Genomic DNA, 576,716 nt, shown 5'->3' with positions numbered 1-576,716 from the left:
CATTTTGCAAACACGTGCAATAATGTGCAGTAATACTGGTTAAACAAAATTTAAATATGGATTCTTTTATAATAGTGTAATAAAACGCCCTGGAATAGTCTTTTGTTGCTCACATTAAATTTGATTGTATAATTTCATTATTGTCAGCTCACCGTCATAATAGCCTGTCAAGAACAATTTGATTTAATGGAAGCTTATTTTTTAAATCACAAAGATTTGAATTTAGCTCTGCGGTAGTATGGAGAGATATCGGCACCAACAAGTACCAACTCAATTTTTTTTGAAAAGTATGGTTGATAATTTGAAAGATACTGGTAATGATAAAAGACACCCTTAGCGTCGTCGGCAGGAATATTCCGATTTTGATGTACGTATTTTAACATACTTCAAAGCTTATCCAAGGCTTCAAGCAGAGAAGCTGCCGAAGAAAAACTTACAGCAGAATCGCCACTGCCTGTGTTACTTATCATTTCAATACCTGGATTAGTACAAATGGCACGGTCAGATGGCCTGCGCGAGCACCAGATGTCATCTCTTTGGAATTTTTATGGGGATAAGTAAAAAATTAAATTTACCAAAATTCCTATGTATATATATATATATCACAACTCGATATTAAAAGTTACTGGGAATGAATTCCCTAACAGAATAAATTTCTGAATCCAACAAAATCGAGCTCATTTTGAGCAACTAATTAGTTAATTAGTTAGTTTACCCCTTTTTTTTCGTTTAATTAAAAAAAGTTTAGATTTCATGGTTTTCCTTGTGTTTAATTTACTACGTTTGTTAGAGGTGATCCTTATGATCGACCCTATCGATCGATGCTGAAAAAGTACAAGGCGTGATTTTTTCGGATTTTACGCCTTTTGAAAATCTGTGAATGCAGTTCTGTTTCTTTTTAAAAATAAAGGAATGTTTCCTTTGACAAAAATTGTCTATCTCTATGTATAGTACTTTCCCTCCAGGTGGCATGAAAAATTCCACTCTGTATATATATATATATATATACATAATACTATTTTGAAGAACCTGTAAAGTTTAATTTTTATAAAATCAAATATATGTGAAACCTTTTCCTGACTAAAATATCGGTGTGCCGATATGAAGAGCGCTATTATTAATTAAGTAATAGAAACATTGAGCTCGTTATTTCAAAGTCTGTATAACTTATTAATAGAGATCCTTGAAGTCTAAAAAAACAAAAGCCTTGTTACTTTACACTCAACACTAATTTTTTTATTTATTTGTGTGGGGTAAAAAGGAGCAGTATAAAAAGTCTTATGCAGTTGCGACGGCTGTCCTCGGAATTTTTATTCGAGTTTAATTACTCATCGAAAATAATTATGATCTCTTAAAAGATACTTTTTAAGGGTAAATTTTTTTTTGACATTATGAGACGTATTGTTAAACCAATATGTGTGTCTTCTTCTATGTATTTGTGTGCATATACCCATTTAAAACTTTGTCACTTACTCTCGCATGGGCATCGTGTTCTGTTTGCGAAAAATTTCCATGCATACAAAACAATTTAAATTTTGGTTTACCATCCGAGTTACCATTTAAAAATCTTAAATTTAAAATATACATGGATTTTAATACTATAGAACCTAAACGTTTACCTTCTTAATTAAGTAATGCAAATAAATTGGAAAAAGTAGAACAGAGATCTGATAGTTTTAATAAATAGCAAACAGAAAAAAAATGATTAAACCTTTCAATGTACAGAAAACATTTTCGTCTTAAAAAAATATCAAGCGAGATAAGTTCTGGAAATGTCTATTTTTAATCGTAATTCTTAATATCCTAATATTAAAAACGACTGAACTTAACTTTAAAGCACAAAAATGAACGTTATGTAAATCTAAACATGTCCAATAGCAGAACACAAGTCGGGTAACAATAACATTCCTCATTAATGTCACTCCTATTCTCGGCTGTGTCCACTATTTCGAGTAAAGAGGCTGAGATACTTTGTAACACTAACGAGCTGCTTCTATTTTAAATACTTTTTGCTGTTGTAATATACATTATTATCACTACGCTTCGGGGCTCATTAAATAAATACGTACAATGTTTTCGATACACGTTTCAAAAGAATTTAATCTTTAACGTTCTAAATATAAGGGATATAATTAGTTACACATTTGAACAGACTTTCAGTTAATATTATGTTTTATAACAGTACGTAACAGTCTATTTTTATAGTTCTATGTAGACGTCTGTGGGCCAACATCATTTGTCTATAGTCTAGCTGTGGTGTAATTAGTCTATTATCATTTTGCTTTTCTTTAAAATGTAATCTTAAAGCCAATACAATATGAAATAGTAAGAGCTTAACTTTTGAGCTTTAGATAAGATATCATAAATCATTTTGATGTTGGCTTAGAATCTTGTCTTTTGTGTTGCAAACTTTGGTCGCTATGAAATATTGCCAAAAGTTACACAAACATCGCTTAAAATGTGCCATTGAAAATATAGAACACGCCGGTACTCGGACAACGCTTTCAAAGACTGCGCCGTAACTTGAAGGCTTAGCAGGCAATTTAAAAATAAATAAAGCTCACATAAATGTTACTTTACAAAAGAGAAATCTAAAATATTTACAAACATATCTGTACGTACACGTTGCTTTATACTATATCTTACTATCCTTTTGTAATGACCTTCAAAGATTTGATTTTACCATCCAAATATATTAAACATCATCATCACAGCCGTATGACGCACACTGCAGGACTTATATCCCTTCTTTTCTCACTGATTTCTGATGATAAGAAATTGCCCGCATGCAACGTTTTCAGATAATTATCAAAGTCATCTGTTCGCCTTGTGATGGATGTACTACGCTGAGCTTGCCAATTGTTACTCTCTTTTCCAAACTAAGAAAGGGACTAATATATAAGTAGCTATTACTTCCGCTATGCAGCGGTAGTCGTGCAATGAAGTGCACCGCCAGCCAGCCCGCTGATAAATGCACGTGCGGCAAACAATGTGAAACACAACTACCACCGTTAATTTACTCTACACGTGTTTTACCCCTCCACGGGGCATCTTCAGGAGATGTTACACCGACCAGTGCCAAACGCCGAGCCATACACTCTTCTCCAAAACGTTAAAGTTCCAGTGGCAATCTGTTTTGCGCGCTCTGTGGTCTGCCCGCTGCCACCAAATCTAGTGAATTCGCAGAGCTTTGTCGATTAGTTTTGTTTGTCTATGGATGGTATTGCCCTCTAGATGGCTCGCTATACGACTGTTAACTTGCTAATAAGATCCGAAGTACTAGTAAAACACATTGATCGGCACGGAAGGATAAAATATATTTACATTATCTGTTGATTATTAATATTTATTACCTCACTAACTATAATCGTGCCATATTATGCAAACTGATGCAGATTACTTATATTCCTACATTGCCCTTATTGAAAGCCGTCGAAGACTATGTCTGTGAAGTAAAGAAGAACTTTCTTTGTTAGTAAACATTATAATTTTACGAGCTCTGAAGTCTATATTCACGTAAATAAATTTGTAAGATATGTATATTGACACAAAAAAACTGTTATAAGGCATGTTTTAGTTGCATTTGAGAGAGATTTTTACTTTCATACGCATACACTCATGCTTATTTATTATTTTTTAACTCCTAGTCAATTTATCCGTATAAAAACATCGACATGGTTAGTTATTCTAAGCAATGCAGCTGGCAACAATGAACCCTATCTATGTTCATGTAACAAATAGTGATAAATAAAAACGATCAAATCAAAATCCGAATTATACGTACACTTGAAAAGAAACGATTATTCTTTACAATCCTGTCAAGCTTGGTACTAACAATATTTAGATCACCACATATTATATACTGCATATATAATATTATCTTCCCATTTTAAAGACACCAACTAATAAAATTTTCACTGGTCTAAAAAATAGTGTCTCTGCGTCTTACGATGACTGCCTTAAGAGTTTCGTGAAAAAAACATTATGACGGTACAAAGTCGATATACGACAATCTAGTCTATGTGAATAAGAAAATTAATAATGATTAAAATAAAACCGATATACATAAATTATATGTCGAATTTTATATTATCTACTTATGTTATTATGTATACTTTAATTGTAAATGAATAATTAACGAATTTATAGCAAAATTTAAGTCAATAGTATATTTTGACTTGATTCTATTGAACACGGTAAAATTCAACAACTTTTAAAATATATATATATATTAATGTAAGATACGATACTTGCCGAAAGTGCTATGGATCACTATTTGTCAAAATGGTAGTTGAAATTGACAAAATAAAAACAGTAAGATGAATGTAGATAAAAACAATACCCGATAGCTTTCAGCGCGACCAAATGGAGACTCTTAGATTGACAATAGTGAATAGAAGTGCAAAAATATTTTAGAAGTAGAACGTTTCCTTTGAAATAATATCCAATTTCACCAGAACAATCAACAAGAAAACAATAGGTTGCTAGTTATCGAAATAAATAAGTTTCTTATAACTTTCTGCGAAATATCTCTTTTACAGATTAAAGTTTACAAGCTCCCTAAAAAAAATGTATTATCGAATAATGAACACAAAAATCGAGGATGGCCTGTTGAATTAGACTTATTTTTATTCACATTTACGTTTATGCACCAGAAAAGTTGTCATGGAGAGAAAAAAAGTGAAATTGTGAGATAAACAGTTAACACTTTTATTCACATATAAGACCGCATAGTTAATTAGCACAGTTTTCCCAAGCTGTCAAACATTTGATTCAAACAAAATAAAAATATGCAAAATGGAGCATAAAATATCATATATATCGCACGCAGTTATTTATGACACACGTGAATTATTGAAGAGAATAAATGTTGCGTTACAATTAAAATATTCTCATTGATTAGTGTTCCAGTATACGAAATAACAAACTTATTTTTGCAAGTGATCGTTGTTTATCATTAATTTCTGATATACGTTATATGACATTGACTCTGAATGAAGTTTTATTTATTTACTTTTTCTATTACTAGACTGCGACTGGCCAAAAAGTTTTAACAGTACAAAGTTCGTTAAGGCACCTAGTCTTTAATAGAGCTTAGATGCTGCAAACAGGCGTGCTGTTATTTTAATTTTAGCCAATGAAACAACAGTAAGCATACCTTGTGGGGGAAAGCCAATGGATTTATTTGTTAATTTCTTGTTTTTCAAATTATTAAATTCATGCAGCATTAACTAATTAGAACCTGTAATAGGATAATCTTTACGTCTTCATTATCATAATCATCGTTTCAGCCGTAGAACGTTCACTCCTTAGCATTAGCCTCTCCCATAGATTATCAGCAGGACCGATTTGGAGCAGCCTATATTCAGCAACTTCCGAGAACTTTAACACGGTCGTCTGTCCACCTTGTAGATAAATGTTCGTTTCTCTTCGCTTCTCCGTTCGTGGTCTCCACTCCAAAATCTTAAGGCCCCAGAGACTATCTATTCTGCGGACCACGTGGCCTGCCCACAGCCTTTACTATTTAATAGGTTTATTAGCTCCTTAGGTAGCTTTAAGTCAAGTGTAATACATATTTTCAGTGTAAGATCTCTAATCTATAACTGTAAAGTTATAATACTTTAGTACTAAAATAGTATATAAATATAAAAAAAACTTTAGATCTCCGCTCGAAAACAAAATGTTTTTGCTATTACAATTTTAATTTTTACTTCACGGAATTTTAAAATTCCTTGAAGAGAATTTAAATTCGGAGCTAAAATTTTTATTCCCGGAAGAAGAAATATATTCTATTCAAGTCTATCCACGTTTATGTTAAGATTTATGGAAATAGGTAACAGCAAACCAACTAGATATGAACGGTAATGAAACTATGGCGTTCACAGTAATGATAACACCAGAGGTCACTGTAAGTGATCATTTGTGTAAAATAATATAAATAAATTAATAATGCTGACCGTATATCCGTAACACCGGAGAACGCAGATATTTGTATATTAAATACTCTAATACATCAGTGTGAACGCGTTAAATTGCACTGTAATGTAAACGCCTTGCTTCTCTTATTTAAAACCATTACATATTTTTTATCGAATATCATAAAATCGGCACATGTTCTTTAAAATAAATGCATATTCTGACTTCCTTTTTTCGTCATTAGACAATAACATTTCAGCTTTAGTTTTGTTACAATTAGTCCGTCATGTCTTTTAAATTCACATTATATAACAAAACAAACATTTTCGCATTCTAATACATAGACAAAAGTTTACATTTTGGTAAAATATGTAGATAATAATTCATAACTATTAACAGTAATTTTTAGAAATATAAATCTCGTTGTTATTAATACTAAATTTAAACTAGACTTTGAACAATTTTATCATACAAATCCAATACATAAAATACCAGTATTCACATTTATTAATAATAAAACACAAAATGTTATCATTCATCAACTCATATAGAGAGTTCCTGTCGCTATTTGGTGATTTGCAATCGCTCGTAAGTTGTAAAATCCAATACAAAGAGAACATAAATAAAAATGTCAACGTATTTCAAACGGGAATACAGCGTTGACAGTAAAACCATTCATCCCAAAATGTCGATTTTAATACAAATGTTTGTCAGATATGAAACTCGTGAATAATAGTAGTCACTACATCGATGCACTAAAAAGAAATTTACAAATGCAGATACTCTTTGAAAACGAATAGACAGACGGGTAACGAAGACTTTTAGTAAATTTGACAATTCGTTCAAACTCGATCATGGGGCTTACTAAAGTTTTTTTTTTTTAATCTTATTAAAACGAATTCAACAGAGGAAGAACCATATAATTTACGACTTACGTCCGATTTGTTATTGTACTTAAGAACAAAACATAAATACATTTTCAGTCGAAATGATACGTTTATAAAACCAGATTTAAAAAAAGGAATATTATACTTTTACTCATATATTTTTTACAGATTTTAATTTATTACGTTATTTTAAACAGGATATTAAGCATCGATATTTTATCTGTACTAATCTTGATATTGTCTTTCGCAATTTCTCTATTTTGAATTGTTTCAATATGCCAAATAAAACGTCTTTTTATTTTGACGACTATTACTCTATAAAAATGTAATCGAAAAATTAAAAATTGTTTAATCAATATGAAAGATTCTTTAATGCACTCATGTTTTTGGAATTGTATAAATTTAAGTGACGAGTGTCCGTTTTGGTCTGACAATCATTATACATCAACATTTTACAAGTTTCTTTTTGCAGTATACTTCACAGCCTTCTTATTGCTTATTACAAATATTATGTTCTACTGGGACGTGGATTTGTTACTAAATCAAACGGATGCATGTTTTAAAATTATCAAGAGTAAATTGAAATCAGTGCAGATGGATCATAAAAAGTTAGCAAATATTAAACAGAGCACCGAACAGCAAACAAAGAACAGCCAGAAGTGTGAACATATAATTACGATACTTCGTAAAACCAACATAAGGGATATTGCAAAGATAACAGAACTCAACAACGACAACGTAAACCATCGCGGAACTTTGATGCCGAACTTGGGATTGCCATCGCAAAGACGAAAAATATTCCAAACAATCGGAGAATTCTAGTTAAAAGAAAACTCTGCAGGGTTTCACACAGGACAAGACACTATTTTCAGTTGACTTATTTCACTAAGAAGCTTTGCACTTTTAAGTGGGCATAATATAATTATATTCATGCTTGATCAAGCGCGAATAACTTCGTGAAACATTTACAGCGCCTTCAATAATTTCAATAGTATTCATAGCCGTGCCCATTGTCCCGAATAATGCCTAAGATGTGATCCGATCCTTAATTGAACGAATGGCACAATACAATAGCTTTTCGATTTACATTGATAGACACTGAAATCAAAAAGTAAGTAAGTGTAAAATTTCTCTCGTATTTAGCAATAAAAGATTATATTTAGGGAAATAAAAATTTATACATATTAAAAACCCATTTAAGTGGAAATTATTTAACCAAACTCATGACTCTCTTTTACCACTACGGCAATTCTATTATTTTACATGTCAGACCTTGAACTGTGCCATTATTCCATGTTCTCTTCTTCCCTGATCTACTTCTATCCGTTCAGGATAGCTGAGCCATTAGAATCTCCTTGCTTTAAATTGTCTTATTGTAGAAAGCGACCCACTTTCTAATTTTACATGGTCACATCAATACTATGTCTTAGATAAAACCTATTTATAACAGTGCTATTTTAATTTAACGTCTGAATTTATAAACTAGAACACGATGCTTGAAGACTAACCTACAAACGTTGGAAATAGTAACGATGACCTCTTCCAAGATCGCCAGTTGGATTTTTTAAACAAACTGTACCAACTGTACGGCCTGTAAAATCGCTGTGCACGTAGAATATTTACTATCTTTATAACATATTTGTATTCCTTTAACAGGTATCTCCAAAATCTGTCTTTTTCGAAGATTTTATTGCATCATGATCATAAATTAGTGACAAAGTAAATCGCACTACTGTAATTATTGTTGAAAATTAATCAAACAGAAAAAATAAATTTTGGAACGTTTTTTATGACAACTTAATAACAACGACATCTTTTGGAAAAAGATATACATTTTCGTACAACTTAATTAATTTTTTCTTCGTTCCAATAAAGAATATAGATGTCAATAGTTATTCTTGAAAATAACTTTAATACTGAGAGTTGCAGGGGTTTCTAGTATCATTACTTTCCTCTAACAAAATCTTTATATTTTTTGTAAGATCAATATTCATGTATAATAAAGTTTCTCGCATCAACAATGTTTTTTTATTTATTACAGTTTACTGTAAATACTTCGGTAGAAGGCCACACACAGTGCTATACGTATGGCCGGTAGGGCCTTAAGGTTTTAGAGTGTAGACCACAGACCGGCTGCATATGACCGCCGCCCACAAGGTGGACAGAAGACTTTATTAAGATCGTTAGAAGACGCTATATGCAGGCAGCTTTCTACTGTTAGTATTGGATATACGTGGAATATATTGAGTAGTTGACATCTTATGACTGAAATGATTATGATGAGATATTTACTACTTCAACTAATGAGAAAGTTATACAAAATGATATTAAAATTTAACTGAAAAAAATATTTTTTTTCTCTTTTCTTTATTAACAAAATAAAATACAGTTCACTTCCGAAGTGGTCTTTTGAGGCCTTTCACATTTAAATTTGTTTAGTACTAATATTTGCAAAAGCGTGTTCCCGTGAGATTGTGTAATGCTTAACCAGTCGGGATTAGTCGAATAATCAAGGCAATAAGTAAATGTATGATTTACGCAATGATGTTTCGTATGCATATGACCATTGGCTATAGACTAAAGTACTAAGTTTTATGTTCATTTTTTTATCCCGAGTTTTTTTTATTGTATTACAGTAAAACTCATGTTATGTGCCTTATCATCTTCCTCTAATTTCCTCCAAACTCTTATCATAATACCAGAATGAAGTATCATCCATCACTCCTGAGTGATTAAGATAGTTATCGACACCAAAGTAAAATAATTAAAGAGCCGATATAAAGTTCCAGAGTATATTCGACGCTTACTTTTCTCCGAATGAAGTATGTCTAAAGTTAAACGAATTCCGCGACATGGGAGGAGGCATTAGTTAAAGTTAAGCAATTAAGAAGAGCGTAAGCGGAGAGATTGGATGCAGGGAAGTTCTTGTTTTCCGTTCCTAAAACTATCTTCATTACACTATCTCCGCATCCGGGCGGGCCCGGCTGCTGCAATGTTTCGTAACCGCGCGTATGAACACACAGTAGCAGTATTTTCCCAGAGGATAGCGGCGCGGTTGGACAGCCTCCAACCGTTTCCGGCCAGATTAACTTTTTATTCAATCCAAACCGCATTAAAGCTCCCACGACCGGCAAAATGTTGATTAAATTCAAACAGCGAAATGAGGTTTTTATGAGCTTTATTTTACACATGTATTTCCTTTATATTCAAATAAGCATGTTTGTCTGTTTAATTTCACTGAAATAGAAATGACAAATACTTAGAAAAGCTTTTAATGTCTCATCATAAATGTTTCTTCGTAGAATATCCCTCCGGACTACATTGTCAGATGCAGCGACCGAAACATACATTTCAACATAAGCTGAGATTTGTTATAAAACTTAAATATTCAACTCTCTTGGACTGTAGCAATTTTTTACTGTTTATGTTATTTTTAAAGACAAATTGTTGAGTAGAATTCCAATTGTTAATCGTAATTCTAAGAGTTTTATTCATATATCTGGAACTTGTTGACCATCGATGTGATTTTAAAAATAAAACAATAAAATATTTTTTATCACCTTTATTTCACACAATCGCACACATTATTCTCTCTTACATCCCTATTAAAAACTTATTTGTCAATTTTATACAAAGCTTTTGTTTTAACTTAATGCAAATATAACTTAATTATTACTACAATTAAACAATATGCGATTTGCGGTCACTGTATTGCTGATTACTTTTGTTTTATTATGTGGCCTTAATGTCGGCAGAACAATTAACGAGATTAACAGTTAAAACCGAAACTTAACATAAAACTAACAAACACAGCCATATTCAAATTTAACATAAACAATAAATGAAGTAAAAAGTTCTGAATGTTTTTTTTCACATTATTCATCGCTGAAATTAATTATTTTAAATTTCGAATTGACATTAAATATACAATGATTTGTTCCAAATGGTTGTCTGATTGATAATCTTCAGTTTTTTTTTTAATGGATTAAATGCTCGCTTGAGAAGTCGACACGGAATTTTGAAAGTATCATTAATATTTTATAACCATTTTCGAAGCCCACGTTATCAAAAATGAAAATGTTTAATTTACGGTTAACTATTGCATTTCAAACTGATTTAATTTGAAAAAAAAAAACATTGGATCACTTCAAACCTCTAAATAGAATTATAAGAGGTATCGTATCAATAGTGAGACAAGATTTATTATATTATTTAAGTCCAAGCTAAACAAAATACGTTCTCAACTTTTTACTTCACCCGTATCTATCACCTTGAAACTTAACACTAAATCAACACTTATAACTATTCAACTTTAACAAATAAATTAAAAACAACAACTAATAAATAAACAACAAAAAACAAAAAAAGGTCGCAAGTATTTTATCCCCTTGGTTAATTTCTTTGTACGATGAAATCTCAGTTGTACACACAATGAATTGTTATAAATCAAATATATAAATAATGTAATATCACATAATAATACTTTAAATAATATATACAAATAGAAAAACTTATTTCTTTGTCTGTTGGTTTGTTACAGCCTGATATACAAGGACAATATATATGAAGCTAATTTAATAAGCGGAGGAAAAAATAATTACGACAGTATATAACATCTTATGTTACATCGTGTTTAACTTACATGTGTATGAATTTAAAATATAATAAAATGAAAGTGGTTGTAAAATTTATAATTAATTGATAATATATTATTATAATATTTTGCAAATGGAATAGATGTCATGAAAACAAAAGCTTTTTAAAATTGATGGATTGAAAGTTAAAAACTTGAATAGTTTGACAGTTAAAGGATGCAAAGTATAAGTATTCACACGATGTTCATAATAAAAAGCATCCTTTTAAGATTCTACTCAGAACCTTAAAAGAAGGCAAAACAAACAAGACCATACAAGAAACAATTCAGGCACTTCGTGAGATTAAGGCACGATGTGATTGGTACGAAATGTCGGCGAATGTTTATGGAGTAGTTTAGAACTTTCGTATTTGTATCGTAGTGAGAGGAGTCTACTAATTGTACCGGAGTGCTTATTTAAGTTATCAGAAACAATCTCAGAGTTGATAACGAAATAAAAACTTAACTTGGAGCCAATTAACTGAACATTAACAAAGGCCGGTCAACAACTAATTCGTGATTCGTTAGTAACAAAACAAAAATTCAACTTTTTAACGTTAACAACGATTTCGGTCCTTTGATTGAATAAACCGCTTATTTGTGAAGAACTATAAACAAAACTTAAATTCAACTAGACGGAGTAAGAACTTGAACTTAACGTTATAAACATTAATTCTGTGAATTTAGTGTTTACAAACATTTAAACAAAAATTCAACGAATTCCAACAAAAAATTTAAAAAAATAAATTAACATAACAATAATTTGTTTGAACTTCGTGCGTGAGAAATGATAAAAAAACTTAAAAATTATTCAAATATGATTTAACATTTTATGACAACAACTTTTTGTAACGGTAACGTGTTAAACAAAACGAGACCAACCCGTAACTACTCGTAATAAAAGATAAACATTGAACATAATCACTAAGTGATATCATGTAATTTTTCTTTCCGGTTTAAATGAACATCAACTTGTTTAAACAAAAAAAATAACAATTTTTGGAGAACAATGAGTAGCAAAATTTTTTTTCGTGTTGATATAATTTTTTGTTTTAACAATCAAATTAATGAAAAAAAAATTATTTAACGAAAACAACGAAACGTAATGATGGGCCATGAAATAAACAGTTGCTTATGTTTATACTCAAACTTAACGTATGCGGCCGATTCGAGAAACATTAATAATTAACAAATTTAGGAAAACCCTTCGACAACGGATGGCTTAGAAAAGTTTTAATATAAATGAATTAACAGAAAAAAGAATTGGATGCAAGTAACTATAACAAAATTACATCCAACTCCGAACAAGCGTAACAGGGTAAAACGAGAACGTGAAAGGTAACTCAAGAACTTTTAACAAACAACGCCGTACATTAAGGCACTCATGATCAAAAACTAAACTATTTTGAGTCAAGTAAGATTTGAACGTACAGTTCCTATTGTCCTTATTTCCTCTAAAGTACTAAAACACTACTTGAAGATGTTACATTGTTTGAACACACATGTGATCACTAAAATGTCTCCTTATTCCTACAAGATAAAATACAAACACACAAACTCTTAAATAACCTAATCTAACGTATCTACACTTAATCTTTGGGATTCTATAAGGAATCATGTATTATATACCTGTTGTGTTTGTTTCTTTGAGGATGTAGATTTATTATTTACAACATTCCACAAATGTTAGTGATCGAGTCCATATGATTGATTTATATGAAACTCCAAACAGCCATTTTTAATTTCATTACTGGCAATACTGAAAAAGAATAAACATCGTTAGTAAAATAAATGAACAAATAAGAAAGTCCGCGGAGAGTGGAACAAAAGTTAGTATACACAACACTAGTAAAATTTAACTTACCCGTAAACATTCGCAAGAGGTCCTGGCATTCGGGAAATAGTGTCTTTTGAAAACGTTTTTCACAGTCCCGCTTTTCAGTTACTTAAACATTAATTAACTTCACTTCAGGCTCGAACTTTTAATTGACAACTATCAACGAGTACTGTTAAGTTTGTACGTGAGTTGCAATTTAAGTTTCACAAAGCTCAACGGGGGACCCGGGTAGGTCCCCCGGTGATGTTCACTGAGCTAGTGTTGATTCGAAAGTGATGTGTTCGAAGACGATGCACCCTTATATACGGGTCCCGAATTCCCTCCAAGTCGACCGTGGGAGCGCGGGCGCACGTGTGGACTACACGTCGTTGCGTAAAGCGCTTACAATTGTTCCCTTTTCTTTGTGTACGCGACCCCTTGAGCGTCTTGCCTTCTATCTGTATTTACCTGTACTGGCACTAGGGGAGAAATCTCACCCGGTGGGAACATGCGCAATCGTAACTGAAATTTAATTGTAATGCATGATTATCGCTTGATATTGTAAAGAGGGTCGTTCTCGAATCTACTTTCTCACGATGAAGAAATGATTTGTAACCAGTAATCCGAAATTACTATTTTTAATGTAATAAAAAATCATTACTTTAAACTCACTCAAAATAAAATAAGGAAAGTTTTTATATAATTATATGTTAAAGTTTGTTATTTATGGCATCTGCAGTACATTTATATAAAACGTAATAACTGCTTACATGTAATAACGGCACCATACACAGCCACATTTTAACAATACTTGATATTATCAATGTAAAAATGCCCTTGTAATGCCCAATGAAATGTAATGCCCTTAACTGTAATGTAAAAATAAATAAATAGATAATCTGTTTCTATGTGCACACGACATGTAAATAACCGATAACGAAACATTTTAGTGTATGTAAGGCAGAATCAATAATCAGTAATACATTGCAATAGTTGCTGGCTTATGTTAATGTTCTAATACGTTATCTATAATACCTAAAAGGATAATATGGAATTGAAAACGCGTACAAAATCTAACACGGTTACGAAAACATAACGTAATTTAAACTGGTTAAAACAATAGAAATCCGAATGTAATAACGTAGGATCTAGAATACGCAATGCGTGCGGAAACGGAACGGGCTTGTAACATAAAACTATACGTGCCGTGCTCGGAACTCATTAATTTGCGAACGTTCAAAGGCTAGTGTGGCCGACTCGCCGATTGACTTGCCCCAAGTGTTTTCCATATTAACAAAAGATCCTTTCAGCGATACCCCAGAACGTGCTCCGCTTAAAATAATGAGGTCTTTAATTTATTAAGGTAAAAAGGAAATACGCGCCTTATAGTGACCCCTTCCGCACACTTATGTGCAAGTACGTACGAATGAATGCGGTCCTACTCACCGGGAGAGCTCGCTAGAATTTCTGATATGTACTTGACATTTTTATAGCACGTGGGCTTTTAGCGCGACACATTACTATCGCTTTCAGAAAGAAATAATCAAATGAATTTCTGCTTCGCAAAATAATCTTAGTTTACATTCAACTCTCATATATGTGTTTTATTAGACAATACACGCATGTACACTTTAATAATTTTATTTAAGATAAGATTTATATACATTTTACAAAATTGTATTTATTACGTAATTAAGTGATTTTTATTAGTGTTCATAGCAATTTTTTTAATTAATTCACATATTACGTACGAAACACTAACATGGTATTGAATTATAATATTTTACAAGCGTGAGAAATGATAACAAAGCTATGGAATATTATAACGTTCTGTAAAACATAAAAACTGAGTTTAAGTCGCTCTGATAAATGAAGGTGTAACAGAAGAAATAACGAAGAAAACTGAAAAAGAGATGGATTGACAACGAACTTTCAAATGATAACTTTTTTACTAATGGGGAACTTATAAAAAAAAATATGGGAGATGCGAAGACAGTTACGACTAATTAACCCGCCATCATGATTAAAACGAAACTAAAAGCGTTATCAGTTTTCATAGTACGTAAAAGGTAAGAAGACATCGCCTTGTGGTTGAGGATTACAAAGATAGAGCTCGTGGGTAGAAACCGCGAGAGGCGGCAAATTTTAAGAACTATATGATATTAGTAATGCTTAAACAGTGAACAAAAATATCGTTAGGAAATCAATACATAATAAATATTATGAGAAATATTTATCATTCTCTTGAACCGTTTGGTTGGTTCTTTTCTCGTAAAAGTGTCCCAACAATTTTTTACATTTTGAGTCATTGCTTAGGCCTGTTTATAAACGTAACATAGAATAAAATCTTAACATTGAGTTCAACACCGTGTCAGAGACAATGAGCGTTGTTAAGAATATACCCTAATACGACCAATACGAAATCGTATATGTTGGTTAGTATAATGTAGCTAAGAGCTTAGCAAAACAGCTCGCTTCACCTGCCAATAACGTGAACGGATCCATTCCAGCTATTTATTAAAATATAGGCAAATCGATATTCCAGCGGAGAGGCGAAAGCGTCGTACACTGCGATAGATAGAAGTTTCTTACGCTTGTACAAACACGAATATCTCAACGGTAAAGCGTCTGCACTCTTTCTGCCATAACATTTATATAAATAAACTCTCACGTCTTTTCCCGTACTGTTAAAAAGAAATATCGGGTATTATTTACGTATACTCACCTTTTCTAAACACCAATTAAACGCAAAGAAACTTGAACTGAGTATTGTTTTATAAATTAGTATTTCTTTTAAGGATAAAAAATTAATACATCACTAATCACTTACCAAATCAAAATAATCATCATCATTTTAGCCGAAAGACGTCCACCGCTGGACACAAGCCTCCCCATAAATTAAAAATCGTATTTATTAAATTAGAAGAACAATATTACATTTTTTATTCTATAAGTATTATTTGGTAAATATCGAAAAAGATATCGAACAAAAGTCCACTACTGACAATTACATAAAACTCGGTTCTTTATATTATTAATTTAATAAATTTTATTTTTCAATCTTATATTTTAGTAAAATGAAATATCCATTTCGTAAATCACGTCACGGATTTTTACTTTTAAAGCTGCAATCAATACGATTGACTGGGTATACAGGGACAATCGAATCGATTGCATCGAGTTACGTCTATAGCTTTATATTTTACACAGTTCCAAAAAAAAAATCCCATGATGTTAAACTCGATTGCCGCGGCCAATTAACAACTGAATTTCGTCAAATTACAAAATCGGGAAATTGGGTTGAAATAAATTCATTGTTTTCTTTCTATTAAAACTACAAATCACTGACAAAAAACTGAATGAATTATCATATATTGGATAACAAAGTTCTTTCATAACAAAGTTTGGAATTCCATACAATTAAAAATGATTTATTAACCTTATGAAATCATTCTGTGTAAATTTGTTTCCTCTGATGATTCATCCGAAATATGTACCGGTGATTGTTTATAGGTGCAAAAGCTTTACAGAGGTGAATGTATTTACATTTGCTGTCAGTTAATGCATGGTACATTCTATTTAAAAATCAATGGTTTCAGAAATAATAAAATTATAAGATTAATTTAACAAGAGATAGCTTTTTCAAAACTGGAATTAGTGATCAATTATTAATTTTAAAATATATATTATGTGTCTGCAGACTTTATACTGCTAGAAATTTTAATTTGTCGCATTCTAATAAAAAAAAAAATTAATGGAACGTATTTCAGAGTATTAGACAGTAATCACTTCACTTAACTACAGAAGGATTGGAAACATGTATAAAAAATTTAAAGCTTGTTGCTGACAAATGAGCTAATGTACCACAGCTAATAATCTATGTAAAAGTGCGGTAGACATACTCCTTCACATACAATGATACAAAACGATGAATTATAAATATAAATCAATGTTGCAATCATCTTCAAAATTTGAAAGCTCGCACCCTGTAGAACACCGAGGCAGTCTCTTCGCGCAAAATCACTAAGAAATCATTAGTTTGCTGCGTTAGTGACAAATAATAGACATTGCGCTATTATAACTTTCCTCGTTAAAAATAATTGTAAGTTAACTTTAATAAAGTTGGGCATTTACGAAAAATTTATTCTGCCTTCAATATAGTTTGCCGCGGAGAAACAAATTAATTCACTTGTAGATTATATAAGGCAGATGCGAGAGAAACGAGCAATGCTACAACTATTCGCTTATTGTCGTAGAAGTATTTAGGCCCGCGTAAACATTGCACAGCTGTTGTCGTTACACAGTAATAATCGTAATGTTCTAACTTCTTGCAACAATATGGCGCCTAAGAACAAGATCTCACTGGCTGTATTTCACAAAGCCTTTGTGGACGAGCTCGGGATTTCAATATTTTGTATCACTTATACGACTATTCTAACAGAATTTGTTATTATTGAACATCGATTTCACTTTGATTTATATAATAAATTATTAAGAACTCAAATAATAACTTTTTGATGATAAAATAATACAATTTGTTAGAAACAGATTTTTTTTGTTTTGATATTTTTTTATTTACAAGTAGTGTAAATATGCATAAAGCGACGCACAAACCACGAGAAAGTAACAAAGGAAATTTTGTCACGACGTTTGAGGAAAAATAAAATTAAACTTTATACATAAAAGTTTCCTCCAATTCCATTCTTTTATCTGCGGAACTTTCAAACGTTAGCAAAATTTCAATCCGCTACGGTTAACGCCATTAAAGTGAAAATACTTTTAAAATGTTGAAATGTTTTTAAACTCTCTTAATATTAGCATTTTAAAGGCACAATAGTACAATAAAATAATTGCATAATTAAATGCTTAGCTACAGAACCGGCTTAATAATATTAATGCAAACGCAAGCCTGCATTTTGTTACAGTTGAGCGCCGCCATACCATTTATTTTCATTTCAGATTATTCCGGTTCAAATGGGTATGAGAACTGTATCAAAGCGCCATTAGCATTACGTCGCTATTTATTTACTTTTAACAGACTAAAGGCATATAAGTCACGCTATTTAAGTATAAAGAAGTACGCACAACACTAAAATTTATAAAATATTATATGTCACATAAAAAGATATATAAAATAAAAATGTCTAGAGAACCTTTCTATGATCATTTATCATTTTTAATCTCAAAAATTATCAAACATTCAATATTAAAGGTGTACACCTCACAATCGATCATCTATCTAATGTAACGGTTATGCTAGAGATTTCCTACGAAATCTAAAAGGCATTAAGGAGATCCATAAACGAGGACAGCGAATTTGAATCCGAGTTGAAGTCACTTTAGGCAGGTCACTCGACCGTTGGCTTCTGTAGGAAAAAAAAAAGTAGGAATCGCTGATGCAAAGTACGTCCAAGCTGTCTTAATAAAAATTTATAAGGGATCCTATGACCAGCGGTCTATTTTTTACAGCTTAAACGATAATGATAGTGACATGAAGTTTTTATAAGTTAATAAAACTAGATTAACTTAAAAATTGTAACACTTAAAGATTAAGACGACGGTGATTGAAAATTATGAAAGTAGCAACAAAAAATATAATGTAATAAAATAAACAAAACGACAGTGAAAGCCAATAACAAAATTGATTAAAATACACATTCTCATTTAATTTAACGTCAACTCTGTTCAAATATTGCCGTTGTCTTTCCATTTACATTTCTTTTATACGACAATCGCTGATTTTTTATTAGCAAACATTTCCTATTACATTATTTCCGAGTCCACACGAAAGACTGGTAATCAATGTTTATTCCTTAGCCAGTTACGCCAGTTATCCCAGACTCCGCCAAAGCAATCGTGGCGGCCATCCCGCGCACAGCGGCGTATTTGCCTCGCTTCCATTGGGAATTATTCCCGGCCGTTTCGTTCCACGCTATCCCATCCGGAGCGGGGATTGCAATTGTCTTGCTTTTCGTATAATTTTATCTTGATAAGATTGTTAGCACTATCGTTAATTCCCCTTTGACTGCTCTCTGCTTTGTTTTGTCGGTATTAGCGCAAAGTAAATGGTTTTCGAATGATTGTGCTGCTTTGTATGCCTATTTATGTTTTATTTATTCTTCTTTGTCTGTGATATCCTTTTTACTTTTAAAGTATTTTCGCGTTAGATCGATTGGTACTGACATATTAACCCACTGCAGTAGTATGTATGTTAGGTTAAGTTTCTTTAGTTTGTTCTTGAATAATGTATTTAATTTAGAAAGTGTTTTTTGATTATAAATAAAGTATTTTATGATTTGTCACAAATATTTTGAGTGTAGATTGGCGGCACTTAAAAACCAGTCGATGAAATATTATAGTATTATTCTTTTATTTCATGCTATAAAATGTGATTTCCGTAAACCTTTCATCGTCAATAACTGTACACAGTGCTGGTATGATTTTATTCAGACTTTTATAACAAATAACCCTTTGTAACATCGCTTGTGTTAATTTCGTTTGTTTTCGGAAATAATAATCGACATATAATTATTTCGATAATTTAACACACACACTTCTGTTTAGTTTCAAATATATCTACCACAGTTAAATAGTAGTATAGACTTTTAGAGAAAAATAACACATTTTTAAATAAACCTTAAAGTAAAATTATAATCATCAATTTTTTTTTTGTTTAAATCAAATTTATTATGGAAGAACTGCTACGTTTTATATTTGTAGATAAGATCTAATTTATATTTAATTTATTTTACCTAACAAAATAAAAGTTTATTTCATTTCAAGTTTTGTAATACTAAACGTCGTAAAAATGAAAAACTGTATTTGCTGAGTAAATCACACCGCCTTAAGGGCACAAAGGCATAATGAAATTGCGTATGTATGAGTTAGTCTTTGACCCGAAATAAAAAATACGCAAACGCGTTCTAAGGTTCGAAGAGAAAAATTCCGCAGCAAATTTCATTCAGAGCAAACGCGGCGAATAGGAAATTCTGTGTATTTTTAATGAATAAAATTTTATAAATATAGAGGATTCTCTAAAAGTCATACGTTATGAACGACGACGCGTCATACATTGTATTTGTTGAAAACACAATAAACTGAACCTTTAAAATGATTTTACAAATATTGCAAATGAACGATAAATAAATAGTTCAAAGAATACCAAAAAATTATAAAAATAATAGAGTAATCGAAAAGGTTCAAGTATTTTACAAATATAATATTAAAAAATATTCAAAACGCAAAACTGAATACTTTCAAAAAAAGTATCACCGATTTAAGGAACCAATTCTTTTTTACTAATACCACAAAATACACTTTCTCGCACCTATCTTTATTTTTTTCTGACGTGATAGACAAACATTACTTATTTTGAATTTCATAGCATTCAATTTGTTTAACTGTAAAGATGACTGGGCCGTGAAATTATAAGTTGTTCGTGATCATTCATTGTACTCTATTGATTGAAACGACGATGATTTTTATATAGCACGGTGCAGCTCAGCATGAATATTAGTAATATCTGGCTATCATATCAGATTATCAGGCATTTACCCTAAACTTCTCCAGGCACGGTTACTTGTTAGCGGTATTGTCCGTCCATCCTCACGGTGTAACCGAAATAAATAAGACTAGATTTTATTATACCGTATAACGTTACATAAAAATCCTTGATGCAAGAAAGCGTTGGCTATTGAAACTTGCTGCAATCGAAACTTTAATTATATTCAGTATCATATCTATAATCTAATTTAAAAAACACAATAAAACCAAATCAATTCAGTGGAAGCGTAGAGAACATAACGTTTCGCCCAACGCAGATACAATATTTCTGCTTACGCTGTAGTCATGACATAGGGAGTAATTTATGTATGACCTGAATTTACTGGGAGACGGAACCGTTATAAATAAAGACGCCATTAAAGCGAAATTCCACGGATCCTGATAACTGCAACAAGATATATAAATTACAAATATGTTTTCCTACCCACACGTTAGTACAACCGATATATACCATTTTATAAAAAATAATCATGCATGTATAAAAAGACACTTGGATTAGATTTGGCTTATTTATTTAGAAATTCACTGAAGCTGATGCGTTAAAACAATACTTAATGTTGTAAAAAAAAATTGAGTATTTAGTAGTAAATTGAATGTTCACGTTTTCAAAATAATTCGGTGTTAATAAAACAAGTCACCTAAATTCGGTTAGTAGAAGTAGTATTAAAATTAATAATATCGAGTATATTTAAACGACAATTTTTTATGACTGACATTTTATATTGCAATTCACGTTCGCGTGACAAATAGCGTTTTAAATTTCTTTGTAGGAAAATCTCTGTGTCTGCATTAGCAACCCTTTATAGAAAAAAGTACACGCAAACTCCACATTGTACGCTACTACAAATACAAATAGAACAGAAGCCAAGTGTCTCGCAGACACAGACATATGCCTCATATCGACGTACGTATTCGTTTTCGAAGGTATCTAGGTTTATTGCGGCGAATGCGGAGCTCTTGATCTTCGGAAGATGTATGTTTGTATTACATACACACAGAATTACCCGACTACATGACTAGTTTCGTAGCTGGTAAGTCTTGGCCTGTTCGGATTCCACACCCGGGGGAAATATTCGTATGCTTCGTGGAGTACAATGGGCAACACATATCACAATTTCCACACTACATGCACAACGCTTTTGTGCCTAAAGTCAGTTTCACACTTACGTATCTGACTAAATTACATGAAGCTAGATTAGTTATTTTTGTAAAACATATAATCATAAAAATATTTACGTCACTTATGCATGTGAATACTGCTAATATGAACGTGTAAATTTAGCGTACTATAAGAACAAAAACATTTTAATAATTCTTATAAAATTTTCAAGTTCTGTAATTATTGTATATAAAATAATATCCAGGTTGTTGATATATTCACATATTACAGCTACGTTTTCTTTTAAAGATTACATTGGTCTTTTAATATGTAGATATAATATCTCAGAATTTATAAATAGTGACAAACAAAAACCTTTCAAAAAGACTAAACCACCCAACTGCCGACATCCCCTTTGCCTTTACTAAGCAATCATACTAGGGAGTTGGTTTGTCCTACTTTCTTAACAATCTGTGCTTTGTTTTCTCCCCCAAAAAATCTTTTATGAGCAGTAGATAGTACTACACACATCTACAAAACATCTCAAACATGTGGTAAAAGTAACTCGACTTTTTATTACGTTGTCAAAATTCGTTCATTTTGTATTTCTTAACCGTGAGTTAAAAAAACAAGAAATGAGAAAATTGAACCGATTCAAAAAATTTTAACTAACAACCAGAAATGTAGTAAGCGTATTTTTTAATTAAATTTACATAGAGCCCTCCTAATTGGTTATGAAGATAATATTTTATTTCGCATAAAACGCTAATTTTAAACGTAGAAATTAAAAAATCTTGCCAATACCAACGAGCTTAAAGCTCACTAATTGCTGAACTAAGTAATATGCAAGCCGACATGGCCGATCGATTAGGTTTCCCGACCGGCCTTTACTCCTAATTTCAGTCAGATTTAAATTATTAGAAGCGACTGCTAGTACGGGCATCGAAGCCAATTATACCGTTGATCTAGAGGCCCGGTATGGCAATTTGGATTGACGTATATATGTACATTTATCTACCATACCCGGCGATGTATTTATAAATTAAAGCGAGCTTCTGTATGCTATCGTCTGTTTCGAAATATCTATTCTACAGCAATTATATACAATAAGTGGTACGAGATTGTGAGAGAGAATCTTAGTTCAGTAAAATATTTTTATTGCAAACTTAGTAATTTTAAGAAAATAGCTAACGTACGAAATTTTAAGTGTTTAGTTTGTAACCATAAACTCTTATTAATTTTGTTTATGTCCTTACGTAGTATACTCCAAACTTTTATTTTCACAAATCTAATATAAATTTCACTTTTTTAATAGTACAATAATCTTTAATAAGTATCATAAAATGAAAGAATAAATATTAATATTTTAATACATATATAAATTTGAATTAATATAAAAATAATTAAAACTAAAAGATTTTTCCGTCGACCAAAGAATAATACATATAAGTCTTGTTTGCTCTATTATTAACAGGTTAGTTACAGTAAATATTAAACATAGATATATCAAAGACGCCATATTTTCATGCAGAGAAAAGCATCGCATGTCGTCTGTAGGAAGCTTATCGTCTCGCCCATTGTTTGGCGACATACTTTGTCGTCTCCTAATCTCGAAATGTAAATTTTGTAATAAAGTTAAATTATGCCGTTGTATACAAAAACATATCATAACACTAAAGGTACAACTTTTATACATTAAAATATGTTTTTAATAAACAACCTTTGTTTCCTGCGTGCACAATAAATCTACGGCACAAAAGGAATGATAAGAATATGCAACATTTAAATACGTATCCCAAACGCTTTAATAAATCATTTCGTATAAAGCAGGTAAGTTGAATTTATTTAAACGTACAATACTTTAGAAATTAAACGTCGTATATTTTGAATAGATAACTAGAATTTTATGTTTTATATTGTGATACATAATTCCTGCCGCAGGATGTCTACTTCTAGACACAAGATTCCTTCCTAGATTTCCAATGCGACTGATAATAAGTAGTCTGCATCCAGTGTCTGCCGATAACCTTAATAAGATCGTCTGCCCAACTTTTGAGTGGTCGTCCAACGCTGCATTGGCTGGTCCGTGGGTCCCACTTCAAACTTTAGGCCCCAGTGGCCATCTGTTTTGTTTGTTATGGACCCTGCACACTGCTACTTCAACTTGCCAATCCTTTGAGATATGTTAGCTATTTTCGTTCGTCTACTGATCTCCTCAATTCTAAACTGAGAAATCCATAGGATCGCCCACTTTATGGCTTATTAATTTTTATTTAACGTCGTTAAAGTCTTCGTGCTATTCATATACCATCTGTAAACTACTGTTCGCAGAAAAAAAATGACTTTTAGGTCCCGACTTAAATAAATTATAATGCTTAAATTTATGTGACGCGGAAACATTCTGTCACCTGTCAAAGCGCGGCTTTTTATCGAATTGGTGAAATTTCCTTTTAACTGTGTATTTTAATTAAATTATTGACAGTCAAAATGAACATCCAAAATCACAAAAGGCAAATCACAAAATATTTTAAAAGAAAGATATTCCGTTTTCTCTTTCGTGCGTTTTTTTAGTGTTCTTTATTTAAATAATGTCGATTTCAATCAAATGTCAGTTAATTAAAACATATCAATATTCAATTTATACAATTTATTCTCTGAATTTATTAAATAACACAGTAATACAACAAAAACCACTTCCGCGTAAGAATACAATATTAATTCCCCTTTATCATTAATTCAGATCCTAATGGATCTCGCAGATATAAGACGTTCGTTAATATACGATCGTTTATGACGGATATATTTATTGTCGTCTATCGAATTAGTCCTTTAACGGTCTAATAACGTTATAGTATTATAATACAAATGAATTGCCCAAACAATATTACTAACTCAAATAGCAATTGACACGCAATATAATATGCAAGTTCAATACACGATCTCGATATATAAGCAACAGTAATATTTGATTGACAAGACCAATTCAATGTACGATTACCTGGGGATATTGTCTGGATACAATTTAGAGAGGATTATTGTTATATGCTATGTAAGCTCACTAATAATAAATCATGGAATATGCGGCAAGTCTTCGCAACCAGCTAATTACAAAAAATAAAAATATCGAAATTATTTTGTCTTATTGTGGAAGGTATTTTTGGCTATAAATATATCTACCATCAAACAGTAGTAACAAATACAGATTAATTTTACAATGACTTGCAGTACCCGATGATAAATATTGCACATAGACCTTTGGAAAGAGACAATCGGCTAATTTCGGCTTCGTAGAGCTCTGTCGCACGAAAACCGAAATTAGGCGATAGTCTTTTTCTAAAGGTCGATGTGCAATATTTATTCCCGGGCACAGTATAGACCTTTAACACACATAAAACTATGGGATGGAAAATGTATGCTAATTTTTCTTATTATAATATTCTGCCCACCATCTCCATAATTTTATAATACGTTATATGGCGGGCAGCAATTGGATCCATATTGCCAAAAACAGAGTAAAGTAAAGAAAGTGTAGACCAAACTATGTTTATTGTCCATGAAACCTAAAAAAGGGGAATAAGAAGTTTAAAAAATTATAGCCTAGTTTAATACAAGGCAAAACAACAAAGAGTGGTTTGGTTGCCTTCCTCCACAATCTTTTTTAAGTCGTCGCGTATAATAACTACCCGTTTCAGCTCAAAAACCTTTTACCAATTTTTTTCTTTTCTTTCTCGTCTTCCTAGACAGAAACAAACCATCGCTTTTCTGATCGTCGTTATATTGCGTTCACATGGATAATATTTCTGTAACTCCCAAGTCATATTTTGTTTTTACATGACCTATCTAGTAGCGGTGACTTATCTAAAGATATTCGCAGGCCTGTGTATTCAGTTCACGGTTTATTTTAATAATAATACTTTTTTAACATTTAATAAGATAAAAAGATTTTTAATTAGAAAAGAAGAAAGTTTAAGAAGATAAAAATAAATCGAGTTTTTTGAGCTCACCATTGCTAATCAAAATTAAATTAAAACATGACTGTTAAAAAAAAAATTCTGTTTCTATTTGTAAATGAAATAATAATATGTAAAAATTCTTCATTCTAGTTGAAAAATAAAATTATAATTGGCTAATAAATTGATAAAACAGATATAATAAAACATTTGTTCGGCTTCAAACTAAGACATAAATGATAAACTAGGCACGATGAAATGAGGCGGCGTATTGAAATTAAAAAGTGAATTATTTATCATTGCGGCTGCTCCATCGTTTGACATTTTCATAACAAGGGCACATTGGGCTAAATTAAAAAGTTCTCTTCATTCGAAACGAACCAAACTAAAAATTAATTTCACCTGTTGAACAATTTACCTTATTGGAACTTTGAAGATACCCGATTTTCTTAAATAATGAAAAATTCTTTTGACAGTACTTCAAACTCAATAACTTGATCTTTATGTGCCATTAAAATATGTCTTCGAAAGACTAAACAGCCATCCAAACTTTTTATAAAATGTGCAAAGAGCTACGTGAATTGAAACAAAAGCAAATCAGGACAGTGCTGTTACTGATTGTAACGCCTGTTTTTATTTGACGACGAAAAGAAAGTATAATCATTTACATAAAAATATAATACTAAAAATATTATTACATAAAATAATTGAAATTACGTATTATACATAAAAGTATATCAGCTTACTTCTTTTATATATCTCGTGAATAACATTTAGTATTTAGATTGGATACTCGGAAGTACTCTAATAGTTACTGTGCCAAAAGTTTTTTTTGTCAATACTTGTGCATTAGATTTCTGTTTTAAAACTGGCACAAACTGATTCACATGTTTCTTGCAATAAATAAAAGTAAAGAATAAAAAATGTTAAACAAAAAATATAAAATGAATAAAATAAAAATATGGTTATATAAATATTAAGGCTAAATTCGAATTAATGTCTAAGTCGTCAGTTCACCTTGTCGGTGATCATCCTACACTACACTTGCCGATTTTTGGTCTTCACTCAAGAATCTTAAAGCCTTAGTGATCATCAATGTACACATATGCATATGCACGAATAAATAACCAGAAAAGGTACTCAGACGGCCTAATAAAAATTTCAAAGATTTGTTCCGTCGATGTCAAATTATTTAATTAGAAATGTATACATTGGTCATTACGACTAAGTTAACAAATGGAACTATTCTACATTTCTTGCTTAAGTAAATAAATCTTAAATGAGTAAGAATATAACTTAACAATATGCATGTAACTACGAAACCTCCTTTCTCCTTCGTAATTAATGAGCTCAATATAACATAGCGCTGTTCAAACCGACTGTTGGTACAGTCGGCGAGGACATACTATAGCATTACAGAGTGAACTAAATTTAAGTAATTTTAATTGGGTACTCAACATATGACTGTTTTAACAACCACGCAGCTATTCATAAACTATTTAATCATTCAAATTTGCTGAGAATAACTAGAGTAAGATATTTTTATTGTGAAAATTGCATGAATTAGGGACATGTGATAAGACTTCAATAATTTCCTACCATTGATCATCATCATTTCAACCATAGGATGTCCACAACTGAACACAAGCCTCTCTTTCAGATTTCCAATATAGTTGGAAGCGGCTTAGAACCAGCGATATTAACAAGGTCGTCGGGTCACCTTGTGGACGGATGGTGCTTGCCAATCAGTAGTTTCGACTCCAGAACCTTAAGGCTCTAGCGTCCGCCTGTTCTGCGCATTATGTGACCTGCTTGCTGCCACTTCAACTTAGCAATCTACCGAACTATATCGGGAACTTTCGTTCGTTTACGAATGCTCATGTATTATCCAACTTGTAGAAGGATCCCGAGCATAGCCCTCTCGGCCATCTACTCATATCTAAATAAAACTAAAATAGAAGTGCTTCTACGAAACAAATAATTTTTGGTAACGGCTGTACATAGCACGTGCGCGACTTGGCTCACCGGTGAGTTTTGTTAAGACTTCACGAAGCGAGCCGGGAGCGCCGCTCTTCAATTATTCACACACACACTCGCTTTCTGGCCCCCCGTTCTTTTCATTCAGGACAAAAGGGGATTCAGGTCGCGGGAACAACGGAAAGATTGCAAAGGACGTAATAGCGTGTAGGTAAAGATGTGAGGTGAGCTTTTAATATTAAGCGCTCAAAACGGGGCCGAGCTAACTTTATTACGCGGTACCCACACATACAAACCTTACCAATGTTCTTAAACACACGATGGTACACGTCGTATTACGTACAATAATGTGGTACATTTTTTCTTCCTTATACCTTAAAGCGCATACCACGGTTATAAAAACACAATACGAATTGTTTATTGCCTCACAAATTTCTTGTTTAAGCTCACACGGCACGCGCCGGTACTTTCTAAAAATTAAATAACGCCTTGAGCTTACAAATGCCTTTAGGAACTTTTGAAATTTTCCCTTAAATTAATCACGAATGAGGTTGAAATAAGTAGTTGCATATGTATTACTTATATATATGTAAGACAGTTTTTACTTTTAAATATTTATATAACCTACTTCTGCAATCAAATTCAACTCAATAACAGTTTGTGTATCCAGCTAATTTTCTTGACTGCCCACATTAGAGGAAATCACCCTGCAATAGGCTTAGCCTGTCTTGTATGGTAAATTGCCGTAAAAACATTTTGCACTAGTATGCAGTGTTAGACAACTCTAATGAAGACTACATAAAAATCTGAGTACAACATTTGAACTTAATTTAGGCCAGAAAAAGATATTTTCCATCTATTATGGTATTAAAGCGACTTGATGCTTTTTGACAAATATATTGGTTATATCTGTGATGTTTTTTTTATGTTACTCTTCGTCATATAAAATACTCGAAATTTTAATTACCAGTGTGATAATCGAAAGCCTACCTCCATATTTATAACCCGCTGAGATCGTTTAGTGAAACAACCGCGAGCTTACACCTGTCCATAAAATAGTATTTTCAATGTCAACATTGTCGAAATATTGTTAATGACTTTAAACAACATATCTTTATATAGAGAAACCATATTAATTTATTACAAGATTTAGGATTTTAAACTTTTATTATTAATCTCTACCGCACTATCTTCTAATTCATTTGTAACAAATGTTACAAATTATTTACATCCCATAGACGGTTATATTATAATATGTTACTAACTACGTAAGTTTTATTAATAACACATTACTAATAAAACTTACGCTCTTTACTCGGGATTAAATTAAATATATTGTTATTGTATTAAACAGAATGATTATAGGTGGAAAAGTAAAGTAATTTTATAACTTGCGGACCCCGGTTTCGCAAGTTCACATCCAATGAAGCTATAAGAGTTTATAAGCCCACAGCACTATATAGAAGATTGGAAATATATGTAAAAAATTTCGTTTTTTCTAAGAAATGAGCAAATACTACTTTAACGCTTGAACACCAAACGTCCTATAATTTACTTAAGCGAAAACAGAAGGTAATATATAGCAAAGAATATTTATCTGTAAAAATTAATAATAACAAAATTAATGTTATTTTTTCTGCTCAACCGTCAAACGGGTTAGTATTCAATATATTAATTTTTATCCTAAAATAAATTTAAAATATATAATACGTAAGTATAAAATAGTTTAAATGTAAAAACTTTAAGGTTATGAAGCAAAAAAACGTCGGGTAGTTTAATTTAAAACAAGATCTGCAGTCGCCGTAAGACCCGACACGAAAGTTAAACAAAAACGAGCCAGATCCGTCATAAAGTGGCCCGTTTTACCCGGGAGGGTTTCCGTGCGAAACTGTTTATGTAAATCAGGATGAAAATCTTGTCGGCTCCTCCATCTGTTATAGACACTGCTGTGCGGAATAACGCAAGGGTCCTTTTCAAACACACCCTTCTACGACGACGCGATTGAACGTAGGTTTTTTATAGCGCAGATACAGTAATCTAGTTCAGGTGTGCCCGCGAGAAATCCTTTCGTATCTAACCTCGAATACAATCCACGATTTTATTGCATATTGAGACGTACTAGGTTTGATATATTACGCAAACTCTGATATCATACCGAACTCACAGCCCTTTAACTGTTTGAAAAACAATTTCGTATCAAGTCGTCGATTTTTTTACGATTTCGCTGCCATGAGCATACTGAGTGCCGCATATCAAATATTGAAGTTCGCAAGAAATTCGTGTATAGATCAAACGAATTTAATAAAATATAGTGCCACACTTCGTGAATCGAGATAGCCTTTAATAAATTCGTTCTTTCTTTGCGTACCTACAAGTTTTTTATACGGACGGAAATGATAGTAATATCGTGAATTTCGTAATACGATTAGTCTCACTTTAGCTGACAATCTGCATAAATCTTGAATACTGTGAGAGGCAGGCTAAATCTCAAGCGCTTTGGGATGCAACTTTAATTTTTGTTAATATTTTATTTTCTTTTTTATAGAAGTAATGTGTTTTGTGAACAATTAATATATTAATTTACGTATATAATAATGCATCATAATTACGTTATTTATTAATTTTGAAACAATCAATTTTTAGATGGGGTGTAATAGTCATAGACAGCATATTACCTAAACATTCATCTCTTTAAAGTTTTTGTACCTGTACCCATTATCCTATATAAGTTATGTAGACTAGATTTAAATCCTGGGAGGCCATGCGCTTTGCTATCTTAAAAAAGACCTAGACTAGGCTCCTTCTGTGCCTTGCAACCTCAAACCCGCGGAATCTGCAAATACCATTCGGGCAACAATAAGAGTCCGTTTCAAAAAACACATTGCATTTTCTGACTGTAAAAAAACGTTATTTCAATTATATATTCTCCATAAACATAATGACATAATAGATTTTTCAATCATAAGCATTCTTCAACAATCAGCCCAATTTATATCTAAGTTTGAATTAAACGGGATATTACTTTAAATCCAGATGAGAACAAGTTTCATTAAAACAAAAACAGCAGCAATTCCCTGAGAGAAACCCTACCACGGCTGCTCTAATTCATATCTCTTTACCGCGGAACGCAATTAAACGCTGTTCGAAATACAACTGTACATTTTCATAAAATCCACTTTTTATTATGATTCTAGAAGTTTCCAGTGACCGCGTCGCCGGATACCGTCGCAGATACCGTGGGAAAGACGTAAGGTGTGAGTTGAGCTTGCAATTTGCTTTTATTCACCATCTGCCGGCGGACGAGAGAATAGGACGATTTCGGTGCGGCAATTCAACCAAGCAAAAAGAGTAGTGGCGGTACTGTTACACTACGGTTACAATGCGGGCACAAGATTGAATCGCACCATTGCGAATAGATTGCCGGTTTCAATAGAGTATTATTTTGTTTCACTTTATCAGAAGTATTAATGGAATATGTTAATAAAAGATTAAGATACGTCATATAAACAGATATTCCAGGTATATTTAACTTTAACTTTATTCGCGGATTTAAAGAATATTTTAATGTAATCTATAATCTATGGGCGAGAACGTGTAATTAGTGTATATTTCTTTATTTTTTCTTTTAGAATTATTTTTATCGCTATATATCTTTAAAAAAAAGAAATAAAATATCAGTTATTCGTTTTGTCAATTAAATATAATTAATAATTTTGAGCATCAATAAGATAGATGGAGAGCATATAAATATTATAAATCATTCATCGATTATTGTTAATCAATGCTTACGTATTAAAATTGTTCTAATTACACATATTTTGGGTTGAGCTTATTAAATTTTGTTAACTCTTTATTAATCATAATATACAAAATGAAATAGTAATATTTCAAATAATACCATATTTTATTCTAATAAGTTTTATCATTGGAGGAATATATTTTTAATATAAATTTAGCAAAAACAGCGAAGCATTTGTAACAAATCATGTATGCGCATATTTTACGTAACCTTTTTAAAGTAAATCCTTACGTCGATATAACCCTATTGACTGCGGAAGGTCATATAACGATACTCAATCATCTTTTTAATAAATTGCATAAAGTATTAAGTTCACAAATACATCTAGTAGAGAATTTCACTCATTTATTTCAAAAGTTTTTCGCTAACACAAAAAAATATTGCAGAGGGAGGATTTAAAATCTAGAAGCATTTTGTACCCGTCAACCGCGAGTGTGACTTTCGTATGTTATTATAAAGTATTAAAAATGACGATTAAAAAAAAAAAAAAACATTTCCTTAAAATCTTTCGGAATGTCAAAAATTTTCAGTCCGCTGCATTCTTATCAAAACAAATAATGAAATATGACATATTACAGGGGTATAATTGATCGCTCTTTAATTATTATCATCATTTTTTTTGCTTAACATCCGCTGCTAGTTATGGGCCCCCGCTATAGATTTCCAATATATACTAAAGGTAAACATGGTGAACAGATTACTTGAATTCGGTTGTCTGTACCTTGTGAGTACCACATCACGATTTATCGGTATTAAATAAATAATAAACATCGTTCAGTAAAAAAAAGTTTTCTATATTGCACATTATAAAACTTCAGAAATAATGTAATTCAAAATCTCGCAATTTTTCCATGCTTTCTCTTTATTAGAATCTTTATCGTGCCTTAATAAATAAAAATTAATCAGAATTGTTCGAGTCTCGAATTTTTTCGAATTTTAAGCTTAGTTGAGTTACCTTTTTATTAATAAGATTAGTTACATACATACGATTTATGATGTAAAATATATTATTTCTTTAAATATTTTTTCATATTTTTGACGTGTCTTTCTACGTTAAAAGTGAGAAATATTTTTAAAAGTTTATATATCGTTAGGGAAGAAATGAATTTAAATTTGAAATACATTTTAATACCGCTTTTCTACTACCCCGTTCTTCACTCGAGCGTAAGTGATGTCATCTATCCATCTGTGTAATTAGTAACGAAGTATCGTTCCCGAGATATGCGACGTAACAACACTTCAATATTTTCATTACAAAAAATGTATGTATTTTTCGCACGCTCGAGGTAAAACAGGACAAAATTTTAAATGATTGAAAATATAAAACTCAAAATAATTAGGAATGTCAGCACATAAAATTGTTGAAAATAAATCTTAAAATATTTTTACAGAACTATTAAACCGTGTTCCTTCAGCACTACATGGATGTTAAAACTAAAACATTTTCCGTAGCGCCTTTGTCCTCGATATTAAAGATAAAGAACGTCTATTTTTTCCTTTTCGAAATTGGAATTTCTTCGGCGACATTCTTTGTCACCAGTTATGCCGTGCAAGGGATAAATTCTTACCAATATTCAATTCAACATTTAAAGATAGACGGTTATCAGAGATTATTTTGAGAACCTACTTGCAATTAAAAATTCTTATAAAGTATCTCAAAATAAAGAAAATAGATTATTTTTAAATAACCGATTCTTTAAAAATATTTTCTTACATTCTATATCCTATTTTCTTTTATTCTATGACATGTTTAAAAATGAGTTTATTGTTTTTTTTTTGTTTTGGGTCATTCTCTTCTGAGAGCAAGAAATATCAAGCTACCTGTAATGTAAATAACTATACGTTAGCATGTCAGCCGATAAATGCCAACAGCATGACAAAGACCCTAGTGATTACCAAAATAACCGTTCTTAATCCAGCGCTCAGCTTACTCAAGCGCTTTAAAATTATTATTTTTTTAATGCTTTCACTATGACGTACACATTATTCTAGTTCACGCTCCGTGAAGTTAGTACCGACGAAGCTTTAAAAGCCTTAGGGCTGTAAGCATTAACATCTTCAGAAACAATACAATACAATACGTATACATTATAAAAAAAATAACGTAACACAATAAAAAAAAATAGGAATGTATAACAATATTACACGAGAATAGATAACGAGCAGTGATATGGGAATGAATACATTTAAGCTCCTTCGAATCGATTGCATCTAAAATTTATACGTAAATTTCAAATTCTAATATTCAGAATTTCTAAAGACAATATTTCCATAATAAATGCGTGTATTATAAGAAGATGTGCCGTATTGAAATCGAATTCGTCGTCATCTTGAGATCGTTATTGTAAAGGCATTATCCGGGATCCGGTCTCCGAGGACAGAATATAAATGTCGGGAAGCGGTGAGCGCTTACACCAATATGTCAGGCGGCACCAGTTGTTTCCATACAGCCACATAGCGCCGTGCCTCACGCCCCACGAATTCTATATCGATCTACTTAGCGCCTTATTAATTTTATGCAGCACATTTTTATAACACGCGCAATTCTCTTTTTCAATTTCGTTTTGAGTTTAACTCCAATTTATGTTATCGAATCCCGCTCACATTTAATTTTATTCATATTGAATTTTCATGTAGGAGAGCAGCTCGATGCTAATAGAAATAAATTTTTATTTTTAGTTTCATTGTTTTTAACAAGATTGAAATCTGTATATTATTCTCTGTTTGATTTGCACGTTTCCAATGTTGCTTCCTGTAATTCTGTATAAAAGGCTACTTTTTTACTTGTTTATTTAGCTCACATTTATTAATTAGTTCAGTGTAAAGATATTTTTATTAAAAATCCTGAGATGTATAGGTAAGTAAAGTGAACAGAGAAAGTCAATAAATATTTCGAAGAGCAGACGAGACGAATGGCAGGTTTAGCAATGCCAGGTGACACATGACATTGAGGAAAAAAAGGTAAAACAAACACCGAAATAAATTGAGGCATCGTTACTTCTCGTCATGAATAATGTTAAATTTATTACATAGTATATAATAATAGTGTTAGCTCCCTGTCGCTGAGTACTATTTAAGTAAATTCATGTCCATACTCTTTTACTAAATAGTGATAGATATAAAGTCTAATATTATTAATTAGCGTTCTAATGTTTTAGAATAGAGATTATGAACTGGCAAGCGGCTTAAGACGTTCGTTTACAAAGTGGACAGACGACTTTATTAAGATCGACAAAAAACATTAGATGCAGGTTGGGTGCCTACCGGTTTGATTTCAAATCTATGAGAATGGCTTGTCATTACTGTAATTTCTGCCGTACGACGTCTACTACTAGAAGTCCGACGGCTGAAAAGATGATGGTGACGGATGGTGAACTACAGCATACATGAATAAGTATTTCCCGGGTGACACGATACACTGTCTTCTTATGACAAGTGCAAAAAAATTACCCTTTTAGATTTTGTATTTCAAAAGTTCGGACAGTCCTGCTTTACCTTGATTTTTTTTATTAATTTTCCTAATAACTAGTGTTAAAAATATTGAAAAAGAACTGTGTCTACTTCTGGGCAGTGAGATCAATTATGTTATTACGCAAAACGTAGCAACAAAAATACTTTGTATAAGAATAAGTTACAATAGACATCAAATGATTAATAAAAATAAAACCCGAACCTTTTCATATTTCAACATTTGGATAGCGTTGATTTATTTATTTCATAAATAACAGAGACTTGGAATATGATTTATGATGGGGTTTTCAAATATAAATAGAACGCTAGTACCCGGCTATCATTACTAATACATAGTATTCGATAAGAACTCGACACTCACGATGCGGCAATCAGGTACGTTTCCCTCGACGTCACAAGTATCTAGTCCGTGATCACAATAATTCATTTATACGAACCGCAAGATAAGAGTATAACGCTACCTATAAGTGTATTATTTATTACCTTTTATATTTTATTTTTCCTTGTGTAATAATTTGTACTCGGAACTTTATTAATAATATAAATATAATATTGCTACTTTGAGGATTAAATATTTTCTTACTGCTATGCTAGTTGCTATATAAGTTATTGGACAGTTGCAAATCCAAAAAAAATAAATAAAGCTTATTTTAGTAGCCACTTAATTTGTTATTGTCTTTAATAATAATAAACAAGGATTATTTACAAAAGTATTTTTTGCTATTTCATACACCGAAGGACTTAAGTAATAATATGATTATAGTTTATTGTTATGCAATAAAACACGACACTTTTATTTAATTGGCAATTCCATATTATTAATGTACAAAGTGTGAATTATATAAGATTATATCCCGGGAATCGAACTCGTGGCTGACGATCGCAGGTCTTCGTTTTCTACCGGAAAAGAAAAACGTTTTATTTTTAGTTATTTTAATAACTAAGTAAAAGTAAAAATAAAACGTAATATTAATTATGTTAAGTTTTGACTTAACATGATTAATATTACGTATAAAAATAGCGGAATTGATCGAGTCACACTCGGTATATTTAATAAAAAAAATTATGTAGTTTGATAATGCTTTATTTATTTATTGATGATTTAAAATTATAATACTTTTAATTCTAATTCATCCTTCTTCTTAAATAGTGAAATATTCTTCATAAATAAAATTAAACTCAAATAAATAATTGTGTTATATTCACAAATAATATTCATTTATACGCTAACGTTAGGTTAATTAAAGATTGTGAGTGACTAATAATATAATTGTTGTAAATGCTATATTTTAAAAACAAAATAAATAAAGCAAGAGGGTTTCTCCTGTGCGGAATATAAGTTTGTGCATTCGCAAAGCCGGTCGCGTGTCGCCCGCATACCCGCAGTGTAAGTAACATTTTCACACGGATATTTGTCACGCTATCTTTATTGATTTTAAAACGGAGTCAACTTGTTTAGCGCATAAAACAAACGTAGAAATCACTTAAGAGTTTAATATTAAGAACTAAACATTTTGAACAAAATTTTATTTGCTTGGTTTATAAATAGTAAAAACGATGTATAAATATTGTTTGATGATTTTATAGTTTTATTTTCTATTTAATTGATGAATACATATAAATGTCCGATTCAATACACAGATCAATTCTCTAACAAATATAGTTATCAAATACAATGGTAGTAATGTTGGATGATAAACGAAAACATCGCGTAGAAATTGTATAAATTTGTTATTTCTAAGGCGCGACATGAAGCCCGGTAGCGGCCATATTTCAACTCTATATGTGAACAAATGTAGCCGACGATTTGTTTAGATTGTTTCCACTTTTTTATTTCTATGAACTGTTTCAAAAAACTTTTGCTCTATTAAATATTAACCGTCTTATTGTAATTATTAATTATAACAAAACCAGTATATTTTTTAAAAATTTGTAGCTTAAAGAAAATAAAAGGAATAACTTTTAACGTTTTTTATTGATGGTAATTGACATGCTTAACAAACCGGAGTTACGCAGAACTTTGAACATAATAACTAAAATTTATTATATTTTAAAACACAAGAAGATATATCTGATTAACCAGGCAATTTCTTTATCTACACTACACTTTAAACCTGGAAAGAGTCATATCTATACTTTCCTGCTATACATAAACACTGGCATCGCAGTGGTACAAAGTAACACGAGCTACGATCTGTAAAGTCTCACTTTTATTGTTCGTAAACACAGTCGTCATACAACTTGCGGGAAATCCCCACGGCTCTACAACTAATAAAATTTATCGGTTGATGTAAAGGAAACGTTTTCGAGAACTCAGGTTAAGAGGTTTATTAGACTTAAACTGATCCACACTATCAAATAATGAACACGGTTATCGCAATGAATACAATCAGTAGATTGAAATGTACCTTAAAAGAAAATAATATAATTTTTTTTTTTGGCATACGCTATTACAATAGAACTCACAGCTTAACAAGACTCTACTACTACTAGAATTAATTTAAGAGTGAGAGTTTAGAGGTAGACAGTATTGAACATTTAGGAAAAGCTGTTCATAAAATTTTCAGTTCCTAAATAGAATCAATGTAACAAATAAACTGTTTCTATCCCACTTTAAACAATAATGGAATGATAATTAGTGATTCTAAATCTACAAGATTTTCTAAACCAAACATTGACCACGTCCTCCGGGGTTACGTTCATTTCGTAACCGAGGCTGCGTAAAGGCAACGTTTTAACAAGTATCAATCAACGCTTCGAGTTCAATTTACGCGAATGTACGTCTAGCGAGCGCTCTGTCGGGGCGGACACGTGACACGAGCATGCGGGTGTCGCGTGCCTACCGCTGAACCACTCCTGTTAATGGCCCACGACGCTTAATGACTCCCCTATCACTTTATCATCGTGAACACTTAGGGTTGGTGTCAAATCAAAATAATTTATAATTATTTATAACTTTCATATTTAAAAACAAAACTAACAATTTAATATTAATATCATCATCATCATCCTCATCACGTCAGCCAATAGACGCCCACTACAAGGTGTGGGCTTCTCCTAAAGATATCCAAAGTGACCGTTCTTGCATTCCCCGTGTCCATCGACTTCCCGCGACCTTGACTATGTCCATTTTACGTATTTATCACCGCTACGTAATAAATAATAATAAGATTATATTAACTAGTAAAACACGAGTCTTATATATTATGAATTTCCTTTAATACGAAACTTTCAAATATTTCTAATGAATCCGACGTCAGGATACATAAATTATGTTAATACATTCATTTTGAAACACACGTAATTAAACTCAATGAAATGGTAAGGACAGACACACATAAAAACAGCATTTCTGGCTTTAAATATTTAACCAAAAACTTTTAAATAATTTATATTGAAATCTCTGATGCTATGCTTGGCAGGCAAACCCTAAGCCACGTTTTTTTAATACACGTTACTGATCTACAGACGACATTTTCTATTGTATTGGCAACAATAAGAATCAAAATACATTTTTTTTCTTGCTATTAAGGCTTATTGCTCCTTACAACAAACGCAGCAAAGAACGTCGACTCATAATGTATAACGACAACCTTATAAAGGTCGGCAGAAGCCACTGGATGCAAGCTGATGCTAGCCAGTTCAATGTAAAATGTCCGAGGGAGGCCAACCATATTATTTCTGTATGCTTTATACATTCTGTATTTATCATAGATATTTTTAATACATAGTAATTTTTGTTTTTTAAATATGCATAACTAAATATTTTTGTATAGAATATAAAATTTTATATCGCTGAAATTCCAATTACGCTTAACTTGTACAACGTTTTAAAAAACAGTAATTTATGTTTATCATTTGCTGCAGGAGTCACAGAATGATACGTAACAAAAAAAATTAGACGTGGGCAATCTATAAGAATAGTAAATACCACAATTATCGTCGTGGGTCATTGTAACACACCCGGTTTGATGTTTTATAAAAGCATCACATACATTTTTCTCAAAACACTTTCTTATAAAATCATATTTTTTGGGTCTTACTGAAGTTAAAAAATAATATTATTTAAATTTAATTAGAAATTTATCCGTCCTTTAAGCAATAACATAACGGGTTAAATAAACAATATGTCCCGAGTATCAAGGATGTTCGTAATAGATCAAGATGTATTCTGGACATTAGTTGCCTGGTACTATAACGTAAAGCAGATTTGTGTGGTTTATGTTGGGACAAACGGCAATAGTTCAATAGATTACATCGGTACATCTCGTTGGTCAATGTAAGTAGCTCCTAAGTATAACAATAAACGTAACATTTCTTGTCGTACATCAAGGATTCTGTCCTTATACTGAAGGACAGTTGATTGACAGAAAATAATTTAATAGTAATTAAATTTATATAAGTAAATTTAATTTTATTTACTACAACTTTAGGTAAATTTCGTAATCGAAGTAACTTTTTTTTTCATTTTATGAATAAATATCCAATTTATACAACAATGAAGCAATTTATTTATTATTAAGATAAATAAATAAAAATATGTTAATCTTAGTTAAAAATATTAATCGCCGTAAAATTTACTACCGCATATCTTTTTATAGGCTTTGGTATGGCTAAAATAAGACTTTTATAATCATTCTTTAAAACAAGTGTTAGAGATATGTAAAGTCTAAATATTTCTGTAATATTTTCGGAGAAGATATGGTTCTACAAAACATGTATAAAACCACGATTGCGCTCGACATTAAATGAAAGGATGTAACAAGGATAAGGAAATGACAGAGGATATTTCATCACAATAGCTCGGTAATAACACTAGCTACAATTTAGCAATGATAATAAATAAGGCAGTATTAACATAGACGTCTCCTCATACTGACACACATAAAATCAATTACCACTGGTTTCCACTGGTGGGCTTAGGCCTCTTTCCCAGATTTCTTACAAGACCAGTTGGGAGCATTTTTCATCCAGTTTTATTAAGAAGTGAATTATTGCAAAGCAAATTGTAATTAACGACGGCAGATGCAGGCCGCTCCCAACCGGATCATTTGAAATCTATGGGGTAGGCATAACCCATCCCGCAGCAGTAATTCTACCACTGAAATAATAATGATGAATTATGAATAAAATACTATTGTGTGAAACCTAAAATTGAAGTATTCGAAAACTAATATAATCTGTTTGGTCAGAAAAATCTTTTTTAATGATAGACTTTTTTACCAAATGTAATTTTTTGATGAGTATTGTTATTGTTAGGAAAATCTCAAAAATGAAATGTACCATGTGATTCCGTCTAAGCTCGATGAAATGTGTAATTATTTTATAAAGACAACAGCACAAACATGTAAGCCTTACAAGTTTTTGACATCCCTGCGGATATTGTCTCGAACAGGAGCGACATGAAAACATCGGTGAACCACAACACACGTTACCGAGACAACTGTGATTAAGGCTGGTAAGATCAAAAACAAGGGCGTGTTAAACTTTACACGCGCCTTGTTTTCTCGCTACTTGTATTGTTGATTAATACCTATTAATTCGAAAGACGAAAGGCGGAGATTAATTTCGCAAAACACGCCATATTTCAACATCCAAACTAATTAAAGAGAATAAAAGATCTTCCATGAAAAATCTTTCATCACTTAGAACAATGTAACCTCAACTAAATAAGATATATTTAGAAATAGACCAAGGTAACGAAACTAAATTAGAAACAGATTACGGATATATATTAAATTAAAATGTTAACTAAGAAATCCCGAATCAAAAACCGCCTACCACTAATCCGGTATTTCATTTAAAATTTTATTAGACATGTAAAAGCCGAATGATTTTTTTTATTTTAATTCACATTTATGATCAAAAATAAGGTAAATGGACGGATATAAAGCCTCGAGAATTTTACTGTCTGTCATCTTGTGATATAAGTAATGCTTATAGCATGTATATGTAACAAAAAGCTAAAAATAATGCTTCGTGGCTTATACGGTCTACTTTTTTATTTTTAAAAAGTTAAGAATCTTTTTTGCAACTACAACGTGTACCTTTATTTTTGCTTTAACTCAAAAAAAACGAAAGCGAATACTGTAATTGCATCATTTAATTGGTTAATAAAAAATATTCAACTAACTGAACGTTAAATAATCATTAAGTTCAGCTAGTCCATTGAAATAAACCCCAATAAATATGCGTTAGCCCGAGAGCTGACAGTGAAAAAGGCAATAAAATATTCGCTGAAAAGAATCGGCACTAAACACACAGGAACCTTGCCTTGACCATTCAAATATTTATCAAGTCATACCGTTACAAGAATTATTACGAGGGACGTCAAAAAAGTACACTCATTTATTACGACCCCAGCTCAATATTTATCGTCCGTTATAGCGAAACTTTTATATCTCGATATCTTCAACGTCTTCCTCGAGATTGAAGCCGTTAAATAAATCCGACTAATCGTCTCGCCACCGGGAGCTCGCATTGTCCAGACATTCAATGCCTTCATTGTCTACAAAAGGTACTGAGTTTTTGACAAGCCAAAAGTTGTAAGCGCCTTAAGCTTTTTTAACATTTTTGACTCAATTTCTTAAGCTTTACGGGTGATGTTCGAAGATCGGTCGAAACTGATAAGATTGCACAAAATTGTCAGAGGTAGACAAGATTGATGTAACGGTCGCAAGTTCTCGCACGTGCTGAGGCCGGCTGCGCGGCTTGCGCTGTCTCGGGACCATATAAAAAACCGTACAAGACATACAATTCCCGGTTGCACGATTTTAAAGTCCGTAACTAGCACCTTAGTTGGAAAAAAATTCGACGCTAAAAGATAATGGCTTGTGACCGGTGCTCCGCCGGTGGGAAGCGGAGGTAATTTTAACGCTTGACCAATCTCACTGCCGTTACGGTTAACTTGGGATTAAGTTTGGCTTGTTTTATCGGAGTTCAGTTCGCAAACTTATAAAAACATTGTACTGCTTTTGCTAATTTCGTTGTTTGGGCTACATTTGTGTACTCTTTTTTTGCGTGACCGTGTTAAAGCGGAATTTTACTGAAAGGGGGAAATGTGTCTTATTGAATGCGATTGTTATTCGTAATCCACATATTAATAGCAACTTATTTTTAAAAGAAATAAATTATAAAAGATAGTAAGAAATGGGTAGGAACCTAAAGATCTAAGATGTGGTCGTTTAGGATTAGCCTTATAAGGAGGCTCAAGGTTACTTTGAGAGCAATGGAGAGGATTTTGCTCCAAGCTTCGCTGCGAGATCGAATCAGAAATGAGGAGATCTGCCGAAGAACCACCGACATCGAAGAATTGCTCGTCTGAAGTGGCAGTGGGCGGATCATATCCTTCGTGCAACCGACGGCCATTACGACCAAGAGGTTTTCGAGTGGGTTTTCGAGAGCAGCGTAGGTAGGTTACAACTCTAGATGAACCGACGACATACTCAAGTGGCTGTGGTAGCGGGCAGTGCAAGACCAGTCATAGTAGCGATAATGATATTATTTTTTCTAGCGTAAATTTCCTTACCAATGAAATATTTCCAAAAACTAATTTTCTGTCTATCAGTAAAAGCTTGTTAAAATCGGATCGTTAGTTAAAACAACATGTAGCCGGACAAAATAGGAAAGTCTTTCAACTCCCGCTAAAATTGTTTCAAAATGAAACAAAACAACAATTTCGCTGAGGTAACGCGCCGTTGGCCGCTCATGGCCATTCTGTTTTCAATTTGCGTAGCAATTGGCCGCATGCCACTTTTTGGATTTCAATCGAAACAATTACACCATTTTATTTTAATATAACGAATGATGACGTACAAATATTTTTGCACAAATTAAAACTAACCCAATATTACGATGACGTTAGTAAATACTAAACGTAGGGTTATCACTTTTAAACATAGTTGTCGGTTTTTTATTCCATTGTAACAGGGCGCGCTAGGAATCCTCGAAGATGTAAATTAAAAAATGCCTTATATGGCAACCATATTTCGATAATAATATGACTAAATGAATTTATATGAATTAAAATAAAGTGGAAATTTTGTTACAGGATCAAAATTATCCAATTCGAAGTTATTTTATATAAGGTTCTAGCACACGGTTGCCAATAGTTTGATTAACGGTAACAAACTGTACAATCTTGTGGCCATAATTAAATTGAATTCAAATTGTTTCCGCATCTCATTACGTGAGGTTGCACACGAAGCGCGATTGTTCACCAGCTGCACACAAAATCGATTTATAGTCGCTTAATGAAATATAATAGGTACGTAGGCTGTGTTCGCATGTGTAATTTTGTTGGATTATGCAACAATTACTATTCATATAATATTATTTGCCTTTCTTACTAAAACTGCATAAAAGTCAGCTATTTGATAAATACTAAGAAAGAAAGAGTAGAGCCTATAAAATCGAAGCATGTACCCTAGTTCTGTCTTATTACTGCTTATAGACTATTTAGGTATGTTGCTGTTGATTGACGTTAAATTATGAGCATATCGTGTAATTTAGAATGCGATGAACTACGTGTTCATCAATAAACTTTATCTCAATAAATTCTCATCATCATCACCGAGGCAAACCTTCCCCAAAGAGTACTAAGATCTGTCTGGCGCTGACTGCATCTGGAGACTTTCCGACCTTACCTCTGCTGCGTCTCTCGGCTCGCGGTCACCAATCAAGATCCTTTGGCCTCAACAGCAATCGGTGCACAAGCGATATGTTCCGCCCTCTGCTATTTCAGACTAATTAAATTTATTCACACAAATCCTCTATTAGTATTTACCCTTAAATGTTTACCCAAAAATAAATTGCAACTGATAAGCTTTATTGCAAAAGACTATCTAAGCAGGCGTTCATTGCCGCAAAATAGTTGCATTTTATTATTGCTATATTTAATATACAGGCGACTCAAAATTTAATATAATTCCTTAATAACCAACTTTGTAACCAACTGCAATAGGGTCTTACTAGCATATAACTGCAAATTGTAGTAGCTAGATGACACAGTTTTATCTATTTGGCGAAAAAAAATGCAAAAGGAGAAGAAAAAAATAGAAACTTTAAAGTGAAGAAGAACTTCACTTTATTGCTTGTAATCAAATATTTTGTTACGAATACAAGAATCTTCTTATTTTGGAGAATGATAATTATATTGATATATTATACTACTTTTCTATTATCAAGACAGATATTTACGATAAGGATGTTTAAGAATAAGAAAGACATACTAATACTTAACAGATGAGACTATAAAATTAATAGACTAATAGACAGGTCGTAAAACTTTGTAATGCTAAATTTATAGTTTTATTATCGTGATCATGTACCAAACAATTATATTATTGTTATATAGAAGTACTAATTAGAATCAATCGCGATTCAATTAATTTTTAATCAACTACGGCTATTCCCTGTTTAGTTAATAAAGCGGTTTGTTTGATTAATTACTATTTCATCGCGGACATATTGTTTACATAACAAGTACGTTGTTATGCGGTGACAGTTTTGAAACTTATCACACGATATGTTTAGAAACTTTTAAAGCGATTTGTGTATCTAATATTGACAAAAGTCCAACTATGACAGAATCAAAGTTACGTCATAGCGAGTGAATACGTAACTTTTGCCTTGGGTCTATCCATATTAAAATTATTATTTAAAAAAAACTATTATTCTTTGTAACTTCGTTATATTTATGATCCTTTCGTTATTTAAATAAGTATCATATATGTATTTAACGACCGTACATTGATATTAATCTTCAAATTTCTTATTATCATATATCAAATAGGATTTACCTTTTTAATAGCAACTCTTTTATCATTTATTTTAAAGTTTTATACAAATATGTCTTTTAATAAATAAAATTAACTCGCCTAATGTTTTGGTTCGTGTAAGGCTGGAGCAAGTCTGTGATTTAGAAATTTTGATTAAGACGCGAGGAAGGTTCTTGGGGCTGTACCAGCGTAAATAAAACAATAAATAAAGTGATGACTCTGAATAATGTTTTAAACATTTTTTCCACTGCTACAGAACAATAACTTTGGACTGTACGATGTCCAGCCAAAAAGCTATTTTATTATTAAACAGTCATATGAAAATCATATTAAATTAGAAATTAAAAAAATGTAAACAATAATAATATTAATAATATTGCTAATTAATATTATGTTTTTTGTAGTTTCATTAGAGTTAGTGTCTGTTTTAAATACATACTGTATAACATGTTAATATGAAATCGCGAATCCGGTACCGGACCATCGCACTCCATTAAAATGTTGTAAATCCTTGCATATAATTAGAAAATAATTAAAAATATATCTATTGTTTCCCAATAAGGATCTATGGTAGAATATACAAACTTCTTCCTACCGTTCAAGCTACTGATAACAATAACGACAATAACAATACATTGCGAACGAATAAACAGTATCTTAATGCGGAAAAATACAAGCCAGCTACACAGTCATTAAACGCTATTCAAATTGTATCCCCATTTCATTACGTTCAGCTTACGCTCCATCAATGCGCTGCATATGAAATCGATTGCTACACTGTTTCATGAAAAATCATATTATTCAAATTCGGCTTCATTTATCATATAGGTATGTGACAACCATGCTTTCTTTATTATGATAATCCCTTTTCTTTTTTAAGGAAATCTTACATGTGACATCCTTTCCGACAAAGTGCAATGAAAAGGACATGCTAGATTCCTATTGGTTAAAATCTCGCGTCTTTTTTTGGGTATTGTTGTTAGAACTGCGAGAATGCTTCACAGAATAACACACTTTCTTGGTCGCTAGTCCTGTATTCAGACGACTGAAGCAATGCACACACGTTGCCATAAATATTAGTGTAGAATTAAATTATCCGTCATCGCTGGGCCTAAATGCGTCCAAATAACCAAGAATACACCACCATGGTCGTGTTTAGAGGTTTTGAATGAAACCATCGCTAAACCTCCAACGTTCAAGTTTTCGGGATGATCCATGTGACCCAAGCATTTTATGCATTTTGTTCAGCTCTCTAAACACCTTTTTACAATAAGCTATTGCTAGAGATGGCCTATACCTAAAGGCCTTAATCTTCTAAAATGGAGACTGCAAACAATCAAATGTAACCTAAGACTTTGAAATACAAAGTGGACAGACAAAAACTTTTTAATTTTATCAAAGTATACTGTATACAGGGTATTTACAACTAATCCAATCGGTAATCAAAGAGGATACTTATGTCTTGGAGTGGACGTCGATAATTACTACAAAAACTATACTCTCGCTAACCGTAGTGATGATAATAGATCAACAATGTAAATGTAGTAAAGGAAATGTAATTGTAATATTTTGTCGTTATATCCAATATACCATACACTATTCTCTTATATATCTAAATGATTTTATATCTTATCTAAATGCCACATTTACATCAATGTAATACGAAACTACAACAATATGGAAAAAGAAATAATGATCTTTTAACGATCGGAAGAAAACAAAATATGACATCAATTTCCGAAAAAACACAATGTTTTAGATGAGCATTTTATTGTTGTTTTTTGTTTCGCTGTCGAATTGTCCAGTGTTTTGATCATTGGACTTATTCGAATTTTTCTTATTACGTAATGTCATGTTTTATGGTATTATTCTGTAAAAGCTTGGTCTTCCGTGTAATATATCTATTAATAACACGTAAATTAAGATGTAATGAAACTTGAATACGACGTGATTTAAGATCTAGTCATTCTTTTCAACAAGCTGTCATACTGCCGATAATGTGGTTTTCATTATTTGCCTCTTTGTTATTTTGAACACCAATTTTTACCATACAAAATTATTTTCATAGACTCATTTTTACCTATAGCGTTATTCATTTGATTAACAAAATTTGTTATCTGACTTTTCTATAACACTGTCTTTAATAGAAAATCTTCATTAACTTTTTTGATCAACGGATTATCGTTCCGAATTTTAAAAAGAGAAATATCACAGAATTCCAACACCTAAGCATTATTACCGATGCCTCCAGTCCGAACACTATTCGCTGGACGCTTCAGCATCTGTATAAAAGACAAGAGAAGTATCAGGCCATTATACTACAAATGTAGTAAAATTCAAAAAATTTACAAAGCTATTTTGTAAAGCTAAAAATTCCACCACAAAAGAACTGAAAAACTTACTCACAGAAAATTATGAATAGCATTTGTTACTATAATAATGAAGTCGTTTAATTTTCTTTCATTAATCTCTGAGGCGGCACGCCAGTCCAATATGTTATCTCAACATAATTCTAAAACAATACAAGTAATTGTCAACGAGACTGCCTGTGGCTAGTGTTTTGTTAAGCAATGAGTTTTAAAGTGGTTCTAATTTTATGGAAAAGTAATTATTATTAATATATTTAGTATGGTAATAAAAAATCAGAATGTCAAACCAACGGGTCACGGAAATCTATGAAGGGAGACACAAGTCCAGCCGCCGAGGTCTTACGGCTGGAATGATGATGATGAGAAATGTCATAAATAAATCGTTCTATGCGGTACACGCAAATAATTTATTGTAAATTGATCTGTATACAGACATTTTCACTTTACCTTTTACATAGGTTGAATGTTTAACAATTGAGTGTTTGACAATACTGTTGAGATGACGTATTTAATCCATACATCCGTAACAATACACCTCGTTTAAATTCCGCGTACGCATTTTGGAATTAAATCGTTAAATTACTTTTGCGGTTCGAACGTTACATTTACCACGCAACTGTGATACCGTCACAAAACATGTTATTATGTGAAAATGTTATTTCAATCCTTTTGTCAAATTGATTAATTTTAAGCGGACGGTTCTTGCGGCTTGTACTGTGTTTTTTGGTATATACAATACATTCAATCACTTTTGGCCTAATCTTAGGGCTTCGTACATTTCTGAGATAGACTGACACGTAAAAATACGGGACGTAATTAAAAATTTACTTTGAACATAACATCCACAAGTTTTGTAAAATTTAAAAAGTTATACTGTGACTACATACATATACTTGTATATAGATTACTTCTCGTAACATCATCATTATCTTTATCGTCATTTGAGACATAGGACGTTCACCGCTGGTCATAGGCCTGTGCGTCTTCCAATGACTTAACAAGACAATATATGTGTCTCGTGCAAAACAGCACTCGTTAGGTTAATGGCGATATTAAGATTAACGAATTTATCTTTTATTAAATAGTCATATTATTAAAACTACACAAGAGACCTCCATCACTGTATGATCACAGATTTAAAGAGAAAAAACACACGTAGTATTTTTTCTTTATTGACATATAAAGTTTTAGGTTACCAAAGCAATGAAACAAAATTTTAAAATATCATCTTAATTTAATGTTAAACTAATCGTAGCTTATCAGGAACTTATTTTTTTTAAATATATAATACTTAAGTCTATATTTACAATTAATTTTATATTCGACAATACTTGGAGATTTCTTAACCATTATATTTACATTGCTTTAACGCTTTGAGCGATACTACAGCTTGCGTCCGCGTTCGTTTCCTCGTTGATGGGAGTTACTATCACCTGAAAGAACAGAAAAACAATATTTTGATAACTGAAGTAATGATAGAAGTTTTTTGATGAAAGTAATTCCTTCTTTAAATATGTCTTTCAATGCATTAGATCCATAACTTAAGCGTTATACATTTAAATTACCCGAAATACTACAACTATAAGTATCCCGCATCCTTAGTCGCAAAACAGTTCAAACTCATTTATATATAGAAAACTTGTTTTACTAAACTAATTTATTTTATACGTAATAATTTTCCACGTCAGTAAAAAGCTGCAAAAAATAGATCAACTTTTCTAAATATTTCAAATTGATAAATCTAAATCCTCGCTAGGATTCTAATTCCAATCATCTAGTTTTTACATCGGAATATTTAATTAATAATTTAAATTTATTGCTTTTCATGTATATTAAAAGTATGATATTTTTAAATACGGATAGTATAGTTCGTACAATTACTTTAAAATTTTATCCTGATTAAATTATAGCGTGGTTTTAATTTCGATATTCAAATAGGCAATGACAGCGCTGATAAATCAATTAACAAAAGCTATTGATTAATTAATTACGTTTTATTATAATTTATAATAGACATAAATATTTTTAAATTAATGTCAATTAATCTCGTTCTAAATGTTAATTAAGACGTTATTTGTGAATAGTTCGGTAATAGGTCACCCTAAACAGAAAACATCCGTAATACAATTACTATCATTGATGCCATGAATGGACTTAGAACTCCCCACATATTTTCTATAGAACCGATCGGTAGCGGAATTCTACTTTCATGGTCCTTACAAATATCATCTGTCCTCCTTATGGTTGGACATCTTATTCTGCTCTTGCCAGTCCGTGATCCATACTACATAATCTTAAGACCCTAGCGGCCACCTGTTCTGCACGATTCGTGCCACTTCAACTTGCCAACCTGCTGGACTATATCGATTATTTTTGTTAATCGAACCTCCTTCCTCCTAATTAGATCTCATAAAATCTTATTAGCTCGTTGTAAGACTGAAGTGCTGTAAGTTTGCCAATGAATTATATTTTGTGAAACAAGAAGATGTTTCGTAGTTTATATTACAAAAACTCATTTTTTATATAAATCATATGGTTGTATAATGTATGGTGGTTTAAAATAAACGTGTTATATTCTACGAGAAATCCAACGAGGTATAGTTGACATAATTTCTTAAGCAGGCGCCCCCACTCGGAATATTTTACTGTCGCTCCGTGAACACGGTACAAATTTAAAAAGTTTAACCTTTACATTAAAAGTTTCAAGTATTCCCTACCTCTAGTTTAATATTCGAAAGTTGCATCCTTCCATCTAGCTCCGCAAGCACTCTATCCAAGGTGTCGACGAGTCTGTCGGCGTCTTGTGTAGAAAATACCATAGGCGGTTTGAATTTCAATACATTGCTGTCTGGTCCGTCGCGACTGATGAGAATCTTTTCTTCTCGCATTCTGCTCGAAATTTAAAATAAATTGGATGATGGCGACAATCTTTTTCCAAAACCAAATAACATTTATTAAAAAACTACACTGCTTATAACCGTTTAAATAATGAGATGTAAGTTATTACGTTTAAACATTTATTCATTTTTTATTTGATATTGCTCGTGATTGAATAAGACTTGTTACATAACGGTAGATTTGGTTATTTTTTTATTAATTAAATGACTTTTATTTAAGATAAAATTAAGTTTGTATTCGGTATAAAATACATATTGAAAATCTACTGTAAAGCCAATCTTCAGCAGTGAGTGTTTTACAAATGAAATGATTGTCAAACCACTTCTTTAATCCCAAAACAGCCCAAGAGCTATTATATACATAGCATATATCATACTTATCAAAAGCAAAAGGAAATCATTAACATTACCTGTTTACAATATGTTTGGCTTCAGCTGTTGCCGGGGTCCTGGTCTCTCTGTCCGTCACTAGTTCGACACCAACAAATAATCCTCTCCCTCTGACGTCACCAATCAGTCTATGTGTATTTTTTAATTTCTCGCAACGCATTAGCAAATGGTTGCCAACACGCTCAGCGCGCTCTAAGAGACGCTCTTCTTCTATAACGTCAAGAACAGCATTCGCAATAGCGCAGGAAACTGGATTGCCCCCGTACTGTATAAGAAAAAATGGTCTAATTTAATTAAAAATTACATCAAACTTACATTACATAAATCGTAAACATTGTTCAGTTGAGAATATAAAAAACGTATAGTTTCTAGAAACTATTAATGAGGTAATATGAAAAACCTAGTTGGCAATTTGTCGACAGAAAATATCTTATTAAAAACAAGTGTACTTTGACTTGCAGAATTATTAAGTTCACAAGTTATTCAAGTGCAATTAAAAACTTATCATAGTTTCAACAAAATATTCTACTGAACTATAAATAGAACGGGCAGAGTTCAAGAATAAGATTTTTCTTCTTACTAAAAAGTATAATGAGATAAAATTATTCCTGTTACTTATTTCGTGTCCAATGCTAACAACATATTGTTAACTTCTGAGAAAATTACATAAATTTATCGGTAATATAAAAAATATAAACTTTACTATTTTATAATAATGAGGAAAAGAAGTGATTAAACTTATAAATATGAATCAATTTTAGAAAATACTGATGCAAAACAAAGATAATATAATATATAAAAACCATAACTCATCTTTGTTTTTTCACGCATATTTATTTAAGTTAAAGGTAATAAATCGTAAAATTCCCTGTTTGGGTTTTATGTAGAACAAACTTTACGGTTCGTGACTCACTGACATAAAGTCGCTGGTAAATGGACCGGCAAACTAAAATTTGGTGTTGCATTTCAGCAAATTTTTCTCGAGTGAATCTGTACGAGCAAACTTCACCGTTGAACTTGTGTAACATATTAAAAAAGTTTCATACAATTGATTCAATATAGTATCTGGCAGGATTTGAAGTCGAAAATTGTCGAAGATGTGCTTCAACTTCTTTGTTATTTTTGGTCTTGAATATACTTTTCACGATAATATTTATGGATGCGATAAATAGTTAAGTTGTTAGCGACTACACCTTTTAGGAAGTATGGCATTGCGAGTGGCGGGACTAGTAAGTTGATTAGTTTCATCATCGTAAACATTTGTAATCTTCGAGCATAGAACAACTTAGGAAAACATTTAATATAACTACGCTTCCATTGCGCTGACGTTAACTTCGGAACTTCTTCAAAGAACAAGTTAACTGGTGGCCGGCGGAAAATATGTTTTCTTTAATAGAAAACTACATCGAAACTTTAACATTTTTCCTTCTTTTGACTAAATGATGAAAGTTTCAAAGTGGCTCATTACGGATGCTACTTTTTACTTATACTTTGTTTTGAATTCTTGTGAACGACTGAGAGAAAGTTTGACTTCAAAGTTGAAAAAATATCGATCTTTCAATATTTCTATCTATTTTAAGGTACAGATTGTGTAAAGACATTGTATATCAAATGGCTGTTATTGTTAATTGAATGACTGTATCTTTAAGTAAAACAAAAAAAAAAAACAATTTGAAGTTACCGTATTAAAATATTCCACACCAGTGTCAGCAAAGCTCTTGGCTATTTCGGGAGTGGTGATTACAGCGGCCACTGGGTGTCCATTACCCATTGGTTTACCCATTGTAACGATGTCCGGCACTACATCTTGAGTTTCAAACGCCCACATGTGAGTTCCTACGCGGCCAAAGCCAACTTGAACCTCATCAGCAATACACACGCCATCGGCTTCCCGTACGTATCTGTGTAAAAAGCATCATATTATTACAAACTCACAACTATATCTTCTCGAAAGGCAAGACTTGAAAGTATGAAGGCAGTCATGGTACATTAAAAAATTACATTTTTATAAACACGATTAAGAATCATTTTTACCAAAATTCTCTCCTAGAAAATGTAGAAAAATCTAAAAGTGATATAGGTAATATTTAAAAACGTTATCAAATACGAAGTAAAGAGATCATAAAACGCATAGTTATTTTATTGCAATATGGAAAAAACTATTTAAGACGAAATTTTCATATTTTAGTGACTTTATACACTTTTAATCGATGCCCTTTAAAAATATTGAACTATATTTATCGCTTTCTTATGACGATATTTATAATCATCAACAAGATTAGTTATTTGTCGAGGCTCCGAGGCTCCGGTGTTATTTAAACAAGTAATTTAATTATTACATTTATGACACAAATAGCACTTGTTATCTATGTTTGACATCACATGTGTACGTGTTTCGTATTAACTGTTTATTGGAAGCTAATACTTTAAACAAACTTTAAAAAAGAATTTTCCATTAATATTTGTGGCAAGTACTTCATAGTTGATAAATTGTAAGTTAATAAGATGATAAATAGGTCAGGTGCGTCTTGCACCTGAACTATTTATCATCTTATTGAATATAGTGTTTAGAATTGTTATAAGACAACTATATTATATGTCCACAATCTTTAAGAATAAAATAAATAATTTATTACAACAAACTGTTTTTTTTTTAAATAAATGAATGTAAATTAAATTTTTTTTGAGAAGCATATAATAATACATAATATTCTTAATAAACTTTTCTAAACTAATATCTTCAAGTTGTTTGTAAAACCTTACAAGCCTTTTTGCATTACCTTTATTTGAAAAAAAAAACAAAGAATTTCATTCTAATTATAGCCATTTTTTTCCATTAAAATATTTCCTGCCAATTGCTTGTTAAGCCAATATGGTATACCGGCAATTAATTACCGTATAAAAAATTAATAGAAATATTTTTCTAAAACAAATTAGTTCCTCTATGTTACTACAATATTATGTTCTATTATAAACAAACAACGAATCATTAATAACAGCAAGTAGGTCGTGTTTATCACGTTATTGTATATTTAATAGCGTTTGAAGTTAAAACGCATTGTTAGTGCTATTTTGAGAAACACATGTAATGCATTTAAATTATGTTAAAATGTATTGAGCTTATTAATAAGTAGTAATATTGTATCTAATCACAAAACAGTTTAGAACAGAATATAATCATCTTCACTACAAATCTAGAAAAGAGAATTGAAAAATCCACAGTGACTTTTTTAAAATTTAACATTATTTCCCACGCTGCGTTTACCGTTCGGTTTCCACATCAAAACCTTAAGGACGTAGCGGTCATGTGCTCTGCGCGATAATTGCCTTATTGCTATTACTTCTACTTGCCAAACTGTTTGGCTATATCGGGCTCTATGGATCTCCTCATTCCAGATTCAATCTCGAAAATTAATCCCAAGCACAACCCTTTCCATAGCGCGGTGTGCAACTATGAGCTTGTTAATGGGGCCCGAAGTAGGAGACCACGTTTCACTTCCGTAAGTCATCATAAACTAAATAACTAGTTTTTTCCGCCGTATTTGCTGACTAATACCAGGAATTATTTTAAGTTAACGTAAACATACGAAAAAAAAGAAAACGACATTTTTTAACGTTTTAAGTAATCTAGTTTCGATCTCATCATGTAATCTCTTGGGTATATTTGAGTGTATTATAAATGTTTACTACATTAGGGCGGTAGTAAAAGATAACGAAATGCCCTTGACAATTGTGAATAGCTACGTAATTACGATTGTAATGTTACTACAGCCTACTCCCTTAAATGCTTAAGATTGGGACAAGGATATTTAGGAAATCCCTGCGGGGAACCTTTTGCTTCTTTTATATTTTACGAGAAATATCAACGGTTGTATACATATGAAGTACTAGTGAATTATATCGAAAGATAAAGTTATCCGCTTACTGATGAAATAATAATTTACGTAAATACATATTATTGTGTTCAATCTACATTACTTAAGATATCAGAAAGGTTATGATAAATATATATTTTTTACGTAATAATATAAATATGTTACCATTATCTATGAATTGGGTTCGGAATCTAAGACGAATTTCTTGTACTATTTGTCGTTTACCCAACATAACATAATATTTTTCTACGAGATCTAATAAGGAATTAGAAGTTCCGTAAACGAGCGAAAGCAACCGACACAGCCGAACGAATTCACAAGTGAAGACAGGCCTATAACATGTTATGGACCCTTAATGTTCTGGAGAGAAAACGACGAATCGGCAAGCGCAGCGTGGACTGGTCCTGTTGGAGATTAATGGGAGACGCCTTTGTTCAGCTGTGGACGTCTAGATGAATAATATAATAATACTACGGCCAAACTTAGAACCTGTCATATTATAAGATGGTATGACTTGGACATACTGTGTTACCTATATAAGGAAGCAAACGTTATCACGTATTATGGATATATAGCGAAATTTAAATGATTAGTTACTTTAACACGCAAATGTTTACACATTATGTAATGACAAGCATGAAGTATCACGCGATACCTCACGATGCTCGTGTCGGTTGTTCGTGAATAAATCATAATAAATACATACATTCCGAACACATGCAGCAATAATGTATTTTAACTACCTGATTGCTAACATAAGAAAAATGGTTCACGATTATCTTACATATCCCATAATTGTTTTTAATTTCTAACAATATTTGCGTAAATACTTAACTTTTTATTTCTTACAATGAATTGTACATAACAACACGAAAGTGTAGTTTAAATCAAGCGTAGGCTCTATGGGTGGTTCAGAATGTCCACCGGTCCCATTGGAAATCTACAGGGGAGATCAATGCCTTGCAGCGGACGTCTTACAGCTGGAATGATGAAAATGATGATGGTACAGATGTGGGCGCGTGAAAATTGAATTTATACAACTACACGTTTTACACAAATCTGTTTTACGAAATTGGTAGCTTTGAGCGTAAAGGCTCGTCATAAAATGATTCAAAGACGAAAAATCCGATAAATAAAAATTATTAGAATAAATATCCATAAATATGGGAATCAATTCCAACCGACAAGGTTCGCATCTACATTTTTGTTGCGAGTCATACTAATGATAGCTTATCAGCGCATAGAAGATAATGTGCTAATTTTAAAAATTATTAAGTAATTAGTATTTCTTACGAAACTCATAGTAACTGTCAAGAAGAGTCACAGTTTTACGAAAGTAAAAGATACATATTTTTATAAAATTTAGTTTACATTCAAGTTTTTATTTTAAATTAATTTATTTATTTTAAATTAATGATACTGAACGTCACTGATTTTTCTAATAGATACTATTAAAGAATACAGCGGCGTTCTAAGTTTAGTAATAGATTCTGGGAAGAGCGACGTAAAATGAGTGTACTTACTCAAAAACACGTTTCAGGTATCCATCAGGCGGGATGATCTGGCCCCCGCAGCTCTGCAAACTTTCCGCTATAAAAGCACAGACGCCGCCGTTTTTGTCCGAGATCTCCTTACAGATCTTCCCAACTTCATCAGCGTACATTTCGCCTAGTACTTTTTCTGATTGCGAATCTTTTGGATACGTGTACCGTCCTCGATATACGTCGGGAACCGGGGCCTGTTGTTTTAGAAGTTATTTAATTATGACATCAATAGAAAACCAAATACGAACAATGAATTAAATATTAAAGAGAAATTCGAGTTGTTTTTTCACTGCTTGTACAGCCTTTAAATAACTAAATTCTTTAATATACTACTAGTGTATTGTTAATATAGAACTAAGGGTTACTGTGAGAATTAAAATAAATAACAAATAACGAACGAGAATATTGAACATTTACAATTATATGAGTGTAGTTTTACTCAAAGGGAATGTACAAATTATTATTACCATTATTGTAATTTAATATTAGTAAAATTTTTTATTCGGGCACATCTTCGGCCTCAAGGGTTTTATCTCATTTAACAAGGTCACATTCCACGTATATTTATAGGGGACAACGTCTCAATTATTTGTTCTCTAAGTGGATTATTTTAATTGAAGTCAAAATCACGTATAAGGATATTAGATGTGCAAAATGTACAAGAATTAATGTTTAATTTATAATTGAATTAGGTATACTGGAAAATGAAAAAATTGGCGGGAGTTAGGTGCATGGCCAACTCACCACGTGAACCCACTCTGGCTTCTCTGGCCCGCCTGGTAGGTTCAGTTTGTAGGGAGAGACATCAATCATAGACGTAAGGTGCCCATGATAAGCGCTGCAACAAACAGGCGCTAGTAGCACCTAAGAAACTTCGAGCGACTCGAAGTAGCAAACACTTCTCATACATTCTCCACAACACACTTTGTTGGCAAAATTGTATTTCTTAAAATAAGATAGCAAATTTACTTTCCCTACCTTTTTAAATAAATTAAAAATATAATGTACTACCTTTAATATTAATAAACACTATTATATAAAAATAATAACGTGTAATGGAAAACAATCTAAACAATGGAATCTTATGACGAAAATAATAATTAATAACAGAGGAATAACAGGGATTAAAAAAAATTAGTGAACGTTACCCAATAAAATATAACTTTCGATTTAACTTTTGTTTCCGCGTTTTATTGCCAACAACCACTCCTGTCCATTCATATTAAATCATCCTCATATCTCTTAACGAATAATATTTTAAAAAACCAAAACTATAAACAATACTTACTGGTCAAGGGTTATAACATCTTTCTTCTTTGTGTGCACCCTAGCTAATCTCAAAGCGAGGTCATTGGCCTCAGATCCGGAATTGACGAAAAAGCAAACGGAAAGAGGCTCCGGCATTGTTTTCACGAGCCTCTTCGCTAATATCACAAGCTCATCATGGAGATATCGGTTGTTGGTTGAAATAAGTGACATTTGATTCCTACCCGCCTCCACAACATGAGGATGACAATGCCCAACTGCAAAACAAATAAACTTTTGTACTTTAATACTATTAATAAACTATTTAATTTATGGACAATTATGACCAAGGTTATGCATACTATAGATGAAAATATTTAATTTTATATTTTGTTAAACGAAACTAATGTAAACTAATTTTATATATTGCGGTTGGCATGCCTATTTGAAATAAATAAGTTATAGTAGTTTATTTTCAGTGTTCTAGTAGTCTTCAATGTTTAAATATTTTGCCTTTATTTAATTGACTAACTGAATTTTGTAATAATGGTTTACATGGAATACAGAAATCAGACGACTAAAGTAAATATGTATAATAAACTAAATATTTAATGAAACATTATGCAAACTATGTAAATTATGTAAATAAACGTTTAAATCTTTTATGGCACTTACCATGTGCAACATTGTTAATGCAATCTAGATATCTTTCGCCCGTCTCGTCATACATGAACTGGGCGATGCCCCGAACAATTTTCAGTGGCGACGAACGGAAAAACAACTGGCAGGCAGCTCTGTGAAACAAATTTACCGTTATCCAACTCCTCCCATTACCCGTTCTGCTATAATGAATGAGGTACCATTATGGCTAACAAATCGACACATACGGGTGCGAGAGCTTGGAACTCTTTTGCGAATTGTTTGACATAACTATTGATGTTTCCTAAAGACTATGTACTATACAATAAAAAATTTAAATTGTTACTCACCCTAAATGTTTTTCACGTATTCTGATGGTTTCAGATTTAGGCATGGATTGTAAGTAAGCCATCTTTGATATTTTGTCTGAAAAGAAATAAATCTTTTTACATTTGCTCTGCCTTTTGGTGTAAGCGAACCCTTGAACAGAATATTTGTCATCGAAGCATTTCATCTAAATTATTTGTAATGGATGTTAATATCATTCCTAAGTGCTTCGATTTATAAAATCCATTTAAATATAATATCAACCTATCATTTTTATATCCACCCATCGTTTTAAAATGGAGCAAATTTCTCAAAAAGAAAAATCGTCGCCGCGAGCGAACAATTTCATTTTGTCATTCTAATTCCATTGTCTGCCTGTGATGTAGGACGATCAATTTTTTAAAAGATAGAATAAATCAAACAGACTACTAAGTAATTCTCTGGCGGTTTCATTTCTCGAACAAAGTCAAAATCGATTTATGCAAATCGTTCAGTTGTCGATCGCAATAAAACGTCGGTAATAAAATTGTGGTTTTTCGTTTTCCTATATTAAGTAGGTTCGAGCATTGGACTTCCGGAATTCAATGTCAAATTGGGTAAAGAAAAGATTTAAATAGAATAGGGCTGTTCATTGTTGTTAACCTGTTATCACGATGATTGTCTAATAAATTCAGTTAAATTTAGATATAAGCAGGTGTTTATTGCAAATTACGCTAATTATAATTGCGATTGCTGATGTAATTATGTGTATATGTTTTGACCTGACTTGAATAGGTTTAAATTTACTTACCGGTGAAATGGGTGTGTTACTCTAAGATTACGGAAGGTTAGTGAGCGTCACGTGCGGCGCCTGAGCAAGTAATGCTGCGGAAGGCCTCGAGATAAACGATTATATAGTCGCGGGCGGGAGCGCACGCCCTCGGCGGGGCCAATCGCGGCGAATTAGCGCACCGCTATCAGTCCACTGATAAGTGCCCATGATGACAAAAGTCGCCGGCCACGCGGATCGAATCATGCCGGCATGGCCCGACCGCATGGCTGTTAAGGCGAAGCCATCGCCATTATTTATATAAAGCTAACATTAACAGCAAACATTTATTGCATGCAACAGTGAGTCGTGATATTCTACGATAACATACGGTTCAAAATAACATAATAAAACGAATCTACGACGAGTTGTACGACATAGGTCGAACGTATTATTATCGGTCATTTCACTTTCTCTCATTGCCCAAGATATTTATAGAAATTATTGTTTATTTTTTCATTTATTATTATGATTATCCACTCATAAAGTAACCGACAATCCAGAAGTTTAACAACTTAAAGTGGCAATGGGCATACCACATAACACGCCGAAGAGATGGCCGCTGAGCCCTTTAAGTTGTGGAATGGAGACCACGTACAGAAAAGTGCAGCGTAGAACGTTCACCAACAAAGTGGACGTCTTTGACGACATTGACGACTTTGTTGTAGTCCTCGGAAGACGTTAGATGTAGATCTCTTCCAACCGATCCTATTGTAAAACTCTGTGCGAAGCCTATGTCCAGCAGGAAACGTCTCATGCTATTATGATGGTGACGATTATCCATATATAATCATTTACAATGACCACCTGAATATGTCATAGGTAAAATGCCAGAAAAGCCCATTTTGGTAGATTAAGAATCAGATTAATCTCCACTATAATGATATCCTTCAATGCATATTTATTACAAGATAATTTAGACACATTTCATGGAAGTATTTTACCGTACACAGATGCCTTTAAAAGTGTAACTAATATTATGACGCACATAGAAAAAAATATAACGAAGATTATTTTTATTTCTATTGCTGTATTATAATGCAAAATAATTCAGCATAGATGTCTTGTCTAAACACATGCAATTTATGTTTACGGAACTTAGATGTGTGTAATTTATAACCGTTGTGTGTGTAAAAATAATAACATATTCCGATATACGATATACCCACCGCAGATATATTAAACTCGTTACAACTTGCACGTGCCTGATGTTTTGTTACTACACATCAATAACTACAGAAGTGAATACTGCTACTATTTTACATTGTTATCTCTTAGTCATATTATTTATTTCTTCTACTGAAATTTTATCTGATTATATGATTTAAAACTACCACATTCATCATCATAATTTCACCCACTGGAAGTCCGCTCCTGGTCAATGGCTTTTCCCAAAGATTTCCAATACGGCATGTTGGAAGCCTATATCCGTACTACGATTTGTAAAATGCAAGTTTCTTATGAAAAACAAAATTCCGTTAAAATGGGAGCATGGGATGTGAGTGAGTGAGTGAGCAGGGGATTGTCTAGATTAATTATGGAAATACATTATGGGACCTTATGGAATTTATTTTTTATGATTTTTCATATATTCTCTGCATTTTCCTATTTGTAAAAATTACGGTGATTTCGTATACGTCAAGATAAAGAATCCAAAGAAGCCAAATTAGATGTAAAATGATATAGGAGCCCATTCTGATACAAGTTTCAATCTAATTGGACTCTTCTGTCACTCGTCTCTTGATGTACACAACAATCACAATGTATCAAATTCAGAACCTCTACAGTGGCGTAAAATAGAAGGCTATCAAGAATACCGGTCTTTGTCTCACGTAAAATCTTTTTACGTTAGAACATCCTTTTTGTTAAACAAACGAAATATTTACAAAACACCATTTTCCAACCGTTACATTAAATACCTAATTGATTATGAAGTGTAAATAATGAACGAAGTCATTGCCCTAATAATTGCCGATACATATGCAGCCTAAATTACTAAAATGTTAAAAATATACTTTCTAAAAGTATGTTTTGTGAACTCAGTGTACATATTATAAAACTGATCCAAAAAAGAGGACTGCTGATTATATTATTTTAAAAGTGCCAATAAGATAATGCTGTTTACGACATATAGGTAAAGAATACGATAATTTTTAAAAAAATATGTGTATCATATTTTACACGCCTGATTGCTTTTAATGATATGGATAACATCATCATCATGTCAAACGATAAATGGCGACTGCAGGGGATAAGCCTGCATCAAAGATCGCAAAACCTAGACTATAGATTAACCTATTCTTGCAACCTAGACTATATCGTCGTTCCACCTAGTGGTGGATCTTACTACTCGCCGCCTACCAGCTCGTGGTCGGCACTCAAAGATCTTTCAGCCCCAACGTTATGAATATAAAAAGTTATAATTTCAGGAGATAAAAAAATAACATTTCTTTGTTATTATTTAATTTCTTGCGACTTTTATTTTTGCTTACATAAATCGTACAAACTCCCAGAGCTTTAATGTGGTTTTAAAATTGGATTTAGCGCGTTAGTAAACGTACTCCCTTATTTTAAACTACTCGTGTCATTGACGTCATTCAACTTATCGTCTTAATTACGAAATAATTATCTTTTAATTATAAAGTGTAATTTGTTTCTACCTATTATTTTAGCAATATACATGATGACCTATATTCATAATTAACAAAATTGATAGTACAATTTAATTTAAAAAAAACTTCTCTAGTGAGTTCATTTTAAACACTATAATAGTGTAGACTAGCGTACAAATTTTAACATAGGTTACAAAAATATTTAAACACTTCAGTTAACTTGTAGCACTCTTTCTTAATATAGCAATGCTTATCTCTTTATTCCGAATGTTTAATTTGTTATTAGCCGTGCAAGGCTGTTACAACTTCGTCGAACCCAGAGCAGCTAACAAGATTTTCCATATTACTACTACTTAAAACTATTTGCGCCTCCTGGCGCGTCGGTGAGCTGTCGGAGAACTCGGTGCGTTGCCGTTGTCCCCGCTGCTGCTCTCCGCTGCTTCTGTCGTCGCTCTTCTTCCTCCTGGTAGCTTCTTTACGGTGGGCTCTCTTGCTTGGGCGTGTCTAGTCACTTTGTGTGTGACTTTTCTGGGGTCCCTCCTTGATTTTTTTCGGGGGCGTCTTTTGATCCCTTTCGGGATCGGTGCGTCTTCGTCCAGTACAGCATGGTGTGGCCTACGCTTTTCTGATGTCGGATTTTGTTTTGGTATGTAGCTGGCCGCTTGGGCCACCAGATGGCTCAGGTAGTGTATGACGTCTTGGAAGTATGTCCTTGACGCCTCTCCGAAATTCTTTTATAGTCGGCACGTTCAAGTCGCTGTGAATGTTGACGTTTCTCTGGTGTTTCTCCGCTCCGGTTGCTTTCTGGGCGAAGCGGTTCTGAACCACTTGCAGGCGATTAAGTTTGCCATTACTGACGTGGGCGAAGGTGACGCTCATCTAAGACATTATTGGTCTTACGCAAGCCTTGTATAGGTGGGTTTTGTGTCTCAGCGCTAATTTGCTGGAGGCACAGGTCAATAGATGTAATCTACCCAAAACGAACGCGGCTTTGTTCCTCACGTTCTTAATGTGTGGGATATGAAATTTAGTTGGGAGTCCAGGGTGACTCCTAGGTATTTGACCGATTTCTTCCATAAGATTGGTCGGTCGAAGCGAGTACCTCGTCGGCTTCTTCGGTACAGCAATGTCGTAGTTTAGTGGTTCCGCTAGATTGAGGAGCACTTTGCCGTTTTTATTCGACCTAGTAGCTTTCCAGGTGGTATGTTTGCTATTTATAACTCCTGCTATTAAGGCTGATGGACCTAGGTTCATAATAGATCCCAGGTCCGATTTCAATAGTGTTGTTTTCCCTGATAAGTACGCGGACGCTATGGCTAGGGGCTGATGACCTGACAATGCCACTTTACAAATAGTGGCTTCGATATTTTCTAGACTAGGTGGTGTAATAGGCACGCAGTGTAGTTTTCGTTTGTAATAGATCAGGGTGCTGCCTTTAGGTCCGGTCAGTATGTCTTGTCTGGCAATGTTGCAGTTTGCGATTTTAGGATCGCGCAATGCTGGCTTCAGGAATGTTTCCTCGATGAACATGATGTCTACATCATTTTCCCTAAGAAACAAGCCGATCTCGTCCTTCTGAGACTTGAGTCCGACCGCATTGAAGTAAGCGACAGTCAAAGATTAGGTTTAATTCTCATTTTTGTTGTACTCTCCTTAGAGGTTAATACTTAAGGTTAGTGCTCTGCTTTGAGTGCACTAATGGTAGCAACGTGTTTGATTGCCACTTCCATCCTTTCCGTCCACCCGATGGCGGCGTCGAAATCCCTAAAGAGCGCTAGTACGCCCTCGATATCAATGCGGTCTAGGAATCCTGTAAGTGAGTCCAGTCCCGCGCCTAAGTCACCTATCTCCCTGATAGGCTTCTTCAATGCTGCAGGTGGTTGCTGCCTTGCGGCAGCTGCAGCTCGGTCTGGGTCCTCGGCAGGGGCCTGGCTCATGCCGAGACTTAGTGCCGGTGCCGGGCGCAACGGCGCTGACGGCGTCTGGGTTGCGTCTCCAGCACCGCGTGTTTTCGGACGGCTATGGTGCTATTTACGCTGACCGCCTCCACAGTGTATGCGCAGGGCTCTAGAGCACCCACGATAGTTCGCGGGGTGCCCTTCGGCCTTGCCCAGACAGCTGCTAGGGGGGTCGACCGTGTTCGCCGGCCTGTCGCACTTTGTTGTGCTATAGTCCCCGATGATTTTGATTACCTTTATAGTTTTACATTTAATAATAAACCTTTATACAAATTAAATTACTACAAGGGTATTTTTTTATCCGTCAAAATTATTTATTGTTGTTGTTTTTATATACATAAATTAGTATTACATTCAATACCCATATACTTATGCGTCAATTCGCAAAAACCTAAGCAAAAGACGCAACCAAGTTATTCCGTGTATTAATCTACAATCGTTGGATAAATCTTTTAGTAAAAAAGTGTTTATAATTAAATAAGCTTTCAATTAACTAATTTTATTTTACTCAGCTATCTACATATTTTAGAATCCATGCCTCTTTTTTTTGTAATCGCTTAAAAATATTTTTACAATCTTCTACTGGTGTTTAATTCTGACAGTTCGAGTTCTGACACACACTGGACCAAAAGTAGCGAATCATGTCATCATGAACAGTAATAGCTACGGAGGAAGCAAAATTTATTTCTTTTCATATAAATCAAATAATCACAATGGTAATAAGCCGTTTTACTCCCTTTCTAAAAATATTTTGCTCTTCAAATATTTATTGTTGTTAAAATTGTAAATCTCTGTTTGGGTGAAAGCATTGAGTCTGTTTCCACTCCACAATCGCAACATCTTTTCGACCGTGACAATAAACTACTTTAACAACGTTTAATAGCAGTGTTTAAAATTTTTTTAATGATAACACAGTTTTAGATCGAATTGCTTCAACTACAGTGTAAAGTAGTTTCACTTTCTAGTAAATGTTAGTAAAGTTTTGATAAAGAAAAGCCGGAGTTTATTGAAGACTCTTCTCAGATTAGTACGGCTTCTGGCTTTATTTGAATTAAAAGGATATCAATATAGAGAAGCTCAATTTGCTTCTAGTTTTTCTCAAGTTGGGCTCTCTTCTCGTCAGAGATATATGATCTCTATAAATAGTCCGAAGTGGATAATGATATTAATAAATTAACAAAGATTTATGCTTCACGATAATTTGCCTCAATAAATGTATTTATACTTTAATTATTGGGATTTTATATTATGAAGAAACTTTAACATATACTTAATAGCAATGTTTAAACACACTATTATCTTTTTAACATTAACCTTGTGTTAATACCTAAAACTTAAGGAAACATTGTTTGAAACTATATAATCCTTAATCATTAAACATGCTTATTAAATGTGCTAAGAAATATAATACAAGGAAGTTCTGTAGGAACGTATTTGTAAATATTATGTGTGGGAACGTGAACCGCAAACCGCAAACGTTCGTCAATTATTCCACTATTGTCTTCAGCTGGTTAAAGCCTTTGTTAAATGCCAAGATGCAGATAGTACTCTAGTTGAGTCAGAGCTTAACTGATCAAATCAACGGATTGGTCAGCTGTCCATTCATGACACAGATGAGACGTATGTCTGTACCAGAACTCCACTTGTTGCAAGTGCTTTAAACACTTTACTAGGCTAAGAATTTATCATATATATATTATATTTTCAAGAAAGATTGTTCTACATATATATATATATATATATAATAGGTTGTCAAATATCTCCCTTCCGCCTTTTTGTCTTTTGAATTTCGCGGCTATGTACAAAGCGCTACAGAGCTCGTATCTGGCAATACTATACATAATTTGAAAGGTCTTGACATAACCTACAAAACTACGCTATGCATGATTAGTTTGGATATTGCGTTCAACAGTTATAGACGTGTAAACATGGAGTTCACTAACGCCGAAATTCACGCTATTTTAAAGTTTTCCTTCGTTAAAGGCAAATCCGCTAGAGAAACGTTCCGTGAGATTAATGGTGTTTTGGGGGATGGTACTCTATCACTTCGAACCGCGGAGGAATGGTTTCGACGATTCAGAGCCGACGAAAACGACACCATGGATAAGCCAGCCGGCGGAAGACCTGTGACGACAAATACCGATCAAATCATGGACTACATCGAGTTAGACCGGCATGTGGCATCTCGTGACATCGCCCAGGAAATAGGAGTTAGTCACCAAACCATTTTAAACCATCTGCAGAAGGCTGGATACAAAAAAAGCTTGATGTTTGGGTGCCGCATGATTTGACGCAAAAAAACCTTCTGGACCGAATCAACGCCTGCGATATGCTGCTGAAACGGAACGAACTCGACCCATTCTTGAAACGGATGGTGACTGGCGACGAAAAATGGATCACATACGACAATATCAAGCGAAAACGGTCGTGGTCGAAGGCCGGTGAATCGTCCCAAACAATGGCCAAGCCGGGATTGACGGCCAGGAAGGTTTTGCTGTGTGTTTGGTGGGATTGAAAGGTAATCATCCACTATGAGCTGCTCCCATATGGCCAGACGCCTAATTCTACCATCTACTGCGAACAACTGGACCGCTTGAAGCAGGCGATCGACCAGAAGCGTCCAGAATTGGCCAACAGGAAGGGTGTAGTGTTCCACCAGGATAACGCCAGACCACACACTTCGTTGATGACTCGTCAGAAGCTACGGGGGCTCGGATGGGAGGTTTTATCACATCCACCATATAGCCCGGACATAGCGCCAAGTGATTACCACCTGTTCCTGTCCATGGCGAACGCCCTTGGTGGTGTAAAGTTGAACTCAAAAGAGGTTTGTGAAAAGTGGCTGTCCGAGTTCTTCGCAAATAAGGAGGGGGGCTTCTACGAGGGAGGTATTATGAAGTTGCCGTCTAGATGGAAACAGATTATCGAACAAAACGGCGCATATTTGAACTAAATCCGATCACTGTAACACTTTTTATAAAGCATTGAATAAAGAGCAAAAAAGCGGAAGGGAGATATTTGACAACCTGTTATATATATATATATATATATATATATATATGTTCCTGTAAGCCCTCACCTAAAAGGCACTAACAATCAATGTCCTTCTTTAGGATTAAAAACAACGACAAATTAATATATTAATATTTTTAAAACAATCTTCTCCTTTGAATTTTATACATTGAAATTATCTAAGTATTTTTGGAAAATCTAATAAATGGGGTTTTTTATTACTCTTTTGTCCATGACATACATTTTGGTAACTAATAATAATTATCTTTAAAATTGATTGACATTAATTCTTCCTTAAAATATTTTCTAAGTTTTATATGTTTTTAAATGTTTATTTGGATTTTTAATCAAACGATGTAACGTCATAGTTTTCACTTCCTAGTTACAGTAGCGCGTGTATTCCACTATTATCATGTTCAGATTAATCTTCTTACGTGCATTTATAACTCCGAAATGTTATGTAATACATCATATCGAAAAATGGATATAAAGAATAACACAAAAGTAAAGTAGTAAGAAGACAATGAAAGACCACGTGGTCAATCACCTACCCGTTGGTCTGATAAATTCAAGTCAATAACTAAATTCACTTTTTTTAGTGCCCTGAGAAAAGAGAGGATAGGATAGTATGGAAACGGATTTATCATTCACAACCATTATCAATTTATAAAATATGTACACAGACGTAATTAGATGGTATTTGAACGAAAATATTATAAAATAATAGTTTGAAAAAAAAACAAAGACTAAAAATAAGGAGTCCCCAATTGTTCCCATCGCTGCTGTAATTGTAGAACATATACCTTAAAGTTCCTCTTTAACCACTGTAGTACCGTAATGGAGAGGCAATAAAACAATTGTACACATCCTAGTCATCTGTTATACGAGGATGTGATTCAAACATTAGTTCTAGAAATAGCCTGATAATCCAAGGAGCTCCCTTCGTCGTATCATGTGACCAAAGTCCGGCATTGTTTATTATATATTAAATACATTCGTTGTCCAGACATTTTTAAACTCAGAGGTATTATGAATTCAATAAATATGAAGACGTGATCTTATGACGAATGAAAAGATCTGTAGACGAAAGCAAATAACCGATATGTCGTCGGTACCGCCGATTAGCAAGGTAAAGTAGCAGCGGGTAACATAGTGCGCAGAATAGATGGCCGCTCCTAGAGGTTCTGGAGTGGAGACCATATCACCGATAAGAGCAGCGCAGAATGTCCACAAGGAACACAGACTACCTTGTTAAGATCGTAAGAAAACACTGGATCCCACTGGGGAAGCCACTTGCAACCGGTTTTATGGGGAATCAATGAGGGATGCCTGTATCCAGTAGTGAAAATAATGACGATGAAATTTAATGATAAGCAAACTTGACAGAAGTGATTGTAATAGAGCGTTACATATTTTTTGTTTTCATTTTGATTGTTTTATGTATTACCGATTTCTTTAATGAAAATGCAGATTAAACATCTCCATTTTCTGATCCATCTGATCTACTGTTATCTATTGTTATAAAAAGATAAGGATAATTTTAATGACGATATATAAACTGTTACCCAAACAGTCTAACGCACTTGATATGATACCGTGCAATTTTTACAAACAAGCAACGCGCAAAACGTATTACTGCCACCATTCATCATTATCATATCTATCTACCTATCACTTTAAGGCATACACCTTCCTAAAAGATCGCCACAATGACCGACCTCGATCTGCCGCATCCAGCGATCTTAACTATATATATCGTCGATCCACCTCGTGAGGCTTCCCACCGTTCAATTTCCTTTAATGAAAAATGTATCTAGCTGCAATATACAAACTATAGTGATACAGTTTGAAAGTCTTTTTCTTCGTTCGTCTTCATTACTAAAGGTCGTGCCCAATCTTGGAAAGCCTTGGACGAGAATTCAAAGAGGTGCTTCCACAAGACTCTTTGACCTTCCTTTTTGAGCGCTTCCGTCACTGTAAGGCCCATTACCAACCGCACGGAGTCCGCACATCGTGTTGGTGTTCGCTCTCTTGGTATTTTTCTCTCTACCTTTCCTACGACAACCAGCTTGTTTAAACTCTCTGGCTGCCATCGAACTAAGTGGCCGAAGTAGTCAAGAATCAGCTCGTATAAGATAGGGGAGAGTCTGGTCTTTATATGGAGTTGATCGAGAAGAGATCTGTTGGTTTTGCTGGATATTCTGGAGATCTGTTGTAAGCGTAGAACTAGTAAAAGTTAAAAAGATAAACTAACGTATCATTTTGTATCAATATGAAAAGCATTAAAGCGTGTGAGATGGCTATTTTATCCGAAAATTCAAAGTAGGGCCACGTATTAATGCGTAAGACATATCACTTACAAAAGGATGTATAGTTTGTACGAAATTTAAATTGAAAATGATGACAAGACACTTGATGTCTTCTGGCATCTACTAACACCTATGTCAAAGCCACATTAGAGTATAAATGTAGCATAGTATAACCTTAGTTTAAAATTACGTATATATACAGTTTACCCTTTAACTGTTTCATATTACACGAACATCAAAATGAATTAAGTAAACGTCAACTAAGAGATCCAAAAACATGATATACATATAAAACATCAGAGTTAAAACTTAGTTAGAATCATATGTCTGGTATATAGTCATAATCAACGGGTAAAATATATTTAAATTCACACAAACTCATATATACGCGATGATTATTAATAATAAAAGTTTTTACACCTATTTCAAATCACACTGTATAAACTGAATACTCTGAAATATAATATGTTAAATTATTTTTTTTTCTATTGACATGTGACAGGGTATGCTAGGAGTTAAGCAGTACAATGTCTACTGGGATAAATAGTAAACAATAATTAATTTTAATATGTAGTAATTCCAATTTTGAAAACGATTTTGCTTACTAGGCTACGAATATGTTATTTATTATTTTAAATAATATTGATTTTTCAGCAAATGAGCATAATTAGTACACTAAAGCTTTTACTCCTACAGCCAATCAGCTTATATATGTATATATACATAAATAAATATTGAATGTCATAAAAGCGATCTATTGTTGAATACGCTAAGAAAATAGATCACCTTGCTTTATTTACTCGCCTACTTCGCTATTTTTGTTTGACAAATTAATTAGCAGAATTTTCCATTTGTTTATAATTATATTGACGAAACGTACCATGATAAAAGATTCCTTTGTTTGTGATGCTAAGTACATTAGAAAACATTATACATTATTATACTAGTTGCGTAATAGTATTAGACAATAAACATATTTCAGTGCTATAACAGTATTTAAGGAGTTTTAACTAACAAATTCGCTTTTAATATTATTTAAAATTAATACAAAAGAATTTACGTTTAATAGTTTATGTGTCCATTAAAATATATAGTGTTTAGAATCAAGTGAAAGTATTAATAATCGTAGACGTACGAAAGTAACCGCCGTAGCCCTACGGATTGGCAAGTTCAACTGGTAGTGGTCAGACTACATAGCGCGCAGAAGAGATGGCCGCTAGAGCCATAAGGTTTTAGCGCGAAAACCACGGCCACAAGGTGATGAAGCAGAATATAGGCCAGTCCCATCAGTCCTTTTAAATATCTATAGGGAAGGCTTAAGTCCAGTTGTGGATGTCCTGAAGCTGAAGTTTTGATTAATAACTTGTGTAAATTATAAACAGTTCAACAGAAACCTGTTATTTTTTTATACTCTACACAGTCTACTGGGTATGTTAATAGATTTGTACATCTATTTCTGCATAAAGCAATACACAGCTGTGTTATTTCCTTTGGGTACTGAGTTATCAATGTTAGTTCTTAAGAACTTCTGCTTTCATTTACTATTCGATTTCCCGATGTTTTTAATTTTGGATAGTATTTTCAAATAGGTAGCGTTCTTTACAATATTTTTACTTTAGAGCGATCCTGAGAGACTGTGTTTCTGATTAAACTTTACATTGTAACAAAGCTAATTGACTTTTCTAAAACGATTTCAATATTATATAAATATACATAATAACTACAGAAGAAAGAAAAAAGAAATTTAATCTATGCGAAGTTGGTACCGCTCAAGCTATTTTATCAAAACCAATATCAGAAGCGGAAAGACTATTTTGAGTCTGGTCGCCGCAGTGGTTGTTAAATAGTTTGAGGATTGTACCATTGTTGTGTTGATTAACAAGGATAAAACACTAAAGTAAAAATAAAGACATGAAAAATGTATGTAATGTTCAAACAGGATATTGCTTCTTACAATTTTCATTAGATTGATGTTGCAAAGTCTATCGGATGCTTTGTTCCGTGCACATTTTACAAAAGGATTGTCGTTCTTTAGATATTAGAAACGACGTCGCTATCAAGATTTGATCGGAAACGACGTTGAACATGACGCGTCCCTGTACATTATGAACCGAACGCGTTTAAAAATTAATTAAACACATTATTTTTAAAATGCGTTCTATTTTCGAACATGTCGATTTCTAAACTAAATTTATTTTTATTTATCAACACAAAATACTTAATTGTACCATATAATTGTATGGCCTAAAGTGAAATGTAAATATTTAAGACTAATTGGGTTACTAATAAGTAAAAATTAAAACTGAAACGACTTTTAATGAGTTCTTAACGATCGGTGATTGTATAAAACACGCGTATATTACTATGATACTAATCAACTAGGTTAATCAACCATAGAAAAATACAGAGTTAAATAAAAATTAATATAACTTTTCTAAAATTACATCTGAAAAAATTTTTATGGAGACACCACTCAATCTGATTATTATACAAAATGAATAAGACCAAAAATACTTTTAAGTAAAACTATTTTTCTTATTTGTCTGAATAAAAGATACAATATTAAACGATAAATTGATAAAAAAATAATTAAAAAAAAATAACCTATGCAGATTATTTACGAAAGTATAACAAGGTACTTAAATAGTAATAATCGGTAAGTAACATCCGTTAAATTGTATCAACTTCTTAAGATTGTTATCTTATATTTCATATATGATAATACACCGATAGCCTACTCAAGTACTTGTCGAATGATCTGCGCTTAAAGTTATAGAAGATTAAAATATACCAGGAACCAACCGTCCAGCTTGGAAGGTCGAACTTCGAGGAAAAGAACACTCGCCGATTCCAACTAGAATGGGTAGCGTTCGGAAAGGTCCCAAACATCATGTATTGTTGTGGCCGGTAGACGCGGCCTTGGATAGCCCCCCCCCCCCCCCTCCTCTCCCACTAACTTGACTGATGACTTAGAGTCGCGGGAAGTCGGCAGCGTAAGACCAGTTATCGTAGAGATCTTTTGAGACCCCTATGCCTAGCAGTAGGCGTCTATCAGCTGAAAAGAAGAATACATCGATATACTCGTATTGATTGCGTACTAAACGAATGTAACTTAAAATTCATGTTAAATGCTGGTAAAATGACAACTACTACACCATTAATCATTAAATTTTTTTTCGCCCCTGCAATTAGTGACCTTTCATTCCACCCCTATTTGTGTGAGAACAGGAATTTTATTTTTCTTTTATAAATTTTTTCACATTTCATTTTTTATTACCTTACTCTTCTTCCATGCATCACATTATCTATCTCTCCGTTCTTTCACTCTACAATTCTATCTATCTTTCTCTTCTGTTCTATCCCATACATCCAGCCTATCACTGGAGTTAGGTCTTTTTTATTACAGTTTGTCACAGATTTTTATTTATTAATTCTTATATATGTATATTTATAACAGTTTAAATACATCACAGTTAATTTAATTACATTTTAATTTATTCCTAATATAATTTTCGTTTCTTTTCATTTCAAGAATCTTAGAAAGGACTATCTTTCTTCTTTTCCAGCCAAAATGGAGACGACAGCGGCCTCCTTTTTTCTCTTTTTCTATCTGGCATTCGGTTTCGAAAATCATTAAATTAGATATAACATAGAAATTTGTTTAATAGATATGCATTGTAATGTTTATACATATGTTTATGTACATAGAACATAAATATGTGCACGTATTTTATTATTGGAATTAATTGACTTACTTAATATTATGTGTAAATATTTATATCTGGTTGAATAAATTCAGCGATATTTTGCTATCTTAGTAAAGATATGAGCCGAGCAAAACATCTTACAAAAAGATTGTATATTGTTACAGTGCTTCATAAATAGCTTGCTCGGAGCAACGATTCAAACGTTAAACTGATATAAAAACAAGAAACATTGTATAATGTTAAACATGATATCATCATTGTTGCAGTTTAAACAAAAACATTTAAAGGTAAAGAACGAGTGAAGATAAAAGTAGGGTCATTACAGTGTACAAAAAACATTGGGATATTGATATTTAACTATTTGTTAAGTTTAAGTTAGTGTTTAAGTCTCAACAAGATTGTGTGAAGTGATCCGTTAACCAACGAAAGTAATCAGCATAGGCTCAGTCGATTGGATAGTTTAAGTGGCAGTAGGCAAGCCATATAGAGAGCAGAGCAGATAGTGTTTGGGGCCTGAAGGTTCTGGAGCGGACCTTACGAGCCGGCAAACGCAGTGCAGAAGGCCACGAGATAATCAAAAGACCTTGTAAGGGTCATCAGAAGATGCTAGATGCAGGCCGTTCCGATCCGGTACTAATGAAAATCTATGTGAGAGGCCTATGATGAGGATGATAACTATAGTCTAAACGGTTTTTTTATACATATTTGCAAGATCCCAGTGATACGAACATAGAACGAAGCAAGAACATAATATCTACTAGAAACCGTTTCAGTTTAGTTTCCCTTATGTACATTAATAAATGCCGTGACCTTTTATAAATATGCTCAAGTTTATCACAGCTTTATTTATAATGCTCTTACATCTATTATGAAAATACATTTACGTACGCATTTCATTGAGCATCAATCTCAATTGCGATAAAATTAATCGATAATCCATCATGCAAAACTTACATCAATAATAGTAATTTTTTTTATCATTCATTGTTAGTTCGTACACTAAGTTATTCAAATATAATAATGACTAAATGTTTTTAATTTATGATCTTAATTAGTTAAAGCATCAAACAATGAATGAAAGAGTGGTTGACAAAGCGTACTTTTTCATGTTTACTGTGACATTGGATGTCATTGATGTTACGTAAAATTCACATAAATTTCGTTAAACAAAGTTACTTCTGCGGTTAATAAATACAGCTATTCTTCTCGAGTCCGGGGTATCGTGTATCCCATCTGTAAGGGCCTTCTTGATAGTATTCTACCGGTCTATTTTGTCTTGTGATTGCGATTTGTGGAGCTTGGTTAGTTATGGTTTCGTGTGTATATTTGATTTCAGTAGTCTGTCAATAGAGGTTCTTAACTTTGACCATAAGTTTCATAATATTATTTAGATTTTTTCGCACCTCACGATAGAATATTCAAACGTCTGCTACATTAATTGTGGACAGTCCAGTTTATAAAATGATATCTTTAGCTAAAAGTCTTCTGAATGCTGACGTGGTGGAGGATCCAAGCCCTTACCAGCCGAAAAAACTTTGTTTTACTAAATTCCTCCGACCAACGATATCATCGTCATCATTTCACCCAGTAGAAGCCATTGCAAGGCATAGGCCTCCCTCAAATATATCCCACCTACTGCCACTTCAGACGAGTAGTAGGGTTCTGTGGTTCTCCCCATTTCTGTTTCAATATCGTTTTCAATTATGTAAACGCCCAGCGTATCCTCGGCAGGAATGAATAGAATTTAAGATATGCTTTTGTTGTATACTAGTTTTACAACAAGATATAATTTTTGCGTGTCGTTATTAATGTGCTAACAATTTAAGATAGTAATGTGATTTAAACTTTGAAGGCAGGCGATGGGCACAGTGTGACACCGATAATGTCGTATGTACACTTGCCTCACGAACATTTAAAACAATACTGTGACTAAAAAAAACGAAGGCAAAGTTTTTCTACTATCAAGAGATGCTAATATTATATATTATCCTAGTGTCTGGTAAGACGTTACTGTCTAAATTTATTTTTTCCACTAATTACTTAGTCCAGTCATCGCACTCATACTATAGTTTTAACCATACTTTGTCCAAACTTTTGAAGATCAACTAATATCTAATTATATTACAGTCATTTCATAGAGAAACATGTAAGTGAAACCGCACATTTACTGACACCACTATTGATATTTCAAATAAAAAATACAGTTGATTAAAGTTTTAGTGATGTATTCTTTTCTAGTCATATGAGACGTTGAACGTCCACAACTTCACATAGCCTCCTCCAATTGGACTAGTAGAAAGCGGCCTACGTTTTACGTTTTTCGATGATGTACTATTATTGTTAATAAATTGGAAAGTAACTATTAATACCACTTTATTACTTGATCGATTTCATTATCAACATCTCCCTCAAACGGCGCCACAATCGAGGCGACCATTAATCACAGGTTTTGTGCAGCCTATATTCAGCGACTACACTCAAATTTGACCACATTGTCAGTCCACCTAGGTCGATCGAATGATAAATAATCTTAATTTTAATTCGATAAGCATATATAAACTTGGAAAGTGTAAACTGGATCTTAGAGAGCGTCGTGTAATCTTATCTATAACAAAGTTTTTAGACACCAAGTGAATTTACAAAGCGGGCCGAACAGCTTTGTGCGATACCCTGCACGCTATCTGCTGTGCCTGGCCGGCACGCGACGTGCACGACCACGCGTTGCGCGCGCCATGAGGCCTACTCAACGGAATTTTATCGACGCTCACAACTGTGATAACTCGATGCAACTAAAGTGTTAAATAAACTCACAGACTTTGTCTTTCGCGTCACAGGTTGTAAATAAGACTCTTTTTACTTCTATATAACTCAAGTAAACAACCTTATGATTTTGAAAAAAAATTTAAATAGCACTCATTGCAAGGATGTGTGATAGCAGAACTAGGTAGAGCAGCAACATAAAATAATTAAAGTCGTAGGAGTTCACTGGACGCTCGCAGCGCTAGACTAATTACTGTCACGAACTTTGAAGGAGGCCTATGCCTTTTTAGTAGTTTATTAGTAGACATCTATTGGCTGATATGATGATGACAATTCATTGCAACGAAGATGTTACAAATTAGGAAATCTGTTTAGATTTTTTCTCTTTTACTCACACTTCCAGATCACGATGTTAACTTGATATTAGATATTATTCAAAAGTAATTATAGGGATCATTTATTTTTAGAAAGAATAATATGTAATTGTCATAACTTATAATCGATCATTGTAGGGTAGACATATAACATGATTGTTAAAAAGTAATTTATCATCATTATCATCATATCAGCTGATAAACGCCTACTGCCAGGTACAGGCTTCTCCGGAAAATCGACACGATGAGTACTCCTGAACTTCCCACATCCAGCGACTCCCGCAACCTTAAAGTAGTAATTGAGGGTAAACGAACAAAAAGACACTTGTATTAACTTTTTTAATGACCGGTGTAAATAATAATGCACAGCTGGTGAAAAATTAGGTGTTAGTTGTGAGTTACTGCTTAAGCAATCTTGGTATTCGAATATCTGAAGACATTGTTACGCTGTCTGTGTGTAACAACTGCTATGACCACATCCACCATACAAGAACACATAACAAAGAAGAATATCTGATACGTAAATATACTTTATATATTTTTATAAGTAAATATACGCAAAGTAACGATACTACATAATATAATCAAAATTAATAAATTATCATGCAGGACAAAAATATTTATCTCAGGAAGTATCGGCTACATATATCCTCTTTAAACATCATTATATTATTATTTTTAATTACTTCGATTAATTAATAACATTGTCTCTAGGTACTTAAAAACAAACATATTTTTTAAATAAAATAACACAATTATATTAATATTAAACAACTATTTTCTTTATAGGAAATTTGTTTACCGGAAGCGTTAGTTCCTTGTGTATAATCAGCTATGATAACGGAAAATGTCGAGAATTGCTACGCGCTATTGTTATCGTTAAATAGTCGTGTTAAATAGCCTACCAATTCCGAAAAACAAGAAACCTGTACGGTTCATTTACTACAAGAAACACTGTAAATGATTCTGGAAGTTAATGTACTGTGCAAAGGATTGGTGATAACATAAAACAAAGCCGACGCGGGCGGCCCACGGACTTCACAATAAAATTTCGCCGCAATGTCCACTTCTTTTTTTGAAAAAAAAATGAGAATGTTTTCCGAAATTTGATTAAAAGACAATAAACCGATATTAAACGTCAATTCATATTTTTATCTTCATATTATAAATTGCTTACACGAAAAGCATTTAATTGAAACCTCACACGTTTCCTTAAGATAAATTAATACTCGTACTTATTTATTTAATGGAATCAGGCGTTACCTCGCGGAAGTCCATCCTAAGTAAGAAAAGGACCAATATTTAGCCACTCAGCCAACAGAGTCACTCTGTGTTTGGCACTAATCGATGTAACATAACTCCTGAAGATGCCCCGTGGAGGGGTGAAACACGTGTTGAGTAATTTGGTGGTGGCGGTTGTGTGATTCGCATTGTTTGCCGCATACGCATTTATCAGCGGGCTGGCGGGCGGTGCATTTCATTGCACGACTACCACTGCATGTGAGGAAGTGGCTAAATATTGGTCCTTTTCTTACATAATACTCGTACGCCTACATAATTTCCTACAAGTCAAGGCTGAAACACCAGTACAACTTCTTACAACCTACTGTTAAAACACCTATACAATTTTTTTGCAGAGTACTACTACCAAGACTACTCAATATTATTATAGGCTACTGGTAAAGCACCTTTATATTTTTACAAGGTACTACAACGATGCCTATACAATTTCTTACAAGGTACTATTAACGCGCTTAAGCAGTTTCTAACTATCTATTGTTAAAGCACCTACGAAATTTCTAACAAGTTTCTGCTAAAGCACCTTTACCATTTCTTACAAAGTATCGATGTGCATATTGCCTTACATACGACCTAGGTTCATCCAAGAAAAAGCACCGCTTCTTCAGTACTCTCTTTTAAACAAGCAATATTTCTTCGTACTGCTGTTCTGCCCGGGTTTGCCTTAACAGGTGATAAAAACCTCCACACTGTTTTTGTCCAACGAGGATACATGAAAGACGGTTAGTCTTTTTTACGAATGTAAATATTGTGTTTAAATTTACATATTATATGACATGTGCTGAAGGCTAAAAACATGAACTATAAATAGACTATAACAAATTATAATTTTGTTGTTACTATAAAGCTTATATGATTAAAGTGTCTGCATATTGATTTTCGTATTCATTGACATAGTACGGCAATGGATTTTGATTCCCAGCGTGTTACGTAAATGAACACTTTTAATAAATTACTAGAAAAACAATCATCAGGAAGCCCTTTCATGCGGTCATATAAATGTTTTATCACTGCTTTAATACTGATATGCTTACAAATACGAGAATTGGAGCGTAGTGTGATACGCCGACGTAATAACTCGATAAGTGTTGCTATACGAAACGCCCTTGTAATCCCGTTTGTGTAACAACACAGCCGTTTTAATCAAAGATACTAAGGTTTTTTATCCATGTTTTTATTATTTCAGTAAAAAAAATGTAGTTATATTACTTAATAGAGATTACTTTTGATTGAACTTATTGCTATGGTATGACATTCTATTTATTGTTTCTCATATTTTCCCCTTAGCATTTATATCCTCAACTTCTAGCTGTCCCTATAGACTATATACTTTTCGGAATTTATTAGGTTGTCGTATTACGATAGAATATCAAAATTAGTGTTAAGTAATTTATGATTACTTTATTTAATAATTAAATTGGAAATAAATATATAAATATTGCGATCGATAAATACGGTCTGTATTGCGTCGATGCGAAAACACGCACGTTTGACAGTTGGCTTTGGGACAAGTTATTAAATTGTTTAAAATTTTTCATGTTTTTGCTCAATTTTCTAATAACAATTTCCCAGAAGAATCATTTTTATTAATTTTTATTCACGTCTTTATACTAATATAAGCAACCAAGAAACACTTAGAAAATCAGATTAAAAAATTAAACTGTTACGTAAGGTGCGTAACCTTTTGAAAAAGTAGCCATCTGTATATGAGTCCCAAATTTCTGGAAATTATTGATGCCCACTACAATTATCTCCCTTTCGCTTGTTTACAAAAGTGCAATTGACTGGGCGCTATATTAACTCTAAATGGCGGATATAGTACATATACTTACGAAGTCTTTAGCACTCGGTGTTTAGCACTAATCGGTGTAACAACTCCTGAAGATGCCCCGTGGAGGGGTGAAACACGTGTTGGGTGAATTCACGGTGGCGGTTGTGTAGTTGGCATTGTCTGTCGCATGCGCATTTACGAGCGGGCTGGCGGGCGGTGCACTTTCATGCACGACAACCACTGCATATGCGGAAGTGGCTAGATATTGGTCCTTTCTAATAATGCTTTTGCACTACAATCTATCAGCAACAGAAACTGCATCGATTAAAAAAATTATAAGAAAAACTAACGCGTAATCAATCTTATGTTAAAAAGAAATTTATGTATAGCCGGGTGCATTTCATTCGTCGCACCGCCTAAAAAAGTAAGACATGCGGCAAAAATCGAGTAGAATCGGTAGAGTGTTCTCTCTATCGCATAGAGCTGCGTCATCTGTATTTAGAGTAGTTAAAACCGATTGTGCTTATAAAATAATAATTTTTCTCGCGAAAGATATTGCAGTCGTATCAAATCAAAAGTCGGATACCATAACAAAACGTTTTACTGGTTGTGTGCCCCTCGTAGTACTTTACTAATGGGACGTCTATGTCTGCTGCCGAGCATAAGTGTATAAACGTTCCAGTTTTACATTGTACCTTGTGATTACAGAGCCATCGAAATGCACAATTTTGTTTCGAAACGACAAGCACGCTTCTAGTTATAGATCGAATATAAAGCTATTTACTAAATCCTTGGAAACTTGGTTAAAATATAATACGAAATCATCATATTTAGTTGACAGTTTAACTAGTTTCGACACTATAGAAAAAACCTTTTATAACAAATTTACGGAAAAATCAGCTAGAAATTATGTTCTAAAAAACACAAATAACACACATATTTTTGGGTTGAACTTTAATAAATTTATCTGAACCTTTTTCACTTTAACCCAAAAGATTTATTAGGAAATCCGGATTATGGCCCCGCAGCCCATAAAATATCCCTAATAATAGTATGGAAATGGAGATTAGTTCAAATCAGACTACTACCTAATTTATCGAAGTTTATCTACTATGAACGTGGCTTTAGTTATGTCCTCATCCTTTATTACATCGAGCCCCATCCTTTAAAGTGACACATTCCGTGCCAATCTATAAATTGGATCTGAAGGAACAGCGCCCACGTAATTATTGGAATGAAGTCGAACTGTAAGTCACAAATAACTACATAAATTTCACGCAACATTTAAAACTTAAATTTGTAAATTTTTCACTATTTACATTTAATTTGAGGAACTCAATTTCCATATTATTTAAGAGTTTTTACAGGGTGATAGATTAAAGGTGTAAAAACTTTAAATGGATGCATTGACTTCTTTGTCAGCGTAGCGGTTTAAGGCTTTTACAGTTGCATAAAGTAAATGAAAGGTAGTGATAATTAATATGTATATGTATGTATGTAATCCGCAATAAGCAATGCTTTATACGCAATATCCTATTTATTATTTCTGGAACCAGTATTTTTTGAAAGAGTGTCCCATACAATAATTGACAGCAAATCTATGTATTGTAATAAACTATTGGTCACTTTTTTAATCAATTCAAACTTTTACATATTACTCAATTACAACGCGCACCTTACAACCAATAACAAAAAAAGTCTCTCCCACATTCATGACCGCTTTTATAAGTGATGTTCCAATTTCCCAAGATTTGTCTTCGTTTTTAACAATCACTTGCAGAAACACAGTCAGCTCTAACACATTAAACTTTTGTTTGACTTACGACGAGAATATCATGGCGCGTAATTTAATGATTGCCAACAATATCAGTTATTTTATAATCAGCACACTGACGCAATCAAACCTTAAAATTATGAGAGAAAAAAACCTGAACACTAACCGGATAAATTCGTTTAAGAGGGATGATATCGGAAAAATACAATCAATTGCTTATACCTTTGTCAGTCGAACCAAAATGACAAATTGTTCGTGGAATCGTACAATATCCTACGTAAGTTAACCTAGCAGCGTTCCGATGCCAAATCAAGCCAAACTATTGAACTAAAGCGAGGGCGGGCGAAGTAATATGGATTGAACTTCGTCCCTTAGCAAATGTCATTTTGTAAGTAGCATTTGATAAATGATCTCAAACCGTCCCACGTCAGCGAACAAAGAGCCACTTAGCCGGAAACATTACGTAGATGACGAGATATTAATGCTTTGAAATAATTCGCAAACTTTACAAAACATTCCACTGTTTTTCCCCGAAGTGTCGAAAAGAATAAGAAATTAATAAGAAAACTGTTGAATTTTAGTACATTTAAATTCTTCATTTTATTAGAGCATGTGAATAAAGTGATATTTTTGAAATTTCCGTAACGAATAATGTAATTTTATTAACGAATACCAAGTGGACTAGGACGACGGCAGACGATTTTATTAAGGCCGTGGAAAGACGTTGCATGCAGGCCACCTCCAAAAAGTTCGAAATCAACAGGGGAGGCTTAAGTCCAGCAGTAAACGTCCTGTGACTAAAATGATAATGAAGAATATCAATATATGATTAACTAAGGTTAATTATTTAGACTTTCGACCGTAGATTCCATGCTCGTTCTTTGAAATAAGCGCTCCGTTTTTATATTATTCAGTACATACTACCTAAAATTAATAATACAAACTGTTAGGATAACTGAAAAACTTCTAGGATCAAAAACGTTACGTAAGTTTTAATAATACCCGTCTGTGATCCACAAACATTCTCTTTATTTAAAAAAAATATATATAATCTGTGTACATATTTTGTAACTGACCATACGAGAAAGGCATATAGGGTTAACCTATAACATTTGACACAAAAAACGTATACACTTAAATATTCAACGCATTCTTCACTACCATATTCACTTTTTAATTGATAACCAGAGATGTATACACAATAAGTGTAGTAATAAATCTCAAAAGCAATTAACTCTTTGTTTACCATTGTACTATTGTTACTATTACGTACGTACTTGATAACTTTAAGCTGTTCTAATAAGTCTTATCATTGATGTATAAACTCGATGCACTTGCAATAAATAGGAAACTACGCTGTATCTAATAAAAGAGGCATTGAACTAAATAGGTTATCAGAAAGTTAATCAAAGCATAAATGCAGCAACATCGATATGTTACCTAATGCATGCTACAAGCAATGCCATGAGTGGAAAACCACCACGAATTGACAAATATATCGATGTTTCAATGTTGCCAAATATCGATTTTTAGTTAATTTAATATTTTTGTACTATGACAATATACGGTCGTATATCAAGCCTGTAAACAGGAATTTATATAGCACTTTTCTAGCATAAAAGCAAATTATGAAAATCAAAATTCGTAATATAAATTTATTTATTAACTAATAATAAAAACCTTTATTATATTTTTAGTTTCGGAGAGAAATTTTACAAATGTTGAAGCGTACCGTGGACGCTTGAACCAATAGATCCATTCTTGATAACTCCTTTTAAAGATCCGGATCTCCAACATATGCTACAAGTTGATTCTGGGCTACTTCGGCCACATAGGACAGAGACACGGAGACAAACAGAGCGTCTGAATATGCTGGTTGTCATAAAAAGTAGCAATCACCAACACGATGAGTGGATTCCGTGCGGTTAGTGTCGCGAAATACACGATTTTCCGACATTTTCCGACGCGTGATTAGTGCAATTAAATATATTAAACCTCTTTTGTCACCTTGGCAATGTGTTGTCGCTATGCTATTTTACTTTTTTATGACAAATTATGTCAAGATGGAAAAAAGGAAGAAGACCGAATTTTTTTTCGGGATTATTTATTCGGGAAGACGGAGCGTGCATTTTTCAGGATAAAGAGAAGATGCGTTGGTGAGGCATGTGCTGGCGCATGGAGTGCGCGCGTGCAAAGGAGAATACGACATGCGAGTGAAACATGGAGTTTCGTTATCATTTATAAAATAGCCATTATTGACATTATATAAGAATAAATATAACGTGCCACGAATTATTATATCTAATGTTTATATACAACCGCGTACTCGATTTGCAATTTATTTTTAAACTACTATTCGGAAAAAAATATTTTTATAATAAATATTTTACAAATTGGCGTGGAGGCATTGACGCCATTATCTTGAAAAGAAATGCCTATTGACCAGAGAAAAGTAACCTTGGCTGCATTTTTAATTGCTTAACATAAACATTAACAAAACAAAACTATTTAGAAATTTAATTTTACATTAAAGTATGTTTAATGTTTGTAATCATGGAATGAAACGATTTTAAATTTTAAATGATAGGTTCCTAGTTACATGAATCTAAATTTTTAATTGAAATTTAAGTATATAAATGCAGGTTTTATGGAAATCCGTAAATCTCATCGATTATTTATCATAGCTCTATAAAAATACCGGTAAAAATAAGTCTTTTCTTTTTAGCAGGATCATCGAAATCTGTAATCATTTATTTTTTATAAATTAACATCAAAAGTACAAAAAACATTTCTGGTTTTTAAAACCAAGGTTGATATTTAAGTCCTTTCTTAATTTTAAAGTTAGTTTTATCATTTAATTACACAAATTTTAAAATGTGTTAATAACAAATAAAATGGATATATAAATAAGTAATAAATAAGGGAAACCAACCCGTCATCATACACACAGACAAAAGATTAAATTCATAAGTTGAAATCCACTGGCATCAAGTGCACTTAGTTGCAGGGTTTGCGCTAAATCAAATAACACGGGCTGTTAGACCGCCAGAATTTAGAGCTTGTTGACCTGGATTTTTTCATATTTTACATACAATTCACAGACTAAAATTATGTCTGTCTGTATAATATACTGCATACTCTACATTTGTAATAGAACGAGATTCCATACACTGAAACTATTGTAATGAAGATCCAACGATAACGAAGAACGTTAAACCAATTGTAACATCCTCGATATACAGGGGTAGAAAATTAAAAACTATGAAGAGGTGATTTTATCGCTCATTTGTCATTAAAAAGCTATAAAACTTTTTTACTAGTTTCCAACGTGGTCACTAAAAATGTTAATTACTTTATTCTTTCTATTGGTATGGGACAGGCCAATTTCAAAACAAAGACTGCAGGTCTGCATGACAGATAGTAAACAATAATTTTAGTACGTAGTAATCTGAATTTTTTTAACGATTTTTAGTTAAGGTGTACAGTACCATAAATTGCAGCAAATGGGTAATACATTCATAATAAATCCTTTCAAAGTTTTAAAATCTATAACTAATCATTGTATGTGATTAAACACGTTTATTTTGCACAAACGCAAAAGTAAACCAATTTCGTAGAAAAAACAGTATTAATATTTACCAAAAAGTGACGACGCAGTAGATTGAGGATTCCAATGCGACGCAGTAACCCGGTCGTCAGTCGTCATGTCATATAATGAAATTGACACAAATATAAAGTGATGTTAAAAGATATACTGTGGATTCTTGCATATATAAAATATATATGATTGTAAAAAATATGTATATCAACCAAGGATGTTTCCTCTAGTACTTTGAGTGGAATCGATAAAGTTTCTTTTCGTTTGGTTCGTTTCATTTGGTATGCAATATAATAAAATATATTATATGAAGAATAATTTTAAAAAGGTATTTTATTATTAAATATTAAGTAATAAGATTTGTACAACAGAATAGTTACAATACGTATGATAAATAAATTAATTAATTATTAGAGTATATGTACATTTAAAAGTTGCTCTAAAAATGCATTAAAAAGGTCTTTATAATATTTTCACCACAAAGATCAGGTAAAGTTTTTGAACAAATATGTTTATGGTCCGAAGGTAGCTAACATTTGCGTCAGTTGGCAAAGTGTAATTGGCTTTAGGCATAAATAAGGATCACCCATGACAGGACAGAAGTCTGGGATTATCCTCAGCAGAATCGATTTGAATGTTACCTGGCTAACGATGTGTCGTTTTGGAACGGAATGGATTTCGGATTTATATAGGATTGTTACATTTATACTGTTCTCCGGCTAATACCTGGTTGATTAAGTTTCACTCGGATCATCGGATCAATGTTGTCTTCATACATCTTCGTAGGCCACTAGCGCTTAATAAAACCATTTAAATACTTACTTAGCCTCTAGTAAATTTAAAATACAAAGGCCGTACTTGTACCAGATAAATAATTAATTATTCACTTTGTTATTATTATTCTTTTAATAACCATATATGAAGAGACTGAAAATCCATATAATACATTACAAGTAATTGTTCAGACAGCATATCATCGACTAATTATTACATAAACAACCCTCGCTTATAAATAATGTTTTACACGCAATGGTTTATACTGGAGCGACCGGAAAGTAAGTTTCGTTTCTCTCGACATATTTTACAGAAAACTCATTGATTTTTACCGCTCCTGCATTGAAAATTTGTATACTAGATGGCAAAAAGTTGTTGATACCTTCGTTATCAACAACCTTTTGCCATCCATATTTGCAACCTTTGCTGTATATTGTTGATTAAAAATAAGTACTTGTTAAAAACGTAGTCGTGTGAATTTAAGTAAACAACACTACTTTCCGGTTCCTGCTATATTATTTGTGTGCAGAAATAAATATTTCGATTATTATAATACATCATAATCGTGTCAGCCGATTGACGCCCGCATTATGCCTTTAGGTCTTCCTCAAAGATCGCCGGTCTTATGCAGCCCGCAGCCAGATTTCTTGCGACCTTGACTATGTTGTTGACCCATCTAGAGGGGACGGTAGGCTAGTCGTGCGATGCCTCTACACACGCCGAGACTACCGACCATAATATAGATAAATTTTAATAATTGAAAAATGACGTAGAAATAAAACACATCTTTCTTAAATATAGAATAAGTATATTGAATAATTAAATAATGTTACTTCAAATATTTTGCCAAAAAAGACTTATAATATGTGTAATCGTAAAAGTAATAATAAAAATTATCTATAGGTCAAAAATTTTCAATTTGAGTGGAAACGTACAGTTCATAAAAGTGGGGAGATATTGTATGAATGATAGCAATATTCTGAATACTGAAACGCACGTTGTGGACACGCAGAATGCAAGCGAACTAAACGAGACGCTCGCCAGCGCAGTACGTTGCATAGAGCGACAACACAGGACCAAGAGTTGGCTTGTCGAAACACAATCGTGCAAAACAGTCTAATTAATTCACTAATAATAAGTTTACGTTTATTACAACCATTTACGACAACGGAGCAAAATGCCTAGTGCAATAAATATTATATATATATATATAAAGGTATGGGCACTTCTGTAGAGACAGAGACAGGATGTAATAAAACATTGAAAACTATACTGATGAAATTTTTTTACTGATTATGTTAGTCTGGAAGATTTTTGTTTCAAAACATCCTGAAGGTTATTTCGTACTTCAAAGACCGTACTTTACTATTCACAATGCTCGAGTCTTCCATCCAGTAACGAACAAATCAGCCAACTATTGAACAGGATAAATGCCATTCTATAACCGAACACAGTAATAAGTAACGCATAGTTTCCGATGAAACAATCTGTTAAAAATTGCGAGCACGGTAGAGATGTGCATTGATAAATCGATTTGGGAAGAAATTTTAATATAGCCTTGTTCACGGTAAAGTGCTTGAAATTATGTAAACAATACGAATGATAAAATAACGTGTATATAAATGTATTACGTACGCTTATAAGTAGCCATTCGACTCTGTTATTGTTACATATAATAGGCGGATATACCACACTTACAAAGTGTATTAATTAAACTACAAATTCAGATGTATAAATTAATTATGCATCGTCGATTTAGAACTAAACAGGCATGCTATACATTACTCCTCCACACTTTCTGCTAGCTGTGATGTGACGTAGTCGAGTGATATACAGCACGAGCATCGCGGATGCACGTGATCTACAACCGGCTATACGAGGTAACTTATGGCGTAACAACGTACCGGGGATGCGTCGTTTCAAACTTTAATTGCGTTCTGCCTCGAACGCACTAATTTTCATTTAAACGTGTAAAACCTTCATGCGAAACACACAAATATAAAAAAAATGGATTACTGATTATGCTCATGACAAAAATTATGTATCTCTGTTGCAACTGTCCCCGTACATTATAAATAAAATAGAATTCAATAATTTCGATACAATAAATGTTCCAACGCCCAAACGCTTCGCAAACCTTGCCTGATAACTGAGCGAGTTAAAACTATTACATGCATTAAACGACTAATTAAAATATGCTCCGTACTAAGTTCTTATATTTATGAAACTAACGATATACTTATATTTTTTTTTATTAAATATGCTTTTAAGTGTAAAAATAGTTCTTTGAGACAAAACGTCGAAGCATTCATTAATGCTTTGAGGAGATAAAACTCTCCAATGAAATAATCAAAACCAAAAATGTTAATAATGCCCAACGAGAATAATATTTAATAAATCATTTAGTAGTCTAGTGTAAATATTTAGATCGGCCTGTAATTTTCTTGTCCACTAATTAGGATTTTATCGCAACTTAAGATATATACGTATAAAAATTTGCAAATAATAATGGACGGCAAAAGACTTTACGAAAAAATTGTTGCAGGAAGTGCTCACATATCGATACAATTTGAGCAGTTAAAATCGCAAACAAATACTCTCTTTACCTAACAACTAACTGTTATAACTAAACACGTCAAACAAAAGCATTATGATAGGACACATCGGCTTCCATTAATAAAATTGTAAAAAAAACTCAAAGTGCATTATTAACGAGTTGGCGAAAGCTGAAACTATTATTCGAGTGTAATTTATAATAACAGGTTTAATGTGGTGGAAACGGTACTATTGAAAATTACTAGGAAATATTTTAAAAATTTAACGAAAAAGGAGAAACATCTCTGTGGATTTCTTAGTCCGATCATTACGAATGTTAATTTATACTAACTAGCATTCTAAAAATTTACTAACTACTGAATGCTAAAGACATCCACAATTCAATGAATGCACATAAACATCTACTTAATAAAGATATTCAACTAAAGCCTACTTGACGCTGAGACCGGCAACAAAATAGTTTTTCCAATGTCAGATTATATCGTCCACACTCGATCTGGCCATCGTTGCTAACATCTTGTTATTTGATTCTCTTCAGAAATATAACTTTAATTCACAGAATTCCTATGTTTTAACAGTTTAGAAAAACCACGGAACTTAGAGTTATTTATTTTGCAGTTTGCATATATTATATTAATTTTGTGTTCCAATAATCGGTAAATTTAAATTAAAAAAAAATATCCAACATTAATTTTGGCCAGGCTTTTTGTCTTAATCTTTACTTAACACGAGCTCAAAGACATACGATAACGAAACTTCGTTGATTGTTTGTGCATAAAGACATTTTGAAGTTTTACGAAGGTCCAAAAAATCTTTTTAGTGTTTAGATATTAGGAATTTCGTTTACTTTAAATTTAATAGAATAGTGTTTTACGTTAAAACTGGTTAACATAAAATAAATAATGAATTCCAACGTATTACGCAAAATCTGGCAGCGGAGCGGAAAATCGATGCTCTCTGTAATTTAAACATAGTAATTGCAATACTTCGTGATCACTTGCAAATTACACGCGTCCCTGAACGCCGGCCGCGCTTCACGTTTAATTACATTGCTATAATAACTATTTGAAATTTTTCAACCTTCACTGCCTCGCCTTTTAAATATGTATACCTTGACCCTAAAGCATAAATAATACTGACTATGAGAGATACACGCGGGACAAAGTCAACATTGCGCTGAGTGAAAGAGACAAATAATATAAGAGGACGTTACCAAATTGTAAAAAATAAGGGTGACTTTACACGCGGCATTTTTTAAAGTTTCATTTTTACAATTTTGCTATTTTTATTTCTTTTCGGTTGATCAAAAATGCAGTCACAACTTCTTTATTTATAGAAAAACCAATTTGTTTCCTATGATCGTAAGAGAACCATGCCAAATCTCAATAATAAATATAAGCACAGGAGAATGCGTCCACAAATAAAAGACAGATTAATGTAAACGCATCATTGCCTTGTTATCATTAACCAATGAAAAAATTGTGCATTTTCTGGTATTAACTCTGCCCAGTGAATATAGTAAGTGGAAATTTAAAAAATCGATTTCAATGATTTTTGTTTAATAGTATATCTGACAAAGGAATCACTAAGCATTTGTTGCCAGCTACCGCCTTATATATTTCTAATTTACTCCTCATTGCTCTCAAGACGCTACTTTGCATTACAATATAATAATATAAACGTGTAAATAAAGTTACTATAGTTAATCAAACGCACGCCTACATTCTCACCGGCGACATCTTATAACGTAAACATTGTGATACTGCAAATTTCGACAAGAGTATATCAAAAATAGTGTATCGACGGTCATCTAAAATCTGTCTAATAAATCTGACTCTCGTGACGCTATTTAGGTCACATAAAACATTTTAAGCCAATGCTCGTCATCTAAGGGACTATAGTTATAATTTTGAATTTTCATCTCTTTAGACCGATAACACCCACTTCATTCCCACCCATAAATATCTCTGCCCTTTTAACAAATATTTCGTAAGGCAAAGTCGTTTGACCATAGATATTCTAGTTTCAATCAAAGGTAACACAAATCAACAAACACTATCATGAAAATCGCCCCTAGAAAAAAAATCACAAGGGAAAGAACACAAAAAAGGACTGCAATGATTCTAAATTCTTACTTAAATACACGACCGAGATCTTTAAAAATAATTCGCTAGTGGACTTTTAAAACATAATGAGTCTGGCCTTATGAACAACCTTCGAAATCGTTGTTCAAAAGGCAATTAAAATTAAACTAAAAAAAAAACATTGTGAAATGCTAACCAATACCAACATTTTAAAAAATTTTGAGCTTTCACAATAGATTTCTTAATACTTAGGACATATCTGTGATGAATGTGCATTTATTAGATACAACAAAAACGTTAGTTTTGATTAACATTTGACGCTTCAAATTTTTAATATCAAAAGCAAAAGAATTATTATCTTTTGCCGCGTGATATTAAACATTCTTACCGTTACAAGAAGAAACAATTATAAGATTTAGAGTACTTCACCACTGGGTCTAAACAGCTCTTGCAAAACGACTGACTAGTTTAACAGCTTATTACACAAAATACTTTTCATTGATAAATATATAATATGCAGGGAACGGAATTTTATTTGTGCAAATTAAAGACCCGAAACTACGTTGAATTAACTTAAAATAAGACCTTAGAAAAAACACAAAATTAAAATGAGTTCATCACTCCTAATTGCAACATTTATAGATAGAAAAATAACTTTAAATAAATACACAAAGTTATTTTTTGTCTATTACATCGTCATTGCAAGTACATTAACATTAGAAATATTAATTTCCGTTTTTGTTATAGATGTTCTTAACAAAGTTTTTAGAACTGAATTAACTAAATACATTGTTTTAAAAATTGAAAATAAATAAAATGTAAATTTACGAGACTTGATCAAATTATACAATACGTAATAATTCTACATAAATTAGGCGATCAAATATTGTAGAAATTGCAAACATTTGTGAGCTGAGGAAAATTGCTAAAAAGGATTTTAAATTATAAACAGACACCAGCTTAAGTTCAGTGTTGATAATGAAATATCGTAAATCTTACATCATTAAAACGAATGAATAGAATAAATTGAAAGAGATTAATTATGAAATTATACCAATTGATTTAAAAATGAATTTAAATCATTTACTAGAAAATTATATATATTTTTATAATCAATATTGCAACTTTTGATTCTCTTCAAAACTCTGTGTCACGTTTACTACTGAGATCGAATACCCTCAATGTGTGTTACTATTACTAAGAGAGGTATTTTTTACCCTCGCAAAACTTGAAAGTGCTATAATAATTTAATGCAATATGTAACAAAGTCTCGTGGTATTTTTTTATCTTGGCTTCACACTAGTGAACTAACATAGGCTCGCAATAATACCTTTATACTGTTGCATGTCGGTTAAACGCAATTTTAAGAACAACATATTAGTGCAATAGTATTAGTTGAATTTAAATTCTGAAAACAATATGTCGTGAGATGACGATTTTCGTCTGTGTAATCCAACATTTATCAACCATATGAAAGCAAGTATTGATAGATAATAATACCATCTCAAAAAGGTTTCCAACGAAACCTTGTAACGAGATTATTATTATTTAATCATTTTTAATTATTTTTATAGCGAAAAAAAAATAAGTTTACTACCTCTATACTGCTTAGATTCTTCTCGATAAAATCAACATTCCGAATCTGGAAGTAGTCTATGTAAATACATAGTTAAATGTATGTTAAATGAATGTTTTTACTTTTTGAAACTGCTTAGCAAAGCCTATTTGAAAGAAAAAATATTATTCCGTTGTTTACATTGATATTAGTAAGATATCGACCGGCCCGTGTCTATAACGTATGAAACGAGACTTAGTTACATAGAGCACAGAGGGGGACGTAGTTAGAGAGTATGTAAGTGATAGAGCAGCCGGTATCGCGGCCATTGCGTGTGTTGTGACAGTTTGCGCGCGGAACACCGCACCATACAAACTATCGGCTGCCGGCGTCATTTGCCGTTTGTCTGTAGCGCTGCGTTCAACTGAGTCCACAGGTCCTTCTTGCATGACTTGGATCTGGAATTTTTACTTATGGTCATAGACGTCATCTTATTATCAATAATCAATAATAGTTATTTATATACCAAAAAATAAAAATTATGTACTAACTTTCTTCAAGTATTCTCTTCTTTTTTTACTAATCACATGCTTATATGAAAGTATCATTGAAATTGCAATTTGTCCTGTATTTATATCATTACTAGCCATTAGCATGTAATTTTGTAAATATTGTTGGCAATCCATTATCAATAAAATTAAAAAAATAAATATCTGACCAAAAATCTTATCTCCTTAAAGTAATTTGAGTAACCAAACCAGAAACACGTTTTTTAAAATAAATCCATAACTTTTCAATAAATTGTATATTGTCATATGAATACTCAAACTCTTAAATCTTGAATGATGGCCATAAAAATATATATTGGACAAGAACCTTTCACAAAAATGAAAATGTGCACTATTTTAAAATTAATTCCTTTTTAAATTTAAAATAGAGACTGAAAAAAGACTAAATCGCGACTGTGCTAGATAGATTCTAATAAGTTTTACATCAATTTTACAAAGAGTTGTTAGTAAGAAAGAATCTTTGGATATAGCACATGACAGAACTTCTGCATCAACTAAGTACATGGAAATATTATGATTAAATGAATCTTTTTAAAGATTAGATAAATGATATATTTTGTACCTCCGTAGTGAAGCAAGCCACTCTTTGAACTGTGTGTTACCCTCTGGGGTCAATTGGAATGCAGTGCGAGCTGACAACACAATACCCACAAAATCCTCATACTCCACGGTCGTCAAGTGATATAGCTTCTGGTGGATGCATTGGATGTACCTGTATGACAAAATAATAGTTTCGGAACATTTGTTGACCCACTTTCAAGAAATTGGTTGTTGACACAGCCAATAAAATCACTATTACATTTTCTAGTATAGAAAGAGTCTTTATTTTTCGAACATATAGTCTTTTAGTTCATACTATACAGTGTGATTGGTTGTAAGTGTAAAAACTTTAAAGGGACGAAAGAAAAATTAGTGTATTTGTTTATGTAATTGTTTCATTAAAAACCATTTACGATTAAAACATTCATGTAACTTATCGTAAGGCAAGTTTTATTATATCCACAATACAATCACAGCCTCACACCACATGTTGTGATTTCCAGTGTTTATTAAATGAAAAATAAAAAGTTTGTTAAACACAAACTTTTGCATTTACTGGCAGGACAGCATCAGCTAGGTTCATCATCATCATTTCCGCCATAGAATGTCCGCAACTGCTCAACAACCCCAATATATTTCAAACAAGATCAGTTGAAATCGTTACTAGATATATAAGTAGGTAGTATAAGACACCAACAATTTTACTACTACTACTATTATGTACTACTTATGCTTTGCTATTGTGTAAATAGATAACAAGTAAAAACTGTGCATGTTGTACTTTGAATCAATGAACTAATACTAGAATTTTTAATGAAGTATAAATTTATATCAAACATTTAACACAATTATAACAAAAGATTTAAACATGAATTCAAATCATCCTCTAGAGCATTAATTACATTTTTACTATAAAAATACTGTAACTTTTGATTCTTTTTTCAAAATTATGCATCATATTTACTGTTGAGATTTATTCAAACTCAACATGTGTCACTAAGAGGTTTTTTCGTAAACTTTTTTGTAATATGTATGGGTATTTTTGTAACATTAATTTTTTATATTATGACATTAATTATTTTTCATGTCCTGACTTACACTGCTGCTCAAGTGGCATTTGCGGATACCGCGAGTTCGAAACAGACGGCACTTAGCTTAAAACTTATGTTACAAAAACTTTACATTTTGAAATAATGTAAATACTTACATTTGCTGACATTTTTGCACAAGCGGCGCAAGGGCCCCGCGTAAGTGTTGCATAACCAGGTGGTGAGGGCCACCTCGTGCCAACCAATGTGCAGACTCCACGCACAACTCGTATAGCACGAAAGGCGACACTACAGAGTTGACTGCGCACAAGCAGAACTGATGCAGATATTGTGCGCCGAGACGCTTCGATATCCTCAGTAGCCACTTAACATGTTCGCCGTAAGGAGGATTCCTTCAAAAGTAAAAGTAATTTGCAATTTTAGTTAAGTCATATATATACAACTTGTTTTGTACATTTATTTTTGCATTTTATAATCATTATTATCATTTCAGTCGCAAAACGTCCATGATGACGAGCTATATGCCACCCTAAGGTGAGCAGAGACAACAAACAGAAAAGCATATAAAACAATTTTATATGTATACACTAGATTTATTCGTTTTGTCCGATCATTATATGATATAAACATTCGTTTAAATTTAAATTTATTATAATAGGATACTATAGCGCAGGGCTGGCCAACCTACGGCTTGCGAACCGCATGTGGCTCTTTCCAAGATTATTAGTAGCTTGCGATAAATGTAGCTGGGTACAATATTCATTTTTATTTAATTATATTTTAATAAATTGTTATTGTTTCGTATGTTAAAAACTTTTAAAAAGTTCTCTAATATTTAATTTCAATGCATATATTTTGTACTTTTGTAAATAAATAAAACATTTTTGAAATTTGAAATATTTGCAACTCACCAAAAATTTCAAATTTAGAATAATGACTCGTATTATCAAGGCCCTTGGCCACCCCTGCTACAGTTTATCATTTACTGAAGTAAAGCAAAGAATTTAAAATAAATCAAAGTTCTTCTAAATATATAATAAAAGCTATATTAAAAAAGACATACCTCCCAAATTTATTCTGTGGTCGGTCATCATGCACTCGTCTCGCTTGCGTTTCCAAAGCTAACATCCCTACTCGGTAGGCTGCCAAGAGACGCCTCAACTGTGCCTGAGATAATGATGGAGGGCCCGGTGTCGGAGGAGGTAGACCGCTAACATTGTTTACACTGCTTATGCTTCCTATGTTTCCCATAGCTCCCATGTTGCTAACGTTTCCCATATTGGCCACGTTACTCACGTTTCCAACGCTTCCCATCGTGCTCACGTTTCCCATGTTGCTCACATTTCCCATGTTAGTCACATTTCCCATATTGCTAACACTTCCCATATTAGTCACGTTTCCCATGTTAGTTACATTTCCCATGTTAGTCACGTTTCCCATGGTACTCACACTTGCCATGTTCGTTACATTTGCCATGTTCGTTACATTTGCCATGTTTGTCAAATTTCCCACACTTCCTATATTGTTCACGTTTCCCATGTTATTCACGTTTCCCATATTATTTGCGTTAGACATATTGCCTACGTTTCCGGCATTATTTACGCTTCCCATGTTGCCAACAGTCCCCATATTACTAACGTTTCCGACTGTCCCAACATTGGCTACGTTTGCTATGTTACTGGCATTTCCCATATTGCTCACGCTGCCGATATTTCCAGCATTACCCATGTTCCCCATGTTTCCCATGTTTACTACATTTGCCATGTTCACTACGTTTCCTATACTGACAACGTTTCCCATATTGCTCACGTTTCCAATTGTTCCAACACCATTCACACCCGCACCAACTGAAGACACAGTGCCCACGGCTGTAACCGTACTGTGTGTGGCCGGCAGTGGGGGTGGAATCGGAGCTGGATGCTGTAAAAAGTATAACAGTTTACAATTAAAGTATCGCAGCAGACTATTCAGAAAACAATTATTTTATTAGAGAAAAATTTCTAAACACTGAATAATTTTTACGACGAAGTTATCCATAAATAAAAATTTGTACGAAATATCTTATAATTTTATATACACTTTTCCAGTCAATAAAAAAACAGTCGTCGCTGAAACTGGCCACCGTGTACAAAGTAAATGAAAGTTAGTAAGTCAACAAATTCAAAGTAATACAGTGACGAAAGCTATTTTGAACCAGTACACCACAAGCATCGTCAGACTAGATGTTTAAATTTCTAGTAATTTAGCAGCTTTCGAGTTATCTTCTACACGAGGGTAATTTTTTTTTTTTCAATTGTGTTTCGAAACACTATTTTTATAGTTCCTCGTAAAGATCTTGCAATTTTTTTATTTTTCACGCAGTCCCTTCATATTTACAGCACCAGTTTTGAGTGTGCTACTTATAAAGCTCTTTTGCGATATTTTTGTGTAATGTTTTATACGGTCCCTATCCAATGAACCATAGTTTTGAGTTAAAGATTATTCGATGCTTACATTAACGGCAATGGATGCTGAAAGCGTGGGGTGAGCTTGATGCGCCGGGAGTGGTGGGAGCGCCGGTAGCGGCGGGTGCGTTGTGAGCGTGGCATGGGTGGCGTGTGTGGGCAGCGACGCATGCGCCACGTGTTGCGGGTGCTGCGGCAACGCGGCGTGGCCCGCATGTGTGGCGTGTGGCTGCGCCACTATACCGCGCACGAAGTACTGCGGCAACGCATAAGGGGGCGCTGGATGTGGTGCTGATGTACCACCATACTGTCGAAAATTTTATATTAAATTAAATTACTTTTCGCTACGAGCATCACATATAGACGACATCCGTTTGACTATTTGTGTGTACAAGTGTCGCCTGTAGATGACGTCAATGACATGACACTTGACCATCATTCACAGATCAGCGATGTCATCGGGAAAGTACACACTGACGCTAAAGGGTATAAACATAAATATTACTACTGAAGTAAAAGAAGTATACGAAGGCATTTGGTTCTCGTGAAATAAATTAAAAGCGATCAAATGGCATTTATAGAAATATAAGATGCTTTCAGACGAAATGCATTAGATAAAATCATTTTTAAGAAACCAAAACTTTTGGGGTAATGGTACAGTGAGGAATGAATTATTGTTAGTCTGACGTTTATAAAACTGATCACTGGAAAAAAACACGTTACTGTTTGTGGTGGGCATTACTATGATCAGGAAGCACATTCGAGATAATTATTTCGGACGGGAACTCAATTTCATATCAGTTTCTAATAAAGTGTGCTCTTCCAACATTCTTCTTATGACAAAAATAGATCATAATAAAAAAAGTATTTGTACCATTCCTTAATATTAATAAAGATGTATTCTAGAATAGTTTAGTTTTAGTTAACCCTTTCACTGCGGAGCGCCTAAAATGAATTACTCTCTCAGTCATTAATCCATGATAGAGGCAAAATTGATGTTTTTGGTTTGTATTTCGTTATGTGACACAATATCCACACAGGAAGCATATGCAGCTGTCGCGTTGATAAACAACAAATTAATGAAAATGATCATGCAATTATTAACACTATAATGTAAAACAAATGCACGCTATTCGCCGAGAGAAAGCGTCTAGAGCGCCAGAAGGCGCTGTTCGCTGGGAAAGTGTCTATAGTCGAGCGCCAAAAGGCGCTGTTCGCAGCGAAAGGGTTAGTAGCGACAATATTGTATTAAGTTTATGGTATATGTAAAGATATTGTATGATTGAAAATAAATATAATATATAAAATAAATGTAAATAAATAGAAATATAAAAAAAGTTAATCACCTGTAGTTGATATATTTGAGGTGGATATGGATGGTAAGTGAAAGGGTATGGAAGGGCGTAGGGCACAGGCAACGCGACGGGAGGCGGGGCACGGTACTGCGGCTCCTCAGCGACCTCTTCCTCGGTCCCTTGCCGCAGGTACAGTTCATGCCAGTAGCGTGCGACCGTGTATAGAACCTCCGGGTACACACCACCACCTGCGAAATTCAAATAACTTTCTTTACTCTTCAACCGTATGATTGGTTATAGGTATAAAAGCTTTCACGGTATGAACGTGTAACACATTTGCTGTCAATTAATGTTTGATACACGATAAACAAAAGTCAATTTCTTCAAAAATAATAAACAATATAACAATTATTAGAAATATAATCGTTATATTGTTTGTGGTTTATTATTATAAGAGATCTGATAATGATGATCTAATCTGAATAATTACTTATCAAAATTATTTTATTAACAAAAACTTATCAAAAATCCAATTACAGTGTGTAACATTTTGTATTTAATAATAAAGCTTGGAAATGACTTGCTCTACTAAGGTGTTAAATTAAGGATTTTGTAAAAGTAACTACATAAAACCCGTTAGTTTGTTGAAGGCTCTTCTCTGATCAGGGCAGGTTAGGGACTGTCACAGCTTTAAGTTGAAGGATGCCCATAATGTAAGGGAGCTCGATCTGATATTCCAGTTTCTATTAAATTGGTCTCTTTTTTACTTTCCAATAATTAAAACTGTAATTTTTTAACTGAAATTTTATAATTTACCTTTGGCTGCGGCCTCGACAGTGAGACATGCGCGTTCCAGCATGGCGTCGCTCTGCTCCTTGCACTGCAGCACTGCGCGCTGTATCTCGTTGTAGTTAAGTGCGTGCGCGTGAGGTAGCACGGACAGCGCCAGCTCGGCCGCCGCTCGTACAATGTGCACATCGCGACCCGATGATGCCTATTAATATTATATTGCTTATTAGTATTATATTATCTATTAGTATTATATTGTTTATAAATATTACACTATCTAATAATATAGTAATGCTTAATAACATAATACTTCTTAAATTCATTCATTACATTTTAGTTTTCGGCCCCAGTGGCAAGCTCAGTCGCTCAACGAGCCACGGAGAGGGCTATGTTCGGGACTTCACTGACGTATCAAATAAGTAATAAATTCTGCAGACGAATGAAAGTAGCCGTCATAGCTCAGCGGATTAACTTATTGAAGTAGCAGTGGACAGGCAACATGAAGTGCTGATGAAGTGAAGATCACGGACTGACGAGTGCAGCATAGGACACACAAGATGAATAGTTCAACTTGTTAAGGTAACCGAAAAACGCCTCTCCGAACGGTCCTATTGGAAATATATGGACAAGGTCTATGTTCAGCAATAGACATCCTGCTGAAATGATATTTATAAAGATAATTCAAACTATATGCTTGGAAAGGTAATTAATATTTAGCAAATAAAATATATAAATGTATACATAAAAGCACAATTTACTAAATTTTTTTTTTTATTTCTTATATCTGACTCTCTCGAACGACAAGTTTGATGACTGTGATACATGAATAAATATTTTTAATTGTGGTTTGTTTTAGTATACCTTATCAGCGATGCCTGCTGCTTCCGGTGGCGTTAAGTGTCCTTCCCATGCATCGATTAAGAACAATATGGCCGGCGCACCGATGTCCATAGCTTGACCTAAACACAAAAGTTTATTAAAGAAATCTCAATATTTACTTCCAAAAAATATGGCAAAAACTGCATACCTGTTATCCAGCTGACATGTGAAGAGTATGTTCGACTCAACCAATTCGCACTGACGCAGTTGTGTAGTCCCAATGCATAGAGGCCCAATTGAAAGGCAGCCATGTGTAAACCTCTGCAAAACAACATTTTATTATACCACAGACAATTAATATATTATGTTTTAGTAAACAATACAGAGTAGTGCATTTACTACTTCTTTTTTCTACAGTCAATAACATTTCCTTTTATATTTTAGAAATGAAATAAATAAAATCAACACACGACAACTAGTGAAGAAGAGGTAGTTTATTAATACACACACAATGTTTTAAAGCTAACAATTTCATATATATTCAATTCTACATTTCCGAAGTTATACTTCTTTAAAAGTAGAATGTACATGTATTCCATGCGCGTGCAAAACACTTGGAAAGCAGCGTAAGCCGTGAAAGAGCTCAAACTACTACAAAAAGTTATGATAAAGAACTATAACTTCGTACCAGAGCCTAAAGTATATTATAAGCAATGCTTCTTTGGATTGTGTTATTCAGTTATTTCATACAAGTTCTCACAATATTTAATTGGTGAGCATATAATTAAGATTATGCCATATTTAAATGAGATAAACAAAACTTTGCCTATTTCTTAAAAAAATAAGCCATACCTCTTACTTCCAACTGATGCCGTTCCGCTATACAAGTATAAAAAAACAATCAACATGGGAGCATATTATTGACCATACTCCAAATATCCTCACATTACCAACGAAAGCGATTGAAAACCTTTACCTATGAGGTCCATGGGGTTCCCTGGCACAAGTTGTCTGAGTAAACAAACTAGTACTTGAAGTTCCGCCGGCTTTGAACAGCACAGACTTAGCGAGCTCGAACATGAAGTGCGCGAAAGCTTCAGAGGGCTGGTTCGGTACAGATGGGTAGACACGTTTTCCTTTATATCTGGAGGAAGTGATTTGATCACTTATATGCATGTAACAGACGAAAAAGAACAATATAGCATCAAGTATACTTGTTAAATCATTATTTATCTATAATGATTTTTGCATGAGTAGTGAAGATTCTTTTTAAGCTTGACTAGATGTCCGCTGCCAGCTTCGCGGGGTGGAAAACATACAATTTGTTTTAATTAACGCACCCTCAACCACCTTGGAGGAGTAATTTCGAAAAATTTATACCAAACTTCTACTTACCGAAATTAATATTACTACAAAATTAATGGAGATATTTTGACAACTTACGTTATGGCATTTACGCATTTTCCATTTTAAAACACGAGTCTTTAATAAGGACATATAATATTGTAAACATTTCTGCCAATAGTCACAAATTATTCTTGTCAAATCAAACAAACGAATATATATTATAACCTAACTTAACCAATGTTTTCAAAATTCCATGTAATATTTTAAACACATAATAAATTTATAATTAAATAAGGAATTGGTAAGAAATAGTTTAGCTTTTAATCTTGAATAATTATATTTAATAAACTATTGTATTTTGAAAAAAGTAAGTCAGTGTGGATACAGAATGTAATATTTCTTTCTAAATTCGTAAAATTCGCATTTATATACATATAAATATTTTATCATCATCATGTCACCCGATAGATGCCCACTAAAAGGCCTACCAACAAAAATAACGACACGTCACAATGCATAGGTATTGTGCCGCCTACAACCAGCGATTTCCCGCGACCTTAACTATGTCGTCGCCCGCCTTGTAGGCCTCTGCCCTGACTGGGTCTACCGGCTCGTGGGTCGCAAATCAGGAACCTTTCGGCCCCTACGCCGTCAGTTGCACGAGCAATATGCACCACTCACTGCCATTCAGACAAGCAAATATTTTAGTGACCCGGTAACTGGATTTTTTCCTATACAAAAATGTGTTTGTACCTGGAATCTTTAGGTCTGGTGAGCGGCGGATGTTGCGTATGCTGGGAATGCTGCGGAATTTGAGTATGCTGAGGATTCTGCGGAATCTGCGTAAGTTGCTGATGTGGAGCAGTCGGTGTATGCTGTGGATGCGGAGGATGTTGCGGATGCTGCGGATGTTGCGGAAGTTGAGGATGTTGCGTAATTTGCGGATGTTGCGTAATTTGCGTATGTTGCGGATGCTGCGGAGGCTGAGGGTGCTGAGGGTGCTGCGGATGTTGTGGATGCTGCGGATGCTGTTGATGCTGCGGATGTTGCACAAGTTGCGGGTGTTGGGAATGTTGTGGTACTGATATCTGCATCGCTGGAGGTGATGGTCCTTCTGTTAATATCATTCGCTCCAAATCCGATACCAACGTACCACCCTGTTATAACAAAAAATAAACATTATTATAATAAAAACATCTAACTAATACAAAAAAATATAAGATAATGTTGACTATAACTTATTCATTGGATAGAATTAATATTGCATTCTTTCCATTGCCCTTTTGTAAGCAAGAAAAAGGAAAAGATATGATTATAAAACGCCAAAAGTTTTTAAAGTAAAATTACGATGGGTTTACATACGGCTTCTTATTAAAATGTGTGCAAATAACAATGTGTAATTTTTTTTCTTTTTAAATCATTGCCTCTCTGTTGTCATAAAATAGCGAGCTAATATAGCTAATACTTCGAAGCTGATAGTTGCTGGTTTTTTTTATAATATACATTCTAATGTTATCAGAGAAACAGATTAAGGGATTAAACAAGAATCAATGCAAGAACATGCCATCACTGATTAAAAAAATCAGTCAAATAATACGCCAAATCATAGAGTAAACAATATGCTTGTAAACGCATCCTTACATCTTCATTGCTGTCAATATAGAAATTTCAGGTAAAAACTTTATTGCAAACACAGTGTAGTACAGTGATAGCGATTCTCTGGAGCTCGTTGTGTAAAAATTATTTTTGTGAAACTATTTTTGAGTCACACATTAAAAATTAGACTTAAAAAAATTATATATTTATAATCAGTGTAAGTTAATTATTTATTAAACAGAATTTAAAATACAATATAGATTATCAATATCAATATATATTAACTAGAAAACAAAAATAATGTATCTGTAATGCAATATTATTGTATTAGTACATAACATCTGGTTTAAGAATTAAATAATTAACTATTATTAAAATTAGTAAATTATTAATAACCAACTCTGACAGTTATGAGAAAAAAATATTTTATTATTAAAACAATTATGAAAATATTATATTTCCAATGTGTGTCACCAAAAATATGATAGAGGCACACAATTAACAGGCGTGTTACATGGGAAATTTTATGAATAACTATGAAAATCATAGCATCAATTATGTTTTTCAAATGGATAATAAATAACACTTTACAAACCGGCGGCAGTTGTGGCATAAACGGCACGATAGCAGTGTGGGTCCCATGATTTCCGTGTGAAATTGTCGCAAGTTGTGGATGCGTCGCATGCGCACCGTGCGTGTTGTGCGTCGGATGTGTAGGGTGCTGGGCATGCGCATGTTGAACGTGTGCATGCTGTGCATGCGCAGCGCGTTGTGCAAGCATCGCTTGATGAGCATGTGCCACGAAGTCTGCATGCGATGCATGTGGAGAATGCGCTAAGCATTCGCCATGAGCAGCATGCTGTTGGAGTGGGACATGCGGCACATGCGCACTGTGCGCTGCGTGTGAGGTGTGTACAGCATGCGTATTGTGACTCGAATTAGCCGCGTGTCCAGTATGAGCTCCATAATGTTGCGCGCTGCCTGAATCCGAGCGGTACGTGCTGAGACGCGGGTTGTTAGTGTAGTACATGCTGACCATTGGACCTTTGGTCAGCTGATGAATGTCACGATCCAGCAACTGAAACAACAAAATGAATATAAGTTCATTTATTGACATTCTTATTATTTTATAGTGATTACTTGAATGAAGAAAAACAATTTAATAGAAGCTAAAATCAAATGATGGATGAAAAAAAAATATTGTTTATCATAAATCTTAACAATAAAAAATGACTGTACGGAAAAGAGAAACTTTTTATATCTTTGTTTACATATAAAATATTAATTCAGTTAGTGGCATGCATCGAACATCTTACAACGATCTTAAAAAGATCATCTGCCACCACGTTCATCTAAGTCTTCGTTGTGCTTGATGGTCTTATTGGTTTAATTGAAAATCTGCTGGAGAAGCCTACATATAGCACATCCTATGGCTGAATTTATTATGACACAAAATGATCATGGAAGTAAGGTTTATTTATTTATTTATTCTGTTCATTTGTTGTCTAACTAACATAAATAAATTAATTAATTTATGGTAATATTTTGCGACTGGCTTATAGCTTTGGACAGTACCTAGTCAGAAGAACTTATAAACGCCCAAAAAATAAAAAATTATTACTGTTCTTATAATGAAGCTCTTACTTTGTTCATTATCCTTGCAAGCTTGACCGGGTCGTCTTTGTAGAAAGCGAGCATTGTAAGAGCCAGCTCGCCTCGTTGCCGTCGCGTACCCTCGCATAGCAAAGGATGTTCAGCTTCCGACACATTTGCCTTCAGACCTAATGCAGCCACTGCGGCTTCGAAGCCCAATGCCTCGTCGCTTGGTAACCTCGCCTAAAAATAAATTAACCACTTTATTTATTATTACAAATTTTTGTCACAACACATTTATTAGTATTCTATAAATGTAATTATTTATTAAGTAATAATTACCTGTTTAAATTTAATAATTTAAAATATTATGCTACACACTGTTGATATAAACTTATATATAGCAGAAATATGCGATTTTGTCATTGTTTAAAGCAGAGGGTGCCTGATTTTTTTTCCGTCATAGCCCACTTTCAAAACTTAGCTAGTTCAAGTGGACACTTAGCTGTTTTCGACACATACTGATTATGGAATATGCAGGTTTTTACAAGTAACAATTTCTGAACTTTTAAAACAAACTGACTGCCTACATAGATAGTTGAGGTGAAGCCAAGATATTAATTCCTCACTATCAAAAGCGTATAAATTTCGTCACCCCAACATAGATCCCCAAAGAACACTGGGATCCGCCTGGATGACTTTTGGAACCACCAGTTTAACCATTTCTTATGTATACACTAAATTAGAGTTTTTTTTTGGAAGAACAAAAAATTATCAAAAATAGTGTCATCGGGGGTACTTGTAGTGCTTTATAATCAACGTTGATATAACTCCCAATTTCTGACGAGGACATTGTCGATTTCTACAATAATTACAAAATTAATCACTTCGTAAGAAATAGTGAAAGTGACTGCATTCTTCATTACAAGTACAAAAAAAGAAGCGCTATTGAGTCTTGTCACACCCTAACAGTTAAAATTGGCTGAGAATTTTTTTTCTTAAATTTCTCATGTAACTTAAACATTTAAAAAGATAATATTGATCATATTTTTGTCGATCATTAGAATAAACTTTACTTCTACTATAGAACTATTATGGAAACATATCTGCTATGTTATAGTCAGTTCATAGTACTCACCGGATGTTTATTTTCCTTGTCAGTGGCAGACAAAACCAAAACTTCGAATAAAAATGTTGCGAGTGCGATTGGCAATAGAGCAGGACCTCGATTTCTGCAATTGAATTATAAAGAAAATTAATTAAAATGTTTTTCGTTAAGAAATTTCTTGTTTTCTTTTATTAAATAATAAAAACTCAGAAAAGTCGTACAAGAAACCTTGGAACCGAAATAATAAATGCAGATATAGAATTTTGCTTTATAGTTTGGTTTAATACTTATCACAAAAATAGTTTTAAAGTTAAAACAATCGGATAAACATTTAATTTGTTGCTTAAGTATATTGTACTAAAAATATAAAATAGAAATACATACCTTAAAGTACCATCACGCAGTTGTTCAGCCTTTTCTCTTGCCAAAGCAAGTTGCTCGGCGCCAGTGGGCAGTTTTTTTAACAACGCTACTAATTCGGTTTCTTGGTTATTCAATTTAACTTCCAACGCCTTCGTGCTAGCGGGTGGTCGCGCCATTTCCAGAGCGTATAGACCGACTCTAAAAGCTAGTTCATGATGCTCACTGAATTCAGCTAAAACCTGTGAATAAAATAAAGGATAAAAATTTATTTACTCAACATAGGAACTTTAAACAGAACTGTTTTATTGATCATCAACTTATTTTTTTTTTTTTTGCTTCCAAAGGTGACATCGTTGTGGAGAAGAAGCAAAAAGAAACTCCACAACAACACATCTTTTATTAAAATTTAACAAAACATATTTATACATATTCACTTCATCAGATATAGCCCAAATGAAATCAGAATAATCAAACAAAATTATTACTAACAATATTTTTCGTACAATTTATCTTTTACTCAGAAACACTAATATAATTAATTATAGATAGGGCACTATTGAACTAACAAATGGTACATTTTCAAAAAATACTTGGTTCTAAACTAAAATACCAAAATACAATCTACTGGAATAAACCACTAAGTAAATGAAAAGCCAAATAGTGAAACATTAGTTCTTCATCTACTCAGTTAATGTAGTTATGGATTTAGTTAAGAGTTTGATGACGTCACTGTGTGCCTATGACTTGTATTATATTCCTTCGGTTTTTAATATCTCTAATTGTTGTTTAAAAATACATGTTTGAATTTGAGAGTTGATTTATATACGACACTATATAAGAGGTGAGACGTGGGGTCTTAGGAAAAGTGGCAATCACATTGAGATACTTCAATGTCAATTATAGATATATTAAAGAAACCCTTGGACATCTGAACATTAAGAATGATGCATCAATTTATTTTAGTTTAGTTATTTCTAAAAATTAAACTTTTAAAATACAAAAATATCTATACTCGGGTAAACATTTACTATCACGTTTGAATCGTCGAATTGTAGTAAGGTACTTTAGATTAGCTTGTGGGACGTCATATTACCAGAGAGAGATCCCAGAAAATTTAAGTGATGTATTTTATGAAAGACCCCTCGTAAGGGAAAAAATATGTAAATACTTAATGTGACAATATTTTCTAGCATAAGAATACATAAAAAATACTGGACATACCGTGCAAAGGAAGGCGCATTTGGCGAGAGTCGCGGAAGCTAGACAGGAGAGGCGGTGGCTCGCTGCGCACAGGCGCGGGGAGGGGGTGTGTCGGCGCCTTGCGCGACGAGCCTCCGCGGCGGCAGCTGCAGCGGCACTGCTGGAGCTCATGCCGTTGCCAAAACCTGCACGACAACAGAATTTTATTAACATTTTAAAGTCGAAATTTAAAAGCAGAACACAAACCAATATAAGGATAAAAAATTTCGATTAATAATAATTTATTTATCTTGACTATTGTAAAACTAAATAAAAAATAAAAACACAATAAGCAAAAAACAATACAGAGGAAAACGCGATTCCTTCCCGACAACCAATGAATGGACTTGGTTCATAAGTAAAAATAGAATAAGTCAACAAGCGATAGAGGATATTGAAAAAGGGTATACATACATTACTAAGGATTACTTATAACACAAAATACTGACTATGCACATAAAAATAAATACATATGTTCAATGATATACTGAAGTATACACCTCTACATATTCCATTTAGGCGTTTGTTGTAATCATTGCAACACAATAACTGCCAAAAAATTATACTCCTTATCAAGGAAAGCGTTAAATAAACATCATCAGCAAAAATCTCACGCTTTTTACTAAAATACAGTAGAAGCGGTAAATAAGCAACGTTTTTACCAATTAACACATTAATAAATAACAATTGTAGGTATAATTTAGTTTAACAGGCGATGATTTCAAGAAACGATTGTACAGTACCTAAGTAAACCTCGCACGTTTCACTGCTTTGTTTGGTTTCACGCTGTGTTTCATAACCAGTCCGACTCGACTCCGCGTACCACAAACATTACCTTATTTTAACTGCCTTACATCACAGCAGAGTTTGTGTTATTTGTAATTCTTGTAAAGATATTGTAAACAAAAGAATCTACCTAAAGCGGGCGGACGGGCAAGCAGCTCGCGAGCCAAGCTGGCCCCTAGAGCACAAGCTTCCCTCGCGTGTCCATGCGCTTGCAGACCCTCTGCACGTGCAAACGACACCTCCCAGCCGCAGACCCATCCTGTATTTACGTTGCTCGATGACTGTAACAATGTAGTGAAACATCAAAAACTCGCAACTAGCATTAAAACACACTGCCTGGCTTGTTAAGAGAATTAATATAATAGCTTTGCTTTGTTAGCAATGGTGATAATATAATACAAAGTTAGTAATGTAAATAATTCCATGATATTATCATTGATTAAGCACTTAAACTCGATGCGAGTTATTCCCTGTCCATCTGTCAGACAATACTCAATTCAACCCCTCCTTCAGTGACTCCTGTATGAGGATCTTACTATTTCTACTTTCATTGTTGATGATCCAATATATACGTTCATTTAAGATTATTAAAGTTAACATAATCGAAATTATCGATATAACAGTTTGAAAGTACACCTTCAAGTGGTCACTGTGAATTTGACTTTGTAATTAAGAATGTCATGGCTAAGCCAGACGATAATTAACTGAATTGTTAACACAAATAAATTGTTGTTTGTAGCCAAGCTAACAGCACATTTATGTCAATTCATTTAATGCCGAAATGAAACTTTAATTAATGAAAACATAATAATAGTTAAATTCTCTCATTATATTGTCACCATCATCATTATGCAGTTTGTACTAACGGCAGTGAGCACAGGGACGCTGGAGCCGGTGCCCTCACTGGCAACGCGCCGTGCTGCTGCAGCATCGTAGTAGTATAGCTGACACTCGTCGTCCGACACCGACTCATCGTTGGAGACCCGTCGTCGTGCATCATCCGAAGACACAGGAGGACTACTCGAAGCGTGCGAGTCCGTCTCACCGCCGCTTTGCTGCATAATTTCCTCTTCATTCTCACAGAACCCTGGCAAAGTAAAAATATGTATATTTATTTTATGCAACTTTTATTGAACTATTCAGAGGGTCATTTGACAGCAAAAAGTTTTATAGCTTCTACACCTACTTTGGATCACCCTGTATAAAATGATCACTCTGAAATCTTTTTTTATTGAAATGCCGTGGGCCAATCACGTCTGGTATTACAAAATCTGTAGGGAAAGTACAATTATAAAGTTTAAAATTTTAAAAATGCTTTCCCAGGTCTAATTATCTGTTTCACTCGCTCATTCGCATTAATACATTTATTCAATATTAAAGTGTTTTTCATAGTATCCAAACTATTTGGGTATCTGATCTCTGTTCAGTATCTCGAAAAAACAATAAATATATATCCTTTCTGTGACGTAATAATGATAATTATTATTATTGCAAACAATATTTAATAAAAATCAACATTTTGTACCTTCAGATGATACACTAGAGTGATTCCCATCACTAGGCCCAGTGTCTCGCGGTGGTTCACCAGAAACTTCTCCTGAACAAGATGGCTGAAACAATTGTGCTTTATAGTTGTATGATTATTTTAAAATATGTATAAGCTTTAAGATTTTCTTAGATGTAATTATAATTATTAAATTATATTATTGCAAAACGTTTTAACTACTTAATTAACCGTAAGTTGAACACCTTAATTTTTATAAAAGTTTTTAAAATTTACAAGCATAGCTATATTATTATGGTGTATAAAGGATTTTAAAGTTTTGAACAAGTATTACAACTTTACAACAGATTGGTCATGTTAAAACTAAATAATTATCATAAAATTATGATGAATTGAGAATTCAAATTTTTTATGTACCTGATTAGAGGGACCCGCGATGGCTAAGTCAACATTAATACGACTTGTCCTGTGCACTAAGGTACGGTGTCCTTGCATCGAAGGGTCTTGATTGGTCAATCGATAACTTAGTGACATTTCATTGTTCAGTACTGCTTTTGAAGAGTTTACCTAAAATAACAGAAGGTGATTTACCAGAATATTGGAGCAAATAAAATACTTATTGAAAATAAACTTGATTCACTTGTCCAATGTAGCCTATGATTTATTTGATACTGGCAAGTATGATTTTGTGAATAATGTTTTGTGATAAAAAAATAATTTTAATATCATTGTCAAACTTAACACAAACTTAACTTTAAAAAATGGACAGGTTAATAAATTATTTCTTCAATAAAACCAGTCGTTGTACTTTGAAGCTACATCTTTGCAACGATTGTAATATTCAAGTGCTCTTTTTTAAGAGCCTGGCAGCCAGTACAAACAGAAAGCCTTCTTTGTGATTATCAGTATAGAATTCATTACTACAATTAGTAACTTTTTATAATTACCTGATGCACACTTTCATTCTGTTTATCATTGTGTCTGAATATAGTAAAGGGGCTGTGATAAAGCGGATTTAGGTCCTTGGTGTATGTTACTCCTGGTATTTGATAGTCATCCCATTCAAGGAAACAGGCTTCCATTGCAGGATGAAATCCAGGGAAAACTTCATTTTCACTTATGCCATTTATATACGGTGAGTGTGTATGTGCTCTTGAATGTCTTGGGTGAGATGATGAACCCATATGGTTGTTACGATTCTTTGCCACCTGCAGATAAAGTAACATAATAATAAAATATCTAAAATACATTTTAATCAACTAGATACTTTTGCACTAGTGATATTATATAGACATATAGTCATGAGTGGACTAGTTGCTCGAGGAAATTAAGTATATAAAATAGTGTTGAAACAGGTAGACTGAAAATAAAAGTTAATTCACAATTTTCTTTTATAATAGATTATGACCTGTATTGTCTCTGACAAAGAGATGTTTCATAAATGTAAACAAAGGCTAATGATGCAAGCTAAATAGTCTTTTTCTTATTTTGATAATTTTAGATCCTAGAATTTGTAAGTACATGACAAAAATAGTTTTTATTACATAAAATATATACAATATGTAACAAGAGCCGGTAGATGTGGCGTAGATAAATGTGGTAGGATAGCTAAGTGAACCTATGACATAGTCAAGTCACCAGGAAGTCATATGAGCAGCACAAGCTCGGTCATCATGGCCATCTTTGAGGGGGGCCAATTTGACACATTTGGCGCCAGTTACCATGGTGATAATGAAGATATAGATAGATAAAAGTCTGTATTCTTACCTTGTCCAAAACTTTCATGTGCCACTGAGCAAACTGTTCGTGCAACATGTCGCGTTCATGTGGGGCCAGTGCTGGATTTAGAGCTGTGAGACGCCACAAAACCACCACCTAACAAACAATTAAAATAATAAATATTAAATTGCAATACTTGGTTAATATAATATTTTGGTCACCAACCCAATTGGATTGGTGGTTTAATCATTAAAAAATACACTTTTTAACACATAAAATCCAATTTTTATATTATTGAAACAATATTTATTTGCCAATCATACTATTTCATATAATTTAAATTTTAACAATAAACTTTCTTATTAACAACGTGTTTAACATTTTAATACAGAAACAATATTTGTTGTTGTCTGATAATTTACAATACACGTAAATGTAAAGTTTCTCAATGTGTTAGTTGACTAATTACGTGTAATTCCTTTATGCTACTGGGCTCGTTCTTGACGGTCGATATCATCTGCTCACAGGGTAAATATAACAGGAGTTCTTGCCCTTTCGAACTGAAGTGCAGGTAACGAACGTCGTTCAACGACATTTTCCTATAGCATAAGAACGAAAAAATTGTGAGCTTATCATATGTTTTACCATTCATACAAATTTTAAATCCATATAAATAATTGTATGTGTAAGGAATATCTATAGTTAAATTTTCTACAAAAATTGCATATATGTATGCTTCAATTTCCAAGTTGATTAACTCCATTTTTTGAATATTATTAAAATTTAATATCAATTCATTTGATTAGCTCCTAACTGTACGTATTCAAAACAAATATTTCCAATAATAAATATTACCGCTTTTAAATGATAAAACCATTTTAGCCATTGAATGATAAATAATTTATGTCAGAAGCCAATCTAATTAATCCCATATTATAATGAATAAAATACAATAAATACATTAAAGACAAATAAACGTAAGCCTGTAAAAAGAAACCACAGTTTCATATGGTTGAAATTGACAATTGTTCAAATGAAACATAACTTTATCTCTATAGGTACTTTAAATTTTTTTATCAATAATAGAAAAGTATCAGTTACAGGAACACCAGTAAATTGATTGAAAATTAGAAACTTCATCTGATACATTAACGAAGATACCGAAATAAGTGCCATAAATATACGAAAAAGTATAGCAGGTAGACCTCTATGCCTAAAAAATGTGATCCAGACTCTATCGCATCCAACAAGTAGACCAGTGAGAAGAGAAAAGAGCAATAATATGATGTACTTGTTTAAATTTATTGCTCCTATTAAACACATCTTAAACTTTAAGGATAAATCGACAGGACGGGAGCACAATACAGCTAACGAAGATGACATTATTTATAATGATAATAACTCAATTTACACAAAGTATAAATTCTCGTAATATTATATAAGAGTAACAGAATGTTATTATTCATTTGTGCTAAAATATTTAATAAGACATATATTTATATATAATGAAAATTTTCCATAATTAAAGAATAATTCAAAGGCATTTAATTTACTTTCACTTGCCAAATCGATTAAGTCCGCTAATCACAAAAAATTTTTAGTAACAATAACAAATATTCCAAGTATATTCCATCGTATACTTTCTATATGTCATCATATAAAAGATGCGTTTGCAATAATACAGTCTACATCGTATTTTTTAATTTGTTATTTGGAAATAATTTTAAAAAGCGACGTATATTTCGTCATTTTTCTCAACATCTTGTTTTATGGAGTTAATCGATTTGTCAAGTGAAGCATTGAAGCAATGAATTTTTTGATTTTCTTATTAATATAAATTTATTTAAAATTAAAATAGACATGCAAATTATAAAAACAACTTTTCAATGATCCTCACTACAGCTATAATCAGTGATTATTATTAGGATACTTATTGCAATATTATAAAATAATAATTGTGTATATTTTTTCTAAAAAAAATATGGAGGCAGCTCCGTAGACTTACAAATACATAAATTAACTAAATAAACTATTTCCGTAGTTCATAACTGGGTACAAGCAAGTATAGTTTGTCGTCCCAATTGCAAAAGGAATAGTTACCCTGCTCATCAGAGAAATTTTTCGATAACCATTTCATCCTTAGCCAAATCTTCATTCTCTTTTCTTAGTTTTTGATGATTGACAAGTCAGTGTTGGTGGAATTTTGGAAACATGTGTGAATAACAGAATTGTGTATTTATAATACTGACTACATAACTTTGTATTGTTTTTTATATATTTGTGAAAACTTTAAATGGCCTTCCTATGCTGTTTTATTATTTAATCTAGCTTTAAGTTTTCTAAAAAAAATTAAATAAGTATAATAAATCTACAAATGTATAAATAGACTTATAAATCAAAATTATTGTTAACACCATTGTACATAAAATATCTCATCCAATTTGATTGCATTATTTGTTAAACTCTTTAATGTCATGCATGATGTAAATCCTAAATAGCACTACATCTATACTATGAAAGCTGCAACATCAACATCTCATTCTAAATCTGTAGATAACAAAACTAAGCACAAAAAGTAATATATTTAACAAGCTTTTTTGTCTCATATTAGTAAAAATAAAACAAAAAGTAATCTAAATGTCAAACATGACTAATGTCATTGTTGTGGTAATTTGAGTCATTACCTCGTCACACAAGGACGAACAGGCGTGTTGCGCTGCGGAGTTGCCGCCTCCACCGCCATGCTTGCCTCCCCCCGTCCCTCCTCCCCAAGCCACCAAGGCCGCCTTTGTGCTGTACCACCATACTATTATCTGTAATTTTTTATCACATAAATAAAACGAAACATGTCTACATACAAGTGATATTTAGTAAATTAACTTATAGGAAACATACATAAAACACTGGAAAAAAATGTCATCCGTAATTAATTGCTGACGAAAGCTACTAGCCTTTTAGCTTATGCAAATTTACCCTACTTAAGTTTTTGTTATTCTAAATACATTCTGCTATAGCACTACTGAAATCGATGTATCGCTCCTTAGGCGCGGCGAGTATATAATGGGCCGCTCCCTTAACCCTTTGCAGTAACAAAAATAGTAGTAATTTCCTATGTGAAAATTTCCCGAGACGCTTTTTAAAATAACATAACGAATCTTCAGATGATCAGAGATTCAGTGGAACTTACAAAACGACCATAATGGATTAGCTGTATTTTTTTATTAATATAGAATAAACATCTTTTGATGACATTGAAAGTATAACCACATTATTATTAGTTGTAATGTATGAAATGTAAAACTGAATCAATTCAACATCGCATTCTCCAAAGCACTATGACATTGATCTGGCCTATACAAATCAAAGTACAACGCTTTTTGACTTTCCACAGAGTAAAGGAAATCATAGATATAACCCTTAAAAGAAAAGTAATATACATATGATCACTCATATATATACACATATTTTTTGTATGTATATATATACAAAAATGTAACATACTTTACAAATTATACGACTGATGCTTTTTATTAGCTCACCCACAGTTGTTTCCATGAGCTCAAATTCGATAAGCCCCACAAAATCAAAATCGACTAGCAACATTACATCAATCACATCAAATGTATGTGCCAATTTTTTTTAATGAAGTTACCATGAACATATTAAACATTTGAATACTAAATTAATTACCTGTTCACAAGCCATGACCTCTTCAGTGATTATTTCTAGCAGAGGTATGGCATTTCTGTCATTTCTTTTTAACATCTCTCTGACAATCGAGAGAAGGTTCCACATTCCCTCTGGCTCTCTACCTCTTAATGGACGAAGGAGTGATGACCATTCTGCTGCGGCAGGAGGTGCACTTGTGCTTAAGTAATTAACATCACTGAAAGAAACGAAACAAAATTTCAAACAACTTAAGATTCAATTCAAATAATAGAAAATAGCATTGTTACTTTATTATAATTAAACTAATTTTCTTTTTATAAATACAATCTTGTATATAATATTAGTCGATTATAAAAAAATCACAAGGTTAACGTCATGTGAAGTACCCCGCATTTGGTTTGACACATTGTACAGACAAGTAAGACTTGATTTGATTTCACAGATATTTATTTCACAGTACTCTCTAAGCTGTGCATGTTTACAGGTAAGTAAAATTCAGGCGAGTTACATATTATACAGACATTTTTGTTGTTACTCTGTAAGGTATTTTGAAATTCTTTTAGGTATGACAAAATTATAGTAATTTTTAAAGATTGTACACTTACCTAAAGACTATTGGTGCTGGTACACAAAACTTTACCAATATCTTATTAATGTTGTTATGCAATGTCTTTTCGTCAAGAAACCATGATGTGTATTCGTACGCCGAAGCACCTGCAGTTGGATCTGGTGCTCCACATGTCGCATTAATTTGGTTAGGTTGAGCCGAAAGTAATTCGTCTAGAATTCGTTGAGCTGTTGGTAGGACTTGTCTTGGAAGTTCTGATATAAGATATTGTGCAAACTTTTGCAGCTGATCTCTTCGCAATCTTTGCAATGATTCTGAGACTGGTGCTCTGAGACATACTTGTGTTGGCTATTGAGAAAACAATTTGATTATTAAATTGTGTATGTATAATTCAAGGAACTTTAAAATGAATTAGTAATAATCTAATAAAGATTTAAGTTTACAATAGAAATTATCACAACACTTAAAAGAAAAAATTCGCAAACTTTTTATGAAAAATAAAATCGAACCTGAAAGATGTTTACACTGTTTTTGCCTTTTTTACAGACACTATGTGTTATTTTTAATCAGCAATTTTACTAAGCAAAGGACTAAAGACTGTTCAATATTAAATCTTCTTAAAACTGAAATCCTTTCATTTTAAATAATGCTCTACAATTGATTTTGCTACTACCCTACATCTGGAAACTTTTTTATGAGCAGTGGCAATTCTGTATCCCGGGAATCGATCCCGTGACCTAGAATCGCAAATATCAGTCATCTACTGCTGGAGTACCACTATAATAGTTGATCTGCTTTTTGTAAAGTAATAACACTAAATAAAAAAATCAGGTATTTCAAGAATTTGTTTAAAAACCAGCAAAAATCACTCTATTATTCAGATAATTTCGCTTAAGCAAAGTTTCAATACATATTTATGTCAATCAACAAGATGGCATTTAAATAATTATCTATGCCCAAAATAATATAAGCATATATGTCATTGTCCTGGAAATTTCACACACTAAAGAAATTTATACACTGCTTGTACCACCTATGTAGTCTCTTCCCTAGAAAACCTAGCTCAATTAAACATCCTTTGTGTTATATATAATATGAGGTAATCAATTATGACAACTCAATAATCTTTTGTCTGAATGTGTTTAAATGTATTAAACAAATATTTCATAGTTCTGTGTCCAAGTTAAGAAATTAAAATAAAAATAAAAGAACTTTATCATAAAAATATCACATTGGTAATATTAATAAATAACCTCATATTAAATAATATTTTTTTTTTTTGATATATGCAAGTCCTTTAACACTGAAACTAAAACAGTTTAGTAGATACCATGTGTTAAGATTTCTTAAACAGTAAGAATGTTATCAAAACCAGTAAAATGTAATAAAGTTAAGCAGTATTTATTATTCTTATTCCATATTAGATTAGTGTTAACCAAGTAGCAGTGTTAGTAGATTATGATATATCAAAAAAATCATGCACAAAGTTTAGACATATGACAAACATTAATGAGTGAATGTCATTAATGAACTAATTTTACTCATTAATTGGAGATTTTTCGGTGGTGTAATTTATTTTTAGTTGTGCGAAAATGCCAAATGTAAGTCAGGTGCGGATTATGGAAAGCATTGCTTTCCCTATTTTATCTAAGAAAATGGCATTATAAACAAGTTAAAAAAGGTTTACCAGTATACTACTCTAAGTAAACAACATATCCTGATTGGTTCTGTCTCTTATCACTTGTTCCGTTCTATGACACTGTCTGGCTGATGAGTAATTCCACTCATATAAAGACATTGAAAAAAAGCTAGAATTATGGACAATCCACAAATAATGAATATTTTATTCTTATAGTATTTAATCTCAGCCAGAAGAATATGAATAAGTTGTAGTTAGAAAGCAATACTTTGAATAATAAGCAACTTGACTGTGCAGATGTGTTCATGTAAACAAAAACCTAGTTACTTACCTGATATAACTTATTATTTTACAATTGTTAAGTGAACAATGAATGAAAGCACATTTTGATTCTAAGTGCATAGGTTAATCACACCTAAATTTATCTAGAACATTACCATGCACACATGTATATTTAAATAAATTTTCATTGTTACTCACATTAAATGTTTAAAAATGGGTCATACAAAACAATTAACTTACCAAATGTATTCTGTAAAGGCACACTGCTACAATGTGGGAACACCAATGAGCTGATGATGAACAGGTGCAGTTACATGATGAGATCCTTTGTCTATCAAAAGTTACTGCCACATTAAATTGTGCACGAGGCATGCTGAGTATAACAGTTGCTGACAAATGAAATCCTAAAAGACAAAAGTTTAATTATTTTGTTATTCAGCCATTTTTTTTACTTTTTACTTTTTAATTAAGACAAAGTTTATGTAGACCAAAAACTGTTAACATTATTTAAAATAAATTTGCTTTTACATGGTAATTTGATCAAGTTAAACAGTGTGTGTAATACTATAGTTAGCAATGTATATTGTCTATCAACACTCTTTTGGTAGAAATTATACACAAATAATTTTACTACTCCTACAATTATAACTAGTATATTTGTAGCATCATATTTTATTAAAATAATAACAATATTCACAAATGACACTTACCAATTTGTAAAACATCTTTAACTGCTCTATCTCTGAATAGATGTTCCCCTCTCTGAAATTCATCTGCAGATCCATTAGCAAGACATGAATAAAGCCGAATGTCATCTTCACTGTCGGGAAAACTCCAGAAAGCAATCTGTAGCTGAAGTTGTTCTGGCACAGGTGGGTACACATGTTCAACTAGCTCAAATGGTATATGGCAGGCCACACATTTTGCTGCCAATTCACTTAATGTTGAAACTGATTTGTCTGTGAAAAAAATTCTTAAAAATATTTGTTGCTTTCAAATTTGTTGCAATATGCTATATCCATAGTTTGTACTTAATTATAAAAATCTAATAAAAAATTGAAAAAACCTCATTTTCATACAAAATATTACAACATACTACCACCTATTACAGTAATTTTAAAAGCTAGGAATAGATAAACATTGAGTAAATAACTATATAAAATTAAAAAAATGTTGATTTATCAATAATGTTATGAGTACATCAACTTACATAAAAGTATAAATTACGAAAGTTACTTTTATTAGTGAAAGTAGTGAAAGTACACTATTTACGTTCAGTAATCTTATGTACAAATAAAAAATAAACAAACGGAACAAAGAAAAATATACGAAATATTAAACAGCAGAGATTTGAAACCAAAGCTGTTATTATTAACTGCTCCGTCCAGTCAAAGGTAAATGACTTCAAAGCACCTGTTCTTTATACCACCGCATATAAAATGCACTCACGTATCTACATGACACCTAAACTTTCAAAGATAAAGACAACAAATTATATAAATATCTTTAAAGCAAAAACATAATAAGGAAACGAAATAAATAGAAGCAATAACATTATTACCAACTTAAATATGCTATTTTCATATTTGTACTACGAAACAAAGGATCAGCTGTATTGGTTACCTTGAACAGTCTTTTTTACGGAACGATTGCCGAATGAGTTTTGTAAAATAGGCCTTTTCCAACCACGCCAGTTGTTACAAAGACTTTCAGGTTCTGAACTCCAACTACAAAGTGAATCTTCCTCGAAACGTTCGGAATCTTCGAAGCTAAAATGATCACCTTCTTCCCAGTCGAGTAAGGGGGACCCCACGTCGACTGGTGCGGGTTGTCGTCCCCCTTTTCCATTATTATTGGATGTCCCCGCCACTTTATCTTAATTTATTAAAAATATTTCGAAACAAAAAATCGCTAGATGTCTGCAGCAAATTGCCACAGGGGGTACCTACAATCACTAAATAAGCATACTCGTCTAAACACTTAAGGTTTTATGTAATTAGACAAACGTTTGCGAAATAAATTTTCATACAGAAGAAATACATTACAAACATAAAACTTAGCAGCACTTTCTATTCACAAATCTAATATCTAAATAATTCCCGATGGGCACAATAACAAATATGGCCGAACAACGTCCCGTGCCGTCCCTTCCCGTCCCGATCACCCCGTTTAGCTCAATAGAGCTCAAATTTGTAAGTTCGTATTTTAGTTTAGTTATTTTTCCATAGATGTCAGTACACCATAATGGTATTAAATAAAAGTTTAAATTTGATAGTAAAAATTTCAGCATTATCAATTGTAGAAGAATTCAAATTCGTTATGCATTTTGGAATACTTCTTGAGGTATTAGATGGATCATTAAAAGAAAGTAAATATATGTTTTGTGGAATTAAGGAAATTATTTTCTATTTTATGTATAAAATTAGCTGGACAATTAAGTCCAGCTTTAAGTTCACGGACCCCTCCGTTCCGTGAACTCACCTCCGATTAAGCTGTAAGAGCCGCAAGGTTAACAGCACCAACATCATACGAGAAAATACGAAATACGAGGTCCTGCTTAGAGATAAAGCAAATATAGACAACAAACCTCGTGTTTGAGAAAAAGCCTTAATTTGCAAATATTAAATGCTCTTCTGGTATATCCAATGTTTTTAACTTTCCTTTTTTATATAAACTAATAAATTATATATTGTAGAGTAAAAGGAATAACAAGCTGTTATGTTTTATTAGTCAAATTTAAAATTGTATTAAGCCCTGAAATGGAAGCAGTAATAATTTTTTAATAAAATTAATATTATTGATTCTTAATTAAATTTACACTTATCATAAAAATTAAAAAATTTCATACCCAAAAAGGGTATGAAATTTTTTGTTTATACCCAAATTCTTTTTATTTGTCTTACTCTACTTACTTTCAAGTTTATTTCTTTACTGGCGAGAATAAATGTAAATGTCTGTCGCCTGCGGTCTGTGTCGAAAAATTAAGATTGTTCTCGATTCCTGATTCTTAACTTTTAGTATATACTGGTCCATAATTTTTTTTTTGGTAAAATGATAGAGAAAAATTGCCGGTAGATATATACGTTTAATATATAAATGGCGTTTTCTTAATTTTTATGTTCTTATGATTTTAAAGTTAAATTTAAATAGGTTACTTTCCAGGTAGTCTAATTTGTATCTATCAATTTCAAACCGTAATACTAATTAATAAAAATGTTTTGTTGGGGTAATGCAACTCATCATGAGTTGTGTGTAAATGGACCAGGTTCATTGGATTTGGTAAGTGTTGAATTGTTAGGACAATTTTATTTCCGATGATAAATAAGTAAAAAATTGGTGTACTTGTTCCAATGCGTAAAAGTGAAATTCATCAAAATCGATAATGACTTGAAGTCATCAAGAATTTTTTGTATAATTTGTTTTTGTATATGCTCTTATTATTGTTTTTATGTTTCATATTTGTAGGTAATAAAACCAACACTGTCAAAATGGAAGGAGAGCAATCATTTACAAATAATAGCTGCTGGTGAATTTCATACACTGTACCTTACTAATCATGGGCATTTATATTCGGTTGGAAGCAATGATGTGGGACAGCTTGGACGTCAAACAGAAAATGTTGATGGAGAAACACCAGGTAGTGGGAGAATTACAAATTGTTCAGTCTGGTTTTAATGTAGATTATGATTTTTTTCTTTTATTTTAACTATCTTGTCCTGTTGATTATTCTAAGTTTGTAGATAAACAACATCATCAAGAAGGTTAAATTACTTGAAGTAATTAAACACAAATTTTACAGTATATGATAACATGTCTGATAAATATATAGTTAATTCTTGTTTTTTCCTTTTTCTTCTTTTGATTTGGTCATTATGTTTAAAGCTTTGAATATCACAATTTTTATTTATTTTTATACAAATATTAAAAATAGTAGAAAAATAAATATTTTTATTAATATATTTAATAATAATGTGCATACTGTTTTAATAACTTTTAGTTAATTAAATATTGTTGTGAAGTTGTGATAATTTAATTTTTTTGCTAATATTCATCATAATTGTTTCTTTTTTTTTGTAGATCTTGTGGAAACATTTAAAGGTTGTGCAATATCAACAATAGCATGTGGTGTTCAGCATTCAATGGCCCTTGATGAATGGGGCCAGCCATTTAGCTGGGGTTCTGACAGTATGGGTCAATTAGGTAGTAATCTTGGGGCCCATGCACAAGATAAACCAAAAATAATTAAATTTTTGGCTGCAAAAAGTGTAATTCAAATTGCATGTGGATCTTACCATTCCATTGCTTTAACAAACAGTAAGTTTATCTAAACTTATTTTTTTAACCTTCAAATATATTTTTAGTTGTATCTTAACATAGAAATATGTATCCTAATTGAAGTAAAAAACTTGTGTAAACAAACCTGAACAGCTGATCCCTACTTGCCAAATAAATGCTATTCCATCATTTGCATAAGGGGCTAGAACACAGGTGGCATTAAGCATACACCTTTTATAAGTAGCCAAGCTTGAGAGCCCCCTCAACATTGGATTTGAATTGCTACATACTACTATATTAAAGGGTGGCTGACAAATTCCTTACTTTGCCAGATGCAACTGGTGAGATGGGATCTTAGCATAGGCTGTGAGCATTCTGTCTTAAGTGCCAAGAAGGCCAAACCTCAACTTTGTTGAATGCTATTGCCTGGCTAACTTTTACAAACATTTAAGAAAGTGTTAACTTACGTTTGAAAAATTTAATGGCTATTTATATAATACACTTACGGAAATAATATCACAAAGCATACCAATGGTCGAGCATGCATATAAATCAAAATGTGGAATATTTCAGTTGTCTTTCTTGAAGGTCGACTAGGGCCATCAAGTTAACAATTGTGCAATATGTAGTTTTTACCATGGCAGCTCACATATTTGTTAAAAATGGCAAAAATGATTCATTTGGTTGTAACTTTTTTTTTATTTAAAAGAAAATAAATTATCCCAACTGGAAAGACAAACCCTGCAATACCTGTTATCTCTCTTATATTTAAATGATAATTTTTTATCTATATCAACTAAATTATTTCTTATTTTTATGACAGATGGTGACTTATTTGCTTGGGGTGCAAATAGTTATGGTCAGTGTGGCTTAGGAAACATGACTAACAAGGAAACCACACCACAACAGATTACATCATTGTCTGGTGTGCCTATTGCATTAGTGGCCTGTGGTAGTTACCACACATTTGTTTTATCTAAGTAAGACACATTTAATTACTAATAAGTACATGCAATGGTGTAATTAAAATAATGTTTATAGCTGTAAAGAATGAATAAATTTTGTATGTTAAAACTTTATTTTATTATTATTACAGATCAGGTGCAGTGTTTGGTTGGGGTAAAAATAACAATGGACAATTAGGCCTACAAGATAGAGAGAACAGATTTTATCCGACTCATTTAAAAACATTAAGAAATGTCAAGGTACAAAATAATAAATGCACAGTGAAAATATCAAACTTAATCTAGTCAATATCTTAATCTAAAATGTTTTGCAACATTGTCTTTTAACATCCACCATGGCATAAGCATATTTTATATTTACTAACAAAGATTTTTTTTGTAAATTATTCCTACTTGTATTGTATTGTAAAGAATAGGAGAGTTATACAAAAACTAAACATTTTTGAATATCATAGAAGCATGTATAAACTATATAAAGCATCAAATATTGGGTCATTTTTATGTGATAGCTATTACACATAAAATATTTTTTGAACTAATTTAAAAAAAAAATTAAAAAAGTTTTGAATTTTTTGTTACTTCTATCTTTTTGTACCCAGTTAATGTTAATGTTAATGTAAATAAAGCAATGTAATGCAAGTTAAATTGAAAATGATTTATAAAAAACCGTTTTTATTGTGCTGTTTTTTATTTTAAAAATATTAATCAAAAATAGTCAACTAAATTTCTGCTATATTTATCTATAATATCTTCGAAACGTAGGTTTTCTTATTGTAATTTGTCACTTCACACATCACTACATTTCTTTTGTAATAAAGGCTAGTTTACAATCACATAGAATTTTGTTAATTATACTATTACATATAATTGCAGGTGTGTCACATATCTTGTGGAGAAGATTTCACTGCTTTCTTGACACTTGATGGTGGTGTCTTTACATGTGGCTCTGGGGAATATGGTCAGACTGGTCATGGAACCACAAGAGATGAATTGGTGCCTAAAAAGGTAAAAGGCCTTTACTAGTTAAAAAGGGTTGACATTTTTAAAATTATATACAGAATAGTGAAACGGGAAACTTTAGATTGATACCAAAAAGATGTTTTAATTCACGTCATGGTTTTTATAAAAAAAAATGACAAAAAAGATAGCTGAATCTGGAGAGTATTGTTCTAACCGACATATTGGCGATTTATTTTCATATTTAATTTTTTTTTTTCAAAAGGGGTTACATTTTATTAAATTTTATATTCTATGATAAGATGTCTCCAGCCCCCTTGCACGTAGAATTCCGTGAAATTCGTTATTAGCTGACCTTTGTCAAGCAAGAGGAATATTTCTATCAAATTTTGAATATCTAAACTTTAAGATTAGGTATGGATTTGAATGTAATCCTCTTTTAACAGGTTATGGAGCTGATGGGTAGCACGGTGACGCAAGTCGCCTGCGGCCGTCGCCACGTACTGTGTCGTGTGGGCGATCGGATACTGGCATGCGGCTACGGGGCTCGTGGACAGTTGGGATGTCCACATATGGCGTTCGCCCTCGTGCCCACGCCCATTCCTTTCACACCTAACGACGATTCGCCGGTTACTTGATACTATATCTCTTTACATATTCTTGTTTTACTCTAACTATACTGATATTAATTTTTAAATCGTTGTGGACTTGTTTGATATAACTTGGAATCTGAAGTAATCACAATTAATTGGCAGGAAAAGTCTTTATAGAATAATTTTTATTTTTTCAATTGCTCTCCTAAAGAAAGAAAAAAGTTTTAACAAATTGGCCATTTGGAGACATGTTGCTCTAAAACAGTTATTTTGATAAATATGTTGTGGATAATTTTTAATTTAGCCAAAATTAAACTTTTCTTATGATCAATGTATTAATAGCATTTTTATGGTCAAGAACTTAAAGAAAAAGTGAATTTACTGTAGTATATGTCAGAATAATATAGCACTCGAAAGCTATTACAACTTTTTGTTTAAATATTTAATGTTATCCACATACAAATATCATTTCTACAGTGTGCTTAACAGTCGATATTTTCCTTCATTTTTTTGTCAATATTGTATTTCGTAAACCTAACAAGTCTAACTTAAATGTTCATAACAACATAATTGATTCAAATAAAAATTAAAATAGGTTGTAGTTGTGTACAACTTTTATTGTTTTAAAAGTATTTTAGGAGATAGAGATTTTTTACTGTCTTGGAACTTAAAAATGCAGTATATTTTTACATTATAAATCTTTATGTTTCTTGTCACACATGTTTGATGAATGCTGGGTGCTAATTACAAGTTAATTTCGTACTATATTGGTATTTGATTACAAAAAAAATCATAAGAAATTTCTAATACTATGAATAAAATAACCTAAATATGTTTATTGTTATATCTATGTACCCAAAATTAAACAAATACCTCAGCTCCAGTCCAAGTGTTCAAAATAGTTGATTTAACTGTTTGAATACTTTTTTATGCAGACTGGTTATATAGGACAAAGTAAGGTGAATAATATTTTTAACGCTTTTGTAGTAAATGCCTAACATTTCCTAATGTACAGTACACGTGTACAATTTTGTCATATTTATATAATATAGGTCGCACAAATGTTATTTGTAGTTAACTGTGCATGAATAATTATGATTTAAAATCAAATGTAGACTTACTGCAATATTAATTTCTCTTTATTTTGCTAATGAAAGGTTTTTAAATTTTTAAGGTAATTTATAAATCGAACACTGACAAAATTATAATTAATGTACATCCTTAGTTCCCAAAGTAGTACAGGTGGAACCCCTGGGGTCCACGGGAGACTTGATGGGTGTCTATGTTGACGTGAAGAAAAAACATCGGGTTCATAATTCGTAAGCAGGGGTTACCAATGTTCAATAGTGAACAACTAAAATGATTAATTGATTCCAGCAGTGCATGTAGGCAGAAATCTAGAAAATTATTAATTTTTATTTAAAATACAGCCGCTTCGTAATTTCCTATAGTTAGATCTAATCTTCACATATTTAACGACTTGAGAATATGGTAGAATGTAGCCGCAGGGGGTCCACCGGAACCAGCTAAATTTTTTAAGAGGTCAAAAAGAAAAAAATTCTGGGAACCTCTGATGTACATATGTACTTTATTACGATTTAGTGATTTTTGTATATGAAAGATCAATAACGGAATGATGTCCTCCTTATAGCCCAAGAAGAAATTCAAGATTGGGAGGGCTAGTACTTCTAACAAAGGCGGAGCGCGGTTCTCTAAACTTGATGTTGAGTTACTTCTATTTTTAATTCATTTTAAAATAACTTAAAATCTTTTAAACTACTGTTTATATAATGGTACTTAGGTATATTTATGGATGTTCTATGTTTTGTGTTAAATGTTTTTTTAGTATCTTGACATGTGGTGATTGGTTTTATGTTTCAAATAATTCTCATATTTAATTTCAATATGAAGTTAAACTAAGGTATTTTTTTAGTACGTCATAGTAAACTTTTGTAGTATACATATGACATGGTTTATGACATATAACCACAGAGTATGTTTATATTAACACAAACAACTTTATAAAAATGCCAAGTCGTGTTACACATAAATGGCCATATGTGAAAGTTACTAAATAAATGTTTTATATCAATACATAAAATTTTACATATCTACAAATCTTGGTTATTATGAATAAAGTTTTCAGTTGTTAAATTTCCTTGTCCGCAGTTTAATCAGGAGATCTTCAATGGTCCTTTAAAAGTGTTTGCGGGCGGCGACCACAGTTTTCTAGTCATTAACAGCGATAAGAACATGTCTGTGGATTTTCGAGTTCCAGATATGAAGAAACAAATATTATCACTTACTTTACCCAGGCTAGCAGCATGTGAAATGTTCAAGGACGACGATGCTGTCAATCAAGTGAGTCAAGTTGTATGTTATTTTTGGTAAAACTTTAATGCACCTGTGGTTATATAAGGCATAAATTGAATGTCATGTCATGAGCTTCTTTACCAAATTGAATTTTCTTTCTGAAGGCAGCACAATTTATAAAATCGCAAATTATATTTGAGTTTTTTCTTCATTAATTCCTAGTTTACTTTTAATACTAGTTTTCCGTCATCCGCTTAGTGAATTCTCAATTTTTATTCCAAGTTTGTTATAATTTGAGCAGAGTTAGATAAAGTATATAGAAAAGAATATATAAAATATTTTTGTAGCATTTTTTATTTGCACCTAGCATTAGTTCAAAATACAAAAAGTATTAACATTGTTACAGGAACAGGGCATTACTTTGGTAAATAAAAAAAACTAAAACAGTGTTTTATGTAAAAATTACAATTTCCGCTTTATATCTGTCAGTGTTTTGTAACAAGATTTTTTATGCAAACATGTTTTTTCTGTTGTGACACTGGACACTGATCAACATATATAATGTAAATTAAAAATCATAAAGTTTAAACTCAATTTGTGTAATGTATGTACAATAATACAAAGTGTTTTTATGGTGGCTTAGGCACTAAAAACAATTTTTTTTTACAATCTTTTAAATATTATGTGATAGTAGTAAATAATCTTAAAATGATTTTGTCAAACACACTATTGGCATTTTTATTAATTAATATGTTTTCCTGTGATGTTTATATTCAAGTTTTCATGTCGTAACACGTATATAATTGTAATAGTACTAAACTATTAATTTAATATAATTTTTAATAAGTTATTCGCGGTAACAATGAATCATGTTTTCAGGATCTGATGGCGTACTTAGAGACAGTGTTCGGGTCACTAGCGTGTATGAATGGTTCATTTCTTTTGGGAGAGAGCGCTCATTTCGGCTGTAATTCTAAGGTGCCAGGTGTCGATTTGAAGAGAGCAGAGGAAGCATTTTCTGTTATCAGCAAATTTGAAAACACGTCTATAAAAGAGCTAGTGAGTACAAGGTTCTTGCAGCAAATGATGTTTCATAAGGAATCATGGATTTAATGATCTTAAAATGTCATTTTGTATCACTATTTACTGGTATTTCCACCTAACACTGATTGACCCATCAAATAAAAGGTCTAAATGACATGTTATAATAAATTTTAACTGTGAAAACATATAAAATAAACATTTTGATGTAAATAATTTTTTTTTAAGAAATGTCGGAATACTTAGTTTTATGTTATATATAGCGTAATTACATTATAGATATATATTTTTGTACTTCTAGAAGTTACTGACCTGTTGATACTTTATACCTATAACTAATCAGCCTGTAAAACATATGTTTTTGCATATGATTGTGTACTCAACTGAGCAAACATGCTTTGGTGATAATTTATGTTATTTATCTAATTGAAACATGTCCCGATTTGTTTTAAATTTTTAGTGTCTTTTAGATTTTCGGTCATCTAACAGAGAACATAATAAAGAAAATGAATCCATCTCCTCCCGATGCCGAAGTGCTTCGAGTATTCCTGACCTTACCATTATACCATGAAATGAGGAATCCACGCCGCCATCCTGAATTGCAGGTATTTTGTTTAATATTTACTATGGCCTCGTATTAAACCCTTAGTAGGAATTTTTTCAAAAAACGAAGGCAAAGAGAACATTGTTAAATAATACTAGGAGGGGGAATTTAATATAGTTATTTACATAAAGTTATATTTTATTAAGAAAATATAGAGGCGACATCAGTAAGCTACTAATAGATAAATAGACAATAGGAATTATTTAAGGAGTCAGTTAAGAAATTATGGAGGCGACATCAGTAAGCTACTAATAGATAAATAGACAATAGGAATTATTTAAGGAGTCAGTTAAGAAATTATGGAGGCGACATCAGTAAGCTACTAATAGATAAATAGACAATAGGAATTATTTAAGGAGTCAGTTAAGAAATTATGGAGGCGACATCAGTAAGCTACTAATAGATAAATAGACAATAGGAATTATTTAAGGAGTCAGTTAAGAAATTATGGAGGCGACATCAGTAAGCTACTAATAGATAAATAGACAATAGGAATTATTTAAGGAGTCAGTTAAGAAATTATGGAGGCGACATCAGTAAGCTACTAATAGATGAATATACAATAGGAATTATTTAAGGAGTCAGTTAAGAAATTATGGAGGCGACATCAGTAAGCTACTAATAGATGAATATACAATAGGAATTATTTAAGGAGTCAGTCAGTGACACAATCAGACAAGCAGGTGTAGTTATCGGTCTCTCTCGTCCATTCGTATCATGGTTTTTTCTACGCAAAAGTGCTTTCCATAATAAGCCAATTATTCAAGTAAATATTCATTTGATATCTAACACATACATATAATATTATCTAAATTTACTATTGTTTTACCGTAGGAGTTCTGACTTTGTATTCAAATTTCATACAAATCTCCGTAGTTTTCCGTAAGATCGTTAATATTTTAAGAAAAACTAAAAATACACTTTATTTTAGCTGTGTTTCCAGAAAATTTGATATATTTTGTATTATGACAGATTGATTCAGACTTACTTAAAAATCAAAATTAGCATATTTGAAAAATCTGTAATCTTTTGCCACAGAAATGTGATCTCTTATTTCAGACCTTATTAGCAAGCTCTCAGTCGCTTAACGAGTCATGGCAAAGGTTATATTCGGTATTTCTTTGCGACTTCGAATCAGGAATAAGCTCAGCAGATTAGCAAAATTAAGTGGAAGTGGTCAGTTTACAAACACGCAGAACATATGACCACTGGAGCATTTAGGTTCTGGAGTGCGTCTGGGTGAAATTGGCTTGTTTCCAGCATTTTCCCACATTTACATAGTCATCTGTCTACCATGTTGGTAGACACAGACCACACTGCGCTTGCCAGTCGGATGTCTCCTCTTCAGAATCTTAAGGTCCCTGCTTCTATCTGTTCTGCGCACGCGTATGTGGGTCTGTCTATTGCCCATGCAGGCGTTTGTTTACAGTTTTCATAAATACATTCACCAACTATTAGGGAATCTATTATGTAAAATAATCTGTTTGACATCATGTTTGTTTTATTACGTCATTAAATTGAAGCATGTATATTCTAGGGTCCTTTTGCAGAGGCGTTCAATAAATTGGCTATTTACCCGCAAAAAATAGTGCAAATGTGGTGGGAGTCACAGCCCACTGAATATTTTGAGATGCTTGTTGACATATTCAAGAGTGTAATTGTTTATGAACTAATGCAACCTGTAGTTCGTGTTAACAAGGTAAGTTTGTACTGCAAAAAGGTTATACGTAACGCTATTAGAAGAAATAAATCCAACTCAGGTAAGAGGTGAATGAGGTGCAAATTGTGTGATCATGGATTATAGAACTAAAGAAAATAAAATGATAATGTAAATAAAAAATGAAATGCAAACATAAAAAAGTATATGTAAGAATAAAACAAAAATAAAAATGTATAAAGTAGTATTCTGGAGGTGAATGCGACGTAAGGAAGGCGATATAAGAAATGGAAGGAAATAAAGTATAGAAAGGAATAAAAAGATGTGTAGAAGATATTGAGGACAAAAGATCAGGATGAAAATAAAATAATAAAGTGAAAAATTTTTAATAAAAATAATGTACCTGGTGTACCCAGACAGGGAATGTACGATAGGCCCCCAATAACGAGGCCATATAAAAAACAAAGTAGATTTCGAATTTGCCGTGGGCGAATAATCACCTAATAATATAATATTCTACCAAATTTCTTACATTCATGAAAAAAAATATTAATGTTGGGCTATATAATGTTCTCTGAATTCAATCAAAATGTTTTCCTCTTTTTTCCTCTAATCTTCAATTTTTTGAAAAAGAAGGTATTTTCTCTTTTTGTCTAACATTATTTATGCCAATTTCGAGAGCCCTAATTAACAAGCAAATCAGTCGCGCGGCGGGCCAATCAACTGTCAACCTAGTATCTGAACTGGCGCAAAATGTTTATTGCATGACATACAATTTTAAAAAGTAGATAATGAATTAATTGCAATTTATAAATGAATACTTAGTTAATTAAACCTTTGGCCTGTAACCATGATTCAGTATCTTGGCTTTTATTTATGGGAAAAATTTTCATCACAAGTCAGATTCGTGGCTTTTGTCTATGCGCAAATTTTTTACCACGATTCAAACTCGTGGTTATAGGCCAAAGGGTTAATAATATGCATTATTGACAAAAATTGTAACATGCAGACAGAATCGTGAAGTGAAATAGTCTTTTTATAAAAAATTAAGCTTTTATAAAAAAATATTAGTTATGGAGTAAAACCTTTTAAAGTGGTGAATGTATAGCTCATTTACTATCAATATAAGGTATTTACTACCTAAGAAACAATGGTTTCAGAAATAATATGCTATAAGAAAAAATGTTTTCAAAATGGGGACAATTACATATCAGAGCTTTTCCTCTCCTCTGTCTATTCCTGGAGACTTGTTTCTGCCAGAAGTTATTGGACTGTTTAATTACGATCGAAAAATTAGATTAACGCTATGTATTTCAGAGTGATCACTTTATACAATGATTAAAAATAGGTGTAAAGACTTCAAAGCTTTTTCCTGACAAATAAGCTGTACAGCTTTAAGATTCTACTTTTTTAACTTATTACTATTTATAATATTAATAATTACAGTAGAATAATTTGACATTCTATGTATCTTCAATTATTTTTAAATTCTTGCTGTATACACAAGTTAGGGTTCTCGCTAGAATATCTTTGAATACATACTTTTTTATTGGTTAATAGGCTATTTGTCTTATTTTTAACTAATATGATTTGTTTAATTATACACAAAATTGTATAAAATAAATATTTCAGAAAATCAATTTTACACATAGCATAATGCAGATATTAAACACGTTAACATTTTTAAATAAAATAAATTTTGTGAATCCTAAAAATCCTAAAATACCTGCTGAATGTTTCTACATAGAGGACCTCTGTAATTATGTGGACATTGCGACCGATTACATACATTGGCTCTCCGATCAAGATGTAAGTACTGTTTTTTTTTTAAATGTATTGTAATTTTGCCATATTATACACATTCCGTTAACCTTCCTCTCGAGGAGTGGTGGAGGGTAGTTAGCTTTGTATGACAAGAGGTACACTGGAACAGGGCACGGGTATCCAAGGAAATATTTTAATATAATAATTTATTTGAAATTACAATAAAAGTAATTTATCAAGAGACTTCGTTTTAACTGCTTCAAATAATTTTGAAAAAGACTCGATTTTACATGACATCGAAGTAAAGATAGAATTAAATAGTTGAAATATTACCTCGGATTCGAGTGACATCGTAACAGTAAGCAAAAACCTATCAATTTGCAGTCGACTCAACCGCACATGTGCAACTATGCCTTTCTATTCGACGTGCAGTGCAAGTCTCTGTTGCTAAAAATAGATCAACAGCTGCAAATGCAGATCGCTATCAGCCGAGCTGCTACACAGATATTCACACGCCTCTTCATGGACCCTACGTACGAATATCAGAGGGACCAGTACCTCAACCTCATAGTCTCCAGGAATCACATTGTGAGAGACACGATGACGCAAATTAGCAACCACGACTCTTCACAGCTTAAAAAGCCGCTCAGAGTATGTATACTATGTTTCTAAGGTTGGTTAGTATATTTCGTTAGGCCAAATTTCGCCAATGACAGACAATAAAAGAAAAATATAAAGTTTAGCTATATACTAATATATATATTACTATTTCATATCAAATAAAATGTCATCATCATATCAGCTGATAGACGCCCACTGCCTGGCGTAGCCCTTTATCAAAAACCGCAACGCTGGCCGTTCAATGAACCAAAATAAAGTTTGAGTAAATTTATCACTTAATAAAGTTTAAAATCGATTATGATTGTGTTTTCTTTAGCATTCAGTTGCGATAGAGAGGCCTATTAGATAGATATAGGGAGAATAATGTCGAGTAGACTTTTAAAAGCTTAAGTAAAACTTGATTCATTACTTTCTATAAATTGCCTTTTACACGCTATTCTTTGCGTAACTCGAAAGATTGTCTGCAAGGCAATAACTAGGCATTATGCTTAAGATTTTGCTTTTAAGTGTAAATTAATTGTAAATAAAATATAGATGCTACGGTTTTGTTCAAAATTATTGGAAATAGATAATAATAGCTTCAAATGGATGATAGTAAGCTTATTAGCAATCAATTAATATACCTTACACTGTATCCAAAAATCGACGATTTTTGAGATATCAAAGATTCCGTCTTTTTTTTAAAATACCTAAAGGTTAGAAGCATTGGCGTTAGTTAATTGTAATAAAGTTTTTTGTAGTATCTGTATTAAAATTGTTGACAAATAATTTCTCTGATTCTAAGTAGTATTTTACCTTTGTCCCTTGCTTTAATTGTCTGGCGTTTCATTTTTTTTAAATGTTATTTGAGGTAGCCGTGCGAAAATAATAAAACAGATCTTAGATAAAATAATTTTTTTGAAACAAATGAGAGTGAATATATCACATCTAAGGCTATCACAGCTATTTCTGATCAATATGTGTGTACTGCGCCAATGCTGGAGAATCTTCACCTTAAGCAATAAATATATTTGTGAATGAAACGTTTATTTAAAAGTGTAAATAATGTTTATTATGTGGGGGAAGAACGTTTGACAATTAAATGATCTTTTCAGGTAGAATTCGTGGGAGAAGAAGCCGAGGACGCGGGTGGTGTTAAAAAGGAATTCTTCATGTTGTTGCTCAAAGAGATATTCGATCCCGTTTACGGCATGTTTAAACAATCCGAGGAGACAAACATGATCTGGTTTTCAAATAATCCCTTTGAAGATGACGTCATGTATTATCTAATCGGTACACAGCATTTTATAATTTGCGTTTATTTATCCACTTCTAAATATTTGTTTGAAATGTAAATAAAAGTAGCGCTCAATATTTTAATTTTACATTATTAAAATCAATAACTTCGTGGCTTCATTAAGAAGCTAACTAACATATGCCTCTGCTTGCAGCCCTCTAGGTTGCTACCTCTAAAATATGTTTATGCTATGTGCTAATTGCGTCCCACCACCCCCAACCTGCGGAAACTGCTCATTTGGGCAGCAGTGTCAGTCCCTCTGAAAATGATACATCTGAGAGAAAGAGAGAGTAAATGTTTACTGTGTCGTTACTTTTCAGTCAAATGATACAATGTATATTTTAATTATCACGGCGTGTACATATACTTAGAGGTTATCATTTAATTTTGTAACAATTTAACCTATTTAATAATGTACTTTCGTTGTGTCTTATGTGTACCTTATTTTTAAATAGACAAACAATTATTAATAGCATTTAAATTTTAAAGTTAATATTTTATTTTTCAGGTGCGATTTACGGTCTAGCCATTTACAACTCAATCATAATATACGTTCCTTTCCCGCTAGTGTTGTATAAGAAATTATTGGGGGAGTCTATAATGTTGGACGATCTTTCGGACTTATACCCCACTCTGGCAAACAGCTTAAAGAGTCTATTGGAGTATCCCGATGACGATGTTGAAGAGGTTTGTGTGCCGTCATTTTGTATACATATTTATTTATACAAGAGCACACCAGTAACACTATTATAAAAATAATAGTTTCTTAATCGTTGTATGTATGTGCTATTGACGACATAATCAAGGTAGCGTCTATCGACTGACATAATGATGGTGATGTACATGTTTATTGTATGTATTTACTCATACGGTTACCTTGGGCCAGAGTTACATTAGATTAGTCCAACTTTGAGAAAGGCTAAACAACGTACGAACGGGAAACTTCAAAACATTTCATCAAATATCCCTCAGCGCCAAATGGTGAAAGTCTATGTCCAATATGTGTTACCAGAGATGTCTTTTGGCACTGTAATATGGTTTGTCACTTCGGTCCTCAATGGCTTGCCTAGTCGCTCACTCATTGTCGACGAACGATTAGATGACAGTTCAGTGGATTGGCAAGTTAAATTAATAATTAGCAGTTGCAGAAGGAATAGCCACTAGGGCCATAAAACACTGGGGAAGTGATGGGTGGACAGACGTCCTTTTTAAGGTCGTTGGAAGACTCCGGATTCAGGCCACTTTTAATCGGTTCTATATGGGAGAGGCCTATGACGAGCAGCAGACGTCTTATAGCTGAAATAATGATGAATTTTGTCATAAGTTAATTTGATTGCGACTAAAATTTATTCATCGTCTTTATGTGAAATACAAATGATTTTATTTCACCAGGTGTTCAGTTTGTGTTTTGCTGTGAACACGATTGTGTTTGACGAGGTCCAAGTCCACACGCTGAAGGAGAATGGCGAGAACATTGCGGTCACGCATGAAAACAAGGACGAATACGTAGAACTATACGTTGACTTTTTGCTCAATAAATCTGTAATGAACCAATTTAAGGCATTTAATCAAGGCTTTCAAAAGGTAAAGTATATATATATATATATTTTTGATGTTATGCTGTTATTTATCTGATAGCATCACTCGGACACGTTCTCCAGCTTAACGTGTTCATACTTTATTTTAAGAACGCCTTTTTGCAGTTACATAAACACTTCACACCCAAAGATTAATTGGTTAGCATTACTGTACTAGTACTAAAACCGCTGCACCACACCTTAGGCACGCGCGCAGTGAGAGGTAAGAAGTATTGGTCGGTCTGTTCCATCTGTAGGCCGTCATCGCTCGCGTTGTCGTTAATGTTCTTTTTCCTCAGGCGCAACAATACCGCGCTTTCTTAATGCCAAATTTCAAGTTAAAACTCTTTCTTGTAACGCAAGGTTTTGTCTTCCAATTTTCCAGTCAATGCTCATCAGACCTTTCGATTTTTTCCTGATTACTTAATAGCATCAAAGTAATGTCTTGTTATAAAGTTCTACACGCTGTAAACTTCGACCGCAGTGATTTTGAGCAATTTAATTCGTGTTCGGAAATTAAAAGAAAAGACTAAAAGTAATCTGTTATATGTATATGCATCTATTTCTTACATCCTCCGTCATTTGTTGACCCCACGCTCTATTTTTCCTTCTTAACTAAATTCATACAATGGTTCATCACCATCACCAGCCACGAAGATCACCACGATGACTGATGTTGCCCTACCCGCATCCAGCGACTTCTCGCGTCTTTAACTTTGACGTCTTTCCATCTAATATGGGTCCTACTTGCTCGTGGCCTCAACAGCCGACGGCTACATGAGGGATTATCTCGTCCATTGCTACCTTAGATAAGAAATTCTTCCAGCAACGACTGTGACCTTGATTCTTCTTCATTTCCTCATTTCTGATTCGATCTTGGAGCGAGTTCGCAAATTATATAAGATCGGAAATAACGGAAGTCTGGTTGAGACCTTTGCCAGAGCTTAAAAAGATTTTTTAGACAAATTGTTAATTGAAACTGAACCCGTTAAAGATAGAAACAAAAGGGAAATATAAAAGGACAATGTGAAACGAGTCTTCATTTCTTTGTTGCTTGTTGTGCCATTCGAGATGTCTTATTAGAGATTTTATTTTTAAAAGTCCTCGTCGAACATTTCGTAATACAGTTTGATACTTCAAGACAACGGTATAGAATTAAGTGTAAGTGTTATTGTAATAAGTTTTGTTAGAAAGCCAATTTACTTTGTTCCTCAGGTTTGCGGTGGTAGAATAATCAAGTTGTTCAGATCCCATGAACTGATGTCTGTGGTTATAGGAAACGAAGAGTATGACTGGGATCTGTTTGAAAATAATTGCGAATATAAAAATGGTTATGCCGTTAATGATCAACAAGTTAGGTATGTTCTCTTCAATTTATTTATGACCTTTTTCGCCCGTTACTGGGGGCGTCTTGTATACCCCTAGATTTTTGTGGGAAAGGGATTTTACATTTTTAATCAATTTTTCATGTGTTTTTTTTCGCTCTCTTCCAGTCTTCACATAATCGTTCATTCACTCTTCCAATATACATCATTTATCTAACAATTTCATTTATTCTAAATTTCCTTCTTTGCGTCGTCTTTCATCCTTTCCTCAATTATCACAGTCTAGGTCTTTCCGTAACAATGTACAACACTATTCATATGTTATTAGAGCTTAAGTTATTTATTTGTATTACAGATGTATATTTATCACAGGTTATAGTTCCTTATGTTTTCTCACTATACCTTCTTGATCATCCTCCTGCAGCAACTGAGGAAGGGTGCTCTGTCTCCTTTGTCTTATAATGGAGACGATGCTATTTATGACCTCTAGAATATAGGTAGAATATTTAACCATTCGTTCATTAAAATTTTATTGTCTTTGGGTTTGTTTATAGTAAGATTTAGATGATTTCCTTATTTGGTCACAGACTTTAATTAATAAAAATTATGTGAATCATTGTAGATGGTTCTGGGAAGTGTTCCATGAGCTGTCAATTGAAGACAAGAAGAAGTTTCTCCTTTTCCTTACCGGCAGTGATCGCGTTCCTATACAGGGTATGAAGGATATTAAAGTAAGTAATTTATTCATTTTGATTATGACCAAATAGATTTTTTTAATATGATGTTAAGAAATTGACATCATAAATGGGGTATTCGAATGTTTATTTAAAAAAAAAATTGGTATTGATTTACACAATTGAATGTAAATTTAGTTATGTTTAGTTGTCGAAAAGTGTGTAGTAGTACGAATTTTTCTTATGGCTATTCGTTATCAATTGAAATTATGTTTTTTTTTTTAAATTATAAAGCAATGTCTGTCAATGTTTTATCTGAATGTGTTATTTTTTCTCTTCAGATTAGAATACAGCCAGTTGCAGACGACAGATATTTTCCCGTGGCCCACACTTGCTTCAATCTTCTGGACTTGCCGCGATACAAGACCAAGGAGCGTCTAAAGTACTACCTCTTGCAAGCCATACAGCAAACTCAAGGCTTCTCACTCGTCTGATTTTATTGATAATTTAATAATCTAATCGATCATATAAGATTCGATAATTCAAAGATGAATTATTTTTTTATGGTATCAAAATATCGTTGGTTGCATCACTAATTTTTATAAACTAACATTAAATGAAACATCTTTTTGGGTTAGTTTTATAGATTGTATTATTTTAAAAATCATTATTATTGTATTTTATTTTTCCATTTTTATATACGAATCAATAATTAATAAATCATCGCAGTGTATAAGGATTAATCGACGCTGAATTAAATAAATTATTTCTAGAATTATATATGATAAACGAAACGTGGTAATTTGTAATGATTCCAGAGTCAAAGGCTCGTTGAGATTTTTTAATTGTTGTTTAAGAAAAACATTTCACACTCTGTTTTATAGATGTTAAACACTGTCGTGCATATAATTCACGAGATAGGCACATTATCCTGTCTAAATTATTAAAACGATGAGGATTGCCCACGTAGATAAAGGTTTATTAGACAATAATAATTCAATGTGGGAGGTCTGAATATATATATTTTGTATTCCGCCCGCTAATATATACAAGTTGGAACAAAAATAAAATTTTGAAATGAAGAATTATTTGTGAATAACATGGCCTATAATATATAATTGACTTTGTAATACTCATTGATAGATCCATGAATGTAACAGGAAATTGTTTATGCATATTAAAATTTAATTTATTCTTTGGTATGCATATGAACGTCGACATCCATAGAAAATTAATTTGTAGCATATATTTTAATAGATTTGAATTTTTAAGTACAGAAATCCAATTCAAAACGTCATTATACATTTTAAATTATTACTAAGAATGCAATAATTTTAAAAACAAATGATATTCACCAGGTCGATTAATAAATATAACGAAATTTAAAATTACAGCGGAGCCTTTCAGAAGTTTCGGCGACTAATTTTACAAAATAACTCTGTTTGGACTATAGTTTCATGCCTCGTTTTATTATCCTATATATCTACTGTGCAAGAAAATTATAATGTTACCTGATTTCGAATCTATATAGTAAAAACGGGAACTCAGCAATAAATTCTGGACTACGCTGAATTGAACATGACACTTACGATCCAGTAAGAAAAAGCAGCAACTATTTAAAATTATTTCATGCCTGTAGTAAATTTATTTTTTTACAAAACCACTATGCTTGTTTTAAAAGACCGGTAAATGTTAATTTTAATTTATTTAAAATATTCCATCCATATGAAAACGTTATCGTTTTTTAAAACAATGTAAGTGCGGTTGTGTTATTTGGTGTCCAATTTTTTTCAGACAAACATATATGAATTTTTTTTCGAATTTTATGTCTATTTAAAAAGTATTAGGTATATAGTGAATGAACCTGTGCTCAACATTTCCTTTTATTATCTTTATAGTAATATGTAACAGCTATGTGGGTGCCTTCCAGAAACAAATATTTCAAATGTTAAATAGCTTAGTTTTATAATCATTATTTTTCACTGTTGTTTGTTAATCATGAAGAACATTTTGAAATCTGTTATATTATTTTTTTAAAATAATGATATGCATTTATTGGTATCTGATTTTGGCTGAAGGAGTTTTCTATTAAATTGAATGTAGGAAGGATTTGTTGCAAATGAGTCTTCTAACAATATGTTTTGCGTTTATATATTTACAGTTGCTGTAGCCATTATAATTTTGTTACATACATGGTTACCTCTGTGATATTATAGTGACCTCCTACTAGGCGGTGATTACAATGCTTTTTTTTATAGACAATATTTCGTTATATTATTGTACATAATGTACATATAACAAGGACTGTACGTAGCATTGCTAGTTAACTATTATCATTGCGAAGCATTTATTAATGCACCCGATTCTAAGTTATGTTCCAGAGTGGTTTTTATGCTGCGTAATTATATTAAAATATTTTTATAATGCATCACATTTCATTTATTTCCTTTTTTAATATAAAATATGATTTCATGTGAAAATTCTTGAAGCAAATAAATCAAGGTCACCGACGTAGTTCGAAGAATTTTTCGTATGAAGTGGTAGTAAGCGCGGCACATCGCTCGTGTAAATGATGGCTGTTGAGGCCGAAAGCTTCTGGAGTGTCGACTACCAGCGGGTAGACCTGGCCCCCTACTAGGTGGACTGGTGACAGTTTAGTTTACAAGTCGTTGGATGCGTCACTTCAGGTCTCAGGATCTTCGGAGGAAGCCCGTGCTTTGTAGAGGTCGTCTATTGGCTAATACGATGATCTTGCTTGCTTGCTTGATGATGCGTTCGCATCAATTACGCGAAATGGTACAGACATTATCAATTCAAAAGGATAGTCGGTAAAACAATTTATAGCATTGACGCTTAATGAATGATAATGAAAGCAAAGTCCTTTTTCAAAGCAAGTATATATTGAAATATTTTTAAAGAGCGGTAGGAGCATGCTTTTTTTAGGTGGGCAGAAGAGAGAATATAAAATAAATACATATTAACGTTTAATGACATACAATTACTTAGACACTATAAAAAATTGCATTAAATGTTGATAATAATGATAAAAAAATTGCAGAATTTTACAATAGGCTTTTGGATTTGCCAATGATCCATAGAGGTATTCATTTTTATTCATTTTAGATTATCCATTCTATTTTCTTAAATTCCTTAATTAAAAATATTCCTCTTGATGTTTGCCTATTCAGTTACAATGTCTTTATATGTTATCTGGTAACGTATGAATGTGACCATCGCTTTTTTAAATTATGTAGTTGAAACTTGTAGGTTAAACTTAGTACTAAAACTTTCATTGAACGGATTTTATTTCCATAATCATTTTTAACTTATATTGATTTAAATCAATGATCGATAAAGATACACGTAAGTAAAGAATGTAAAACTATAGTAACAGATACAGAGCCAAAAATAAAACTAAAAATATTTAATTTTTTTATTTCATTACAATATTAAATACAGAATGAAATATAAAAATCAATCTTTTTATATACAAAATATAGACGATCTCATCATGACTAGGTATATTTAAGCTTAGCCAATAGTATGGTATAATTTAATTTTCAATATTAATTTCTGTTAATAAGTTGATGCCCTTATATAAGCCGTTGAGCATTATTTACATACAGATATCATTAAAAGCATTATGAAGCAGTCGTGTACATTCGTAATTATAACGCATGTTAATAATTTCGTAATATAGTGGCTTTTTTTAAAGGAGAATATCCAACAAAATATAAAGCGTGATTTATATTTTTATGTTTTTTTACATTTATAATACTTACAAACTATATAATGATTATGGCATAAAATAAATTAAACCTAAATTATTGATGATTGCCGCAGTACATGCTTTGAGACTTTATCACCTAAAGTCTACACAAGTACTTTTTCTGTAATACACTACCCTGATTTATGAAGGCGATATGCGGTGTTCAATGATATTATGTTCTATAAATAACATCAGCGCATTTCCCCCGAACTTTGAATCTTATGACACTAGTGCACTGAAGTTATTAATGTAAGTAAGTATACGAAGTAATAAAACTTTGGAATATTGAAATGACCTATTAGTCACAACTATTATTGATTTAAATGTAATGTTGATTTAGTTGAATTTGTGTAGACCAGACAGCATTGTTAGTTGGACAAGATTTAATTTAATAAGAGGATCTTCCAGAATGATCTTCGTAGTGTTGAGTACCAGGAGGAGCGCGATATCCAGGGTAGTTATGGCTGAGTGCGTGTTTCGCGAAGAAGCTGGAGTAATCCTTCTTAACCTGCAATACAAAGCTCACATTAAATTCCTCTTTTTAATTACTATAGCATTTATCTCTTTAGAAATATTAATAAACATTCATGCAGCCTCAGTCGCTACATGGCAAAGCTAGAGAGAAAAAGGTAGACATCATCGAGACGTACACGAATGTAATTTAGTCCATTACGTGATTTTATGATACTAAACAGTGCGAAGCCTGAACTAAACGCATTAGGATTCTACTACGTAATATTACCAGTTATGTTCCGTGGACCTTATATGTGTGGTGCTGAAGTTAGCCATCGATTTGTGCCTAAAATATGTAGTCAAACATATGTTAACGTAAATTTAAAAATTCTATTTTTCGAAAGCATTTATTGGATATTTCACCAAAATTTTTGTGTAAATATTTAATAATGAAATACTTGCTATTAACCTGAGACGTTAGAAAAGGTTTTTACTTAATCTAATAATAATTAAAAAGATATTAAACTGATGAAAATTAATCTTGGCACAGAAGGCTATCTCCATAGATAAAAGGGCGAAATCGGTTAATAGAAGATATTTTACCAAACAATGATGTTACTATAACCGATGCTTCACTTACGAATTCGATTTTAAAGTCCGTTTCGTACAGAACTTATCGAAACGACGGTCTCGGACGCTTACACCTCCTTCATGGCAATTAATTCAGCAAGCGAATATTGCCGCGGCTAAAACAGATAACGGTCGCAGATAGTGGGATATGGTTATTAGGATTTGAGGCAGTCAAATGAGTGTAATGTAATGTGCATATGTTAGCAGTCACGTAATCCAAAAAAATACAACGAAAACCAAGTGGCAACTTTATTAACCCTCCATTAGCGTACTTAAATTTATTTTTAATAAACTTTTGTGTGACCAAATATGTTTATAAACCGAGACAAAATAAAATACATTGTTATATATATAAATGGAATCTTTATTACGAAAAAGAGTAATACTGTCACAAATTTTGTTTTTAATAAAATTTAGGTATCCATTTAAATTTGCATATGCAATAATTATACTGTGACTAAACCAATCACGTACACCAAATGATTGTCGATAGTAAACTACAAATTTATAACAAACCAAGCCAAATTTATTATTCGTTCCTTGAAATTACTAATTAACAGAGAAGGTAGCGATTTTTTTGTTCATCATCTCTGAACCATTCACAAATTAGTACTCGGGTTTATTTCTATACTTGATTTACTACTTGAACTTAAATATTTGAGTATGTAAGGTGACGTTTATTGCGTATATACATGTGAGTTCAAAATACAGATAACATTTAAAATACAAACAGCAAAGAATTAATAGATAATTGATAAGTCATATTTACAGCATGCGAATATTTTGTTATTTAAACTGCACACAATTTATTGCTCGTAGTGTTGCCATTTAGGAACACCCGGCATTACCATTACATTTTATAAGCTTATAGGAAATGTTATGCTTTTGTCCATGATTTTCACAATGATAAATTAATTTTGAGTAACATATTTATTAATGATGAACAGTAAGTTGTACCTTGCGTGGTCTGCAAGCTGGCCCTTTAGCTAGCAACATCCTCGCCTCGTTTTCAGCTGCTACCGCCTCTTTTACCGACTGTGGTGGCCACTTTTGATCGCCACGCATGTTTACGCCTCCTGGGTTAATCATGAAATATTATCTGACATAGCGAACAAATTAAATTATCGTTTTATTAACAATCATTGTCATCGTTTCAGTCATAGGACGTCAACTGCTGGGCATGAATCTCTTCAATAATTTTCAAACAAGACCGGTTCGAAGAGTCTTGCATCCATTGTCTTCAGATGACCTTGTTATTGTTATTGCTTGCCTGCCCGCAAGTAATCGTATTCTAAATATCAGTAAAAAACAACTTATTACTTATTAAATTCTTTCCATGCGTTATAAAATACCTAACGACTTTCAGCAGGTGTGCTATGAAAGCTTTTACGTGTTCAGAGTTACTTTTCTAAAGCGACAGCGCAACGTATAAAAACGCAATCTCTAAAAACAATATACTGGCAGTCTCGTATAGTACAATGTGATGTGCCTTTAAAGAATTTTATGGGATTTAATACAACTCTTGTAAATTGTATACTCCACCTGTTACTTTTTGTTGCATACGAGCGTAGGTTTCGGTTGTGAGGAATTTAAATAAGGCGTAAAAAATGAATCACAACACACGACCATTTAGTAAAGGTCGCGGGAAGTAACTGTATACGGGCAGCGCAAGACAGGTCATCGTTGTAATCTTTGGGGTAGGACCACGCCTTGTGGTTGCGTTACTTTACAGCGGCCGTCTATTGGCTGATATGATGATGATAAATACTAAATCTTACCTTTAAATGAAGCTGCCGCAGGTTGGCTAGGGAAAACCGGGGGCGGTTTCTGGTGGACAGGTTGTTGTTGACGCAGGGTGATGGTCGATGGTGGCGGTTCAAATTGCCTCTGTGGTGGTTGGTACGACGGCTCAGAATATTGCTGGGTCTGGGGCTGGGGCGAGTACTGGGGCTGTGGCGAGTACTGCGGCTGGCGATATTGAAAGTTGTTGTATTTTGGATTTGATAATATGTTTTTTTTATTCTGACATACAATTACTTCGGTATTACGGTTTTCTTGAAAAGCTTTATATTGTAAGCGTAAGCTGTCTGTTTCTGCATGAGTTGCAATAAATAAATACAATATAAATTACAAAATTAAAAATACAGAAGCAAAAGATAAATATATAATTTTAGTTAGTAGTCTGAAAGAAAAACTTTTAACACGGATAACGCCTATGACGTTGTCGGCATATACTTTTTTAAATATTTTTTTAATTTAGTAATATTCGATGCTTTGTTTTATTTTAATATAGTAGTTTGTAAATATTACCCATTGAAACTATGCGGTCAACAGAACCGTCATTTTTATCTGAAGATGATGATTATAAACAGACAATTATAATACTCCTCTAGATTATATCTTTATTTTGTGTACATGATTATTGCTATCGCTGTCAAAAATTTTATTAATTTCATAGTTAACGGTGTCTATGAATCTTAATACAGGCAGGCACGTCTCAAAATAAGGCTCCAGTGGATAGTTTATAAACAAAAATTTTGTAAAAGAATTTTTTTGACAACATTTTTAATTACATGTTGTTAAATTTCTGAATAAACTATATAATAATATTATTTAACACAACCATCAAGTTGACTAATATCTAAAATAATATAAACTTAACAATTATATAGACCATCAGTGTTATTCTTATACAGTGTTAATGGCATTTGAATACTAAAAAAATATAAGGGCCGTAAATCTTGTTAGTGGCAATGACAACCTGTAAAATTGTTATTGGACAGCGAGCTCAAACAGTTGCGTGAGGCAAAGATTGCACAAGAAACAGCGACGGTGATGCATCTCCTTTTGAGCCGGTACCTGCGGCGAAGTGGGAGCTGGCACTGGGGCCCAACAGCTGCTCTGTTGACGATATGGCTGCGGTGACGGCGGGCCCTGACGGTAAGAGGCTACTGGGGAGGCAGTGACACCGGGCCCAACCGGGATCAGCTTACTCAGCCCTGTGGCTTCTTGACGCTTGCCTTCACAAAATGCAGGCTGCGACTGGGGCACTTGGTATTGCGGTTGGTACTGGGATTGGGGCTGGTATTGTGGCTGGGATTGGAGTTGAGGCTGAAGATGATACTGAGGCTGGGGAGATTGATAAGGAGATTGGGGTTGGGCTTGTGATTGTGCCGAGGGCTGGTATTGCGCCTGTTGCGAAGGTGATTGCTGAGCGTTGTTGTAGAATGCGGGACTCTGCTGTGGGTATAATGACGTAACTAACTCGGACTATCCATAATATAAACAGATACGTCTCCATGGAAGGAATTTTTTTTTTTATAAAAAATTAAATAAAAATGGGACAATTAAAACTTCTTAGAATTTTCAAAATATTCTTTTACTTAAATACTCTTTGATTTATAGATAGCCCCGAGATTCATATTTAAAATTATTTAAACATTTATAAAATATTCTTTTATTAACCATCATAATTTTATTGTTTTTAATAAAGGTAAAATAAATGAATAAGTTGCGCTTTAAAAGAAAATAGTTACGCACTAGTATTTTTGTGAATGTTTAAATTAATTCGATTTGTAAATGTAGCAAAACTTTTGTTTTTTATTATTAGAGTTTTCATTTTTTTTATAAGCGATTGACTGTACATAATTAAAATGTTCAATATTTACTGTACTAAAAATATTTCATAAATGTTCTCATAAATACAATATTTTAAAAATATACATTTATTGTATTTTGCATGCGCAATTTATAATTATTAACGTAATATTGTATTACATGCAATTATTGTGCTTCCAATCACCTCTAAGCGTTATGGCTATGTGCAGCTATTCTTTATGTACACATATACATGATAAATAAACAAATCGCTTGTTTTCATTTAGTTTTATGTTTACCTGCTGTGGTTGATGATAGCCGTTTGTTTCAGGTACCGGGGGCCACACCACCTTCTTCTGGCCTAGAACAAAATGAAAGGTTATAATTTTGTAGACTGCGGTGTCTTACATTGCTTGTAATAAAAAGGTCAATGTCGTCTAATGAATTCGCCAACTGGATAATATAATTATAATACATAATTAATATGAATCTAAAAAGGAATAATTTGAAAATGTCTCGATGAAATTTAATTCTAAGTGTTTTTATATGTTTGTTGCAGGTTTATGTGGAGAAATTAAATAGAAAGTTTGCAAGCAAAACACTTAAAAACAATATTCTTTTCCTAACAAAAAAATGAGTGAATTAAAACATTTGTTCTTAACTGTCAAACATTTGACGTTAATAAAGGCGTGTTAGGATCTATACGCGTTAAGCGGGTAATTGTAAATGTGCATGTATATGATTCTCAAGTTAGTTTAAACCCAATGTCGACGGTTGTATTGCTGCCAGCGTTCGATTCGTAAATTTTAACGAGGATTCGAATTCGAACGCGCAAGAATGATTTAACGCGTGGTATTGTGGCCGTAGTGGCCAACAATTTGAAGCGATCTTACGTGAAAACTACAGATCTGAACAAATAAAAATATACCGTGTAACATAAATCATTAAAATGAAACTGTCACTACTGTCTTACAGTGTGCAACTTAGCAAACTTATATCTGGTTATTATTAACATCTTGAACCATATAATATTTATAAATAAAGTGACTGAAACGGGCCAATAATTTTTATACTTTTCACAACTTTTACACACTACTAAGTTGGGCAGATTAGTTTAACGTAAACCACGATGGACAGTCGTATATATAATCTACTTTAAAATGTTTTATGTACTTAAAACCTCCGACGAATTCCATTGCTGACATATTTTTTAATTATGAATTTATTTAATCCAAGTTTGGCATTCGTAGAAGTTTTTCTTCTAACTTTTAGCTCACTGATAAGGAATAAGATACAAGTAAACCTACACCTATATAATTTTAGTTTGAGCTTATAGTAGCTTGCTTATAGCGTTTAAAATAATAATAATAGTATACTCTATAAGAAAATGCCAAACTTTTTTAATGTGAAGCCGTTACATTAAATAAATAATGTTATTAGTTTGAAAACAACGTTTGGTTTTTAATGCTTAGATCGCAATATTAGAATTACATTATTACCTTCGCAACCAATAGTGTTATTTAGTTTCAAAATATGTATAGAGAATAGCTAGTGATTTTGTTAAAATAATCCTTATTTTTCTTAAATTCTGAGAGTAATACTATCGTGATTATAAATTTTCACACAAATATCTCTGCCGAATCCATCAATATTTACAATTGTTACAGCTGGAGATGGTAATCCACAGTCCACGCACTCTCATTCGATACTTCGATATAGTTATTATGACACATTCCACATTAAATTGGCTCGAACAACTCAGCATTGGATAAAAGCCAGAAAATCAAGAAAAAAATAAAATTTTCTAAAACATTAACTGGAATCATCGTGCGTAATGTAATGTATTTTGTTAATCCTAGATTCATTGTACCTAGCGACAAAGCTTGCTGGATTTAGAGCGCAAGTAATTATAATTTAATGTTATTTGTTCAGCAAACTTAAATTCTGGTGCAACTTTCATACACATTTTATCAGTTTGTATAGCTCATTGTAACGTGTATAATTAAAACAAATTTATATATTTCTGTACTTATTTAAATCAACCATTTTAAAGTCCATTGTAACAAAAATAAAAAATTAGTCACAAAATATCACAGAAGCAATAGCTATAGGGATATTATTAGTGGATACAGTTCTACAAATATTTCCTTCGTATAAATTATTATAATTTAAACTACAATAGAAGACTTGTTCTCCCGAAGTAGGCTAGACGAGTTTGAACTCTTGAAACTTGAAGTAGAATATAGTAACTGTAAGAAACTTATAAATGCTTACGGTTACAGTTATAAATAAATACGATTTAGAACTGTAAATGATATTGGACTGTTGTAGCAGAATAAAGGGAAATAACAGTGGCTGCTAAAGCATCACGTTTTAATAATTTAAAGTAAATTTTATAATAATTTTAAAGTGCAACTTTTCCAATATATAATGTGCGATGCTTTGAACGATAATTGATATTAAAAAATAGTATAAGCTTATGAAAACTTAAATTAAATAGACAAGGAAAGTAGAATATTAAATTATGAATGTTAAATGAAGAGACACGTGAATAATTGAGTTAATCAAAAATTAATTTACGAATATAGCGGTTACAAGTTTTAATTTATATTTGGCTGAAGTCCATGCAAGCGGACGGGTATATCATTGACAATAATGATTGAGTGTTTCTCATCTTATAATATCCGTACGAAAATAATATCCTCGCTAACGCTACGTAAATATGTAACTCACGGTCTAGTACGCTGGAGAGCGGACACTCCTATCGGCAGCTCGTCAGGACAATGTGTGAGCAGTTGGCTCATCCGCCAGGTGTGTAGGTGTGTAGGTGAGAAACCAACGCGTAATATATTTTAAGAGCACAATCTTAAGGTTACAACAGTCGACTCTTTCTAGCCTATTCTGTGACTACAGACCATGACTTTTGATGACGTTTTTGGGTTGGAACAGGTGCTCGATTTCGTAGATAAATTTAATACACGAACCTGACAGGCGCCCTCAGCGCAGTTTATAATCTGTTTTTACTGAGCAATACGACTTATAAAGACTCAAATATCTTTATATTTATTACAGTTTGGCTTTGAGAGTATAATTAAAGTTTAATTTATCTATACCAACAATGTACATACCAGCCGTCTCATCAGAAATTGATGTCGTCGGCAATTTATTATAGAAATTTAAACATCTTATAATACAAAATATCTGGACGTAAAAGTTGTTTTTGATTTTTGTTTTTTATAATTGTGTACTGTAATATTTTATAAATTATTTGCATTTTTTTAATTTTAACATGCTCTGTCTCCTTAAGTGTAAGGTTTAGACGTAATATACATATTGTTATAAGTTATATTTTTAATGTTACATGTAATTATTTTTTGGGTGTTTATTTTATGGAGCACTGATAAAATAAAATGAAAATCAAATTAAATGATGTAGTAGTTGTAGTGGATTTTTAATAAAATTAAAAAAAAAACATTAGGAGCTCTCAAGGTTTGTTTAGTGGGGATTGAATGCAATGTTTTTACATTAATTAAATAACATAATGGACCGTTATAAGCTTCTAGTATCGCATGGTCGCAATTGTTCCATTGTCTAAGCTAAACATGCACACAAACTACGCGAGTTTAATTTACCGATTGCGTTAATGTCTGTTTATTAATTACAAATAGTTAATAGGTGTTTCGTGCAAATTAGTGTAATTTATAATCGTGCTATATTTAATAGAGTATGCTGTGAAAATAAATATATATTTATTGTAAGATATTACAAAAGGAATTGTGCTAAAAAGTAGGTAATGTAAGGATTGCTATTACCCACTGCTGAACTTGAACCATCATATTTTTCTACGATTATTTCGATATCTATATTGATCGTAAACATTCTTCATGTGTAATGTTTGAGAATAATACACGTTTAGCAACTGAGATATATCCCGGTCTTCGCACCTTTGAATACATTCGCATACCGCTTGCATCTCCTCAACTCAAATGTAATATTAGCCGTTGATTCATCGATGCTCGCGAAAGTGCCGCGAACCAAAATAGTTTTAATGCGAAAGAAAAAAACTCACATCATTATTTTTACAGCAGATTATCGACTAAAACAAAAATAAACACTTTATTATACGTGTGTTACATCGTAAATATGAGAGTTCATAATTTTTTATTAATATAACATTTATCTTTTCGTGATATTATTGAATTTAAACCTTGTTAAAATTAATATTTTTCCTATTTCACATCTCTGAATTTTATTTTGAAATTGAATTTATCTATTCATATAAGATTTTCTTCTGGGTATATCTAAGTATATTTCACTCCTGAGATCGCGTAAATTGAAACAGAGAAAAAAATCTTGCGTAATTAATAAAAATATTGAACACATTACGTGTAGTCAAGTTTTAATAGCTGATTAATAATATAATTCAATTTTTGTAATAAGATTTATTTAGATTATTAATGCTTTACTAAAAAGTCTAATTTTTATTTTGTTACGCAATCGAATAAACAAAATTATCGGCAAAATGACAACTGGTTAAGCAAGAGATATTTTGATGCTATCGGAATCTATGGGAGAGGGTTATGACCTATGGTGCATAGGGGGACGTCCTATGACTTAAATGATGATGATAATGATGATGATGATGATGATGATCCGTCCACGAGACCGTGGACTTTCTAGTTGACTTGAGAGACGAGTTCGGAGCAATCCATAAGACCATGAATTATTTTTAACCTTCCGTTAAGTGTTCAAAAATTGAGGTTTCAAAATGTAATTAATTCTTGGTTCAGTGTGGAGTTGTTTTGACATAAAAATGCCAAACTAAAACAAATAATACTGGTCTTTTTGCAGACATACTTTGTGTAGTCCTTGTTTAAGTAAGTGTTTGTATCAGCAACAAATAAAAAAGAAATGTATGTGTAAAAAAGACGTTAAAGGTTACTAGAACAAATTAAAAACTGTATAGCATAAAAGTTACAGTAAGTTATTATATTTAAGTAGTATTTTTATGTTGGTATGAAAATAACGGATAGAATCGAAGGTGCATGTATACATTTTTTAAAATTTTTGGGTAAATATTATTTCCTTTATTTTAATAGAGCTGATTATTTTTTAAATTTAATTTTTATTATAATTATCGTCTTAAAATGATATAAATCAATTGTTGCAATAAACCGTTGTGAAATTAAAGAAAGGAGAGAAACGTGAAGAAATTGAATACGAATCTGCATAAATAAAATTCTTAAATGTTTTTAAAATTCTTAGGGAAATGAAAAAGAAATAGTTTTTTTTAAATGTTTTGAATTTTCTATATCATAAAAGAAAAAATACCCGAAGAAAACATTTTAGTTATTTTTACAATATAAATCTTGAACACATTGTTTATGCGTCATGCAATATTATCAAGTTGATACTTGAACAATTTCAGAAACCATGTTTGCCAAATAGTTTTGCTAATGAGCTATCCACATTCATCTGGATCTGTAGACGGTTGTCAAAACAACGACACGCGTCGTGACTGTTTACTTACGATTTCAATCGTTAGTACGCAGAACCATGACAAACACGTACAACTAATGTACATTTTTTAAAAAATAAAGAAAGAAAAATATTGACTTGCTACTCAATACTTGTATAAAAATGTTTTGAATGTCTATAAAAACTACCGATTTCATTTTTGTAGGATACAAAGTGTGATATACGCTATAAAAATATCAGAAGGAAAAATATATTTTATACATCGAAGATTCAATTTCATCATCGTAAGTCGAATTCTAATCTTTAGTATCGTCGCAATTTCTTTATGATCAATGTAAACACTATTACAATAAGATCCCAGTTAATGTTCAAGAAGCTTTTCTACTTTTTGATTTTTAATGTAAATAGCTTGTGTAAACAGCCCATTATTTACACCTTCCCTGATTTTAAAACACAAATTCGTTTACTGCACTACCTTGTACACGGAAGTCTCCTCCTTGTCTTAGTAATTTTAGGTACTACGGCGCTTTTATTTTGTCTTCTAGGTATAAGTTAATCGAAACAAAGGAATGTGTGTAAGTTCAAGTATATGCTATAAGTAAATTGAAAAAGAAATTTACATTTCAGTCGTAAATCGTCGACCGCCGGACCTATGACACTTTCATAAATTTTAGTTATGCTCGGTTGGATATAGCCTAAATCCAGCGTCTTTTCATGACCTGGTCATCTGTAGTCATCTCTCTACCTTGTGCGTGGACGTTTCGAAACACGGTCCCCTTGCCTATTCACTGGTCTGTATTGGTTACTTTTATTCGTCTACTAATCTCGTCAGTTTTTATTCGATCCGGTAGAGAACTCCCGAACATAGCTCTCTACATGGCTCGTTGAGTGGCTGTGTATTTACCAATGTGGCTCGAAGTGAGAGACCACGCTTCATATCCGTATTTTTTTTATAAAGCAATTAAACTACCTTAGTAAGAGTCTGACATTGCCTGGGCCCTCTATTCCCAGGCGTCCTATGTAAGATTTCCCCCCTCTGTCTAGAAATTGTAAAAAGAAATATATAGGCTCTGACTATGTTAAAGTAAATTTTGTAAAACGAATAAAAAAAACTACCTTAATCATTTACAGTGGATATATTTGATGCCAATATTTTGATTTTTTGTAATTTAGGCTTTTCCGAAATACTTTGTTTTTAATTATTCTTATAAGTTAAAATTTACCTTAAATAAAATAATCACCAATCTAAATAATAATCCAAGGAGCACAGATTGTATGGTATGAAACTAATAACGAATGATAATCTACGTCTACTGGTCCACTCAGATACCTTTCGTAGCCTTCAAGAATTCAGAGTGAATATGACCATTTGGATCGATCAGGTTCCAGCTTCGACGAACCGAATCTTGCGTGCTTGGGGGCCAGGAACTGTCAAACCGTTTTCTGGCGAGGACTAGGTTTTCTTTAATCGCCTGTATTTGTGTAGGATCTAGCTCTGACAAAGCAATTGTTATTGTGCCGTTAGTAAGCTTTGAACATGTTAAGCTCTATCCATCAAATTGAAGCTTTGACTAATGTAGAGAAACTTTTATTAATTCACGTAAAATACAATTTACAATGTCTAGTCTAGAGTTATCATTATAGCATTCGCCGGACAAAGGCAATTTAAAAAAGCATTTACAAGCGTTTTAAAAGGTTACATTATCTTTTAAAAAAGTAGGAATGTATTCATTTAAATTTGAACATTTTCGTCGCGGTTGACGAAATATCGATATTTCGACATCGTAGATACACACCAAGTCACAGATTGAAGTTAAATTAGTTAAATAATACATCAGAATCTTAGGATTAGATAGGTAAAGTCAACAGGAAAGCAAACATACTTAGTTTGTTATCACTGACCAATAAATATTTAGCATTTTCTGGTATTAACTCTGTGCGGCGAATATAACAGTTGCTTATCTTTGTTATTAAAGGAAGGTGTAGTAAAAGAAAAATTTATCAAAGGTAACATCTTGTTTATTACTTACTGGGAAGTCCCTTGCGGTTACGCTCTTCCTCTTCAAGCATACGCAGAACTGCTGAGTTGGCTAGGTTAGCTGGCTTGGTAGCGCCCGGGTTGTTGAAGTCAATCCTATAAAAAAATTTAATTTTAGTATTTCCTTTAGCGTTAACATTCGAAACGTTTATTGATTCGTATCCGCGCTTGATTTTTCAGTTATATCATGGACTGTACTTTAAACTTTAATACTTTATTAACAAACATTAATGAATAATTCATTAATAAGAACACTTATGTAACGTAAGTATAGCTTAATTAACCTCTTAAAGCGGGAAATAAAAGTATATATTGTTTGAGAGCAACCTTGCGGTTAATGATTTTAAATTGTTGTTGTTATTTGTCGCGGTGAGTGTCAATTTATAAAAAAACATCTGCTTTTTCACTTTTAGCTGCTCACAAGATTTGGCTGAAAAACATCAATAGTAATAGGAAGATGAATAAAGAAGGAAATAGGGGAAGTTAAAGTAATTGCAAACACATATATAAATATATGTGAAATCCACAAATCCTTCTCATGTGGTTTGAAACCCGTACTACCTTAAACTATGAAAAGCGACTTTGATATTAAAAAATACCTTATTTTAAATTATTTTATTAAATTTGAAGTATTATAACAGCCTTTACACAGAATCTAAATAAAAATGTGTATACTATGTTAGATTTTGTTAGTAATAACTTTCACAAAGGTCATATAAAACATAGTAAAGTGTAAAACGTGATTCTGCAAGCTGAACGCGAAGGGCGAGTTTCGTTTATTTGTTGAGGCACCATCTGTTGCAAACAAAATATTTAGCGATAAATGTGTAACATGCCTGAACATAAATCCTATTTATTTTTCTCATAACGTGTAATAATTCTGGGATAGGATGTCGTAGGATGTCAATCCGCAAGGTGGACAGACGATCTTGCTAAGGTTGGAAGATGTCGCTTATAAGCCGCTTCTAAGCCATCTTATTAGAAATCTTGGAGGGAAAACCAGCCGTAAAGTGTCCAATGTTCATTTTAGCCGAAGCTAAAATGATGACGAAGATATAAACACAAACAAAGTATTTCGTACAATACCACACCGGAGAGAAATGAGTTGTCCAGAGAAGAGTCAGTGGCTTAAGATCTAGGTCGCCAAGCATTTATTCGATGAATGGCGGACGGATCATTTGGATAGTAGAAGGCCTTTTAGCCATTACCCAGAATCTGCACCCGAAATGTTTTGCTGAAATCTTTGGGACGACTTCTATAGGTACGATTATTCTGCCATTATAAAGCAAAAAAATTTTTGAGGTAGAACTAACCGAAGAATATTTGTAAAATTTTTTATACATATTTATTATAATTAATGATTTTAATTGGTTGTTGAGGTAGGTGACACAGGTGCAGTTATTTTAAATGCCAAAATTCTTAAAATGAAAATTGTGAATATAATTAATGGGTACATTATGCTGCGTAATTTCAGTGCTTCATTTAAATGTTATATAATACACGTTTTACCATATGCCTTATAAGTTTTACGTTAACCTCAATAATCCTTCTTTGGAAGTCTATCGTGACTCAATGTTAAACGACAAGTTCTGTATACGAAGGTAAACGAAATAAAAACACGTACAAGTCGTCAATGTATTATAGTTGTAATGGAAACTTTATACATTCTGACATAAGATCGATTTTCACATTTAATGTATAGTCGAAATTTATCGAAGTTAATTATTTATAGACTTAAAACTATAATATCGATAACGTCATTTTCTCGTTGTATTAATAAAAGTACAATATTACATCTTTGTGAGAAAATGATTTGTGTTTTATTAAAATTTACTTTTTACTATCGCTTCATATCCGCGTTATTTTAAAAGTAGTGTAAAAATCCCACTCTTATTCATATCAATCAATTATTTAACTAAGGAAGGCAAAAAATTTAATGATCTTTATATAATATTTAAACTTTATAAGCTTTAACTATGAAAGTACATGTAAATTTCTTTATTCTTAGATATTGGAAGGTCTGTACGAAGATTAAGATATTACATTTCTTATCCTTTAATTAGATTTCTGTTGAAATCGAGAAAGTTATATCACAGCCAAAATTAATCTTACCATTATAAAGGTAAAACAAAACAGCGGTAAAGTAAAACAGGTGAAAATATGTTTAAATTGAAATAATTGCGAGATAGAAACAATACGTCAATGTAGTGTATACAACAATAAACTACATTGTCTACTTAAATTCAAAAGAAAGAAAAAGAAAGAAAGAAACCACACCGTACAAAAGTACGTACGTTTTTGTTTAATATTACATACTTTGTTCATAAGGTGTTCACTGCTGGACGCTGGCCTCCCCCATACATTCCCAATAGGACCGGAACTATCCTAATCCGGTAAAATAGAAGTAAATAATGGCTCGAACCGAGACATCCCTCCTCATCCCGGAGCACTCAAGATTCGCTGCCTTAAAAGATCTTAAGCTAGGCGCCTTCTGCTCCCTGTCATTACAAATCCGCGGAATGCAAATGCCATTTAGGCACAGCCTGTTGCCTCATCCGGTTAAAAAAAAACGGAATCTGGCGTCTTCCGGCGATTTTAACCACGTCAGTCCACTCTATGGAACGTACTACGCTGCGCTAGCCGGTACAGTACAGAACATATGACGTATTTATTGTAGTGCTTAGCTATGTTGTTAGCTACTGCCACTCCAGTTAAGTAGTTTATGCATTTGCGAGTGTACAAACCACGTTCTTGACTACGACGTATTATATATACATACATATATATGTGTGTATATATTTACATACACACACACACATATATATTTATAAATGTGTGTGTATATATATATATATATATATATATATATATATACATATTAGCGAGTATATATTTATATATACTCACTAATATTCGTATTTTGCCTCATTGACTAATCAAGTATAACATTATTTGTAGTCATAAATTACTTTATGACAGTTTAAAATTATAGTGATTAACAAAACATTGATCTTCCGATCCGTTCCGATCGGTTTCAGTCCGTTGGGCTATAATATGTTATTGCCAATAAATAATGACACAATATAGCCCAGTAGCAATGGGCAAGCCACATACGGGAGCGATAGAGCCACGTAAGAGCAGTGTAGGGCATTCACCCTTAAAGTAGACAGACGATCTTGTTAAGGTCGTCGGAAGGTGCAGGATACAGGCGGATTCCTACCTATCTTATTGGAAACCTATAGAGAGGCCTTTATCCAGCAGTAGACGTCATACACTGAATTGATGATGATAATGAATGACCTTTTGATGAATATTTCACAGAATTTAAAAAAAAATTCAATCTCACTCACTTATGTTTATTAAATAATCAAATAAATACGTTTTAACAATTTCTCTTTATTGTTACTTATTACAAACTTACATCGATGATGTCAAAACAAGGTTTACTTTGAATTTAGCTAAAGTGAAGTACATTAATAGCAGTTATAATAGCAAAGAGAATACTTGTGAAAGTTACCTGCGGGAACTTAATTACATCGTTTGTTAGTGCGGGCTATGCGATCAATTACGTACCGGTTTGCCGATAGAATCTACGCGTTATCTTTAAGCTTCAATGATATATCAGACAGAAATATATCCCAAGATATACTGAAACAGCTCGTTACAGTTGTCAACTTGAATTATCGTTGTATTGTATTTGACTTTAGTTTCTTTACCATAAAGTTAGCGTCAAAACTTAACGGCAGACTTCTTGTCTAAGTGACAATACATTTTTCTTTTATAATATTTGTTGTACAATTACTAAAAAATAATTATGGATGTCGTCTTCTTCAGACTTGTTTTTTAATGACGTCGTACCTTTGATTATTTTTTTTACCCTTGTTTCGGGGATTATTTAGAATGCTAAGGAACCACTCGATCTTTATTACGTCATTGGCTTATCTTTGTAAGTGGGTTATTATCTAAGATTATTCATCTTCTCATCATGCGCTTAATTTGCTATGTAATAAATAATAATCTTTAAAGTATTGACAAAAAAATGCATTTCAATTTCCGTATGTATAAGATTACTATATTTATTTATTTAAAATTACAGGATATTTAACTCTAGTGTATCGTTAGAGGCTGTTCTAGTTCTCATGTTTAAATAGCGCAATAAATTAACAAAACATTCAGATATACTACATAAACAACAAGAAATTTAAATTAAAATAAATAATTGTATTACCAAATATGCTACTACATTTATTGATTAATTATTTATTGAGTATTTAAAAAGTTGGACAGAATTTGCTCCGTAATTTTCTCTAAGAGCCAGTTTTGAACCGCTTATACTTATGGCGAGCTAGAAGTTCATACGAAAAACCAAGCACAGATATTTGTCTAAAGCAAAGGATGAAAAATGACTTCATTTAACGAAAGTTTGTGATAGTAAAACGTGTCTGTATAAACCGATATACAATAGTATATACAATAGCATTGTAAAAAGGTAGAAAGCGATAGAAACTTACTCATTGTTTTCAATGACTACCTCCATTTCCGTCGCGCCAACAAAACCACAGTAGTTATTTATTGCACTTAATATTTACGGGTTGACAAATTGTATTATTTTTAAAAATATACGTATGCGCTTTTGGTTCTGTGCCAGAATCTTACTCAATGATCTTTTAACACTTGATTACTAATTAAACACCCATTCCAGATATATAAAGTAAAATGAGATATTTTAAATATAAAGCTTAAGGCGAGTTATATAAAAATATAGCAATCTATGTTATTGATTTGATAATTTTAAAAATGTATGCGTCACGAAATCAACTAAAAGCCAATAAAAACTTCAAAAGATATAAAAGAAAATTTGGAACGCGCTCGCAAATGGTTTTCCAAGAATTACGAGGTTACAATGTGTCGTTTCAACAAATTGATTGCTATTTCGATTTTTTTTTCATAATTGTATAAATTAAAACATGGAACAAGGCTACAATTAAACTTTAACTGTTTTTTTTATTAACTTAAAAAATATATTGACCGCGAAAAAAAGAATCACTTCAAAAGAGAAACACTGCGACCGTAGGAGAAATAATTATGGGATTATATACGGTTTACGATTTTTTTAAATTAAAAGTTCCCGTACGCCGTAAACGCACAGCCAGCGCTCGCGCCGCGGTTCAACTGCGGCTGGCAGTCCTAGTCTCATGGCTTCTCTAGTTACTGTACCAGTTTGTAATTTTTGCACTTATACATAAAAGAAATCTGTGGAATTTCTTTGCTTTTTATACATTTTATTGACAATTTCATTTGCTACAGATATTGCATTGGTTAGTATGTTAATAATGTTAAATAGGTTTCAAAGGTAATTTTTATGAAAGCAGCAAAATATTTGAAATGCGTTTTAAAAATATATTTATTTTTGAAAAATTAATAAAACCTTCTCTTTTTAGAGAAAAGAGTTAAATACGGATACGCAGCTTGTTAAATGTCAAGAAACTTAGCCTATATAACCTATACACGTACACCGGTCCCCGATAAGGAAAGTTGCATGGACTCATACGAGAAAATCGTAATGCTTCGATACTATTACTAGGTCTATAGGGCACGGTATTAAAACTGCAAGCTGTAACTACCGTTGTATTTCATAAGTTATTTGGTTATCAGAATTACTATTTTGAGATAATATTACAGTCGAAATGTCTAGCTGGCCTGTATGGTTATTTGAAGAAATATTGTGGTTATAAGTAGAAACCGAATATGAGTATGTCTTATGACTTCTACTTGTTTTGTGTGTGTCAAAATACATCGATTTGTAAACAAATGTTTGCGTATTTCCTCGACATTAGATTTTAAAACAGCCTACTTATTATAAGCAGTTTTAAAGATTTAAACTAAGAGTTCTTTTCAATATGAAAGCATAAAACCTTTCATGTATTAAATCGCAATCATGTTTTATTTACTTTTAGGAGTAAGTTATTGTTGTATTATTATTATCTATCTATCCTAGAAATAACGTATCCCGTAAACCCTAATACTTTTGTTGTAAATCTAAAAATTTAAATACATTTATGTATTTTTGTTTGAATGTTACTGTCGTCTATATTAGCTTTAATCATCTATGCCTATATCTGTCATCATAATTTTTTCTGCAGCAGAACGACCATTGCTCGACGCGATTTCCCTATTTATTTCCAATAAGATCAGCGGTTTACATTCACGTTTTCTGACGACCTTTACAAGATCATATGCCCACTTTATAGGCAGACGGAAAACTAACGCTGCACTTGTCGGTCTATGATCTCCAGTTCAAAAACGTAAGGCATCAGCGGCATTTGTTCTGCGCGCTGTGTGGTCTGCCTAATGTCACTTTTACTTTCATTCACGTACCGATCATGTCAATCCTAAGACCTTAAACTTTATTGTATCTTCTTTAAGTATTATCTAACATTGTACATAAGTATAAAATGTTATTTCAACGTAATAAACTCTATGAGACAGGCTGTGTTTAGAGCTTCTTGTTAAGCAGTAAGTTTTACTGTGTAATAAATAAAGAGCGAGCAACACAAAAAGTATTTAATATTAAACTATGCTTATGTATGTTCCTAGTATTGATGCGTCTTTGAAATAAATATTTGTTTTAGGGTTTATTTACGATTCTTTTATAATAAAAATAAAATACGCGCTCCGATGCAGCCTTTGTATAGTCTGAATTTAATAAATTAATTAAACGAGTTTAAATATAATCAAAAAAGAATTCAATGCAGTCATTCATTTTAGAAGAGCTTTGATGTCACTGAGGCATGCTCGCAATGCGGGACGGTGCTAAATTTTGTGTATCTAAATGTCAGCGGCCAGTAACATGTCTGCGTGTGATCGTGACGAAAATTGCAAACAAAGTTGAACCATGATACTGGTGACTTTGCAATTAATTTTGCACAGAAGGTCTTTTAAAATATAACGATGAATGACGCACTTATACAAGTAGTGCTAAATACAAGAATGTAATTGTTTCAATTGTACAATTATCCGTTCATTGTTACAAAACAATTTTATTATTAGAATTAAATTATAAGTTATTTTTATATGGCCATTATAAGTATGACATGAGATAGATGAGAGATATACTTGTTTAGCAATTTTAATTATTACAAGATTATTTCTTTTATTAGTTATGGTCTGTGTGTAAAAAAAATATTACAACATTAACGAAAGTCTTTGAAAATGAATTGTAATAATTTATTATGTACATTTTGAACAAGCCAACGTTAACATATTCAACCAGTAAGATATCAGTCGATTTAAAAAGTTTTTTACAATTTTATAGTATGAAAATTAAAAAAAAAAATCCCAATTCAATTAAAAATAAACAAGTTGTATCATTGTTTTCTTTAAATCAATCGAATTTTTGTTTGTGTATGAGTTATTTTCGTTTGGGAAACATAACAAACGAAAAAAGAATAATCCAAACATACATCGGTCAGTGAGAGTTCATAAAAGTTTTTTACTCAGCAGTCTCTTTTTAACAATATCTTTTAGTAACTTTACTTCTTGAAAACTTTCCGTAACCATAAATCAAAAACGAACGAAACGGAAAAATTATGTAGCTAATCGTGAATTTCGACCAGTTTTCTTAAAAAATAACCTTAAAATTTTCTTTTTAGCACAACCTTATTTATTTTACAGATGTTCTGAATGTTAATTTGTATTTCATTGTCGTCATTTTGGCGAATACACTAGCACTGAATATAACTCTTCATGATCTTGTTTGTTCTGCTTTGGTCATTTAATGAGATCACTCTTATTTCGATGACAATTAATCAATCTATTTCAGTCTATAGTTATTTACGTCATCAAAATAAAACAGCGCGACTGTTACTTTTCCTCTTCGTTTCTTTAAATAAGACCTTTAAAATAATTAAATTCGAGAACAATGAGATTAATATTTCTTCCGAGTTATTGCTTGCTTCCGCAAAGTGTTATAAATTACAACTCATGGTAGCACTTTTCATTGGACAAAGATAAATACTAAAAATATGGTAAGCGATTTCTAAGTAAGTAATAAACACATTGAAATGAATGAAATCGTATTCGTCGACAATCTTCGTAAAAGTGAAGGGTTGTTTTTTACTATTCGTTCAAAATACAGGGTGATTGTTTTAGATGTAAAAGGTTAGGTTAGGTGAATGTTTAGATCATTTTCCAGCAAAAAGCTTTAAAGCTTTTGCACCTATTTCTATATATTGTATAAAGTGATCAATGTGAAATATGTTTGAATGATTTATTTTTTCGATAGAAATGCAAAATAATAGTAATTTTAATAAGAAGAACGCTTTTTATTATATTATCATTAAATTATTTATTATTTCTAATCCCATTGAGTTTTTTGATAAGACGTACCATACATCAATTTACAGCAAATGCGGTAAATATTCACCCCAACTTTTAAAGCTCTTACATCTATTACTCTTATCACTCTAAATATGTCAATTATTAACACATCACTATATATATTATTAAATTTAACTGGTACGCATAATATCCAATTACGTTATTCATTGAATTGATATTGTCATTCCAGGTAATATTATTATCGGAATGTATTAACCAATATAACACGTAATAGATCATCTGTTTTGAATTAATTAAATAGTATATAATTCAAACAGTCGTTTAGTTATTATAAAAATTTAATACTTGTGATGTATCTCTCGAAGCACACATATAACAATAAATGTATACAAAATATTTTATAGGTTTTTTTAAGTATCTAAAATATAGTAATTTCTAAAGAAACAACACAGAAAATAAAAATTTAAAATTTAATTGCTGCACTTGAATAAAGTGTTCGTGTTTATTTTAAAATTTAATTTAATTTGCCAACATTCTATTCTAACAGACAGCCGTAAGAAAAAATTAAAAAAATTCCTCTTGATAAATAGCTGGATGTTCCTTGATAACAAAAAATTAGCAACTGTATTTTTTGTTTCAAATTTGGCAATTCATGTTGTGTTTCGTGTTATTAATAATAAAGTAATACCTGACCCGTGTTGCTTTAGTGTATAAAAATGTTGCACGTCTTTTATGTTTATTACTGCTGTATCTCGAATTGATATCACGCCAACATTAATTTTGTTAATAAATATTTTATAATTTTTTTTATTTTAGTTTAATTTATTCACATTTACAATTTTACGCATATAGTTAATTTTTAAAAAGCATATTCTCTTTAGGTATATATTTGCCCACAGCGATATTTCTCTTATTTTAGCAATGAACACACTTTTATTTTAGCAATGAACAAGTGAGCAAGCAATTTATTGAGAGCTTCGGTTTCATATTGCGTATTGTCTACGATAATTATCGCACCCGGTATCCACTTACGTATAATCAATGGTACAAAGAGGTTTAATTACATTTGAAGAAAAGGCAAATGCTATATATGAAACACCTTTTTGTAATTGATTCTCAGGTTTAGTAAGGAAAGCAATATTGTTTCGTTTGATAGTTTTTGTGAGAGTATTCGATTTTTGTGGTTAATAATATTCATAATTTCATGTGTATTAAGCAGTGTAAGTCCGATCATTGTGGCGATTTTGAGGGAGGCCTGTACCTTGGAGTGGATGTCTATTGGCTCATGTGACGATGATGAAGATAAATGCGGAAATGGCGGATTGAATTAAATAACATTGATATAAATAGTAAGAAAGGTTATGTGCAATGATTTTAATATTGTGCAATTATCCAGTTTTAGTATAAGTTTACATATTTCATTTATAATATTATTGTGTGGTATTAATGTATCTGCTTGAGTTAACAAGCATTAACATAACATTTTTATTATGTTGCGTGTGAAGTGATAGGTAAGATGTTGGACCAAAATCAAAAAGAACGGTACACTTATTATTTAATAGAAGATAACTTCAAGATAAATTGATTATATTTAAGTATATAAACTTGAGCTCTTTCTTGTGTTTACTTACATGATTTTTCTAAAAGTTGCAATAGGTAAATAACTATTGATGAATTACATAGTTTGTTCTAAGAGAAATTATGTGTCAAATGTTTGTAAAGAAGCAGCGATGTGGCGAGACAAGTTTGTAATTAATAATTACCTTGTGTTAAATGTGCTACAGGAAGTACAACTACAATGGATAAACAGAATCAGAGATTTCATATAAATAAGAGCTTGGAAATCACTCCGTTAGTAAAAAGATGTTAAGGTATGGATATAAAGACAGATAAATCGATAACAAAGTACGAACCCTACGGAGCCATTGTCGAGGTTCTGCATACGTTTGTTGAGGGTCTCTTGAATGTTCTGCTGTGAGTAGAGTCCAATTGGAGAGTTGAACTGCTTGTGCACTATCTTCGGGCCCGTGGCCATCTTGGAGTCGTTCGTTCAGCGCTGGAACAGAAGGAAACGTGCCGAATAATGATTTTAAGACTGTCCAATATTTATTGTTGACTATGTATTGACATTACAAAATACACGTTTTAGTTAAAAGTTATGAAATAATAAAGTGAAATAATTAGAAATCGTTTTACAGAATACAAAATTATATGAGATTTGTTAATTTAAAAAAAAAATCTGAGTAGAATCCAGTGATTTATTACTACTACCACCAAACATATGCGATGTCGATGCTAGTATTACTGTGTTTCAGTTGAAAACCGCTATAGCTGATAAAAATGTGAGATTTATGTGATGTAATATTCCACATCACAAAATGAATACTGTATGATCGATATTTCAGAATAGGTAACATAGTATTATTATTAATGGATATTATACTCGTATTATAGAAACTTGTTCTGGACCACACTGTTATTCTAGTCACTTGTTAAAAAGAAACGTTTGTTTTTCAAAAAAAATCTTTTATACATTGCGCATTAATGTTTTTAAGATAAATATTTATGACCTTTGCTGCTCAGTGAAATATTAACTTTTATTTTCTACATACATAGCATTTTCTTTACAAATTTAAAATAATTGTTCATGTAAACATGAAGAGGTCAATGTATTAATTAATTGATTTTAAGTTATAAATTTATCTCTAGTAATTTTGTTGTTAAATAAGTATATTTTTTGATTACTTTTATTTTAGCATAAAATTTAACTCTCGAAAATACTTATTTACCTATAATAAAAAGTATATATTCAAAGTTAACAACATATTTTGTTTTTAAATAAAGAGGAGATATTTTATACCTGTCGTGTAGTAATTAATCGCGAAAATATTCAAGTGTGTTTCCCCGACACTCTAAAGATTAGATTGTCAATTTTTATCCTCCTCATGAGGTAAATTTATTACTGTGCCGTAAGATTCGTGCCCCAGGGTTAGAGGAAAGCTCGGCGTCTTATTGCGTTTTTATTAGCTCCGGCACCAACGGCGACGGCTATAATATTTTTCTCGAATAATGTACCAGAGACAGGTAGCTTTGTGCAAATAAGTTTCCAATATAAGCATCCGACGACTCGAAGGGGGAGATGATAAAATTATTGAAATATGTAGATTGTTTTAAATGTCTTTTAGAAAATTTTTAGAATATTCCAGCGATGTTATTTGCATGAGCTTTCCTGTGTTTCAAGAAAAAAATAACAAGATTTTCCCATAAAACTAACAGTCCCGACGGGTTTACCATTTAAACATTTTTGCCTTTCGTTATTTAACAGAAAAAATAATAATTGGGACATAATTCTGAGTGATAATTTATTGAATTTTTTGTCTTAATATATTTCTTGACTTATTTTGTGCACTGTTAGACTTTAGTAATAATGTGATTAAACAAAGATAATACCAGGACGCTGTTTTTGTCGTAGGTATTTTAATTTGTTCTATTATTTTAAGTGATATCGAACAATGTCGTTTTCACTGTATATAAGAAATTTTAATGAGAATACGAAAAAACTATTCAAGCCGTTCTCGATTTGTGCGCCACAAATGATACTGAGTCGTATATAATAAATCTTTCATCCGCTTTCATCTCATTCATCTGTAATTAATGCCGATATTGTAAGATGTGTGCTTTTAATTAATTACAGGTGTAGATACGATTTCATTAAAAGTAAATCGATTTTACTTGAAATATAAGTAGTACTTGAACTGTTTTCACCAAACACGTGTCTAGTGTAATTGAGGATTGATTGAGTAGTCAATGTCGAAGTGTTAGAAGTAGATACAGTTTGTTGTGAGCGAAGAGGAGGCAATTTATCTGGCAGCGTGGAAACTGATACAAAATCTATTTGTGTAAGATTCTGTACTCGTGAAATGTAGGCGGAAGGCGTCTCAGGATCGTCGCCGCTCTAGAATTAGACGCCCGTGTACTGCATTGTGAAAGCATGTCTGTTTATCGTTGCCATTTAATTACGTCTGGAGTTTCAAGGTATCGTGTGAGGAGGGTCTCATTTAAAAAGAAAAACCATTTAATTTACGAAGTCCTTGCAAGATTTAGTATATATGTGCTGCTGTATAATATGGAATTAATAAAAAGGAAAGAACAAGAAAAAGAAAGGAAAGAAAACAAATTTGCAAATTTTTTAAGAACAAATTGAAAATTTAAACAAAGGCTCGTGCCAGACAACGCACGCGCGATTTAGATTCAATGATGTAAGTAATATCGGATAAAATATCAATGGATTAAATGGCTTGTACGGATATACTTGAGAACCGTTTACAAATTGCACAAATAATAATTACTAGAAGAACGTTTTGAATGGGACAAAATCTAACCATGATATTAACAGTTAAGGTTATTCAACAGAAATATGATCATATTTAAAAAAAATTCCTGAAAATCACACGTCTGGCATGCTGGTTCGAAACCCACTATTCGGACAACAGTTATCTATTTTACATGCACTCATTTCTAACGCGTAATGTTTTATAGCAGAAGAGGCGTGGGAGTTTTTAAAAATCGCCAGTGCTTCTGTTCAAAAGATAAGATATTTAAAGAAGGCGATGAGAAATAATCCGGCGGTATAAATATTTCAAGGTCGCATGTCGAGTGTCAAAAATTTTAAATACTTTTAGTTACATTTAATAATATATACAACAATTACTTAAAATATATAATAGAAAAAAGCTAAAAAATTTCTAAAATATAGTCCGTGTTTGATTGTTGGTGTTATTGTCATTAATATTTTATAGTCATTATTATTATAATGAAATAATGTAATGTAATATGGCGCGTTTTAAAAACTGTTTCTTGGTTAGTTCGTGGACGATAAAGATGCTTTTGAAGTAACAAGGTTAACAATATCGTCATCAGGATTGAAAATAAATCTGTCGCCTAAGCGGACGACAAAAATAATTTTCTCTTTTTAAATTTCCCAGTTTCTCATGAAATTTTACAGGTTTATGTTTTTCATGTGCATTGTTTAGTGATGATGAAGTTTTATTTTTGTAATGTGTTATCGATGATGTCATAAAAATGCAACCATCGGGACAGCGCTGACGCGGCACAAATAACGCTGTCCGCGAAAACGCGAAGATCTATTTCGGTAGCGTGAAGTCATGGCGAATTATTTTTGTAACTAAACACTCACAGTTAGTTACGAGGTCGTCAGGTGAGAAGCGAATAAAATGCGTTATACATCCAGAAGCGTTTATTAGTGCTCATGTTACGTGAAGCGGTTTAATGTTTGTTTTGTGATACCTTATGCGGCGGTCAGGTTCGTGCGAACGGCGTGGTGGCCGGTCTATTACTGAAGCGAGGAGGGAAAGCGCGCCGCCAAACACCCACGTGCGGGAAGCTCCAACGCGACTTACCTGTAATGTTTCAACGGTCAGGAAAAATCTTATACATTTCAGTATTATTTTTAATTGACATATTTTTTTCTAAGATTCTAAATTACTTTTAATTACACATCAAGTTAATCAAATAGAATAAAATAGAATAAAAGGTTGTTGGCCTTGAAGTGTATATTTAGATTGTATATTTAAGCACATCTGAAAACGACCACTTACCTGTTGAAAACACTAACAATTCAGCCCTTGAACTTAAACGACCGTGTCCGAAAACTGCGTCTAACAGTGACACAGTCTCTTGCACCTACGGCTCTCAATGTACGAATGAAGCTGCCTCGAACGCGTAGACATGTATTTTATGATATGCCAGCACTATTTTTGAATATTTGGCGCGAAATAGGCGAAAATAAATTATAATCAAGTACATCTCGCATTATCTGTTCTATAGGCACTCATTTTCATTTTGCTAAGGTTGTTGATCTCGGATGTTGGGGCGTTATTTCCGGCAAAGAAATGGAGTACAATTTATCAGATTATGTTTTAGCATTCTACAGTCTTTCCGACCAATTTCCTCAACCTTGATTAAATAAAAGCAAGCGAAGCTGTTTTTTAAACAAAATTTAGATTATATTTTAATTTTTATAAAAAAATTACAAACCATCATTGCAGTGAAGAAGATAATGCTTCCGTAGTACTCTGCTGACTAACTGGAATGCTTCTTTAAAGCTTTTAGCATAAATTCCGGCATTTTGTGGAATATTGCTCAACAGTAAAAAAATTCTCATCTGTAAACAAAAATTTTCTGTAATCTCCATTTTGCGTACTGATTGTAGATTCAGTGTGCTGCTGCTACAGCTTGTACCTCATTTTAAATGTTTATTAATACATCTTATTTCTTAAAGTGGACGGTCATTATAAATTCTTGTTGAAGTAAACTTGTTTTGCAAAAAGTTTTTACCTCGTAAAGTTAGGTAAAAGACGTTTACCTATTAGTAATGTTGGTCCGTTTTCATTTGAATCGTAGGATGTCCACAAACAGTCATTAACCCTCCCATAGAGACTGAGACGATAAGACCGGTAGGAGGTGGTCTGCATTCAACATCTGTATTCGACGATCTAAACAAGGTCATCTGTCTACCTTGTGGATGGACTCTGCGTTTGCCGGTCTATAGTCTTCACTCTAAATCTGTATCCATCTGTAGGTTGCCCACTACCACTGTAATTAGCTAATCCGCTGGGCCATGTTAATTACTTTCATCCGTTTACGAATCTCCTCATCCCTGAATCGTTTTTATAGAAAAATCTCGAGTATAGCCCTTACAATGGCACGCTAAGCCATTTTGAACTTGCAAATGAGCCCCGAAGTGAGAGACCACGTTTTGGTGCAGTTGTAATGTGTAACATTACAATACCAATGTAGGAGTAGAAGTGAAGAATTTTGTTTGTATTAATCACCTCGGGACATTAGTTGCAGTCGCTTTCAAGCAGTATGGGAAATCTATTGAGGAAGTCTATTTTCGGCAGTGGACGTCTTCTGGCTGTAATAATTATATCAAGCCTCTCTTGTCCTAGGACATAAAAATGTTTATTCTATGCTATGAATGTTAGTTTCTTAGTGATCGCTTTATACAGGTTGATTCAGAAGCTTTTTGCTGACTAATGAGATATGCATTCTCCTTTTGAAGCTTATACACCTATTATTATATATATTATATTATCCACCCTGTGGAAGAGCCCATTACGTGAGCTCCACCATAAATTAATTATGAGTTAAAAACGCGAGTGCTTTGAAAACAAAAAATAATTTGCAATAATATAAGGCATCTTGATATTGCATAATTGAATTTCATAATTTAATAATCGTCCTTATCAAAATATATCTTAACATAAAGAAAATTCCATTGTTTATTCATCCTTCGAGTCTGTGTTTAAAAACAAATGAATCGTATTTATTTTGGTCTGCCCCAAGTACAGCCAAACAGGTGCGCAGATACCGATGTTACTATGAACTCGTGTGTGGGAAGCGACCATGGAGATACGAAACGATGACCTCGGTCCTCACGAAAAATACTTTCATGTGTAGTCGCGAGATTTATTATTTCATTTCCGTATTTAAAAACGTATAAAATATTTTTTTTCGGGAAATATTATTTTAATTGATCTTCAGGCTAATATTTTTATTGTAATAAATAACAAAGAAAACATCGACAAGAATAAATTAAGAAACAACCACTATTTCCCGCTCTTTTAATTAACAGAATAACAGCCCTTGAAAAAGCAACCAAAACTTCTTATAATACATAACTGACCGTATTTTTCGTTATGTTAAATTTTCAGTACAAACACTCAGGCAGTATTTAATGCGTTTTTTTGCGTCTTAAATTATCAATGTCTTATCTAATCGTGGAGCATTTTTATGGTATTCCAGTGCTGAACGATTTTAAGGCTTAAAGATTGTATACTGAAAGCAATGCAACTCTCCAATCGGACTTTATTCAAAGCAGATTATTCAAAAGACCCTCAACATATGTAGATCTGTAGAATCCCAACAATGGTTCAATTAGTCTGAATATATGATACACTGCTTCAAATAAGCGCTCATTTTACATAGAAATTACAGAAAATTATTATGCACTGCGTAATGGGGAATTAGAAAATAATTTCAACCTCTATTGTAAATGTAAATTCGTAGCTCCATGTACATGTATGGAACGCAATCACTTTCAGGGCGATGCACACACACGTCAGGGCGTATGAATCACATACAGTGCAGACACTAATCGTTTGACATTGCGTCTATAAAAGAATGAAAAATTATTGTCTCACCGTAATTAGACTTTAGGTATTCTAAACAGGTGCTAATTAGTCATTAAATATTTTCTGTACCGTGCGATAAAACTGTTTTATTTTTGATTGTTACGTGATGGTTATTACGCTCTGCCCATAAGAATGTAATGCATGCATATTAATGACATTGCTGGTATAAATTCTTAAATAATACACATACCAGTTACAGTGATAAATATCGCTATTACATTAAGATAAATTTTCTTTATTGTTAACTGATTTCCGTTGAGAATTTCTTTGCATTTAATCCTTATTCACTTATAACAAAACATGCTTTGATACATATAACGATTATTTAACATGTTGAAGTCTTTATTGGCGTTTAGAACTTTATCAATTGAATACTTATTATAGTTTTAATTTAAATATTTTAATTCAAACTGGTACTATTATCTTACATGTAATTTTAAATACAGTTAAAAGATACACATACAACGATTGTCGACAATGTTCGCATATGTTATAATATAATGCGATGCATAAGTATTTTAATCCACCCTATTAAGCAACTACAAATATCCGAAGCAATGCTTTTCATTAAATATTTTGGCGATGACAATCGCGGTATAAACAAGTGGTTCATTATAAAACGGTACATGAGACGTCTAGAGGCCCGTGTTCATGACATTATGACAAGTACAATATCTTGCAGACGAGCATAATCAGCAGACAACTATGCATTTCATAGCTTCGATTAAATACAAGTGTCTTCTATTCACAAGGGTTGTCAATTTACAAAATCGTTTAATACATTGATGAAATTAATAATTTTTGCCTAATGCATATTTTTATTTGTGTTACATTAAATACAAATTTCACTTTTTAATAATATAAGTTATAATTAATTGATAAATTATTAGAATTTATTATGAAAGTAATTTAAAACTAAAATCAGCGTATTAGTAATGGATGTTATTTTCCTGCTGGTATCTAAAAACAAAAATCTGTGATAAAACTAGTTTCTCTTTTATTATTTTTTTAAATGAATTTAAACGTTTTTAAAGGGTCTCCGTTGCCCACAATGTTGCATTTGAATTTCAAAGCATTATGCATCTTACAAATTTATTTCACATATAATCATGGAATTTATGTTCTATTAATTTTAAATTTTTTTGAGTATTTTCAACTAAGCCTGAAAAGTCAAAACTTTTCGAATTAATTACGCTATTACATCTATATCTTTTGAGATATAAATTATTTTTATTATATTATTATAGACATTATGAGCGGAACAACTACATCGTTTTCATTAACGAACACCTCTGTAAAAATTTAAAGTAATAATTTGGGAAAGCGAAGGAATGAGCAAAACATTCCTACTTGCGGTTTTGTTGGGTTTGTAATTTTCGTACGTAAAGCCTTAAATGATAATGACGAAAAATTCTACTCTACACTATTAAAACAACTACATGATATGGTTTTTTCCTCAATTGATACTAGCCCTAAATCTGTTAACGGTTACCAACCAGGGTTAAAGAAATTAGCTTTAATTTTTTTTTCTGCTTTTTTCATCATAAGGTCCAAAATGATACTTAGTACGACGTTGAATATTTGTATCCCATATATTAAAAAAGTACTACTAAATTAAAATTATTAATTTATAAAGGTAACAAGGGCTTACTTCGATAATAATTTGAATAGATCCAAATCATCCAAGCAGCACAAACAATAGCTAATAATAAACTTCTTCTAATGACTCTCTTTCTGATAATATAATATATAAGGTTTTCCGGAGCATTGATTTTCCAAACAGGCTGTGTACCTTCTTATGAATATTGTTTTAAAACATTTAAATGATTCCGCAGAGCACATCGAAAATACTTTTAAAGGACAGTATACCAGGTCGAACACTTTTTATAGTACATATCATAGCGTCTTACTCAAGTTTTACAAGTTTTGTTCAAGATATCTCTTAAAATACCTAAATCGTTTACGTTGACAAAACTGCGTATTTTTACACGACACTTCGCTGGAAAGTTTATCACTCACCGCATTAGAAGACCTTCAAGTGGTTGTTAAATAGTAAAACACTAACTAACATTAAATTCTACCCAAAACAAATAATATCTCTCTTAATAAATCGTCTTCCTGAGCCGCGCATTATAAAATTCTTTGGCAATAAACTTATAACTTCCGGAGTAGCTTCTGTTAAATCTTCGAAAATCTTTCCTTTAATAAAAGTATTTATACACCTTCTTCCAAAGTCTTTGTACCATAGCTTACTATAACCTTCCGAAAAGGATTTGGTTTTCTTATATTGGTATAAGTAAAACCAAATCCTTCGATCCTTTCGATCGTTTTGTACTGTATGCTAGGTGCAGAGTAAAGTAAGTAAGTAAGACTCTTCTCGTTACTTCTTTTTATTCTTTCTTTTTAAAGAATTTCAGATTCTTTGTATCAAGAAACTGTTCATTCTTAAAACACTTCTAGAATATTTAAGGTTTTTTTAATTCCTGAATTCAAATGGCTTGGGGTAAAATGTAGTTTTGCTATACCAGTGTGTATGAAACTCTAGTTATAAAGTAAATTCGATTAAATTTACAAAATTAGGTACCAAATTTTCGAGAAATTAAAAATACAACCACACAAACATACACATACATGGAGATCATTCCGTTCGGAACAATTAAGAAATGATTTCATGGGTGTGTCTATTTATTATTCGTACAGGTGTATTTCTTTTTTGTTTTTATCTGCTGTTTTTTTAATTTTTACAAGTTTTTGCAATTTTCAATTCAATTCTTTTTGCAATCCATGTATATTATTAATTATTATATATTATTAAGTGTTTCTGTGAGTATGAGTGACATAAAAGCGAGAATTGTTTACATTAGATTTTATCGTTGGTCCCAGGGTATTCCACCAGTCAAAAATGTTAGTTCTTCATAATTCGATCTACGATACAAGCAATGTTGTGTTTTGTTAAATCTTGCTTTGTAGTACTGCTGTTATGGGAATAAAGAAAAATTTAATTATTAATATATTAATTACAAGGTACCGAGAGAAAATTAGCACCGCATATTCTTCTAATTGCTTATTTTTAGCACAAAAGTAGTTATGTATGTAGATGTTATTTTCTTATTAGACTTTTGGTTAAAGAGAGCCATAAACACAATAATAAAATGGCTTTAATAACGAAAACTTTTATCCTAAATTTCAACTTCGTGGGTGTAATTATTGTAAACATTTTTTTTGTTTTCACTTTTCCGAATTATTTTGCGACGCAATTAAACCAGGTCCCGTAGTAACCAACAAAAATTCAGGATTTAAGATATTAATCGTCTAAAATCGTACGTATGTTTACACCATGAATATTTGACGTAATTCACTATTTTAAGAAACTGTTAATATTTTCATTTAGTTGAGTTAAGCTTAGAATTGTGAGAATTCCAATTCCAAAGCACTAGATAATTAAATAAGATTTCAGTTCGGAATTACTAATACCGCAACATAAACTTTATTCATTATTTTCGTGATATACAGATATAAAAATTATAAATAAAAATTATTTCTCTACATTTTACTAAGTGCTATAAATACCTTTTTCGGTATAAATCAACAGATTTCGTAAAAAGTGCAATCAAATATGTTAAAAAGGCTTGTTTAGGTGAGAACGAATGTGCTCATAAATATTTTCAAACTCTTATCTATTGGTCACAGTCATACCCTATAGCCGAATGTTTAAACTTACAGTCACCCTTTTATGTACCGTATTTTCAGCTATTTTTGCATGTATTTAATTTTGGTTTACTAGTAATAAATAATTCCAGCATCAGTGCCTTGGAAATTCGATAAATTCATACATCGATTCATGAAATATTTTTTACAAACGAATTAAAATGAATTTATGTAAGTGACAAGGTATGTAGAAATAAAATTCATGAATTTACGTGTATCTTTATTTATTTCAACTCATCAATAGTACTATGATAACTATACAAATTTAAACATAGATTCACTACTCTTATAATAATAATTTTGTTATATAATAGAATATTATGATAAAATACTGATTGTTAAATGCGTTTGTACGGAAACTGTAAATTGTTGACCAAAAAGCAAATCTTGAGGAAGTATCGATATTATGTTTGGAATCTACAATCTACAATACAAGCATAGTTAAGAGCTTTACATTTTCCCAGCTCATAAAATCTAAAGCTCTTCACTGGTTTAAGTAGAGCTTAAGTATAACATAACTTTTATCCGAACTATTACATAGAACGTAAATAACACAAATGTTACTCGATCAGGAACAGTAATCAAGTATAAAAATAAAATGATATTCGTAGCTTTAGTTAGAACGTCAAAATTATGTCAATGAAATGTTTCACATTATCTGTGAATGATAACTTACTTTCTGTTTATGATCAAATAGATTATATCATTAAACAGAATAACACCTAAAGATTGAAAATTTAATACGTAGCATTTACGTAGCGGATACAAAGTTTTTTTTTTTATTATAACAGGTTGACAATAGCTATTATGGAGCGGAGAGTTGCAGTTTATTAAATCGGTTTCAATCGTTACATTTACTTTTGTTGTCTATCGTCTTCCACGGAGCCGCTGGCTTTAACTTCCTTTGGTAAAGCGGACTGCAAAAAAACATATACTTTGGATTATTAAAAACGATTCAATTATTTTAAAGAATGTAATTAATAACAAAATGCCTAGTAACTTAATAGTTAATAATTATAGCTTATTAGTATTGAATCGTCATCATTATAATTTAAGATGTAGACGTCAACTTTTGGACATAGATTTCTAATGAGACCGGTTGAAAGCGCTATGCATCCAAAGATCGCTTGGCTATCCGTGGTTTCTTTTTCAAAACTTTTAGGTCCCAGGCGGCTATATGTTTTGCGCGCCATGATGTCTGCTCGCTGCCTCTTCAAATTGTCAATGCCCTGGGCTATATTGGTTACTTCTGTAGTTATTGTTTAATAAAATTTAGTAATTTCAAAGTAATTACTCTATATTTTGTTATAGTTTTCTCAACGATTTTTGGTAATTATAAGATGGTAACCATCTTGTATGTACATTGTTCCTTCCTCTGAATGGGTTTAATAGAATCTTCCATCTATATTTTCAGGTAATTCGTTTTAATTCCTATAAATGTATTTATAAAGAAAGATTACTCACATCGAGAGGCATCAAAAACATGTTGTTGTCAGAGCGACGGCCGAATCGAAGACGCATAGAAGGAGCTCGTACGGCGCGATCCTGTTCCTGTAACAATAATTAAAAAATATTAAAATACTCTTCTCCTTAATATTACATTTTTCTTTCAATAATAATGAAATATTACTTCTGTAAAAAATTAAATTATCACAACACAGCTATTATAAAATTCATAGTTTTAATGAACACTCTTAATATTTTATTAAATAAATGTTTAACAAAATTTCTATTAAAAAATGTTATTTAAAAAAACAACCGTTATGTTTCTGGCCGGTCCTTCTTGGCAGATCCGTTTTTCGAGCGGGCAGTAGCTTACTATTTATGATTTTAAATTAATCAAGGATTTAAAGGCATCAATCAATCAAGCATGTAAATGCGTACTTGATTATAGTTTTTTTTTGTGAAGACAACAAAATTCTGGCAGTATATAGTCTATCCTGAACGTCTGGCCCTGAACGTAGCCGGCTTAAGTTTTATGTAATAATTTTAATAACAAATTTGTGATTGAAGATGAAGTTACTTTTAAAACCTTTCATTCACCATTTTTTTGGTATCGTAATGGTTGTATGTTCGTACCCCGCGCTGAGGTCATTCGTCGTAAAACAGGTCGGCTGTCGTAACAAAGAGAATAGTGTCTTGTTAGGGCAAATAACTTCATTTCACGGCTTTACACCACATCAGGAATTTTATTAGCTACGGATCGATGTGAGATGCGTATAGAGATGGCTGTATCATTGTGTGAACAGACGTCCAGTTTATGTCTTCATGAAATACGTACGAGTATTAGAATTTACTAATTATAAACTAATGTAATTTGTTAGTATTTCGTACAAGGAGAAATTTGGTTTGGAAAAATTTGGTAAAATAGATCAGAAGCATTTTTTAAAAGTTTATTAAAAATGATTAGAATCCGTCCCCCATTAGTTTCAGTTTATGAGATATGATTTAAAATACGTGTTGAACACCATTTCTAAAGGACTCGTTGCTAACAGACTATTCTCCAGTTTGCGATAGTTTAACGCCATACAACAATTAGATCTAAAATTGAATATTACTTCTTAAATAATCTAATTAAAGACGAACTTAAATGTCATATAGACATAACTCTAGTGCCATTTCAGAAACTTTTCTTTTTTTACTCATTGTCACAATTTAACTACTTTTTTGGATTATTTAATTTTTTTAATCAATGTGGACTCTAGTTTCTTGGTATCTTCAATGAGAAATTGAAAATGCTTTTTTGTAACGTTGAATAATTTATAGTTTGGATATAAAACTGCACAAGTTTAATTATCGCCAGGTAGGTACGCCCAAAATAGGTAAACATATTTGATTTTGTACTTTGCTTATTAAAACTAATACGTTTTTTACGTATTGTTGTTATCTTGCCTATTCGAAATAAATGAATAAATTATAGAAAATTTAAGGTAGTTTTTTTAACAAGATCATTAATAGATATTTACCTCCTGGGGGAAGATGTGAGGCACGGCGCGTTCGTCGGAGCGGCGACCGAAGCGTAGGCGGACTGGAGTGCGCACTTCCCTCATAACCATCTCTTCCATTTCGTCCAACTGACACAATCGAAATATTAAAATTGAATTTTTTTTATAAAACGTAATGTTAAGTATTTTAACAAACGAACCCAAATGTGCTCTAATTATAGAAGTAAAAAAATATGATTATCTTTGTAAAGCAGACATTTCGGAGCCTCATGCTGTCTGTGTCAGCGACTACTTTAAAATGTATGTTATTATATTAACTCGTTTAACGCTAACGTTTGGCAAAGTCTTCAGTAAATAGATCTTCTGAAGGAAAAAAGGATTTTGTAGACATTTATAAATGGTGATTACGTCCAAAAAAACCTTTTAAACGTTCACACTTATTTTCATTCGTACCGTATAAAGTGATCACTGTGAACTATGTAACGTTATTATTTTTTTTTTCTTTTGGAATGCGACAGACTAGTTACTTCTGGTAGCACAAGGTCTAAAGGGACAAATAGTATCCAATAATTATAATTAATTTGCAGTAATCGGAATTATGGAAAACACTTTCTAAGCATTACATTTTTTATTATTTCTAAAAACATTGATTTTTGGATAGGGTGTGCTATACATTAATTGACAGTTATCGAGTTATGCATGTACATTCACTCTTTTACACCTATTAAAACCTATCTATATATATAAAAGAGGCATTTAGATAGCCACATTTCGATGACTGTAAAGTCAAAATTTATCCGACTTACATAAAAAAAATCTAAGTCATAAACTCAAAAAATTTTTGGGGATAAAATGGTTTTATAAAGTTTGAGGTTCTAAAATGTTCTTAAATTGCTTAGAAAGTTAAAAATTAATTTTAAGGAGGAATAAGGGACGTGGGATTAAATTTGTGAATACCGCTTAAAATGAATCCCGGGCGTTATGTAATGGCGTAATCGTGTTTAAATTCTGGGATTTTGTTTAATAGGATAAACAAAGGTTTCTACTCCGCGATCAGTAAGCATTAGATCAACCTTCTGCACCTGCTTAACTTACTTACTTTTAAAGCGTTTTACCCTTTTGCTGACGGTAAGGAACTTTATGGAAACACTTCAAATTAATTGAATTATTTAAACATGGCAATGTAAACACTATTTTTAACGGTTTAATTGTACAATATACTATTACGTCCTTACTTGGAAAAAAATAGTAATATTGTACAGGAATCGTAATATAAACATAAATCACGCCATAATTTCGCGTGATTTTTTGCTATAGCAACTTAAATTTAATAGACTGAGATGTGACTTGGATAAAATCAAAAATCATTAAAAAAAGATCTAAGAGCGATAGATATGTGATAGTAATAGACTATGCTGGATAGATCTATTAATTTTCGAGGTTCTGAAGTGAAGATCACGTGCAGGCGAGTTCAACATAGGACCCGCTAGGTGTACAGACAACCTTGTTCAAGTTGTTGGAAGTCAGTGGATCCAGGTCGCTTCCAACCGGTTCTATTCGAAATAGAAATCTATCGAAATCTATAGTCAGGTCTTCGTCCAGCAATAATGATGGTACGTTTTTACATGTGTTATGCACACTTAATGTCATCGTATCTTACCGGGGTTTGGGCAGGCATTTCAGGGTCCGAGCGACGGCCAAAGCGAAGGCGGCGCGAAGGAGAACGTACGGATTTGCGAGCTAGAGCGTGTCCGTCTAGAGCATCATGCTGGGCCAGGAGCGCATAGAGTCCACCCAGAGCATCCCAGCCTTGATTATCGCCTCCTGTAAACAATATCATGTATCCATAAACCATACCTAATGGATTTTTAACTGAAATTCACGACTCAAAGACTGAAATTATAATGAGTTCGAATAAATTCAAGAATAAATCAAGATATAATCACAAGCATCTCCAAATGAAGTTTTCTTAATTAACATTTACAGTTATTTTTAAAAAGCCGTAAGATAAAGATGATTCAAGTGAGTATTCATTTTCCTTTAATTATCAATGTTCGCTAAAATATTAAAATACAGTACTTCCTTTAAAATTACGATTTTTGTCATGAGAATTTAAATAAATTTCTAGTTCCTGCTTATGATTTTAATAGAGGTATTGGTTGAAGCAAGAATAATTAAAAAATAATTTGCCTCTTTTTTCCTTGTTCGTTTCTAATCGTGAATTATTAACAGAAATCGTTACTGACGTTTTTAGGTTCTGAAATGGTGACCACGGACTATCAAGTGCTGGGCAGGATGTCAACCCACAATGTGGACAGGCCGCTTACAACTTATCTTATGGAAAATCTACTGGAGGGGCCTATGTCCAGCATTAGATGTTCTATGACTGAATGATAATTACAATGTTACCTTCGGATAAAAAACCTACCTTTTTGTCTATTGTAATACACCCGGCGTTTCATTCCTATCAGAAATAACTAATTAAATATATATAATATAGTTTACAAATATTATAGAACGAAACATATATGCGCAAACTCTACACTCCAGAGAAAACTATCAATACTTTTGTGTTAAAAACATTAATTGGCGTCTGAATTTTCCAAACATTATACATTTTATGTTTGTTAAAATAATTAATTTTAGTGTAGTTCTTTTTTTAATCAAGCAGATAACGTTCGATGCAGAAAGTAATTTTAATATGTTTGCGTAAAGCATGTTCACCACTTTTTAAATACAATCAACTTAGAAAAAAAACTTTCTAAAAAATAAAAATAGATACATTTTTAGATTGGGAATTGCATTAAAGACATTTGCAGAAGTGCTCATAAAAAACTGTTATGAGCATTTTGACTGATGGTTTTGGAAACTTTGTATGCTTATTTTGTTTTTGGCATCCTCCAAGCCCTCACAGGGATGCTCAATTTAGTTCCAGTTTGTGTCAAATTTAGATCTTTTATTGTCAGCAAAGTGTAAACGAATATTATGGAGACAGGAAAGTAATGTTGTTTCTGTGGACATATTTTACAGAAAAACCGTTTGTTTTTTACCACTACGGCATTGAAAATTTGTACACTAGATGGCAAAGGTTGTCGATAACGAAGATGAAAATATTGTTGAATAGAAATAGAAACTTGTTAAAAATGTAGTCGTGTGAATTTAACTTAAGAAAGCAACATTACTTTCCGGTCCCTTTAATAGTAAAGTAATTTTATAATAATTTATTATAAGGTATTACAGAATATATAATTTTCCAGAAACTGATTTTTTTTTACTTTATCTTAACAGACGAACGACATTCTGTCATTGTCAGACACTCGCCCATGTATTTCCGATCAGGCGTAACAAAATTGTTGTCGCAGGAATATTATGAAATATATGTTTTTTTTAAGAGTACTTAAATTCAACAAAGCTTTTCTCAAATAGATACACGTTATTTGCAATAATCTTGTTACGTATTTTGTATTAATATTAAAACATTGTTGTATTATCAGAACAATTAAAACAATATAACTTTGTTGACCACAAGGAACACCGTACAATTAAGTCTAAGGTGAAGTCATAAATCTTAAATGTTGATAAAGTTGCGTATGCGGTTTCGTAGAACTTCACACTTTATAAGTGTTCACCAAGAACAAGTTTCCTATTGATCGAGAAACATATTATTTTCATACGTTACTTTGTTTGTATTTTCATGTTCGTATAAATTATATTAAGAAGCGTGTTTCTCAGATAAAAGTGATGTTTTTACAATTATAAATATTTATATATAACGATTGTAACAGAGCATGACACTTCCTTACAGACTAAACAGTGGTAGCCCGATGGTAGAGGTCTGAGACGAGGGTCGCGGGCTCGATTCTCCAGATACAGTCTTATGTATTTTATTTACACTTAAATATACAGGATTGTCACTGCTCCCTTACATGTGTGCAGAGAACGGACAGCGTCCAGCTCTGCGTACTATAATATCATACTGCAATCGCTAAGCAGGCTACCAATCGTAGCGGGTATGGTATTTCTGTCATAAAAGATATTTTTTGATTTTTGGTAAAGGCCTATGCCTTGCAATGGGTGTCTACGAACTGAAACGACGACGAAATACTAAGACGTCATCTCTGGAATCCTAAGATTTAGATATTTAAAATTTGATCTAAATATTCCTTTCGCTGGTTGGATGCAGGCCACTTCCAACAGGGCCTATTGAAAATCTATAGGAGTGTACTATGTGCAGCAATGGACGTCCTATGGCTGAAACTATTTGTCTTTCGTCAGTAGCTAAGAGTTGATTTTCCGACTTATTCCCGCAAAAGATTTCAGAGGGTGTTTATTAAAAGTGTGAATGTAATTTTTCAAATTATTTCTTTTCATGATAATTATTTAGGGACCTAGATAACAACATTTAATATTAATATTTCATTCTATATTTTAACCCCCAGCCGAAGTGAGGAGAGAGCACCTTTTATTATATATATTTAATTATATACGTATTATATTTACAATGGCATTGTAATGTTATTCAATTATTAGAGGGCGCCTTAAACTGTGTCGATTCTTTGGGGTCATAAGTGGGAGAATCCCTATGACGACAAAAGAGAGGGTCACAAAAGATCTCAGCTGCTGTCGAACAGTCACGTATTTCATTTTCGATATTTAATATTGATAACTTTTTAAACGTAAGTATACAAGAATATCTACATATATAATATCTGATATAAGAATATGATAGAAAAGGATCGTCAAAAAATTTACGTCTAAACATATAGTTTTAATTAAATATATTGGAAAAGAAAATAAATTTTTGATTAAAAATGCCTTACCTTGTCTGTTTATTAAAGTATTGTAAAATGTAAGCTTATTTTATATTTATTTCATAAATTTATAAAACAAAGTATTTTATGGATAAAATTAAAAAATATATACATATTATAAACAAACAAATTTCAAATATAGTAAAATATTAAAGATCGCTTGTTTCAAGTGGCCATCACTTGATTTTTTTTCATTAAACACATTCAATCAGTTATTTGGTAAGTAGTAATTTGATTATATCATTTTATCATTTCGTAATCTAAATCTTTTACGGATTCTGGAGATTACTTTTGATGTATCAAGCTAAATTTTTAAATTTGTTTTCTTTCCATAATCATACATACATATCATATCGTGAAGAAAATGAAAATAAAAATTTAATAATATACCACTACTACGTTACTAATTAATAAATAATGCTTTTCGCTCCCCTTAATGATGGACACAAATATTGACTTTCCTTGCCACAATTCACTGCGGCATTAAGAAAAGTTTTGACGTTAAGTAATAATTTAATGTCAGATACTTTGAAGATAAATTAAACTTAAAATAGAATAAAATAAAATAGAATAATTCAAAGTAATTAACTTTATTTGTACTCTTTAATATTTGGACAGTGGTTGCCAGCGGTTGAGAACTGCGACATGTGATCGTAGGTTGCAGGTTCGATACCGAGGACACAAACCTATATAATTCACACTTTGTGAATTAGTTACAGAGGATTGCCACTGCTCATAAGTAAGATTGATTCCAGAGGATTGGCAGCAGCGTACTCAGGGTACCATTATATCACACTGCGATCGCCAACTCGCCTGTCAAGCGTGGCGATTATGGTTTATCCCCCCATAGATATCTTGGAGTCCTATGCGTTGCAGTAGGCATCTATCGGCTTAAACCAGGATTCTTTCATAATAGTGTGTTTTAAAAACCATATTCATTTAGCCTTAAATGTATTTTCGATACTATTTGTATTATTAGATGATATCGCTATTTCGCGCTGACGATTGTAACAGAGTTTATAATCAGTCCAGTCGCCAAAGATATAAAAGATAAATATAATAATATTGACTATTATTCTTGTCAACATTTTATTTTTAGACTCATGTAATTTACCAGAAAAAAAATGTGTTAGTCATTAAAGTATACCATATCGCAGAGTAAATATAAATTAGAACTCCCCGAAACGAGTAATGAATTTTATGCAGGGGCACACGGCTTCGCTTTGACGCCGGTAATATTTTTTGTACTTGTTACGCAGGTTCTATTGACCTTAGACTTGATTTATTTTTTAATTAACTAAAATAAACTAGATAAAAGTAAGGGTATAGCAAAAATATATGGTACAAAAGACTATTATGATTTCGTGGTACATACGATATGTATATGGTATATACTTTTGTAATACACTTTACCTTCATACTGAGACAGTCCTTGGGCGTTAGAAACCGGCAACATGTAGATTGCAGTCAATGCGAACAACGCTAAGACGATGGTGCAACTCCGAGACATGGCTGCAACAAAAACACAATTGAATTTAATATCAAATAAAACATTTAAAAGATTAAAAGACTTACTTAAAAAAATGTTTTTATTTTAAATTTCTCGTGCAGTAGAAATTATTTTTTGGAGAAACTAACTCATTAACAAAGTCATTTACGCATTGTTAATGAGTTAGTTAAAGCTAAAGTTAGTAATTATTTAGCTGTAGAACGACTTTTATAAGTATTGTTGAATATAAACCTGCTCCATATATTTCCAACAGAACCTTTTTGAAGCAGCCTGCACCCAGTGACCTTAACAAGGTGCACTGTCCATGAGTGAACATCATAGGCTGCTTCAAGTGTTATTAAACATATGTTACAAACGGCATTCATAATTTAACAATATATGAGAGTATCTTTTAAATAAAGCCGATGTAATAATATTGAAAAAATAAAGCGCTTAAAATTGTTATAATAGAAAATCATTTAAAAATGAAAGACTTTCCTGAGGTTTCGTATCATATAATATAAATAGAGTCTATGTTTTACCTTCAAAGGACAGAGATACTTCACACAAAACAATACTTCATAATAAATGAACGTTATTGAATGTTACCTTGTGTGCGGATAACCCTGTTCCTATCTTATCCTGTAACGTCTTCATAATTTTAAATTACAATATACTTCTTTTAAAAAGTATAGTGATTTTATATAAAACCTTTGTATTAACATTTTGAATATAAGAAAGACACAATAAACTTCAAGTAGTTGTAAAGTATAAATGACAAAAGGCATTAGTTTAAATTTCAACGCATCGAATATCCTGAATGTGTTAAAAAAATATATCAATAGCAAGACGGCTCAACAAGTTGGCCTGAACGTTGGGATTAAGATATTTCACGTGAACATGGCAATACTACAACTAGGACATTAATCATGCTTATCGAGTTGGGACGTCACATCAACGCATCACGCACACCCCACGCGCCTGGCCGACGCTTACACGTAAAATATACAAGCGTTTTTATTAAAGCCTTTTCCACATGTGTACCCAACACAATAACTGAGATTTATCACATTACATTCCCTTCTAGACCTCCAATTTAGCTTACGTTACAGAGATAACGAATAGGAGCTTCTTTTTATTATCAAATAACGTAAAACCTGCAAAGCGTAATACGGATGAAATATAAATATGTATTACAATGTCACTTTTGTTATGACGCTAGTAACATATGAAAGAGTGAATAATAAATAAGCATTGTGTACTAAAAGGATAATACAGCTATAAAATTATAGTCAAAAGACGATCTCCGAAAATTATCTTTAAATAGGCTTCATATTTCATATTTATGTATTATGTTTCTTTTATACTATAATATTGTAAATAGAGACGTTGATTTCAGATAATACGCTGTACACTTCAGTGCAAATCAATGGTTTGACGTCAAATCCTGCGAAGCTTTGTAGTTACATAAAACTGTAGTATATTTGATAATGTCAATTTTAATAATTACTGTAGCTTTGTGCACTACTCTAGCAGTATACAGCAGTATATATGTTATAATATAGTGATTTGGTAAAACATTTTCTATTAAGTAAATTAATATTAGTGTAACGTAATATATCTCATTGTTAAAAATCAGTTAATTGAATAAGAAAAATGAAATCATTCATCATTACAGCCGAAGGATGTCCACAGTAGGATATTTACCTCTCCTGTAGATTTTTAAGAGGATACCCAGAGTCTTTTGGTGACTAGAAAAGGTCTTGCTGCACCTTATGCTCTCTTATTGTGATCTGTTAACTGCCACTTCAACTTGACAATCCATATTGGATTCGGCTACTTTTATTCGTTTACGGATTTCCTCTTTCCTCATTCAATGTATATACATATTCCAAAAATTAAATAATTATATACGGCATTGTTAATTGATTCTTAATATTTCTACAATAATTGATAAAAACTTTTTAATCGATATTTTATTACTTTGTATGTGTTTATTTTGCGGAGACGAAATTAAGACACTTCTCTGTTAAGGCAATTTTCACAGGAAAAGATCAGAAAGGGCTGTTATTGGCAAGAGTTTGTTTATAAATAATAATATTTTAACAAACTCTGTTTTGAAAAAAAATCGTATTTAATCTTCCTTGTATTGCTTAAGACTCTTCACATAACAAATTTTAAAAGTTGTTCCAAACTTTAACTAGTAAAAAAACAAACTAAGTACTCTGATCACTACATAAAAGATATTTATGATAGTGATTACAAAATAAGATCTTACTGCGTATGTAATTGGCGTTTGAATTCCTTGTAAATGACGTTATTTTTAGTTAAACCTTTTGTTAGTTTCAATGAAAATAATTTCTACTATTTTTTCAGCACTGTTCTCTTAATGTTTACAAGGCGACTCGTAAATTAATAACATTTACACATTTATTGGCTTATAATTCAAAAATCATAAATTATTATCGTTATCAATAACAAAATGATATTGGTGCATATTTTGTACATGTGAATTGTGTTTTGGGAACAATTTTTAATTTTACTTACTTTACTAAACATTTTATAAAATGAGAACTGTTTATATAATAATAGATTAAACTTTAAAAGTTTAATCACAGGTTGTAAGAACTGTTATAAATAATAAAAACTCTTGACACTTAATCGATGATTTGATAAATGAGTCGTCTGGATACTTGAGACTGTGTTCCCTGCGTGCGATCAATGTAAAATATTTTCTATAAACTACTCATGCAGATGCTAGATTGATATTGCCATTAGTAAGATGATATTGAAATATTTCATTCACTAGCGGTGAAATAACTTAAATAAAAAGATTAAAAATTTTAGTCGTATGTTTGACTCCCTAATCTGCCTATTATAATATTATTAGTTAAATTTGAACAAATAGCATAACTGATTATAGGTATTTTAGCATCAATATAAAATAAAATATTTATTAAAACAAGTGATTAAGATAATCCGAAATCTTTAAACGAAACAGAAATAACTGATTTTCGTCAGAAGAATTTTATTTATATATATGGCTTAAGTGGCAATATCGAAGCGTTACTCCAATATTAATATTAAGCACTTACTCATTCGTGAAAACGATTTTTGATTTAATACAATATTTATTAATAACCTATTTATGAAATTTTTCATCACTTCTTAATTTATAAAATTTACATTAATATAAAAATTATTTTAATTTGTAGTTTATTTTCTTAGATGCTAATAATCTATGCCTAAATTCTAAGAGAACGCTTTTCGTTCTCATGTCATTAAATCTTTGATCTTTGAAGCGTTAAATTAATTCACAGCTAATACCATACGTGTAACCCACAGTTCGTTGCAAGCAAATTTATTACTTTATATTCCGTTGAATGTTTTAATGGAAACAACTCAAAAAACTGTTTCAAAATGTTTTCAAGTTAGCTTTTATTTATATAGGAATATCGGTTATAGGAGTTGGTTAAAATGTATAGCTCAAATCAGCAAAATGTTGTAAAGCTCTTACCTATTTCCAATCACCCTATAGAAATTGATCACTGAAATATGTTACATCAATTTGTTTTTTTCTATTTTAATGCGACGGGCCAATAAATTCTGGTAGTAATGAAGTCTGCAGGGATGTACAGTACACAATAATTATTTTATATATGTAACCATGCGAATTTTGAAAAGGCTCTGTCTTATTATATTGTCATTACGTATTTATTATTTCTGAAATTATTAATTTTTGAATAGCGTGTGCTTTTAAAGTATTTAAATCTATAACCTAACTAGCATAAATACAAGTGACACTGTATACACAAATATTATACGTAAAATATTTTCTCATGTTTCATTAATTTAGTATATAATTTTCGTCTGGAAATCTTTTATTACTTCATAAAAAACTGACAAACCGTTTGTATTATTTATAGTTTAAATGGTTTTACAAATCTGCGACCGTACGTAATTCATTAGGTGTTAAGTATATTCATATTTTGTTTCATGATGTTTTAGGTACACGTTGAAAACTTCTAGTGGAAAAAGTAAACTACTGTAAGCGACAAGAAAAGGCGAGATCAGTGAGGTCAGTAGTTGCATAATTCCTTTACTAATTGCCTCCATCTCTTGATTAAAATTTCCTGCAATATGCAAATATTGTAGTGTCGCTCAACTTTTCATTGTCAAACTGTCTCTTGATTTAGAAATAAGCTGCAAACTTTGTTACAACTTTAATTTGTATAATTACTCAAATTGTACTACAATTTTGTCCGTAATATAATGAGCAAATGCTCAAAATTACATGTGATATCCTTATGCACAACTTTTTATTGTTGAACCATCAAAACTTCTAAATAACTTTATATACATTTTTATTGATGTTCAAAAAGATTTTTTATTAAAATGTGGATAACTATGATGTATTGTGGTTAAAGCAGCTAGACAAAGGGGTCGGCTTCTGTTATCCGTTTTTATAAGAAAAAGTTCGAAAAAATTCGTTAAAGTGGTCACTTATCCAACCTTGCTAAACTGTGAAACGTTTTCTTCTCAAAGTAATTTTATTTAACCCATCAACAGTGACAAAGGCTTTCAATTACGTCGTACCTATAAGATTACTTTCAGACCTTTGCTGAAAAGTAAAGTGTTTAATGTCATAAATTATTAATATTGTTCGAAGAATCACTTTGTTTCAGCGACAACTTAAAATACATGAGCTTCTATATTTTTAAAACCTGATTACGTGGAAAAACAAATTCTTTGTGAGATGTTTTCAAACAGTGCGAAATGTTTCCAATTGCACCAGGCTCAGGTCAATGATTGTTTTGTAAGGTATGGAAATAATTGAACTGCGAGTTTAATGATCTTAATGCAATAAATGGGTCAATGACCCCAGTGGGTTTCGCCATAAAACGGGCGAATTTCTTTCACGGGACGACGAGCTATCAACAGGTGGCAGACATAAAACGATGTAATGCCTGTCGCAGTGTTCGGAGCCAATGAACGGGAGTGATTGATGAGCGCGGGACCGAACGTGTGATGAAGCTAAAAAATATCTCGACGTTCAATATCTAACATCGTTCTTTAGATACTGACAAGCGCTAACTAATGTCTGTGAGATTGCATCAGAATATCGATTCTTATTTGACTAAATAAAATTCATTGCTTTTTTTCACATTTTGCATTTATGTATAAATTTTTCATTTAAAATTTAAACGGTTTATTCGTTAGAATTACACGTCGAATGCAGAAATATTTGACGGGATATTTCTGCATTCGTCTTGTCATCTTAACAAGATGGAAGAGTTGTTCTCAGTATCGATTTACACTTCATAAAATAATTGGTGCGCCGTTTGAGAGATAGCATTCCGACTTTCAGGTAAGTTAAACTAGTCCCCGTCTGCCCAACGAGCACCCTTGTCTCTGAGAATTTGAATCAACACGGATGCTTAAGTTTTCGACAATTGAACCAATTTAAGTTTTAGGTTAATGTTATAATAAAATTACACTCAAGTGAAATAAAATAATCTATCTCCAATATTCTTAAATTACTAATAACATTGAGGAGAGTCAAGAAAAAGTTTTTTTTACCAATAAATTAGTTAAAGCTTTGCAAAATTCTTTTTAATAACAATGAATATAAAAAATATCAGATCAAATATAACAGCTCCGAAAGTATAAGTCCTATAGCACAACGATTTAAACTTATAAATTTGGTTTAAAAAGAGATTGTTTAATGCGAACTTATCTCTGACGGATCGAGTTTTACAATACGGGAAATACTCAATAAAAATAGATCATCTGGGCTTTCGTTTAAAATTGATTTAGCAACCGATTTTATCTTTAAAACTAGATGACGATGACGTGATTTAGTTCAAATGTTCAAATACTTATTTAATAAGTATACCACAAATTAAAAAAATGTTTGAATGAATAATATTTAATGTAAATATGTTTTAAGTTGATATTGCTAAAATGTGGCCAAAATATTTGTTTTTAATCGGCAATTTAATACCAGTGTAAAACGTACAGGTAAAAGTATTCGTTAAATTCTTCGATAAAAGCTTTTAATTTACTAGAATTTGTTTAATTACTAGTCCTCGATTTTCATGTAAGTTATATTATTGCGAATATTTTTAATTAATTAATTTGCTTTAATTACCTGATTGGATTTTACTTAATTGCTTTAATCCATCGCCGTGCAATACTTAAATATATGTTTATCGTATTGAACGAGAAATTATAATTTAGAGCTGCTGTTCTGTATTCGTTAAAATTTCGACAGAAACTTGTAGGTCGCGGGTTTAATTTAGGATAGTTGTTCACAGACTTCACTATACGTGAAAATATAATTTTCATCTAACATTGAGAAGTAATCTAAATAGGTATAAGTTGTTAAGGTTTGTACATGAAGTATAGAGGTTTTAGAATATTTATGAAATATTTTTATATTACATAAATGGACGGCATGAACGATGCGCTTATGAGCTAATTTTTCTAATAAACTAATAATTCTAATTAGATATGAATATGTACTTTTTACTGTAATCTTTAATTATAGTAGACTTACAAGATGGCTTAAATAACTTATCTGCGGGGAACAAAAGTAAATAAGAATAACTCTGTTCTGATTTGCAGGGTACAATAACCAGTGAAATAGCCACGTCCGTGAGTCGTTGCATATTGTCTCCATGTGTCAAGCGCAAAAGCAGCTATGCTGGATTTCATATTTGAAAAGCCAGGGAAGTTGTATATTTTCATGAGTATTTTAATTTACTTATTTAACAATGTAGCATTTTTACAGTTAGCATTGGTATCTACAATTATAAAGTAAAACGGTAAAATAAAACAAAATTTCTTATGTGTTATCTAGTTTAGATCTATATGAACAAAATTTAATTTTTGTAAGAAAAATGTAATCGTAAAAGATAGAATATATTGTAATATGAGTGAGTAAGCACCCTATTATGTGGATCACGATTTAGTCAATATCGCGGAGATTTACTGCCGGCAGAGCAGGACCGATCATTCTGAAGGTATTTGGATGAGTTCTAAGCTTTGCAGTGGGCATCTACCAGCTCGCATGATGGTGGTGATAGCATAACAAATCATTATATAATCATCATCATCATAACAGCATCTTACAGGTTGGTCTTCACACTTTATAATATAAAAACCTACCGAATAGTTAATATCCAAATTTAAAATATTGTTATTCAAGTATGCATTTACAAATATCGTTGATTATTTTAACATTAAAATTAGTAAGCTACGACCGGCTCCGAATGCTGATCTGCTGAGAAGAGCTAGTCAGAAACTAAACAGGTGCGTGCTCTTTTTAATTGTAATTTAGCAATTTTTGATGTACACATCATTATATCAACCATGTAAATTATTCAACGATCAAGGTCCATGTATTTCGTTCAACTGAAAACTCTTGAATACTTTAATAAGATTTATCTATTAATATGTTTTTCATTTTAAATTAAGGAAAGGAAGGTTTCAGACCCGTGAAAGATTTATTTTACATTTATTACAGTGAATAATAACTATATGCATTTTCTTAAACTATCTAAATGGTTCTGTAATATGAAACACTATTAAATTTTATGAACTTGGTTCATAATATTTGTCGTGTTATTATACGTTGGTGCTTATGGAGTACACGTATGGGACGCCGTACCATTGCTTTGATCAGCCGTGTGGTAAATTGCTTGGCGAACAACGCCATAGATTTATACAGTATAGTTAACACTTTGTATGTTGTTATTTAAGAAAATGTTTCTTGAATAATACGAAAATTTAAAAAAAAAACTACTAAAAGTTATTAAAGCTAATAATAAAATAGTAATATTAATCTAGCATAGAGACAGTGTATGATTAACATGTATATATTCTAAGATGTTAATGATGTTAATGTTAATGAAAAATTAATAATGTAATGCAAACGTAAGGGTTTATATATTTTTATTAATTATTGATGAGACAGCGTGTTTTGATATAACAGTGAGTGACTTAAACCAACCTTGACCAATAGCTTAACTTTGAATAATTTATACAGGTAGAAAAGAAATGTTTTTAAAATTCGGATTACTATTAAAGAAAAATGAATTATGTAACATCGTTCAAAATGATCACTTCATTGAAATGATGATTAGAAATATGTGCTAAAGCTTTCAAGTTAGTTACAGATTAATGAGGAATACATCTATCACTTTAAAACCTTTACACCTATTTTAAATCAGCCTGTATTTTACAATTTGTATCACAAATAATCGTTTAGAGATATACTGAACATTCTTGAATGGAAAAAAAATATTAAACATTTTAATACCGTTTACTGAAGCATAAATAAATGTCTATAACTCATTCCGGAAAAAATATTTTCAGCGTAACCTAAGTCATAACATGTCACTTGTCAGTATGACAAAATTGTGGCAATTAGTTTTGTGGTCGTTTTTAAAAGTTTTGCAAATGACGTTTATATAATCTAATTCAAAGCATGCAATAAAATATAAATTATAATAATATAAATATAATAAGTCGCATACGTAGAAGTGTATATATATATATACAGTATTTTTCTTCTCAAGAATTCTATAGGATATTTAATGCAAGTTCATTTGTTTATTATTTTCGAAAAACTTACATCCAGATCGAATGATATTATGAAACAAATATGTAAAGGCCATTCAAATCTCTTCACACACATTTTTACACTGATAACTAAATACTAGTTGTCCCTCACCCCTCAAACACGACCCGACAAGCTCTCTCTGAATATAATTTCATAAAATACGTTCTAAGCTGACCTCTACTTGACCAAAAAAATATGTCTATCAAACTAAATATCTAAGTCTTATGGTTCCTGAGATGTTATAAATCAGTATTTAGCTGGAAAGAAGATTCTCCGTAATATGTTTAATGAATTACATGTAAGGTATGATACTTTTTAAAAAGACTAAGTTACTCATTCCGTCATATATCTAACCCACCTTACTTAATATAACGGTAGAGTTGAAGTGAGAGAGCCTTCTTTCCTAATCACTGCAAAGTTCTAGGCTAAGCACATTTAATACTTTGCTTTGAACCGAGAAAACAGTTGAACAAGACAAGGTAAATATATTGATATTAGTTTAAGATCCAAGACCCAAACTAAAAACGAATGTAATAGTTTTAATATTTGAAAATATCTTTTGTTTTATAGCGGTTTTCTGAAATCGACATTGGGAAAAATTCTTTACAGCTGACAGAATATAATATACTTTACATTTAATTAATTAACATTTCAATGTAAATGTAGTGGTAAGTTGGCAGAAGTTTGCCGCCTTCCAAGAAGTCATGGGCAAGCGCTCATTGTCAACGCTGCTCGAATAGGGGCGGGTGAAGATAAGTTTAATTGGTTCTCAAGGCACAGGCTCTACAAAGTCTCGGTAACCGTCATAAAACGAAACTAATAAAGTTCATTGAAATTTGTGCTCTATTTGTTATGAACATGGGCCAGGAATTTCATATTCGTAAAATAAAATTTCTGACGACTTATTCACTTAGTAAATGCTATTGTAATATTTTAATTATTTCAATATGATTATTTAAAATAAAACAAAAACAATTTAGCCATTTTCCGTGGTAGTAAATTTTTCTCTGTAATTAATGTTTACATTACTTTTATAAAGTTCTTATAAGAAAAAATCTGCTCGAAAATTCCTAAATTTCAATAGAATTTAATGAAGATTTTTTTTAAATTCAACAGTGCGCCATGAACTGCACGGTATCGACAGTTCACTGAACGCTAAACTTCGTGCATTTAACAGCTTTATTGGTCCGTATTAGTCGAAAATATTTTTTTTATTTCATGAGAATTTTCCAGTAGAGATGAACGGAGCGTTAATCTAAAAGTAAATCAATAATTAATGAATAAAGTGATTAACACGGCAGGATTTCTGGTAGTAAAAGGTCTGTTGGGAAAGCCAACATGTCATAAATGTAAAAAAATCATTTGCATATAATGTAAAAAATATCAATATGTAAGCCTATATTTAAAAATAAGCTTGTAGACGTCTTCTTTAAAGTTATCAAAGGTTGAATCTGATTCAATAGGACAAAAACATCAAAGTAGCCCTTTTAGGTAATGCCGGTATGAATAATAATCTTTACATCTTTTCTAAAATATTTTTGTTATAACAAAAAAAAATAAAGATTTGAAATAAATTTCACATTTTTTGACCTGTCTCCTGAGCATGGCTATGAAGTTTTGCCGACTAGTAAATAGTTATTTAAATATAAACATTATATTTAAAGACTATAATTTAAAAACAAAAGTAATTTAAAAAATAAGTCTTAAATTTATTCCCCATCCAAAACAATTGAAGCAGTAGATACGTTATGTATATGTGTATGGAACGTAAGAAAGAAAACACTGTTAGTAAATGAAATTACATTATACTAATGGGTATACCATTACAAAATTAAAATCTCTCTCGAATCTACGTGCGAATTTTTTGCAAATAATGTTATCTTCATTTCTTTTACAGGGTACAGTTATTAATGTTACATCTGTAGGCATATTTTTGAATTTCCAAGAAGTTATAGAATGTGCGAAGTGAATTAATTATTAAAATGTATAATTTTGTTGACCTGTAGATGTAAATCTTCTGTAATTCTGGTTTTATTTCTATTATTCTTTAACAATTTGGTTCAATTACTCGATGATTTTTATTTGATTAAAATGCATTGATCTAATATTGTGATTTTAAATATGTTGCTTTTTTATTTTTGTTTATAAGAATCTTATGTGGAAATTTATTTAAACAAAGTTAGAAATTCACGACAAAGTACCTGTCGAACAGAGTGTGGCGTATACGAATATAAGCTAAATATTCTACTTTGTGCGAATTCCAAAGCTGGCTCTCTCCGTTAAGTTTAATTGCATCCCATTGGACTGATTAGAAAGCTTCTCTCGATACTCGCAGTGAATTCGTTTCGAACTATAACCAATTTCTACTAACTTTAATTCAGTACCATGAAAACTACCTCTGAAATTCTATTTCTTTTTCGGTAAAAGAAACAATATGAAAAAGGTCGTCTTTGTAGTTATGTTTCTTTTTTAGTCTACGTCAATGATGACGAAGCTTTTGACCTTGGTACGATAAAATTCGGAAAAATCGTTACAAAATATTTATACTCGTATGTAATATATAATATACAATATAATATATAGGCAAAAAAGTCATGGTTCCATCCCCTTAGACGCCCACTGCAAAGCATAGGCCTCCTCCAAAGATATTTTTGGGGTGATAGACCATAATCGCCACGCATGGCGCACAGGTGCGATTGCAGTGCGATATTATGGTACACAAAGAATGTTGTTGCCTATTCTCTGGAGTTTGTGAGTCAGTGGCAATCCTATATAATTAATACACATATTGTGAATTATGTAGGGCTCTATCCGGGGAATCGAACCCACAACATATAATCGCAAATTTCAATCCTCTATAGCTGCACTACCACTGCTCATTGCTACTGCTGAAAAAAAATTATTCTTAATTTATTTGAGTAAATTATTTGTTAATTTGCGTTTATTTACAATTTGTAATTTTATCATTTATAATTTTTGAACTAATTATTTACATATTACATTGATATTTGTAATAGAAAATAATACACAGAAAACTAAATCTGTGAAAATATATATAATTTATATGCAATTATTGTGACTTTGGCGCTAAAGTTTGTCCAGTAAATCTTCTATTACGGGCTTATTCTTGTGCCTTTCAAAGTCAAGCCTACGATGTTAACTTCATCTGTTAACCTTTACATCTGTTAACATCTATTTGGCTTGATATTATTTAACGCTGAGAATAATGTCTCTAAATAAAAAAATAGTAAAGTATTAGCTAAAAATCTTTTAACGCGGTAATATTACTATAAATAACCAACTCTAGTTGTTATTAGAGACAAGTGTTTGAATTGTCACAGGTTGGACAGCCATGCTGTTCTACGTCATTCTCAAAAGAACTCATTCAGTCATCAACAGTCAATAAACAAGTTTTTTTTATTTTTCTTTTGTAAAACGAGAAGCAATATCCGAAGCGTAAAATGTGAAGCATGTTCGAAGGGACAGGGAAAGTCAATCAAGTTTGCCGGAAAAAGGGGTGTAACGAAGCTCTTTCATGAAGTGTGAGCAAAGTGATGAAAAAAACTATATGTACGGAATCGTACGTGTCGTTCCGACGAAGCGATCGGTAGCACGAAGTTCTATTCGTTCGTAGAATTGTTAGTCCACGAAATTAAAATACTTTTTTTATACATGTAAATGTTATTTATCTGTGGAACAAACTGGAAGTTTGATGAAAGCGTTAATGAATGAAATAAAACACTTTTCATTTAAATATCATATCAAATATACCGTGTTGCTAAATCTTTGACATTTACTTTAAAGGTGAAATATGTTTGACGTAAAATTTGTGTAAATAATTTTTTATGGAACCCTTTTTTTATTAAAGTAAAAAGAAAAATGTGTAGTGATATGTAAAATATTGTAATATTATTATTTTTTTTGGTAAAATACTAAGTATGGGTCTAAATATTTAGTACATAAAAATAATATGCCAATCAAACAGAATCTATAATAGGACGAAGGGGACCATAATTCTAATGTTTAAATATTAACACTTAGATATTAAAATTTTAAAGTTCTACGTATTTTTGTAGATAATAGATTAATTACTAATACAAGTATGTTTATCATAAAATTGGTGTTTAAAATTCAAAAGACTTTGTGTATCTATCGACTATTGCGAACCTCATAATAATTGTGCCGTAATAAAAACAAAACATTAACATCAGACAATGCTAACGCTTTATGTAATTTGGTTTCATTGTTCGCGATCGACTAATTAAGTTTAATCTACAACATAATGCTAAGTTATTGTTTAGTTGTCAGTGAATTTATTGCTACAGTAAATGGGTGCGAAACAAAGGTGTATAGAAGTTGTGAGGCTTAAAATACAAAATGATGAATGGCGACGTTCAAAATCTCATCGCGGCAGTTCGCCGGGCCACGTCGTATCTTCTCGATACACTTTCTCGGATAATAACGTTACAATATTTATCAATTCATATTATTATCCACACAGAAGCATTTAAAGTGACCACTTGGGTATGTCATCAGAAAAATGCCAGAATAGTCCAATTTCATATAAATTACAATCAGATAGAACTTCCTTATTTATAAGGCATCTTTCAACTTAATGTTATAAGGGTTCCAAACGCACTCTTTTCTAAGAAGCAACAGTTTACAGCAAACTCAGATGGGTTTTTTGTGGTAATTTTTACAACATCCTTTTTAATACTCTATTCGAACAATCGATTCGACTATTATTTAAAATCCTATGATTGAATTTTATATTTTACCGAAATTAGAGAAAGGAAACTTGTTAATTAACCTACTTTAACACATACAAAAAAATATATGTTTTTTTTATTCTTTTGAATTAAAAATAGTGACAAGCATACTACAACTACGTACTATTTGTTTAATAATAGTTGAAGTACTATCGTACTTAAGTATACATTTTCCTTACATACCAAGTCCACCTTAACACAGTGTATAAAAAGAGTAAATAAATAAATAAGTAATCGTATAGTAAAAGTTATAAGCTATATTCAGAGTTTCCTTGCAATATTGAATCAAAAATGAGGAGATCTGCAGAAGGACCACGTAGGTCTAGGCGGAGACCACGTAGACAGTAGGCGGAGGGCAGATCGCTCATGATACCGACTGCCTTAGGGTCCGAAAGGTTCTCGGCGTATCTGTGCCGGTAGACGCGGCGTAGGTAGGCCCTCAACTAAGAGGACCGACAAAGTAGGTAAGGTCGCTAGAAGTCGCTGGATGCAGGTAACGCAACACCCGACACTTCGTGGCGATCTCAGGAGGAGGAAAATGCCATGTAGTGAGTGTCTATAGATTAAAAAGAAGAAGTTAGTAAAGGCGACCATATGAATAAACGGCTTTTGCGGTAAGCGATGACGTCGCCTGCGACATCACTTAGCCCTGAGATCGTAGCATGAAATCATTTAAAAAGGATAGTGAAACTACTAATCATTAAACGGAAAGTAATCGCTCACTCTAAAATCGTCTTACTTGTGAATAATTATTTTATTGTTCATAAAACCAACATATGTAATAAATTGTATACATTGAGCAAGTTAACATCTTACGCAGCAGTTACAGGAACGTGATTTAGGGTAGAGGTACAAATTGTATGGAGGTTTTGCTAATGTAATTTTCAACCTCGTTCCAGGTAAATTTATTTTATGGGTCTGTGTGGGGGCCGTCGTGATGATTTGCGATATTTTAGACATGAAAGTTATCTGTTAAATACACGTTGTAATCTCATCATGTGAATTAATTGTTCATACAAAATATTTCCACTATTATTTTATTTTAAGTTTAATTATAGATGTTAATCCAGACAGAATAAAATTAAACCCAAATGGTTCCTGATGTTACTAACAATTGTATAAAAAAATTGTAGCTCGTCTTTAAAACAAAAAAGTACAAGCTATCGATGTTAAATAAACAGTTATGTCTAATTTGTCTAAAATTTAAATAAATTTTTGATTAACTTAAAAGTAATTTATATTTGTAACTAACTTACAGATTGCGCCGCCTTGATCATTTGTATTACAAATTGGCTTAAAACAAATAAGCTACGAATTTACATTAAATATTAATAAGAAGCGGTCGAAAATTTTGTAATCTTTAAGTAGCTCGGATAATTTATAAATCGAGTTCCTTTTGAATACTTAAATGAAGAGAAAAAATATACAGCAATAATCGTGATTGATTGTCTAATTATTGTATTTTTATTAATAATAAATGACAAATACATACATGTATTTATTTTTGTATACGGTTAAACTTTTCATATCAGTCGTAACGATCTTCATGCAAAATAAACGCATTTGTATAAATATTGTAAAAGTTCAAATTAAAGTAATAGCTAATAAAGTAGCAGTTTTTGAAATAAGTGCGTCTACAATCAATCAAAGAATCGCTATATCCACAGAGCTTAACTGATTATACGTACATGATGACAGAACAATGTCTCGGTCCTCCACTGTTATAATCATACTCGTTACTTGTTGGGATAATATACTATATATCCCGACAAAACAATATTTTTATGAGTAAATATGATATACAAACATATATATACGTATATATATGTATATACATGTATGTTATACGATAAGAGGTTTTTTTTATTAAACATAAAATAAATAGTAATTGTCTTTTAATCTAATTTAATCACGGTACTATGTTCTTAAAAATGTTGAACAACATTAAACACAAACAGGAACTATTAATTTTATAACAGAACACCATTTACAATTCCTGCAAGGTCTTGTGGCTGAAGATAGAAAAGGTATTAAGTCGACATTATTAACAATGCATATACAACTAATTGATATTAAATGTGATTTATAATATATGTTAATAGTGAGATGTACTATGTAAGATGTAGGTAGCAGTCGAGTTATATAAAAAACAATTATTAATTTTTTTATAAATTACTGTAATAAATTTACCTTCTGTAAATAAATTTACGAGCAGGAATTTTGACTCATCTTATTTATTACTATATCTTATTTATAAGGAATATTTGTAATACTTTCGATTTGTATAAATTATACTGATATTAACTACACAATTTAATATATTTAACAGTTAATTATTATAAAACGGATTGGATGTGACAACAATGTTTGTATATTAATGAAATGAAATTTCATATTTAACGAATAATTTACTTACGCCATGATTTGGACAGTCGACAGAATTTCACAATGTAATGATTCCGTGATTTCATATCTTATGAAAAAACAATTAAGTGTCTAAAAACCTTGATTAAGTTCTATTACATCTTTCGAAAATGTATTTTTTTATTCTATTTAAAAAAACATTTTCATATTAATAAAATACTGGTAGCTGTTAACAGCTTAACAAGTCTCTAAATTTACGTCGCGTCCAGTTCTTATTTCAAATTATGTGTAGCTAAAGAAAATGGCTAATAGAAATGTCCAGTCTAGCGTAAGTAGCTTGATCGAGTGGGGAGATTTAGTGACAAAATAGGAACGAACAAAGAATTATTTATTATACGATATAATTAATATATTGATTAAAAAAATCACACTCATTATAGTGTTTTTTAACATTTATTTTATATGAAAATATGATGAATTAACTTTAAGGGATAACACAGATAACCCGAACGAAATTCATATTACATAAAAGACAATTAGTTATTATTTTTTTTAGATATTTTAATTATCGTTAAAAGATGCGTTGATTAAGCGTAAGTTAGAGGTAATAGAAATAAATTAAATCTTATTACAAAAGTTAAATTTATGTTGATACGAGATTTAATTATTTTAATTGTGCGTATTAATATTATAAATTCCAATTAAAAGGGACATTTATGAAACACGAAGCCCTCACTTCTGAAATAATTAACAAAATGGTGAAAATCGACCTTTGGTCGGTAAGTATAAGCACACATTTTATGAAAGGAATACAATGGAGTCCGCGGGTACAATGAAGCGGCAAAGAAGGCTCGAGTATGCTATTAGAATTGTTTAACCAAGGCCCGGGTTCGTAAACACTCGCGTAGAGAGCGGTCGACCTATTCAACGGGTGACATTTTCAGGTACGATCTATAATATTTTTCTTCATTAATATAACTTACCCTATCTTAAATGTACTAATTATAAAATAATAGTTGAAAAAAAATAACATGTGAAACATCGATAGGAACTTTACGTAGTCTTTTTCACAATGAGAGAATATAAATGAAAAAGGTGATAAAATATGAAAGAACAAGTGTTTTGTATGATGTCGTGTGTACCCCGTCGTCGTCAGAGGTCCACTACAGGACATAGGTCTCACTTTAAATTTCCAACTAGACCTGTAGGAAGAGATCTGCTGTCGTTTGCCCACAATATCAACAAGGTCGTCTCTTCACCTTATGGATAAACATCCTACGCTGCGCTCCCTGGTTTCCACTCCTGAACCTTAAGGAACTAGCCATCGTCTGTTCTGCGTGCTATATAACCTGCATAAAGCCTCTCTGATTTGCCTACCTTCAACCTTGGCTATTACGGTTACTTTGGTCCGCCTACGGATATTCTTTTTTCTTATTCGAACTGAATCCTGAATTTAAGCTTTTCAAGAAGTGCTGAGCGACCGTGAGCTTGTCAATGAAGCCCGAATTTGTAATAACAAATATTTATTGGTGTATTTAAGAGAGATTTTTTACGGAACCTTGTAATTTTTATTACATTTTTTTATAAACTCCAAGAAATATTTGCTAAAAAGACCATCGTCCAGATATAAGTACTTTTCACAACACACATGCAAGGAAGAAAGCGAATCCAGATTAAATAAAATTACTCTATTTTGCGACCCCGTGACGTAAATTGATCTAGCCGGTTACTTTATGATCCACTTTCTTGGCTGTTAGAGTCTTTTGTACAGTTCTGAGTACAGCCGAGCGCAGAGGGCGTAATTCTGTATTAAAATATCAACAAGTAATAGTGATTATTAAGTCTTCTATAAAAGTATAGCCAACTCTTTCTCAGATTTTCTTTTCGTTTATTTTTAGGTTACATTTTTATTGCGGATTACGAGTAAAAATAATCTTCAATTCATGTTAATAAGCCTGTAACGGACGCCTGGACGAAGCCTTTCTAAACGCCATCATGGCAGATGACTGAATTATACTGGTAGCTGATTTCGTTCTAGTTGCTACCGGCTTGATCACATGAACTCATCAGAATAGAGAGCGATCCACACCTTCCTAAAAGCGTCTTCCAATTGACTTGCCAATGGCCTATGAGGCGAGTATTTACGTTTACAATTTATTTCTTATAGAAATTTTGAGCAAAGTTCCTTCCATCGTCAAATACTGAAATACTTTCGCGTACATCAAAAATAAATTATTAAATTATTACCCAAAGCGTTACTGATCACTTAGTTGAATGTATTTAATTTTGTATTTATCCCCTAATGTTGTTTATGTATAACCGAGACACGCTTTAAATGCGAAGTCAAATTGTTTGAAACGAGGTTTCAATTGATAACAGATGAATGCTTTGATTATAACGGCATTAATTACAATATACTACGCTCTGTGTTGTAGTTTAATTGTTAAATCAATTACGAGAGACTTCAGTAACCATGTAATAATAACTTTCTTTCTTTAGAACAATGGTAAGTAGTGTAGTGAAGATCGGAAATGATCTTAAGATAAGCGGGTAATAAGGCACACGGAATTAATGCAGCTGCATGAGAATTTTAATTTTACGTCGTAAATTTATTAGCTTATGGTGGTAACAAACTAAAAATATATAATGTTATTATTATTAGTGAAATTCTCTTGTTCTTTAATTTGTTCTCCTCGCTTAGAATGACATTTTTTAAATTTAATTAAATATGCTTTATGTCAAGTTAAATATAATTATTAAATAAAGATTTGCTACAAATATAAACCTGATCTATTGTTCACTACAATAGTAAATCCTTAGAAAAATATTATTGACATTTATCTTAAGATAGAAATTAAGTGGATGTCTCGTAAGGCAATAAATTTTCTTTTACAATGCGATTGTGTAGGCTTCTCCTAATCCACTCGGTTTTCTTGACAAAGCTGGATAAATATTTTAACGACTTCTTCATATTACTCATTATGTTATTATTATTCTAAAACTATGTGAGGAATTATTTTAATATACGAGATGCAAGCCGAATTCTTTTCTCTTTATATTAAAAATCAGATGTACAGCTTCTATAACGTTTTATCATTTCTTTTTAATTTGCGTGTGGTTATCCCAAGTAAGTGATTTTAGGTTTGTACGGAATATTTATGACAGTTAATGAGTGACTTATTTTAACTAATACGAAAAACGTAATTTTAATAACTCTTACTTTGTCCCAGTCTGTTAAACAGTTTTTAATTATATTATAATAAAAATATTTGAAGCTAAAAACGGCTGCGTCTCAAGTTAAACATTTACGAAGTAAAGATTTATTATTTAAAAAAAATATTATTATGATAAAGATTTATTTATTATCTTATATATATTTTGAAGTCAAATCGTAGTCTATATCAATAAAATAATATTCGTTTTTACGAAAAGTAATGTTAGTAGAATTCGTCGAAGAAAGGGTCAAGTAAACCGAATTTTTCGCAGTACTGTTAAATAAAAATCCCGATTGAAGAAATGTATCCTAATAAATTCATGTCAATTTATCACAAGGAAACTTCTGAAGTATTTTACAATTCGAAGAACACTTGAAAATTAAAGCCTTCAATATTTAAACGGAGCAACGAATCTTGAGATATTGAAGTCTTCTGTGGAAAATGAATAATAAAATTATGTAATCAATTAAGGGAAATGTGAATACCGCTCGCTCCCTTCACCTTCCAGTATTTAAGTTATTCCATGTCTAAGATGTTGGAACGCGCTGTAGATGTACCCAGTGAGCAATCAGTGAAAATTAAACAGTCCCTTAATTAATATACGAGAAGATGTTTTAATCCTATTGATGAATGCAAAGCTCTGTCCCGACTTTGAAACTTCCACATACAATGACGTACATACAAATGATGGATGCATACTTCTTACGGCTTCTTTATAGAAGTTATATGGAAATGAGTAAACATCAAAATTCTTCATACTGTCATTATTCAAAGAAAACTTCCTTTAACAAACTCCGAAGAAATCGATATAAGAGCGACTTTGTACCATGAATCGTCAACAGGAATAACTGAAGTGTTAAAAAGAACAGATCTTTTGCGTCGCTGAATACATCTTTAGTTTTTGCCTTTTCTTTATGATTGATCATCTATGTGACATTTTTTCGCGTCAGTTATTTTTACAAAATATTTTGTACAATACAACGCGTGGCCTAATGGAGGAATTATATGAACACACGACTGAATGTCGTTCTTTTTATCACAGTGTTGTTTTTTCTATAACACTGCATCCAAATATTTATTTTATGTCACATAGTACGTCGGTAAGTTTCAGTGAGGATTTTTTTTGTTTTAGCAGAGTAATTAGTGTCAAGATTTTATCAAATGAATTCAAATATATATATATATATTTTTAAATAACAAATAATACTATGGTACCATACACCCACACTACCTACTTATTTAATTCCTACGTTATATATATGGATAAAAAAATATTTGTTTTGTTATACGAAGTTAGATACAAAATAAGATAAGTTAATTTTATACCAGGGACTCATTGAGGTGGTCTGTAGCAGATTTGAACAAGTTGTGACATTTCTTTAGCAACTTCCATAGCTGGAAGAGTGAAATTATATTCGCTGTATTTGTTGCGTATCATTCATTTTGGACAACGCGTTGATATAAATTTTTTAAAGTTGAATAAAAGTGCCAAAAACCTCACAAAATGTTAAAATTAGTAATAATGTGGGGAACATCGAAGACTCTTTACAAGTTATATGAACGATTCGAAAGGGGGAATTAATAGGTTTCGGATACGCAAAGATCAGAGCATCCTTCGACCTCAAAAACCGACATAAACGTGCGAAGAGTAACAAAATGGTTAGATCAAACAGGCTATTGACAATTCGAGAGCTTCCCTAGGAACTTATTATCTTGTATGGATCCGTGCAAATTATTTTGAAATAAGACGAGACTTTGCGAAAATCGTTCCCAGACTTTTGAGTGACGGGCAGAAAGAAAATCGTGAAGTTTCTCTTGATGCAGATACGGACTTAATAGGCAAAATTTTAACTTTAGATAAAACTTAGGTATATAGCTATGATTTTGAAACAAAAATGCAGATTACCGTGTGGAAAAGGAGTGCTTCTCCTCGCCCTAAGAAGGCACATCAGTTACATCTAAACGAGAAGGTCATGTCTCTTTGTTTATTTTGATAGTAAGGGCATAATACAATCAGAGTTCGTTCCAAAGGGATCGAAATTGAATTCCGAATATTACAAGGGCTTATTAGGTTCGCGAGATTATGTATGGAAAAAGAGATTAAAAAGATGGGCCATAACTCCTCCGCCATTACGACATTACATCATGCCACACATCGCTACTGATTCGCTAGTTTGTTTTTACTCCATAGATTTTAGATTTAGCACCATACGATTTCTCTCTGTTCCCAAAAATAAAAACCTGGCTAAAAGGAAACCGTTTTGACACCACTCCCAACGTTGAAAGAGTTACGACAAATCAGCTGAAGGCTTTTACGAAAGAAGCATTTCACTAGTGCTTCTAATCGTCATCGTTGAAATCATCAACGTTGAAATTAATGCATTGCCAGCAAAGTTGAGAACATTGAAGAAGATTAATTTAAATTTGACGTATACTTAATACTTTGTTATCAATGAAATTAGTTACCGTATTTTTTTATGACACCTGGTATATCAAGTTAGATATAGATTAAAGTTACTCGAATATATGTTTGACATTGTTGTTAAGTATTTACAATGTCATGAAACCATGAAAAATAATGTCATGAGGTTCCTTGCCGCGAGTAAAACGCACGACGGAAGGGTCGTTTTAAAAACGACATGTTATCGAAACATAAAATATTACGACAGAAAATTCAAAAGACCGCTTTCATTCAATAGACCGAGTTTATCATAAAGCGCTATACGAAATTTGAACGCATCAAGATTTTAAGGATGTTTAGTGTGTTTAATGCAGTTATTTTACACTAATACTTCATTTTCAGAAATTCTTTATTGCACACATTATCATATCCAGCTATATATCTTATTGACGTCAAGATAAGTCTATTATTACTTGTTTGGATAAGTGCCTCAAGTAGGGGAAGAAGAGGCGAAAGAAACTCAGCGGAGACTATGATTTTTTTTTAATAATATAAAATTAGATATTAAACGAATATTGACATAACTTTGAGACAAACATATCATTCCCATGATAAGCTATCATGAATTCGTTTAAAGCGACGTAATCCTTAGTTCAGAAACTTTCTATAACAATATTTTTATTTAATTTAGCTTTCTCTTTATTATCTAAAATTACTAACACAATGAAGTCAAGTCTTAGGTACATATAATTTTTTTTGTTATGCTAGATAGTTATTATTTTAATTTTTTAATCTCTTATTGCTAGAAAAACAGGCGAATGTTTTCTCGTGTCTCTTACTGAAACAATTTGTTTAAATAATTAAAATTACACATTTAAATAACTTAGAGGGTTCGCCCCTAGTAAATCATTTCTAAAAAATACTTTCTTCTATGAAATCCTAAACAATGTAGTAACCCACACAAACGTTCTTTCACAAATTTTATTGTCTTACAATAAGAGCGTTTTCAATATTATTTTGGATCCTATTGTAAATTAATATACGTGTTTTTTTCTTAATGTAGATTTTTTTACAATACAGTACTTAGAGGTGATAAACGAGTATCAGAAAAAATAAAATATTCGAAGCATCGCGAATAGTTTTCATTAATAGCAAATAAAAATTATTTGCTATTAATGAAAACAGGCAAGAAATACAAACAGGCACAAATTCCCAGAAAAGCAAAAATCCTCTCAGAAGACCATTGATTTTAATTTCGTTGAGAACTAACATTTAAACATAATGAAAGGGTTAAACGAATCAGTAGTTGGAGCACGCGTTTGAAGTGAATTTAGCAAAGTTTCAGCGGTCGCGATGACCGACATAATATTGTCTCCAACTGAATATTCATGTGCGTCTATTAAATAGATTCCGGGTCGCTCGTAAGAGTTGTTTATTACGAACTGTTTATGTGTTATCTTAATTAAGTAATTACTTACATTCGAAACTACTCAAACTTTAAACAATAAATTTGTACCATTGATGGCTTTTCGTGAATAAAGGGGTTAGTTGTAACTATCATTCCTAGTAAAACATTTTTTTTATTTATTTTACTTATTGAATGTAACAATCGAAAAAAGATCAAGTTTTAAATTTTTATCTTTTTAATAATCTTTAAAATTGTAAATGAAACAAATAAGGATTTTGTTTGTGTAGAATACAAATGTATTAAGTTTTTCGTTCTAGAGATCTATAAAAGGTTAATTACTATCACAATGTTTAAATATAGAATGCAACCCTTGTCATTTCAGTAGCAAACTGAATTTTTGAGATTCAAGTCACCTACCTTGCTTTAGCTTTGGGTGCTAAGGCAAGTCAAGCGTATAAAAATATTTACATTAAATTATTCATACAAATCTCCACGTAATTCGATAAGCTAATTTATTATTTCATATTATATAATTAAATTTCTAATCATTGTCAATTCTGTTCGTATTAGTTTGTAAGTCTAGTGAAATTGAGTACTTAATTCTTAAATAAATTAAAATTTACGTTATTATTACTGGCAAGCTCTTTAAGGTAACTAGCTAACTGAAAATCCGAAACACTCAACGCATTTGAAAATCGTTTAATAAAATAACGCGAACTTTATTAGGTTAACGTCGAGAGGTTAATATTAGGTAAAATTAAGTAGGAGAATATTTCACGAACGTAATTTACGATGCGAAAATATTTCCGGCACGTACTTTCGATTAAATTATTTTTAATAATGCTTGTAGAGCTCCTAAGTATATTCTAATTAATACTTTTATTCTCGAAACACTTAACCTGTTTTATAATGCTACAAATAATTATTTTCCTTCTAAAATTCAAAGTTCATCCCATTTTTGTCTAGAAGAAATTGCGATGAAATTGGTTTTTGTACTTTTTGCCTATTATTACGTTTTTTTGTTAGACTATTAGTTACTTTAAGTTAAACTCGCGAGAAATTCCTGGATGAGGGCTAAACGCTGATATGATGAGAGTGTATAATATAAAGTAAATAAATAAACCAATCGATAGAGGTAATTAATCATATAAATGTGACACTCAAAAATTCTAAAAATATATAAGCTAAAACAATCAGAAAATTTTAATTGCATTAATTGATGACCCATAAAAAAAAGGAATCACTTTATATAAGGTCGTAAAAATAAGCTCTAACTTAATTAAAATAAAGTTAGGGCGTTTAGTTAAAGACAACGTGAGAAAACTTTAAATAACAAAAAGTTGTAATTTTTTATCCATGTTAATTGTGAGGAGCGGAGAAAGTTGTCGGTTTGTTAAAAAAATACAGCAGCTCCGTGAAGATTTTTAATGAAGGGAACCTTTTTAATAATTGGAATATACAAATCGAAAGCGTTTGCCAACTGGGAATCGGAAAATGTTTACACGAGCGACCGCGGCGGAGGTAACCTTGTTAATGAAACAAAAAGAATTCTTGTTCCTAAAAAACCATCTTTCGAAGTTTTAACGAAGTCATTTGTAGGCACGATGATGTTAAAGACGTTTTCAAAAGTCGTGTGATGTTTCCGTTCTTTTGTGTAATGGCAGCGTACACGATTATTGAAATTCGCAATAATTAATAAGATTTTCTCTACAGGAATGAGTAGATCCGTAGACGAACGAAACTAGACAAAGTAAAAGCCTATATCTTTTAGCTATGAAATCATTATGATGATGGTTGCCTTTACTATTTATTACCCGCGTGAATCTATGTTTATCCAACACATATTTATTTATTATTTATAAACTAACTTAAATATAATTAAAAACTTGTTTTAAATCGGTTGAATATGTACGATTTTGAAAAGCTTACTGTGCAATATACTTGCAATACTTTTATACCTATATTACAAAATGGAATTCACAAAAATTGTAACTTTCCTACATGGCCCTGAGCTATCTACTGGGAATTTATTTGATTTACTTTCATTGTCACATCAAAAGTCACATGTAGGTTGAAATTGGGGTGGTGTGATAGAAAAATTGAATTACCTTTGCAGCGTGGATTATTCATAAAGCGTAACAAGCGGTCAAACCGGATGCCGCTTGATCACTTCCTTGCGTCAATTTTAACTTAAAAACAAGGATTTGTTCGTAATTTTTTGCATATGAAATATTAACATTAATAAATGTGTAATAATCATTTAGATAACAAGTGACAACCGCTTGTATAAAAGAGTTACAAGATGACAGGGAGTGGTGGAGAGGGCTGTGCTTAGGGCAGAAATAAAGAATGCCACAGAAGATCTAAAACCGTCTATAGCTTGAGGAATTGCTCGTCTCAAGTGGCAGTATGTGTGTTCATCGCTTGTACAACCGACAGCCGTAGAGGCCAAAAGATTCACCAGGAGCGACAAAAAGCCGGCGGACGTGGCCTGTGCAGAACTTTGACTAGGTAGACGAACGACATAGGCAAGATTGTAGAAAGTCGCTGAATGCAGACAGCGCAAAGCCATTCATCGTGGTGATCTTTGAGGGAGACCTGTGGCTTCCAGCGGGCATCTACACATCACATGATGATGATAAAAACGACTAACTTATAGTTAGTACATTTAAAAATCGATTCATGAGAGTAGTTATAAAATCGAAGTTACAGTTGGATGTGTAAAGAGAATTCTCCAGCGATGGTATTTATATTTTAAGTGACGCAGTGGCAAGCGCGGCGCATAGCATTCACAGGGTTGTCAATTATTCAACGTTACTAATGAGTGGGCCCTCCTCGACAGCATCTCTCACTGCACACGCCTTTGCAGATTTTAAATAAAAGCCTCGTATAGCGTTTAATCCAACTAACATTTGGAATGGTACGACAGACAAGTTTTATACTTAGTACACTTATAACATAACATAACACATAACAGTTAATGTTTCAAAATAATCTTGTCATGAAATAATGTTTTCTAATGTTTCTATATCTTATATAAAATGTCTTTTTATGTTGATACAGTATGGTTTCTTTATATTTTTGTACTTATAGTATTTTTATTGCGTAATCTTTATGTATAATTCCATGTTTATATTATGTTCATTCCATATTTACTTTTAGAAGAGCATACATAAAATGGAGATAACATAAAAATATCGCTAACTCATGTATATTTTACTCGTATTTATGCGAAAGACTTAATTTGGTGAAATTACGAATAGATTCCAATAACCTAATAAGTATTATTAAAATATTGCTGGAAATTCGATGGTACTTTTTAACTAAATTTTATATCATATATACATATAGGGTTACCATAGGGATCTGTAAACATTAATTTCGAGTGATTAAGGTACCCGAAATAGGGAAAGGGATGAGTACCCAATAAATTAACCTTAAATGTTATGTATGTTGGTTTTCTGAAAAGTTTCAACAATGTGTTTATAATGATTATTATTAATTATTCTTGAAACTATTGAAGTTTTGTAAGAATACATTGGAATACGTGATTTGAAATAGATAAATAAAAATTTGAATAAAGCTACAAATACATAAATAAATTAACAAGTTCAATGAACTTTTTCTAATAAACATATTTTTAAAATAAGTACATAGTAACAAATGTTTTTGCCGCGTCTTTGATTTATTAAAATTACAACGACCCTTGGAATTTGTGTCGCGTTTATCATTTTATATTAAATATTTCACACCCATAGTATCGCGCTTGTCAAAATTTGATGAGGGCCCATCTGAATTTTCCGCAATGATCTAATTGGCAGCCGTCGTTCATGATTCCGTTTAAGTGTTACACTCGTGGAATGGACATAATTTAAAATCTAAAATTTTAGAATACAAATAGACATCTCATGATTTTGAAATAATTTATGATAAGAAACCGTTTCTTGAGATATGGCTATAAAGACGATTTTAATGACATTCTATTTGTGTGGTTAGGAAATTGCGGGCAAATAAACCAAATAAATAAACGAACCAAACAGAAATTTAAATGACTCTTTCTCTGTTTTGTAAACAAAACAAAACATTTTTTTACGTTTATTAATGTGACTTTTTCATGTTTTTTTAACAAAAAAACAGCTTTCTTGCTTACTAGTTGTTTACACGTGGCATGGAAATTCTATTTGATACCATTAGCCATAATTAGTCAAGAAAAAAGAACCAGGGCTTATAAAAAAACTTAAAATTATCAGAAAGGCACGTCATGGCTTGCAATAAAATGCCATACACTTATCCTAATAAACGATTAATAAACGAATTGTAACTAGGACCCTCATTGGCAAGATTAACACACAATCGCTCTTTTTCTTCTCGAGTGCAGCAATCGACATAGGAAAGCGAGTTGGCTAGTTTTAATAGTAGCGCGCAAAACACTTGAACACTGCAGCCCTAAGGTTCTGGACAGGATATCACGGGCTGACACGCGCAGCGTTGGAAGTTCGCACAAAGTAGACAGTCGAAATTGTTGAGGTCATCGGAAGTCGCTTGATCCTTGCCGCTTCTAACAGGTCTTATCTATTGGTATCTATTGGGTAGATCTACTATAACTGATGAAGAAATATATGTATACACCGTTTTTAATATTATGCTCATTACGTACGTATTTATACTTTTTCAATTTAAATTGGACCTCAACAAGTTTTATATCCGGATATTTAATTATCTACATTATTTATATGATATATAATATTTAGATATTCTTTGGAACATTTTATATTATTTGTAGGTGAAATGACTGGACGGCATATAGTTTTCAAAGCAGAAATTTATCATTTAGAGGCTTTAAAAGTTTATCTGTATATAATAAACATTATGCTCCTTCGCACGACTTTTACGACGTGTATGGAAATAACGACGTCTGTAGCAAATTTTTAACAGAGAGTTTTGGGGCATCATGGAGAATAGATAAACACAGGGTCGGCTTTATAGAGCAACATATCCATACGTAAGCAACAAATAATTTATGTCGGTGTCATAAATACACAGGCATTGAGGAGTTCTAGTTCCAAGTTTACCGTTTTCTTCTTTTTATTCTAAGTTTTCTATTGTCTTATTTAATTTAATTTTTCTCCATTCTAATCAGATCTACACAACGTTTAAACTTTTCGAAAATGTGATTACATTTGCGTATATACCACATTACATCACATATAATGTATATGTGTTTCACTTCCCAAAAATTTTCAAGAACGTGTCATGGAATTAAAAATATTCTTAAAAAAAATTTTAAATTACGAATTATTGTATTGAATGTTTTCCGACGGAGAATTTCGAAAAAATAAAGGACGATTAAAAATAACGTTTACATTAACAAGTTATTTGTTTTACTACGTAAATAATTTGCTATTATGAAAGTTAAAGAAGATATAATTATTTTTGGACCTCCAACAAAAATCACTTAAAAATACGAATCAGTTGTAACTTCAGCAGACAGGTAAGCACAATATGACAAATACAAAACAATGAAAAAAAAAGACGACTGGAAAAAAAATCACATTATTAATTTAAAAATGTATTAGGTAAATACTATTCAACTACCAATCATTTACGATTCAGAGTTCCTGGCTTGTCTCTAACCTAGATTACCTGACCACATTCACCTATTGTATCGACGAAGGGTTGACCGCTAATACAACGCTGCACCGAATTTCAGTACACGTCTCTAATGTCAAAGACTTTGTTGACAAAGCGATTGTTTGTTTTCGGTGAGTAGATAAACCAAACAGACTCTTCTTCACATAAAAAATTCTGCTTTAATAAAATACAAAATTGTTATCAAGAATAACCTTTTAACTTTTTCATATAAAATTCATAATTCTCGGAAATTCATTTGAACTTTTGTATTCAATATAAACATCGAATGTTTACCTGAGTACCGTATTCGCTGTAAGTATGATACTTGGAAATTTCATTTTTTTCTTAGTTTTCTTATTATTTAAAAATCATAAAACAGAAAACAAATTAAAATTTAAAATTGAGATTTTCTTCTTTTAATACATTATAACAGAATAACTGCCTGCAGTAATTCTCACTAAATATAATATATTCAAGCTTATTGCCATATATTGCTTTTCATTTTGAAAACATGATAAAAAAGTGATAGTATAATTTAGACTGTTTTTTTAGCTATATTAATAAAGAATTTATTCTTATTATTATATTTGTATTTCACGGGTCATATAAAATAAGAAAAAGGTATAACAACGTAAATAAACATACTCATTAAAGGCAGCATATACAAGACTTATTTATTTGTTGCTTTGTGCGATCTTTGTTAATCTTTATTAATGAATGTATGCAAATAACGATGCTCAAAAATTTTATTTGTACAGGTAGAAATACAAACTGCGCCATTTAAGGCTATAATTTAATTGTTTTATCATTGTAATTATTTTGTTATGTTATGTTTAATTACATATGATGTTTAATGGTAGAGTTACGTATTCTTTTTGTGTTCAATTTGTATTAAACGCACTTTTCAAGTTAACGAGATTAAGTGTTGAAAGAAGTTATGAAGCAGGGGACAGTAGAAATAAAATTAACCCGAAGACAAATGTGCTTCGCCGTAATTTCGTTTAGGAAGTTTTGAGCAACGTCTCCCCGGTGGGTTCGCTATTGTCTAGAAGAATGTTAAAATCTAAATTAAGCGCTGAATGTTTAAAATCTATAGCTTTTTAACGGATTTTCTTATACAATTAAAATGTGCTCTACATTGAAAACTTTATTTGAAATATATAATTTCAAACCATTTTTTTAACTTGAATGTTATTTACAGGGTGATATATATAAAAGCTTCAAAGGAGTGAATGTATAGCTTATTTCTGTATAAAGTGATCACTCTGGATTATTTATTTCATATAATCTGTATAAAGTGATCACTCTGGATTATTTTTTTGTACTATTTGAGTGGACAGGTAGTAAATAATAATTGATTTTAATACGTCATAGCCCGAATTTTTAAAACGATTTTTCTTACTATATTATCGTTACGTTATTTAATATTTCTAAAATCATTAATTTTTGGATAAAGTATATTAAACAATAATTAACAACAAGTGAACTATATATTAACAGTTTTAAAGCCTTTACTTCTACAACCTGTGAAATATATTAATGACGTGACGAGTTATAACTTTAGTCGATACTATGATTATTGCTTGAAATGTACATTGTATTTTTTTGCAACGATAGAATTCACTCCTTTTTTCTTCTGGTCTTGGTAATAGCTAAAAAAACTGCGATACTTACCTGTCTTAATTTTCTGTTGACTAAGCTAGAAAACAGCCAACGAGGCTTGTGCGTAAAATTTTGCAAACGTTAACGACGACGGTAATACGAATGAACGATCTCAGCTGTTGCTTTATATTTAGTCAGCTCGAAATGTTAACTCTATCAACATTGCCCGAGTGTTCAACTGGCATGAAAACAATCTGTGCTTATGTTACATTTAAAACTTTTCAAAACTCTTTTGAATTTGTTAAAGGTAATTTAGAATCTGTTTTTCATTTTTTTTTGTAATTCTCTTTAAACAATATAGCATACAATACTAAAATTAACGCTTAATATTTTATTTACATAAAACAGTGACGAAAAAAACGAGTCTATGTTCAAATTATGGACGTTGTACGTCTTAGTAATTTTAAAGTCTTAGGTTTCATTTAAATGAGATCCGTTAATCAATCCATCTCACTGGTTGATGAAATTACTTTAAAAAGTACCCTTACTCAAACTCTAACAGGAATGGTAACGCAACATGAAAATGAAACCAAAAAACTTTTGGACGTGGTTAAACACCTAGTATTGTTCACAGCCTTGACGGAATCAGAGACAATTCTTTCCAAGCCTTCTGTATTTTGCTTTCATAAGTGCAATATTAATAGTGACCTATTACCCTTATATAATATATAATAGTGACCTTATTAACTTAACCGTACCAGCTGGTCGGTGATCACCCATTTGGTCCTTTACGGTCTACTTCCTCTATAACCACCAATCACCAGATAGCTTCGTCAAACCAGTTGTTTAACAAAGTTATTTGGTTGTTTGCTGGCAATATGAATGATAATAACAAAATCATTCAAGACTCATTGATACGCACGATATAGTTAAAGATAAAGACAGACAGTAATATTATTGAGCTATATAAATTCATCATAAAGAAACATTTCGATGGAAGCTTTTAAGTGCACGCCAACATGCAGCGGCCCACTGGGCCCGCGTCTGCGCGTCATAGCAACAATAAAACAGCTTTATCGCCGTCCAGTGCGACACGGAAACGAATAATTTCCCCGTAAAACATTTTTATTATCGAAAACAAGACGCATCCTTACAGCTTACTTAATTGCGTGGTTCCTTTAACGTAATTGTTGTCATGAAATATTTCAACCACTTATTTTTTACAACTGATGGTTAGTTCTGCGCTCATGCGCTCAATAAACGAGATTTTAAAATATTAACTCTAATGCAAGTCTGATTAGTCCAGACTTACTAGCGTCGGCTCTTTTTAAATCTGAACACAGTTATACGCACGATTGCTAGAACTAAACTCCACAGTGAAGACAAGTCAAGGCTTCCTATTAACGTGCTATACTGCATATGATATAATTTATTTCATTTCTCAATTCATATTGTTGTTTAGTAGTAATATTCCCAATTTCGTTTTGATAATAAACGATTTTTCATAATATGTAACCTTTAGCAAAAGTTTAACTTTATTATATTACTATTATATTAATTACAAAGTGCTATATCGAAATATATATATATTTCTCTACTAAGTGCATGGAACCGTAGACGAAATGAAGTTACCGACATAACCCAGCGGATTCGCAAGTTGAAATTACAGTAGCAAGCCACATAGCCCGTAGAACTGATGACCACTAGTGACTTTAGGTTCTGGATTAGTCACCACCGATAGACAAACACGTAATATGATATCCACCCTTATGATTTACAGAGACCTTAATAATTTTGTATTGAAAATATATGAGGAAGACCTATCTCCAGCAGTTGACGTCTAATACCTGTAATGATAATGTGCACAAAATTAACTTGAATTGTACATAACAAAATTCATCATTCTAAAATGGTATTGAATGTTAAAAATATTTTAAAAAATCTATAAAACGTTTAGGCGACTATATATGACATAAATCTTGGTTTATCCAGCCGCCTTGACCTTTTAATAGATGAACTAAATAAAGCTTCATTAAAGGTCAAACTGTTAGGCTCGGCTCAAAAAAAAGTTGAAAAAAAAACCATCATCGCTACGAATCTTCTTCGTTCTTCAAATTTACATTTTTTTGGAAAAATAAAGTACCGTCAAAGTTTGCCTGGATACTAACATATTATTTAAGTTAATACTGATAAAAGATTCATAATTACTTTTGTATCGCTCGTAAAGAAAAAAATATTTTCAAAATTGTTAACGATTTTTTTCTCTTTAATACTTTGATTCTGATTGCTTTTCACAATTAACAGCAACAAATTTAAATATTTGAAAGGATGTCATTACGTTATATTTATATAGTCTTTAATTTTCAATCTGAATAAAAAAGAAGAATTATTCTGATCTCTACAATAACGGTAAGTCATTATTATTCTAAATCTTAATAGAACTGCTTTAAATAATATTTGCCTTCATTTACCAAATATTATTTAATATTGAGATTGGCGACCCGTTCGCAAACATTGTGAAATCCGTTTACAGAATATAATAAGGGATAAACGCTTTTACACTACGGCGTAGCACCGTAGTACCGTAGACATCGTAGCAGAATGATTCAAGTCAAGACGACAAAGAATAATAATATCATTATTATTACAGTACATATTTACATTTGGTTTTAAATTAGAAAATTATTTGATTTTAATATTTAGATTAATTTTCATACGTTTCCTTTCTCTTAATACCAGAACACCGTTAATTTGTGTAAATATTGATATTTTATAATGTTATTCGAAACGATTGTATTCATAATCTACTTCATTTCCAATTGAAATAAATACGTGATCTGAATACGGTGCGAATGATGTAAAATCTTCTCGGCTTAAACGCTTATGAATATATTATGTTAAATGTACGAAATAAGTATGCTCTTACTTAATCAAAAACACGACATTTAACGTTGCAAGCGGAGGTAACTATAAGTTTTAATCAATAAGAACTACGTTTTCCATTTTTGTAATTTATCACTTAAAATCTATTTCAAATGAAGCAATCAATGAATTATAAATGCACTTGGGTAATTTTTCATTTTGAAACTACTGTTAAGTAACATTTTACCTTATATAGGAATTTTTTTTCAATTCAATTTTAATAATACATTTTCATCATGAATCTATTACAATTGTTATTTTATATAGTTATTTCCTAATTTAGTGGATAATTTTACGTTATTATTTCATAATATATTGGGCTAGTTTGTAAAATAGGGTTTTGTGTTTGCTGCCGCCTGGTCAACCGCAAACCCCCAGCCTAACTACAATCAGGCTCGCCGCAGCTAAACCAATTCCGATTACTGCGTTAGCCTGTCTATTCCTTTGAAATTGCCTTCAGTTTCAGTTTACAATGAAATTGTAAGGTTTCACATTTAAAGTTAAATTATTTCGTTACCGGAAATGTCAATTAAATAATTTACGATAAAATTAAGAACTTTATTGTACAAAAATCGTTATAATAATTGTATATTTACATAAATTAAAAAAGTTGGTCATACGAGCTTAATGAATAAAAATAATGTATTTGAAGTAAAATTAGTACACTACCGGAGTTAAATTTATCTTGTAACTAAGAAGGCAAGTAGTTGTGAAAATGAACTACTTGGTTGAAACAATGTTTCATTTTAAGCCGAGCACCATCATAGCCGTGCACTTCGAACTAAACATTTTCATAACTCTTATCCGCCGAGCTGTAAAAATCCGATGTTCGAGTTATTCTTGCTTCATTTTTTTATTTATTAATTTATACAAATTATTAGGAGCGTATGTCCATTTAGAATCATATAGTGACCTCTTGTGTACGACATATGTGGGTACATATGTCGTACACAAGAGTGGCTATAAGAGCAAATTTGATTGAAACCAAAATCAGGCTGATCTCCCATGTAATGGAATAAATGAGGCTTCAATTTAAATCTACGTGAATTCCATCCACACCACTTGATCAGTGAATATCAATCAGACCATAACAAATCAAACGGGCTTTACTATTATGGTCACTTAGACAATTTTCTTTATATATTAATAGAGTGCTTCATTTTCAAAAATTATCACAACCAAAAAATCACTTTGATATGATTTTTTTACAAGTTTTTATTTAATAAACATGTTATGTATTACATGATAATTCAGAGACATTACACGGATGCGTATGGTAATATATGTAATGACTGTACACAGTTGCTTACAATATAGTTAGTAATTTTAACAAGCCTAGAGACAGATGTAGAAGTAATAAAGTCATATTAATTTTTATTTATGTATGGGATACATTTTTTAAAAAACAAGGCAGACTAAAAAATACTAGTTTTGATAACTATTTAAAATACTTTTTACTGGCAGAGGCCTGTCTAATATCTCTGGGTAACTTCATTTTAAATATATTTTATTCAATAATAGAGAACGTAACGACATAACGTAATATCTTATTGCAGTGTCACTGACATTTATTGTCAAAGTGAAAGAGAAATGCTGGTGACATCGGTCCGGTTAAGGATAAAGTTACAAGAATTGTTTGATTAAAATAAAATAATACAATAAGAGCAAGTTATGAATAAACTATACTTTTTTCTGAATTCTGGGATATATATAAATAATATATTTTTAAAAATTACTATCTGCAAAATTATTTTTCAATTAAACATTCATTATGAAATTTTAAATAACCGTAAAAGAGGGATGTTTCCCTAAATCTCCTAATCTGATGCCCATAGCAACTTATACATTAACAAGTTTTCAATAGGCCACCCTCATCTTTTGTTCCCGTCTCTGAATCTGTTCTGAGTCCAACTCGAATCCAAACTTGTTTAAGATAATCTTCCGACTTAGTTACAAAGGCAGTTTCATAAAACGACATTTAATCGAATCAAGAGTCCGTTACAAACCCTTTATTTGAAATATTAAATTCATTCGCACGACTCCTGAAATATTTTAAAATTGGAGAGTTTAAGAAATTTTCATTATTGACTATAGTTTCTAGCCGTAATGTATTTTGAAAATTGTCGTAATGAGACACATTTTAGTTCTTGTTTTATAATATACATATATGTTTATGATATTGTGCATGATATACCGTGTCATTTTATTAATAAATGAAAAACATCATTCAGGACAGGCATTTTAAAAATAAGTTCATACTTTTAATTTCCATCTTACACTGGCACGTATGTCATTTATATCTATTGAATGTGCAGTAAGATGAGCAATTCTGCAATACTTTAATTTTACATTATAATTGACTAAAGTTTTTCTCAATCACAAAATGTCTTTTTTGTATTCTGCTACCCGTAAATTTGACATAAACGCTCTTAATTTTTATTCTATCGCGTTTGTTTGCTCTATTAAATTTTATAAAACAACTAAAACTATAATTGTAGTGTAATAAGAAAATGATAAGAAAACATATTAATTTCTTTACGGTATGGGAAAGTGTTTAAATTTTTTGTCGTGGAATATTGTATTATTTATAAATAATATAAATGTCACTATCAGAAAGATTATGTTCGGTCGATTACCGATAATAGATTTATTTGAAAATTTCTTTCATTTCGAAAAAATATTAATAATGCCTAACTAACATTTTAGCTGGACCATCTAAAATCATTTGACAGTGCGTTTTACTATTACCTAGGAACCCGATAAGCAATAAATACAAGATTATCAATACTGTGTTTGTGTAAATCGTACAAAGGAAGGAAACATATTAAATGATGTTTTGTTTTTCAAAAGAGCTACGCTATATTTACATTGAGAATTCAATTCTGTGAAATAATAGTACCAAAAATTTTCAAATAAAGAATCTTTAGACTGTTGAAACAAAGTCGATTCTAAGAAAAACACTTTGGTACCAGCGTGTTTTCTTACAGACTAAATGGTCTTTGCCTTATGTATTTAAAATATATTATAATTGTCATAACTTTCGTCTCGAAAAGTAAAAAACACTTCGAGAGGACAAAAATGAGTATTTTTATGGGTACTAATTTTGTTAGACTCTCTCTGGAATATTAAATTACTTGCCGACAAGACCAAAATGAAAAACATGTTTTATTTGAACGTGACTTAAATTAATATCAACTAATTATGAATTTTCTTGTTGATTCAATAATCATTATCCAAAAATATATATTTTTTAATTTTCTAATATAATCATTTAAAAAAAATGAAAAGTTAATATGTATTTTTTTAATTATAAATATAATAAAAATACTTCCTCGATTTCATGGGTTTTACAAAAATAGAATCATTATTGTGTTTATATTTTTAAAAGAGTTCTAAATACTGACTCTGAGTAACCATTTACTGCAACGTTAAACCATATAAATTTTTCTTAATATTTTTGATGAAAAAATAGAGTAGAAAAAAAATGTGTATTTTAATATGTAGTGTGTTTAGTGCGAGCTGTTGTAACTTTTGCTGCAATGGGGAGAACTTACCTGACGTGCGGATGTTGTATCGTAGCGGAAAACTGTCGGCAATGTGAAAGGCTTGCTGCGTGGTCGTGTTCACGATATGATCGCGCGCATTTAATAACAAAGTTCTGAAGCATGCAAGGCTTATAAAGGTGTGGGCCCCGCCTACTCCCCGCCCCGGGGCGGTCCAGGCGACGCTTAGCCGATGCTTACTTAACTTGACATCACAACAAGTTACTCTTAAACTTTACACAAGTTCTCTTAATAAAATAACATTTTAAATAAAAAAAATTACAGCCTTGGCCAAAGTATTAGGCACCCTCATAAAATACGTGTACACCAAAACTTATTGGAAAAATTACTTAAATGTTTAATAAATAATCTAAATTATTGGCTATTATAATATACTGTCATAAGCAATAGATATGGATTTAAAGTAAATCATAAAACGTATGGCCAGCAGACTTTGATAAATGAAGCTTTTGGAAAATTATTACGATGTTTTATGCCTTGTTTTGTCTCCCGTGGTTATAAAAAGCTGTTGAGTGTTGTTTATTTGTGAATGTATGTTAATGCAATAAGACTTTTATTAAAAGCTCTTATCTTCCTCGTTACTTCGAGCTTCGGTGAATATACAATTTATTAAAAATAAATGTTCAAGGAAATTATTATGGAAAAGTTTTACAATAACACAATTTCTGATGAATATTACTATTTTCAGTTGGAATTTTTTGAACAGTCGAGTTAAATTTCGCTTAAATAAATTGTAACGGTCTACTCGTTGTTCCCGGAAAGTAACACGCGGACGAATTATTAAGTGGAACGAAGCTTATATTTTTACCCGTGATAATAGGACGAAAGCGTGCAAGCTTCGAGAGGTACGAAAAAAACACATCTTTTGAAGCAGTGCATACGATTTTACTCTTAATTTATTAAAAAGCTAAGTCATAGTAGTTAACGATTTATTTTCCAATAACTATCGAGTAAATTTTTCATAACTTTGGAGTCATTTTTGATTAAGGATTTGATTTAAATATTGTTAAACTTAATTAGTTCCTGCGTTAAGACATATTTATGTCATATAAAATATATGTACCTCTTATAATTTTCATACTTAATTTTCTAACAAATATTGACAATATCCTGTAGTTGTATGGTAAGAATGGTGACATACTCACACTCACAGCTGACTAAAGATATAAATAAAACATTTAGGAAATTGATAAAAACACCATAATAAATGGAATGATTGGTTATAGACGTAAAACTTTAATAGGGTTGAATTTATAGCTCATATATCAGCGAGAAATTTTTAAGATTTTAGACTTATTTCCAATCACTTTATAATGCAGTTATTCTAATATATGCTACATTTATTTTCCTTTGTAATGCGATAACCATATAACTTAATTACAAAGTGTGCAGGGGTTGATAGTTAAATATAATTCATTATTATAAATAGTATTGAGAGCTTTGAAAACACCTTTTCTTACTTATTTTGTCATAACGTTATTTATTCATTAACTTTAAGCTTTTAAACCTATCCCCAATCACCCTGTATACGTAATTATTTCTACCGTGTGGTTTTTTTGTAAACATGAGCCTTCATAACTGGCTGCTACAAAGCACATCCTTAAACAAATTGCTTAAATCTACTATGGCAGATTAGATCTTTAAAGTCATCTTTTCTCAACATTAGTTAAATTAAGTTGAAATAGCTCTCATTACATAAAAAACGTATTTTTTCTCCCAACCCATAAGTACGTATTGCCATAAAAAGTTTTATGGAGACCATCTCGCTGACAAAATTAAACTAGCAAAGAAAAGACAGCAATTTCTTCTCTGCAAGTTTAATTAGACATAACTTAGAATTTTTATGCTAGTAATATTATCTTTATGTTGGCAAAAAATTGTCATTTTGATTATTTAAAGTGGTGAAAAATTTGCTAAAACTTTTTAATACATTCTCATTTACATACAAGATATTTCATTACACCAATTAATTAACCTAAAACTATTAACTAACATAAAATCTCAATTTTTATGATGAATACTACAGGACACAAAAATACAAAGGAATAAAGGAATGAAATACTTATGAAAAACTTTAATACAAACTTAATTTTTATTTTTTAATTAATTTGTATTCTTTGAAACGACTGTTCAATATTACCGAACGAATTTTTAATAGATATAGTGTATATTTATAATGAAAAGTGTAATGAGATTCTGAAAATAATTATAAAAAAACCAGGTACATCAATTTCCAAACATATGAAAATGATTTCAAAGAAACGTCCACATTAACAAAGTTTTAAAGATTAAAATGATTGACTATCGCTAACAACCTATAATATATAAACGTGTATACTTAATGTAAATCATTTAATGTGAGCTATGCATAAGTCAGAACCACCTGTAATTCATGGACACAAATTAAGATAATCCTTTTTTAACCTATGATTTATAATCATATATCAATTCAATGCAGAAACTGCGGAGTTGGACATGGAGATTTTGGAGATACATTCATGATATACATACTTGGTATACATACCTTTCAAAAATTATTTACTATTTTTCCTATAATATCATTGTAACGAAAGTACAAAACTTTAGCTGTGATTATTTCAACACTGATTATGTTTTGTTTTATTATTACTTGGAATCTCGAGTCGATTAATACTGTTTTTCTGTTTTGTTAATTTTTCAACCTTTAAATACGCTAACATAATTATGACCCGTACTGTGTACGCCTACATTAGGCAAACATATTTAATTTTATACTATACTAAACTAATGTAAGCTGTGTGTACTCTTTTTAGTTTTCAATATAAAACAAAAGAAATGAATAAATTTTCAACGACGACCGCAACAAAAGTGGCTGTTTTTGTATTTATTTAAAAATGTGTGTTAATAGAAATTTAATTATTTGTTATTTTTTATTTCTGAAACCTTTGATTTCTGAATAGGGTGTACCATATATTAAATCAGCTACATTCACCCTTTTAAAGGTTTTATTTTATAATAAAATTTTATTATAAGTACAAAACCATAAGATTTTTTTGCGTGCGCTATTTCAAAAACGAACAAGTGAAATAGCAAAACAGTAGAAACAGCGGCACAAAGATTTCTTTCCAATAAAAGCATTCATTTCCCAGCGGAGGTGTCGCATTACCTAATCGTAATCGTAATAGATACATTTGGGGGAAGAAAATAAGTTTCTCAAGAAATACTACGAAATTTGTATAACCTAATACGGTGTCTAGTATTGAATTTATATTATCATTTCCAAAAAAATGAGTGTTATAAAAAATCAATATTTTAGTTAAAAAAATATATTTAAAATTATATACCGCTTGGTGTCTATAGACGAAGGTTTACAACCAATATTTGTTACCAGTGATGACTTACGATGCAGGCGTAGTTTTAGGGCCTTGTTGTCAAGATCACATTCGTTCAATGAGCCGTGAAGAAGGCTTGATTTTTATACAAAAGCGAACATAAATGGAGAGATCCATAAACGAATGAAAGTAACTGGCAGCTTGACGGATCTGCAAGTTGAAGTAGCAGTGGGCAAGCTACTTAACGCGTAGAACGAATGGTCGCTAAGGCCTTAAGGTTTTGCAATAGAGACCGGCAAGCGCAGCCTTAACAAGGTCAACAACCTTAATAAGGTCGTCTATCCTGTAGCTGCTAGAAATTTACCAGGGATCTATCGTGCACGCTTAGGATCAGAAGTGGACGTGGGTTACAGAGATTTGAAATAAAAAATCTTCAGATTACCGTATCTATGCTCACCGCCTTAATGTAAAATGGTGCGTTTGATTAACCCAGTTATTAAAATAGGTAAAAAATAAAATGAAACCTTGTACGAAGGTATGTATAATTGCAAATGACATTACTGGTATCACTGAACTATTCAAAACTTACAATAAAATTAATAAATTACAATATTAACTGCTATGATCAAAGACTTTTCAGTATTTATTAGTATTGTAGACACTGAAGTAACTAGATCATTATTGTGTCCACGTGAAAGGCATATAACTGGATATTGTCTTTGAGATAAATATTACTTATGAAGACCCGCACAATAACCTGACTTTATAATTTACAAAACTTAGTTGTACAAAATTAATTAGTTTTATGGACAAACTATGGACATACAGTTAATATAAATAATACTATATTTTCCCTGACTATATTTTCTTTAATAAAATGTACATTACACAGTAGGACACAGTAAAAGCTAAATGAAATAGCTCAGAAGAGAATACATTTTCCAAAACGAAACTATGTTTGTTTTTCATTGAGTGTATTGAATACGAACAATGCTTGCCATAGCACTAAAAATTGTGACATGTTATCGTAAGAAAATGGGCATGTCTTGGGATCAAAAATCTTTAATAATATATGTGACATTACCCAATCCACACTGGGTAGAAACTACTACGGGTAGTAAAATACGCCTTGCCTACTTCCATTTGTCTCGACATTCGAAATATACTTTAAAATAGTTTCATTTATTTCGAAGATTTCATCAAAATTTTGCATACCTAATGTAAGCTTCTAGTTTGAATTTATGTACTGATGACAGATAAACGACGTGAAAAGAAATGAGAATGTAAAAAAAAAATCGGAACTTTGGAAAATGTTAGAGCAATATTATATTATATTGCGAAGAAACCATTTTGAAATATTAAACATTACAGGTCAATTTTATGTTTGTCATCACTTTCTTAATTACATTAATTTGAAGATCGAAACAAATTATCTTATACATATACAGGGTGGTTGTCCATGAAAAACTGTAAAGGCGTGAATATGTAGCTCATTTGCTGTCAATAAATGAATGGTTTTCCCTATCTAAAACTCAAGGAAACTTTAAACTTTGGATTTTTTTTAAATTAATTGCAGTTACTATCTGCCTCCTCTATCTTATACTGTCGGAAGTTTTTAGCTGTTTTTTTTTTTCATTTTTATTTTAATCTTTCTCCATTTTATTTTTCGGACAGGAGTATAAACTTTCCTATTTTCACCCTCTCTCTCTCTCATCCTTCACACCTATCTTTCTTCCTTCTTTCATCCTTCACGTGTTCTAACACCCACATAACATTTATGCATCGCCTCCAATCCCTCGCCACATTTTTGTTACACGGTTTTGTTACGCTTAATTACAAGTTTTTAGCTGTTGCATTCCTATAAAGAAAAGGAAAAAAAATTAGTACATTTCATAGTGATCACTCTATACAGGATGATTGAAAATGCTTGTGCTTTAAGCTCATTTGGCAGTTACACGTTGAACAAACAAGCTATACGTTCATCCCTTTAAAGATTTAATGCCTATAACCAATCAACCTGTACATTGTGTTCATTGTCTGCGAATTATATGACAAAAGTAATATTATAAATTCATTCGACTCATCAATCATTGGACCACTTGATCAGTTGTCCGAATGTTTATAAGCGATAATTAAATTCTCATTTCAATGTGCACTCTACATTCATGTGCGTCGTTCCGGAGGCAAACAAGTGAATAGACTGTACTCATTAATTAAATAGATTGATTGGTATCATTGATTATCATTTACATTTTTTATTATATGTGTGTTGAGAACAGTAATCGCCAAGTAAAAACATACGATCACAGATACACGATGGGCAACAACACGATGAATAACATTGTCACTGTGTGGGAACACAGGAAAATATCACAAGAATTCAAGCATATTCCATCTTCAAAAATCCGGAAATTCTATTACATCTATCAATTCTCATCGGCCCCACATAACAGATTGTTCCCTTTCTCTCTGATGAATAACAGAGAATGTTAAAAGACACATTGTATAAAGGTACACACACAGGCACAGTAATTTATTTAATTTAATACTCTTTACTTTATACAAAACATTAGAAATAAAAACGTTGAATAGCTATTACATAAATACGAATAACTTTTGGTGGTTTTATCACACAAGAGACACTTTTTTACAGACAATAAATAATTATTGTATGGAAATAAAAGGGCAGTAGCGGTTAGTAGATATGTACATTGTACGGGATAATTATAAATGTAGTCAATATGTATATAATTTACTCAAAAAGACATACGTACACAAATTTACTAGTGTTGTATATACATTTTTATGTATAGTAATAATAAATAAAACTTTAAGTAAATAATTAGATGAAGTGAAGAACTATGTTCTCGTTCAGAAATTTTTGACAAAAAATATAAAAACACGGTATACATGTTATATAATATCTAAGAAGAATTAAACAATTCTATAAAGGTTTATGTTTGAAAGGTCAGTTGAATTTAATTTGTTCCCTCTTAGCTTTTCTGTTCATCTGATGGCGTTTAATCTGTTCATAATATTAAGAAGCTACATAGCATTTAATAACTCAAAATCGTACGCAACACCACAATGAATGCGTCTCCATCGATAAATATAGTGATTACATTATATAATTTTGTAAATCTTAAGAATACATATATTTATATAATGCATCCTACTGACTACTGCCACGAACGAACAGCAGTGAATACACAACGAAATAATTAAAAAAAAGTTTATGACGAGTTAACAACAAAAACATATTTAGCTGTCAATAGCAAGAAAGACATAGTTATTGATTATTTTATTATAATAAAAATCGTTATTTATACAAGCATAGCCTTTTGCTGATAATTCATTTAAAATTGTGAAATTAACCTTTAAATTTTCTTAGCAAGTATTACAACATAATGTACTTACTTTCTTACTGTTAACTATTTAGATAAATGAAACTAAGTGGCTCTCAAAAGGAAGAAACGGTTTAACTGGAAAAAAAAACTCTTAATTTTCATGCCTTATTACGAATCGCATATACCTTTAGGGTTTTTTATTAAAATAAATTAATAACATTATTTTAACAAAGGAACAGGGTGATTAAAAATTGCATGAGAATATGAAATATTTAACTGCAGTATATACAGGTCGGTTTGTTATTAGTGTAAAAGCTTTATAGAAGGGAATGCATAATTCATTTGCCAGGAAAAAGTTTTAAAATTTTACGCTTGTTTACAACCATCCTGTTGATCATTCTGTAATATGTTACATTATTTTTTTCTTTTTGAATGTGACAAGCCAATAACTTCTGTCAGTACAAAATGTGCAGGGATACATAATAACCAACAAATGATATTAATATGCAGTGATCCGGAATTTAAAAACGCTTCTTCTTACTATGTTATTATTACGTTATTTACTATTTATAAAAAGCATGAAATTTGGATACGGTATACAAATATACGATTTTTAATCTTTTACACCTATAACTTATTACCTGGTATAATATAGCACAGTATATGTTTTATAATATAATATTATAAAACAAGGACTCTGTTATCACAATTTACGGTGCTCGAAGAATCAATGGGATACTGTGAGAAATTCACATATTCTTCTCGATGACGCGATGCACTCATCTGTTAACTAAGATAACTTCCTGCGTACAAAAGAAAATATGTTTTAAACTTTCTATGTATAAAGCTCAAAACAGTTTCAATGTGTATCGTGCAAAATAATTTATATATATACACATACAGTTGGAAGGCAAATGAACTTTATAAGACGTCCTTCTAAACGAATAAATTTATTAGATCTTGAATATTTAATTAACCATGAAGTTTTAGGATATGGTTTTGTCTAAAGCTAAAATACAGATTATTAATATAAAAGGAAAAAAATCAGTTAAATATTCTGGACAGACAGCACCCATTTGTTCATTTTAGCATAATATTTATCAACTAAATGATACTGGCCTGTACATTAGTAACATTGAACGTTTTTTTTTAAAAAGCTATTTTAAAAACAACGTAAAAATCAAAAAAAATCCGGCTGTATAACTCTCTACTAATCTCTACCAACTTGCTACATTCTTCTGTCGTTTATTTTTACGATTTAGCGGTAACTATAAAAATCCGCTTCTGTGTTAATATGAGTATAACACATGTAAATTTTCATTTTATGATTATATTAAGATTCTCGTCGAGGACTCAGCCAGCAACAAAGTCATCATAGATTCGAGTTAGATTTTATGTGATGAAGTTCCACTTCGTTTTTCTATTTACACCCGGTTGAACGAGATCAAACGTGGCTGTAATAATCGCGTGAGAGATGTACTACTTCTACAGCGGCTAATGAAACTAACATCAACATTGTCTTGAGTGATAGAGTCTAACAAATGAGTTACCTTCCAGAAAATTCGATTTGGCACTAGGCAAATTTAAAATATTTTACACGATCATTAAGGCGTTAGGAACATTATTAGGATATGAACCAAAGCTTAAAACCGCAGTCGGGTTGTTTGGTGACGTGTATTGAAATGGAAATTGATGGTGGTACTTCAAGTACTATATTTCACATTGTCACATGAGATGAATTTTTGACCATTGTTAGGAACGTGTAACCAAGAAATTATCTTCACAGTGAGAGCTTCCCTCAGAAGAATTGCCTACAAAAATTAAAAGCGGAAGAAGTATACATTAAAAGATGATCACCCCATTCTCTCAGGATGCTGAAGAAGCGGTGGTTGCGTCCGAAAACGAGCATACAAAAATTAGAAGATTCCAGGATACAACTGTCAGAGACAATCATTAACTATTTAACACATATTTTAATCATTGACACTGTAAAAAGTTTCTGTACCACTTCTTACGTCATTTTTTATATTATAATAGTACAATGCCTATTTATCAACCAGCTACGAAGCCTGTTTAGTCAGAATCCTTATATTAGCTTAACACTACCTGCATACTGAAATCGGCACATGTACTATTGTTTTTGCAAGGAAGACAAACACCTATTGGTCTAAGCTTAATTGGCGAATAAATGCTATTCTACTGTCGTGTTATGGGAATGGTGTTTCGTCTTCATCTTTAAGGTATTTTTTATGATTGAAGGTTTGCTGTCAATACCAAAAAATCGTCAGTTATATTTCACATGATGACGTTGTATAAAAGACTAAATTTACGAAATTCCTTAAGAGACAAATATTATGTAGAGATACAATTGTGTAAGTAAATAAATATATAATATGTAACCGATTGCAGATAATATTACCTCGTTCTATGTCCGAAATCAAAGTTGAGAGTTCAGATGATGGTTCAAATGCCCAGTACCGGCAGTCAAAGTAATAACTGAGCGACAAACAAGTAATTAGTTTCAAATCGTGGATATCCCTGGGAGACCGTATCCGATGATCCTTCGAAATTATTGATTACATGTTTTGTTGAGAGTAGGATGTATTTGTGTGTGAATTTATGCTCGCAAAAGTATATCATTCATTTTTAGTAAAATGAAAATACAATGGAAAATATGTGATTTTAAAAAATAATAAACATTTCTATGCTCTGTAAACATAAGCTCTTCAAAATTATGTACAGAAGCAAATTGCATTTATTTTTTGATATAATGTGTAGATTTTATTCGAGTTTTGCGGCCTGGGGATTGTTCAATACTTTTTTGCATTGATGAATGAGCTCGGGCATCTAGCACGCTCACTGTCGTTCACATTTTTCCCTAAACATTTTAAACCACTGGTGGACATTGCTTTGATCCAACGCAATCACGTTCTACAATCAACATTCAGCATGGCTAAACACACTAAATCTTGTTTTCCATCTATATCATACAGATTCTTAGATTCATTTTTTTAAATAAGTAAACACAACTTAAGATAAACACCAAAGATGAGTCAATTTTTTGTGTTCGAGCAAAATATGCGAGTCAAAAATTAATTCAAAATGGCCGAAATTGACCAATGGATTGGATACGAGCACCGACATAACTCTAAAAAAATTTAAAATGGAATATTGCGTACAATCCTGCGGAAATTACAAATTTGCATTTAATGGTGTATCACTTTTAGTCTACAATAGTTTGTATATACTTCTGGCCATTTCAAAACAAAACAACGATAAACCAGAAATAGGTTTAATTACACATTTATAGAAAAAGATTATTTAAACAGTCGTAAAGTAACTTCACTGTAAATAGATAAATATTCTTGTGAAAATAAATAATAGTATTAATTTCTGTAACCAATCATATCAAGAACATCGATTTGTTCGTCGTATATCTGCTACCAAAAGCTGCTTTGTTATTCATGAAAGTAGGCTTAGCAATTTAACATCGGTACCGAAGTGGACCGAGCTACTATAATAATTTTGTCATTTAGTCCTAATCATTTAGTAATAACGTTATCTATTTTCGAAATGTGCCGTAGGGTATTGGGTTAAAATATTCACAATCTTGTTTCTCGCAAAATATAAAGTAAACAACTAAAATGTGGCGAAAAATGTTTAGCATTTGTAAAAAGCAAAGTTAGCGGTTGTCTATACATTTATGTTATTCTATTTAACTTTGTAGAACTGTCTAAAGTTCGTATTTCACAGGAAGGTTTTCTTTTATATTCACAAAAAATAATAGTAACGAATCCAGTACTTGGAATAACGGTGGATTAAAACTCAAGACTGTTGTTATCCCGAGCTAAGTGATATCATGAGGTGTATAGCTTACAAACACCTCGTACATAAAACAGTGGCTGTTAATGGACTCTTCTCCGTCATCCATAAAATTATGAGACATTTTCACGACTATAGCGTTTTGTGATTTTAACAACTCCTTTGAAGTGTTTAATGTACATTGCTGCTTAGTAACCCAAGAATTATTTATAAATTCAGAAGAAACATTGACAGGTCATCGTTCTTATTTACGAAATTTCGTAATGAAAATTGGGAAAATTTTAATGTAAAACCATTAGTTATTAATTTCTATTTACGCGTAGTATAATCAATCTGTACTTTAGCTATTAATAAAATAGGAATAAAGATGCTGCAACTATTCACAGAAGTCAAATAGTTATAGGAAACCTTTATTTAATAATCTTAACAAGCAATGTACGTTTCCCATTTGATTATAAGTTGTAGGTTGTGTGAAAAGCTCTCAGCGAATTCCCCTTTCGGCATCAAATCATAACGAATGCGTCATCAATGTCTCGACATGGAATACTAATATCCCAATAATGCTTCAAGTAATAAAATATCTGTTTGTTTTGATGACCTAGTAAATGGCACAAATATTATACCGGTAAATAAATAACTCGTAATACATCAACGATAATTATTGGTTAATGTTTGGTTATACTCGTCGTTGTATATTATTAGTCGGATATTTGTAATTTTTTTGAAATTAGTGATTAATTCATCTTAGATTTTAGAACTATTATATTTTATGTTACGGTCACGTAACTCCGTGTCACGTCCTCCTTCTTAGTGCAATATTACCTTTTCTAGTCCTTAGTGGTTACATATTCATTCGTTTCGTTTTAATCCACAGTTCATTTGTTGGATATAGATATCATTCCCCTAGGAAGGTGAGCACCGCAGCGCTTGTATTTGCCACTAAATATACATATATGTAGCTAATAACATTGTGTCCCGGGGGTATCATTATAATGATCCTGTTGAGGATATATACTGTGATACGGATCGCTGTGTAGCAAAACTTTTTATTTAGCAAACTGCGACACTAAAAATTACATCGACGTCCTACCCGCTTTTTACGCTACTTTCGAATACTTTTGTGGCCACGAGATACATTTTTATTGCCCTTTTCTTAAACGGGAAGTATGCTGTATACACATAATTCGAACGATTTCAGCGATAATATATATTTATGCATATGATTTGTAATATTTACCTATTCATTTATTATTAAAACAGAATTATTTACATTGCCACCTGTGTACGTCACGAGAAGAATACCAAAAGAGACCAACAATAGCATCTAGAATCGGAACTAGCTCCGCTATAATCGAAACATTTATCTCAAAGCTTTATCAAAAGGTTCCAAACGCAGAGGGCTTAAGAAGAGCCCCTTAAAAATTGACGTGGTTACTTTAACAATAAAATTAATACGATAGTAGAGCAATAAGGATACAAACAGCATTGAAAAAAGTACAGTTACTGAATAATAAGTATACACGTCTTTAAAATTGAAATCAGATAGTTTTTCAGATCTTATGCCTAAAAGGTGTTACGTTAACATGCTTGTTTATTTTTTTACAGAAAAGATCTGAAGAGGAAAAAAGTAATATTAAAAATAGACGTAGAGTCAAAAGACGCATTAAACTAACATCAGAATTCGAAATATGTTAGGTACCTGTTTATCAAATTTATTTATTTAAACACTTTCTATTGACGAAGACGAAGACATTCTCTACCAGTTAACCGTAGTTAAAAGTAGTAAGCGTCATAAAACACAAAAAAATGAAATAAAAAAAATAAATCAAGATGTAAAGGAAAATAATCACATAAAAACACTAAATATACAACTGGAAAAAATATATACATAATATTATATAATAGTTATACATAAATACACCATAATAAATAAATATGTAATAAATAATAGGCTCCAACTATCATCATCATGATCATTCCTTCATTCAAGCAATAGCTTTTGAACCTTCACTTTAAATGCGCAACGATTCCTGATCATCCTAATATCGAGTGCGTTCCAGAGAAAAAAAGATTGTATTGCGAAAAAGGAGTGAGTAAAGTTGGTATGAGGCTAACATTTAAGTTGACAATTTTTCAAAGAGTCAAGTGTTTTTTCGTATATATTGGCTACGAACTGGAATTGATATGTTAAGTAGGCAGGTAATTGGGAGAAAGAGAAAAGTTTAATTAGTGCAAGCAAAGAACGGCGCTGTCGAATAGGCTTGCTATCTTAGCTGAGAACGGTAGGATGATATATGGTCGAATTTGTCAAATTCACCACGATGCTTAACTAGAACTCGGCTTGGTAATCAAAATCGAATAATATGTAACAACATTGCCTGTAACCTGACCACGCCGGTGCTGAGTCGATAAAAATACAAACCCTATAGCTATGTATAGGCCGTCTTGCTATTAATAGGATCAGTGCAGTCAAGCATGGGGCACGTCTAGCGGGCTCGCCGCAGGCTCCGGGAACATGCACGAGATTATTTTACGATATAAACGTATTTAAAGAGGCGCTCTGAACTCTCTAGCAACTTGGTTTATACAAACTACAATCTACACGAACGTTAAATGTTCTATTATTATGTATAAAATAAAACCTACACATGTCTCATTCAAGAAGCCTTTTTTATGCACGTATGCATAAATTTTATAAGAAATATCCCTTAAAACTCACTAATGTTATACAGCTAAGCAATCATAAATTTGGTATGAATGATACTTAATTCTTATTAAAATTAAACCGCCATTGTTAAGTCCTTATCAAAAAATTAAAAAAGGTCGCATTCAAACGATTACATTTCACGTAAATGATCGATGAAAAAATACAGTACCCGTTTACGGGTACGTTCTCTCTGTAAGGCATGTTTTTGTCTCTTTGTACTAGATTTATAAAAATAATAAACTTAAAATTTTTTATAAGTATGAATAAAATGTAAAATGGTAAATTTTCATAGATTTTGATAATCGTAAAGTTGAAACTTGTTACAACTTAGCAGTAAGTGCATGTTAACAATGTACTTAAGCAGTGTAACTGATTTTTCATGTTACTAAACAGTGCAGCACGTTTGATGACAGAATTTTTCAAGTATTTCTCTGTCCTTTTTTTATTTCTGTAGATCGTGTCCGCTCCTTCCACACTATCTTATTCTCTACATTCCTCAGGGCAGTGGTAATGAAGAGTCCAGCTAGTGATTCGACTAGATCGGACCAGCGTGGATCGTCTAAGTGATCTTTTACCGTCTGCCTTCTCTACAAATAGTAGATAGTCGAAGTTGCCTGTTTTCTTTTACATTAATGGCCCCCGCTATTGGGGACCTTTCGTGCAACCCCTGCCTTGGGTTCACAGGGACAGTTTTTTTATTAAGTAGTTTATACTCTTTCTTTTCTTATTATTTCGTTGCTCTTCTTTTGTTCGTCTCAATTGTACACTCACTCTCTCGTTCATCATTTCCTTCTTTCTTCGTTTCTTTTTCCTTCATATAATCTTTCATTCCTTTACCTATTTCGCATCACCTATTTTCCTTCACCATTACCTCCCGGACTGCTTTTTAACAACTTTTTATTTTACTATTTTGTTTATTTGTATTTTTAACAAATGTACTTATAGCTTATATCTTTTTTATTCTTTCATTTCTGTATCATATTTTTTTGCCATTTATTTTGTATCACAGCTATTTTCCTTTACCATTCCAAAGATTGCCAAGTTTTGTTATTTTTTATTACTTTACCTATTTACTTTCTGCATTATTCCGGGAAGGTCTGGCGACTTTCCGTTTATTCCGTTAATGACAGAATGTTTCCTTTTGTTTTCTCTCCTGAAACCGAAACTGGCAGTCTATACGCTCCGCACCAAATACGGGACAGCCTGTGTTCAGGCCTGCTCCACTGCATGGTCACAGGTGCATGAGGAACTCTCCTTGAGTTTAAACCTACGGAGATACTCAGCAAATCCCCCGTAGAAGTATTGTGGAGAGACTGATTTTAATTTTAACCTGGGCGAAGATAGATAGATTTATTGCGTCTTGCTGTCTATAGAACGCCTGTCATTTTTTCCCATATACTGAAAGCAATAATAAAAATATGTTTATGACATCGAAATCCAGTGAAATTAATAATGTGACACCTAGCTATAGGTGATAGCCAAGTTACTATTAAAAGTGCAGTCTAAACACCTAAGGCTACTGTATAACCTTAAACTTGTTGAAACTCGAAGACTGGCATAATATATCAGACACCAAAAATACTTTCTGTTGGTAGTATCAAATATCAGTATCCGTAAGTAAAATTTCTTTAGCGGTGCCAGATTGACTGTATGAATGTTGGTTGTTAAAGTGTTTGCACACTACATTGCGGCACCAAAAGCTTTCTGAAGGGATACAAAAACGATCTTCTGTAAAAATATAGGCAGAATAATATATTTACAAAGCTGTATAGTGATATATCAACAGATACGTGGTAAAAAAAACAAGAAGCTTTAATGCTTTTCCCTTATAACAAATAAACTGTATAAACATTTAAAATTATATACATACCTTTAAACACTAAATCTCTTTTTTATATTCCGATATCCAAAATAAAATACACGATAATAACAAAAATAACAGCTTAGGTATTATTAAATATGTACACAAGCAAAACAAACATAAAATCATTCAAAACATTTTACAATGGAAACTTCTGTTTGGGTCACTGTGTAACTTTTTTATAATAAAATTATGCTTTGTTTCCAAGACAGGCACCAGCAGTATATATGTATACTATCTCGTTGAGCTAAGCTTGAAAAGGTCAGCGGTTTCTAATCATGTGCCCGCTTATAACAAAGTACAATTTTTTCAAGAGTTCTGATTAAGATACTCAGTTAAAATATTTTATTTTTATCCGTGTTATATTAATATGATATAATTTTAAGTTAATGTACATTGCTTATCTCGACATAGTGTCATTGATTGGTTACATGATGTCATAAAATATACTGGCTTCGCAGTGGTAATGTCGTAGTAAATAATAGTCCGCACCCTCTCCTCTCGTAGAGTCATAAGAGCCGATAAAGGGAAAATATTCAGGGACGATAGACAGAACTACCTCCCGAATTTATTTATAATAATAACACAAGCACTCTTTATGGTAAACAAAAACACCAGACCTCCAGTCCCGGGTAGCTTCGCTATTCGTTTCATAAGATCAGACAAACGACAGTTTTAAGATCGTTGGTAGACACTGGATGCATGCCGCTTCCAACCATTCGTTTCGAAAATCTATGGGGAAGATGTACGTCCAGCTGTTGACGTTATACGGCTGAAACGATGACGATACTGGTTTTCAACTGGCTTTCAGCAGTCTAGAATAGCAGATTTCACTATTTTGTGTACAAAATAACTAAAATAAACTATTTTGTTTGAGGCCATTGTCCTCCTCTGGGTCGTCAACAACGTCGTCCTAAACAAATTTGTAGTAAATTTTATTCATGTAAATGAAATTCTTTAGAAAATTACACAACAAAGAACTTTTGCAGAAATCCGACGAAGCTGGTTGTATCTACTAGAGTATTAAATTTAAAATCAAGCACAGCAAAATATATTTCGTACTATTTACAAAAATAGTTTTGTTTTTATATACGGTTTCGTAAAACTTTTAAAATGTCTGAATTAGAATTTTACAATGATTACAAGAACTCATAACAAATGCTACATTAATTTTAAGAAATTATACACATAGTTATAGACAAAGTTACTTAAATGAGTGTATTTTTGTAAAAAAAAATCATGTGCATAAATTAAAAAAGAGACAAAGAGGTAAACATTACTTATAAGGCTTTAACACGTTAACATTTCATGCGTTAAAATTTTGTTTATTGATGATTGATGATCGGGTTCGATTTCTGAGATCCAATCTTTATATGTATATTCCTACATCAACATTTTTCGGGAGGACTATATAACGAAAATGAATAAACAGTATTATAATATAAAGATATAGTATAAATACGTATATAGTACAGAATAGTAATATAAGAAAAATACTCACACATTTACACTTTTACGAACATTTTTCTTTCTCGTATAAATTTAATTAAATTACAATGTAATATACAAATATAAAACAGCAGTTGACTAGGTTTATATCCGATGTTAAATGGCCATGCGATTGAAGATAAAGCGTATTAACACAGAAGTTACCTACACGCATTTTTCTGAGTCTCACTGGATCTCTTAAGATAGAGGTCGTAAAGAATTACTACTATGGTGTGTGTTACTAATAAAATTTATAAGGCTTAAAAATAGTTTATTTTAGTAACTTTTAACTATTTAGTGTCAATTAGTGCTGCCCAGGATATTATAATAAAAAAATTTCTGGGTAAAATCACATCTTAGGCAAAAAAGGATTGAGAGAATCAAGAATGAGTAGATTAGTAGACGCACGAAAATAAGCGATGTAGCCCGACGGATTGGCAATTTAGCAGGTTATGTGAAGCAGAGCAGGTGTCTGCTGCGGCCTTAAAATCTGGATAGCAGACCACGGATACCAAGAAATAAAGGAATACTTAGTAACCTTGCAGCCTAGGATACAAATGCACCACATCACTAAATTTAAATTAAGTAAAAATGGCATAATCTGACATTACGTCATATTACTAACATTTCAACTCATTCTGACATAAAAATTTTGTCTCAGAAAAAAATCATTTTGTCTCAGAGAGTCGAGAGTTAAAACCTATATATAATGTCATTTAATTTTATAAAGATTTACTTATTGTTTGATTGTTATTAGTGATCTAAACTTATATCGTTTACCTTAAGAACCTAATATTAATCTAAACAATAATTGAAAATTTTTGAAAAATATGCTTATATTTGACACATTTCTCAAAATTTATAAAACATATACTGTTGAAAATTTAATAACACAAAATTACGAAGCTAACGTAATAAAAATACAGAATGATTTCATGTAGTAATCAGTAGTTATAACGAGTTGTCCAAAATTATTTGTGACTAACAGATTTATTAAATTAGATATTTTCATCCATCTTAATACGAGTATATGAATGTCGTCTCATATTTTTTAAAGATTAGCTCTCGTATCTTCCTTCTTACGACGGATCAACGTAATTAGATTAATTATCTCTATTCATGTTTCATAATGACATTATTATGTTCGCCTTATGAAGCCGAAGGCCAGACACCTGTTATAAATATTAACGACGGATTTAATATACAACTAAGCATGAAATAAAAATTGACTAAATGTATAACAGAGTGAATTCGAAAATGCACTATCGTCTTTAAAAGTATGTTATAACATACGAAATAATTTTAGGTCAATAAAATCATTTATTAAGATAAAAAGAAACGTTTTCATGATTTCAGCCGAAGAACTCTACTGCTGAAACCCAACAAAGATTTTTCGGTTAAGTGTTGATGTTTTTAAATTACATTAACACGGTCATCTGTCTACCTTATGGTTGCACTAAGCTGCACTTGCCTATATTTCTTGCAATATTGTTTCGCGAAAAAAATCTTAAAATGAATCCATAGCACTCTGGCGCTTAAGTGCTTTGTTTCCCAACTATTTTTTCTCTCTAAATGTACTTACATAACTCAAGTTTCCGACAGTAATATACTGAGATTGAACATACTTAGAGAATATACAACAGTATACATGATGATTGGTTATAGGTGTGGAAGGTTTAAAGGAATAATTGTAGGTGTAAGCACATTTTCTGTCGATGAATGTATTGTATATGTTATCTTGTCTTTAAATTAATGGTTTTAAAAATAATAAACTTTTCAAATTCTGATTTCTTTATTTTAAAATTAACTATTGTTTACTGTATCTACTCTTTGTACTGCCATAATTTACTGGCTTGTCCCATTCTGTAAGAAAATAAATTAATGTAATATATTTTAAAATTACCACTTTGTGATAGGAAATAGCAGCAAAAGCTGTCAAACTTTTTGCTGAAAAATGAGCTGTATACGTTCACCTCTTTAAAACTTTAATACATACCCATTGATTCTGTATATTAATCATAAAGAATTTAAAGATGCGTTTTCTGAAGTATAAAAATAATGAGGTTAATTCAAAAAGACTCTTTAATAAAATATTTCAATTGATCATAAGACAAAGGGTATTTCTATTGTTACGATTTAATATAAAAAATATTTGTTATAACGACAATTGTGAGGAGTCTTTGAAGAAGACCCTTATTAATTTCTATTATACACAGCTGCCCCAGTTACCTAGTATCCGATTATAATAGTGAACGTTGTCATAAAAAATTGATTTTCAAGCGAATAAGGATCCATTTATTAGGGTTATGCCCTTTTTGACTTGAATGATCTGATAGTGAAAGGGATTTTTTTCCTAGAAGACCTTTATTCAAGATCTTTACTGATATCTCAAAAATATGTATGAGTAAGGTAAAATTTCAGAAACTTTTTATACTTATAAGTAAAATTATATACATAACCCTTTTAAAGCTCATAGAAGTCCACTGCGAGGCATTGGCCTTCGCCAAAGATAGATATAGGGGGATATATCATATTCGCCACGCTTGAAAGGCGGGTTGGCGATCGCATTATATTATGGTACACAGAGGACGCTGCTACCGAAAACGCTATATCGCGCCTTTGGACAGCGCGGTTAGATAGTAATCGAGAAAATAAAAAAACATGAGCGCCGTTGCGCTACCCACCTCCATCTTGCTGCACGTTGCCCTATGTTTCGGTACAGCGGTTTTGATAGCACTGTTTTACAAATTAAAATGCAGTGATATGGTAAAATTTCTTTTGGTATATTATATTTTGTTATTACATTTTTATAGACCTATAAGACCTTTGTGTCATTTCTTATGTTATTTAATAGGTAAATTATTAAATGAAATATTTAAAAACATATATTATGAAGATTCTTAAGATTATGGATAAAGTTATGCATACAAAATCAAAGTACGGTTTCAAATACAATAGTTGTTTGTACGTTAACTAGAAGAGTTTTGCCGCAATTTCTAATGAGATTATCGGTTCACAGTACTCCTTGTCGTTCTAGTTAACGTTGCACTTTAATGTCGACAGTTTATGCAAATGTAAGTTGGATTTTCTGCGTTAATTGAGGCAATCAACTTTTTGCTAAAGAAATGCAGCGCAATTATTAAGTCTCTTTGGCGGCAGTTAACATATACAAAAAAGGTAAAAAGACTCTTATAGTCCTCGCCAACTGGTTTTAAATATTCTATACTAATAGTAAATATCATAACATCTAAAGACTAAGGTGCTTGCCTAATCAGTGTTGCCAGTGATGATATACGGATCTGGGACGTGGTCGCTTACGACTTTCTCATAATAAGGCTCAAGATTATCCTGCAATGAAGAGGGCTAGGCTTGTAGTTTTGATTCGAGGTCGAATTAGAAATGAGGAGATTCGCAAAAGAACCAAGATCTCCGACGCAGCTTGAAGAATTTGTCGCCTCAGTGGACGGAGCATATGTTTCGTGCAAACAATGGCCGTTGGGGCCGAAAGGTTCTCAAGTGCCGAGCACAAGCTGGTAGACGCGCCGTAAATAGGCCAGGCCACCCACTTCAGAACCGACGATATAGTTATGGTAGCGGAGAATCGCTACATGCGGGCAGCGCCAGACCGGTCATTGTGTCGATCTTTGTTTGACGCCTATGACTTGCAGTGAGTATCTTTCGACTGAAAAGATGAAAAATAGTTATTAATAAAGTGATTTGTATTTGGGAAAACTAATATTTGAATCTTTAATATAAAATTCTTTTTAGTATGAATTTCTGAAATATATTGTATTCGTTTTGACTATATTCAATATTGTTGGTTTGATTTCGATTATTATATATTGAAATAATTATCTCTATAGCTATTACTGGCCATGCAATTTGTCGTATATGTGGGTAGGATCTTGGTGAATATGTTTGTCATCAATAAAACATTAACACCTAAATCGTCGCTGAAACCACTACCTCCATATATATATTAGACACTAGCGTTATTTCTTTTTATGTTATCAAAGGTGCAGGAGGCAAACAGTATAATACACAAAAAATATACGCAAAATTTTGAAACATGAGATGGAAGGATTTTCCAAGATGTAAATAAAGAGTTACAAAATTTCGTCGGCAGAATAGTAGTTTTTTTTTAATCTATTATTATATTGAATGTTGAAGACGAATCACCTATCTTTATTGATATTCAATAGCCTTATTTATTAAACTAAAGATAAGGTAATCCATTCGACCTAAACTTAACATATACTACTGTGTCAAACCTTACTTTTTGACAGTGCAGTCAAAAAGTAAGGTGAAATTATCATTTAGAACTCCCGAGCATTAGGAAGACCAGTAATTTTTTTTTTCTAGATTTGTAGGACGGTTTTTAACATTTGCCAAGCGTCTCTTTGAACTCAAATGTTTGAACATCATTTGGCTCAGACCAAAACAATTTTGAAGCATGTTTTGTGTTTTAAAAGCGTCAAGTCTCAAAAACGCGTCAAAAACATGGCTCATATCGTTCCGCAACCACCGTATTCGCCTGATTTAGCTCCTTGCGTTTTCTGTCTATTCAGCAAACTCAAAAGGCAAATGCGAGGACACCGTTTTCACACAATTGATGAGATAAAAAAAAAAATTGATCGTTCCGACTGTTTCGCGGAGAGGAAAGGACGTTGGCATAAGTGCGTTTTGTCGAGGGTTTTGTTTGTTTTGTGCGTGTACGTTGAGAATTAATTTGAAAGAATAAATAAAGAATTTACATTTTATAAACTAATCCACCTTATTTTTTGATCGCTAAATTATTTACTAACATCAAACTTACTTTTTATCTGAAAATTGAATATCTAGACCTGTTATTTTTCCCGTGAAATATATCAATATCGTTGAAACACTCAATGAAGCATTTGCAGGCTTGTACAGTAAATTTATTTTTGCTATGTTCTTATATAACTTCTAAGACATCTCTTCACCCAGAAATTACCTTTCTACGCCGCATTTCAATATTACTTAACAAAGACGTGACAATTTTATTACCAAAAATTTTATTTTAAAACATCAAGTCTGAAGTCTCGACGTTTTTTTTAATGATTATATGCTATCTAATAAATTTGCGTTAACGAGTGATAGGTACATAAACCACGTTATTCCTAATGTAAAGAAAAACCCTCGAAGGAGTTAAGTAAATCTATAACATTTATAATTGTCTATAATTTGGACATTAACCGAATTCGTACAAGCGTGTTACAATCAAAGCCGGGGTATAAAGAGGTTTTATATTCTAACAATAAAACGGATACTTCGGATGATGGTTTACGTCTGCAGCGTAATTACTACTTTATGGATGTTAAAATTTAGAAGACTCGTTTTACTTAATATTAGCCTTAGAATCGATTCTGTATCCGTCTGAAGGGTATCCTTGGATATGTCAACGCTCAAAGGATTAAAGCAGCGTGATTACTCATAAAGCGGATAAATTGTATGCGCTGAAAAACGACAGCTTATTGTAAAAAGTATGTCTTTAACTAAATTCATTACATTTATACTAATGCTACTGTTATACTTTTTGTTTAATGATCGTAAAAGACTACACCATATAGTCGTTCTGATTTTCATAATTAAAAAAACTGGATCTATTAATTATCTAATTATCTTTTCTGTAAAAACAAGTTTCTATACCATTTATTATTTGAGGAAATAGCATATAAAAAGTACAATATAATATAAATAAGTAGCATATCAAGTATGTCATATCATGGCCATGTGTTTTCAATTAGTATTTAAAACAAAATCATTAATGATTCTTAACTACCCTTTCTCACAGAAAAATAAGCTGTAAGCTGCAATCCACATCACAAGCTGAAAATTGTATCCGAAAAAAAAAATTTAAATTTAAACATCTATCTTAGCCCAATAATTTATTCTTAATGTATGGAACATTGGGACGCAATAATAAATAAGAAAATTCTTATTGGCATTGCTTAAAATTTATACAAAAAATTGACACACTCACTGCAGTACGGCTTAACATTAATAACCCAGATTTGTGGTCAGGGTCCCAGAAATAACACATTCATTTGTTTGTTTTTCTTTATGCTATATCGAGCGTATATATAAATGGAATGTTTGATTTATTAACGCCGATTATGTTTTTTTTTTTAATCATAAATATTTTTATTTGGTAATCATCCTATAGTAATTTAATTATATTTATTTTTTAAATATCTTTTACATGTTTTCTACATTTGTAGAACATACACAAATATAATTTCTTTACCAAGAAGCGTATCATGATCTTATATATGTGCAAAGCCGGATCTGCTAACGTCGATTTCTTTTGTTTTTTCTAAGAGTCTATGTGATCAAATTAATAAATTTGTGCTAAAATCAGAGCTCCTCACTAGACCGTGGGTGGGGGCCCACTTCGCCCACGCACAGCTAGCCCACTGCCTGTAAGTTGAAAGCTAGTATTCATGTAACCTCTTACCACACGATTCTCATTTAAATATTTTGAAAACTCTTCGTATTCCAATAGCCTTTTCCATTACTTTTATGTCTCTAATGTAACGCAGAAGCAATTTAAGCTCTGACATCACGTTCGTTAAGCACTCATAGCGCGTGGGTTGTCGATAACTTTGATGACAAAATAATTTCTGAATTATATTGTGTGTATAGTATGATATCGATGCTTTTATCAGATTAAATGAGTTCATAGTGATACATTATCAAGCATGTAAAATATAACTTATCACAATTTTACACTGTTTTGTTTATATTAGTTTTACATTTTACATTTATCAGCTAAAAGTAGCATACTAAAAAAGACAACAGCTTGAAATATGTTATGTTACTATATTTTTTCTGATTGCAACAGGCGAAAAACTTCTGGCAGTACAGTCTGCAGGGACTGTTAGAAAATAATAATTGATTATAGTATTAAAATTTAATTTTTATAAATGGTGTACCACAATAATTGACAGTAAATAAGTTATGCATTCACTTAAAGCTATTACATCTATAAACAATCCTTCTGTACATAATTTAAAAACGCGTCACTTTTGCCGCTTTGTGGTTTGAGTTAATAGTTTCATCCCATCATTTCATCACTTAATAGGTTTGAATTTATCTGCTCATACTTAAGAGCATCGTACGCTTTGAAAAGCAACAGACTCCCACAAATTCGTCTCATATTCGCTAATGGGACGCACCGACCCCGAGGGGGATCAAGTGTCTCCTCCGAAGTGCAAGGAAGCCACCAACATTAGCCATCACACGGACTATATATATAGGATATGTTATCTGATTAACGTTATGCTGCTTGCTACTTACGGCTTAGACTTTGTACAGCTTCATCGATAATGTGTTCTCGGAAACGAGATCCGCGAGCTAAACAAGAAAGCGGCCTTCAGAAAGAAGAAACCTAAGAAAGATAGGAACTATATCGAAAGCTATACAAGCAGCCAAAACGACGGCAATTGATGAGGTATGAGGACTGCTCCCCCCAACACCACCCAAAGGGAGGAAGAAATAATATACCCAGAATCACAAAGATGTGCCACATAACATCCAAGTGGCGCACGACACACATCTAACGGACAGAACTAGCAGTGGGAGAAATTAAAATTTTTGCTCGCGGGTCTTCAATTAACGAGCTCTGTGACCGACGAAGCTGTAACAGTCTTACGAGGCTAACAGCGCGATATCTAACAGTAACTAGAGAGGGCAGCTAATGAGACCATAAGAACGGGTACTTACAACAGGCCCTTCCTGCCCTTTACGGCGGATATAACCAGCCATAATCCGGTCGTGGGAGATGTAGAAGATTATTGTAAACAAAAAGAATCAGTCTCTTCTTTTATCATTTAATTAAAATATCTAACACCTATAATCTACGACTATTTTAATCACGCTTTAAGTTTCATAATATGCTAGTATTAACATTCATAATTATATGAATGTTAAATGGGCCGCGACATTAGGCAATGATTATATGCTATATTCATCAGTTAACTATTTTTTTTACGTAATACATGTTGTGATTTAAGATGCACATTGTTTTGCACAGTATTTTACTGGTAATGTCGTCGCCTCACATGTTATACCGTATAACAACACTACATTAAGATTATGCCGTCATAAATAGTGTAAACTACAATCTGCTTCGTATATACTTTAAGTACAAATAGAAAATTAATTTGGCGACAAAGGCAAACTACGTTGATATATATCGAGAAATCGAGACCCAACAACTGTAAACATGTGTAACCGAACTCGCACTGACACGCGGACACACCCGGGAGTCACCAAACGTTGCACGGACCCCACAGCCAACTACGCTCCAGCCACTGAAGTCTACCAATTCACATCATTACAGAGTAACACCGATAGCGAAACACCCAGATCCACCCAGGAGTCCCAGAAACCCAGGCACGGCTCCCATGTTAAACATGTAGAACCGACGTCCTAGGCTATTAACAAACAAGGCCGGATCACTGATCCGGTAGGGTCCTCCGTACTCGCCTCTACAGGCCCTCCATGACCACCATCATCTCAACATGTTCTTTAAGTTATCTTTCGATGTATACATCATCATATGATAACAATCAATCTACCAATTGTGCAACTTACCCGAGCCATGGGTAAGTACTAGCCAACCGTCATCGTGCAAAATACTACGTAAGGCCTGTGACTGTCTTACCAATCGGTCACAGCACAACTCTTTCACATGGCTCCACCTTGGCACTTCTCATGCGTGCACTCAGTGCATCAACACATGCCTCCTAAACGCATATCTATCTCCTCCTGAATAATGCTCAGTCGTCATCTTTTTTCCAACCTGACGTAATTTTAATGAAAAAATGACATAGAGACAACACATTGTCAGGGTGACGGAACAGGTCTAATACATTTCATTGCACTAACCGCGCGTCCGAAGATAAAGGTGTGCCTCTAAAGGTACCGAGGAGGTTATAGTAAATAGTAATCCCATATAACCTTGTCTTTCCCCCAAACGGCAGGGAATTCAACGCATCTAGATTTCCTTCCAAAACAAAGGAAAAACCCCGAAAGAGAGATATTGTGTTTGGATTGATTGATTTCCATATAAAGTTGTTGAACGAAAACGCAATACTGCATAGGATTGTTTCATTAATATTGTTCGTATAGCATTTCATTATTAAGGTAAGGCCGACCCGCGGCTTCCGGTAAAAAGCCGTCTTTTCTAAAAACAAGCTTTCTTTTAAAGGACTGTGTTAAGAAATATTAAGAAAAAAATAAAACAACACATAGTTTCTTATACATTTTATAAGTTTAAAACCATAATACACAAAGTCCACAAAAACAACAGTTCGAAATAAAGTAGATCGTGCAATAAGCTAAAGTACAAAGGTCGTTTCACATTAAGTTAACACTGGAACATAAACTGTTTAAAAATAAATCTTATAAAACAAACTAAATTTAATGTCTCATTGTTGTCATTACTAGAGGCATGGAAAAAAGCAATGCAACGCAATTAGACGCTTAACATACGAATAAGCACGTAGTAAGCGTTGCTTATGTAAGGCACTGTTTTATTTAAAACAAAATATATTATGGAACGAAATCAATTCCAAATATGTACTCGAACTATAATTTAAAATCCATATGCTTGTACTCTTAAGTCCCAGATACATAGGCCTAACTAAAAGTTAAAAAATATAAAAATTCTTTTACAATAAACTACATGCAATACACATACTATGAATATGTACTAATCGTAAATATTAATCATACATTACGAAAAAATATAAGAGACAAAAATATATGGAACAATCATATAATTTCCTTTCGAGTATTAAAGATTTGAATAAAATATGTGAACATTACAACGAAACAATGTTTTAAACTTTACAACAGCAACAAACAGGACAACGAAATTATTGAATAATAACGGAAGACTCAACTGTTAGTAAAATCTTACAAAATCTTGTAAAAATTATAAATATGTAAATGCATTTCTGTAGTGATCACAATTGGTAACTTGTTCCACGGTATCCTATGTACCTATCGTTACTAATGTTTACATATTTATATTAAATAATAATATAAAAATACCAAAGTATAAGGAGATTAAGAGGTATAAAAAGGTTTTATTACAAATTGGGAGAATTGTTTTAATTTCGCAAACTCCATTTCAGTTCAGTTCAAGTACGCAGCCAACATCAAGCTTCGAATCACCAATACATTAATTACATATAGCACATTTGTACGTTACAGAGATTAAATAAAAAATATAGCACATTAGAAAGTCCGGAAGGCTGTTAGCTTAGCGGAAGCCTTTTGGGCTCAAGTGGTGCAAATTGCAATAGTATGCGAAGGCGAACAACGCGGTGCGAGTGTCGAATATAAGTAGAAAGAACTCGGCCAGCCACTGTGCAGGCGACATTCTTTCTACGTCCTCATGTCAATGTTGCGCACGCATCAGCCGCTCGCACTGCGTCAGCAGGTACCGCTTCTGTAGCTCGTCGTAGAGGAAGATCACCTTGCCGGACCCGGTGCTCGGGAACATACCGAGCACTTTCTTCTTGGCGGTGGGAATAAAGACTCCTTTGCTGACTGCCGTGGGGATCTCCGGGATCTCGGACCAGAGGTACGTCCACACGATCTGTTGAGAAATTTGATAAGCGGTGTAGTTGAAATGCCAACAAAATATTATCAAGTTTGTAATTATCACTATTAAGACACAGGAGTAAGAGAAAAAGAGAGTGAAAAGAGGAGAAATGGAGATGGAACGAGAAAGGGAGAAAGGGGAAAGAAATTAAGATAAAGAGAAAGCTAAACAGAAAGGGATATAAAAAGGGGTATCCTGAGTAATATAAAAACGGAGAAATTTAAAAAAGTGAAAAGTGGAAATAGAGAGGGAAGAATGTGGACGGTAATCTATCACTGACACCCAATAAAAATGATGCATCACACATATTCTATAAAACACATGAGACTTTTAGCTAGTACATAAAATACGACTAAAGTATGATATAAATTATATGGCATGAAGTACCTTCATTAATTGATATATTAAAAAATGTTACAGATATGGTTATGTAATAAATATACTGGACAAAAAACTGGATGTATAAAACAATTATAAGTCCTAGTGACAATTATTTGAACTAATTTGATCGAATTTGGCTACCAGTGATAATAATGTAAAAATTTTATCATAACCACAAGCTATATTGAAACAGGGAGACTGCACCATGATAATGTTATTTATATATCACTGTTGAATATGAACGATAAAAGTGACGAGTTAAGTACCGGTGGTTAGTTGTAGCAACGAATAGCTCTGTGTTTTGTTAAGTATGTGTGTTTACCTGCCAGCCGCCGAAGACATGGTTACGCTCGAGGTACAGCAACCGCTTGTCTGTGCACATCACCACCTCCTTGCCCGAGATCACCCACACGTGGGCCTCGTATGTGTCCGTGCTCACAAATTTACCCTGTTGCCACAAAAAAATCCACCATATTAAACATTACTTAGTACCATTATGTAACACGCAGCACTTATATTATGTAAAACAATTAATATAGTCCTGGAAAATTAAGGAAAAGGGACGTGAATATTAGTAAGCTGTGATCCAGGTAACTACGTACTTGCACTTTTACCTGAATCTCAAGGTAAAGTCGTAGCTTTAATTTCAGTGATGGCATTATAGGAGGATATTAATTTAATTTTAGTTTCTATCAAATTAAGCTTTTTTAAAATTTTTGTCAAATTCAAAATTAGTCACTGTAAAAGATTCCAAGTGTATAAATTACAAACAAAAATGTTGAAGTTTCATTTGTTGAAATCAAGTTGTATGACGGTTATATCGGTGATTAAAATATGCATTGTGCTCATTTCTTTGAATTAAAGCTTTTACACCGATTTTCAATCACACAGTTTAAAATAAAAAAAAATATATATTTATTTCACTACTAGAATAAGAAAGGCCAATAACTTTTAGCAGTCAGTCTGCAGGTAAAAACAGTAAACACGCTTTTTCTTCATAAATAACGTAAGGATAATTTAGTATTTCTAAAACCATTATTTTTTGTATAAAGTGAACTATACCTTCATTAATAGAAAATAAGATATTCATTCACTCTTTCAAAGCTTTTACACTGATAACCCAACACCCTATATATTATAAGTTATACCTTTTCAAGTTCGGAGAGCATCTTGTAGCCCTCAGCCTGAAGGCGTGAGTAAGGTCGCACGCCCGCGTCGGGTGGTAGGTAGCGAGCCGCGCGTCGCTTCGTTACTTCTTCAGACAGGTCGGCTGCCCTATTGCACACACACATTCAGTTAGTATCAAATCATTTATATCAATATATCATTATCCTCATTTAACTCCCTTTATAAATCTTACAGTGTAATTCTATTAATCCAAATAAAAATTAGTCTCCAAATAAATTGAATTCTAAACTTTACTACCTTTCATCCAATTCAGCTAATATATTTCACAACGTGTGTGTTACGAGACAAAAGTTCTTATTAACTTCTCTTCTATACAAACCTAAGTAAATTAAAACATCTGTATCGAGGTATTAAAGATTTGACGTTGACTATCTTCAGGTCTTACATAATATCATTATGTCACATTAATATTTCTTAAACCATTGAGTTTTCAATTACACCATGTAATAAACATTCGGAATGCAGACATAAATCAACCCTTTTAAGTTTTTGGAACAATAAATTATCAGCCTGTATATATTTAAAATAGGTGCTAATTCAATTTAAGTCAGTGAATGTGGAGATTTTAGTTACAATAAGGTTATAAACAAATCTAATTACTTTATTAAGTTTGAAATCGCAAAACATCATTTCTTAAAACTTTGTTATTTATTAATTAGTTATATTAGTAACATAATAATATAAACACGACATGCAAACATTAGTAAATTATTTACTCACCCATGTAATAAGTTGTCAAAATGCTAAAACTATTACCCAGGAACTACAGTAGATGTCACTACATACATATATGTCATTCAATTACCATCGCTGTTTTTCCATTGTGATTTTTCATATTCGTAACAATTAAACTTATTAATTTATTCATATTTTTTACAAATGACCCTACATTTATGGTGACTACTTGCGTATGCAATGAAAAGTATGCCAGAAAAGTCCAATTAAATAGAAATTAGAATCAGAACGATTTTTTTAACCTAAACAATTACTTTTCAACCACCCAGTGTTATTATGTGTCTACCCTACAGTAATCAGTTAACAAGTATACAATTACTATTTTTTTAAATAGACACTATAGTTATTTCCATACAATACCTAACAGAAGCTATCAGATGCACTCTGATCTTAGCGCCCAAAACAAACTTAAACTACAAACAACCAGACTTTAAAAGAAATGATAAACAAAATACGTTTTTAACTTGCGACCTTTTCACAGAAGTAAGTAGTCCTGATGTAAAGTCAACCACCCCGCTGACCGGCCGCACGACCAGACCGACGGCGCCACGTCCAAGACCCTTCATAAACCCACCAGCGCCGCTCTCATGTGCGCCCTGTATGGGCCTAGTCAAGACTCCTCGAACGCCGTCTACTACGCCCTATGCCAGCGTTACAAATAACATTAACTACTGATTTTATTTCAGTTAACCCCTTAAATTAATTAACCCGAAACCATGTTTACTTTACTTCATAGAAACCTGTTATTAATGTGTGAGTTATTCCTAATTAACAAAGTAGATTTAAAAATATCTATGGTGTACAAAAACGAAATAGACAAGCGTTTCGAGAACTAAATGAACGCCCCCTTTAACCCCGCAAAGCAGCCTGTACGAGAAAGTGCAACATGCAAACAAGCGTTTCTTCCTCAATTCACCTCTTAACAGCGTCAAGAGATCCAGACGCAAAGTCCACAACGCCAGCGGTGGGCCGCGCCACCAACCCCACGGCACCCATTCCCAATCCCTTGAAGAAACCCTCCACGCCTTGGTCACGAGCCCCCTCGAACGGCTTCATGAATACACCAGTTACGCCGTCCACTACGCCCTTGTGTTCAAAACCAATACATGTGTACATTATAATGACAGTATAAGGTGTTTCAATAAAATATTTATATTTACTCATCATTGCTTTGAATTTACGTAAATCATTATTACATTGTAAATATGGAAATGAAAATCCCAAAGCCAGTAATTTGACTTCATAGACCTGATAATGTAGTACTAGTCTAACGAATACCAGTATTTTTTTCAGATGGAATTGATTTTTACGTTGTCAGGTAATAAGCAGGACAGCCACTACTAGAATGTATACAATCTAGAAAACATATATCAATAACTCTTAATTATATAAATATAGAACATTTTACACCTGTATAAAAATTTCTTATACAGAACTTTTCCATCATCTTCATTTAACTGTAGAACATCTACTACTGGACACAGGCCTTCCCGATTTCCAATATGAACGGTTGCAGACATCCAACTGCTTCCGACGACCCTGTAGTCTGTCCATCTTGAGGATGAACGACCTATGCTGCGCTACTCGGTCCTTGAACTTTACTGCAAAGCTTTGAGGCACCAGCCACCATCTTACTCTCCACTTTATACATATAGTACCCAGCTAAAGTTTCAGGAGTCAGAATAATGTTTTTACTGAAGTTTGTAATAAAATAAAATAAAAAATAATAATTTTTTAGGTTTACGCAGAAAGAGTTTTGAGGCGACCTTAATATTTAGCACTATCAAAAGAGAATAATTCGAAAATAGATAAAAAACAAAGCATACCATTACTAAGCCTTTTCCACTTCTTGCTAGACCTTCTTGTAAGTTAGCTGGCGGTTTGTTAATATTGTCCCTTCGACGACGCTGGTAGTCCTGTTAGGATAAATAAATAAGTTTAGTTAAATATCTGTTTCATCTAATATTTAAAAAATATCACCTAATTATATGTGATATAGCTAGACTATAACAACATGACGTTAGTGATGACTTTATAATATGAAATCTAAATAACACATAACATCATATTACACGTGTTCATATTTTTGAGACAGACATGATGCTATTTAAGTAAAACAACTGTACTTGATATGGCTCCCTGAAAGTAGTCATTATCATCATTTCACCTATATGACGTTCGGGGCTGATAAAATTTTAAACAAAAATTAATCTTATTGTCATATAGGCATATGTACTATGAAATTATCTAAATAATTTTAAGTATATTTTTAAAAGGCGCTATACTCTTAGTTCTATTTGGACATGGTTAAATATCCAAAATGAAAAAAGTCTATCAACGTATCTCTTTAATTTGTCTTTATAGTTATTCATTTATTTATTTGAAATAAACAAGCCAACAAAAAAACCTATATTTACATTAGCTTAATTGGACAAAGTATAAAATTGAACGTGTTTGCCTATTGTAAGCATTCGCTATTCGCATAACATAATTATACTAACTGATTTTTAAATCTTAATAACTGAATAAAATAGAGAAAAAATGTAATCGGTTCCACAAAGTAATAGTAAAACAAGACATGAACAATGTATCTATTAGATGTTAAATTAATTATAGGCAAGACTATACTTTCTTTACTGTGATATCACATGGAAAAATTTAAGTAAATGAATTATGAAGTGTTTATGCATTACATCGCAAAAATCACTTCCTAGGACTCCAAAAACGTTAAACTCAGGTATTTCAGAATTATATTGATTGTAATTTTTTTACTAGAAATTAAATTCTATAACCACATTTGTTAGAAATGAACAGGCAAAGAGTGCATCGCAGTGTACCTTATCAAGAGAAAGTGCGGCCAAGCCGTGTCCCATGGCGCCTGTTATACGCGACACTGCACCCGCTGCGCCGCCCACTGTATGCCCCACCAGCGAACGCACGCCCAAAAGCAAACCTTCTGCGAATTCGCCTGGACCTTGGATGGCACCCTGGAAACAGATAAAATTAACCGTGTACATAACACATTCATATTCATGATCAGATAGATGCCCACGACATAGGCCTCGCCAAGAATGGCCACAACTTCCTGTGACCTGAGCTCTATCGTCGCTTCACCTAGAGGGAAGCCCATCTACACCACATTTTTATTACACAATCCATTACTACTGCTGCTTTGCACAATTACATTATTACATTCATTATATAGTAAATTATAAATTAAATAGATACGTTGTACTTATGCATGAACAAGCCTATCGCAAACCTATTAATAGATGATTGCATCGCACAACTCGAAACTTTTATTAATCTGGCAATCTTGATTTGAAACTTTCTCTGTTTATTTAGCATCTCTAGATCACATAATTTTGTATCACATACTGTCTCTACAACAAAAATAAATTACACTCAACAGTTTTTTGTGACCAGCATAGTCAATACAGGACAAACACATATCGTTTAAAAAGACATCGTTTTTTACAATTTGTAATGCTAATAAAACACATAATCGTCTATTAATAAAATGAATGTTCTCATTATCTTTTTACCACACATTAATGATTATTTACAAAAGTTTATTTCAGGAATATTTTATTTTTTCCAATAAAAAAATAGCACTCACTTGGAAAGGTTCGTAGAATAGATCTTCAACACCTTTCTTAAGTCCGATTACCAATCCGTAAGGATTTCCAATAACGTCCAACCCCAGCACCAAAACGTACAATTGTTTCAAAGCTTGTCCCGTGTAGTGGCTCTGTACTTGGCCTATCAATTCTTTCTGGGACAGGAATTCATAGTTCCTCTCGTAGTATGACAACCTATAAAAATATTTAGTATATATACTCGGCAATAGATTTGGCATGTCGGACAAAATACCACCGGTACAAGATTTTGTAGCACGTCTTTATTGCACAGTATACTAGACGAATATCAGTCGGTTACTATATTATCAAAATTAAAATTATGATCTTAAATTATTCTAGTTTTCGGATAGGTTTTAAAAGCAACTATTGTTTTAATATTTTTTTATTGGCAACTGGACTCTGCTGATAGCTATTTTATATTAAAAATAATTATTGTTACTATACTAACTTGAACACGACGTCATTCATGTCTGTCAAAGTTACACCAATGCTCTGCAACACTGTTCCAACGAATGTTGGAAGTTGTGTAGTTCCTCCCAGAGAAAACGATACATGGACCTATATGAATCTGTCGTTAGTTATATGTTCATAAGTAATGAATATAGACTTTAACGTACTAAAAGACTACTGTACCAAAAGTTCCTGTTAACGTTGATTTTAACTGTTGGTAAATGTTTTCACTAGGCATAGGTAGACCTTCCTTTCCTTAGTTATAAATTATTAATTAAAAATATTTTATTAAATAGATCTTATTACAACATTCAAAACTTTAATTTAAAATGTGTGGAACTTGGTTTGTTGGCTCATTTTCAAAGTTGATATCTAAATATACATCAAACATTTATCATTACAATTAAATTATTAAAATAATATTACCAATTTTCATTTTAAAAGAGCATCCACTGAGATTCTAGTCGGCTCTTCTCAGCGGATTGGCATTCCGAACCTGTGGTAGCTTATTACTTATAATGTTAAAATAAATAGTTATTGAAAATTGTGAATAAATATATTTTAAAATTGGACTTGAACATAAACAAAAACTAACACAAACTTCTACGAAGGAATATAAAGTGCTTCATTATACATTAAAAGGACTTAAAAATCACGAATAATAGAAAAAAACATATAAGTGTAAAGGACGGTCTTATAGCAAAATGCGAAATCTTTCAGACAACCGTTGGATAAACTTTCGTTAACAAGGACTTTTTGAGGAACAAAAGACACAAAATTTAAAAGTCATACCTTAAGTGGAGATAAGTGTAGGTTGTCATAGAAATTCTTTTGGTCGGAAGCTGCGCCCAATGCGGCCAGCGCCTCCAACGGCTGACCAGCTTTTTCTATATCCAACTGGAAGGCATCCAGCTACAACAAATAATATGCTTATATTATCTTAACCAACATAAAATCTATATAGTTTAAGTATGTAGGCTAGAGGTATTTTAATTGTTCGGTAGTTTGCAGGCCACATAGCGCACAGAACAGATGGCAGCTAGCGCAGCTTAGGGTGACACAAGGTAGACAACGAGCTTGTTAAGGTCATCGGAAGGCTCTAGGTGCAGACCGCGTCCAGCCAGCCGTATTTCTGGGAGAGGCCTAATTCCAGCAGTCTTATAAACGAACTTTTTTGAAAATTTTATGGTAACGCGCTTTCTTATAATCAAATTGTCTTTGCCCATCAGCTTTTACAAGTTCGCGAGGTGTGAGATGGCAGTTAATGGTGCTTAGCTTCCGCACAGTAACTAAAATCGATGGTTTTCACCTAAAAGCTTTGACTCGGGCCATTACACATATATAAATATTCCATTGGAAGATATCCAGACGGCAGCGTTAGTCTACGCTCCGGGGTTCTTCGATTTGGAATGTCAATCAATGTCTAGACACATAAGGCACATTCCATTTAAGGAGCGAATTCAATGGTGAAGTAGAATTTTTAAAAAAATAATTATAGAATTATATTAAAGTTTTACTTTTATGGATAATACACATGTTACTCACCGCTTCCTGTTCAGTTAGTAGCCGTTGCGGGAACATGCCCATAAGGGCATTGATAAGACCCATGTCAACCTTTACGTGGAATTCTTGGATTAGAACCTTGTAATACTTGTACTGACGAACTTTACTGTGCTCCATTATGCGTTCAACTATCGATACTTCTATGAACGGCTTCATACCTTTAAACAAATTTTAAAATAAGCTAATTGTGTAATTAATATGTATAGTATAATCATTTCTCGATGGATATAGCTTAATTGTGTCTAATACAATACCTAATACCAGTGATAACTTACGACACTGAAAGATGGCCTCTCGTAGTTTTTTTGGCAAGCTTAGTCATGTAGATGGCTATATAAGGCTATGCTGGCTACGTAAAGAACGGATGAGATCTAATGTTCTGAAGCGAAATCTACGGGACGACAAGCGCAGCGTGAGCTGTGGACCCAAGTTACCCTTGTTAAGGTCAATTCCAAATGATTTTCAGTGGACAGCTTTGAGGCGGCCCATGTCCAGTCCAATCCCACGTCTTACGGCTGTATCTATATAATTTGATCTTCCATAATAAAACCAGTACCTGGTGTGTGCATGTATTTACAAATGTCGACACTGTTGTGATCTTATAAAAACTTTTAACATTGTAAGATCAACTGTTTGATAAAAAATGTGTCTCAGAATTTTTTTGATTATTTGACAAAAACTTAATCATTTAATATCTCATTCATTGTCAAAGTAATATTTATTTATTTTGCCAACGATGTACTTTATGGTCACCCTACTAACCAGATAATTATGATTGTACCGTAGATAAGTAATTAGAATACCGTTGGGGTCGTCGTTAGCGACCGACTTGGGCGGTGGTACTGGAGCGAGGATGACAGGGAAGGTGGGCAGCGGCAGCTGCTGGTCGATCTGCAAGCGATGCAGGCGCGCGTGCAGACGCCGCGAGTGGGCCGTCAGCCCACAGCTGGCCCACAGCCCCGGCTCCAGGGTTCGACGCAGCAGGCGCGCGGACGGCTTAAGAATTCGCATCTCCTCTAAGTCCACCTGTTACACACAACTGTTTTAGTGAGGAACGAATCAAACATGCAAGTTTTAGTATTCTAGTGTGCTTTCCACGGGACAACAAAAAAGAGAGATAGACATAATAAGAAATCTGGAGTCATGATTGAAAATCAATGTTTCGCCTATTGAGTGATTTTTGTAACTGAATCACGACCCATTTCACACTAGTGCAACAAACATCAACTGTACCAAATAAAATATTTTTATTAATAATAAATATTTATTTTAGTCATTTTATGTTTTTGGTGTTGGTTTTCTTTAGTTTAATGTTTTAAATTTTTTATGTGTAATGTGTGTGAGAATGATAAGAAATATACTACATATTTCTTATCATTTATGGCGGCCTTTGTCGAAAGACAAGCTGAAAGAATTCAACAACAGTTTGCTTATTTGCGTTAACTGATTAACGTTATAAAATAATTGACAAGTAAGCGTTTTAGGTTACAAAAACAGCAGTATATACTTTTATTTTTTATTTACTTATTTCTATTACTATAACGAAATACTGACTGTATTTCGTTGTTTTATATATTTGTTGACATAAGCCAATATACTAAATTGTTTCTCTTACCAGATGCTAATGCATTAAAATGGTGAATAAAAAGCGCTATAATAATTTAAAATTCTGATGGACCTTTTTATTTAAGATGCGTATAAAATTCACAATATTTATTATGTACAACAGCAAGTTAAAAAGTTGAAGTAAAAACTATCATTTCAACTTGCCTGGCGACTACCAGGCCACATAGCGTTCAGATAGCAGGTGGCCTTAACGTTCTGTAAAGCAATCGTAACGTAGGAGGTCCATCCACAAGGCGGCTGCTTCTAACTGGTCTTTATGAAAATCTACCATAGATCATTATCGTCATTTCAGCCGTAAGACATCAACTGTCGGACATAGGCTTCTCTTTAGTCTATGAACTCTAGTGTTATTATAAATCTCTAGATATTTCCAATAAGACCAGATGGTACGACGTCCGACAACCTTTGCCTTGTTAATAGAAGTCTTACACAGCATTTGTCAGTCCCTGGTGTCTACTCTAGGCTCCAGGCTTTTGAGGCCCCAGCGGAATTCAATACAGTGTAAACCACATCTATATTATGAATTAATTGAACTGTCTGTAAAAAGAAATTACATATCTTCCTCATATCGACCTATAAGTCAAGTCATGCTTTTTATAATGTGACGCTTACCTTCGTTAATATTTTTATTGTGTAGCTAATAAAATCAAAGACTTTAAAGTGTTCAAATTACCGACGCGTATCTGCAAATAACGTCATAAACATATGAAAAAATAGATAAATTATATACCTCCATTTTGTCATCGATCAGGACTCGCGATGAAACTGGCTCATCGCTAATCATCTTTTCAGCCGTATAACGCTGATAGGCTTCCTCTAGTTGAATTAATTTCGGGCCTTCGATCTTTTTATAACGACGTCCGCCTAATTTACATTGTTCCCATATTATTCCAGAGCTAAAACAATATCGAATTAATTTTATTTTCTTACTCATTTAAGAAAATTAGAATGGCCTTAGGAGTGCCTCTTACTTGGATATGCTGACATAGACGATTTCCAAAGCTTCGGGGTCGTTGACTAGTGAAAGTCCTAGACCCTGCATTGCAAGCACGATCTCCGTGTCCAGAAATTCTGCTTCCCCGATAGTGTGTGCCCCGCTAGCCAGTAGCGGGTCCTCCGTGAACAGAATAACGCGTTGCAGACCGTCCAGGAACGACACCCAAGACAAGCTTTGTGTCTCGTTTATCCTTAATGTTACAATGAATTTTCATAATTAAATTACATATAAAATTACCTTAAATAAATTACAAATTGAGATCATATGTATATTTATCTATAATTAGTTCGTCTTAATAATATAGTGAGTCGCAACGCAATTAGACGTTGCGTTGAAAGTGTGTCTTAAAATGGTCACTGTGAACTTGACTTCCTAAATAGGAAGGATTTGAATGATTGCAGAGAATAGCTGGACTGGCTGACAATGGTCTATATAATTATTATTCAGCAAATTATAAAAGCAGCATCAAGTCAGTTAGTGTTGTCCAAATATTAACAAAAGGTCTTAAAGACACAAGTTTACAAATGGGTGTAATTTGAAATCTCACAAATCTCACATTAGAGCTTATTTCAGATTCAGTTTGAGTTAATTTCGATTCAAAAGTGTTTCTTATTATAAGTTAACCTCAGCGTTAGGTACAATGCTATTAAATGTCTTATGACAAATCTTAACTTTGTTGACAACAATATTTTCATACGAATAGAAATATCTTAGCTCCGTTAACACAGATTTAAAGAAATAAAATTATGAGTGTTTTGAGTTTACTTACATGAATTCACCGATACCGTCTTTTCTTAAATCGTTCTCGATTTCTCGCTTCTTGTGGCCTTCAAATATAAGAACCCGAGGACCCGCTGGGTTGTCCCAAGTGAAAAGCATTCGGTTCATAGGCGGTATTTTCCTAAATAAAATTATTCGATGACTTTAATATCACGAAACATAATATACATTAAAAACAACAAATAATTAATTATTGGAAAATAAAAGCAGCACTTCCCAAAGGCGCGATAATTAGAATAGGAAGAGAGGCAATATATGTAAGGATCGTGAAGAATTAAAGGACGAGAGCAAAATAAAATGTGATGAGTGAAAGAGGGTGCAGAAACAGAAATTGTAAAGACTGAGTTAGAAGAATGAAAATAATATAGTTAAAATTAAAAGTTATTACTTAATAAAGTCCCTGTCCCGAATACAATAGATGGAACGAGGGGCCCCCAATAACGGGTGCCGTTAAGAAAAAATATATCTTTAGAATAAAAATTAACTTGCTGTACCCGCTATCAGACTCCATAATATTGTAAACTTTTATTGTAAACTAACAATATAATATTTGAACGTTATTTAACTCTAAACTGCGAAGTAAGTTTGGACAATAAACGCACTGATTCTGAGCTTGTCCATAAGTGATCACTGGCACGCCAGGCAAGCCAAATTAAATGGTACCCCCCGAATGCGACGATGCAAGTTTTATTTGTATGTCAATGGGTTAATTTTATGCTAATTATTATAAATGATTGTAATGATACCATGCAATAAAACTATTTTGACTTTGAAAACAATGCTCATTACAAATAGCGTGAGGAAGACTAACTTGACGTTGACGTTCTCGCGTTCGTAGACGGTGAGCTGGTGCGGGGAGAAGTTGACGAGCAATGCGGGCGCGTGCCCGTCCCTGTACTGACGCACCGTGATGTAAGTACCGCCCTCGCTTAGCTGCACCTCCACGTGCAAACCTCCATACTGCGATAACACAATACCATGTAAAAAACAATAAATTATTTATAACAGTAAAAACTTATTCAAAACTGTTGTACCTCTTTTTTTCATAATGTTTTCACTTCCCATGATGTGACCGTCATGGGCAGTGGTTTACCTCTTAAAACAATCACAAGCTCATCAAAAAATTCAATTAAAACTTTCTGGCTCTTTGTTAGTTTAAATAAAAATAGAAAAAAAAAAAGTTATTTCCCACAGCCATGTATTCAGATGCTTTTATCAAAGTTCTCAAACACATATGAACATAATGGCTCGTCTCTTTTATTTTAGTCCAGTAGTTTTAAACCATTTCATCGAGTCAAACAATTAACAGTTGAATTTATGTGATCAGAAAATGTGGTTTGCAAAATATTTATTGTTTTGTAAGCCGAGTGACATGCGGTATCATGGTCATTTGAACATACATCTGTATACTTCAGATATTACGAGTAGTACAGTCCTCTGTGCAAGACATGTTTAAAAGAGAATGTTGCTGCGCACTACTCCAGTATATGGGGGAAATCTAACAGCAATACCCAAGATTGCCGGCATCGTCACGGGTCTGTTGGAATTTTACTAGAAGTTGGCTTAATTAATGGTAATCTCGACGCAGTGCCGCTTGGTTGCGGAAATCAGTCCGCTGAGACAAGACATGAGGAGACAAGTGGGACATAGCACCGGCTTATTCAAACCACCAGTGATGTCTATATGTGTTGAAAAATAAAGTTCGTGTCCCGTTCCTATCTGTAAATACGCCTTCTGGCAACACTACCTCATTGTTAAGTTTAAGACAGACGGTGTGCTGCTCGGTGTAGAGGAAAGGCGCAGCGTGCTCGACCGAGCCGCCCACGCGCAACAGCAATAGCTTGTCCTCTCGCTCGACCACTGGCCACAGCGCGGAACTCGACTTTTCTTCAACCTGATGACGAAAGTGAAAGTCTTAAAACTGTATATATTAATTCCTTCAATATATAATCAATTAAATTATACTTTAATGTTGCAATGAGCATCGAGGACAAATTTTATCTTGGTGGTAGTAAAAGGAATCAATAATAAATACAGATCGAAAAGCCATTTGATTTATACAGTTCCTAAATAAATTATTGATAATCACTGAAGTCAACTTTAGTTCCGTTAGGAACATTCCTTATAAAGCAGAATGAGCAACAATCGACCCGCTAAACATGTTCATGCGGCCCGCAAAGCATTTCTAATTTGATTCGACTCTCATCAATATTTTATAATAAAACAATTATAATGAAATAGTGGTAAATGTTAAACCGAAATAATTAATTAATTATAACCATGTAATAATATCGCTACATAAAAAGCCGCCATATGTGTTGTCACCACGCTCCACCGTTTGCTCGTCTCGCTCCCTCGTCTCGCTCACTCGCACGGCGCGCACTATACGCGCTCTTGCTTGCGCCTCGGCAAGGAGCCGAGGCGCAGCACGTACGCCCGCCGGCCGTTGGAGTTCTCGAGAGTCGGATTTGAGCCATGGTTCGATGCGGAACCGCGCGTAGGCGAATTATTTATTTTTCCGCGCACAAATTGTTTTAATAATTAAATAAACGTTTTTCAAAATAACAACCACCAATTAAAAGTGAATGATCCACGATTAGGAAAGTGCACACGCATTTTATATACGCCTGTGTCGATAAAACCGTGCATAATTCCTTTTTCTTTTGCATTAAATTTGCTTATTATAATATTTATTACAAATAAAATTTTGTAAATTATTTATACATAACTACATTATGCGCACGGCACGCCAAAAAAATATTAATTGGCCCGTTGATTAAAAATGTTGCACACTCCAGTTATAACTGCAAATATTGTCATTTATATAGCTTTTTATTCACTATTAAATAATATTCCAGTGCGCAACCGTTGGACCCTAAAACACAATAATTCACAGCGACACAAGGATTTCAAGACACGTTTTAACTGTTTACGTCATTAAAGCATAATGAAACGAAAATATAAGTGTTATTAACATTTATCAAAAACAACCATAGTTACCTCACGCCATGGATCACCCGAACGATGCAGTTCTTGATATTGAATAGGAAAAGGTGCTTCATTTATGATTAGGAAGAACGGTGTGAATATCACCATCTTTGTCAAACTGTTGAACGTCAATTGATTGGTGACTGCAACCTGCATTCAGAACATGGTAGATATATCTTTAAAACATGTATATGTAAAAACGTCTGAAAATTTATTATTAAATCGAATATATTTTCGAAATAAAAATCATTCATTCATCATTTCAGCCGCAGGACGCCCACAAGTGGACATTGCGTCCCCCTAGATTTCCAATAGGACTGGTTGGAAGGTGAAAAGGTTGCCTGTCCACCTTATGATTAGACGTTCTACGTTGTGCTATATTCGACAGAACATGAATTAGATATTTTATTTGAAACAATAGGTGCAAAATTTCATCTTATCTCATGTTGCTGGTAACAACACAATCTAAAATAGTTCAATATAAAAATGAGTGCTGTTGGAAATAAAGCTTTACCTGATATGTACGTCCCTCATTCTTGCATATAACAACACCTGAACTGCCGGGCACGTCCAGAGAAAACTTGTCTGACCACTCTCCAAACTCCACTCTGATTGCAGCTTTCTTCTTACCAAAGAAATTCTTAGCACGGAAGGAAAACAGAATAGGCTCCTTGTAGTCCTTCGGGTGGAAGATTACATTACCCGTTTCATCAGCACTCTGAAGTAGCAAAAATATTAATTTTAACAAATTGATAGTTAAGGTGTTGCAAGAAATAAAAATTATAAACTAGAATCCAACTTGTGAGAAACTTTTAACATGTAAAAAAATATAAATAAAAATTTTGATATAAACATGCAATATTTTTAAAAATAGAACACTGCCCCAATGTTATTTTTAGCTTTTTCATGCACCATGCATCATGCTTATAAAAATTTAGATATAAACTTATGTGACTTCACTTTAAATATTTAACGTAATGGAATCGCAAATGAAGTATTGCTCTTCGATAGTAAAATTATACACCAACTACACAAGACGTAAAGTGTTATTATTAACTATATAAAGGTGTCTCAAAAATCAAACTGAAATCAGATGGTAAGAGAGATGTGACTAACTCAGTGCCTAAACCCAGAATGTTTATCAAAAAACAAATTGTCATTTAAAAAAGTTTAATGTATTAATAATTTTGAATATAAGGTTTACCAAAAAGTGATTTTTTTTTTCAAAATTTCATTGCAGTTTAAATTCTCTCATGAGCCTCTTACAGGCGTTAACATGAAAGTAAAGAAATAATTTATTATCATAGTAGCATAAAGGACATTACATGATGCTTAAAACTCTTTCACTTTTTTTTAAGTGTTTTTGTTTAATTTTTTAAAAAATGTAATTCAGATTCACTAAAAATTTTCAAAAATTAACAGCTAACTATCTTACGAGACGTTCTCGGTTTGAAAGTTTTTAAGAAATATAAGGGACAGTCCGTATATCTGGCCCTTTTTACTAAGAAAATAAAACTTGAAATATAATTGATTCTATTTTAAGCATACAATAATGTTTATTTTTATATTAAACCATCAGCCTGTCTTTATAATCAATTACATTTAACCAAGAAATTATTCATTGTATAAATTTTATTTAGCAACAATATTTTTTTGTTAGAAACAATCTAGTTCAGATCTAGTTAATGTATTATGTGTGATATATACTTTAATATAACAATCGAAATACCGTTGACATGATTTACAAAATAGTGCATAATAATTAAAATGGAGCCTGCACTCACCAAGCACGTGTGAAGTCTAATTAATTCACAGCAACGTGAATGAGCAATCTGCCAAAAAACTCAAAGTTATGGCGCCGTATAATGAGTGCACTCACCACATTCTAAACACAATACGATCGTATTACAATCTAATGTTCGAACTAAGTTAAATATTTAAAATGATTTTCTTTAAAAAAACATGCAATATGGACTATTATCTTTGTATGCGCTACAAAGATACTACATCGTTGTATGCGCTATGTCGAGATATTACTTGCTTTAAAATTATCACCAAAAGTTTTATATCAAATTGCAAATGTCCACCAGTGTCAATATAAATTTGATTATTGCAAGCCTCGAGATAGCATAAGTTGTTAATGAAATGCAAAGCCGAAACTACACAAATTATCTGCCTTAATATTTTGTATTATAAAATCTATTTGAAACCAAAAAAACTTAACGAGAATATTTATCAAAATTGTACTATTGTTAATAAGAATTATTTCGAAGCGTAAGAAAATTTAAATAAAATGTTAAATGAGCCGGCAAAAGAAAAATCAAGGAAATACATTTGGAACTTGCTAAAGCATCTCAAAGATACCTTGTTGGGTGAACTGGAGTCTTTTTCTGGTTTCTTTGATTTCTGTAACCACGGAATTTTTTATAGCCAATTGAACAGACAAACTACTAATTATTGTTACAGGTTAAGGATATACTACTGGTTCATCTCTATGAGAACTTGAACAAATGAGTCTGATTAAAGTGGTACATACACAGTTATTCTACAAGAATATTGGAGTCTCTACATTGTTATTTGCATTCTTGACAAATCGGAGAGAATTTTTATGGAGGTACCAATGCACTAATGATCATGAATCATTGAAAATGAGTAGTTTTTCACTTAACACATCCTGTTAAAAGTCCCTTGAAATCACCATTTATAAAAAAAAACATCACAAAATATGATTTATAATATGCAAATTTAATTACTGTTTAAGGAACCAGTTTGAATATATTTAACTAATTTATTGCATTACTTATTACTAATAACTAAAAATAAAATGTACATAAGTGTCAAATTTATCATATGATCTCAATCAAAAATAAAAAAAACAGTAATAATATTGCTAGCACAGTAATTACATTGCATATTACCACTTATAAGTTAATTTTATCACTATTTTTTAGAATACATGTTTCTATACTTTTTTTCATTCATGTATGTATGCTTTCGTCCATTTATTTTACTAACATTATTTTTCTTGTATTGAAGAATTTTATCCATGTTTGTTTCTAACTACTTACCTTTTATAATAAAAACACTTTTTTTATAAAAAAAAAACACCAATCCAGGAATGTCTGTATTGTTAGAGTACTGTGAAACTACCTTAAATAAAAGGAATGTATACATACCCTATAGCAGAGTGTAAAACCAGTTTTGTTTAGCATCCAGAAAGGACAATACAATGAAAGCACTTGTGTTCCTTCCATGTCGATACTGTGCATGCCCAAGTCTAGCGTCATCAAAGCTGGACTGTCGTGGGATTCGAATGACCAGACAGACAACTCAGTTTCCTCGTCGGGTAGGTTTTTAGTGCATACCCAACATTTATCTAAATAGCTTTGAATCTGGAAAATAAATTTATAATTAGTTTGTTAAAATAAAAATAATTATTGAATATATGGCTAAAATTCAAAAATTGACCAATTACTTCAACTATTTTTTTAAATCTTCATTTTCTGTTGTGTTAAGTATCAAAAACCATCACAAATACTGTTTAACTTTTTTTGATTGAGATATGAATTGATATTTATAGCAAAGACGTGTCTGGTAAGTTAGTTTATAATAAAAAAGTTAACATGTTATACTAACCATTATAACAATGGATGCTCTGTTCGGTGCAAGGTGAGACAAATGGAACATTTCACCAGGCTTGAATATCTGTGTCCGTTTAAGCCCCAGCTGTGACACCACTATGTCAATAGGCAAGCAATTTTGCAGCTTAACCGCCGGCTTCAGGACTATGTCGTAGCAAGAGGAAGCAAAGGTGTGACGGTTTGTATGCTCGAAGAACACCTGCTCCATGGATCCCACTGCCTAAATTATATTATACACTATTAAAGCATATATATGATGAAGTTCTACAATATAATAATGAATATAACATTTTTTTAATAATTAAGACTCAAAGGTTATATTTTATATTTAGTTATCAGCATTAAGCTTCTTGGTCTATAAAACATTACCTAAACTATGGGGAAAAAAACTAAATAAAAATAATAATTAAATTCTAGGTTCACATTAAATATCGCTCGGAATATTATAAGTATGAATGATTTAATACAAAAACAAAGTAACATAATAGCATAATATTAATTACTAAAGTACCTTAAGGTAGAATTTCTCGCCACTGGTTTTATCTTTCGAGTCACACTGCAACAACTTTGTTATTCTTACTTCATGTTGCAATTCACGCCAAACAAATGGGGACACTGATACTGTGAAGCCTAAAAGTCATATGAAAATAATGATTATTTCACATTTACCTTGAAAGAAAACTAATTTTAAAATGAACACTTCTAAACACCTCATTAAACTAAATAAAAGCTACGTGCGGTGTTTTATAATTTTTGAAAACCTAAGCTAATTCACTTATTAATAAATTATTTATTACAATAAACATATTTTATTATAAAATATTTAGTCGTTTTATTTAATCATAATTATGTTTATAAAAATTTATACAATACTTTTTTTTTGGTTAGAAAGCAAAGTATTTTTACAAATCTTTTCCTAAGTTATTTTTTAACCCTTTTTTTAAAGTTCCCTTACCTTCAACAGAGAAAAATATCTCGGCAGTAGGTGTATGAACAGCTTGAAGAGGCAGTCTGAGGATTCCACCCGGCTTAACCTCACCCAATAAGCGCACCTCATTACCGCTCAGCGTCATGTAGTATACAAATACGTTTACTGACAGAGTATTTGTTACCTGGTTGAGGAAAATTTAACATTACTTTGATATTACATTGTTTTTTTTTTCATATCTATACATTGAGGTCGTTCTTAAAATATGTACACTTTCGGTGTAAAGGGGGTGGGTAGGTGACAAGGAGTTTGAAACGGTACAATAACGAGTCGATCACCGTAAAGATACTTCAATGCTTCTTATAAGCTTCTCAAAATATTTAATAAATCCTTGGATATTTAAGTAATAAAGTAATTATTTGTTTTTTCACATCAAACTTCGTTTTGCATAACAGTTTTCTGAAAGTGCATTTTTAGATTCCAGATTATCAAATTTTCTCAGTTATTAAGTTAATTTTTTTATATGGCTAAGAAAATGTCTTTTTTATGTTACGTTCTTTTATTGGTGTCTATTATATTTTTACACTCAATATACTATTACGGATAGACACAAATCCAAAAACATAAAAATCATAAAAGTTCATTTACGATTCCGTTATTAATTATAAATTGTATAACATGATTTTTTATATAAATATATATTATACATATATATTTTGTACATTTAAATACTATCCCGTTATTACTACTATACATAACTATTTAAAGAATTGTTCTATTTTGTTAATCATCTTTCACTTTAAGACGGAGAGAGGATTGCCTATTGTGAGAATTGCCCACCTTTTTCAGGTGTTGTACATATTCTATGAACGGCCTGATATAAGTAAATACTAGGTGTTGAGTCCTCCGAGGACTGTTATTATCAGTTACTGACCTGCACGATGCTGCGAAGATATATATGCAGAGCCGCTTCTTGCATCACAACATCGGATATAAGGCCACGTGGTTCCACTGCTGCAGCGTGAGGTACATTTTTCTCAAGGTTTCCACTGGGCTGCCGTCTGCCCAAAGTGAAATATCGTTTGTCGGCGCGCTCCACGGGAATCATTACCTCTTCATCGAGTTCTACAATCTGAAATTGTGTTTCAATAACTATTATTCTTACCTTTTCCTTTGTATAACTACTGTACCCGTATATTATTATAGATTAGCATACTTTAACAGGCTTACTGGGTTTGATATGGGAGCTATTAACTTACTACTTTAATATTTACATAACAATCGACCGGATAGATACCCCCTAGTTTTTACAAGACACAAGGGCTCTCAGGCGGAGACCACGACTTAAACACACGAGACTGGTTTTACGTTTTAACGGTGCCCGAGTATTGTGCTACGACTCTATTAAAAGTTAACGGATTGTTCACATTTATGGATGATAGAGGAATTTTTACAATATTTGGTGTTTATATTATAACATCAACTATAAATGAGTCAATAACAGTAATTTAAAGACATTACCTTGACATTTAACTTGAGAGGAGGCGGAGGTTCGTTCAGTTTCATCAAATTTAGACCACCATGCTTCAGTTGTAACGGAACACAAGCTCCCGGCTCTAAAACAACTTCCCTGTAAAATATGTTGGATTAAATAAGAGTATATGTTAAACTAACAAATATACATACATAATACCACAGTGCGAGCGCTAAATTGCCTGCCAAGCGTGGCGATTATATCTCCCATAGATGTCTTTGAGGGAGGCCTATGCCTTGCAGTGGGTGTCTAAGGGCTGAAAAATTTACTATAGAAAATTGTATTTCAATAATTAAGAAATAACAAAAAACTAATTACCTATAATCACTCGATTTGTATTCTTCAGTAAGAAACACTGAGAAGTCTTTGTTGTTTTGCAGCAACAGCTTTGCCGTCAGACCAATACAGTTGTGTAATACGTATGGTGCTCCTAAATATTCCTTTTTCGTTATCTAAAATACAACATATAATGAAAATAATTAATACCTTAAAGTAATATTGTACGTATAGACAACAAACAATTTAATTTAATAATATATCAATAACTATTATATATACGTACATCTTCGATTCTAGTTTTTGATATGAGGGTAGTGTCTGTTTCAGTAGCAATGGCCTCTGTAAATGAGTTTCCAAGTTGTGTCAGCACCTACAAATATACATAAGAGAATAATTAATAAAAATAATTATTTATATCAGAAAACTTACAAATTTATTAATATGGCGCAGTTAAGAATCACTCGCCGAATCCAACTCGAATGGCTGGTGGTCGAGAAGCTCCGAAACACCTTGACCAAAATACCGCAATGTTTGAGGAAGATGGTCTTTGACCAGTGTGTGCTGCTGGTAATGTGAGACGTGGTCGCTAATAGAAAGAGCTGCTCGGAGTTTCACTGCGATACCGAATCAGAAATAATTATATCTGAAGAAGAACCAAAGTTACCGACGTAGTTCCAAGAGTTGCTTGTTTGAAGTGGCAGTGGGCGTGGCAAATCGCTTGTGCAACCGATTGCCGTTGCGGACGATAAGTTCGCGAGCGGAAACCACGTGCCAATAGATACCGGTAGATGAGTCGTGGGTAGGACCCCACTAGGTGGACCGACGACATAGTTAAGGTTTGAGGAAGAAGCAGCGATTTCTCCGAAACGCACAAACATCTTATTTCCGCAATAACCTAATAATTATAAATATTTTATTCATATCTTAATGTTTAGATATAATCTAGCATAATAATGGCAAAGTCTATGTACGCCTATAACAGGCAAACATTTTATTTTGAACTACTGTAAACTTATATTAAGTTTTTCTAACTGCATGCCTATTTAGAATAAATAAATAAATAATACAAGTAACATTGTTTTCTCTTATTGTGACAATTAATTAAACCTACCTCCATGCCACTTCTTGTAATAGTGATTTCGAGAGGTTCACTGCTAGAAATGGTGATGGTTTTGTTAGCCTGCCTCTGTGCGACGGCTTGCAAATTAACAGCTTCGTCGGTGGTGTCTATTTGCGTGTGACTCTCTTGTGGTTTCATTACAACCTATAAACAATAAAATTATGTTAATTAAATTCATTTTTTTTTACCTTAAATCCACAAAATTGTTATTGTACATGTTTACTAGATTCATCATCCTAAACCCAAGAAAGTAATTTATGTTCAATGAGAGAGTGATGAGAAGAAAATTAATTCTTATGATTCCTGTCATATTATATTATATTACCATATTTACACAGGTTACATCCGAAAGGCTTTGACGAGTTTGAATGAAACATAGCTAGCTGTCACACTCAATGTCATATAGCACCCAAAAATAAATTCTTGAATTAAAAAGAACTTTATAGGGACACGATGAAGAAAGACGCTTTATCCGTTATTAAAAAAATCCAAAAGACTGGACGAAAAATAGCTGAATTGACATTGAATGGTAAACCACAATTTACCTCCATCTTTAGTTCCCATGGCACATGTCTATACTGTGAATCCTTGAGCACCTCTACAGGCTCGATGAGGGGTTCCCACATGGCGCGCCCGATGTTGTAATACGACACCTGCATCGCCCATGTAGACTCCATGTAAAGCTGAAGAATTAATAAAAAATAACAAATTTTTAGGATATATAATTATTTTAAGTGTATACACGACCTCATAGACGCGTCATTGGTAGGTTCCCTTTGTAGGGAAGTCGCTTTATGCGAGCAGCGCAAGACAGTTCATTGTGACGGTTTTTGGATGAGACAGTTGCAGTGGGCGGAATATCTACTTTTACACCTAAGAGTACTGACAATTGCAGAAATTAGGCACTATATGAATTGTATAATCAACCTACTTTACTCAATTCTTTATTAATTTATTATTCACTAAAAATTCATATACAACAACCAAAGTTTACGAACTATTTTCTAAATATATTTTGTATAATTTTTCTTCTAAATACAGGTATAATGTTTAATTGACACTATTCAAAGTAAGACTATGTAACAAGCAGAAAGCGGCTGGGGGTCAAAGGTTCTAAAGTCGAGACATACACTCACGTGGTAAACAGAGAACCTTGTTAAAGTCGTATGAAATCTATAGAGGTGGCCTATTTCTAGCAGTGAACATCCTACAGCTAAAATTATGATTATCTTGATAATGAAATTATTACATAAAATGATACTGAAATAACGATAACAATCTCACAAAATATAGAAAACCTATACGTGTAAATATTGTTAATCAGGTTATTTCATCAAATACCTTTTACTGCTTCGATATTTTTAATTTTGGTAATAAAAAAAAATAAAAAAACTCACATCAGAACTCCAATCTTTAACTTGTGCGGTGAGTGAAGCCTGCATGACAAGTACTGGGATGGTTTCATTACCAATGTCCATTTCCAACGACACGACAATGGATGGACTCGACAGCAGGCATATTTCACCCATAGGCGGCTTCACTAGTTCGTTGCTAGAATCAGACTCGAGGTTGATAGCTTCCTCTGCTTCTTCTGGAAATTAATTTAGACTGATTAATTGCAATAATTGTTTCTTTGAATTAGCTTAATAAACACCAGTTCTTCGTTATGATTAAATGGCCCCTGCTATTGTGGGCCTCTCGCTCTCTTCTATCATTATTTATGAGACAGGGCATCACAATTAAATTTTTGTTTATTCTAGATTTATTTATTTCCCAATAGTGTTTTTTTTTCCTATTCTTTTAATTTCTTTCGCGACCTGTAATATTTTCACCTTTTTTCTAATTACGTCCTCAATTATCGCTCTTATTGCTCTTACTGTTAATTGAACTTTTACATATATTTTCAATAGGATATGTTTGAAGCCGCCTGCATCCAGCGTCTTACTAAAACCTTAACAAGATTGTCTGACTAACTTCTAGGAGGATATACTATGTTAAACAACAGTTAAGAGCGCATGCTTATATTTTCTTATTAAATATCGACGTATAGATCGCTCGCGTTAGGAATGAAGTAACCATTCAAATCGTTCCTAATTATAAATTACGGACTATAAATATTGCAAACATGAATTACCTTAAATTATATTTAAATAACATTAACTTCAGTTTACATAATAATCTCAGTAAAAAACTGTGAAGACATATTATTGTATTACTTAAACTTAAACCGCTGTACTGAACCTTAGGTAACCGTTCTATTAGTCCACCGTCAACGCTCTTGTGCTCTTTTTTCGCAAGTGCCAGTACAGTTGTACCGGCAGCCATTTAATACCGTTTATTCAATTTTATTAATAAAATTAAGAGTAAAATATGAATTGTTAATTTTACTATGAACATACCAGTTTTCAGGAACCAATAGGAGTTAGGCCGGAAAGGTTGTATAGCCCATAAGTTGTCGTATATAATGGCCTTGTCGTCTTCCTCGAAGTTGTCTTCCTCACGACTAGTCATCGTAGCCAGAACTCGGTTTAATAAACCTATGATATCTAGAAACAATAAACAACATTTATTTAATAAATCCACATTTTATAATATTTTTTATTAATAACACTGACGAGAACAAGCAAAATGAACGAACCTTCATCGGTTCATGTTATAATAATCATTTTTGATAAAGTAACTAAACATGCCAAGTGATACTTCTTGTCCATTTAAAAGTAGGTTCATTATCTTGTGTATAATTAAAATCAAAATTCTGCATAGCACCAAATTTTCACTAGACTCTTTAAGACTTTTTTCAATTATTTATAGCCTTTTTGAAAGCTACAATTATGTTCACACACAACACTGTCTGTCAGTGTAAAAGAAGAGCCTTATAAATATGTCCAACCATTGTACTTTATTAGCCGAAAAAAGTTGATAAAACGCTCATTAAACAAACACTTTCAAACAAGTGAAAGAGACATATATGTGAGTGTCAACAAGAATAAATTCAAAAACGCGTTTATATGGGGCTACTTTTCAAAAGGTGTGCAAGTAACAATTTATTTAATCGCCGTCTCAATCTATTTACTGCCTAATTATCCTATGTAATTGTATTTGTTATTTCAAGTAACACAAAAAGCTACAAATGAAACAGGAACCAAGGCAAGATAACACCAAATCACACAAGAGAAAAATATGTAAAAAATCAACTTATATGTTAAAAAGGGAATAATTGACATCCAAGAGAACACGATTGCATCCTACTAGTTATAGGTGCATGTAAACGCATCTTTAGCTCTAGCACTAATCAATGATATAAGTTTGGCAACACCTATGACTAATGTTCTTGAAAATCTTTTGGTATTTGTTACCTTGTCCACCATCATCATAATTTTAGCCGTAAGACACATTTCTAATAAGACAAAACAAGGTCATTTGTCTATCCACAAGGTGAACGCCCTACGCTGCGTAATTTAGTGCGAGGTTTCTACTCCAGAACCTTAAGGCTCCAGCGACCATACGTTCCGCACCCTAAGCGACCTGTCCGCTCTCAACTTGCAAATCCGCTGGGTAACGTCGGTTATTTTCGTTTGTCTACAGATCTCTTCGTCGAATTTTGACCTTCTAGAAAAATCCCGAGTCCTGACAAAGCCTTCGACATGGCTCGTTGAGCGAATGTGAGTATCTATATCCCAAGTCATATTATAATATATCTGTATCCTAAGTCATCATTGGTAACACACATTGTTACCATGTTATTACAACTTATACTACATACCAGGGGAAACAGTGAGCTTGATGTCAGAGACCGCTAAATCGATATGAGGTCCACTTGCAGGCGGTTGCGATAACGCCAAGGATACATGAGCAGGTGCAAGCAATGTTCGTGGTGCACCAGAGCGACCCAGCTGTCGAAGCACCAGCTGCAAACCAGATATGCCACCTTCCGCTACCATGCGCTCCACGGTACGACGAAGTTTGAAACGCGCCTCCATCTAAATGTAATAAACAGCAATGTTAATACATTATCACTAAATTTCCGAAAGATCAATCAATTTTAATTTACGTTCAATCTTTTGTTAGTCAATAACCCCTGAACATATGATCAGTCTTTATTGCAACCTGATTTTATTTGAAGACGAACTTCGATTAACGAACAATCATCCGAAAAAGGGGATACAAACTAGCTAATCGGTGAACTTGATCGACTTATCAATGATTTATAATTTGAATTACAGGTATCTTATATACGGTATATATATACGGTAAAAAATAACAGTGATTTTTTTCTACATACTTCTCCGTAAATAAACGTATTTTTTTACATTTTTGTGAACTTTTTCGTATCATTTGATACAAAATTTGTTGCTTACACTAAACTTTCACCTACGCAAGTTTAATTTTCACCTGGACTTATTCAATTATAAACGACACTATCGTTTTTTTTTATTATCAGTTTTAAAAGACATAGCTATTAAATAAAAAGAGACGAGTAACTTTCGTCGACGCTTAACTTTTGACTATAGATTCAACAGTCCTAAGCCAGAATTTCAAAGAATTTCTTAGAAACATTTAGAAATGTAAAGTAATTTAGGTTAAATTAACAAGAGTGCAACAGGAAATACTTTTTTAATGTATATATATAACATTAAATCGGAGGTTTTTTGCTCTGATTGATCTTTCAGAATGTGGCTGTTTATTTTTCTTTCAGACATTTGACTGTAAAACACGAAAACATATAATCTATAGTTAACAAGTATATATACATTTATATTTTAAGAGATTGACATAATTGTAAACAATCTTACATTCAGCACCAAGGCATCGCATTCTTTTTGCTCGAGAGATTCAACAAGTATAATATCGGGTTGTTCAATTTTAATGTTGACCGTCATCATAGATGGCTTCTGTTGCGGTTCCACTGGAGGCGCACTGGCCACTGATGTCTTCTTTTTCTATAATCAAAAAACTATATTATACTGGGCACATGAAGACAGGCAGCACCGGATATAAAGGCGAACAAGCCGGACAACTATTGGGACGCCATATTTTGAAGTGCGCGAACATAAAAATGAAATATATATATTTTTTACAATATTAATTTTCTCTGCCTAGTTAAAGAAATTGGTTTTAGGATGAACAAATTATTTTCATATATGTAATAACTTGAAACTTATCCGCATTTTAAAACAATATTGTTTAAGAATATTAATAATGTTATAATGTAAAAAAAAATCTTGAATATTAATAAAAAAAAATCTCACAGCGGTCACATCAAAGGCTTTGTCATTGGATGGTCTGACGATTTTGAGGTCACTGTCGGAAGAGTCAGGTGTGTCGTCCGTTAGGCCAGTGGTCATAAATTCAGCTATTTTATTCAGGAAATCCATTGCCAGAATCAGATTGAAACTGAATATTCTCATGTCAACTGAAAAAGTCGTATGATATTGTTATTAATAGGAAATTTATTGCATAAAAATAGTTTACTCACATAATTAATATACTTTATAATTTAATATCGTTAACATTTGATCATACCAGTTTTTCTACACGAACTCTGTTCCTCAATAGAGCTGAAGGCTCATGTTTTGTATGACATTATAAAGATTCATAATTTTTTAACCAAAAATTTATATATTTTTTTAATATCTGCTCCCGAAACCGCTGTACCGTGCTTAACCCTTTCGCTGCGGAGCGCCTAAAAATGAATAACTCTCTCAGCAGCCGGCGCGATAGCAGATTGTCTGTACGAACGACATGTATTTGGTTATCTGACAAAATATTCGCACAGGAATCGTATGCAGCTATCGCGTTGGTAACAAACAAATTAATGATCATAACCATGCATCATCGACACGATCATGTAAAACAAATGTACGGCGCTAGAAGGCGATGACCACTACGAGAAAGCGTCTATAGCCAGCGCCAGAAGGCGCTGATCGCTAAGAGAAAGCGTTTATAGCCGAGCGGCAGAAGGCGCTGTTCGCTGAGAAAGTGTCTATAGTCGAGCGCCAAAAGGCGCTGTTCGCAGCGAAAGGTTTAAAGAGCGCACCGAAGTGGGGCCAAAGAAAAAGAAATGCGTGATCGCCGGAACGGAGCGTCCGATGTCTTCCCCCTCCTCCTTACCGCCCCGACGCACGCATACCTAAAGCGTGGTACAGTGGTTTTCGTAACATCCAAGTCATCCAATATCAAAGTAAATGAATTTCTTTATTGCTTACTAAACGTATCTGAATTCTTCATGGTGTACGTGACGTCAATCATGCTGCGTATCTTATCGTTAGCCTCCATTATAACGTCTGGATCTACCGTCCGCTCTAATACTATTTCTTGGTTATCGCGACGTCGTTCCAAATACCTTAAACAATAAAGTCTTATAGATTTTCGAATGCATAAAGTGGACGAGTTGGCTCTATAACAACGAAAAGGATTATTTCATCTTAAAAATACTGGAATGCAAAAGGCAAAGATACGATTAACTATACCTGCTCGTATGAGTAAAACGACAGCAATTTTAGTAATTTCATCTACTAGTAGCTTATTAAAGCAGTCTCCATATTTTTTTTTTATTAATATTAATCGTAGTAACACAAAATCTCTGCTAATCGAATACATTGCTCGTGCAATACTAATACCAATGGTCGTTAGGACCGAAAGGTTTCCGGGCTGGTGGCAATCTAGTTCACGAGCCCTTCCGCTCCGTGAACTCAGTACCGACGAAGCTGTAAAAGCCCTAGGGAAACAGTACTAACATCATCAAAGAAAAAGCAGGGTTGGTCGCGTGAAATCACTGGATGCGGGCAGCGCAATATCGGTCATTACTACTATTGATCTTAGAGGGAGGTCTGTGCTTCGCAATGGGCATCTTCTATCAGGTGATATAATGATGAGCATGATAATTAGTTATAGACAACATACCGAGTAATTTTGGCGCCTCTGTCAGGTCTAGTATCATCCAAAGTACAGTCGACAAGAAGAACTGACGTGTGGATGGAGCCATCAGAAAACATGCGTCCCTTTACCGACAATAACGCAAGACAAAAACGAGCCAGGTCGACGTCATCTTCGCTCGACGAAAAGTCCATCTAGACATAAAAAATGTCAATGTGGGTTATGCTTTAATTACATATGCATTATGTGATACACTTGTGACGCAATATAGAGATTCTTCTTGAAAATCTATTTATAAAATACTAGGTTAAGACAGATTTAGTTAAATTCATCTTCATCGAAAACTAGGTTAATAGAAAGAAGACTGTGCTTTTTCTTTAAAAATCTATAAATTAATTGAATAATAACTCATTGAGATTACAGGGAAGCGTTTTGTCAAAAGCACACAGTTGCCCAAAATGGAGATATACTTTTTTTAGAAGCTTGAAGAAACTCGTAGTATTTCTAGAGCTAGTCGTTTAGACATCGCCATTTTTCTAATATTTACTACTATTTGTTTGCTCTTATTTGTAACTTTTACTTCATGTAACTTTCATATACACTAAACAATGTAAGCAAAGAAATTACCATTAATAACATCCAAGTATAACCATGTATAACTACATTACGCGTAATTAGAACAAATCGTAAGATATTAAAATTTTGTATATAAATTTATATATACATATACTCACAGAGCCTGTGTTCAACAGATCAATAACAAAACTATCCATGGTGAACGCAAACTTGATGGTAGTCCGTGGTTTCTTGTCCTCGGTGGGCGTGACTGGGGCTGAAGCTGGCTTCACTTGCCCTTTGCTCACTTGACTTCTGACACCCGATCTTGAAGTTGCTCTTTGTAGACTTGGAGCGGGTTTTATTTCTTCCACTCTCGTTTGTCCTTCTTGAAGATTTTGATTCAAAATCTTCATGATACTCTTATAATCGCTGTGGCCAACCGTAATCTAATAAAAAAAAATAACAATTTTTATTTTGTTAAATTTTATCAATTATTTTGCCTCTCATATCTATACTCTCTACGAGATTGAATCAGGAAGGAGAAGATCCGTAGATAACCGAAAGTGGCAGAGGACCGGCCACATAGCGCATAGAATGGTTATGCGCAGCGTACGATTTTCGCTCACAAGGTGTACCAGACGGCTTTGTTAAAGTTCGTTGTAAGAAAGGCTGTAGTAAAGGCTTCGATGGCAATGCATGCAGTTTTCAGGCTGTATTTTACTAATCAGTGTGGGAAAACTTTGTCGAACAGTGAATATCATACGATTTAAATTGTTGGAATAGTGATAAGTGCGTGTAGAGAACATAAAATAATTACGATCATATGAAATGTTAATCAAAATAACTTACAGCAATTGTATTCATCCGTCCTGAGATATCTAAGTCTGGCAATGTCTCGTACCACTGTGAAAGGCTCCTTTTCACAAACAGCTTAAAACTTGTCGGTCGCAAAAGTTTTCTTTCCTGAGCTACATCCTGATAGTTGCTTCTGAGCACAACACAGGAGAGTTTCATATCTTCAAGTTCCAGCATCAGTTCATCAACCGTGACTTTATTGTTGACGTCCTATATAAAATAAAATATAAAAAAATTAATTATATCTTAACTTTATTAAAAATTTTAAAATATTATTTAAAAAAATCAAGTAACTATACATAAAATATATGTAGAAAAAAATCCAAATTTAAAAGTCAAAGATACTTCATGGATGGCGCTTTAAACAATAGTATTCGAAACGACTACAAAATCATTCGTAAAAAAAACACTTCGAAATGCCAAGTTACAATTTATTTAACAATTTTATTAAAACGGAAGTAAAATTAGTTAAAGTTCTATATATAACATATGGATACAAGCCTACTAAAATTAATTCTATTAATAGATCAACACAATTTATTTCGAGATATTTACATATATATCAAAATTTAAATAGGATATCAACAAACAATAGTTTTAAAATTGAATGGTCATATCTTAAAAACTAAAAAGATTGATCGAGAATTTTTTTAATATTATCTTCATTGTGTCAGACGTAAATATTATCTATATTATGGAAACACGATGACGTTGTTTAAAATATACAATACTTACTGCAACTGGTAGGTCAACAAATCTGTTGTTGAGAGTCATACGACCGAGGTCGACCAAAACGGCATTGCGACTGTTAGAATTTTCTGGAACGAGAATGATCGGAGCTGCTAGGCGAACTTTGAGGGACAGCTTCGTTAGATTTTGGTACGCATTCTGTACGTTAGCACGCGCTGCGTCCGCCGCTTGCGACGACGCGTCGATGATCGCTTGCTGTGCTGTTTGGAAGTTGTTCAAGAATTCCTGGAAATTCATATATGCTATAAATTCCTTAAATCGGGATCTATTATCAAACAACAATTACAGCTGATAATTATATGGTTGTATTCGCAGCATAAGGCATCTAAAATGTGGACATATGACGTTAAGTTCATTGTAAGTCGTTAAATACAGACTGCTTCTGGTCTTGTTTGAAATCTACGAGAAACTGTCCAGCAACTGCGGCTGAAATATTGATGATAATTTACTAAAACTACATGGTTCTTGTTATTCTAAGCCTAAATAAATAATAAATACTTGATTCTGTTTCAATGGCATGTAGATCATCACTTAAACTCCCTTTAAGTCCTTGGAGATATAATTTATCGAAAAATCTATATTACGTATTTTTAACTAACTTTATTTTCTGACTATATTTCTACTACAAATCTATACTTCTCTAATTTTTGGATGTTTATATTTATGTTTGACCGTAAGTGTTACTCAAACGATAGATGGAAATCGGTATTGTAATGAACTTATTTTGAAAAAAAAAAATTACACTTTATATCCATCCGTTATTATAATTTCCATATTTTTTCTCTAAATACACGTGACATAAAACGAATGATTAAATTAATTTTATAGGGTTAGCCACAACGCCATCAGCCGATTCAGTTTGATATGATTTATGGGACACTTATATAATTAGTAGTGTATAAAAGTACTTACCAGCATTGAAGTTACGAACCAATTAAGGAAAACTATACGCAGGCAATTAATTTGTGCGTCTATCGACATGTTGACGTCGCTCACATTCGGGTATTGATCCAAATTGTACATCACTATCTGTACATTAATTACATCTCCTCCTAGCACTTTGAGAATCTGTTCAAAAAACATCATTAATAAAAAAATTAATTATGTAAACTATATGGCATGCTTGATTATATACATAAGAACTTTAAAGAGATGATCGTATAGCTCATTTGTAAGCAAAAAATTTAAAACATTTTAATCGCCTTATATAAAGTGATCGCTTTGAAATATGTTACACAAATTTATATTTTCAATTAAAATGCTATGTGCCAATAATTTTGACAGTAAAAAATCTGCAGGGACAGGACAGATAGTAAACAATAATTATTTTTTATATCTAGTAATTACTAGATATAAAAAAACTATGAAAACTTTATTTTAACAAAATATCATTGTGTGATTTATTTTTTCTAAAAACGAAATTTCTATATATTAATTGTCAGCAAATTAGCTATGATTTCACCCCTTCAAAGCTTTTAAATGTGTAAAAATTTTCAGGATATTATAGTTTCTAACCTCCTTATGAACACTTTCAGGGTTCAAATCTTCAACTTTAATTGACGCAATCGCACAGTCGACCTGCGTGTAGGAACTTTTCAGTACAAGACCGGCCCCGGCGCCATGCAGCTTTACAATGGACAACGGCCGTCTGTCCGTTTCAAAACCGATCTCTACTGCTCCTATCTTAACGTTGATTTTCAATTGAATACTCTCAACTTGTTTGCGACGTGTCGGTTTTGTGACGCTAGCTGAAACAACATAAAGCTCGACAATTAGACAGTCACCTATATTATTCTGTAATCACCCGACAACACATTTTATTTCTTAGGTGAGAAACAACTAGCTAAGGATGCGGTTACAAGGTGACAAATTTTAGTGTTCATACGTCAATTGCACGATTTGGAAGCTTTCTGACTTCAATATGCAGACAACAAGAGATAAGGACGTTATTTTTAGTCAATCGGTGAGGCAATTACTAATAAATATATAATTACACATAAAACATATTAAAAAATACTGCTTGTAAACGCATCTTTATTTCATTTCTTTACAAAAATTCGGTTGAAAGAACGAATATAGTACTCCCTATAGTGAATAAAATATAATCTAAAATATATTTCAAATGCTGTTTAATAATTTTATAAACTTACAAAACTCATTAAACCATTGTATTTAGAGAAACCCAAAAATTAAAAAGTGTAATACCTTTAGATTTGGCAACGGAGAACTCTTCATCTTCCATAATTGTTTCCAAAGGTCCAGCATTAGCATACCTGTCCACTTTGCTTTGAATAGCTTGTAATCGCGTCTAAAAGAATAATGACCTTTATCAAATCTTTTATAGATAATATTTGGTATTTATACAATAAATATAAAGTAAAATATGCCGAACACCAAGTAGCGCATTTTTTGTTGAGAACTTTTAAATATATTTTTTGTAAATAATGCTTAGTACTTAATTTGCAGATTGAGTTTCTAGAAAACAAACCGTTGTCTGTGGGAGGGCTGTCAGCGTTAAAAGTTTTATACTCTTTTTTTATTAAATCTTATACGTTTCAATATGTATGTTTTGAACAAAACTGTCACATATCAACACGGTTTTAACTTTTACAAACATACCTCTTGCATAACCATTTTTCCCTGATACTGCATGAAGAAAATACATTATATACATATATTACTTACTTGATACTCATTGATAATGATAAGTATTTCTTGCAACCCCTGTAGGTGCAACAGAAGTCGTAGAGTAGTGAAATCCAGTTCGATTAGCTGTTCTATAGAGCCATAACAACTTCTAAATTCTGGGCACTTCTTATCAACCTTAAATTAAATACAATAAAAATTAGTAATTTTAACTGATTTTTATATCAAATTATAGTTTTAATTTTGATAATATTTCACTTTAAGTACATATTTGTTGATAACTTGTTCAGAAATATGTTTATAAAGTTAATAAGTATTCTTATTTTTATTATTATTAGTATTTATTTATTATTATTTTAGTATTATTACTTAATTTCTATAAAATTACTGTTAAAAATTAATAATAAAAAAGCCGGAAGGAGCTTCGTGTAAGAGATTGATAATTACACTTAATTGTGCATTTAGGACAACTTACAAATGTTTATACGCAAGTAGAGAAAGAGAATACCCAATCTCTACTTGTCACAGATTCAAACTATAAATTCTATTACTATAATAAATTAAATTGATAGGCGTAAAAGTTACAAAGGGGTGAATGTGTGGCTAATTTGCTATCAATTAATATATGTTATACCTTGTCCAAAAATCAATTATTTCAGAAATAATAAATAACGTCATACGAATGTAAAAGATTACTACATTTTTAAATTAATAATTTACTCTCTGTTCTTACAGACTTTATATTACCAGAAGTTATTCATTTAGCCTATCGTAATCCGTAATTAAAAATCGTAGTGATTATTATAGAGTAATTGAAAACAGACGTTCAAAAATTTTGTTGACAAACGACAACACGGCCTTTATTTAAAATATATCCAATGACATACTACCCATTTAAAATTATTTAAATATACAATCACAAAAAAATTTGCCATATCACTTCGGAAAAACTTAAAGACAACAATACATTGTAATAGATCGTCAATTTAAGTTCACGGACCCTTCCGCTCCGTGAACTCAGCTCTGATGAAGCTGTGGGCTTTACCCTCGGGCTAAAGCAACAACGTCAATCAAGAGTAAGTAAGTAATTGGGTCGTCGTATGTCGTTTCTTGCCTTGTCACTATGAGATATATATACATAAAAAAGTATAAAATGCACTTACATTACGATAGGTGACCGCAAATAAATATTGGCTGGTGGTAACCGCGTCAGTGACATCCGAGCTTAAATTCGAGGGTATTTCAGGTGTCTCGATCATATTAATAGTATTGTGACCGATTCTGTGATGCTGCATATTCACACCACCTAGTCGTATCGTTGATTCTAAGGTGAACGTTTTTTGTGTCGCAGTAAGTTCTAGAAGTTTCAGCGAGAACACCAAAAACTTATCGTATTCTTTTGTTTGTGTGGACATCTTGCGATTAACGCTGAGGATTAATTCTAGAAAGATAAAGATTATGAGACAATACACTTAAAGCTTGTTCAATGTTTCCAATAACAAAATTGGTAGCTTTGATCGGCTATTTAGTTTTTAATTATTCATTTTTATCCTTTATTACTAGTAGTTTGATAGCGTTAAGAATCATGATTGTCCGGCAGCCTAGACACGCCCGTAAAACCAATCGTAAACCCATAAATGTCGTTGAACACAACCATAGCCTTTGAATAATTTTAATTGGAAACTTTGACACTTTTGACTTTTTGACAATTTGAGAAAACCTACGTAATATTAACTAAAAATTCTAAAAAATAAACTTCAATAGTCTTTATTTAATTCGTAATAACGAAATTGACAGAAGACGCCGAATGCAGTCTGGTTTCAACCGGTCCTTTTGGAAATCTATTAGAGAAACCTATGTCCCCCAGTGGACGTCTTACGGCTGACATGATAATAATGATGAACAATGAAAATATATAAATTGACTTGTCTCTGTTGCCTCATAATGATGTAAATTTTAAGAATACGGTGTGCATTCCAACAAGCGGGTCTAGTGCGAATGTGAAATATCTTTTGATTTTTGTTCCAAGTATGTGCCTGTTTATATAGGATATATTCTTTTAACATTTATGATGTTATATATAGATATAAGAGAAAAGTGGTATCTTCCATGAATGTAAATCTTTACCTTTCATAATAAAGAATGCCTCAACTTCAGTAAGCTGTACAGTTTGTTCGTCAGTTTTCCTTTGTTTGGAGCGTGCCGTGTCTCTTTTTTGCTTTTCCACTGGATCCAAATACTTAAGCAATGATAAACTTGACGCCTTAGATTCGCTCGCCTTTAACAGAATATAGATATATTAAAAAAAACGTTAACAAAAAAATTATACGATAAATGTTTTTAATAATAATGATTAATGATTATTAAATACATGAACAAAATTTTACTATAATTTAATCACCGCTATTTACATTTCTATGCGTTACATAAAATATTATATTATGTACGTATGTATTACTTAAAATATCTAAACTATATTGGGCGACTTAAATAACCTGTTACTACTATATTTAATATGAATTAGTATAATTAAAGTGTCTACTTGAACATAACGACCAATTAATGGTGACAATCTACCAAGTGATTTAGTCACTGCTAAAAGTTACCGAAATATCTCCCGTATGGATATCCGGAAACAGTTTCAAATCAATCACCTGACCACTCACAGTATATGCAAATTTGTAGCAAAATATCTTGGGATAGAAAATAATAATGTAAACGTAAGTAATAAAGCGTAATTTAAAAAGATGTAAAATATTAAGCAGAGATACAATATTCGAATGTAATTAAAGATAAAAAATGGCAGGATTTTGGAATTGATAATTCAAATAATGTTGTGACTAAAGAATATTTATGTTTAGGTGATAGTATAGCTTGTACATTTGAAACCAAAATTTTTTCATGTGAATTTTAAATATTTGGTTTCAAATGTACAAGTTTTTTTTATTTTTTAAATACTGTCGGGATCGTACGTTACTTCAGAATATAGCGTTTTTTTTTTTTTGTCTTTTCTTTACATATCGACGTACAATTGAGTGACTTAACACATTGTTGACCTGTCACTCGTGTCTTTAAGGCCGAACGTTACTACTCGGCCACGAGTAAACTCGTGAAGGTTTTTTTGCATCATTGTTATTATCTCTTTTAGCGAGTATGCAGTACATTCGTCGGTATAATACATGCTGTTTTTCTCGCTTATAAGAGCCGCCAAATCTTTTGTTGTTAAAAATATGTAATAATTGAAAAAATGATGACGATAAGTAATGAAGAATCTTTCAATGAATTATATGCAGATGGTTTATCTGATTGTCCGAATGATTCTGAATCAAATTGTGAAATTGATACTGTACCTAAAGAGAGCGACTCTGATATTAGACCACCAAAATATCAAAATAGAAATATTATAGCACCAGATATTATCGACGATTTTAAATAAGAGTGGAACGAACATGATATTACACCGAACTTACAGAACTATTAAAATATTCCTGGTGCAACTATTGAACATGGTGACACTCCAACTATCAGTAGGGTAACGGCTTTATTTTTTGATAGTGATGTTTTTGATTTAGTCGTTATGTAGACCAATTTCTACCATTCTCAAATAAATGAGTTACATAAACTTTATGCAAAAACAGTACTCGGCACGAGATACGACACGAAACAAATTTTCAGTAAAATTGCCGGTCACAATGTGTTAAGTTTCGTTAATCATGTTTTGGCATAATTAGCAATCATGAAATAGTTCCTTTCGTTACTCGGAGAAATACAGTCGAGTATTTAACTAATATAATAAAACTTAGGTTTAATAACAATTATTTTTACATTGAATATTAGAATCATTGAATTATAAAGCCGCATTCATAGTTTCTTTCCAAAAATACCTTAAGTTAAACATCCATTCGATTATTCCATCTCTGATAATATGGACTAAATGTAAAATAAATGATTTAATTTACCTTAAGTTGCGTCGTTTCCTCAGATTGCGGTAAAGGCATACTCACTAATATTTCACAAAGTGTAAGCAATCTGAAAATATAAATGAAGAATATGACCATATAGATATTTTCTATATACTTCTATCATTTTGGAAACTAATGGGAGAGGCTAAAGTCCAACTATGGTTGTTCTATGGTTCAAATTATGATTCAGATTTACTATCCATTCAATGTTTTTATTAATGCAATGAGTTAAGATAAATGTCTATATTTTTATTTAATAGTAAACAAATTATGATCTCCTCTTTAAATAAAATGTTGTTTGCTTGTTGGCATTTATAACTTTTTTTTTTTACTAGGTTCTGTTCCACCAGTCTGCCGCTCATGATCTTTACCGCAGCCCCACCTCGCCGCGCTTTCATAAAGCGCTGTACAACAGTTTTGTTGCACTGTACCAATTCGCTAGCTTTTTTTTTTTGGATCATTACTTACCTTCTTGCCATTTTTTTTTTAATTATGCGGGCTAGAAGGGGCAAATGGCGAAAAGTCCTTAACCAAAAAGTCGTTAGCGTAACTTCGAGTTAAGTAAGTTAAGACTTCCACGCGAATACCAGCTCTAGCTGTTACCCGTAAAATGTATGAAATGTTGGAAGACACTCCAGGAATGCTATTATCTAATTCGTCTATTAACATGGCAAACGCCTGGTAGCAGTATCTCAAACATGCAATAAACCGTCTTTGCCGTCGAAGGCTACATGCCGTCGGGCATCGAATCTGTATAGTTAGCGTTCTGAACTATTGGACATAAGTCATTAAGAAATGAATTTACCTGTCCTCGGAAACACTAATAGCAATCTTCTCCAACTCTCCGCGCACTTTTATCTTTGGCATTCGAGGGTCATCTGTGATGAGACACTTATGTATTTGTATCACCAAGTTGGTAGGTTGTAGCAAGTGAAGCGGTGTCCCCACGTCTGATGCTATAGCCGTCTGCCAATCCTCTTTTGGTGCGGCTATTACAATCTAAACAAAACAATTGTGATAAAATTAAGAAAATGTATAGACGAATATTTGAAAACGAATCTATGTTATTTTTTTAAAGAATTACTCTAACAACTGTTTTAAGGATATACGTAAAAGTTATCTTGAATGTATGTCAATTGAATATTAGTGATACAAAGTTGATATTAATATGATTAAATAAATAAATATTTAAATTAAAATAAATACCTGCATCTCAGTGAGATTTAGCGCCATCTTGTCGTAACTGTGTTGAGTTATTTCCTTTAGGATATCTTCGTCTGCAAGTCCCTCTTTGTACAACTTATGAACGTCCAAAGCCTCGGAGCGTGGTTCCGATTTAACACTTATCGCGCCGAGTTTAACAACGACGCATGCTTCATTGCTGATAAAATCAAAATTATATAGTAAAAACTTGTGTAATTATATGCTAAAAAAATATTTAAAGCACTCTTAAAATATTTAAAATAACAAAGATATTCCCGTCAATAGGTAAGAACTAACATAATCTATCAGTGTGGAGAATTAATTACATTTAACAGAGAACATTTATTTGCATAATTTAATTAAATTGTGAACTGATAAATATACAGAAACATACATTTATCATATTCATACTTTCATAAAAAAGTAAAAATGCATTTACACGTTATATCATTGTAAGGTGCACAATTATTTTTTTTAACATAAACCAAAAAATTGTTTTCATCTTATTCACTGTCTGTTTCTCCTATAAAGAAATGAGGTCCAAAAATGAGGACAGGTCGTAGGGTAAACAGGGACAATAAACACTGCGTAACCTCTCTGCAACATGACACCGCTTGACGAACGCTACCACAATGTACCATTCATACAACGCGAGATAGTCATAACTGTTAATATAATTCCCGTGGATGTATAAATAGGATAATAATTTGGTAAATACAAGTATTCTGTATGGAACCCTTCGGTATTGTTTTAAATAGGAGTGAGATAACATCTCTACTTTAGTAGTCTAAACTCTAAAATCTAACTCTGGTTACTGCTTATTATATTAAAATAATCGTCTATTTAATAGCGCATGTAAATGCTTACTTGAAGAAAGATACTTTTAATTTTTTTATCATGCGAATACGCTATAATATCCATAAAAATTTTTTCAATTGTTATCTTATAATGTAAGAATAAACCACACATATTTCATAGAAAAAAAATTTCGTAATAAAAATAATACGCACTCGCGGTACATTCCAGTTTGTGGCACGATAATGTATGAGGCTGCAATGTCTAAGTCCAAATCTATGAAGGTGTGATGCTGAACGGCATACTGCATGCCCAGTGCTGATTTCTCTTTAAGATCGGAAAGTTTGTTGCCCGCTGCAGCTTGTAGGCTAGAATAAAAAAAGTCAGTTATTACTTTTCCAAATTGCATGCCTATAAGCTTTAATACTATACCCTTACTATTGAGGTGAACATAATAAATCGTCGTATTTAATATATAATATAATTGTATCAATAAATGTAATGATTTACTTTACTTAAGAAAAACCGTACTGTTAGAATTCCAGCACTTATTGTCATTTACGTAAGTTGTATGTTAATAACATTACTCATATGGATTATTATATCAACAAACATATCAACAATGAAATTTCAGAAGTTTTTTGTGTCTTGCTAGAAAAATTCTTATTTATTTTAAATATTAATAGGAAGGGCAATTTGATTTAAATATTAATGCTAATTAATGTAATATTACTTACGTCGATAGAGCAGTGGACTCGGAAGGTGGCTTGAAGACATTTACAATTTCGATAACGGTTTGTGCATCATAAACTATCTGCAACGGTCGAGCCAGGACTTTTACTCGCTGGTCACATTTGCCATCTGCAATAATAAACCAATATTATTTTATTTATATTATGCTTACGGGTCTCTAATATTGTGTCGAACAATAGCTTTAAAATACTGGGAACAAAGTATTAAATTAATAAGAATTCTTACCTAAAGGATTTGTTTCAAACATGACATTCAGTAAGTTAGCATCCTTCGTAACTTCCTTCGAAGTTACCATTTGTGGTTCAAAATCTCCTTGTTTTACTCCGGATACTGTAAATGATTGCATTTGGACGTCAACTCTGAAACATTCAATATAGATAGGAACCACAATTATAGTTAAATGCGTTTTTATTTAATATTTTTTCATGATAAATTATGGATGTGTCTTCTATGAATTACTAATAGGAATACCAAATGACAAACAAGTAAAGTTTGTTGTCTTGCTCGTGCAAAGCTAAGTATGCTTAGTTAGCCATCTTACTGGAGCAACTTGAATGCCATGATTTTTTTAATACTAAAGCGACTTCCATAATATTCCAACACCTCAAATTTTACTAAATACACGAATATCCATTTTCAATAATGAAACTGGTACGAAAACACCCATAGTTACAATTTAAACATAACTATTTGCCCACAAAATCTATACAGGTTGTAAATTTATAAAGACACCAATTAATTTAATACAATGAATACAACCTTCTTCATCCATATTATTATTTGAAATAATCTTAGATAATTAAAACATTTAAATTTCACTACAAATATAAAAATTGTTCTTTTACATCACGCTTTAGATGGTTCGCTACAAAAATGTAGTGAATTATGATTTTAGTTTCTTTTTATATCATGTACATGTTTTTCCTATATTATATTTAGAATATATGAATATTTCATACGAGGGTGAATCAAAAAATTCTTGGAATCAATATTAAAAAATGCAAAGATTTAAATAATATTTTATTTTTCTACATAATCTCCCTCCAATGCAATGCATTTAGAATAACGCGTTTCTAACTTCCATATTCCTTGTGAAAAAAAAATTATTTTCTTGACTCTCGAAAAAGTCCTCTACGGCAGCTATAACCGCGTCATTATCGTGAAATTTTGTTCCACGAATTTCCTCTTTTAATTTTGGAAATAAGTGAAAATCACTTAGGGCTAAGTCCGGAGAATATGGTGGGTGGTCAAGGAGATTGAAGCCAGCACAGCGGATTGCGTTGAGCGCATCTTCCGATCGATGAGCAGGAGCGTTATCTTGAAGGAACAACACGCCCAACGACAGTTTTCCACGACGTTTTTCTTTAATCGCTTCACGCACTTTCGGGATTAAATTTGCATAATAGGGTACAGTAATCGTCTGGCCTTTTGGCATGTAATCAATAAAAAGGATTCCTTCACTATCCCAGAACACAGAGGCCATAACTTTGCCAGCGGTAGGAGCAGCTCGAAATTTCTTAATGGATGGAGAGGATGGTCGTTTCCAAGACATGCTTTCTCGTTTCATCCATGGTGACAAGACGACGGCAAAAATTATCCGAATCACGCTCCGAACATTTCGAGATTACGCTTGGAAATTTCCAAACGTCGCTTTTTGTTTTCGTCGGTTAACATTCGTGGCACCCATCTTGCAGACACTTTTTTGAACCCCAGTGAATCAATTAAAATGGATTGAACGCTACCAAAAGATATCTTTAGGATCTCAGCTATATGTTTTATAGTCATTCTTCTGTCTTCCAAAACCAGATTCTTAACCTTTTTGACATTTTCTTCTGTAATGGAGGTTGAAGGCCGCCCAGAACGCGGGTCATCTTTACAGCTTGATCTACCTCTTTTAAATCAGCCACCCAGTACGCAACCGTAGAATAGGGTACAGCATCACCCCCTAATGTCTGCTGAATGTCCAAAAAAATTTCCTTCGTAGACATTTTTTTCAAACTGAGATATTTTATCACCGCACGTAACTCACTTTTATCCATAATTTTGACTTTTTAGCAACTCGTTGCACAAAAAAATTTATTACATGCGAACGAACTAACAAAAACAAGTGACAGTCTGCATAAATATAGTGTGATAGACACTCTTTAATTTAAATATCGAACTTGATCCAAAAAGGTTTCATATATATGCACTTCTAAGAACTTTTTCATTCACCCTCGTAATTTAAATGTCTGTACCTTAAACCTAGAATACTAGTCCAAAAGACAGGGCTTTCGAAATATTATACCTATCTTCATAGAAACTAACATTATTGATATTATTATCTAAAGGTTGAACACAATCATTGGGTCATTCAAAAATATTTCTCCAACTGGTCACTGTAACACTGAACTTTCTAATAAAAAATATTCATTGCATTATTACAGCTAAGTGATTAGACGTAATTGGAATTCCTTTTTGAAGAATTTATTAAAACAATATACTCTTAGAAATAAAAGTAAAAAGAGAAAGAGAAGATCCTAAAGCAGTCGTTTAACGCAAAATATAAAGTTAGTTTTATGACTGGTTAATACATAGTAATGATATAGACATATAGGTTAGTCTATCACCATATCATATCACGGATATATACACCATACAACAGTCATGGACTGACTTACAGTATTGATAGCGGTGCCTGATTAAGAAAGTTAAGAGTAAGCACAAACACTTACTACATAGGGTTATAAATGAACTATCATAATATTATTAAAAGTAATATAATAACAATTAAATAGAATGGCCTCCTTTAATCTCACCTCAAGGCATTAGCACTGGGCCGTTGTTTCATATCGACCTGCACAGTATCTACACAGGCTCTAAGCACCTCGGTGACATCTGTCACAGACACCTGCAGCCGGTCTAAGAGAAAGCAGCTTTCAACAGCTACATACTCCACCGGCAAGTGAAGCGGTGCCGTGTTCTCCTGGTAGTCTATTGCACGGAACAGCTTCTCCTTTTCCTCCGATGTCATAGCTTTTTCGAATTGTTTCACTAAAAAAAAATTGTAGTTTATAAAAAATACTTTGCCAATTAATCCTTCTTATGCTATCCTAGTGTCTCGAAGTAAGTTCAATGCGAATATGATCTAGATTGGAATCCGTCCACCCAATGTATAATCCAAATGATACTCCAGAGACGTAAGTCTGATATAGATTATGCTATGTTTAAACATTTCATTCCTTCCATGTCAAAAAAAATGCTTCTTAAGTACTTATCACGACCCTTTATTGTTATTGTTGATATAAATCCACCAGGTAGCTTATTCAAAACTATAATCTGGACGTTACGAGAGACACTTCAAATCATAATCATCACATTAAATCATCATCATCACTTAGCCATAGGTCGTCCACAACTATACATAGGCTTTGGCCTAATGTATCGGTTAAAAGTTGTTTGCACCCAATGATTTCTGAAGATCTTAACAAATTCATATGACTGTCCACCTAGGGTGGATATCCCATGCTGCCTTTGCCGGACTGTTATCTCCACGACAGAACCTCATGGCCCTTGCGTCCATCAGTTCTGCGTGCTATGTGGCTTGCCCACTATCACTTCAACTTATCAATCTGCTGGGTTCATACCTGATTTTATCTTACAACTGTATGTATTTGTTTAATTATTAATTAAAATAGGAAAAAAAGGTATTTACTTATAGCTGTGCCTTCCGCAAGTTCTTCATCCTTTGAACTACCCCTAGACCACCAACCGCCAAACCAGCCACGGGATTTACGCGCTTCTTCCTCCAGTTTACCCAGTCTTTCAACCTACAATCATAAATTGACATTTATTATTAATAATTATATATTTATATATAGAATTTCTATGCTACTAAAATAATAATTTACGGACAAATTTGGAAAAATTACTTTAAGAAAATAACGTTAATATTTTAAAAATTATTGACATTAAATATAAGGAAAAGATTATTGATATATTTGACAGTTCAACTATCTATATTTTTATAAACCTACCTCCATTTCTATCCTCTGCCTGATGACAACTAAATTGAGCAAATCGAGTGACTTTTCAGCTTGGCATATTATATTTTGTTGATCGCTATTCACCTTTCCCTTATTGCTCAGTTTACACTGGTACGCATTAGCATAGTCTTTGCACAGCTTTCTATGATTCAGCATATGCGTCCAGTCCCAGTTTCTACGGCGTCGTAGTACCTCTTCCTCCAATATGCAATTGTATGCAAAACGCCACCATTCTTTATAATGACCTTTGTATGCCTTTAGATCTGGACGGTATTTCCTACAAAAATTTATGAATAAATAGGTAGCACAGAAATATTACTTTAATAAAATAGGTATTCTAATCATAAAGACAATTACTTCGTTATTCTGTTAAGGTTAGTGTAATAGTACTAAATATGCGAAATTATGTCGGAACAATATTATTCTGGATACCGCCGATAGATGGCGCTAGTATGAGACCAAAATTGATGGCTGGCTCAGTACCTTTTATGAGACTCAACTTTTATAGGTATTTTAAGAAAATGCAAATAAAACAAGAACTGCAACTACATGTGCGCAAAAAACTCCATTACTTTTTATTTCCAACTTATTAAATATTCTTTGTAGCTAGCTCCATATCTTCTTAATTAAAATAACTTTAAGACTAATATATCGGATTAACAGCCAATCTCTAACAACATTCACATTGGACTTTATAAAATCTTTCTATAATAAAACTTGTAGCTAAGTATCAATGAAATCAATTAACGCATGAACATTCAATAGTACATCGGTAATTTATTTTTGATAATTTTGACCAATAAAGTTCTCGATAATATACAAACCTGTAAGGTGCCCCCTTGCTCATTCTGTCCATAGAATCAGCTAACAACATCATGTCCTGATATTGTGCTTTGGTAAGACTAACAGACAACTGTTCCATATGTAAACTCAATATCACTTTAGGTATGCTAAATTTCGGCGTGTCACCCTCTGGCTTAGGGTTGAGTTTCAATTTGGCTGTAGCATTAATTGGACCCAAGGCTGTAACAAAATATTTACTTGTAAAACTTGTACATAAATATCGTCAATTTTTTCATTTTTTAATCTATTTTATTTTTGACTCTACTCTGCTTTTCAAAATGTTATAGTTGTGGAGAAGCAGGAAGAAACAGTGTAGTACAACATTTTTAAACAAGTGAATAATCTCATACTATATATTAACTCTATACACTTGCATATACTCTATAACTCTATTGTTTTCTACGCTTTTTATATGTATAAGTATACAATAAAACATCATAAAGAAAAATATAGAATTATAACAACAGAAATAAATTACAATTGCGGTCTTAAAAGTAGAGTTATATATGTATTGGTTTAAAGAGTTATAGGAGTAAGACTTTTAAAAGTGAATGGATAGCTCATTTGTAAGCAAAAACCGTTATGGCTTTTCCAATATTTGTAATCACCCTAAATAGAGTGATTATTCTGAAATATATTTTCTATTGGAATGCGACAGCCCTATAACGTTTCAGTTCGGTTTTTCTTACTAGATAGTCATTGAAAATATCTCGTACAATGTTTATGTTTATTACCGTACGTATCCCTGTGCTGTCTCCGTACTATGGTCGTGTATACAAATTTGCCTTAAAAGATATGACCGCCTATTATACTTTATTCGCGTTATTGTAGTTCTGTTATTTTATTATTAAATTAACTTTGTATTGAGGAATTTGTAAGTAGTTATTTTTCGTTTTTACATAATAGTGTCAATAAAATGAGTACAATGATCACATTGACAAGCTCTATTCTTTTCCTACAACAATGTAGTGTTACGCACACTTTTGATATATATTCATCATTTTTGATATACAATCGTCAGCCCTGGGACATCCACTGCTGGATATAGACCTTCGCCTCAGAATTCCAGTAGGGCCGAGAGAAAGAGGCCTGCATCCATCTTCTGAAGAACTTAACAAGACTTTGGGGTCACACACATATATACATAGATATATATATATGTATTTGTGTGTGTGTATATATACAAGGACCAAAGACTTCACAGCTTTTATAATGTATCATTAATGCAGTAACAACTTGCTACGGCGGCCTTAACTTGAACATAAAGTTATATTTGCTTCTATTTGTGAATTAAGATAGGGGGTTACTTACCATATTTGTACGATAACGGCTGAGACGATTTCGTAGCGATCTCGTTTTGTAATCTTGTCTTTATATCTTTCGCCTCCGACCTGGAGTACAGCTCTGTAGAAGGGTTCCAGTAGATGGCTAAACCCTCTAAATCTAATATCTGTATAAAATATAACAAAAGAGTATTATTACACCAATTTATATATAAAGTATAAAAAGGTTTATTTAAACATATTTTTTAATTTGGCTCTAGTGAAAATTCAGCAAACAAGTTTTTATTTATGCAACCTGTTTCTTCTTAATGATAGATATAATCAGACAATTGTTGTAGTAATATTCATATGAATTGTAGAAAAACAACTCCATATATATGGGTTAAATAAACCCACAACCGGTCGCTCTTCACGCAGGCTTCTTTAACCCGCCTTGCGGAAGGAGTTGCGTAAAATCATCATGTCAATCATCAATCATCTTCATAACAGCCGAAAGGTGCCCGCTACAAGGCATAATCCTGCCCCAAAGATCACCACGACGCTGACCTCTATTCCGTGGAAAGGATTACCCCACCAGAGATATCGTTTAGAGTCAGTAGGTAGGTGAAAATCGATTCGATCGATTATAAAAGTCGATTATTCAACAAACAACGGGCCTATGTCAGGCCAACTGTGGTACGTCTGCAGACTCATACTAAAAATATGTGGAATGTACTGTGGAAATACAATCATACCATGTGTATACTTTACTTTACTTTTTAATATAATATATAGGTTTTATTACTTTCATTGTTATAATTTTACATTCTCAGTCTAGTGGAGTTATTCAATTCGTATTGTTATTTTTTAATTTTTTTTGACTTGATTTTTTTTTTGCATTGCTGCCCAAGTGATATCTGCAGATACCGCAGGCCGCCCTTTCGATGTACTCATTTTAATTACAATTCAATCTTTTGATGTGTTAAGAATTACCTTTTAAAAGTTTTAATATATTGAATTAGCGAATTTAATGAACGGTTTGTAAAAGTAACTGTTACCTTAAATATCTTCGTTACTGCTTCCTGTATGACAGCCTGCTTCCAATTCTCGTCGGTGGTGTGGACAGACAGATTGTGTAGGGTGATTCCAAACGAGAACGGTGCTTTCGGATTGGTGATGCTGTCTTCATATCTTATATGAATGTCAGTTATTTTCAGCTGTACGTTCTTGATTATCTGCGTCACCAATTTCTCAACGAATGTCTCGTCTAGTTTATTTTGATCTACAAATGTAAAATAATTATCGTGGACTATTTCATTAATAAATAAATACTCAATCCGATCTTTATTGTACAGTGCTTTAACCATCATGTACCTTAATCGATAAACCTTCAATTTTATTTAAATGATTACGCCTTTACCAATTGGCCTTTATTAACCTTATTATGTGTTAAACACTGGAATTGTGTAAACTTGGGTATATAGGATAAAGGACACAGGATGATTTTAATATGTAGTAATTCAAATTTCAAGATTTTCTCACTATATTATCATTACGTTATTTATTATTTCTGAAACCATTGATATTTTGATAGGCTGTGAATACATTAAATGAATTTACAGCTTTTACACCTATAACCAATGACCGTGTATAAAAATTTCTTAGGGAACTTTGAGCGAACACTCTAAACGTTATCTTAATTTGAATTTATTTTAAAAATGCATATTTATTTACAATTAATAAAAACGTTTGGTTTTAGTAACTTGAATTAACAATACTAACAATATTGACAATGGTTAGTAATTTATGTTCACAAAACGCATTATCTGTTTTATGTCAAGTTATCCATCATAATGGTCGGTTTAAAATTGTTATTATATTTCAAATACATTTCTTTATTCGAGATAATAGCAAATAAAACATGTTTTAATATATACTGCATTTATGACCAATTATGGCGCGACTGTGCGTAGGAGGTTCTTTGAACTAAAGCGCCCAACCAAATAAACAAAATATACTACCTGTAGTTATTCGTTAAAGCAAGGTCACGTAAGTTAGACGGTATGAAAGGAATATAAATAATGAAATGGAATGCAAGAAATTGTGAGAAATCAAAGAGAAATGAATGGATGATATTGATATGGAAGGAAGAAGAGAAGGGAAATCAGAAAATTTAGTCAATAATAATAAATCGTTGTGACTGTTTTCCCTGTGCACTCAGGACAGGGGATATTTGGTGCCATAAAAAAAAGTTTAGCGACACACTTATTCTCGGTTGATGTTGTTGCTGTTAGTCTGTGGCCTTTAGAACTTCATCGGAGCTGAGTTCACGGAGCGGAAGGGTCCGTTAACTTAAAAATTAACTAAGCTGGACGAGCGCGTACCCGAAAGCGCTCTACCCAATTATAGCTGTGTGGTGTTGATATTGTGTGTATGCGGCTTGGCACGGCAGTGTGGACCACAGGCGAGCCAAGTAAGGATCCGAATCCAACCTCGATTCGCTCACGCTGTTCGCGGTTAGGGAGCGGGCGGCCGCCCATAGCGGCACGGGTGGAAATACAAAAGAGTGAGTTACAGTCCATAAAAATGCCTTGACCAAATACCTAACATGTAAATTCTATGAATCGGTGTTTTAAAACTTGTGTGTAATCGATAAAGAACTGAAAACGCATGGTTACATTATCAGATTTCCGATACGATAGGTACTGCGAATTGATAACAATGCTTTATAACACGGATGTACATAAATGCTTTACAATAAATAGAGTACTTTAGAACTAACTAAAAAATAACCTGGTTTAGTTTATTGATCATCTCTGGTCCGAGTGCTTTAGGAACTCTCATAACTTTAAGCTGAAAGATGCCATCATAGAGGAGCGCAATCTGATTTTAATTTTAAAAGAATGAGCTCCTTTGCCATTTTTCTCTTGAGTAAACAATTGATCATCATTATGTCAGCTGACAGACAGGTTGTGTCGTCAGTCCACTTAATGGCGAGCCCAGCCCCCCCCCCCCCCCCGTGCAGCGTCTACTGGTTCTTGGTCGCCACTATAAAACCTTTCGACACCAAAGGACGTTAGTCGCACGAGCGACGTACCCCGCCCGCTGCCACTTCAGACAAGCTAAATAAATGTGTAAACAAATCATTGTAGATGACCATAAGTAGATAATTACATGAATAAGTGAATATTGTTGTGAAATGGAAATGGGTAAGATCATTGCTTGCGGCAGCATAGACTACTTTTTGAAGGAAAAGAGTCGCGACAATTTATTGCGGTTTTGTTGGAACATAATAACTGATGTAAATAAGCGTAACAAAACCGTGTATGAGGACACTGTAAAATATTTTTATACGAAATCGTTTAAAATAACACAAAATGGAAAAATCGAGAGAAAGTAAAATGGAAATCGATTGGAAATTTAAATGATTAAAATTTATAGAAATGTAGCGTGCGATGGGACTATAGTAGCACAGCCAAATATCATTGGCAAATATAAAGCTCAACGAATCCGCTGGCTTGGTCACTTGGAGCGAATGGGATCGGATCGGAGCGTGAAGGTAGCGTACCTGGAAAAACCGAGGGGTCGAAGACCAGTGGGTAGACACAGGTATCGCTGGATCGATCGCGTTGAGGCAGACTTGCGCGAATTGAATGTCAGCCAATGGCAGACGATGGCGCAAGATAGAGGAAAGTGGAAGTCTCTCGCTTCGGAGGCCAAGACCCACTTTGGGTCACTGAGCTAGCGGAGTAGTAGTAGTAGTAGCGTGCGATGGGAGGCGATGCGTGAATGTAATGTAAATGAATGTCGTGAGAATGATAGAAAATGTGAAGCATGAGAGAGAAAGGGTGAAAATAGGAAGGTTTATGTCCCTGTCCCAAAATAACATGGATTAACGACAGGCCTCCAATAAAGAGGCCAAATAAAAGATTAAGAGAATAACCTTTTTGCGCTTCTTTTTTCTTAGCTTCTTCGACCCTGGCCAACTCAGCTTGCTTAGCCGCCAGCGCCATTTTCTCTTCCTTCTCCGGGTCATATTTGACTTCAGCCGATGGGTTCACGATCAAGAAGAGCCTTTCGATGGTCGCCTCGACTGAGGCGCCGTATAAGTTCTTCCATGGTATTTTAAGTACTAGTTTTCCTGTTCAATAAAGTATAAAAAAAACACAAATTTTATTGAATGTCTTTTTGAATTATTGCTTATGGTCTATAATAGAATTATATTATAAATTACAAGATAGAGCCGCAACAGTTCCTATTCATATATCTTCTAGAAAAATAACCAAAAGTATAAACTAGAAAACATTCGAAATATGACCTTATAATTGTAGTGTTACCGAAACAGCTGTACCGCCCCTAAGAAAAGCGAGGCGAGATGAAGCTCGAAAAACAAAGAGACGGCGGAGTGACGAAACAGAGCCTCTGTCTAACATTCAACCATCATCCATCCATCCATTCATTTCTTAAACGATCAGGTATCTCGACATTAATACTAATTGAACTTGCTTGGAATTAAGACATGTTGACTTGTTTATTATAAAGATATATAATAAAGTTCCACGAGATTTCATATACTAACCTAAATTTTAACCTAAGTTTTAAAACTAAAATTTAATGTATATTATTCAATAGATCATTTAAAATCGTTAATGATGCGTTGAACTTGGTCAGTTAGCCCATTTGTATAGTAGATATTTTAATGTACACACCAAAAATTGTGAAATTTCATTTGCATCATCAGTTTCTACGGCGGTTCTTCTCGGCAAATCAGCATTCTGAACTAGTAGTTACTCACGGACTGACTACACAGATCTTTTTATAATATTAAAAATTATTGGTGATTTAAAAGTTCGTATAAATGCCTACTTGGATAAAGTAATATTTTACAGTTAATTACCTAATGTCCTATACAGCGTTGGTTCTAGTCGAACTATAACCAAACTTATGAGAAAACTGGTAATTGATCACGCATTACATGATGAAAAGACGATCATTAACAAATGTCTTGTGTATCAAATATTTTTTAAATCTAACAAAATGTTACAAATTAAACAATGACCCATTTACTTTAAAATCGTATTCCATGTTATTAGTATCCTCACATTAGACAAGGCATTATATCTACATATAGTTTTATGTTTTAAAAATCACGCGAACCGGAACCTATAAGTTAAAACGCAAACAAACACGTCTAACGTAAGACGAATATTATTTTGTCATTTCATTTTATATACATATTTAGTTTGTGTTATTCTATTATTGTAACACTGTATTTTAAAAGCTCGGCGGCCTCACAATGTTATAAAAAAAAAAATATTTAGCAGCCCGAGATTCTTAGGTACCCCTTAAGCCTTGCTATCTAAAATAAGATCTAAACTAAGCGCTTTCTATGCTCTGCCTCCTAGATCCCGTATAACTTGTAAAAGCTAGTAAGGCAAAGATAACTTTTGTTAAAAAAATTACACATTTATTTACATAAACACTAAATTATAGAAAACAAAATAAATGCTAAATATTTATTTACTATAAATTTTATCATATCATGGAGGTAAATTTATTTTTTATCTCGCATCGACTACTCGCGAAGACTAGTGTTAAGGATAAACATAAAAATATAGACTTTATTAAAATAACTTTTTTATATGATAGATAAAATGTATATTCATTTTATTAGAAAAAATTTCGGCATGATAATAAACATACATTTACAAAAATTCAGCCAGTTACTTAAACTCGTAGTACCTGCGATTTAATAACAATGGTGTGGGAAATTAGAACTGATTTATTATCACCGCATCATACGAGGTCAAACGGCATACCGACCTTCGTGATATGCCTGTGTGAGTCACTTGCACAACCGACTGTTTTAGGGGCATGATGTCACTGTCTGAACTTTATTAGGTGTACAAGATAGAAACCTCTGGGGTCTGCGTGGAATTTTAATTTCGCAATTCCTTTTATATAATTAGCTGTAATTTCGCACGGAAATGATATTAATTATTATTAAACCATTTCTTATGTACAACAAAAACAAGGTGCTCGTTTTATAAATAAATAGACTTCGCCATAATATACCGATCGATAATTAAATTGGGCTGGACTACGTTTTACATAATAATTCAATAACATTGGATAACACAATTTAACACACAGCCAATTGAGGCTCAGTTCTTTATAGGTTACTTAGTTAAATATAAACAAAATTCAAATGTCAAATTTGATATGCTATCGTAATTTTAGCCTATAGACTCTCACTGCAATGTATAGCACCTCCGAGGAATATACTATAATCGCCATGCTTGGCAGGTGAGTTGGCGATCGCAGTGTGATATATACTCAGAGGACACTGCTATCCATCCTCTGAAACCTTGTTTTGTGGGCAGCGGCGCCTATATTATTAATGCACAAAATATGAATAATATATGGGACAGTATCCCGGGAATCGAACCCGCGACCTACAAACGCAAGTCTCATTACTCTACCACTGAGCTACCACTGTTTTGATATATTATAAACAATCTAAATTGTCAGTTAAAGTGCTACCGAAAGTGTTGCACCGCGCCCTAAGAAAATGCGGCGCGGTAGAGATTGGGCAAAAAGACATCTCATTAATCTCATTAAACATCATAAAAATTCGCAATCATTAAACGAAGCGACCAGTACGCCACCCATCTAACCATGAGCGTATGTAAGACGCGATATAGTGATTTTGGTAGACTATACTACAAACTTTTTAGGAAATAGGGTGAAATGTAATGTGACAGAATTAAATAGCATGATAATTTAGAAGAAAATTGAGATCGGCAACTATTTTAATCTTTGGTCGGCCAACCAGATGCCATGACAGATTATGATTTGTTATGTTATGCATACATTTTTGTTTCCACAAATTTTGGTCAGTTTTATTGCAAGTCCTTTTAAGGTTTTTAATCATTTTTATTTAAATGAGTGATACCTGACTCAAGGTACGAGCCGGGCTAGTTTGTTACTTTCTTTATTACTGAACTTTGAAATGAAATCTACCTCTCAAAATCAATGTAGTCTAATTTGACTACAAAATAAAATGTTTAATTCCCTTAATTTCAAGTTTAATCTTTCAATCTTGTCTACATTTAATTAAGTTCGAAATTCTAGCAAGTATAGTTTTAAATATTATTGGGATTTGGTATCTTTTGTTGTAGCAGAAAGTGGCAATGCCATTATTTGATGGATAGTAACTGTATTAGCAGATACCAACGCAAGGTTCATAGGAATTGAGAATCAAACCACACATCTCATCTGAATCCGCCATTTCAATATAAGCGGGTATGGCATATTCAAGTAGGATTATACAATTAATAACACCCTTTAATATTAAACATAATATTATGGCAATATGCCCTTTTTTTCTGCAGTTATTTGGCAATGGAAATTATCATTTTGATCAAACCTAGAAAAATATGGCCTAAACCTACTGAAAATCTTGATACTATCCTAAAAGGTAGAGAAAAACTAAAGGTAAATGTTAAATAAGTGAAACAATATTTAAAAACATTAAAGAAATACGCTAATACTTAGCCTAACCTATGATTAAGTACGCAAAACATTACATCTTGCAATGTTGCTTGGACATTGTGAGGGAACCTAATGTGTTACTTTAAAATTAGTTAAGTGCATAATAACTATCAGAGTATATTAATGTAAATGTAATACTAAATATGTAAATGTTTCATTACAGAATAATAATAATTTATATAATATTGAAAATAACATAAAAATTGTGTTGTATATATGTACACCAACTTCTGGGACTAAAGCTTTACAGGATATCTAGTATAACTAGAAAAAAGAAAAAAATAAGGAAGAAAGAAAAAAAGGAGAAAGAAGACTACAGTAAATTATGTAATGCATGTTATTCTAAAAATTCTATTCATAAAGTTCTAACCATAGTAAAATCATATTTTAAACAAATTTGTCGATTTTGAAACTCTTCATTATTGGCAAAAGCTGTAATTATTAATTTATCTATCAAATACATTAAACATTAACATTAAATATGAAGGTGTAATTTTAAATAGAGCAAAAAAAGTTTTAATGTTAGAATTTGGAATTGTATATTGAAAACATTATCTTCAGACAAATTTCTTTTAATTCTAATGATGTGATTAAACCTTACTATTTATTTTAATCTATTTGATGAAAGCAAAGTTAACTTGACTATATAAATCTAATAAACTTACAAAGACTTTTTTACTGCTTCATCAATATACAACATAAAAATATCACATTATCAAGCACTTTGTCACTTCCAAAAGATAATTAAAGAAATAAAATTGTATTTAAATAGGAGACCTGGATTTTTTTATTCAGATAAGGACTAGCATTATTAAACTATTAAAGTGGTTTTAATGATTATTTTCTTTTTTCTTTAAACTTACCCAGGTGACCATAAACTGTTTGTACAGGAATATTGAGTTCTTCCAAAGCATTTTGTTTCAATATTAAATTTTCTAGCACAACGTCGCCTGCAAAAACACCGCAGACATAAATAACTGCTATATTCCAGTATGACATCACTTGAATAAAAACTTACCACCCCATATTCCCAACTTTAATTGTGACCTATTTAAATTCTCGACATAGTCTCCTAAAAATCTATTCAAGACATCGACTACTATCGATTCAAATACCATTTTAGTTTAATATTAATATAAAACTAAAGGTTTTAAAATATTACTATTACTTATGTCATGATCGTGAAACTTCATCCACTGTTGTAAACAGATCACATACAGAAGAAACTATTGAAGAATGCAAATATTAAATTTTTAATTAATTAATGTGCCTTTAATTATCATATGTGAGGAGCCGAATTGATTTAAAATTAAATTTCTCCTCTCAACTATGTAGCTAGTACAGCGCAGATTTGTTATTGAACAGAAGTTACTGGGTTGCCCTATATATTTTGTGCAAAATAATATAAAAATATACAGACAATACATTACACGCGAACAACCACATTTCTACAGAAAATAATTACTAAGCAATCCTTAAAAGATGGAGTTGTAATATACATTTTTAAATAAAAACTAAACGTGTTTTAAATATACATTTTTCTCTTTTTTATTAGCTTATTTACTCATGAATAACATCATGGAAAAATCGATTTATAAACTTACAACACTAGCATCAGTGAATATAAATTTCTTGAGTGCGGAGCACGGTTTGTGTACTCAAGTAATTAATTTTAAATGATCAGTTTAAGAGTCAAAAAATTCATAGCAATCTTTGTATATAGAACAAGATGGTACAGTGGGTGTATATTTTTAAAATCTTGGAGGGTTAATAATAATACACAGTAAAACAATTTGTTAAGCAACTTTATTATGATTAGAACAAGTATGTCAATGTAATTTAAATACATTACCGTGATACAACTGGAATGATTTTAATATTTTTTATAAAATATTGTTATTAGATTTTATAAAATAATATTATTAGGAAGAAAGCAAGTTTTGTTTAATTTTTAGGAGTACAGCAAATGGTTGCGCATAAATTTTGTAATGTGTTTTAAAGTTCCGTACTTTTATTCTATTTTAGTTTTAAACATTTACACTTAACAATTAGAAATTAAAAATATTACATTCATAAAATTTTAGAACGGGTATATAAAGAGTTTAAAATTTCTTGTTTATTAGCTCATAGCTTTTTAAAATTAACGCAAAATCTTTTTCGCATAATATAATTATTCTCATGGACATACTTTTTTATATTTTCATAGGTCTAGTTCCAAACTTCTTTCTCTCACAACACACTTCCTCAGATATTCCAAATATTGTAATTGTTCATCTACCAGTTTAACATGTACTCTTTTTCACACGGCTCACTAGGCACACTTTTGTTACAAAAATCTTAAAAATATTTCGCTCGTAATAAAATCAGTTATACATTCGTATTTTTCTTAAAATAAAAAATCGTTATATTGAACGTTAAATTTGTTTCTTTCTTTAACCAGATTTTACGGGAAAATTTACTGTTTTGCTGAAGAATGACACCAATCAATAGCTATTTATTACTTGGTTAAAAAACAATAAATTTTTGTTAATCTATTACCCTAAACTCGATACAAAGCAATTGGCACCTCTGTTACCCTTCTTTTACATTTAATTCTTTGTAATAAATGTTGGAATGCATAATGCTATAGCATTATCTTTAATTTTCAAATCATTTATATAATTATCACCTAAATATAATTAGCTTCGAGTAATAAAATAAAAAAAAATTATTAGCTACTCTGTACTTGTTTCTTTTTAGCTCTCTAAATAGTTTATAAGAGAGGATCAAGATATTAACCTTTTGCACTCAAGGGCTCTGAAGCAGGATAAAGACTTCAAATGTGTGGGCTCCAGTAAGGAGACAAAGAAATTTCAACTTTCAGTTTTTAACATAAACATACAACAATAACTTTTCATTTGAAGTGTATATAGTTATTGGTAATATGAATGAAAAGAACTTCGAATGCAAAAAGTCAATAAGGCCAGGAAATACAATCAAACTACAGTACCATTTGAATACTTTCAAATTACATGAGTTTGCATAGATTTTAGTTGACTTCAATTAAATCAACAATGCTTGGCACTAAATAACCATTATAATGCTATTGTTATATAGGCTAGAATTTGTTTAGAATACGGGTATACATTTAATTATGCCTATACAGCAATACAAACAGCCACAATAAGTTTCAGAACTCTAATAAATTTATTATTATTGACATGGTTGACTTATTGTATAGAATATGTAATCGTAATTCTGATCAGTATCTAATGAGATTTTCTTTTAAGAATATTAGGAAATATATAGGATTTGGTAGTTTGAAAAACGTTTCCTTTAAATAATAATTACAGTACCCGGCATTTGATTTAACAAATCTCTAAAATAATTTTCGACAAAAATTTTCATGTCTTACAGAGACAATTGCATGTAACTAGTCTATATATATAAACATCAAGCTATACATTATACCTTTTATGCCTAATGTTTCAAATAAAACGCCGGGTACAGTACCCGGCAATAAATGTTGCACGTCGACCTTTGGAAAGAGACAATCCTCTAATTTCGGCTTCGTAGAGCGTTCTCTGTCGCACGACATACAATGACCAAAGGTCGATGTGCAAAATTTATCGCCGGGTACTGTATTACACTTTCTTTCTATTCGAACTTTTCAATAAACAGTTATTGAGACTTTTATAAAATTAAAACATTTTATGAGAGCATGTTGTCTTTAAATTTATATAATGTTGCGGGTGAAATTTAAATTTGAATTACCATTTTTTCTTACGCTACTTTTAATAGGTTGATGTTGCTATATCTAAAATAAAGGTGAAAAAAAATGATATGAATCTTAACGAGACTTGAGAAAGTGGGCCAAAGTGTAACTATGGGTTACAAATCTTTACACCACAAACTTTCATGATAATATGGTTATCTATTTTTATTTGTCAGCGCAAGACACAGATAGCTTCTTATAGCTAAAGGGCACTATGCAACTATGTATTTATTGTATTATTAGTTTTTCATCCCATTAACATATTTCCCGTTTTCAATAACAGATTTCTCTTCAATTAAACTAAGGGATGACGCTGAGAGATCTTCCTCATCTAAAACAAAAAAAAATGTTAATTAATGTGATCAAGTCCTGAATACCTGCAATGCAGAGAACATGTTTAAATTTCTATCACCAGATATAAATAATTAGTTAATTCAAATTGAGAATGCTGATTGAATAAACATGTGTGTACTTTTTAAATATTTAGAGGAATATTAAATTATAGAAAAAAATGTTTCGGATAATAAGATATAGATATGGCTAAAAACTTATTTATGAACTATTTCATTTTTGATATTATATTAATTAAGGTGGTAACTGGTATCTTAAAGATAGGGCTAATTTAATATAACAAAAATGGTGTGTTCCATTTAAAGTTTGGAGAATTAATTACATTAATGTTAAAATTCTTAAATGAGCGATGGAAAAGCATGTTCTACCTTATTATCTGATATAGACAAGTGAAACTAACCTACTTATTAATCAATTTCTGAATTCAATGAGTCACTTATAGAGACAATAATAAAAAATACTATTTTCGGGCACACGCAGCGCGACGCAGCACGACGTATCTACGTCATATAACGTATGCCAACCCGATAGATAGATAGATGCGTTGCGGGAGTATCTTCCATCATTTCTCCAAGCGCTAACGCTTTCCGAAATGGCAGTAACGTTAGCCAGGAAATAACAACTGACCAAATCGAAGTTCGGCCCTCTCGGGCACCCTTGGCTCGGATCCTTAACGAATATTACTGACAAAGAACAGCCGAAGTCGAGGTTCCCTCGTGTGAACTCTTGTGTCTACTCTCTCCATGGAGCGTTTGCCGAAACGATCTAAGAACTCCGTAGGGCTCTCCAGGAATCTCAGGAGGTTCGCTACCTTAAAAGAGTTTTTAGGTTAAGTGCTCTCAGCAACCTGCCCCCTCGCACCCGCAGAATCTGCAAATGCCATTTCAGCAACAGTGCAAGTCAGGCCAAAAAATCTTATGCCAAGGATGCATTCGAGGAAATATTAGTTTTCATAAAAGTTTAATGAAAAAATAATCCCATCCCGCGTTGTTATGAATTTTATTACGTCAATTTTCCAAAAATTTCCTACACTACTGTTACCAAAACTTGAGGTTCCAAATAAATACTCATGAGAATATTCGATCTCTGATTATTACAAAATAACACAAATAAATGTAATATTATTTTTTTATTACATATGTGCTTAATTATAATTTTCGTCATACAGTCATTATTATCAATTAATAAGCCGTTTAAATGACTAATAGGACTGTTTTAATTTGGAACGATTGACACTATTACGCAGTATCGTAAGAACCTTTTAAGGTCAAACGAGAGTAATCATTGACACGAAAATATATTAAATTTTATCATGTCAATAATTTTTATGTATGTAATAATAAAGTGCTTTACGATAATGAGGCTAATTCTTATATTAGTAAATTTTAAATATAGTTTAGTTTGCATAAAATAATATTAAGAAAAAATAATCAAAAAGATGTATGAGATATACATGATAAGACGTTTTTGGGTATCATGATATCCAGTAGAGTAAAATGCTCAAAATTAACAGGTCGCTCAGCTTGTCGATGGAGTGATCAAGTGAGGATCACAAAATTGCCTCGAAGGAGAAATGGGGGAAACTACGAAAAGAGCACTGATCAGCTACGGTCAAGAATGCTCTGCCAAAAAAATCGTCTTTTATATAACATATTTATATAATATAAGGCAAATATAAAAATGGAATGTTTCGGATTTCTTGCAGAAGATTGATTTTACTGCTTTGCCTATTTCTGCTGTCAGGCCATAGTTAATATCATTGTTTGGATTGACATTTTTTGTATCTCTTTTAATCCAATTTTAGGGCGTATCTCTGGCCATCAAAGAAAACGAGAGCCAACCTTTGCATTTATCTCTTAAATGCATATTGTTACCAAAAATATGCAGTAGCTTTATTAAAAAAAAACCCCAAGTTACAATTTGTACATAGTAAAAAAAACAAAAAAAAATTTTGGCTGTTTAATATGTAAATCCAAATTTAGGATTAACTCACCAATTATACCTATTGTCTCTGATGTAATTTTTGCTGAGCCCTGGGGGCTTTTACAGCTTCATCAGAAAAGACCACCATAAATGAAATATAAATTATTACTCTAATAATAACATACAGACATTTAGACGTAGGTAATAACTTTAATGAACACGGATAATTAAATTAACAAAAACTTGTACTGACCTGAACTAACATCTGATTGATTTCTTGGACTAAGTCGACAGCCTTTTGTCATATAGGTTTTTAATTTGCCGAGCGAGGCGAGAATTAATCTGTAATAAAAAAATTACAAAAAGTTATGAATAGAATTATAATTGCTTCACGCTTTGACATTTGAGACATTAAATTTTCTATAATTTTTATTAGCATTTCAGTTACATTACTATACTTTCAATATGTCCAAATCGCTACATTACTGAGATGCATATAAATAAAACAATAAAAACTTGTATAAACATTTACAATTATTAATGTTATATGACCATGGTTCAAAATTGAGTAAGTGTTAAAAATTCAATATTTTAGGGTAAACACGTATATTATTAGATGTTTTAAAAAATTAGGTTAGTTATGTAGAAAAGCTGACATCACTCTTAAGAAAACACGGTAGACTATTTCTCCGGCATATGCAAACGTTAGTAATGCATTGAGGATTTATAGCATATAACTTATGTTTCAAATTGTGGGAAGGTACTATAAAATATCGTCCATGATTTGCATATTAAAACAAAATATTTGGTTAATACTCACTACTAGGAAAGAGGTATTTATATTATCAAAAGTTATTATAATTAACTTGAAGATAAATGTAATCATAACATGCTTTTTTTGTTTTAATTAACATCAAATGTTTGCCGACTAGGGACAGGTGTTTTAAGTTTACTCTTTGATTCAAAATGGAAGAAAATAATGTTTGTTTTAACTATTACAACCTTTCTTGTATCTTAACTAGTGGATTTAGTAGAGTTCGGTCTTTCCCGAGTTTTCTCGCTTAAGAATATATTTTAAAATTACCCTAAAAATGGCGGACTTGGTGACAGCGGCCTTGAAAGATATTCCGGATGGAACTGCACAGCTACGTAATAGGGATGACTCTCTACAACAGCAACTTCCATGCGGGTTTTGGTTTCATCCTTGCCGACGAAGCGAAGACCAGCTGCCTCGAGCTGGTCTATGTACTCTGGATTCACTTCGTATCGGTGTCTGTGACGCTCTTCAATTATATCCTTTTTGTATAATTGTGCTGAAAAAATAAATAAAACATTTTCACATTCATTATTCTATATAACATATGATGACATGGACCGCAATATAATTTGTATATTTCGTTTCGTGCGTTCGAAAATATTTTTCAAATTATATTCTTGTAAATTTTTTTCTAAATGACACGTTTTTATACCTACATAGAAGATCAAAATAGGCTTCATTTTTTCCGATTCAAGGGGTATTATCACTTCGGAAAACGTCTGCGGTTATAGAAGTAATGGATGACACTCTAGTAAAGCTACTATGATTAATACGGAAAATATAGGAAATATCTTGTTGGTGAAAATCAAATACAAAATAAAAAAATTACATACATATCAAACTAGGTTCCAAAATAGTCTTGCGTTTCCCCAACCTCATTGTCCCGCCGAGGTTTCCTGGGTGATGTTCAGGCATATCAATCACAAGTTTATCTTCGCATTGAGGGTCAATTTCCGTAGTGTTAGCACCTTTAAGTCCCAATACATTTCTTGCAAACTCTATAACGGCCGCTTGCAAACCTAAACAAATGCCCAACATTGGCTTCTGTGTTTCCCGACACCACTGTGCCGCTTCGATTTTACCCTCCATCCCTCGCTGGCCGAATCCACCGGGAATTATTACGCCACTAAGTAAAGAAAAAACAATCGTATCATATTATTCATAATGTATATATAGAAATTTCCGTTTAATTTCCTTCTACCCGCATTACCCGGGTTCAAAGCGTTCATTAAAAAATACATTTTTTCAATCTATTACTTTAATAGGTATAAAATAAGACCAGAATATTTTTCTCGCCATATTAAAAATTAAAAAGAATATATCATAAGAATATATCTATGAAATTACATCAGCTAAAGACTGGACCAACCACGCGAAGCGGTCGGGGAACAGCTATTATAAAATTGTAACTAATAGGCTTTTACAAGAAAAAAAATTAATACTTATTAAACATTTTGAAGTTTTTTTTTATCAAGTTTATTAATTAATAAAAAAAAACTAAAACGACAGACTATTGAGGAAAAAATTAAAAAATATTGGAAAAATTGATTACAAATAGGTCATATAATGCGAAATTATTCATAATGGAAATAATTTACAACACAATAGCATTTCAAATTTAGTACGGTCAATAGATATAATACGGTGAACATAAGACGTAATAACGTCGCAACAATATTAAAATCTGATTGGAATTTGGTAACATATTTTCCTTAAGTTAAAGCGTTGATTTATTAGAGAAAGCAACATATCGGGACGCCATAGGCAAATGAAACGGAACTATATATGCATATCTAAGTGCCATGATAAACAAAACAAGCTCTAGTTAAATTATTTATTAGCAATACTATTTTGCTAATAAAAAATTTATTACTTACAATATTATAAATTATGACTTTGAAGCTTCCTTGCCAATAAAAAGTCTTAGTTAAAATAACCTTAAAATACATCAAATATGCATCTAAATATTTGACTTCTGTTATCCACTTCGATACGGCGCTTGTCGGCCACAAAACCATACATAGCCGAGCGTCGACTATAATCGACGGCCGTATTATAAACGCGCACGGTCGAGCGTCGACTATAGTCGTCAACCAAGAAATTTTAATCTATCTCTATTGAAGTGGTTAATCGCGGAAAATACTTAACAAAAGGACCTATCTATCAGTAAAATTTTATATTTATTTTCTTGATTAGATACTTCAAATACACCATATATATAAGAGATTTCCGCTGCACTATCTACAGACTCATCATGATACCTCTCTGGAACCATAATGATTAGAGACTTTAAATTCGGTAGGAATATTCCTTTCGCCAAATGGAAGTCAAGTAAGATTTTACAAAATTTCCCTTGCAAGAGCATTTCAAGAGCAGTTTACAACTATTAATATTTACATTAATATTAATAGTTGCTCTTCTGCAAATCTACATAGGTCAAGACCGAAATCCGCTAAGCCGGTTTACAATAGAACTTATTCAATAATCACTTTTTATCATTTAACGGCATTTCTTTGATTTTAATATAATGTTACTGATAACCTTGACTGTGTAAACAAATTATTTCGATACTGATGTAATTCTATGTACTAACAAAGTGTTTTATATGTTACAAGAAATTAAGAAAAATTACGTTAAAAGTTAATATTTTTATGACAACACTTACTCGCACTTACAGAGGTCTTGCCATGCTTTATGATAGCTCACCGGATCGTCTATTTTCATTTGTTTTTCTAAAGAAACTGCTTCAACAAAAGTCACGTTGACTTTATAACCAGCCGCTATGCTAGCGTGCTGCAAAGCTTTATTGACACTCGCATAACTGTCTTCTAACTTTGTGTACTTCCCAACTAAAGTTATGTTTACTTCTTTCCGCAAATTTTCAACTCTCTTTGCAAGGTTCCGCCATTTCTGCATAAATCTGTTAGAAAATTAAATCGAATTAAGATCACAAATAAATTCGACAGTCAACTAAAGTTGTCGACATAACTCTTAATCCGTAAATTTAAGTACCAATAGGCTGGACACACACATACGAATATATATATGCATGTGTACATGTATGTGTGTAAAGTATGTATTTGTATGTATATACACCCTAAACCGCCCTCTCATTCATGTCTCTCATCTTCATCCAAAGGTTGTCTGGTAGAGATCGTCTCCAGCGATAAGACCGTTTCTTGTACCTCTACGTCATTTTTTTTAGATGTTATGGTGTACAAATGTAGTTGCAGTTTAGTTAGTTAAATACTATTATAAGTAGTAAAATGAACATGTAACTCAATAACAAGGTTTATTAGTATGGTTGATCCAGTAAGACTTTGCTTTAAAGTTTTGTGAAAAAAATATTGACCATACATTATCAATACAATAGTGAAGGAAAGGTTCCTTTGCGGTGACGACCTCAGAATAGCGACATTAGTGGATAGATAAGAAAAAAGACCACATAGGTGGAAAAGCATTCGCTAAAGCTTTTGTTCAACATTTGATAAACTTTTGGTGATGATTAAAGTAGAACTATAGATATAAGTTACATTAAGAGATGTGTTTACTTGACACATATATTTTACAACATTATTTATAATTATTTACATGAAGTAAAAAATGTATTAACTATAAATCATACAATTGTGTTGTTTTAAATATTTCCTGATTGCTTATTTGTAATCTAGGAAGTGTTGCTAGCAAGGTCAATCAATTCATAAATATTTATAAAAAATATTTTAGATTTTACGCCTTAATTGTTCACATATACTTGAGTTGTAAGAATAATATATTAAGAAGAGTAGTATAACAAAACTTGGATAACTTACACAACTTACACTGGGTTATTGATAACAAGTGTAGAAGCTTTGAAGGTTTTTGCTGACAAATACGCAATACATTCAACACTCTAAAAGCATTTACACATATAACCAATCAGATATATGTATTCAGTGGTCAGTTTGAAATTCTGTACTCTCACAGGCGTAACTGTGTTTAAAGAGATGATAACAGTTGCCCTTGGGTGTTTGATATAAGAAGTACAAAATAGATTATTAATGTTTTTCGGGCCAGTGCTATAAGAAGTATCGTCCAATTGTAAGCCTTATATCATTGGCAAAAGTACAACACAAAATGGATAGTAAATATATAATTACAAAGAATGTCTTACCTTCCAGGTCGCGGTACTGACATATTTAATTGTAGCCTTTCATTGAGATATTGTACAACACCTTGTGCCTCCATTAGTAGTGGAACATGGTATACTGAAGTCAGATCATGGATGCATATGACCTGTCATACAAGAAAAAATGACAAACCATTAAAATATCTGCACAGGATTTCAATTATAGTTTATTCTAAAGCCGGCTTTCTATAATCATGTTACATTGTTAACTAGTACATTTGTATAATTATTTATAGAAATTATTAAAAAATAATTAAGTATTATTGTAAATATGTTCCGATCTGGAAAACAGATTATATTACTTAAAAAAGTTAATAACATTTGCAAAAAAAAACTATTCTAATAATTTTTATTACAAGTCTGCATGTTTGTTAACATACAGCCCTTTCTATATCAACTACTGTATAAATAAAAGTAGTTTATACAATAAAATTGCAAGCTATATTCATTTTGCGATATTTAAAAAATGTGTCATAGAAATTAAGACTCAAATATTTTTACTTAAAGCAAACAGTCAAAACTGACAAGTGAAAACAAACAAAACTGCCTTTGTTAAAACCATGTTGTTGTAAAGTAAAAGGACACTAAGTTTATGAGTTTCAAACACATAAACTTGATTACAGATTCAAAAATTTTGTCGGAGGCAGAGTTTGAAAATAAATCCTTCTTCCAAAGACTTTGATAACCGAATACAACCTGGATCTGAAAGCTCTATCACATTTATCTAAAACAAAACTAGAAGTGTTCTGACACACTTTTAGCCTATTTAGTAACGTCAACATGCAGTAGTAGCTTTAAACAATATCACAGTGAATTTTTAGGTATTACCTATCGGAATCTCATTGTCTGAAAGATGTTAACAAACATATGATACTCATAATTTAAAAAGAAAGTAAATAGCTGGTAGATGCATCATTGTGCATCATTGTGTTTCAGCCCATAGCTGTCTACTGTAAAGTATAGGTCTCACCCTAAGACGCAGTGTGTTACTATGATGCTCAGAGGACGCTGCTGCCCATCCTCTGGATACTTGTTTGTAAACAATGGCAATCTTATATAATTAATGCACAAAGAGCAAGTTAAATAATTTTATATCGCGGGAATTTGAATCCGCGAGCTATGATCACAAGTCTTAGTCCTCTACAGGTGGGCAACCACTGCTATACTATACTTTTGTCATTGGATAATGCTTTGACCATTTATATCTACAATAGATTTGGGATAACAATGCACAAAAGGCACTTATCCTATAGTCTTTTATAATAACTAAGCTGTCAAGCACCATTTAAGATTATTGGCTCAGGGGTCTTAGAAGTTTCCCTGGATTGGCTGTTAATTTTGGCACTAATTTAATTTTGAGTACTATGACAGAAGTATTATTAGTACATTAAAAATCATGTTGATTAAATACAACAGTTATTTCAAATTACATTGAATAGCTGAAAGCACTTACAGCAAAATCTAAGAAGAAAGCTATCAGACATTTAAAATTTATACATACACGTGATTCTATGTATATCCGGTCAGAGATCTGTTTAAAAAATGGAACAATATGCAATAGAGAACATTTTAAAACATGTTTTAAAACATGTTTGCCCATACATTAACATAAAATCATTTAAATTTTAAAACAAATGTTAATTATACTTTTGAAAACATATAATCTAGTGTGATGTAATGAGGTTAATATATTATTTGATAATTTAAAAACAGTAAGTTTTCCTGACAAAATAAGAAGCTAGTAGAATTAATTCCATTCAAAATAATTTAGGTCATGTTTACCTGTTCTGGTTCAACATGGCAAAAATTAGAAATTTTTTCTTTAACAGTATGATCAATAGGCTTTTCAGAACGACACAAAATCAAGTCTGGTGATAAGCCAAGTCCTCGTAATTCTCTGACAGAAGATTGTGTTGGCTTCGTTTTTGGTTCACCTGTTGATTTGGGCTAAAAAATTAACAATAAGTGAAAAAATTGGACAGGTTAGTTATCAAATACAAATTAATTTTATAAATTTTAGGTAAAACATAATTTTTTTTTATACAGCATTTTTTTTAAATATTTACTCACCATAGGCACTAAAGATACATGTGCGCAGCAAAAATTTTCTCTTTTCACTCTGAATTGGAACTGCCTAAATGCTTCTACAAATGACATTCCTTCAATATCCCCTATTGTTCCTCCTAACTCAACAATGCAAACTTTTGGTGGGGAATTATCAGGTGTTACAGGGATATGGGCAACTTTTTGCACCCATTCTTGAATTGCATCCGTTACATGTGGTATAACTGTTAAATTGTAAATAGAATTATTTGAAACATTTGAGGATAACTGATGGTGACGTGTTTTTATAGACAATCAGATCAGAACGACATTTTCAATTTCAATTTAAAACAATCAGAACAACATTTTATTCACAAAATAAGTATAATATGTAAATGATCAACTTGACAATTCAAAAATTGTATTCAAGTATGCTGATAAAAAAATTAGTTGTCTTTTTTATATACAAAAATAATTGATAATTATTTACCCTGGACAGTCTTGCCAAGGTAGTCTCCTCGTCTCTCTCGCTCAATGACTTGTTGATAAATTTTGCCAGTGGTGATGTTATTATCACGATGTAGTGTAATATCCAAAAATCGCTCGTAGTTCCCAAGATCAAGGTCCACTTCGCCTCCGTCATCAAGTACGTAAACTTCACCTAGAAATAAAAATAGAACAAGCAATGTATTCGCTTCAACAGCCACGCGGCTCAAAAATTAAATTTTACTTTACCAGACTTACCATGTTCATATGGCGAAAAGGTTCCAGCATCTATATTGATATATGGATCAATTTTAATAGAAGTAACATCAATACCGCAACTTTTTAAAATTGTGCCAAAGGAACTTGCGATGACACCTTTTCCTACACCACTAATAACACCGCCCGTAACTAAAATATATTTCATATCCGGCATCTTTATTTAGTTTTTGTTTTTGTCTACTAGCATCGCACTTACAATTATAGCAAAATAATTGATTATTTTTTATAATCGTTAGAGTAAATAACAACTTATTATAATCACACATGTGCCTGCGTCAAAGTCGCACTGCGCGCCAGCCTATGAGTTGCTAGTCGTTAAAAATAATAGAAAGATAAATTATTTGTTAATTTGCAACGGTTTGATTAGTTTTAAATTGTACAGTTTAAATAATGAAAAGGGAAAATAAAAATGTGTAATGATGGAAACCCTAGGAAGCATGATCTTAAAAGAATTAAAATAGACCGCAACTGGAAATCTAAATAAATGGTTAATTCTATTTCTCCAAACAATAAACAAATTATTATATGAATACTGACCATCGTTGTTATTATAGTACAAAGACAAGTGTTGGTGAGCTGCGATTAATGTTTTACAATTAAATCAATTTTTTTTAAAGTTTTTATAAAATCATCGTAATGTGTGGTAGACGAATAATAGTGAGAATACGTAATTATTCATTAAAATTTATCTCATCAGTCATTTTTTAAATTTTCTCTCAAAATTCAAGCGTGGGACGATCACATTGTAATATTTTGGTATATCAAGTGCCTCCATAGTTTTGATACCTTTGCCGAATGCTCATGTTGCGACAAAAAGTATAATCTTGTCAAAGTAAGTAACGTCTGCGTGTGTTATTTTTCATATATTCTATACCAAAAAATTATTAGACTTAATAAAAATGCCGAAATATTATTGTGATTATTGCGATACTTATTTGACACACGATTCGCCAAGTGTCAGAAAAACGCATTGTACTGGAAGAAAACACAAAGATAATGTCAAGTTTTATTATCAAAAATGGATGGAAGAACAAGCACAGCATCTCATTGATGCAACAACGGCCGCATTTAAAGCTGGTAAAATAGCACAAAATCCATTTGGTACCAAAGGAACAACTATTCCTCCCCCTTGGGATCCTTCCGTTATGGCTCCGGGTGGGCCCAGGCCTCCAGTACCGGCTCCTGGTGGTCCGCCAGGGATGTTGCCACCTCCAGGTATGGGTCCAGGTGGACCTATGGCGCCGCCAATGATGATGGGACCTCATGGACCAATGCCACCTATGATGGGAATGCGGCCTCCTATGATGGGGCCCTTGATGGGGCCTATGGGCCCTATGGGACCAATGGGACAAATGCGACCTCCTTTGATGAATGGTCCCCCTATGAATAAATAACATGAAATGAATGATTCTTATGGATCATAAATAAAGACATTTAAAAAGTGTTGTGTGTTTATGATATGTTTTATTAAAATTAGGTTATGTTATCCCAAAAGTGGTTTTCATTTTCCTAAATATTTAAATAAAGAGACAATATTTAAAGTATCATATATTTAAAAGGTGATGTATAAAGTTGATTTTTTTTCAAAATTATGCAGTTGTGAACTATTTTTATCTTCATGTATCTTTTCCAAAGAAAAATTGAATTTTTTGTGTAAAACAAATGTAACTAATGACAGCTTAGTCTATTGTGTATTAGTAAGGCTTATAAGTTAACTTTGAACCTCAGTTTTAGTGATAAAATGATCTAATTTGCAGTAGCTATTATAATGAAATTAGTTTATTTCATATAGTCATTTCAGGTAACATTTTTAAGTATTTGTAAACCTAGCATTGAAAGGCAATGTTTTGTTATGAGAAGAATTCAAAAATTTTTGTTTCTGGTTAAGACAAATGTCATGTTTGCTAACAAATAAACTAATACATTGCATTTAGAATGTTGTTGCATAATATATGCAATATACAAATTAAATTAGTGATAATAGAATTTATATCTATTTTGGATAAAAATATTTAATATTTTATTAAATTGTCTCCTGTCTTAAACACACAACTATTTTATACGAAGTAATAAATTAGGAGAATTTTTAAAAATAAATATATATAAGCCGTTTTGTATTTTTATTTAATTGGGTACAATATATTGTTAATAAAAGACCATAACAAATAACTTCAAATATATGTTAATCTTCAGTTGTAGAAATTTGTGACGGTGGGGATAAAGATCCATCTCGGTTTGATAATGTTGTAATGACCAGATCAGCTAACAATAAGAATATTGAGACCATTGGTAATATAGCATTCAACACAACCGGGCGTTTTGATGGCTTCACAAACTTTAATCCATTGAAAACAACAATAGCTAGAGATATTTGCAAAATACAGCAAGCAAGGAGACCATACATTTGTAGGAAATATGAAATATATTTATCCCGCAATGCTCCAAATACAAAGACACTAAGAAAAATGTATGTGGTAAATATAGTGACGGGAGCAAGTAGAGAGTGAGATATGCCCATTGTTGGTGAAGATAATTCATTAATAAGGATTGCAGTATTCAAAACAATTGTGAAAAACCGTATTTTGATTGAGCAACCGTGAACATTCATTGGTTTTTTATTTATATAAAAATTGCACTTCATTTGAGACACTTTTTTGTAGACACACTGGTCATAATATAATTTTATAGAATTATTATATACACTGTGTTTTAATAAATTTCAGACTTTAATAATAAATTGAAAGACAATAGTCTGTCAAAAATCTGACCATAGAATAAGTAAAGAAGTTTAGTACAGACAAATTATGAAAAGAATACATAACTAGATTAAATTTATGTGGTTATCAATATCACAACTTTCAATTTTACTTGTTAATAGTAAATGACCATGGCATTTTTGACTTCACTCCAGTGCAGACAAACTTAAACACAGGTAACCCATTTATAACAATGTAGTTAGGTTCCCAGAAAATGCTGAATTGTATGAACCTGTGTAGTATGGGACCCAGAGCTAATATGAAATAGTTTTTTAAAGTCGACTTGATTTAATTTTTATTGAAATATAAATGTATGTACAATACAAAGCAAATGAATATATTCGTCTTATAATCAAACGTAAACTAGGTAAAACCATATGAAAAACTGACTGACTCGAGGAAAACACACATGTATGTTAAACCAGAATTATTATAGGCGTTGCTTAATTATTAAGCATCAATTGGGTGTTCCCACCCTGATGGCGTACTTCAGTATCTTACGGGTGGCACAGGTCCCGATAAGAACAACAACTTTTTTCAGGAATTTGGAAGTGACATCGAGCACAAGACTCCCAAAGCCGCGTCGGCCAGTTGATCCGATCGTTAATTAGTCTAAAGGCCAAGACCGCGCGGTAAACTCTTACATAAGTAAACAGTCTCCGTCATCTTAGTGACCATCTCAAGTGCCGGTTCATGCATTGGGATACTTAATACGCATCAGGCCTATGACCTCGTGTGTGCCTATATAAAGTTTTTGCTATGAGTGGTAGTTAATGGTCTACATATTTTTCCGCAACTCGTATATCTTTAGGACAGCAAGCCACGCCGCGGCAGTATAAGTGCTGCACACACTGTTGTATGTACAAAAGATTTGCAGTTTTCTCATTATGTTATAGCGCAACTGTGATATAGGATACCGTCTTGTAAGAAGGTTCCCACAATTTACCCTTTGCTGCGGCTACCTGTGCGTTGCTTTTAAACTTTTTTTCTTTTAATGATGAAAAAATGAATTCACGTCTCACACCCAGCGAGTTAACTACAAATTCAGAAGGTAATTTAAAAACAGTTGTTCAAAGAATTTTTAGGAAAGGTAAATAATAAAGTAAATTGGTATCTTTCAACACATTTATTTAAAATTATTTTCCAAATAACTTAAAAACTTTAAAAATTGAAAACACTACGTTTATAGGCAGTACCTATTGTTTTTAATAAATACTTACATGCTAGTTTGTAACCATTAATATAAACAAATATTGGCCCCATAAGAGCAATTAAATAAAAAAAAGAAATAGATTTTTTGAGCTTGAAACCACTAGCGGTAATTATTAACATTGGTTCGAGTGTATTTAGTGCTCCCAAAAATGACTTTAAGCAAGAAAGACTAGATTAAAGCTTCTATCAATTTCATTGCTATATTTACATATTAGGTGTTTTTTTTTCAAACATGTATAAGCACCCCTTAACGTTTTAAATTCAATTATGTTCATCATAATGCTGTTTCTAACGTCGTCGGTGAAGTTTTACCCTTTTCTGGTGGCGATTCACTTCGGGGAATTCCAGGAGAGACCGGTAATGTTGGGCTTTTAAAAGATGTAAATTTAGGTGGCGATAAATCTGGTGATGTACTAAAGAATTCCGCTCGCTTTGCTTGCATTATTTCTGATCTCGTTAATCCGTGAGTTTTATTTTGATTACTGCTCAGGGGGAACACTCCGTGATCGATCGACCCAGGGAAGTCATTTTCGACTTCTGGAGCGCTCTCTGATATAGGTATTAGACTTCTACGAGCCCCAAAATGTTGATTAGTTACTATAGGAACTGTCTTAGAAGGTAGGCTAACTGGCGAATCCTGTTTTTCTCCTGAACTATTGGAAATTTCATCTTCATTGTTCGCTTCAGGAATCGGCGTTGAAAGAACGTCTGATCTTGGACTAGAGAAACGCCATTGTGATTTAGGTGATAGTAATATTTTCGGAGTATTTTTGTGTTCTTTTATCAAAGCGCCTGTTCTTCCCGGAGATGTGGGTTGGTTATTTGACTTCATTGCTTTTCTGTGATTGTATGTTTTTGGAGATCCGCTAAGATCGAGTATGTTAATTTGTGATCTATTACCCGGTGGCGTCATTGGCGTTTGCGATTTTTCCTTAGATAGTTTTAATTGTTCCACGGCTGATAATTTAGTTGACTTATTTTGCGGATTGAGAGTGTTTAGTTTGACGCTGTGTTGTAATAAAAGCTTTTTGAAATCAAGTCTGGAAGTCTGAGGAATAGGACCAAACCGATCTGCACATGTACTCTCTTGTTTTGTTGCTAAGGTGGTATTAGCTGGAGGCACGAACTGTCTATCAGTTACTGGCCATTTAATTCTCGGATCTACTAAATATCCTGTTTCTGGATAACGTTGTGTGCCTTTGCTGTACAATGATGTCTCCGAAGTTACCGGTGATAAACTTATAGTAGATAGAGCTGGAGATTCGGATCTCTCGTTCGGTTCTTTAATATTAAGTTTCTTTTTACTTTTATGAATAACTGCGTATAATTCTTCATTTGTCATTGTCGATTTAACTGGGGATAATAATTTTGAAGCAATGTGAACATTATTTTCTTTGCTTGTTGGAGTGGAAGATTTAAAAGTTCCTGAATTTCGAGGATCTATCGGCGAGATCTTAATGGATTCGTTGTTATTAATGCTTCGTTGATCTACAAGATGTACATCTGCAGTAGTTGTTCTTGAAGATAAGTTATTAATGGTTGTTTGTTCAGGAAGTCCGGATCTGTGAAAATTTTGATCCAATGACGCTCGTTTGGGCAGTGTCCAGTATTTGGGTTGTCCTCTTTGAAAAGCATTGTCATAATCGACAAAATCATGTCGACCGCGGAGGTAAGCTGTGTGGGGATTAATAGTTTTTAAATCTATTCTTGTACCGTTGTCTTGTACTTTTTGGGTTGTCATTGCAAAGGATTTGTCAGCACTGGAATGTCGATAGTCTGAAAATGTAAAAAATCTATATGAGAACTAGTTTTAAATTAATGTTTTCTAAATTTTGCTATTTACATATTTATCCGTAAGATACAATCAATAAATTTTAATCGCCTTTTGAAAATGCATTATTACGCAGTAGAAACACAGTTTTTATTGTATTTCAATTTTGTATCCAAGTTTTGTTTTTGTGTTTTCTTAAAGATTCTAATTTCTCAATTGTATCTTTTATACTGCCATAGCACTAACATAATATAACTAGCAAATATAACCAAGATACATTAATGATATATAAATATAAATACCACCATTTCCGCAAGCTGCATCCTAATTGTAACAAGTAGAAATTTATTTCTAGGTAAAATCTAATTCAATGAAAAAAAAATGGTAATACTTTATTTTAAATTAACTGATTACATACGCATATTGGCGAAATGTTCGTTTAAATAGTGCATGGTACGATTTTATCGTTCATATAACAATCGAAACTGTTTATGTTAATACGGCGGTTAGTTGTTAGTTATCTAAACAATAAAAAAGGATATTATAATAATTTAATTGAATGAATTTTTCGATTGGTTTACTTATCCACACCAGAAAAAGCTCCTCTTTTTTTATTTCAATGCAATGTTTTTTGGATGTAGAATTAAGGATTGTTTTTTTTTTTAAAAAGGGGTAATATTAAGAGGATATAGTTTCAAGTGTTAATATATTAGTAGAAAATTCCTTCTCTCTTCATGCAATATATGAATGGCATGCCAAAAAAGCAACAAAAACTTTACCTTTGAAGAAGATGGCGTTAACATAGTCGCAACCATTGGAAGCAATCTCGTCCACTGTGCAAAGCGATGTATGATGAGTGTTTTTAACTGAACTTTACCGACAGGGATGTACGTGGCGACAGCATCAATAATCGCATTTTACGATGGTTAACAAAGTTAGCTTAAGAATGTAAAACAAAAATTTAAAGCGATTCATTGTTGCGAGTCTCACAGTAATCATTCGATTTATTTATTTTTGCCAAAATGTTCGATTTACCCAATAAAATTAAATCAAATTTGTTATAAGAAATTAGTCATGTTATAAAGTGCTGAGGTGATTTCATTTTTGGTTGTGTAATTGGTTAATTGTGTAAATGAACTGATTAAATCATTTTATGTACATGTTCTTACAATCATTAATTTGTCCTTGATTTTACCTTTGATTGAGATCTGTTATAAATATTTTATTGGATGTAACAAACGTTGAAGAAGTTAAAATATCAAAATATTTATAACAGAACCGAGCGTTGAAAACCCAGTGCATAGTGAAAATTGAGGTGAGGGTGTGAGATGAAGGAGTGAAACAAATGAAATAAGTGCATTAAATTCACAATATATCTATTATTATATTATTTACAAAACACAAAGACACACACAGTTTATAACTCCATGCACTTACATTCGAAGAATATAACCAGTCTGAAGCTGTGCACACTGCGGTGAGAAAAGCCACCATGCATTACTTAATTTCACAAACATAACATTTAATTCTATAAAAAATGAATTTATTTTATGGCAATAACGGCAAATTAATTATGCGAAATTTATATCGTAAATTTCACTAATCTATAAACACAGAAAAGTAAAGATTATCACAGAGACAAATAATGTTAAAGAGAGAAGGAAGACGCGTATAAAAAGATCATAATCTTATTGGACGGATACTATATTTTTTCATATCTCTAAAACTAAATCCTTAATAAATTACAATTGTAATATATAAAATATTCGATCTAAATATATGACAATTCAATAATTATAATAAGCGTACTTGATTTGCGAAAGGTACAATTTTAAGGTAACAGAAAAAAAAATTAAAAATGCTTAGACATTACAGCTATATATATTTTACCATATTTCAGTACCATAATCTGACTCGGAAATTGATAATATACGAGGTCTGTGCATGGAACCATCTATAGGGACAGTAACTTTACTATTAGGTAAGATAAAGGGTGGCGGAGAGTGTAAAATACATATGTTATCAGGATCTGAATCTAAAATAGCAGTTAGCATATCCATAGCAGTGTCTCTTGCACTTGGCACAAATGCAATAGATTGTCTTTTCGGTAAAGGAGTCGTCAATGGACTCAACGTCAACCGAGATAATTGTGATTCAAAATTATTAACGTCAAAATTGTTATCAACATTTATACATTCACATTTGTCTGTTCGTTCAAAAACATTCTTTTGACTAAGTTTAGGAGATACTGTTGATGGATAGTTAATTTGTTCGCGCAGAAGATCTGCTGCTATTTCAGCTTGGATCATTTCTAACGAGTTCACTTTTTTCGCGCTGTTGCCAAAGCTATCTAATTTAAGTAGCTTTTTTATAGGCATTAAAGGCGAGTTTGCTAGCTTATAGCTATCGCTGCGTTTTACCTTATTTATATGTGATTTGTTTAAATCATCATTAGAGTTTGACGTGTCTCCATTTACTTCACTTGCATTTTTACCTGTAAACATCCTCATAACTTCAGCAACTTTATTGCTGCCTGATTTATTAAAGTCTTGTTGACATTTACTTTTTAATATGCAGGGGGTTTGGAAATTGGGAATAAAAGGAATGATATCTTCATTTGTATTTGAATATGTATTTTCATGTTTAGGTTCCATTGAAGACTTATGATGAGGTTTTGAGCAAATTTGATTCTTACCTGCTATATCATCTTTCGTTGGAGACAAGCTGACACCCTCTGCATCGTGAATATTTACATAAGCCCCTGAGCGGGTTATAGCTTCAACCACTCGTGGTAGGTCTTGATTACTCTTGGTTACTGTAACCGTTTGTGAATCGGTATTATTAGCCGTTTCAGTAACAGGCGTAGCAGTTATGATGGTACTTGGTTTTGGTGCCGGTAACGCTACAAATTCTGTGGTTACGGGGCCGTGACGATCTATAGGGGCTCTGATTATCATTTTTCCTAACTGTGGGGAAGTAGGTTTGCTTGATACTGGAGGAGGTTCATATGGAAAGTCAGTTTCATCAGTTATCTGCACTACGTCAGCGTTTTCCCGTTGTATTGTCAATGTTGTCGGACTAATCTCTTGTACAAAGGGACCTGGTTCAAAAGTTGTATGAGCTCCTTTTCGGCGCCTCAAGGTGTCCGATGAGTAAATAACTTGACCGTGGGAATCAAGCGTTACTTTAGCGCCTTTTTTTTGGATCTCTTCTAAAACTGTAGATGGTTTCTCTTCAAATCCAGGTTCAAATTCTTTACTTTCATTTAAACAGTTTGGAAGTTCGTTCAGAGATACGTATTCGGTTTCTGGGAGTTTTCCTGATAGCACTGTTTGCAAATTTTTTCTGACAATATCATTGTTTCCATAAGTATTGCCATTTATGTTCATTTTTTGATTATTATTTTTTACATCAGCAATAGTAACATAATCTCCAGAATCGTAGAAAGATTCAATTTCTTTAGCAACAGGCGACTTTTTGTTTGATAATTTATGCGGAAGCACTCCTTTCAATTTACACATAAGATTGTTAAATGGTTGCCTTGAAGTCTTCGGTACATTTTGAGGTTTATTATTAGCTTTCATTTGTTCAGAGTTGGTTTTAATTTCTTTCGGTTTTTCTTCTGGAGGCAAATCAAGCTTTGGTCGACTTCCTGATTTGACTATAACTGCAACTGATTTTTCTGGTTCTTGCTTTTTAGTCGATTCTAAATCCTTACTATTTTCGTTTTCATCGTCAGAATTAGTTGGAGTAATTACACACATCGACGGAATTCTGGAACTATTTATGGTGGTTTTATATCTTATTCTTTCTATTCTGTCAGTTCCTTCGAGATCAGAAGATTCTGAATAATCTTGCTCGGATAAACTGTTCTTTCCTTGTGCACTCGAAACAGAATCCTCTATTGGTGAACTAGACGTATTATGGCCAGAGTCCGGCGAACTTGTGCCAGTACTTTTTTTTGCACTTTCAAGATCCGTGTCTGTGTGTATTTCAGCAACGGCAGTTATGTTTCTTTGATTTCCAATGTTTCTGGTAATGGTAATCGTAGAAGATGGAATTTCCCGTATTTCTGGTGAAGAATTATTATTACCTTGTCTCTCTGTACACGGTCTAACGGAATTATATCTTAAACTGCTAAATGGGGATTTTGGAAACGAAGAATTTACGCTTCTGTCCAAAGTAGCATTTGCACTATGAATATTATTACTTCGGCCTCTATTCATTTTCGTTAGCGAACTCTTTCTTTCTGGCACTGTCGGTCCTATTACTAATGATCGGTCACTACCAGCTGCCATTAAAGTCGTGCAAACGGTACCGGCTGAGCTCGTAGTGGTGCTTGTTGAGCCTTTACCAAATAATTCATATTCGTTTTCTGCACTTAAGTTTTGGCTATTTGAAGAACTAGATAGTGCCGTACTTGTGTGTAGAGGTGTACTCGGAGACAGCTCTTCTTCTTTGAGTGTTTTCAAACCCGAATCCATATGAAACGAAGTATAATAACCTTCTGTATCACAAGAAAACTCAGAACTTGTTTCTAAATCTTCATGTAAGTCGTGTATTATATCTGGTGTTAATGTACCTTCACTCGTAACACTTCCAGATCCTGAGTTATTTGGAAATCTTCTTCGACTTATAATAGAACTTGGAGGGCCATGGTGTAAGTTTAAAGAGTTGTTTGAAGTGGCAGCGGATGTAGTACTTTTAGGCGGCACAGTTGTCGTTGTTATTTCTGATCCAATACTTGTACGACCAGATTCGGAACTTGCTGACCAATTACCGCTAGATGAATGTGGTTCATCTTTACTTGTTCCATTTCGCCTTAACTTTCGCTGCGTGGAGGTTCCTCTTAATTTGACTCCGCTATTGACAGTAGCTGTGGTTTGTACGCTAGTAGGTACTCCTATGCTTTTTTCTGACGATGAATATGAAGCACATCTTTGATGAGTTCTTCTATCTTCATCACCGGACCGCTTTTTTCTCATTGTAACTACTTCTTGTGTTTGACTTTCCTCGATCCTTGGTGGAGATTTTGAATCCCTGCTCTTTTCGATCTTTGATGATTCTTTAAAACTATCTCTGCTAGCACTGGGTGATCTGCCGATTAATTTAAGTCTGTTTTTACCCCATTGTTTCAGACTATTAAAGTGACCCTTTTTCGTTATTGGATCTATAGGACTTTTCTTTAGTAGATCGCTAGATCGTGATCTGATGACTTTGTTGTGTTCTTCCGTATCTTCAGAAGCCACAGCATTTGTTGCATCACTATGATAAAACAAACCAAGCAAAGCATTAGTCACACGCTAAGGCAAACTATGGGAAAACACTTTAAGAGAAGCCGCTTGGTCCTGTAACAGCGGAGTCTATTAAAGATCATTAGAAGTAATTAATCATAAAAGCTTATGAACGAATGACACTATTAGTTTACAAGTGCAAAAATGATTGTCTTTGCTGTTTTAAACGTTAATCATGACAAGGACAACCAGTAACAGATATGTATTCACAGAAGCACGATTATATTATTATCAAAATGTTAAATTGTGCTGTAGATTTTAATTGAGCGTTTATAGGCTCCAAACTGTGCTTTATGGGTTACAGTCGTTAATTGAACTAATGAGATTACATTATTTGTATCATATAATCAAAAAATAAAAGGGTGGCAGATGTTCTAACATATAATGTAACCTCTAGTGTACGGTGCAAACTAGAAGCTTACCCAGCAATAGCCTCTCTAAGCTCTTTCTGATCAGTGCCGGATATGGTGTTTCGTCTTTTACCCCGTGGTTTTTTAGTTCGAGTGCGTCGCTTCACAGTATCGGTCTCTCCATTAGCGTTGTCCAAGTGTAGTGATTTACGAGAACTGCACATTCTGTCGAAGAATTTACCCGAAGTGTCTATTGCAACTACTTGCGGAGAAAATCTGAAAAAAAATGAAAATACTTAATAGTAGAAATTTGTCGTCATTCTAAAATATAGATTGTTTTGTTTTCAAACTTATTAGTCATTTAGTAACTAGAACTTTGAAGATTACTTACTTAGAAGCGATCACCCTAAGTTGTTCCTCAGGGCTGGGCAGTCTGTGGTCTATGGGTTCGTCATCGCCGGAACCGCATTCTGATAATTCATCTGGTGTAAGCGTAACACTGCTCGCTATACGCATAGAAGCATCTGGAAGAGCCGTGACATCGCCTACCGCCTCTTTTGACGTCCATTTTCGAAGGTGTTCTACCACCGACGGCTGAAAGTAATATTGTAATTTTAATATATATATTGTATTTTTTTATTATGATATATTAATAAATAAGCAACATTTGTCAAAATACATATAGTGTGAAAAAATAATCATTAGATATTTAATTATTAGATAAATTGACTGATATATTGATGTAGGACGCCCAACCATACTCTATGGGGGAGGCTTTGTCTAGATGTTAATGTCCTATGGCTGAAATGATGAATGGCAATCAATAAATCTACATCGTGTGTATCTCACATAATATGCTCAACGAGGAATAATGTTACATTTTTTAATACAGGGTTTTTTCTTACATCTCATTTGCTTAAATTTGATGTCTCTTCATTCTTAATAAATTGAAAAAGTTCAAAGAAGAGATTTAAAAAAGGAATTTGAAATATTCATTAAAATAATAATACCATATAAGAAAAATTACTTACAATGCGCGTTTCAATATCAACATCAACTTTCTGATAGAGTCGTCTTCGTTTCGAGCTCAAGACAGGCGTACAGAGCAGGTAGGGCGAATACTGTGAGTCTCGCCGCATTTGCTCAAGGATTGAAGCTGATAGACGGTCCGTCGTCGCCTTATCATACAGGTTGCGTAAACTCGTTGGCCTGGAATGAAAGTACTTTGTTTTAGTCGTGAAAAACCTTAGCCAAATTATAACCGTGCCCACAAGGAACAGTAGTTCTGCATTTTTAAGGAGACACCGAAAGCTAGTAATTCGTTATAAGGTTTTCTTTAAAGTATATAAAAATGTTTTAGAGTATATTGTTAATAAAATAATCTACCTACTTCACATTCATCACGATATCTCTGGACGCATGGCGTAGAGATTTCTGTCAAAATTTTTTTTTAGGAAATTCCGCCCGCATGTAGTGTTGAGAAAGCGTTCATTACAAAATTTTCTTATGAAAATATTTCTTATACAGATTTTAAACCTCGCCAGGATATTTTTTAACAAGTTAAAAATTACCAAGAATGAGTTTCTGAAATTACACCCACAAAGGGCAATTTTGGCCAAGCGGGTGAAGTTAAGCTAGGATATAATGAACTCCTTGCCATTAAAGCTACAAAAAAAAAGTTGCCAAGATATATGTTCAATATATAACGTGTTCCCAGCGTCAAGTACTTCGCAGTACTTATTGCCATGCCCACATGTCTGAGTGGCCTTTTATTATGTAATCTAAATAGGCACTAATGTATTTAGCCTTCGTTGGTCCTATTGCGTCGACTAATATTAAGTCAATTTTAAATTAGATTGCACTCAATCTCTCAGTGGGAAAGGCACAGTTCAAGATAGAGTTAGAGCAACTGAAATTCTCATAGGAATTTTTTAACACTATTAAATTTGACGGCAAAAACAATGTCTGTCGTTTTTTTTAAAAAAAATTTCCGGCATAATTTTAGTGAAGCTGTTATCTTAATGTAATATTTTTTTCCATTCCTAAAAATAGTTTACAGATACGGATAACTAGATTTAATTTGTAAATTTACCAGTAGGCAAACGATACTTAATTGAAGAAAAAAATTGTATTTATGATACGTTTTAGTTTTTTCTGTTAGATATATCGTTAGAAAATGTCCAAAATTGTCTTAAAATTATTATTTTGGATATTTTACTTCTCGCGTTATTCGGATAATAATTTTTTACATATATGTATGTCTTTAAATTTTAGTTCTAATTAAATAACATTTTTAAGCGCAAATCTTAACTTTGAGTACATTTTAAATATGTGTAATATATGCTTAGTGTTCTGGCTACAAATTCAAGATTTTATTTTACATTATATCTTCTTACTTCATGAAAATTTTCGCGAAAAAATTGCAAAAGAAAGATAGCAATCTTTCTTTTGCAATTTTTTCGATGATGTCTTCTTCAATCTTTCTTTTGCAATTTTTTCGATGATGTCTTTTAGCAAAAAGACATCAAAGCGAGAGGAGCTCTTAATAATCTAAAAAATCTTAATAAAATGAAAGTATATGTTGCAACAAAATAACTTGTTATTAGAAAACTTATTACATAGATGGTAATACCATCCTAAGTTGGGGTAAGAAATACCAGTTTCGAAGACCGTCCTATTAGCCGATGTTAATTGAAAATACCTTACTTTGTTAATTAAATTAGAGACATTTACCTCGTATCAGGCGTGAATAGACCTTTCTTGAGAGGATTGCAGGCCGTGTAGTGAACTTTGCGTAACGCAAAGTCCGACAGGCTTCCCTCGGCTGGAACAAAACAAAGAAAATTTATATATTAATTTATAACGCTTATGCATGCTATGCACTAGAATATTTGACAGATATTAAACATTAGTATTGCTTAATCAAACGTTTGACATGTAATAAAAATATTTATGAATCTTGCCTAGAACATAAATAGGTTGAAATTCGATATGATATATTCACACAAATTGTAACACTCGACGTTAATATCAGTGACATTTAAAATATTTTGACATTAGGAAGGGGAATAAATAAAAAATACCGTATTTATACGTTATAAATACGAATGTAAATTTGTTTTTCTTTCATTATCATTTTAACCAAAGGACGTCCGTTGCGGCACATAGGCCATCCCTAAATATTCAATTAAAATTTTCAAATTGAAAATAAGAGCGCTGATATAAAGACTTAATTTAATTTTTATTAATTACATTAACCTGTCTCATTTTATTAGAAATTTAAAAAGATTACTTTCACAGTCTCTATAAGCTGCGTTAATATATAGTTACCTTGATTGTAATTTTCTTATTATGTAAAGTATGCAGATAATTGGTTTAGGTTGAGTGTTTACTTGATAGTAAATAATACCATACCATCAATAATATAATTATGGTGGGCATAATTTTTTTAAATAAACAATCGTACGCAGCGTAACGTTGCGTTAGTCAAACTGCCATCGTGGGCGTGCCAACACATGAGTCTGGTCACTCCATGGAGCGTCGGAGCGATCTAAGTTCGGGGTACTTTCAATCTGGTGAAATAGTCGTACATATATTGCGGCCTGAGTCAAGTCTCCCCAAAGGCTAGGGGCCTTCTGCGCTCTGCCGCCTCGAACCTGCCGAACCTACTACTACATGGCTATACATGGCTACACGATCAGCTAAATACAGTCATTATGATTGAAAATGTAACACCTGAAGCCAGATTATAAATAAGTAAAAGAGAAGAGTCAAAATTAAAAGTAAATATGGAGGGAAGTCGGTAATAAGCAGTTTAGACCAGGTCGTATCAGTACCTATCTGCTTAAATAATAAAAATTTAAATCATTCATCAGTTTGTACTTGAAAATAACACCCATAAAAACAAAACAAAAGTGAAAAAGTCATAGAGTAAGGTGAAACGCGAAGCCCAAAACAAATATCTCTATGGTTACTCTATGCCGCCTCGAACCTGCAGAACCTGCAATTCTACTTGGACAACAGTGGAAGTGCGGTCCCGATAGATAAAACCAGTCATAAAATATCAGCTATTTTAGTATCTGTGTTATTTTTTTAACAGTTATCTTCATATAAGGGATTTAATTTTTAACAACCACGTTATTGTTAAAAAATGAAGCTTCTTAAACGTTTTAAGTTTAATTGCGTTTATTTCTGATTTCGCTGATAATTATTATAGTAAATAAACAATAAATACAGTTACCAGTTGGAACAAGGCCAGTGCAATTTGACATCAAAACGTACTGTATCGTAATCACGTTCACGGCAATGAGTTTAACCAATGCAGTTGTCCTAAACCCGTTTTAACTCTGACAATTCCATTTTCGTGCGTCGTGCCGAAAATTTATACGCATGGGTGCAACTGAGTTATAAGTACAGAATTGTTAGAATCAAACGTATTTTATAAATGATACAAATGTATGGTTACAAAAGATGAACGAATAAAACATTTGAGTCTATTAATGCGTGTGCATCCTATCAAAAAAAATCAGTGGTTACAGAAATAATAAATGACGTAATCATTTGACGTTTTCAAAATTCGAATTACTACATAATGAAATCAATTATTGTTTACTATCTCGTTCCTTTACACATCGTACCGCTAAAAGTTACTAGTTTGCTGCAAATCAATAGCAAACAAAACAAATATGATACATTTCAAAGTGATCTTTACATAGAATGATTCGAAATAGGTGTAAAAGCTTTAAAGCTTTTTAAAATAAATCGGGTATCTAACTAGTCATACCGTTTATATATAATCTTTCCGACACACATTATTATAATTCTAAATATTTTAACATAAAAATCACATTCTTTTCGATTATTAACAAATGGAGTATTCATGAAATTATCACAAAGAGTTATGTTCTTTTCATATATCAAAAATAACGAGAATGAAAAAGTAAAGCAAACACCAACATCTTTTGTTGAGTAAAAAAAGAAATGTTAAACAACACACTGACACTGTTTGGAGTTTCCATTATTACGGAACATTTTTTGAACTGAGTACGCTTCGAATGTGATATTAAAATTCTTATTACACAAAGACTATTATATAATGTAGGCGTATATTAAAGAATCAGATGTTTTTAAATAAATGATTAAATTTTTGTTCTTAACAGGAATTTATGAATGAGACTGTGTAAAAAACCTTATTGATATTATGAATAATACTAATTTAACCTGGTATTTAATATTACAATGTTGAAAATGTATTTTATTATTATATAACTATAGCAAAATATCTATAATAAGGGGATCCGTACTATATGAACGAAAGTGACCAACGGCCATATAGCGCACAGAACAAATAGCCGCTGTGGCTTCATGGTTCTGGAGTCTAGGCCACGGATAGGTAAGCGCAGGGTAAGACGTCCACCCACAAGGTTGACAAACGACCTCGTTAAAGTCGTCAGAACAAGCTGGATGCAGGACACATCATCATGGTTTTAAAAAAGGATAGAAGCTGAAACCATTGTCTCGCTGGTAATTCAAGAAGGATGTCACCAGATCTTCCTGGAATATTGCAGGAAGGTCATAGGAGAAGAAATAAATAGGTTGGATAGGTTAAAAAAGAAGGAAATGCTATGACAAAATTATCAAGAACCTGGGATAGTAAAGTGGAAAATATACAAAAGTCAAAGAAATAAAAGAAAATAAATTAAAATTTTTAACCTGTAATATTCTGAAGGATCGAGGAAAATAAGGTATAAAGAAGTATGAAAGAGATTGTGACGGATAACAGAAGAACGAATATAAGACATGGAGAAGGATCAAAGACAAGCAAGAAAATAAAAGATCACCACCACCTGTCTGTACTACAGTCCACAACGGGGCCAAAAGAAAACGGATCCTTTTAGAAATCGACGGAGCAGAATTTTGTCCAGCTGTGGACGCCGTATGTCCTGCATCCTGCGTTTTCCGACGAATTTTACAAGGTTGTCTGTTCAACTTGGGGGAGGGGACGACCTACGCTGCTCTTGCTAGTTACCGTTTCCACTCCAAAACCTTAAGGTTCTAGTGGCCATTGGTTCTGTGAGTTTTGTTCTGTCCACTGCCACTTCATCTCGCAAATGCGCTGGACAGTCTTGTTTACTTTCGTTAATCTTCGTTCCTGATTCGATCTTGTGGTGAAAACCCAAGGATTTAGGATTAAATTAATCACTAAAAATAATGTGGAATCTAAACAACATCGGGCCTTATGTTAATTATTCACTAATAACAAGAATGTTCATTGTGCCAAAAGCCTATTAAACTCGCAAATGTCGGTTAAGTATTGACATAAGTAATTTCAGTGTAATTAATCCACACTTGCACCTCGAGATATTGATTTATAGTGTAATTATCAAGTAATTAGTTCTTTATCGAACAAATAAACATACGAATCAACGACATCGGTTAGCCTTGCTCGATAGTATTCGATTTAATTTTACTGTTACTTATAATTTGTTTTTATTTGCGATCTAATCAGAAGGTATGGAAGTTAAGTAACTATAGGTTAAAATATTTTAAATGTTTTGGAGGTACTTATGCAATATGACTTGTTTGCTTGCTTAATAGTCTAATAAGTCGAAATATAAATAACACTGTAACATGATTCCCGTGTTTAATTAAATAGTTTTTAAAATCTTATGAATTATCGTATAAAAACTAGAAATAATATATGATTTTGTTAAAAATATTTTGTCAATCTAGTCTACTATTAATAATTATTTTTAATGTTTGTAGAAATTAAAAATATTTGTATTTTTTAAAGTATTATTTCATTAATGTTTTTCAAAATAGAAATTAATAAATTTTATGACAATGTCGTTAAAATGATGATTATAACCATAATTAAAGTCAAAATTAAAATATTCTTTATTCGAATAGGCTGTTACAAGTACTTTCGAATCATAAATCAACGTAACATATTGGCATTATTGTCCCTACAGGGAGCTTGGAAGGCATTTCTGCTGAGAACAACCGGCGAGAAACTCAACAGTTGTTCCGTACAAATATAGTTTTATAGAGTGCTTGACAACAATGATTGGATTCCTGTCTGAGCCTCAACAAGTTTTATATCCACGCATTGAGTATTGCTAATTATACATAAGTTATGAATATACATAAATGACCATGTTAAAAAATTAAAATATCAGAAAATATAATAATACTTGTATATTAGATAAAAACATAGACGAGAAACTTAAACTTGGACCCATTTTCAAGCAATACAAATACAGATTTAAAGGTACTTCCGCGGACACAGTGGAATAACATTTACTACGCAATTCGGTTTGCAGGTAAGCGATTAAGATAGCAACTTGATTGCTTAGTGCGCAGTAAAACGAGCCATAAACTTGCGATGTCGGTTGTATTTACATCAATGGACAAAGGGAATGTTTATTATCTCTTATTATTTCATGACGCTCTAACGGAGGAGGACGTGGTGAAGTTCTGTTAGCGAAAAGAGTTCCGTTATTTGACTAACAATAAATAGGATTTAACTTTGCAGAGGTTAAATTTAATTCAACTCTCAACTGAAGACGTGCATAGCGACAATTTTTTTATTTTTCCGACCAGAATGTATTTGGTATATAATATGTATTGAACATTGGTTACAGTGGAATAAAACATAATAAGTCTTATTGCCGAAAGGTTCTTGAAAATGGTCATAAGGTGGACCGACGACATAGTTAACCAGTTATTGAGGCGAACTTTGAGGGAGGCCTATGGCTTGCAGTGGGCGTCGACTGAAAAGAAGAAGATAAAACATAACAGATACACAACAAAATAAGACACCAAATAATTGCATACAAAAAAGAATATAAAATGTTATCATCGTTTTTTCTGTTTTAATAACTTAACCTAGCCAAAGTTTTCAACGAAACTATTACGCAGTCAGTCTTTAAGAAAAAAATTCACGTGTCTGATGCATATTTCTAATTGTTAAATGTGTTCATGAAGTTAATCATTGAATATATGACATCATACTCTAATTTAGAATAATTGAAAAATGTAAAAGTTTACGATGATACAAAACTAAGACAAAATAATAATTACTGTACTTACAGCATTTATCAACGAACCCATGACATAGTGTTTGTGATTATACCAAAATTTTTCAATAAAAATCTTTACACGTAGCAACTTTCAATTATACACCTGTATGTATACAAATAAATACTCGAGTAACTTGAGGTGAAAGGTCTCTGATAGTTTGTTCAATAGAAACATGAACTTTAGCGCGCCATCTGAGAACAACTATAAATTTCGCAAATGTTAAAAGTAATTTATTGCTTCACCACTATTGCATAAATGAATGTACGTACTAATTTGAGCCTTATAGCTAAGAAATGAAATGGTATCGATATAACACTCAGGTGTGTTTTACATTTGCGTTGTTCAGTTACTACTGCTACTAATGGGAGCTGAATTACCTTTTGGAGAATTGATTTAACATTTTGTGTAGATAATGCTATTATAGCAAAATCAATTTTAAATTATTTGGAAACATATATTTTGTGATAGTATGCTAAAAATTCAATAAATATATTATAAGTACATATTTTAACTCAATAGAACGAAATCGTTTGTTTTTCAATACATTTTGGAACAGATGCTATCGGATACCTTAAAGTACTAAACTTCGGTTAAGATTTATCACTATCATAATTGCAGCCCTAAGACGTCCATTGGTGGATGTAGATTTTTTAAAGGGTCCCGATTTTGGAGGTTCCTTCAATCTTATAGCTATGACAGGGATTTCTGAGCATTAACTTTTATATTTGGTATATGGACTAGTTGAAAGCAGCCTAGATCCTAGCGTCTTTCGACAACTTTAACTAGGTCGTTTGTCCACCTTGTGGGAGGACGTCCTTCGCTGCGCTTGCCAATCCGTAGTCTTAATCGAACTCTGCGGCCCCTGCTGCTACCTGTCCTGCGCCAATGTGCCCTGTCTACTGCCCCCTGAATCCTTATTACTGATTCGATTTCGTAGAGAAATCCTGAACATAGGCTTGTCCATGTCTCTTTGAACGATTGCGAGCTTTTCAATGAGATTGTGATTATATGACTAATAAATAAATTAGAATGTTTGTTTACTTCCACTTTTATTTTTGACGTGGTGCATTTTAAATCTCTAAGTGTTTACTCACGAAACATTTTCACTATATTTAAGCCGAAATTAACAGGCGATGCAGGCATAATATTACATAAGCTTTAGGTATATAATGTAATGAAATTCTAAAACTTTTATGAAATAGGGGGACATGTAATCTATTACGGGGTCAGTGTATAAATTTCTTAACGGTCCTGTACCAAACGCATAAATTTCTACGCACGAACGCGGCGAACATACAAGCATTGCTATCTAAATGTCCACTGGATATAAAATCAAACGCAGTTACCGACTATGCACCTAGTTAGAGTATGCTAATTCAACCGCATAATACGGTAAGCGAAGTAAATACTTGACGCAATAAGAACCCTGTGCGAACCCGATTCACATAACATGCGTGCGATGCAATAAAAGTGCTATAGGATATGTTTATAGCGATAATGCACTTTCGACAATACCGACTGAGATTAGGTTACACTTGTGGATGTAGGAAATTTAAACGCATAATCAGATAAAGCACGAATCTAAGTTTTGGGGGTGAAGTCACTACATGGAGCATTGACTGAGAGATTTAAAAGATCGGTGACCTTCTAATAAGTTGTAATAAATAACTTAAAGGTCGTCGCTTAGTTATTTTAAAAAGGTCTAGGTCAAAAGCGCTTAGTGCTTTGACAACTTAGCCCGGTGTTTATGTGAATGTTAATGGAGGAAATAACCGAATTGGAATAATCCAACGAATTGAAGCAAGTTGAAGTAGTAATAGGCAGGCCACATAGCGCATAGAATAGATGACCGCTGAGGCTTCAATGTTGTAGAAGCTACGGACTGACAAGCGCTGCATGATACGACCACCTGCAAGTTAGGTAGACGACCAACTGCAAGGTCGACGGAAGACGTTAAATTTAAGCAGCTTCTGGCCGGTCCTATTGAAAGTTCTCCGGGTGAAGCTTATGACAAGTAGCTGAAATGATGACGATGAATAGAAAAACACCTTATATCCAGACAATATAATACACGGCTTTTATTGAGCTAAATTCCGATTAAATAGCGTGTAAGTTTAAACATCGATCGAATAATATTATATATATGCTCATCAGATATAATTTGCAACTTAGATTTTGGATGGTAGTATTAAAATTGTAATTTATTTCGACGATAACTTTTGTTACGATATAACTTTGATTATTTGAGTTGAGTAAATAAAATATTATCATTGGCAAAAAGTTATTTAATATCAGAGAAATGTTAGTCCTGTGATGTAAGACTGGTTACGTCTTAGATTACCAACAAACATTTACAACATGAATAGAACTAGTGGCCGCTTGAGTGTCCTTTTTTTCTCGTACGAAAATCTTACATGGTGTATGCCAGATTCCTTCCAGCTGAAGCCCCGCGATGAGTTTTTCAGTCATAATAACGGAAACTCTTTATTACGTTATTGTATTTTAAATAACGTCAACTGTTACCTCTACTACTTTTAATAAATAAATGTAAATTAATTTACATTAAAATGGACGTTTGAACACCCCAAGCTATAAAATAATAAATAACACATAGCACCACTCTTTTTGTAAATTTCGTATAAATGCGACTCCTTAATAAAAGTATATTGTTGTTCCTGACTTTATTTACGAGCAAATCAAGCGTAAAGGCGGAAGTCGTGAAATGAACTTTTGGAAATTTCAGACAAGGGGCACGTTACGTTGAACGAACGTCTCATAAGGCAGTGTCTAATGAATAACGTAACATTATAACTTGTTTTGTTTTAGGACCAGGTAACAACCTTTTAGTATAACAATTTCTTCCGTATAAATAAAGGTAAATTTACAATTGTTTAACATATCATTGAATCATATTGTAAAGTTCTACTGATATGACGCAGGTGTGGCCGAGGAAAAAGGAGCATAAGTGTCGCCGTCGAAAACTTTGACAGCAGATTGACAGAATGCAACAGCGGATACGCCCCTCCTCCATCTCGCCGCGAGCTTACTTAAGGAGCGGTAAAGCGGTTTTGGTAACACTATATTGAATGTCAATACAAGTCCTTTCAGTATTAGTATGAATTAGTAATGAGATCAATTGATATGGCAGGCCTCACTAGAGCTTATGCAAGAAATAAATTTTTATTACTGCAGTTACAAATATCAATAGGAATTTCACTTATTTATTTTTAGATTTTACTTACTTATGTAGATTAATATTAATCATTCAATTTAGCTAATGAGTAATTTAAAAATAAAGTTGGTAGTAAAATAAATTATATAGTAAGTAGCTAGATACCTTTTTATTGGATTTTATTGATTATTGTTGTTAAAACGGTAATTATATAAACAATCCAATTATACCCAACTATATGTCCGTACAAAATCGAATTTGGCCGGTGTGGAATTGACAGGCCGTATTATTAATTCTATCATCACAAAAGCGGGATATAATAAAATTGCAAATTAAATCCCGTCGAGGATACAAGGAATGGCGCAGGAAGTTAGTTCCATATAAACAGATAGATTGAATACGAACGAAATAAGGTTGTCCCCATATTGACCCTTGATACAATCTCGTTGCTGTTTAATAGTTTTCTGACAATTTTAAACATATGTCTTTATGTCTGTATATTTTAATATTCATATCGATTATACGATCGCTCTATACAATTGAACAAGATAACTTTTTTTTTTCTTTATAAAAGAAAAAAGTATATACATGAGTTCAGTAAATGTATATTCGTAATTAAGGTGAAAAAACTAAATATTAGAGTAATTACATACATTTTTGAATAAACATCTCGTTTTTACGCGTAATAATTTACTTAATTGTTAAAATTATGTATCTTAAATTGCAAGACAGACGTCTTAAATTAAAACCTAAAATAAAATTCACCATTTATGCAGTATGATCGGTTATAGGTGTAAAAATTTAGAGATGAAAGGGGAAACTTTTTATTGTACATTCAAGTCTTTTTTCCTTTCCGAACACCATGTAACAAAGTGATTACATTTAAAAATGTTACTTTAATTTATTTTTTCTATCGGAATGCGAAAGGCCCATAATCTGTGCAAAACAAAGTGTATACGGACAGATAGTAAACAATTATTATTGAAACTCTTTTTAATACTCTATTATTCTAAATTTATTTATTATTTATAAAGCTTTATACAAATAATAAAGAAATACACAAATTGCTTTTTTAAAACTTGTATATATATAACTAATCATCCTGTTGTATATACAGATGTTATAAGACCAGTGCAAAAAAAGTGTAATTAATGCAGTGAGGTCTATTGTAAGTTCTAAGGCTTCGATGCACTGTCGGGTAGCCTTGTGGTTATGCACACTATGTGAATAAATTTGGATGTAATGAAAATTTACTTCAAAAACTCAAACTCTTTAATTCACATAAATTTTATTTTTTACAGTTAACGACAATTGTTTTATATCATCTTAACTATGTGTGCTTTTGTTACCTTTTTAACTCGCTATTTGTCGAGAAAAGGAATATAATACATTCGATAGTGACGGTCTTTGTTTTTGTCATTCGGGTTGAGGTTAACAAGTTGTTCCGTCACCTTTACCTTAAGGCTTTGCGAGGCTTTTTTGTGAAGGCTAATTAGTAGCGCATTTTAAACAGATTTTTTGTTGCTTTAATTTCCGTTTAATTAAATTTGCTATACCAATGTCTATAATTAAAATCCATTTTGAAAGAAAACAAAATGTAGATATGTTAAAACGAGGTATTTAATACGCTAGACGCTGGTCATTTACCACTGGTCATATAGTCATATTGTAAATCTAAAGCGTAAGACGTCCACAACTGAAAATTAGCCTACCCATTTCCAGCTGTGGACGGACGTCTTACGGCGGAAATGGTAATGATGATGTACTTGTTCTTATTTTTTTTAAATCAATGAGCCTTTGAGAGATTCCGTTGTAAATCTCTATTCACACCAACATACTTCTAAGAACACGGATTAGTACAACTGAAGATTTTTTTTACGTACTCGATAGACGTACTGCAGCGAGACATGGATTTCTTTTTATTTAATTCTGTTTGGTGGGTCTTATAAGAAGACCCAGGGTCACCCAGGGAGCAATGGGAAGAGCTATGCTCAGAGTTTCGCTGAGAGATCGAATTAGGCATGAGATCTGCAGAAGAAATAAGTTCATTGACGTAGGTATATGAATTACTCGTCTGAAATGTCAGGCGGTGTAATTTGTTCGTGCAACCGTTGTTGTTGGATCCAGAAGATTGTTGAGTAGCGACAACGATAAACGCGACGTGGGTAAGCCCCACACTGGGTGGCCCGACGACATAGTTAAGGTTGCGAGAAATCGCTGGATGCAGGCAACGCAAGACCGGTGATCATGGTGATATTTGAAGAACGGCTTTGCTATGCAGTAGGCTCCTATTAGCTGAAAAAGAGAAGAACACGAAGAAGGATTATGTGTTGTCTATTGTCAGTCAAAGCCTTAAGTAGGGGGGATTTTGTTACTAGTATTTATGTTTCGACAGAAGTCTTCTAGGTGGGTTACAATATAATACACTAGCGGTATTGTCTTCGAATTTGATAGTGTCGTTATAAGTGTAATAGTAGGGTTTGTGTGCAAAATATATCGTTAACTGTTGTAAGTAAAAAATAAATATTGTTAGCTACATATTTGATAAATCAAAATTATCACTCACGTATAATGAATAGAGGATTAAATATTAAAAAAATAAGCGATGTATCATTTAGAAAGAGAGAGTGTGCGTAGTAACGCTGGAGGCGAGGAGTATTCAGTGAGGTCACGACTTTGAAGAGGACTTGCAAGGGCGCGACCAGTATCAGTTTAAAGGGCGACCACTAGAGTGAAAGAAATTCCGGGATAATTAAAAACGATATAAAGGAAAGAAATATTACGGCTTACATTGAATAGATTTTAATTTGCTAACTTATTTATAATTTATTCATTAAGAAATATTAACGTGTCACTGGAAAATTTTACCATAAAAGTTTTAATTTTTAATTTAAAATAATATGTACCAAAATTACTTACAATATCGGCGATTACAATTAATAAACAATTTTCATTTTACTTAAGAAAGATAATGCGACGAACGGCGACCAATATGATTGTTAGAAATATAGTGTAATCTTTAAAAAAAGTAGCAGTGGAGACATCGCTTATAAATGCAGGGATTGGTGTTGCAGAGACACCGTTCAACGAGTATCGTGAGTCGCCCAGTGCAATATTGTAATTCTGTTAGAAAGAAAGTGTAAGTTTGATCTCATAACTAAGAGTGTGGTGTCATTAGTTAGTTTCATATATTTAGAGTTAGCGGATTACGAATAACACTTTTATACTAAGCGCGCGTATTCTTCAAGCTCTTTTGTCCCTTGGGCGGATATTCAATGGATGACAAAGCGCAAGAAACCCAAAGAGGAAATCTCAATTTCGGTTGTCAGTCAATACGCCTTACGTCGTTTTGATGGTGCCCGAGAGGATCGTTTTCTTAAACAATGATCGTAAAACTGGTTTGGTTTTATTTTTTTAGATAATATATGTTTCGATTACTGTTCAGAAAGATGCGGTTCTTTGAACATGACCATAAACGCATTAATAAGACCTTTATCAAACTTTACGTGAAACTAATGGATTAGAACGTTGTAATATTTGTCCTGAAGAACCTTGCTATATTTAATTACACCTTTAAGAAAGAGATGCCGCGACGTTCTTTGATAGTTTAAGCAGAGACTCCACGCAGAACCTAGACGCAAAAGCCCCCAGAGTTGCTCCCTACTTAAGCTGCCAGTCGAAACATGTCTAGCATTCTGATGAGCACAAGATGGCCGAAGTATGCCTAATACATTTAACATTAGGCATTTTTATTTTAATAAAACATTTAAATGAAACCAGTAAAATTTACAATTTGCGTCTTCGGTCAATATTTCGCTATAGATACTATTTGCGTTTCTGAAAATACCACGTATGTGGTAACCATACAAGACATGTGTAATGCGCTACGAAGAAAACCTGTTCTCGGAGCTCATGACCTACAGGCGCAGTTGGCTAGATGCCACCCTGGTTTCCAGGATTCAAATATATTTTAAATGTAATGAGATACAAAAGAACAACATTTGTAAATTTATTTAGAGAATACATTCAACAACACGTTTATCAGTGATATCATTTGAATTCCGCAAAAGCTTTCAATACCATTCTAGGTAATTGATAGACGTAATAACGGGGAAATATTTTACAAAAGATAGTTTTTTTTTTTAATTTACGTATCGCATTCCGTAACATTACTGAAAACGGACTGAAGAACTATCTGTAGAGAAATAGTTTAAAATTGAAGAGCGTATATACGATTTTTTCTATTTGTTAGTTATGGACAACTTATGTCATTATAGTTCAAACCTTCAATAGGTTCGAGTAAGTAAAGGCGTTTAGCCTAAAACTCTCTGCATCCATTAAACTCGAGAGTTTCCTCAGGAACTTCGGCTCTAATTGTTACATCGTTAATTAAAATGGACTGAAAGTTAGTAATAAAAAATAAAAGAAAACAATCGTATTTTTTTCCAAACCATGACTACTATTTGTTTTTGAAGAAAAGTCTCTATTGAATTACTGGTATTTACAGATTGCACGGGCATGAGAGTTCAGAGCGCAGAAAGCGCTTCGCCAGGACCTCGTTTTAGGTTCAGATATTTAGGTTCAAGGATCGCAGGCTGTCACGGAAGCCCCGACTCGGTCCGCTAATTATTATTTTCATTAACGGAATAACTAATTTATTAATATAAATTATTATACATAGCAAACAATACGATAAGATACATGCTCCGATAATAACAGTGTCTTACAAAACTTCACACCATCGCGACTGAACTTTAGCAAGAACTAACTCCAAAGAAATCACATAACCCGTTAAGTAGTTTCATTAGCTTCGGAGTATATGAATGTAGAGACTTCCGCGAAACTTACCAACATCTAATCCAAATATAAATGTTTTATAACATTTTTAATCTAATACAAATATAAATGTTTTATAAAAAAAATTACCACAGTTAAGAATATAAGTTAAGACCACTTTTAGGAAGGCTTCTCCTTACGTACATTGCATTTTAAGTTGCAATTTTTTTTCTTCAGGACATCGATCGAAGCCAAGCAAGTTCTTAATTCTCTGAAATGGTATCCCCTTTCGAAGATTAGTGAATTCAAGCGACAAAGCTACTTCAAGTAACTTGACTAAACTTTTCTTATTACTGTCTCTGTTTAACAGTTTTGTACGTTTACCTTTGTGACTTGAATAACTTATAATGATTTTTCTATTTAACATTTTAATGGGAATTTGAATTCGTCGAGTCCTGATTTAGATTTATAGCTAGATTAATTACGGAGTTACGGTATTATCAACCAAGAGCCTATGTGTAATATAAATGAGATAGTATAAATGCACGTATTGTAATAACGTTTGTGTAATTTTAATTTTTAGTGTTATAAACGTTATAATACATGTTATGATGAAATGAAGAAAAAATATTTTTCAGTTAGTCCAAGAATAGTAAAAATAGCAGAAAATTGTTCATAATCTTATATTCATAATTATTATAAGTAGATCGTTAACAGTCGATGTAATAATATAACTATAATATTATTATAGTTATTTGTATAAAACATAATGAATTTGTAACGTCGTACTATAATTCGCTTTTTAGTCTTCTGATGACCGGATATCTCCATCATAATTAATTTATTTAAGGATTTGTACTCGTAATATGTAACAAGGGAACACTTTGAATTTGGAACTTTTTTAATTTGATTTTAATATATATTAATAGTAATAATTATAGTAAAAGTAGTAAAAAAAAAGCGTGGAAAGAAAATTTCATAAAAGAAATTTGTAAATTTATTATTAATGTCCGTTCGGCTATAGTTGTTACATATTTTGAAACAATATAAACGTTATATATATTAAATAACAGCTAAAAATGTACCAGTAGCTAGCAGTAATAAATAGTTTAATATAAGCTGCATATATGTTAGACAGCGATGAGTCATTACAAGTTTCCCGGTGTATTTTAGGAGCGTCTGAGAATCACTGTAAGTGCAGACAGCGCCGAACAGACCCGATCAATTTAACTTGTTACTACGCGGATTAAATGATACAATTTAGTTAAGGTATACTACGTATAAACACGAATTCAATATTTTTGAAAATAAAAACATGATTTCCTGCTTCAATTTTGTATCAATAAATTCTGTTTTGCCATATTGTAAATATATGTTTAAATTAATTTTATCTACGGCACAACTGGCTGTCCGACGCCTGCTTAGGAATGAACGCTCCGTTCAACACACCTTGCGCGTGGAATTTCGTAAAATACGTTCTTAACTGTAACCTGTACTGGGTGAAAAGAATGTTTGTTACAAATTTCAAGTTTCTAATCCCTCTAATTCCAGAGATAATGTGATTAGTCATAGTAGGAAAATCTTATATAGGCTGATTGCTGTAAAAGTACTCTGTTAATTTGCTATTAATTAATAAATCCCTGTAAAAATCAATAGTTTCAGAAATAACAAAATCGGATTGATAAGTAAAATATAGCAAGTAAAAGCGTTTCAAAAATTTGGATCCAATTATAAAAATGATTATTTTTAACTACCTCTCCCAGAACGTCGTACTGTCAAAAGTTTTTAGGCCTGTTCAAAAGGAAAAATAAATTATTCTTTTTTTCAGCCGTAGGACGCCCACTGCTGGTCATAGGCCTCTCCCAAAGTTCGCCTCCATAACCGGTCCAGCGCTGTCCGTATCCATCTTGTCCGGATCCATCTTATGGGGGCCTACCAACGCCGCGTCTACTGGCTCGTGGTCGCCTTACCAGAACCTCTCTGCCCCAATGGTCAATGATCTTGGTTCTTTGCGGATCTCCTCATTTCTGATTCGATTTCGCAAGGAAACTCCGAGTATCGCCCTCTCCATTGCTCTTTGGGTGACCTTCCTTCTAATGAGGACCGTCGTAAGTGACCACGTCTCGGAAAATATATTAATGCAACGTATTTCAGAGCGACCTCTCTTTGTATAGGTTAAATTCAAATAGGTTTAAAAGCGTTAAATATTTTTCCTGACGTATGCAATACGTTAATTTTTTTAAAGATTTTATACTTATAAAAATATGCATGCAACATCGAATTTGTTAGTTACATAAGTACAGAATTGTAATAATTTTAGGAAGTAAATTTATTGTGGATAATTATAGGCTCGAATTACAGAACTCATTAGAATACCTAATGTAATAATGACGTGTAAAACAAAAAAGGAACCTGGTCAAGAACCTGAAATGAGAAGCTTTGTCCTGAACCTCTTTGTACAGACTGAGAATGTATCTTTTTGTGTCAAGTAGCTCTCCCGCTGTTTCCAAGCTATCTTAATTATTTGTTACATTGCACAAAGAACTTTAGAACAAAAAGTTTTTAATCACTGTTCACGACAATTGTTTGCACATTAATCTTATAATAAATATATAATTACGTTTAAAGTAATGATTTTAATGAAACTTAACAATGTATCGTAAAATGTTTATTGAACATATCTTGTCAAAGAGGCTTCAAATGCCATTAATTCGATTTAAAAATGTTAGGCATTACAGTACGTTCACACAGTGGTACATTCTGTGTTAATCATCTTAGCAGATTGTTTAAAAAAACATTGCTATTGTTAATGTACACGTTGAATGTGTATGTGTAAAAAGTCTCCTAGTATATTTATTTCTAACATAGTTGTCTTTATATTTTTTCTTCTCTCTATTAATTGCACTTGTAATTTGGAAATATGAACCCAAATAATTATACAAATGTATATTAATATAGACATGTTTATTTCGTCCGCTGGCTCGCATTTTATGATCAATAAAGTCCAGTCAGCAATAACAAACGATATGATCTTAATAAATAATGTATTCACTTCCTTGAGGATATCGACTATGGAGATTTGGGGTGGAACTCTCTGAATCGCTTATAACGTCTATTTGTGGAAAGCAGCGTATTTTGAATGATATATCAAGCAATGGATATTTTGTAAAAATCAGTAAGTTCGAACTATATTTTTAGTGTATTTAAAAAAGGCTACTGATGTTGAATTCTTTTTTTATACAGTTAAAAGATAATTTAAAATATTTCATTTACCACTTTGAGACAGATATAGTTAAGAATAATTGTCCCCGCATTTTACACCGTTACTTTCATACTTATATAATTATTGTTATTAACGGGTATTTCTATGGTCGCAAAAACAAGGTCTATTTATTTGAAAATGAATATCACGGCACATTGATCACAATATTAATTTATGACCTTTTTAATATTTATATACTAACTGTAGACCTATATACAGAACCGATAATTATGAAGCGAGAGAAAGGGATGGGGTCGCTTAACGACTATCTTGTTTACCGTGGTTCCGGAAGATACGAAAGATGGCGTCTGGTCTCCGCCGGCCCTTATTACACCTCGGCTTTAAACGAACATTATACGTAATTAGCGTGCTCAGTGCCGACACGGTACAGCCGTAAACTCATGATAAATATATCGTATAATTACACCATCGTAAACATTTAATAATTGGCAATGTTTCATATAAAACATTAATCTTAATTTGTTGTAAATAAAAAGATCCCCTCTTGCCGCTTTTATGATATTACTTATGTATAAGTACATTAATGAAAATTTAAAGGAAACTGTGCTGTTACTAAAAAGTAAATAATTTACATAAAATTACCTACGGCTAACCAAACCATTAGTTAAGTTTAGTTTTATTAAAAATAAATACATAAATAATTATGAAATTTTAAATCATTATCATAATTTCAGCCGATGGACGTCAACTGCTGACCATAAGCATTCCCTAAAGATTTCACATAAGTTAAAAGCCTACATCTAGTGTCTCTAGACGACTTTAAAAAAGGCCGACTATCCACCTTATGAGTGAGCGTTCTTTAAGCTCTCAATCCCTTTTTTCTCCTCCCTTGGTAGTTGTAAGAGTCGGCTATGGGAAAAATATTTTCGGAAGTGAGCCGCAACATCTCTCAAACACATTTCACAGCATACAAAGCGTCGCCAGAATTGGGGGTATGTGCCAAATATGAGTCAAGATAAAATATAGTGTTCATAATTATTACTACATTTTAATTTCGTTAAAATTATTTTATTTTTTGACGTGTATACTGAAATATTACCAGCTAACAAAAATGTCTACTTTCGTAAAAAGTAAAGCCCTTATTAATATTATACTCCCATACAATAATAGAAACTTCTTTTGCTGAATTGCTTTAGATCGAGAAATAATATTGCAGATGTTTTATGTTCATATTTCCGAATGACTACCGCATATTGCGAGTTATCGGTATAGGACAATTCGTTATAACATTGCATCAGTTAGATTGATCATAAGAGCGGACGTACATACATACAATTTAAAAGAAAGACGTCATTTTGTTCTACGCGACAGAATTAGTAAAGTATAAAACTGTTATTAGTAAAGTAAAAAAAAAATACAAGATGTATCTTTCACAAGATAGTCGCACTTTTTCTTATTAACTAACAAATTATTGTCAAGTAATAAAAGCGACAGTTTTACTGCCCTGACGATTTAGTTTAGGACACTATCGACACGTTCGAACACATAAAATTGGACCCAACTGTTTCCGGCGTTCGGGAAATTGTCAGTTATTAGCTGAAAGTGCATTAGTACATACATCAATGTACTGGTTATGTACATATCAATGGGCTTGTAACGCAGATGTGTTACACTTTTGTCTCCGTTAAATTAGTAAACAGTATTAGTAAACGCATGTAACTCAGTTGTATTATCAGTTCTATATAAAAGTAACGACATGTAAAAAGATAAATAAAATAAACAGATTAGAGATAAATGTGAAATAAATATTTAAAAGAAAGTTTTATTTCAATAAATATTACAAATATTTTTAGCGAGCTTCGAAAAAATTATTCCCTTTAACACAGTGTTTGTACACGGAACACGTATCACCAGTTATCCTACCCGGAGCATAGTCGAACAGAATATTAGATAGAAAGTTCCTCACGTTTAACGTTATGGGAAAAATTTAAAGTAATCACCACGGTGGTGAAACTCGGTAAGAATCCGAAAGCTCGTTTATACAACAACAAATCTTAACTTATTTTATGTTGGTATAAATCTGATTATTGATATTGGTGAAAGGATTTTTGTTAGATCGTTCGGGATGCCTGATATGATATTCCGCAATATATATGGTGATTGGATATGGGTGTAAAAGCTTTGAAGGGGTAAAAAAAATCTTTAAAGCATTTATATCTATTTGCTACACTCAACCTGTATAAAGTGATCACTCTGAAATATGTTACATTAATTTTTTTTTCCGATTAACATGCGACAGACCAATAAAGTCTGGAAATTAAAAATTTTCAATGAAAAAACCATTGATTTTTGGTAGGAAAAGAATTTTATAATTTTGTATCACTTACTGTATTAGTCAAAATTACTATTCAGGCGTTTTTAAAATGGAGATCGGAACAAACTTATTCCCAAATTTAAAAATATAAATGTTTTTCTTGCGCTGAGAATTTTAGTTCTAAATACCTAAGTTTATTTCCTAATAAATATTAAAGGAGAATCATTATCATCTAATCACTAAAAAGATACTCCTTGGCATAGAATTTAAAAATCGAAATTTGAAATTAGAATGTATCAATTCGCTTGTGATTCTAGGTGCAACTACAGTGTTAAAATGTCGAATATATTATTATCTACGTGACATTGGAACACAGTAATTATATATACTAGTATATATATATACTAGTAATAACTATGTTGTGTTCTGGAGCCTTACATACTTAATTAAGTAATATCGCCTTATATCATAAAGCTAAAATGTGGATTTGTGGGGGTATAATGTTTTAGAGAATTCTACATCATACTGTAATTTGAGCTTCATCTCACATCATCCGAAAAACATTAAGAAATAATACTGTTAAGAAGGATTGCTATTATTAATGTGTACTGTACTTACTGTTATTTTAATTTTCTCTTTGTTTACTTTTACATTATTGAAAATTATTGTGTTCAAAGTTCTTAAGTGCCTTATGCACCTGCCATTAAAGAATAATAAAATCGGAATCAAAATTAAAATGTACATCGTAGCATTCGTTCAGCTTGCAGATGACTAGGTTTGCAGACTGTACAGCTGTAGTAGCAATTTAAGTTGGTACATTTAACCAGTTTAGTTTTTATTTTCTTTTTATTACTTAACTTTTTACTTGAGCTTTGACGCGTGGAGAATTTTTGCTCCAGGACTATTTTCCCTGCGTTCGGTATGTAGTCGACCTATATCCTGTACGGTTAGTTCTCAAAGGATGTATGTAGCCTTAACGAGCGTTATTTGTGTTAAAAGGAATGTCTTTGCGAGATTCTTTTTGCAACCGTTTAACATTTGTTTTGTTTGTCGTTTCTATTTAGAAAACATGTTAAAATTGTTTGAAGCTTGAATATAACTAACGAAGCGGTCACATTATAAAGAAATTTTTACAGATGAGAACTGTGTATGTGTAGCATAAACGGACCGGAGTAACTGGATGCGAATGCGAGTCACCAGTTTTATTAAGTTTCACAGGCTTGTGTATGTATGTGTGATCTTTATTTGGCATAAAATGAATCGCTCATGCAACCAATGGCCGTTGATTTCTAAAAGTTCTTAAATGTGATGACGAGACCGTGAACGTCGTGTAGTTAGAGCCTTCATTAGTCTATGTAGTTGGTCTACCTAATGAAGGGTCTGTAGTATGAAGACTATGTAGTCAAGACCGCGGGATATCGCTGAATGCAGGCTGCGTAAGACCGGTCGTCGTAGAGATCTTTGTAGGCGGCTTATGCCTTGCAGTGAGTATAAATCCACTAAGAGGATGATGAAAATAATACGAACGTAATTGTCATAAATATTTCTATCTACATAAGACCACTGGTTAGTTTACACATAGTAGTATACTTTTTCAATTGATTAAAATGAGAAATGGTCTGGCAGTTATCGAAAACATCGCCTTGTCATTCAATGTAATTCAATATTTCTTCTGAAAAATTTACAATGTTGTTTCTGCTGGCTAATATGTATATCATACAAAACAATCGTTTACGCGAAATGGAGTCGTAAATCACTCCTTAAACGTAGAATCTAATTGGATCGAATACTTAAACAACGACCGTGAAAAATTCGACAAGAAGTTAAAATTATGCAAGGTAAATTGTACGTCGACGCTCGATGCATTCAACACTTCCACGAAATGTTTACGCCGACCGCATTACGGTGGTATAAAGCGATATATTTCGTAAAGGTGGTAGAATTGGTATGCCTTGAGCGAGCCGGCGTTTGTGTTTGATATACATTTACACATAAACGGCCCACTACAATGTATCTGTTAATAATAAAAAATTAAGCGTTGTAATAATATTGCTATATAAAAAAGCCGCCAGATGTGAAAGTTCCCGCGGACGTCGTCACAACGCTCAACCTTTTGTTTGTCTCGCCCACTCGTCTCGCTCACTCGCACGGCGTGCACGATACGCGCTCTTGCTTGCTCTTGGCAGGTAGCCAAGACGCGCAGCACGTGCGCCCGCGGCCGTTGGAGTTCCAGGGAGTCGGATTTGAGCCATGGTTCGATGCGCAACCTCGCGTAGGCGAATTATTCATTTTCCGCGCACAAATTGTTTTAATAATTAAATAAACGTGTTTCCACATCACACTGGCTCCCAACCCGTGGCCTACACGCTAATTATCGACGAAATCGCGTATTCAACCGTTCGCCATCTTAGCGTCGTAGAAGAATCCCATCGAAAATTTAACAATTGTGCGTTATCGGAGTGAATTTCGTCAGTGGTTTGCATCTGTTGTTTGCGATGCCGCGTCGCAAGGCTCCAGGCGTCCGTAACAACCTCGAGGATGAGGACTCGGACAGGTTCATGACCGAGGGGCAGCTATCGTCGTTCATGGCGGCGTTCGCCAAGGCTCAAGCGGAGTCAAACCGCCAGCTAATCGAGAGTCTTTTGCTGCGATCGCCGGCCTTCACCACAGGAGCGCCCACGCCATCACCACCGCCATCGTCGTCTTCGGCTCATCCGTCTCCGTCGGGAAACTTCGCCGGTTGCACGGCTCGTTTCAAATTAACACGAGAAAGTGTACAAAGCGATCAGCGAGCAGGGAGTGCGGGCTCGCGCGCGAGTGCGACGTGCAAGGCACGCGCCGCCGCCGCCGCCGCCGCCGCCGTCGTCGCTGTACCTGCTGTGGTAAGCGCAGCGAATGCGCCGAATCGAGGTAAACGGTTTTGTGTTTATTGCAAGAAGAGTGGACATAATCGCGATGAGTGCTCAAGGCTTCGATCTAAAAGTGATCCGCATACAGTTTCGTGTTACGGTTGTGGTATGAAAGGTGTTATTCGTGCTAATTGTGTTAACTGTAATACAAAAAATACGGACACTAAGGATTCGTTCTTTGCATGCGATTTTATGTCAACAAATAGGCATTTATATTCCAAAACCGAGGCATCGCAATGTCAAGCCCATGTTTCTTTTGATTGTAATACTGTTTTTTTAAATTCTGTTTGTAATGTATATGATGTACCTGATGCGCGGTCAGTGGATAACTCGCGTACCGAGCGCTTTCGTCCGGATGTTTGTACCAAAGGCCGTCCAATTTTGGACATAGAGATTTTTGGCTATCGCGGTACCGGTCTATTAGACACGGCGGCTAAACGTAGCGTTGCCGGATCCACGCTGTACTCCTTGTTGCTTAAGTTAGGGCAGCCGATGCGTAGTAGCGTCATGACTGTAAAACTTGCTGACGGTGTAGTGCGTGACGTGACAGTCAGACTGGTGGACGTTGTGGTGATGCTCGCGGGCGCATCAATACCTATCACATTTATAATTTTTCCAGATGCAGTTAACAATGAAACATTGCTAGGCATTGATTTTATACGTAAAGCTGGTTTGGTTATTGATATTTTTAATGAAACGTGGTTCACAGCTGATCAACCTCAGGTCATTCACCCCTTGCGTTGTGAGAAATCACGTAACTTCATCGGGTGCGCCTCTGCCGACATGTTGCGTTCGGACGAGGGTATGATGCTGTCACCACCTGAAAGAGCAAGCCTTGCGCAGACATTGCAGGAATACGAGGACATTTTCCGAGAAGGGGGAGGACCGACGTCGTTCGCTGAACACCGCATTGACACCGGCACCCACCCGCCGATCGCCGTCCCGCCGTACCGCCTGACGCCTGCGAAAAAAGAAGTTATGGAGGCTGAAATCAATAAGATGCTGTCGGAGGGTGTCATCGAAGAGTGTGAGTCTCCGTGGGCAGCACCAGCGCTGTTAATACCTAAAAAGGATGGGTCCTACAGGTTTTGTGTGGATTATCGCAAATTGAATTCCGTCACGAAGGTTGACTCCTATCCGCTTCCGGTGATCGACGATCTACTGCAGTATACTGGCAAAAGTTGTTTCATGAGCACCATCGACCTCAAGGCAGGTTACTGGCAGGTTGCTGTCAAGGAAGAGGATCGCGACAAAACCGCCTTCGTGTCACATTTTGGCGTTTTCAGATTCAAGCGTATGCCTTTTGGCTTGCGCAACGCTCCAGCGACGTTCCAGCGCCTGATTGACAGGTTTCGTTCGGGGTCTGCTTTGCAAGGCGTGACTATTTTAGGTTACATAGATGACCTCATCGTGATCTCTGAAAACTTTGCTCAGCATCTACAGGATCTTCGAGCTGTTTTCGATCGCCTTCGTGTCTTCAACCTGTGCGCCAATCGAGCTAAATGCGTGTTTGCTAGAGAAAGTGTTAAGTATCTAGGTCACGTGATTTCGTCTCAAGGGCTATCGCCGGACCCTGACAAAATCAGCGCCATCGTCGATATGAACGAGCCGACGAATGTGAAGCACTTGAAATCCTTCTTACAGACGTGCTCGTGGTTCCGCAAGTTCGTGCCGAACTTCGCAAAGGTTGCGCAACCGTTGACTATGCTGACGAAGAAAGATCAGTCTTGGTTGTGGGGCGAAGCTCAAGTCACCGCGTTCTTGGAACTTAAGAAATCACTTACCTCTCCTCCAATCCTCATCCAGCCAGATTATAGTCTTCCTTTTGTGCTTAGGACTGACTCGAGCAGCTATGCTTTAGGTGCAGCTCTCTTGCAGGGGGAGTCGCCGCGCGAGGAGCGTCCGATCGCGTACGCCAGCCGCCTTCTGACTTCGGCGGAACGAAACTACTCAACCACCGAGCGCGAAGCTCTTGCAGTTGTGTGGGCAGTCGAGAAGTTCCGCGGTTACATCGATGGTCATCCCGTGCGCGTCGCTAGCGACCACCAGCCCTTGAAGTGGTTACTAACCTTGAAGTCTCCTGCAGGTAGATTGGTCCGTTGGGCTATGAAGTTGCAGTCTTTCGATCTCCAAGTGGACTACACCCCAGGAAAGGCAAATGTCATCGCAGATTCGCTCAGTCGACCGCCATGCGTTGAGGAGGCTCGAGATGCTTGTGGCGTCTGTACGGTGGTGGTTGAAACGCCACGATGGGAGGCAACCGCTCTTCGTGAAGATCAGCTCGCAGATCCTGAAATCGCGAAGATTATCCTGGGCCTGGAGGGAAAGGAAGAAGTGGAGATTTGTAGGTGGACAGATAGAGGTTATCATATGTCAAAGGGGATACTTTACCGATATACGGAAGCAGAAACGGAAGAACCGCAGCTTGTTGTACCAGTCAACCGTCGGAAGCAAGTTATGGTTGAATGTCACGACGCTGCAACAGCTGGTCACGGTGGTGTTGATAGGACTTTGCATCGTATTTCCCAGCGGTTTTATTTTCCTGGAATGCGTCGTTTTGTAGCGGACTATCTCAAGTCTTGTACTGAATGTCAGCGTTACAAGCCTTCGAATGAGAAGCCTTCAGGCTTGTTGCAGACTCCAGTACCCGCACAGCGCTTCGAAGTTGTAGCAGTAGATTTGTTCGGTCCACTTCCTAAGGGTCCCAAGGGTGAACGTTGGGTCCTTATTGTCGAAGACACCGCCAGTAAGTGGGTAGAGCTGTTTGCGCTTACTGAAGCTACTGCTGAAGCTTGTGCTAAGATCTTGATAGAGGAGGTTTTCCTTCGTTTTGGTGTTCCTAGGCGATTAATTTCTGACAATGGTGTCCAATTCGTCGCCGATGTTATGCAGAAAGCTATGTTTGTTTTGGGTGTTAAGCAGAATCTGGTGCCCCTGTATCATCCAGAAGCGAATCCTGTGGAGAGGAAGAACAGGGACCTTAAGGTGCAAATGGCTATCCTCGTGGAAAATCACCATCAAAAATGGCCTGAAGCTCTGCCATTTATTCGTTTCGCTTTAAACACATCGTTGACAAAAGCAACCCGACAGACTCCTGCATACCTGACTTTTGCTCGCGAACTTCGCTCACCAATTGCAGCTCAGACGGACTTGCGTGCAGTTGTCGAAGCGGAGAACTACGTGCCGCAAATCACACCTTATCTGCTAAGACTCGCAGATACTCTCCAGTCCAGCAAAGAAAGTATTGAACACCAACAAGACCTCCGCAAAGCTGTTAAAGATAAAATTCGTAAAAGTAACAGTCTCGACGTCGGCGACCTCGTATTAATGAAAACGCACGTTCTCAGCAACTCTGCAAAAGGAGTCAGCGCTAAGTTCGTACCAAAACGAGACGGGCCTTACGTCGTTCAGAAGAAAGTTAGCCCAACTACGTACCTGTTAGCGTTTCCTGATAAGTCCGACATTACCATTGGGAAGTATCATGTCTCTGACTTAAGACGCTATCATTCGCGAGAGGGTGAATGCACTGAGATTCCTGAGCCTGTGGCTCCAAAACGTCCTCGCGGCCGACCGCGAAAGCTTGTGTCGGTTTGACCAGTTGTGAGGTCACTGGTCCTGGTCAAAAGGGGGAGTATGTAATAATATTGCTATATAAAAAAGCCGCCAGATGTGAAAGTTCCCGCGGACGTCGTCACAACGCTCAACCTTTTGTTTGTCTCGCCCACTCGTCTCGCTCACTCGCACGGCGTGCACGATACGCGCTCTTGCTTGCTCTTGGCAGGTAGCCAAGACGCGCAGCACGTGCGCCCGCGGCCGTTGGAGTTCCAGGGAGTCGGATTTGAGCCATGGTTCGATGCGCAACCTCGCGTAGGCGAATTATTCATTTTCCGCGCACAAATTGTTTTAATAATTAAATAAACGTGTTTCCACATCACAGCGTTTTATTAAAACGACTTAACCTTCTAGTTACAATTTAATTATTCCAGAACTATTATCATACTTATCATCATATATTAATTATCATACTTCGTCGCATTATAGTATTAACGCTTAAAATAAAATTTAAGCTATTTAATTAGTGAAAGAAATCTCAGTCTTAAAGAAATATAAAGTTTATGTTTATACATATATTAAGTAATGCTTTAGTCAGGCATACTAAATATACTTTTTAAAAAATACATTTTTTTGAACGTAAATAAGCAAAATATAATTCATAGAACAGTTTGCATGAAGTGAATCTATTTGGGTAGTAATTTGAATTTAGAACGATTTATCAACTCATATTTCTAACGAATGTGATAACCCGAATCGCAATAGATATTAAGTACACCGGGTACCAAATAGGCGTCGACAAATGCGAGTTCTAGAGAGATTACTTTTGCTCCAGCTACATCGCAACGACTCTGAAAGGTGCGTCCTAAGTCGATAATTTTACCAATCGTACGTAATTAATACATGTAAAGATTATCATAATTTTATGCGGTACGGTTTCCAACGGACATGGGCAAATAGAAATCGAGGAGAAAACAGTACCCGTACAAATTACTGAGCAATTATATCTTAAACATGCATCGAATGTTTTTTGTTCAATAAGCAATCCGGGAAGGTTATCATAATAGGTAAATTAAAATACATTCATTGTATAACAATGTAAAAACTAATTAGCTTTATTGAAGCTTAGAATTAATAACAGTATAGACTTATTATCTAATATGATAGAGTAGGTACTAATATCAAAGTTATTTAAATCTCATCTCTTACTTAATATCATATGCAGAATCGTAGATCATCATCATTTTTTCAACATCTCAACCGCATGATGTCCGCAGCTGGACAAAGTTCCTGCCCACCAATTTCCAATAAGACCAGTTGGAAGCGGCCTGCGCGCGTGTCTTTCGAAGACCTCAAGACGGTCATCTATGCACCTTGTGGGTTTCGGTATTTAGTTATAAATATAAAATTAAATGTGGTAAAGAGAGACCACACATTTGTTACACAGGTGTACTTTTGAAATAAAAATATATGTTAATTAATGTAGTGAAGGTGTGAGAGGTAAATTATGGTCTGTGCGCGTGCGCCGCTATTCGCGCAGGATTTATTGTGCGGTAGTGCAAGTTAGCTGCGGCCTTCGGCCGGCGCATTACCCCGGCCACAGATCACATTTTTGTACGATCTATTACATGTTTTAAATTTTATTATTTTAATTTTTCTGGAACTAGTATTGTATAATCTTCATACATAAAATACGTATTGTGCGTTTTGATATTAACGTTTTAAAATATAAAATACCCGTAATTAAGGTGCATGTACAACATTGAAATATTTGTAAAAAAAGTTAATGCAGACTGTTGACATGGATATCTAAATACAATAACGTTAAACGTTTGACAATATGATGGAAAAGGAAAACTACGCTATACTTTTCGTTGCCAAATTTCAACTTTTAATAGTGTTTCAAGAGATAATTTAAAATTGAACTGTGGTTAGTAGTAGTAAAATTTCGTTTAAAAAAAATCATTATCAATTATTTTTGAATTTGGTTCAATTATTTGATACACACTATTCTATGGTTCTGTTGTTACAATACGTATTAATTTTGAAGTGTCAACAAGGTTAAGGCAAGAGTAAATAGATTTGCTATTAGTCAGAATATACCGCTTTGTGAGCTATTACTTTTATATATAAATATTGTAGTAAACCTCTCAACATCATTAAAATAGTCATCTTTCATCATAATATACACGAGAAATTATTATCAGATACGCTGTCCGTTGTATATGTTTATTAGATGATATAAAAAGATACATGGCAATAGCGTGTACAATTTCCATCGAAGGCTATGAGTACACGTATTTATTTCGATACAACTCGCGGACGATACTCAATGCGGGCCATTTAAATTCCAAAGGAAATACTTCTGTATTCAATAAGTGAATGTGCATTAACATCTGAAAATTATGCACCTAGTTTATTGCTACGATAAGTTATTATATTTGTAATGAATTTGCAAATAAACACGATATTCTTGGGAACATTTAAGGTATTCATTTCAATCAAGTTTTGGTAAAACTATCAAATTTTAACTAAAAATTATTTCAAGTCAATCTAGCTTCGAAACCCCTATGAAATGTCAATTATAAACACACATGTATATATAAATACAAACACGCACGCACGCGCGCGCACTCACACACACACTCACACATATATAAATATGTATGTATATTTATACATATATACATATATATACATGTAAAACGATGTATGCTCCGAGAAGAACAGAAAATAAAGCTTTTTTTCAAACTAACAACATTACATTAATTTTAATTACAAAATGTAATTATATCTGATGAGCAGACGGAAGCGCAGCCGATAGTCTCCAATATTCTTTGTCATTCAAATATTTTTTAAAGTCGTAAGATACTCGTGGTACCCGTCTTCAACTTGGTTTGTTTATGTCAAACAAAAAACAAACCTATTAATTATTGTCTAAGAGAAAATTAATTTTTAGCATTTCTAAAGCCTATATGGTGAATTAAATGTAATTTACAGCGTAATAAACAAGGAGTGCAAGCTTGAAGTCAAACCATTAGGCTATACATCACGTCGGTGTTAGACCGCAAATGAATTATGGCAGAAGCTTCCGATGTGCGGATGCAACCTAATCACGTTTTAAATGACAGTTTACACAACATTTTTTAAATACTTAGATATATATTAATAACTATTTAAGTTCTCACGCAAGAGAAAAGGTAAATGGTTAAACGGCAGTGCAGTTCACAATGGGACCATTTAATTGTTGCGTAAGTCGTTCTATTGTGGCCTCTGGTTAGTTACGTGTGAAGCTTTATGAGTTCACCTCGTGATTAATTAAAGCTGCACTAGGTTGATGAAAATAAACTCTATTAGCTGAGCCGCAAGTGTTGTTATTGTTTCCAAAGATTCTAAAAAATTACATGATGAAAATCTCACTATTACATTGCAAAATTTCTAATACCAAATAACTCTTTGTTACTTATAATAGATACTATTTGACTTGCAATGGAATATGTATACATAGTTTGCCCTTAAATAAAATTCTAATAAAAGTATTATTTTAAAATTTGGAATTTCTTATTTTATATGTAGCGTTTCCTCATTTTCAGGCCAATCTTTAATAAATGTTATTGAGATATCAAATTACATTACAAATTCGCATTACACAAAATATGTATGAAGCTAAATGCAATTTTTGAAACTACCTGTCCGCTTAGTATTAGTGGAACATTTGGGTACTAACTAAACCGTGAAACCTACTTTGCGTGTGTCAAAAAAGATCTGGCCTTCATATAGTTTTAATTTTAATATATGTCAGAGAAATAATAGAATTTTTCTTTGCAACAATGGCTAGACTGAGAAGGTTATAAAAAATTAAAACACGCATTTAATTAATTATTATTTTAGTTAATAGTACAACTTTACTATACTATAGTTAGGAGGCAATGTGGTAATTAAATAAAAATTGAAGTGGTAGTCCAATGGAACAGAATTGAGACTTGCGTTAGGAGGTCGCGGGTTAGATTTCCGAGAAATAATTTTACATATTTCATACAATGTACATTAGTTATTAGGATTGCCACTGCTCACAAATAAGTTTCCAGAGGACGAGCAGCAGCGTCGTCTGGCAAGCGTTGGGATTATGGTATATTCTCCTTAGATATCTTTGTGGGAGGCCAACGCTTGCAGTGGGTGTCTATGGACTGAAATGATGATGACGACGTTAAAGAAATATTAATCTTGATGTCCGTCGCCAGAATTACTCTTTGGTGATAATTCTCTCGACTTAATGTTGGTCGGCTAAATATCTTTCGACGTTACGTCCAGACTCGCTATAGCTAATATTCTAAGAGTAAGCATTGATAACTCTGCATTATTTAGTATTAAAATACGATAAAGAAGAAAGGTAAATGACGTGTAAGCCTTTCATATAAAGAATGATTTTGAAAAAGCGCGTATAATTCAAGATACATTTGGGGAATAAATTATGGGGCGACTGTTGCTCGACTCTTGAATATTGAATGAAGTCGTAACTGGACCTTTTGGATTGTGTAATAATTCAATGTCAAGAAATGAATTTTTACTCAAGCCTTACTTATTAATGATAAAGCTTCATAACTTTATATTATATTATTTTTTTAATTTTATACATACTTAGACCATTTTTAGACATTAATCAATATCCAGGCATATTTAAGTGATTTCCACATATGCATTGACTCATCACGATATCTCTTAAACTATAAGGTTGAGAGATTTAAATTTGGTAGGAATATCCCTTTAGAAAAATTGTAGTCTTTTATTTAATGTCAAAAAGTAAACGATAAAATATTTGTGACGTGTATTTAACTAGATTAGTTTGTTAAAGTTTCAAACGTGTGTTTTTATCACAACAGAAAAAAGCTAACCCTGTGAAGTACCATAATGGCGGCAATTGGCTTAACTGTATTCATCAGACACAACAATTTCCGTGCGTGTGGTCCTTATGCAGGTTGCCTTTTTGCATATTCGTACATATGGTTTAATTCCACGCATGTTTACGACCATACGTTTAATGTGAGTAGCTTTTATTAAAGTTAATAATTTAAAGAGTGGCTGATGGTTTGGCTGATAGTTTATGGTACACATAATATCTATATCGAATTGATATCATCATTATTTCAGTAGTAGAACGTGAACTGCTTGATATAGACATGCTTCATAGAATATATTTATAATACAAAATTCACATCTCGTGAAATAAGGATTCTAATATAATCTAGCCGAGAAATCATAAAATTTTAATTGTTAATCTTCATTTAGTTCACTTTTCTAGTAACTATTCGTAGTAATATGTGCATATTTCGAAAATTAGACAATGTGATAATAAATTAATTTCAAAAATATTTCTTCATTGATTAATCTTTAAAACGGCCACGCATTACGGTCTCGTTAAATACACGCCTTACCCGAAATATAATGAACATTACGTATTCGCATAGACGTCACGCAGTCTGAAACTCCGATAAAATGCACCTGCTCTGGATAAACGTAGATATATAACTAGAGAAGTTATATTAAGTTTAACTTGTAATTTGTTTTAGGTTAACTACAGAAGTTTCGTTAAGAAACAGCATCGTACAGGTTCGTTGACCAAGGCCACAGCTGTAACTATTAGGTATTTTACAACACCATTCAAAGATTGTGAGTAAAAAATTTCTATCGAGAAAATTATCCACCGCTACATACTGTACAACGGTCCTGCCGTTTAAGGATCAACAGGAAACAAGCAAACCGGTACATGCCGCAGGGCGTCTCGAGGGAAATATGGTGAAAAAAGTAACTGCCTCATAATTAACTAGATTACCTTTTAAGTCGAAAACAGTATCTAGCAGCGGTATTTTTGAAATCCCGCTATACTTATTGCTTATTGTTTTTGTGTAACGATAAATTACGAGGCCTGTTTGACGGGGATCGTAAAGGTCGACTTGGCGCGCGATGTAGCGGATAATAATATTTCGCCCGCATCACTTTGACACTCGGAGGTGACAGTGTTAACACAACAATAAATTGTGGGAGACAAAGTGGATTCACTATAACAATGAGTTTATGGTTTTTGACAACATACGTACCCACTACGTATTTTATATTCTAATGTGTGGGTAACTGTGACGGTATACAATAAATGTGTAACATATTTCGTAATGTATCGTCACGCTTCAAATGTAACATTCAATTGTATTAAACTGTCAGGACTCTATAAAACACCTTTTATTGTTTCTGTTAAACTTTTTTGCAATATAGGAAGATGTCAGTGACCGCATGTAATGCGATTCACTGCGGTATCCACGAGACTGGGTGAAGTTATTTTATGTGTGTACAAAGTAGAATAATATATAGAGTGGAACATTCTCGAATGTCTCACACAGTTGCTGTTCAACGTTTTGTCTTTCACGGATCAAGAGCTTGTTTGCACATGTTCATCAGCCATGAAATGGAATTTGTTTTGACAGCAAAAAAACGTATGAGTTCTGTTTAATATACATTTATATAATAATTACAAACTGACTTCATAATAATTCTAATATTTGAATAAAGCAAATTATAATTATTCCCCGAGGTAGTTAGATACGAATGTGCAATGAATGGTGCTGTATATCAAGCAAAAACATAAATGAAAAAAGAAGAAAAACATAAGCAAATGGACAAGGGATGATCGAGTTTCGTTGGAAGTACACGAGTATTTTCTAACATTTTTCCTCAATGAAATATTACGTAGAAGATTTAGAATCAGTCACTATTAAAGCGCATTGCAACAGAAGCGTCTGTTGGTTCGCCTAGCTGATTATTGTTGGCGTTTAAATGGCCAGGAGCAGTGAGAGATAATATCTGAGCCTCGTTAACGCTTCACTTATAAATTTTAAGACGCCTGTACAATGGGCGGGCGTGGCTTTGACTCCTAAGGGTTTCTCGTAATTGCTTCGTTTGCAATAACCTCGGGACGAATGATGTCGTTAACTTCAATTCGTAACATTATTTAAAGACATTAAAAATTATGACTCCATACGGCGCAATGCCGCCTTTACATGATCATGAGGCATTGATCAATTAAAATGCGCTGCTCGCTTGCTTACGTATTGTAAAAATTGTCACGTATACACAAGCTCTCAAAATACCAATTAAACATGAATAATGCTTGGTTATAAACTTACCCGACCGAATATTTCACTTGCAAAAATCGGATCTCAAGTTTGGGATGACGTCAATGACCGGAAACAGGCTTCCAGAGGTATTGGGTTTGTGAACCCGTGATTTTGGCGCCCGTAATGTAGTAGTTGTCGATCTTAAGCAGTAAAGAATAAAGACTACAATCGTTTATTCAGTTGGTATATTAAATGTGCAAAAGTTTACGCTACGTTGCCTTGCCGTGCGGTGTTGAATGACGTGCACTTTCTTGTTCTTGATGGAATTATTCTGAAATTTATTGCCGGACCAAAATTTTACTTCGCCTATATTAAAATTAAAAGGTTTTGCCGTGTACTTGTCTCACTTCATATACATGTAAATCAGTATTTTTGCTCTTATGTTCATTGGGTTATTTGTACGTTATAATTTATTTATAATATTCGTTTTTAATTTCCTCATGCAGTACCGTAAAAAACAGCCGGAAAACATATTGTAGTTTTGCTTTTGCTTTACAATTCAATATATTTTGACAACTATTGCAGACATGTAAGACTGAGGACGCTGTCTGCAGGCAGCTTGTTACTGTTTCTGTTGGAAATCTCTAGGAGAGGTCTATGTCTAGACACTCATAAGTTTAATATCAACTGTCAAAATCATCAGAATATTATGTATAAAGACAACTTCGGTAAGAAGTCTCCTAAGAAACCTAGGGGGGGAGAGGAAGGAGACTGGTCAAGCAGTGGATGTTCTACGGATGAATTAATTTTTTATTTCATTATTTATACTTTATAGTATATCGAAACTGTATATAAAAATCAAAAGAAAATATAACAAAATAATATCGATTAAAAGTAAAAAAGAAACGATTTGTTTTTAGGTACAAGAGGCGGTCTTATCGCTCGAGATGAGTCTTACCCCACGAGGCGATCTCTACCAGACAACCTTTGGATGGAGATGAGAGACATGAAGAAGAGGGCAGTTAAGGGTGCACATACATATAAATACATGCATACACTTAACAAATATACGAATACACACTTAACATACATACAAACATACTCATAATTTATATAGCTAGAGAGATTTTTTGGACAGCAAGTTCTTTATAATTTAAATATTATCCATTATTCCAAATATGTAATTAACAATATACTGTAACAAATTAACAATAATTAAGTGTTACATAAATGACATCTTTATCATGTATGGACAGATCGGCGCCACGGAGCGATGAATGTTTTGAATAGAGTTGTCAAAGTGAAGCGATTTGACGTAATTAGCGCACTGTAAGACTAGCTTTAAATTTAGAATTGAATTAGAACTGGAATATGACAGGCCAATAATTTCGAGCAGTGCAGTCTGTAAGGACAGATAGTAAACAATAATTAATTGTATTATGTAGCTATCCGAATTTTGAAAACGCTTTTTAATATAATTACATTTTAATATTTCTGAAACCGTTGAATTTTGGATAGAGTGTACCATGTATTAATTAAAAGAGATATCAATCTAAGTACTGACTCATAAAGATATGTCTGGCATAATAAGGCTTAAAAAGGTTTAAAATTTGGTAGTAATATTCCATATGCCAAGTAGGGGTCAGCTAAAATAGAAATTCTTGAAATTCCACTCGCAATGGGCTTGGGATCGTGTTCATTATATTCGTGAAATGGATGGAGACAGCTAGTAATATATATAGTCAGTATACAGGTATTGGTACAACATAATGGATTTTTTGCATTTTAATTTAAATATTGAGTATCAATTTAAATCAGGCATTGTTATTTCGTGGTTCGCTGTCCGTCCGGGAACTATGGTAGACTGCGGCCAACCTTGTGCCAGCATCCCACGAGGTGCGTCGGTACGTTGACCCGTCGTTCTCTAGGAAGTGTTTAAGTGAAATTAATATCTGACTCTACGGACCCCACCGCCATTAGTAATCCCTTCGATAATTACGAACCTCACTTTTAAGGTATTCCTGCTCTATAGCGTTTATATGGCACTATGCTATAAAACAGTATCAACAATAAATATGCTTGTATACTTGTAACTTAAAAAATAATATTTTTGTGATAGCATTTTTAAAGAATCTTTATTATTTTTAAAAACATCAGAATTGCGATTTAACTGATTAACAATGCAACTAGGCATGCTGTGTCGTAAACAATGGTTATTAATTAATATTTATTTATACTCACTATTATTGGTTCAAACATTTAGAACTAATGCAGACAATAGTATGGTCAATATATAATATATATACATATATATATATATATATATATATATATATAAGTATATATGTATACATATATATATGTATACATATATATATGTATGTATATATTTATTATTTCATGTTTTACAAAAATTTGTAAGCGTTCACGTAGGCCCAGTTTATCAACAATTTTGTGATTAAATTGTTGAGATTTTTATTTTGTTGAATTTTGTTCAGTGTGATATATAAACAGATCTTATAAAAACTTGAAGCTTACTCTATAAATATCTAAAATTGCAGTTAAAGTATTAAAAATTATTATAATAATGAATGTATTTAAACTTTCCACAATAAACTTAAAGTACCTTACTTATTCAGATTTCATAGAACACTTATCTCGTATTGTTGAATTAAAGTCATATGAATTAAAGAGACAAAAAAAAACTTCCTCGAAACGTGTACTAATTTTTGATCCTAAAATACATCCTTACATACTTTACCTCATTATCTATACTAACTAACAGTAATCGAACCCGTGCAACTGAAAGTCGCAATCAATAACCATTATTTAAGACAATAATTTGATGAATGGCAGTAAAAAACATGTATTAATTATGGAGGAAGATTGAAAGAGTGCAGTTGCTTTGTGTGCGATGAAATACCTACACGTTAAGCTTTATCGTCGGGCGGTACGACAGCGGCTCGCTTTGAGTAATTGATGATAATTAAGACAAATGAGCAATAATACACTACGATAATAATACACGATATACCGATTTTAAATAATAATTCTATTAAATTTGCTTTGCGCCTGTTTGTCATATCTATGTAACATGATAAGCCCTTAGACTCTCTACGTCATTCATCATTTTAGTCGTAGGATATCCAGGATCGGTAGGAAGCCTCAGATCCAGTATCTTCCGACAACCTTAACCAGGTCTTCGTTTCAGCTTATAGATGCCCACTGCAAGGCATGGGTCTCCCTTAAAGATATACTACAGGAGGACGTACCAAATCGCCACGCTTGACATGCAGATTGACGCAGTGTTGTATGTCGCTCATAACAACTTGTTTTTGTGCAGTGGAAATCCCACTTATTTAATGCAAGATAGTATCTGGGAATCGAACTGCTGCCGTTGGGCCACTACTTCTCAACCACAGATCTTAACAAGGTCATCGGAAGTCAAATCTTTGTTATCTCCAGAAAATTTGAAACAGCAGGTTTCATAAAATCGACAAAGCGATGAAAATACTAAGTGAAGACATGACAATTTGGAGACATTTTCAAGTTTAGTAATAAGAAGTTATTCTTTACTCAATTTTTTCTCTGTTTTTCACATGAAAATAAAGCTGCCTTAATTTTAGATTTAGTTTTTTTTTGCATCCTCAATGATGTTAGTAGTCCATTATTGATTTCCAATATGGCCATTTGAAAGCGGCCTACGTCCAGAGTCTTTCGACGACCTTAACATGGACGTCTTTCCATTTTGTGGATGGAACACGTTGCGCTTGGCAATCCGTGGTCTTTGGTTTACAACCTTACGATTCCAGCGGCCATCTGTTCTATGCGCTATGTGATCTGTTTACTGCCATTTTAACTTGCCAATCCGCTGGGTTATGGGGGCAATTTTCGTTGGTCTACGAAACTCCTTATTCATGATTCGATGTCCTGGAGAAATCCCGAGAATATAGCCTTCTTCATGACTCACGTTTATGATTCATGATGTAAAAAGTAACTTTGCGTTAATAAAAAGTTATAGGATGCTTCCTAATTTATTGCTCAATAGTGAAGCTTTAATGGACGTCGTTAACGTTATAATGTTACACGCGTGCTATCACATTTTAGATTTCCGAAGGCTTATAGATACTAAGGAGTAATCAATACTTTCGACTGGAATCTTTGGAGAGGATATGATCACAGACCGACAAATAAGTTTCATACGTGTAGTCTTGATTTAAATATTCACAAAACCGAAAATAATGTACGAATATATATTTTTAATAGTCAGATATTAATATTTACGCAATATTGGATAATTTCCAACAATTATTAATATATCATTTAAGGAACTGTATTTTTAGTAGAATAAATGTTATTAAAATATGCACAAAAATTCTCAGTTAACACTCTTTACTTATATCTGTTATTTGTTTCAAATAATAACTGTAATTCATTTAATTTAATTAATCTAGAAATACATAGCATGTATTAATAAAGGCGAATCAAAAAAAAAAACTTTCTTGCGTTTAAGAGAACATATAAGTTGAAGAGACAGGAAGAGTTTAGGTTAATAATTATGTTTAACGTTCCAATTTTAGGTAATACTACTTACATGATTTATTATACGTAAATGAGATTCTAAACCGCATTATTCTATTTTATATTAAAAAAAATAAAACCAATCAAGCCGATAAAACTTTTCGCATACTTAACAAGCTTAGTTTTACGAGAAACAACCGTGTACTGTCGTGTACAGATAAATTTCTACAGCCCATGCTCTTGTAAAGAATCTTTTTACGTCTATTTACAAAGGGTTTCTCATCGTTTCGTATATTTTATTCCACCGGAAAGAAAATAATCTCGCGCAATTTGCGCTAGATAACTTCCTTCGCAGTGCAAGAATGTGTTACAAAAATAAAATAATTATGCACGAATCCAATAAATGACTAAACATATTTTGCTTAATTTAAATACACAGCTTATTACTTTTTCAGTGCGTTTACATAGATTTATTACAATTCGAAATATGAAATTTGTATTCGTCAAAGTATGTACTAATACATACTTTTGTTATAAAAACTACATCTATCCGATTTTTTTGCAAATCTATTTCGACTTTCTGAGAAACTGGGATTTAATAACATGTTACTATTCTTACGATCTTTATGTCTGCGTCTACATCTGTCAGTTCACAGTTTTTTTTCTTTTTTAAAAAAATTATGTGATAAGTGTAAGTAAGCAATTATATTTATTTTTCTCATAATTCATTTATATAAAATCTTACATTACACATGTCTGTTGTTTTGTTTACTGTTACCACATCATTAACGACATGCGAATCATATATTTAAATATGTCAAATGTTAGTCTTAGGTTAGTTGTAAATCGAAAGTTGTATTCTATGTTCTAATTACAAAAAAATGTATTATTTTTTTAAAAGTTCACTAGTTGATTTTAAAAAATATGTCTAAGTTAATTTTTGTGCTAAGGGTACTATATTGTACACACACAATTACTTCAAAGCAGATAGCAGACCTCGTGATTGACGAACAAGCTATTTCAAAGTTCGTTAAATTATGTAAAAAAATACAACACGTTTCGATACTTGTTTTTTTCGGGTCTGATACATTTTATTCGAACAGTTGGACTCGACGTCAACAAGAGATGTAATCCATCGTAAGTTGAATATATAATTTTGGATTTTAATTTGATAAAATAGATTGAATCATTTACTGCGTATCAAGGTAAGCAATATAAAGTTATTTATCGTGTACTCAAATACAGGTCAAGTTTACAAATGTTTTGCATTTAAGACTAAACCTGCCAAAAAGCGGCCAGCGCACTTAGATATCCGTTGTTTGTTCAGCGGTAAGCTTTGAAGTACCGGCGTCCGCGTTGTTTGACGCAGCCCCAAACAATGAGGCACCGTGTACTTCAACACCTCGGCCTTTTAACGTCTTCGTCGGTACGTCTGGCCGCGTGTTTGAGCTCGAGAATAAATTGAAACACTTACCTTGCATGTTTATTATTTGAGCAGTTAAAATATTTAAGTGATAGTTAATTTAACTGAACTCATTTTAGAGTAATACTTATCTAATTTTCGGCTGAACTTTATTTTTATGTCACCGAAGTTTCGTGCGCTTTGCAATAACCATGGCTACAGATAGGACTAATGGGTTGGACGCTTGTACGTTATATTCAGAAGACCCTCAAACTTGTTAATTATTGTTGTTGGTCTGGTCTACGAAGATGAGCTCACGGTATCATATTGATTAGGCGTTTTCAAATTAATGGAACTCAGCTATTTTCTTTATTGAAAATTGTCTGTTTCTTTTATTTCTTAGTAGGAATAAATATTCATTCACGAGGATTTTTGGTTTACCGAATTTATGGTTTACACACATGATCACAAACTGCAGACCTCATTGACCGGCGGTTTTGTAGTTCATATATTACATATGTGTTTTAACGCGAGCTAGTATTCATTTTTAGGGTTTGAAACAAACATTATCTAAAGCCTTAAATAGAAATTAAGGTAGTCAAATAAAAATGCGACAGAGCATACACACGGGAACTTTGAGAGGCGCAAATATATCTACAATAACTAGAAGATCTCTTGACCAACAAAGTATCGATATCTGATCGAAAACATCGACCTCGTTACGCGAAATGGTTACGCAACGGGATAATTAAAAAGAATACAGAGTTAAAAATACGAAATAGAGCGTGTAGGTACTGCTCTTGTAGTGCCGAGTGTTATAAACTTTATTTATACTTTTAACTAATATTTGTTGAAACAAAAGATTATGCAGAACAAAGCAAGGCGTGATATAGACATAGGTCATTGCTTGATAACATCCTTTAGATATAGATGGACAAAGAAGCGTAACGTTAACTCCTAATGTTTATTGTACGGCTTTGAATGTAAATCTTCTTATGTGAATTATGTATTTGCAAGATATGACTTGTGTCAATTGTTTGTCTTAGATTCCGGTGTAGTCACACGGTAAGGCAAATTCAAGTTCTTTTTTCTCGCATGCAAAGGCTTCTTAGTATACCTAACCGCCGTTCGTGTGGACGAATGAATTATGCTGGGTTACAGGCTGAAATCCCAGTCTTATATTGACGATTATTGTCCAAGTTATAGAAATGTCTTCGGACACAATGATAGTATCAACGATGCTACTCTTCTCTTAAATTCTTAGTCAATAACAAAGAATATTAATAAACTAGATGTCCCCAGCCTGCTTTTCGTGGACCACAGTCTTTTGCAGGTGCAAATGCATATAATCCGTTGTTGGTAATTTTTAACAAGCCGAAATAATTTATTCACTATGTTTTATTTTTGAGATAGTACAATCGATAAATAAGGAATAGGTTAGAGAGAGTCCTAACTAACAGATATTGTTTGAGAATATACATTTTTGTCTTGAAAGACTTTGGGGTGAAAGTCATAAAATCTCTTCTTAGCTAAAAGAGCTAGATCTCTACTAAGAGAAAAGAAAATTTATATGAAATTTCAAATCTAGGATTGTCATAGTCCCAGAGATATCGTGATGAGGTAATAATTAAGTAGAAGTCACTGGCATATATCTTAAGGTTTTAACAATAAAAATTATAATTAAATGCACATAGCTGTAAGTGTTGTTTTGCTTGTGGTTTTATAATTATTATCTACTTATAATATAGCTAAAAAAAAGTCGACGCGGTATTTATAACACAGTAAAATGTTTAAAAAACGCTGAAATGTTCAGAAATCAGTTTACATAAGTTCATCCGCGGTCTTTCGCAAACAGAAAGAAAGTAGAAAAAGTTAGGTTGTGTAAAACGTCACTGGCACTCCGTGTAAATTGGATTCAGCGTCAGTGGAGAGATATTGCTTACGTTTACCCCTCGTTGCTCCCATCGTTTCATGTCAATTCAATTCCTGCGACTTTATTAATACTATCAAAGAAAGTTTATAATAAACGCCGTCTTTCGCAGGCTTGTATATCAATAGTCGGAGTTACGGAATACAATACAACAACACCATACATATTTTATTAATTATAATAGTAAGATCCGGTTTTACGAATAGTTTTAAATACTAGAGATACTTACATATCTTTACATACAAAACTTTTTTTTTAGATGATAATGCTTATCATTCTGATAATAATAAATTGGTAATTAAAGAGTTCTATATGTCATACAAAATTATTATTGATCAGATTTTTATTTTAATGAGCACTTATTTTAACCTAGCGCATATTGTGATTGTATGTCAAATAAATTAGAATAACAAGTATTTTTACACTATTTTTTCTAAAAAAAACTTTTTATTTTTATTTAATATTGTTAATTTTGTAAGCAATCCTTACTGAATACAAATAAATACTGTTATGACGAGTTAAATTTGGTGAAAGTGTTTGGAAAAAACATTTTGACGAACATCAACTATTTTACTGAAATCCCTTATTCTTGTTACAACAATTACATCAATATTATTTATTCAAATATTGATATTCATAAGCTAATAACATAGTAAAATTGTCACTTTAGTCTTGTGCTAGTAGCGAAAATTTCTGTTTATATTCAAATAATGTTAGAATATTACAGAAACAACTAAAGTTATTATTTGTTATATCTCCCTTAGAATTTTATTTAAACAAATCTGTTATTACTGCATTTAAACTAAAATTATTTACTATATTCAAATTATACTTAAACTAAAAAAACTGTATTAATAGATTTTTAAAAAAATCTACATAAATGTAATATCATACACATAGTTTTTTCTCTTCTTTATTAAAACATAGTACTACAACTATAAAAAGTGGCAAAAAATGTTTTTTTTTTTAAATAAGCGAATCACACTTAATGGGCGTCTATCGCCTGAAATTAATGAGTGAATGAGAGAATCACACCTGGGGACATAAAGTTTAAACGGGGTTTTCGTCGCATTTAATAAAGAGGAAGCTGGAGTCCAATAAATCCTTCACAGAATTCAATTAAACGGTATCCGTGTCTCGGTGCAGTATGTAGACCGAGTACGTAAAAGGAAGCGTCAGTTTGAAATGATCGGCAGTTGGACTAATTCAAGTTCTTGGCAATATGTTAGCGCGAATAGAGATTTACGGCTGCATATCACTACGTTCACATATATTACACATGTATATTTTAACAGCTAAAAAATTCAAGAAGAGAAAATTTCAGAACAAATACATGACTCATTATTCATTTAGAAAGTTCAGAAAAAAGTTTAAAAATCATTATAACGAAAAAATCATTATGATAGTCTAGCACGAAATGTCCACTTCACAACTATAGGTTTCCAATAAGAGCAATTGGAAGCTGCTTTGATGCAGCGTATTCCGTTTTCACAACTTTAAAGTCTATCAAATGTTATGGATTATTATCATAACATTAAAATGTGTAACCAAAATTGTATTTTTATAGTGACAGGATTAAAATTCTAAGTCAGAAAGAAGTACAGTTATGAGAATATAAGTTTTTAATTTTTTTCTCCTTCGTACTGTTACAACGGTTGATATCAAGTGCGGTTTAAAATAAATCAGTACGTAGACGGGAACAGAAGTCGTTTCACCAAATCGGGACAGTGGAATGAAGAGCAATTTATTTCACTGGAAAACATCGCGGAGCTCCCTTATACGCAATAAGCGAAATGGAACAGTACTACTATGAAGCTGCGAATATTCGCACAAACAATGTACAACAATGATTGCGGGCTAAATGTTCAGCGGCGTGATATTTGTGGGGTTTACAACGAGGACATTTCGAAAGAAAGGAAAGATCAAACCGTTTTATCGTGCGACTCGACTTCGGCAATGGAGGACAGCGGAAGATCTTTAAAACTGATGAAACTGTTCCGTTACTAAACATATCTTTGAACAGGATATTCCTAAAATAATTAATTAAAGGATAATTATTCAAATCGACGGAAAGACTGAAAAATTTAAATAAAAATTAACTTGTAGTAGTATATTAAAAACTGACATAGATGAATATCTTAATGATGATCCTTTATTTATCGAGAAATAGTGAGTCCGGAATCACTATTTCATTTTAAGGACAATGTAGCTTTCGAAATTTCTGGACCATTAGTACATAGGATATCTCGTTCAATCCTCGTATATAAGAGCGTAATTTTGTGGTAAATATTATGTTATTAAATCTTGTAACATCGTACTGTTATTGTCGAGCTATATCTCTGACAACTGATAGTCAAGGTTGCTGGAAGTCCTTCGATGTAGGCAGCGCAAGACCGGGTCAACGTGGTGAAACTCGGGGAAGAAACAGTGGTCATTTATCAACTGACTGATTTCTCATCACCTCGTAATTTTTTGTAAAAAACATTTTATCATAAAAACATTGCGGTATGTTTCATCGATATCTGTATATATATCTCTATAAAAACAAATATTAAAAATAGAACCACTTAATAACCTCGCGTTGAAATATTACAGTTAATTGATACGTTAATTTTCATACAATTGAGAATTAAATAAACCGTTTTATAAAGCGAATTAAAAGGCACAGTGAGTTTATTATAATAGAAAAGCAATTTGAAATAGAATGGCAGTAATGGGATTGTAATTGAGTTGCTAATGGGTATACAGTGATGTTATTTAAGATGATCTCAGACCGGAGCTGAACGTTTAACCCGAGACTAGTTTCACAGCCGCATTGTATACGCCGCGAGTGTTTCTCTTAGCGTCTGTGTCCACAAAGTAACTGTTGGCTTTAGTTCGATTAGCGGGACCGAGGCTCGGGTTTGCTTCATTAAAATTTTACTACCGCAACGCTGTGATAAGATAAAAGAATCAGCGCTCGCTCGCTCGAGTAAAGCTCGCAGATTTTCCAACGCTCATTGCCTTCTATGCACCAGTTTGAACGTTAATATTCTCGCCTCGAATAGAATTGATAATAAAATTTTGCGCCGAGTATCGGAATTGTACATTTATGTTGTAAATCAATAATATTAAGTAAATTACTACAAACCACTATGCTTTTAATTGTCGACCGATATTTCAACTTTATAGTGATAATATTTATATTTTAAGCTACCATAATTTTTATATCTTTCGTCATTAGATAAGCACTAACAATTCGAGTGGTAACAATTATAGTCGATTACGAATTTTGAGAAAAGTTGTGTCTAAGTGTTATATATTAACTAGCTGACGCCCACCTACTTTGTAAACTCAATGAACTTCCCCTCAACCCTTCTTGCGGGTGGAATTTCGTGAATTTCATTTTGGGTGAAAACAATAATCGTACCAAATTTTAAGTCTCTAAATCTTAAGGAGCCAGAGATATTGCGATGAGTCAGTACATAGGTGGATATCTCTTATACCAACATTTAAAAAATAGTTAAAATTTTTAATGTACAAAAAAAGGCACCCTACAAATGTGAACTGTGCTTACAAAGTCTTACGAGCCATGAGTGTGGAGCGTGAAAGCTCAATATTTTTTTATTTGAGTAAACTTACACGCGATAACTTCACAGGCATATACACTGATCATAAATATAAAAAAATGCGTTAAGGATTCTTGTAAACCTCAACGTAATAAAGTGTTAATTTACAGACACAGTGGTGTGAAATGTTTAGTGAGAGTTGGAATTTTATTTGTGCTGCGGTCAAGTTGTTCGGAGAGTTGCCTTTAGCTAGATGTCAATCTCGGGGCGCTCTTCTGACAGTACTAAAGGCTTCCGGCATTTAGTCGACTGAACGAAATTTTAGAAGGACCCGTTACGCTATGTCTATTGCATTAATGTTATTCAATCTAAGTTACATAAAAGAAATTTCTTTAAACATATTTGTAAATTATTTATATGATGTTTAAATGTAACTAACATTTTTGAACATGATAAATATAGGAAAACAACTTAAGGTCTTACCGTCCAACATCCATCAGAGCCTAAAGACGCCTAGGACCAATGTGTGTTACCAGTGATGATTTACATCACTAAAACGGGTTTTATTACTACGAACCCCAGTAGTAAGCACAGTCTCCCAAGCAACCAAGGGCTTTGAAAAATGTCTTTATGAGATGTAATCGGGAGGTGGGGGCTCAGTAAGATAACGAAAGCTACTAACATAGGCAAGCGCATTTGCAAATTGAAGTGGTACTGAGAAGACCACCTACTAAGCACAACAGTTGTCCACTGGGGCCTTGAGGTTCCGAAGTATAGATCAAGGACCTCGGACCTACTCATGATCCTGTTAAGGTTGAAGGAACTGCGTATTGGCCGCTTTCAACCGGTTCTGTATGGAATATCTAGGAGTGTGTGTATATATATATATATATATATATATATATATATATATATATATATATATATATATATATATATATATATGTATATATATATATATATATATATATATACCATTGTTACATTAATTACATATGTAAAAAGATAGAACAAAGTATTTTATGATGAAAATACGTGATCTTAAAACATGGTTATAGTATTGTGAACGTTGTGTAAGAAACTACGCATAAAGCTCGATACGATCTGGGTTGGAAACAAATAAAATCACTTTATGGCTTCATAGCAAGATTGGTTCTCAATGGAAAATCTTTATAGAAAAGCGGACAGCGATTCCGGAGCTGGCAGTTCACGACTAGCACGATGCCTCGGGCGTTGTCTGTGTGGTCTGTAATACATAATTACTGGCGCAGGCCGCGGACTGTATATTGATGACGGAAATATAATTGCCACATTATGCAGTGAACTTTTGAATAATTAATACGATCACATTCATAATGTATATCGTTTTAGTATTTGTTGTTTGTTTTACGTGTTATTATATTAATAGACTAGCTTACCCCGCCCGCTTAGCGTGCCTAGCACAGCCTTTGTAGGTGTATTTCCATAAATTTTACTCCCAGTATTTATTTTACCGTGATCAAAAAGTAAGGTGAAATTGGCATTACAAACCAACGATGATTTTTGGACGTAATTCTACGTCCAAAATGAAAGACTCAGGGCTTGATTCGATCGCCGATTGATAATTAGGAAACTCGATGATATTGTTGGAATATCATTTGGCTCAACACAAGCCATTTTTAAGGATATTTTGTGTTTCAATCGCGTCAAGTTCAATTAGTCGATGTCATACTGCATTGATTCTTTGTGACTTTTTTTGACAAAAAATTCACGCATAAAGTTCCACAACTGCCGTATTCGCCTGATTTGACGTCGCCGTTTTGTCCTTATTGAGACGATAAAAACGGAATCCAAGAAGGTCTTGAAGGCTATTCCAGAAAAGACTATTCCGACTTTTTTGAGGACTGGAAAAAGCGCTGAAAATTGCGTTTTATCGGATGGTAATTACTTTGAAGGGGATAAAATTGATCTGGAAGAATAAATGAAGAATTTACATTTCATAAATAAATTCACCTTACTTTTTTATTACAGTATAATATGCATAAAACAGTTAAAACTTTGAATGCTTGTAAAGTAAAAACCGCAAACGTGAACTTTGCTTACAACGTTGTAAAAGCCATGCCAAGCCTTGAAAGTCCTATATTTTTTATATATAGGTATGGTTAAAATATTTGAGAATTGATAAAACATCGAAATAAAAAAGCGGGGTAAAGTGTTGTTTACTCTGACGAACTCGTGACCCTCGTGGGAACAGTGCGGGTGCGAGAAGTTTACACGAATGTTTGTGCATTTGTGGCAACAGACCTTTTGTAGAAAGGTTAAGCTTTGACGTTGTTTGTTTAGCTTTCGTCCCTACCCGCCGTAAAGCGTAAAAAAATATTTTTGATGTCAATCAATGCGCTCAGTGATCGTTACTGTCTCTGCTGATTAACGAATTGAAAACATGTTCCACAGATAACGCAAAAGTGTTTCACGGTTACTCGTAAAGATTTTAGGTCACTAGCTACGGTATTCCAGCATTGACCTGTATAATTTATATTAAATCACTGAAAAAATCAGAAAAATTTAAACCTACACTTATGTAGATAAACAGAACACGTGAAAAAATATAGTTACGGCATTTAGGCTTCGATAATTTCTTGTAAAATGTATGTAACAAATGTAAAATCCTGCAAAGTATGGAGTAAGCGTGTTATGGTTTAATATACGTTAATGCAACTCTAGTCCAAAAATTTTATTAGCAAGTGCGCTCTTCAAATCGGAACACAATAATATACTCAAATTACTTTTAACATTCAGACTTGGACGTAGCATTGTTACCGATATAGAAGACTAATATAAAAGAGATTAAAGATCAAAATTACCAGGTTCAATTTTTTTTTAATTTTGTTATAGGTAGTGGGTAGATCACAGCGTGTAGAACAGATGACTGTTGGGATCCAGAGATTCTGGAGTGGAGACCATGGGTCGGCAAACGCAACTTAGGATGTCCATCCATAAGGTGGACAGACGACCTTGTTAAGTTAGTTGAAAGACGCTGGAGATAATCAGTTTTCGACTGGTCTTATTGGAAATCTGTGGGGAGGTGTATGTCCAGACGTAGACGTCATACGACTAAAATGATGGTTACATCAACTTTTTCTAAAAATATTTTTTTTTGATGTATCAAGGATACCACAAATACAGGGCTTTTCTGGAAATTTATATCTTTTGCGCAAACGATTACATTAATAATAAAACGAGCATTTCGTGCTTAGTACTGCCGGCCGTGTGTTCCCGAAGGAAATAAAACTGAAATGAGACGATGCCACGTTATAGAAACGGTATTATGGAGTCTTTAGGAAAAAGTTTCAGATTCTTGCTTTGGCACGTTTCAACGAAAGTAAAAGTTCGTATTATTCAAAAGGTCGGTTCTTTGGTGTTGAGATAATTTTATTATATTTCGAAACAACCTTTAAGCGTAACAGTCGGATTCTACTCTTATCGTATTGGAATAAATAAAAGAAACGGTTCCGTTTTTGTAAGCGATTCATATTCGTTGTTTTCTGGCGTAATAAAACTGTGTAAGGGTCCAGTTTCAAATATTCCCGCCACATACTTCTAAGAAAAGTATTACCACGCTAGAAGATGACTCTAATTATAGTCGGTAATAAATCTTAAGTTCTTTAAATAATAGACGGTGATTGGCATTGTTCATTTGTCATAAAAAGGTTTAAAGCTATTATGGATGTTTCCAATCATTCTGTATAAAGTGATCAATTTGAAAAATGTTATAATAATTTATATTTTTTACTGCGAATGTCTCAATAAATTCTGGTTGGATAATATTTCCAGGGACAGATAGTAAACAATAATTAATTTTAATATGTAGTGATCCGAACTTAGAAAATATTTCTTATTTCTGAAACTACTGATTTTTAGACGGCGTATTCACATCAATTGACAGCAAAAGAGATATACATTTACCTCTTTAAAGCTTTTACATCTATAACCAATCATTTTATAGATAATAAGCCAATTTTTCATCATCAAAGAGACGATACGCGAAAAAGATATCAATCTTCTTACCATTTCTTATCGCAAATAGCAAAAAACCCTTTCCTTGTCAAGAGCTGTCGATACGAACGCTCCTTTGTTCATGGTCGGACGCTCGTACAAAGGCATTGCATAGAACTGGCTTTTGCACACGGCAGAAGCTTTGTCGGAACATCGATCATTTGGACAAGGCTATTTACAAAGTCTATGTTTGTTTATAACAATCATCTTGGATACATTATCTTAAGATGGTTATAACTAATAAAAAAGAGCATTTAAACAGACATTTTTGTTTACTTGGTTTTTAGATGAAAGGGTCTGTATTAATAATTTGTACAAACACTGTGTTTTTAAGCCTGTCTTTCATTTCACTGTGATTGGTTAAAGGTGTAAAAGCTTTAAAGTTGTGAGTCTATAACCATAAATGAAATCGGAACCAACCTTAATGTAGATTTGTCGAGAATATGAGAAATTAAACTTCGTTTGCTTAGGACAATCGACTTTATACAAGGATTCTCCAAGTCATCAGCTTGTTTAAGTAAGGTAAGCGGTAAGATTTATAACTCGGCGAGATTTCTGCGACCGGGCATCTGTTGGTTTACTCGCTTTGTTATAGTCTATTTAAGAACATACACGTTGTGTCTGTAGATTAAGGCAAAATAGTGCAAATTTAAATTATAATTGCAAATTGATACCTATAATATTGAACACAAAGTTGAATACTTTTTTGCGAATGCGTATAAATAATATTGTGAGTATTCGAGTGAACGATTATTTAATGCGAAGTGACTGCTTTAGAGCATAGATTGTCGGTTGAGGCGTCTGAGGGAGACGCACAAGAAATATAATACTTGCATGTTTTTAGTTGACATGAAATAAAAATATAACGCATTATGTGGTTGAGGACTTACATGACAGATATGTTTAACAAGATCTCTTATATGCTCACCGGTTGTCTCTTGCCCACTTTGCGTGGTCCAACAGTGGACGTCCCAAGGCTGAAATGATGACGATGATTTTTAATCGTTCGATGTAATTATACAGATTTCTTTACAATCCGCTCTAAGCCTTCGTCTTTGATATAAATTATTCAAGACGTCATGTATGGATTATAATGAAAAGGACTTCTTTATGATGTTTTTCTTCATCGTTTATGAGCAGCCATGAAGTTTGTAATTCACATAAAAGCGATTGTCTGGATTCAAGTCTATGACCTGCGTTCATTAGTTATAGCCTTTAAACACTGGTCTGGTAGTGTTCATTATCTATCTCGAAATAAACTAAGGACTAGTAATTGTATCCTGTGCGCTAATGACTATCATTACACTAGCAAAGCGGGAAGTTACACAAGTGATACAGCGCTCGTGAAGAAAGCGGTCAGATGTCAAGGAGATAATTGTTTGTGCAGGAAATTAAAGATGTTTCGTAAGTGGGCCAATCCCCTGCGGTCTCGACTTACTCCTACGTAATGCAAACGTATAGATGGTGAAATTTGCTTAGGATGTGCGCTGGGCTTGTAGCTTTATGTAATATTAATTGGATATTAAAGGTCAAAAGTAGAGTGGGCTCGCAATTTTTACGTTGATTACCTTAATTAATTTTGAAATCTAGAAATATTTAATTTGGTATTAAATGAATTGGCTTTTGTAAATATTTTTCTATAATTTATAAAACACACCATAATCTTTAAATGGATTTACCTCATTCTGATGCCAAGAGAAAGGTTAATTCATTTTGTAAAGAAATCATTGAGATATCAAAATATTATCTAATGATGTCGATCGACTTTTAGCCACTTTTATGAATATTTTAGTCTATTTGTAAATAACCGGATAATTTGTAGATCTCCTGTACACTCGCATTAAGATTTAGTTTTGGTGTTCAACGTTTTCAAGATCTGAGTGCACTATTCCATTTACACTTTGGTACAACTAGTGAACATTATTTATTTTGGCGCACACGTAAAAGGTCAGAATAAACTAAGATCAACTATGAAAAAGAATTATTTTTTTCGTACTATGTACGTTTACATGTTTATGTGAAAAAAACTTTATTATTTAACCAAGAACTAAGGATACGTAATTCAATAACAAACGTTGTAGAAGGTCTTCTAGAACGTCAGTAAATAATCTCAAGGAAGTGTAATGTTATTGTATGCAAATAATACGTTGAAATAAACTGCAACGCTAATCAGCAATGATTTACTAATCTGTGTGTTGTGTCTGCGAAGTGTCTGAGATGGTGACTCACTGGCGTGGGATGTAAATAATTCCTATGAAGCTGCACTTTGTCGCTACCATTTACTGATTAGTTTATATCACTCATCGTTTAGATTGCCACACTCTCGAGTTTGTGTTCTTGATGAGAATTTATTTCATTTTGAGAAATTTAGGTGCGATTCCTATTTAAAGTTTTACTATTTATTGGTATTAACGTAATGCATATTTTGAAATCTTAATCTATGCTATGTGTTTGTATACTATATAATATATTATATTCTGAAATATATAGTCGCATTTTTGATTACGTACGCCATAAACTGAACTTTCCTTCATGTCTATCATCTCCATTTAAAGGTTGTCTTATAGAGATCGCCTCAAATGATAAGACTACCTTATGTACCATCGCTACGTAAATGGTTTAACCTTTAACTAACATATTTTTGTTTGCAGATTCATATCCTATCCATCATCATCATCATATCAACTAATCAATTCCTACTGCAAGGCCTCTCCCAAAGATTGCAACGATTACCGGTCCTCAACCGCCCACATTCAGAGGCTTTCCGCAACTTTAACTTTATCATCGGTAAACCTAAAGGGTGGCTCTCGGTCACCACTCTGGTACCTTTCCTTATTGTGATTTACAAAAAAGTATAGATATATAAATATAAATAGCAGTGTAGGATATAGCTACAATATATATTTGAAATGTTTTATAAACAATTATCAAATCAGCTCGGTTCAGGAAAAACCATGCTTGGCTAGATTACGGTCGTAAACAGCAGTTTATTGTTTTTACATTTCACGTTGTAAGTTGAACAACAAAAAAAAACTACACACGTCGCATATCACTTTGATAAAGCATAGATATTGGATTACATTGTTTTTTTTAACGATCGTAGATTGAATCATTTACAATTTAGTGATTTGCATTTTATATTTATTTAAACACCATACCTAAGAGATATGGGGACGGGTTTAATCATCCAAATGTAATTTAGATATCAATCGATTAATTTAGATAGTATACAATAATTAATGATCATTGAACAACATAAAATGGTCATAATGGTCTAAAATCAGGTTTTTAAAAAACTGTATACATTTACGATAATTAGGTAATTAACACTGGCTACTGTTTCTTTTTAAGAAAAATGTTAATAGATCGATACTGTATTTTTCGTATCAGTTAAAAAAAATATTATAAACGTACATAGAATTTATTATTCCTACTGTACATTAATTATATAGAATTGCCACAGCTCACAAACAAGTTTACAGAGGATGGGTAAAAGCATCTTCTGTCCTTTCTTCTCACCATCTTTCCCTTTTCACAAACACCCAAATGACTTGGCTTCCGAATTGACTTGCATCCAGTACAGGAAACGTCTTAAAAGCCATGACATTCAGAGACTAGACGCTCGATGGTAAACTAGGAGTGTCTCCCGTTGGGGAAACCCCTTCCAAAGCTATAACCTCTCAACAAATCCGCTTATAGTCCTGGGACTGATCGCAGATGAAATAAGGAACACAAAAAATAATCTTTCCGTTTAAGTTCACGGACCCTTCCGCTCCGTGAACTCAGTTTAGATGAAACTGTAAAAGCCTTAGCGCTAGTAGCAAAAACTTCTATAGAGAAAATGTAATGCCAACCCGCCTACCTAGCGTGACGGTTATGGTATATTCGCCGATAGTTATTTACGGGGCGGTCTATGTCTTGCAGTTGGCATCCATGGGCTGAAACGACGATAATAAACACTAGACAAGTTCCGAAAGATTCGTTTACAGGTGTAAAAGCTTTGAGGGAGTGAATGTATAGCTCATTTGTTATCAATTAATATACGCTACACACTACCTAACACACTAACTTCAGGTATAATTACTTTTAATTGTACAGAAATCGTTTCAAATTTTAGATTATTAATTATTGTTAAATTTATTTACAAGTTTAATTATTTTTTACTACCAGCCCCTGCAGAGTGTATGCATGGCCAGAAAACATTACCTACCCGTTATATCTTCATCCCTTTTAAAATATATATTATTTAGACGTTATTTTATGTTAATTCTTTGCTGTTGTATAATGTAATGTTTATTATCTATGTAATGTTTATTCTATGTCTCTCACGTGTGTCTTGTCTAAACAAATAAATAAAATGAACACAAGAAATAACATCAAAATTTAATTGGAAGTATAAATGAGGAAATAATTAAAAAGAACCTTTGGTAGTAGAGAGAATTACGTAATGATAATATTTAATAACATAATCCTCTTTCATTTAATTAACGCCAACGTATTTCAGCTCGAGCGCTTTGGAGCCGGTTACAGTATTGAATAATTTACTTTTATGAGCTGAGAGGAGATTACATGCAAAGAAATTGGATACGGATTCTTCATGAGCATATTAAATATGGGTTTTATGCACGTTGCGTTCATAGACGCCTCATGTGGCAATACTTGTTGAATTAACCTTTGTATCGGTACTACGGATATGATATTGCAATAGCTTGTTAGAAAATTAATACAGAAACACCTGTTTCTTAACGTGATGTTTCTATATACAGACATTTATTTTTGAACTAGCTGCCACCGCAGACGTCTTAATAATGAATATCGGTTACATACAACTTTAAAAGATTGACTTTGAATCGATTGCACCTTTTTTCTATTTTGATAATTTTGTACTAATCGATCTTTCAGAGGAAATAAAGTTATTGTAATAAAAGTAAGTGTTGCGCAAATGAAAGAAAATTGTTGGCGATATACAAAAAAGATTCAGCTTTTTTATTTTCACTTATAAGGTGATAATATATCTTCTATACGAATGATAAACATTAGAACAAACTTGCTTCGCGTAATTTATGGCGATTAAAACTTCATTTAAAAAGTGACAGAGTTATTGGTTATAAATGTAAAAGCTGGTATTAAAAAAAGTTTAGCGCGATGTGAATTTTTAGTTTCAATTGAAATTTTCAAAAACAGCTCAAAATGATCGCATAAAAATACGACAAAAATAGGTTCAAATGTAATAATTGTTTGTAGCATTTATAGCGAAATCAGTTTAAAAGTATTTATCGTGTAAATGTTAAAAAATGAACAATTAAGGAGCTATTTTGACATCATATTAATGTTAGCGTTGAAAACAGATCAAGAGAAACAGCTTTTAGTTAATAGCTGTAAGTTTGTGTTGCAGTTTAAGGATATTGCAATCTAATATACAACCCCAGAGCGACATAGTTAATGACCCAATCAAGTACAACGTAACCGTCTATTTAGGATTTATTGTCTTTTGTGAGGCTATATATTGCTGACAGCAATACAGTGTTGTAAGACGTTATACTTTACATCCTACAAGCTATTAATTGTATATATAATTTTTTATAGTGTAATTGTCATATTAGTCATATTACTCAAACAAGAAACACCTTAAGGATAAAGTATTTTTTTTCGTATAAAATCCCAGGCGGCTTATTTTTAATTTCTTAAGCGTCAGAGGATACGATTTCAATGGAACTAGGACAAGCTTGTACGCAGTTGTCGCGAGCTCGGATGGCTGTTTTAATGTAACTTAGTAAAAAAAAAAGAAATATTTTTTCATACATTTCAGAAATTATATTAAAAAAATATGAATTTAAGATTAATTTTTATTTATTTATTATCAACAGAGAATGTAATAAAAACTACACATTATAAATAGATTTTTATTGCATCCCAGATAACAGATTTAATATTTTAACACAAATGATTGCAGCGATTTAAAGTTATATTAAAAAAAATCTATAAGAACGTATTAATGGTTCATAACACGCGAATGCATTATCTAATATAATGTTAATGACTATTTAACACGGTGAAACATTTTGAAATATTAACCGTTTGGCAGTTATAAGATTCAAATTTGGTTTTCAATAAAAATACAGGTTTGTTAAACAGGATGCGAAATATCTGATGAAACTATAGTTAGTAGTATGTTGATGGCAAATGCGAACGAAGGCCGTTTGGCCAACGTTTGGCGAGGCGAAGCCAAGGTCATCCAATTGGTAGAATAGCCAATTATTAGACAGGAAACAAGATTAGCAATTTATTTTTAATCTAGTTGTTATAACAAAGAATCTAAATTTAAAAGATTTTTAAGCCATTTGTACAATCATTTTGTACAAAAAGTATAACTTTAGCTTTGGGAAAAACTTAATGCTATAAATAAAATGAATTAAAAAAATGCAATAGACAGAATGTATGTGTACTCGTAACATTGATCATTTTATAGAAAGCGTCAATATGATGCGTAATTTCCTTTCCAATGTACGTGGTTCCATGTAAGCTAAACCGAGAAATCGATGTATTTCTAAGTTAAAATCAACCGACAATATGTTTTTCTAAATATATATATTTTATTAAGAAAATTACTCAAAAATTTTCTGTTACGTTTTGGAAAGTTTTAGGGACATAATAATTATTTCTGGTTCTATTCCTAATCGTTGACAATCTAATAACATTTGGAGACATAAATCAAAATGAAAGTAATTAAAAATTAACATTTGTTCACACAGGTATTTATCTTGGTAGCTTTTAAAAAAATACATTAAGAAATATAAATGAATTTAGTTGTTAGGAAGTGTGAAAACATTGTTAAGAGATCATATTATATAATAATTATCCGTAATACCTTTTGCATCACGAATTCTTCGTGAGCTATAAAGGCATGTGTGAATTTCACAACATTAGTTTTACGATCCATGTTGGCTATACGTTAAATACGTTACGAGTCGGTAAACCACGAAATCATAAATCTGCGTATTGTTTTGTTCAACTGTGACTTCCAACGCTGCCAAATACCAGCAGACAGGCGTGCCTACAAGACAAATGGACACATATCCTTTGAAATGTGCTTCAGTTGGGAGGAATTATACTTGGATGGTTAAATTATAATGATATATAAACTTGTGTGAAGAGACAGAAGCTAGGTAATGAGATAGATGAAGAAATGTTCCTCTGTTAGTAATGTAGTTATCTAACAGTGTAACTTATATTCTACCGTTTTCATTTGGAGTGGGTTTCAAATTTATATCCCTTTATCGTAACTATCATAATCAGGACGATAACTACTGGACATAGGTCTCCCTCATAGATTTTTAATAGGATCGTTTTTTGTCTTTGTGTGGGACAGGGACATTACAATATCTTGTTAAATAATGTTTTCAATGTTTATATTTCTTACATATCTTTCTCCTTTGATACTTCACATTTTCTTTTTCACTTTCCTTACATCCTTCACAATTTCTTTTTATTCGTCACTTTTTGATCTTCTTTCACACATCACCTTATTTCCCTCATTGCATCTTTTTTTAAATAGGATCGATTGGAGGCGATCTTAATACGAACGAAACAAAGTTTTCTGTCTGCTTTACGCTTGTCGGTCTATGGACTCCCCTCTAGAACCATGGCCTCTGCGGCCATCTGATTTGTGCGCTTTGTGATTTACCTACTGCCATTTCAACCTGCCAATTTGCTGAGCAATGTCGGTTCTTTCGTTCGTCCAAGTATCTCTTAATTTCTGATTTGATCTTTTAGAGAAATTTTCAGCTTAGCTCTCTCCATGGTTTGTTAAACTTGCCAATGAGGCCCGAATACGGAGACTTTCTGTGCCTTATATCGTCATTCTCACATTGGCAGACCTTCGTCTTTAGAGCACTCTAAGATAGATTGACCTATCTATACCAGGAGTATTTGCCTCAGGTACGCGTATGAGTCAACAAGTTTAAGAATCAGTTTGCAAAACATTTTTATCATGAAGTAAAAGATATATAAAATGATATATCTATCATTTTAACATTGCATCTTTATATTATTATTTTTCAAGATATGGATGGATGAATTCAGTTCTAATTTTACCATGTTCGACATGACATGTTCATATTTCATTCGAATTTACGTAAGCAAAACCCACCTGTTCTCATCTGTTCCAATTTCATATAACACGTGTCGATGTTCTATCTTGTTTATTGAAGAATGGTAAAATATAAACGCCTTAAGGCATATCTAACAGTGCGTTCTTGATTACTATTCTATATAATAACTAGGAATAATTATTGTTAGTTATAAAACGTAATTATACCCAACTTTGGCTATAAATACGCAATTTTTTTACATATTTATTGCATGTCATCATATTATAAAGTTTTTATATCCATGAAAAGTCAAGCAAGGCATTTAGCAAATGGTATACCGCTCGACCATAAGAGAATCCTATGAATATGCAACGAAGAAATTAATATTAAATTGTACTTGTTATTTTCATGGTTGAAGCGAGAAACAAATCGTTTTCACTTGTGTGCACATATAGGTGGATTGGTTATAGAATCAAATAAATGCTGTTAAGGGGGTGAATGTATAGTTCACTTGTCTGTAAAAAGCCTTACAGCTTTTACACCTATTTCTTATTATTCTATATAACATGTATTGTATGTTATTAGTTATTTTTTCCTATTGGAATCCGTCAGGCCAATAACTTCTGGAATTACTAAGACTGCAGAAACAGTATCTATAATACATTTTAATATGTAGTACACCGATTTTATTTTAAAGCCTTTACTTGTTGTATAACCATTGGTTCTTTGAATACAGTGTGCCGATAGATAGTAAATGATCTATACATACACATATATACATAATTAATCATCCTGTATATTTGGAAAGGGAGGCATTCGTTATTCGGTAATTGGCAAGTTCGTAATAGATTCAAATGCGATAATGCGTTTCGAAATCGGACAATTAGGTTTATAAATGGATATCAGTAACTACCCAATTACGACAGCGTTCTAAAATATTGCCGGGTGGGATTCTTTAAGTAAGACAGACGTCCCAGTGCTTAAGCGACTTGTAGCTGAGACAATGGAACTATAACTTAGCGGAGTGAAAAGCTAGCGTTGACGTGGGTAATGTCGTCCGTTTATTTACGCTACGCTTTTATCAGGATTTCAATGAAACTGCCTTGTCATATACCATTATTTATGGTCTCTTCTAAAATATCGCCTTTTGTTCAATATCCGTTTTAAATTCGTTGTAATTATCTACATAATGCCGAAATCAATATATTTATAAACACGTTAACGTTATTTAATTACATTTTATATGAAAAATATATCTGGTTTATATTTTAGTAACTTCGTAACAAGTGGATAAAGGACCAATAGGAAGCGGCCTGCATCTAGCGTGTTCTAACGAACTTAAGAGAGTCGTCTGTCCAGGTAACGTTGCGGTTGCCAGTCCTTCGTCTCCACTCCAGAACTTTAAGCCTCCAGCGTCCTTCAGTTCTGGTCGCTGTTACCTGCCCACTATCTTCAACTTGCCATTGCACTGGGCTATTTCAGTGACATTTATTTCTCTACGGATCTCGCTCATTCTGTCTCGTAGAGAAAGCCGGCATAACGCTATGGCCTGTTTAGCTACTGTAAACTTGTCCCTGCCGATCAAAGTAAAAAAATACGTCTCTATATCGTAAGTCGTCTCTCTATACTTAAGACATTATTTTATTCAAAAAGATTTGATTAAAATATAGGTTTAAATAAAGGCGTACTCTCATAATATTGTAAAAACCACTTCCTTTATAATATTATTATTTAGAATATATTAATTCAAACATTAAATAATACATATGGATATCCAATTCGTTATTTATGAGACCTTAAATAAAAATGATCGCATTGTATATAAGTTATGTGCATGTACTTTAAAAACGATTTTCACTTATAAACACTCTTCGAATATAAATATCGTAATAAAACCTCATAGTAGCTGTAAGTTTTTATTAGTGCAATAATCTTTATGTTCATTACCAAAATGATAATAAATTAATTCGAGTTACTTTCAAGTTTTGATGATCTTAACTTAATCTTATCTGGTGTTATTTTGGAGTTCCTAAAAATGGGATCGTTTAAGAAGTCGGCATTAGGGATTATTCGAAAACTCACCATAAGAACGCGTGGAACTGGTTTTTGAAATATTTTGTTTCTTAATTAACCGAGATAGAACAGAAGCGTGGTTGAGCGTCCACCTGCTGAGGTCACACAAATGGTTGAACGTTGTCACGTTCACCATAATTCCATACACGGAAACTTTGCCAATGTTTACCCACTAGTGTTTTGTTGACATTTAATTCAGAAAACATGGATTGGATGCTAAAAATATTTCGATTTCCTGTACAGATACTAGATGATAAGTGTAAAAACTTTAAAGAGGTGAATGTTTGGCTTATTTGACACCAAAAACATTTATTTTATAACATGCTTCATAAAGTGATCTCTTTAAAATAATTTACTTTAATTAATTTTTTCGTATATAATTTTTATATTTCGTGATCCGATTTTTAAATAAGTTTTTCTTTACACTATTATCATTAAAAATAGTATATTTATTATTTCGTAAACTATTGATTTTTAATAAGATGCATAATATATTAAAAGGCAGTAATTGAGCAATTACTCCTTTAAAGTTTTATAATCATTTCCAAACAACCTGTATAAAAAATTGCATCACCAATGTCAAATGAGTAGGGAATACCTGTATAGACATAATTACGCATTATGTAATCTAATTTTAAAAAGTATATTGAAAATAACACAAATAATATATCTTGATAAATATATATAGCGTAGGAGAAGAAAATATTTGAACAGTGAGCTTGCATTTACGTTGTTTGTTGCAATTTGTTACTTCGTGGAAACAGTTTGTTGTTTTTGTTTCTGGCTTTAGTCTGATTTTTTTATTTTATTCCTTTTAAAGAAGAAAGCTTTGTTAACAATTTAATTTAGTATGACTACTTAAATAAAAACTTTCTTTAACTGTGATATTATTTCAAAGATTGGATAAACTTAAATATTTAAGTAGAATGTATTGCGCGAGAAGTTTACAAATGGAATCCATTGGAATGTGAAACCCCAGGTCCTGTCCGTTGTTTCTCCGACCGCTACAGAACACAGGATATACGCCTCTGTACCAATGCCTATTATTGGATTTCATAACAAAAGCTGCCTTAACTGAACAGAACCGAGACTACGTTCGTTATAAGCAAGTTTCTATACGATAAGAAGAGAATACGCGTCTTGTTAACACTTCTAATTGAGAATTATTTGAATTACTATTTAATATAATATATAAAAAAGATATAATGATATAATATATATGATATAATATATAATCATATATATTATATCATATATATTATATCATTATAAGCACCAAAATACTATAAAGTTTCTTTAGAAAATCAATGAAAATTATTTTTGATGATCTCTACAAATAAACTTGTATGATACATTTAAACAGTAAATCGCATGATTGCATCGATGAAGAAAACATGAAATTAAAATTTTATTTCAAAAATATTTCTTAGACCTAAAATGAGGTTTAAAAATGCCCAATACGATTTTCAAAGTTATTTTATTTAAATATAAATGTTACACATATTAGTCTGATTTATTTTATGAATAACTAATAAACCGTTTCACTCGAATAGAGAGTAGGTTTTTAAATATTATTACAAAAGTGGAACGAATAAAAAGTAAACGTATGTGTTGTAATGAAGAGACAAACAAGGAAATAATTTCGAAAGTTTTCATCTTTAATGCAGACATTATCGATATAATTCCCATTCGACGACTCTTCCTAAAATAATGTGCGTATTCGAACCCTCGGAGGTACAATTGAAAACTAAACGAGGCCATTTGTAGCCGTCGGTTTTTAGTCGTGGTGCTATTATTTCTAGATAGATATAAATTATCCGTGTAAAGTACAACGGATTAATTTGATGTAAATAATTGTTTACATTACGACTTGGTTAAATAATCTGAAACGTAATGTACAAGTCATTGTTTTAATCCAGTTAGCGTAGTAAAAACCTACTTTTCTTTACTCCGTCATTTGAACACGGAAAAATTAACTAACATAGTAATTAATAACGATTTTGTTTAAAACATTCAACAAAACAATATAGTAAGAATAGATTAACAAGGTCTAACGTTTCGGGTTTTATTTGCAAGCTCGGAAATTATCTATGACACCGGATCAGAAATGAAGGAATCCTCCCATTCCAGTAAAATAGTAATAAGAAACAACCCGAGCCGAGGTTCCCACAGAGTCTTCGTGCTTTGCCACCCGCGGAATCTGCAAAATTCATAGTGGCATAGTGGCATAGTGAACTGACAGTGGGCAAGCCACATATAGCGCAGAACAGAAGGTCGCCGGGGCTTAAAAGCTCTAAGAGGATATAACGTATCGGCATGAGTAGCATAGAACGTCCACAAGGTTGACAGATGACATTGTTAAAGTCGTCGGAAGACGCGGGATGCAGGCGGCTTTTAACCGGTCCAATAGGAAATCTATAGGGGAGGCGTTTGTCTAGCAGCGAACGTCCTTCGGCTGAAATTATGGTGAAGATGTGTTTTATAGCATTATATTGCAATAATGTAGTCTTACGCATGCAAATTACAAACAGTTACTCCAACTTGGCATTCTAAACTGAATTCAATGTCAACCGCTTCATTAGTACTAAGAGTTACTTAACATTGAATTAACACATAAGTCAATGTCTCTGTTGGTATCTTTTGCGTGTAAAAATTTTCTCTTACCATGTTATCAGTCACTACGCATTCGGCACAGTTTTACTGATTTCATGAATATGCATTGTATATATTACCTAAAAATACATTATCCCGAAGTTTTATCGATGATAACCAATTACTGTAACAGTGCGCATCTGTACCAAATAACCGGTGACAAAAATTTAAGAAGGTAAAAACTTCAAGTAACAATTTAACTAACAAAATTTACTACATTAAAAAATAAAACGTCATATTAAAAGGTCTGACTTTGAATTGTAGAGTTGTGTGATTTTTTTTTGTGTGAATCGTTAATTTTACTTCTTTTTTATTTGCGAGCAACTAAAGTCTTAAAATCTTCCACTAAATAACAATTAGACAAAAATAACTACTTCCCGTTCCAGTTTTTGTAAATCCCTTTGAGACAATTGAGCACAAGTGTTAGTATATACATTTTAAGTAAATTTAAAACTTATACTTTGTGTTACTGGTAAACAAAACAGTTAGCAACTGTACGAAAACACTTTATTACTTACAAGAAGAAAAATATATGTTAGTTCTCTGAGATTTTACATCACAGTTGTAACATTTTTACTACCAATTTTATACTTGTTTTTATTGCTATTATATTAATTTCTACTCGTTAATTTAGTTCATGAGCTGCGATTTAAAATCCGTCTAAAATTAATGTCGTAAATGTACCGTTAATTTAACTAAAAACTTTGAAATTAGAACGACATAATAGCGAGTGGATGCTGTCATTTACTATTTCCGGTATTACGTTATTCTGATATCGATGCAAGACCGGAAGTAGCTCTAGAACAAAGGACGCCGACGAAACTTATGCTATTGATTGTACAATTCACCGCAACACGAGCATAGGTCGAATAAGGTCGACAGTTTTTTACTAGTTTTAAATTCTTGCGATTGTAGTAGTATTTATCTGAAGTTAAAATTATGTACTAGGGAAATTAAAATTGAGCGTGACTAGATAACATGTAAATGTTATATTTATTAATTAGCTGTTCCCCGCACCCATTGCGGACTTAGTAAACACCTCTCGATGTTCATTGCGGGACGAATTTAGTAATCCGTTCTTCTAACGGAATATTCCTATCAAATCTCTATCTAAGCCTTATAGTTCCACAGATATCATGATAAGTGAAATTTGGATCGAAATCTCTTTTATATATAGATAAACATATATAGCGACGTTTAATATTAATACTGTTGTTTAAATTATAAAGGTATGTTACGTTATAAACACGTGGAATCTGATATTTAATGGCATCTTGGGAGGACGATACATAAAAATGCAATATCTATGGAAATTTATTCCTTTTTATTATAGGAAGAAAAGCAAAATTTAATATTTAAAAGAACTAAACTATTGCCATTTCAACATCGTAGTAGATTCAAATGTAAATGTCATGGCATTTCCTTAATTACGGCGCGATGACTGAACGACATGGATAGAGTTGGTATTAATTAATTTTGTACAGCCGGCGACAAATTTTTTAGATTTAGATAATAAAGTCAGTTGAAGTTCTCGGAAAATACAGTCATCACCGGAATAATTACAATCAACACCGCCGTTATCTAAAAATTTAAGCTTGACTTAGATTAATTGTATCCGTAATATGTAAACTTTATCAACTTGAACTAATGTTAATATTAATTAGAATAATAGTGACGTATTTTTAAGTGATAAAATATGAAGAGCTAATATTTAACACCAGCTGCCTCCCCCTCGCTTTGCTTGATTTAAAACTTATCTTGTTTTATTTTAACGTCGGTCATTCTTTCTACGTAATTTTTATAGTGCCAAAAAAATTCTGGCCAAGTTTTATATCTATATGAGCTATGGTATGAAAATAAGTGTTTCTTTAATAAACGTCCTTCAAATCCTCTTGCGGGTGGAATTTCTACTCAGAGAAAGGAAAATTCCTGCAAAAAGTCTGAGATATCGTGATGATATACGTAGGTGGAAATATTTTATTTACATATATGCATAAGTAGGTGGAAGCAGCGTGGGTGGACCTCTCACTAGGTGGACTAAGTGACGACATAATTAAGGTCGCGGGGAGACACTGAATGCAGGCAGCGGCGGTCTTTGGGGGAGAACTAGGCCCTTACAATGGGCGTGCATCGGCTGAAAAGAAAAAGGAGGTAATTGCACATTATTTTTGGTACAATATACAATAGTTATGATCTATGGATACTTTGACACAAAACTAATTTTACCAGAAAAGTTTATACCGTTTATACAGTTTTAAAAATATTCCGAAACATAATTTCAAAAGAAAACTAAATACGTGTGATTTCACGTTCACGTTGTTTAATACGAATGTATTTTTATTTGCAAATGATAAGGCTCTTTGCTGCTATTGTTTGTATGTTTCTGATAGAGGTAAATTTTAAATCATTCAACCGGAAATTCGAATGCCACGAACGAGTTTTGACTGGACTGTTTTGACTGTGATGTAAAAGCCCCGCCCGATGTCACCGCAATGCAGTCTCTTCGCTGCGTTTTAAACACATATTTTCTTATAAGTTCTGACATTGTGGTTAGAGTTCATTAGCAAATATAAAGTCTATTTAAATTATTTTTGACAATTTGAACTTTTAGAATTTGAAGTGTGATGACATATTTTTTTTAATAGCTCATTACATAGTATATGACATTTCCACCTACGTACTGACGGATCACAAATTCTCCGGAACTATATGGTTTAGAAACTTGAAATTTGGTAGTAATGTTTCTTTTACCAAGTAGATATTAGCTAAGAACTAATTCTATGAAATTTTACCTACGAGGGTGCAAGCCCAGAATTTTTTTTTGGCTTATAAATAGTTACCAAGAATAGATTTTATGAAATTATATCTTCAAAAGACAATGAGGGTCACTTGAAACGGTCGGGGGACAGCTAGTCCCGTACATGATATATGTTTTATTATAAATATGGCTATAGCTACAGAAGCAACTTTCTGACTACCGCAGCTATACTTCCTACCTTAACTTATACAGCCTGGATGTCAGCTAGCTTACAATGAATAATAATATTAAATGAAAAGTGCAGATTATCTTCATATAGCATTTATTATTTCAATCACATCACGATCGTCGAACTGTCGGAGGCAAATGCTTGTTTACCGGCCACTTTTATTAATACATACCGGCAAGCGGTCGCTTCCTTGGTGCTCTTTCAGCTTTACCGCCGTTCGTGACTCCAAGCGATGTAGAACTAAGATAAGCCTACGATATTATTTACACGAATATTCTTTGACTCGTCTGAAATATGATATAAAGATGAACGCTCTACTTGTCGGAGTTTCTTGTAGATAAAACTGTATTTTATAGCACAAGAGTAACAGAGCAGCGGATAATCCATCTTTAAACATTTTACAGTCCGAAAGAAGGAGCGTTGATTTATTTTCTTGAGCTTAAAAGTTCTGTTGGCATTACTTAGTCTTATCAACTGCATGATTTATTCAGTTTTATTCTTGAAGATTTCCGAAATTTATTCTTATTTTATATTTTTTAAATTTGCAGTTTTGAACGAATAAGCGATATTTATTATATAGTTGTGGTTTGTTCATTTTATTTCCATCAAGTAGGTTGAAGAAAAAGTTTATTCACATTTAATATAAAAATACTAAATATATATTTTTTTAATTTATTCACTTTTAATTTTACGTAGGCACAATTTTGTTGGATAACTTTTTGTCATCTTGTAGGCAGTGAGGCGATGCCGTAGAAATGTTGAGACTTCTGATAAAAAAACGTTAATAAGTGCTTTAGGCCGTCCCATTTTTAAGTTAACCTGACACCATCAAAAGAAAGAAAAAGAAGAAGAGATTGAAATGGGCGGAAATCTGGAGGTGTAATGTAAAATGTGTAATAAATATAAATAATGGTAATAACACATAAACTTTCGTAACCAACGTTTTGTCTAGAGGTTCTTCGAGTCGAAACTTTTTAACGATTGTATTTACCGAATATTTTACTTCAGAAATGGACACAGTCAGTTTTATCCAGTAAAACCTACCTATACGAGAGATCTGTCACAACTAATCATAATAGAAAATGTAATTGGCTGTTAAAAACAATTGTAACATTTTTACGAAAATAAATTTAGTAAATACTGCACCACGGATTTCATATTAAATATCTATTAAATTACATTACATAGACTTGATGTTTTGGAAGTACGTGGAGTATATGCAACTATTTTTCTTTAGCTCTTTTAACGATCAGTAAAATTACGAGATTATAGAGAATAAATAATAATTTCTAGAGCTTTTTACTAAGAATGTAGAAGGAAAAGGAACAAATTGCTCGCAATAAGCATCCTAGAGCCATCGTCAAAATGAAGGGTCAGATGAGGCCTTAATTAAGTCAGGGAAATTTGTAATACTACCTTCGTTATTCTTCAGAGAGAAATTTTATCAAAGGGACGTAAAAACTTGAGCAGTTTTTTTTATAGAACCATTATGGATAGCATATTTAAAGACATTTGTAAGGTTGGATTTGTACATACAAATTCTCGTGTTTTAAATAATTTAAGTGTAGATCTAGTTGCTATATTGGATGATTATTCATAGATGTAAAACCTTTAAAGGGGTGAAAGTATAGTTTATTTGTCAGCAAAACGTTTTAAAGCTTTTTCCAATCATTCTTAATAAAGTGGTTATTCTGAAACATTTTATACTAATTTATTTTTATATTAGAATACGACGGGTACTAACTTTTGGCAGGACAAAGCCTGTATAGATAGGGACATGCTGAACAGTAATTAATTTTAATATTCAGTATTTCCAAATTTCGAAAACGCGTCTTGTTCTACTATATGATCATTATTATATATACTATATCTGAAACTATTAATTTTTTGATAAGGTATCTCGTACCTTAATTGACAAGAAATGACAAATACATTGACAAAAAGTTTTTACTATATGTATATATACCTTCAGCTTCATTTTAGTGGTTATCCAAATCTGTAGTAATAATACACGCACTGTTTGTACTTACCTGTAACAAATAAAATACAAATTTTTATTAACTGACAACACAAAAAAAAGTTTCATAAGCTTACATTACAAGCATAAATCTTGTTAAATTGTCATCTAAATACGACCTTTATGTAACAAGCCACGAATTATTTTAGATGGGGAATCGACTGTTTTTGTCAGCCATAGGAATACTAAAATGAAGTACGTATTTAAAAGTTAAAGGTGCTTCAGACCCAATCAATGCGAATTTGACCCTTTCGATATTTAGGCTCTTTTTTTAAGCCTTGATTTAGGTTTATTTGTAATTGAACTGCTATACAGGACGATTGGTTATAAGTGTAAAGTTTTATATGGGTATAATGTATATATAGCTCATTCTTTCTCTATCGATGTACATCCTATCTATAAACCAAACTCGTAATCGGATTTCACTAGATAATCTATTTCAGAAATAATAAATAACGCATTGATAATATAGAAAGAAAAATCGTTTTATTCGGATTACAAACTACATATTAAAATTAATTGTCGTTTATCATTTGTCCCTGCAGACTATAATTGCAATAATTTATAGTCCTGTCACATTACATACAGATAAACATAACAGAAAAAGTAAATTATTGGAAGATATATCAGTGCTTAATTTATACAGAATGATTGGAAATAAGTGTGAAAGCTTTAATTTTTTTTGCTGATAGTTGACAATACATTCAATCTTACAAAGTTTTAACAGCTATAACCAATCACCATGTATATAATTTACGAGCGAAATGGTCATCAAAATCGGCCACTTGCGGTCAATGACGGATAATGAATAATTGAAAAAATGTTCAAAATCCGATTGTAAAGCCGGTGGGAACGTTTCGCGTGATTTATGACGGAAGGAGGTTAAAACGTCGGGGCTTGTGTACGTAGCAACGTACGCTGTAAAATATGACCTTTTCGTTTATTTTCGAGGCAAACGAAGCAGGAGTGCAAATTCTGTATAGTACGATAGGTAAGCATAGGTATATTTGTTATAATATCTCGTATATTTTATAGCTAGAATTTGGGTTAGACATCGAACTGGGGTATTATGATACGCATTAGAAGCTGCTTCCCATCCTCTGTCAACTTATTTTTGAACAGTGGCAAACCTTTATAATGAATTCACTAAGTGCGAATTATATAACATTACATTCCGGGAATCGAACCTGCGATCTACGGCCGCGAGTGTCAGTCCTCTACCGCTAGGCTACCTGCTGAATAAATTCATCTACCGCTAGGCTACCTGCTGAATAAATTCATTAACTAAAAAATATTCTAATTTTCACCTAAAGTTAAGAAACTATCGTTTATATAAAGAAGTTTAAAAAGTCTGTGCTTTAGAATATAAGTTTAAACATTATATTTTTTTCTAAAAATATGTTTTGAATTCTATTATATTACGCATTAACTTTAGCATTATTTATAGGATTATCAGGAACGATAAACGTAAGCCCGCGGGCTGCTTGTGCTTTTTAACATGTTTATGCCGCCCGCTAAGTATTTCGGGAATTATACTTATTTTATCGACTTTCTCCCAACAATACATTGTTATAAAATTTATTATGATATAACGGTAGTACATACTAAACTAAAACAACTAATTATATTATTAACGGCTTGTTCAAACATGCAACACGAGCGCGTCTCGTCTGCGCGGTTTTTTTTGTATTGAATGTTTATAAGAAATTTAACCTTTATTTAAATTTTACAATTATTTTTAAATAATGTTTATTAAGAATGTAGTTTTGTAGGTTATTGATAGATGTTATTTTAAGTGCAACCCGACAAATAATTTCAAAATTTAAATATACGCTTGAGTAAAAAGGTTGCTCACCCCTGTTTCACACTAATCCGCGTCCCCAACATCTCTAGTCAACGAGGAGAAGTTGACTACCACCCACCAGTCGAACATAAGAAGACCAATAAATCTAATAAGGATGGAAATAGTGGATGCCTTTGCCGGTTGAAAACGGATCTACAGTATCTACAATATTATAAAAACTAGAATTATTGACAAGTCTGAATAAAAGGTCACATAATAATAATATACTAATTATATTAAAAAAGGAACATTCTATTAATTGAGGACCGAGATTGTAAAGAATATTAATAAATGCCAAGCAAATTGTCAGAGAATTCATAAAACAACATGATTTTTGTTTAAAATCTAGAGAGAGTACAATTATATCTCTGTCACGTATGTCATTAAACGCTTCCGACTTGTTGACAAGATTACGAAAAAAGAAAGAAAATAGATTGCAACTTCCGCTGAATATCGAATAAATGTAGGTTAAGTGTATTAGTAATCATTCCATAAACCTGTTTCAGCTTTCATTTTAATTATAATAATATAAAGCCTTCTGAAATACTTGTCGTTTAATTTTCTTTAAATATATTTTCTTGAGTGGCTATCACTTGAAGTAGCTTACCGAAAGGTTCCAGGACAGGAAAATTATATTAATTATGCTGGAGGAAAATTCAGTCAATCTGTCATCTGTTCAAATTAAAATGTTAATATATTTTTTAACAGAAATAAATATTTTTCTGTGGTTAAATGAACATAAATAAAATAATATTTTAAATCAAAATCTGCGTTCGCACGAAGCGAAAATGAGATAACTTCCCTTGAATGATAGATAAAAAGACAAGGCCACCAGTCCCCGGCAGTTTCACTATTCCTGGCACAGACAGAAGCTGTAGTAACGGCGGAATAGGGGATGCTATGAATCTTTTATTTGATATATTCAAAAAGGAAAAGGAGTCATCATCATCACTTCCGCAGTAGGATCTAGTCCTCGTAAAATACCTAGGCACCCGCCAAAGCTTTGCAATAGGACCTGATGGAAGTAGCCTGCATTTAGCGTCTTTTGATGACCTTAATAAAATCCTTTGTCAAGCGGCCATCTGTTTTGCGCTCTATGCGACCTGACCTGACCTATTGGTGGTTACTTTGGTTCGTCTATGGTCGATCTCATCATTTGTGATCATGATCTTGTAGAGAAGTCTCGCGCATAGCTTTTTCCATGGCCTTTTGAGCGACTCTGAGTCGTTTGTGTTTACAATAGTAAATCACCATATAAATAATAAGTTCACACAGTTCTGTTTGCTGATAAATTTTGTCGACACTATGAATATTATAGACAGCCAATAATTAAAGAAATTATTTACGCCCTTCGGTAATTTCTAAACATTACATGAATATAAATTGTTGGCAGCCCTAAGCATCATTTAACCTAAACAATAAAGTAATTTATTTCCAATAATCGATCCATCGAACATCCCTATGCGAAGCGGCTCACGCATGAAACTGCGATCGAATTGACAATATAAAGATAACTGAATAGAGGTTAATTAAACCGGAGCGAACATCGGTCACGGATCTAAGGGCCTGCCGAACAGATGTTCGCGCATATTGGGGACAGATGCACGCGAAAGTGTAATCCGATACTGCAACACTGATTCCAACGAGTGCTAATTTCGCATTCAATTCGGCGTGTGCATTTATTCGATACTTTTTATAAATGAAGTCGCTTTTACTCGATGGCTCCGTCAGTTAAAAGACATGATTCGGAAAAATGAAATGAACATATCACGCACGAATGCATTAATGATTGTATAAAAAACAATGGTTTAACTAATTTTAATTAATAATTTCGTTTAGAAATTAAACTAGTGTATACAGATTTTGACACCTTAACATTATTCCTATGTATCGATTTTTATTAATGAAATTACTTAACACCACTGACAGTTTAAAGACAGGGATTAATTATGTAAATTAAGTACGTAATTAAAAAAGAATATATGATACATTTTTTTTAAATATAATTGAATGTTAACAACGGAGATTGACAAGTTGAATTAGTAGTGAGCAGTCCACATAAAGCGAAAAACAGATGGCTGCTGGGGCTATGAGGTTCTGGAGTTTAGACCATTGACTATCAAGCGTAGAGTTGGATACCCTCAGGTAGACACTACCTTATTAAGGTAGTCAGAAAATGATGGATACCGGATGAAGCAAGTCGGCTCTATTGCAAATCCAGGTGGAAGGTTTATGTCCAGCATAGAACGTTTTATGGCTGTAATGTTGATATTATTAGATAGAAATCTATGTTTTAAGAAATTAGTGTTGCCAATTAATTCTTAACAAAGTAACATGCATGCAATATAATAATACCAGGTCAAAAATATTACGTTATGGTTATACAGAATATAAATGATGATACAAACGACATCTGGCTTACATCGAAAAGTTATTTCAAACTGATAAGCGTGATAATGCGGATAGCCATTAATGCGCCGCCCCTTGCATTAAATTACAATTAAACATATTGCACAGAGATTATACTGGCTATTATAATTTGTAACAGCGGGGAATTATTTTAAAAAAGCATAGAGAACTGGAGGATCACGTGCAAACTGTTATTTAAAAAGTGATACAGCATGAAGGATAAGTAACAATGGACATTTACGATGTAAATACAGTAATTAAAAAAAATATAGATTAAAATATCATTGTCATCTTGTAGATCGCTGTTAATGCGCTGGTCGTATCCCGGGAACCCTCGCTACCTCGTCTATAATTAAAGTATATCTTAGATAATTTAATAGTTAATTCAAAACGAAATAAGGTCAATGTGTCAATGTTATTAAAACTGGTACTTGAATTTATTTTAATATTCATCATCATTTCAGCTACGACCTCAATAAGGTCATTGGCAATATATTTATTATTTTCATTTTGCATGTAGACAAATCATTATCGACTGAATTGATAGTATAGATGGTTAAGTTCTTTCAAAGTTTTCACTTAGACATTGCGAATACTTGACCAATTGGTTGGTGAACGTTTTCGAAAGCGTTTAATATTGTTGAAAAATTAACAGGTACTCCTACTACAATTTGTAATGTTTTATATGTAATTATTAAACGTCATTTGTTTTGGTGTCAAAAATATGACATCTTAAACGAGCAGAAAATAAGAACCTATTCACACGTGGCACGTCCGCCTTTGTGTTTTTCACTTCATTATATTTATTATTTACCCTTTGTGTAAGTGAAAACACTGGCACGTGTTATGCGTACTGTGCTGCCATTATGTAAAAAAAGAAATTAATTGCCCACGGACGCAAATTTACTTGACGACTTCGGAGAGTAGCCGGGACTTTTACGGCCTATAACAAGCGGGATAAAAACGCCGAAAGCGTACAGTGCAAGGTAATTAAGTCGAGATCGAGGTTGTGTGGTTCGTAACGGAAACGGTTAAGGAAACGTAGTCGGAGTTCGGAGTCCACTGGGGAGTTCGGACAACTTCAAAGCCCAACGGTTGCGAAATTAACTCAATCGTGTTCGTGGTATAAAGTCATAAACACCCAACTTCGGTGGTCTTTTGAGATTTAAAAGACTTCACTTTTATATGTATGTTTTTATGTTTATAGTAATTTTAATTGAAAATGATATGATGTAATCTTAACGCGCTTAGCCTTCATTGTTTAAAATTAAGTATTTATACAACAAAATTCGTAACAGTATAATAGCTTTAAGGAGGCTCATTTGTCATAAAGTGATCACTTTGAGAAATGTTACATTAACTTGTTTTTTGTATTCAAATGCGGCGGGTTAATAAACTTTTTGCATACAATATATAACTTTAGTATGTAGTAATCCGAATTTTAAAAACGTTTTTTCTTACTATATTATCATAACGTTATGTCGTACTATATATCTCATTAACCATTTTGATTTTTAGATAGAAAGTACTGAATATTAATAGACAGTAAATGAACACATACCCCCTCCACCCTTTTTAAACCTTTTACACCAATTATCTGTCATCCTGTAGATACGGTAAAGATGCCTTTATGAAAACTGTTTCGATATTCCCCCAAAAATCCGCGATTTGCTAATTACATCTGCTGGGTCGAGTTAAGCAATTAAGCGATCTCCTAATTAACTCCTAATGTTTCGTAACTGGCTACATAAAGGGTTTGACGTAATTAATTACTGACATTCTATAAAATAATTAACATCTTTCAATTCTAGAATTGATAATGTCGGACCAAACACGTTTTGCATCTGTCGATATAATGAATAGCATTAACCTATTTATACCAAGATCCAATCTACCAATCAACAAACCTTGTGCAAGGTACAATGTTTGTTTCGGATCTCCAGCGTTAAATTTACGATTTATTTTGCTGCAAAAATTTGTATTACGTGCTGACACAAAAACAAAGAAAATCAGTCACTAATTGTTAGAAAATTTACCCAATAAATAAAGTAAAAGTTTTTAATTAAATAAATTTATCTTATAACAAACAACTATGTACAATCTTCACAAAGTCACCGCTTACTCGCATACTTAAAAAATCTTATTTTTTATTATTCACAAGACGGGGGATATAATTAAAAATCTATTAATATTATTTACACCTAATTGTAATCATATATAGCAAGTTTATAACATTTTAAATACAAAGTCTAAAAAATATAAAAAGTATAACATTTTTTGAACAAGTAGAAACTTCGAGAAGAATTTGTTAACGTTTGCTAAAAACCATACAAGATTGAATTGAATATTCTAGGGTTTTTACGTAAATACGTCGTCTTAAGTTAGTGTATTTTGTTTAATTCCCACGCCCAAGTTATTGACCTATTACATGGCAATAGAGTTGCACAGTAAATACTTTTAAAAGTTCTTTGGTAATTGAAGTAAAAGTTTTAAAGCTTTTTGCTTACAATTGAGAAATACATACAACTCTTTTAAAGCATTATACGTACAACTAGTCAACTTGCATATAATGGTACATATGCATATTAATTCTTCAACGAATATTGTGCAATTAACGCTAACCATTTGTTTTCTGTAATCCATAGAAGAGAATAGTTTAAAATTTGATTTTGTCTTCACATTAAAATTATTAATAATGAAAACGATTCGAAATATATTGCATATTATTAATACCTAGTATTATTTGACATGTTGTTTAGATATGCGAAAATTTGTGCCGTCGTGAAGACCAATGCACATGGTAATTTTGAAGGGGGCACGCAACTTACGTGCCATCTGCCCGTGTCTATATAAGCAAGCTGTCTATACTGCGCGAATAAAACGGTCATACGTTTGAGGGTTCTTTTTGATACTACAAAAAATACATCCATCTGTCGCAAGTGGTTAACGTTTTTATTATCAAGTTATTGTACGTGAACTCAGTTTAGTAACATTAGTTTTTCATAACGCAGATGTATTAAGAGCGTCTTTTAAATGAATAGGCCAAGTGGAATGATCGTCTTTGGTTCTGCACCTGGCAGTGTTTGTGTTCAACATGCCGTAAAATGTCATCCAATGTTGGTAAGACGAAGTTTCAGCGGGAAGACAACATGGCGCGTAAAACTGATGGCCGTTGGAGCCTTAAGGTTCTAGAGTGTAGACCACTGACCGGGTAACTCCCACAAATTGGGCAAATGACCATCTCAGGGTCAGTGAATCAGTCTTACTGGAACTTTATTGGGACGGCCATGTCCAGCATTGGACGTCAACTAGCAAAATTGATTTAAATGTTATAAGTTTATGAATGACAGTACAATCCTGTAAATAATCTATATAAAAGTCCGGAGCCGGGGCAAACGATAGTTTCAGAGCTTAGTTACATAATCGAGGTTTAATCTAAACGTCCTTAGTGCCATGTCATTTTAATGCGCGGAATATTGTGAATGTCTAATAAGGAAAACAGTGACGTAATTGTCACAAGACAGAATGGTATACCACAAAACTGTTAACCGCTGTGGTCTCGTCTGGCGATTAAAGGACTTACCTGATCCAATTGCCTGAAACGAATTCTCTTAAGTTTTTGATATCGAACGATGTCTAGTTCACACCATTTATTTAAGAACAGATGAAAGAAAATTGTAATTTTTAAATAAACATAAACGTGGGAGTATTAAAGGTTATGTTTATAGAGTATATTGCAATTCTGCCTCTGACGAATTCAATAAAGGCCAAATATGGCACGTTTTATAGCCGCCGGGTGTAAATCTTGCCGTTCGTGATAAAATGATATCTTTGCAAAAGAGGGTTCTGCTTATTTTCTAGATGATTACCTTACCAGTTACGTTAAGAATTTACTTTAAGTATTGTGATTACTAGGTGTCTAGTGGCTAATATGATGATAATCAATAATATAGACGTTGAATATTGACATAGCCAAGCGGATTGGCAAGTTGAAGTGGTAGTAGTGGGCAGGTCACATAGCGCGCAAAACTGTTGACCGTTGGGGCTTTAAGATTTTGAAGTAGAAACCACGGAAAAGTAAACGCAGCTTATGACATTCAACCACAAGATGGGCAGACAACCTTTTCATAGTCACCGGAAGACGGATGTAGTCCGCTCCCAAACGATTCTATTTTTTGTACTGTTTATTATTAACAAAAATAAAACAAACTAAGGCCAGGTAAGAAAAAATGCAATCAAAGTGAACAAAACATTGTTCATTCTTCTTTTCTCGTCCAAATCGTTCCTCTTAGCATTAGAGAGTCAGTAAACCGGTATATATTTAAAGAGGGTTTGAGACCTATTGGCGGAAGAATCGTCTTAACTATGTAATAGCCTATTACATAGTTAAGAAGATTCTTCCTTCCGTATATATATATATATATATATATACGGAATTATATTCCTATATATAATATTTCCTATATATAATATTTCCTCTTATTTATGTATGTGATTATAAGTAACTATTTATATAATTATAGTATGTATTTAAATACGTACTACAGTTGTGGTTATATACATATGTTCATATAACCAATTTACTTATATGCATAAGATATGTACACCTGCCTACTAATTATCTCCTCACCATCTTAAGTTGATTGATAGAGAATGCCTAAAGGCATTAATTAAGTCCGCATTAAACACAACAAAAATAAGAAATATAAAACGAAAATATACTAGTCACAATGTAACAAACTGTGATTTATAGGAAATATGGTGTAAGATGAGCGGCGATGTGTGTAATGAATGTAAAAAAGTAAAAGAGTGACGATAATTGAGATGGATGAAAGAAGGAAGAGTGGATGGATTTGAGAAGTTTGGAAGAAGTAGAGGAAAATAAAACTAAATTCGAAAAAAAAAAACATTATGCCAAATGAAATCCCTTTCCCTACTAAGATAGGTGAACGAGAGGCCCCAAAAAAGAGACCGTGTAAAAAAAAACCAGTCCTATTAAAATGTATGGAGAAGGCATATGTCGGATAGTGGACGTTCCATGGCTAAAATGATAACGATGACACGTAGAATCGCACAAAGAGGATTTAAAAAACATGTAATTTAACAGGATTTTTTATGTTTGTTACTTTTAAAAAGTGAAGCTAAAGGTAAAAGATCACCATGTGATTGGCATCAACGATTAATTCACATTGGACATTTGACTTTACCAATTCGTTATAACAAACGGCCTGTAATCGGAGAGCTGCAATGCTTTAAAATTGGCATGGTTCTATCTTTTACGTTCTAGGATAATGGCACTTAAAACCACGATGATTCGTTTGTTGATCTATTTGCAATTAAATTTATTTTTGACGACCAATTAACTAATCATTTTAATTGTTTTATTAATAAATTATATTGATAAAGTCGCCTAATAATTTCAATGAACGATTGAATTATTTCTACATATGTACTGATTTATCACGATATCTTATGAACCAATAGTTACAAAAAATCTGAATTTTGTAGAAATATTTCATTCGCCGAGTAGAGATCAGCTAATAAAAGGATGGATCGTTAAAAATAAATATTTAACTATATCTCCTACAGGTAAACTTAGGCAGAATATTTTTTTGGCGTTTTAAAAATTATCAAGAAAGGATTTGATGAAATTACACTAAAATTACATCTACTAAGGGCAGGTCACGTGAAGTAGATATAAGGTGGACTAGTGTTACAGACGAAAAAAGATTTTAATACCCAAAATTATTAAAGTTTTGTTTCCCTTTGAATATGTGTGTGATTATTTGAGTACTTACTTACTTACTTTTAAATAATATCGAAGATAACATTTGAAAAGTTTTCGTTAATGTACAAATATATTTAAAAGGCCTACAACATTTTTTGATTTAAATAATATTCATAAATAATTTATGTAACACAAACATTGTGTTATAATAAGTACTGGTAAAGCGATCGTATAAGTGCCCTGTAGTTGAAAGTGGTCTTACCTAGTGTTTCAGGTTGCTGCAGCTTTTAAAAGAATCCTCAGAGCGTGACTTAGGACCTGCATTGCTTTCACCTTTGCATTTCACTTCGGGTTGCTACTTTACAAACCTTTCTGTGTCATTCTTTTTGCTGTTTATAACAAAGGAAACTCTATACGTTTTGAAACCGCCTTCTATTATTTATGAATGTCGAATATTAAATAGCGCAAAAGATTTATTTTTGTGTCATGAAGCTTTTTTCAATGCTTTCCGAAATAGTAGTAATGTTAATAAGGCAATTGCAATTGACTGAGTCTTTGTATAATCATCACGTTCGCCCTAGATACGAACTGCCAAAGCCAAGGTTCTCTCTCGGGGGTCCTTGGATCATGTCAACTTTGTTGAGTATCCGCCCAAGTGACATAAGAGCTCAGCGACCTTCTAATTCCATAGTAAAGTAGTACGCAGCGGCTAGTAGGGCATCAGTGATCATTCGTACAAAAATATTCTTAATCTTTATTCTGTTTACCTGATTTAGTGTGACGTTGAGGACAATTCCAGCTATATCAAGGATGTTCATTTTTACGTGTAAAAGTTATCCTTAAAAGTCTGGTTGTAGGTCCTGCAAAATGAACGAAGATTTTGTATCGGATTAAACTAATAACAGCAGGCGCTTATTGCGTCGCACTACGTCATTCCATTCGTTACCTTGCAATCGACTTTATTCTTCTATCTCTCAACATATATAGATCGAGTATCCAAGCCTTGACCTTTATTTAGTATAATGAATTTCGTCATTTTCGTAATCAATTTAAATGCCATGACCTCCGAACAATTGATATAACTCACAAGCGTAGGTAATGTAACTCGTGGTCTTTTGTTTAATTAAAACAGTAAACAACGCACAAAAAGTCTTTGTGATTTCACTTCCGCCGAAAGTGCGTTTTTAGAACATGAATCGACCATCGTCACCTATTCTAAATGAAGCCATTGTATTTTACAACAACAGACAATACTAATTTAACGGTTAAACCGGTAGCCGCGTGTCGTAAAATTTCGAACGGCCCTTTTGGACTGTAAAATAGAACTAAAGTCTAAAGTCGTTTGAAGTTGTATCGCATATCAAAAGTTTAAAAAAACACAATTGAAAGTGAGTGTATTTCATCCTGCGTTGGAAAATGAGAGTTTACTATATTTGGTTCAATACGCGGTACATTAGGTGTAGTGGCTCGCCTTATATGGCCTGGTGATTTGGATACAAGTTTGCTTAAACGGTATGATCGCAGCCAGTGTTTGTTTTATCGGGACACGGTGCCGCGAGCACTGGCTTATGTCACGGCACGCAGAAATAGATAGCTAAAATAGACATCGCAATTTCCTTTAAATGTCTGGCTCGCATATTATTATTTTCCATTGGAGTGACACTAGCTTTATGATAGACGGTGGCAAGTTGCTAAGGGTTACGTTTAACACTTTGATTATTCATAATATACGATAGCATTGCAGTATTATGCAACTTATTCGATTCAGTAATAGTAAAGAAGAAAGATATAACATAGTCAAAGTTCGTAATTTTTTATTCGACTACTCAATTATTATAGAGGTAAAAACTTTATAGGGGGTATATATATATACAGTTTGTTCACTGACAATTATTATATGGCGCACCTGTTTCTAAAATCAATGTTTTCAAAAATAAATCACTTAGTTATAATATAGTATGAATAAGCGCTTTCAAAAATGGAAATATTACGTATTAAAACTAATTATCATTTACTATCTGTCCCTGCAGATTAAATACTGTCTCTAATGATCTCTACTAGAGTTTCAGAGTGATTAATTTATAAAGGGTAGTTAAAAAAGGGTGTTAAAGCTTTAAAAATGTTTGCTGACAAATTAGCTATACATACGCCCCTATAAAGCTCTATACCCATAACTAATCACCCTTTATGAACATTATTTATATCTTCGTTTTTTATTTTAAGTCTATTTAATTTGCTCTGTAATTATGTCAGCTATCGAGACTATGTTAAAATATATCTGGATATTTTTTAGGTTGTCCAAATTGCAACAGTCGTCACTGTCGTCGAAAGATAATGTCAGTGGGAGGGATATACCATAATCTATGTAATAATAATCATAGTAAATTTAAAATCATATAATAATATAAGTATTCACTATAATAAGTTAAACAAAACAATATAATTAAGTGATGACAATGTAAAAATGTTGAAATTGCATAACATGTTTTTAATATTAAATTCAAAATATAGTAAAGTTAATATAAATATTGTGAAGATTTGTCTATTTGTTCACAGATAAATACAATTTAGGTCTATAAAGATAAAATAGATATGTCAGGATGAATAGTATTGTACCGACGCTTGTGTAGTATTAAAACCAGTAGTTCAAAGTCCGATTTGATCTCTTCCAGTATGAACTGAATCTACGAGGTTAAGATACTCAATAGCTTTGTATGTTATCTGGTTTCTATATCCGTAACATTTAAGAGGCTCCGGAATAAAAATTCGACTGTTAGTCTGACACGGAACGCCGCACCATTTTAGCTACGATTATTTAAGAGTACATGTGTTATGGAAAAAAACAAATATAAAACATATTAAAAAATGGTTGACTTTATCATAATCATTTAAGTCATAGGACCTCTTTAGAAATAGAACCCCCTCTTCATAATTTTCTAAAAGAATTGGTTGAAAGCTGCCAGCGTCCAGCTTCGTCCAATGATCTTCTGCGCGCTATGTGGCCTACCCATTATCACTTTAACTATTCAACTCGCAGGGCTATGTCGGTTTCATCATCTATAGATATCCTTTCTGTTTCATAATCGTAGAGAAATCCTAAACAGAGGCCACTCTCCGTGGCTTGTAGAGCGACAGTGAGCTTGTCAATGTGGTACAGAGGGAAAGGCCATGTTTCTATGTCGTAAGTTATCACTGGTACCTTACATTAGTGTTGACTTTCGTCCTAAGATAAGGTGACTATCGCCTGTTACATCAGGAACTTTGATTAACACGTCCTGTTCTCCGTTAAGCGTCAAAAACCGCGTATAACCCATACGCGGTTTTTGACTTCGCAAGCCACATTCAAATAGATATTTTTTTCAAATATGGAACTGTAGAATACGCATTTTTGAAAAAAAGTTAATTGCGATATTATTTTTAGAGTCATGTTAATAAAAATTCTGAGTACGAACTCAGATAAACATTTACAGTAAAAACACACACTTCATTAGCGAGTGAAACCGAGTTAACCGTTGTTTACAAGTTACTAGTTAAAAATAATATAACGAAGGGCGTGCAAGCGTGTGTTCCTTCACATCGCACCTTGCACGTGTAATGCCACGCAGTCTGATTACCTTTAAGAACACGTAGACGTTTCTATTTTCGTTCCGACAGGGAGCGGCATGCGGGTAACTAATTGCTTAAATGAGGTAAAGTTTCAGTTAAGCTAATTAATTTCCCCAGAATTATATAACTAAATTATTTGAAATTAACATTCAAAGTACCAACCAATACATTGTTAAATAAAAAAATAAAACTCTTATTTACTTTTAGCTACTTATACAGTTTAAAGTTACATATGTACGTTGTGAAATCACAACAATTTTATTGTACAAATACTTGAGTAAGTTTATTTAACAAGAAATCAAATAACGATAGATTTCAATTCAAAGGTTTAATGATCAAGACAAATGAGTTCCCGTGATATCAACGTTCAATCAAATTGCAATTTAACGGACGCAAAAAGTATTGGCAGTTCATGATTGTGATTATTTTTCATTTCGTGCCCTGACGCTTACAAGCTTTGTTTTTTAATAATAAATAGAGTAGGTTTGAGCGATGTCTAAGGCTAAAACAGATTATCTTTAATTATTAACAATATATGAATTTATTTATGATTTTCGAAAAAATTACAGCGAGATTAAACAATAGCAAAGGAACAGAAATATAAGGAGGTATTTTAAAAATACCCAATACAAAGTTTTGCAGCCGATATCAAGATTCTATAAACGCTGAGTTGTCAATTTTCAGAAAAAAAGTTAAGAATTTATCAATGATAGATTAAGAATAAATGTAATTTAGACTTTAGAAATAATTTTAATTTTTTTCATTAATTTTTTGTACCAATTTCAACTTACTACCAATATTTGTAGTATATGATTACGAGATTATTTTAATATTAAATACTAAATTTAACTGATGTGTTTCAGATATACCCGATAAATATTGTTTATTTTCTGTAGTGTTTAAGACATATTACAAAAAAAATTGTTCTTATGTAGCTCTCTTGTAACCACATTATCGTAACACATTATTAATTTTGAAGCAATAATCGTATTTAGAGCCTCGTTGGCAAGCTTACAGTCGCTCAACTAACGAGGGAGTGGGTTATGCTGGGGATTTCTTCACGAAGTCGCGTCAGGAATGAGAAGATCCGTAGACATAAAAGGCCTAACAGATTAGCTATTTGAAATGGCAATAGACATACCACAAAGTCCGCAGAACAGATAAACGCTGGGACTGTAAGGTTGTGAACAGAGGACCACGGATCTGAAAGCACAGCTCAGGACCTATACCCACAAGGTAGGTTAAAATCCATCTTTTTAAGGTCGTTGAAAGATGAAGGGCGTTGGAAGTTTTATCCGGTACTTTTGCAAATCTATGTAGGTGATGTACGTCCAGCGTGTACATCCCACGTTTAAAATGATAATGATATAATAACAGTTATTAATTGCTTACGTTGGATGTAATTGTTTATTTCAAATAAGTGCATTATAAAGAACAATAATGGTTATGTAATCATACGGATAAACAATAAATTCGTGGGAGTTTCGGTAAGGTATGTCGTCGATTCATACCGTCTACGAACCCACCCACACATAACTGTACACCAAATGTATCAGATGGAAATAAAATGGACTTCATCGGATAAATGAACGACGTTTAAATACAGTTGTGTTTGACTGCGCGGTATCTAATAATAAAATAATAACGAATGTCATTTGTTTTTCTGCGCAAATACTATTCTTTCGTAGTAGATGGCTTTTTAGTAATTAAATTGATTTTATAAGCTTAGCATTAAAATTTACTGTAAATAAAAAATAGGAAGCAAATCTTGCATATTTATATAGCATTAAGTAACATGCTATCTAGTGAATGTTCTTCACGTCTTTTCACTTTATGCAATGTAATGTATGACGGCTAGATATACGATCTAGTAGATCACTTATCAATGTTTTGTAATGTATAACAAGAAAAATGGCTTAGGTAACCAAAACGTGTCTGATTTAATTCGAAATGCGATATTACTGATAAGTTTATTAAAAAGAAAAGTATATTAACATAATCCCACATAAATGTGTTTTGTAGTTAGTACCATTAGATTATTAGATTAGATTATTAGATAGATTATTAGATACGAATATTTCTGTCACCAAGTAGGCATAACTTAACCACGGATTTAGCGGATGGTTGTGTGTGAGCGATGGTGTGAAAAGACGTAACCGCCAATATAAGTAACTTACTGACGGAGTCCAAATTCAATTACTCATTCGAATTTGAATTCGAACGAGTAAGAATGATTTGAAATAAAGTATTGTTTTAAAACTATAAAACTATTAATAAAAATAAATAAAATAATGTATTGGACATGTTAAAATTTAGCTGAAATGAATTTTATTGAATTACATGTGTTAAAGACTATGTGGGCCACAAGAATCGGACGGGGATCAACAAATTATGTTTATATATTTTTCATGGTACGCATTATTTTTTTTAACATTACATTTGTATACTTTTCGTCTCCGCACTAGTCTAGGCTGACTGGTAGAGAATGATATCACGTTCGCCATTGCACAAAGTATAAATAAGGGAAATAAATTAATATATAAATAAAAGTACGTGTGGTTTGCAATATCTCTTCTGTCTGTCCGTACGTTATCAAGATTTATATATTTTTATATATTGCAGGTACATAACGGATTATGTTGTAAAGCGTGTTGTGTTAGGCGTTGGTCGCCTTACGTCATTTTGATAATCTGACAAGCGCACCACAGTGGATCATAAAGTATAATTGGACGAAATGATATCTTAACGTTAAGGTCTGAGAAAACGTAACGTATTTTTAAACGGGATTACGTAATCCTTGTCTATTACTACATGCTGTCACGTGTGCCACTTTATAAAGCGGATTTTCTAGTTTATCTCGCAAGGACAAGGCGTACTTAAACTAATAGAAAAATGTTTAGATGTTCTGTTTTTAGAATAACTTGTTTTGGAACAGCTATTATTTAATTTCGTATACTGTGAATTATATATACTATTTCTCACCCATTATTAGGCTCAGAAGAGGCCGTCTTACAACTAAAATGACGTTACTGTATTTAGTTTTTAACATAAATGACTTTGAACGCTATTATGGCAATAGGCTTTTTCGTCGGAGATACGTACTTCTCTTTTAGTTTTTACAGATTAGTGTCAGTGTTATAGTGATAATACAAACTTCATAAATAAAATACACTTGCCTTTATATAACAACGACAAAAAAGTGATAAAACATTTCGTGTCTCTACTCAATTTTGGAATAAATCAACTTGAAATAACTCTTGTAGTTAGGGATATAACGATCAAAATTTTAAATGGCTAAAATATTGGAAAAATGTGTTATTTTACGTAATCAAAAAATGTACAAGTACTAAAACTATATCAAATAATCTTATCGTGGTCTGATTCGGCGTACGCATTCTGTTAAGATAATGCATATATACTAACCTATTTACAAAATGGAACGCAAGAAAGTTGGTATTAACCAAGCGACACAAAAAGGAGGTTAAGAAGAGTCGAGGTTATCGAACTTGACCGTGTACTTGAGACCGGTCCTATTGATTGATAACTCGCATAATGCACTCACAGATTGAATGATGAAGGTGCTTGTTACTACGAGAGGAATGATGGAGCATCTTGTGTAACTCCAGCTAAGAATCTTTTCTCAGAACCAAACATATAGTTCGTGAAGAGATACGTTTTTTTTACGTCAATACAGGTAAAACCAGTATTTAGTACTTACAAGTTTTAATGTATGTATACCCATTGTAATATAAAATTCAAAAAATATCGAGAAAAAATCATAATCATCACTTTCATTTTTATTACTTTTAGCAAGGGATGGGAATGGAACAGAAAATTCCAGACCTAAAACTTTCGAGAACTAACGTGTCGTAAAAAAGAGAGCAAAAAAGGCTAATACAATACTAACGTAGGTTTGACTATAATGAAGGAATAAGAGAAATAACTAAACTTGTTCTTAAAGTTCTTTCTATTGAAGTTTGAAAATAGACAAATATATTAAGAAAAGGAGTTCTTTGCTACTTACCATGTTTTAGTTTTCCTTAAATATTTTCAATTATGTGTTATTAAAATGTTTGTTTAATTAGTTATTAGTTGTTATCACTTGTTTTATTAGTTTGTTTAATTATTAAAATGAATGTTTAAGGAGATAGCAGTGTCCTGCTCGTGACCAAACCGCAAAGTATTCCGGTAAGTAAAAAAAACAAAAAAAATCACATATTATTCGAGAAAAAATTGTTATATTTCACGAATCGTGTAATTGACAGATGTTATTGAAAAAAAATTAGGTACGAGTATAATGTAATTAAAACATAATCAGATTTCCGTAAGTTAGCACGTAGCAAGGCACGATGAGTCAATTTCTGACGAAGGCCACGGTGTCGTGTGTCGGGCCCTACCAAAGCATTATGCGGAACGCTGACTGAATGTTTGCTTTCACTGGTCACGTGAACTGGTAACGCTACACCCACACTGGAATGTACTTTAGGAACAAATGCCTGCCGCATAATAACAGTTCTAGTTTTATTTTATTTTTTTGGTAAAAACACGAATTGATTGATTTAATTTAACCTATTTTATGCACTAAATTAAGATGACAATACATTTTACATGGGACATGTGTATATGATTGAATACCGTATTATATGAAGACGCTGAACGCAGTCCGATTCGAAGTGCAATTGAATATCTATGGATGAGGCCTTTTCCGGCAATGGCCGTCTTACGGTTGACGTAACGGTGATGATGATGTGATATAAATAGGGATATAAATAACAGATTAACGACTAAACATTCACTTTTCTATATATTGGTTTCATTAAAATCATTTTCACGTAAATGTAATGTAATAAATATTATACATGTATAAACCGTAAACACATATTATTTCAAAAGCAAGGTGACATATAAATAACTGTTATCAATTTGTAAATAAAACTGTGTAAAGTGTGTAAAGACAACGAGAAATTAAATTATTAGAGAATCTAAATACAAGCTCTTGACGGAGGCCAGCTGTAACTCGAAGCTGTGAAAGCCACCGACAGGCAGGTAATCTAAGCTTTTATATTACGTATCTGTATTGAAAAAAGGAGAACAAGTTAAATATAACAATTAAAGTAAATAACCACTTGTTTCTAGCTACATTTAATGTTTGTCCTGCTTAAATATAGCAGCAGATAAGTAACGAATGTAAATTGAATATTACTCAAATGATAAGACGTCTTAATAGATTAAGGCCGACAGACGTAAACATTATGATGGAGTAATTAAAATGCGGTGCGCATAATATGAGTATATGGGTAATAAAATTTTATGTTAGTTTGATTTTTTTATTACAAAGTAATTGGTTTTTTACTCGTCTTTTTTTACTAAATAATAGAATAGCACAGAGCAGATTTTATCGCCACGTAGTTAGGAAAAGTGGTGAAAAACTATTGATCATCGGAAAAGTGGAAAGACAGTGACCACGAGGCTGCAGCGCCATGTGCTAGTCCAACAATAACCACGCTTGATACCACAGTAGCCGTTGTAATACACACCGCAGAAAATCGGCAAAAATAGCGAGGAAGGTGAATATACTTTATATTTATTACATTGTTATTATTTTATATTATATTAATTAACAAATAAGACGCAATTACTTTAAAACAATAAATATATCAGTGTAAACAGGTTTTTGGGTTAGTTAATGTTCGTGACTACCCGTCCATCCTACACGTTCGCACCCATTTTCCGTTGTACGTGATCACGCCTCATTTACATCACAATATGGTTTTGGCTTTACGCCATCTTCTCATTGAATAGATTTCCGTATTTTTACTACCAAAAACATATAAAGTTAATAATGGCGTCAAAGTTTTATGAGTGAAAAATATTTAATAAATTAATATGATGTTAGCAAACAGTTATAGGAATTATAAGGCTTCAATAATTCTTCAAAAATATTCTTCTTTACGCTAAAATACGACTCATAGACGAGGAGGATATTCTACTTATAGCTCGTTTGCGTTAAAATGCAGTGAGTCATTATTGTAATTATATTTTGTAAAATAGTTCGATGTTAGAAAGTCAAAAAACACAGTGCCTAGTTGAAGGATTTTTTTTTTCGAACACAACGTAATTGTCCATTGTTTGAGTAGTCATGACTAGGCTAGCGGACAACGATGATTAAATTCTTAACGCGAACGAACTGAAGAATACGCTGTATATGTAGTAACTACATATACTCGTTATTTATTTATGTTCATGTTATTTTATAAAACGTAATATGTATATATAATAAATTATATTCTCTAATTTGTTTTACACGCAATAATTCGTTATGTAATGCTTTCATTGTTAGAGCTCAAGTCTCCTCTCAGAGAGAAAGCACGGCCCGTAATTCACAACGCGTGCCCAGAGCGGATTTGTGGGTGTTACTTACACATATCTCTCGCATTTTAGGGCCTGTCCGCGATTGAACTTGCTACCTACGCCCATAAGGTAGAGTTCTTAATCACGTCTCTTTATGTGACAAAAACTAGTTATATTTTCAAACACTATCCAATATCTATATTTAGCATAAACCAAATTTTTTCCACATTATTTTCAGCTGTCAATCACAAAACCAAACAGTACATCTCTTTCACAAATAATACATTGACACGTCAATTAAGTCACAAAGAAAAAAGAACAAACCTTTGGACAGCATTCACGTACTTAGACGCGGTTATTTAAACACGTGACATGTTTTGTAATGACATAAGAATACTAAATATTAGGATAAATATGTTCAAATATGAAATACGTCACGTGCTTCTTCTTTAATTAAATGAAATTGTTTATATGACTTTTTTCGCCGCTTTCACTTCGGGCTCTATTGGCAATCTTGCAGTGGCAGTCGCAGTTGAAGTGGTCACAAATCACGCAGAACATATGGCCTGGGATAGGCAAGTAGGACATCCAACCAAAGATCATCGAAAAGTAATCAAACCAGTAACTGTTGAAAATATGAGCATAGGTAGCCCAGCGGTCGAGGAGCAGTTGTAGAAGATTGAGATTTCCGGTCTTAGACAGCGGGTTCAAGTATTGAGATGCAATCTTATTGCTTTAATTATAAAGGACTGCCGCAACAACAAAGAAGTTTCAAGCGTCCTCTGTGTACCATAATACCACATTGCGATCGCCAAAGCCAAGCTGTCTTCCAAGTGTCGCGATTAAGGTACGTCTTCTCAAAGACATCTTTGGGGGAGACCTATGCCTTGCAATGGGCGTCTAGGGGCTGAAATGACTATTGGAAATTTAAAGGGAATTTAATCTTCAACAGTAGACGTCTGAAATGACGATGACAATAAACAAATATTTAACATATAACACTATAGATACTGTCATAAAAACTTGTAGAAATTTTATTTAGTTAATGATAATTTATTTCTAAACTTCCGGAGTCGTAGCCATTTTAGATATAAATTTCAATATAAATGTAAATAACAAGCTAAGCTGTAAGAATGCTATTCCCGGTGGATCAATGGCGTGGAGCGATGGAAAAATTTCGTGCATCTACATATTACGGTTATTGCTCTCAGTTTCGTGATAAAGTCGATTAGTTAACTCGGCGGCTGGAGCGTAAATAAGTTGTTTTGCACGCGCTACCCGTGCTACTATTGTGTGCAAAACAAGTTATTTCCCTCGCACAGTATCAATATCTCATACGCTCATTATACTCTCCGGCAAAATAACATTCTATTATATTACTTTTTAATTGTTATTTACTTCACGCGAATTAATATTGCTACTTAAATAAATTTTTAGAGTATATCATAAGAACGTGATTGTGGTAACCTTTGGGAAAAGAGGAGAGATGCAGAAATAACTTTAGCTACATCCAGATTCACTGCATTTTTCATTACGGTAAAAAATTACAGATTTATATTTAATTAGAACACTTTTAGGGCAATTAAAACAAAAGCCGTGACGGGTAATATTTTGTACTTAAATAAGCAAAGATTCAAGAACAATGGGCGGACTTATCGCAAACGGCGAATTATTTCAACTTTACATTAAAGTGAATACACTCAGTTTATGTTATTTTTTACTAAAACAGCATTCTCCTGAAAAATTATTTTCATAAGAAAGTTTTCGTAAAAGATATAACTCTGTAAATTATTTTTCCTTATTTATTAATCGCTGTAAAGAAATAATTGCTTTGCAATTTCTTTTTCATTTATTATCTGTTGTTGTCACAATTTCATTTGCAAGCGAACGAACCGCCCTTCATTATCAGGGAGGGGCTAAGAGGGCATATTTCATTTCGGAAATTCCATGTCATGCGACAGAGGTCGTTTTTACACGAAATATATATCATTTATTAAGATTTTTGATGCCTTTTTTATAAAAATGTTTAAATTCGATTCAAATAAGATTTCTGATTAAAAATGGAGGTACCATTGCTAACATAGGCCTTTCCTATAGATTTAAAATTCAAACAATTAAAATACAGGTTTGTCCACTGACCACTGTCATTTTAATTTGCCAATTTGATGGGCTATATCGATTAATTTCGTTCGTCTACGAATCGCATCAATTCCGATTCGTCGAGAAATCGCAAAAATAACATTTACTCATACGATAAATTTCTTAGAGAATGTCAAGTATTATCAGAAGTCCAAAACAGGTATTGAAAATCAATTCAAATCAAATCATAAAAAGATTAAAAATTAAAAAAAATATGTACATATGTGTGTACATACTGTTATTGTTGCCTGCGTCAGTGAGTTAGGCGTTTGAACAGTATGACAAATGTAGAAGTGCGTTGTCTATAATTAATTTTCGCCTTGTCAGTAGTGATAACGCCGAAGTATGAGAACTGGGCCGCAGCCGACCGAGTCAGAGCGGGCCTGCGACTTGATAGATATAAGGTATTATTACACAAACGAACTCCGCCGGTGGCTAGGTGTCAGGGTATCGAGTGTCTGTAGTAAGGCGGTCGGTCGTCACGATTTCATATCAATTATCTATAGGACCGCCATAAATTCCGCGAAACAGGGACTTGGAATTTTATCACACAACCTTCGTCCTATTTTATTTCCGTTACCAGTTTAATTTAATGAGTTCTTTTACGGTGTTGACTTCGAAGAGTTTATTTATAGTTTATGTTTTTTCATTTTTTTGTCATTCCAAAAGTAATGTTTCGATGCCGCCTACATCTAGAGTATACTCGTTTAAAAGTAGCAAAATCTAACGAAATTTAAATTACTTTGAAACTTTTGTCACTGATTCTACGTAATTTTTCAGCTTATTTCAGTCGTAAGACGTCAACAGTTGAACTTAGATTTTAAATAGGTCCATTCGAAAGCCTAAATCCAATATCTTCCGATAAAGCTGTCTATGTATCTTGTAGGTGGACGTTCTAAGCTGCCCTTGCGAGTCCGTGGAAACCACTTCAAAACCTTAACTGCCCCGCGGTCATCTGTGCTGCGCTCCATGTGTTTGGAAACATGGTGCAGGTCAATGTCCAGTAGTGACCATTTTACTGTTGAAATGATGACCATGAAGAATGCTGGTTGCCTAATGGTATTATCATCACAGGTTGTGAGGTGATAAATAACTGAAGGCCGCGTAGAAGGCTCACTAAGGAAGCTCGGTTAAAGTCATTACATTATTTCACCAGTGTGATGTATATCATTTTATAAGCTTTGGTATGAAAGGGTCAAATATTACCATACTAACAGGTTATAAGTTATAGTCCAAGAAGGTGTCAACACATGGCAACCCTGTTTATCTCGCATGCTGTTTGAGTTACGATAATAAATCGACGCATTGCGTCCCATTGGCGCGTACCACAAATATTTGATTTACACATGTTTACATATTGAAGTTTCGTGTAGAAAGTGGATTTAACCTACGATATTACCTTCACGAGTATGGGGAACGTTGAATAATTTCTCTTCCTGCTTAGATAACTATATGATTAGATAATACTTCATTAATAGTTTCCTTATACGACTAATCAAGTTTATTGCAACATACTTGAAACGGATTTCGGAAGATACGTTCTTGATGAAATACAGTTTTATGTAAAATCATAGGCAATAAAATTAATTAAAAAAATGTTTTCACAGTTATAATCGCTTATCGTTATCGCTTACGAAATTGCCGTATTTTTCCGGTTAATTCTAAGCTTGGAAACTTTTAACAGTAATACGTATCTATAAAAGGAAAAGTACATGAACTCCAGTCTTTTTTTTTACCACGCTTTCGGTTAGCCAAGTGGAATTTGTAGATAACGTAGGTTCAAGATCGAGGCCTGCCTGGGAGCCTCGGCTCGGGCGTCTACATTGTTTCTCTTGTTTGTAATGGGAGGCGACCAACTTAGATAGATTAGATCGATTCGGTGGACGCACCATGGAGTTACTAGTCCCAATTGGGGCCATGAGGGGATCTCGGCTTAGACTGCCACTCGGGTACTCTGGTCTATATCTGAACACTGTAACAAGTCTAAAACCTTTATATGACTTGCTTAACAGCTGTGCGATGTAAATTGCGGACATGTTAAAAGAAACAAATTTGTTTGCGAAGTATAAGTACGCAAGAGCGAAGCGTCCGTGCACGTGTCTGAACGTATGTCGCTCTCGGTTCAATGGGCGACGTTTTAGCGCAGGTGGGCGACTAACGGTCGCTACATAATGCAGGCAGCGGGCGGTAGCTTAGCGTAAAACATTGCAACTATTTTTTAGACTAACGAAAAGCGCAGCTATTTTGTGGTTGACTATCTCTGCAGAATTTTAAATATTTTTGTAAGTACAAGACTTAGGTTGGTAAAAGACTAAACAACTTAACATTTTTTGTGATGGATAAACACTGTTATTTTATCGGGATATAGACGGATTTAAGAAGGCATTGTGCGGATGGCGTATAAACTAAACCTCGTTTTTGGTAGCAAAGTTGGAGCGAACAACTGACACAAGGCCTCGAAAGGGGACCTCGGCATGGGTTTTCACTCAGAACGTGTTTAGCATTCCTATTCAAGGGCGCCTGGATGGGCCGAATCTAGCCATGGTGGGTTCCAATTACCTGGCTAACATAACATGCTCCACTATACAAATAAAAAATAATAGTTTATAAATATTATATTAATTATTAAATTAAGCACTCTGCAATACGTTTTATTTAATATATTACTGGACTACTTTCTACAGCATACAGTCTTTATGGGCGACTTTTTAAAAATAATGATAAAATAATTGTAAAAATATCTAAAGTAAATTGAAATTAAGCTGTTTGATCAGCTCCTTTTAATTATCATTACACCGTTTTCGTTCAAAGAGATGTGCACTTTTGAATTAAACATAAAGAATATTTGCATGACAAAACCTACACAATTAGAAATTAAATTACAATGCAGTTAATAGATTAATTCACAAATTATCTATTCGTTTGTGCTATCTAATCTAAATTATGAAATGATTATGGAGGTGCTTGTCGTTTTAAAAATGCATACAGATAATGTAGAAAATCGACCGTCACACCGCTACGTCGCCTGTTTCATATAATAAAAGGATCATGCAAGTTTTTAGACACGTAAGTCGACAATAGGGTGGCTCACCCCTCGAACGGAACTCGTTTTATGGCTTTTAATAATTTGGTAAGCTGCAGTGATTGTTGGAATAGCAGCTGCTTGCTGTAAAAAGGGATTAACGCGGGCTTTTTAAGGTGTTTATCAAAGTGAATGTTGAGTTGAGTTTAAATTTATTTTTTAGGTTTTATCTCCGTACATCGTTGATCGTTTAGATATTGTACTAATGTTGCGTAAGCTGTAAATAATAATAAATTACCCTGTTTAAGAATACGTGTGTGCGTTGAGAAATCGTCGATTTTTAGTGAATGGCACTGGCGCAGTTTCATGCTCATAAATGGTCAATATGCAGTCGAGTATAAAATCGTCTGCCGAAACCAGTAAGCGAGGTGCGCAGTGACAGGGTTCGTTCACCGCGCCAGACGGACTGCGTTCAGTCTGAGACTACCGTGTATATCATTAGTTCATGAACTCGCAGTGAAACGCAACAATTTATGGATTCACTTCAAAACGTAGTTGCTTCCCTACCAATAAATATTTACCTATTACTTAAAATAGTAACCAACACCACCTATCAATGTTTTTAAAGTTACTTACAATGCCTTTCTAAATCTATTGCCGAAAAACTAAATCGTGTTAATATTTATGGTGTGAAATTTGAAGACAAAAACGCTTAACTACTGTATATTTACAATCTATTGTTCCAATACTTAGCTATGAAGTATTGTTCCGTGTTCGGAGAATTAGGCAGAGTTCATACGCGTTTATATTTTTTGTACTAAGAACTTTAATTATCTAATCATATAATTCCTTTTTTCTGCATATAATTATATTGAAATCGCAGCAATATTTTTTGTATAACCATTGCCTTTTGACGAGATGCTTTTGCTCTTTTAATTCATCAGTCTGAAACAATATGTTCTCAAGAAAAAGTTTGGTATACTTATGAAAAATTATTATTGTTTCATTATTGTCGCAATGAGCAAGTAATTATGTAGTTATGGTTAAATTATTACCTTGTCATTTTCATAGCGAGAAATGTGAAACCAGACGGTTTTTTCTCGTTCAAAAAGCCGCTCCGCGATTTGCACGACACGAGTCAAATATGGTCCGAAAATTGAGGCAGCGTTTTAAAATGCCGCGTTCTTTCTCAAGAGAATAAAATTTTTTTCTCCCATAAAATTCTTTTGTGACAACTGACCATAATACGGAAGTCTCTGTATATATGATTGGTCTAAAATCTTTGAAGGGGTCAATGTGTAGTACAGTCAATGGTTTCAGAAATTATGAATAACTTAATTATAACTTAGTAAGAAAAAGCTTTTTGAAATTAGGATAGCTGTCAATTAAAACAAATTATTGTTTACTATCTATCAATGCAGACTTCACTGCCAGCTACCATTGGCAAAACATTTCATTAGTTTAAATATATTAATGTAGCAGTTTTTGGGATCATCAATTTATACAGGAGTGACCAGAAATAGGTACGAAACCTTTATCGTGAAAAATTAGATATAAATTACCCTTATAAATGTGGACACATAACTAATCAGCCTGTGTGAAAAATTGTAGATATTTGCAACTTAAAATTTAACGAAACTTTTTTAGCATCTCATTCATTATGATGGTCCCAGGACGTTAATAACGATTTTACGTGCTTTTTTCTAATTTTCTTTTGTATTAAAAAAACATTATGTATTATAGCAAAATTTTGTTTTTAATAATTTATTACATTAATATTTCATACCTACTAACACTTTAATATCATTTATTAATTGCCTAGCAATTTTTTTTTCGCAATGTATGCTGTGGCTTTTTAAATTTAAAATACACATAGTTGCGTACCGTATCTTTAATAAACAACAAACTTAAATTATTTGTAGTGTATTCTTTTTTGGAAAACTTCAAATAAAATAAGTCCTTTTTATTGTAATTTTTTAGAAGGATTTCGTCATGGGTCTCACAGCGTTATTAATTCTTAACTTTTAGTTGAAGCGCATTGTCGGTAATGAAAAATATGATAACGAAACATAATATCTTCGTCTCAAGGCAAAGAGTGTAAAAGCGGTACTGTATATTAATAGAATTTTGTATAGCAAAGACGGAATGACTTTGTTAAGCGTATTTTTATATCTATATATATATATGTGTAATTTACATCTATATTATATAGTCTCATTACTCTATTGCTGGGCTACCTACCACTGCTGCAGCTGCAGCATTATATAATTAAATACATTTTCTATAACATTTACACACCCATTTTTTTATTTCTGCACTACCTAAAATTGATGATGGAGCATCAGGTTGTCACTAAGATCGCCATTAGACAAAGTTTAAAAAGAAAATAAAATAAATATTTATCCATATCTGTCTAAACCCGATAGAGTTAATGTGTAACTTTTTAACTGTATTCTACTTTAAAAAAGTAGTCGTACAAGAAGTAATCACAGCAAAAATAAGTATTTAGTTACAGAAAAAAAATGACAATATTCCTACCGTGTACACTTAAGTGCTGCATTAGCTAGCTCATATTATTTTACATATGAGTGTAGGATGATTTCTTTTTGAGAAACATATGGCCGCTCATAATAGTACCAATATCTGTTTTCTTATCTTTGAATAGACATCTATCTTGGTTTGTTTATCATATTACGTAATTGCTATGAAGAATTTAAATTTAATGTGCACGCAAATAACAAAACTGAAACCCTCTCGTAGCTTTTGAAGGTCAATAATGTTACACAAAGATTAATTAAGCGATTAAAAGAAATAATAGAAAAGAAACAAATCTTTTTTTAATAAAATGACAATGTCTTTCTTTACCTTTTGGCGACTTCTAGTCTGGCAATAATCTTGAACCATCTTCAAGGCCATCGAAATGATAACAAAATGTTTTTTTATCTCTGTATATTTACATTGGTACTGAAAACAGAGCACTTAAAAAATTTAAGTTAGTTATTTACATCATAATAGCAGTTTTAATAATAAAAGCCGTTTTATGATACGTCATGAATTATTGTAATATTTAATATTAATGTAATTTTATCTCGCTTAAGTATATAGAGTATTAAATAGTGAACTGGGTTTTCTGTTCTCGGAGAACTCGATTAAATTTTTTTCAATATCAAGAAATGACTCAGCGTTTTTTTTTTATTTTAAAATTGTAAAAGGCATTTTGTGTACAAGCCACACGCAATCGTTATTATTACTCGCGTGTTATCTGTTTTACCGACATCGAAACTTCGTGCGATCGTTTACGAATATATCTGATAGTATACTTGTCGGAATAATAGTACATTGGCATGAAGCATCTTGCACAAACTCTCAAATGATTTCTATCTATCACGAATGATCCACCATCCACTACTAAGGCAAGTCATGCTCTGTAATGAAGTTAATAGAAAATTTCAATTCAATTGTTTCGCCTTCGGAAGACGTGATATAAGATCCGACCAATGTTTCGAATTGCTTGTACCTTAGCGATGTTACTGTCAGTTGATTGAATAATCATGCTTTCTGATATGGCAATCAATTGTGCACCTTACTAGCGAATTTAATTTATAAATTGACTAGGGACTGTTATGTAATTTAGAATACATTTTGTGTCCGTCCAATCAATCTAAGCGCCTCGGTTACATGAACTGTCCGAGGCTCAGATTTCAAAAGAGACTTCGAGCTTGTGTCACTCTTTCTTAGTGCAACGGAAACCGAGCCTTAGGAAACCGCATCGAGGTGGACGAAGAAGAAAAAGGAGTAACAGTGCTGCCAACGGGAGCATTGATGATGTACCGAACGGTGCGGCTGATACTCTACCCCACCTCACCGCGTCCATACCTAAGGCGCGGTACAGCGGTTTCGGTAGCACTATATCTACAATCGCCCTAAATTGAAAATACCACTAAGGTAAACAACGACGTTGCATTACTAAAAAAACCCAAAATACTTATATGAATTTTTCGATACAATCGAAAGACAATTTTTAAACTAATTTTACGTAAGGTTTTTAACTGAACCTGTTCTCGGTTGAACATGCGATTTACGAAAGCAGAATATTAAGATATGCGCGAAGTTCTCTGGGAGCCAGTAATATGGATGAGGGAGCTGGTTTCGCTCTTACCGCCAGTCGACTGACTCGCTTCACTCACAGTATTGCTAATGAGTTTTATCACTATGCAGAAAATATGAAAGTTTCGGGATGACCGAAACGCCTCATCAAAAATCGCTTTAAGACTGGTAATATAAGGTTATTGACCGCACTTGTATGTTTTGGATTAACTTTGAGGGTATTTTGAAGAGAGGTGTGGGGGATAATGCGAGTTAATACTATTAGATTTAGGTAGTCATTAAGAATAATACGTATTTGTTTTTATTTACGCATACAAACAAAACGTTAAAAGTGATTTATATATATAAATATATATATATACATACTACATTGTAGTACTACATTGTTTTCAATCTTCTTTATAAGAGATATTTATATTTATGTAGAAGATGATGAATGAAAATTTCATAAAAATTATTTTTCATATCGTCTTCGCATTTTATTCTCATTAAAGAGATTCTTGAGTTCTTATCTTAAGCGTCGTGAATCGCAGCATGATTTTGGTGGGCGCGGATTTGGTCTGACCAACTGATGGAACATCAATATTTACCCTCGACTTTTCCAATCACCATTAGTTCTTTGATGTTTTGGCCGTTCTGGCTTATGTATATAAGTTTCATTAGTTTGATTATTCATTTACATGGTTGACATTATAATGTATATAATAAACATAGTTAAATTTCATTTAAAAAGAGCAAACGTGAATTTTTGGTCGGCTCTTCCAAAACTTAAAAAAAATTACTTTCTACGTAAAATGTATAATGAATAAGTAATATTTGACGATTTAAAAGTGCTTGTAAATTTCTACTTAATGCCATTATTTCAGGTTTATCCGTAATTAATTTGAATAGCATGAGAACTTAAACATTAAAACTTTCTGTGATAAAGTTTTTACTCCTATATATCATGTAAGACATCAGAAGATAATTAAAGCAAAAACTCGCTGCTATTTCATACAACAAACGTTATTAATGTTATTCTTTTTGTGTGTATAAATCACCGAAGCGCTTTATATCTGTTAGAAGTCTCTGATATCCTTTAACTCGTACGTAATAGAATCGCATTCCCATGTCATCTACGTCATTCATCCGGTGCGCTCCATTAGACAGATTGATTCCATCTGATTTAGTACACGTGTTTAATTTTTTATAACATTTATTTAAGTCATTCGTTTTGTTTACGACAAATATGACAAATCGTTAACCACCAATTTGTTTTGTGGTTTTATTTCTATTAAAATATTGGAATAAATTATATGAATTATAGCAATAATATTTATAGTTCAATCCTCACGGAGACCTGATATTTTTAGAAATGTTAGGCTTATTGATAACACACGGTAATTTGTTTTCGTTATTTAATATATCATGGGCTAGTGTTTTGCAAAAAATATATAAAAGTAATGCTGTTATAAAAAAGTAAAAAAAAAAGTTTTATTTTTAAGATATGAAGTTCTGAAATGGATGTGAATAGCGCGTTCTTTTACATTAAAAATATATGAAGAAATACATTAACCTTTAATCAACTTAATAGACGCTATATATTTAAAAAAATTTCAAAAACTATTATTTTAAATAAATAAAAAATTTGCTACTGTGAAGGGAACAACAGGGTCTGGAGTGGACACCACAAACCGTGAGGCGCAACATAGTACGTGCATCGACCAGGTCGACAGACCACCTTGTTAAGGTCGTCGGAAGATGATGGATATAGGCAGGTTCCAACAGGCTCTATTGGAAATCTACGGGGAAGCTTATCTCCAACAGTGTACATCATACGGACGTAAATGTTGATGATGATGATAAAAGTAAACAACTTAATACCAAAAAAATCCGTTAACTACAACGTGCAAATATAAATATAAATATTGCGTCTCTAATAGAGAGAAGATAGCTGTAAATGTACTGGTAGTCATTTGACTGGTTTCAAGGAACTTCAAGTGCCTTCCGTATAAGTTTGTGGTCGAGAAGCAATAAACTATTTGCGGACGCCACAAAACTGAACTTTAAGTCTGTAGCGAGTTGAGTATTTGACGACTGGCGCTATGTGCTTTTGGAAATCCTCGGCATGGTCAGCATATTGTGATTAATCGATATTTTTATTATTTAATAATGATGGAATAAAAAGTGGATGATTAGGCATGGTATCAAATCATTATCATAACATCAGCCGATAGATATCGCTAAATACCCGCATCTAGTGACTTCTCACGTCCTCAACTATCGTCGATACCTAGTGAACTCAAGAACATTCCTATCAACTTCTCAAACAGCCGTCGATTGCACAAGTGAAGTGTCCCGAACACTGGTGCTAAATATTTAAAAAAAATAACGAAAAATTTGAATTTCTAAAAAAAAGGTCCAAAACAAAAAAAACGTTAAAGGTTAAGTAAGCTATGCCTAAAATGAATACAATGTTATATAAATACATTGTTTGAAATTAGGAAATACATACGTGTTTAACATTAATATCTTAAGTTTATAAGGTCGTAAACATAAAAAGTTTTCCATGTTAACTTTTTATATGTTTTACACGCTTTTTATGACCGTATATGCAAGTCGGAATGTAACTTTTGTCATTTTACATGTAAAGGATTTTGATGTTACAATAGTATCGTAAAATTTTAAGAAATATCGACATAAATGACAATTTTACAATAGGATGTAACGTAAGAGCGGAAATACTTCGGGTGTGTCAGGAAATAATTAATAATCATTTCGAAAAAATCGACGAAGTAGGAGCGCATACGGAGGTACATATTTCCTCTATTGTATCAGACAAAAGCCAAAATGTCTGAATAACCACCCGTGTGTCTCGAACAATCGCAGCGCGCGCGCCGCTGTGCGCACGCAATTGTACCGGCGAACGATTTCAATAATGGAGTTCTGCTTTTATACGATATAAAAAACAGGAATATTTCATATAGGACAATGAGTGCCGCCAATAAAATTTCGTAACCGTGTTCAAAAATAAAACTCGTATCAGCAAGACGTATAACTAAGTTTATAAAGCTGTTTAACATTGAATGGCTTTTTGCAGTCTGGAAAGCGAACAGAAATGCGACTTCAAGCAAACCGACGAAATGCGTTTATTTCTTTAAACAGTGCACAGCTGGATATAAGTTTTTCCCGTAAAATTCGCATTTTCAATAAAACAGGTTTTTGCCATGATATACATAAACGGTAGTGTTCAATATTATAATTATTCCAGCTGTAGGAAGTCCATTTCGGCAGTGTATATTCACTTCAACATAGATTTATAAGAAGACCAGCTGGAAGTCCGCATTCACTGTTTTCAGTCCACGTAAACAAGGTCGTATGTACAACCTATGGCTGGACAGACCACTCTGCGCTTGCCGCTCTCTGGTCTCCGCAGAACTCTACCGCCCCTCGTTGGGCCTGTGAGCTATCCGATGACGCCCGAAGTGAGAGACCACATTTTAATACACGTAGTCATCACTGGTAATAGATATTGATCGTAAAGCTTGTACTTAAGGCACTGAGATATACGTGGTATTTATGTTAAATATATTTTAAAGTAATTTAAAACCGAAGCGTTCGGTACATATTTAAATTCGTAAAAGCGTATTACGTCAATGTCGCAGTGAAGCAAATCTTACAACCTATTTGCTTGACGTATTTACTCTAAGCCAGTTCGATTCCAATAATCTCCCCTCTTCCTTCCTTCCTCAAACGACAAAGTGCGGTTGAGTTCGAACAAAGGGCGCAACTTCCGATCAGCTGCCACGACACCCCTCGCTTTATGAGGCTTCGGGGTAAAATTAACTTGTCCTAACATATACTATGAGAACTGATAAAAAACCATTTGCTCGTTAATGTTACCATTTCGTTCAACAAATTAAAAACCATATATTTTTTAAAATATACGGTGAATACAGCACTGCAATTTTAAAGTATTAAAATAGATAAACAATACAAAAAATGACATGTTCATTCAGTGAATTTACTTGATAAAAAATTATTAGATTAAGAAAGACAAGTAGATAAATTGCAAAATTTACATAATTTGCACATGTTCTACAAAAATGCTGATAAAATAAAATTAGTGGCATTACGTATCCAATGAACTTTGAATTTGCTAAATGGCAGAGTATTTTTTGTAAACAAAACATGTAATGTGTAATAAAAATAAAGTATATTTATAAAAGCGACTGCTATTAAGCAGAAAATCTGCATATAGCGCATAGCAGCGTTGGACCGTATTTTACGATATTACACGATATTAATAAAGATTAATGTACGATATATAAATATTGTTAGTCATATATACCATACATGCATTTCCGGTACGATACACAAAGGCACATGTACATTTATACATACTTTATATGTTGTTATAAAAAAGTTATGCGAAAACTTGTTGACGTTAAAAATTTATTTTGTTGACGAAGTATAATACTTTTGTATTTTGTATGCCTGTTAATTACTTGACATAGGATACGTCGATTACTGTACGTATCTTTTTTGCGCTCGTCAGGGCCCCGTCTGCTAATTAACGGGAAACTACTGCCAGTGTAGACTATTAGGTTCGCTAGCTTTCTTACATAATTGCATGCATGCGGTAGAAATTATCTTAAGTACGCGGTCACTGAATCTCAAATTAAAAGATGTAATGAGAAATTTTTTTTATGTATGTATGGCGAGTGAACGATAAAATTGTTAAAAATATTACGATTGCCGTAAAGATTCCCATGAAGTGAGGTCATTAAATATTGAATTTGATCAATTGAAAAGAAGGATTTATTATCAATTTTTCTTTATTATCATTATAGTGATTTCAGCCGTAAGATATCCATTGCTGATCATAGACATTCCCATAAGTACCATGTCTGCATCCAGGGTGTTCCGGCGACCGTAACAAGGACGTTTCTCCATCTTTTAAGTGGAAGTCCTGCGCTGGGTTTGCCAGTCTTTTATCTCCACTCCAAAACCTTAATGCCTTAATGTTCTTTTTAAGCCTTATTTGATCTCGTAAAGAAATACGTGCATATACCGCGGGCAAACGGAGAAACTAGATAAATCCAGCAAATTTTATATACTTAACAAGCTATAAAGCTTAATATGAAGGGAATATTTAATAATGTTGCCGACTCCAATCGGGCATAAAATAAAAAAAAATAGTCTTTAGGAATAACTAATAAAGATTTTGTAAAATCACGGCTTATAATCTCGTAGTAAAAATGGTAGTAAATATTTAATTGTACCATACCGCCTTAATGGGTGGGGTGCGCTAAATGTATTACTGAGAAATCGTCTGACTTATTACGTCATAAGCACCACTGCACACACATGATTACTTACGCCCTCCGATCTTTGCCGATCATTTCCGAGTAACATTGTGCGGTTTAATTGATGAAAACATTACTTAAACGCCTACCTTTATCATATAAATCGCGTTTATTTTTGATAATCAGGTGTCTTGTTTGATTAACAAAGGTTATCGCATTATCGTAAAGGATCGTCGCATTTAAACAGATATGATAACGTACACATTTTTGGTAATTTCAAACAAAAAAAAAAAAAACATATACCATTACATACCAAGCGATCGCTCTTGAGAATGTAACATTAATTTATTTATTCTATTAGAATGTAATATGCCGATAACTTCTGGCGATACAAATTCTGCAGGGACAGATTGTAAACTGTAATTAATTATAATTTGTATTGATCCGAATTTGCAAACGCTTTTCCTTACTTTATTATAATTACGTTATTTATTGTATCCGAAAACATTGGCATTTGGATAGGTTTGTACATGCAAATGTATTGACCGCAAATTAGCTTTACATCTTTATCATCCTATATTCTATACTATTATCCGTCAACAGAACACCTCTTATTAGATAACAAACATATATAAGAATTTATTTATAAGCCCATCAGAAACTTGATTAAGTTTAATAGTGTAATTTTGTACACAATAGTAAATTTCGGGCCACTGAATATCGCTCCACAATGACCGAAAAGGTTGGTGACAGACTGTCATGATAATGTCTTCGCTTGGGTTAAATGAACATAAAATAATCCGACAATAAGATTAAAGACAATAAATTCGACCAATCTTAGTGCCGAAATAATACAGACAAAGTTAATATAACTTTAACGATCAAAATAATGTTACTCCACTAACATAAAATTAAGTAGCATACACAAGTCTAAGTCCGCTTCCTACGCAACCTAGATCTCATATTTCAAGTTCATACTTCATATTATGATTGTTATTCTAACAAATATAAAATAATGTGTTATTAATAAAATAATATTTTTATTGTTCCACCGGTAGTAAAATATTCTTGAGTTATCCGGTGGTTAAGTGTTTTAACTTGGAACGAAGGTCGCAGGTTTGATTGTACTCTTCATCATAATCATTCAGCAGTAAGACAACCATTGCAAGACATAGGCCTCTCCTACCGGTTTTCCGCCGCCCGCATCTATCGACTTCCTGCAACCTTGACTGTTCGGTCCTCCTGGTTCCTACTTATGCCTTGTGCTACGTCGATGAATCTGGGTCTACTGCGGATATCTTCATTTCTAGACAATTGCTCTGTATTGATATAATGAGGTGGATTATCAAATGAAACTGTTCAGAATATGGAAAAATTAAACCGTGTTCTGAGTAAAAAACTTTTACAAAAGTTTGCAGCGAAAACTTAGAACTAATGTTGCTAACCCAACGCTACAAGCGCGGTTGGTTTAATATCACATGATAAAGGTTGCGTTTTCAAATAATAATGCTCTTAATTGTTACGTCAAATAACGCAGCTTATAAAATAATGGCAAAAATTTTTCTACATTACATTCTGAAGGAAAAATATTAAATTCATCAAAATTATCCCTTTTTATCTAAAACATTTTCATGGTTATTTTTATTTATTTATAGGTCATCCGTCGCCGCGATATAAAAATTAATTTTAATTCCTCGTAATAAAACATTCATGTAAAACAGTTAGTTAAATGTAATAGTACTTTGATCTTAAGCGCGCTGTAATTTCTTGTTCATGGCCCGTCGCGAAAGTTGCTCTTGCGAATATCGCGAGATGATTGTTGCAACGTCCTCGGTGGTCCGTGATGAATAGATAAAGACGATGCTCTTTGTTCCGCCGCATTTAGAGTACATAAATGTGCAAATGGCGCCAAGGAAGTAGAGATATAATATACAATTGCTTGTAGTATTTCTTTAAGTAATTACGAAATATTTTTTTATAAATAAACAAACAATTATAAAATAAGTTCTATCGTGTAATTAAAGTTGATAAAGTTTAAATGTATTTAGCTTGTCAAGAACGTTCACTTTCAAATTAAAAATATATTTATTGAAGTGGACATTTACACGAATTTTAGTATTACCAATTATTTTGAAATTATAAGTAGCAAGCTACCACGAGCTCCGAAAGCTGAGAAATGTCGGCCAGATAAATAATCGTTGCTCTTTTTAAATGAAATTTAATAATGTTGTACCACCTTTGCATTACTATCCTTTCATATAGAATTGTTTTGTTGTGTGCAATAAAGTGTAAATTAATAAATAAAATAATTTACGTAAAATCAACTCTGCAATTTGTCAACTAAATTCCAAACACTCAAAGTAAATTTTTTGAATGCTATAATAAGATTTATTTAACAATAAATTTAAACTAACATAAAAATTTGAAAATAGCGTGTACAATGGGACAAAAATGATTGAAATTCATGACATGAACAAATACAAGAGTTCAATTACCGGTGTAAAAGTAAATTGTAATTTTATGTTTTGCTTTACGTACATGGATGTGCTGTGAATGCTCTGAGAGAATGTTCGTCCGGTTTCTCATTGATTCTGAGTGGTGAATTACGCCACAACTCTCTTAAGAAGCAGTGGGAATAACAAAATGTGTACATAAAGAGAATATGGCTTTGTTCCTGTAGTTAAAGCTCCATATTTTTTCAATTCGGAGTTCTAGGAACATTCCAAGAGCGAGCATGGCTGAGAAGACGTATGTATATAATTAGCGTGGGCTGTTAAAGGTCATTGTCACAGCTTCACTGCATAGAAAGGATACAGATTTTAAAATAGACGTATAGACCCATTGTTCTAAACGATTCATTAACATTCAGTATGTTGCCAGGTGTTTTCTTTGTTGCATCAGTGATGTTAATGTGAAAGCACTATGAAAGGATATTAACAAGTGCATTATTCTAATATAGGATCAATATAGAATTTATGTATGTAGTATGTATTTAGAAAAAAAAACTGCAATAAGACATAACATTAGAGATAAATCGTTGTTTTTTTATTTAATGAAAATATTATCGTAAATCTTAAAAGTTCTCGTTTCAGCCCACAGATGCCAACTGCAAGGCTTGGTTGGCAGTATGGTATTAAGCTTTATTATTATGGTACACAGAGGATGTTGCTGCCCATCTTCTGGCAACATGTTTATGAGTAACGGCTATCCTATATAATTAACACAAAAATGGTGAAAGATATTGGAATGTATTCCAGTAAGTGATCACGCGATCTATGATCGCAAGTATTCGTGGTCTGTCGCTGGGCCACCATTGCTCTTAAAAACAATAGCTACTTTTCCTAATATATAAATAAAATATAGTTAAAATGAAATCACGGTGTCTCATTATATGTACATGTATGCATATAACATTTCGTTAAAATTTAATGTCGTTAAAATAATCGTTTTAACCAGAACTGTTTTAACCAAACAGAATAATCATTTACTTGGAACAATGTATAAATTAATTAATAGATACATTTGATATATTTAATGAACATATAATATAACAAACTTAAAACGATTGCTATTTTTTTAACTACATTTATATTTATGACAATATGGCTACACGTTTGATAAGCGAATCTTGTTATTTCTTTGTAATAATCACTTGTTTGATAACGATAGAATTGCAAGCCAGAATATAAGCAAAAATAAAAAAAATTCTCCTTGATCTATCATTCTCTTATTCAATAATCCACTTAAACTTTTCTTTCATTAACCATTCGCGTATGTCTGTTAACTACGATAAATTTTACGTTAAATCTCAGTATTGTATCATTCACAAATTTAACAACGCAATGAGTGGTTAAAAGCTGTAGTTATTACTGGCTACCTGTAGATTTTTGTTCTTAGAATGTTAGCGCACAAAAAATATGCCTTCGCATATTGTTTAAAGATTCCCACAATAAAGCAAGTCGAGAGGGTCGACTATCTCAAGTGGGGTTTTTGTTACTTTTTCTATTTGTGGACTCCAGTGATAAATGCCCAATGCAATGGCATTCGCACCGATTTTGTCTTTCGAGAATGTTTCGTTATTTGTCACATCGATTAGTATAACAAGCGTTATACCAAGTTAGGCGAGTGTTTTTGGTTGCTATTCTTAACCTCATAAATTTTTAATACGGACAAAAATTAAAGATTGTGAACTAAATTGTGATACTAAAAGAATGCGGCGAAAGAAAAGAGGCGATGTGTGTAAGGATTTTGAATGAAAGAAAAGAGTATACAAGAAAATGTAAACTATAAAGAAGATACAGTAAACTATGAATGATGACAGAGGAGAACGCTAATAAAAAAAATATTGAAAATTATTTGAAACTAAAATAAAAACAAACAAAAAAGCCATAGATTTAAGATAGGAGAACAAGAGGCCCACAAAAAGGGGCCAGAAGAGCAAAATAAATCTCATCGATTTTGTGATAAAAATGGCTTTTGATAAAATTAATGTTCGTATAATTCTATAATAGTTAAATCATAGATATATTTAAAATTTAATAGTTTATGCTGCGTCCACTATTAAAGGATAATTTAACAAGTGTTTTTTTTTATAAAATAAATAAGTTAGTTTAGTAAGTAAAGTTCGAAAGTGTGAACCAAATAAGTATTAAAAAAACTCTACCTTAGTTTCTTGCATCGACTTTTCATGTGAATTGAATTCTAAGGCATTTCAACATCGTCGATAACATGTGAACGTCGATACTCATGTAAAGTTTTATCTCTAAGAAATGAGGCAATAGCATCGGATTTGTTTACATTTCAAATCCACATCGTAATGGTATAAAGGTTTGAAGGCGTATTTGGGACTTGAACCTCAATATACAATACATATAGTTATTATCCTTTCCAAAATGTTGTTTAAGTTACTTACCGGAGCATTATATGTAATATTAGGTTTAAAGCAGCTAGATTTGAGTCACGGTGTCAGATTACCTGACGCAGACTTGCTTAATACAGATTGACTGCGGTCATTCAATAGCTTGCAAAACTACACCGAGGAAAGGCGGTATTGGGGACGAAATGCGACACTGACTCTTGTGGCATTAGATTTATACGCGACTTGCTCTGATTATTAACATTGTACAATATTAGCCTTTTACCCTTCGACGCATATGTTAGCGTGACGGCGTTTTTTATACAAGACTAGTGCGATCACATGATGGGAAACGATACGTTCTACCCGTTACTGTGGCGCTAAAAATATTTTTTGTATAAAATTCGAAAGAACCGTTTGCCCTATTAGATCATAACCAAGCGCATTTGCTCAACAAGCCATGAAAAGGACAATGTTCGGGAATTCCCTACGAGATCGAATCAGTTAGAAGGAGATGCGCAGACGAATAAAAGTAACCATAGTCAAGTGATTTAGAGTTAAAGTGTAAATTTAATATGTATAATGGCAATTTCAGTTAGCGATGGGTTATATCAGTCAAAAAAAATATTCATATTTTATTAAAAATGTAGGCATAGTGCATAAGTTCAATATTATTTCAGCTTTAGGACGTCCGTGTGTTCGTTCGACGTGACGTGTGTTCAGCATCTTTCAAATCTATTAGTTGATTCAAAATTTAAAGTTTTTTGAAAATTATATGCTTATAATTAAAAGACGTTATAAGGCGTCTGTATGCCAAAACTCTGTTATATAATATTGGTAATACATCGCGTAACCGATTTAAAGAAATTTATTGAATACGAATGCTAAGGCAACAGTTTAATACTCACACAACTGTGTACAAAATGAGTGTGTGTGTAGGCTTTCACGTGATACGAATAACGAAACAGCTATACTTGCAATTTAAACGAAGTGTCATCATCGTATACGGTATTTCGATGTAATATGAAATGACAGATTCCTATTACAAAAGACAGCTAATACGGTACGCAGTGACGTTGAAAAATTGCCTTACCACCTTGCCGCGTTATAAATTCTAAATCCGTTTTTGTGGCGCGAGTAATTATCGGTTAGAATTACCCGGCGTTTGAACGGGTAACTGGGGCATCTGTAACTGCACTCGACTTTCACTGACAATCATGTTACCAAGTTTGGTTGTTTATTATATTCGCCTATGGTGTTACGAAAGCTGTGTGCTATTTTTTTTCTAATACAGAGCTATGATAAGCCTAGTGCACGTGGTCAAACATAACGATATTAATTTATATCGACTGTAGTTCAATCTTTTTAAAATGTCAATTTTTTAAAAAATTGAAAATATCTGTATTCAAGAAGCCATATACAGACACTTTTAAATCTGTCTTTATTTTAACATTATTAGTTACGCTACCACCTGCTCTGAAACTAAACAATATATTTTAAATATTTCAAATAATAAACTACAGAATCGATTACCACGGTTGTCTTGTTCTTTAACATCGAAAGCCACATTAAGAAACATTCCTTTGACAGTGAAATCAATTGTGAATTGTTAAGGTTTATTTATAACATCATTGATGTTATCTTCATGTTCATCGTCGTTTACTGTGGCATGTTTGAAAACATTCCTACATTTTATATTTTTTATTTGTTTTATGGCTATTGGGTATTTACGATTCTGAAAAATAATTATTGAAAAATGTATTTAAAAGACTAAGGCCATAAATTATACTAAGAAGAACTTCATTCGACTTAGTACTTTATGCCAGAATGATTGATTATTAATGGACAGAGTACCTAGAAATGGTAAGAACACATAGTATGCAAAAAAATGCGTTCACGCCTTTATATATTATGTATTATTTATTTTCCTTTTTGATTTTTTTATAGTGATCTTATATGAGAAAAATGTTACAAGAGTACAATTTGATGGAAACCATAACCAAATTGTACTCTATAGTGATATCTTAAAATATAAAAAAGCTACGACGTTTTTAAGAGCGTCATGATTTGTGAAGTGCCCATAAAATTCTCAGTCACTTTTACAAACTTAATAAATACTTTTACTAAAATTAATTTATAAGCTATATTATCACTTAAAAGATCCTTTGCAATGTATAATTTTTGCTAAATTTTGTTAATCAAAATAATAAAATTATTTACGTGATTATTTTAAGGCATTATAAGGTAGTTTTTTTTTGTAGAAAGCGTATACTGCTTATAAAGATATTAATTGTTTTATCGAGCCTAAGTGTTAGAGTAGGTAAATAATAAAAAATATTTATTAACTTTTCATAAATAACGCAAAACTTAATAATACATTAATAACAAATTGTTTTATTTCAAGCTATTTATTTTTATGTGTTTTATTGTCACCAAAGCTACATGAAGGTGCTGCATTGAAAAATACACTGTATGGTATTAACACTATATTTACAAAGGCAGGTGGATTCTATCCATAGACGGTTTAAAAAAACTAGTTCTTTTTGCCCACGTCTAATAAATATAACCTTTAACGCAATTTACAGAAGGCTGATGTACATAGCCTGGAACCACCTGATGGAATATACAGTGCTTATTTATTGCTAGAAAATTATGTAAAACCAAAATTTATATTAATCCTCCTTCTACGTCATAAAGCTGAAGATGTTTCGTATATATCTTTTAACGCCTCAACACCACAAGCGCATCTCCCTTCAAGTTAAGAGTGAAGTTATAAATCAAATCTTATGTGTTTAGTTATGGATGGTATGACATTAAACGATAAACATGTAATTATCAGCAGAACATAAAAAAGTTAAATTTACCTCGGAACATATTATGTACTGGGAACAAATATTACATATTACATGTATATCTAACTGTACCAGATAATAAAAGATTCAGCGAACTAAATTAAATATTTATACGTCATCATTTTTTTTATTTTCATGATTAAAACCAAATGACGTCTATTGCTGGACAAAGGCCTCTTCAATAGATTTCACATAGTGCCGGTAAGTAGCTGCCTATAACAAGATCTTTTTTTATTGCAGTGTTGTTTGATATATACCCCCGATTTATAAAAAGCTATAAGTTATATATGTAGTTTTGAGGTACAAACTCATCTTACGATCACACATTCATCTATAGATAACCTGAATGGAGGTTGTGGAGCTATATACCATCGAGGCAATAAACACAGAGTTGTATCCTTAGACTTCTGTACTTCTATCGCGGGATATCTAAGATAAATCTGAAAGATGCGGGCTACGGAAACATGGCCTATAATTTTCTCCCCCATATAAACAAGATCAGTGATTTATGTCTGACACAGTCATATCCTCTATTATTATTTAAGCGCGTTAAGAGTATTTATGGTGGTATAAATAGGTTTGGAATGCTATTGGCTTTATAGACTCTATGATATGTCTTATATTTAACATGAGGTCGCATTAAATATTTCGGTGGAGTACACTCACAATTAATATGATGATATTTATGAATTTAATGAATAGTTCTTGGCCAAACAGAGAAAGTTAATAAGTTTATTTATCTTAATTAAGAGTATATTCTGAAACTTGGGTTCGATTCTCGGTATACAATCTTATATAATTCACATTTAGCGCATCAATTATATAGGATTGCCGCTGCACATAAACATTCCACAGGATGAGCAGCAGCGTTCTCTGCGTGTTATAATACCACATTGCAAACGCCAACCCGCCAGCGAAATGTGGCGATTATGGTAAATCCCCCAACGACATATTTGGGGGAGACCTATGCCTTGCAGTCGACGCCTATGAACTAAAACGACGAGAATGAAAGTGGATATTAAGAAGTCAATTCAATAGTTAAATTCAAATCTACACACTGCATAAAATAAATAAAAGAATCATTTAATATCCATCATAATATGTTTAAAAACTATTGTTAGAAAGTATACTTAAGTATATGTTAAAATAGTTTTTACACCTTTTATAATTTTTGGTATAAAATATAAAGTTTTTGTTTTAAAGCCAGCCTAAAGATACCTTAATTGAAGTAATTTTTATTACTTAATAAACTAGAACATATTCTAAAAACAAAATAAATACGACCAAGTAGTTTCAATAGGCATACAGTTCACAAAGTAAATAAAAACTTCGCTGACCGCTGTTGTTAAAAGTTGAATGCACCTTGCGCACTCTGTTGTTAGATCAGCTATGGGAAAATGTCGGAACGTCCGCTTCCATTCATTCTTTGTTTGCAAACATTAACTATTACAGTATCCGTGCTATTAAATAAAATCGTTTGAGAAATCTTTATTTAAATATTTTTACATACTGTACTGAATGATGTGTTGTACAAGTTGAAAAAAAAAACAATTTGATTGTTTATCTCTTGTAATCTAATCGCATATTCGTAAAAAACAAAGGTGACAATAATGATTACCAAACGAAATACAAACAAATGTGAACGACATCTAATTATTAGGTGAAATATTAAAAGGGTTATTTTTCAGATATTTGAGCAGCGGTTTTACGATCGTGATCGTTCACGTATTATAAAGCTTTCATATCGCAAATCTATGACAGATTACATAAGGCTAGCTATACAAGAATATATTTTGTCGATACCAAATATTTTGGGCTCGACCAGTAAAACTATTTTAATAAGCTTATTAATATGCGAAGCGTTTCTCATCTCGCAACATTTGATGACCCATTTCAGAGGTATCGCTTTGTAGTACGACCTTATAGTGTTGCAATCGTTTACAAACCTTGTTAGTAAAACTTGGAACATATACATTTATATATAAAAATCACTTAGAACTGTATTTTAAGAAATATTTATTCATAATTCTGAATACGAAAATTTACTTATTACTTATGTACCAAATTATACTAAACATATTAAAAATAGAGGAAAAAAAACACTCATAACGGGATAACAGAAATTTTAATTGTTTTTTTATTTATTAGATTATTTATCATCACCATTTTAGTCGTACGACGTTCACGAGCAGGGCATTGCCTTCTCTCAAAGATTTTCAATAGCATCGGTTGCAAGCGGCCTGCAATCGGCATCTTCTGTTGACATTAATAAATTCTTCTGTATACTTTATGCCTGGACATCATGTACTGCTCTTGTCGGTCTGTGATTTTCTCTTCAGAACCTTAAAGCCTCCGTGCTCATTAGTTCTGCGCACTGTCTCCATATCCGCTGAATTATGTCGGTTATTTTCTTTTGTCTATGGCTCTATTCGTTTTTGATTCCATTTCATAAAAATTCCGAATATTATCCTTTAAATGGTATCTGAGCATCTCTGAGCTTGTCAATAAGGAACGAAGTGAGTAACAAAGTTTCAGTGCAGTAAGTCATCACCGGTAATACATATTTATAGTAGACTTTTGTCTTAAGGCACTGGGATATTGGATAAGAAGATTATTGGTATATTGCAATATAATTGCCAATGAAACATTTATTGTAACTGGTTTAGTAATAAACGTGACATGAGAACCTGAATCTGAATAGGTCGTGGGTCAGTTCTTACCTAGGAAATAATATTAGTTATTAACAACAATGAAAACTGATAAGCGCGTATCGGCCATCGAACCCTAGGTGTTGCGTAAACGTGGCAACGACAAGTACAAATTGCCTTCTTACTAATTCACTCTGAACTACAGGTTTCTAGTCGGCCACTCACCGCAAATCGGATTAACGATATCTCCTTACTCCGTGTCGGCTGTCCATTACCTAGTTGATAATGCACCATTCATCACAAACTTAACAACTTTGTAAAACGCCGTTTCGAGTTTTGACCGGCTTCGCTTTTAACATACGGTAAAGGTTTGTTCACGTCCTCACAAATCAATAGTTAAATATATCAATCAAGAAAAATTAAATCATATACAGTTTTTATCGATATCTTAACTTGTTATAAAATTGATACATGTAATTATAATTTAAATAAAAGAGTTGTGCTCTGTTAAAAGCATTCAATAATTCTGTCTGAGTTGCCAAGGTTAAGTATTTAATAAATATTTTACCTTAAAGATAATTTAAATTTGTTACATAATAAAGTAACTTTGCTTTTGTGAAAAGACGTTTTACCTAATATTTTAAAACCTCATGAATAACATCGTCTAATTTACTTTAATTAAACTTCTTTATTTCCGATCACCAATTTAAATATATAATACATTGTTGCAAGTTCTCGTTAAATATTTATAAATTTTGTTAATATCTTTTTATTGAATCTTGAATAATGATCATATATTATATCGAATCTTAAATAAAACTTATTTATCATACGACATTAAAGGCTGTGGAATCATGAATAACCATGGCCAGTAGGATGCTGTAAACTTTTACAGATTATTTTTGACAAATGCTTTTTACTAGTAATTCTTTTCAGCCTTACTGAGTCTAAAGTGAGAGAAGACTAAAGAAGCATATTCATATTTCCAGTAACAAAAGTCGGACGCTTCAGAACCACGACGTGGTATTTTATGTTATATACTTTACGGGCTGGATTTTTTTGTTTCTATATTCCTACCGAAAACGCTGTACCGCGCCTGAGGAAACGCGACGAGGTGAGAGCGGAGGAAAATTGAGCATGACGGCAGACTGACGGATTAGAGCGGCCAATACTTTTAACGTTTCGCAACGTGTATACCTAAGGTGTGGTATAGTGGCTTTGGTGGCTTATACTAAACATCCCTAGTGCGTTTTTATCACACTAGTGGGCCGTTCCCGAGTTTTTAGCTGAGAGATTTGGCAATATTTTTCATTTATACAGATTATATATTCATTATAAATTAAATAACTTTAAAACTTTTTATAATGCAAAAGGACAACTTAATATATTTACTGGCCACTTATTAACATCGGTATCCATGAGTCAATGATTGAGGTCAATTGAGTAATAAGCCAAGTCGAATCGACTTGTGAGGTGAGCTTTTTATTGATAGGATTCAAGTGTTGCCGCTCTAATTACGATTAGTTATATTTTTATTTTATTTATCATAATACATTGCACGCGTCAAACATTGAACATATAAACACTGTGACAGACTTGACTTAAGAAACTGAAAGATACAATATTTATCAATGTTAGTCAGATGATATAACGTAAAATGACATAAAAATACGTAATTTTGATTTGAAGTTAATTTTTCGATATAAATGTTACTTTGTAAAACATGTAAATAAATCTTTGTGTTTTACACCTTTGTTATTACACCGATGATAACGTTGTTATTGTCTTTTTATAAGTACTTTATAAACAATGTTATCTGACAAGTGAACGCTAAGGACAATTCGACCTTTAATTTCATCGCGGAACGTTTTGAAATCAATGATTTTAAGTAAACCATTAGTTTCAAGTTATCGTATCTCTCGGATGCCTAAGCTTCCACATAGGGTTGTCAATGTATATATTCAATTTAAAATTACTGTTTAAAATATATATGAAATATTACTATACGTGTAAATTATAATTTATTGTTATATAATGAGTTAAAAAATTATTTGCTGGTAAGTAAAGCAATCTAAGAAAGATATTGTTTTTATATGTGCTCTTTGATGATGGAAAGGTTTTTAAATTTTTGAGATTGAAAAGAAAAATATTGCGTAATAACATAAATACAAGAAAGCATTCAACCCTAACTCAAGCGGATGGGATGTAGTGTTTGGAACGACAGAGACATGGCCGTGCTTGAAATTATCTCGAGCCAAGACGTTTTTATGGTCCGCATTGGAATCTGGGTGTTTTTTCCCATTGCGGGTCCGACCGAACGCCCAAACAGGTTTTTAGATAACGCTCTATAATGCATCAACCGGGAATGTTTTTGTGAAGGCGGCACATTCAAGGCGGTTGTAATGAGTTTAATTCAATGAGCCTGCTTTAAGCGAGATGAGTGTAATGGCTCGCTCAAGATACATTGCGGTTCACGTTATAATAGTTAAGGAATCACTGTAATGACCTAGCATAAGCGTCCATATGCGCTAAATAATCGATGCAGTAGTAAAGTGGTTCAGTTTTATAATACTGAAGTTTGAGCGCACATCAGATGCGATAGTGAATATTTATTAACATAAAATCAATAAAGATGCCTATTTTCTGGTAACATTAAGAAATGCTTTTTCGTCTTAGTTTGCTACACAGGGTGATTACTGTTAGCTTTAAAGGTTTTAAGGGGGTGAGTGCATAGTTCATTTGACAGCAACAAGCTTTTAAACTTTTGTACCTATTTCCAACCTATCTGTATCAAGTGATCTCCTTAAAATAAATTACGTCAATATATTTCTTCTGTTTTGGCGGAAACAACTGCAGCGAAATTTAAATAGCTGCAATTGTTTTAATAAATGTGTATTTTCAAAAAAATCATATTTTGGTAATTTTTAACATGCTAAGAAAATGATTCTGTCCAATTTTAATGAACACCACTTTAACTTCCATTTGCGGATGGATTTCGTAAAATCCGTTTTTACCTGACACCTCACCAATAGAAATATTCCTATCAAATTTTTAAGTCCATACATAGATGTAAATCCCATATATAGATTCTATAATAGGTATATTAATTGCATCGTTAGGGCTCGAAATTCGTGACAGTCATAATTACAAATTCAAGTGACATTTGACCACAAAAAGGTAAGAGTGATACAAGCCGTAAGCATAAAACACTCCGTATTCCACAATTTATCAAATGGTTAAAATTATTGCTATACACGAAAACTCTGAATATTTTTGTCTTTTATTTTACTTATTTCAAGACATTCTCTACCAGTCATTTTATACGTAGAGTGGTTCAGAGATAACAGGTAAGCAGGTGTGTATATTTATTAGACGAAAAGATACACACATAATTAAATAGGATATAATATTTACTTAAATACCACATGTATTACCTAAGTAAAATAATCATAATTACGTAATTTTTCCGCCACTTGGTCTAGAACTTTCTTTTTGATCGTATAAAATAAAAATTCTAATTCCAACGTGAAGGTTATTCTTTCCTTTGAGCAGGAAAGGAAAGAATGAACGAAGTCAGAGATTTGAAAACAAAAAAAAACTGTAATAAATAATACAAAAAATATGATAATAAAAAACAAATGAAGATAATGAAACAAAACAAAGAAAACAGCAAAAATTTATTAAAATGTCAATCTTATAATTTAAGCAGTGATTTATGGTAGCCCAATCAGTGAGGATTACCTAACAATAAAGATCGCGAGTCGAGTACAAGTACGCACATATTGAATGAACTATAAAAATATTCATGTAACAACATGTTAGTTATGTCAAAGGAAAAATATCTGGAATTTATTTGATACCCTCCAGTACCCGTGAAGATCGTCGGAAGACGATGGATGCAGGCCGCTTTCAACTAATTCTATGGAGGAGTATAAAACTAAGGGACAGACCTCCTGCGGCTCAAATGGATTAGAAATTACATCCCCGTATTTCATTTGGAACTGAAGCTTGTCAGCCAGTTAAGAGTAGCTGTTTTGTGGAAATATGTATACAGTATTGCAAAACGTTTACATGTAATGTTATGAAATTATCATAAATAAATTTAAGAAGTTCGTTGTTGCGAAGGATCATTCGACTGATAATAAAGCCTGGGATTACATTTCACTACTAATAATTTAAGGATATAGTAAAAGTGACCTCAAAACAAAAATCCGTCTGAGTTTTCCCCCGTCAGATCAAGACGCGTTTGGAACCCTAGGAAGGTGCTATTACACGGGAACTCAATCTGATTGACATTTCTCTCAAAAATTCTCTCTTCTATTCTTCTCATTTCGAACATAAGTACACAGTAAATGATTCTATGTGAATAAAAATATGAACTTATGAGGAGAAAATTTCGTTGATAAATAAATATATTATAAACTACATTGTTTTAGTGGCTTGAATTTAAACAAAATTATATGTCGGCTAAGACATTATTTAAGCGGTTATCAATTCAATGATAACAATATCAAATTAATTGCCACTTCTACCTAGTTACCATTCATACAATTATTTAGGTTAACTATATTGACATTTTTAAAGGTTTCACACCAATTTTAATAAATAATTTTTAATGATTTAAACTAAAGCTTTATACGAGTTTTGCTGGGAGAAGTGAGGATCCACCCGTAATATACGAATCATTCCTTCGTTGGCGAATAAATTGAAATCCAGTTGTGATCTATGCGGTATATATTACAGACTATACAACAGAGGAGTGGTAGGCCAGTGATAGAGGATTGAGACTTTCGAACGTAGGTCGCGGGTTTGATTCTGGGGTTGTAAACTTAAATAATTCACTCTTTGACCATTAATTATATAGTATTAGCACTGATCACAAATAAGTTTCTAGAGAGATTGTGGTATATCCCCTCAGATATCTTTGGGAAAGGCTTATGACTTGTAGTGGGCGCCTATGGGCTATCGTGATTGACCAAAACACAACAGCACCGACTATTTGATTCTAAGCGTCCGAAATGAAAATCACGATCCAATTTGAATTCGAAATAGCAATAAAAAATCCAATGACCGCAGTGGCTAGTAATTTTAAACATTCGCACTTGGACTATACAACATAAACATGAAAAATCCTTGGAATATATGTTACAATTGTTTAAAATTAAGTTAACATTGAAATCTTTTATAACGCGGTTAATGAACAGTTCCCATAATTTGTTGAGTTTGCTACCTAATAATAATAATTAATTAAATCATATAAACAGTAACAGAAGCTAAGTCGGCTAGTGTGTTAGACTAATAAACAAACCATAAGGTTTAAAGAGCTCACTTCCCAAATGGCTGTTAACGTACCAGTTCATAGCGCAAATGTTTATAAATTCCATTGCCACTTACTGATACGGTAAGCATTTATAGCTGTTAAAAAATAACTCTCTACTTACGGACTGGTACCTTCTTCGGGTCATACTTCTCCACAATTTCATTGATTTTTTCGATTTTCGCTTGAGCACATTTAGAACGTTCTGTTATCCCATGAAGCTGCAAAGTTAGATCGCTGAAGATGTCTTCAGCCAAGAGCACTAACGATGCAAGCTGTCGAAGCGCGTTGCTAAGAGTGCAATTAGTAACGGCTTGGAGTTCCTCGTCCGAGACCTTGGGCCTTCCATTCTCATCACGCAAACTTGTCCGCGAGAGAAACTTTGGATCTACCACACGTTGCACGAAAGGCATCTCGAAGAATTTCCAAGACGGGTCGAACCACTTATTCACCCATTCCCACGCCGCGAATTAAACGTAATTCCTTCATTCATTCAACACAACACAAAAAACGTCAGGTAACCGCCACTTTGAATTAACCGACATCCTGACTCGAGAACTTTCACTAAACAGTGGAAATTTATTTGATAATTACAGTTTATGAGATGGTTTAGTTATGATGTGTAAGTTTTACCTTATAAAAATTGTTTAGAAAAGTTTGTCGAAACTTTTCACATTGACGAAATCCCGCCATAATAAGCGTTATACAACACACATCCCACCTAAGCCGCATTAACCGGCAGAATGAATAACATGCAATACGAAATACGAACGATGAAATTTGTGTTGCCATATTCTTTCATTATGCCTTTAGTTTTTTAAACAATGCACATTTTACTCGTTTATGCAAAATAATAATATTGACGCTAGCATGCTTTTGTAACTTATTGTAAAATCTGTTAATTTATATATACACATATATATATATATATGTATGTACATAAATGTGTATATATATGTATGTAAGTATTCATATATTAGAATATATACTTAAATGTGCTATGTATATTTAAACCGTACATGTGTATATATGTATATAAGTATCTGTATAAATATTGTATGTATATGTATATATTGTTCTTAAAGAAATAAATAAATAATAATGAATAAAATGTGCAATAAGTAATAATATTTTGTTGAGTGTCTTTTTGGTATGTAAATTAATATTTTAAAGTACTAAAGGACAAGAAGAATAAAATTCCTTAAAATTAGGTAAAATTCACACTGTGGCAACAATCATTACAATTTTATTTTGCGCCATCTACTAGCACTTAGATGCTTTAATGTTATCAAAGGAGTTATAATAATCAATTATTTCTGTTAGTTAAAAACCTTTTAATAGATGGCGCTTTTATAAGCATTAATACTTAACATTTTTTCACTTGTTTTGTTAAAAAATTTGTCTTTAGCGGAATTTAACAAGCGACCCATCTTCCTTAACGTGGATCTGATTCTCTTGGGCTCCCTTGAGCTTTTTATATTCTCGTTCCTCCGGGCTTATTTTGGGACGTTACTAAACGGTTGTAAATTTTTTTTCATTCACAAATTCTTTCTCTCTTTTCCTCACATTCTTCAGAAAATTCTTTCTTCACGTTCTGATCTTCTTAATTGTGTCGCCTTACTTTCCTCGTCTACTTTCCTAATTACACCGGTTCTTATTTCGCAGCATAAATTTATTTGTTTTCTTTATTTACAATTTTTGTTGATACTCTTTATTTTTTTTCAATGACAGGGATAATTGACCTTACTCTCTTTATTTTTATTACCACTTGCGTTTTGTTTTATTATTGTTGGGATTTACCTATAGGCTTTACTTTTTCAGCTGCACAACTACTCTGTAAAACCTTAAAAATGTAGGACGGCTTCCTTGAGTTGAAACGCTAAACGCGTACAGAGTGGCAGCCCTAGCCAGGGTCTCCTTTTGAGGACCTTTTAGCCAGTCCATTTTATTGAGGGGCTACACAAACAAGATAAAATTTTGGCGTCCTCAAAATCAGGTAATAGTAGAATGTCAAAATCGAGACATCTAAATGAAGCCCTCGAGCTTTACTAAGAGGTTTTAGCTAAGCGCCATCTGTACACAGATTCTTCTAAACAGCGGAATCTGTAAATGTCAATAAATCAACGGTGGCTGCCATTCAAAAAAGTCTTCATAAGGTCTTTGGAAATAAAAATTTATTTTTCATCTTAAGAATCATAAGTCTTAAAGACTTGAAATTTGGTTAGAATCTTCTTTTTCCCGAGACATAATTCAGTGCAGATTATACGCACGATTATAGTGACAAAGAATAGATTTTATGTAATTACATCCACAAAAGGCAACGCGAAGATGGCAAAGGACAGCAACATATTATGTTACAAAATTAAAACAATAAAACATCCAGATAGCACAAAAAATAACATATTTTATTTTTTATAACAAAGCGTTTTGTATACTAATACAACTTCACGCATAGTCCAATACAAATTTATGTTTCATAGCAACAAATTCATTAAAATATTTTACGACATTTATACACAAGTTACATTGATACTCCCAGTACATACAAAGAATGTCATGAATGATATTTTTTAGCAAATTTTCCTATAAAGGTATACTCGTATGATATAAACAAATGCATACGTCTAAAATGTTGATTATTATATATATCCATATTAAATGAAATTATAACCAATTATTTAGCAAACTATAAATATTTTATTGCCCTTAGAAAGCGTAAATAAATAAACATAAGGAAATTATAATTAATATTCAAATAAAGTAATCTGTTTGGAAATTTGCCAACAGTTAGTCGTCACGATTTTTCTCATTCATTTCATACTTTTTATTGTACATAACATTAGAAAGAAAAACTAAGTAATAACAACATCAATAAGTATAATGGGCGGTCTAATCACTAGAGCCTATTTCTCATAGATAACTATATACTACGGAAACAAAACAATGTAAGCGGTTAGTCTACGTGGGCATCGTAAATGATAATTTATTATTTTATTTATATACATGTACAAATATACTTAAGTAAACATACATACATTTATTTATATATACTAATAACGAATACACTAGTATATGTTATTTATAGTATATGTAATATATAGTAAAAAAATTAACAATATTCAACAATTTTAAATGAAATTATCAATTGTCTGAGAAGAGAAAGAAAAGAAAAAATAATAAATAATTGAATAAGCAATTGTTAAGAAAATACATCGCAACAATTTTTAAAAACAAAAAAATGGTAGATTTTACACGTCTCAAAGTTACTTGTAACTTGTTCCCGAAACAGCCTGTTTGGAATAAGATTTAGCCATGTACGATTAAAAGAATACGCTACCATTTTTCATCTTAAATCTAAGTATAGATTACGATTTTATTGGTTTTTAAATACATGATTTAAATATTTATGTTTGGCGTACTATGTTACGGTTATTCATATAGAGCGAGTTATTCCTACATCAAGCGGAAATTTTAATTTGCTACATATTATACTTATCTCTACTTTATTTAATTACTTACTTTAATGGCAGTATTTTGATTTACATTAAAATACTCCGTGACCAGCTTGTAGACACGAATACGATATATTACAATATAATATATTTTTAATCACGACAATAACTCTTAACATTTTAGACGATATATTCAAGTATATATTAAAGCTATACAATTTAAATAAACTAGCAAATTAATTTTTAATATAACATGACTTATAAGCTAGCTACTGGTTAATTGTTAAATAAAATTTTGCCAAAATACTAATCCTTTGTAATTACTAATAAGTCACTACAATAAAAGAAAATTATTGTGATATATAAATAATTAATAACAGTCACAAAAATTATTATAATATCTATGGTTTACTCTATTCTAAAATAGCCTCACTATACGCTTTCAATTATATATTAAACACCTTCAATATTCTTACACTATAGTGATACGATTATTTGATAATAGCCTATTTTTATTTCACTAAAAATAATGTTTGATATAAAACTATTACATGAATAAAAAAACATGTAAACATGATATAAATGTATAAATGATATAAATGTAATAAGAGGCTATAAATAATCTAAATACATGCATTTCATGATATTGATTTTATTACAAAATAATAATAATAAAAACTGTTAAACATCATTATTGATATGTGTACCGAAAATCGTGTTAACTTAGAGATTACATCATTTTCTAAAACTGGTGCACACAAAAATAATTATGAGAATATAACCTATATGACAAGTTCACACACTAATGCACATTTGAACACATACATTGGCATTTATTCATTACTCTTTGCACATACATTTATGTAGGATTACATACTATTTAGAAGCATATACAATGAAACAGCGAAGATATGTTGATATTACATTAAATATAGTAGTAAAGATATGATCGTGGAAGAATCGAAATAGATATGTCGACTCAGAATTCTATTCTACGTTAGTGTTCTAGTGTTAGATTTAAAGATAGATATGTTATAAGAATTAAATATTGAAGAGCTTTGGTTGAATAATTTACATATAGCTAAGCTGAAATTTGAAGATTTATTAATTATAATAATTAAAAAAAAATTGCGCAAGGTTTAACTGAAGTAAGTCTGAGTATATTTCGAAATTGAAGACACGATTTGGATTAAGCAAAAAATAGAGGATATACATCACAAAATATGCTGTAAAGAAACATCGCCCCAAAGACGATTACCTTGCACTTAATTTAATGAACCTATATCTAAACACTGAAATAATTGTCCGTACAACAAACTATCGCAAAATAAATGAGTACTAGTCTCACTACGCACCGCTGCATGTCTTCTTCTGCTGCTTGATGTATACGCCATTACTAGTACTAGCACACTTCACATTAATAGATATATCAACACACCAATAAGCTGAAGCACAGACGAAACATCAAGCTCAGAAGTTCCAATCATTGATGTAAATGTAGCTGGCTTAGTTGTTAGATCCATGTTAATCCAGCCACGTTTATTGGATCGTTATTAGCGGCGACTCGACCTGCGGCGGTCGGTGAAGGAGCTCCTCAATTATTTGCGAACCCCGCGCTATGGGTCCACTTCGTGGCAGACCTCCATGTAGTCGGGATCATGCATGATGTCCTTGATCATATCTTTAAGCATTGTGTATCTTGGAAACATTGGATACAATTTAGAGCTTACGTATTCCGACTGAAATCAAAAATTAACTAGTGTTAGTTTCAGGCAGGCTTTTTTACGGATACGTGGAAGAACGAAATTAGAAAAATTTAAATCAATTTCCAAAAAAAGAAAGAATTTTTTTTAAATACAGTAATCAATTATGGTACCTCCAAAAATTTTTTGAAGGGCAAATTATTAAAAATAATGTTATTTCTAAAGGAGTAATGTTGTTAAATAATAATATAAAGTAATTTAACTAAAAAGTAAGGACAAATAAGTTGTAAATATGAATATCTAAAGACCATTACAGAGCATACAGGTAAGTAGTCAACACAAAAGTAGACAATGATCAACACTTTGAGTGAATTGAAATTGATTGATTACACTGGATGTTTGTCCATTAATTAAAATATTGCAGAACAATTTCATCATTACAAGAATTTCATGATAGACAACATAACATAATTTCTAGAGTCTAGATTCTACAATTTAAAATTACATTTATTTTATAATATATTTTTTTCCTTATTATATATATTTGTATTCAATCGTATTTTAAATTCGATTGTCATCGATTCATTTGACCCCACAGTTGCTTTAACAGCCATGGAGATGGTCAGACTAGGAATCAAAGCAAGGAAACCTAGAAGAACAAGAGTAATCGACATAGCCAGCGCGTTGGCAAGTTGAAGCCGCAGTGGGCAGGCTGGGGCAGTAAGGTTCTTGAGTAGAGACCATAGATTGGCAACCGTAGTGTAGGACGCCCATTAATAAGGTAGACAGAATACCTTGTTAAGGTCGGAAGATAGAAGATCTAGATAAAGGTGGCTTACAACCAGTGTATTTGGAAATCAATAACATAGGCCTCCATGTCTAGTATTGGACGTCTCGCGGCAAAAATAATGATGATAAATATGTATTTTAAATTATAGCGTTAGTACTAGCCATACCTTCAGTTCTCTGATAAGATTCCTCAGACCCGTGTATTTTTTTAACAAACGGTAAAGATCGTTGGTCATTTGCGTATTCTCTGCTTCTATTTGAGCTGTTGTCATATCTGGAAATGAAACGCTTAAATAACGTTAGAAATTTATATATACATTATTTTAAACAGATTGATAAATTTGTGTTTACAATTTTTGTTATCATGCATTTGCTAAGATTAAAGTTATGCTGCTAGCCGATTTAGGCATTGCACTATTTCCTCTGTTAAAAATTTTACTCTGGACGATCGCATTCATGTTACATCGAAGAGAGACTGTGTGTATGTGAGAGTGTTTAGCTCATGCCAACAAATGCTTTAATTTAGTTTTAATAAATGTTCTTAACACATTATATATACATTAAAAATACGTAGTAAAATTTCAAGAGTCTGAAATATTTTTTACTGATATATCAATTTCATCTGCCAAATACTTAAACTCTTCACAAATGGTCCCACTCACTTTAGTGAAAGAAAATTTAAAACTAATATTTTCTTATGTATGTAGAATATAAAAACCTGCTATATTATTGCTTAAATGGGTGTGATATCAAAGGTAAGTATTGGTATAAAGCGATGTGATTTTCATCTTTAAAGTTTAAAAAAATAAATAAGTGAACAAACTTTGGTGTCGAAACTATCAAGCATTTATGAACTATATACGTAGCGATTGGTCATAGGAGTAAAAACTTTTATGGCGTGAATGTATTGCTCATTTGGACGGGACATTTCTTGTAAGTTTTTGCATCTACTTTCAACCACTAATTACAGGGTTCATTCTGAAATATATAAAAATAATTGATATTTTCTGTTTGAACGTGACTGGCTGACAACTTCTGTTAACATAAACGAAATGATAACAATGACATTTAAATAGTTTCTCGGACTGTTCATCAACCATTTAGACGAGACACTGGTAATTTTAAGTTTAAAGATTTTTCTTAACATTGATCAGTAAAAGTCACATAATTACTATTAATTATTATTTTAAATCATTTAATTAACTATATGCACTATCTATTTTATTTAATAACTAAATATATATATATATATATATATATATATATATATATATATATATATATATATATATAAATTAGTTTCAAATTAAGATTCTCTTTCAAAGAAACAGATATTTTTAAAAACAGCTGTATGGAGACTTTTTGTGCGTACAAAGTTTCTATATTATCTGTCCGTGCTATATTAACTCGGGTATAGAGGTTAGTATTCCATTAGCGCGAGGTTTAGGAGCTTAATTCATTTTATTGTTTCAACTTAGAAGGGAGCTCAGAAGGGTCATGCTGAGCGGTAGTTTATATTGGAATAATAAGCTTACTCTTTGTCTTAATTTTCATTTATTTTAAACAATACACGACAGAATATTACTGCAAATTATGTATAAAAAACATGTGATAATCTCGCGAATGTAATATATTATAACCTATATATAATATTGCATAATATACCTAAAAATTTCTTTTAATAACTTATGTATTTGATGTTTAAAAACATCTTTTAAACTGTTTATTCTTCTTTGGAGCAAGTATTTCAATTTAAATATACAAAATGTTTCGTATTTAACATTTTTTGCGTGACCAAATTCACTTGTAGTTATCAAACAGTTTGAATTTCAAAAGGATGGAACTTGAGATCCCTTTTTCAAATTTCTTGAATGATCGCTCTTGGAAATCTTAGATAGTCTGCTCTTTTCCGTATTAAAACAGACCAGATCAATGTTTTCGGGAGTAAAAAAATAGATAAGTTTTTATTATATGTATTACGTATATAATATAATATTTTATCATAGATATTATTAAAATCATTTGCATATAAAATCCCAGAGACCTGTGACTGTTTTTACCACTTCATTACACAAACTATTGCTAGTTACCTGTCGGATGCTCAGAATCAGTTTCGTTTCTTAAAGAATTCGACATAAAAGGGAAACTATTGTCATCTGTGCAAATTCGAATCCTCAAGTTCCCTGTACGTGTCACCCGTAATGAGTATTCAACGGAGCGTTTGATGGTACCAGACATAGTGGATAGCAAGCGATCTCTAGGACGCTCTCCGACAAGATGGACAGATCCTCTTGTAACTACCACTCAAAATTCAATAAATGAATGCTCTCTCCCCCCCAAACATTGAGATACACGGAGAGGCATAGCAAGAGCTGCGGGAGCAAAAGAACTGTTCGACGTCAGAAATGTGCACGATTGAGAAAAAGAACAATTACATTGTTTTACACTTTGACAATAATATAATCTTGCATTCGTTAAGGAAATAGTAATAATGGAAACATATAATCATAAATACCACGCATACGTAGCTTGGAATTTAATTAAATAAAGTAATTTCTTGTTTTAATTACAATAAAATTATTAAAAATAATGCCATTGATAAATATAGCTTACCAGTCAAACGCTCTATTCGCTCCTTACGATCTGCGGCCTCCTCAGCAAGCTTAGATGATGTTTTTACACCTTCTCCAGACTTCTGGGTCTTCTCCATAATTGCGCAGGCGCGAAGAACGAATGCAGGAACTGTCTCTGCTTTTTCTTGTTTAGGAATTTCCACGAGCGACCAGTACTGTGTCTCCAAGCGAATCACGTCCTGAAAACATGAATATCACAACCAGTATTTAGCTATACCTTTGCTAACAGTTTAAGAACCTTTCATTATTATTTTCTACAGGCTATCTTGACAATAATATTGTAACATTAGAAAAAAAAAAACAAAAAGTATTACATTTGATTATTAGAATTTCTCATTCTTATATGATTTTTGTCGTCTTTTACGCGCTATTCGGTGTTAAATACTTTTGTGATATTAAAACGGAGTGGAGTATTAAAGAGAACTGAATTGCTTTAATAACATAAAAAGTAACTCTCTTCACATACTCTTAGTGGAAGAATTGTGTCACACGCTATTGCATGCGAAACTTTTTTTATAGCATTAATAACCTGGCCTTTCACATACGAAAAAAGTAAATAAACAAGATATTTCATCCGAAATAAAACAATATCCAATGTTATGTACGCAATTACCATGACATCGCATTATTACTTCCCATTGTGTCTGATGATGTCAGAATTCTCAGTTAAGATCGGTTGTCTATTAAGTCGTAATGTTCAATTAATATTTTATAATTCTTATTATAAAATCTATGCAATGAATTGACAGTGACACGATTTGCTTTGTTGTTCGATATGAATTAAAATCTGTGCCAGAGATTACCAACCTTTCAATAAAAAGGTTCCTTGAGAACATGGAAATGACAAAAATCGACTTTTTGTCGTTCTAGATTTGTGAGTAAAAGAAATAAAAATTTTAGAATAGCGAACGCTAAGAAAAGTTAATAATATTTTGACAACATAATACACAGCGTTCCCATAAGTCAACGTCAAGTTGTAATCAGATGATGGGGTACGAAGTGGCTAACCCCGCTAACAAAATTAATAAAAAATGTGTCATATTCTTATAATTATTGCCTTTCAAAGAGTACATGATTTTGTATTCTGAATATGTGTGTCACTTTGTTCTTTCTTTTACTATATGACTACGAAATCACTTTTCTAATTATTTTAACTTTCTTTTTACCGTGCGTAACAAACCGATGGTAATTCATGCTACTGTTACTTGATTTTAGAAGAAATTACACTAAAAACAATGTACAATTTTTTTACCATAACTTTACCCGGAAAAATGTTTTATGCAATGCTCGTAAGTGGTGTCAAAAGATTGTGGGTTGTTTTTAACAATTTCGTTTTTTTTTCAGGTAGACTTTTCCTACGGGGAAATGTTATATGGGAGATTCTTCCATAGGGGATTTATGCCGGGTCCCATCTGCTTAAAACCCAGTGCTACTTGGATTTGGATTACCATGACTGACACACTTAATAGTCTTTCTTGTAAAATTACTAATTAAGTTATAATAAAATTATTGTGTACCAATTTTAATATTTATTAATGTCCGCAATAAATAATCATTATTTAATAATTATTTATTGCGATTCAATTACAACAACAAAGGTATTGTGTTTATTTTTCAAATTGAATCATAATTTGTAAAGTTTGTGTATTACGTTAAAGCATTAAAGTTATGATACGTTCAAAGTTAAGCAATAGCGAGATATTTCTCGAAAATTAGATTTATGAATGGTCCTGTCAGGTCTTCTTATTTTTATTAACTGTTTGGCCAACCCTGATTTAAGCGTTTCTATATTTAAAACTAATGTAATAGGTTGACCTATGATATACAGTATAATCTAATGAATTTCGCTGACATCATTTAAACAGCTCATTGTTCGCAACGTAATAAAGTATATTCATTTGCAATATGAAGGAATAATAACGAGATATCATTTTCATAACAAATATATAGTTTCCAGTTATATTACCATAGATAACGTGGTCTGAGTTATGTTATAAGTTTCTTGTGAATAGGCAATGATTATGTTTTAGTGCATGCTTACCTACAAGCGTAAGAAATATTCAGCGATTTTTGCTGCATGGTTTTAGATGAAATTTAAAACAAAGAAATTTAACTAGAAAAATATGTGGGCCCACCTATAACAGTATAATGTTTTAGTATGTTATATGGGAATATCTTGTAATGAGCATTATGTAAGTTGGAACGTTGTAGCTTCAGACTGTCAATAGATGGCGCTAGAAGTCTATTGCTATGCGCTTTAGACGCAAAAGTGCGCCGTTCAGTTGAGCCGCGAATATACGAAGGCTCGACACATATAATTATATACAATTACTTTCTCGAGTCTTAAAGTTAGATTATTAGCCATATTAGCGATAGCACGTATATAGATTATCCTATTATCGGGATCCTTTGCGGTCTAAAAGCTCGGCGGTCTCTAAATCAGATATAAAATTAACTTCTAAAATCAAAAATTGTTAGTTGCACAACTCGTGGTCTCCAAAATAATAACCAAAGGAACGTCAATAAGAAGTGAAAATAGGTATGTTATTAAGTTAGTGAACAATTTACACTAAGCCCGCGCAATGTATGCCATATTTATTGAATAAAGAGGTTTATTTCTGAAGTATGGGATTCCTACAGGGCTACATATTAACAATTTACGATATTACAATATACAAGGAGATTAGTTATAGTAGTAAAAAGTTTAAAGGAGTGAATGTATAGCACATAGGTCAACAAAAAACTTTAAATATTTTACACCTATTTTTAGTCACTTTGTATAAAGTGATCAGTCTGAAATTCTATTGGAATACAACACGCCAATACCTTTTTCGCAGTACAAAGTGTAAAGGGATAGATACTAAACAATAATTAATTTTAAAATCTAGTACGTGTTATTTATTATTTTTGATATCATTTTTGTGCATATAATTTATAAAATACATGTCTATGTAATCAACCCTATAAAACTTTTACAGCTACAATACAATCAACCTTTATATTAAATCTATGTGCATATTGTCGGTGGGCTGTACAAAGGCTGTAGGTTACCAACCAGATAGCAAGGGTGAGGTGCTGTGAGAGCTGCGAGAACAATTCAAAAATGAAAGCCGGAGAAAAACTTAGGTCATCGAAATATCTCGAATAATTGCACGTCTTAAGTGTCAGGGTGGGCGGGGCGCGTCGCGCATGGTAGTGGCACCGATGGTAGTTGGGGCTGAAAAGTTCACTAACGGCGACCACGAGCCGCAGGTAGGCACCCCGCGAGGTAGACCGACAAAATAGTTAAGGTCGCAGCAAGTCGCTGGATGCCGGTAGCGCAGGTCCGGTCATCGAGGTCATGTTTGGAGCATCTTCGGGAGCCCTATGCCTTACAGTTGACGTCTATAAACTGAAAAGTAAAAGAACTTTCTTTTCAGTATAGGCACAAAGATATATATATAAAAATACACAATCAAACCCTGGAGTTCGAAATTGTATATGAAATTTAAAATACGTGTTAAATTGTTGAACTCAATAATATTTCGCAAAAATTTTCAATATTAGTATTCCATAGCGCACGAGATTCGTGTTAACATAGTTTTACTTTATAAATTCCGATGCCAGCTAGAGTAAAACTTTGTACCTAACTTTGCTCAATCTTCTTAGTAATTTGCAGCGTTGATTGCTAGTTGTAAAGAATAGTGAATAGTTGATGGTCTGTTGTAGCATATAATAGATTAAAAATTCTACTTTTTTATCGATTAACAGTTAAATAATTTTAAAGTATAATCAGAAACGACTACGACAATTCTCTGTATCTAAGAGGACTATTTATTATTTTGATACACATAAAGTGGTTATTTGGTTATAAATGGAAAATGGATTGGTTATAAATGGAAAAGCTTAAAGTTTAGCTCATTAACCAGCAAAAAGCTAAAAGATTTGAACGTTTATTTCCAACCACCCAGTACAAAGTGATCACTCTGAAACTTCATTGTAATTCGACAGGCAAATAACTTCTGGCAGTAAAAATCCTCCAGGGACAGATGGTTAGCAATAATTAATTTTAATTTGTGGTAAACAGACTTTTTAAACGCTTTTGCTATATTATCTTTATATTATGTATTATTTTTAATACCTTATATTAATTTACGGCAAACAAGCTTTAAATTCACGTCTCTGATATTTATATTGTTATCACGTACAAGCGGTAGTCCTATAAGTCAACATCAAGCCCAAAATAAGTAATAAGTGATAAACCCATATATATTTTAATTGTTTACATAATTCATTTACTTTTCTGAGTTGCATTGGTTTTAAAAGTATGATTATTTATTTTTAATTCATTGTCTAGTGTTAGTTACTACTTGATCTATCACCTGAATTTGATTTGACATTTATTTATGGGAAAGCATATAAGTATATACAATATTTATTTATTAACTCTTTATTGAACGCCGGGACATAACTTTAAAATCACCTGTGACAGGCATAATGAAGTACATAGGGGAGTTTTATGGCAACAGGCGATTACTTCTGGGCAACCTTTTATGAGAACATGTATAAAACAATTTTCTTTAGGCAAATATTTTAAATTAATTTTGTAGGATGCGTGGTGTTTTAAAATTTAACAGATGTGTGGATGTGGGATGTGGACAGATGTGGATGCCGTTGAGGGTATAGAGAAAGCGGCCTTTTACTTGGTTGCACTCGATTGCCGGGGCCCGATTTTGCCAGCGTACCGCGAGTATTCCTCTCCTCAATTTCAGCCGATGGAAGTCCACTGCAAGGGATAGGCTTCCTTAAGGATCGCAACGATGACCGGTCTTGCGCTGACCGCATCCAGCGACTTCCCGGGACCTTAAGCATGTCATCGATCTACCTAGCAGGGGGCTACCGAAGCCGAGCATTACCTAAGTTTAACTGAATCAGTGTCGTTTCTGTCTATTGCTTTAAACGGTATCAAAATATAAACGAAGTAACTTAGATTATTATCTGTGTAGTTTAATTTGTTAAAATAACCGTGTGAGCGCACAATGTACAGTTTATTGTGTTAGTTATGTATTTAAAAAGTTCGGTTACAAAGCTTTTACATTTTATTATCGTTATACTCTGTTTTTATGCAGGGGCATTATGTTACAACGTGTACACAAAATGTTTGCTAGCGTTAGGCTTTAACTATAAAATTTAATTACAATTAACAGCGCTGCAGTTGTCTAGTTCACGCCTGTAACTACCATTGTGCGATAGAACACGAAGCTCTACCTCGTGATTATTTTTCGCTGGCGCAGCGGGCATCGTTTGCTACCGGTCACGCTTTGCTGTTATTCCCACGCCAAACCGTTTCATTTCAGATAAATTCTGACAAATATTTTCAATGCATTATGTAATTTTATTATTTTATTCTTAAATATACTTAAATAAATTCTGCCTACGTAGCTAAATTCTTCTAGATAGTTAACTTGTCTTATTCAGCTCTTAACTAAATCCTTTATGTTATGGGCTGTAAAAAAATACGATCACTGTTAAGATATTTCAATGCCGATTATGTTTATATTTCAAAATGTTTAAAAATCCTTGGAAATCTGAACAATATAGAACTTAGTTGTTACGATGGATTCATGTTTTTTTTTTGATTTGTTATAATTTGTTAAACCTTTAAAAATTATGTGACTGTGAATATTACTAATTCTTCGGCTTCTTTAGCAATTTCGGTTTGAGACCATTGGATTAGGACTTTAATTAGCTCCCGGATTAAATTGTGCTTTAAAACAATTTTGAAACGTTAGTTTAAAAATAATCCACTAGATGACGTTAATAATTACTTGAGTAATATTTATAAAGGCTTTTGTTGATTTAAATGATGATATCAACATCTTTTTTACTTTCGGTACAATTCGAATTCATGGAAGTAAGTTGTTGTATTTGATTCACCAGTTGGATTTTCCAAAATGCATATTTTTCCATTTGTGTAGACGGAAATGAGTAATGGTGATGGTTATGCTAGAGATTTCTCTACAAAATCGAATTCGGAGTAAAGGGATCTTTAGACGAACGAAAGTAGCCGAGGTGGCCCGGTGCACTGGTAGTTGAAGTGGTAGTGAGTTGGCCGCATGGCGCGTGGAAGTGAAAAGTTTGTTACTGGATCTTAAAGTTTTTGGAGTGAAGACTCCGGGCTAGTAAGCGCAACGTACGATGGGACGGATCCCCAAGGTGAAGAAACTACTTTGTTAAGTTTTTTTTTATTTAGTGGCCGCCGTTATTGGGGACCTCTCCTTCCACTCCTATTTGTGTAGGAACAGGGATTTTATTTTTCTCCATGCATCACATTATCTATCTTTCTGTTCTTTTTCTTTACAACTTTGTTAAGCTTGTCTGAAGACGCCAGATGCAGGCTCTTCCGAACAGTGCTATTTGAAATCTGTAAGGAAGGCCTATGTCGAGCACTAGATGTCATGCGGGAAAATAAATACAGTACGACGGAAATGCAAATATAAATTTAAAAAACGCAAAGCTAGTTTATATTTTACAACAATAATCTCACACATATACATATGTATATATTAAACTTATAGAAGCAAGATAGTAGTAATAAGTTCATACACGCCAGTTTGAAACTACGTTAAGAAGTGTAATTTGAAGTAGTGAGTTGAAGAGGAGCATAATTTTCTACAAATTGCTCAATAAGCGACGTGCAATCAGGTCTTAAAGTGGGAAACTTTCTGTTGGAAGTACGCCAGGCATCCCTGACGCCTTTCCATATTGTTTACCTTGCACTACCATATCTATCATTACTTTGTACTTTAGTTTTGTTGCAGCATCCGACTTTCAAATGACTTTAAAAATTACGAACGTGTTTTTATAGTCATTTGAAACTAACATTCGAATGTAAATATTTTTTTAATAGTAATTGTTTTTGCAACACCTTATTTTCCTAATATATAAATAAATCCAAATTATTACACACTAAAATCGTTTTATTTCAAAATCTATAAATGCCTAAAGAATTAATAAAAAATGCTTAGTCCTAAAATTATTTAAAAACGTGTAAATGTAAGGAAAGTGCGAAAGTTACTTTTTAAAATGACCTTCATGATAACCCTCTGTGCTCTTTCAAGTCAAGACAAAGCGTTGTGGCTGCTCTTCTCCTAGCTTATGTGATAATTATCAGGATCATGTTGTGTGATCTTAGAGGTCCACTGCAACGCCCTCCAGGCTTCCCTCAAAGATCGACACAATTAATAGACTTGCGCTGCTCATAATTTATTAGTGCCTTAATTTGTAAATAAATAAATAACATTTACGATTCATTGTAAATAATTTCTACGTCGGTATTAAATCACTTCCGTAAAATAAGTTACGAATAAAATAAACTAAAAAGATTTTTATTTTTCCAACACAAATAAAGAAACTGGCTGTAATTCTGAGCTGGCTCCCTGTTTACCAAGAAACGTACCACCGATCGTAGTGCAAGCAAAGGAAATTAAATTGTGTGTACCAAGCTTGTACACATTGGCTTTCTTACCTTTAAAATGGTCAGTATTTTCTTTCTCTTGGTCTTATTGATATTCGACAAGATTTTTAAGCTTTTTCGCTTGTGTGGAATTGTTAGGTTATGTAATATCGAAAGTCAATATTGTACATAGAAAATAAGTTTTTGATCAATAATTTTGGTCATACTAATTAAATTTAGAACAATATGTAATATTTTATTCAGTTCTTATCAAATTTGTCTTTTTCATTCTAGTATTAAATATAAATAAATTAGAAAAAATTGTAAATATATGCAGGAGGTCTATGTCCAGCTGTTGATATGCTACGGCTGAAATGATGATGAGGGTTATGAATTAGACACCGAATTTTTATTTATTAGCATTAAAATGATCATTAACGGAGATTCTGTACACAATCGTTACACATTAAATAGAATGTCGTTACAAATTATGTTAAAAACTCGTTAAATAGCAGTGCGACTTTTGAACATTTGGTGGAACTACACACTAATGAAATTACTATAAAATATTGCAAACAAAAAATGCGGAAGCGGATGACAAAGTAAGGCTCATATGGAATTACTCGGTTATAAACAAGCTGATGAATCACATACAGTATTTAATTTTACAACCTATATGTAAAAGATTCAAAGGGGTAAATATATAGCCCAATTGTCAGCATAAAACTTTGCAGCTTTTAATATACTTACCTCTATTTCAAATCATATTACCTCTTATTTATATAGTAAAAATTATTACTCTGAAATACATAACAATAATTATTTTTTTTTCTAATATAATGTGATAGACTAATTTCTCCTGGCAATAACAGGGAGGAAGTGATAGTAAACAATAATTAATTTAAATAAATAGTAATCCGAATTTTGAAAACGCTTTTGCCCACTGTGTTATAATTACGTTATGTTATGCTATGATTCCTAAGTGGGGTGTACTGTATATTAATTGATAAGAAATGAGATAAACATACACCTTTTTAAAGTTTTTACACATATAATCAATCATTTTGTATAAGTTGTATTAAGTTCAATTTTGAGATTATACGTGTGGGTTTTCGTTTACCTATGCATCGTTTTGGAGTATAATAAAAATACCTTTACATATTTTCATTAGATTGGTATTCTATTTATCGGACTATGTGCTAATTGAAATTGTTGTAATGATATATTTAATTTAATTTATATAAGATCGCCATGAAAATTTACTAGGTTTATGCAAATATGAATCAAGTAAATCAAGTACAGGTCTATTGTATCTTTAGTGACAAGCAACAAGAAAATACCAAAAAATATAACACCACATAATAAATGATATCTCTGAAAAAAAATATTTGAAAATTAAGTGAATAAATTCTATTTTGCAATCAACCATTTATTAAGAGCTATTAGTAGAATTACTAAATTAAATAGCCGAAATTATTTAGCTTATATGTATAATATCTTTAGAACTATATTTTATTTTCATTTAACTATTTACCTGTCCTGACAGACTTTATACTGGCAGAAGTAATAAACCCGTCGCAATCCGATTTAAAATATAGCTCAATATCAATGTAACTACTCTATTTTTAGGAAGAAAGTTTATATGGTATCTTTATTATTATAACTGACCGCTAGATGGCGCTGCGCCAAAATACCAATAAACAAGAAAATGGGTTTGTGTATGATTTTTTTACGAGATAGTTATCTGTCAAAGTTGTAACTTGTTAGATAGTGCGAGAGTACTTTTTTAACCGTTTGTTTGAAATAAATTAAAAAAGTAATTCAAAAATAAAAAGCTTTAAATATACACCATCTTTAGCTCATTCGTCGAAAATAGCGTGACTTGAAATTCTTTTACAGAGATTTCCCGTAATCCCATATAAAGTGGCCACTATAAAATTTGTTACATTCATTTATTTGTTCTATGGAAAAGCCATCATTAATTTCTAGCAGCGTAGTTTGCAGGCACAAATATTATCATCACGTTGTTTGTTACATATAAAACTATTAATTTGTAGATGGGGTGTACCATACATTTATTGACAGCAAATGGGTTATACATTTAGACATTTTAGGGTTTAAAATTTATAAGCAATTATTCAATATGTATAACTTCCTGATGGTGTTATGGCAAGTGAACTCTTCCATATCGTTTAAGTAATCAATCAAAATTGATGTGCGTATTTATTTAAAAAGTGTATTAAAGGATTTTTTGGATGAAATGTTTTATATACTGTTTGCTTTGATATGTAAGGCATTAAACACAAAGACGGGATGGCTTAGTGGTAAAAAATATGAAAGAATTTTAAAGAAGTATCAAAAAGCGTAAGCAAGCTGTATTATGCAGCGGTGGTCCAGCGGATGTGATTGGGGGTTGCGATCGAAGGTATCGGGTTCGATTCCTGAGATACAATCTTATATAATTCACATTTGTGTATTAATTATAATACCATTGCTCACAAAATTTCCCTGAGGATGTGCGGCAGCGTTGTTTGCGTACCATTATACCACAATACCAATTCGCCTACGAACCGTGGCGATTATACAATATACCCCGTATAACTATCTAAAATTTATGTAAAAAGCAAATATATATATATATAATATAATTTGAAGCAATTGATATGGAAATATTACGATAATAAAAAAAAATAACCACCAACATTTATTGATCTAATTATACGCGGGAGACTTCGCGTTAGGAGTTAGTGTATTTAAAGAGTGTGCAGTGCCAGCGTCGTCGTTGCTACTAATCATTTCGGGCGATCCACAATTTCAGTACTAAAAAGTTCTGGTCAATATTTTTATATTCGAATACTAGCGAAACAATGTTCCAACATCAACGAGATAACTCTGTTCTCCGGTGCCTTCAGTGCGTCGGTATTTGTACCCACCAAGACTTAATTCAATACAATTTTAGTACTTAAGCAATTTCACAAAGTAAACACCTTCATTTTTTATATGGCCCCAGGGATAACAGTTACAATAATAATTTAAATAGTATTTTTCTTATTTCAATACTCTTTCATCTTAATATTATAAATTCATTGATCCTCTTTTGTCCATTACAATTTCAGGCATTCCATTTCATTCTTTGTATTCCTGCATACGATAAAATTGTGGAAAGACGACTATTGTTTTAATCTGTAATATAATAGCTTCCGGGTTTAGCTAATTATCTCATTAAACTTATTTGAGTAAATATACTCTACCAGGATGATTCCGAAATGTAAAGATCCGGAAACGTAAGAAAGACCACCATAGCTCAATTCTAAATGGAGAAAGACAAGGCGGACAAGACGACTTCAATAACCTCGTCGGAAAACGCTGAATGCGGGCCGCTTCTTACTGTCCTACTGGACGTCGGATGAAACATAATTATGAGAAATGATCCCTATTTAATAAATCAATAGAGTATTTTAACATGAAACAAGTAACATTATATTTTACAACTATAAACCAGACCAACGTGTGAAAAGCTTTTATCAATCGCCATTTTGAGGCTACATAAATGTCAGCGCAAACACAGAAATACGCTTACGGTATAGTGTCAGGAATGAGTCGAGTTATCTGCGTGCATTCTGTAGAAATATGGTTGGAATAATTTTGTACAATAGATACAAAATGGTGCGCAATACTAAAATTTATCTTTCAATATGCAATATCATTATTAATGTATTATACTAAAATTCGCAACAACGCTTATAATAATAGAAGCAAAATTTAACCTGACTGAATTCCGGTAGACATATCCCGGCCTAGGACGAAAGACGATGGTTGCAGGCCGCTTCCAACATTGGAAATCTAGGAGCGAGATCTATGTCCAGCACTTTATGTATTATGACAGAAAAGATGATAATGATAATTAACTATTAATACGAAAGTATTAAATATTTAATAAGTTGGCAGTATATAGAATTGAAATGATAAAAAATAAACAAATTTCCTGCGCATAATGACGTGCACTGAGAGAGTTGACAGATTTATCAAAAAGGCAATGTCCGCTTCACTAGAAAGACCAAAGAAAAGTGGCGATTCTGCGGATCTGAAAGAAAAACTAAAAAATGCCATACATTATATTACATTATGATTTTGTAAAACAAAAAAGTTTTAGCTTTCACTATAAGTTCGTAAAGCACGATTTGACGACACGTTATTGTAATAAAACTTATATACGGTTACATTTAACAAGCGTTCCCATAAAACTTCAGTATGTATGAAATGACCTGCATTGCGTAAAAACTTCATAATTGATTGCTGTGTCGTGCTATCCCAAAAACTGTAACCAATGATTAAGTAGAATAAAATGTCGTAAAATTCATTCAATAAGATAATCTGTAATCAGAATATTAGGCTGTAGTCAGTAAAGTGAGATGGCTCACACACATAAAAAAATGTCTGGTTTTTAATGCACAAACGACCTTTGATGGCTGCGGATGCTGCTGATACACGATGTACAATTGCCGCAACATAATTATAACTGTAATAAAACAGATACTTTTATTCAAATTCAAAATTAATCAAAAATTCATTTCATTTAAAGCTGGCACAACTTTGTTTCGAAATGTGAATAATTTACATGATTGTGCATCGTTCCATTGTATTCGTTCGTTCGAATTCGCTATAAAAAACAACCTTCCAAAACCACCTGCAAGTTTTGGAAGTAGTAGTGAAGAGAACATCTCTTATCAAAAGCGGACGTGTATTACAAGGACAATTATTATTTTCAATTATTAGAATCTTTCGTGAGTGGAACCTCTGTCTGTGTGACCACCTAATTTATATAAGTAATTCTGATGTATTAAATTATTGTTAAATTAGTTTTAAACTATTCAATGTAAAAATTTTAGTGAGTATTTTAGTTTTAATCTTATAATAAAGTGTTTATGTTAATGTGGTGTATTGTAAAATTATTTTTTTTCTTTCCCACCCCTGATCTCTTAGAATAGAATATTGCATCATTTTATATAAGTTCCACGACGAAATACCGCTGCATAAAACTGCTTGAATAATTAATGACGTGCATTGTACAAATGGCCGCTTGATGCAATTTTATATTCATTGTTACTGTTCTGGTAATTTCGATGAACGAACGAGCCGTTTGGACGATCGGAGATGTAAATTGGTAATAAATAACTCAAAGTGGTAGTAGATAGGTATCCATTTAAAATTGCTTTAGACACCGGCAGCATTGTATGTAATACAATCTGGATACATTTGTGTCAAATTGAAAAAGTGAAAATATCTAAAAGTGTGTAACGTGAGGATTAACTGAAACGAATCAGCTGGCACGCACTTAGTGATGCCTTGCGGCATAATATTGGGATGATTCTAAAACGTGCTGTCGCTAGTTGTGAAAAATGTATTATGTTTAATAATCAAATAAAAAATTGTCCTGGGAAATTGACCACGGTCCGTCACAAGCTAAGGACGCTAAAAACGATATTGGTAGCAATTTGTGGTAATATCAATCCACAATAAACAATTATGCAAAAGTTTCGTATTTTAACTACCGACACGGGTAAATGTTTCTTTAGCGCAAGGTTAAAACACGTCTTGCCGAGGCTACGAACTATACAGACGATTGTTGGTAAATTGATAGATCTGCGATTAAAAAGTCTGTGTGAATTACATATATTCTTCAGACCCTTGCAATTTCTAGCATTGATTTCAGAATTTTGATAACATCTTCCAAGGTTCATGATCTTTTCATAAAATAAATTACAAGTCCATCACTTCTCCCTCGTGGTATTTAAGAATGCTAGAATTGCTTGAGGACCTAAAAATAAATATAGAGCCGCAGGAAATTGTGCTAATTGCACGAAATGTAAGGCGAGACTAGACAATTATCCAAATCAACTAGCCGTGCAATTGACCGTTCCCAAGACAATGCGCCGGTTGAAGAGAAAACAAATTTGGGCGATCGAAAGTCGCAATTAAATATAGAAATATTCCCAGTGGGGAATTTGCTTTCATCTCCCTTTTAATTTCTAATGTTGCTCATGGTTTGTAGACTGATTACATGATATTGAGGAAAATAGAAGATAATTTCTAGAGATTTAGTATCGGTATATTTGAGACCTCTCAAGGGACCTTCCAGGATTCACTCGGGAATTTAGAGGCTACAACATAAAAAAACTATTTTCCATATAAAAAATATGCCGTATGACAATGATTGTAGATAAAATGCCATAGATAAAACACAAATTGTCTTAAATTGGGCAGCTGACTTAAAAAACAATGTAAACCGACTTTCGGAAACTACAATACAAAGTACGATAAGGAGCGGTGAAACATAACATTCGAGACTGTTATAAACAGAAATTGGACAATAAGGGAAATGTAATCATGTCTTAAGATGAAACTTAGGTCTCCCGTTTGGAACCGTGCCAACTTAAGTAGACAATAACGTGTTTGGACTAACTGCAAAGCATTAAGTTTAAGGATATCTTAAATTTACAAATATAATTATTTTATGAACGGATATAAATTATAGGAACTATGATATTGCAGCGTGTTGTTGTAAAATTAACTACTTCATTAGGTATCTATACTGCAGAGTCGGTAAAAATATGTTATCCCAAATCAATAGTATTCTGCACCTTGTCGGTGTGAACGGTGATAGTACTGCAACATATCCCAAAAATATGATTTAGTCAGTATTATTTCTGATTTTTTTATGCAAAAAATGTTTTTTTTTTACACTTGAAGCTTCACGGTGGAAAAATCATAAAGATACATAGTTGATATATATAAATGTATATACGAGGTATGGTAAAAAAATACAGTGAATCAATTTTTATACCAGGAACTATTGTATCTACGTCCATTTGAATACGGTTGATCGTCTAATTCAATGACATGTGAAAAATTTAAACAAGTTGCAACTGGTCTTTTATCGTTCACAGCAAGAAGTGTTAGGTGATACCCGCTGTATTTATAGCGCATCATGGATTTTGAACAACGCTTCATATGTCTGTTTGTCCACACCAATCTTACTCTCCGGATCTAGCACCATGCGATTTTTGACTTTTCTTTTTTTGTTGGGATAAGTCGCTAGTTAAGGAGAATACTTTGAAGGAGATCAATTTAATTTTGATGTAAATTTAATACTTTCTTTGCAATAAAATTTAGTAGACGTTTTTTTTTCATCATACCAAGTATAAATTAATATGACACATAATGCATAAGTGTGTATAATCCTAAGCCAAATAGCGTTGTTAAAAAGTTATTATTTGATATAAAGATATGCTTGTTTTAGTTTTTTAAAATTGTTATTATTTTATAAAACCACATAAAATTAGTAGTACTTTTGTAAGTAACTATACACAGTACGTAAATTATTACAATAATTTTATAATTAGGTTCTGAATTATAATTTCAAAAATGTTAAAGTATGTTTAACCAAAACTTGCAAAACAAAATCCTGCACGTATTAGCGATACGCTGTACAATAAACGTGTTTAAATAAATAACCCAGGACAACATATCGTTTTTGTCACTACCTCAAAATAGTTCGACTAATTAATCCAGTAATTTTACTACCTCATTCACTACACGAAATTACAATAACAATGCTTGCGTAACTTTGTTAAACATGAACAGTATAAGAGGTCTACTATCGATTTTTTTTTAAAATTTAAATTGCTACATAAACGAAAAGTAAAGGAAATGATATTTAAATTTAAAAAAAATTATAGTATTTATAATTAAACACGGGTGTAAGGTTACTTAGTAAAATTATCTTTTGTTCATAGATTTTATAATTCTTTATTAGGCAGATGGCCGCTCAGGCTTTAACGTTATGGAGTGCAGCCTAAAGACCGGCAAGCGGAGTTTATAACGTCTATCAACAAAGCAAACGTATGTCCGAATTACGGTCTAACAATTGTCGCAAATTATATTGAAGTTCTCACTTAAGAGCAATATTGCTTTAAGTGTGAACGGATGGCTATCTGATATTGTGCTTTATGAAATCTGTCTTTTTTTTTAAACGACCAGGTAACACGGTTAACGTCAGATATATCTGACCAAAAGTTATTTTACTATTGATCACCCTTCATGATATTGAATATAACAGAGTATTAGTTTAGCCAGAAGAACCTTCACCCATAAAGTGTCATATTAGAAATATAAAGCAGAAGCCTATGTCAGTAGTGGACATTCCATGGTTGTATTGATAATGATGTTGAATGTTTAAGTAAATATTTAATATAAACTCTAAAAGGACAATTAAACGGAATCACATGATACATTGCCCATGAACATATTGGAAAAACCGATTAGTCGCAGTAATTTAAAGATACTAATATTGATGAGCCGACTAAATTTGTTTTAATTTAACCAATTTATGCTCGAACTACGTGTGCAATTTTAAATGAGGATTAATTGACCGTAGTTTTTGTTTTAAATAAAGAAGCCTACGCCTTAACGATTTTAAAAATTCAATATGTCCAGTTACTAAAACTTTAAATTTGAAAGAAGAATTTAATTAAAAAATAAATAAATCTTTAACAACAATTTCTTGCAGTACAAAGTCTGCATAGATGGTTAACAATGATTAATTTTAATATATAGTAATCGGAATTTTGAAGACGCCTTTTCTTTATTATTACGTCATGTATTATTTCCGAAACCATTTATTTTTGTATAGGGTATATCATACATTAATTGGTAGCGAATTACCTACATGTACATTCATTCCATGTATATTCTTTTCAATAAACTGAATCGTATATGTACATAATACTTTAAATTTATTAGTGTACTTAGCTTATAGAAATTTGATCTTTATAATATAATATTCCTTGAAAAGAATGTCTGTCAACAGATTCTTTTTACTACACGAAGAGACGCGAGCAACGGCAAGTTACTAAAGAATTTTATGACGGATAAACTCGCCGTGTGCTTTCAGGACATAAGGAGCTACGCTACGTTATTATTGTCTGATGTTATAAATATATTGTAAATAGACACTCAATAAAACGTTATCTTGTGTAGAAAAATGAGATCATTCGAAAAATATTTATTTTGCAAAATCTAATAAAACCCTTCTTTTAAAGTATACATTTGTTATTTATTGATTAAGTTTATCTTTTTACTTCTCTACCAGTTAACCCAGAGTGGTGCAAAGATATCTAGGCAAGTGTGTTAATATGCTAGATAATTTATTTAAAACGCTAATACAGAGATGAGCAACACACAGCTCGTGGGAGACTTGCGGTCCTTTTAATATGTTTATGCGGCTGGCCCTGCATTTGGAAAATTAAATTTGTTTTATCGACTTTCTCTCAACAATATATTGTTATAAAATTTATTATTATAAAATGGGAGTACATATTAAACCAAAACAATTAATTTTCACTAGCTACTCTCACAGTGACTTAATCAATCATGCAATATAAACGAGAAGCGTTTGCGCGATTTTTTTATTTTGAGTATGTGTAAGAAAACTTTACTTTTCCTTTAATTTCACATTTTATATTCATATGTTTATTATAAAAATAGTTTGGTAGATTATCAATAAGAGTTACTTTATCTGCGACCCGCTAAACAATTTAAAAATTTAAGTTGGCTCGTTGAGTAAAAAGTTGCTCACCCTTGCTCTAATATACACGTGATAATTACTATACTTTTTATCTAATTACTAATAAATAAATATTTAATTAGGTGGTTACTTACATGTTTACAAATTAAAAATACATATGTAAAATAATATACGATTAGAGAGAAATTAAGTCGATTATAAGGAAATTGCAAAAATCTTTAAAAAAATATAACGCTTTGCAAATTCTAATTCCGACGGGAAGCAAGTACGCTATGAAGGAAGTACGCTTTGAACGGAAAAAGAAAAATGAACAAAGTCAAATTTTTGAAAAGGATAAAGTAGTAAAAGATTATTCGACATTCGTACATTTGTTTTATTATTTTGCCATTATGATATTTTATTGAAACTAATTTTAAAAAAAATTACTACCGATTATAATTCATAATAAAACAATATATTTTAATGCAACACGATGGATAACGAGTGACTCTCTAAGTTTTTTATTTTAAATTTGCATGAAAGCTATATTGAACAGTAGTAGCCCAATGGTAGAGGACTGAGACTTGCGGCCATAGGTGATGGGTTCAATTCTATTACTTATTTAATTTACACTCGCCGCCCACAAATAAGCTTCCAGAGGATAGACAGCAGCGTCCTCTGCGATCGAAAACCTGCTTGTCAAGCGTCGCGATTATAGTATTCCCCCATAGACATATTATGGGAAGACATATGCTTTATAGTGTGCTTCTATGGAATGAAACGATAATCACGTTGGAAGATATTATTTATTGAATTAAATAAAATGATAATTTAGAAACTTAGGGAATTTAAAATTTAGTCTAAGAAGAACAATTTATTCTATATATACCTAAGTTTTCCTTAAATTTTCAAGAAGGTTGGCTTCTGGAAAGGTTTGTTAGATAAGTAAAGCTTGTTAAAACTTTCCAAATACTACGGGGCTTTTGTTGTGACTGTCGTCTGTTACCGCTTTGTCTTATTGGCAGTGAACTTGTTGACTGACCACTTATAAAAGTTAAAAGAAACATTGTACTAATTAAGAAATAAATTTTATGGAACGATATGCATCCATGCAGTTTCGATCCTTATATAGAATAACAACTTGCCTTTATACCTTTATGAACCGGTTTCGGGTTCTTAAATGGATGGCATTCCAAGATCTTATACATTTTTTCCGATAGGGTCTTGTTGTATCGCTACGCCACATACATCATGTACAGTTGATGGACTTCAATTTCTTGGTGTTTTGTCAAATACTGTAGCTTTTCATTTTAGATGTCATTTTAAAATCAATATTACTACTTGTGTTTTAGCAGTGATATGTCATTTGCTATATAAACACTATTGAAAAATCAATACTTACAGGAACAGTAAATAACGTGAGTATATAATAGTACCCAAAAACTTTTTTAAAATTGGGATCGCTGTATACTGGATTAAAATCAATTATTGTTTACTATCTGTCTGTGTAGACTTGGTACTGCCAGAAGTTACTTGCCTGTTGCATTGCCATTTAAAAATAAATTTTCAGAGTGATTAAGCGGATTTAAAATTGCTTTAAAAGCTTCAAAGCTTCTTCCTTACGAATTCTATACATATATATATTAGAGATTTCCACCTACATATTGTTTTGCTCATAAATATAACTCTGGAACCATAAGGTTTAGAAAATGGAAAGTTGAGAAGAATATTCCTATTGTCGAGTTGAGGTAAGCTAAGAATGAAGTGGTTTTATCGAATTATGCCCGCAAAGTTGATATATTCGAGTATTCATTAAAATTAAAAAAAATATATATATATTATTGTTTGTATGAAACTTGGTCAGAATATCTTTTGGGCATGTTAAAAATTACCACTGATGGATTTTATGAAATTACATCCCCAAAAGGCAGCGTGCTCAGGGGACAATAAGTATATGTAAGTTGAAATTATAAAAAAATATAATAATATAGAAAAATATTACTTGGTCCCTCAAGAAGCTTCGGTGGTATAAGATGGCCTAAGTTCACTCAAAGAGCAATGTAGAGAGCTGTTCTCGAATTTCAGCAACGAGATCGGTACAGGAACGAGGAGATTCACAGAAGAATTAAGGAACCTACGATTATAGCACGAAGAATTGCTCCTCTGAAGGGGCAGTGGACGGTGCACGTCGCTCGTGCACCCGATAGACGTTGGGTACGAAACATGCTCGAGTGGCAATCACGAGCCGGAAGAGGCGACATACTTAAGGTCACAGGACGTTGCAGGATTCAGGCAGCGCAAGTCCAGACATCGTGGCTATCTTTGGCTAAGGCCTACGCTGTGGACATTTATCGGCTGAAAAGAAGAAGAAAAAGAAAATAACTATCAAATATTTGCAATATAACAAGTATTTACCGCAATCACTAAGTATCGTTTATTTTATAAGTTGCATAACCTAATAATATGATAGAAATTTTTTAGTTAAGTTACATTAACAAATTATGAGTAAAATAATATCAAGCCTCAAGAAAAGTAGTCGGTAATAAAAATATTTCCTTTCATAAAAGCTGTCATCATAGAAATTGGAGCTTTTAAAAGCAATAAAGAATATAAAGTAAAATTTTCTCTCGATTGCACTCTATCCCGATGTCACGGTCAATAGCCAATTTTCCGAACATCGGGCTATGAAAAGAAATCTTACATTTTACTTATTTCTACGCTACAATCTACCTTCTTTGCATAATCTAAATTTATTTTTAAATTACAGCACTTAGATAGATTTTTGTTAGATGTTGCTATTGACAATGCAATCTTGATGTTAGTTTGTATAACCTCAACACTATAAAAATAATAAAAGTTTCCACTACATTTAAACAAAATATTCTTCTAGTAAACCCTCTAAATGTTCTGACAATTTTCTTATAGTCTAGTAAAATTATTTAATAAATATTTCATAAATTGGCCATGATGTGGCGTAGAATTTGTTTCATTTTCAATTGAATACTCTGCTTGTTTCGTATCTTTAGAGTATAAATAGAATGGTCGAGTGTTCTTGATTCGCGATTCCATCTTTCATATTGAGTGCGTGAGTAACATTGCACAAGATGAACATTTTTGAGTCTTACTATACTACATGCAAGGATGTAAAGGACTATAAATATATAAGTAAAGAAGGACTATGTTAAAAGAATCATAAACAATGTTTTAATAAAGCAACTAAATTACTGCGTAGACATAAGCGGATTGCGTGTGATGAAGCATTTAAGTGGGAAAGTTTCTCGTTAATAACAAAAGTTCCTGACAAGTAATTATCGCTCTGTTACGTAAAACGGGAAGGCAGGAAGCAAACTTTCTATTTGTTAGAATAATTTGAATTTTCCCATAGTTTGTAGTAGATACATAAAAAAATTAGTAGAAATCTTTTTCGATATTTAAAATTTGTTTTTTTTTTTTTTAAATACTCCGCTCAGTTACAGCGCAGTAACATTCTTCGAAAATCTTTAACTTTCATTGAAACTGTTTCAAGCAGAAAGGAAAAATGTGGGCTTATTATGAGAAAAATGATATTTGACTAACATTTTAAATGTAGCTATGATCGTTTGGTTATTACATTTTATTTGAGGTTGTGTTTATTAATTGTTAATATACCGCTTTAGTTTATTTATCCAGGTCAAACTATGTCAAATTTCCCAGATAAATTTGCCAAGGGATAATGCAGATAAAAATGAGAAAGGAAAATATTAATTAATATTATTAAAAAAGTATATTGGGTTGGTTTTCGGAAACTATTAACATTAATATAACACAATTTTGCATCAATTTTTAGGGAACGTATATATGTATGACTGTGTGCGCGATTTGGGGATACAAATATATTTATTTGTCTGCTTTTGTAAGCGTGAACCAATTTAATTTTTTTTTGTATGCATATTGTAGAATTAATAAAGAGAGTTAGTCAATTCTTTGAAGTGCCTTTATGATTTTCCTTTTGCTTCCTTAAATTCTCTTTACACTTTCAAAAACGTATTAAACGTGTATGACATTCATGTTTTAATAGGATCGTGTTCTTCGATTAAACCAAGAAAGTTTCGCATTTCACACAAAACGTCTCGTATAAACTAAGAGAAAGTTTTTCTTTTTGATATACTCCTAATTTCAAACAATATAAAAGATATTTCAGCATTCATTTATTAGTCTTAATAGATTAATAGTTTACAGTTGATTGACGGCGTCTGTAAATTTGATACCAAAAAATACATGTTATTGTAAGAACTAAAATTATAATTTAAAACAATTGTAATTTTAGTTTAGTTTTATAATGAAGTTATAAATAAAACAGCACAGTAAGTAAAAATTTTAATGATATTATTGGCAGGTTAAGCTTGTTAAAAGTTTTCGCAGGCGTTGCAACTACGTCACGCTACGCCTTTGTTAGGGGCGCCCGTTACTTTCAGTTATCCTTTGACAGTTTTAATTGAAAACTGCGCCTTGGTTTTTCATTTTCTTCCACAACGCGCTCATTTTGCTTAGCTTTTAATTTCAGACATTTTTTGTTCAAATCGAAATCTCGTTTATTTATAATTATGAAATAATTACCAATTTATGAGTTTCTATGGAAATAGTATCTTATAAAGAAACTTTTCTTCGATTATTGTAAGAGATATGAAACGTATTTCGATATTTATTCTTAATTAAGCTAACGTGAAAGCATTGTATAAAAACTTTCAATTATGTATTTTTATTTGATTTACGAATATTGTAGGGTGAATTAGAACGAAATGAAAAAGTAATTATGATAAAATTAGAAAAAAAGCATAATTGATTTTTTTGAAAATAGTTCGTTTTTTATACGAGATTGAAATAATTTGCTCGAATATAAAACATTTATTATATACTCGTATAAACGGACAAAGAGATTGACAAATATTCTGTCGTAAATATTCTAGAACCGCAGTACCGTGTATGCCCGCTTTCTTATATCTAAAAATGATTTTGAATGAAATGGCCAGGTTTTTAGATTTAATTTCTTCCATATCATTAACATTGAGTCGACAATAATTAGACTATAAGAGAAGCCAAGACTGAGTTCTGTGATCAGAGAAGTCGTTTATTAAAACACTTTTAATATCATTTTATTTTTTTAGAAAGTTTTATTAATATTAAGTTTAATTAATAACCTTGGTTTAAAAGCGTAATTCTGATTATTTACTAATTAAATATCAACCTTGATTTTTAAAAAATGGATGATTATAGTTAACGATAAATTTCTGGTTAAACTAGTATGTTAATTTGTACTTTGGTAACTGAAGTAAATATTTATGTACATGTATACATACAATTTTTACTAATTTAGTTCAGTGCTCAGGATTTTTCTTGATATTTGTGAATAAAATATGATACTGAGACTTCCGATTGCAGGACGCAGGTTCGGTTCCCTGGATACAATCTTATATAATTTACACTTTTTGTATTAGGATGGCTACTGCTGTCGAACAAGTTTCCTAAGTATGGGAGGCAACTTCTCCGCGTACCATAATATAACTCTGCGATCGCCAACTCGCCTGCAAAGCTCAGCGGTTATGGTATTTCCCCTATAGTTATTTTCGTTCGGGGGATATACGTATTCCCTCATACTCGCCTTGCATTAGGCATTTATGGGCTGAAACGACGAGGAAATAAAATAGATATAAATACAGGAAACTCAGAAATTCTTGAATAACATCTGTTACATCTAATGTAAAGATTTTTGATGTTGTCCGCTACGGAAATGTAAAAGAGTTTCCGTAAACAATTTTTGGGGGAAAATGTATAAAGAGATGAAATGAGTAGAATTTATGAATTCAAAGCAACGTAATTGCGGAAATGTGATGGCGGAAACATTACAGTTGGAAATATAAGAATGAGCAGTACAGTACAAAAACAGTAAAATCTACATACCATTAAAAATAAGGCAAATTATAAACATATTTATTTATTATTATGTTCTGATAATTTAAGTTGTTACAAATCCTTCATGGCCTAGACCCGTGAAGGATTTGTTGTTGATTATATAGCAGAATTCTATAAGATGTCGTAGACCTTCTGTTGCTTGGTTTTAAAATGTAAAATAAAAGTATATAATTAGATATAACTGTTATTATAGCATTTAAAAGTTTTTAGTTGATAAGTGTGATACTTCATTTGTTTACTCATTTACATGGTTAATATAATGTACACTAAAAATGAATTATTAAATTTCGTTCAACAGGAGCAACCGTTGAGTTTCTGGCCGGCTCTTCTTAGCAGATCAGATTTCCGAGCCAGTGGTAGTTTTCTTTTTGTAATGTTAAAAAATTGTCGATTTAGGTTTATGTAAATACCTAGTGGAAAAAAGATTTTTTTAATTTGTACAATTTTATAAAAGGTATGATATTCTATTACTTATTCTTAAAAAATGACGAGCTGCGCAGTATAGTGAATGAACTGAAGTGCTTTCAGTGGTAAAAACGTGCATTGATAACCTGTCGGTTATCGACTGCAGTGCAAACAAAAATCGTATGCATTGCATGAACATCGTAATTGCTCTCCAATGATAAGCAATAACATCGCGAAGAAATCGAGATATCAAAGCAATTCGCACTTGGCCCACACAGGGTATGGCCCACGCGCTTTTCCCGAGAAGAAGCTTCGTAATTCATCAGATAGAACATTATAGCTCTTGTATATACAAGGGTTGATACAAGTGAACGTTTTTTTTATAAAAGAATTTAAACAATTATCAAGTCGTAATCAAGTGAAATTTATAAACGCCTAATATCGAATTGGTATAAATAAGTGTAGTTAAATATACTATCAATAGGTATTTAGATGATACGGTGATCTATTTTGATTTCTTTTGTAGTGCGTAACTACGTAAAAATATAATTGGTAATTGATTTAGACGAGTATTAAGAAAAATATCTTAATAAATACCATATATTTCACATGTTTGCATCACATCGAGGAGGAAAATTGAGATGACGGTTATACACTATAAGTCGATTTAGTTGATCTTATTTACCAATGAACTAAGTAAATTATGAAAATAGCATTGATTCTCATCTATAGGCTTAGAAAAAAGTTAAGTTTAAATAAATTAAGTTAAAACAAATGTTGTAACATCATCTTGTTTTTAAATTAATCAGCATTATGTATTATATTATACAGGATGATTGATTATAGATGTAAAAGATTTATAAGGTATAAGGTATATATATATAGTTCATTTCCAGTCAATGTTCGCCACACCCCATCGAAAATTTTATGGTTACAGAAATATTACATAACGTAATGATAACATAACAAAAAAAATGTTTTATAGATTCAGATTAAGATGCATTAAAATAATAATTGTTAACTACGAGTATCTGCCTCTATACACCTATATTGGAAGAAGGCAAGAAGAAAAATTTTCACAACGACCTTTTTTATTCAAGTGATTGGAAATAGGTGTAAAAACTTTTTGCTGACATATAATAACTCGCCCTTTTAAAGCTTTTACGCCTATAATCATTCAACCTATATATTTCTCTATCTAGTTTATATGAAAAGAAGTAAGATTTTAATCCATTAAAAGAAGCTACGATTTATTTACCATAACTCATACACAAAAATGACTCGGTAATAAAAAAAATATTGTTACTACGTCACAAAGTTTGAATTTTCATTTATTTACTTCTGTGTCATAAAATTAATAAATATGTTTATTGCAGAAGTACGTATAATATGATTTGAAATGAAATAATTGCTTGTAAATTTTTTGCATTATTTGCTTGTATATTTGTTTGTTACTTGAAGCGGAATTCTGTTGTTCAAAGCAAAGCAAATAGCTTTGTTGGTGCTTTTGAATTAAGCTTTCCCAGAAAACTTGTTTGTACTTGCAATATACGGTTAGTGCTTCGGATATAAAGGAAACAATTATAGAACGTGTAATGTAAATAAATAGTGGACGGAAAGTTAGATTGATATAAAACCAAAAAAGTGCAACGGAATATTTTTTTTTTAGTATATTGAGCACTGATATTTTATTAAAGGGTAATTAAAATTTTGAAATGAATTAATAAGGCAATCGTATGAAGATTTTTATGTTTGATGGGTAATTACGAAATTTAATAACCATTAGATAGGTGGATTTGCTATGTTAGAGAGAGCAGTACACGGGAAAACAGGAATAAACGGCGGAAATAGTCTGTACAGTAAAACTTTACTCAAGTAAATTTGTCTTATTCTTCTCGTGTTGAATCCCTTTTAAGGATGGTGACTCTCTTTGGGAAAATTATCAACGACTATATTACGCCACGGTTATCGGCCGTGTGTTCGTTCGACGTGCTGCTGAAGCATTAAGCGTCATTGAAAACAGATTGGATCAGTACCTCGAGATGCGTAGTCACTGGCCGTTTACTTTTCCTGTGAAAAAAAGGTTTTCTGAGTTGTTACTGTCGTTTCTTAGCCGGAAACCTGTGATCAAAAACGCGAAAATGTGCACATTAGAAAGGCCAATCACGGATGTCACTCCAAGTTCCATTAGTATCGGATCACCGAGCAGTCCACGGAATTTGTAATATTCACTTCCAGCACCACATCTTCAACGTCGCCTAGTAATCAGTCCGTTATTCGTAAGGTCAAGTCTTTATGTGGAGAAAACCGGTGCGGTGACAAGCTCTTCTTAGTCTCGGTGGACAGGAGCATGCTGTCAATCCATATTCGATGCAGCCGAGTCAAGACGTTTTTAGTCATAATAAAAATCCAGTTTATTTTAGTAATATGACGCAACACTTCGTTGTGCCTAGCTTCTTACTTGGAAAATGATTTAATGAAATATTACTTATCTTCTCGTATTGTTAACTAGTATAGTAAGAGACGGAGTAGCTACATCTAGTCTTGTTAGCTTGGAAAGAGCGCAGAGGGCAGTGGTGAAGGTCATTTTAAAAATAAACGTTCGGTTCCTCACAGACACACACTTTTAAATAATGACATCTTACTTCATTCTTACTTCTATTACATTCTTAAATTTATTTACAGACGAATTTCTTCCATTCCTGAATATAAACATATCAATTTAACACATAAATTTCGCATAAACACTGGTGCATTAAGTATGAATAGTATTGACTCGACGCTTCAGCTTCTATTTGAAGCATTATTATATAGCAAAAACAACAAAATAAAAAAAGTTGCTATCTAATCTATTTGAAAGTTTAAAATAGACCTCGAGAAAAGTTACAAATTCGTACGACTTACACACGGAAAAAATTATGAAAATTATCAAGTAACTAAAATATCGAGGTCGTTTAAACTTTTACAAAATGTTTTTTTCCACCTAATCAAATCTACGAGACAGCGTGTGTTCGATGTAAAATGTTTTGTTAAACAGTAAATTTTATTGTAATTCTGATAACATAAAAATATAATATATTAATATTTTTAGAACTTAATAGTAAATGAAAGCATAGACAAAATCCTTGTAAGAATTTTAAATAGCTGTCAATTTTTATAAGATTAGAGGCTCCGCTCGATTGGAATTGGACTAGTGCCATCATAAATCGGTACTCAATTTTATTTTTGTATAAAAAGTTACGTTGGCGTACGACGTAGGTACGTGTAAATTTGATAACAAAATATTTAATACACGGAGTATTCCGAAAGTTTCGAGTAAAAATTTTTGCACATGTTATATTATTTATTAAATCTTAAGAGCACATTTTGCAGTCCACATTAGAACCTTCTTCAATGGTATTAAATGCAGTGAGTCCATATTATAGGATGCTGATGAATGGTATCTTTGAGGTTTTGAATTTAAGGGAGGAAGAAAGAACAAGGTAACTAATTTCACAATTTAAGACCGAAAACGTCGTACTTTTAAATAAATGCATTTTTAAAACAATTTATACCTCGCTAGAGTTCCATACGTAATAACTTTTTTCTCAAAACTTTAAAAGTGGCCTCGTATCTTTTATGAACACTACTTTTTTTCGTTGCTTACTACAAGTAAATTTGAGATTTAAATCAGTGGAAGTTTACGTATAAATTTAACAAACTACGTACTTGTACCAAAGTTAAAAAACCGTGGAAAACTTCTTTTTAAAAAAAAACAACGTCTGCATTTTGTCGTACACGAACGAAAAAATTTTTTACGGCAGACAGTCAGTGTTTTATTTTCTGTATCCACTGCGTGTCTGTGTCCCCTAAAGGGACAGTCCGTAAGGAGACTTATTTGCGGTATATCTCATTATACGTTCAATAGAACATTAAATATATTTAAATAGAACATTGTAATACATGTTCAATAAAACATTAAACAATTATTTTAATTTAACTAAATGGAACATAAGAACCCTCGATTACTTTTTTCAATCAACATAATTTTCAAATCATAAATCTCTTTTCTTTTCACAAATGGCCAATTCTTATTTATTATTAAGTTCTTAGTATTATTTTGGATTTATTAAATTGACCATGTTACATAAAATTTATAAGTATAATTGTGGATGAAAATATTGTTGAATAAATTTGACCACGATGTTAAAAATATAATAATCAACTATCCCAAATAAGAAATCTTGTTCCAAAAATTGTAAATATTTTAGTGCTCCATAATTACGAACATTTTAATTAAAAATATCACTGAAAGGCTTCAGTTGTAAAAAACGATACTATCACTTTTAAAAATTTGTTCTTGATTGAATATTGTTTAAATTCACTATCTTTTAAGTACAGGTTTTCTCTGCGTTTTTGCCGCGTAAAATGGTATCTTTTATATTACATAAATAAGATGTCTACGGTTAGCATTGTTATCAATGATATTTGCGAAGGCAGTTTTCCTTTCCAACGCAAGAAATTTCAATATTTGCGAAGTTATTCCAATATTTGGTTGCAAAAATTTTACCGAAATATTGGCGAAAAGAAAAGGGTCAACTCTAAAAATATTTGAATTTATCGGAGAGTTTGGCCCAAATGAAATAAACACTCTATGTGAAGTATATAACATCGCCATTGTTAACGAAAGACGAAGAAAAACCCGTGAAGATTTCGTCTTTGTTTAATATCGATCATACCCAAGATGATTGCGGACCAGAAAAACTAGCTCAAAATGTCGGAAGACTCTAGATACAGGCCGCTTCCTACTGTACTTATTGTAAATCTATAGGGAAGCAAATGTAAAAAATGTTGCATTTCTGGGTTAAGAAATTATAGGAATTTTTAATTTAATAGTAATAGAGGACATAAAAAAAGAATTATATTTAGAGTTTTGTCGTTTTTCACTAGCATGATATGATTATCCGTGTTCTACTTATTCGCAAGGCACTACGTGTAAATAAGCTATCAATTTAAGTTTAAATGAATATGCTCTTTAAAGACAGCATACAAGAATATTAATATAATGGGCTGTAAGTGTTGGGTACACAGCACAACAAAATGCATTATATCGGCAAAAAGAGCAGAAATCAAATGATTAAGGAAAAATAATAATATGGTAATTCTGGTTTTAAATATCAAATTCTGTCACTCCAGCAACCAAAAATACGTAAGATTTAACTGATCTATTAAAATAAATTTACAACACATTTTCGATTAACTGTAACAAAATACGTTATGATGATTTATTTTCCAACTACATTTAAAATTTTCAGCACAAAAATTTGTAGAATACAATATTTAAATGAAAGCTCAGATAATGCCGCAAAGCCAAGCATGTAGGTCGTTTTAGAAAACTAGGTAGAAATGAGAACGAAATGGATACCATCCCAGCGTCTGCAATCAAACTAGAAATGGAGGTGTTTTCATTGGAACGTTTTACTTGATAAAAGCGAACTTCTCGGTTTTAGAACGATTTTCATTGTAGCTTGTGAACATTGCGGTATGATATTTTTTCATGCCTTTAATGTAATTACATCGCATTAAATGTAATGCCTAAAACGACATTTCAAGAGTTAATTTTAATTTTACTCATATATTTATATATTATTTCACTGTTGTCCAAAAAATAATTTTATTATTATTAATATTTTGTTTGTTATAGACTGTAATATCACGTTTTCTTCGTTTTTTTACTATATTCTATTGAACGGAATAGAATAGAGTATGAAGTAATAGTTATAATATGTCAATTATAACTATTTATTTATAGTGTATTTTGTTGTCGAATAGCTGTAAAATATTGATTTGCAGCAGTTTTTTTTTTCACTTAAGCATAGGCATTGTTCTGGAATAATGTGATTAAATATAAAAATTCATTGTATTCACACGTCCTTCATTTTTCTGTTGTTTTCGCTGTAAAAGGATCGTCCCGGTATTGTATTTATGGAACAGCAAGGTTATGTGTCCCAGAAAGGTGCTGGCCCTTTTTGGGTTTGAATTCGTAGTAACCATGACATTAAAGTTGACCTCAATTAAAACGAATAACGATAATAAACTCGATACTGGACCATAGTTTTTCGAATTAATTCGTATTAAAAATTGTAATATATTAGAAAGTATAAAAATATATATTTCTTAATTAAATATACCTTGTAAAAAGACATATTTCGAGGAATGATAATATTGCAGTAAATAAATGAGTTGCAAAAGGCAAACTTTTTGTTTCTGTTTGTAAAGGTGATAATTATGAATTATGAATGGCTGCCAGCATAAACAATGCAAGGAGGTTCGACCAGATTATTATTTTTTCTTGTGAAGATATGCGTAATGCTAAAAAAAATTACGAATGATTTCTTCGATTATAATATACTTTAATATACCTTACACCCTTTAACGTAATCTGCCATTTATATATGTATTTATTCATCAGCTAACTATGTATATGCAAAATAGTTGTGGGAACGAGAAATAAACTTAACAGTATCTGTACAGACACATGACATTAATAATTTGTCGACCACCTTTCATTAACAAATTTAACTCCATACAATAGTTTGAAGGTTTTTATGTTTTTCATTTGTAGCCTAATATAATTCTTACTGATATTGCAGTAGGCGGGGCACATCGCTGCAACCGATGGCCGTTGGGGTGTAAAGGATCTCGAGTGACGACCAAGAACAGGTAGACGCGACGTGGGTAGGTCCCTTTCTAGGTAGACAAAACGACGATATACTTAAAGTCGCGGTACTTCGCTGGATGCGAGGAGCACTAGACAAGTCGTCGTGGTGATATTTAGGGAATGCCTTGTAATGGGTGCCTATCGCCCGACAAGGTGATGATGATGATAGTAAAGATTTAAAATATTTTTTTTATTAATTGATTAATAACCTACAACCTTTAGTCTTCCACGCAAATAAACAAATGAAATATTTTTCTTTGCTGGCTATTTTTTCACATTTATGTTGCTTATAAATATGATTTGTGGTAAGAGTGAAATAAAATCTTTTACCTTTATAAGGATATAAGTCAAGGTATGAAAAGAGGTGAGTGAAAAAAAAAGTTTCCGCTTTTTATTTCGACTGTACATTTAAACTCGTCTTAAGATGCTCCGAAAGACAGACAGCTGTTCCATCTGTATTGCAGCTGAGTACACCGGCTTTGTTTCACCTGTATTATTTGAAATAAGCCTTACAAAATTTTTGTAGCATTTTAAAATTTGGATTTTGGTAGTAAGTAGTAATTATTTAATTATGTTTGTATTTTACATTTTCAAATATCACTGAGACTTGTCATAAGCGATACGGTAAATAAGTATGCTTCAGTTTTATAATAATTTCGTCAAAAATACTTAACATTACTATATAGGTTTTTAAGAGATATTTAACCTTTTATTTTAAGCGATTGAATAACATAAAATGTTTATAGCTATCATTAATAAAATTCTTGACAATTCTTCTAAATAATTTTTTTCGAGGAAAAACCTTTCTTGTTTTAAAAATCTAGATTTATTTCGTATATGTTTTTTTTCAGCCTCACTGAAGCTTCAGTAAAATAATTGGAAGAGTACTTTAGATTTAAAATAAATTGGCGACAGCGAGAAACCCGTCGTAAAATGTAACAAATTGCTACGGGCTTTCCCAATCTAGCGGTAATAGAATTCCCGTTCTGAATGTTCTGGTATATTGACAAAGTCTCTTTAAGCGGATTGACATCGATGGGGAATTTGAGATAATTTACTGGCATCCTTTAAGGGATTTATATGTGACTGAATTACACTTCTTGCACTGATTATAAAACAGATTTTTATAGTGGATATCCCACAATATACGATCAAGAAATCATTGTCCACTTTATTTTAATTATATAAAAAAAAATCAGGAATATTCGATTTAACGTAAAATTATTATCAAATTCTTTGTCTCTATGTGTACAGAAATTTCATTTCAGACCATACACGCCCACTGTAAGGCATTGACCTTGTCCAAAGATATCTATGGAGGGATATATCATAATTGTCACGCTCGGTAGGCGGTCATCGTAGTGTGATATTATGGTACGTAGACGTTGCTGCTCCTATTCCGTACACTTGTTTGTGAGCAATGACAAATCTATAATTGATGCGCAAAGTGGGAATTACATTGGACTGTATTTCGGGAATAGAACCGGCGATCAACGATCGCAAGTCCCTGTCCTTTATCGTTGGGCTATCGCTACTTGTGATTAAAAATAACAGCTGTAAAAAACGTAAACGTAATGTATCAATCTTGTCAAATTTCAAAATGATTCTTTTATATTTTTTACATTTTATATTCATTTAAAATGAATATTCATTAACGATTACATTATAAAGACAATAAGGGGAAAAAAAAGAAATCAACACTACATTCACGCATATTTTATTTTAATAGGGTAATAGTAGACGCTGGTATAGAATTGAATAATTGGTAGTTCAAAAATAGGAAAAAAGAATGCAAAATGTTTCAAACGCGGTTGCAACATTGAAATATTTCACCATATGACAGGGTGATTAGTTATAGGTGTAAAAGCTTTAGAGAGGTGAACATGTGGCTCATTTCCTGTTAATTAATGTACAGTTCAATCTCTCCGAAAATCAATTTAAAATTTCGGATTAATAAACATGTTAAATATTAATTAATAATCATGAATACTACTGCAGACTTTGTACTGCCATAAATGATTGGCCTGTCGAATTTCAATAGAAAATATATATATATATACTATGATTGGAAATGAGTATAAAAATTTAAACCTTTAACTAGAGTCAAATAAGCTTTACATTTTAAAGCAAGACTTTTAATGCTTTTATATCAGTTAATTAATAACCTCTATATGAAGAGCTAACAGTAGTTATTATGTTTTAATGAGTTTATTTCATTTTTGGTTGCGAGCAGTGCATGACTGGTTATCGAGGCGATTTTTGGAGAAGCCTTGCAATGGGCGTGGTGATGATGACGATTCCATTTTTGCTTTTTTGTACTTGTATAATATTACACTAGGTATTTATATAAGAGTTCAATTGTTTGATAGTTTATATGGATTTGGAATTGCGAAAATTCTATTTCGTCTTTATATTTCTTTTCAAATCCTACAAAGTTAGACAGAAGATTGTCACTTTGAAAGAGTTTCTCAGCATTGAGTTATCACACTTTATATAAAGTTGTATTCTGAAATAACTTTGCAAAACGTGATAAAACTTTATTTATATGGTTTTGAACAATTGTGAACCATTCAATGTTTTACTTCACCACCGATGCCAAGACGAGGAATATAAATACAAATATTCTAATAAAAAAATTATTATCTATTAACTAAAAGCTTAAATGTGTAGTAGGTTTCAGCCCATTGACGCCCACTGCAAGATATAGGCTTCTTCTTGAGACATCTATGGGGATATAAATCATCATCAATCAATTGCCGCGCTTGGCAGGTGGGTTGACGATCGTTGTGTGGTATTACGCAGAGGACGCTGCTGTATATTCTCTGGGAACTTTTATGTGACCAATGACATTTCTTTATAATTAATGCCCAAAGTGTGTGGATATATTATTGTATCTCGGGAATCGAACCCGCAATCTACGTTCGGAAGTCTCAGTCCTGTACCGCTGTGCTACCATAGCTCAAATAATGTTTAATCAAAGTAATTCACATTCAAAGTAGTAAAATTGGAATAAGTTATCCTTATAAAATCATGTCCCAGTGAAGTGGTACACTTTGGAAAAGGGCCAAATTTCGCCGATAAACCGCCTCCTTTTCCGACTCAATTTTCCTAGCTTAATTTTATTACTTCATTTTCTCCTTGTAAATTAGTTTTTGGTGTAATTATATCAGACTTCATAATGAGTAGGAAAATTTTCCTGCATTATGAATGGAAATAAATTGATAAGAATATTATAACCAATACATTACCACAAACTATAAAATATTTCTACACCCGTCTGGGCAATTTGGTGTGGTATTCTCCTGCCTAAAGGAAGGTGAGGAGGCTGCCCGACTTGCCATCGCAGCTGCCGATCTGGTTATTGACACCGACGGCAGCCGCATAGAGAATAAGGTGGGTGCGGCGTTCTGCGTTATGCGGGCTGTATAGTAAAAAGTTCTAGCTGGGTAGCTTCTGCACTATATGAAGCGACAAGGTACGCGACGGCGGGGGGAGCAGTCATGCGTTATATTGAGCGACTCGCGGTTCGCCCTCCAAACAGTCGCAAGACCGGACACCCTTCATCCTTTAGCGTTAAGAGTAAAAGAGAACATTATGAAAGCGAGAGAAAATAGGAGGAATGTAAGGATTTATTGGGTGAAAACGCACGCAGGGACGGAGGGGAATGAGAAGTTGGATCAACTGGCAAAGTACGCGGCCCTTAAGCGTCAGCTTAGGCTGGGAGCGCTTGACGAATGGAATAGAAGGTACGGCATCGACAACGCGAAAATTCTTCCTGGACCCCATTGCAGCCTATCGCGTGCTCCGCGGGTGGACGCGGTCTTGGTCAAGGTTCAAAAGCTCAGGGAGGATCCCTCGTGCTTCTGTGAACCGGGCGTAAATCTGACCTTGATCCACCTTGTTGCTGACTATCCCGCATTCGGGAGGGCCCGAATCGAGACCGAATGCCGAGTAGGTATAAAGATGGAGGAGCAGGTGGAAGAGCAGGTGAAGGAAGCAGAACACCCTTCCTCAGTCTCTGCAGGAGGGTCGTAGAAAATATCATAGAAAGAAATAAAACTTAGATTAAAACGGTCGGCTAATAGTAAATAATAATAATGTAAATGTGAATAAATATTAAAATAAGGAAACCAAACAAAATGTAAATAAAACTCTAAATGAAAAGTAAGTGAAGAAAAAACTGTAGAAATGTATAAATAAATAATCTAAGTAAAAAAGTAATACATTATAGCAATAAAATAGACCTAGACTGTAGTGACTGAAGATAGGATAGAAGGTGACAAATTAAAGGAACTATGAGATATAAACACATATAGTAACAGGCAATCGCAAATTTCTATATCGCGAACCCACCACTAAGTTAAGTTATTTTTTCAATAAACCCTTCACTAATTTTCTTAGGACCTAGCACGAACAGTAGAACTCTTTCAAAATATGAATGAATATTATCATATCCTTTTTTAAAATTAACTCAACATAATAGTGACTCATAAAGGATGCGTATTGTATGACCGTTGGATAAATTATTTTAGATATTTTGAGTCACAGAATTTACGTGCTTTTATACAGTGAATTATAATTGTCATTATGACTAAATTTTTCAGAAAACACATAGGTAAGTTCTATAAAAATAAATTTGTTTATTGAAGATGAGCTTGTTCAAATTTGCCGGCAACTCTACTATATGTGCCGCATAACTTCGATGTTAGTTTTGGTAACCCCTGCTCAAGGACGTTCCCTACGCAGATCATCATTGAGATTAGTACGACCACGTCTGATACTCTTTAAACCAGTTGTAAATAATAGCACCAGTTGGAGTTTCATCACCGAAAGCTAACCGAAGCCAACCGTAATTTTGTTGCTTATGAACGCAATCGAAATCGAAGTGTTAAGAATCGTACAACAAAATATTCTCGGCTATAACCCACACGTTGAAAGGTAATTTTAGTTTCGCCCATAAGTGAAAATAAATAAGAGAATACGTGAAAAGACTATAACATATTCCTATTAAATCGAATTTCGCCAACGTAAGATCTTTTGCGAAAACTGTTGTGGGTTATATAATTATTTGATTTAATTTCATTTTAAAACAAACTATCTATTACCTTCATAAATATTTTATTATTGCTAGTAAATCCATGAATGTGTTTATCAACATATATAACCTATAAAAATCTGTAGTAGATTTTCCCAAGTCATTGTGTCAAAACCGGGGGTAAAAATGGTTTCTTATAATAACTAATGTTGAAAAAAAAAGGCTAAATAAGCACGAATTAAAACTTAAAAACACCCAAGTAAATACATTTTTAAAGATTGTTTGTCAATGTCATGACCTGCCTAATGGAGTCTCATCTGGCGATCCATACTTTCTACAAAAAAATGACTACTTACTAAAACTATGTTTTACATAATAAATAACAGTTAAGAATTTTTTAAACAAAAATTCCTATAATTTAAATCATTCATGGTAAACAATAGAATATGATTGAAGTCAATTATTAGTCAATAAGAGCCTTTAATTAAGACCTTGATTGTTACAGATCGAATGAAAAATGATACTGGAACGGAACTCTTATTTATCACTTTCATTTTTATAGCCAATATCATTATTTAGCGTCTGGTGCATATTTCTCGTTACGACTTTTGTTATATTTATTGGTCATATAATTTTAAGTCTGCTCTGGTGGTTTTATACACTTTTAACTACTTTTCTCAGCTCCCGTTTATATTAGCCGTTTTTCACAAGAAAATATTTTCATTTTTTTAAATATTCTAAGATTTAATAACACCCTAAAAATTAAAAATGTGCTACACATTTTGTAGACATTCTCTTTGTATTGTAATGAAAACATAAAATTTGTTAGTTAGTGGCGCAGTTATTGAATACTGGGCAAAAATCGAATTAGTACCGAATTAGGTAATAAATTTTACTACGTTTTCAATATGATTTTGTTATTTTTATTGCTCTTGTAAAATTTTAATATCGTACGCAATAAAATTTCTTGTATTTTTTGTTATAATGATCGTTTAACGATTTATGACTACTATACATATTAGAAATATATTTTGTGAAAGTTTTTATTTATTAAGTAAAATAACCAATAATATTTTGACATTATTTTTAGAAATTATAAAGTCGTTAAAAAACAGGCCAAATAAAGTTATCTCAAAAAAATATTTTTAAGAATGAAAATCTTTTGTTCTTACGTTATACGTATTTGGGATTCCGAGCACAAAATAGGCAAAAATGTTGACCGAGGGACTACGCAAGCCCGATGTTGTACGTGACGAGAATGGCGTTACTCTAAATGTATTACACTAACTTTACTTATTCACTTAAATGTTTCACTTAATTAGTGAAGACTTTGCTGGAACTTCATAAGTAAGTTAGGTATTAAGACTCGATCCACTAAACTTGACTAATTCATTAAACTTGAATCTATTTGCCGCCTACTTTTTATATACGCCGTAAAATTGGAAAAAAATAAGGGAAAATGTTATGGTTATGTTACTCTATAAAAAAGATTTATTCTTTTGTAATAAGACAATGTTTAATTTTAGCTTGTTCTTCAACCTTAATTTGATTTCAAATTTTTCTATGATATATCTAGTCAGTAATAATTAAAATTCTATTTTATTTTCACTCCGTTTGCAAATTTATTAGGAGAATTTAAATACGAAACTAATAAAAACTTTATTCAAAATTTATAATAGTGAGAAATAGAAGATTTAACTTTATTTTTAAAGAATAATTTTAATAAATAATTAGTAGTTATTCGATGACTCATATTAACTTCATGTATTTTATAAATAGAGTTAATATGAGTTATTGGTAGTTTATGAGATATATTTAGTTTAGTATTTTAGTTTTTTTTAATTTATATATAGTTTATAAGTAAGAGAGTTTATATTTCGAAAGTCAATGCACTAAAAATAGTATTTTAAAGTTTTTCTTCTACCTTTACGTATGTCATTATAAAGCTAAACTTTAAAATGAATCATCCGATTGGTATGGTCCATTTTTGGTCTACGCAATTTGTATACGGAGCATCGTTATGAATGACATCACTTCTATTAATTAATGTTAGTTAAAAAGTATTTTAATTTTGACATATTTTTGTATATGAATTGCTTATGATTATCAAATAATTAAATATGTTTTAGAGATTGTCATTACATTTATTGTTCTGCTTAGTGCTGAGTCATAGTCAGCGCCGATTTTTAAAGGCTAACAGACGTAAGAGGGTATGAGTCATTCCAAGTGAAACGCATACGGCGAATAATGCCCAGTGTTTTTTGAAGGAGATTACAGTCTAGATGAATATATGACCTTAATTTACTTAAGTCGTAATTATTAACATTTTCAATAATATAAGTTTATAAAATGCGGCAACCGATTAATATCTAATATTAAAAGGTATCAATAATGATTCGTCAATTATAAAATGTTTTTTAATCATTCCATTTAAAGGTTTAGGCATAAAATATTAAATTATTCTTTCAACAAATATTTGCATGTAAGGAATTTCATTTTCACACTCGAGAGTAAATTCCGCGTTTGAGAATACAAACACATTCGTCCTAATTAAGCCTGAAATCCCAGTAAATCTTTAATTGTTTCGGCGCGGCAACCGGAAATGTAGATTACAGATGTAAATTTTAGTGTATATGTAAACCCTTGGAGTGGGTTTTAGTTAGAGGCAAGAAAGTACATTTGATTTTACATACATAAATTCTACAATGTTTTTGTTATTAAAATTTAACATTTACTAACTTCGTCCAGTAGTAAGTTAATTAAAATAAAAATAGAAGCACAAGACTAATTGATTTTTATTGCGTTCACAGAATAAAATATTGTTAATCAGATAGATTTATTCTAAACACACACAACACACAAACACGCACGCACGCACACATGTGTATATACACTTATGATACAATCAATAACATCTTATTTTATTATTTATTTTCTGATACATTTACGCATCTATATATATGTAGATGCATATGTTATTGAATTAATGGAAATTACCACATCACCTTTAGCACAGAAAACAATTTTGTGGATATATAATGTTTCTTTTGCTTATTTACTGTACCTTTTGGTTTAATTATTATATTAATTGTTTTCAACTTTTATTATTTATTACATTGTTTATAGATACAAATCGAAAAAAAATCTTGTTTTATCTAATTTAAATTAAAGCTTACACGACTATTATAAAAGCATGCACACACATTTTTTAAAATTTACTTTAATATTTTGTAAAAATAAATGAAATTAATCAAAGACCATATAAACTATCTTAATATGTCGGTGTTTTTACGGTTTTTAAGCCATCAGAAAATTAACTCAAACTCGATATATTTTTTTTATAATTGCTTGTATGCTCAATAAATCCAAACGACAAACAGAACAGAGTCAGGTAATTTGTTTTGAAAAGTTCTGAAAAAGAAAGCGAGGGAACCAAAGTTTCTAAATTACAACTCCCATTGCCCGTGTACGGTGATTAGAGGTCTGGTTCGAGTTACTTTACACTTTTTCCCTGTTGTTTCTACAAATCAACAATAAAAGTAAAACATTCTTATGGAAGTGTAATTAAACAGCATTAATCTGTCAGTTTAAATATTTTCTGCAATTTTCAATTTAATTAGCATTCTAAGTCGATTCATCGTTGTGAAAATAATTCGTATTTTTAGTGATAGTCGTCTAAAATCTTGCTGGCAAGCGCAACGTACGACATCGGCTTTCAATCTTGCTTATTCTCGGTTGATGTTGATGCTGTTAGCCCAGGGGCTTTTACAGCTTCATCGGAAATGAGTTCATGGAGCGGAAGGGTCCGTGAACTTAAAAATAAATCAAAAGTCTGACCAGAAACACGATCCAGTTGCACGAAGACGTTCGCACGTAATAAACCGCTCTACTCGAGTAGAACTGTGGAGTGTTAATGTTGTGTATATGCGGCTTGAAACGGCAGCGTGGACCAAAGGTAAGCCGAGGAGGGATCTGGATCCAACCTCGGTTCGTCCACGCTGTTCGCAGTTAGGAAGCGGGCGGCCGCCTTCTAAAAACGGGTGTTGTGGTGTGGATTTCAATCTTTTCTAAATGTATGATTAGGGAGACCTATGTCCTGGCTGAAGTAATGATGGCGACGGATCAATCAAGAAACACATACATAGTGTTTTTAATTGAGTTAATCAATAAATATTCACGTTAAATCAACATTCAAGCCATATGTTAAATATTCAATCTAAAAGTTGTAAAAAAGCATGATGGAATCATTTATCATCTATAATTACTTTCAATGCCATACGAGTAATTCATTGCAGACGAGAAGGATAACTTTTTGCGTTCATTTATCAGCGCATCTGTTTCAAATTAATATAATATCTAGAGCACTGAGTGTATGGAGCTTCTTTATACAACTGGCGTCGGTAGAGCTTGGAGTTTTTAATGATTGACGTAATGAAAAATGATTTAAATTAAATCGCACGCAATATGATACTGCAGATGAAGACTTGTGGCGCCAACTTGCACAGGCTAATAGGTTAACGAAGCAAAAGCTTCGAAAAGATGAATATATACTTGATTTGTTAGCTAAAAACTTTGAAGCTGTTCCGCTTATTAATAATATATTAATGACCCTGGAAGAAGTGATCATTTTGAAATATATATTACGTTATTATTGGAATGTAATAGCTAATAGAAGCACAAAATCTGCAGGTACAGATAATAAAAAATAGTATTATTATTACGGTATTTATTATTTCTGAAATTTTAAGAGCAACTACCTTATCTCCCTGTGGCTTTTCTGATTAATAGTTTTTTTTTATTCCAATCTTATTAAATTGAACATGAACAATATTGTGTTTAAATAATTGTGTACTTTCTATTTGAAACGATAACTATAACAAATTTCACACATAGTAAATCATCTATCCAAATGTCATATGTGGCTATGTTATTTAAATTAATAATATTTTTTGGTTTTTGTAACTTACACTATCACAATTGGCGTATTCATCCGGCTCCGGTTAGTACTTGTGATTCTATAAAGTGGAGGCTCACTTAAGCTACCAAAATTACGGCCAACTTAACTTAATGTTGGTTAAACCAATGACGATGTAACTTGTAATTAGTTTCTTTAGTTGCGAGTGCTTTTATCAATATATATATAAGAACGTATAGGAATAACTGAAGAAAAGTAACGATAAAGAAAGAAAATGCTTTTAATCATTAACTAATTACGAGATTATTTCTTTTGTTATTTCTGAATATTACCTGCCGTACGGCTATATTTATTGGATAGTAAGTGTTGTTTATTACAATATAAATAGTACATTGTCGATGTCTTTATAAATGTGCCTGACAATATTGAGAAATATAAAAAATATTTCGACGTATAATAATGTTAGTATTAAATGTAAGCCTGTCATATTTTTTTTTCAGGCTTGATAAAGTTAGTAACTCTTCTGTGGACAACTGCGTAAAGTATTATTATACACTTCCATGTAATGTCACTGAATTATCATCTCATAAATTTTTAAAAATTATTGAACTAGACCCTGTAAAAATCTATTAGATTAATAATTTTTTAAAATAATAATGAACCTTGTATTGATCCCCTACTGCATTAAGGATACGATAGTACGAGGTACTTTGATAAAGTAACCTTTAAAAATCCATCTGTTTTTGTTAGCGTTTCTGAGTCCAGAACGCGTTCGGTATCTTAGCAGTTGAAGGATGCTATTACAGGAAAACTCAAGCTGATTCTTGTTTCTTTCAAATTTAGCTCTTCTGGCATTCTTCTCATTATGTGTATAAGTGGTTAATGTAAATGATTCTAAAAGGATAATCATCATCATTTCAAATAAAGGATGTCCACTGCTGGACATAGTTCTTCCCCTATAGATTCCTTCCCCATGGGACCGGTTGGAAGCGGCATGTATACAGCGTCTTCCAACGAAATTACCTTGGTTGTCTGTCCACCTTGTAGGCGGACTCTTACGCTGGGCTGCCAGACCGTGGTTTTTACTCCAGAACCAGTTGTTAATAACATGAATAGATGAATAAACAATAAATGATTTAAAAAAAACTGTGACTCGGAACGCAGTAGCGTTAACACATTAAATAAATTAAACGTCGTAACGCAACGTATTATAAAATATTAAAGGTCTGAGAAGTGTGTGCTTTTGTTGCCTTACCTTAATCATGGCTTTTAATAGGGCATATCTTGTAAATACATTCCGCTCTGCTTTCGACTCGTTGTAGCGTGACATCAATGTGACCAGCGCTTTCTTTGCCGTGTCGTAGTTCTCGTCCAGGCGTATTCTTACTGCACGAAGACGTTCATTTGTTTCTATCACTTCTTCTTTCGTCTGCCCGCCTAGTAAACACAAACAGAAATTACTTTGAAATAAATAGTACATGTACGTACGTTTATTTTATATATTGATTAGTTATAGGTTTATGTATAGCTCACTTGCTGTTAATGAATATACGATACACCTTGCTCAAAATTGGTTTCAGAAATATTAAGCAACATTAGGGAAATGAAACAAGAAAAAGCATTTACTCATTTTGGATTACTATGTAATAAAATTAGTTCTTGTTTACTATCTGTCCTGTCGACTTTGCATTACGAGAAGTTATGGGCCTGACTTATTTCAATAGAAAAATAAATCAAATGTGATGTAAAATATTTAAAAACTATCTCTTTATACAGGTTGATTTGAAAAAGTTGTGAAGTTTTAAGTTTTTTCTGACAAATGTATTCACCCTTATAAAACTATTACCTTTGTAACCAATCAACCTGTACATGCAAAATATGATTGCAATTAAAAATAACGACAACACAGAGTTCGATGTCAGAAATAATCGACATATTTCATCTATCAATCGTAATTACCACATTCGCCGAAACTCACATCGCACGTGAATTGCGAATTAATACAATTGTGTTCCGATCTGTTCAGTTCTAGGACAAATATTCGGATAATTGCATCGATGACATTGTCGTGTACAGAATTCCAATGTTTAGTTACCTAGTGTGGAACTTCATGCAATACACTGTTAGAGTTCTCTGTAACTTTGAAACTAAATGTGTTTAGGTAGAAAGTAAAAAATTTAAAGGGAAAATATGTTGTACTTAATTTTCTATCAATACAATTTTAACGCTATTAAGCAAGTGGTAGATTTCTTTTATTAATGTGCCATCTCATCATCTACATAATTATTTACTAAACTGTCGAACATCCACTGTTTTTATATAGACCTTTTGCAATGAACCATGAATAGTTCCGACAAGCAAGAGGCAATGCCATAAGCTGCCGGCTCGCCAATACCATGTTCTGTTCTGTCGCGAACCTAACTGCGTCAGGTAGCACGTATCTTAACGAGTTTTGGTCTTTTTAACAAACATCTGTTTACTTTACATGTTACGGACAATCCTCTGTGCAGAGCTTGCCTGGAAGAGAACGAGACTGCTGTTCACGTACGCTGTACGAGGGTAGCACTATACATGGATATCCACATCCGATCACTGAAGTGCCTTCCTGAGATCGCCGGCGATATCAAGGGTCTATTGGTATGTCTCGAGGAGTTCAGTAGCCTTTGGTAAGATTAACCCACACGCAAAATGAGCGCAGTGTCGCTTGGTTTGAGGGACAAGACATAGGACTCCCTTAAAAATTACCAATAGGATCAGTAGGAAGCGGTCTGCTTCCAGTATCTTCCGACGATTTTAACAAATTACATCAAAAAAGATATCATTTATTGTCATCATCGCTTACACCGTAAAACGTGACAAATTATATAAAATAGTCAACCATCATCATTTCATCAGCCGCAAGATGTCTAAAGCTGGACATAAGTCTCTTCATGGATTCCCAATAGAACCGATTGGAAGCGACCTGCATCCAACCGTCTAGATAGATACAACTGCATCCAAATCGTCAGCATATTTCTAAATTAATGGCCTTGTAGAATAAACCTTTTGTATTTCTCAAGGTAAATAGCTGAGACGTCTTGTACATAGTATTGTAGTGAATTTTTTAAAGCACACAATTTTTTAAATGTAACGAAGAAATTAATAGAACAAATCATTAAAAATGTATTGTTAAATTTGTAATTGATCTACGTTGCGATAAACGTTATTAAGGAATATTTATGTAAGTGTTCAAATAGTGAATGTAAGGCGATGGAAATCATTGATAAGGAACCACTTAAATAAATGTAGAAGCTTTAAAGTTTTTTTGCTGACAAGTGAGCTATACATTTGCCTCGAAAAGTAATTTACTTTTGTATCCAATTCCTCGTTACAAACAAATAAATATAGTTCATATATTTTGTAAAAAATAAATCTAATTTAATCACGCATTAATAGTTGAATTTAAATGGAAACGTAGTATTAGAGTGACAAGTATAAAGACTTAATGCTTACTGGAAGTGCCTTCATCCTTGACGTCTTGTACGATGCGACGGACACTCTGTGTGAACTTGCCGACTAAGTTTGTACTCGCTGTAACAAAATAAAAAGTTGATTATATTAATGCGTACTAAAATTATAGTTGAAAATCAGTCGAATGTGTTCGTCCGTGTTCATATTCATTTGAGTACTGCAAGTTTGACAGAATATCAAGAGATTTAATAGAAATTATAATTAAATTAAACTGCTCCCTTTACTGGCAACAACTTTAAACAAAGCCACGAGTGTTTCAAAAGCGTTTTGACCTGGGAACAATGAATTATAAATTCAGTCTTGTTTTTTATCATAATAATAATCTTAATTCAGTTGTTTCATGGCTTAAAAATAAAAAAAAGAATACATGATTCAAATATTTGTTATACTAAAAGTTAAAAAATATTTAATTTTTGTGTAACTGTGGTTTAATTTTTCTCCTGGTTATAATTTAAGAATGTTATGGTCAAATAAAAAAAAATTGTGTATACTCTGGTCCATGTCTGAATAATTTAAGTATTTTTTTGGGTTAACTAGTAAACGTAGACTAACTGAATGAGCTGTTGTAGCCTAACGGTAGAGGACTGAGGTATCTACTTGTGATCGTACGTAGCAGGTTCGATTCCATGCATACAGTTTAAATATAAACACTTTGCATCTAGTTCACGGGGCGGAAGGGCGGGAGGGGGAGGGAACTCAGTATCGATGAAGCTGTAAAAGCCTTAGGGCTAACAGCATTAACATCCTAAGAAACAATACAATAAAAACAATAAAAACACTTTGTGCATTAATTACTCAGTCTCGCAATTAGTATTGTTACTAATAAAAATCTTGCTATAAATATTGTTACGCGGCTTATGCCTAATAAATGTCGTCTACAGGCTTGTAGGATAGGATAGGATGTCTAAAGGCATTAAGTCTATTATTACAGAAATTGTAAAAAGGATATATAAATGAAAGAGAGATTCACGTTTAACATTGCAGTTTTGCTTATAAAACCATTGCAGGGTAGTAATACCTTGGGTGCTTAAGTTACGACTTCCTACAAAGAAATGACCTTGGTTAGGTACAAAAATGAATGAAAGTTAATGAGATAATATGAATATTGACAATAAAATAGCCAGTTTAACTGTATAACTGCATTAGATTTTTTCTTATCCTTCGAAAATACGATAACACTGTTCGTCGATATTAAACTTAAATGGTTGTCTATTCGTAAGGGTAAAAGTTTGCGTCCCTTAACCGATTGCAATTCCTTACAGTCATAGTGAAAATAGTTTAACATTTCGCCGTCCAGCTTAATCACATATTTATAATTTCTCGAGTCAAATCATGAGAGAAAATTTACCACGTTTTTACTATCTGATTTCATGGTTTTTTTTTTTTTGCTATCCAAAAAATTTACATTACAAAGAACTTCCTCTGGGAATTAATGAGTCAACACACCGTTATTAGTTTTAAACATTAGATTCGAGACCTATTGGGACAAGAATCGAAGTAACAAATCTCTTATTGTGTATTTTGTAGTACACACACACACATATATATATATATATATATATATATATATATATATATATATATATACATTATCTATAACTATTTCAGTACGTGTTTATTAGTAATAATATAATAAATATAGTAATTATCATTTACAAATTAGCCTACTTATTATCTCTACACTATTCCAGGTTGACTGGTAGACAATGCCTATTTACCCTTTAACCTAGTCTAGTCTTTTAACAATGTCTACGGTATTTGTAAAGTTTAATAAAGAATAGATTTAAGCACGTTTTTATTGCTTATATCGATGTCATATATCAAGAAGGAAAGCAGAGATTTACTAAGACTGCGTATGGGGAAAAGCAATTTGTTTTCAATAAAGGTTGTACCGTATTTGGGGCGATATTCAGTGAACTGTAACGAAGTTAGCCCGGCCGCATTCCGCCCTCGCAACACGCTTGTGCACTTTAACGGACTTGAGTCGACTCGGACCGGAATTGAAAGCGGAATGCAGGATAACTAAGCGACAAACGAACTGCCACGGTAATGCCGCAACGTCTCCCACTGATTCGATTTCTTATGGATTTATCAATTTCTACAAGTGTAAAACATTTTTGATGTGACAATTTAATTCGGAATTTATTATTAAGATTAATATTATTTAATTTACGCCGAAAACTTAGCTATAGTGCTGCGATACCCTTACACCGAGTCTTATACTCGTTAATAATAAACTATAACTGAGAGTCAATCGAAATATTTCACTTACAGTATTTTTTACAATATTATTAAGTTTTTAAATAATTCGTTTGCGATATGGTCGCCCATTGTAACTAATGCCTAATGTATATGTCCTGTTTTTTTTTTTCTGTTTCTATTGTTTTGATGCATTTCTTTTCAGCCGATAGAAGTCCACTGCAATGCATAGGCTTCGCAGGAAGATCGCTTGATTGGTCTTACACTGCCCGCATCCAGCTACTTCCTGCGACCTTAGCTACATCGACAGTCCACCTAGTGGGCGGCCTACTGCCACTCGAGAACATTTCGGGCCTCAACAGCCATCAACAGGACGGTCGATGTGCCCCGCCTACTAGCATATCTATGTTGTCTATCATAACAAATGATATTTAAAACATGATGTAATCTTATTGCCATATAACATAATGTGATCGCTCGTGAAAAGTGTCACGTTTCAAAACATTTAAAAGCCTTTGAATATATTTCATGAAAGCAGCTCAATTTTAACATCAGTGAATAAGTCGAAAGAAAAAGTTAAAAAGCTAATTTAAATTACATTACACTTTTGCCTGTAACATACTCGCTATTTCATTTGTAGGAGATTTCAGAAAATTGAAAAAGTTTGTCACAAGGCTTGGAGCCGTCGTCTTTAAACTGTGAATTGATTGGTTCGGTATCAATACGAGTACTTTATATTACTTACACTCTAGGTTTTTGTTAGAGTTTTATTTATCAGTTAAAAGATGTCATTTAAATAAAAAGCAAAGTAAACGAGATCGATTCAGGAATGAGGAGATCCGTAGACGAATGTAAGTAATTGACATAGCCCAGCGGGTTGGCAAGTTGAAATGACAGCAGGAGGTCACTTAGTGCGCAAAACAGGTGGCCTTAAAGTTTTGGAGCGGAGACCATAGACCGACAAGCGTAACATAAGACGTCCACCCACAAGGTAGATAGATGATCTTGTTAGGGTCGTTGTATGAATGACGGAATGAATGACGTTGGATGAAGACCGTTTCCAAACGACTCTTTTGGAAACCTATTGGCGGGGCTTTTGTTCAGCAAAAAATGTCTTGCGGCTAAAATTATGACGATGGTGAAACAATTATTTCTGTAATTTATTTGATTTAACTTTTACTGACGAGGTTTATCATTAAATATGCCGATTAAATATTACCGAAAGATTCACCTAACCAGAAAATTAGAAAAATATACTTTTGAAAAATAAATATTGGTAATAAACCAAAGCAGACATTTTTTTTTAATTTAGAAACATCTATAAAACTGTTATACGATGAGTTGCTTAAGTTTAACAATTACAATTAATTTTCTTGAGAGTTCGGCAAAACGTTAAAAGTAACGGCTCTGAAGGGTCTAATGAAAATTAATTATACCGTCACGAAACCTTCCTTCGCTTTCGATTTTACAATTAATCGAAATAAGTTCATTTCGGGCGAATTAATAGAGAGGGCGAAATAAATTGCTGCGAGATGTATAGGATTATTGAAAGATTAAAGTTGGGAGGGAGTATCCTTTTGCAAGACGAATGTGTAAAATCATATAAGTTAATTAAAGAAAAAATACTATATATGTGTGGTTACCACTAGAAATTAGGATGAGTTTGTTATACCTTCCTCAAGGCTAAATAAAATAAGTAATGTCTCTGTCTGTAACAAAAACTTGTAAAGAAGGCGTGTATCATATAATGGATTAAATAAGTAATTATTATCTCTCATAAGCTTGGAATTGAGTTATTCTATAACTGTATTAAGTATATTGTGAAAATGACTGAAAAACCCTGTCTAAGTTAGTTGTTATTTATTTCAGCCCAGTCCGCGTTTGAAACCCTTATAGCTTTAAGTTGATTTATTATATTTATACAGAAACTCAATCTTATTCTATTTTCTACCAAACTGGGTTCATCTATTGTAAATGTTTTAAGAGGATAATGATATGAATAAATAAAGACAGCTAGTAAAATTACAGAACTAATGATACGTAGAATCAACCGTCTTAAGGCGATGAGTGCTGAACAGCTATTTTTTCATTGTTACTTATATTGACTATCGCTGGACATTTCACCGTGGTCTACAAATCCATGCACTTTAGTAAATAAAAATAGATCGTAGTAGTATAAGAGCATTATGAATTGGAGCAATAGAGGATATTTGAATGCATATAAAAAGAAATTAATCGCCAAAGCAACACACTAAGCGTAAAACTAAAGGAAATCTCAAAACATACATTTAATATTTATGTAAAAACAAGAGGAAGGTTCTCATGAAACGAAGTAGTAGTAAAAATGTAACATTTGACGTCAATTAAAAATCAAAATGTTAGGATGTAATTAAATCGTAATCATTGTGAACGACATAAAAGCGCAATAAACATTTAAGTTCGTTATTATTGAACACACGAGTAGCTTAAAATTAAATCGAAATTAATTTTTATTATGATATTAAAGCAATTAATAAAGTGATCCCTCTAAAATCATTATTATTATTTCTGCCCAAAGACTACAATTAGACAACGGATTTTCCATAGAATGCGGCTTGCATCCAGCGCCTACCGATTACCATAACAAGCTCGTCTGTATACATTGTGAGTGGATGGCAAACCCTATACTTGCCGGTCCGATTCCACCCCAGAATCTTAAGGCCCTATTTGCCGTCTGTTCCTTTGGTATATAGCTTACCTACAGCGTCTTCAACTTGCCAAAAGTGAGCCGAAGATTATTTTCTCCTGCGCCTTTGATTTTGACAATTGGACCCTGAGTGAGAGATCCTGCTTCACTGCCGTAAGTCTTCACTGGTAACACACATTAGTTAAAGACGAAGGTTTTAAGTCACCAAGGAATATTTAACAAGATGATTCGTAGTTTCCCCAACACTGCCCAGCCGAGTTTGATTCGATGATTGCCTTCTATATTAAAATTGGCCTTACCTAGTTTGACTAATTGCCCTCTGACATTAATTTTATTTTTATATAGGAACATGAGGGATCAATAACTTTTGATTAAACAGAATTTCACGGGGCATTTAGTGTTTTATATAATTAGAATGTAATTCTTTATAATTTACATAGCTAAAGAATAAATATAGAATCGATCGTCTATTAATATGTATAAATTTAAATATGTAAATATAGTATTCGTGCATTTGTTGTTATCTCCGTTGACTACGGTATGCTTTGTTATTAAGTCTTGGTTGATTAGATACAATTCACAAGTTATATAAACAGTCATTAATACTTACACAACTGGATTTCTGTTAAGGATTTCTGCTATATATTTAAAAAAAATATACTTTGAATCCAAGGTTTTTTATTTAAGAAAACTACTAAGCTAATTTAACAGCTTTAATTTGTTTTGTATTTAAATACCTTTTTGCCAAAAAAAGTTATTTTTCATAAATAATATACTTTAAAAATAAGAGTATCATAAAAATGTCAAATTAGTACGATAAACGCTCCTTCCACGGAATATTTCACTCCTTAAGTACAGCATTAATGCAAAATACGACCAAGCAAATGTGAAAATAATTAAGTGAAATCCTTAGTAAAATTACTAAGGAATTAAATTTTTTATATTGAAAATTATATTATTCACACTGTTTAATACAAGGTGATTAGTAATAGAAGTAAAATATATGAATTTGTACTTCTTTGGTCAACATAAAGTGTAAAAGCCATTACACTACAAATGATCATTTTGAAATATTATTTTTTTCCCTTGAAAGTCGATCGGCCAAATACTTCTGGCAGTATAAAGTCTGCACGGACAGAAAATTAACAATAATTAATTTTAATTTAATGAATTATAATAATTTAATAATAAACAATATCGGTAAATTTAATAATTGAATAAATTAAACAAAAATTAATAGGTGAACGGTGAAGGAGCCATATATTCATCCCTTTAAAACTTTGACATTTATGCCCTATCCTATATATATAACGAAGAAAATGTATAAAACATTAAATTAATTTAAACATCTGTATTAAATGCTTTCGTCGTTACAGCCCATAGATGCCCTCTGAGAAGTATACGTCTCTCTTAAAGACACCTATGGGGGAATACACCATAATTGCCATGGTCGACTGTGCGGTATTATGGTACGCAGATACGCCCCCCAAAAAGACCAAGGGGGGCCACCACCAAGAAAGTCACGCACAAGGTGACAAGACACGCCCGAAGAAGAGGGCGCACCGAATAGCAACTACCAGGAGGTAGTTGCAAGAAGAACGAAGACATCAAGAAGAACATCGACGCCGACGCGGACTCCAACACCACCACCGAAGGAGAAAAGCAGCAGCAACACAGCAAGTTTCTCGCAGCGCGACTAGTACGAAGCAGTAGGCGGAAATTTTTTTATTAGCACTGAGTTCGACGAAGTTGTAAGAGCCCCACAAGGCTAACAACAAGTGCAACAACCAGAATACAGAGATGGTACGCAGAATACGCTGCAGTCCATACTCTGGAAACCTATTTGTGAGCAGTGGCAATCCTATATAATTAATATAGAAAGTGTGAATTATGTAAGATTATAATTGAACAGTATAATTGTTATTTTTACTTTATTTAGGAAAATAAATTAGCGATGGTAGTATACACATCAATTAGTAAGTATTACAAAGTAAATATGTTAAAAAAATTGTAGTCTCATGTTTAATTTCAGACATTATTTTTGACTGATCATTTAATTACAGTTATAAAAACTGTGAATTACATTTTATATTAGTAACTATTTCATCGTTAAACAAACGAAAATTTCATATTATTCATTAAAGCTAGTGTTCTTCAAGTGTAAAATATAGAGCGGAATACTACTTGCATATTTGACTACTTTTTTAGGCACTCACATACAATACACAAAGAATCATTTTCAGTACAATGCTCATAGCACACGGCCTGGAAATGATAATATCATTTGCTATTCTGTTTCAAAGCGTTTGTTGCAAATTGAATTCGCTTCCAGGTAACACTCTCCATCTCGGTTGTCACAAATGCTTAACTTTGAAAGGTAACGTGGAATAAAAATGTGTTTATATTTTTCAATTTCGTTGTAGAAAATTTTAAAGTTTTTTAATTTACACACTAGGACATGAAAAAATAATATTTAGTATATGTCAAGCATGATGACCCTTCTTTGCATCGTTGTATTCATTGCAGACGGTTGTAATCTCCAGGACACGGGGTAATCTTCGTACTTATTACGGTGCTCCTCCTGTCCCAAAATCGAGGAGCGCAACCTGAAGAGTAGGATTAAGTTGCCTTGGACGTTTATTCTCTATTTTTCTAGTCACCATCAGTTGTTTCAGCTTTTGACCGTTCTTTGTATATATACGTGAAATAAAATACTACTCGGGACAGGCAAATTGTAGAAAACTTGGTTTTGTTTTTAAGATCGCGAAGAATGAACTTTATAGTATTATTATTAGGAGTACAGACTACGGAATTTACAATATTTTCCTATAGTACTACATCTCGAAAGCTTCACCACGATCTCGACCGGCCTTCTTCTAGATCAGTTTTTCAGACCCATATCTGAATGTTGGGAAGACAAAGGAATAGGCCACTTTCATTTTGGTATTTTAGTTTTAAATATTTTGTGCATTGACTTTGTGTCTTTGACCTTTGCCTTTATTGATGATATAGAGAAAAAGAAAATGTTTATCCGATTTTATAGAATAAAACCAATTAAAAGATACTGCGGAAAATCTCCTAGCCTGACTAATAAAATTGGTTAGAGGTTTTGATAATATTTTTCTTCAGCTTAGTTTGTTACTATCTACGACGCTGTGCTGTGCGTATTGAATTTGTCATCAAGTATACACATGTATCCCGTGGCAATGCCTTTATAGATGAAACTTTAGTTTTACTATCAGTTGAATTATTTTCATCATGTGAATTTTCCAAGTAGTCATTTGTTTAGTGATCATAATCAGTTATCCTAAATCCGTTACCTGCAAAATTTTTTTTAAAATAAAATTTAAAAAATTTGAATTTTATTAAAGCTGTCAAATTTCAAGCATTGTGTATTTTTAACGAACACATTGAATGCTTGTCACAAATAGCTATTGAGTTTACAAATGTAATTGATTGACCAGTGAGATAAAGAAGAAGTACTACAATAATACGTTATCAAAGGCGTAATATAAAAGAATCCCTAAATTTTTTTTAACAGGACCTTGTATAAATAAAGTCTTGTAATCAAAAAAATCAAAATCAAAATATTCTTTATTCGGATGGGCTGTTCCAAGCACTTTCACAGAATAAATTTGTAAGTCTTTATTAGTCATCAATACATAAAAAATTTAAGAATGCTGTACGAGATATTAAGAATTACGTATATTAAAAAACTTAACAATACCTGATTGACACGTCTATTCAACGTTTAGTGGTGGTAGGAGTTCGAAAGATGAATCATCTAGACGAAACATCTAAATTAGATGTTTATAGCACCGAGGACCAGGATTTAATATTGTAATGAAGTTATGATAATTGTTATTCTAGGCTTTATGTGTCCCATTGTAAATTAAAGCGCTTGTTTAGGGCTACAACTTTACGAGCGACTTTACAACCGCAGAAACATCAAATGTCACATCATCTTTGAGATTAAGACGACGAACAACAGATTAAATTGTTTTTTGTTCTAAATAACGTGGCAAAAACATTCATTATGAATTAAATTGAGTAATATGTTGTTAGTTGCATTTTACACCATTTCTTAAACTCATGAGAATTTTCCAGAAAAGTATAGAGATACATAATATAAACAGTTAAGCATTGGACGCTGGATACTGGCTTTCAAACGATCATATTGGGAAACTTTTGAAGATTAGGAGACCTATATCCGGCAGTCGACACATTACGGTTAAAAAGATGATGAAGCATTTGAACCAAACAAAATATTGTGAATCGATTTGATGAAAAGATAAAAATCCTTAAAGGAATAAAGTATAATAGTTTGCAACTTCATGTTTGCCTTTTTAAGAGCGATAAAAATTAGAGCATCGAAAAGTTAGTCTAAAATCTTCTGCATTGTACTATACTATATAGCGATCTGGATAAAACACAGATATTAAGTAATGAGCTAACTTAGACAAAGTTTTTGCATACAAAAGCTATATTTGGAAATATTATAAAGTGAACGCGTATGACTCATGATCCATGGATCATTTAAGTGCGTTGTTATATTTAATTTTAAAACTGTCATTAAATACTATTATAGCTACGTAATGACGTCTTTACTGTGCTGTAATCTAGCTGGGTGTTCCGTGTGATGTCATTAAAAACCCGTCAGATATTCACGATGGCATCATTCAGTGATACATAAGGCAAAAGCTGTAAGGTTATTTTTCAGTAATTGTACTATATTTATAATAATTAAATGACATTTTTTTAAATATATTTACAGTGCTTAAATCAAATCTGGTAGATTTTAGAATAATATTTTTTTAAAACATTGACAGTTGTTGAATCTGGCACATTATTATTAAATCCTATATCAAAATATCATTTAATATATATATATATATATATATATATAGATGTATATATCTCTTAAATTCGCTTACAACATTTTCACACTTGAATGTTTATTAATTAACACAGATGAATCATCAATAAATTTTTGTTATGAATAAAAATATTAATCTATACCAAAATTTCATTAAATGTGCACATGTTAATTTTGGTTCATTAAAATTAAGAAAAACATTAAATAATTTAAAAAGTTGTTTCAGCCCATAAACGCTCAACGCAAGGCTTAACCTTCACCCAAAGATATCTATAGGGGGATATACCGTACATGCCACACTTGATAGGCGGATTGGCGATCGCAGTGTGTTTATGTTTATTATGGTACGCAGAGGACGCTGCTGCTCATCTTCTGTGTAATTTGTTTGTGGGCAGTAGCAGGATCACTCCTGTTCTTTACTCTCTGCTCATATGAATTATTAAATAGATAAGATCTTCATTAAACATTTCTTCCAGTAACTTATCTTTTAGTATGATCATAGAATTCAGCCGAAAGATGTTCACTGCTGAACCACCGTACGTGCCAAATCTTGTCACGCATGGCAAGCGGTTTGGCGAACACACATCTTTTTACTTAAGACATATCCTTAGCGACATGGAATTAGGAAAAACAAGATATAGAGAACAAAATAAGTGTCTGTACGAGATCATCCTTTTCCTTTCATAAATGTCACAAAAGTGAATTTAATTTTTCATGTTTCAAATATTATCGCATTTAGTAACATCAGATAATTCGTTAAAACATTTATTTAATTTTATGTTGTCGGTACAAAGTGTGTAATATTAAAATAGTTTCCAAACGGCATTAACTATTCAATATGTTTTACAAAGCTAAAGAAAATAAAAACCTAGTACAAAGGGCGTGTTCAATTGATGCTAACATTGTTTGAGTAAAAAGACCATCTGATTCACTCAGAGTAAAACCACGTGTTTGAGTCATTTGCACATATAATTCATAATTTTACGGTCAGTGTGAGTCAATGGAAGTTCCTACATCAGATATTGGAACAGATGTCTAAAGGACCTGATAATATTGAAATGATCTCATAGCGTACCCAACAATGTGGCTCTAGTATATGGTACACAGTATGTAATCTATATGTCTAGTAGGTCTATATGTCTAGTAGGTCTAGCATTTAGGTTTACTTTTTTACATATTAGCTTTCGTTGGTTTTTAATAAACTATTATATACTATAATAAGTGTCGACGATTGACCCAAAAATTTAATTTTAATTCTTTAACAGATTAAAAAAGTTGTTACACGAGATCATACACAGATATAAACGATCTTAAATATTGCAAAGATATATGTAAACGCTAAAAAATCCTTTTTAACATAATTCTTTTTAATTATTTTTAACACAAGAAACCGTTACACTGATACTCCCGCAGTGCCCATCCAACGCAAGGTGAACACGAATTGTTTCATAAGCGTTATTGTGTCTTTATATTAAACTACTTACTTATTTCTTAAGGAAAATAATAACATGTTTTAATTTATAATTAAAGAAAAAGGGGTTACAAGACTATTGTTAGCTCAATATGATTTTTATAAGCATTAAAAAATGACGTAGTTGGTAAGATATCTGATAATAAAAAATAATTTACAGATTTATAATAAAGTTAAAAAATTCACACCGTGACTCCATTAAATACACATTTGCGGTTGAGAAAAGAGAGAGAAAGAGCACTTGTAAAAAGCGTTTTGCAAATGGATAAATGAAATGGATGATTAAACCTGCTTGGGCGGGTAAGGGGACAATTAATAACTACTTCTGCGTAGGAAATTTCACTCCTACTAACGAAAATTGAAAGAAATTATTGTGGAAAAACTAATTTATTACTTAAAATAAAAAAAGCGATATAAATGGAAAAAACTACACAATATATATTTGGTTATTATTAAAAAAGAAGATCAAATAAATTAAATTTAATCAAAATGTTAGATGAAAAAAATGTGAGACCTTTTGTTTGAAATAAATATTATGTTCTTTGTTCCAACATTCCTAAGACGACTTGTAACGAATTGTCACGCTCCAATAAAATAAAATAGATGCGTGAAAAGGTTTAATAAAATCACTACTGCGGTGTTCAAACACGTAAAGGCAATAACCATTGTAAATATTTGCTTTTGATCCATTCGGGGACGAATTGAGATGTGCACTTTATATTTTCCGTCTTTGTGTTTTGAAATGGGATTCATCATCGTGGATGAAACGTTCATGGTAAAGGTTTGTGGAATTATTAAATTCAGTTCATATTTTTTATTGTACTTGTTAGAATTTCTTCTAGACAATCATAGAATGGAAACCGAAGAAGTATAAATAACGGGTAGTCAACTTGTACAAAATATTTACAAACATACATTCTTATATACATGTTACGGTATAATACATTTTATTAATACAATATATATATATATTGATTTGTTAGTATACGTATTTTTATCATTTCTAACGAGGTTCTAAATAAAATTGGGCAGAGAGTTCGATTTCCTCTTTGCAAATGTATAACAGTTCTACATTTTCAATTTTCAGTTTCAGTTTTAATATTAATGACTACCTTGGTGAGGCACTGGAAATAGATAATAAAAAATTAAAAAATGATTATTATCTTTTAAATATTCAATTGGTTTAGACCATGTGACGTGTCAAACATGATATTTATATGAATTTGTACTTTATTTTACTTTAGTCAAAATACCGTTTTATTGTATTACATTAATGTTACGTAAATAAGATACAATGAGCCAAAGATAGCGCTATTCTTCGATTTCTCTATGAAGATTTCCAGAGGAACAAAGTAATCGACTCATCACGCCGAATTGGCAAGTTGAAATATCAGGGGAGAGGCAACATAGTGTGTCAATACAACAAATGGTCGCTGGGGATTTAAGTGACTGGAGTGGACCACGAACAGGCACAAGTAGCGGAAGACGTCTACCCCACCCACAAGGTGGACAATTGTCCTAGTTAAGTTATTCGGAAGACGCTGAATTCAGGTAGTTTCTAACAGGTTCTATTGGATCGAAGAGATCGAACAAGGACGCTATTGTCTAGCCGTAGACGTCTTATGATTAAAACGATGATGGATGCTACGTCTAGTTTAGTTTAGTTTTGTACAGTAAAAATTCTCAACGTACGACCAGTGATCTATATGAAATGTTATTTATGGAAACTTTAGTATAGTTTTGCGTTTACGATAAAAAAAGTTTTTGCAGACAATATATTATTAATAAGGTAAATCATGTTTTAGGGAAAATATTGAATACGTTCATAGTTTTTCTTGGGTATTACTATGACGGAGTATCTACGCAATGACTTGCGAATTGTTGCACCATCGAGACACGGTTCCGGTTGTAGGTGAGACATTTAAAAAAACAACTGATACAATATTATTGGACTAAATAATCATCCGGAATTATAAAATCATCAATTGAATAATTTCAAGAACATAATCAATAACTTAAAGTATAATTTTTTATCACAAAATGTCTAAACAATATGATTTTATGGATAGTTAAAAATAATGATTAATTTACATAATCACAGCTCAGCTATATTTAGCCGAGTCATTTTAAAAAAGAGTTGTTTTAAAAAATGTTATTTTACGTTATTTAAATAAGCGGCAAATTAAATCATCGAATATTTAATTAAACGTCTGTCAATTAATTCTTGTTTTTTTGTTCTTTATCATTGAATTCGCGAATACGGCATTCCTCGTTATATGTGTGTGAATGTATTTTGTTCTTTTTATCGCATACAATTATTGTTCTGGTTTCTAGAGCGGTAAACATCATATAATCGGTCTAATTCGCTACGGTCATGCGGAGTTAATTCGATCGATTCTAGTAAAAGTCACTACACTATAATATTGCATTAAAGTGTAAAAATTTTAAATAGCGTTTAATTACTAATTTGCAGGATAAAAGGAATATTCTAGTAAAGCAATGTTGTGAAATGTTTTATATATATCGGATCTTCCTTGATCCGATATATATAAAACATTTGATTCCTGGATTCCCTTGATTCTTATTATTTAATCGCCGATTCAACGGTGTCTTTATATGCAACTATCCGTGTTAAATCACAACACGGGTCAATTACATACTAGCGCCATCTATCGGCGTCATCCAAAGTACCACCGTACTGACATGTAATGTGTTTGCCTGACATTGCATATGTATTCGTGCTATATATCAGTCTTAGGGAAAGCTTTCAACCCTCATTTTACAGATTGAAGCTTTTCACATTTTCACTCTTGTATTTATGAGGTAACTGTGTTTAGTAAACACCTATTTTTTTGATAAATCTTTTAGCTGATACTGTGGCTGATTCGAGTAATGATGGTTAAAATACCTTAAGTAAAGAGCAATGCAGCGCTTCTGCTGACCAGTATCTACCGAATGGGACCAGTACCATTTCGTGAACTTATTCAAACTATTAAAGACGTAGATCACGTCTTAAAGTTAATTTCTAAATTGTGATTTGTTTTAATAATTTTACAATGGGTTTGTAAAATAATTAATTATGAAAAATAGTTACTAAATTATAACTTAATTTCTTTGAGTCGCAAAAATGTTATAAATATATAGTCATTAAATTCGTCGATATTAACGGATGTAATAAATCATATGGGAAAATGATAATAACGTTGCAAAGCAGGATCATAACAAAATGCTTGCATTTATTATTAAATTATGTAGAGGACAGTTTAAATAATCTCCTACCTTACAGATAACCTTTTAATTTTTTTGCTAACATACAAATTATTGAAAATAGGCAGTAAAAGCTTTTATGTAAAAATACAAATACCTCTTTAAACCACCTGTTTCCGACCAACACCTATTTCCAATTATCCTGTATAAAGTGATCACTCTGAAACTCTATTGGAATGCCCAAAAGGAATAACTTCTGGCCGTACGCAGTCTGCAAGTATTTCTAGTAAGCAATAATTAATTTTATTATGCAGCAATAAGAATTTCTGAAATGTTTTTTGTTTCTATAACATGAAGGTTATTTTTTATTTCTGAAATTATAGATTTTTGAAAAGGATGTACCATATATTCATTCATTGCAAAGAAGCTATAAATTCAACACAATTATTATATTGATAAATAAAAAGTTTTAAAGTAGAAAATAAACAGGTAAATACTCTTTTCCTAAGTTTTCTTGCAAGCGCACATATGGAGATCACTTGTCAAAAAAATAGAACATGTTTTTTTCATTTTTTTCTACCGTAACAAAATTATCTTGGTGATACCGATTTCCTTGCAGCAATAAATCATGTTCGGATATAAAAAATGTGAACGTAGATTTAATAAAGTTCCTTGCGCGGTTTCAGCTTAAATGTGATGGTTGCAGAGTTGTCACGTATTTGATTCGTTTCGTGGAGAAAAATATGAATGTGTGAAAAACTCATGTTTCTTCTGAGCACTACGTGAGCACTTCATTTATTTGGAAATGTTTTCTTTGCAATTTTAAAGGTAAACGTTTGCCTAAAAATCCTAGGAAGGAAAATGTAACTAGAGATATGCGGAGCTCTCAAACGAAAATATATTAAAAATAATGTTTTCGAAAATCCTTATGTTTTGCTAGTTATATAAAGTATAAAAAAAATACCGATGTTCTATATATATGAACCTTATTGTTAGCATTAGAAATAACGATAAGTTTTCTAAAAGGTTCAAAAAATTGGTAACTTTTTCTGAGAGAAGTTTTACAATTGACGGCTGTCTGTCTATCGTCGACTACCAGTTAAGCGTTTTGGCGGCGCAGAGATAAATTAAGGCAAGTAGGTGAAAGTATATTTAATAAAAGAGAAATAAAAGAAAATTCAGAACGAAAAGAAAAAAAAATATAAAAACACATAACATAAATAAACAAATGACTACTACTGACTATAATGGAATATAAATATAATATAAAATGTATGTTTAAACATCTATAAATTATTTATATCAATATAATTAATTTATAAATTCAATGATCAGTTTTTGAACTTTCGCTTTGAATGAGCAACGATTAATGATCATCTTAATATTGAGGGAAAGCGCGATCTAGAAAAAATTGTATTGCGTGGGAGGAGTGAGTAAAGTCAGTACTATGGGAGAGACATTTAAGTAGACGATTGTTCGAGAACCAAACAAACTAGACTTGAGATGATAAGTTATAAGGCGAAGTGTGAGAAAAGAGTGAAGAGAAAAGTGTAGATAGTGCATGCAAGGAACGGCGTGGTTGGCCCATTTTAGCTGAGAACGGTAGAAAGATATATATTCGAATTTGCGGAGACTGATAATGAATTGGTTGCAGTTATTCAGAAGGCGGTCTACTTTGTTGAGTAAGTATGCAATCATATCAAATAGCATCGATTATAGGGAGAATGAGTGATTGCACAAGCATTGCTTTAATTTTAGAAGAGAGAAAGTTTTTAGACAGTATAGAAGCCGCAAAAAGTTTAATACATAAAAACTTTTAAAGTTATAATATTTTTTATTTTACTTAACTGATAATTGCTCTAACTAGTTGGATTCCTTAATCCAAATAGTTATATCCTTATATAGGCAAAAATAATGGCAAAAAACCCCACAGCGTATGGAACCTTCAACTTTATTTTATGTTTGAAGGATGCTATTACAAATCGAATTAGGTTCTTCTTGCCTTCTTGATATCTCTCCCTAAGTTGGTAATAACATAAATAAGTACTCCAAAGTAATATATTATTAAGTATAGTATTAATATAACAGTCTTTAATAATAATAATAAGGCGAATGAGGAGACTTAACCGAAACAAACTAACAGGTGCGGAAACTATTTGTAATGCCATCAAAAAACTCGTAGAAGGGCCTATTCACAGATACATTAGACATGAGCAACAATGGCATCGACTAAAAGTAAGATAAAGGGACGAGCCTTTTATTTGACTAGCTGCTCGGTGTTATTTGCAATATAAGTTAACTGTAATGATGTTAATGGACATATTGTTATATGACAATGTATAAGCTTAATGCATTCGAACTTTGTGGTAAAATATTAATTTAATTGGACTATCAGCAATATATTTTACTATCATTAATATATTTCCATCGAGACCTGATGGTCACGATAGAAATATTATTGTTTCAATATTCTATTCCTTTAGGTTTCCTATAGGACCGGTTGGTCTAACCTTGCGGATATTGTTCGATATCCGTATCTCTCCGCGGTCTCCACTGTAGAACTTTAAAACCCTTGCGACCATGTATTCTGCGCGATATGTGGCCAGCCCATTATAACATTTTTTGGTTACCAATAAAAGTAGATACAAAAATTTCCTTAAAAAAACCCTATTCTTTATAAATAAGATAGAAGTGTTGATATTTGGTAAAGTATTGGAAAGTACTAAAAGGTAAAAGTAATATAAATTGTTATAAGAAAACAAATGAAGTACGAAACTAACTAAAGTGGGCGGAACAGATGGCCGTTGGAACCTTACTATTCTGGAGTGTAGACCACGGAACGGCAGCGTAGTAAGTTCACAAGGACAGACGATCCTAAGATCGTTAAAGGCTCTATTGGAAATTTCTGGGGAGGATTTTGTCAAGCAGTGGACGCCACAGGTAATAATTATGTTTCTGTTAAATATTATTTATGATTAATCTATGTACAGCTAACTTTTTATGAGTCGAGTTAAATTTTAAATTAAATTTCCACACAAAGCACAACTGAAACCGGGACGCCCTCGTATCTATAATATAATTTTATTTTAAAGGTAGAATAGGTGTTTGTCGTTCGCAGTCGAAATGCAAATTCATGCAAATCTCAATCCTAATTTTCGAGGCTTGTTTGTACAATTCGCTATCCAATTTTAATTCGCTTATCAGACTTAACCATGGAATTAATTTTTTTTGGTAACTTGTGAGTTTTAAAAGAGGTTTTATTGTTGTTTAATAAAATCTTTTATTGAATTTGTTTAACTGAAACTTTTATTGATTTGTTTTAATATATTTTTAAAGAACAAATAGAGCACAAGCTCTACAGGCTTGACTTATATAGATGTGTACGCATGTAAACTATATTAATTATCTTGACATTAAATTATAAACAATAAGTCTTTAGAAATAGACAACCTATAGAAGAGCCCTGTTAAAACAGATTTAGAATGAATGAGTCGGAATATTTTTACAGGATGGTTGATAGCAGGTGCGAAAGACTTAAATGGTTTGCTGTCAATTAACGATATACATCCTATAGAACAAAAATCAATGGTTTCATAAATAATAAATAATGTTACGTAATATCATTAGAAAAAGAATTTTCATTTTTACTTCCAGATGTCACTGGCTTGTTACATTCCAATAGAAAAATATATTTTAAAGTGATCACTTATGTCGTTATGATTGGAAATAGATGTAAAAACTTTACAAGTTTTTGCTGACTAATGAATTATGAATTCATCGCTTTAGGGCTTTTACAACTATAACCTATCACTCTATATTCGTAAAATTAACGAAACAAAGGTTTCTTATGCAGCGAAAGAGATTATACATCTAGAGGACACACTCTACCGCATGACTTAAAGTGAATATCTAAGATTTCTATGTTGATATTAAAGATGTTACTCGATAATATTTTATAATCATGAAATTATAACAAATATTTTTAGGTAAACAAAAAATATTCTCGGTATTGAGACTTGAGACTCGTATTACAAATTAAAATAAGCTATGCCCAGTCATATTTCTTTATAAAGGTTTTATTCAGCAACGTATGAAACCTAACACCGATGTATTCGCTCATATTTTTCAACGATTTATTTTAATAAAAACACGCATTGAACATCTATCTTCTACAAAAATTTTTGTTTATACTAGCTACCATTTTATTTTTGAATACTTGTTATAAAAATTATTCGATTTCTGCCAATATGTAGCAACATTATTTTCATTATCGTAAATTTACTAACTTGTACAAACTTAATTGACTATCTCACATTCATTTATATTAACAACTTACAGTAATTTACATAATGCATTTGTAGTAAAACATATACATTTCTATAATTAACCATTAGTTACTACACTTATATACTGCAGTTTAAGTTTATTTTGTCCCACCTACTTGACACAATTCTGGAATGCCATGTATATTTTGATCCATTTTTAGCTAAGATATTGATGGCCGTATAATCAGGTAAAAAAGTATCTAAAGTTTTGTGCTGAAGTGTATGGCAACATTAAAACTACAAGGTTTAGGCTAGCTTTCCCCTGAACCTAACCACCTAACTCGTTCAAATTGTAAGTGCCAACGTACAAAAATTTGTTGAAGGAAAAAATTATGTACACGCATAGTAAGTTATGGAAAATTTCCGCTAGACTAATTGTAAAAATTTCCACTCTACAAGAAAATTAGAATTTTTTATTGTAGTTTTATACAGATACTGATCATGGTAATATAGGAGGGTCTATAGTGGTTTCTCATTTTTTTCCCTAGTAACAAAATGATACACGTTTGGAGCCCAACACTAATTTTTAAAATAAGTATTTCTTCATCATAATCATTATCTTGGCATTCGATAGATGCGCATTAAAAGGTACAGGCCTATTTCAATAATCGCTACACTCGCAGAGCGGTCGCTCTTGCGCTGCCCGTATCTGCTGATGTGGATTGTTTTTTTTGTTTGCTTTTATAAAATTAAATATTTTAGTATACATCTATTTATTTATAATATTTTGTATAAGAAATGTTGCTCGTATTATTGTCGGCGCTCGAAGATGACGTCAATATTCGGTTCCGTGTCTACATGACGCAATTATTTACACACTTCGTGACAGCGTCTGGAATATATTAAAATTTTCAAATATTTAGTCCACAGACTACAGACTAAGCCACTTGATATTTCTTGTGAACATGCAATCTAGTCTCCGATACGCGGAACCGTTCCACTGTAAACATAGTTAATTAGTGACGATACCATAGAATTCATTTTTATTATTTGAATGAATGGAGATTTTTAATAATTTTACTTGCTAACTTTTTGAATAAACTACTGGTTTACGATATTTTTAGATATCACATTATTTTATACAGGATGATTGGAAATTTTTGCTGACAAATAACCGACCTATATATCGAGGTTAACCCTTTAAAGCACCTGCATTCTTACTCCTAGACTACAATTCACATGAAATATCATTTTAAAAATTATTATATACATTTGTAATAGGAGATGCGGCGCAATAAGGTCGTTTACTTGATAACGTAGTGCTTTGGGGAATTTAAATCCAAAAATAGATCTTCTTAAACAGCTCCCCTGCGGTTTTTATGAAATAGACAAAATCTCTAAAAATATTAGTTTCCAGAGAAGGATTTTGCGATATTTTTAATACGTCTATCACCTCTTTAAACCGATGATCGCATCTGATATATTTTTATATTAAACTAGCAACAGATAATTAATGCTTGTAAATATATGACGTTTTGACATTGGGCTAAATGAAATAATGTCTCAAAAGGAAAATGAAATAAATGCGTGACTCGTAACAAATTTGTACTTTAAAATAGTTGACGCATACGACATTGTGAATTTCGCATCGGTTTCGCCGAATAAGAAACGTGGAACACCAACGTTGAATTACAACCAGCGGAAGTCGCGTTGCGTTGTGAGCCTTTTTATATTCGTGGTTTTCAATTCTAGATAAATACTCAACACATGGAATAAATCTGCACATTTATGTTAAACATGAGGTAGATTTCTTTTGCGATAGGCCGACAAGGTAGTTTACTAACGTAATGTATATTTCAGTCGCAAAAAGGAACATCTTTTATTCTAAAGAAATCTTCGCAGAGTATAGCAGGCGCATGATAACATTTAATTTATGTTAAGTTTTATTGGATAGGACGTGACAGCTATAATAATATTGGCTTTGTGCTAAAAAAAATTTGCTATTGTATATATGACTATAGTAACTGAATCACTTCAGGCTCTATAGACACCAACTGCAAAGCAAAAGCTTTCTCCGACGATATCTAATGAGGGATATACCACAATCGCCTCGCTTGATAGACCGTTTGGCCATCGCCGTGAAATATTATAGTATGCAAGGGATGCTGCTGCCCATCCTATGGAAACTTGCTTGTGAGCAAAGGCAAATTTATATAATTAACGCAGAAAGTTATATAAGATTGATTCCCAGCAACCGACTCGCGACCAACGACCGCAAGTCCTGGTCTTTACCACCCACCAAGTCACTAAATACGTAGATATTATTTTCCTTAAAACATGTTAATATTCGAAGGAAATTTATTAGTAATTGTTTAAATAAAATTTCTTCATTCTGTGTATTTATGGTTATTAATACTGGCAATTGTTTCCTAATTTATCCATCGGATTTGTGACTGTTAAAATGATTTAGTATCTAAATGAAATTGTCTGTATCAAATAGATGATGAAAAGGTAACGTCTTTACAATTATCAGTGTTTTTAAATAGTTATTCAACCTTGGAACTTTACAGTGCATTAAAAGTTGTACACAGTCATAAGCAAAATTAGATTTTTTGTGAAAAGTTTTTAAAAAATTTCCTCTAAGTGTAATTGCTTGTAGCTTTTAATTAAATAATATTAATTTGACACGTTCTTGCGCAGCCACTAATCAGATTTCAGGCCTTTGTAGGCTAACGATGGACAATTTAATTAGTTAATTAAAGCTAAGAGCTTTAATTATTAATTCATATTTTGGCGCCTTTTTTAAAAGTTTATAAATGACAGAAAAAAAAATGTATTAAATTATTTATAAGCGTGGAAAGGCCAAAAAAAGGTTTTTACAAAATAAGTTTTTTAGAAATTAATCACAGTAAGTTATAAATTTCTTTTACCACAAAACAATTAATTGGATTGCTATGAAAGTCGTCGGCGTAATAAATCAAATTTTTCACAGTGCTGGCTTTGACAGTTCCATCAACAGCAAGAAGGATCAATTCTTGGAAAACCAATTATAGACATTTTGAATTAAACTTATTTCTGTCTTTGTTTCTTTTTTCAACGTCTCAGAGGCTTTCTTTTTAATTTAATCGATTTAGTTTAATAATAATACTTATAAAAAATATTTTTCTAGGCAGATCTGTAGTCCATATAAAAATTATTAAATGCATTAATAATCGGAGAAGATCAAATGTTGAGTCGTTATTGCCGTGTTAATAAATAAATTTACCAATTTTTTCGAGTACTTCCAAAGATTATAATTTTTTGAATATTTTCAACAAACAAATAATTCTTGCATCTTTAAAAAATAAAAAGTTACATTTATAAAAGTTAAGTATTAGGTATGCGCCGAAATGTGGGTTATTTAAGTATATATAGTTTTGTATCCTTTTATTTTTCCATAGTGGAAAATAGTTTAACCGGCTTATTTATTAAAATTAATATTTTCTATTTATTAAATAATATTTAGCGCAGAAATAAAAAGTTAGTGACGTTGATTTTTCATATCGAATTTGTATTAAAAAAATTATGCATATGCTATTTTTACAAATGTGTACGAATTACATCGCACGTGTATAACGAAAAGCTCTCAACTGAAGAGAAATATTTCAGTCAGTCCATTGAGATAAACGCAATCAATATAAATATTTTCTTTTTGATAACAGCGTTAAATGAAAATAGCAATGTGTTTAATAAAGTTTAAATTTATTAGTTATTTAATTCAATCAAATTGTAAATACATTAATTAATTAATTAAATATTTCAAAACTGTACATTTCTATAATTTTTCTTTTATGTACTGTAGTCTTTTATTGTTTTCAAATAATAACAAACCAAAATTTAAATGTTAATTTTTATAGTTTACTATGTTCGTTAAATATTATATTTAACCAAGTAACTTTTATGAAATGCTAGTAAATTAGTTTTAAGCAAGAATTAATATTTATCATCTCTATAGATTTGATTAATAGAAGAAATAAGCTTAATTTTCGTGTCCGTAGTAAAGTAAATTAAATAATTTTAACATTGAACGTCTGTAGAAGATTTTTCTTGATTCTATTAGATAACCTTTCCATCAGAGAGAATAAATTAGCTCCAAATTAAACGCGTTCGGCAGATTTCAAGATAAGATTTTCATACAGATATTGCGATGAAAAACGTTAATCTATTTAAAAACATTTATGAGTTAAAAGTTTTATCTTCAGTTATTTCATAGTTGTTTCAGCCCATAGAAGCCAATAAAGAAATCTATGGGGGGAGGGGGGACATACGAAGGCAGGTTAGCGATAGCTTCTGCTTTTTCTCTAGAAACTTGTTTGTGAGCACTAGCAATCATATGTAATTATTTCACAAAGTGTGAATTTATGATTAAACTCCGAGAATCGATCCCACGACCAACGATTGTATGTCTCAGTCCTCTACAGCTGGGTTACCAATGCTCAATTATTAACTGTAAGTTATTTATATTTATATAAACATTTAAGAATTTAATAGTTATAAAAGAAAAAAACAAGCAGTTATAACAAATATTCTCGCCGCAAATTTAAGTGGTCTATTTTGACTAAAGTTGTGCTCTATTTTTTGTTAGTATATGGACGTTGACATCGCGGCGCTATTCGAAACTATATGGAAATGAAAACCTGCGATGAAATATTCATGAAGCACTCGGCGTTTTCTCGAAACCTCAGTGACGATGTAGCTTTTTAACTCAAACGTATTGATAAAAACGAAAACATTTCTTCATGATGAAGGAAGTTTGTCGTAATTTTTAAACGGTTTTTTAACTCTTTCATTGAATAGTTGTCGCTTATTTAGTACTTTTATAGATAATTTTATTATTTTATTTGGAGAAGCGAAATTATAATAAAAATCTTCAATTTACCATGTCCTGAAACGTGAATAGATTCTTGCATATAAAAGTGAGTTAAATTCCTTCATATTAACCCTTAAATGCATATCCATGCCGAGGACGACAATTAAGTTCTATTTAATTTTTTAAATAAGTATGTCACCTTCCGAATGCATTCATAGCCATTTACAAAAAGTTATTTGTGAGAATAGACACATTTTTAATTTTTGTCTTACGTAACCCTTGACTAAATTTTTTTTAATAAGTTTTTCTTTTAACCCTTTCACGACCACGGGGACGCCGGTGTCCCAAGCAAAAATCATGGATTATTTAAATATTTACGTAACCATTGTAAATAATTTTTTTGTTTTAATATTTCGGAAAGTACCTTTTTATTATTTTTTACTGGCAATATAGGATTACTAACACCGTTTATTGTTTATCGTCATCGGAACGTTAGAGTTCTTTTGGCGCGAATGATCTGCTGTTTGGAATAAATAATTGATATTGTAAAAGCGCTTCTCAAGTTTTTACAGTGTCAAATTATCATTACCTGGTTAGTAAATTGTTATTCTAAATATTCAGTAGTAATGTATTTACGTTGTATTCTGTCATAAATCGTTATAAAGATTATGGGACACGGATGTCCCTGTCGGCGTAAAGGGATACTTTTTACGGAATTTCTTAATTTTTGGCCTGGTGATATACCAAAATGCTATCATTTTCTTATTCATATTTTTCTCAGAATATGTTTCGTAAGGGACGTGGAGTTTATGAACTTCGAAAAAATGAAATTCTTCAAATTTTTGTGAGTGACAATAGCGATGAGGAAGATGACTTAGTGCTTGATAACGAAGACCAAAGACTTCTAGTACAGGATGATGACCAAGGGGTATTTGATGTCGAGGTTGAAGAAACAACGACTCTTCAACGGCAAGAATCACCTGAACCTTCAACGTCTCAAAAAAACAATCCATCTAATCATCAACCAATCATCTAACATAAGGAATTGTTTTGCCGAGTATCACAAATAACTTGCCGTATTATATGTATATTATTCATAAACAAGTAAAAAAAAGTACACTAAGTAACAAATGTACATTATTTACAACAAAACAGACTTACCAACAAGTAAACCAAAATTTAGATGTTTAAGTAGAAAGTAACCCTTAGCGACCATAGGGACATATTTGTCCCATAAATTTCCAAAAAAAATGTAAAACTTTTTTGAATTTTTAGTATAAATTATGTTTTTAGGATGCCTATTAATTCATTACATTTAGCTAAATTGATTAAATAAGGTACCGTAACCTTATGGTCCTGAAAGGGTTAAGGATATCAGCCCTTGCTTAAAAATGGTTTATAGTGTAAACAGGGAAGATGACATGAATAAGCTGACTGGTTTAACTATGCATCAGGCGAAGTCGAGGTGTTAGGCGATATGTAAACCATTGAAGAAGGTAAGAAGAAAACAAAAGGATGTACAATTTAAGTAATGCGTGAGTATTTCGCGTAAGAAAAGTTTTAAACACATTTTAAATAATAAAATCATGAAAAGTATAAATATTACGGGCAGTAGAAATACTACTTTACTAATCAATGTTGTCGACTTTCTTTGTAGTTTGTAGAAAAGAAAGTCTATACTACGACTTTCCTTTATTTCGTTTCTTCATTAAAAGGTCATATCCGCTTTGAAACATCTTCACGGCATCGAGGACTGTAATCTTGTCATCTTTTATTCTACTTTTCGAATAACTTAACTTTGTCAAACCTGCGAGTAAGTAGTTGTGAGTATTGACTAATATATGTGCGGATTAGTACAGACATATTATGAATACAATAGTTTTGTTTTTGAATTCGTCGAGAAAAAAATTTGCAGGTGTGTCTTGCTTTACATTTTATGTGTTATATCTTCCTCCAAAACTACATTTCAAAGGCCCCAATCCTCTTCCGGTCCTCTGTGCGAATTGATGACAACCATGATTCGTAGCTATATTTATTTTTTTAACGTCAATAAAACACAACCGTTAGCAACATTTATTTAAATCTTGTCGAGTTACCTTAAATCCAATTTATAAAATGAAACAAGTCCTGTTTATCTGATTAGGCAAAATAAACAATGAACTTTTGTTTAACTTTAATTTGTAGCTTTCAAAGTGATGTTTGAATAATTTATCAATTAACCGCCACCGAATAAAGCTTTTAACGCTATTTCATTAATGTAATGGTGATTAATTAAACGTGTTGAATTAGAGAGCACTGGAGATGTTAATAATTATGTTTAGGAGTGAAATTAAATCAATCAAGCAATTGATGTAATTTTAGGTTTAGATTTATTCATCGTTTTAACCGTAGGATGTCAACTACTAGACATAGGCTCCCAAAGGTTTCAAATAGAAACTGTTAACAACTGGAAACAGCCTGCATTCAGCATCTTTCTACAACATTAAGAAGATCATCTGTTAACCTTATGGGTGGACGTGCTATGCTTGTGGATTCTTGGTCTTCACTCCCAAACCTTATTGCCCCGGCAGCAATGTGTTCTACGCGCAGTGGGCAGGCCCTACTCCCTGCAACTTCAACTTGAAAATGCTTTCGGCTATGTTATCTATTTTTGTTAGTATACGGATGTAGTCTACTTTTTTCTAATTCGATCTCGTGGAGAAATCCTGAGCATAGCGTTCTCCGTGACGCGTTAAGCAACCGTGTGTTTACCGTTCAGGCCGAAGTGACAGTACGTTTCACTGGATGGAAATTAATATATTATATCATTTGAAATAGATATTTTTTGAAATAATCTAAATTGATTTAAATTATCCATATAAATCGATCTAAAATGAGAGAAGATTTTTTTTATTTTTTCATTATAAATTCACATTGCACAATACAAACCCATTGCCCGCAAACAATCAAAAGGCATACAACACACAGACGCATCTCAGGAAAAATATGTTGTATCCAACTTTTAACGCGCATGTGATGATTGAAAACTATATTATATTAATAAATCAACTGAGCTGTATGATTGTATATTATTTTAAAGAATAAAGGGTAAGGATAAAATCGTTTTTAAGTTTTTATTTACTTATTCCTCATAACTTAAAACGTCCTTTATTTGAAACCTTTATTTTCTTGACGTCTAACCGTCAAGTGGATGTAATATTATGATAAATATAGAGTGAAAAGATTGTGACTCTGCTAACAATAAAATAATGACTTGTGTTCGGTTTATTATTTGACATTTCCACATATAAACAAGTTCTCATTATTAAATAAAAGCATAGTTACTTTATATTTTTACATTGTTATAAAAGGTTTGCGTGAGAATTACTAAATCGAAACTAAACTCACGAATAAATTCAACCGCAGAATCGTTAAAAGCGTAGCTCTTAGCCGCTACAGCTATGCTGCGGTTAAGTAATTGCAAGTCTAAGCTTAAACGTGCTTTTAATCGCTAACAGGAAAATGTATCCACGGAATTATGTACGTAGGGAAAAATGTTGGTTTTAATTATGTTACTTGCCGCCCGTCGTTTCAAGAGAAAGGACGCGTGCCAAAAAATACACTAATATTAATTAATACACGTGACATTCTTGAGACATGTCATTTATATTTATCGATGTACAGGCATTGCGGTACGGATGTACTGAGCAGTGTTAACCGAGCGGTAGAGGAGTGTGACTTGCGATCGTAGGTCGCGTGTTCTATACCCGGGATATAATCTTATGTAATTCACGCTTTGTGTATTAATTACATAGGATTACCACTGCTCACAAACAAGTTTACAAAGAGTGAGCAGCAGCGTCCTCTGCGTACCATAACACTATGATTGTAAACCGTCCAACGCCAAGCGTGGCGATTAAGGTATATATCTTTGTGGGAGACCTATAATTTGCAGTAGGCATCTATTGCCTAACGATTTGTATATTTAGCTATCCGTGTTTTACCATAGACTCCGTACTGTCAAAAGGCTTGTCGAAGTGTATTTGAAAACAATACAAATCAGATTTCAGAGTGACCTTTCCTCCAATTTTTTTTGTATGTAATAAACTAGTTGTTTGTACAAAAATATTTTTCTGCACTATTTCGAACAGTGAGTTAGCTAGAGTTTCAACAATTAAAATTATGTTAGTGAGAAGTGAATGCTTAAAACTAAGCAAATGCTATGAACAGATAAAGTAGTGATAAAACACAAACCCTTTTTTAATCAAACTATATGTTTGGCAGACATAGAGCTTAATTAATCTGAAAGGAAACCTAATATACATGGGCTTTTTGTTTTTGATTTATGTCACAAATTTTGTAAGGAGAAGTGTTTTAATCTAATCTATGGTTTGTGTATAAAAAGAAAAGGTTCATTTTACTGGCATTTTTTTTTTATTTTGACACTTCATAATTATATTGGTTTTGCCTGTTATATGTGATTTGTCTATATGTTTTAAAGTATCATAATGAATAAATAATTAAAATAAACTTCTAACTTTCTTAACAAAATTATACAAGTATAGCGGTGTTGATCGAGCCATTGTCTAGATATACGCTTAATAACGTATGTAGCGATTTGATAGGAATTAAAGTAGTAATAGATAATAATTACTCTATTTAATGTAAAAACAGATAGATAGATGTTAAATAAGCATTCGTGATTTTCCAAATGCACAAATATCTCACAACTTTGTTTCTTTCTACTTCAAAATTAAGGTAAAACGAATGGTCCCACCTACTTAGTTTATCGTTATAAGATAATACATCTCATAATTATTTTATGGAATTAATGAGGAATTTTAAAACTGAAGACGCCTTTCTGATGACTGATCTATCACTAAATAATATTAACAAAACTGTAATAGTAATCTTAAAATGTTTAAACAAAATTTTATAACAACATTTAAAAATTTAACAACTTAAATGTCCTTATTACTTTATTATTGGAATTAAATCGGCACTTCGTCGATAATTACTGAAGATAACCAGAGGTTGTTGTTCTGGTTTTGATTCGCTTTGGTGATTTCACCGACGCCTTGCAATCCTCTTGTGGTAATACGATCTCGTTTCCTCGACGGAGAAGCGAGCTTTGTTTGCCATTCGCATTTAATATTCAATGTAGCATGTTGTTAAATAAATTCACATTTCTTAATCCGCTCGCATTTGTGTCATAGCTTTGAAGTATATTTCGTTTTAAAAATATAATAAATACCCTATATTTATCCAGTTTTTATACATATTCATTTTGTTAATATACAAATTCGTTAGTGTCATTTTAAAAACATGATCAGTCTTAGTAAAAGTTCTGAAGGTCATCATGAAAATTATTAAAAATATACCGTGAAATTTATTTTCTCGCATGTTAAACTAGTTTGGTTAAAAGGTTTTGCATAAAATAATTTGAGACTATAAACAAAAATTCATATTTACGTATATAGTTAAGATAAAAACGTGCATATCTTAACATTTAGTATTTGAAGATTCCTCAAAAAGAATCATGTGACCTATCGTGGCTTGATGATATATTGACAACTACGAATAAATTATAGGAAATAAATTATTGTCAACATTTTGTAAAATAATATGCGATATGACATAAAAATTATTATACAATTATACATACTATATAAAACATAAACATAAGATTAATAAATTAAGTTGTACAGAATGAATGGTTCTAGATGTAAAAGCATTAAAGCGGTGAATGCATACACATTTGTTGACAATGGATGTGTAGTGCACCCTATTCATAAATCAATGGTTTCTGAAATACGAGTAATAAACAACGTAATGATAGTGAAATAAGCTCGAAATTTTTGTTCCGTCGCATTCCTTAAGAAGTAATATATTTTACAGGGTGATCATTTTATACAGATTGATGGTAAATAAGTGTAAAAGCTTTTTAAACGAATTATTCATTTATACCTATCACCTAAAGTTTTTACATTTATAACTAATCACCCAGTAGGTTTACATTTAAAACATCAATAAACATATGACATTTGAAATTCTAATTACCTTGCGAAGATAAAATTAATTGTAGCTACCTTCGTACAACAGTAAAGTAATTTACTTGATTCGACTTGGTTTGTGGCAATAAAACATTCATGATTAATGTATTGACTGACTGAAGGCTTAGTGGTTTAAAAGTTCCAGCTAATAAATTAATCGATCGTGCATTTGTTGTATTCGTTAGTCTGAGAAGCAGGACAGTACACGGAATAGACTTCGTTATCAATTATTCCGAGAAGTCTTTAATGCTCAGTCAATAAATATCTCCGTTGAAAGGGTTGTTTTTTACTTTGACCTTAAGAGTAATGCTTTTGTTTTGTTTTAAGTTGTGAAGTCTGCAATACGTTCAAATGATACTATAGTTTGTCTCATAGCCTAATATGTTTTTTTAGACAGGATCAACACTGCTGGTGGACAGATGATCTAGTTAAGGTCGTCAGAAGATGCTGGATGGAGGTCGCCTTCAACCGATCCTATGGCAAATCTGTGGAGAACACCTTTGTCTAGCTGTGGACATTTTACGGATGAGATAATGATGATGGTGGTGAACTACTGACAGTTCTCGAAGTTTCGAGTTCTGTTCGGACTGATACTACTAAATATTACCGGATTGGCCATCTCCTAAATGCTATTAAGTTGCTAAAAATTACAATAGCACTTTTTGTTGATAGTCTAATAACTGCTACAATTAAGTTTATTACGCTTAACTGGAGCTCGTTAACTTGGGGTTTTGCACGTAAGAATAACTGATGAACAATCGTGAATTGCAATTTCCAACTCTAAGTATTAAAAATATTACGTTAACGAGATTTACTATTTATGCAGTACTGCGTATGATTTAGTACTACAAAACCTTGGGTAGCAGAACATTGATTAATTATAATACTCTTTTAATACTATTCATTTTTGGAAATTTCGTAATTCTCATTACTTTAATAAAAATAAAATTGTAGAAAACATTTTTATTAAAATTTATTATTTCAACATTATAAACGTTTATCTCATTTAGACACACTGCTTAAGGCAGCAAGTTGTATATCGCAGAAGTGAATGGAGTCGAAACAATGTAAATTGGCCTGGAGACTAGTCTCAGTACTGTAACTGATAAGAAGCGGTTGCAAGAGACCGAACACTGTCGTTAGGAATGATAGTGATCGAAGATTTCTTGCAATGATTACTGCTCCGCGGGGATTGATTAAATTTGTGATTAACTTCAATTAAGATTAACTAGGTTGGACTTAAACTTAAGTTTTGAGCATTTCAGTCGACATTTTGATTAATTTCTTAGAATTTGATTTAGATTTTTATATTGACATTCCTAGATGAGTTTAAACTTCATATGATAATGACATAGATAGTATTAAATAAGCTCAGAACTGCGACACAAACTGCGAAGGAAAACTATATGATGAAGACGGCGCATTTTAATATTTAAGACCCCTTTCTACACCGCAACGAATACGTCGGCCGCACGGTTAATTCATTGAATTCTAACATTAATGCATAATATTGGTTTTAATAATTGTCAATGAAAAAACAAAGCTAAATCAAATAACTCAAATAAATATTGGTAAAAAGGTTAGTCTATTGGTTGTCTGCAATTCATATTTGGGCCATAGGACAAATCTAGTCTGTCAAAAAGTCTTTGATGTATAACTCATGTAGTGTCTATAAACATATGGTATATCCTACACAAAAATCAATGGTATCAGAAATAATTAATAATGTAGTGATAATATGTTATATGCAAGAAGAAAAAGCTGGGACAAAAATCGGATTATATATTGAAATTATTTATCGTTTATTAGCGGTTCTGTAGAACTGTCGCATTCAAATTTAAAAATGAAACTAATGTAACATACTTCAAAGCGATTAATTTATACAGGGTAATTAAAAGAAAAAAAGGAATCGCCAGCGCTGCTGAGCTATTACGCAGAACTAAAAATAAGGAAGAGAGCAGGAAGCTGATAGCCAACCTCCACTAGTTGGAGAGGCACTTGAAGAAGAAGAATTAAAAGTAATTGTTAAAGCTTCAAAGCGTTTAGATGACAAATGCGCTATACATTCAACTCTTTAAAGCCATTGCACCCGTAATCAAGTCACTATGAAGTATATATCTGCATTTAACATATCATGCATGTCATTTAGTCATCGATTGTTACAATAAGAGTTTCAAGCGCGTTAATGTTATTACCCTTTCTCCAATAAATATATCTCTGGTGTCATTCTTTCATTACATTGCATTTGCATCGAATTCTATCGCAATGTTTCATTTGTATAACTCACAGGAATAATTTTAGTATTAATAAAATATATTTACGGAAACTTTATTTAATCCGAGAAAGACAATTTCGTGCAGTCATCGTCATTTAACTCATTATATTTGAAAATTAAAACTAGAAAAGTAGTAATATAAAATCTCTCTGGCAATTGGGCAATTGTTGTCTGACTGCTTTGTGAGTGAACATCCTTTGCCTCTCTTGCCAGTCTAGATCTCCACCCCTCTGCTTAGTTTTTTATAAAGCACAAAAATAGATTAGAAACTTGGATAGTCTTGTCGATGTTATTAAAGTTTTAATCGTGATAAATATACTAGGTCACGAGTACTTAATGCCATGCTATTAAATGGCGATGCAGCCTTCGTAAGTCGCTATTCAATCTTCCTATGAATGCGCCTACGTCATAATTGTACGCAAAAACTGACGCAAGCAAACTATTCCACTTCTTTCCGCTATCTTATATTACAGGCGAATATTTCAATAATTAACAGCATTCAAAACTGCTGAAAGAGCCTTATGAGGTGACAACGTTAAGATGTTTACCCATAAGGTTGACAGATGACCTTGTAAGGGTCATCGGAAGACATTTTATTATTAGACAATTGATTTTTTTAGCTTATGGTTAGCCTAATTGGCATTTAAAGTTATCGCTGATTGAACCGGGCGTAGCGCGAAAGCCGCATCGTCGTTTCAGCCCATAACGCGCCCACTGCAAGGCATAGGGCTCCCTTAATAACATCTATAGAGAACTCGCAAGTCTCAGTTTTCTATAGCTGGGCTCTCACTACTCGCTGACTCAATGGCACTTATTGAAAGCTCTAGGGCTCCATAGAGAACTTAGACTTCAGCCTAAACGGCTTAAATTGCGATCGGAAGTTACAATGACTTTTTATGCATTGACTGACCGCTGAGTTCTTATGTCGCTTGGGCTTATTTTTCATGGACTTAGTGCAAGGATTTAGTCAGAACTTGATTGGTTTCAGATTTCAAGAAATATTTCGAGGCGGTTTCTTGGTCCCGAACCAAGGCTCCCCTCTGCCCACTGCGCGCTGGCATTCAAACCCTCAGAATCTGCAAATGTCATTAGAGCAGCAGTGACAGTCCAGTCCAAAAAAGCAGTACCTCTCATATCTAGCCCACCTTTGCTAAAAAGAATGACATGGTTATTTCTTTGCGAAGTAGTTTGATTTTTGGAACTTGCATTGTCCGCATTGAAATGATAGAGACACCACTTTTTAGCACGAGTAATAAAATGATCTATTACAAGCCATTTTTTTTAAAACTTTTAATATATAACATATTGTTGTAATTATCCATTACTTAAATTTTAAAAACGTACATTGAAATATAAAAGATGCTCAAATTGTTCTTTTCTAGAAATTCTTAGAACATCTAAAAACAGCTACAGCGATTTGTTTATTTTCTTTAGAATGTATCTTTGTAGTAGGTGTCCAATTTTCGGCAGTGGCTTCATCTTTCTTTGTTCCTTTGTTTTGGCTCAGAGTTACTCCGGTAGCAACTGGGCTCTCGACGATATGTAAATGCAAACCTACGATGAAAGATTCATGAGCCACTTATTCAAAAACGTGAAATAGATTTTGACATCAGTCCCTCGAGCCGGGGACCTTTTTTTACGAATGAATAATAATATATTCTGTGACAAAGCAGCGGATTTGACTCAATATTGGCTATAAAAGAAAATATTTATCCGTTTTAGAAAAATAGATGAAATTCAAAATTAAAGACCAAAAATATTTATAAAAAATTTTTAATCTGCGTTCTAGATGATGTCAATTCAAACTATTGCAAAATACATTCAACATAAATTTTAAAGAAATTCTTTTCAATAATCTATTTCAAATATTTTTTAATTAAAACCATTACATTATATTATACCTGTCTTATATTATGACTAAATATATGTAATTTATTTTAAAAATAAATCGAATATGGGCAATCCTATACAAGTTCATGTTGATTGCACAATTTTTGGTAATTATACATAGAGATGGAATTATCATAACAGCCGTTAAAATATAAAAAAAAAAAAATTATTTCGAACTTTCGTTTTATTGTAGCAGCTTAGTTTTTCATATGTTCGTAGTTTTAGTTTTGTTACTTTCATAAAAAATCTTCACAATGGCATCGCGGAATGGATGTATTTGATGATACACACAAATATTTTCACTGTTCCGAAAAGCCCGTACCTTTTTTAAAGATCGAGAATAATAACTTCTATCCTTAGTATTGAGCAGTAACAGCTAAGCAGTGGAGGTCTGAGATTTAAAGAAGCCTATGTTTTGCAGTAGGCGTTTATGGGTAGAAACGACGACAATGCATAATATTTGACTTTTTAAATAATCACAGTGTAACTCAGTTCCCATTTAACTATTTATAGCTTGTATAGCATTTACTATAATTTCTTTATTTATAGTTTGTGTAATCGTGTAGCTTAAGTAATCAAATAAAAAATATATTTCTACATATTTGCTTATTTATTAATTAATTATTTTTTATTTAACACTATTTATTTTGCACGCTAAAATATATACATAGTTGCATAACAGTAAAGAAAAAGTACAATGGTCTTAACATACGAGAATTTCCAGACAACCATAGTATGAAAATAGAAGAGGAATATGTAGCAAATAGTTAACGTGTACATGTAGACAAATATACACATGTATAAATGTACATATATTAATGTACATATATATAAATACAATGTCACGTATGTTTATAAATACAACAAGAAATAAAAACAACAAAATAACTTTCCTCAGGATGAATAAAGAAATGATTTAGTAGATAATTAATCAGGGGCCTAGTAAATATTTTTTAACCATTTGATTAAAAATAGGTAGCGTGAACTTTATTTCGTGTTACTAGTATGATTTACTTGGCTTATAATTTCCATAATTGAAAGACATATAAACGTCGGCATTGTAACACTTGCTCGTCTAAAGTAGTCTAGTAATAAACATAAGAAAAGCAATAATGCTTTAGACAGCGTTGCGATTAGTTTGTACTTATACAAAAGCAATCTGTTAGTACGTTCTATTTTAAATGTGTCCTCGAGACCAAATGAACCCATTCCACGTCTCGTTAAAATGCCCGCAGTTTGAGTATGTATAGATTCATTACAAATCTTTTATAGCCAGCCTTGTTTATAAAAACTATTTGCATAAAAATATTTGTGATTTTTTTATCAATAATAAAAAAAATAGGATCAAGCCATTAAGTATTTAATTGAAAGTTATAGATATGCGATACATTGAACGAGATATAAACCTAAGAAATAATTGCAATGTTATATTTTAAATGATATAACACTTATATTAATGGTTACAGAAAAAATCACAAGCTTTAGTGAAACGAAGACGAATGTGACGGATCAGAAGGTGGGTGAATGGCGGTAGGCAAGCAACAAAGCTCGCAAAACTTATAGCCGCTGTTGCCTTGAGGTTCTAGAGTGGAGACTACGGGCAAGCGCAACGTAGATCATTCCCATGTAAAAGGGATAATAGTACCTTGTTGTAGTTGACCCTGGATATAGGTATTTTAGAACCACTCTTATTTAAATGCTATGTGGAAGTTGGTCATACAGCTGTGGACGCACGAAAATGAAATGCTGATGATGTTGATGAGGCAAAAAATTATTTTTTTAATTTTATTTTCATTCCTACATAGACTTTTGTGGTACAGAAGCTCAAGCTTATACCATAACATGCGTTGACCTAACAATAAAAAATTTAACTACTCTTCATTAAACTGTCTGTGATAGCAATTGAAAATGATTAGTTCGATTTAGTCTGCATGTTTAAATATAGTCTAATATAACCGGTTAAAAATATACACAGTTTGTATATGCTTTTGAAAGGTTATGTTTTAATTACGTATTGTTTACGTACACCGTACAGACTTTATGTTACCAGATCACCTTGAAAAGCTTTTAACATATCTTCCATACAATGATTATCTAGTTTCTATCTAATAAACTATAAATTAACCATTCGTGGCATATGTATATAACCGTGCTGCATAACTGCATAACTGTGGTAATGTGATTTAATAAATGTTGAATTATCAATACGAATAAAATTATCTCTGGGGTTTAATTATAATTTTACACAAGATTTTTTTTCGCCATAGATAATTCGACGTTTAATCATTACAAATTTATAAAATTATTAGTTACGAAAATGTGAAGTGTGAATAAATATTTATGAGTCGTGTAAATGAATAGTATCATCACCTTTAACAAAATGTAATTACACGTTTATCTCCAAACGCCTCTTGGTTGAACAAAAAGCTTCTGGAACAGTGTTATTTCTTGAATAATTTATATTCATTGTTTCTATACACAATTCAACGTCGTATTAAGACACACTATTTACTCTTAGTAATATTAAAATTATGCATGTTAATTTCAGTTGTTAAAACAGATATATATTTATTTATCAACGAAAACGGAATAGCAACTGCAATGTCTTTTAGGTAATATTAAATGCGACTTTAAATTTATTAGTTGTTCATATTATAACGAAAATATAAATGACTTAAAATTGAGAAATTTACACCTGTCAATTGTAATTAAATTTCATAATTATCATCATCATTTTAGTCGTAAGATGTCCACTACTGGACAGAGGCCTCGTGCCGATCGTGCCGATGTTGTGTGGCTTGCATCTAGCGTTTTTAACTTTCTTAACAAAGTAGTTTGTAAAAATTGTGGGCCGATGTTCTGCTGTGCTTGCTGCTTCGTGGACTCCATTCCAAGAGCATAAGGCCTCAGCGGTTATGTGTTCAGCGCTCTATGTGGCCTACACACTATTCGCCATTTCTACTTGCCAATTCACTGGACTATATCGATAACTTTGGTTTGTTTACGAATCTACTAATTTCTGATCATGAGAGACCACGTTTTAATGCTGGAAGTCACCACCGGTATTACAGTAGAGTTTAATCCTAAACCACTAACTCGATTGTATTAAATATTATAATACGTACGATATATGGTGGTTAGATCCATTATTTAAAAATAAATAAAGAGTTACTCATAAGTACAGATATGTAATATTAGAGTTTTATCAATTTTAGTAATAAAATATCCGGTACCCTTTATCACTATTACGCTATCGTACATAGATATAAAATTTTATTAACATACACATCCGGTTTTTTCATCAGTATGACCCAAATTCATAGTAAAAAAGAAAATTCTTGTACTTAGCAATACGAGTACGTTAGTTTTCTTTACAGTAAGTCGACATTTCGTTTTTTTCATAACACGCCAAAATTTGAGTGAATGATTTTTTTATTTCGCACTTGATTCAATATTTCAAATAATCTTATTTGAGAGTATTAATTATAATGTTTAGGCTATTACAATAAGAAGAACTTGAAATTATTTGACTCCAACACACATTCATATTTAACAAAAAAGAATTCTTAAGAAATGTGACAGTAGAAATGCTGAGAGTAAAACTGACCGAGTAATCCCTTTACAAATTTGTTAATTTAAGTATAAGTATATTTTTATTTTATAAAAATAGTTTATGGGATCGCCTATTTTCGCTAATGAACAGTGTACACAGTTTGGCAATTTTGTGTGAAGATAGTTTCTGTGTTAATTAACACTTTTTAAGAACAAATACTACTGTTTGAGGACATAGTGACGCGGTAGATTTATGAAAAGGTATTCGAGTATATGCGTAAGGCCTTACGTAGACGGAGCGTAGCAGCTATCATTTCATATGTCAGAACCTATTATAACTGTGTGCAAATGTCAATAACCCAGATTCTACAAATATGTGGTCTCTGTAGTTGCTAAAAATTCATTTGATTGCGTCCCAATTTAGATTTAAAAACAAGTGGTACAGCAACTAATCAATTAAGAGATGTTTTCGTCGAAAAACATTAAGGTTATGAAATAAGGTCACTGGGAAAACCAATTCTGCATAAATTAGGAGGATATAAGGATCAAATTTCTGCAAGTCATATTCATAACTTTTATGAAATAAACGATTTAAATACAATATATGCTTAAATATTATTTTTATTATTAGCCCATTAGATATTGTGCGTAAATTTTAAAGTACAGGATATTTCAACGAAACAAATTTTCCTTCTGCTATTTTTAATTTTCGTAACTTATTATTAAAGTATTGCGCCACAAATGTGTACAAAGCATATCTAATCTTTAAAAACGTAAGGAAATATTCAAGATAAAATGCTGAGACCATTACTCATAGCTAATATTGTGTAACAGAAATGAATGAATGTATTTTCAATGGTGATTCAAAAGCGTTGTTCAATTTCTATGAAATGAGCGTCGTGAGTTTGAAAATGATTTATTTTCGGTTGTAACGTCAGCAAGGAAATCGATTCCTGTAAACGCGTATGTAAAACCCGTACTCATGACGTCTCTGTGAATCTTTTAGTTACATCATGAACGTTAAAAAGAAAAATATATTTACATATATTCATTAATAAAATGGTATTGTATTATCATTTTCTCCTCTTAGATATATACATATGAAACAGGGTTTAAATTTAAATAAAATTACTACACAGTCATTATTTTTATAATTTCTTGTTATATATAGTTTTAGGCATTTTCTTTGGTTATGTTGCTATTTTTTATTTATTATATTTGTACCTTAGTGCCAAAATGCTGGTAAAGTTATCGCCATATTCAGTTTATGTTAAAGGTCTCAAACGTGTAAAATAAAAATACGCAGATTTAAAATAAAATTGAAAATTGGACGAGAAATCGGTTTTAAACTATAAAATTATAAAATAATCGACATTATGTATGATTTTGCAAAAATTTATAATTTTATAATTAATTCTAATTATAACATAAGCAAAATGGCCGACGTTAATGTAACATGGCTCACGATATTTGTCAACACTACATCATTCTCAGAATCGGCTAGCTTTTTGCAGGCATTTAAGTATGTCGAAACTGTGTCTGCTTTAAAGATGACATCAGCTTCGAGACTTATATGGACCACCCATGGTATTGTTACCACGGTACAATGGGTGTTCACAATTGGCAACAATTGGCGAATATTACCTTGAATGAAAAGTCTTATTACCCGCCGCTTAATTTAAAATGGTAATGTTTTACGTTAGCAATATTACTTCAATTGTCAACGACAATCTATACAAGTGATTCTTACAATTTAAAACCACTCTAAGTACGCACAGAGTTCAAGAATTAAAAGCATCTGTCTTTTTACTAGTGCATGATCCATGCATGACCATTTTAAAAAGAGTTCTGATTTAAAAGGAGATTGCTAAAAAAAACTTAACTTTAAAACAAATTTACTTTTTTATGTAATTTAGTATAGAATGAAAGTTGCTCTAATGTTTTCAGACAATAAATCCAAATAATTTATACTATACACGAATTTCCAAAGTAATTTGTATCTATTCCCTTTTGAAGTTAACTAACAGATACTTCGTCATACTTATATCGTCTGATAACTAGTAATAACAATTTTTTATTTTAAAATAAAATTTCTTGTCTTTTCATCTCGTATTTTCATCAATTCTTACTAAAATTTTCCCCTAAAGGTTATAAAAACATAAAAGTTTAACAAAGAAATATTTAAAAAAAATATAACAATTTCGCTATAGAGCTGCTTTTGTTTTATTACTCAATTTACACTGCATTTTAATTTTTAAACAGCTGCATCTAATAAGATCATGAACAACTATCATAATGTGTCACCTGTCATGTCAGTTTAGTCGTACTAGCTTAAGGTATGCAACGAGATGAGAAGCATACAGGGTAATTAGTTATGGGTGTAAAAGTTTTAAAGGGGTGAACGTAAAATTTATTTGCCGTCAATGATTATGGTACATATATTCCAAAAAATCAATAGTTTCATAAATAATAAATAACAATGATGATGTAATAAGAAAAAGCATTTTCGAAATTCTAATTAATACATATTTAAACTAATTATTCTTCACAATAATTAGTGATTAGCGAGTGATTGAAAAATGATGTTAAAGTTTTCAAGAATTTTCTTGATAAATGAGCTATACATTCATCTTTGTAAAGCTTTTACAACTATTATCGATCACCCTGTGTAGTGGTACAATAGCCCATAACAATTACGTGTTATCTTAAATTATATTAAAAGTTAACCATTTCCTCTAAATGTGTGTAAATGAACTATTTTCTTTAATAATTATATTCTGTATAATGCCGCGCTTATTTAATGTCGGTAAAGCAGTAGCTGCTTAAACTTGGCACTTCATAGATTGCGCTATTAATAAAGCTGTTATAATAGCGTCCATTGTGGTTGTCGGCAGTTGGTATTTGAGATGTTAAAGCAATACTTAAAATATTACCGAATGAACTTTTAAAATCAATCGACGATTTAAATAATAAACTTTAAATGTTTCTCTGTTTTCAGGTATTTTAATAGTGTAAAACATTAAGTGTGTGAATATTACCTTGTTAAGTTTTTAAAATAAATTCCTGTTTTCAGAACTACGCATTATTGTTTGTTTGAAGCATATACCTACATAGTCGAGAGAAATTGTCTTATATGTATTATATCGTATTAATTATAATATATATATGCTATATACATATGTATAAATGTATGTTTTTTAAACGTTAATAACCCGTTATTAATATTTCTCTTATTTCCATACTATGGTTGTCTGGAATAAATTGCCTCGTGTGATAAAACCGCCCATTGTACTTTTTTCTTTTAATATGAAACTGTGTATATATTTTCAAGCGTGTACAATAAAGAATATTAAATTAAAATTTCCGGGAGCCATGAAATGTAATCATACATGTTAATTAATCATTGCATATAATGTCATTAAGTCCAAGCACAATATTGCATAAGTTATATTTGAGCAAACGAACTGAACTTTATTTTTAATGTCACGGTCGCACCACTGTTATGTTTTGAAAAATACCTTATATATAAAGTATTTTCATTTGCAATGCTATAGTTAAACTTATATTGTAATGTACAATTTTTAAAATAACCATTTGGAATAAAATGTTAGTGTCATTGTGACTCATCATTCAAATTGATGCTATATTCAAACGTTGAGATGGTTTATACCGTGTCGTTGTTCGAATTATTACGCTTGTCTATTTTCATTAGATAAATAATTGCTAATTTACGATAACAATGTCGTAAGCCTTTACAATATAGAAAGACGTTATTGTAAACTTTATTTTCATTAAGTCATTCATGTTCGCCGATAGAGGCCATGCGAGCTATAAGCCTCTCCGAATCGTCATAATGAGATTTTTCTTTTGCTCGCATCCATCGACTGCGCGCGACTTTGACTATGTAGTAGGTATCCATAGTGAGGAATCTACCTTAGTCACGTCTACCGGCTCGTGGCCGTTAAACTATAACATTTCGGTCCCAATACAAACTTTATTGCATTATACCGATGACGCTGGAATTTGTTTTGCAATCGAAGTAATTATCGAGATAACTGTACTTAATACTAGTTTCGAAATTTGAAATGAAAAGTAGTATTTAAATACTACTTTTCATTTAAAATTAAAAAATAGACATTATTTAAATTTTTTTAACTAATTTCAACATATTTTTAAATAATAGCTAATACAGATTGAAATGGCTAATATAATTTTACAGTCACTTATTAATATGCAGTAATAACGCAATTAATTTGACATGTCAGAAATATCGATATTTCATAAGAACACTCGATTTTAAATCATCTATTTAATACATCCGTCGAAGTCCGATAAACACTACACTCTGTAAAAGTGAATCTTCCCCGTAAATCTTAATCTTCTGTGCGATGTGTTAAATCAAATTCCAGGTATAATACAATACATATAAAACTGACGTGTTACATTGAAATAATGTAGGGAAAAATAAAAATCTAGGTACTAGTTATTTAATCGAATGAATTATTAACGAACCAATTCAGCGATTTTACAGGAAGTCCGTTAATCTGCTTGTTAAATCATAAAAGCGAGATTCAATTATTGATTAAGTTAGTTGTGACTGTATTATTGGTTTTGTTTTTTGTAAGAAGTAATCCAAATTTCGGGAAAAGTGGTAAACAATTGAGTTTTTATTTTGTCATCTACAAAACCTGCCTGCACGTTGTCATTTATTAGTTTAACTGGTTTGTTGACGGTAGAGCACCGAAGTGTGCATGCAAGTGTTGCACGCTTTCATAACTGCTTTAGCCCAGCGAGCAGATAACCATACTCCAACAGTTTTAGCTTTTATAGCAAATTTTCGAAAATAACGGATCATATGTTCGATTACGTGCAGTGTTGAAATATATTCTTAAATATTTTCCTAGTTATAACTATGAATATATTTAATTAAACAATGAACCAACAAAGTATTATAATAATTTAACTGGTAATAAATCCATTTATCACTACTGGAATGGATCACGAATTAAACCACATATTAGGTTCTATTTCTTGTAACTAACTATGCTTTGCATATTCGAATGACGTCTTTGGTATTTGGTTCGATAAAATCACGGTAATGGATTTGCCGTTCTCCGATACGAACACAATCTGTTTATATACTTTTACAATTTTTTTTTATTATACTAGCAGACCCGGCGAATTTCATTTCGATTTAAATTTATTTTAAGCGAAATTTAAAATATTTTCCAATTTACTCAACATTATTAACTTTATGACTACTCCATCCAATTCCGTACTAAGACATTTATATTTACTAATATATATTATATATGCTAATGTTTTTATATGATATATTGTTTGAGGTGATATTAATGATTCTAGACTATGCGGGTTTCATAGCTTTTATTGTCTGATTACATAAGCTTGGGATCCGCATGCTGTTCAAAAATTACTTTATTAATGTTATTACAATTCAATAAAAATTTTAATATTTTAATTTTATATATGGGAGAAAAAATAATTACCTTGACATAGGTGTACAGTTACCGCTGGCTCTTATCCAACGTAGCTATTCATCAAATCGAAACGTCTGAAAATTCTTTTGGCATTAATCACAAAATGTTCTCGTTGCTAATTTCTATGATCAAAATATTGTAGAAATTTATGACAAGTTTGATCAAAACCAGCGTACTGTACTTTCGAAACATATTACAAACAAAATAAAAACATAATGCCTTTATAAGATGAAAAGGCCGACCAACGGCCATCGGGCTGAAAGTCGAGTGAACACTATGAGCTGGTAGATACGGTGTGGGTAGGTTGGTAGTTAGACCGACGACATAGACAAAGTTGGAAGACCAGTCATTGTGACCGACTATAAGGGAGGCCTTTACCTTGTAATAGGCGTTGGCTATGGCTATATTTGAATCTTGATGCGCGCTGTTAGCCGTTTTGGCTTTTACAGCTTTATCGGATTCAGGGCTCGCGGATCACAAATCCGCGAGCTAATGTTTCTGAGAACGTCCATGAGTTATTTTTAGAACTCCACCATGCGTCTGGTACTAGCGCCATCTATGGGCATCGTTCAAAGTGTTTTGGGCAGTGGGCATCTATTGACTGACATGATGATAAAGATTAAAAGGGCAGAATGAATTTTAAAAATTAATCTTTTTGTCACTATTACGGAAGTGTACAAATATTGTTATATTCGATGCTAATCGATGACGGTGTTTGACAAGGAATAACGCATGCCAAAAATTATAATAATAAATAAACGTTACATAAGTTTGTTATTGGTTTTAAAATTTGTAAAATTTGCTGTTTAGTTAGGATCGCCCTGTCAAAAAACACTAAAAAAAATTAACAATTGAAACGTATTAGAGAGTCATATACTTCTATTTCCGACCTGCATATTTTATTTTAACACACTATTTTGGTTTTGATTAACGACAAATGTTTGACGAATAAATTATTTATATTAAGTCCTTGGGAATCTTTTTTGCCTCAATGAAAATAAAAAAAAATTTAAGTCGGTGGAGCGACTCTATAGTTTTGCGCTTAGCAATACATTTGACGATTACTTTTTAGTTATTTACATTTGAATGTCATTTTTATTCGGACATCACTGAAAATACTTGTCTGTGTAGTAGAAGTATTATTTTTATTATGTAAGACATTATTCATGCATGATGCTGTGTATAGAGTTCGTTCAACTGAAATCAACTATTGTTAGGTTTTTTTTTTGGTTTCTTATTGCTGTGACATATGTGTGGATACCATAAAGACGCTTTGTTTTATCCAATCAAATGTAGAACAAACGTAAGTAGTATTGTACGAAACAAAAATTCATAAACTAAATATTGAACGATTTAAAATGCTATATGAAAAAAAAATTAAATGTAGTCGACATTTTTTTAAAATCATAAGCGAAAGTAAATACATTAGTTGAAATGATCACAAGGTTTGCTGGCCGGTAAGATTGTCATTAATATTTTAGGGTGATCATGTTTATACAAGTCATTATTTATCTAATTATTATGAGGCTGCCGTTGCAGGTTGCACCACTCTTCTATGTATTTTTACAAAATTAGTACTTAAAATGATTTGTTTGGAAATATGAACAATCATTATAAGAAAGTGACCAAATTCATGTCTAAAGACGGTTAAGGAAGAAACTTTGTTACTAATTAAATATATTACATATGTGTATGATATATTCCGCAGGCCATTCGAAAAATTTATTTTAATAACTTACCACATTTTATAATATCGTTGTAGTTCTTTTATAGGGTCATTTACGTCTAAATACTTTCGGATCAGTACAGATTTCTTCCACGGCTTTCTTGAATAGCTAAAACAGACTACTAAGTAAAATCTAAACTTGAAACCGAAGTACACTGACAGGTTTATAAACTGAGGCGGAGATACAGGTCGTTGGATAAATTTACGGTTTCGTATGAGAGCGCGCATAAGCAGTTTCGTAATTTATTTATTTTCTCCTAAAAGTGACGATGTTCACAATAAAAATGACTGGTATCTCGAAATAGCAGCCAATATTGATTTATCTAAAAATGCATTTAAAAATGCAAGTGTAACGCTTGTAATAATAACAAGATATCTGTACCAGAACGAGTATACCTATTAAGAACCAGAAAAACAATCATATATGTAGTATATATGGAGCCACTAGATTAATTTGTATTTTACTTGTTTGTGTAACTTACTATTATGTAATATTTGACTTTATTGGTTTATTTTGACACTATCATGGCTCATCCCTTCGGTTTAGAAAAATTAGCGTATTTAACAGTTAGCCTAATGATTTTTACACTAATGATACTTTTACACAAACAAATATTTATTATTTATGCTGGCTTTGAGCACCTTTGAATCAAGACGTTAACATTAAGTCAACGCATATTTAAATATATATTTAGACAATATTATTGTATTACTGCCAGGTTCGCAATGTTTATTCTATCGAGAAAAATTTGGCAAGAAACTTGACAGTTACTCTTTTGGTGCCAATTTTACAATTTTTTCTTCTTATAATTCTCCTATTTTTCGCGTAAAAATCAGCATGTTAATCCCAGACATATTTATTTCCTATGTCTCTAATAAAAATGATAAGATTCTCTCATTATTGTCACCGTTAGACAACTTAGATCAGTTTTAACTGGTACTGACTTACTTCGAGACAATCGGACCCCAAATTTTATATAATTTGTTTTATTCAAAGGTAGAAATTTTACGTTTTCATATAATATTGTCGGTAAGTTGAATATTAAACTAAATATAATAAAATAATACGTTAAATACGGGCTATCGCGATATTATACGTTTACGATATGCCTATTGAAACAACCTTTGTCTGTTATTTAAAACACGAATAAAATTGGCTCACGCCTCACGCAAGCTTGCAATGTCAACTGGCAATGGATGTGCGTGTTCCGTGTAGTAACTAAGTTGTAGTTTTTTTTTTGGACATGATTTTATTTTATCAGATCAGACACTACGGATGCATGCGTACAATTTGTAGAATTAAAATAGTTCGTTTTTTATACCGCAGAAACATCTTTTCATAACTGCAATTTTTTTTATTTTAAAATATTTATTTAACCCTTGAATCGTCGTCGTAATCTTCCTAAAGTAAAAAAATAATAGTTAAATATTTATTTCGAAAGATTTTTCGTGCTCGACAATAAATAAGAAGACTTTACCACTATAGATTTGACTTGTTGTAATTTTAAGGTTGTTTATGTCAGAAAATTTATTTTATTACTTTGTTCAACAATAATATCAAACAAATTTTCCAAAAATCGAGGTAAATATAGAAGTATTATAAACTTATAATAGTTTAATACTAGATAAATATTTCGAGTTGATTTTTTACTGATAAATAAAATGTATTAATAACTATAAACAATGTTTGAGTAATAAATGTTATTCCCAAATGTCAAAGATCACAACGCTTTTGATAATTGTTTGTGTTGAATTCCATTTTCACTATATATATAATTAATTAATAATATTAAATTTTGTAGAAGCTAGAGAACCACAGTATATAACATTTTGTATTTCACTTTTATTATTATACGACCAAAATCTATAAAGAGGAAAATGTTGACCCAGGTAAGTTCGACAAAACCGCAATTAAAAACTTTTTCTATCCCGTAACTTGTCGGAGAACACCTATTTTAACACATGAAAGAAGTTTAGGAGAATCCACTAAGCCGTTAAGAATTTTGTAAAGGTACATTATATCACATGAAACATAATATACGTTTTCATTGCCCTTAACATAGTGGCAATATTTAGTTTAAAAATACGTGACAAGGATATCACTGATAAATATTAAGCGCTAACTTCTTAATCTTGGGCTGCGTAAAAATGTGCATTCTCTCTGTCTCTCTATAGGTAACAGAATGATTTATTCTAAACATGTGTAAGAACCAATTCAATTTTCTTACAAAAAAATATATTGTATTCTGTGATTACCTATAAATAAAACACTTGTATTTATAAGCATAAGACTTTTTAATTTTTTTAATTGCCTTCCTTTTACAGTGATTCTCAAGTTTTTGAAATAAAAATAAGTGTTCTCTTATGTTTGTTATCTGATATTTAGTTTTTTTCCAAGACAACTGGTGAACCTGCTACGGCTTTCTTATATCTATTGATTATATTTAGAAATACTATTTTTATTTAATTATAATTAATAGCACAAATTTACCACTGTGAAATAAAACAACGGGGCGTATGCTTGACCTCGTTTATTTATCAGTATTCATTTACCAACGGGTATTTTGATTACTTCATTGGAAAATGGATGTAAATTTTGATATCGTTTATATCAACTCGTACTGTATGATTTATACAGTAGTAATACTGGTGTTTTTATTCCACAGACGTAACCCTATTACTTCCGGTAGATGAGCTATTGGCACTGATCGCAATGCGGTCGATATCATCATTTGAGCCATAGGATGTCCACTGCTAAACATTGATATACACCATAGACATCTAAAAGAACCAGTTCGAAGTAGAATTCATCGTCTTCCGACTACCTTAACAGGATTCTCCGTACATATTGTGGATAGAAGTCTTACGCTACGACTACCGGTACATGATTTTCGCTCCAGAACTTAAAATAATGTGATGGATGTGATTCTTGATGATTCTACCGAACTAGAACCAGGCATATATCGTGAAAGAAAAAATGCCTCTTATCAAGTCATTTAGTCAGAACTTTACTAAAAGGTCTCCATTATTATGCACATTAATGGATTTTATAAGAAATGAATAAACATATATATAAACGTCATAGAAGTAATTTGATCGTAATTACCATTATAAAAAGACTTGACTTTGATGTTATTCCACTAGTACAATTCCAGTACTGACTTTAATTAAAGAACCGTATAAATCTTCCGCTCTTGACTGAACAATGAGAGTAATGGAATCTTTAAAACAATTTACGTCTATTCCTGTGTGAATACTAAATTAGCACATTCATATTAATATATTAAAAGGAAATGCCGCATGTTAATTGAAAATGCGTTTTAAGTGCCGCGCTCCGGACGTTCTGTGAGATGAAGAACGCGTTTGTTTCTGTTTTAATATTCTCAACGTTTCAATTCCTATGTTTCTACAAATAATCCACAAGCTTTGGCGATTTAATATATTTCTGTTTAATTTTACAGACTTGTGTATTCGAAAGAAAATTATGACCGTTTAAAAAAGAAAACAATCAATTTAACTAACAGATTTTCAATTTATCGCTATAATTTTTCCAACTTTATTAATAAGTATATATGCGTTAATTCCACAAAATTATCTCAAAATGCATTAATATCTTTACTACTGTAATGCATGTATAAACACGCTTTAGCGTTTTCACGCAAACTGTTAACAATCATAAAATAATTAAACCATATTTATTTATAATTTTTGTTAGTAGAAGTACATTTACGACAGGAGTTTTATCTTAGATGGTTAAATATTAGTTAAATATATAATACGATTAAATATAACTTGATGCAATTTGAATTAGCGTGTTTTTTTCTTCTCGCACGCAATCAGACAACATTTCTTAAATGTACATATTTTTAGAGATTAGAAGTTTATATTAAATAATTGATAAATCAATTATTTAATATACGTTATACACCTTACTTCTTTCGGGCAGTGGTAGCACAGCGGTAGTGAACTGATATTTGCGATATGATTTTCTGATATTTCCCGAGATACAGTCTGCAATGGAATTCACACTTAGTGCAATAATGATATAAGATTACCACTGCTCAAAAACAAAGTTTACAAAGGATGATGACGTTCTCTTCATAACATAATATCCGCAGGTTATGATACCCAATAGATAGTTTTGGTGGAGGCATAACCTTTGCAGTGGGCGTTTAGTTGTTGAAACAGCGTTCTTACTTGATTAAGTTGAAACAGACTGACAAGTATCGTAAATCAGTTTCAGGAACTGTTGCAACAAGACTTTGTTTTGAAAATACTTTTAGTTTTATGTATGTTACTATAATATTTTTATTGTCATCATTTATTTCAACTTTTACGAAATGAATGAAACAAATATAACAAAGATAATGGAAAATAATATGTACGAGTACATATAAGTAATGTTGTCTGATTGCGTGCTAATTCAAAAAGTGGTCAATGAATATTGTCCGGTTCGTCATAGTCGGAACAGCACCACATCCTTTGGATTTTACGTCATTGCTTATCTTATGTTAACAAGTGTGTTCCGCCCGCTTTTCCACGATAACAGATTTCAACGAATTGAATCCTCGGTATGACGTCACTATCAATATTCTGAATTTAAAACAGCAAATTATACACAGTGTGATTTCATGGCTTACCAAGGGCTTACCAAAAAGATAACCACTATGATCGGCCTTGCGTTGTATCAATGAGTTCTCGTTACTAACTCTGTCGGTCCGTATAGTGCGGAGCTTAACCACGCCGGGTTTCACGGTCAATACTTGATAACTTTTAAGCCCCACCGGCCAAACGATGTACCTCGTCCACTTCCAATCAGACGACGATTAGTTTTAGGTGTAAAAGCTTTAAAAGATTGAATTTATAGCTAAATTATTATTAAAAATTCGTTTCTAAAATATTTAATTTTGAAAACACTTTTTCTTATTCCATAATAATTATAATATAGTAAGAAAAAACGTTTTCAAAACTCGGATTACTGTACATCAAAATATTTATTGTTAACCATATGTTACTGCATATTTTGTACTGCCATAAGTTAATATCCTGTTGCATTCCAATTGAAAATTAAAATTAATCAGAGTTATCACTTTGTACAGGATGATTGTAAATATGTGTAAGGGTTTTTACAGAAAAATAGATTAGCTATACATTCACCACTTTATACACCTATAACCATTCTCCCTGTATTTACGAACAATATTGAATTATGTATGCGGTATTATGAACAACATTAAATTATTTACAATATATTAAACAATTTAGAAAAAAATGTAATATAAGCTCGTAACATTGTGTATACGGAATACGTAGCTAATTGTTGAATAATTGTATTAATTGTTAATACATATATTGTCGTTCTTACGTATTAGACTCACGTGAATTGTACTTATTCATTGCCATTCACGTGAGATCTTTTAATACGCACGTCTTAGAAAATGTATAAATAAAAATAATAACTCCTTTAAAAATATAATACATTTAAGAAATTATTTTGTTATTACCGTAGTTCAGATGAAATGCATTAGCGTCGAAACTAAGCCTAACAAATGTCCTAGATGCCAGTTGTTCCCGTGGCACAACATAAAACTAAATAGTACTATGTTTTTAACACACATATATTATGGCAACCATATTCAAGTAATAAGTAGACAATTTTTTGTGAACATCATCAGAGTAAGTTTATAAAAAAGTTATACAACGAAAGCTAGGGACCTCTCGTTTTTTTTTCTTCATACGTACAACAGTGTGTTGCATAATGGTTAACAATAATATTAAATGCTGTAATCTATTTGCTCAGGATTTAAAGTTGATAAATAATGCAAGGGACTAGAATGATGTTGCATTAATAAAATTTATTAATGCAAGGTCTACACTAATTATAACAAAGCACTGCAGGTTTTAGTAAACGAAGTCTGCAGTGATTCTTAGCAGGTCTCATCACAAATTTGACTATACAATTGCTTAGCATAAATAGTGTAGTGCTATTTGGTCGACAATTATAAAATAGAGAAATATTGCGAAGACCACAGTAAAAAGGTGCATATGTTTCCATACATACACAGAATGATCAAAACACCTGATCCTAGTAACGAATGTTTGACGTGAACCAAATTACGTTTGCCTTTTTTACTAAACTCATGTAGTGTACGATATAGTAAATCTACTCATACCTAAACTCATGCAGTGTGCGATATGGTAAATCTATTCATACAAGTTTTTTTGGGCGCCTCCGCAGCACTAATCATTATTGTTTATTATGACATAATCATACATTATTATTATTTACTTTGAACTATGTCAAGCTAACGATTTTGAATATTACTAAATCTTGCCCTAACAGAGTAGTAAATAACATATATACTTGGTTTAGAAATTAGTACTTAGTACATATATATATATATCAATTAATATAGGAAACATTTTTATTTTATTTAATACATTATTAATTTATAATGCTAGCTTTAAGTTTTGTGACTGCAAATTCTTGGAATAACATTTTAAGATTATGGAAAAATTTCTGCTTTCCTATAGCTGTTTCTGAAAGACATGCTTAATTTATAAATGAACGCTAAGCTGATCCATTGGCTTTAAAAACTAATGTCTTCTACACAAAAGCTATTCTACTAACATGCAATTGAAACAATTTTGATGCATTATACACGAATTGTTTTAAATATGGCGTTCATATCCTTATTCCTTGCTTATGAGGGAACGGAGTTATGTTGTTTGTTAAAGGTTTCCAGGTTGTTATTTTATAATTTTTTTAGTTGTTTATTCCAGTATCCGAAGTTAAGCTACATTTAAACTTTACTAGGATAATTATAATAATTCTAATACTAATAAAATTTTACTACAATTTTATCTTTAACATTCTATTCTTGTATTCTGTGTTAGTGTTTTTCAGTAGCTTTATCTAAATATTCGTATAAGTAAAATGCTTAGTCATTTTGGCCTCATCGCCCGCAGACAATCTCCTGCCTGCACTAATGCTGCCATTAGGGTAATAAAACAAAGGATAGTATGAAAAAAACTTGTCATTAATTGCGCCAAGGCCTTTCAGGAATGATCCGAAATTCAAAAATAAAGAATGGACTGAGAAGAAAATTAGTAAAATATTAAATAAGACTTAAATAATATATTTCGCTAAACTCCTTGGCCCACCTTCAGAATTTTATTATAAAGATGCATTGCAAACTTCAGCAAATAAATTATACAAATATGTTCCGGGGATATTATCAGATATCGACCAGTACGATATGTGATAACAGCACCCCTCTTAAAAATGTTTGCTGTTTATCAAGAAGCACGTACTTGCTGTAAAGATAATTTTGTGTGATAAAGATAGAAATGTTTATATTCCATAATCGTTTTTGCAATTACCGGGTAGTCATATACGTAAGTGTAATAGATAAATGACTAACGGGATTTTTTTTCTTCGCTACGTCTATTCATTTGTACACCGTAATTTTCTTAAGAGTTACAAAGTTCAACAATGAATTTGCATTTAGCAACATAGCGCTCTCGTATAATCCTTTAAACCAACGGAAAGATACAACTAACATAGAAATACTCTGTTAAAAATAATTTTAAAAAAAAATTTCGATAGTTAAATATTGTACACTGAATGAGGCAATGCAAATTATAAATAATAAAATTAAAGTCTAGTGAAATTGGCACGTCGCGCTTGTATCCGACGGCTGTTTGAAATGCAAGATTCTCGATTGGCCACCACGAGCCGGGAGACGCGACGTGGGTAGAACCCCTACTAATTGGACCAACGTCATAATTAATGCTGTAAAAGTCACTGTGGGCATCGTAAGACTTTTAAGTATCTTTAGAGGAGGCCTTCCAGTTAGCATAGCATAAAAGCATGAAAGTCATAGGAGTGGAATATGCAAATGTTTATTTCACGTCGCACGTCTATATACGTTCCTAGAAAGTAACAATTAGTATTGTATGGTAAAACAAAAACATTGACTCTACCTCTCTGCACAAAGTGACATTATCCTTTATTTAAATGAATAGTATTTCAGCTCTATTATGTCAACAATTTTGTATATAAATCATATTAGCGAATTTTTGTGTATAGCACAACATATTTAACTTAATACATAAATCCCGGGATTAAAAACATCGCAACATTTTTAATTAATATCACGCTAATGTTTATTTTTATTGGTCAAATAGTTCTCATATAATACGCATACAATTTTTCCGTTACAATAAAAAAGCCATAATGAACATAAATTAACTCAAAATTTTGTCTGAAAAAGGTTTTACTATTTATAAAAAATTATTGATAGGTAAAAAATAATTAAGCTACAGAACTGGAAAATTTACAAGAATGCAAACAGATGTATGTTCCTTTGTCGTGAAAAATTTTTTTCATGACAAATTGCGTCATGTTAAAAAACGTTTAAACTATTAACCGAATGTCTGAAGTAATTTCCTACATATAATTCTTAAATCTCGTGCGAAAGTTTTAAAGTTAAATGTTTAATTGCAAGATGCCTCAAAGTTTTTCATTTATATCTTGGTTTCCACATGGAAATTAAATCAGAAGTATTCATTTACCTTTTACATAATAAGAGTCAGCCGTCATAAATAAGGAACAATTAGGTTTCTATTTAGATCATTGCAGTACAGGAGAAGATTTTTTCCAAAGACTTAATAATTATTAAACTTGTGATGACGTCAAACAAGTCGTCATCAACACTGCCGGTTAAGTAAGCCCCTTCGTATATGCAAGCGATCACGTACTCCTTATAACCAAAATCGGAATTACCGGACAGAAATTTAGGTTTCTTATTTCTATTTTTGATTTTTAAGTCATTATATCTTTGACATAAGAAATAAAAAATATTTTATAATCATTTAATGAAAATTATTGAAATATATATAATAATATATTTTGGAGATGATACTTGGCCTTTTATGTACATAATCGCCGAAATTATACCAATAAATAACTCAATTTTTGATTTACAAAAGTACAAGACAATACTTTAGTAAGTTTTTCTCAAAAAGAGATTGGTTTTATAATTAAAGTAGTAGTTTAGTTTTAAATTAAATATTATAATAAAAACAAACGACAGAGACCCCGGATCGTTTTTTGACGACATCGGATTTACTCAATATACTTACTTGCGAATTCCACTGTGTAAAATTAATGATGACGTCGTAGTATGATGTAATTCGTCCCGTATAAACCCCCTAATACACTCCTATTAAACGTTGTTAATATAAAAAAAAATACTATCTTGAAATTAAGTTAATGAACATAATCTCTGGGGAGGCCTATGTCCGTTAGTAAACGTTCTATTACTGAAATGATGATAACGATGATGTTGATGATGAAAGTTTGACAACGAGCTCGTACTCATAAAGAAATAATTAATTAAAAAGTGAACAATATACGATGTTAAAAACAAATAAATCACTGAATTTTATTACACCCAGATCAATGACAATTAAAATACTCAATACTATAATAATATTTATCTGTAATTGTTAAAAATTATACAGTTTTAATTTTTCTTCTCATGGTAAAAAAATATTTAGTCGAAATATTTTTTTAGTGTTCTCATGTTTTGATTACAAGACAAGGCATGATAATTTATATATATGATAAGACCGAATGTTGCTCGGCACGTACTTCTATGTGCTAAAAATAATATGACATTCCATCTAACTTATGCGGGAAAACTAAAAAGGGGTTCCCTAAAAACCATACGTCAGTTTTAACATAACACCGACACCATACTAGCATCCATATTACCGGAAACTTCCGGAAATTATCATTAAAATACGTACAACTATTTATTGAGTCATATAAATAGCGCGCGGTAGTGTATCCGAGCAACCGTTGATTTGAAGCCAGTCTTTTGTAAGGCGTCGAAACGAACGCACGCACGAACTTTTAGCATCTCATTAGTGTTTGTGGCATTTGTGGAATAAACTATTGTTTAATAACGAACTGACTTTTGCCCGCTTTGTGATTCGAATTTGTAGATATTTTTCTCGGTTGCAGAAAATAACGATATCAAGGTATGTGTAATATATATCAAGTACAAGATTTAAGACGTGAATAGTACAAAAAGATATCTTGCTCTCGTTTTTATTAATTAACATTTCTCTTATAACAATAAGTTCTAAAGTTTATTTTCGATACCAACCCGAAAACTGGTCTTATGTATCGTAAACCGTTCTCACGGCGTAGCCGTGTTCCATTTTGACGTACGCTAAACTTAAAACTTAAAACAAGGTGGATTATTTTAAAATATGCGATCCGTAATTCTGAAGTTTTCTGAAGTTTGGTTTAAACGAATCCAGGTTTAACGAACTCACACGAGAAAATGATCAAAATGTTTATAGTTCATCATAAACATGAAAGTATAAACAGATTAACACTGTCGCATAAATATATTTAGCTCTTTATACTTTCTATACTTGATATGGAGCTATAGGTCGACTTCACTGCCATTTGATAAGAAACAGGTTCTAGATTTTTTGTCACGATCAAAATAAAAAAATTTAATAAATGCGAAACTTTTCATTATTTACTTGGATGTTCACTATTAAGTATTTTCAAAACATTTCTATTGCGATTTTCCGTCCTATTTATAACTACGTCCTATAAAAAACACCCTATATAGCCTATCGAGCAGCTTAAATGAGTGTAGACCAAAATTTAAGAGAGAGAGAGAGAAAGATATAAAATTATGGCAGAGATAAACTTCTTAAAACTTATAGTACAGAAGTAAAGTTTGGTTAAAGCTCTTTAATTGGTACCTTTTTTTTGCATTTAATTAATTAGAAACGTTTTTTGTTTCAGATGAAAACGTCGATAGTGTTATTCGGACTCTTATTCGGACTAGTTGCCCTCATCGTGAACAGCAGTGCACGACCAAATCACGGAGAGCTCGATCTTTCTACTTTAGACGATGGAGAAATTAACTCAAACTACGAAGAAAGAGACAAAGAAAATAATAGAAGAGGACGACGAACGCGTCATTCCCGACATATTTTTAAACGGTACGATTATCCACCGCCTTGGTCTTATGATAGGGATTACTTAGATTTACAAAAACTTTATCAAATTGAAAAGCTAATCGAAGAGTTGAGAGAACCTATAAAATCTCGCCAGCAAGTTAGTAATAATCCGCTGCAGGTGGTTTACATCCCGATACCTATATATTTAAACATGTGCTCTAGCGACAATAAAAAAATCTCAGTAACCAATGTTGGTTCTAGAGGTGGTTTTGAAAATGAAAATGAAAATGTACCGAATTGGGTATGGGATCAAGGTGAGAACACTGTTGAAAATGACGACGACGGTGCAAGACCGATCTCCTTTAAACCTGTTAATGTGAACCGTCCCCAAGGAACGCAGCCACCACCCGTCGAACATGGCAGTATACAAGCTGGGGTAAGTCAATGTATTATTTTGTAATATGCATGGCTGTGAATGACTTTATTAGTGGTCTCTTTATAACATCGGAACAGGATACATTTTACAACTCTAATCATTGAACGACAATAACTGATACATGGAAAGTAAAAATATACCAAATTACTAGCAGTAAAGCCAATGCAGTTAGAATAAATCTTAAACAATACTATTCAACACACTTCCGTAATTATAATTTGCTCTAAGTAAAAAGTACATATTTAATACATTTAAATGAATAATGATGATCGTTTTATATTCTGGTTTTATAATTCAGGCTTTAACTATTTATAATTTAAATCAATACTATAGCAAAAAACTAATAGTCTGTTTTAGAGTTAGGCCGAATATGCACATTGCCATCAATTTTCGAAAATTTGAATTTAACTAATCAAAATTAGATATATAGGCAACAACACATTTAAGTGTTTAAAATAAATGTTTTGTACATATCACCCACTTAGTAGTGTAACATAATTTTAAACATTTAATTTTAAAATATCATTGCAACCGTATTCGAAACTGCATGACATATAACTTGTATTTTTTTTGCTTAAATGAAAAAACGTGCTTTAATAATACCTTTCTTACAGTTTAATTTTGGCATGATATTGAATGAAAAGAATGTTCGATAGTATTTTTAAAAAAATAATAATATGAATTATATAATATTTGCATGCACCTTTAGAGAAAAGGAGTTTGTGTTCAACAGGTAGTATAATATTGTGTTATTTCTATTAACAAAATAAATAAACCGTGCGGTACTTTTCTAAAATATTAACCAGAGATAGATATTGATTATTTGAAAGCTTTACTAAACTTTAAATAAGATTTATTAATTTTGCGGCTGAGGTAAATGAATTAATAGTATTTTGTTATATTAATAAATATAATTTTATTTCCTGCAGGTAACGACAACTGCCGCCCCGTTGCTGACAACCAAGTCGCCGATACGGGAACCCAATAAATGTGAGGCTGCCATTCTCACCTGCTGCAGATTCACAGATGACAATAGAAAAAAATGCTTTGATAAATACGGCTGCGTCAAAACATTCGAAACGGGTCTGGCGTGTACGACCAAAGCTATCCAAGCAGTCATTTTACATTTCAAAGAAGCGTACGGGCCGAGATGAGATCGCGTTTAAACGAACTATCACTAAAAACTATTTAGTCACCTCTCAGTATTTTATGCTAAAATTATGATATATAATAATATGGTATAATTGACATTCGTCAGGTACCGATGGTTTGTTCAGTCAGCTGTCAAAAATTGGAGTTAAAATTGATTTTATATCAATTTTGTTGTTTTTGAAAGACAAACGTGAACATCTGTTTGAGTGGCTATGAAGATGGCTAGTATTAGTAAAGAAGCTTCTCTTTTTAGTGCAAGCTTAATGGGTTTTACCCATGTATGTAAGATGTACGATATGTAACAATTTGATATGATCGATCGTACTTTGCAATCGTTCCTATCAGAGAAATAAAATACATTAAACTGGCGTCCTATACTTGTAAAATGCCAGTTATCTTTAAAAGGGCTAAGAACTACTGATGGATTTATTCTTAGCATATTAAGTTTACTACGATTTCCATTGTTGGAATACAATCTTCCACAGAGATTTGAAGGACTTAACGAATAAAAAGTATTACGTGAAGTTGATTGTATTTCCTATATCAGTTAAGTTTTGCATATTCCTCTGTTTAGTGTGACTCTTATATTGCAGCTATTAATTAATAGGCATTTACTAATAGACATTGTTTGTTTTGACTATTTTATACGTGTTGTTCCTAGTCTGTTGTTAAGAATTATTAAGGACCTTTTCAAACCTTATATTGTTTTATCATTATTTTAAATATTTGATGTACAAAAAATATAGCCTGATACAATTACTGATTTTCGTCTTTACTAATCTCTAACCAGTTCAATTTTAAATTAAATATTTTTCGTCTGACTATCAGTAATATTCAATGTTCATCCATCTTACGTTAACTTAAATCGCGTATTTATTTCGATGCTCTAGTAAAAATACAATAATGAATCTAGTAAATATATCATACTTTGATATTCACTGCCTCAAAATACATCTTTAACGACATCTAGTTATAATTACAACCAATTCTTTATTCTCACTAGGAAATTTAATTTTCACCTACATCAGATTCGAAAGTATATGAACGAATAATATAATATACCACATAAATAAAGAATTAAAATAAATAATATTGACACAAACAACCAAAATTAAAAATGATCTTAATAAAAGATTACGATATATAAGACATTAGTCTAAAATGACAACCTTGAACTTGATTAAACGTTGTTAATAAAGAAAAACAAAATTGCAGTTAATTTTTCAAAACGCCTTTCAATACATTTGTATTGGTGTTTACACAATCTATGTGCGGTTATTTTAAAAAGTATTCATAAAGTCTACAGAATAGGAGGAACGAATTACAGAAATTGATGACAAATATTTTATAGGTTTGAGAAAAGGTAATTTCATGTAATGAAAATTTCAAACAACTTTCTTAATTTTTTATAAGTGGCTGAAAGAAGTGCATGCTCTAATGTTATTATGGTGATAGACCATACATCTTACATTAATTAATTCCGGTGTTTTCTCCCAGCTCTATGCATTGATCTCATCAGTCATTTGTAATAGAGATCCGAAACAATAGTTCTACCTGGCGCAAAAAGTTTAATTAACAATGCCCTTCTAAACAAAGTATTAACTAATTACAAGTTAATCCGAATTTTGCTATTGTGAATATCTGTGAAGCCTGGACGATCTTCGACCACGACGATTTTCCCACGTTCTTGTTGTACGTCAACGTACGGTACGGTTTTATTACGTCTCAAATATTAATCACCAATGAGTATAAGAGATATTAGCGAGCTCGTGTGATACCTATATATCGAGCATTTACGTTAATCCAGCTTTTTTGCATGAATTAAAACCATTTTGTGGTCAATTTTCAACACTTTGATTACGTCGCTATTACCGATATGCCGATACGATTTACTTTTCTCGCAATTGGAGTTTTTATTTGAAACTGGACGACCAATGTAAGGTTCATTTCTGAAATCAAAATTCTCGAATTGAATAGCTTAAAGCAAATTTTTTCTATAGATATAATCATTCATTAGGCCTTTAAACGTCATTTTTTTGCAGATATCTTTGTATCTTTTTTTCTTTTTAAAGCAAAAATTTAAAATGTAATGTGGTCACCATTCATTTCACTCATTTTGAAAGAAAGAAAAACAAATGAACAATGAGCCATAATTTTTTTATTCATGGTTTTTTAAAATGGAAGCTTTTTAATGCCATCGATATCAGCCTGATACAATAAGTACAATCCATAAAATTTTCTCGACATTATATGTAAATATGGACATGCCTTCGCAATTTGGATGTAGAATATTACAAACAAAGCTTTTATTACAAAGCGAATTTCAAAAGTAAAGTATTTTATACCGCCAAATATCACATATTCTGTAAATACACTAATAAATCCGAAATCTAAATGTTGAAATTGTTCAAATCATACTTAAAACTGGCTAATACCGAAACTTTACGGGATAAAAGTTACTTCAGGTACAAGTACCAAAATTAGTTTCACCTATTCCCTATCATAATTTATAACTAACATATGATGATCAACATAATGAGTTATTTACTTTTTATTGACATACGTTTAATGGAACAAGTTACACTTTATTTTGCACGTATTTTTCTGAAATTAACTCATAATTCTTGTAAGTTTACATCAATGGATGTAGTAATCACAGAGGTCAAGTTGCGTAATCGCAGCTATGACGATTCGCATATACAATACATTATATAAGTGCCGAGCCCACCCACCACTACGTCATAAATCGAAATGACTAGACTGTTGTGTGGTCAGTCCTGCATCGCGCGTAATAAAAAATACCGTCTCTGACGCAATTTTAAAATCAGCAGATATGTACATGTGTGTGTTCACCGATGTTTACATTCAAGGTAAGTTTATTCAGTTGTGCCTTAGTGTGTATGTGTGTGTGAACATCAGGCTCACAAACGCGTTCAGTACTCGTCTAAACGAAACTACGCAGTTTTAAATATTGATTCTATACAGGTTTCCATCTATATTTGAACATGAGTAAGCGCTGCGATGTGTGATAAATGCGAAAACAGATTATTACATTTATTGATAATAGATACTACGCAAAATAAATTACGAATAAAAATTAATTTATTGATTGAAATTTCCTAATTGAAGACGAGTATAACTAGCGTTAATACGTAGTGAAAAAAATGTCTCTTTCTACCACTCCATACTTTCCACAATTAATTATCCCCGACTTAAGCTATTCATGGAAAAACGTTCGCAAAAAATTTTCCGTTTACTATCTTTGCGGTCGTTGAACGCTTAGTAACACTTGTTGCTTCGTATAGTTATGTATTCATTAGTATTTGCCATCTGTATTAAGAATACGAGAAGGTACAATAGTTTATGATTCTCAACCTTTTTTATGAAGTCTTGAAATACCATGGCGAGATAAATGACGATCTCTTTCCATATGCTTTCCTTGACTTTGCCCAGGGCAGCAATGCAGTTCAGTTATTAATGAGACTTGATAAAACCGTCTACTTTATAAACAGTGGGTTATTTAAATTTTCTGCGGATGATATGGCCGATATAAACAACGACTCTTTGGTAACATATTTTTGAGGTACAAAAAAGAACTTTTACGTTTTCATAAGAGTTTTTCCAGTTTCGAGGAAAGGTGGTACAGACCTGCAGTAAGGCAAATCATTTTTAACATTTTTAGGTTTAGGACACACCTAACGATTATTTTCATAATTTAATGAATAGTGGTTATTTCCAAATTAAAAAGTTTGCACGTGGCAGGATTAAATTCGTAATTTTTTTTTGAGAAATTTTGAAAACATCATCTGAAAAAGTTTGGTTAATTGGTTTTAGTATTTTGTACTGTTTGCGTACATTTGATTTTTGTTTTCTGGTAATCTGAATAAATAACGTTATATCTACTTCACTATGCAACTTCGTTATCTAACTAATTTCAAAAATGCAGATTTGAATAAAAAATATGGGTAAAAATAAGAAATTATTTTAAAGGAATTAATCTTTTTCCTGGTGTCATTTCATGTTAGTAGGAAAACGTCCACACAAAACATAATAAGCCGCAAATTATTCGCAAATTAATTGGAACAGGAAAAATAACACTTTTATTATATGGTAAATTTTACTTTGATAACTATTCGTACAAATATTATATCTATAGAACTTTAAAAAATATTTATTACGTGTGTTTGGAGTGACCGGGTCATGTAGTTGATGAAGACGGCTGTAAATTGATAAAGGTTCGAGATTTTTTAAATTAAAAAATTAATTTGAGTGCACTTGATTATTAAAAAGTAGTTATTGAGGGCAGAGTAATGTAATTATGTCGGTAGTAAGCGAGTGTAAATAATTGTTAAGTTCGTGGAAAGAGCTGGATGCAGACCGTTTCTAATTAGCCCTATTAGAAAAAGGAAGATAGCATTAAAGAAAGCCTATATCAGCAAAAATAATGTAATGAATATAAATACGAGAAATCGTTGGTAAAGGACAAGGATTATCTCGATAATTAACGAAGACGTTAGAACACTGTTAGTCTGTAGTGCCAGTTAGTTTATGGATTGATGAAAATTTTGCATAATGTAATATTCGTCAAAACATCTTCATTAGAGGTGTATAAAATAGTATAAATTCGAATTTTATTATCTCGCCCATTGAATGCTTAGTAATTCACGCATCATACGTAAAAGTTATTGTTTTTGCAAGATATATAATTGCATATTAATGTGTGATTTCTTCTCAATCGTCTTTTCATTTTTGAATGTCAATTCCGTTTTGAAACGACTTGACGGTATAAATGACTAGCTCTTTTCATACGATGGTATCCTCTGCAATGTTCAAGGCAGTAGCAATGATGAGTCCAGATATTGATTGTAATAGACTAGCGGTTAAGTGATCGCCAACACCAATGGTTTGTTGAACTCATTTGCGGGTGATATGGCCAAAATAACTAAAGACTTATTGGTAGTACATACAATACTTTAGGAAAGATTTATCTACATACGTGTCAATGTCGATGGCAAGTCCCAACCAATGATTGTTATTATTAATGACGTATTAGTATAAAAACACTCAATTCATATCATGCAAGGTATTTATTTTATTTACAATACTAAACTCCGCATTTTACCAAGTGCATTCTTCGTTGCGGTTAATAAATCCATTTACTCACTTTTAGGCGTGTTTCGATTCAGCTTTATAAAAACTTTCATTTATAATTAAATTTGGTCATTAATTGTAAACTATCGATAGAACACTAATCAATCATTTACGATGGGAATACTGTTATAAATTTACAATGTCCTTACGAACTCTTGTTAAACTTAACTTGTTTTTTTTTTAACAAAAAATGGGGCATCATTTATGTGAACATCTGGCCGTGTTATCCTGTTAGTGTAAATAATATTAGGATTTACCGGACGACCAGTATCTGCGATCGTAGGGATTAAAGGTTCAGAGTAATAATAAACAAGGTCAATTAGCCCCGCCATATTGTTTATAAGCTGTGTCATCGCTATTCGATCCACTGTTAGCTTCTATCATTTAAGTTCTGAGATAACATTCTTTGCAAAGTTTGTAACGTAAGCCAGGATCAGGAATGGTTTAAAACTCTTGTATGGAAGAGAGTTCAAACAATTTTTAACATGATCAAATATTAACAGCTTATAGTATACACTTTATAGTTATTTTGAATTTAATTACAGGATTACTTAAATAGAAAAAAAATAGTTATTAAGTAGATAAATAAAAACTATTAAATGATTACCTCGTGTAATATACAGTTTTAGGTACTTAACTAAATGTAATTATACTTCAAATGTTCAATTTTATATTTTTAGGCGTTTCATTTTTTAATGGAATTATAATTTAAAAAATAGCTACATTGAGCGTGAAAGGCAGGTTTATACTCAGAGTTCAACGATAGACAAGAAACTAAGGAACTGGCCCGGCTCATAACCGGCACAGGACAAACATTTTCACATGATGATCTGGCTCATCAACAATTATGAAAGAAATCAAATAGATAAAACACTTGACAGAAAAACAAAAAAATTCACGTGCAACAGTCAATTGTTACATGACTTTTAGTTAGTCTTTTCAGCTCATAGACGCACACTATAAGGTATAGGTTCCTTCAAAGATATCTATGGGCGGTATACTATATTCGTCACGCATGGCAGGCGGGTTGCCGATTGTAGTGTGGTAATAAGGTACACAGAAGACGCTACTGCCCATCCTTCAGAAAGTTATTTGTGAGCAGTGGCAATCCTATATAAATTTAAAGTTTTAATTACATAAGATTGTATCCCGGGAATCGAACCCGCGTCCCACGATTGCAAGTCTTAGTCTTTACCGCTGAGCTATCACTGCCAAACTCATAAAACAGTTGATGATTATCCGTCACACTATAGTGCTGCTTAATTTTGTCTCATAACATTTTTAAAAGGTTTGTGGTACCTGGAAGTTAAGGTAGTTTATAATAACCAAGTATGACTTTTGGGTCTTGTTTACATTTAGTTAAGTACCTACGAGTTATAGTATCTAGAATAAAAGGATGCTGGTGTGAAATTAAAAACCTGTTAGTTGGTAAAATTTTTAAGTTGGCAGTTACTTCGAGGCACTGACAAATAACAGGTCTTATATAAAGTGTACACGTTTCTTATTTTGAATTAAATTTTAATACAGGTTGGGATTATCTTTGTGCGCGGAGCTTTAATCAAATTATTGCCCCAAAAAAGAGTTCCTTCCAAGTTATCATATTATATGGCGTAGAAATTAAAACATACAATAAGTAATATATATAATATACATAACATAACATAATAATAACGATCTATTAAAATTACAGTTCTATAGAACAATAACTTTATTAAAATGTTGAATCAAAATAAATTGCAGCCTATAGTCATTAATTTAGTCGATTATCTTATCTTTATTTTTATTCTTATAGTGCAAAAATCTATCTTAAAAAATATTTAGTCCCAGAGCGAATACTAAAATATTCATTCCAAAAATTTTATCCGAGTTAAATAACCTTCATTTAGCTGAGAATGACCTGATAAAATTAAAAGAACATTAAACGCAGCAGCTGCCGTCGAGGAGGATAAAAAATAAAAAAAAAACCGTCTCCGGGCAGAAGCATAGACAAGGCAGATTTATTTTTTATTGAATAACAATCTGTTGACACTCTTGGCGTATTAACGTATATTCAATATCTAATGGATTCAGTCGGTATTTTGCGGAAGTCCATGCTAAGTAAGAAAAGGACCATACGAATTATATATTAACGTTTATTCGTTTAGTACATTACAAAAACTACATACGCAAATATTTTTAATCATTACAGGACGATCAAAAAATAAGAATAAATAAAATACAATAAACTATCATGCGTATAAATTATCTGTGACAGGAACGAAATAAATCGTACATACTATGTACAAAGAGTTTTTTTTAAAAAAATTTATGCTTATTTGCAAAAAAAACGATTATAACCATATCGCCCGTCTACCGCCGCCAGAGCTTAGCAAATTGCATTCGTCATGCAAGTTTAAGCAGAAGAAATATACTAAGAATAAAAAAAAACCATTAGCGCTAACGGCTATTTAATTTTTTTTAATTGGACTTGAATATCTAACTTACATTGATTATTTTAGTAACATATATTACGCAGATTACATAATGCGTAAGCTGTATAGTTTGATAAGTATCTTGAATCTGTGTCAATATTTCCAATATTTCCATATTGATTGCATCGTTTCTTAAAACTGTGTAATTAATACGGAAAAAACGTTTTCTTAGCAATCAAGTTTCTCTTCTCGTTTTAAGTGTAACCAGTTAGGTAAGTATGCAACCAACTTTACGTAGTAAATTACATCAAATTCTTAATAACATTGAGATGACTGACGCTTCTTAAAATTCTACGTCATTTTATTATAAAGTATACACGTAAATTTATATATATATCTAATTATATAGTGACATGTTAAAGCATGATGCTACTAACTTGATCGATTCTATAGTGCATTCCTTAACCCATGGAAACTAATCGAGCAAAATGCACTGAGACATTGCATACTTTCTTACTTACGTATCTTATAAGTGCAGATAGACAGAGACAACATAATCAAATGCCTAAGGAGGGTATTACGCACGTCGAGTAAAATTTTTAGTGACTTCTACTTTCACCACTCTCTTATAATCATTTACAAAGTAACAATATTTTGGATCCATATCCGATGTCGAGCTTCATTGGCAAGTCAAATCTATTATAAATCTATCTACGAGATCCAATCAAGAGTGAGGAGATCCTTACGACAAAAAAAAAAACACGCAACACACAATGCGTAAAACGGCCGCGGGGGTTGGTGGCGGGGGAGCCTTAAGGTTCTGGAATCAAATCCGAGATCACCAATCGGCTAGCGCAGCGTAGAGCGTCTGTCTACATGGGGACAGAGTACCTTGTTAAGGTTGTCCAAAGACGCTGGTTGCAGGCCGCTTTCTACCGAAGGCTTTATCTATGGAGGAGGCCTATATCCAACAGTCTACATACTTCGTCCGAAATAATGATGATGACGACGATTCGATATATACTATTTACTTATTAATGTTATGTGAATTAAAATTAAGAACTATGTTCCAATATATAACGACCAAAGAAAGCTCATGAACACGCAGGTGCCAATCCAGTGAATCAATAATACTTCAATACTATTAAAATGATCAAGTCACTCGATGCAGATTTGCTTTAATACGGCAATCATGTGAAAAAAAACTAGTTTTTTTTATGATTGTTACTGTTAACTGATTTGTAAGAATGAATTCATCAATTATATGTATATATATCAGAAAAACTTCACATTTCTTCACATTCACAGCACAGTTAATACTTTTATTTGTTTTTAGTATTCTTATAGGCCAACTAGCATAGTTTCCACTACACAACTTATCGCTTCAATGGTTATCGAACGAATGACCAAGCTCCGGACTTAATAATAAAAACGCTGTTTCTACCCTACCACTATCAATCCTTTTATCGGAAGTTGTCACAAAAGAGTAACGGGGTCAAATAGTGTTGCCATTAAAGAAAAATATAACTACTTTTTATAAAATTATTACAAATTTTAATGGAACTGTATTTTATGTAACAATTAAACTTAACAGAAGCAGTACTTCAAATTAATATTGCCTCCCCTATAAGAACAGTTTCACACAAATTCAATAAACTGGGTGGCGTATATGGGCCCCTGTAAATCCAAAACATGCTCTTGGCAACGTTGTTTGTAGTTTGGAAGTTGCTACCAATAAACAGATAGGCGAATTTCGCGGAGTGCCCAAAATCAATGTAGTCGATTCACAAATGTTTTAACGTGAAACCGTACACTGGTCTCATTGTATTTTATACCGGATTCAGTGAGTAATATAAAATTACATTTCGATATTTGAGAGTGAACTGATAAGTAGCTGAGTCATGCATAGTATGTTATTTAACTATTAATTTTTATTTTTATTTATACATAAGGAAATCTTCTGATATCTTTGAATAGGTAAATTTTTACGTTCTGGTTGGTCAAAGTAAAATAAACACTTCTAGTTTGTTTACGTTTTTGCTGGTATACGCTATGACGTGTGTAACCTAAAATTAACCGTGTCGGCATAACAGAGTTACAGAATAGCGTAATTGTTTATTGTATTATAAATTGATTATTGTAGAGTAGATACATATTATTAAAAAGTTATTATTGAGTGTGGGCTAATATTTGTGTTGGTAGATTTAAAAAACGATGCACCGACAACTTAAGTCGTCGCTTGAACTGCCAGAACTTTCGGATTTCAAAAGAAAACAAAAAAATATTCACGGGTAACATATTACAAGAAAGCATTTCCTGTTAAATTATAAGAATTCTTTAGTAATTATTAACCGTAATAATTATATTGATAGAAATATACCTAATCATATTCATCAGTGTTCTTCAAATTGGATGAAGAATAAGATAATCTATTGTAGCACTGTTTAGTTACCTACCTTCACAAGTATCTACATATATGTACAATCTCGAACTGTTAACCATAACACTCTCAATCGTTTCTTGGGTTTTACCGTATAAAAACCCACAATAACACATCCTTTAAAATCGATATGATACTTTTTATTTTTAATTATCTCTACATTATTAAAACTAAGACGTTATTAAAATAATGTGCATTATTTTTTGTTCTGTAATGATTTATTTACATATTTTCACCTTTCAATTTGTTTTTAAAGGGAGATGCTAAAAATAAATCAAAAGAGATCACGCGCAAAACTAATAGTGATAAGAGAATTTCACTATTAAAATTTGAATGAAAAATTACGACTCTCATATTAATTTTAGTTTATGATTTAATAAATAGGGAATATCTCTTTAATGAGAATAATATTATGTCATATAACTTACCTATACAGATTGTCTTTTGTACCAAAAAGGAATGAATAGTTGTCGCGACATAACAAAAGACTCTCATGAGAACGGGCGAAGCCAGTAGAAAAGCGAATTTAAAATTTAGTTTGCATATCTTTTATTTGCGAGTCCTGTGGCCGACGAAGCCAACAAAAACTAAGGACGTAAGCTTACACCATATGCTATCATCGATGGTGCTATCTTATATGGATTTACAGAATCAATCAATATTTAGTTATGAACAGCTACACGAGAAATTAGGTATAACATATTGGTCCTGAATTTATTAAGAGATACTTGATAAATACAGTTTTTAACAGACTTAAATCCTATTTTCTCTGTTTCAATGTAAGCGCAAAACCAAACATTGATTGAATTTGTTTTATTAACCCGAAAACAAAGCAGGAATTGCATTAGTGTTATCGAAAACTTGTACATAACAAGTGGTACTTAAATATGATCTTTATTTAAAATGTCAGTCTGGTAAATTAGTCTAGTCACTATTCGCATTAGTATAAATAATGAGATATTAATGCCAGTGTCCCGGGTGAGACATTTATAAAGATTATTTTGAATAATTGTTTTTTAAGTAGTGATTCTTAAAAACTACTATAATGCGCTAATGTTGGTATAAAAATAATTACATAGGATGTTTGATTGTTGGTGTAAAATATTTAAGAGTAAATGCTGTCAATTAAAATATGGTATACCTGCAGACACACAGTCTGCAGGTATACCATATATTGCTGCCAGAAGATATTGGCTGGTATTATTAGAAAACATAAATTAATGTAACATATTACAGGAGGTTACAAGATTTTTGCTAACAAATTAGTTACAAATTTACCTTTTTTATCTTTAAATTACACCTATAACCAATCACTCTGTATAAGCATTATATAGTTATATGTATAGGTATTGTATAGTTAGATATTGGCTGGTAGTATTAGAAAACATAAATTAATGTAACATATTTCAGAAGGTTAAAAGATTTTCGCTAACAAATTAGTTACAAATTTACCTTTTTAATCTTTAAATTATACACCAATAACCAATTACTCTGTATAAGCATTATATAGTTATATGTATAGGTATTGTATAGTTATCCGTGATCCACTTCTTTAGAAGTCAAGGTAAGCAAATACATCTGATAAATACATGATAATTAAATCAATGTTTGCCTTGAACGGAAATAAAAATGTCATTTGCAAATTGCATCTTGTTATATGCATACGACAGCTTTCTAAGGTGAGACAAAAAAAAAATTATCTTTCTTAATGTAATATGTAAGATGCAAGATGTAATACACAAGTGTCGAGAAACTGTGATATCACTTAAATCAGTTCCATTTTGTTTTTAACAGAAAATATTAATTTAATACAAAGATGGTGCCCTTAGTTAGTAAGTATGAGACTTGTGAGGACTAACTAAATTATTTTATTATTATCGGAACGTATCTTTTAGCATTATATGGATTCATCGTGCGGATGTAGAGAGAATGGCCGGGAACGATACGATCCCCGGGGCTGACGACCCAAGTAGCAGACAATGGCCTTCACTTTCGCCGACCACACTCCTCACCCTATCTAACTACATTTTTATTGATTCTACCAATGCTGGTTTTGAAACCCTTTCCAATTATTATAATTTATTTATTCGGTATATATGGGATAATAATAGTCAAATAATTTAGTTCATCTTAACTTATTATTTGTGCATTGTTGAATTCGAAAAACACAAAGTTAACAGTATTCAATTATACTCCCCCATTTAATCCCCATTCCGTCAAAAAACTTAACCGTTATTGTAATTAGATCAACAAAAACTAAATTAAACTCGGGCAGAATAGCCAGGCGATTTAAATAAATAGTGTTTAATTTGAAATCATTAACTAAAAATATAATTTAACTAGCAAACACACTGGTAATTTTGTTATTAAAAGCATAAATGATTTTAGTTTTAATAGATTAATACATATCTATGTTGAAAGTTTTCAAAAATATAAATTACACAAATCGTACAAAAGTATTGACAACAAAAAGATAGGTTGAATAACCTCTTCATAAACGGTAACTCATCGGCGTACAGCCATTCAAACGACAATGAGCAGCTCATTTCCATTACGTTAACAAGGCCAACACGAATTAACGCGTCGCATAGATTTTTTGTGACTTTTTACAGCAAAGCCAAATGGTGAAACTAAATAATCAATACACCTATTTCCTTGTTTTTATTTTCTTTGCGGAAGTTAGTGGGCTTCGGTAAGTTTCGGTAACAAAGCTGAAGACGCAATTGACTGCAATTTAAACTTCGTACAGACCATGAAAATAGAGAATGTTAAAATGTAAGTTTTTGCACTTAGTATTTGTCTGAGTAGAAGCTGTACTAGACATGTTAGTGACTCTCTGGTTTTTCCAACTAACTTTCACACTGTCCGAGATATTTTCGATTCCTGATGAAGGCATTAACGGTAGTTGATTTTAATCTCAATAAATTGACTTATAATGTTTTTTTTACTGTCTGTGTTTATCCTTATTGTTTCGCCAATCTTTTAAAGTACCTAACAAATGTAATTTTATCTCTTTTTGCTTTTTTATTGATTAATGAAATTTCTTCCTTTTCCTAAATTTCTAGATGACAGCATTTGTAACTCCTAGTTTGTTTTCTTTGCTTTTCAAGATGCCTAAGTTCCAATTTATGGCCAGTGTGCTCATTTTCTCGTTGTTTTTTTCGGAACTTATTCTCAGTTTCTTAATTTGTCTCTTTGCTGTTTTTTAAAATATTGTAAAAAGGAATTTACTTATCTTTCAAATAAGCTATTTTTTAGTTATAAACATTTTAAGCTTATTTTAATAATTTTAAAGAAGTTTTAATTCTGTTAACAAATATGAAATAAACGCATGTTAGATTACTTTACATTGCACTTAAAGCTGTTGCAATATAATATTAAAAATCGTAGACATCTTTGTTCTAGCCAATCGCAGAAGGTTTGATCGTGAGAACGGTACAGATATAAATGAAATCGTGAACTTAGTCACGGAGGTATATTAAGTGAATGCTCGTACTACATTTTAGGTATCAACGGCTCTGACAAGTATTGACTCATCCCCCTCCTAAATGGACATGAATGAAACTTACTTAAAATTGTACACAACTGCGATAACTTCCACATTTGTGTTACTCAAATTCTTATGACGTTTGTTAAGATGCATCATTAACACAGTTACTGGTTACGTAGCGATTCCCACCACTAAAAATGGTTCAATATACATGGGTTATTTCTATAACTATCTATATACATATTATTATTACGTTATTTAAGTAGTACTCATATCGTTTTACAAGACACAAATAATAAGAAATGAGATTATATTTTACATAAACATAAATCTATCTTAATCTATCCGTATGAAGTCATTATACACAAGTAATAAATAAGATTATCTCCTTCAATTAATAGTTTACGACTGAATCACGGGTCCAATAAAAGTTTATCTATTAGCACTATCATCACAGACTTAATTTATAGATGACGAACATTGAGTCGGTGGCAGTGTTATATATGTTATGTTTACGTATCCATTTTTAACCTATAAGTTTGTTGACCGATGATTTATTTCGGAATGAATAAAAACAGGGTATTAGTAGAATAGTACGGATTCGAACGCTATTACGTCACTACACTTTTGGCTGAAAGTATCCGCTTTTATACCTCACCACAATGTGATCATCATGATTATCATTTCAACCATACGAGTTTAACTGTTAGATGTAGACCTACCCCATAAATTTCCAATCGTACCGTCTGTAAGCCGTCAACATTCAGTGTTTTCGGACGTTTTTAGCAAGGTCGTCTATATACCTTGTGAATGAACATCCTACGCTGTGCATGCTGGTCTGTAGTTTCTATTCTAGAACCTTAAGGTCTCATAGACTAGATAAATGTGTTCGTTATGTGGTCTGCCTATTGCCAATTTTGTTTGCCATTTCGCTGGGCTATGTCTTTCGTTCATATACGGAGCTCAATAATATTGTTAATGGTTATTTGTAATTTAATGGAATCAGGTGTTTCCTTGCGAAAGTCCATCCCAAGTAAGAAAAGGACCAATATTTAGCCACTTCCGCACATGCAGTAGTAGTCGTGCAGCTCGCTGATAAATGCGTATACGGCAAACAGTACGAATCACACAACTGCCACTGCCAAATCACTAGACACGTGTTTCACCCCTCCACGGAGCATCTTCAGGAGTTATGTTATACCGATTAGTGCCATTTGTAAAACAAACCAAGGGTATGCCAAAGTTAAACAGTGAACTTGTAATGGCTTTATTGACGATGGTGAAAAGAAACCTTACATAATTATTATCTAGTTAGTAATACGTTCATTTTCATTTTACAAAGGTTTTTTTTTAAAGAAATTCAACAATTTTTTTTAAATTATTCCGATTCTCCACACAACTCAAACATTTAGCAATTGTTATTTTCCGGTCACGATTTCTAACACCTTAATTCAAGGCGACTGATGTACATCACTTCACTTATCCTTGTATAAATCACTAAACTTATACTATAATGTATAAAGTGGCAATCATATTGAATTATTTTGTAAGACGTTTTTTTTACTGATATTGGATATGTTAGTATAATTAATTTTAAACATCCACCACCTCATCATCTCATTTCATAAATCTTTTAATCCTCGTACAATTAAAAGCAGTTTATGAACAATTTTTGTTAAAAATTGCTAAAACTATCTAATTAACCGGTCAAATTTATTTAAGAATTTTATAACTAATGTAAACATAGCTTATAACAAGGTCCTTAACAAGGTCGTTTGTCCGTCTTATGGATGAACGTCCTACATCACGCTTGCTGGTCCATGGTCTTCACTCCTGAACCTTAAAACTAATCGGTTTAAAATAGTATAAAACGTTTCTAAATATCCTAAACCTTATAAAACATCAGGGACAAACATGTCCCTGATGTTTTGTATTATTTAGTCTATATATGTATGTATATATATATAGACTACGTTGAATAGTCGTTTTGTCATATTTATTAATTAGCAGGAGGATGGATATCACGTTGGACGAGTAACATCGGCTTAAAAAAAATAGCGGACGTTTAAAGGTAGCACGTGCTATGACTTGCACAATTTAATTTACTCTATGTGTCTATTCGTATAAGGATGATTGAAAAGATGATTCGTCTAGTATTTATTTCTTCGTCACGTGGGTTTTACACTAAGAGCAGTCATAGTCCACAAGTTAAGTTAGAATCAAAGTTCATTTTGATATATTTATTTTATTCATATATATTAGTAAAACGTTATGACTAATTTTAAAGCATTTAATTAACAATTAATGCTTGGGTGCTATATTCTAAATATAAACTACCGGAATCGAGTTGATTCATATAATATCAGTTGTCTACAATAAACACATTTTGGGCTGTAATAATTTAAAGTAAAATTGTGATATACAGAACGATAGATTATAAATATCAAAGCTTCAAAGAGGTGAATGTTTAGCTTATTTCGTTAGCAAAAACCTTTAAAATTATTTTTTACAGTAACACTGAATGAACTTTGAAACTCTTTTGAAAGCGACTTGACAATTGCTTCTGGTAGTACAACGTCGGCCGTGACATATATCGGATAATAATTATTTTGAATATTTTGTAATCCGCAATTTGAAAACTTTTAATTACTATATATTCATTACGTCATTCATGTAACCATACGAGTATGTAAATAATCACCCAAAATAAGTATATTATATTACTTCTATATAACATCTCTGTTAGATAAACAAAACGTAGTAATTAATTTGCATACATTTTAAAACAGTGAAATGAAAATTTCTTATATTCAAGGTTAATCAAAAAAAATAAAACAATATATGCATTTTAAAAAGATTTTTTTTATTCCAGGTACTGAGGTAATTAAAAGTTTTAATTTTCTTTATGAACAAAAGAATTCAGTTTTTACTAATGTCTTTGGTTATTATAAATGATATTCTTTGTCATCATAACTTCTCTTCTTATTATCTCTCTTCTCTAGTAAACTAATACAGAACTGTATGTATTTACTGATGAAGATTAAATATTAGGTAAATTTAACATATGTTTCAGCAACATATGACCAACTATTAAACTAAGCAAAGTATAAAGTTCTCTAGTTACAGATATTTTATTATATATATGCCAGAAATAATGAGTGGGTTTGAATAATCGTTCGAAGATTTTAACATTGATCGTTTCTCACGAAATAATCTCAACTCGAACATACGATTTAACGGACAAAAACCAGGCGCGCGATTACAATACATCATTATAGCATCCGTGTTATCTTATCTTATAATGGATGCTGTAGTATGAAATTCTTGGAAATTGCATAATTGATGGGATCTACTTGAGAACGTAGATGATGTAACAATATTAATACTCAAATTGTCCCATAAATCAACAACACGCAAAAATTGGGTGATGAGAAAATCTCCACTTATTTTTAAAATGATTTCCATTCGAAATAATAAAAAAAATTATACTTAATGAGATAATCTTACTTTATAACTATAAACATTTACATTAGTATTTTTTTTTTAAATTTAAAAAGTCGTGAGTAAACAAAAGACAAAAATTTATTTTTTAATAATTATTTATTTTTTTTCGAACCTACAATATTTTTACAGATACCATAAACTTGCATTACTATCGCTATTAACTAAAGCAACTATTCTAAAACACTTCGTTAAAATTAAGGTATGGTTAAAATATACAAGTTCCAAGAAGTTCCTAAATTAGACAGAGACAGTTTTGAAAAATATTATCTTTTCGTGGCCAATCGGCCAAAATCCACTACTGTTTTTTTTTAAAATAACTTCTTGCATCTAAACCTTTAAGAGGTTAATGAGTACAACTCCATGACTTGGTTTCAACAGGACGCAGCCACATGTCATACATTGAATGCCAGCATGGAGGTCATACGAGAAATCTACCCATGAAAATTCACCGAAGAGGGCTGACATTCAGTGGCGATCACGAAGTCCAGGTTTGACGCATTGTTATTTTTTGACGACGTTATCCCAAGAGTCCAAGAGAGTTACTGTCCTATAACATTTGTTCAACTATTTATTTTTAGTGTAGTTTAAAAGTAGATCTGAACACCTTGACTATATAACTTTCCTAAAATAAATTACATTCCCTTCTTTGTTTATTAAAAAAATATATTTATCAAAACACACAATACAACATACATTATTTTATATGAGTTTTAGAGGAGATCTTTATTACAGCCTATTCTTTACTTATGCGAGAGTAAGACTAATGTAATACTATGCTGACACCAGCTTTGCGATGAACAAATCAGGTGAGAGTTCTTTCTCTTATTCTCGTTCCTCTTTTTTAGGGGGATTCTGTTAAGGCTCTGTTCTAATGTATTCATCGTAAAGCAGAGCTACCTATGGTTCTAAAAGCTTTCATTCTACCGTGGGCGAGAAGTCTCTCCATAGCGCGGTCTAAGTGCTACATAATATGATTTATGTACAAGCGTTAGATGATTGCTGCTGGCAATTTTTTATATTTCAATTTTTATACATAGTTATAATAACTAAAATAAGTATAATTAGCGCACTTATCAGTCAAGGCAAGTTCTTACAGATAAACATGGTATGTAAGAAATAGAAGTAGGACGAGTGGCGGATAGTCGACGTGTGCAACGTATGAGATCATTTAAAATATCATAAATATGTCAAGTCTTTATTTTATCATTTATTGTTATTAGTTGATTAATTCTTATTCACTTTTTGCAGACACGGCGCAGGAGGTGCTAAGTCTAACACTTCTGTCATCGTAGCAACGCTTGAGAGTTCCTTGGCAAACCACAGCTCGCGACGCTAAATCCTACAGTTTCACAAGATTAGGTTCAGATGCAACTGAGCGGTGCTTTTATATGCGACTACCCGTGTTAAATCATAACGCGAGGCAAAATATTACTAACGCCATCTATCGGCGCTGTCTGAAATAACAGCACTCTGTCACATGAATAGTTATCAAATCAAATTGTATGAAGTTCCCACTTGCTTGTAAGAAAAAAATAGAAAAAGGATAGAAGTACCTGTACGTTAAATTTATTATGGATTGTAGCTAAATCGCTACCAAGAACCAATATACATACGATTTTTGTACGGAGCATAGTGTCGCAAAACTCCATTAGATAACTTTATAAAATATTCAACTGCAGGCATGTCCATGCATAATTAGACAAAATAATGATTACGCAACGTCTATGAAACAGTAAACATGCAAAGCGTATCGTTAAACGTGCTAATTTTGTCGAACTGACAATAAAATGTCCGTTATAAACTTCAAGGGAATAAGAATTAATATTACAAGGTACATACTTATTTCGTTATCGATACCTCTATAAATACCACTCACAGATAAAAGCAAATTAAAATCGGCTTTAGTCCCTTTTTTACTCTAAATGATATGAATTTAACTAAAGCTAGTATTAAAGTTAACTTAACTTAGAATCAGGTTGATATCTCTTAAGTAAATATTTTGATTATCGATCTATCGAATATCTTGAATTCCATGTATAAATTATATCAAAACCTGGCCTTTAACAAAATTTTAAAAAATGTCAGTCTAACCAGATTCGAATTTAGAACATTATTCTATAAAGCCGTACAGGTTTTTTGTTACAACTTTCTGTTTGTTTACACGGTAATTTCTTTGTGCCTATTTGTGAAGATTGAAAGTTTCAAGTGTATAGAATTGTTGCATAGAGTTTTCAGTGTCATCGTAATTTTTCTTTAGGATCCACTTTTAAACTTTTTGCTTACTCTTATATAAGATATATATGTAAATATATTTTTTTCACTGGTTGCTTTATCACAAATTAGGTATGAGAGCAGGTGAGAGCTGTTCTATGCGGAATAATTAAAAAAAATTGTTAAGCTAAGTAGATTACTTAAGCTATATAGAAATTCGATTAAATTAATTGCAAAACACATAGGCTAATTAGAAGTTAAGTATCAGTAGTAAGTACACTCTTGACGAAAAGTGGCAGCATCAATTTTCAGATGCAATACAACAAACATATACACGTCGTCCTTGACTTAAAATGTGCACAGAAATATTTATAATATATACCAGTTTGGTAACATGAAAATCTATAACAGATATCCTCGAAGAGGTCAGCATCTCCCTACGACGACAAAGTATACGTCATATAATAAACATGAGATAGCGTACGGCAACACGCTTATATTTAGGTTTATAAGCTGTTTACCGTATAACTAATAGACCACGTAGCCTGCCTGTGTTTGTATGAAGTCTAATAAATAATAAATGAGATTATAATGTTGACAGCGTAGTGACCCAAGATCATAATTTGAATGATCAGGGTAACACTGAAATCTTTTTTATTGATTTCAACAAGGTCTTTTACTCTTTTTAAGGAATTATTGTCGCAAGTGACCTAATTACTTTAATTCTTACATTTTCCTTTGTGATTGTTTAATTTCAAGTGACTCGAAAAAATAACAGGTTGTCAAATATCTCCCTTCCGCTTTTTTGCTCTTTATTCAATGCTTTATAAAAAGTGTTACAGTGATCGGATTTAGTTCGAATATGCGCCGTTTTGTTCGATAATCTGTTTCCATCTAGACGGCAACTTCATAATACCTCCCTCGTAGAAGCCCCCCTCCTTATTTGCGAAGAACTCGGACAGCCACTTTTCACAAACCTCTTTTGAGTTCAACTTTACACCACCAAGGGCGTTTGCCATGGACAGGAACAGGTGGTAATCACTTGGCGCTATGTCCGGGCTATATGGTGGATGTGATAAAACCTCCCATCCGAGCTCCCGTAGCTTCTGACGAGTCATCAACGAAGTGTGTGGTCGGGCGTTGTCCTGGTGGAACACTACACCCTTCCTGTTGGCCAATTCTGGACGCTTCTGGTTGATCGCCTGCTTCAAGTGGTCCAGTTGTTCGCAGTAGATGGTAGAATTAAGCGTCTGACCATATGGGAGCAGCTCATAGTGGATGATTCCCTTCCAATCCCACCAAACACACAGCAAAACCTTCCCGGCCGTCAATCCCGGCTTGGCCACTGTTTGGGACGATTCACCGGCCTTCGACCACGACCGTTTTCACTTGATATTGTCGTATGTGATCCATTTTTCGTCGCCAGTCACCATCCGCTTCAAGAATGGGTCGAGTTCGTTCCGTTTCAGCAGCATATCGCAGGCGTTGATTCGGTCCAGAAGGTTTTTTTGCGTCAAATCATGCGGCACCCAAACATCAAGCGTTTTTTTGTATCCAGCCTTCTGCAGATGGTTTAAAATGGTTTGGTGACTAACTCCCATCTCCTGGGCGATGTCACGAGATGCCACATGCCGGTCTAACTCGATGTAGTCCATGATTTGATCGGTATTTGTCGTCACAGGTCTTCCGCCGGCTGGCTTATCCATGGTGTCGTTTTCGCCGGCTCTGAATCGTCGAAACCATTCCTCCGCGGTTCGAAGTGATAGAGTACCATCCCCCAAAACACCATTAATCTCACGGAACGTTTCTCTAGCGGATTTGCCTTTAACGAACGAAAACTTTAAAATAGCGCGAATTTCGGCGTTAATGAACTCCATGTTTACACGTCTATAACTGTTGAACGCAATATCCAAACTAATCATGCATAGCGTCGTTTTGTAGGTTATGTCAAGACCTTTCAAATTATATATAGTTTTGCCAGGTACGAGCTCTGTAGCGCTTTGTACATAGCCGCGAAATTCAAATGACAAAAAGGCGGAAGGGAGATATTTGACAACCTTTTATTCATATATTAGCGACCATCACAAGCTTTATAATAAAAACCTGCCTTTCGCATACAATTGCCTGTACGGTAGCGGCTAGAAATGGATAACACGGATACAAATTAATTGAAAGAAAGACAGCAGGCTCAGGAAACAAGTTTACCAACTTTAACTTACGGTATACGTCTCTACATGGTGACGGAGCTAGGACTTAATTATAAGTAGTTTTTATAAATCTCTCTTGAAGTCAACATTACAAACATAATTAAAAAAATAGATGTACAAGTGAATAAATCATTTATAAAAAAAAGTAGAAAGCATTTATTCACATTCAAAATATGCACAAGCATTTAAGAAGATGTATGTGTACTCCGACATATTTAATTTTCATCAGAAACAAACGAGGTTAATCGTAACAAAAGGCTGTTTATGTAACTTACATCAATCATCTTACATTGATCAAATATTTCTCTTATTCTATGTGGGCACGTGAAATTTTTTAACGAGATACTTCGAAAGATCTCGAGTTTTACGAACTGTTTTTTATCCTTGATGATATAAATAGAAGAAACCTTGCAGATTTTAATTTATTACGAAATTCGGGTTGCCCTCCTCTTCTTGTCACTACTGATCTGAACTAAATACCTCCTTTCAAGGAACTTGCAATCAGATGATCCTTTAACACGTTCAAACGTTAGTATATAACTTAACACCTGAAAATAAGGATAAAGTTGTAGTCTGTTTAATCTTTTATTATTATCTTCGTACGTATTAGTCAAACAAATTGACTGATAACAAAATCTTTTAAATATTTACATTTGCATGCTTATTCCAGTTAGAAAAACAATTATCTGCTTTAGTATTTTTTGTTATGTACATTTAAGTATTATTAAGTTTATAATGAGATTATACAATATTATGGTTGTATAATTTAAATTGGTTAATTAACAGAACGTTGCTGCCCATCCTCTGGAAAGTTTTTTGTAAGCAGAGGCAATCCTATATAATTAATCTACAAAAGTGATAGCAAGTCTGTCCTCTACCGCTGAGCTACTAATAATTTTTTCACGTATTCTATTTACGTTAATATTTAGTAACTGAGGAAATTCAGTGTAATAAACAGAGTAGTGTTAATATAATGTATATCATTATTTTAATTATACCATATCCCACTTTCCTTATTGTAATTTTTATGTAAATATAAATAAACTTAATAAGAATTGTTATTACTTAAATGCTATCAAAAGAGGTTTAAATTTTGAGCATAAAGTATTATGAATAAAATTTAAATCGTAATCCATTGTAATACCAATGACACGAGACGTATTGTTACCGGAACAGTACAAAAAAATTAATTCCGGTTGAGACTTATGGTTATATTTTGATTAAAATGCAGCTGTCTGTCTTTTACAACATATTTATTATGATTTTATAGAATCATTTGCAAGTTTACTACACTATTTTTTATATTAGAAAGTGATGAATAAAAAAATGAAAAGTTTAGACGCTATTGTTTAGTAGTAGAGAAAGGAATCACCTGTATTGTGCCCAGTTGCTAAGACTGGCATAAATTAAATACTTTAGCTCTATTGCTCAGGACACAAAATCATTGATCGTAGATGTCACCTATAATACAATCATAACCGGTACATTCAAACGCCGTACCGTCCTGAGACCGAGACGCATACTCGTGTTTCCGTACGACGCGGCGACAATAACACAAGCCACTTACACTGCACACCGTCATCGTCGCCATTCGATAACCAACCGGCCTCGAACGAAACAAGGTCGGATCGTATATCATAGGGATCACTAATCCTCGATCATACTAAATAGAAGCGTTGCTGGAGATTCTTGCACCACTTCTTCTACCAGCTTTCTATGCTATCTTCTACCTTCTTCTCATTGTCTCCCGAAGTGGAAGTAATATAAATGTAAAATATTAACTAGACAATAGAAACCGACAAAGTCAGGGTTCAGTCCTCTCGAGTACCCTTGCGTCGGAATTTGAAGCGTTCATTACGGGCGAGAGAAACCACAAGCCAAGGTCCTCTCGATCACGAGAGGACCTCAAGCCTTCAGCTTAGTCACCCCATGTAATTATGTTTTTTTAATGAATAAGTTTTATGAACTTTTTCTTTTGCTTTGTCTGTAGTTTTAATAACGTTTATTAAAAGTAGACGCATGTAACTAAATATTAAAATAATTATAACTATTTTACAAAACACTGATGAGAAAACACAAAGTGCAATTTCCAAATAGCTAAATAGGCAGTATCTACGAGTACAATATTGTCAATAAATACAACGTGGATTGCTATTAGGGAATATAGATGAAAAAATCAATTTCAACGTAATCTTCGTATGATAAATATAATTAACAAAAATAAAGTCTTAACACTTAAATTTCGTCTTCAAAAATTTGATAAATTATTTTCGGGTCTGCGCATTTATAATAAAGTTCCAGATGATATCGTACACCTCCTCTTTCTTAGCGTTAAATCTAAAATTAAAAAGTATATTGTTAAATAAATCTTTTTATCATTTAAGACTTTTTAGCTTTTTAGTTAGGACCATTTACATGATTTACATTATTATGTATACATGTAACTTAGCAGTAGTTAATTTCGTTTAACTTAGCAACTCTTCAGTTTCTGGCCGGTTCTTCACAACAGATCAACGTTCTGAGTTTGTGATAGCTTACTAACTATAATGCTAACGATTCAAAATACCTACTTGAATTTTCAATTTGAATTGAATTTAAATTATAGGTATTTACGTAACGTTTCAAAATTTTTCGAAATTGTCACAGATGAATCAAAGAAAAATTGCATGGTACCGTTCTAATTAATCAAAAATATTAAAAAAGAATTCAGGGTTGAAAGAGAAGTTTACGGCACAGAAAATAATCATAATTATTTTAATAATGGTATTAAATGGTTAAGTGTATTTTTATATTAAAACAATTTTTTAGCTATGATAACAGTATGAAAAATATTGATGACATGTACGTGCACCGTGTTATTAACTCCTTTTTTTTAAAAAAGAGTTATGCATCAATAACAAAAAATAAAATAAATATATTCTTAGCTTTACTAGACGTATTTAATGTAAGCTTATAGGAATTCAAATAAGTACGTAGTTTAACGTATGAATGTTATTTAAATAAAAAAAATATTTATAATAATTTAACAAGAAATCGATTACGGTATAATCATCATTTTAATCAAATTAGCAAATGCATGATGATTTAAATAAAGGATATTGCTTTATTACAGATAAGTGCCTTTGCAAAAACATCATATTATTAAATATATATTGCCTGTAGCAATAGATATTAGTTCATGCTAAATGAATAATATTTTATTTATTCCTTGAAGGTTTTTTATATTATATTGATGTGCAGCTTGATTACTTATATTGTATAAGCTTTAAAAGGTTGCATGCATAGCTTATTTGCTGTCATTTAATGTATGGTGCAAACTATCCAAAAATTAATGTTTACAGAAATAATAAATAACGTAACAGTAATATAGTTTTATAAGTTTTTCGATATTAGATTTACCGTATATCAAAAGTTATTATTTTTTACTGTCGGTCCCTGCAGTTTTATACTGTCTGAATTTATCATCCCGTCGTATTCCTTCAGAAAAAAAAATTTATTTCAGTGATCACTTTATACAGTTTGATAGGAAATAGGTGTAAATTTTCCACTTTAAATATTTTCCAACTATATATCC

The 576,716-nt window shown here is 32.3% G+C and overlaps 11 protein-coding genes across 21 annotated transcripts; 3 read left to right on the top strand and 8 right to left on the bottom strand.

The window, feature by feature from the left end:
• Nucleotides 1-48,473: 48,473 nt before the first annotated feature.
• Nucleotides 48,474-59,050, bottom strand: LOC137931509 (alanine--glyoxylate aminotransferase 2-like). The gene is made up of 10 exons (XM_068774925.1): nucleotides 58,967-59,050; nucleotides 58,200-58,275; nucleotides 57,886-58,004; nucleotides 57,254-57,488; nucleotides 56,710-56,803; nucleotides 55,945-56,159; nucleotides 52,228-52,447; nucleotides 50,567-50,811; nucleotides 49,977-50,148; nucleotides 48,474-48,692 (listed from the first exon to the last, which is right to left on the bottom strand). Exons 2-10 carry the CDS (start codon nucleotides 58,259-58,261, stop codon nucleotides 48,615-48,617), a joined length of 1,440 nt encoding a protein of 479 aa, XP_068631026.1. The 5' UTR covers nucleotides 58,262-58,275; nucleotides 58,967-59,050; the 3' UTR covers nucleotides 48,474-48,614.
• A 30,201-nt stretch (nucleotides 59,051-89,251) lies between these two features.
• On the bottom strand, nucleotides 89,252-116,835 carry LOC137931781 (zinc finger SWIM domain-containing protein 8 homolog). Of its 4 annotated transcripts, none has more exons than XM_068775280.1 (27): nucleotides 116,756-116,835; nucleotides 116,286-116,449; nucleotides 114,162-114,472; nucleotides 113,578-113,773; nucleotides 112,572-112,700; nucleotides 109,936-110,043; nucleotides 109,116-109,376; nucleotides 108,586-108,735; nucleotides 108,190-108,274; nucleotides 107,531-107,751; nucleotides 106,795-106,945; nucleotides 105,861-106,024; nucleotides 104,661-104,878; nucleotides 104,307-104,400; nucleotides 103,220-103,411; nucleotides 102,171-102,653; nucleotides 100,733-101,136; nucleotides 99,609-99,797; nucleotides 98,841-98,953; nucleotides 98,675-98,772; nucleotides 97,841-98,018; nucleotides 97,076-97,272; nucleotides 95,779-96,036; nucleotides 94,349-95,205; nucleotides 93,444-93,677; nucleotides 92,259-92,408; nucleotides 89,252-91,585 (listed from the first exon to the last, which is right to left on the bottom strand). In XM_068775280.1, the coding sequence occupies exons 2-27, from the start codon at nucleotides 116,415-116,417 to the stop codon at nucleotides 91,519-91,521; spliced, it is 5,640 nt and encodes a 1,879-aa protein (XP_068631381.1). In that variant the 5' UTR covers nucleotides 116,418-116,449; nucleotides 116,756-116,835; the 3' UTR covers nucleotides 89,252-91,518. The 4 variants fall into 4 exon arrangements, with proteins under 4 accessions (XP_068631381.1, XP_068631382.1, XP_068631383.1 ...); XM_068775281.1 differs by having other exon boundaries at nucleotides 99,609-99,776; XM_068775282.1 differs by lacking the exons at nucleotides 112,572-112,700; nucleotides 113,578-113,773; nucleotides 114,162-114,472; nucleotides 116,286-116,449; nucleotides 116,756-116,835 and adding an exon at nucleotides 110,413-110,439.
• Nucleotides 116,836-118,996: 2,161 nt separating this feature from the next.
• On the top strand, nucleotides 118,997-138,113 carry Herc4 (HECT and RLD domain containing E3 ubiquitin ligase 4). Of its 3 annotated transcripts, none has more exons than XM_068774938.1 (21): nucleotides 118,997-119,116; nucleotides 119,208-119,324; nucleotides 119,511-119,682; nucleotides 120,123-120,359; nucleotides 121,144-121,300; nucleotides 121,417-121,525; nucleotides 122,159-122,290; nucleotides 122,689-122,871; nucleotides 124,487-124,558; nucleotides 125,005-125,196; nucleotides 126,028-126,207; nucleotides 126,660-126,794; nucleotides 128,331-128,492; nucleotides 130,083-130,259; nucleotides 130,599-130,865; nucleotides 131,930-132,107; nucleotides 132,620-132,798; nucleotides 133,504-133,695; nucleotides 134,904-135,046; nucleotides 135,636-135,744; nucleotides 136,029-138,113. In XM_068774938.1, the coding sequence occupies exons 2-21, from the start codon at nucleotides 119,259-119,261 to the stop codon at nucleotides 136,179-136,181; spliced, it is 3,195 nt and encodes a 1,064-aa protein (XP_068631039.1). In that variant the 5' UTR covers nucleotides 118,997-119,116; nucleotides 119,208-119,258; the 3' UTR covers nucleotides 136,182-138,113. The 3 variants fall into 3 exon arrangements, with proteins under 3 accessions (XP_068631039.1, XP_068631038.1, XP_068631040.1); XM_068774937.1 differs by having other exon boundaries at nucleotides 119,196-119,324; XM_068774939.1 differs by lacking the exon at nucleotides 124,487-124,558 and having other exon boundaries at nucleotides 118,997-119,324.
• A 1,054-nt stretch (nucleotides 138,114-139,167) lies between these two features.
• LOC137931663 (uncharacterized) lies at nucleotides 139,168-165,711 on the bottom strand. 4 transcript variants are annotated; one of them, XR_011109050.1, is made up of 10 exons: nucleotides 165,611-165,711; nucleotides 165,300-165,412; nucleotides 161,906-162,048; nucleotides 151,645-151,748; nucleotides 144,436-144,497; nucleotides 143,399-143,779; nucleotides 142,318-142,507; nucleotides 141,497-141,615; nucleotides 140,550-140,655; nucleotides 139,874-139,964 (listed from the first exon to the last, which is right to left on the bottom strand). XR_011109050.1 is itself a non-coding variant. In XM_068775139.1 (9 exons), the coding sequence occupies exons 3-9, from the start codon at nucleotides 162,025-162,027 to the stop codon at nucleotides 139,845-139,847; spliced, it is 1,098 nt and encodes a 365-aa protein (XP_068631240.1). In that variant the 5' UTR covers nucleotides 162,028-162,048; nucleotides 165,300-165,412; nucleotides 165,611-165,710; the 3' UTR covers nucleotides 139,168-139,844. The 4 variants fall into 4 exon arrangements, 3 of the variants coding, with proteins under 3 accessions (XP_068631240.1, XP_068631242.1, XP_068631241.1); XM_068775139.1 differs by lacking the exon at nucleotides 140,550-140,655 and having other exon boundaries at nucleotides 139,168-139,964; nucleotides 165,611-165,710; XM_068775141.1 differs by lacking the exon at nucleotides 140,550-140,655 and having other exon boundaries at nucleotides 139,168-139,964; nucleotides 143,399-143,776; nucleotides 165,611-165,710.
• A 6,941-nt stretch (nucleotides 165,712-172,652) lies between these two features.
• On the bottom strand, nucleotides 172,653-217,721 carry sNPF (short neuropeptide F precursor). The gene is made up of 6 exons (XM_068775235.1): nucleotides 217,654-217,721; nucleotides 181,086-181,184; nucleotides 176,522-176,685; nucleotides 174,883-174,990; nucleotides 173,381-173,467; nucleotides 172,653-172,833 (listed from the first exon to the last, which is right to left on the bottom strand). Exons 2-6 carry the CDS (start codon nucleotides 181,180-181,182, stop codon nucleotides 172,771-172,773), a joined length of 519 nt encoding a protein of 172 aa, XP_068631336.1. The 5' UTR covers nucleotides 181,183-181,184; nucleotides 217,654-217,721; the 3' UTR covers nucleotides 172,653-172,770.
• Nucleotides 217,722-243,524: 25,803 nt separating this feature from the next.
• Vps13 (vacuolar protein sorting 13C) lies at nucleotides 243,525-300,073 on the bottom strand. 2 transcript variants are annotated; one of them, XM_068775291.1, is made up of 60 exons: nucleotides 299,789-300,073; nucleotides 299,634-299,720; nucleotides 295,160-295,357; nucleotides 292,275-292,498; nucleotides 291,266-291,404; nucleotides 289,936-290,134; nucleotides 289,103-289,388; nucleotides 288,781-288,895; nucleotides 287,885-288,119; nucleotides 285,312-285,445; nucleotides 285,071-285,194; nucleotides 284,549-284,701; nucleotides 283,542-283,716; nucleotides 283,141-283,334; nucleotides 282,333-282,402; nucleotides 280,501-280,651; nucleotides 279,537-279,814; nucleotides 278,413-278,550; nucleotides 277,933-278,035; nucleotides 277,243-277,475; nucleotides 276,640-276,795; nucleotides 275,713-275,952; nucleotides 274,972-275,187; nucleotides 274,299-274,568; nucleotides 273,592-273,758; nucleotides 272,895-273,031; nucleotides 271,938-272,101; nucleotides 271,482-271,628; nucleotides 270,452-270,668; nucleotides 269,088-269,234; nucleotides 268,086-268,279; nucleotides 267,234-267,371; nucleotides 266,680-266,832; nucleotides 265,852-265,938; nucleotides 265,608-265,741; nucleotides 265,277-265,385; nucleotides 264,690-264,887; nucleotides 263,783-263,939; nucleotides 263,339-263,457; nucleotides 262,823-263,047; nucleotides 262,363-262,578; nucleotides 261,551-261,592; nucleotides 259,701-259,904; nucleotides 259,199-259,336; nucleotides 257,946-258,092; nucleotides 257,010-257,158; nucleotides 256,188-256,319; nucleotides 255,393-255,608; nucleotides 255,152-255,317; nucleotides 253,599-253,821; nucleotides 252,778-252,953; nucleotides 252,025-252,144; nucleotides 251,231-251,340; nucleotides 250,761-250,956; nucleotides 249,979-250,128; nucleotides 248,968-249,057; nucleotides 248,058-248,227; nucleotides 246,367-246,493; nucleotides 245,541-245,666; nucleotides 243,525-244,831 (listed from the first exon to the last, which is right to left on the bottom strand). In XM_068775291.1, the coding sequence occupies exons 1-60, from the start codon at nucleotides 299,886-299,888 to the stop codon at nucleotides 244,631-244,633; spliced, it is 9,810 nt and encodes a 3,269-aa protein (XP_068631392.1). In that variant the 5' UTR covers nucleotides 299,889-300,073; the 3' UTR covers nucleotides 243,525-244,630. The 2 variants fall into 2 exon arrangements, with proteins under 2 accessions (XP_068631392.1, XP_068631393.1); XM_068775292.1 differs by lacking the exon at nucleotides 261,551-261,592.
• A 2,295-nt stretch (nucleotides 300,074-302,368) lies between these two features.
• Ctps (CTP synthase) lies at nucleotides 302,369-312,883 on the bottom strand. The gene is made up of 10 exons (XM_068774991.1): nucleotides 312,571-312,883; nucleotides 312,317-312,487; nucleotides 311,854-312,071; nucleotides 311,566-311,730; nucleotides 309,769-309,890; nucleotides 308,281-308,535; nucleotides 306,449-306,741; nucleotides 305,883-306,111; nucleotides 305,052-305,140; nucleotides 302,369-302,855 (listed from the first exon to the last, which is right to left on the bottom strand). Exons 1-10 carry the CDS (start codon nucleotides 312,743-312,745, stop codon nucleotides 302,764-302,766), a joined length of 1,809 nt encoding a protein of 602 aa, XP_068631092.1. The 5' UTR covers nucleotides 312,746-312,883; the 3' UTR covers nucleotides 302,369-302,763.
• A 535-nt stretch (nucleotides 312,884-313,418) lies between these two features.
• On the top strand, nucleotides 313,419-315,254 carry snRNP-U1-C (small ribonucleoprotein particle U1 subunit C). Its single transcript, XM_068775159.1, has one exon. It carries the CDS (start codon nucleotides 313,491-313,493, stop codon nucleotides 313,983-313,985), a length of 495 nt encoding a protein of 164 aa, XP_068631260.1. The 5' UTR covers nucleotides 313,419-313,490; the 3' UTR covers nucleotides 313,986-315,254.
• A 1,279-nt stretch (nucleotides 315,255-316,533) lies between these two features.
• gukh (GUK-holder) lies at nucleotides 316,534-443,252 on the bottom strand. The gene is made up of 7 exons (XM_068775374.1): nucleotides 442,653-443,252; nucleotides 326,708-326,798; nucleotides 325,006-325,183; nucleotides 324,366-324,568; nucleotides 324,047-324,250; nucleotides 321,026-323,595; nucleotides 316,534-318,335 (listed from the first exon to the last, which is right to left on the bottom strand). The coding sequence occupies exons 1-7, from the start codon at nucleotides 442,939-442,941 to the stop codon at nucleotides 316,834-316,836; spliced, it is 5,037 nt and encodes a 1,678-aa protein (XP_068631475.1). The 5' UTR covers nucleotides 442,942-443,252; the 3' UTR covers nucleotides 316,534-316,833.
• A 4,344-nt stretch (nucleotides 443,253-447,596) lies between these two features.
• Nucleotides 447,597-495,120, bottom strand: LOC137931819 (uncharacterized). Its single transcript, XM_068775331.1, has 6 exons — nucleotides 495,111-495,120; nucleotides 494,602-494,679; nucleotides 492,365-492,546; nucleotides 451,086-451,284; nucleotides 448,640-448,746; nucleotides 447,597-447,719 (listed from the first exon to the last, which is right to left on the bottom strand). The coding sequence occupies exons 1-6, from the start codon at nucleotides 495,118-495,120 to the stop codon at nucleotides 447,597-447,599; spliced, it is 699 nt and encodes a 232-aa protein (XP_068631432.1).
• Nucleotides 495,121-549,023: 53,903 nt separating this feature from the next.
• On the top strand, nucleotides 549,024-552,464 carry LOC137931670 (uncharacterized). 2 transcript variants are annotated; one of them, XM_068775152.1, is made up of 4 exons: nucleotides 549,024-549,195; nucleotides 549,983-550,182; nucleotides 550,402-550,576; nucleotides 551,506-552,464. In XM_068775152.1, exons 2-4 carry the CDS (start codon nucleotides 549,983-549,985, stop codon nucleotides 551,728-551,730), a joined length of 600 nt encoding a protein of 199 aa, XP_068631253.1. In that variant the 5' UTR covers nucleotides 549,024-549,195; the 3' UTR covers nucleotides 551,731-552,464. The 2 variants fall into 2 exon arrangements, with proteins under 2 accessions (XP_068631253.1, XP_068631252.1); XM_068775151.1 differs by having other exon boundaries at nucleotides 549,983-550,576.
• The last annotated feature ends 24,252 nt before the right edge of the window (nucleotides 552,465-576,716 follow it).

This window comes from Battus philenor, unplaced genomic scaffold (genome assembly GCF_028537555.1).
Source record: "Battus philenor isolate CCGP_79_NKW_IND1 unplaced genomic scaffold, ilBatPhil1.0.hap1 SCAF_8, whole genome shotgun sequence".
NCBI lineage: Eukaryota > Metazoa > Arthropoda > Insecta > Lepidoptera > Papilionidae > Battus > Battus philenor.
Note: the sequence above shows the minus strand (reverse complement) of the source record. Positions and strands in the feature narration are given on the sequence as shown.

Excerpts from the sequence above, each read along its gene's own strand:
- LOC137931663 (XM_068775139.1), bottom strand. The coding sequence starts at position 162,027 with ATGGCCACGGGCCCGAAGATAGTGCACAAGCAGTTCAACTCTCCAATT. Across the intron at positions 144,498-151,644 it reads TAACCGCAAGGGACTTCCCA|GCCAGAAGAAGGTGGTGTGG; the intron begins GTAAGTAATAAA and ends ATTTTGTTCTAG. Across the intron at positions 142,508-143,398 it reads CAGCTCCCACTTCGCCGCAG|CCGCAGTACTCGCCACAGCC; the intron begins GTACCGGCTCAA and ends CAATATCGCCAG.
- gukh (XM_068775374.1), bottom strand. The coding sequence starts at position 442,941 with ATGCCTTTCGTGCAACGTGTGGTAGATCCAAAGTTTCTCTCGCGGACA. Across the intron at positions 326,799-442,652 it reads CCCGAAGAAGGTACCAGTCC|CCGAGGGAAGCCTGTCGGAC; the intron begins GTAAGTAGAGAG and ends GTTTTGTTCCAG. Across the intron at positions 325,184-326,707 it reads CTATTCACGCCTGATACGAG|GCCAACGAGTTTACGCAACC; the intron begins GTAAATGTCTCT and ends CTTTCATTCCAG.
- LOC137931819 (XM_068775331.1), bottom strand. Across the intron at positions 451,285-492,364 it reads TATTAAAAGCCATGATTAAG|GACGTGATTCGCTTGGAGAC; the intron begins GTAAGGCAACAA and ends TCATGTTTTCAG. Across the intron at positions 448,747-451,085 it reads GCGAATAGAGCGTTTGACTG|ATATGACAACAGCTCAAATA; the intron begins GTAAGCTATATT and ends TTTCATTTCCAG.
- Herc4 (XM_068774938.1), top strand. The coding sequence starts at position 119,259 with ATGTTTTGTTGGGGTAATGCAACTCATCATGAGTTGTGTGTAAATGGA. Across the intron at positions 126,208-126,659 it reads ACACGTCTATAAAAGAGCTA|ATTTTCGGTCATCTAACAGA; the intron begins GTGAGTACAAGG and ends AGTGTCTTTTAG. Across the intron at positions 128,493-130,082 it reads CTGTAGTTCGTGTTAACAAG|AAAATCAATTTTACACATAG; the intron begins GTAAGTTTGTAC and ends TAAATATTTCAG.
- snRNP-U1-C (XM_068775159.1), top strand. The coding sequence starts at position 313,491 with ATGCCGAAATATTATTGTGATTATTGCGATACTTATTTGACACACGAT.
- sNPF (XM_068775235.1), bottom strand. The coding sequence starts at position 181,182 with ATGTCTCGGAGTTGCACCATCGTCTTAGCGTTGTTCGCATTGACTGCA. Across the intron at positions 176,686-181,085 it reads AGGACTGTCTCAGTATGAAG|GAGGCGATAATCAAGGCTGG; the intron begins GTAAAGTGTATT and ends TATTGTTTACAG. Across the intron at positions 172,834-173,380 it reads TGTTTTTGATGCCTCTCGAT|TCCGCTTTACCAAAGGAAGT; the intron begins GTGAGTAATCTT and ends GTTTTTTTGCAG.
- Ctps (XM_068774991.1), bottom strand. The coding sequence starts at position 312,745 with ATGCCGGATATGAAATATATTTTAGTTACGGGCGGTGTTATTAGTGGT. Across the intron at positions 311,731-311,853 it reads ATGTATCTTTAGTGCCTATG|CCCAAATCAACAGGTGAACC; the intron begins GTGAGTAAATAT and ends TTAATTTTTTAG. Across the intron at positions 305,141-305,882 it reads CCAAGTCCGCCATTTTTAGG|ATTAATTCTCGCCTCGCTCG; the intron begins GTAATTTTAAAA and ends TTTTTATTACAG.
- LOC137931509 (XM_068774925.1), bottom strand. The coding sequence starts at position 58,261 with ATGGCTTACTTACAATCCATGCCTAAATCTGAAACCATCAGAATACGT. Across the intron at positions 58,005-58,199 it reads ATACGTGAAAAACATTTAGG|AGCTGCCTGCCAGTTGTTTT; the intron begins GTGAGTAACAAT and ends TTTGTTTCACAG. Across the intron at positions 52,448-55,944 it reads TACCTGAAACGTGTTTTTGA|ATACGTACGGGAAGCCGATG; the intron begins GTAAGTACACTC and ends CTTTTTACACAG.
- LOC137931670 (XM_068775151.1), top strand. The coding sequence starts at position 549,983 with ATGAAAACGTCGATAGTGTTATTCGGACTCTTATTCGGACTAGTTGCC. Across the intron at positions 550,577-551,505 it reads ATGGCAGTATACAAGCTGGG|GTAACGACAACTGCCGCCCC; the intron begins GTAAGTCAATGT and ends TATTTCCTGCAG.
- Vps13 (XM_068775291.1), bottom strand. The coding sequence starts at position 299,888 with ATGGTATTTGAATCGATAGTAGTCGATGTCTTGAATAGATTTTTAGGA. Across the intron at positions 292,499-295,159 it reads GAAAAAAGAAGCGCAAAAAG|ATCAAAATAAACTAGACGAG; the intron begins GTTATTCTCTTA and ends TTACATTTGTAG. Across the intron at positions 246,494-248,057 it reads TCTCTTGACGCTGTTAAGAG|GGCAGCCGACCTGTCTGAAG; the intron begins GTGAATTGAGGA and ends TGTGTGCAATAG.
- LOC137931781 (XM_068775280.1), bottom strand. The coding sequence starts at position 116,417 with ATGCCTCGTGCACAATTTAATGTGGCAGTAACTTTTGATAGACAAAGG. Across the intron at positions 98,019-98,674 it reads CAGCAGGCATCGCTGATAAG|GCATCATCGGGTCGCGATGT; the intron begins GTATACTAAAAC and ends TAATATTAATAG. Across the intron at positions 91,586-92,258 it reads TGGCTTGCTTCACTACGGAG|ATCCAAGTCATGCAAGAAGG; the intron begins GTACAAAATATA and ends TAAAAATTCCAG.